This window comes from Talpa europaea (genome assembly GCF_964194135.1).
Source record: "Talpa europaea genome assembly, chromosome: 4".
Classification (NCBI taxonomy): Eukaryota; Metazoa; Chordata; class Mammalia; order Eulipotyphla; family Talpidae; genus Talpa; species Talpa europaea.
In genome coordinates, this window is record NC_140070.1 from 2,732,551 (window position 1) to 3,300,858 (window position 568,308).

Consider the following 568,308-nt stretch of genomic DNA (forward strand, 5'->3'; position numbering starts at 1 on the left):
TCTTATTTTGGAAATGTGCTCCAGAGATTGGCTTCCCTTTGGATAACCCTTCTCCACTTCAAAGATTTTTGCAGACAACCCCTACCCCACCCTGCCAGGAGCTGGCCTTGTGGCACTCGTATGTGCTCAAGGGCATGCCTTGGTTCAAAGTTTAGTCCCCGCTGGCTGTAGCATGTCTAAACCCATCCCTGGGCCCTCCATACCGTGGAAGGCAGGAGGAATGGACCCTCAAAGCGATGGTGGTTTCATATGTCCATCGATGGCCATGACTCACGATTACATGTGTCCATCAGGCATTCCAGGTTTGATTTTTGGGAGTGCTGAACTTTTAAGGCCAAAGGGGAGGAAGGTTAGAGTGTTGAATGGAATTTCTTAAAGCCCAAGGCCGCCTAAGAGACACAGTCTCTGTTTTTAATAATGTTTCGGTTCAACCCTAGTCAGGCTCACCTTCTGGAATATTCTAAACCATTGCCTGAAGACCCCAGTGAGCTCTGGGTGCTCATGCTGGCAGCCCTGGAGCTGGTCACTTTGGGTGTGGCATAGCCTACTGGGGACACTAAGTCTCTGGGCTCTGGGGAACGACTCAGTTTCTCCTATCATTAGTGTAGTGCTTTTGGGTCTTTCCAGATAGAATATAGAAGAGGAGGCTGAGAAAAATTGGGGTGTTTTGACCCTTTCCCCAATTCCCTCAATTCAACACAAAGATTTTCCCACAGTACTTTTAACTTAATTTCATGTTCTGAGATTTAATAAAAATAGATGTTCAGCCCCTGGGTGAGAGACGAAGAGCCACGAGGAAACAAAGCCCATGTGAGAACCTTCCTTCGGAGAAGCCCATTCCTGGAACTCCGGGTTCCCATGCGAAGGCCCCCTGACCCCCGGCATGTTGTCTAGTGGGAAACACAGAAGGTGGCAGGCAGTTCTGAACATTAGACCCTAGTAATAGAATCAATAGTTTGGAATCCCTCAACTCTGGTCCCTTAGTGTCCTTGATCTGTAATCTCCATAAAATGCCTCTGCAGTTGCCAATCCACGGCTCCAGATTTTTTAGAACAGGGGGGATGGTGACCACCTGCACCCCCGAAGCCAACCGACTTAACTGTCCACCTGCCACCATTCCAGAAGGTAGATGCCATTTGCAAGTCTTTTTTAACTCCAACTTTGAGGCAGTAAATTCTGAGGCTTCCCTTCCCCTGCCACCAGCTGTGACCCTGCCAAGCCTGACCAGCCCAGGCTGAGGGCGGTCCCCAGATGCCCTTGGCGTCCATGTACCCACCACCCCATGCTGTCTGCTCAAGGAGTGCTGCCCGTGTGGTCACTCAGCTCAGAGTTAGTGCATGTGGGCGGAGCTCTTGCTTCATGTCAGTCCCTTTGTGCTTTTCTATGTATTTTCCTATTTAGCGGCTAAGGTGCCATCCGCGTGACCTTATCATCTAGGGGGCTAGACATAGAGCCTCACTTTACAGAGGAAGGAAATGAAACCGGGGGGTTGAGTGACTTTCCCATCTTCCTTTGATTAACGAGAGGCACAACCAGGATGTGGGCTCGGGAGGCTTCAAGGACAGTCCCCGCAGACCCCCCTGGCCTGCACTGGCAGGGCGCCTTCTCTTTCTCCTCTCCCTGCTGCCTGCCTGAACTTGGAGAGCCCCCCGCACCGGTCCATCACACAGCACCTCCAAACAGCTCGGCCTGTGTGTGAGTAACTCCCCAAGATGGCTGGAGAGCAGGGACCCGGAAGCACTGGCTTGAGCTTGACAAGTGGAAAAGAAAACCCACCCCTGATCTCCGGTGAGGTCCCCTGAAAAAAGGGCCTAACGTATGTCCTGTGAGAGCACGCGCTTCAGTCATCCGGCGCCTTCCCACTTCTCCCGGGAGGCTCTTCCCTTCATGTTACAGAGAAGCAGTCGGGACCCTGAGTGGGCCTGTATTTCCCGGAGCCCAGCTGCCAAACAACAAACAAAGAGCCAAGCTCTGCATCTGACAAGAATTGCCTCCAAACTGACTGACGTCAAGAACCAGGGCGCTCTCGTGCCCACTGGGCCTGTGAAGCCCTCGCGTGGCCCTTGCCAGCATCTTCTGCTGCCGGAGGAGGACTCTCCTCACCCGCATGTCTCGTTGCCCCTCGTGGCATCAGTCGCTCCGGAGCCCTGCCCAGTCTTTGCCGCAGTCACTAACTCCCCGTCCATCCAGCACATAGCACAGGCGCTTGGCCACACCCTGTCCTGAGCAGTTCAGAGTCGGGCAGGAGAGGGAAGACCTGTGCATTCGGGCCGAAAGCTAAGCCTGGAAATGACAAGTCCACATGCAGCCACCTGATGTTCAAAAGAAAGGGAGAGTGACCCCCACCACTGAGCTAGGAGGGTCGGGGCTGCCCCGGAGCATCCCCCGGGGGCATGTCCTGTGTGCAGGGCCCAAGCGCGGCGTGCCCGTGGCGCTCCCCAACTTTCCTTGCAAATCACCCCCATCTCTTGGTTGCCTTCACAGCTGTCCTCAGCTGAGGCCTCTGGACCCTCCCCAGAGCCCTGTGGATACCCAGGCTCTCTTGGGAAACGGTTTGGCCAGAAAGAAGAGAGAAAGAGAGGGAAGCGCAATGAGAAGATTCCTCGTTCCTCAGATTTCTCTAGAAAGGAGGCAGGTTGCTTCCCCCATAATCATGTTGGCCTTGATCCGGAGACCTAGAAAGGCGCAGATAAGGAATATGGGTGGGCCGCCTTAGCTGGGGTTCCCCCCGCCGTGCCCTAGGCTGGGTGTCTTAAACAGCAAAGGTTGGTTCCTCGCAGACCGGGGCTGAAAGTCCAAGATCCTGTTTCACCAGACCTGGTGTCCTGGGGCCCCTTTCCTGGCCCGCAGACGCGCCCTTCTCGCACGTCACCACTGGGCGGAGGGAGACAGCTGCGGTGACCAGGGCGCTGATCCCCCGGGACAGGCGTCACACACAGGGCGTCACACACAGGTCCAAGTCCAGCGACTTCCCAAAGGTCCCGTTTCCAAATACCCCTACACTAGCCCCAAGGGACACCCAGTAACCCCTTTGCACCCCCAACTTCTCTTATCAACACATCTGCCCACCCGGCAGAGGTGTGTGGAGCCTTCGCTGTCTCCAGACGGCAGACTTCTCCTAAGGAAGCCCCGGAGGGAAAAATCTAAGTCCTCCCTTCTTCACCCACCCTGGCGCTCACAAGCTGGAGCCCCGATAAGAAACAGTTCAAGTAAATACCTTCTCAATCCAGTGAACCGACCTTTCCTCCTGCTTTAAAAGAAAAGTTGAAGCCAACTTCTCACCCTCCTCCCATGCATTCTCAGTGTGTCCCGGGGCACAGAGACGTTGCTTCCTCCCCGCCCTTCTGGGGGGCGAGACGATCTCCGGGGATGACCGGAGCCCCTGCTCCTCGGGCGACAGGACGCAGCCGCGGTGGACGTGTGGAGCTCCCTGGCCAGTCACGACGAAAGCGAACCAGCAATAATGCCCACCCGGCCGCCCGCCCCCGAGCGCCCCTGAGAGGAGAATTCCGAGAACACGCGCTGCTCTCAGAAGTGATGTCGCGTCCTCCCCGGCGAGGCGCGGTGCTGTCCTCCCGGCGAAGGCGGCTGCCATCCGTATCCTGATTCTCCGCGCAGGGCTTTCCCCTCTCATAGCTCCTTCCAGCTTCTCGATACCCCCGAGCAGATTAGCATCACACCTGACAGCAAGAAGTGGAGGCTTGGAAAGGTCCACCTGCCCCAGGTCCTACAGGTCCGAGCTGGCTGCTGTCCCAACCCCTGCGCTCCCGTGTCTGTGGCACCTGGGAGGGTCTCTGAAGCCCCTGCGCCATCGTCACCTCACCCCGACAGCTTCTGCCCGGCTCGTGTACACTCCTGTGATCGCAGGTGTCCAGGTCATCTCCGCCCCGACGGCCAGCTCAGACGCACTGTGGGGCAGCGCCTGTGGCAGGGAGAGCTGGGGTCTCTTCCGTGAAGAACACGGGCGTTTGCATCGTTGACAAGTCCTGCTTTGGAGGGAAGACCGTGGTCAGTGGCCCCTGCAGACCTCAGCTGGCTCGCAGGTGCCGACCACCTGGTGGCACCCAGTGGGCTTCTTGGGGGCCCCATCACGTCTGGACCCTCGAGGTCCAGCCGGGGGCTGTGTTTTTGCATCCAGGGCAACCACTTTGCTGTTAACAGGTCAGGGTGAGTGCTGGACTCTCGGAAAGCGAGGGGAGATCTGAGACTGGGGGTTCAAGTAAGGTCCGGGGCCTCTTGTGGCCAAGGGATGAGTGAGTGTGAGCACCGGACAGACGGCAGAAGCTGGGGCCACTACCCAGCCCCCACCTGACTCCACCGCGGCAGAACCGGTGCTCGCAGGTGCCTGGGTGCTCCCAGCCCGCAGGGTCTGGTGCAGTTTTCTTTTCTTCTAGAGAAAGGCAGCAAAATTGGTGGGGGAGCCCACTTTTCCCCCAAGGGCCAGGTGCTAACTGGACAGCAGAATGGCCACCAGGCCCCAGCCCCTCCCACTCTGTGGCCAGGGCAGGAAGTGCACTGACAGGCGGACACTGTGGGCCCTGCTTCCTGGCTGTGGTGTGGGCACAGGCCCGTCACCTGCACAGGTGGCCAGCGTGGACGAGCAGCCCCAGCCGCCCCCCGGGAAACCGGGACGTGCTCCCCCACCTTGCACAGGACTGGCAGGTGCAGGCCCAGATAGCAGCCTCCGGTGTCAGAAATAGCCCCTTTTCATTTCAGCTGACCTGGGAGCGTTGGTCTGTGCCGGGAGGTGAAACGCAGGAGGGTTTAGTTAGCGACCCAATAGGTCAAAGAGCAGGTTTGGGGGCCTGGGCACCAGGTGAGGCTGGGAGGCTGTGTAAGGAAGGCCGAAGACCAGCAGGGGCTTCTTGGGGCGCCCACAGGCGTCTCTCCAGGTGTCTGTGCCCACAGCGCCCAGAGCGGCCCTCCCCGGGACACGGAGAGACGGGCTCGGGGACCTGCGGGAGGCCCTCCCGCTGCCCAACCCTGCAGACTTCCCGAGGGACTGTTCTCTGCTCTCTGTGAACGGCGGCTGCCACCTGTCCCCTCCCTGGCCCACGCTCTCTTTCAGCCCCGCGCCCACGCCCCAGGCCAGCCTCGGGGACGCGGCTCTTACTCAGATGTAACTTGGGGTTCCTGACTCTTCTCTCCTTCCTCCCCCACCCACGAGGCTCCTCAACTCTTGTTAGCGGCTCCATGGCCCCCTCCTGGGGGCGGTCAGCCAGTCCCAGCCTCTGGACAGGGGGCGGCGCAGAGGCCCGTGCGGGGACACTTGTCCTTCGGCGCGGCGGGGAAGCTCAGTGACGCGGGAAGTTCTCTTCAGACGCCCCCTCGGTCCCGGGTTGCCAGTTTGTTTTCTCTGGGAATTGTAATGCCATCCATTTATTTATTATTCTTTTTTTTCCCCCACGGAGAAAGACTCTCACGCCTGTGAGTTGTGCAGGCCACACCCACTCGGGCTGCCCGGGGTGGCGGCCGCGGCGCCTGTGTTGGCGGGAAGCCGCCGTCGCCGCGCGGGCTGGATCTCGACTGGTGCATTCTCACTTATCAGGGACTCTGATTCTAGAACAAAATCAGCTACTTACTCCAGTTACTGTAAGCAGACACATACCTTTTACTGTAATTTGAAAAACCTTGCACTGTAATGGCTAAAAAAAAAAAAAAGCAAATCTTATTGGAACTGATTTTGTATTTTTGATGACATCCGAATTTTCACATTTTTGTATTTCACCGTGACCATGGTCGTGCTTCCGTCGCTTGTGTTCAAGGTCTCATTTCTTTCCAGGTTGAACTCTTAGGATTGTGTTGATGCCAAATGTTTAAGGGGCAGGACTGGGGCCTGGCTGGCAGACCCGGGCGCGGGGCAGGGGCCTCCCGGCGCCGCCAGGCCGCTGGCCGGTGACGGCAGCCCGGCCCCGCGGAGCAAGCGCGGCCGCAGCCCACTCCCAGTTCCCACGGACAACTCACCCCTCCGCCGGAGTGGAGGCCAGTGGCGTGGGGTCCCACCTCTGCCAATGCCTCTCTACACGGACCTGCCCCCACCCCGGCACCCCCCAGCTTCCTGGGTAAGGGAGGACATTTTTGAAAACAAAACTCGTGACGTTAATTTGTGATTCTGATTTTTTCTTCTTGCTGGGAACACGCTGAGAAGCAGACAGCATGACGCTACCGCCCCTTCTGCTTTTCCAGACCAATACACCTGTTGTGCTCTTTCGTTTCTTAGTGAAGAAGATTCTAGACACAGACCTAACTATGAACTCTCTTCCCCTGTACTTCCGATGAGCAATTCTCCCGATGTGACTTGTTGAAGTGTTTTCCTTCTTAGCATTGCTTCTCATATTTTACTTTATTTTTTTACTGAACAACAACAAACCCACAAAGGAACAAATAATCTTTCTCTTTCTCTCTTTCTCTGACGTGTAATGCTGTGTCGTCCAGATTCTGTATAAAAATATGTACATGGTGTATCTGATATTTGGCGGCCTCTGGCTGTTACTTTAACCAATATAATTAACAAAGATGCATAATGTTGGTGTTTGATTTTTTTTACAAAAAAAAAACAAAAAACAACCTAGTTAAGATGTTTGTGTATTTTTGCATGGTTAAGATGTACTTAGTGCATTGAGAAATGTCGTGGAGGTCCTCGGTAAAAAGGCCGGTTTACTCTTTGATTCTAATGGTGATTGGTTGTTGGCCAGACTAAGCCCTATGACGTCCGTCTTTAATTTAGCATAATTCTATTTATGACTTGTTTTATCCTGACTCGAGATTGAGCATAGTGTATCTATCTCTATTGTATTTACTGTTCCTTAAAACCAGGTTGTGGAAGTCCGCTTCTGGCACAGACGTCTCATCGGCGATTTCTGTTGAGTTGTGTTCCATTGAATTCACTGCACGGTCCAGATCTGAAGCTCCCGGCCTGTAGACAAAGGCTGGCTCCTCCCCGGTCCGGTCCTGTGGTCTTCCTCGTCCCGCGACACCCACCCACCCCTCACCCCCGCCCAGTCTAGTTATATAAGAGGAGGAAAGGCAGACACGGCGCAGGTATCTCAGAAAGATTTATATTTTATACGTACAGTACCTAGACTCTCTCGCAGGTCAGTGGACAGGGAGACCGACTTCCATGTGAGCAGAAGGGCAGTGAGAGCTGGCGGAGGGCTCCGAGAGGTGCTCGGGAGGGAACCCTCCTGGCTTCCGCACAGTTTGCAAAGATCCCCGAGTAGGAGGTGATCGCTGTGGGGAATGGATTGAATCTTTGACCCCTGTCTTTTCTCTATCTAAGTCAGAATCTGTGGCTTGTTTTTCTCCAGGGTACAGAGGAGCTTGCCGTTCTATGTTTTCCTGCCCCGCACCCTGGTAGACCCCATCGCAGGCGGTACCCCTCTCCCCATGGCTAGGAACCGGCACGCATGCTTGAGGCCTGCATTTCTGCTCTTCATGGTTTGGAAGATGCTGGCCTTTTGCACCTGCCTCCAGATCTGGAGTCGCAGCCAGCCCTTTGAGGGCTCATGCTCCTTGGCTCTGTCATGAAACATCAATCCAGACAGAACCAGGGCTGGGCAGCTGGGTGTCCCTGCCTGTCCACTCTTCCAAGGGGAGACCCCAGAGCTCATATATTTCCTGGCAACTTCTCCTGAGCACTTGGCCCCACAGAGACGGAGGTGCCCATGAGCACTGATGTCACGTCGGCCGCTGCCAGTGGCCATCTCTCAGAAAGTATCAAAATGTTCATCAGGCGTCACTGAATGACCCTTTGCTGCTTTTCTTCAGAGTCAAGGTTGACTGCACAGGGCAGATTTTTGGAGACTGGCGGGAACCTGTCCTGCTGGCTCTTCCCTGGCCGGAACTTAGCGCAAAGGGTAGCCTGAACATGCCCCCCTCCACGTCCCACGTGTCATTAGTCAGGGGGTCCCAAGGAACCTGCTAGAAAACCCCCATCCCCAGGAACAAGATCTGTTCCCTTAGGGTACTAGGTTGGTGGAGACTTGGTGGGGTTCAGCTGCCACCTGCTGTCTGATCTCTAGCATCACAGAGGCACGTCAGGGGCTGAGAGCTCTGTGCCCCCAGCCCCTCCCTTTACAGAGAAGCAGACTGAGCCCGGAGAGAGGGACAGTAACCGACCCCGGGAGCACGTTAGGTAGAGCGAGGCCAGAGTCAGATCCCACAGGCCTCTTCCGTCCCACCCCAACTTATCACCAGGACCTTAGAGCCCCCCATAATTTGTGAGATTCAGATGACATTCCCCAAGTGGTCATGGTCTATGTAGGTCCACGAGGAAGAGAAGGGTTCATTTTCTCAGCAACCACAGGGCTGTGAGCACAGACTCCAAACCCAGCTCTGAGCCAAGTGAAGAGCCTTGGGAGTGTGAGTAGGAAATGAGACGGTGGCTTCCTATGCTTTTTAAATTTTTTTTTTATTTTTATGGAAGAGCTGGGGTACAGGATTCACCAGAGACAGAGCAGGGAACAGAACAGGCAGACGAAACACGCTGCTGAGGGGAGCAGCGGGCGAGGCAGGAGAGGTCTGCCGCGCCATGTGGGAATCTCCCTGGCCGGCCGGGAATCGAACCCGTGCTGCAGAGGCTGCGGACAGCTTCACAGAGCGGCGCTCAACCCGCTGCGCCACCAGGAGGCCTGGCTTACTGTATTTCGAAGGCCAAGGAAGAACAGTGAGAATTAGAAACAACAGAATCTCAGCCGACCCCCTGCCCTTACCGTCTCTTGCTACCACAGCTCTAAGGGGCCCCCCACCCCTTCTCTGCTCCAGACCCTCCGGCTTTCCCTTCCCCGAGGCACCTGAACTCTCCGGGAAGAACATCCAGGCCCCTTTCGGGGATCTAGAGGGAAACCATAGCCTTTTCTTCCAAGCGAGTCTTCAGCGTTTTCACCATCCCCCTCCGTGAGTCCAGAGTGGAAGCTCGGGGCGAGGTGTGTTTCCCCACACAGAATGACGGGCCCAGGAATGTCCTCCTGGCGGGCACCCCAACTGCAGCCCCAGCCCGCCCCTGAGGCAGGGGGGCCAGCCTGGCCCCTGGCCGTGCCCCAGGGAGAGCGTAAACCTCCACTGAGATTTGCTCCCGATTAGCAGCGAGCGTCTTCACTGAGAGTGGCCACTGCCCCGGCCCTGCCGCTGGCCCCGCGGCCTCCAGCCCGTAAGTCTTTTCCTTACTCAGGGGAGAAATGTCTCGACTCCAGTCCCATCACCCTGCCCTTTCTCCAAGAGGTCAAGGACCTGAGTGGAAGCTTTGCAGGATTCCCTTGGAGTGTGGCTGTCCCAACCCTTGACACCCCCCTTCGACATCATAAATATGAGGTCCCCTCCCGCACCAGCCCTCAGCCAGCGCCCGAGGGGGACAGTCGATGTCCTTTCCTGGCGGGGGTTCCCCTGAGGAGTGGCTGCGGTGGCCGCTGTGCCCCACTAACCCTCAGGGGGCGCACGTTCTCCCTAGGAGATGCCAGGGCGCCCCGCTGGGAGCACCTCCTGGGGGCTTTGCAGGGGTGGGGGCTTCCAGGGGTTGCGGCCGCGTGGGGCCAGTTGCCCACGGCCCTCAGTTCTGGCCTGAAAGGAGGCAGAGTCATGCCCCGCAGGGTAGGCCGTCGCTCCAGAAGCCAATTTGCTTGGTATTAGTCATCATTACTAGACAATGATGTGTTTTTTAAAAACTAGAGAACCCTTTCATTCACTTTCCCGCCTTCCCAGCACAGCCCCTCACCGTGGGCCCCTGCGCTCTCCCCACCCGGGGCGCCGTGCACTCTCAGTTCTGCTCGCTGTTATTTTGGTTGCTGCGATTTGTGTGCTAAACTGTTAGTCAGTGGGGAGAGCTGAGCTCCTGGGTCCCAAACATTCCTAAACGTGCCTGCAGGACACAGCCCGAGAGTACGGAACCTCGCGGTGACACCCAGGACCCCAACCCCAAAGCTGCTGCCTTTTCTGGGCCCCACTGGCACCCCAGAAGGGGTCTGTAAACCCCACAGACACTAACAGGTACTGGCCATTATGATTTTCTTGAGGCTAATTGGCAGGATTTTCAAAAACAGCCCCCTGCTTTTCAACATGGTCAGAGCAGAGTTGACGCGCTTAATGGAGCCTTGTATTTAAAATATAATTCCAAGCCAGCGTCCTCAGCCCCGCAGAGAGGGTGCTGGGCTGCTTCTGGCTCAGGAATGTTCCCCTGAGACTTCGGGTGTGAGCCCCCTGGGATCCATCTGTGAGATGAGGCCTTAAGCCACCTCACCTCTCGATTTGCACTGTGGTCATTTCAAAGCCCGTACTAAACGCGTGTGTGGGGAATTGCACGACCAATTCCCACCCACCCATCAGCTCCAGCAACAGTCAGCTCGCGGCAGCCTCCATCCTGAGGCTTGACAGTCACATTTGTTTCCTTGTTGGTCCATCATGGTGACCCCTGGAACCTTGGACAAAACGCCATCCCCTTTCCAAGGGACCAGAAGATGAGGGCTTCCGTCGGAGAAAGCTCAGGCAGGGCCCCAGGCCCCAGACGCTGGCCATTTTGACATGTCGCTCTTCCCTCACATCTTGTTCCCACAAATGCCGTCTGTGAAGAGGTCCTGAGCGATGGGCGCCATTGCGGCCTCAGCCCCCAGGCTTTCCCGGAGAGCTCTGCAGACCGCAAACTGATGCTACAAGGAGCGCTTCTCTGCCTTGTTTCCCGAGCTCCCGTGGGCGGCATTGGCTGGAGCAAGGAGTTGCTGGCCTTTGTTCATCCAGTGCCTGAGAGCCAGGCCTCCAGTTCCAAAGTCTTAGCAGTCAAGTTGTTGCCGAGCAGTGAGCTCCCTGCACGATGCGCACAGAGGCTGACACATGTGATGCCAGGCTTTGAGAGAAGAAAGTTTTATTGCAAACACACTGGCAAGGAGGCAGGAAATAAACTCAAATCTGCCTCCCCAGTTAACAACAGGAATGAGGCTCTATAGATTTGGGGGCCAAGGTTGAGGGAAAAAAGTAAAATTATACCGGCTGTGGAGTGGGCCGAGGTCCAGGCTGAGTTCACTGGCTGGGTGCAGGCCGGCCCGCGCTGGGGGAGTGTGGAGAGGCATTCTTCTAGATAAGTGGAGTTTTGAATTTTGCCTCTGGATGGACCCCACCCCAACACCCACCCCCACATTCACAGGCTCCGGCTCCAGCCAGCCTCGCAGCTCAGTCACTCCTGCTTGCTCTCGCTGGGTCCGCTAAGAAAGCTGTTTCTGAGAACACAAGCCTCAGAGAGAAAGTGAGATCAGTTTCTTTTCTTTTGTGCTGTAGGGTCTGAGATCAGTTTAACCATTTACAAGGTGACAGCATCACCCAGCATCTTGCCTGAAGTCTGCCCAGAAGGACAGGTCATTTCCCCAACCCCGGCCCCCAGCCCCGCCTCCCCCCGCCCCCCAGCAAGGAGGAAGGACAAGGTTCTTCTGCCTGTCGTGGTCTCACTTCTGGGTGCCCCTGTGAGTGGATTCAAGTCAAAAGAGTTTCACTTCCCTCAGGACCCACGCACGGGCTCACAAACCTTCCTAAGACCTCACATTCCTGTGGCCTTTGTAGCTGTCATTCCATCTGCGCCAGGGGGAACATTCCAGAACCTGAAAGGCTAGTCCCGTTCTCCAGCTAAGTCAAGGGCTTCCTGGGGCAGGTGGGCCTTGGCCTGGCTTTCCAGGACCCGCGTGGACAGGCTGTCGGGTGGGCCAGAGCGTCTACAGCAAAGGACTTGCCCCAGCTCTGCACGAGCCCTGGTGCTTCTGCTTCTCACTCGATAGCTGGGTGAGCACAGCCTGCCCGCCAGGAGAGCCCCTCAGGGAAGAGTCTAGAGAGTAGGAACTCTGTCAGGTCTCCCCAGGTCAGGGACGAGCCTTCTTTTCCATGGAGCCTTCCAAAGGGCAAGCCCTCCGCTACTGCACACGGTAAATTCAGAGCTTCGGGGCCGAGGCCTCCCGTGCTTGGGGAACGTAGCTGAGAGAAGGGACTCCCTCTGGCCTTTTGTTTACCTTCAATCTGGCTGAATTTAGCTGCCCTTAACTTCTCCTTTGCTAAAGTCCTTATTGCCTTAACAACCACCTAACAAGCAGTCAGAACCAGAAGAGAACGCCCCTTCCAGGGGACCCATTGTCAAGCCCCCACCCTTCCTGGTCTCCCCACTGCTGCTGTGCCTGAAAAGAGCCCCAGCCCCTAAGGGCTGCATGAGCCTCTCACTGAGACAGAAATATCTGGCTGAGGGTGAGCCCAGCCCGGCTCAGGCAGAGAGAGCCCCCCTCCCCCGCCCGCTCACGTCCCCACCCCTTCGGGGTCCTTCGGTCTTGCTTTGCTTCAGATCTGGACGGTGCAGGCCCCGCCACCCCGCCTCTTGTTCCAGAGACTCCGCGCCCATCCTCCTCAGTGCCTGTCCTGGGGACCATCTAGACTTCTCGCTCTCCCGAACATTCTACCCACCTTCAGCTGCAGCATTTTCTTCAGCCTCTCCACCAAGCTCTTTCAAACACAACGCAGTGCTGTCTTCCTGTGGACAATAATGAATGTATCTACTGTAAGCGCAGACCATGCCGAGAAGTGGCTGGGTTAATCACAAAGAGGGTTTTTGTAAAGCCTGTTTATTTTTTTAAGTCCGTTCTGAGCATTTCTATTTTACCACCCTTCACGTGGTTTTGGGGAACCCAAATTGCATCAAGGTCTCATGCCAAAACAAGCCAAAAGTTGTTTTCTTCACCTTTTTCCTCCATGCACCATGATTTCAGCGATTGTTTCCGTGTCATTTTAAATGTTTTCTTGTGACATGTACTGACGATAAAAGTCATCTTGACAAAAAAAGATTTATACATGAATCAGAAAGTATTTATTTCAATTTTGTACCTTTCCATTTTAATACATTATAATGTATTGACTCAACTGAGATAATATAAACAGTTCATTTTAATAACACGTGTGTGCGTGTGCCTCTCCTTCATGCCCGCGGGGGAGGGACGGGCGCCCGAGGGACCCCCGCCTGCGCCGTCGCCTGTGCCCGCCCCCCGGACACCTGGGAGGGGCGACGAGGAGGTAAGTGGGCGCCCCAGGCACCAGCTGCCCCCACAGCCTGACACGCCCCCTCTGCCCACAGGTGGGGCCGCCCTGCAGAGGACCGCGCACCCCAATGCAGGCTGCTGCCGGGGTGACGGGGAGAGCCCAAGCACATGGGGAAGCAGAGAAGGAGCTAGAGAGAAAGGTCAGTGTTCAAGGCGGGCGCTGTGGGAGAGACAGGAGTCCCAGGCTGTGTTTTCTGAATGTAACTCTTTTTGCCCAAGGCCTTACCCTCTCGATGACTCCCTGGGGCCAGCTGCCTTCTGGTGTAGCCCACAGACATCCAACAAAAGGGTTTCCATCGGGGTAATTTCTCGTTGCTATGCCAGGGTAAACAGGACCTGGGCTGGGCTCATCTGCTGGGCGGCAGGGGGCCGGCAGGGCCGGAGGCGGCGGGAGAGCGGGGGAGCAGGCGTGAGGAGCCCCTGCACTGGGCTTGCATTCAGAGGTCTTTTGAAGCATATCTGGCAAATGGGGTGCTGATTCTGCTGCAGGGCGTCCCCTAACAATTCCAGGAGCTTCCAGACCTTGACCCTGACTCTTGGACATGGTCAGTGTTAAAGAGCCTTGTCTGGGGAGAAAGCAGCTCAGTACCTGAGCGGCCCGTGTCGGTATCGACCTTTCTTCCCAGTGGGAGTTGGTCCAGTGGGGTGACTCTGAAGGAGGGGGGCTGAGGACAGGGACGGGGGGGAGAGTAGAGAGGGAGGCAGGAGGGGGAGAGAGAGCAGGGCAAGTAGGAATGGAGGAAGGAGAGTCGGAGAGGAAGGAGGGGAGAGGGAGGAGGAAGATTTGACCAGAGAACAGATGGGGGCGTCTCCGTCCTCGGCTGCAGGGGCGGTGAGTCCCTGCAGTCAGCCACTTGGCCCATCTCCCCTCCCTCAGCTTTCCCGGCTTTCCATTCCCTTGCCTGTCCCTTCCCAACCTTTGTAACCAAATAACTCTCTGCACTCCCTCCGGCTCCTCCCCCGGAATGAGGCTGGGTGGGCACAACCCCCCCATCCCCTGTCCGCCACCCCCACAGGCCCTGGTCAGGCTCTTGGGAGAATGCCTGCGCCCCGGAGGGGGGCTCACGAGGACGCTGTTTCAGGCCTAAGTCAACGCGTCAGACGTGAACTCAGGGCCGACTATAGAAAGTCAAGGGCTCAGCAGCCCTCCGAGGGGTGAGTCTGGTGACTCTTCCAGCAGGCAAGAGGCAGAAAGTCCTGTCCCGCCCCGCCCACTCCTTTCCAAATCTCTTTTCCAAAATTCCCATTATTGCACAGACAGGTGACCGTCGGCTTGTGAGGTTCCCCCTGTTTAAAGAGTTTGGGTGCGGGAGAGAGACATGGGAGGCCCGTATACCCTTAGCCCCAAATCTTTCCTCCTCGAGTCCACATGCTTTGCTAAACGCTTTCATCCAAGCCGGCACCGGCACCCCTTCCAGAATCCAGGGGATTTGCCGTGGGGAGCAAACACGATCCAGAATGTCGAGTTCTTCCGCGGCCAGAGGTCTCTGTGCTATTGCCGCCCCCCAGATTCCAGTCCACTGACCTGACCTGTGGGCCACCAGGACCGGGGTCACCTGCACAGGACCCCGCCTCCCGCAACGGAAGGTGGCCTTACCCGAAATGACCTTCTTTCTGTGAATGAGACGGTGCTCCCCCTTGCCAACGCCGCAGGCTGAGAGGCGCAGGGGCTTCCCCAAGGCCTTTCCGCAGCAGCAGGTGGGGAACGGGGCAGCAAGAACCCTCAGAGGATAAAGTGGAGGCTCAGAGGTGCTCTCTGCCCCCACCCACAGCACCTCCACACGATGGGCACAGCCTCCCATGGGGGTGGGGGGCCACATGCACCCTCATCTCTCGCTTCCTGCCTGGCTCCCTACACACCGCGTCTGCTTCCTCGTCAGGCTCCAGAGCCCCTTCTCCGGATCCCACCAGCTTTCCACATAACATGGGAGAGTACCCTGCTGGGCAGGGCACCCTGTGTTCCTGCCTCTCTGGGTCTTCCCAGGGACAGGAGCTTCTCCCCGGCAACGGATGCAGTAAATAGACTCCCTTTTAAGCGAGACCCCAAATTCACCCAGGCAGCCCTACCCTTTACAGTGCCAAGACGCTAGCGCCAGCGGTGAGGTGGGGTCACGTGGGTGTCGTTCTTGGCTCAAACAACTTAATTTCTCTGCACCTCCATTTCTCCAACTGTAAAGTGGGCGCAATAGCATCACCCACCCAAGGGATTTCTGTGAGCACAAAAGGAGACAACTGCAGAGTTCAGAACAACGCCCACCCCAGACAAGAAACCTCTCCTTGACCACACTCCAGCCAGGCCCCACCTGTCCTCCCTGCTGCAGGCCCGTAAAGACTGGAGCAAACTAGCAACACAGTTTCTAACAGTGCAAGCGGCTGCCCTTGTGCCCTGTGCTTCCTGCTGCTGAAGTATCGGAGGGCAGGGAGGGCTCAGAGGGCACGGAGGGCACGGAGGGCACGGTAAGAGCTCTAGAGCTAGAGCTGACTTTTAAAACGTGGTGAACCGTGGACCAGACGCACAAACGGACGTTTCCGCAAGAGGACGCACAGATGGCAGGTAGACTCGTGAAAAGATGTGCCACGTCGTCAGCCGGGGGGGGGGGGGGGGGAGCGCAAATGGAGACCACAGGATCTCCCCGCGCGGCCGAAAGAGCGACAGCCCGGCGGGAGAGCGCCGCGCCCAGCCCGCTCCCGCGTGGCCGGCGGAGAGGGACAAGCCGTGTGGCCGGCGGAGAGGGACACGCCGCAGCCCGTGGAAGCCGCTTTCGTCAGTTTCTTCCAGGTGTAAAGGTACAGTCGCCGTGCGACACGGCAGTTGCTCCTGGGCATTGACTCCAAGCAAATGGCTGTTTCTGTTAGACGGGAACCTTCCAGGAACACTGCCTCGTCCAAGCAAACCTGGAAGCAGCCCCGATGTCCTTGAGCAGGCAGAGGCCGGGTCCTCTCGCCCTTGGACGCTGCCCGGAGCCTCTACAGGGCGAGACGGCCGGAACAGGCAGTCACTGGGGTGGGTCCGCAGGGAACGGTGCTGAGGGAAAACCAAACAGAATCTAAACCAAATCCAAAAGTTGCATGGCGTAGGCTCCACTCGCGAGACAGTGTTCAAAGGACAGTGTTCAGGGATGGAGGACAGACTGGCGGGGGTGGGGGCGCCAGGACGCGCTGTGGGTCCCAAGGGTCTGGGCCGCGGCGGTGACGGTTGGTAGCGATGCTGTATTGAAAATGTTCAGTGTGCCCAGAGCAGGTCTTCAGTCCTTTCAACAAGTAAAGAAATACGTAAGTAAGTAAATGTGCGGGGTGACGCGTGTGTCCATCTGCTTGAGGTAGCCCCTTCAGGCGCGCACGGTGTTACAGCAACACACGGTAGCCCTCGACTCGCGCCAGCCCCTTCCCATCTGCACTCACACCTCGATAACGCGAGGAAAACAGCTCAGTCACCACTTGCCCCCAGCTCTGCTTTTCAGTGACGATTATCCCTGCGAGAAGAGAGCGACGTACCCGTGACTAGGACTACAGGGCTCCCCTCCCCTCACTGCCCACCTCGCCCTGCCCGCCCCTCCCCGGCCGACCCTCCCAGTTAAACGCACACCCAGGCCAGTCAAGCTTTACCACGACTGTTACCTGCTCTCAGTCAGTCAGTTTTTATTGTGTCCAACCTTGGGTTGCTCTCCCGGGAAAACTGCTTATTCCTGAGTCTCTCCTGGCGTCTGGGCATTTGGGGCTTGTGGGAAAGGCAGCGTCTCTGGTCCCCGCCCAGCCCTGCTGGAGCAGAATTCTCCTTTGCACAAGGTCCCCTGGCGGTCTCAGGCGCATGTGCCATTGAGGACCCCACCGGAAGAGGCTGTGCCAGGGGAAGGCAGCACAACACTGAACGTCCCACATGGCATGCTCCTTAAAAGTGCAATTTCCACTCTTGATGACCAGTTGAAGATATAAAGAAGATTCTGTGATTGTCTGGAAATCCCAAAGTGAACACCAGCTTTCTCAGTCAATGGTCCCGAGAGATGTCCCAGGCACGGGGAAGCCGGGGTTGGAACAGATCTTGGAAACCCCCGTCTGCCCCGCGTTCACCCAGCAGCCTCTTCCACACATTCCTGTGGGTGCCCACCAGCGCCTCCGGGCGGCACTCACCCAGCCACAGGCGCCACTCTGCCCCCCATGGCCTTACTGGGGTGACAAACATCACCTGAGCCACAGTAACAGTGTGGCCAGGAACAACACGGTCTTCCTGAAGTCATCTGCCAGCATGCGTGATGCTGAGCAATGCTGGCCTCCCATCCGGCTGCTGTTCTCTGGGCTGTACATGGATCCATGTCCGATCCATGTAACCACCTCCCACCTTCCTGGTTGAATCAAACAGAGCTGCTAAGTGGCGTACGACCCCGTAGCCCTGCTCTCCTAATGCCGTGCAAGTTCAGCTCCGGCTTAGTCCTGTTCCCCGTGGTCCCTTACCTGCTCCTACCTGGACTGTGGGAACTCACTGACCTCGCATCTCCTCCCTCCGCTGCCCCCAGGAGCCCCCAACAATAGCAGGGATTCGCCAGCATTCCTGTCCTCTTGCTGGAGTGCAGAGGTTCACCTGGGCTGACTAGGCTCCTTATTTAATGATTTCATCTAGAACAGGAATCCAGTCGTCCCTTCTCCTGGCACCCGGGTGAAACTCAGTGTTCCGCTCATGAGAAGAAGGCTCCCCCTGCACTGTCACCCGCAGCTGGGAGTCACCTGTCCCGATCCATGTCCTTGTTGTCTGCTTGAGGTTCCCGTTGCCAGAAGCTCACCTGCACTCCCCTGCAGACAAGTATCTACGGAGTCCCTAGTCGAGTTCAAATGATTTTGCTAGGTGATGACGCAGACACAGAGAGGAATTTGATAGGGGCAAAGTTCCAGAAGGCAAGTGCAGGGAAAAAACAACAACAAAAACCTTCATTTTGTTTGAAGACGAGAGAGACATTTCCCCCAGTGCAGTTACTGCTTACCTGGGGATCCCACAGACGGAATGGGGGGTATCAGAGTCAGGCTGTCATCCATCTAATCTGCCATTTACCATCTGCCCAGCTACCTGCCTTGCCCTGAAGCCACCTGGCCTCCCACCCACCTGGCCCGTCTCTGAGGGCAGCGGTAGGACGTGAAGAGGACGCCGCCCGCCGCGAAACTCCCGCGGTTTCCAGCCACTCCGCGGCCCCTAAGGGCTGTTTATTTCGGGAAGCACCGGGCTCGGCCTGGAGTGATGGGTGGTGGGGTGGCCAGGGGCCCGCGTCCAGCGCTGGCCCCGCAGCAGACGCGCCCGGGTGGGGAGGCCGCACGCCCCGCCCCCTCCACCAAGCCCCGCCCCTCCGCCCCGCCCCGCCGCCCCGCCCCGCCCCTCCGCCCCGCCCCGCCGCGTCTGCGCGCTCTGCCAGGTCGCCCCGCCCCGCCCTCGCCCCGCCCACTCGTCGCGTGCGCCGGAGCGCGTCGCGCCCCGTGACGTCACAGCGTGCGCCCTCGCCGCTGCCGCCCGTGTGCCCGGCGTGCGCGCCCCGCTGCTCCGCGGCCGCCGCGTCCCCCGCGCTGCGACATGTCGATGCTGGCGGAGCGTGAGTGTGGGCGCGAGCCCCGAGGGCGCGAGGGTGAAGCTCCCGGGAGGCGCGCTCCGCCGGGCCGAGGGGCGCGGGCGCGGGGCCCGGGCCCGGAGCCGGCAGCCCCAGCTTCGGCCCGCCCTGCCGCCCCGCCCGCCTCCCCGCGTCCCCCCGGCCGCTGCGGGTGCCGGTGTCCGCGGGGACGCTGGTCCTCACCTGCCCCGCGCGCGCGGGCCGAGCGGGGCCCGGGCCGGACCTTCCACCTGGCGGGCGGGGCCCCGCTTCCCGGGTCGAGGGAGGCGCTGGGCCGGCGGGCGCGCTCGGGCAGGGGAGCCCGGTCCCGGAGATGCGGAACCGGAACCCGAGCAGCGGAGCGGTCCGAGCGCCGAGCGGGACGCTGGCCTTTCCCAGGCGTCGGGCCCAGTGACTAAGTCTTAGTCCTTCGGCTTTGATCGCGTTCCTTGGGGTTAGGACCACTCTTTCTTGACTACCCTCGGCCGCCGTGCCCCGGCCGGCCTCAGTTTGCCTTTGACATTTACCTTCACTCTGGGGTCCTCTCACCCCATCCCTCTGGAGGGCGGCCTGGCCCGGGAACGGTGCCCGTGGCCGCGGTTGCCTGCCGCCAGATGGCGGTCTTGCCGCGGCCCTGAGAGGCCGGCCCGTGGCTTGGGGGCAGTAAGCTTGGTGAGCGGTAAGGGGGTAGTTTAAAAGCCGCCAGCAGCCACCACCCGGGGGGCTTTGTGAAATCAATCAGTTGCTGTCAGCACTCTCTCACAGAAAGGGATGGAGGCATGGGAGCATGAACCGAAGCAGGTTCGGTGCCCTTCCAATTCTGCCGGCCAGAAATTGAGATGAAAATGATTCACCCCGAGTCATTGATCCAGTTGTCACTCTCTACATTCTCACCAGTACGGTGGGCAGTTTTCTCTTGTTTTTAAGTGGAAATTCGTAGGAGTATGTTTCAGCTGTGACCCTGCAGACGCTATTTCTTCTTCCAGAAAGAAGCTGGAGCCTACCTAGATGGCGGAGATCCCTCCTGCTTTTCCTGTTCTGTGATGTGTGTTTCAGTCAGCATGCCCGTCACAGCCTTATCCCTGGCTCTGAAGCTCTTTTATGTCTCTTGCTGTGAACAGTATCTGTGAGGCTATCAAAAGCTTCTTTTACTATCATCATCACTAGGCTGACTTTAAAATCGATGAGATGGTGACGGGGAGGAGAGTTCTGAGTCTGAAGTGGTGTGCAGGTGTGAAGCACCGTTTGTCGAATTCAGCTGTTCCAGTCTGTGAAGTGAAGAGAATATTTCCTGTTCTTGCCCCACCATGACTCTCAAGTCTCAAATTTTTGTTGTAACACATAATATTTTGTCTTGTGTCTTTTTAAAATGTGCTAAATTAACATCTGCGGCATCCCTTGTGATTAGCTCTTGGGGCTGGTGGTCTTGTTTTAGAGATGAAAAAAAAACAGAAGCATAGAAAAGTGCCATAATTTCACTGTCCAGCAGTTATTTTCTCTGGTAGTTGATGAACATGGGGTCATCCTGCAGTTACAGCTTTTCCACTGCACCGAGGGTGCCGTTTACTCTGCTGTGGACCAGAATCTGGTCCCTCTGTGTTCACTACAGGGGCTTACCCATTTTTCAAATCTAGTAGTTTTCTTTGTTTTTCTCAACAACATTCTTTATTCTTTCTGTAATTATCAAGTGTTACTGTACTGGGTCTCCTTTATGTAAGACAGGAAACCAGACTTACACACCTTGCTTGCCCCGCATAAGCCAAGAATTTCATTGCTCTCATAGCCTAGTCTTATATAATTTGGTGTTTCAGGCTCAGGTTTTTGGTCGAGATACCAGGCTTTTCATATACTCTACTTTTCCAGGGCATATTTGACACTTAGCATTCATAACACTTTATAATTAAGTCCTAACATGGACAGTGCCGCTTCTTTAAACAGCTGCGCTTTAGCTGAATGTGGAGCCCACTGATGGAATACTGGTGGTTCGGTTTGTCACATTTGGGGGGGATGTCTGTGTCTATCCAAGGTCGGTTTGTCTGTTGGGAATATACAGCTGCTGGGGAAAACCAGGATGATGATCTAGTCTGATGACACTTCCATGAATGTGCAGTCTCATCCGTGGCTGATAAAGTACAACGTGTGTCATTCTGTGCATGTGTGTGTATGTGTGTGTGCTAGGCCTGTGTGTATTTGTATGGTGTTGTCCAGGTTTGAGAGAGAAATTGCTGATGAGATGTTTTGTCATGTACAGGTCGGCGGAAGCAGAAGTGGGCTCTGGATCCCAGAAACACTGCCTGGAGCAATGATGATTCCAAGTTTGGCCAGAGGATGCTGGAGAAGATGGGGTGGTCTAAGGGGAAGGTACGTCAGAGAATAGCTAAAGAGATCTGAGCCTGGAAAAGATGACAAGTGAGGATTGCAAATACGTACTTTCAGGAGACTGTTGGGAACATAAATGTCAGCTCTGTAATTGGAAGTACCACAATTAGCATCTTTCAGACACTGACCTTTTAGTTGCGCTTGGAGTTACACTTAACCTTGGAGTCACACTTAACCATCAGAGTTACAGAACCATCAGGACTGTATGTTGCTATATTTTATTCTCTCTGTAACAGACTACCCATGTCCTTCCTTTTCATTCCTGATTCCAATAGGGCTTCTGCCGACATCACTACACTTACATCATTCTTGTCAAGATCTTTGATGATCTGATCGCCAAATCCCATGGCCCTTTGCTTTTCTCAGCTTTACTTAACCCCGTGGCAGCATTGGACATAATTGAGTATCTCCACCCCCTTGAAATTCTCCCATCTGCCTTCTCTCCCACCGTCGTCTTTCCTGTGTTCTCCTCTACCTCACTGGCCCTCCCGAGTTTATTATGAGGTCTGGTCGCTTTATATCATCTTATTTCCTCTTTGATCACCCTCTGTGCCACCCTGCCTGCCTGAAGGCTCTCCAGCACTCCAGCTCTCTGGGGCACCTTACAGATACTGCTTACTGGCGTGCACTGAAGGGAGTCCCCATTCCACAATGAAGTTTTGTAAAATAACTTCATGGCGAGAACTCTAGACTTGTAGTATGTCCATTGGGCTGACATTACTCGGCTTCTGCGGCACGGAAGAAGTTGTGTTCATAGTGTTTGCATGGCCTTGAGTGGCTGTTGGTTTGAAACACTGCCATTCGTTGTTTTACCTGTGACCTTGGCTTTCCGGGTGCAGCTGGTCAGCACCCATCAGACCTGGGTCCCTACAGCCCTAGATCTGGGAATCCTCATGGGGCCCTTGGGACAGCGTCTCAGTCCAAGGTGCTTGGGGACTGACCGGGCATCAATGAAAGGTGGCTGCGGTGGTCTCTCTGTTTATCTGAAGGACACTGACTCTCTGTTCAATCTCCACAGGGCTTGGGGGCTCAGGAACAAGGAGCCACAGAACACATTAAAGTTCAAGTCAAAAATAACCACCTAGGACTCGGAGCCACAGTCAACAATGAGGTGAGCAAGAGTGTGTCTGCGGGGGCTTTCACCGTGTGACTGACTTTTATAAATGTAAAACCAGAGTCCAGTCCAGTTGATTGATTGGCGCGTCGGCCATGTCTCGGTCACCGATGAGCCCGTAACTGGTGACTGTCACGTTGCTTGTTTATGTCTGAGTGACCCAAATTAGTGTTACTGCTGAACTTTGCAAAAAGTATTCTTTTTATAGACACTCCGTTTTGGGACCGAGGAATGGTATCTCTGCCAGTGCTCTAACGTTTGAGTCGTTACAGCTGGCATTCGGCTTTAGAAACTCCTCAAGGAAGTGCCGTTTTCCCGTCCCCTGGTCTGACTGTTGGTGTTCAGCAGTTGAGTTGCTCACATGTCCTCGCAAGCATGGACTCTGGCAGCAGGACACCAGAAGCTGGCGACTCAGCCTTTTCATTTTCCTTCTCTTTTTTCCTTTTTCTGCTTTAGAAAGGGTCTCAGCTGAGAGCTTTGCTTTTAAGGTTTTGCAGCCAACAGAATCTTGCAGAAAATCAGAGAGTTGGTGTTCGGGAAGCTGGATTAACTTTGATTAGTTCAGTCTCTCTTGGAAGTGGGCCAGAGCAATTGAAATTTTCTGGACTAACAAGCTAACATTTTAAACCAGTAAGGAAAATTTATGTTAGGTTGGTTTTGAAGGTAGCTGTTGAGAGATAGTCACAGATGTGCTTAATTTTTGAGCACATCTTTGCTTGGTAAACATTTTCAGCGTACCTTTAGTTTAACTGTTAGCGTTCTTTAAAAAGTTGTATGAAGCAAGTTTGTACATTGAAACCCTACTTCCCGTGGGTGTAGTGTGACTGGGAGGTGGTCATCCTCTCGTTTCAATCGGGGGACCAACTGCCCGGCTGAGGGGGCTTGAGGCCTTCCTCCCATGCCTTCCCAGCGTTTTGTGAAGTTGGGTTCGGTGGAGGCAGATGGAGTTGGCAAAATAGCTGAAGTTCACATGAGCAGAGAAGAGAACTGTAAATCCATTCCTGCTTTTTTCCTTTGGCCCACATAAGTTTTCCCTCAGGGAAATAAGATTTTTATTTTGCTTTATTTTGCTGTCTGCCACGCATGTTGCCTGGTGACGGTCAGCTGACTGTTGATAGGTAACCCACATGGAAATCACAGCTTAAATTTGTAACAAACCTATTTTTAATACTGATAGAAGTAAACTACATTTCACATTTATGTTATTCTCCAAACTTATACTATTTTGATGAAACAATTAAAATTTCAGGTTAATTATCACATTTCTTTGGGCCGACAGTATATCTTATCTCAGTCTGTGTGGGCACCCCGCTGGCTGGCTTCTGACTGACTTGGTTGTATTTTTAGGACAACTGGATTGCACACCAGGATGACTTTAACCAGCTCCTGGCTGAACTGAACAGCTGCCATGGGCAGGAGACAGCAGGTAAGGAAGCCGTTGCGTTGTTACCCAGCAGGTTCGTGAGGATGTAGTCTCAAGGGAGAACGTTTTCACCTCTTCTCGCTGTCAGCGTCACGTCGGCCAGTCGCTGACTGAGCTGGTACAGACGGTCACTGCTGCTTGTGTTGCAAGGGTGCTTTCCCTGCGTGACCTGCTCTGTCACAAGTACTATTTCCCAGGAAGAGCTGAGAATGGCAGAATAAATTCATTTAGTTTGCAGTCTCAACTAGCAAAATGATCTTTCTGAAATGTGACTGAAAACATGTTTTTAAAGTACAAAGTCAGATATATCAACTAGGACCATACACAAGCAGCTTTAAATCAGACCGCTTACCAGAAAAGTCTTTTGCATTACTGTGCTTAATGGAATTTGTTTTACTTTTTGCTTCTATAAGAGATTCAGATCGCTCAGTATAGTGAAATTTGAAATTTGTTGCAGGAAACTTGGTGCTAGCACTTGTACTTGCAAGCTGTAGGAAGTAGAAACGAAACTGTGGCCTGCTGGCTTCGCGTGTTACGAGGGCAGGTGGGCGTGCTGTTGCGGGCAGGGGCGGGGCATGGTACTGCCTTCAGACCTGCGGGCCTCCAGTGTGTTAGCCTTTACAGAAGTTTCTTGTCAGGTGGCTATTTGGAAGGCAAGGCTGTCACTTCATTTGAGACTGCTGCATATTCATGAAGAAGTCTAGACTATTATCTCTTGCGCAAACTTTTTTTTAAATAGTGCTAAATACACATAAAATGGAAAATCTTAGCCATTTTAAGTGATTTTAAGTAGTGTGTTAAGTACACGACATTTACATTGTAACCAGTGTCCACTCTTCGTCCTGCAAAACCAAAACTGTCCCTATGAAACTGGAGTTCTCCGCTCTCCCTCCTTCCCACCACCAGCACCCCCGTTTTATTTAGTCTCTCTCTTTGACTGCTCTGGGAAGCTCACATGAGTGGAATCATTCAGTATTTGTCCTTTTGATTCTGGATTATTTTACGTTCCATCGTGTCCTCAAGTTTCATCCAGAGTTGTCACTTCGCCTCCCTTGAGCTGAGTGGCGCTCCCTGTGTGCGCAGGCCACGTTTGGCTCATCTGCTTGCTGATGACGGGCGCCTGCCTCACACCCTTGGCTCTGTGGTGGTGCCGCCGTGAACGTGGGTGTGCAGACACCTCTCCAAGGCTCCATGTCCTGCCCTTTCCCGCCCGCCCCCCCACCCTGTCTTTTGTTCTTCTGGGTGTCACCTGGAAGTGAGATTTCTGGATCACATAGTGGTTCTATTTTTCAGTCTCTGAGGATCCAGAAAACTGTGGCCACGGTTTTCTTTTCCTCTAACCGTGCACAAGGGTTCCGCCTCCCCCACCGCTTGTTTTCTGTTTACCTGGGCAGCTGCCCTGAGAGGGTGAGGTGATGTCCCTGTGGCGTGGCTCCTGGGGTGTGGCTGAAGAAGCGCTCGGGGGTCGTGGTTTAGAGATGAGCGCGGAGCCACACTGCCAGGATCCCAGCCCGGCTCTGACCCTGTGTCATGCACCTTGACTGCGCCCTAAACCTCTCTGCCTGGGTTTCCTCTTTGGTGGCCTGAAGATGCCGGCTCCTTCCCTGGGAGGCGGTTGAGGCTTAAATACGTTGCTACAGCAGCAGTGCTTGGCGCTGGGCAGCACACACGACGGCTCAGCCAGCGCGGCGCCCTGCTCCTGGCTGCCGTGGCAGCGTCCCCGTCGGAGCTGCCACCCAGAGGAGACCTCTCCTCTGATTACTTTCGGTAATGAGCACGCCCTGCCAGTAAGTGGGGCGGTAGTGGTAGTGGTAGATGGATGGTTGTGTCAGTATGCGCGACACTTCACACTTTTCCTGGTGTCATTAATGAAATCAAGGGGAATAGTGAACTTTCTCCCCAAATAGTGATTTTGAATGCTCTTAAGCTAATGGATATTATAAATAACTGTACTAATGACAGCAGGATATCAATAAAATTTGAAATCTCCGCTGCCGATGACAACCTCTGGTATTGCAAAGTGGCAAGGGAAGATGACAGATAGCGCGTGTGGCATGCATTTGTAGGGATAACAATGAAGGGAATGTGCGTGTGCGAGATTGGCCATGTCCGCTGGCGGCTCCTGATGGGGGCTTGACTTTGGCGGTGCCTGGGACATTTTTGATCTCTCAGTTTGGGGCATCCTGTCCCTGAACCTTCCACTTGTCCTGTTATCTGGAGAAGGAGTTCTGTCAGTGGGGTCACAGCGTGTGCCGCTAGCCCTTCTCACTCCGTGTGGCCCCAGGGTCAGTCAGGCGGTGTGTGTCGTCGCTCACTGCCTCTCCCGTAGCCTGTACGGCGAGGCAGCGCGGGGTCTGCTCAGCCGTGCCCCTTGTGGAAGGAACTTTGGTTGTTTCCCATGTTTGCAGTGGGGGGTGAGACTCCCATGAACGCTCAGGCGGGGCTTTTGTGTGCGGTTTTTTGATTGCTCTTCCTGGCAGATTTTGCAGGTGTCTGCAGGATGGCCTGGCCTGGTCTTGAGCACACAGCTGAAGGGAGATAGCCCTCCTCAGTGGGTTAGAATTCAGCAGCAATGACGGTGTGCCCACGGTTTTCGCTTAGCGGAGGCCATGCGCCGGTGACGCTTTGACCTTTTTTTTATTTTTTTTTTTGAGATTCCTCAGACAACAAGGAAAAGAAGTCTTTCAGCCTTGAGAAGAAGTCCAAAGTCTCCAAAAGCCGTGTTCATTACATGAAGTTCACGAAAGGTAAAGCGAAGCGTTTCTTCCTCTGCTGTTGAATTTCCTGTTCACTCACGCCCACCAGTGTCGTTTCTTGTTCTGTGGACAGAGGGGGAGGCTGGACAGCCTGACCACCTGGCCTAGCGGGGCTGAGGGCCCAGCTCTGCAAGCTGCCTGGGACAGTCAGATTCTGCACACCTGAGGTGGGGTTCAGGCCAGGCACAGGCTGATGGCCACACTGAGAAAGGGCTTTCGTGGCCTGCTCAGAAAGTGACGTGACCATTACACATTTTCTGTTCCGTCCCGTGTTCCCGTGTCTTCGAGCAGAATGTCAGTGTTGAGTATCCTCAAAAATGTGCCACTTTAGACGCTCGGGCTCTATGTAGGAGCTCCAGGGTGGCAGATCTTGCTGCTGAGACGACTCATGCATCGCGGCGCACCTGTTTTCCATTTCTCGGAGTGTTGAAGTAGCATTCCCTGTCTGCCCAGACCACCAGAGCTGGGTGGTCAGCCCCACCTCCCGGCTCTGGCCCCTGGCCGGCGCGCCTTCCCCTGTGGCCACCAGGTGGCGGCCTTGTGCCGTCCCAGCGCTGCCCGGCTCTCCAGCAGTGTCTGGACGGAGGCGCACTCCCGGCGCAGAAGCCCGTCCAATTCATAGTCTCCCCAAAGTGTACCGGTGCTCTCTGGTCACCACGTCATGCTTGTCTGGGACGTGGTGGGAAAGCGCATCCTTCACATGGGTCTGTTGGCCTGACTGGGGGTTCCCTCACAGCTCGAGCCTGCCCAGACGGCTGTGGGAGCGGGAATTCCCACTACTGTCAAGGAGTAATGGGGGCTCTCATTTCGGGGAGACCCCCATAAGTAAGGGTGGATTTGCCTTCTGCCAAAGCCCATGGCGGTGCTGAGTGGATTGGCCCGGTGCTTGGCGGGTGGAGAGGGGGTGGGAACTGCTGCTCTCTCCCTGCTCCCAGCAGGTGCAGTTTGCAGGACTTGTCTTCCTTTTAGTCCGGAACCTTCCTTATTGCTTTCCTTATGGCTTCAGAACAGGCTTCTCTCCATCCGACCTGCTGCCGAATACAGACGGTGGTGGGGCCTCCCAGTCCTTTTGAGGAGAGAATGAAGGGTCACTTCATCCCCTAAGCAAGCCCCCCTTTTCCTCAGACCCTAGAGGAGAAGCGGGCACACGGTGTTAAGTGACGGTAGCAGGGGCCTGTGACTGTGGGTGGGGTGGTGGCTTTTAAGCTTTCACTTTTGTAAATAGAATCTTCCGGTTTTCCTTTATACCTGACTACATGCATGATTTCACCGGAAGCGTTTGCTGAAGCTGGTTTAAGGCCCTTTAATCTGCCTTAATCTCACGGACGCTGCGAGTGTCTGCTGTCTGTTTCTGTGGAGCCACTCCCTTGCCCTGGTGACCCTGTCCCCTGCTGGGGGCCTTGCCTTCCTCCTCTGGCTTTTAAAACCAGGTTTGCTGTTGTCAGCCTGCCACGGAGGGAGGGTGCTGTTCCGCAGCAGCGAGAGGTGGAGACAGCCAGAGAGGCGGGCTGGGAGAAGGGATAGCAGAGCTGCTGTGTACAGGGGGTGCATGGAGCAGGAACAGCAGGCCCGGGAGTGAAGGAGAGGGTATTTGCGTCCGCTCGTGAGGCGCAGGGCAGGGTGGCTACAAAGCCTTTATCTTGAAGTCCCTGTGGTTTCCTGAAAGGCATCCCGGGAGCAGCTGCCGCACTGATGTGCCGGGTCGACCGAAGGTGGTCTCCTCGCAGTGACTGTCCTGGGCCCGGGGAGCCTGCTGCCGGCCACCACCCTCGAGGCAGAGCTCTTGGCCACTCCCCTTCCGTCAACTCAGTTTCCTTCTTTGCAAAATGAGAACAGATTTTGAAGTCGCTATTGAGCTCTGTTTCATGACCCATTTTATGAAACATTTGCTTGTTCTGCATTTTGGATGTAAGGACTTTATCCCATGGTTACGCTCGTAAGGAAAGCAACTAACTCACTTATTTGATGGGGAAGACTCATGTTATAACTGCGCGGATGGTCCAGGAGTGAAGACGCGGGAAGATGGCCTTGCATGGCCTGGTGTGAAGCGCGAAGATGAGGTTTACTTCAGTGAGCTGTCAGCAGCCAATGGTGCTGCGAAATTTGCTGCTGCTGTCTCATTTTACAAGCTGATTTCATCCGTATTTGTTGACAATCCTAACTCTAGGGTGGTTTCTCTTAACTTGAAAACTGTGTGGCTGGGTCACATTTGCAGGGAGGAGAAAAATGGAGAAAGTCCCCATTTTGACATTTCCAGTAGATGCAGCCGCATCCAGGACGTGGGGGAAGCATGGCGGGGTGGGGGAGGGGGAGCTGGAGGAAAGGTGTGTGAGCTGTAGTTGTGTGCTGAGTATCTACTCACGCTTCTTATTCCCGTGATGCATTATATTTTGCTTCTGAAGCAAGAAAATTCCTGGCACAAGGTGTCTTGTAGTCGGCTTGCTAGTCTGGAACCAGAACTTTCCTTCCCAGCGTGCACACTATCTCCCCTCAAGCTGGTCTCTGCCACCTGGGCCGTAGGTTGCCTCTTCTGATTCTTGCTACATTAAAATAGAAGGTAGCCCTCTCACAGGCTTCATGACACTGGAGTGGTGTGTCATGGTGTGAGCCCCCTCCCCCAGCGCCCCCAGGCCTTCGCAGGGCCCTCTGCTTCCCCTACACCTCACCTTGGTGGGGGGGGGGGGGCTGTTGTCTCCTGCCCTGGATGGCTCAGCCCCGTGGTTTTGTTTTAAAAAATCAAAATACAATGACAGTTTTCTCTTCTTGATCAGGATGCAAGGGACTCTTTTAAGCAAGCGCTATACCTCCCTAAACCTTGAAGTGGCTTTACTTTAACCAACGAGAGTTCCTCAGCCCACCCTGCCCGCCCTTCCCGCCCTCTTTGCCCCACTGGGAGGGCGAGCAGTGCTTCCGTGGGCGCGGCGCTCGGACACTTCTCCCCTTAGAACTCGTTGGCGCTTCGCGGCTCCGACACTGCCTCAGACTCCTGCTTCTCCAGCGCTGGTGCCTGTTTGCTGTTGTTTTCATGGCTTCCCGCCTGCGGATGCCCCCCGGGCCTGCTTGCTGGAGAAACAGCTGAAAAGGTGGTGCTTGGAGTGAGCTCTCCCGGGAAAGCCCGCGCTCGCCCCTTTGTGGGCTTGGCCACATCAGCTTGGCTGCCGGAGGCCTTTTTCCTGGCTTTAGAAAGGCCCCAGCCGCTGCAAGCCTGGCGGGTGGACCTCAGCGCCGGCTGCGCGCCCAGCGCAGCGCTCCAGCCTGTCCTGAGCGCTGAGTTCCCAGTGGTGGTTGCTGTACTTTGACCATAATTCTGAACCAAGACCCATGAGCTACCAGACTCACTTTTAATATGTATTGTTTATCCAAGAGTGGCCCTAACTTTACAACCTCCGTAGGCTGCTTCACCGGGCCCGCTGCTCCCAGCTCCTAGCACTGCTCCATGTTCCTGTCTCCCTCCTGTTCCTCCTGCTGGTCTCTCACTCTTCTTTCTTCTCTGTGTTTTGTCTTCCAGATCAAATCCAGAGAGCAAGGCCTGTAACAGTCCTGGTTTCTACATTTACTTAAGTGAGCTTTGCTAAAGAATAGCACTTTGTCACACAAGAACCTATCACCAAAACTTTAGCCTCGCTTGCACCTGCGCTGGTACAGCTCACGGTCGCCCCCGCCCGGCGGTTTTCCCTTGGCTCTTAGGTTTGTGTTGAGGCTCCCCAACAGAACGCCCGTCCCTGGATCCTGTTCTGTTCTGCCTCTGCCCTCCCTGCTCCCCAGCGGTCCCCCTGCAGGCTCCCCCAGCAGCTGTCCTGTGGGTGATGCTGTAGAAGAGGTCTCCGTTTACATTCTGTTAGCCTGTCTTTCCGCTCCCGAGGGTAGCTTAGCGAGAGGGGAGCTTTTCTGAACCTGCCCCTGCTGCTGCCCCACCACGCTGGGCCCCGGCGCCAGTGATGCCCGACGTAGACCTAAGACCCCGCCCCCGCCCAGGGCTTGCCCACGTCTCATCGGCACCGGCTTGCTCCCGGCTTCTCTGGCACTTTGCTGAGTTCTTTTCTGGGATGGGCTTTGTGGTGTTCCTGAGTTTCCCGCAGGGTCTTTTATCTGGGTTCTTCTGAATACTCACTCGTAGCCAGGAAGCTGTCGTTTCTAGCTAAGGAAGAAAGCAGCAGAGGGCCCGGCAGGAGTGTCCCCACAGGAACAGGTCCTGCCAACTGGCCCGCTGTCGCCAGCCGCTGCCTGTGGAACTGGTTTTGCGTGAAATCTCAGGGTGTTTTGTTTTCCATTTCATGGAGTCACTGAGCAAAATCCTAAGTGGCTGCCCCCGTGATCGGCAGTGAGCGCGAACTCCTGGGTCACGACGTCACTCTGCCCGCCAGTTCGTGGCAGGACACCGCAGGACAGGAGTCGTGACGGCGGAGCTCGGGCTCCAGCTCCAGCCAGACATTCCTGTGCGCCCCGCCTGAGGCTTTCCGTGAGGTAGTTGCATTTTCAGACGCACCTGCCTCGGAGTTGACACATGGGACAGATTTGGTCGACTGCTCCCAGAGCGGGACTGGCGGGAGTTCCAAAGCAGCAGGTTTTAAATGAGCTGGGTCGTGGGTTGGAAACGCAGCTTAAAGCTCAGTTGTTTAAATAGGGATTGTGGATCCTTTGGCCACTGCTTTACCTGAAGCCATTTAATTTCCTGCTCTTGCTGCTTGCACTTTCATTTAAAGTGGCGTGGTGACAACAGGAGAAGATGCTTTCAAAAGAGAAATCCAAAGCCCTCTCGCCCAGCCCAGCAGCCCCTTGCATTCATCTGCCCGCGGGGCCGCAGCTCTGCCCCACGCTGGGTGTTAGTCCACACCCCTTAATCCTCAGGGGGCACACAGTCTCCTGGAGTACATAAGGGCTGTGCTGCAAGTGGGGGGCTGGGACCTCAGCTCGCAGCAGCCGATGCTTTCCGCTGCCTGTGGGCCCTGGTGGTCCTGCCTTGGCACTGAGGTCGGGCGCTGCTTCGAGCACCCATATTTGCTTTTCAGTGTTCTTTTAGTTTAGATTTAATTTAATTTTATTAATTAAAGAGCTGTAATCTGTGAAGGGAAGACAGTAAGTAGTTTGCAGAATTGTTCATTTATTCAAAACCATTCTTTTTTAAAATATGGTCTACATTTGTGCTGCTTATTCTAGAAAGAAAGGTCTTGCTGAACAGCCTCGTCTTGTTTTCTAGGGAAGGATCTGTCCTCTCGGAGCAAAACCGATCTTGACTGCATTTTTGGGAAAAGGCAGAATAAGAAGACTCACGAGGTATTAAGCCCGCGGAGTGGATCCGCTCTGTTTCAATAACGGTTCGATTTTCCGCGTGGGTAGAACTCCCCCGTCTGTTGCTACCCGGCTCTGCACAGACTCACCCAACCTCACGGAGGCTGCGGTGGTCTTGGGGGGGTCACAGGGTAGGTGATGTTTCGTAAGGAAACATCTTGGAAAATTTGTTGGTGTCCCTGGTTTTTTCCGGTGGGAGGACTGGATTGGGAGGGTGCCAGTTACCGGTCTCCTCAGAGGGGGAGGCCTCTCCCTTCCCCACAGGAGAGGGAGGTCGCTGCAGGACTCCGGGTGTTCTGCTCAGCCTGCATCCCTGTTTAGAATATGCTTGGGGGTGTCACTGCTGCTCTGGCCCCGCTCTCTTTCATCCTTAAAGCACTTTGCGACGTGGAATCTGGAGGGAGGGCTATGTGTTACCTGCTCGTGTACCAGATTATTTCAAAGCTAGAAGAAGGTGACAAACTGTCCTTACCCAGCCTCTTAACTAAATCCCTACATAGCATCAATCCGTAATTCCTAGTCCTGACTCTTAAACAAGCTGTGTGAGTAGCACTGACATGTGTGGTATTTCCCGGTGTCACCCTGTGTGGTGTGGATGGCAAAGCATTGTGAGTTTTGAAATGTGGGTTTTGGAGATAATGGGATAAAAAGAACTTGAGTTGATGTTTTCTGCGCAAGCTGGACAGCGTGCTTGCTCCATGGGTCCCCTAGTCTGCCTCTTGGTTCCCAGCCAGGGTGTTTCATTGGCTCCTCACATGTCTCCAGACTGGCAGAAAATTTTCCAAGTTGGTAACTGTTTGTTACTATTATTTTCAAAGACTACAGTAACTAGTTACTAGAAATTTTGTTTAGCGATGTCCTTGGCAGGTTGGGATGACATTCCTGGTCTTTTAGCACCGTTCTGCCCCTGCCCCTTTAGCAGTGCGGATGCAGGCCCCGAAAGGAGACCTGGGCTCCCGGACCCCCGCCTTGCTGAGGGGCACGATGCCCTCTCGCCCCTGCTCTGCCCAAGCCTCGCCTCCAGAGCCAGCCCTCCACGCCTGCATGGGGCATCGGCACCTCCCCCGCCCGCCATGTCCATCCTTCCCGTGGCCCCTCAAAGCCTGTGCCCTGGGATTGTGTGATCATCCTCCCTTTTCTCCCTGCTGCCCAGCTTCCTCTTCTGCAGCACCCTCTTGGAAATTTTGTACTTGACCCTAGGAAGACCTCCTATTTGTAGGCCTTGGGCAGAACTGTAAAGGAATGAATATATTTGGCAAAACAGGAAAGCTTTCCTCTGGAGGAGGCCCACGCTCTGGCCCTCTGGCGGTGTCAGTCTGAGGACTTGATGGAGTTGGTGCCGTGAGGTTTTCACGCTGTTCCTTGTGGCTGGACTCCTGGTGGCATGGTTGCTCGTGAGCGTGTCAAAGCAAGCAGCCTGCCTGTCTGCAGGGCCTGGGAAACGCTCCCTGGGCCTCAGCCGGCGGCATCTGCTTGGCTGTAACTGGCGTAGCGAAGACCGTGGGCTGTGTGTGTGGAGCGGCTGCTGCCGCTGCTGCAGGTGAGATCCTGCTTGCTGGCGCTGTCTGTCCTCCGAGCAGCCAGCCCCATCTGTGGCAGCTGTCCTCGGCACTCAGTGGCTACCTAGGGAGCGTTTCAGAAAGTGCTCATGCCAGGCTTCCAGCCCCCCGCCCCCCCAAACTAGGGTGGGGAATGTGGAAGCCCTGACGTGTGCCTGTACTGTTCCGGCTCAGGACTGTGGTGTGCCTGGGAGCTTTATTAAATGGAAGATTTGGGTTCATGCTGGGAGGCGGGGAGACTGAGACTGTGCATTTCTCAGGGGTTCCCAGGCCACACCCCCACCCTGAGTAGGGCTCTGCATGTTTCACACTCACCACGTGCTGCAGGTCTATATAAGACAGACCATCTAAGTCCGGTCATATTTGAAGGCACCAGGTGAAGGCCTCTGGACAGCACAGCCCGCCTGTCTTTCACATGCACGTGGGCTCCATCTCCCCGCTTTGCTTGTCTTGAGGCCCACCTGTATCGCGTCTGAAGGCGCTGTTGCTAAGACACCTCGCCGTGCTGGTAACAACAGCTCTGTGGCCAAGACCAAGAGGCCTTTGATCAGATCTGTCTGAAAGTACAACTTCTCTTGGCTCCTGTTTGCTGCTGGAAGGAAATGGCTTTGTTTTTCCTCCCTTGACCCATAGCAATGCTGGCGTTTGTGTTTGGCTTCACCACAACAGAGGTACTGCCGGAGGCCAGACACCTGAGGCGCCTCAGGAGCCAGGGCAGCCTTGGTGTCAGAGGCTCGGTCCCGCTGCAGTGCACTAGGAAAGGTGTGACCCAATCTCGTTGCTGCGCCTTGAATGAAGGGGCCCTGGGCAGTGGCCACATCTGGCTCAGCAGCGCCCTTTCTCACGCAGCGGCCTGCTGCTTCTGCCACCCTCACTGTCTCAGCCACCCAGGCCGCAGTTCTCACGCTTCTGAGCCACGCCCTGCACTCCCAGTAGCGCCTCGGCTGGTCCTCACCACACTCCTCCAGATCAGCACGTCATTCCCGTGGTAGCGAAGAAACTGAGGCTCAGAAAGAGGGAAGAAGCTCCAGTGTGGGATTAAATCCAGGTTCCTGTGACCCCAGTTAGTGCCTTTACCCTCCCTGTAGCCACACTGCGGGGGTTTTTGGCATTAAAAAAAATCTGCATTTAAATGATTTAGTTATGCTTTTGAAGGTTTATTTGAGCTTTTGCTGGAGACTTAGCAGCTAATACTCTATTATGACTTTGTGAGGAAGTATTTGGCTGTTATTCTCATTTTGCTGAAAATGGTGTATCAATTTCAAGACCTTCCTTCCTTGCCGGCAGTCAGAGCTGGCGGTATGGGCCCGACGCTCGCCTCCCAGTGCCTCGGCCACTCTGGGGACACGCGGCCGTGGCGCTGGGGGCAAGGGAGGAGCGCCAGCCCGAGTTTCTGGGGCATCAGTGGTGGGGCCGTTGGTGTGTTTTCTGGTCTCAGAGGGAAAGGATGATCTGCGCACACTCACATCCAAGAAACATCGGCCCTTTGATTAACAGTCATAAGAGGTTTTTTTTGTTTTTACTTTTACTTTTGAAATAATTGCAGATCTGCGGGAAGTCGGAAAGATGGTTCCTGGTGGTTCCATGTGCATAACGAAGTGCAAGAAGACCAGGAAGTGGGGACTGGCCCAGGGGGCGGCGGGGGGAGGCAGGGGTGTTCTGTGCCGCTTCATCACTTTTGTGGATGCTGTGCCGTGCCCTGGTTAGACACAGAGCGAGCCCCTCACCCCAGAGATCTCCCTCTCGCTTCCCTATGACTGTGTCCCTGCCCCCAAGCCCAGGGCATGGCCAGCACGGTTGATTCCAAGTAGAATATCGTGTGTGTGCCGCTTGTCACGGTGTCAGGTGGGACCGCAACTGTCCGGGATGCTCAGCTCAGGCCTTCTGTGCGCGTGTGTGCTGCACTTGTGTCTCCTGGGTCTGCACAGGTAGCCACGTGGCAGTCGGGTCATTTGATGCCTCAAAAGTCCAAGCCTGTCGCCACGTTGTTTCCATTAGTGATTTCCGGAGTAGAGCCCACTGGCACGCTGTATAAAGCACTGTCGCTGCCATGGCCATGCTTGTCACCTGCTGGGTGAGGCTGGCGAGCCCCTGGAAGTGCAGGCCCCGTGGGACAGGTGCACACCCAGGTGTTGAAGCCCACTGTGCCGGCAGGCCTTTCCCTGTTTTCCTCAGCTTCTCAGAGGAGTCCTCGATCCAGAAAGAAGCTGTAAGATCCATGTCTGTGCATAATTAAGGTCTTCCCCATCCACAGGGAAGTGAGTCATCTGAATGACACTCTTCTCTGTGAGGGCTGTAGGGGTGGGCCTCGGACTGTCTGGGGAACCAACTGTCCCCGCCCAAGTGATTCCTTGATGACTTTGCGTGTATTAGATGGGAAATTAAAAATACAGCATCAAAACAAAGTAGCAGTCCAAGCTAAACCCAAAATATCTAGGACATATTTGTGAAACTTAAATGCTCTCTTCTGCCCTCTCTCCGACCTTTGCGTCCTTAGTGGGGAAGCGCCTGGCTTGCCCCGCAGGTCCCCAGCCCGGGGTGAGTCAGGGCTTAGCACACGATGGGGCATCCCTGACTGAAATCTCATTGTGCTTTTTAAAATATGGTCTCAATTGTTGCTCATCTTAAAACTGTGGCTTGTATCGCTTAATGGTTGGCACCCAAAATAGCTGTTTTCGATTTCTAGATAACCGGCTCTTCTCTGAGAGAAGAAGACAGTCATTCATTAATGACCAGTCTCACGCCGGTTCCTGAGAAGGGTTCTGGAATGAGTGTGTGCTTGTGCCATGTTGTGTTTTTAAACATCTGGGGCTGTGTTTCGTTGACAGGCGTCCCGCTGCCGGGGGGCGTGTGTGGGGCTCGTTTCTCCCTCTGCAGGATTCCTGGCTGAACCAGTGAGGGCGTCACCGATTACTAGTCACTCAGGAAACTCTTCAGAGCTGTCAGGTGCGGGCACGGCTGGTCATTCGCTTCTCCTTCCGGGGCCGCCTTCCCCCGCGTCTTTGTACCGCGCTGGTCGGGAGGCGGCGGCGCTGGGATGCCGCGCGCCTGTGGAGATGGAGCGCTAGCTGCAGGGACGAAGGGCGGGTCGAATGGACTGAGCTGAGTGAGGAGGCCCCAGCCCTCAGGCTGACCCGAGCCCGGAGCTGTGAACACGGCGTGTGTCTCTCTGTCTGTCTGCAGACTAGGCTGGCGGGTTGGCGTTGGAGACGCTGAAAAACAAATTCCATTAGTTCCTATCTGGGTGAACTTCCTGCTGCTCCTATTTTTTTTTTCCTCTCTCATATTTTCCCTCCCCCACCTTCCCGGTTTCCTTCCTCCCTGCGGCGCGTTTCCGGAACCGGCCTTATCACCAGAGACAACACTCCTCTGTCCCAGCGAGGATGGAGACTGTGTCACCAGCAGCCCCACTCTGTTCTCTAGGCAACCTGCCTCTGGCAGAGGCTCCTGGCAGAATAATCGTCAGTTTCCTTACCTCCCTGACCTGTTCACATCGGAATCCTTGTGTTTCTCACACTCTCCAAGTGGACGAAGGTGGGAGACCCAACTAATGCCCGCGGGCCTTGCGTTCTGACGGCTGTGCCTTTTGAACCGGAAGCTGGGCTTCTCTGCGCTCCGTCTTCCTTTCTCATTGGTTGTCCTGAATCTCTCGTCTGTCACTTGTCTTGCGGATTGTCTGGTCTGAGGGAAACCTCTGAGCACACCCTGTCTTGTGCTTCATTGAATTCACAGGGGGGTTGGACTGTCTTCAAGTTCTGTAAATTGGCGTAAGTGCCTCTTCAGGGCGATCCCTGGGAAGAGAAAGTGTGTGTTGTTTTAATTTTCACACGTCATGTCGTTGAGGGCAGGCTCTTCGTGCTCGCAGCTCGTACCCGTGGGGGAGCTCGGCTTTGTGAGCGGCTTCGAGGGTGTGGGTGACTGCGCTGGACTCGCGGTCCCTTGCAGCCCGCCTCTGCCTGGCCCACCTTCCCCCGGAGCCAGGCACTGGGTCCAAAAGTTGGACATTTTTCCCAGCCTAGTATTTGCTAAAGTCATCTTTAATCTTTCATGAAGACCTTTAAGAGACACATTTAAACTAAGCCCACAAGCAAGTCAAACAGTCCCCTTAAGGTCTAAAGTTTCTTTCTTGGGGGCCTCCCCTGGTGGCGCAGCGGTTGAGCGCTGGGCTGCGAGGCTGCCCGCAGCCTCTGCAGCTCCAGTTCGTTCCCCGGCCGCCGGCGAGGGTCCCACAACATACATACATACATACATACATACATACATACATACATAAATAAAATAAAGTTTCTTTCTTGCCAGCAACAGTGATTTCAGTCATTTCGTCACTTTGCTCAGCAGGAGCAGTCATGCCTCAGGGAGACATTAGACCAGAACCAAGTAGATGAAATTGTGTGGCCATCTGTAAAGTCTTATTTAACCCTGGAAAACTCTGCCTTGGCTATGGTAAGACGAGAACGAGACGCGAGGCTGGGACGTCACCAGATCCCAAGTTTCCCCGCGGCCAAGTGTGGGCGCCCGGCCGTGTGCCGGTTCCCTGCTGGCTGACTGGGTTCCGGCGGTCCTGTTCAGGCCGAGTGCAGTCACGACGGCCCGGAGATGTGGGGGTCTGAAAGCGTGTTCTCACAGCCTGAGCAGACGTGCAGCAACAGTGAGACCACACGTGGGGCACTCGCGTGGGGAGCAGCTGCCTCAGAGTGCTCTGCTTCCCTTGGCTGCAGCAGGGGAGCGTGGCTTGGCTTCTGTCCTTGGAGCTCTGTACGTGGGCACCTTGGGCTTTACTTGCTTCGGCTCTGTAACTGGGGTGCTCTTGAGCTTTGCCAGCAGGTTGTTTCAGGGGTTCAGGACCTTGGAGAGCTGTGAGCAGTGCCAGGTGTCCTACACATGCCTACTCATCTGTGGCCTTGGTTTTCTTGTTGACGCGTGTGCTCATAGTGGAGTCTGTTTTCCAGAGAGGCCCTAGTGGTATCTTCTATCCATGGGCTTTTTTAGATGATCCCTGCCCTCCACATCAGGAGGTGGAGCCCAGTCCATCCCCCCCACCGCCCCCCAAGACCCGCTGGGCAGGCTGTGGCTTGCTGTAGCCCATGGAAGCTGGTGGTGGGCTCACCCCTTCACCTCTGGGGCTCCTTAGCTAAGATCCTGCTCTTAAGCCTTCGGCCTTCATGTCAGTAGCCCAGCTGCTCTTAGCTCCCAGCCTGCAAGGAAGCTCAGGTCTAGGCTAGCTCGTGTGGGAGACTGTGACATGAAGCGTTATGAAGGTACCCCAAGATTGCATGAAGAGGGGGGTATCTGGTTGCCCCCCACTGTGTTGGCACTAAGCACTTTTTGACAACAGCCACTGAGAGTTACCTTGAGCCTGAACTTCCCAACCAAGCTCCCCCTTGAATTGCTAACCCACAGATCGTGAAGCAGTTGTTACTGTTTTAAGCCTCTAAGTTTTGGGGCGGCTTATTACCTGGCTGGCTGAAATTGCTCTCTGAGGACCCCTCACTCTACATCTGTGTGAGCGTCTGTGGATGGTGAAGTTGCCAGAGCCACCTCAGCTGGTGGAGTGCAAGTCCTTTCACCTAATGACATGTCTCATTTCTCTGTTCCTCTGAAGGAAGTGCAGCCAGTGGGCTGTGCTGCTGAGTGGGCCTGTTTGCACCTGACGGGCCTGCATTTGAGCCCGTGTGTAGTTGAAAGACTGTGATGTGGGGCAAGTTATTCAACCTCTCTGAACCTCGGTTTCCTCATTCACAAAGTGGGGGTAATGAAACACCTGTCAAGGATTAGTAATGAGCATGCGCTGCTTAGCAACGTCCCGAGCACCAGGTAAGTGCAGCGCAGTTGCTGCTGCTAAAGGCTCTGTCGTCATCACCACACACGTTGACGATGGTGAGTAATCACATCCCCTGAAAGGTAATTTAGAACTGAAAAAATTATAATCCACATGCACGGCCACTCCGATTCTGAACAGTGTTTGGTGTGAACGCCCTGGATCCGTCCTTGCCACGAAGTCTTCCCTGTGCTTAAAATCTTCAGTCAGAGGCTTTTCATTGCTGTTTTGCCCACAGCAGTTACAGTGCACTTCGGGATGTCGTCAATTTCCGGCTACGCCTCGGCTAAGTTAATGGTCTTCCTTCTGCGGGAGGTCCTGTGTGAGCCCGGGTGGGAGTCCGGGCGTCTGCTTAGAGTGTAAAGAACTCACTGCTTAAAAAGGTGAGATGCCCTTTGTTGTCGTCCTGTATGAGCAGCCATGGCAATGACGCTGCTGACGCTGATTCTCCTTCAGGGTGGGTGTGATGCTGCCCTGTCCTGACAGACCCGCCGTGTTTTAGTAGATGTCAAGATAACAGGATCTTGAGGACAGAAAGACCCTTAGGATTATGTACTGATGTTCCTGTACCAAGTGGGACTATTTCTGTCATCACTCTGGAAGTTAGTCCGATTCCATTAACACTAGAAAGAAAGAGATTTTTTTTTTTAAAGCAATTTTTTTTAAAGATTTATTTATTTATTTATACAAGCACTGGGTACAGTCAGAAGCACGGGAGGGTGAGAGAATTCACCAGAGCCAAAGCGGGGAGCAGAGCAGGCAGAGTGACAAAGTACACTGCTGAGGGGAGCAGCGGGCGGCAGGAGAGGTCTGCGCGCCATGTGGGACCCTCTTTTGGTGGCCAGAGATCGAACCGGCACTGCAGAGACTGCGGGCAGCTCGCAACCCAGCGCTCAACTGTTGCGCCACTGGGGAGGCCCAAGGAAGACAGATTTTTTAATGTGCGTTTCAGGGAGTGCTTTGGAAGTAAAAGCTGTTCTCATTTAGAGAGTGAGCATCACAAGAAACACCACAGAAATCTTAGCTTGAGCCGACGCTGACTAATGAGATCCAGTGCCTTCTGCGAGAACTTAGGGGCCATCCCCAGGAGGCACTTGGGGCACAAGCCTTCCCTTCCTGCATGTGGACATCCCTCTGAGCAGCATCACGCCCTTGGGGGGAAATAAAGATGGATTCGTAGTTTCCTGCCAATGCTAGGCTTGAACCAGGATGATTCTTTGACTTAGTAAGACCTTCCTTTCTGTTCATCCCCCTGAAGCCAGACACAAAGATACGCCCAGGTTAGGCACATCTGTTTTCTTCTCTTTCCCACAGTAGCTATAGTTCATGGATGCATATTTAACAGCGCACAGGGAAGGAAGACCTCAACGGTGATGAGTACCTAGTGCGTGCCAACTGTTATTCTAATTGCTGAAGCTACAAAGACAATAGGACTTTGCTCCTTCGTGGAATTCTTGTTCTTCTGCTAGGTGGGGGTGGGGGTGGGGTGGGGTTGATGGGGGTTGTCATGGGGGTGGTGATGGGGGTGGTGATGGTAGTAAACCTTCAAGACAAGTGAGACACGCCTGTGACTGCATCGACACAGACTGCTGGTTTGGAATCTTTGGTGTGGAGGCCAAAAAGCCGGGTGGTTTTATCTACTTGCATGTGGAATTGCACAGCCGAGGGCAGTGGCCTGGACCCACCTTGTTGGGGTGTCTGGCAGCACGCTGGCATTTCGGCGCGCCTGTGGGCTGGTCCTCTGCGGGTGCTGTGCTCCCCTCATCTTTGGACCTCAACTTCTTGGTGCTTCAGTGCTTGTCAGAGGCCATGGGGCAGACGGGAAGTTTAGGAAACTGGTAGCTCGCTAGGCCCCTGCATGGAGTGAGACGGGGGTGAGCAGCGCTGGCGGCTGGACCGCTCCTCGTCTGTCCTGAGCGCAGGGGACACCGCCCCGGTGAGCAAGCAGCATTCCAGAGCGGGAGTTGCTATTGCTGCTGCTTTTGATGAAAGGAAGAAGAGCGAGGTATTGACTTTCTGGTGCTTATTCTATCAGTGGTCTGTTAATCAACAGAGGATAAATTATTGCTCTTCAGAAACCGGAAAGGATCCCCCTTGGCGTGAAGGCGTGTGTGCCTCTCCTGTTTGTTTTTCTCTTTATTGGCACAGGAGCTCGCCTCTCGCCAGCGCTCCTTGGGGGTTTTGTTAAGGACTGAAGGGAAACTGAAGGGAGCTCTTTTGATTTATCTCCTATCCTTTTCTTTTGGTCACTCCACAGGGCTGAAATAGCCGAGTTGGCTTTAATATGTCGCCATTAGAGACCAAACGTTAGCTGGAAGGAGCCATCATGCCTCACAATGAAAAATGTCCCCTGATTGGCTAATTAATCAGTCAAAGGGGAATGACATGGCTCTCGGCTTGAGGGACTCTGCGGGAGAGAAACGGGCTGTTGATAAATGGTTTTCCAACAAATTCATATATCAAGGAAACTTAGTCATTTTTTAACTATAGTTTGTGTGACTGCAGTTTTTTCCAACTTTTTCTTTTCTGCTGCTCTTGCTGTTTAGCTGCATTTCTTGTTGTTGTTGATAGGAAAGTATAGGATTTTAGACATGAGAATATAAATTCTTTCTACTTCTATATGCCTGGTAGTCTGACTGGTTTTCATTGTCTAGGTTTATCAGTGGGTGAAAATCAGATAGCTTTTTCCAGAATAAATTGGGAAATTAAATTTTCCTGCCTGCCTTCAAAGCGAAAATCTCTAGATTCGGGTCCACGCTGCTGAGGTTGCTGCCCCGCTTCCTCCGCTCCAGGGTGGGGCAGCACTGGCCAACCCCTGGCCTCTCTGCTTTCCTTCCTCACCTTTAGGACGGTGGTGATGGTAGCCGCCCCCTGCCCCCAAGGGTGCTGGGGAGCACGGGCGAGCTCATTTCTACAGCGAGTGGCACCCACTGGGAAATGTTTTTTTAACCAAAGTACCATAGGCACGTAGATCTAAAAAGTAAGCTGCCCTGACAGCTGTACCAAGCAGCAGCGTTCTTCCGTCACACCCCTGCCAGCAGTGTTCTTCCGTCACACCCCTGCCCTCTCACATCGGGCCTGCTCACCGCACACCTCAGTTCTCTGCAGATGAAGCTATGTTTGTGCTGCAATGCCCTTGGTCATCTAGCAGTTAGGATCTGTGAGCTGCTCATCACAGCTGCAGCGCCAGCTGTCAGACTGGGATGGGAGCAGCAGCGCGCTTTCCTCAGAAGCGGTTAGGCGTAGGTCAGTGAGTTATTGGTGTTTTGAAACCAGGAAATTTAGGTGCAAGTTGCAGTTCTGTCACTTAGTTTGCAGAGTAACTTGGGGCAAGTTGTCGACTTTTAGAGCTGAAGGGACTATCTTGTTCTTTCCTTGACTTTCCAGAGGAAATGGAGGCCACAGAGGTGGGGAGTGCCCATCACAGGCCAGGGCTGGGAACCCGTCTTTCACCTTGTGGCCAAGGGCATGTCTCTGGCCGTTGCTGCCCTGAACTTGTACGTCCTCCTCTGGAAATGCCATGGAACCAAAGCCCCGAGAGTCGTCGTGACGAAGCAAATGTAAAGCACGTCAGTGCCCTGGAAATGATGGCGCAGGTGGGTGCACGCCAGTGTCTGGGCCGTGCTCATTCGCTCCCACTCTGTGAGGAAGGGTTTGAAGTGCGGCTTTGTGAGCCATCCGTGGAATTGGCCCTGGTCCTTTACTCCTCACCTCCCTCTCTGTAGCGTGAGGCACGATTAATCTCTGATACTAGGAAGAATTTGCTCCGGTTTTTAATGTTTTTTTTTTTTTTTTAAGATTTATTTATTTATACAAGAACCGGGGTACAGGCCAGATGTGCAGGAGGGTGAGAGGATTCACCAGAGACAGAGCGGGAAACAGAACAGGCAGACTGACGAAACACACTGCTGAGGGGAGCAGCGGGCGTGACAGGAGAGGTCTGCCGCACCATATGAGACCCTCTCCGGCCAGCCGGGATCAAACCGGCGCTGCAGAGGCTGCGGACAGCTTCATAGTGCAGCATTCAGCCGCCTGTTTCATCAGGGGAGGCCCTGGTTTTTATGTGTTTTAAGACTCCACTTTTTAGCAATGGTGTGTGCGTGCAGTGTATTTATCTTACTGAGCTTGTGATGATAAAATACAGAGTTCAGGAGGCCCACGCCAGTGACAAGCGAGGATTTGAGCTGAGCTTCAGGTGCTCTGCGCATAAAGGTAGGCGGGGCCGCTTGTCCATGTCTTAGGTGCTGGTAAGTGCCTCGGTCGGCGTGGAGGCTGGCCGCAGGAAAGCAGAGAGGGGACTGGTGTCCTCGGCCATGGCTGCTCCTGTAACATTAAGAATTTGACTCTCCACCAGATCAGGTAGATGAGCGCCCCTCTGTTGTTTTCATTGAGCGTGATTAAGAGAAAGCCGTGTGCTCAGAGCAGCACTTTCCATAAGATCCATGAAATGGTCGTCGCTGACGTTACGTGGGCCCCTGCAGGCCGTACATCTGACCCCCCCCCCCAATCCCCTGGCACTTAATAGCAGGTCACCCTCGGTTGGATGGGGGCACCTGGGCATGTGCAGTGTTGACTGGGTCACCAGCCCTGACTCCCACCCAGTTCTGTGTCACAGAGTCTGCGGGACTGTTCCTGCCTCCAGGGTCTCATTCTGTGGACGTGACAACGTAGATGGAAAAAATGTCATTTAACCCTAAACCAAGCGGCCAGCAGCGTTAACCCAACAGAAGTAATACATGTGAAAAGGATGACAGGCAGCGTGAAGGACAAGGGTGACGGGCAGTGTGAAGACCTGGGCCCGGCCTTCACTCTGCCGTCTGAGCCCTGTAGCTTTTCCGAGCCATGCGAGTCAGATGGTGGCTCAGCCAGGGCTAACCTGGACCCCAGTGCAGAACAAGTTCCTGGTTCAGCTTTGTCAGCTATCAGCCTAACTTGGAAAAAACTGTCTTTCCCGAGGAAATTCTTCAGATCCACGTCCCAACCCAGAGTCCCAAATAGTGCCCTCTGTCCCCTGCTTGCTTGCTGGCCGGCTGGCATCTAAGGGTCCTGCTGCTGCCGATGCCTTGGCTATCCTGTTTCACCACTGCCCCCGCTGGGGCGAGGTGGCCCCAGAGAGGTGTGGGTTGTGGCCCCCTTGGGTCTGGCCCCAGTGGCCATGCTGTGCCCTGGGTGCCTTCCCAGGACAAGGCCACTCAGCGGTAGCCAGGCAGATGTGGTGGGAATGGACTGGAATCTTGGGCGACCGTGGTGCACAGGCAGGGGTGGGGAGAGCTCAGCTAAAGGAAAGTGGGACAGGAGCAGACACGTCTGTCCGTCAGCTGCTCAGCAACCACCGGGCCTCTGGGCCCGAGGGAACTGTGCGGCTCAGTGTCAAAGCAACAATACGAAATATGTCCAGTGTGAGCACACTTCAGGTCTTACCAGTTTTGCTGAGGCCGTCTCACCCAGATGCCATGTGTGGTCAGTGGTATGGAGCACAGGGCGGGCTCCTCAGCTGTGCAGCTGAGCCCACCGTTTGCTGTGGTTTTTCCTTCTGTCCAAATACAGTACAGTGGATTCCAGTTGCACTGAATTAAGTAGAAATAGAAGACCTTCTTTAAATAGTGGATTTTATTTAAAAATAATGAAAATTTTATCCTATTGCTTATCAGTTTTCTCAGGAAATAGGAAGGGTCATTTTTCTAAAGCATGTTTGGGTACAGACGCTCACTCTCTCGTTTCATGTGACAGAGCGGGCAAGTCTTCCTGCAGAACATGATGTGAGAGAAGTGTGTGGCGCCCCAGCATCGTGGCTAAGTCCAGCGCAAAGCACAGATATCCTTAGGATTTGGGGAGACCATTGTCCCTCTAATATCAAATAATCCTCACTTGTGCTGTCTGGGAAAACCATATTTTGTGAGCAGTGGACACTAGGAGGCGCCACTGAGCAGCATGTATGCGCAGCCGAGCTCCCACCTCCAGTTCTCAGCAGGGAAAGTTTGTTAGATGGGTGGTGTTGGCGCTGGCTGGATTCTAGAAATAGGCGTTTTTAAAAGTTTACAAGTAACTGTGATAGGTAATTTCCAAAACATTTCCAAACCATTAGAAAGAAACCTTCACTGTGGGGTGTGCAGACGTGGGTGTCGGCCAGGTTACAGGTGAAGGGCTTTTCCTAAATACCCGCCTGTGCAGCTTCAGGTCACCTGGTTGGCTTTTATTAGTCAGGTGTCCTGGCTGCATACTGGATCCATAACAAGACAGTGTACGTTTTCCTCTTCGGTGAGTCCCATTTGCATCTGCGCCTTCCTGCTGCCTTTTGAAATCATGTGTTAGTTCAAAACTGTAAGAAATAGTGTGTTCCCACAACACCTAAATCTGCCTTATTTCCAGTTGTGCTTAAAGAAAGAGGACTTGGAGGTGGCGGGAGTCAGTTCTCTGCGACGGCTCCGCGAGGCTGCTGCTCTTCCTCTCCACGCCCACGCCAGGGCCTGCGCGGCTGCAGGGACTGCGCACGGGCGCTGCGGCCAGGCCAGAGGTGCTCCACGACAAGTTTGGTTAAATTTTCCAAAATTGGGGCTCGTGCCTCACTCAGAGAAAGCCTCCCCGTGTCTGTATCTCAGAAGTACCTTGCAGCTAAGAAGGATCCAGAAGGGTTCCGGTGCACCGTCTGCCCTCCCCTCCAGTGCAGCTCTCCTCCTGAGCCGCTCAGGGCTGCATTTCCTCCGCTTAAAAAGGCCTGATGCTGCTTCTGGTTAAGTAAAGTAACAGTTGTTGTTTGACTTCATGCATCGCTTAGAAACTTTATACTTCAATGCGTTCATAGGGAACTGGATTTTCTGATGTTGATGCATTAATGTAGATTTTTTTTCTCTCCATCAGAAATTGAAAGACTATCAGTTCTGTTGTACCACTTCCTAATTGCCAAATGTCTGGAGGAATTGTGTCTTTCTGTGACTGAAAGTAGCTGTTTTCTTTTTCTTCAAGTTATTAGAAAATACCAGAAGTTGGTTTGGTCATGATGATGAAGCCCTAGAAATAAAGGTGAATTTAGATGTACTTGGTCCCAGGCATCTGTGCTTAGGTTTTTCCCCTGAATCTGATCCAGAGGTTCATTTTATTTGGAATAAAATAACTGTTTATTCACCCCTCCCCCCACCCATGGTAATTTACATGATTTCGGCCATATTTGTCTTTAGAATATTTATTTTTTAAACAACTGTCCTGCCTTAGCACCCCACGTGCAGCCTCTGAGTTCAGCAGTGAACCCCTTTGCATTCCCCTGGTCTCCTTGAACCAAGCATGGGCCCGGGGTGTCCAGCCAGAGCCTTTGTCAGGCAGGGAGTGGGCGACCGTGGTGATCATGCCTTGTTTCCCGGAGCCTGTGATTTAGGCAGGGAAGGTATCAGACCCCAGGGGAGACAGCGAGGGGACAGAGCCCCTCTGGGTGATTTAGACTGAGTCTTGACCTGTGCTGGAAATGCGGCTTGACCTCGGCCCACTGCTCTCACTGCCCTGAGCCCCTGCGCTGCCTGCGGGGCGGCCCCTCTCCAGCCAGAGCGAACTAGGGCCAGCACCAGGTTCCAGTGGGCCACACCCCATGCCTGTCGCCAGCCTTGGGATGTCTCCATTCTTGCCCTAGGCCCCAGGCCTCTGCCTGGCATTTGGTGACACTGGGTGAGCTTTTCTCACCCAGGTTGTCCTGGATCTCACTCTCCGTGGAGCCCCGAGTTCTCCCGATCGCTAAGCTTTCCCACTTGGCACCAGTTCCCTCTATGAAATCAGTACCTTTACCGTTCTTCTATGGGCATAGCAGTTTTTCTTCCTCCACCTCCTGCAGTTAGCGCCCTTGCTCCAGGTGTCCATGTAAATTCTGTGTCAATTAAAGGAGAACGAAGCGGAGGCAGCTTGAGAGGAGATTCAAGTATTTGTGAATAAAGACCTTTTTTGTTGCCTTTTTTGTCACTATCATAATATTTGGATACCAGAGAATAAATTTTAATTTAAAAAATGCAAGACTGCTGTGCCAGGCTTGGTTTTTCTTATAAGCAGTGAGGGTAAAGGAAGTTACAAGGTAGTTACAAGGTAAAGGCTTTTTTACTGAACATGATAAAGATTGTTGAAAATTTGTGTTGGCATCTTTTGAAGGCCCCTTTCTGCCTCCTTGATTATAGCAGCTAAGAAAGACAGCGAGTAAGGGAGCTGCTCAGAGAACTCTCTGGACCTCCTTGGCCTAGAGGGAGTCTGGCTGCTCTGGGGTGGTGGAGGGGGGAGGTGTAGGTCTGGTGAATTTTCTCACTTTGATCTTAGCCCCAGGGGGCTTTGTTGTGGTCTTTGTGGAGGGAATTAGCCCTAGAGTTTTGAGTAGCCTCAGGGAGCTTTGGGTTTTTATTTCCTGGTTGTGTAAATAATAACTTGTTTTCTAGATGGACACAACATCTACCTCTTTAAACATCTGGAAGTGTGTGCTGTGTTCATTTCTAACCTCCACCCTCGTCTGCCAGTTCTTTCCTTCCCTCACATCAAGTCTCCTAATCTGCCCTGGACTAGGACTCTTGCCCTGAGTAAATGGTCTTTCTGTTCCTGGGAGAAATTGGGAGTGCTTTCTGCGCTTAATGTCACTGAAAACAAAATACCACTTAAAAACATTTAAACACTCAGATTTTAGTCTGAAATCCTAAAAGTCTGATTTGAAGGCATAGGTTCTCTCTCTTCAGTTTGTAATTGAATTTATTTCAACCTTGAGCAGATACACTTTTGGTAAGACAACAAAAAAGAGGTGTCTGTGTGAATGTATGTATAGAGCCTATTTTTTTTAATATAGTTGTAGTGACAGATTTTAATCCCAGTGTGTGAGCATTGACACCTTGGTTCTGGACAGTCTGTTTCTACAAGTATACCTTTGCTGGGTTTCCCTGATAGTCTCACTTTTGAAGGAAAAAAAAATCCATGAATTATTGTGCTAATGACCAACAATTGCTAAGCAATTAGCAAGTCCACTTCCCCACAGTTCACCTTTGTTGGCCTTGAAGACCACGCTGGCTCTCCAGTTCGCCAGAGAGGCTGCCCTGGGCGGAAAGTTGCTCATGCCCAGTGGGATGATTTTGCCTCGTTTCAGTCTGTTAATAGGTGTTCACTGCAGTAATGCTCGGTTTGAGTTTATCTTGAGCACAGCCTCTGCAGGTGAGAAGGAAGGAATGCACTGAGAGGCTCCCTGATGACTCACCTGATCATGATTTGTTCTGACAACGTGGGCTGTGTTCACTTGGTGCTGACAGAGAGCCCCAGGCCAAGTGACTTATCCTCACTCTACTTTTATTTTTGAAAGTGGAGATCTTTTTATTTGGTTTGACATTAACATCCTTTCATAACAAAGATTAAAACAAGGGTCCGCATCCCACTGGACCTGTGCGTTCTTCCCTCACTGTCACCCGTTTGAAGCTTTTTAGAGAGAAAATCATCATCTTGGTCCAAACTCATGAGCAAGCTGAGCTTGGGAACACAGCTCTTGGCGCCGAAGATGCTTAGGGCATAGTCATTTGGCTTGAAAATGTTTTATAGAGCAGCTAATAGAGAATTATATAGAGAATATGCTTATTAAAATAACTTAGCTGTAGATGGGCGAACAGCTAACTCAAGCTGGTGCTTCTCGAAGCTCTTTCACGGCAAGATCTGGCACACAGCACGCACTCTGCGAGTGGCGGCAAGGCCTGGAGCAGCTTGCTGAGAAACGGCCATGGGAGCATGATTTGGCACAAGGAAGAGGAGGAGCCCTCAGCCAGGACCTGGAGTGGGGTGTGGAGCCCTCTCCCCTGTGGCAGGGAGAGCCACCTCCTCCGGGGAGAGAGGAGAGGCCGCAGTGACCTAGAGTATGTGCCCCAGGCCGCAGTCAGCAGAGCACGCTGCATTCTGCAGTCACCTGGCGGCTACCTCAGTACACATGGTGCTGTGCCTCGTCAGCTTGGGTCCCTGCTGTGTCACGTGCGCATGTGTCACTGGTTGCTAGCACGGGTATGCTGTGGGCCATGAATCATGACAACTTTCAGGCCATCCTGTCCTAATTAGAACTTGTGTTTCTATTACATTCACCTGTCAATACAGCTTCTTGTGAAAAGCTTTTTGGAAAGTTCCTTGAGCCCCATGCAAGTCCTGTGGTCCGCTCCTGGCTCGCCATCCAGCCCCGTCACAAAGCCGGTCTCTTCGCTGTGGGTCTCCTTCGTTCAATCACCCCATGGTCTGTTCTTGAGCATCTGCTGGGTGCCAGGGCCACCCGTCAAAGCAAGGGACCGAGAAGAAAGGCACGGTCCACTCCCTGTCTGCACCCCAGATCTCTAGCGCCCTCGAGGAGACAGATAGTTGGCTATCTTGGTGCAGTTTGGGGTGCGCACATGGCCTCTCTGGAACCCTGATGGTGTGCTGTCCCTCGCCAGAACTCCCACCTTCCTGGAGGAGGATGTGTCTAGCTTATCCATAAGGGGCAAATGTCTTGGTACAGGAAGAAGCAGGGAGGGTTTTATGATGAGTGCAAAGGCGACATCTAGAGCGTACTTGGAGGTGTGGGTGGAAGAGGCCGGCAGGTGAGGGGCTGCGCCCACGCAGCCTCACCAGAGATGGCTCTCGGGAGTGGGGGCCTACAGTTGCTCATCACCCCAGGCGGGGTGCAGGGAACCACGTGCAGAGGTGACTTAGGAAGTTGTCCTCAGCCCCCAGCTGCCAAAAGTCCTTTCTTTCTGCTCTGGCTCCCAGAGGACCTCCACCGGGTCCTAGCACCGGGATGCCCGCAGGCCGCAGGCACCCACTCCCTGTGCAGCTCAGAGCGAGGCAGCCCCACCCTGGCCCTTCTCCCAGCTGTGACGTCAGATTCTTACTAGAAAGTCAGGCCACGCCGGGACACCCCGAACACAGAGAGCCTCGCTGTCCTTTGAGAAGAGCACGGCTGTGCTTCTGGCTTTGTCCGAAGCCCAAACTGAACTAGTTTGCCAAGCAGGTTTGACCTGTGGGGTTATTTCCCAGATGAGCTCTGCGGCTCCTGGGCCCTGACAGCTTTGCTGCTGTGCCAGGAGGAGCCTCAGCGTTCCAGGCTGGTCATCTGCAGCTACCACTGGCAAGGTCTCCCCCACCGCCATGCGTTGCTGCTCACTGAAAAGGGCTGACCCACACAGGCTTCTCACACGCAAGGGAGGGCAGTTTGCTGCCACCAGTGTTTACAGATCTTATTGGATTTTGGGGCAGATGTTGGAATGTGCGTCACGGTCCCCAAAGGGAGGATTTTCCCAGAGATGCTAAGGAAGAGGTGAGGTGGGGTCCTGGCCTGTGGGCTGAGGGATGTGAAGCCTGGGGGGGGCCTGGTTATTTTTACCATTTCAAAAGGGCCTCATGGGTGCTGGAGGTAAAAGAATAAGAATGAGGAAGGGTGAGGGCAAGGCCAGGTAGCCCTGTTAGAGGCTGTTATTCCAGAGAGGCCTGGGAAGCCTGGGCCAAGGTCGGCTGAGAACTGGAGAGAAAGGAACGGATTCCAGCCATAAAGGGGCAGATGCCCAGGGAACCGGAGTGATGTGGGGATCAGGGCTCCAGGACCACCTAGGTAGCTTCGTGGGCAGGTGGTGGGTCCCTGCTGGAGAAGCGGAACAGCAGAGCCGCTCGGCCAGTGCTGAGAACGCGTGTCCCGCAGCATTTGCTGGCAACTGTTGCCCGGTGTAGGGCCTGCCTTGCCTTTGTCCCTTGGGTCCATCTGCATCTGCAGGTCCCCGCTCCCCTGGAGCCCTGTCTTCCCGAGCCACCTTGTCCCGTCCCTTCATGTGACAATTGCCCCTCCTGTCCCTGTGCACGCCTACGCGGGTGGGGGCCTTTGGGCCCTGCGGGAAAGGGGTGATTGAGGAAGGAGGGCGGAGCTCTGCGCCCGTCACCACCGGGACGCCTTCAGAGACCTGGGCCGGCACCTGCCACCCGGGCAGACTGCGGCCTGACCGGAACACTGCAGCCTGCAGGAAAGGGCGCCGTGCCCTGAGCTCACGGGGCATGTCTCTGCGGGCAGAGATGACTTCATTATGAAAGCAGTGACCACTCACTGTAGAGAAGTTGCTGCCTCTAGACAATGGGTTTAGAAGGAAAAGCCATGGTCCAAACACCAAGAAATATCCATCATTAAGACCTTGGTGTGTGGAGGCATGTGGATGTGGTAGAAATAGCACCCACCTTTCCTGGCTGTCTGGAAAGCAGGGCCACAGTGTCCAGCCTTGACGCATGCACACATCTGTCTCTAGGAGCTGGCCTGTGCTGCCTGCTGCCCCGGCTGACCAGATGCATTCTAGAACACTCCTCCATTGACTGCTGCTAGCTCCACTCCCTGGTCGTGTTCTAGTGGCCTCAGCACTCAGGGGAGAGCAGAGGGGACCGGCTGGGCTGCGCTGGAGGAAGTGGGCCTGGGCTTTGCCATTCCCACCTCCACCTTCATCCTGCCCCTCCTCTCTCCCCCTCATCCTGCTTTTCCTAGTCTCCTCAGTTCCCTGGTATTACATAATATTCCTGTTAGGATCAGTTCCTGTTTTGCCAGCAAGAGGAATTGTGACTCTCTCAGGGAAAAACCCTGTTCTAACATTAGCAGCGCTGTTGTCGGCGGTGTATGAGCTCAGGGGGAAGCACAGCTCTCCGCTGTCGCTGCGCCTCTGAGTCAGCGCACAGGTGGGGTTGCCTTTCTGGGGGGTTGCCCCCCCCCCCATTTCCTCTGCAGGGGGCCCACTACCATTTCTCTTGTGGTTGTAGGACTAGAGCTGGCTTCAGTTTGGCCAGCTCCTGGTGTCACTTTCTCTGCCTTGGCTGATGTCCTGCATTCAGGAAAAGTCCTCTGTTCCAGTGGCAGATGGGTTTTCATTTTTAAAAAGCAGTTTATTGTGGAAAGCTTTAAGTATAATTAAAGCAGAGCAGCAAGAAGAGCCCCTACCCACCCATTCCAACCTGTGATCAGTTCACGGCCAGCCTTTGCCGGCCCCCGCTCTCCCCTGCAGCCAGACCATCCCTGGACAGCCTTCCCCACACGGTCACATTTTATCCTTTTCAGCACAGGCCATGGCAGTGCCTGAAGGCGTGAACCACAGTTCTTGGTGTCAAGCCCCGTCAGCGCTCACATGGCCCCTGTTGTCTCGTGACTGGCCAGTGGATGTGTGTGCTTGGACCCAGCCCTGGGGGGTCTGTGTCTGTGAGCCCTTTGAGCTGCAGGTCCCATTCCTTGTCTTTCGTTTTCCTTGTGGTTCATTGTTTAAACTTCGGGTTCCTTGTCTTGTAGAGTTTTCTAGGTTCTAGATTTTGTTTATTTTGTCTCCCTAGTGACCTTTGATAAGTTCACTTTATAAAGAAACTACACCAAATCCTTTCCTGTAACTTAAATTACCATCCGTTTAGCATTACAAGGCATTTTGGATTAATGGAAATGTGAGAAGGTGACAAGGAATCAGGAGCCAGAAACTTCTGACCCATAGCATCTGCCAGCGACAAGTGAGTGGCCTCCGCTCGCCCCTCCCATGTCTTCACTCACGAGACCCCTTCCTCGAGACCCCTTCCTCTCGTAGCCGCAGGCCAGCCCACAGTCTTTAGGTAACTCATCCTGCCGTCTGTAATTTGATTTGCCTTCTAACAATCTCCACACTTGTCTAGCTAATGAGCAAAAATCTATTCCTAGCACATCCTTGTGTTCCTTTATAGTCAGCGTGACTGCCTCCTCACTGGGGGTATGCCCTCGCGCAGACACACAGCCTGCACCGGAGCCCTCATGCAGTTGCACACAGCCTGCACTGGAGCCCTCGCGCAGACACACAGCCTGCACTGGAGCCCTCGTGCAGTTGCGCACAGCCTGCACTGGAGCAGGCGGACGTGCACGCGTGTCCAGCAGCTGCGTGCTCAGCAGACTTACACAAATCGGGTACTTACAGATTGGTCTTTGATGTTCATTTATTCAGTGTTGTGAAAAGTATTTGCATTCAAAATAATTCATTTCTTATTTCAGTTTAGGGAAAAGAACATTTACTCAGCGGAAAAAGCAGCTATAATCCCACCTTATTTAAACTGTCCCAGTGGGATTGCTTTGATAAGAACTGATTGTAATTAGTACAGCACATGTTTGTATATAAATGAAGGTTACTAAATTGCTTGAAGCTACCTGAATGCATTTCTATTAGGTAAATTAAATATTTACCTTGGCCTTGGAGGTCCTTGTAATTAAGTCATTTGGATCCTTATCACCTCAACACCATTGGATGAACTTTAAGAATCTTGTCTTTTGTAGACCTTGGTTCTATTAAGGAGGATTTGGTAATTTCCTAGGCCAGACCTCCCATAAAGATAATGCAAGAAGGACCCAGCTCTAAATTAGTTGGATTTAACTAATAGCTTTAAATGTGATTTAATATATTTATTGATGCTTATCAGTCATTAAATTATAAATTTTATATAATTACATTGGAACCACTTTATAACAACCAAAGAGTTCTGTTTACAACTTAGTCTTTAATTCACCTGAGAACCTTCGTGGGAGTGTCCGGATACAGCTTTTCTTCCCTAGAGAGACGTGCAAGTTCTCTGTGTTCACTGGGAGTCGGTGTAACGGTTTTGTTCATTCTCACCTGAAGCCAACAGAGCATCTGGGAAACTCACTGGGGTTTCTCTCTGCACCTGGGCTCGGCCCGCCAAGAGCTCGTGCTGAGTGAGCCTTGAGGTTTGCCTTCTGAGGCCTGTTTTAGGCAGAGTCACGGCAGGGCTGGCGGGCAGCCTCCAGGACCCTCTGCCCCGAGATGTGGCCGGGCCCTTCTGTGGCTCGTCCCCACACATGCTGTCTATTTCACTTGATGGACTTTGACGTGTTCTAGGAGCTTGAACTCCAGATAGCTGTCTGACAATTGCTTAAGCTTATTTTCTATCTTGATTTCAGTAAGCTAGATTTGATGGGGTTGATATTTCTACAAACAGAAAAGCTGACCTGGGGAAGCTTCTTTACAGACATTTCACACCAGTACCTTTTTCTAAAGGGAAGGTGGCTTTTAATTGTTGAGTACTCCAGAAATCAGTAAGATGATTTTCTTTTATTTCTGTTTCTCATCAAGACTTGTGAATAGCATGTCAGCTTTAGAGTATTATTCCAAATCTGTTAACTTTCAGACTGGAAATTACATGCCTGCTCACTGTGTGACCCTAAGGGAGTCTACCTGGACATCTTTTGAAAAATTGTGACTGACGTTACAGTGACAGTGAATCACTCGTGTGGTTAAATCGGTTGATAGAGATGGTCACCCTCACACTCACCCCTCCTGCTGGTCCAGGGCATGAGCACACTGGGAGGCCAAGATGGCGCCCCCTGCTCTGCTGTGCAGCCCATGTTTGTATATAAATGAAGGCAGAGACAGAGTGCCTACCATGGTGACACGCTGTTGTCACTGGCCACGGTCTAATGTGGACAACTTTTAGGGATTGTTAGAAGGGTCTAGAACTGTTTGGCTGGTACCTTGTGGGCACTTTCTTAGAACTAGTGGCTAAGTTAGCTGTTGACACTCACTCTTCATTTATGCTGCAGGGGCAGGGGCAGTGCTGGCCCACACCCTGATTTCCACAGGCAGAGTCTGTGACTCACCTCAGTGCGACCTCTCGCTACCCCACCTAAGGAATAGTATCTACTGTCTGTCATTACTGTGCCACGCACATTGCCATCTTGCTTCCTCCCTCGTTCCTCTGGTCAGAGCCTTCCTGTTCTCTGATGAGTGCTCAGCAGAGGCGTGGTGGCATGATGGATGGTCACAGGAACAAGACGCCATCGCTGCTCACAGTCCTCAGAGGCACGCTGCCCGCCAGAACAGAGGCGGCCGCAGGTGCCGCACCAGGGTGTGGGGACACAGACGATGTGGCGAAGAAGCCAGCTTGCCCAGACACAGAAGGTGGCATTTGCGGTGGCCTAAAGGAGCCAGGTTCTGGTCTGGCCTCTTTCTTTCTCTGACAGGTCTGCATGGATAAAAGATCGTCATCTCCACACAGACAAAGTTGCTTGAAAGGCAGAGGGTCTCCTGGGAGGAGCAGGCTAAGCACTAAGGGTGGGTGGAGAGGGGCAGGGCCCACGCACCTCCTCCCTGTGTTGCTTTGAAATAAATGCCAGTGCTCTGAGCACGCTTCCGTGCTTCGTTGCGGGTCTCTGGATGCTAAAGGACTGTTTAAAAATGTTTACTCCGAGACCACGATTGTACCCTGGCAGAGTGGGCGATCCCCGCACGTCTCCTTTGGTGAGTGTTCAGAGTCAGTGTTCGTGAAGGTCAGAGATTTGGGTTTTCTTTACAGTTGTTTTGAATCGGGACCCTAAGCGTGACCTAACATCTGGCTGATGATCTATTGTTTTTTTTTCAATCTGTGGCTCCCTCTGTATCTTTTCTGCTTTCATTTTTAGAGAAAATTTAGAAGTTTCCCTATACCTGCTATTTGGTGGCCCTGAGGTAATAACTCTGTAAGTATTTTGTTTCCTTGGCCAGTTTTCAAATGAAGGCATTTGTCTAGCATTCTCTGAAGGTGGCCAGAGTGTTTCCTTTCTTGTGTCACTCATGGATTGACATACATTTGATGTATTTCATCGTATTGCGTTTACTGTTATATTGATCAGATTTTCTATCTTAACCCAGTCAGAGTTGGCCCTTGGGTTCTCTTGACATGACCCAAATGGTATTGCTCACTCCTCCCTACCTGGGGAGCGACCAGGCCCACCTTGTACATGCAGGCCCCGGATTTGGAGTCCTCCGTCTCCACGTGGTTCCTTTGGGTGGCGACGACATTTAGAGAGGACATTCTGGGCAGCGGGCTGCTCGTCGCCACCAGCTCGGCGTTTCGTCCTCAGCCTGGTTCCGTGGAGAGAGCCCTGAGGTGTTTTTTTAATGATAAAATCTATTAAGGGTTTACACTTATATACAGTCAGTGCCTATTCAGAGACTTAACCTCGTTAATCTTTCATCTTTATTTACCCATCGAAAGAAACCTTGGAATCTATTGATCCTAGAAATAAAAGCATTAAAATACCACATTACTCACTTGGTTATTTCCATTGTCTGTTCAGTAGTCACAATATAACACCAGTGACCTGATTATCAAGGAGAAAGGTGAAGCATTTGTATTTTGTTCTGTGTTGCTTTTTTGCCAGTTCCTTTTCTCTTTAAGGTATAACTACACTAGGCTTATGCAGCCAAATCAGGGTGTTTTAAGTCTCCTGGAATTTTGTTCTGTGATGTAGTCAACCAGCTGGCTGTTGAGTCAGGTTCGTTTGTTCCACTGTGACCTTAGGAATGGCGTTCAGAGTTTGGTTGTGTTACACGTCCCTGGACTGCCGGTCATGCTCTCTGCCCTCTCGGTGATATTGTCTTCACTGCTCTGTGGTTTCAACTCTGTGCACTTTGCAGTGGAGCTGGGCTTCGAGGCCCCTCTTCACCCCTTCGTCCCACATCAGACCGCGCCGCGCTTACTGCCCGTGTGTGTGGCCAGGAGGGCTGCGGCAGTCCCGAGGCTCCGCGCGTGTGCCCGCGGCATGGCCTCGGAGCGCCTCTCGCAGAGGGTACATGTATTTGGGGTCAAAGAGAGAAACAGCACAGGTTTTCTTCTGAAACTAAGTTCAGTCTGAATTCAGCCCAGTTCTTCATAGAGGGGCGTGGAAACAAGACAGCCTATGGATTTGAGTTTCTACCTCCCTGGGGCCGGGTTGGTCAGTTTCACAAGGACCCACTTGGCCGCCCGGTTCTGAGACACTGTCTTGGACAAAGGGCTCGCTCTCCTCCACAGTGACTTGCAGAAACGAGAGGGGAGTCAACCTACAGCCTAAAAGGCGTTAACCAGTCACACTAGGACCCTTATCTGGAACCTGAAATCAATCATAACGAGAACCCAAAGCCAACAAAGCCCGTGGGAATGAGCAGTCACTGTTTCATGCTGATAGGGGGTGCGTGTTAGTCTCTTTATGTGATGAGATTGTACTTACGGAGTTTTTCTTGGAACTGTCACCTTTTCGAGATGGATAGTCTCTGTCCACTTTGAGTCGCTGGCCGTGGCGTTGGCCGTGGCGTGTGGTGATCACTGAAGGTGGGTAGTGGGCACATTGGGTTCAGCATACTGTTTTCTCTGCTTTTCTATATGTGTGAACATTTCCATGATGAAAATTTTAAGAAGACTGCCGACTTTGTGTCACTTCCGCATGAGTCCATTGGGGATCCCTGTGTCCAGAAGTAGGTTCCCTTAGTCCTGACTCCTGGCCGCAGCTATCCCCGTTCCTCACCCCAGCCCCGAAAACAAGCAGGATCCCCAGAGCACATGCCCTCTTAGAGTCACCTGTGTGATGTGTCGCAGGCTCGGGCGCGTCACCCCAGTGCCTGCTCTGCCGGGAGGCGTGCCCCAGAGGCTTGCTTTTCCTTTGCGGGTGGAAGTGGAATTGTGAGTGCCCTGGCCCCAGAAAACTGCTTGTGTAAATGGAGGTTCCTGTGCCAGAGGAGATGTGCTCACCGGTACATGCCCAGGAGCCAGTAGTGCCGGCGCTCGGGCAGGGCTGTGAGCAAGGAGCGTGGTGGCGCCTCCCAGCCAGAAAGGAAGTTCTTAGGAAAACTTCTAGCCGCGGCTGCTGTGTGAGCAGAGGCCAGCGTGTGTGAGAGGCACCTTTGTTTGTTGTTGCCAGCCCGTTGCAAGATACTTGCAAGATACGTTAGAAGCCTCCTCTCTTCCTTGTTCTTCCTCCCTGCCTCCCTCACTCCCGCGGCTGCCCGCCCAGTCCCCTCCTCCGGCTGGTTTAGCTTCTTGCCAGGTCTGGTGCCGGCTGCTCTGGGAAGTAGCAGGAAAAGCTGATAAGGTGCTGAGGACAGAAATCTCTGCCCTTATCTCCCCCGCGCACACGGAGTGGAGAGTGCATCCTCTTCCTGCCTAGGACAGGAGGCATAAACCGCCCCTCTCCTGGCAGCACGGACTTCAAACACGGCTCGGGCCTGCCTCTACTTGCTCGCATCGCCAGAGAGGAGAAAGTGGGTCACCGCCTTCTCGAAAAGTTGTTTCAGTACCAGTAAAAATTTACGTCGTCTTCAAAATCGACAACCACCACTTCATATTAAGACATTCGTTTAAAAAGAAGAAAAATCAACCACGTGTGCGTGGGGAGGAGTGACCCAAATGCCGGCCTCTGGGCGTTCAGTTTGGTTCCACTTCTGCGAGGAGGCAGGTCGGGCCTGAAAGGATTAGATTTGGCTTTCTGTTTGTTGACGGATCAAGCCATGGCTCTAGGAGGTTTTGTGATAAGAAATTGACACGCAGATGGCCTAGTGTTGGAGAAGAGTGAAATATTGGCTCGTTTTTCCTTCTGTCCCTTTGTCCTGCCAAAAAAGCAGAAATAACATTCTCGCCCAGATTTCCATTCTATGATGTCATGAAAATGGGATGAAGCAGAACCTCCCTTTGGTTGAGGGCAGGGCTGGCGAGAAGGCGAGGCTCTGCTCCTGGCGGGCAGTCTGAGGGAGCGTGGTGGGGCGCGGGAGACCTGGCTCTGGACGTTCCCAACTCCTCCCCAAGCCCATGACGTCCTCCTCCGTCCCCTGGGTCCTGGGGAACCCCCAGTTTGCAACTTGGGACTTTACAGCATTGGGAAGATGAGGGTTGAAACTTTATTACTATTTTGGGGAGAAAGCAGTCCCTGGACAATTTTGATAGACAGCCCCTTGTTCCAGTTCCAAAATTAGGAACCACTTGGAGAGTTGCATGCTATGTGATGGCAAAGGCACTGTTCTTCTTGAAAGTTCTGAGCCCCACCTGAACCGCAGTTCCCTTGAGGGTTACTTCTTGGCCTTCTTTTTTGTATTTGATTGGAAGGAAGGTGCTCTGCTGAGACTTGGGCGAAGTCACTGAGCAGCCTCATTTCCTTGTTCTGCAAGTGGGGCCTAGAACGCCCCGTGACAGGTTCAGAATCAGGCCTCTGTCAGATGGAGTCTGATTTTTGACACCTAGGTTGCTGCCTCTTCTATTCTGAACTCAGGGCCGCCTTCCTCCCTCCCTTAGGCTGCTGTTTCACAGCCACGCTGCTCAGAGTCGGGGCCTCAGAGTGGCCTGGGACCAGGCCGCAGGCACGGAGAGTGCGCGCCGGCATGTGTGTGAGAGCAGTTGGTGGTGGTAGCATATCTGGACTGGAACTTGTCTTTAAATTCTGTTTTCCTAGGGTTTTTTGTTTTCTGTTTTGTAACCAAAATCTTGACCCACAATGGCGTGGAGACTCAAGAACGCCTGCCCTGGTGGTCTGAGACGCCCCAACAGTGGCAGTGAGTCCCGCGGAGGCAGGTCTTGCTCAGGGAGCCGGCTTTGGATTTGAGCAGGTGGGGGAGGCAGTGTTGTCACTTGAACTTTCACTGTCTTACCATCTTAGCTTATAAAATAAATAATACATAAAACTCAAGAGATGAGAGAGGTGGTAGTGTAACAGCGGAAGCGAGGGGGGATGTGTTTAACAGCAGTGATGTTTGTTTTTACGAGCGCTTGCTGGTGGCAATCCCAGGGCTATTGATTAGGGTTTGTGTTGAGGGGGTTCTTTGGTGGTTGGTTTTCTTGTTTACTTTCTATTAGAAAAGTAAATTCACACTATTTTTGGAAATTTTTTTTAAAAGATTTATTTATGCATACAAGAACTGGGGTACAGGCCAGAGATGCAGGGGGTGAGAGGACTTACCAGGGACAGAGCGGGGAGCAGAACAGGCAGACCTACTGAAATACGCTGCTGAGGGGAGCAGTGGGGAGAGAGGGGAGGTCTGCTGCGCCATGTGGGTAGCTCCCTGGCCAGCTGGGGATCGAACTCGTGCTGCAGAGGCTGCGAACAGCTTCATAGGTTGTGTCTTAAACCCCTGTGCTACCAGCGAGGCCCTATTTTTGAAAATTTTTATTCTGATATGAACACTAACGTAGGAGCTATAACAGATCTTATTTTTTACTACATGCCTTAATGACTTCAGAATTTAATTTACTCATTACTAACTTAAGTATCCTTTAAACATAAAATTATTTGGCCTTACTAAATTTACTCCTGTGAGTATTTAAAAAATATTTTTATTTGCTACTTTGATTTTTGGTTAACTCAAAAGAACGTGAAGAGGATCGATCTTACATGGTGCGTGAGAACTGAGAAGGGGACTTATTTTGTATAAAGTATTTTTTTGCCTAATTGATTTGCCTTTCTCTTTAAAAATAATCTTGACTGTTTATCCCAGATACTATTTGTATTCTGTTTCTAGTTTCAAAATGCCAGGTTCTCTGAAACCTTTCTCAGATGCATTGTTGGAACCTGAGCTGGAGTTGCCACTGCCCTGCAGCCTTCTGTGCTGTGGAGTGGTCAGAGGGCAGCCCCGCGGCAGCCCCGCAGCAGCCCCGCACAGGCACTCAAGGGCAGGGGGCGGGCCGGGGCCCAGAGGTGCTCCGTGCGGTCAGTCTGGACTATCTTTAGACTCCACCTGAGGGCTGGCGCCGTGTCACACTGGTCACCTCGCTTTGCAGAGCCTCGTCTGTCTTGGCGTGGCCAGTGCGTTGTACACTCCTGTCCCCCAAGTCCCTGCGGCTTCCCCTCCTAGCGCCTTCTGGGAGCCTGGAGACCCACTCTCTTTTCTTCCCCTCCCTCCCCAGAGACCCTGGGGCTCTACAGCAGTCTCTGGGAAGGGGCTGCTAGCGCGCCCCTGGACCATATCTGCGCAGCTTCTCTCGACCGGATGATCTGAGCGGCTGACCCTGTGCGTGGGAGAAAATGAGCAGCTTTGCTGGCCCCGGCCTTCATCGGAGGCAGTGGCCCAGCTGAGGCTGGTGCTGCCCTCCTGTTGTCCAGTGAGGATCCCGGCCTTCTGTCCCTGCTGCCGCTGCTTCTAGGAACGCCGTTCCAAGTGGTGTTTTCAGTTCAAGATACAGCACTGGCTGCACCTTTCCCTGAGCGAGGGGAGCATCGGGGGGGGGGGGGGAGGGGGGTGCGCTACCCTGCTGTCTTCTCAGAACGAGCTCCTGCCTTTGCTTGTGACGTGCCCTGAACTCCCTTGTGCCCCCGCCTTTTCTTTTGCTGGTAAGAACAGTTCCACTTACACCCCTGGCAGTGGCCTGTGCCTGGCCAGTCCAGCATGGACCGTGACAGTCCCGTGCACCACAGTGGCCCACTCCGTCCGGTCTCATCCCCTGCAGGTGCTGTGGTGGCATGTGGAGTATTAGACGGGCAGGATAATGTGCAGTGACGTGGTTGTGCGTGGCTGAGGGTCACCCCAGAGCTCGCCAGTGCCCCTCATATTGCTCAGGGGAACCTGTGCACCAAGGTGCCCGCTGTGCGCAAGGTAGTTGTTTGGGTAAGTGGGAAAAATAGCCACTGCCCAGGGCTGACTCCGCCTTCACCCTCTGGTCAGCGCCCTGCCCGGGGTGCAGAGGGGTTCGTGCCAGCAAAAGCCAAGTCTGGCGTGGGCGCCTCAGCTCAGTCTCCTTGGGTTTGGGCTCTTCTCTGCTTGCCTTGGGCACTCGTCACACAGCTGCTGCTCGGTAGGGAAGAGAGATGGTCTGTGAAAGAGAGGGGGTGTCTGCCCTCAGAGCTTACTGTGTCCCTGGAAAACACTTCCCAAGCAGAGAGGACAAACACAGCTCCTTGGAGGAAGAGCCTTGGGGCCGCAGGCTGGTGGGAGGAGGCAGGTGTGCGCTTGCTGGTGTGTGCGGGGTCTCGTCGCAGGGGGCATCCACGCTGCTCCTGCGCCCCTCTGCTGGAAGAGTTTCCTGCACACACTCCCCAGCACTACCTCCATCTGAACCAGGCAGAACGTCATTCCATCGCTGAATCTCTATAAACCAGACAGGTGCAATTTCTGCCTACCAGTTTCTGTTTGTCACAGCTGTTCTCCTGAAAAGTCTGGAAAAATTACAAGATGTCCTTTCAGATTGCTGGTTTGAAGTTTAGCTTTTCAGACTAATCCAGCACAGGCTGACGACCAGACTCAGGCACAGTGCGCGCTGGTCAAGACTAGCAGCAGCCATCAGCTGATCACAGTCGCTGCATCCTCTACCTGGAGCTCTGGGTGCAGGAGGCAAGTTTGCTGGAGGTGTTGGCCTTGATCTGTGTCTTGATGTGGAAATCGAAGGCTTCTGTGCTCTTGTCGCTCAGATCTGTGGTGATGAGAGAGGTGGGGTGCCCACAGGCTCTGCGAGCCTCCTTCCCACACCAGCCAGAGCTTTTCTGTTTATGGTGTATCTGCCCAAACGCCTCCCTGCATTCTCTGTGCAAACTGCTTCGTGTCCTGTCCCATACAGACGCTACCACCGTCTCTGGGGACAGCAGAGAAGTCGCTGACTGGCGCGGAATGCGGGTGCCGGAGCACCAGTGTCCACGTCTGGCCAGCGCGGGCTGTGAACGCAGCGGCGCTGGGGCAGCAGCTGCAGAGGAGCTGGGCCTCTGGTGGATTCCCTACAAGAAGCTCGTGGAGCTCAAGCCTCTGGATGTGTGGGAGCGCTTGAACACAGGGTTCCGCACCTTCCAGACCACTAGCAGCATGTGGGGGTGTTCTCATTGCTCTCTCGAGGCTCCCTGGACACGGTCTTTTATTTCCTACCTGGAGGCATGAGTAGCCCACGGTTTCCAGCACCCTCTGGAGTCCAGGCCAGACCTGCTGTTGGGGCTGAGAAACCTGAGAGCAGGTGAGCTGGGGGAGCGCACCCTGGTGGCGCAGGGGATCCCCAGGAGGGGTCTTCTCTGCAGTGCGGGGGGGGGGGGGGGGGGGGGGGGGGTCCAGCTTGGGCTTCACTTCCTGCTTCCACCCGAGCACTTTGCCAAGGAAACGCGCATGCCAGTTTGACGAATTCTAAAAATCTTAAACCTGGCCTCAGGCAGTTGTTGAGTTAAAGAGCAAACTAGACAAGATAGTTGCTTTCCAGGGAGAAAGTAGCATCTGTTTCCGGTGACAGTTTCTTGCCATGAAGCTTCGTGTCTGTTTGCTTCTGCCGTCATCACAGGTGGGCGGGGACCTTAGTCCTGAATATTATGGCCATGGATGGGTTTGTCCATGCTGGGCCAGTTTTGGAGAATATTGCAGGGGGTGGCTAGAAAAGGGGCCTGTGAAGTGGAGAAGAGGCCTCTTCCCAGGCCGCTGCCCCGGGAGGTGACATGATCATGCATGACCATCATCCAGGTAGCGATGGCTGCTTGTTTGGGGACATCCAGGCAGCGGCCCTGCAGTCAGATTTCCCTCTGTGATGGAGCCGGGCCGTCCCAGGTCCCTCCTGGTTCAGGGGTGCTGCTCCCCCTGGGTTTCAGAATAGTTACTGGTGGGGAAAATTGAGGCCCTTGCTGCCATTGGGGAAAGTCGGCCTTCGGATATTTTTTTGACTCATGAGCTGTAGAAGGAATGAGAAGCCTATGAGGCTTTGGAGATTAGCCCATGAGATAGTTTTTAGCACACAAGCAACCGTTTCAGCCCCTGCTGTCTCCATGCCCTGCCATGCTTGGTGCGTGCGCAGGCCTGAGGTTACTAGATGCCATATCACCAGGGTGTGATCATGAGCATAGTTGCTTCTGGGATTGAAAAGGCTGCTGAATTCAGCAGGTGACTCCAAAATGCTTTGTATTTTTCCAATAAGTAAAAGTGTGATTAATACCACAGTGTGGTGGCGCAAGGGGTTAAGACACAATCTATGAAGCTGTCCGCAGCCACTGCAGCACGAATTCGATCCCTGGCCAGGGAGCTACCCCACATGGGGCCAGCCAGGGAGCAACCCACATGGCACAGCAGACCTCTCCTGTCTCCCCGCTGCTCCCCTCAGCAGTGTGTTTCAGTCAGTCTGCCTGTTCTGTCATCCGCTCTGTCTCTGGTGAGTCCTCTCACCACCCAGGCCTCTGGCCTATACCCCAGTTCTTGTGTGCATAAATACGTAACTTTAAAAAAAAAAAAATACCACAGTGTGACCTAACTGTTAGGACCAGGAATTCAGAAGGTAGTAAATAGGTGAGCGAAGTGTGAGCCATAAGCCCCAAGTTGAATTTGAGTTCCTAAGACTCAGATACACTCCAGAGGAGTCTTCCCACGTAAGACAAACTCCTATTAGCATGCTCTGAGCCGGGCCTGTGGCACCTCCACCAGCCCCTTCTCAGAGACCGCATGACCATGTGCCCTTGGTGGATGGCTCGACCTTGTCCCTCACACGAGACTGGGCCAGCACCAGGGAGGCCTTGACACCGTGGTTCGTTCTGCTGTGCAGGATTGTAGCTGTTTTCAACATTGTAGGCACAGAAAGACAAAATGTCCTTTTCTTCCTGGTGGGGTAGCTGTTTTGTTTTTGTCTTCTTTTTTTCCCCTCAATGTTACTTGATGGGAATTGAATTGAACGCTGGTGGATAACACCTGGTGGATAACATCTGGTGGATAACATCTTAATGCAGCTTGGTTGGCATATCCACGTGCTCCTGGGTTTTCTGCGTCGCCCTCGGTGGACTGGCAGGCTCGCTGCTCCAGGGCCAGGGGCTCTGCTGTCCGTCCTGCCCACCTTCCCAGTGGGTCGAGGCTCTGACCCGCTGAGCTGCCTTCCCGTGCCGCTATGTTGGGAGAACGGGCTTGGGGTTGGTTTGTGATCGTGCCGGCTCACAGCACACCTTGGCCCCTGAGGCCAGAGTAACTTGTGGACTTCTAATTTGGAAACTGCTTTATTCAGAAAACTTCTCCCCCCACCCCAGCATACAAGGGGTCGAAACACCATCATCAGCGAGCACGAGGGACAAGCCAGGCAGCTGTCGGCCGCTGGCTTCTGCTCAGTCTCGGGAGCAGGGTCGCTCCAGACACTGGCATGACTGAGAGTGGCCCGTGCGCCCTCCACCTCGAGGCGAGGGCCTTCCTGCGCACGCTTGCACCCATCCCTCCTGCGGCGCTCAGCCAGTCGGGGTGCCAGCTTTTCTTTTTTATCCCAGCCTGTCGTGGTAGGAATCGTCTCTCTTCTCAAGACTATAGCTCATGGTTTTAGTTAAAGTTAAGATGTAAACCTCACTTAATCCCAGTTGTTAGGAGTGATGCTTCATATTTAGAGACAAGACTAGCATAATCATGAGCAGCTCGTTTGCGTCACGATGGGGAGGGGGCGTGGGGGAGCCGGGCACACTGCTCTTGCTTCCGGGGGCCTTGCTCAGCCATGGAGGGACCTGCGGGCCTTGCTGGCCAGGGCCCTGGCCCCACGGGGGTTACCGTAGGCAGGGGCAGCTAAGTTTCTAGGTCACGGACAAAGACTGCATGGAAGTGGGTGTCTCACCAAGTCCCAGAGCCCCAGGGCTGCAGGATGGCAGCGTCCGTTTCCTACGGAACACTCTGGCAAGTTGATCGCCGCTGATGACGTGTCGCCCAGGCGCTGCCAGTTCAGAAGCCCGCGGAGGGGCCTGCGGGCTGGCTTCTGAAGTCCGCTTCCGTCTGGTCAACCCAATGCCCAGTTCAGTGTCACCCTGAGTGCTGGCCACCTTCTCACTTCTCCTGGGCCCCTGCCCCAGGTGGGGTGAGCGCCCCGATGCTGTGATAGTAACCTGCTGTGCTTAACCGGTTTTAACTCTTCTCCCCACCCTGCAGGACGAGTCCCACCCCGCCACTCCGGACGGGCACGTGCCCTCCTCTACCACCACCAGCGCCTTCACCATCCAGGAGTACTTTGCCCAGCGGATGGCAGAGCTCAAGAGCAAGGCCCAGGGCTCGGCTGCGGGGCCCAGCCCTTCGGAGACCCAACTGGGAAGGAAAAAGGCCAAGAAAAGAAAGAAAACAGATGAAAACGTGGAGACGCATGCCCACCCCCAGGCCAAGGTGAAGAAGAAGAGGGAGCCGGTGGAGTCTCCGCCTGGAGACCCTCGTGAGGCCGAGAGTGCAGAAGCTGCTGCTGTGGCCGGAGACGACGGGGCGTGGCCAGCTGAGGACCAGGACTTGCCTCGGAAGCCCAGGAACAGGAGAGGGAAGACACCGCTCCACAGGCAAGCCCAGGCAGCGGTGGAGGCGCCCCTGGAGGAAACCCTGGTGAAAAAGAAGAAGAAAAAGAAGAAAGGTGCTAAATAACTCCCTCCTCTGGGGGGGCTGCCCTTCCCCCGTGGGCTGTCGGGCGCCCTGAGGCCAAACCCCTGGCCTGAAGTCAGAGCCTGCCCCGGGGGGGGGGGGGGGGGGGGGGGGGGGGGAGCGGGCAGGGTCTCGTTCAACCTGCCCTGGGCCTGGGGCTCACCCTCCTCTTCCCAAACCATATTTCCAGGAGAACTTTTTAATGTTCCCAACCTTGGGTCGTCAGCAAATAAATTCCTCCCGAGGCTCTGCCCTCCCCTGTGTGTCCTTCCCTGTCACGCACAGCAGCTGGCGCTGGAAGCGCCGTCCGCACCGTCCCGAGTCCCCTCAGTGACGGCGGCTGAGCTTCCTTCTCAAGGGCTTAGTCTAATTAAAGGATTAGGAGGCAATAGTTTGGATTCAGATAGTTCTTTTTGTTCTAGAGCCAGCCAGCCATTTTTTGCCAAGTAGGTATTACATGATTCCATTCCCGACCAGAGCGCTGTTCGGGCCCCTTTGGCTGGCGTGGGGAAGTCGCTCCAAGGCCCTTTCGCCCACTGGGCGGTGGCAGCCGCGCGCTGGCGCTCTGCGGTCTCCCACACGGCAGCGTTCAGGAGGAGGGCTGCGGGCTGCCTGGGCGGGGAGCCTCCCCGGGGACCCTGGCTCCGGCAGTCAGAAGTACTTCCACTTGGGGGTGCTTGAGGAGCATCCTGTGGAGCGGACCCCTCATTTCTCACAACACGGAGGTCTGCGGAGGCCCAGAAAGCCGGGTCTAAGGTCACGAATTCATTCACCTGGAAAGGAGAAGATAACCCGCAGTGTCCGTCCCTGCGGAGTCACCAGGCCTTGCCTTCCTCCCCTCCCGGGCGGCCCCCAGCCTGCGTCCACGCTGGTTTCTGTGGTTGCGTATGTACCACGGAGCCCCCCAGACGGGTCTCTGGTCTCACGTCCCGCTCGGTGACTGTTTGGTTGCCTCCATGTGGCCGCATGTGTCGATCATATTTGAACACGCAGATTGTTCCTCTCGGGGGCACCACAGATGAAGTGCCTGCGGGGAGTTGTGAGCAGGACTGTCCCCTGGGCCCGCGCAAGCTCCCGGGGCACAGGCCCGCATGACTCGTCCTGATGCCCCAGCCCCGCTCGGAGCAGGCGGCGGCCCCTCGCGTTTGCTCTGCCTCCTGCCACGCCCTGGCGTGGGTCCCGAGTTGCTGGTGAAACTCTCTGGGTTTGCCCAGGTGACTTCAGACCCTCTCACACCCTGCGCGGGGCGCCGCGATGAGGAAACGGCTGCGGACTTAGCCATCGGCCCGCGTCTCTCCTCCTGCCCCGCTCTGCCTTCCTAGTCCCAGCCTCTTCCTCCTCCTCCGCCCTTCCACGCCCTGTTCCCTCTGCCTGGCTGCCCCCCTCCGTCCCATGCGCCTTCCCCTCGCAGGTTGGCCGCCCTTTGTCCTGCTGCTGCTGGTGTCGGAGCAGCGGGGCCAAGACAGCAGCTGGGCCTTTCCAGGCTGGGCCTGCCGCTTGGCCCTGGGTGACAGCCGCCGAGACAGACGCTGATCCTGCGCCTGTGCCCCGGTGCAGCTGGGACCTGGGGTCTTAGAGTTGAAAAACAGTTTCACGAATCTCTGGTTTTATAGTTGCGTGCGTGCACACCCCACGGGAGAGCCTCCCGGTGTCACAGCGCTGGCTTCACGGCCCCAGAGTTTAGAACCCAGACCAGGCCCAGTCTAGGAAGGCACCGAGGAGGGTCAGAGCCCCTTGTCTTTACAGCGGGCACAGGCCAGGTTACCTCTGCCTGTCCTGTCTTGTATGTGAAGCTGGAGTTCCAGAAAGGAAAGGGGGATGGTGCCATTAAACGAGGGGTGTGTGTGTGTGGACTGCCTGTTTATTAAACTTCGTTTACAGTAGAAGTAAGAGCCCGGCGTGCACATGGAGTTGGGAGCCGGAGGAGACCGGTGTTTCCAGAGCAGCTGAGGTGACGCTGAGTGCGGCGGGGTGAGGGGCTGGGGAGGCAGTGCAGGCAGGAGCTGGGGGAGCTGAGGTGCTTGGAGGGGGAGGGGAGCGTGCCCGAGCGTGCCCTCAGCTGCGCGGTGTGGCCGTGGCTCCCGTGGGCCGCAGAACGAAGTCCCGAGTGGGTGGTTCACGTAAATGGCCTGCTCGGCCGAGCACAGCGAGGCCCCTTGCTTCGAAGGAAGCAGACTCTCCCCTCCAGAAGGACGCAGAGACCCTGCACTGCTCGCGGGTGTCTCACTTCAGGCTGCTTAGCCTTCTGCACCTCTGGAAGTTGAACAACAGGATGGTTCTGAGCCTTGCCTGTCATCGGCGTGATGCCGTTTGGATGGTTAACACACGACCCCTGCGTTTTTCCTGAAGTTTCACTCGGCCGGGAGGTGCGCGCCCTGGCTCACTGCTCTCCCGGCGCCCCCGCTTTCAGAGGGGCCGTGGCTCCAGGCAGCGCTGCCCCAGGAAGAGGCTCTGGCGCTCCTCGGTGCTGAGCAGGTGACCCCAGCGTGGTGGGCCCGGTGCCTGCCCCGTCCCAGGCGCTTCGCCGCCACCCGCTCGTGGCCCCCCTGAGCGAGGCTGCCCCGTCGCCGACCCCCTTCACAGAGGCGCTTCCCCAGGGGCCGCTTTCATACCCCTCAGCCCGCTCACGGTCCCCGCCCCTTCTCGGCCCTCGCCCTTCCCACGTCCTCCTCTGTCCGGCTCAGTGGAATTTTCTGTTGCTGAAGCTCTTACTCGTGTCTGCTTTCCAACGAGAAGCTGCTTGAAAGCAGCTGGTTTACGATAGAAGGACGAGCCCTGCGTGTACATGGGGTTGGGAGCGGGAGGAGGAAGCGGATGTGACGCTGAGGGCGGCGGGGTGAGGGGCTGGGGAGGCGGCGCAGGCCTTCAAGAAGCTTATGGTCGCTCGAGTTCCTGTTATTGATCCAAGCTGCAGAGCATACTTTGGGGTGCCTGCTTGTGGGAAGTTCTGTGGGTTTCCCATAACAACTTGGTCAAGAGGTTGCTGGGAAATTGGGTCGGTAACTCAGCTGCTTCAAGCCACCAAGGTAAAGGAATTTCTTCTCATCAGTAGAAAATGCTGCCAGTCCTGAGAGCTGGCCACAGCCCCTCTGCTTCCCGCCTTCACCTGTTGGCCAACTCGGCAGGAGCGAGCCGGGGCCTGTTCTTAGAAACAGCTTCCGAGCAACTTCAGCAGCCTGGGCCCCTGGACCAGCCCGCAGCAGCGGCGTCCAGGTCGGAGGCAGAGCCAGCCCACGTCACCTGATCATCTGCCGCCGCTGCGGGCGCAGCCTGTCGTGCCGCGAGGCCCAGGGCGCTCGACCGCGCTCCCCGTTAGTGGGCAGGGCAGCATCGGCCCCTGATAAGGGGATACGAGGCTCCTTGCAAAGAAGGGTGCTTGCTGCCAGCTGGGGAGCTCCGGCACGCCCAGGGGAGAGCCCGTGGCAGGGGGCGGGTGCGAGGCGGCAGGCGGCAGGCGGAGGCTGGGGGCGGTTGCGCTTGGGTTGCCCAAGTGCCCCCCAGGGGTGCGTGGGCCGGTGCCACCAGCACGCCCAGTTCTCCCCCCGGAGCTGAGCGTCTGCGTCAGCGGGAGCAGCGGACTCCAGGAAAACTGAATTCTTTAACAGCAAAGAATTTTGTAATTAGCTAGATCTTGAATGTTCTGTTTGTAGTTCCTCTGTGGAGGGTCCCTGGGGAAAGGTGCCCGGGCGCTGGAAAGCCGCCACTTGTCCCGAAAACCGCTACTGAGCCCCACTTGGGACGAAGGCCTGGCCCCTTCAGGGTGGAGTAACATCCGCCCAGGGGCCGCCCCCTCGCGGTCCCCCAGCCTGTCCTCTAGTGGCCACCGTGTCCCGGAGCGCTGGGGGGATGCAGGCCGGCCTGGCCTCTCCCGGCTCCCGCCTGGCAGCATCTGGCCAAATGTTGGAGGGAAGTAGTGTCTCCCACCTGCTGAGCCTCCCTCCCAGAGCTCACGGGCCTCCTTCCCCTCCCCACCCCCCCAGTCAGGCCCACCTCCACTGCGGGGCCGGCCCCCGCTGCCGCAGGTCACCAGCTCGCCAGGCAGTGCTGCTTCCGGGGCCATTGCACCTGCTGCCCCGTCCCCGCCCGCTGTCCATCTGGCTCTGGCCACGACCTGGCTCCTCTTTGCTCCCTCCACTGCCTCCCCGTCATCCCAGCTTCCCCAGCCCTCCGCCCCCAGGCTCGAGGCCCTCTCTCACTCCGCGGGATTGCCACGGAGCTCTCTTGACTCCCCCCTAGTCTGCCCGGAGGAGCGGGAGCCTCTGAGGGACAGTCGTCCTCCCGGAGTGCCCTGGACGGCACCTGGCGTGGAGCAGTGCAGGGCAGCGCAGCGAGTGAAGCACCAGCCAGGACTGCGGGGTGCCCCGGGCCCCACTAGGGCTCCTGGGCATTCCCAACCCTGTAACTGGCCCCTACACAAGAGCTTGATTAGGGACGTCTCCCGAGGGCATTTGTGACGGTCACCTGGCCGCTGGCATCTCAGGCGACAACCTCCCAGGACCCTATTCGCCATCTCCCTCTTCACAGAGGCGTGACAAGACAAGCATGAAGGGAAAGCACGCGACCCCTCCGCACACTCCACGCGCAGGAGGGGAATGTGAAGAGAGGGCCCTGCCAAGAGCCGGCAAGGCCAGAGGAAGGTGCGTGTGCCCGGATGAGGAAGCTCAGACAGCTCTCCCGCGCCCCCGCCACCCCTGCCCCTGCACCACCTCTTACGTGCTGCCCGGCTACACGCCCACCTGACTGACAGGCTAGGGATGAGACACCCTAAGGTGTGGCCAGGTCATCCTGAAGACACCCGAGTCCCAGGAAGGCTTAAGGCACCCGCTGGGGCAGGCGGGGCTGGCACCCTGACTCAAGGCTTCTCAGGTGACGGGCCTCGGGATCCTGCCCGCCCTGGGACTCTGCAGCCGGCCAGCAAGCTGTCGCAATGCGGCCTGAAGGGATTGCCAAACCCTGCGTGCGGGCAAGGCCCTGCCAGCCCGAGACAAACAGGGGACATGGGCCGTGCGCCCGGAGCAGAGGGAATGAGTGTGGCCTGGGCGCGAGGCAGGGGCTGCCTGAGGGGGTGAAGGGGGGGCCTGCCGGAGGCGCCTCCTGCAGAGCTGAGCTGCTGAGCACGTCCATGGGGCAGGACCGGGGCCAAGTCCCCGGGTCATGGAGTGACAGAGCAGCTCTAGCAGCCGCCACCCCTTTTTGGTCCTGGAGAGGCTGCGAGTGTTGTGCTGGGAGCTTGTTCTTAGGAACTGAGCTGCTGCTTTCTGCTCAGTGCGTGACGCGGTCAGGTTGGGTGCCAGGCGCTGACAGCTGCTGCGTCATTCACAAGCCGAGGACTGGCCCTCCGGGTCGTCAGAACGGTGGCTGAGGCCTGCGCTGGGGGTCAGGAGTACCGTGTGACAGAGCCTTGCCCCCCTTCAAGAAGCTCACCCTCCAGTGAACTGTGTCTCGCGAGTCGGGAGAACAAAGGCCTCGCGCTTCCGCTGGAGAGTCACAGTAGTAGGCATCCGCTCCGGAGGACGTCGTCACCGCCAAAGCTTCGGGGCCCATGGCGTACGGTCTCAGCCAACGGACCTGCAGGTTCAACGATCACCGTCCCCACGATGGCTTTTGCAGATGGAAAAACCCACTAAAATTCCGAGGGAATCTCAAGGAGCTTCAAGTAGCCAAAAAGGGTCCTGAAGACCGAAGCTGGACATCTCACCCGTTCCGATCTCAAGGCTCACTCCACAGCCGTGGCCACCCAACCGTGTCACCACGTAAAGGGACACGTTAGCCCGCAGCTAAGCAGAGAGCAAGCCCTGCACCTGTGGCCCCGCGGGTTTTGACAAGGGCAGCGAGACCGTCAGTGAGGGAAGCGGGGAGGCGTCTGTCCAGCCCTTTTGCCCACTTCTTTACAAACTGAGGCGTTGGTTTCCTTGGTGTTGAACCCCCAGAGTCCCTGGCATGCTTTGGCTATGTCCTTCACACAAATCAAGGACTTTTTGCAAGTGTTGGGGTGTGGGAAAAGTCATGTAGTTTTGCTTGAAAAACAGAAAAAATACATCATGACGTTTCCCACAGCCGAGTATCTTCTCTTAGTCTGTGGCCTGTCCGCAGCGTCCTTCCTGGGGCCGTGTCGTGCGCGGTGACGAAGGCCACCTTTTCCGCGGTGGCTCCGGGTCTGTGCTGAGCGCCACGCTGGCGGGCGGTGCCGGCGGGGCCCGCCGTGCCTCGGGGCTCACCTCACAAAGCAGCGTTCGGGTCCTCACTCTCCCGTGTGATGGCAGCTGCAGCGCTCGGTAACTGTTCTCCGTCAGCTGGAGAAAGCTCTGCACCCCGGTTCGCTGAGTGTTCTCTGGGGCATGATCCGGTGCTGGGGTTTGTCACCTGCCTCTGTGTCTTTTGCTACCATCCGCCGTTTTTCTCTTCCAACCTGTTGAGGTGAAGTCATCCATTCGTTGGCGTCCAAATGCTGACCCAGTTTTGCCTAACGGGTCGCTCCCGCTGGGCCGAGGCGCCTCAGGCTCTCTGTACATTTTGGAACTTGATTTGCTGCTGTGCCGGGAGCACCTCGGCCTCCGTGTCCGCGGGGGGTTGGCTTGGGCCTTTCCTTCCTCTCAAGGCTCGGGCGCGGCTGGCTCGCAGACCGGCAGACCGAGTGCGGAAACATTCCTCCGTCTTCCGGAAGGGATGGCAGATGATGGGCATAACTTCTCCCTTCAGTGCTGGTGGGACTCCTCTGGGCCCAGGACCTTCTGTTTTCAGATGATTACTGACTCAGTTTCTTTAACGGCGCCTGTTCTTCGTCTTTTCCTTTGCGTGAGTCTTGCAGGGGGCGTCTTGCAGGAGTCGGCCCAGCCCATCCAGGCTGCCCAGTCTGGGCCCGTCTTTCACAGTATTTCTTTATTGTCCTTTCCGCGTCCTGCGGTCCGAGCGGGTGTCCCCGCTCCCGTGTCTGGCGTCCGTGAAGCGTGTTTTCTAGCTCTCGGCGCGGCTGGGCGCTTCTCTGTTTCATCGACCTTTTCACAGAGCCAGCCCTTGTTTTCGTTAATTTTTCTCTTTTAAGTTCCGATTTTCAGTCCCATGGGTGTCCGCACTCATTTTTATTGTTTCTTCTCTTCTGCTCACTTTGATTTAATTCACTCTCCTCGTTCCTCTTCCCTAGAGCGGAAACCTAGGCTGCTGGTTTTAGCTCTTTCTTCTCTGCAGATACATGCAGGCGGCCCTCTGCTTCTCTCTAGGCACAGCTCTCTTCCCTCTACGCACTGCGTTTTCTGCATCCCACCAATGTTAAAACGTTGAATTTTTACTTAGGGCAAAATATCTAAAACTTTTTCCTGAAATTTCTTGTGTGGTGGTGTGTGGTTTCGCCTCCAAGCATCTGGGGATTTTCAGGGATCTCGGCTCTAGATTCCTGGTCTGACGGACCGCGCCTGAGGGCACGCTCGTCCCGGTGTTCTGGGGTAGGCGAGGGCTCCGTGTGAGGTTAGCGCGGAGAGCGCCTGTGACGCGAGGGGAGCGGCTGACCCACACGCAGATGCCCGTCCGGGCGGCGGGTGCTGGCCAGCGGCGGCCAGGGCTGTCTGCCTCCCGGTCCCCTTCAGGGGGTCTCCTGGAAGCGGAGCCGTGATGCCCCTGGCAGCTCTGTCCGCTCCCCTCGTGGGCTTTGACGGCCGCTGTGACGTGCATGCAAATTAAGGATATTGGGGGGTTGGTTTTAGAGCCGGCTTCATCACTGGGTGATGCTCTTCCTACCCCTGAGACCGTCTCTGGCTCGGAAGTCTGCGTTCTCGGAAGTGAACGGGCTCCGTAGCCGTCTCTGAATGAGTGTGTCACACAGTCCTTCCCTTCTACTCTGCATCTTCCTGGTTAGGGCGGGATTCTGTCTGTCCACCTGACCAACGCTGTCTTCAAGTTGGTGTATGTGGAACATTGACATTGACGGTGACGGGGGAGCTGATTTAATAGCAGCTGTATTTGCTTCTGTTTTCTGTTTCCTTTTTCCCTTTTGATTCTGTGCTTGCCTTCCATTTCTCTGCTTTCTGGGGTTTTAATAGAACCTTTTAAAAATTCTGTTTTCCTCTTTTCTTAGCGTATGAATTGTCTCTTTTTCCTGTTTTTACTTTTAGGGCTTCCCCTCCAGTTTGCCATATTATTTTACAATTAATCCACATCAGTGGCTAATAGCACGAAGGCGGTTCACCAGCACTCGGGAATGACAGTGCTCCTCGCGTCTCCCTCCTGTCTCTCACTGCGTGGCTGCCATTCATTTGACTTAGGTATAAGCTATAACCACCTAATCCTTTATTTCTGTTTTCACTTTGAACAGTTACGTTAGCTCAATTCAGAACAAGACAAGCTCACGTTCCTCCCCGACGGCTCTCCCTGCCTTTCCCGACACCCCGCTGTCTGACCCACATAACTTCCCTTCTCTCTGGAGAACTTCTTTTTGGGAGAAGCATGACCTCCATTCTCTGAGGGCTCTCCGAAGAGCCGTTCACTTGCAGTTGACTCACCCTGTCTCTTGCTGGCGCTCGGTGGCCCTGGCGGCATCTGAGCGCCCATCGCGGGAGGCCCGAGTCAGCGGGAACCTTCTCTTACTCCTGCCTGTGTCTTTGCGGTTCGAGGCACTCTCTGGCCGGCACCATCCAGTCGGTCTGGCTCCTGTACGCTTCCTCACAGGCTCTGCTTCTGGAGGCTGCAGCCCAAGTGCCCCGCGCGGCCATCCAATGGCAGGGCTTCTCTGCACACTTGCAGGTGAGGCCCAGCCCCCGGCGATGCCGCAGACTTTTGTAAATCTCTCCCCTCTTCGCCCCCCTCTGCTGTCTCCTCACCCCAGAGACTGCCAGTCTGCTTCCCTTCCCAGAGCTTCCTCCAGGCGGTCCACCTGGGTCCACCTGCTTGTTTCTCTTTGCCAGAACGACTGTCCTGCCCCGCGAGCATGTCTGAGCTCTTATCTCACACTCCGAGCCTAGATTTGTGTTGTCTAAAGTGGGAGGACAAACCTGGCCCCTGTTTCTCCATCAAGGGCAGAGGCGGCAGTTTCAGTAACTTGCCGGTTACGTCCTTAGGTGTGATGTTGTTTGCGTGGATCCGACCCCATTCCATTCAAGCCCTACCTCTGGAAGGCTTGAGGGGAATTAAGCACTGGGCGGGTCTCGAGAAAGCCTCCGAGGAGCCATTGGCCTGCTCTGCCGCCCGCTCGCTGCCGCTGAAGGTGAGCCTCAGTCCCTCGCGGTGGAAACAGGAGATGACAGCATAATGAAATGAGATGTGATGCATGAGAGCACCTTAAATGTTTTGACTAAAAATACCTGTTGACGTGTGTCAGATCCACCGAGATCAGCGGCTCCAAACGTGAAGTTAAGGAAGAGCAGCGTCGCAAGCGAGCGGGTAACTGTGGTTATAAAGGCAGCTGGAGAAAGTGTCTCCTTGACCATGAAATACGGTGGTTGCTACCGGACAAGGAGGAGGGAGCCGGGCGGAGAGGGCCGAGGGGTCCGCGTGGCGGTGTGATGGGCCCTGGCGGTGGGCGGGGAGACGGACCCGTGTGGAGACGTGAAGCCAAAACACACTTAGGATTATAACTCTGTGGCAAGTCAGTACAGTTTTATTTTTTAAAGAAAGTCAATTGAAGAATCTAGAAGCCATTTTCCCTACCTGGACTTTGATTCTTGGCACAACATCCCCAACTACTCATAAAACTACAAACCCCAGGTCCAAATGTGGACCCACAGCCCATTAAGCCATTTTCAAATGCAGCTTTAATATCCAAACCCAACCTGACCCTTTAAATTGGCCCTAAAACACAACTGGGCCTCAGCTTTCCCCCCTCACCTACCCCTATTAGCTTCTTTTTTTTTTTTAAAGATAAAGATTTATTTATTTATACAAGAACCGGGGTACAGGCTAGACGCGCAGGATGAGAGGATTCACCAGAGGCAGAGCGGGGGACAGAACAGGCAGACTGATGAAATACACTGCTGGGGGGAGCAGCGGGCGAGACAGGAGAGGTCTGCCGCGCCATGCGGGTATCTCGCCAGGCAGCCGGGATCCAACACACACTGCAGAGGCTGCGGACAGCTTCACAGTGCGGCACTCAACCTCCTGCACCACCAGGGAGGCCCCACCCCTATTAGCTTCTTCGGGAGCTCTGAGAAGCCTTCTGAAGCCATGGCGGTGAGTAGGGTTGCCTTTAAATATGCGCTGGAGAGAGGCGTGAGGGAGGACCCTCCAGCCCTGGGCCTGCTGACTCCACTCAGCCAGTGGAGGGTCTCTCTGCATTACTCAGCTATACTTTGTCACCTCAAACCCCCACTGCGCTCACCACCACCTCACCGCTCCACACACCTCACCCCTCCGCACACCCACACACCTCACATACCCACACACCTCATGGTAGTTTTAAAACACGGCCACAGTTCTTTCATAGTCCCTATGTGGGGGCCTGGGGAGCTATGTACCCTCCCCTTCAGTCTGGCCAGGCGGTGACTGCTCGACCAGTGAGTGTTGGTCACAGACAATGCCATGGGACTTCTGGACCGAAGTCATAAAGGCCGTGCCCCTCTGCCTCGCTTGAGCAAGCAGTCGTCCAGGGAGTGGAGGATCCATCCTCTCGAGGCCACCTGGAGAAGCCCTGCATGGTCCTGGTCAGCAGGCCCAGCTGGCCTTTGAGTCAGTTCAGTCAGACATGGAGTGAAGAAGCTTCCAGAAGCACCGGTGCCTGGCTATGCGAGCTGCTGCCCGCCCTTCACACTCTTCCACCGAGACCACAGGCAGCGCCCGAGAGCCGGCCCACACCACCCTGGCCACGGCGCCAGCTGTCCACACTGCCACGTGCAGGTGCTTCGCATGCAGGCATCTGAGCCGCCCCTGCCCAGATCATTCAGCTGGCGTGGACTCCGGGCGGCGGCCCGTGGGCCCATCTGAGTCTAAGCAGGTGCCGTGAACACGTGGCGTGGCCTGCCGCCTGCGCAAAGGCGCCTCTAAGGCCACGGCCCCTCAGCTCAGAGTGTAAACCTGGGAGCTCCCAGGTGGCGCTGCCGTAGCGACCCACCTGTGCTCCTGGGACAGGAGCTGCCTGCTGAAGCCCACCTGCTGTCGCCCAACTCGCCATCCACTGCCAACTGCCCCTCCGCCTGCCCGCCGCCTTTTCTTCTCTCCTTGAGGGGAAGCGCCGCGCAGTAGCTCTTGGCTGTGGGCCCTGGAGCCCGCAAGCTAATGTGCCTTACGGCCTGTCTCCACCCTGGGCTCTGAGTGGGAGGCTTAGCTGGCCCTGAGGGGCTGTACCCCAGGAGCCAGCCTGAGAGTTCCAAATAGCCGCTCAGCAGCTAAAAGTGAGCAGCCCCTCCAAGCCCACACCCCCTCTCGGGGCCAGCGAGTAGCACATCTTTTCTGTGGAGACGGCTCCCGGGGAGACACAGAGGCAAATTTCCGAATGAGCCTCAGCCTGTCTGCCCACTGCCCTTGGCCTCCCCGGCCCCGGGCCCCCCCTGAGCCCTGGGTGAGGGCCCTCCGGTCCACGCAGCCCTCACTGGCCCATCAGGCTGGACCAAGGCCTTCTGGCTGCAAGTCAGGCTCTTCCACCCCTCAGAGGGGACAGTGTGCACCTGGGGAGCAGGGGGACTTTTGTAGGAACCCCAAATTCTGAACCTGGGTTTCTGTCCCCCTGTGTTTTGTTCCTTTTGAAGTGAGAGGGTTCCCTTACCTTCCTGTCCCACATTTGGGGCTGTGCAGCCTGAAGGCCCCGCTCCTTCCCCTGGTGCCCTCTAGAAAGGCCCCTCAAGCTGAGATGCGGTGAAACTCTGTCCACTGGTGTCGGGAGTCCTGCCAGCTTCCAGGCCGCGCAGGGGAGCCCACGGGAAAGTCGCAGATCCCAGCTGGCAGGCCCCATCCTCTCAGATTGTTCTGCGCTGGGAACCTGGAGGAATTCCTGAATGACTAGGCAGAGCCGGGTGGGTGGCAAGAGGAGCTCTGGCTGGGGGTGTGGGGGCCAGTCCCTGGGGGAGGGTCAGGCCGGGAGCCTCTGCCCTGAGGCCAGGAGTTCCCCAGGGCTTGTCACTGCGCCTTCACTTCAACCCCTCCAGACAGGACAGGAGAACTCTGCTGGGACAGAGGTCAGAGGGAAGTGCTGCCCTGTCTGCGCCTGGGCCTGGGGAGGGATTGGGGCGCCCACGCGCCCTGTGAGCACAGGGAGAGTGCCGGCTCCCCGCCCAGCGGGCAGGGCTGGCAAAGGCACCCATGGTTAAGCCCTGGCCGTGCAGAGGGCAGAGCAGCCGCCTGACCCCAGCGGGTGGGCGGGTGAGTACTTGCACCCCAGGCCCCCGCCAGCCCGGCACAGCGGCCGTCCAGGGCCCGCGCCGGGTGCTCCGTCCACCCGCGGCTCCAAGCCGGGACCAGGCTGCAGGGTCCAGCCGGGCCAGGAAGGGCCCCACTCGGGGACCCGCGCCCCGCGCACCCCGCCGCCACGAGGTCTGTGCCAGCCGGAGAGCTGCTGGGGGGCCGCCCTGCAGGCCTGGCCCTGCGCCCTCCGTGGCCTCACCCTGCATTGTAACTACCGTGGTGGAATAAGGGGCGCCGCGGGTCAGGGGCGCGCGCTGTCCCGCCGGGGCCGCGGCAGCCACTTTCCCCGCTGCGCCGCCGCGGAGCCGAGCGCGCGCCGGGCGGGAGGGGGCGGGGGGGGGCAAGAGAAGGGGGAGGCGTGGGGGGGAGAAGGGGCAGGACAGAGGGGCTGAGGGGAAGGGGAAAGGAAGACAAGGGCGCCCGCGAAGCCCCGTGCAGGGCGCGGAGTCTCCCCGCGGGCCAGGCCCGGGACCGGGCGGCGCTCGGGCTTCCAGACCCCTCGGTTCGGCGGCCGCGACCGCGTGCGGGGGAGCCGCGGAGGCCCCGGGGCGTCGGCGGGCGCTGGTGCGGGGCGGCGGGGAGCGCCCGCCCGGCCGCCAGCGCCCCCCGGCCCCGGCCCCCGCCCCCCGGGCCCGAGCTCGGAGGCCGAGGCGCGCTTTGCAGCCGCGCGGGTGCGGATTCACGGGAAGATGAAGGCAGCGGGAAGAGCCGTCCCGGCCGGGCCAGCCACCCCGGGAGCGCGGGATGGAGCAGCCGGAGCGGCGGCCCCGACGCCCCCGACGCCCCCGACGCCCCCGACGCCCCTGCCCTGCGGCCCCGCCCCCACTGTTTCCTCCGGTTTCCCCGAGTACGAGCCCCGCCGACCGCCCCACCGCTCCGCGCCCCGGGGTCCGAGCAGCCTTCGCCCGGCGGGGCCGCCCCTGCGCGCGCCGTGCGCGCCAGCCCGGGGCCGGGCGGCGGGGGGCTCGGGGCGGCGGGGGAGCGCGTCCCTGGCAGCCTCCGCCCGGGGGGCCCCTCCCCGCCACGGCGAGTGGAGAAGGTCGGGGTCGGATTCCTCCTCCGGGTCCTCCTGCTCCGCGCGGCCCCGGGACGCACCGACCTGGCGGGTTTCAGAGCCGGGCCCGGGGTCAGCGCGGGGGGCCTCGGCTCCGGGGTGGGGCGGTGCGCGGACACGCGGCACCTTCTCTCCGCTCGCCACCCCCGGGGCCGCCGCGCGCGGGCAGCGCCCTGGTCGCTCCGCCCCGGGCTCCGGGATGCGCCCCCGCGGCGGGGGTGGGGGTGCACCTGCCCGTCCCGGCGCCGCGCCGCGCTCCCCACGGCCCGCTCCCCACGGCCCGCGCAGGGCGGCTGCCGCCCCTCCACCCCCCGCCCCCCCGCAGCGGAGGAGCGCTGCTGCCCGCCGGGGCGGCCCGACCCTGGTGGGAAGGGAAGCCGATCTCGGGCGGCCGTTTCCCGGGGCTCGCGGGGCTGCAGCTGAGCTCGGGGCGGCGGGGACTCTGCCTCTCCCCGTCCGCGCGGCGCGCCCAGGGCCGCGGGGAAGCCGGACGCGCGCGTTGGGCAGCGGAATCGGGCTCAGAACTTAGGGCCCCGCTGCCTGGGGTGCCGCTGGCCTCGCCGGCCGCTGGGAACGTCCACACGCCCGGCGCGGGTCTTCACAACGGCCCGTGGTGTCTGTTCCGTGACAGCCGCCCCGCGGAGAGCAGGGCCCGGGAGAGCCCCGCGCCCAGGGTCCCGCGGTCAGTGACCCCGGCGCGGAGACCCCCGCGGCGCCAGGCCCAGCGACCCTCCCCCCGCCGCCTCCCGAGGGTCGCGCGGCCGAGCCCGCGGGGGTGGCGCTCGGGGAGCGCGGGAGAGCTGGTCCGGGAGCCTCGGGCCTGCGCCGGGGGTGTGGCGAGGCCGTCCCTGCTCACCTGAGCCGGCAGCGGGACGGCGCTGAGCCTGGGCAGCCGCGCGCGCGTCGCCCCGACAGGGGGTGCCGGCCTCCGAGGGGCGCGGAAGGCCGGGGCCGTCCAGTCGGGCCCCGCGGGTTGAGCGCAGGCCCAGAGCCTGCACCCCGCTCACCTGGGGTGTCGGGGTGAGGCGGGCCCGGGAGGCTCGGGTCATGCCAGAGCCGGGGGAGCGGGAGCAGAGCTGGGAGAGGCCGCACCCCAAGGCTCAGCAGCGCAGATCCGAGGAGCGAGGAAGAAGCAGCGAATGAGAAGGAAATTCACTGGGGGAGAGCCGCACCCCGAGACCGGGGGGGGGGGGGGCCAGAGGAGAACTCAGAGGCAGAGTGAGGAAGGGCGAGCGAGCGCGGCAGACCCCTCCGCGGGCAGGGGGCGCGGGCCGTCGAGGGGGCCCGGGGCGCCGCTGCGGGCACCCCCTCTCGGAACGGGCCCGGGGCTCCGGGTCCGGGTGTCCCGCGCCCGGGCGTTCCGGGGAGACCTGTCCGGCGCCCGCTGGGCCCCGCGCGGGGGTGGCCGGGGCCGGGGACGCGGCGGGGCGCGCGGAGGCCGGGCGGGCGGGCGGCGCAGGGGCGGGCCGGGGCGGGCCGGGGCGCGCGCCTCCCTCCCCGCCCCTCCCTCCCCCTCCCCTCCTCCCCCTCCCCCTCCCCTCCCCGCCCGGCGGGTCGGAGCGGGGCCGCGGCCGGGGCGCGGAGGGGCGGGGAGGGGCCGCGCCGCCGTCGGGAGTCATTGGCGGACGCGCCGCCCGGAGCTGATAAATAAGGGGCCGGCGGCGGCGGGCGGCCAAGTCGGACGCCGGGACCCGCGCGAGGCCAGGTCAGGCCGGCGCGGGCGGCGAGGCGAGCGACCCGGGCGGCCATGGCCTCGCTGCTGGGCGCGTACCCCTGGCCCGAGGCGCTCGAGTGCGCGGGGCTGGAGGCCGAGCTGTCGGACGGGCTGTCCCCGCCGGCCGCCCCCCGCCCGCCGGCCGACAAGGGCGCGGAGAGCCGCATCCGGCGGCCCATGAACGCCTTCATGGTGTGGGCCAAGGACGAGAGGAAGCGCCTGGCGGTGCAGAACCCGGACCTGCACAACGCCGAGCTCAGCAAGATGCTGGGTGAGTGGCCGGCGGCGGGCGGCCCGGGGGGCGCGGCGCGGGGAGGGGCGCGGCCGCGGGCAGGGGGCGCGGAGCGGGGCCCGGGGCGGCCGTCCTGCCCGCGCGTCGGCGTCGGGGCAGCGCGGAGGTGCGCGCGGCCCGGGGTGCAGAGCGGGGCCCCCGCGGCCCCTCCGCGAGCCCCGCGGCCGGCGGGCGCGGCCGGGAGGCCCCGGCGGGGCCAGGGCGAGCCGGGTCGGGCGCGCGAGGCCCCGGGGACCACGGCCGGGCGCCGGACCGAGCGGCCGCAGCCTGGTGGACGCGCCCGCCGAGGTCGGGGAGAAACCCCAGCGGGGAGACCCGCGCGCCCCGGAGCGCTCCCCGGCGGGCCTCGGGGCGCCGTGGCTGGGCCTGACGAATTTTCGCCGAGACACCGCGCGGGGAGGCCTCCTGGCGGCCGCTCCGCTGTGGAGCCGACAGCGGCCCGGTCCACGCCGCAGACCCCACTCCGCGCCGGCCTCGCGGCCTCTGGGGCGTGGAGGGGCGGCGCAGGGGCCTGGGAAGGTCTGTCCGGGCCGGGCTCCCTCCCTCCTCCCTGCGCTGTCCCCGCAGCAGGGGCTCTGCGGAGGGTACGCGCCGGCCAGCCCCCGCGCCCCAGAAGGCTGTGAGGGCGCCCCTGAGAGTTTGGGGCCGCGGTTCTTCTCTCTCCCGCCTGGCGCTTTGCAGCTCTGCCCGGCCCGACCCTTCGCCCTGCACCGGAGTTGCTCATTTTAGCCCCAAACCCTTTGAGGCCACTTTGCACGCGCAGCAGGCCCCGCGGTGAGAAGGGAGGGAGTGCGGCAGCGCCTGGCCTCGCCCTCCAGCCCCATGGAACCTTTTTCCTCTTTCCGCTGGGCCGGGCTCTGGGCTTCTTCCAGGTCGGAACCAGTCAGGGCCGCTGCCGTTCTGCAGGCTCGCGGGGCTCCCAGGGGTCCCTCCCCGCAGCCACCCTCCTCCAGGGTGGTGCCTCCTGCCAGCCAGGCCCCCTCCAGAGCCCCCTCCTCTGCGAAAAATGTAAACATTCTGTTTTCTGTGTGTTGGGGCCCAGATATATTAACGCACAATAATCAAACACTTTCGTTCACCTAAAATTTCCTATTTTTCCAGATTTGAAAAGAAGTGACGTTTGTTTTGTGAGCCCCTGAAAGTGTTCGTGGTGGGTCCTGGGCACTGGCACAGCTTTTGTGCCCAGAATGGAGCTGGTTTCTGCAACAGGCCCACGCCAGACAAGGGGGGACAAAGCAGGCCCGGGAGCCTTGCCTTTGCAGTGAGGGTCCCCGGAAAGGGCAGGCAGAAGGAAGGGAGGCGGGTGCCCCCCCCCCCCAGCTGGGGCCGGCTTGCTGTGGACTCGGGCAGTTACCTGCCTTTGGCAGGAAAGCCTCCGCTTTGTTCCTGCCCAGCCGCGGGACCTGGGCGCCGGGCACGGGAGCTGCGAGAAAGTGCTGGACACCGGACCCCACTTTCTCGACTATGTAACTTTCCAATCTTAAGCATTAAAAACTTCACCCGGTAGCAGCGGTTGTTTTAGGTTATGAAGGAGAAAGTGCATAAAGGCCACTGTGAGTCTAGTGGCACCGAAAAACGAACCCCAACCCCCAGGCTCACGGGGGCCCCAGAGACCCGTTTGACTTCCAGTTCACCGGCAGGGTGTGGGGTGTGTCTGGATCTTGGGCCAGCCAGAGACCACTCTGAGGCCTCGGCCACAGCCTGGGCCGCTCACCCTAACCCCAAAGCCGGAATTCTTAGCGGCCGTGTGCCAAGGCCCCAGCAAGTGACAGCGACACAGGCTGGGAACAGTTGGGGTGGCTAGAAACCTTCCTCCCACCAGGACATGACCTGCAACAATCTTCTTCCTGCTCCCCTTGCCGCAGCCAGCTTGGGCACTGAGGGACACCCCCACTCGTAGCTCTGTGTGGGGCCCTGTGCAGGGGGCTCCAGGGGAAGCTAGCCCCCCCCAAAGGGCTTAGTGAGGGGTACTTACGCCCTGGGCTAAATCTCTCTCAGACTTCAGGACACCTGAGTCCTGGGGGACATGTAGGATCCCCAGCCACCCTCAGAGGTAACAATCCAGGGTCTAGAAGAGCCCAGAAGCACCTTCAGAAACCGGCAGCCAGCTGAGGGAGGGCAGGCCCTTTGAGCCATGAAAGAGAAGCACTAAATGATTGCTAAGTCAGTGTCCAGGCCGCTAAGGGACAGAAAATACAATGAGACCAGCAGATGAGCCCTGGTGGGGTGTGCGGGTGCCTCTCTGAGAACTTGTTGAGGTGGGTGGGTGGCATCACAGCACCTTTGTTGTGTGGTGAGAAAAACAGTCCTAGGAAGGTGAGGGGTTTGCTTTTGTATAGAGTCTGTGACTGCGCCTGTGTCCAGGGCCACAGAAATACATTGTGTGTGTGTGTGTGTGTGTGTGTGTGTGTGTCCCTGCGGGGCTTGCATTGAGCAGCTCCCTGGCAGATGCCACCTTCTGGTCTTCATACATCAGGGTCCAAGCTGACCGTCCGGTGACAAGGGTAATGGTGGGTCACCCTCAGCGAGCCCTAGCATCTGCATGTGGGTGTGAAACCATTGCTGGGGCCTGAGCGCCCTCCCCAGAGGGTCTGGGAGCTTGAGCTGCACCTAAATGCTGTGGGCTCACTTCCTGACACCTACAGAGGCACGCAGGAGTGGACGAGCCCCTCCAAGGAAAAGGGATCCCCAGTGACTCCTGTGGTCCTTAAAGACTTGTCCCGTCCTGGCACCGGGTCAGCCGGGCCTTTCGCTGTGAAGCCCCGTTGTTCGAGGCTCGTGGGCTCAGGTGGCGGGACTGGGCGGTTTTGCAGGACGGCTTCACTGTGCGCTCAGGGTCTGGGCTTCCGACGGTGCCAGGCGCTTCGCTGGTGGCCTGGGAGTAGGGGGCGCCCGCTTGTGAGCCGTGCCCACGTGAGCATGTTTGCACACGCGCGCACGGCTGGGAGGTCGCGCCGGAGAAGCGCTGCGCCGCCGCTCAGATGCTAACAGTGACCCTTGTCCGCCTTTGCGAGCAGGAAAGTCATGGAAGGCGCTGACGCTGTCCCAGAAGAGGCCCTACGTGGACGAGGCGGAGCGGCTGCGCCTGCAGCACATGCAGGACTACCCCAACTACAAGTACCGCCCGCGCAGGAAGAAGCAGGCCAAGCGCCTCTGCAAGCGCGTGGATCCCGGCTTCCTCCTGAGCTCCCTCTCCCGAGAACAGAACGCCCTGCCCGACAAGCGCGGCTGCGGCCGGGGGGCGCTGGGGGACAAGGAGGACGGGGGTGAGTACTCCCCGGCTGCCACCCTGCCCAGCCTCCGCGGCTGCTTCCATGAGGGCCCCGCTGGCGGCAGCAGCGGCGCGGCGGGCAGCGCGGACACCTACCCCTACGGGCTGCCGACGCCCCCGGAGATGTCGCCCCTGGACGTGCTGGAGCCCGAGCAGACCTTCTTCTCCACCCCCTGCCAGGAGGACCATGCGCACTCCCGCCGCATCCCCCACTTGCCCGGGCCCCCCTACTCACCCGAGTACGCCCCCAGCTCCCTCCACTGCGGCCACCCCCTGGGCTCCCTGGGGCTCGGCCAGTCCCCGAGCGTCTCGATGATGTCCTCAATACCCGGCTGTCCCCCGTCTCCTGCCTATTACTCCCCTGCCACCTACCACTCTCTCCACTCCAACCTGCACGCCCACCTGGGCCAGCTCTCCCCGCCGCCCGAGCACCCGGGCTTCGACGCCCTGGATCAGCTGAGCCAGGTGGAACTCCTGGGGGACATGGATCGCAATGAGTTCGACCAGTATTTGAACACTCCTGGCCACCCGGACTCTGTGGCAGGGGCCGCGGCCCTCAGTGGGTCTGCCCCGATCTCCCAGGTGACTGCCACGGAGACCAGCCTCATCTCCGTGCTGGCGGACGCCACGGCCACGTACTACAACAGCTACAGCGTGTCATAGAGCACAGGCCGCCTGCCTGCCTGCCTGCGCCCGGAGTGCCTGGGGCGTGGCGACTCTCCGAGGGGCCACCAGCTTTAGGGCCAGGTCGGCAGGTCTGCACCGCAGGGGACCAGCCAGGCGGATCCGGATCGCAGGCCCCTCCCCTGCCGACTGGTGTCCCAGCCATTCCTCTGACGCCTCAGGGGCCACCCAGCGGCAAAGAGGCAAGAGAGTTGCTGGAAGTTGCTGCTTCCTGGTCACATTCACCAGCCGCCCTTCTCTGCCCCTTCAAGGAAGCAATTGGCTGGAAAGCTGCAGCCACCACACCTGGCCTGCTCTGCAGTGCTCTCAGGGGCTGCCTGATCTCCGGGTCCTCCAGGTGAGGAGCGCCAAGCCAGACCCCAGTTGCGCCTCCAGAGCCTGGGGAGCGCAAGACATGGCCTCCCGTCTGCCAGGGGAGGAGCCAGACTTGATACCCAAGGCAAACTCAGAGGGAAGCAAATGGATCTTGGAGGCTTGTCCTTGCGCCAGGGGGCGAGGGAGCCTGGCACAGCCGGCCCCCGGCACCTCCGCTGGATCCCACGTCAGGGTTTCCCAGGGGACCCGTGTCCAGCCGGAGAAAAGACTCGATTTGGGCAATTGACTAGGGTGATTGGCTGCATTCCTGAGAGCACGACGGAATTCAAGCTGATGTCTTTGAATGTTGTTTTAGAAAAGTCCTTGTTTGTCACACATGCCCATTTCAGGAGAATACACAGAACCTGAGTGTGCGCAGTTAGCGTGGGGCTCACGTAAGGAGCACCTTCCTGCACCCCGCGGAAGTGCTGTCCTGTCCGTGCAGCCATCAGATAATCCGTTAATGACAGCAGCTTCTGGCAACTTCCTGTCCCTAATCCCCCGCCGAGCCCGAGAACCTACAAGGAATTTCAACAAAGCAGCGTCACTTTCCTCCCAGGTGGTGTGTTGATTTCTTGAGCTTCCGCCCCACTCCCTTTCCTGGGGTAACTTCTCTCCTTCCTCGACTCCCTCCGTCCCCGAGCCGGCCACTGTTTTGAAGGAGCCCTGACTTTAAAAGCCCCAGCGAGGTTTCCAGGGCTGGGTGGGGATGGGTTCTCCTCGGCACCCGCACCCGCCGCCGGCCGGCTCCGGAGCCCCTGCGTGGACACTTGGGGAGAAGCGGCCCGCGGCACCTCCCAGCGCCCACTCGCCAGGCCCAGAAACGCACTGTGATTCAGCAAAGGTTTCTGAGGCCCGCCCCGCTCGACCCGGCCGCCAACCTTCTCCCAGCCTCCGTTGAAGGAACGTACCTAGCCACGGACAGTTGTCTTGACGTCAGCGGCGTCTGCTTGTATGAAATATGTGTTTTATATATTCTCCTATTATTTTCACCTTATATTTTATATTGTTGAGAGATCCTTTTTTTTTCTTCCAAGGAGTCTTCTTGTAAAATCACTTATAAGATACGATTAATAATTATGCGATTACTGGATCTGACATTTGGCAACAAGTAGTAAATCATTGACAATTTGGTGCAGAGCAGAGTGTGTGTTAATAACCTTGTGAAACCTTGTCGCAGATACTAAGCTAACTGTTCTGGTTTGGGGTGAGAACAACACATGCTTTGGAACAGTTGTAGATATCCATTTGCCTAAAATATTTAATTTAAATAAATGTGTTTTTTGTACCATGACCATTGGAGCGTTTGAAATAGTTTTGCAAAAGGCGGTCTCCGTGGCCGGCGCGGTCCTCCGGAGGGTCTCTGGCTGCGCGGGCCCAGATGCGTTCCTCGGCGACGGTGTCTTTGAACAGGCCATGTCTTGGGGGTGAGAGACCTGGACACAGCGGCCGTGTGTGATTATTAGCCGGGGAGGAGAGGCCGCTTGTCCCACCGGGGACACCAGCACCTTGGTGCCGGGGGCGGGTGGTCACTGGGCTCTCCGGACAGGAAGTAAGTTCTACCCGGTCTTGCTGACTTCAGGCCGCCACGTTTTTCCTCCCTTTAAAACAGCCTCGACAAACTCCCAGCCTGCCCTCCTGACCGCGCTGCCGTGCAGGGTTTCACAAGCCGTGGGGGAGTCTGAAAGCTCGCCCGGACCTTGTGGGGGAGAGGGCGGGGCAGGGGTGGGGCCAGCAGATGTAACATCTCCTGAGACCTGGGATTAGAATGCCAGCCAAGAGGCGCTGGGGCAGCGGGGATTACTCAGTGCCCGTGCGGGTCACCCACGTCTGGCTTCTCTCTGTGGGCAGCAGTTGGGACTTGTTTGAGTCAAGGGCAGCTTGGGGTTCTCCCAGGCCCTCTGGGCCAAGGAGTGGGTCTTGGGAGGGCCCAGATGGGCAGAGGCTCAGCCCTCAATGTGATCATAATCTGCAGTCATTACTTTAATAGCACTTTATAGGTGTAGGGAGTTTTACAGCCAGTTTTATGGACTGTTTCTCATCCACAGCCCCAGGTGGGGCCTGTCACCCAGCCTCCCCGCTGCACACCAGGGACACTGAGGCCCGGGGCGGGGGGCGGTGGCGGGGCGCTTTCAGCACCCCTCGGATTCATTCCTGGCAGTGCCAGACCCCAGCCTTGCTGCTAGAGGCCTCGAGTGGTGAGGGGGCGCTTGGCCATGGCGAGCAAGGGGTGGCATGGACCCCCGAAGTCACTGCTGCCGGGCCTGCCATCAGCTGCTGGCCATGGCCGTGGCAGGGTCATCACTGGTCAAAGCACCGTCTGGCAGTGCCCGGCGAGGCACAGGCCCTGCCAACGGGCACCTCGGCCTGTTTCATTCCAGGATGTGCTGTGGGGGCGGGCGTGTCCCTCCCCTGTGGGCGGGAAGGCTGGAAGGGGGCAGGCCCTGGTCCCTCCCTCGTCCACTGTGTCTGAGCTCTGCCCAGAGCCTGGGATGTGGAGCTGTGGCTGCCGATTGGGGTACCCAGCTGTCCCCCCAGCCCCAGTGACAAGAGCACTTTCACTTTGCCGGATGAGAAGGAACACGTATCTGCGCTCACGAGTTCTTTCTGTGAGATCCTCTGATGCCGGGGAGAGCGGAGGAGGGTTCACTGATGCAGGGCCTGGTGGGGCCCTGGGGATGTGCCCACTCCACCGTTCTTCTCTGCAAACTTTGCACACATGTTCTCCTTTCAGACCCCTCCCCGCCATGGTACAAGCTGCAGGACCCACACCCACTGGCCCCTGTGGCCATCTTCTTTCTAGAAGCCTCTCCAGTCCACGTTCTGCTTCTACCTCGCGGTGTTTCTACCGAGTGGAATGCCTGTGGTCCGAGGAGCTCTCCTTTCCATGCTTCCAAGACCAGGCAGACTGTGCTCCCACCCCCCTGAAGACCCCCACACAGGTCCAGCATGTCCCAGGCCTGCTCAGGACGTCTCTAACCCCCCACCCATCCCCTCAGCTCCTGCAGAGCCCTAGCGGGACTTGCTGACCGCAGGCGGGGCTGGGCCTTGCACCGTCCGCAGGGCAGACATGGCAGCAGCCCCATAGCGAATGGCAGAGCAGCACCCCAGAGCCTGGCTGCTCCTGTCAGCCTCAGTACTAAGACCTGACACCCTAATTTCCCAGACTGTCCCCCTTCAAGCTGAGACCGAAGCCTGTGTGTGAGGTTCTCGGGGCTCCAGGTCGGAAGCGAAGCGGCCGCCCACCTGCCGGAGCCCGGGCCGGCGGCTGTGGAGCTGCCCACAGAGCCGAGGGTGTGGCTGAGCCTCCGTCCCTGCGCCCAGTCCTCCCCACGCTGTGGATTTCATCCCGCCGAGGGGGGCCTGGAGAAGAGAGGAGGGCGAGGGCGGGAGGGGGGCGGGCGAGCAGAGGAGACGTCCGTCTTGTCACGCGCCGTCCTACGCGGCCTGTCAGCACCTTAATTGTCAGAAGAGACGTTGTCTTCGTAGAAAATAAAATAAAAACCCGTCACCTGCTGCCCACAACTTGGAGACATTCCCGTGATCATTCCCCGCGTGTCCGTCCAGCCTTCTTCGGCGCGGCCCGCACCCGGCGCCCGCCACACGGACGCAGCTCTCCTTACTAGCACGTAAACATCTCCCCACGCGTTCTTCTGTAGGAGGTGTTTTCCTCCTAGTGAAAAATCAGCGTGAAAACATAACAGAGGGCCCCCTCCGTGGCCTGACACGGCTGTTTGCCGCCCGCTCACTCCCGTACGCCGGCCGCTGCGTCCCGGTGCGGCCGGCGAGGTGGCTGCAGGCGCGGGCTCCCCGGCGGCCCGGCCTCCCCACGTCCTGTGACGGCTTCGCGCAGCGAGACCCCGCGGCCGCCTGGCCAGACACTCCTCTCCTTCCTTTCTCCCCAGGGAGCGGCGCGGGCTGATGGGGGCCTCGCCGTGGGCCCGTCAGAGCTTCTGCCTCCCGCTGCCCATTCTCCTTCCCAAAGAGCCTCCGGGGCCAGCTGGGGCCCAGGCTCCCCGAGGCCTGCTTAGCGGGATTCGCTCAGACCCTCTCCTGGAGGCCCTCGGCCGGGTCTCCGCGAAGACCTCGTGTGCGTTGGCTGCTGGTTCCCATGGACAAACTGGGGGTGTCCCCCGAAAGCCCAGGGGAGTGGCACGTCCTTCTTGGGAGGATTATTCCACCAGCCAGCAGCGAGGGCTTGGCTCCCCAGAGAGCCCCCCAGCCCTGCTGTGGCTGTGTTCCTGGGGTGCACATAGCTCTGGCCTTGGGGGGGGCTCTGAACACAGAGAGGGGGCAGTGGCTATGGGGAGGGGGCTGTGGACACGGTGGGGGGCTGTGGACACGGCGCCTCTGGAAGGGACTGGGACGGGGCAGGGTCTGAGCATCCCCATAACCAGATTTTGATGGGCTCGGTGACCCCCAGGCCTCTGCTGTCCTCCCAGGAGCAGCTGGGGGCGGCAGGCACCGAGGAACGGTGACGCCCCCTCTGCCAGCGGGGTGCTGTTGACGGCTTTAAGGGGCCTTAGACAATTCAGATATCCTCGGGCCCTGAGATTCCCTTGAGAAGTCTGGAGCCGAGTGTCCAGCCCTCGTCGTGTCGGGGTTGACTGCGAGGAACGGGGGGAGAGTAGCCTGCAGCGTGGCCTTCGGCCGGAGCCTGGAGGATTCTGTCGCGCGCTTTCTCCAGACCGGTTTGAAGGAGGCCGGTGGGGTCATTTCCCCTGGCCCTCCTGGGACGGCCTCTTGGCTGCTCGTGGGAGGTGGGCTTCTCCTTGACGTGAGAATCCTCCAGAAAAGGGAACCCTCTCCCTAAGCTCTGTAAATCCACCCCCATCCTGTCCAGGGGCTCACGCCCCTTCCCTCTGTGTGTGTGTTGGGGGGTGGCCGTTGGCACCCCCACCCTGCTCCCCACACTGCCTCCTTGGGCCCAAAGCTGAGCACCTGCACGGGGGTGAGCGGGGGTGGGGATTTCTCCAGGGCGTGGGCAGGTGACGACCACGTGGGAACCTCTGGAATGTTCTGCATGTGGGCGTGGGGCGTGGACATTCTCGAGGTGCGTGCCACCTCGTCCCCTGTGGGTCCACTACCTGCTCCCTGTCCTCTTGCTGTCGCTCGCCTTTGGTCCCACGCAGGGCTGCGGGGTGGCGGGAAGGACCTTAAAACAAGAGAAATGCTCCCTGGGCAAGGCCCCGCTCGCTTGGCGGGGGTTCTGGGGGGAAGGTGAGCAGGGCCTCCGTGGCCCCCGCTCATCCCTCTGGTGTCTCCTCACACGTTGGCTCCTCTGTCCAATCCCAGCGAGTCCCGGAACTCTCTTTTCCTTTATTCCCTTTCCTGAGAACGGGCAGCGCTGACTCCCACACCTCAGGGGGTGGCCAGCCCCAGGGAGCAGGTAGCAGCCTCCCCCGGCCAGAGACAGGGGCCAGGGCCTCCTTCTGCTGCCCGGCAGCCCGAGGACAGGGGCCTGGCACTTGACTCGAAAGAACGCGGGACTTGGAAGTAGGAGATTCTCAGCTCCATGACCTTGAAAAAAATCACTGAAGGTCAGAGCTGGGAGGAATGGCTGTCAGACCCCAGATTTGATGAAAAAGGAAATGGAGCGGTCAGGGGGCGGCCTGAGAGCCAGCAGCCCAGAGCAGAAGCCGGGAGGGAGGAAGTGGGTGGAGGGCTGCCTGGTGGAGGCACTGTGAGGCCCCACGGGCCGCCGAGGAGACGGCTAGGAGTCGCCCGAGGGGGACCTGCCGCTCCGTCACTGGACTGGGGGGCTCAGCAGTGGGCAGGGGCGAGGAGCACAGGGCTATGGGGTGATGGGAAGAAGGGGTGCTGGGGATGCAGCTGGGAGGGGACAGGAGCCCTGTGGGTAGCCTTCAGGACGCTGGCCTTGCTGCTGCTGCCCAGGGAGTGAGGAGGAGGGGAAACAGGCCCCAGCATCCCCCTAAGGGGAGCCAGACGTGTGGCCTGGGTTCCCGGACACTTCAGGGCTCGTGGTGGTGTGCCAGGGCTGGGGGCTGGCACAGAGGTGCCAGGGAGCCCCCCAGACATGTCTGGGTACCCCTTTGTCCTGTGTCCACCATCCCAGCCTGCCCTGACCTGTGTGGCTGCCGGTGACCAGGGCTGACGAGGGGCTGGGGGGCCCGGAGCGTGCCCAGGCCACTGGTTCCTCCACACTTTGGCTCCCCAGTGGGCAGCGGGAAGACGGAGAGGAGGGCAAAGGCTGGCGGGAGGGGCAGAGGGGGGCGCAGGGCTGCTGAGTGTTTTCCTGCCCGGGAGCGGCTGTGACCAGGAGGAGGATGTGGCCCGAGCTCAGTGTTTCCTGCCTGATAAGCCAGCCCCACCCTGGGGGGCTGACGGGCCTCCCTCCTCGCCCAGAGCCTGCCCAGGGAGGAGCGGCCGAGGAGGAAAATCACTTCTCCAGATAACTTGCCAGGCCCAGCCTTCCTCCCCGGCCCTGTCCCCGCAGCGGCCACAGGAAACGCGCTGGGCCCAGCCCGCCCGCCGCGCCCGCCGCCCAGCGCTCCGGCTCCAGGCCCGGGGACCCTGGCGGTCTCGAGTCCTCTGTCCATGTCCCCCGCGAGCAGACACCCCCCGCTCCGGGTCAGCCTTGCCACGAGGGCTGTGTCTGTCGGGTCTGTGCCCGGACGGGAGGCTGGAAAACTGGTCGCTGCTCACGGTCAGGCCCACACCGGCCCCCGCCCCCGGGCACTGGCTCCAGGGCATGGGGCGCTGGGACCCGTGGTCCTGGGAGACAGGACGCCGGCTATGACCTGCATGAGACCAACCCCCTCCGAGCATGACCCGGTCTGGGCCTCAGAGCCAGGGCCACGCTCCTTTTCAGTGTTCATGATGGGGGGCCAGGAGCAGCAGGCACAGGGGCCACTGTGAGGAGGGCTGGGTACCCCAAGAGGGCGGGGGGCCGCTCGTGCCCTCCTCCCCTCTGGCTATAGCGAGCATCCTGCCTCACCTGCCCCCAGGACCCAGGAGCCTGGACTCCACATTGTGGGGGTGGGGCTGTGCAAAGGACCCCAAGGCAGGGAGGGATGCTTCTCAGCATGGTGGGAAATAAGGGTGGAGACCCCGAGAGAGGGGGTGCTTCTCACAGTCACAGCCACAGAGCTGAGCGTCCGGACGCCTAGGTGACGCTCAGGCCACCACAGCGCGGCTCTCCCCCAGGCCACCGTCCAGGCCACGCCCTTCCACCCCCAAAGGCCGGGTCACCTCCACCCACCCTCCCCAGCCCCTGCTGGCGAAAGCCCCCTCCAGACCCCACGGCGAGAGGCTCTCTGTAAAGACGCACCAAAGGGCAGGAGAGGCCGGCGCAGGAGCACGCGCCTGCCTGGAAGCAGCGTCTGCGCAGGTGGGGAGGGACCCCGGAGTCAGCGTGCGCCCCGGCCTGCACATTCGGGCGTGGCTCCCTCGACAGAGCTCCCTCGTGCTTGGGGTCCCACGTGTCTGTGCTGCAGTCCCGACCCAGGGGCGCCTCTGCCTTTCCCAGGCAGCGATGACCCTCAGGGGCCCAAGGGACCGAGTGGGATGGCCTGGCCGGAAGCAGAGGCTGGAACGCAGCGGGCGGGAGACTAATGTGCACTCCCCACGCCCTGCTCCTGGTCAGGGGTGCGCCGCCGCTGGGCCTGCTCGCGGGTGGGCATCAAGCAGCCACAGCCCAGCCTCGGGCCCTAACAAACCGCAGGTGACCAAGGAAGGCGGGACCTCCAAGTGGGACCTCCCTGGGCAGCAGGATGCCTGGCCCCCCGATGGCACAGGCTCCCCAGCGTGTCGCTCCCTGTTTGGGGGCGCTCAGAAGGAAGGCATTTCATGACGCTCCGCAGGGCCGGCCCGCCCGCTCCTCGGCCGTGTGACCTCGGCAGGTCACTTTTCGCTCCCTGGGCCTCAGTTAACCGGGAGGTCAGACTTGACTGTTTCCAGAAGCCAGAACACCCTGGTTCTGCGGTCCCCTCCTCTCGGCTGCTGGCCTCAGCCCGGAGAGGCAGCCGTGCTGGGGAGTCCCCGCGGTGTTCCCTGAGCAGAGCTGAGGCCCCCACCTCCGGGCCCTGAGCACCTCCCTCCACGTCGCCCACTCCTGCCTTCCGCCCCGGGCGCCACCCAGCCCTCGGTCCCAGGCATGGCGTGGGGCCCCCACACACCTGGCCTGGCCCCGTTCCCATGTGTCACCGAGCCGGCCCCGCCCCCTTGGCGGTCCGCCCCACCGTGCCCACATCGCCTGATCCGCTCCCTTCGCTCGTCTGAGCCCAGCCCTGCAGGTCACACAGGGGCACCCTCCCTGCCAGGTGGGGCGAGTGGGAAGGCTGAGGGAGGATGGGGTGGGCACGCAGCCCACAGAGACTCCTGGCTCTGTCCCCCCCACCAACTGCTGTCCCCTGCAGGCCCTCCTCACTGTCGCTCACTCACCATCCACTCACGAGCTTGCCCCCCGCCCCGCCCCAGGCCAGCTAGAGGCTCCGGGAGGTCTGAAAATGTCCTCCTTTTGCTCCAGCTCTCACCTGGCGGGCAGTGCCCAAGAGGTGAGGCTCAAACTTTCAGAGGGACGTTCAGGTCCCAACTCACCTGGCAGCCTCTCCTCCCACAGCACACCCTGTGTGCCGGGCTGGCAACTTTCCAAATAGGATACATTTCCTCACACCACCGTGTCTTCCCATAGGCTGGTCCCTCCAGCTAGAATGCCTTTCCTTGCGCCTTCACTCAGAAGATTCCTGCTCCTATCTCAGGACCCAGCTCAACTCTTCCTGCCCAGAAAGCCCATCCCACCAGCCCTCCGCCTACCCCACCTGCCCTCTCCCAGCACCCCAGGAGTTTGGGGCCCATTTCCTGCACACCCCCAGGCTCTTCTCCCCACACAGGCAGTGTGACACGCAGCTTCTCTCCTCCCCCTGGCCTGGGAAAGTGTTTATCTGCAAAGGTATCTGACTTCCCTCCATGGGTATGTCCAACAGTGTCTCTTAGATGACAGGGCAGCTGCCCAGCTAGCACACATATGCCCCCCGCCCTCAGAGCTGCCGCCAGTGACTTCCTTGCTCTGTGACTCAGTTTCCCTTCTGTAAATGGGGGCTGGCTCATGGCAAGAGCCTCCAACCATGGGAATCGACAGTCGCAATGGAACTCGCTGGGGAGATGGCCATGGAGGGTCCACACCCCACCTCGGCCTCAGTCAGGAGCCAGCACTGTCTGTTATCCTGTCCCCGCCGGGCAGGTGAGGAAGAACGCCGTGTGGCGTGTGGGCAGTACATGACACGCACACACGCCCCCTGCATACCCGCACAGGGACGCACACATATGTGTGCACACACATGCATGTACGCACAGGCACACCCCGACTTTCCGAGACCTGTTATCTGGCCGTGGACGTCGCGTTGCCCCTGAGCCCCTCGGGGACCCTGACCCTGACATCAGTCACGGCCTCGGGTTTCTCAGGGGGAGGAGCCGGCTGCGAACGTTATGGTAACACGGACGCTGAGTTCTCTGGAAATAAATGCAGGCCCTTGGTGAGTTCCCTTCGCAGGCCTATTGACAAGCTCGTGCTGTCTGTCAAATACGTCTCGCCGGCGCGCGTGGAAAGCTAGGAACACGGGGACGCACAGGGAGAGGAGAGGCAGGCGGCAGCCGGCCTGCGCAGGCCGAGGGGCCGCAGAGGGAGGTGCCGAGGGACAGGTCGCAGGCGGAGGGAGCAGGCAAGCCCGACCCTGCCATGGCGGACGCCCGTGGGGCCCGTCTAGACGCCTTCCTAGCTGCTGCGCGCTCACCCAGAGATTTCGCTTCCTTTCGGGATATTGGGGTCCTTGGTCAGAGAGAGCGTCCAGGCCCGACGAGTGCTCTGCCGCGGGCCCTCCCAGACGGCCTTGGGCGCCTGCCCTGGCCAACCCCTGCATCAGCCTCAGCGCCTGGAAGGGGCACCCGCCCTTGCCAGGGAGCGGGGGCGCTGTCACGCCGCCTGAGCCTGCCGTGCAGTCCGGGTGGGGTCCTGGGCCGTGCAGGGCAGCTGCCCACAGGCCCTCCTGTGTAGGCCCCTCTCCCCGGGAGTGCGGGGGCTGCCTGGGGGCGTGCCTAAGCCAAGCACCTGCCCCCCATGGCCGTGCTCCTCTCTTCCCACGCCAGCCCGTCCTCTCCCCTCAGCCCGCCGCCGAGGCTCTGGCACAGGCGGTGAGGGGTGCAGGCCCCAGCCGCCAGCGCCACGCCGGGGGCCCGGGAGGGAGCTGCCCTGTCTCGGGATTCCTCCCTCCGTGAGTCAGCGGCTTGGCCAGGCTGCCCCGACAGTGCTGGGAACCGTGGGCCCTGGCTGCCAGCCCGCCTCTGCCGTGCCCCGTCTTGCTCAGGGCGGAAACCTCTCTTCCTGGGAAGGAGGGGCAAAGGCCCTGGGGTACCCTCTGATCGAAACTGCACCGGGGGCTCGGCTCGGGAGGTCCTTTCCCGCGTCGCCTCTGTCCCGCCAGGCCGTGACTGTGCAGGACGTGGCCTTCCTGCCTCTGCGCCTCCTGGGCTGAACCCCCGTCCAGCTCGTGGCTCAAGGGAAAATCTGTGCACGGAGGAGAGTGACGCCCTCGGCGCCCCCTGCGTGGCGTGGACCCAGGCTGTCGTGTGTTGAGCCTCGTCTTGCTCAGCCGGAAGGGTGGGATAAGGAGACCACACAGGGAGGTGGGTTGACTTCCACGCCGTCGCCCAGGCTCCCTGATGGTGCAGGGCCCCTTCCTGCGAGCCCTCCTGGTGCTCCCCGCCGCGGGACAGGCGGGCAGGCCGCGGGGCACTGCGGGCTGTGCACGTGCGGCTTGAGGGCGGGCCCCTGGCTTCCCTCTGGGAGCCTGGCTCGCCCCCCCACCCCGGCCCCAGCCCCGGCCCCAGCCCTCCCACACAGACAGTCCTGCTTCCACCAGCCGCCTCCTTGGGACGGCCCCAACCCTCACCGCCCACCCAGCTTCGCAGCCACGAGTCTCTGCTGGGGCTGGGCCTGGCCTGGGCAGGCGCCCTGTCCTCCCCACTCAGAAGGCTCCCAGCCCCCAGGCCTGCCCTTCCCTGCCCTCCCGGTGCCCAGGTCCCTCCTGGACTTGGGCCAAACCCCTCCTTTGACCTGCTGCCCCTCGTCTCCAGGGGCCGGTGGACTGAGAGGGAGGTGTGTGAGCCTGTTCCGCAGCTGGAGCTCCCTGGGGGAGGGCTCGCACCGCGGGGGGCCGGGGGGAGGGTGGGCAGCTGAATCCCAGAGGTTACTTATTAGCTCAAAAATAACAGGTGTGTCCCCGGCCCTTTCAAGCCTGGGTTTCCTCATCTGAGCACTGAGACTGTGAGCCGCCCGCCGCTGGCAGGAGCTCAGCCCGGAGTCAGGCTTCCTCCCTCTCCTGGCGCCCCCACACCTGGTGCCCCACACCGGGGCTCCGGGAGCGACACGGGCATGGGGGTGGCCAGTGGGGACTGGCAGGCGTGCGGCCACCCCACGCACACAGGAGGGACTGGCAAAGGGGCCCGAGGGGCCTGGAGCTCCAGCCCCACCCTGCACACTCAGCCCTGCACGGCTCCTGGGCTCAGCTTTTGAGCAGCCTCCAGCAGCCGCTCGCAGCGCGGGGGGGACGCGCTTCCAGGGGTTGCACTTGACGGCCACCAGGACTCTGGCCCTGCGCTGGGGTCTGCCCGCCACTGACCCTGACCGCGACCTGGGGCCAGTCCCTTCCTTCCCTGGGACTCGCTCCGTCAGCTGGACGGTGGGGTGGTGGCTGGGGGTCCCCTCAGCGCTAGTGTTCTGAGACTCTGAGATTAAAACACAGGCTCCTGCAGTTCCGAATGCAGGTCGCTAGCGTTTCCCTCTGACGTGTCCAGCAGAGTGAGGCTGAGTGGGGGACGGCACGGTGACTGCTGCGTAATGGCTGACGCATCATTGGTTTATTCATTTGCTTAGGCCACTGGCCATTTATTTGTCTGATTATCTAGGGTTCTGGGCCAACGTGGCAGATCAGAGGGGCCTACAGTCGCTTCCTCCCTCTCTGCACTGAGAGCCAGCTTCCCTTTCCCCGTCCCGGATTCCGGCCTGGCCTCCCACTGCTTTGACCAACCAGCCTCTGCCTCTTCCTGCTGGAAGCCGCTGCCATATCGTGAGGGAGCCCAAGGGGCCAGGCGGAGAGCCCGGGTGGGGGAGGATCTGTCTTCCTGGGCGTCCTGCCAACGGTCACACCCACGTGCAACGCCATGGTCAGCTGTCTGGGGAGTGTGTCCCTCAGCCCTGGTCAAGCTGTCCCAGGGGAGGCCATTTGGAGCAGAGATGTGCTGTCCACAGGGGCCCTGTGTGCGGTGTGGTTCGAGCGCCGCTGCCTGAAGCGCTGTGTGGGGACAGCGTGCCGGGCAGAGCAGCGCCGGGTGTGGAGACAGTTCCCGGGAGTGCAGCCCAAGCGCGGGCGCTGCTCGCCAGCAGGCCCAGGGCCGTGGTGGCTACAGAATATGGCTTTTTCGGGCGTGACCTTAGGCAGCAGGGAGGAGGAGCAGCGCGAGAGGAGCAAGGCCAGTGAGATGTGTCCCGAGCGGCCCACGCTGTGGCCTTTGGTGCTAGATCCCGCCCCGACCTTGCGTGAAGCCCCGCGGGCGGCATCTCAGAATTGTCACTGAGGGACGGGAGAGAGAGGCGCTGGGCCCCGGGCGCCACCTCCCACTGCTGGGGTGACCCGTGGGGTGACCCGTGGCATGTGACCCCTAACTCTTCTGGAAAGTGTGTGTTTGACTGCCCGCCTGAGGGTGCCCCATGGTGGACGTGAGAAACGTCCCAGGTAGCAGGAGGACGTGCCTGGTCTGGGCCGGAGGTGAGATGCTGTCAAACGAAGTGGACAAAATCTGCCTGGAATCAGGTGAGGACTCGGGAACGGAGGTGGCCACAGGAAGTGGCCAGGATGACCTGAGAACCTGGCCGTGTCGTGCCCCTCGGCACGTGGGCAGCGGCCACTCCACGAGCTGTCAGACCACCTTATTCTGGGGTGTGAGTCTCAACCACCTGCAATCTTTGGTTCAGAGCTTGAAAGCGAGTCCGTTCCAGGACCCGGGGGGACCAGCTGTGGTGTCCTTGAGATGGTGGCTCTGGGGGAGGCTCGAACAGCGCTGCCCAACTTTTGCCAGCAGCTCCATCCTTTCACTAGAAAAGTCCCACAGGCTTTGTTCATCTGTCTGGCCTACATCATTCACACAAAAAACAGAAATGTATGGAATCTTCCAGAAGAAAATACATGCGATGAATCTCGACAATTTCGAGCTCCAATGCGTCCTCCGTTGCAGTGTTCTAGATTCTGCTGGAAGCTGGAAACCCACAGAAAAGACAACCTCCCAGATGACGGGGCTGGTCTGGGATTCAGAAAACGATGTCCCCGTTCTCTGGCCCTAGTGACTTGGAGCCTCCCGGTGCCCTGCTCACGAGTCCTCCCCTGACTCCAGGCAGATTTTGTTCACTTCACTGACCGCGTCCCTCTAGGGATGTTGCCAAGTCCCCAGAATTTGGGGGCAGAAAGGGGCCTCTGAGGGACACCGCGCTTCCTTGCTCATTTCAGAAACGTGGGCACGGCCTCTCTCTTCCCAATCCTTTGAGTGGGTGTAAAGGCACTACCCATGCAGGAAAGCCCCGTGCTCCGGGAGGACATCCTGCAAGGACGCCGCGAGCAGCTCTAAGAGAAGGCCGGCGCTGGCAGCGCGTCTCTGGTGGATTCCCTACGGATTCCCTACGGAGCGGGGAGGACTCGATGACTCTGCTGCTGGGGTGGAGGGAGCATCGGGGATTGGGCAGTTCTGCTTCAGGATGCTTGACCTTGACCGTGTGCGAGGTTGCAGAGGAGAGCTTGGTCCCCTGCACCCTGAATCACTTCAGAGGAGGAGGCCATGGGCAGGCCACGGTGTGGGGTCAAGGCCGTGCCCTCGGAGGGGTGGCTGAGACAGGAACGCTGCTCCAGAGGGGAGGGGTTCTGGCTGCTCCTGCATGACTTCACACTCCCGATTAGTCAGCTGACCTTGAGCAATCATTGCACCTGTCTGAGCCTCAGTTTCCTCATATGTGATGGGGGAGGCAGGCCCCGCCCTGCCTGTTTCATTGACCTCAGCCAGACCTTAGGTGTGTGCTCTGACTCAAGCCAGGGCGGGGCGGGGCTGCTGGGGGCAGGAGCGTGGGGCAGGGGCTGGCGTCGGAGCTCACGCCGGCAGCCGCCCTCTCCCGCCTCTCTCTGCTTCTCTCGGTGTGTGTTTCTTCTCCCGGGCAGGGTCACGGCTGCGGGCTGCCCCCAACTCCTGGAACGCCACAGACGGCAACCAAGAGGGCAGAACCCTGCCAGCTCTAGGTGGAAAAATCCCCATCAACCACCAGAGCCGGCGTGTGGGTGGGGAAGGTGGGGACTCTGATTGGTCCCCTGGGGTCATGTGCCCACACTTGGCCCCTGAAGGGACCAGGGCAGTGGGGCGCTGTGATTGGCTCACTTGGGGAACAGCTCGCCCCGGGAGGCCCCAGGTGGCAGCACTCCGAGAACCACCTGTCTGGGGAGCAGTGGAGACTCGTCGGCTCGATGCCCTCTGAACCGGGAGGTGGAGGGACCTGTAAGGGGTCGTCAGTGTTTCTTTATTGAAAAAGCTCTAAATCTGTTTTTCTCCTGCTTCACTGCGCTGTGGGGGACCTAGAGGGGTCGCCACGACGGACATCACAGCCGGCACTGGGCGCCTTTGACCCCCTCTGCCAAGTCCCCCAGGCCCCTCGCCCATCCCGCCTCTGGCGGCCGCCGGCCTGCGCTCTTCCTGGGCCGTCGGTGCGCGGGTGGCTGGACCCCGTCCTCCGAGGACTTCGTCCCTAAGGCTCGGAGGCCACCGTGGGGCTGCACGTGCCGGGGTTTCCCCGCGCTCGCGGCTCGGTGTAGTCCATCACCTGGACACCAGCTCCTTTGGCCTTCACGGCACACCTTGCCGTCGTGAATGAGGCTGCCGTGGAGGGGGGCGGAGAGCTTCAGGGTAGAGATTGCGGTGCCTTTAGGTAGACGTGGACAGCTGGTCCTACCCTCTGTTGGTTTCTGCGGAGCTGCCTGCGGGTGCCACAGGGGCTGGTCATGCGCCTCAGCTGTGGGCCCCGGGCCAAGCCCCGGCTCCACTCTGCGTGGCTTGGCTGAGGATGATGGGAACTCGGCTTCTTACTCGTTGAGAAAGTCCTGACGCCTTATGGATCAGAGTCCTCCCATCTGAAGCAGAGAGCACGGGAGGAGCTCCCCTGAGTTGCCCCGGCCCTGGCCCCTTGGCACTAGGTTCAGCCTCTCTTTGCTGAGCCTTGGGTCTTGGCCATGCACACGGGTCTGTGGGCATGAAGTTCTGTGCCCTGTGAGGGTCTCGAGAGACAGGGCGGGCCCTTGTGGCCGGCCCTGAGAGGCTGGACAACCACAGTACAAAGGGGTGAGTGCTTAGGAGCTGGTGGGTGAAGGAGAGAGCAGCAGGGACGCAGGAGGCCTCAAGGGGCCTGATCTGGGGTCTCGGGAACACACTGGGAGCTCAGCAAACCTCGCAGGTATAATGCACTCTCCCTGCTGGCAGCGGTGGGGGTAAGGACCTGGGGGGCACGGGGAGAGCCTCTGGGTAGCGCCCCCTCCCCTCCAAGGCCTTCCCAGCCAGAGGTCTCCTGCCTGCTGGGGTCAGCCCCACGCCGCGGAAGCCAGCGAGCGCGAGATTCGTGCGGAGGTTTGCAGGAGGCGAGCCTCGAGGCCTGAGTCCTGGTCCCGCTGGTGACTGGGAGGTGCTCCGTCTGCTGAGCCTTGAGCCTTAGAAAGTGGGAGCAACTGCTTCTGCCCTTGAGAGTGTTAGGGAAGGTGGGGCTCTCTCCGACTAAGAGGGGCTCAGACACCAGCCAGTAAGCCCCCCAAGCCCAGGCGAGAGCTGGGGCCCAGGCCTGGAGGGACAGCAGAGCTGGGCCTGTGGCCTCCAGCACAGCCTCCCGCTCCATGCGGTGCAGGTGCCCCGAGGGACGCGTCCTCCGAGCAGCGACCAGCCCTCCAGCAAGGAGACCGGCGTGAGCACACGCCCTCTCCGATGCGGCCTCCCGGCCCCCAGGAAGGAGGCCAGTCCCGTCCCCGCTCTGGGTTCTGGGCACGGGGGAGCGGTCGGCCTGCCCGCCACGCGAGGGAAGCCCTGGGGTTGCGCTTGCAGGCCGTGGAAGATGGTCCAGAAAGATGGGGCTGGAGGACGCGTGTCATTCTGGTTTTTAATTGCTGGAAACCTCTGTGCTGCCGGTGCCGGGGCTCAGCCCGACCCGTCTTCAGGCTGCGGCGCCGGGACCTGCTACTTCCTGGCTTTGCCTTTCTTTCCCCTGCTCGCTTTGGACAGCTTGAGAGGCTCGTCTTGGCCAGGCTGGCTGGTGATGCAGAGAGGGAAGGGGGTCGGGGCGCCGAGGGTTATTGTCTTCTTCTGGAGCTTCAGGTCCAGGATGTCGAAGGTGGCCTGGATCTCGTGCTGCAGCAGCGCCCTCAGGCATTTCACCTGGACGCGAATGGCCTCGCTGACCAGGCTTTCTACCTCCTGCGGGAGACGGGACCGGCTGGTGACGGGGCTCTGGGGAGGCGAGGTCCGCCTGCGCCCGGTGCCCCCCCCCCGGGTCTGGTTCTCTGCTCGGCCTCCTCCACCCGGCCAAGACCTCCATCTCCCCCCGGCCCCCTCCCCACCCCTCCGAGCCGCAATGTCTCAGGGTGGCGGGAAGGGTCACGGGCTCAAGGGCCCCCGGGACTCGGCGTGTGAAGCCCGGGCAGGTGCCGGCTGTGCTGCCCCCTCCAGCCCCTCCCATGTGGGCCGACTGTGGGGTCCTGTCCGCCTCCGTCTCCAGCCTGGCTCACACTCTTGATGGGAATGGGGTTTGCAGGCGGCTGGGAGCGGCCCCCATCTCACCTCTCTCCTGAGGGCCTGGCCCTGCGGCGCCTCCGAGAACCTCTGGTGCAGCTGCTGCTCCTTCTCCAGCCGCAGCGCCTCCTGCAGGACCAGCACGCTGGCGCGCCTCTGCGCCTCGGCCAGCCCCAGCTCTGCCACCTGCTGCTCGCGCCTCCAGGTGGCTCTGTCCACGCCCTGGGCCAGCGGCAGGGGCTGGGGCGGCGCGCACACCTCTAGGTGGGTGACGGAAAGGTGGACGTCCTGGTCCTGGCCCAAGACATACTGGTAGAGCCTGTAGTGGCGGATGAAGGTGTTGTGGCAGTAATCGCAGAGCGCCCGCAGGTGCTTGGTGCTGAAGCGCCCCTGGTAATCGCGGAGCTTGTTCGCCAGGACTGTCATGGCCTCGGTGATGGAGCAACCTGTGGGCAGAGAGCGGCCGGGCGTCAAGGGCGAGCAGGCCAAAGCTGCACCGAGAGCTGGTCCATTCAGGCCCCGAGCCCCTGTGCGGCTGGTTATTCCGGGACCATTTGTTCCCTTGCAAGTCCTGTCGCGTCACATTTCCGTTGTTAGCTCGGCTTCTAGGAAGCTCAGAGCTAGTTTCGTGAAATGACTTATGTATTTATCTTATATCTTATATATTTTTATCTTATATCTTCCTATATATTTATTCCACTCCTTACCTATATTTTGTTTTTTAACTTTTTTGGGGAAGATTCATTTATTTATGCGTACAAGAGCTGGGGTACGGGCCAGAGGTGCAGGGGGTGAGAGGATCCACCAGAGACAGAGTGGGCAGCAGAACAGGCGGATCCACTGAAATCCAGGCAGGACAGGTCTGCTGTGCCATGTGGGTTGCTCCCTGGCAGGCTGGGGATGGAACTTGTGCTGCAGTGGCTGGTGACAGCTTCATAGCACTGTCTTTAACCCCTGCGCCACCACGAAGACCCCTTTGAACTCTCGGTTGAAAGACTGACTTTAGCTGTTTTATATCGTTTCCACTTCAAACCCTTTAGCCCTCTGATGCAGCAGAGCCGAGATGTTAGGGGGGGCGCCGTCTGGGCAGCTGTTAGGTTGTGGTGTCGCAGAGTGGGGCAGATGCTGCTTCTATCACGTGATGGCTCAGCTCTGAGAGCTGCACCATGGGTGCGTGAGCCCCCTTCTCCCTGCCCCTCTCCAGATGGCGCTAGGGTAGAGATGAGGCTGGGGAGACAGGGCTCCCCGGGATATGACTGGGTCTTAACACGGGGCGCCTCCCGTGTGCTCGCCCTGCTGAGGGACATCAGGCAGAGAGAGGCCAAGACAAGGGCAGAGAAAGAAACTGCCAGGCCCCAGACCTAGCCCTGATCCAGATGCCACCCTGAAGGGCGCTGTAAACGCAGCCGAGCCCCCCAGGCCCCTGACCCAGGCTCCACCTCCGCTTGGTGGTGACCAGGAGTCACGCACTCCGGGGAGCCCAGGGTCCTCTCCGCTGCAGAGGGAGACCAGGTGTTGGCAGTGGGGAGCCGGCTTTCCCTGCGGGCAGAGGCCCTCCAGCGCCCGTGCGTGGGTCCGCCAGGGAGCCTGGTAGCACCCCACTCCCCAGCCAGAGTGCTCCATGCTCTGTTGGGGGAGGCTGTTTCTCTCTCGTCTACGTCGTCATTTTTAGCGCCCCCCCCCCACCTCCTGTGTTCATGTTACTCCTTGCTCTTGGCCGTGCGCGGGGATGTTCACCTTCATCTCCCCCAGGTGCTGAGAGGGTGCGGGTCTTGGCCTTAGCAAAAGATCAGCAGGCCGTGCCCTGCTCCGCTGGGAGTGCGTCGCAGGCCGCGGGTGTCCCTGGATTTGGGCCCAGCATCCCAGGGGAGGGAGGAAGCCAGCGCAGGGTGTGGAATTAAAGGCCGCGTGTCCCCTGGGTGCGGGACAGACAGCGGCCTGAGGGAGCTCTCCAGCCCGGGCGGCGCAGGGGCGGGCTCTGGGCTTGGAGGCGTGAGCCAGCTCTAGCCCTTCCTGCCACAGCTTCATCCCCTTAAATGCCGAGCACGGGAGAATAAAGCTTCCTTTCCAGGATTGCCACGAGGTCAGCTGGGATGACGTGACCCGTCCAAGCGCAAGTGCAGGGTGCGCGGCAGGCGGCAACCGGGAAATACCGTAGGAGGAGGTTGGTTTCTGCCCTGTGAGAAGTCGCTCTTGTCGCACCTGTCCTTCCTTCCAGCTCTCCATGATCCATCCACACACGCGTCCCTTTCTCCTTTCTCGTCCACCTTCCCTTCCTTCCACCCAGCTGTCCGTCCATCCACCCGTCCATCCAAGCACCCGTCTCTCTTGTCCTCGCTACCCACCCATCCGTCCACCCTCTCTCCCCCTCCCTCCCTCCCTCCCTCCATCCGTCCTCCATCCACCCACCCACCCACCCATCCATCCATCCATCTGTCCTCCATCCACCCACCCACCCATCCATCATCATCCATCCATCCTCCGTCCATCCATCCAAGATTAATTTGTCCAGCTGTTACTAGGCGCCTATTAATTGCTACACTGTTTGGTTCTGGCAATGCTGTAAGCGGCATCCCTGCCCTCCGAGCACCCCCGGAGAAGCACACGCGTAGATGTCATGACTTACGTGTAAAGAACAGAGCCAGAAGAGGAGGAATGTTCAGTCGAGGACTGACGGAAGATGGAACAGGAGCCGGGCCTTAGAGGCTGGCGGAACTGAAACAGCAGAGGGCGGGAGAGCCCTTGGGGGGTACAGCCCGAGTAGGGCAGAGGGCAAGGAGCAGGGTGGGGACAGTCAGGGCCCCTGAGCGCACCCCTGGACCTGCGCTCTTGGCACCTACGAAAGGCGACAGACAGTGGCAAGGGCTGAGTGGAAAGGTGGGCGGCAGACAGATGGAGGCCCTGCAGGCGGGCGGTGCCAGCCACGCTTGCCTTGGACTGGCTGGCACGGGTGGTCATGTGGAGGCCGGCGGGAACCCGAGGCCCGTGAGGACATGCAGTGTGTGGTCAGAGACAGGGACATGCATAGCGCTGGGGCTTGATAGGCGTGGGTGACGGAGAAGTGATATCCGCAGCCCCACTCCTGGGTTGCCAAGGGCTGGCACCCGGACAGCACCACCACCCCGTGCTTGCCAACAGATGGCTGGACTGAGAGAATGTGGGGCACGGGTCGTGAGCCGCTAAACGATGTTTCGGTTAAGGAAAGGGCGCACCGACCACGGGCCTCTGCAGCCCAGGGTGTGGTCATTACCCGCAGGGTGGGCGAACAGTGACGAAATCACAGAACGACACATTTCTCAGAGCAGGTCCTTGTCATCCAGAACCGACCAGACAGTGGAGTACTATGCAGGCGACCCCGTCGTGGGTGACCTGGACGGCCGGCGGCCAGGAGGCTGCCAGAGTGGGCGCGGCACAGAAGGCAGGTGCCTGTGCGGGCCCCCGGGTGTGTCTACAAAGGGGAGACTTCTAGAAGCAGGGGTGATGGGGTGAGGGCAGATGCTGACCAGGCACCCCTGGCCCGAGTCGTGCGGGATCAGTGCGTTCCGGGCACCTGCTGCCCAGCGCCACGGCCTGGCGGCGCCAGTTTCCTGGGCTTGGCGCCTACTGAGCGGGCAGTTCCTGGCCGCTCTCGCTGTCGCTCCAAGGAGGCGGCGTGATGCGGGGCCAGCTCTGCACGCACACCCCGGAACACGGGGCTCGTCGTAAACACCCCAGTGTCACTGACACCGCAACAAACCAAGGAAAACCACGACTGAACATGAGACGTCTGAGGGCCGCGAGTCAGGGGCTGCTCCGCGGCGAGGTGAGCAGCGCCCTCCCCGCTTCTCGCCTCACTGACACACCTGCTCACCTGCCAGCCCCGGGGCACCGGGCCAGAGACCTCGCCTGCCTCATGGCCGGGGCCGACACCACGGCCCCACCCGGGCCTGTGTCCCCGACGGAGCAGAGATGCGAAGCTGCTGGAGCTGAAGCTGCAGCCGTGACCCAGCGCCGAGCCAGGCAGAGGCCCGCCGGCAGGGACAGGGTCCAGCCCTCCGCGGGTGGCGCCTGCCCTCGGGACCTCACTCTGACCCTGCGCCGGGGCCTCCCTGCGGGGCGGGCTCGTGCTGCTGCCGGGACCGCGGCGGGCGCGCTTCGCCTCTTCCTCTCTGCTTGTGGCCACGAGCCGCCCGGAACCTTTGGTCTCTGCGGCTTCTTAGTTGCTCACGTGCAGCGCAGGACGCATGAGGGGCGCTGTGTCCTCTGAAGCCGTGCGAGCCTGTGCGCAGGTGTTGGGGAGACCGGCTGGCAATGCGGGGAGTTATGGGGGTGCGGGCCTGCGGGGGCACAGGGAGGCACCCTGATCTAAGATGTGGGGGGTTGGGCGGGAGCCAGGGGAGGTTTCTCAGAGTCGCTGGAGCCCAGGGTGGAAAGACGAGGGGTTTGTTGGAAGATTGGGCGAGGGCGGGGGAGGGGCACCCCGGGCGAGGGGCCTGGGGGGTACAGGGCCCGAGCGGGTGGGGCCCGAGACCTTCGGTTTGCAAAGCGCGTGCCTTCGTGTGCAGCTGGGCCCCTTGCGGAAGCTCCTTAACCAGAGTTCCTGGAACCCAGGGGTGGCCCAGGCTGGAGCCCCAGACCGACACCCACAGTTTTGCACGAACCCTTTTTCTGGAGAGAGTGTGGGTAGAGGATCACAGATTCCTAAAACGTCAGTTAAGAACCGAGCAGAGCTGCAGGGCCGCGGGAGGTGCTAGGCTGGGAGGCGAGGGATCAGCAGGGATCTCAGCGGGAGGGGACGGCCTGGACAGGACGGCCAGGGCCTCCGGGAGGGAGCGGGATGAGGTCATCGGGCCTGGCTCTCCAGGTGGCACCCCAGGCCTGCGTGGAGGCGACTGAGTGAGCGTGATGAGGTGAGTCAGCACCCCTCGGGGCGTGCAGGAAGGTGGCCTGTCCCTCCTCCAGCCTGGTTCAGAGCTCTCAGGGGCGGGGCCGCTGCCCCTCAGACATGGGTGGCCAGGACTGCTGTTGAGCACCGCTGGCCCCTGGCCTTCTGCACTTGACCCCGCTGCTCTGCGCAAGGCCAGGCTTGACCTCAGAAGTCTGGTGGTTGTGCCAAGCACCCCAGCCAAGCGGCTGCCCTTCTTGGGCCTGAGCTTTGGTCCTGTCCTGGGGGCTGTGCAGCCCCGGGGTGGGCCTGGCTGGGCCGAATTCTGACTTCTGGCTCCCAGGCTCTCTTCCATCCACTCCTGGTTTCCAGCCAAGTTCTTCCCAAGTGGGCACACGAGACCCCCCTTCTTGGACCCCAGGCCGCTCTCCATTTGCCAAAGGTTGAGAAGACAGGGTGACTCAGAAAGAGGATTAAGTCTCAGGGAGAAGCCTCTGGCTGCGGGGCGGACAGATCTGTACCTGCTCCTGCTGCTCTTCAATAACAGGGAGTGGCCCTCATTTGCATTGGCTGCTGGAAACTTCCTGAAGCTGGTCCCCAAACCCTGGAGGCCAGCACCTGCGCAGGGACTCAGGAGGAGGCCAGGGAGGAGGAAAGAGCTGGGGAGGGATGGCAACACCCGGCTTCCAGAATCAGGGCAAAAAGGCACTGGGCTTGGGCCAGGGGTGCTGGGCCGCCTCCCGCCACGCTGCCCCCGGGACTGAGAGAGATCTGGGGGGCTGTGCTGCCTCCTGCAGGGCTGGGAAGGGTGATGAGGGGCTGCACCTCCTGGGTGGGCATGAGGGGAGGACCCAGGCGCACCCATGCCCCCTGACAAACCAGTTTGGTTGCCCCCGCCTTGACTCCGGGTAGGAAGCACATCAGGCCACAGCCAGGCCTGGTTCCCAGGGCTGGGCCACTATGGGGGAGCAGGCGCTATGGGGGAGCAGGGGACACCCTGCACCCGCTGTCCCCTGCCCAGGGGGTCCCGCTTTCTGCCCTTGGGGAGGAAGACTGACAAACTTGTTCACCCCAGGGGCCAATGCCAGGGGCAGCTCAGAAGACAGGGTGTGCTTTCCTCCAGGACGGTCCTGCAGGGGACTCTGACTGCACCCCACATTCCCTGGGTCATTGTGGCCTCCGCCCAGCTCCTCCCAGTTGGGAGGCAGGTGGAGGCACCAGCCCCACTTTCCTGTGAGAGACTAAGGCTCAGAGAGGTCAAGAATCTGATCAAGGGCACACAGCTGCTGCCAGTCCAGCCTTCACCTGCGTAAGGCCCTGCAGCGAGCCACCTCTCCCGCAGCTTTGGGGTCCCTGGAGGCGGACACTGGACGGGGACCCCAGCCTTCTCGGTCAGTTTTCAAAGGATGTTCTGCAAATGGCATCACATAGAAATGAATGCTCCGTGGCCAGAGGCCTTGTTGGAGCCAGAGTCCTTAGGTGCAGCCAGCGGCCCAAGCCCTGATCATTTGCTGTTTCTCCTGCTTCTTGCAGCCGCGTCTCTGGTCTCTGGTCTGGGAGCGCCTCTGCAGCTGCGGAGCCAGCTCAGTCCGTTCTCGCCAGGCGGGAGCAGGGCCTGGGGATGGGAAGGGTTTGCCGTTGGCCCCTGAGGCAAAGCTAGGACCCGGCTCCGCCCACGGGTCTGGAGTCAGGGTTCAGGACCGTGGTGGGGGTGTCCCTGTCACCCTCAGAGCGTGCTCAGCATGGCCAAGGCTCTGGCACCCTGGGAGGTCAGAGACCTGGGCAGGGCCCAGGGAGGGGCCAGGCGGAAACAGGGTCTGGCTCTGCCCTGGGGTTTGCTCCGAGGCTGCCCAGGCCCCAGGACAGGAGTCTGGACGGGAGCCGGAGCATGTGCCTCCTGAGACGGCGCCCGGCTCTTGAACACGGGAGCACAGACGGGGGCTCCGCGCCTGCTCTGCTTCCAGGTCCCTCGAGCAGGTCCTTGGCTCCTCCATGCCTCAGTGTCCCCGTCTATAAAACTGTGGCAAGGAAAAGGGCCCCCTTGTTGGGGCAGATGAGGGCCGGTGTCTACTGCTTCTGCAGTCCTGGCCCCCAGGAAGCACCCCAAACATGACGGGGTTGCGGGATCGCCCTGAAGCCTCTGCATGCAGCTCTCCTGGAGCAGCCTGCCTCTGCCCAGGGCGGCCCTCCCCCGGCGCGCGGCCCTCCCTGGTGTCTGCTGCGCTCTCCCTCCTGGGCCTTTGGGTGGGGCCGGGAGGCGGGACCCCTTTCCTTCCTGACCACCCAGGTGCTGGGGGGAAGGGAGGCTGGGCTTGGCTGGGCCCCACATCTGGGGAGCGGCGGGGAGCCCTCTGGGTCAGACTGCTCCGTGTGGCCCCATAGCACGTGGTCCTCCCCGACGTCGCCTGTGCTTCCTCCTCTCCCCGCCCCGGCGAGGGCACCCGTAGCACGGACCAGACCTGCTAGGATGGACTGGATTTACCAAACCCCGAGACTTTCCAGAAAGCTCTGGACATGGGATTGCCGCTCGGGTGTCGGCAACAGCGCCGCCCACCAACAGCGGTGCCGCTCCCCAGCCTCAAGGACCCCGGTCCTCTGTCCACTTGTCTACTTGGCTGTGGCCCGCGCCGCCGCTTAACAACAAAGAGGCTTAGATAAGTCACAAGAAATCGGGGCTCAGCCCATCTCCCACCCCAAGGGGCGCCCGTCACAGCTGCCACGTGTGCTTCAGGGATGAGTGGAAAATACACGGAACATACAACGGTCGTTCTTCCACCAGCGCTTGTCACTTTAATTTTGTTTATTTTATTATTTTTATTTTATTTTTTTCTACACTGCTGAGGGGAGCAGCGGGCGGCGGGAGAGGTCTGCGCGCCACGTGGGACCCTCGCCAGCGGCCGGGGACTGAACCAGCGCCGTAGAGGCTGTGGGCAGCCTTGCGGCCCAGTTCTCAACCACCGCACCACCAGGGGAGGCCACTTTAACTTTGTTTTATTGTGATAAAATACACAGAGTGTAGAGATTATCTTTTTAGCCCTTTACATCGTTTTGTGTGTACAGTGCGAGGCACTAAGTCCGTTCACGTCACGGTGCAGCCCCTGCCACCGCTGCTGTGCTGCTGTGGGTTTTTTTTTTAAAGAGATTTATTTATTCTTGCATACAAGAACTGGGGTACAGGCCAGAGGTGTGTGGGGCTTGACAGGATTCACCAGAGACAGAGCGGGGAGCAGAGCAGGCAGAAGGACCAAAGTACACTGCTGAGGGGAGCAGCGGGCGGCAGGAGGGGTCTGCCGTGCCATGTGGGAATCTCCCTGGCCACCCGGGAATCGAACCCGCGCTGCAGAGGCTGAGGACAGCTTCACAGCGCTGCGCTCAACCCACTGCGCCACCGGGGAGGCCCGTGGAACATTTTTTATCACAAAACTGAAACTTCATTTCCAGTAATCACTAGCTCCACGGACTTCCCTCTGGCTGGTCCCCAGGATCTCCCGTCTACTTCTGTCCCTGCGAGTCTGACCACGCTGGGGCCCTGGTAGCAGCAGATCCTGCACGTTCGTCCTTCGGCGGCCTCGTCACTCAGCAGCACGTCCTCAAGGCGCATCCGTGTGGTAGCAGGCGTGAGAACGGCCTTCCTTTTTATGACCAAGTAATATTCCACCGCGTGGGCTACATTTTGTTTATCTGTTCATCTGCTGATGGTCCTGAGGTTGCTTCCATCTCCTGATTTTTGTGAGCAGAGCATCTATGAACAGGGGTGCAGGCTGACCTTCCCTATAAGGTCAGCGACGTTGGTGGGCACCCACAGTGGGCACCCACCAGAGCTGCTGGTGGCCCAGCGGGGGGTCTCCAGGTCTGTACCCCAGGTGTGCTTGCTAGGTCTGAGTGGAGATTTTGTGTTTCCTTCTTGGGGGGACCACCCTACTGTTTCCCACTCACTAAGTTTTGTGGTTTCTTGATTTGTCTTAAAAACAAAAAACCTAGTGATGGATTTTATTTGCTTTTTAAAATTTTCCGTCCTGCCCACTTTCCTGGGACTCCAAACGCAAGCGCAGACATGCGTTTTAACGCCGGCCAGGGGCAGGGGCTTTGCCAAGGCCTCCTCTTTGCCCACAGTGGTCTCCCCGCCACCTCGTCTGCTTGGCAAACTCGTTCTCAATGCACCTGCCTCAGCCCCCAGGACTTCATGCTGGAAGGACAGACTCTGGGCCAGAGGGTCTCAAGGTCGGTGCTGGTTCTGCGCTGAGTGACCATTGGCAAGTCGCGACCCTCTCTGAAGCTCAGCGGCGCCGTGTCAGGAGGGGGCACTAGTGCCACCCACTGAGCTGAGCTGAGGTGATCTTTGCCAAAAGCCTGGAGCACCACATGGGGTCCCGGCTCACGTGCAGTCCCTGGCAGTGCGTGGGGGGCTCTGGGGTTGGCTCAGTGAGGGGCAGGGTTAGGCTGACTGGGGAGGGCTCGGGGGGCAGAACAGAGGCGATCAGCAGAAGCCTCAAGGAGACAGATTCCAGTGCAGCCACAGGGAGAACTTTCTAGAAGCAAGCGTCTACAGTGGAGTGGGTTAAGGAATGAGGAGGCACGTAGCTGAGAGAGGACTGCTGTGCGCATGGTGGCGGGTGCTGGACAGGCGGCCACTTGGGTCCCTTTCAACTCTAAGAAGCTCTGGTGTTTCCACAGAGTGGACAGGCCCCTTGGCACATCCGGCCGGGCTCTGCAGCATCCCAAACTTGGTGACGGGAGCTTGGCCTTAGGTCCTTGTCATCATTCCTGGTCCCGCCATGAAAACAACCAAGGGTCTCCTGCCCTCTCACGCCCAGCACAGCACCCAGACTGAGAACGGACACACACCTGGTCCCCTTCAATGCCGGGGGCTACGGGGCCACCCAGCATGCCCAGCCGGCCGAGGAAGGACACAGAAGTTACATGTAGGGCACAGCGCCAGGTAGGGCACAGGGTCACTCCTAAGGTCAGTGGCCCGGTGTCCAGAGCACTGCCTGTCCACACGTGGGTGCCAATCCAGGCCAGCACACTGGCTCCCTGGCACAGTTGGGCCTGAGCCACCCCAGCTGCAGCTGCCTGCCAGGCCCAGCTCACAGGCCTGGCTGTGCGTCCCGCTGACCCAGTTAGAAACCCAGCCCCGAGGTGCTGACCTGCTCCAGGCTGATGCCGCTGTCCCCACTCCAGCAGGCTCAGCGCAGCCAGGGCGCTCCCAGGCTCTTGTTCCTCAGACCCTCACGGGCCCGCGAGCAGATCCCGCCGGGCAAGAGGAAGGTCAGCGGCGTGTGTTCTGGTCAGGCCAGGGCTGGAGCTCCGGCTGCATTTGTCAGGTGCAACCTGGGACAAGTTTCTGGACTTTTCTGGGCTTCAGGCCTCTCACCTTCCGAATCGTGGCCGGGGTGCACAGGGGGGTTCCGGAGGCTGCCACAGCGGGGGCTCCGCTGCCCCGACTCTCCTCCTCACAGCACTGCCGGCCCTCAGGGAGCTGGGAACTTTCTACGGCACAGTCTGCTCTGGTGAGCCGGGGCCCCGCTCGTGTTCTGGAGCGGATTAACAGTCCCCCCAATCCACGCCGAAGCCTCACCCCCAGGACCTCAGAATGTGACTCCTGGAAGAGAAGCTCGCTAGAGGCGCAGCTACGGCGGAATGAGGTCACGGGAGGGTTCACCACCCAAGGAATGTAAAGAACTCGGCTAACGCAACACGCCAGCACCCAGCCGGGGAGGGCGGAGGTCCGCGGGGCCCTGCTCCCCGGGCAGCCACGGGAGGCAGGTGCGAGGGCGCGCGGCGTCACTCGCCAGCGGGGAAATGAAAGTGGAAGCCCCGAGGCGCGGCGGCCTCACTCCCACGAGCATGGCCTGGCACACGCGTGGGAGAGGCTCTGGGGAGGGCTGCACGCGGGCGCGGCCTCCGTGGAAACCGGCATAGCGCCTCCTTGAGAAAATATAAACTGAAAACACCTGTGGCCCAGGCCTACCCCTCCTAGGTGCTGATCTGAAGAATTGGAAAAGGTTCACGCGCCCCTGTGCTCACGGGGGATTTTCACAACAGCCAGAGGCAGATGCCGCCTAAACCCCCACGGCCGTGGCTGGATAAAGGGCGATCGGAGCACACAGGGGACACCGCTCAGCCGTCACAAAGACGAATCGTGCCTTGAGTGACGGCAGGCGGCAGCCGAGACGACGAGGCTAGGCAAGAGGACCGAGACAGTGGAGGGCCATTCCAGGCGCTGCTCCTCACATGCAGGCTGGCAACAAGCGCAGGGGACAGAGAGGGCGGCCAGGCGAGGGCGGCAAGAGCGGAAAGGACACAGAACTCCGGGCGGGTGGGGTGAGGACAGACCCTCGCCTGCTTTATACGGTTTTGTGAAGCCATAAATTTTATTAAAAGCAAACAACAAAACAAAACAAAGCAACGAGGCCGTGGGGGTGGCCTTCTCTGACCTGGCGGTCCCTTCGTGAGACGAGGCGGCTGGGGCCTGGTGCAGAGGCGAGGCTGCCGGAGGCGGCAGGGTGGCGGGCGCGAGGCGGGAGTGAGGCCCGGAGGACACCAGCCCTGCCCCCCGGCTTCCGACGTCCCTGTGAGCGGGACGTTCTGCTGAAGCCGTCTGGCCCGGGCAGACGAATGGATGTGGGTGGGGACCAGGCCTCAAGTGGGGGTAACTGCTCATTTGCCCCAAGACCTCAACCTGTGGCCTCTAGAAACCCATCCTCCACCAACATAGATGCTGCCCCCATCCTGGTCCAGCCCGGGGCGTGTTGGGGGGCCAGGGGAAGCCTCCATTCCCTGAGAGCAACCCCCTGTGGGGCAGGATGCCTGGGGCTAGTGGTGTGCACCTCGGTCTGGCTCCCGGTTGAGGTGGGTGGCGGCCTTCCATCTCTGGCCCCCTGACCAACATTCCCTGGGGATTTGGGGGGGCGCCCGGGTGGACACACCGAGGACAGCGCTGTGACACACTTCTCAGAGTCTGCCTGGCCGCCTTGGCCTCCTCCACCCGGTCATCAAGGCCCACTTCCACCAGCCCCAGGGTTGGGGGCCAGGTCTACAGGACCGGGGTTCTCCCTACCTGAATGGTCGAGAGTGGGAGCCCACCAGATGGTGACAAGAGGCAGGAGCTGCTGGGTGGCCAGAGCCAGCTCTGGGGAGGCACTGCCCCTTGGGCGCCGCAGCTCACCTGCCCCAGTTCCCTGATGTGCACAGCCCCGAGCTGGGTTTGCGGTCAGAGTTCAGACCCACCGGCTTCCTGGGCAGCCTGAGCTCTCTAGCTCCACAAGGCGAAGACGGGGCCTCGGGCCCCCAAGCGCTCCCTCTGGCCTCCTGGCCTGGGTGGTTTATGCAAAATTCACCCCTTCCCGCAGTTTTCTCCCACCGGGCAGGGCCGTCAGCCCTCTGTCCCTCTGTGCGCCTGTGACTTCATCCTGGGCCCGAGGGGCGGCAGGACCGGATCTGCCCAGGGCTCCTCAGAGGCTGGCAGGGGAGGTGCCGAGCACTATATTCTGGCCTGGAGTTGAGACCAGAGCATCCCGGGACAGAGTCAGCTTATGCTTTTGAATAAAGGGCCACCCTTCCCCTCCCGGGATGGGGCGATGGGCCGGGAGATAAGCCAGCCGCTGGCGGTCCTGGCAGGTCCCGGTGCTGTTGTGCAAGCGCCGCCTCCTTAGGTGCCGTCTGACAAGTTGCTTATCTAGCGCGGCGCAGGCCAACTTTCCCAGCCAGAGGAGCAACACAAAGCTCAGCAGAGGGGCCTTCCAAGAAAGTGACACCCAGGGAGGATTTTAGAGTGTGAGCTCACTGGGTGGTGGGACCCCATCTGTCTGCACCCCAACCCCACAACCCGACGGGACAGACAAGTGTCCAAGGAGGGGAGTGGGGACACGGTGTGAGATGTGACCTCCCAGCTCATCCTGCCCCCAAGAGCTAGAGGTTGTCCAGGCCTCCAGACTGCGGGTCCCTGGTTTGATTCCACCTGCAGGGTGAGGAGAAGGCAGACATGGCATAGAGAGAGAGCCCCCAAGGGCAGGAGGCAGCAGCGTCTGTTCTGGACCATCTTTTGGCTGCCAGTGCCTCCCTGTGCATGGGAGGGCCGGGCTGATGGCTGAGGGGCACTTACTGTGTCCCCTCACTCTGCTGTCCTGCCTGCCGTCCGGGTCAACCCCTCCAGCCGCCCGGTGTGTTGGAATGTTTGCCCTCTCTTTTTCAGGATGAGGAGAAAGCGGCACAGAGAGGTCAAGCCCAGTGCACTAGGTCACACAGTAATACGTGATGGAGGGATTGAGCCCAGATCTCTGGCTGCAGAGTTTGGGGCCTGGTCACTCTGCGTTGCTGCCTCTGACGTGGCTTGTATGTCAGCCCACAGCGAAGCGGCCGAGACGAGTAGGGCCCTGGTGCATTCTCTCTGTGTTCTGAACACATGGCTTTCAAGTGCATCAAGAGCCTACTCACTCATTCATTCATTCATTCATTTCTTCAGCATAGCACCATGTGCCCGTCCCTGACTGGCGCTAAGGGACAGACAGAAGGACAAAGTGAAGAGGGTGAACACCCTTTCCAGACATCTGACCCCCGCCCCCCTGATCTGACTTTCCTTTTTGTCTAGTTAGGTCTCGAGGGAGGAGTTTGGGTCAGAACTGAGCGGGTAGAGGAAAGCGAGGTGGACGGAGGGTCTGGGATGGGGGAACGCAGTGCCCCCACAGGCTGTGGAGAGGACGGGGCTTATTGAAATCAGGGGTGAGTGGTCCAGGGCTCTGGGGGGTCGTGATGGAGAGATGGCCCCAACTGGGCCTGATGCTGGAGGCCCAGGACTGGCCCCAGGGGCGGAGTTCGGGGAGCTGGAGGCGGAGCCGAGGTGGTGTGGCACGGAGGCTGGGGCTCTTAGTCAGCATGGCCTGCGGGTGCCAGGGCTGGGCCTCCGGAGGGAGGCTGAGTGGAGGGGAGATTTGGAAACACCTGCCAGTAGACAGGGCTGGGGTGAGATGCCCAGGTCCCAGGCCTGGGGTCCAGGAGGGAGTTGGGTTACCAAGAGCTGGTGGGGACGGGGGAATAGAGGGCCCATGTGGGCCAGCCCTTTAGAGACCGTGGTGCAGGCCTAGGAAGTGTGGTTCCGATTCATCAGATGGGAGAGAAAGAATCAGAGCGGAACTAACTCAGCGAAGGCAGGAGCTATTACAGACAGAGCTGGGAGGCAGCCTCTGCGGCTGAAGGCTCCATAGCACACCAGAGCCCGTGGGAATGCCTGGGTGCCCCGGACCTCCAAGGAGACCCCCTGGAGTAGGGACAATAATCTCAGCCAGCCCCACCACAAGGTTACAGGGTTCCTGTCTGCCAGTGACCAGTCCAAGTGCTTTACACACGTGAGCTCATCGACTCTCCCCAGTGCCCCACAGGCCAGGGCCATTCTTGTCCAATTTTGCAGCAGAGGGCTCTGAAGCACAGGAAGTTTAAGGGAATCACCAAAGTCACACAGCGAGAAAATGGCAGAACTGGGACTCAAACGAGGGCTCCAGAAATGTTGAGGTCTAGCGATTGCACAAGGGAAGATGGGGAAAATGATGATGAATTTTAGTGGTCTGCCGGCCCAATGTAAATCAATGTGACTGTGATGCCAGCAAATATCATAAATGCACCCACAGGCTATATAAACAGGAGCATCACCACCAGAACAGGGAGGTGATAAAATCCCTTCCTGATCACGTCACTGATCTAAATGCAGGTTGTATTGTGTTTGGACCTGGATGACATTTTTTAAGAATGATATTGACAAACACAAGAAAACCTGGAGAAGGGCTGAAAGGCTGTGATGGGGGAACTGGGGTGGGGAGATGTATGGTGTGATGCCACAGAAGAATGATAAAAGGCACTGGGGGTATCTAAATGAGAGGACATAATAGTCACATTATATAAAGCTCATTAAGCATCGGCTTCTAGAAGACAACCTGTGGCCAAGTAAACGTGAAGAGGACAGGTGGAGCTGCCTATAAGGAAGAAATACAAGGCGGTCCTGCAAAGGGGTGCAGCGACTAAGACGGAGGGAGCATCCCCCTTATTTGGCGGCTGCCGGCAGAGGCTGGAAGAGCTTCATCAGCTGGTTGAGGCAGCTCCCTGTCATGAAGTGAATTAAGTTTCTGATCCCCAAGCCTCCTTCCAACGCGAGGTTTTAGAAGCCCACGGGACCTCGATCGCCTGTGTCGGCGCAGCAGTCCCTCCGTGGCCAGAACTGCCAAAAGCTCCAGCGCGATCTAATCGCCTGGGTTTGAAGAAGGGTTTGCATCACTATCGACTGTTTTTCAAGGGCTGGGCCGTGGAAGGCTCTGATGGAAACTTGAAAGCGCCCGAGTTCCCACCTGCTCAGGGCTGACATTCCTCTTCCCACTCGTCAGTGTTTGTTCTGGCCTTGCGCCACCGCAGAGCTCAGAGGACGGGCTTGAACTCTGGTACCCACGTGGCTGGGCGCAGGGGCAGCAGGACCCAGAGGGATGCCAGGGCGGGCCTGGGGGCGGCTGCGGCTGGCTGGGGCGGGATGGAATTTCCCAAGAAGTTGTGAAAACAGCCTCTGAGCAATGCCTTGTCCTTCTTGCCCAAACCTTCAGATGGGACCACGGGGCAGGGGTGCGGGCCTGGAGGAGTGTGGAAAGGCGCCTGGCATCCCACGGAATGGGTTGACTCGCGAGCACGTCGGGCGTGCAGTGGGAGCCCGGAGAGGCTTGAAGTGACCGGGCAGCGGCTTGCGTTTGTGTCTGAGAGACAACCTGGGCGGCTGGGTGAAGGGGCACCGAAGGGCAAGACTCGAAAGCAGAGGAGCAGCCAGCAGATGGAGGCGGGCGAGTGCAGAGGAGAGGCAGTAGTGGCAGGGGCGAGAAGGGAAGGATGGAAGGGGCCATTGGCAGGACTGGGGGCAAGCGCTGAGTGCCCTGGAGGACGAGGCATCGCGCACTGGGGGTGGGGCCTGGTGCTTTGGGGGTGGGGACAGCATGCCCTGGGGACAGGACATGAGCTGTGCTGTTTGCAACTGTTGGAGATCTTGGTCCAAAGGCCAGCGGGGGATCTCATATGTGCCCCACATTTAAAACAAGACGATATTTTGAAAATGTAGTTCCGTAATGATGAAATTCAATACAGAGAAGTTTCCAACAGAGTACACGAGCGGGGCTGTGTGGGAGAGACAAGAGCTCCATGGCGTGGACTGGGGTCCAGAAACAGACACACACATCAGCCTCGCTCTGCCGACGGGGTGGGGCTGTGGGTGGAGCTGCGGGTGGAGCAGGGTGATCTCGCAGCATTGGTGTTGGAAGGGCTGGATGTCCACAGGTGGGAAAGTGATTCTAGAATGGACCTTCCACCCTTTCCAATAATGAAATCAAAGTTGGTCACAGACATAAATGGAAACTGCAAGACTATAAAACTCAGAGACGACCCCACGGGAGAAAATCGAGATGACCTTGGCTTGGTGACCTTTTCGATACCAGAAGAATTGATAATCTGACTTTATGAAAATCTGAAATCTTTCCTGGACAAAAGACAATGTCAAGAGACTGAGAAGACAAGTCATGACTGGAAGAATATTTGCAAAAGGCATATTGGCAAAGGAGTGTGACCCAAGATAAACAGAGAACTCTTAAACCTTGACAATGAGAAAACACCCTGGCTGAAAAACGTGTGAAGACCTTGACAGACACCTCCCCCCAGAAGATATATGGACGGCAAATGAGCCTCTGGGAAGACGAGCCGATCGTAGATGACCAGGGAAATGCGCGTGGAAAGGGGAGTGAGGCGTGAGTGCACGCCCACTGGAGTGCCCAGCCCCAGAACACAGACACCACCAAGTGCAGACGAGGATGTGGGGTGCTGGGAACGCCCACTCATTGCTGGTGGGAGTGCACAGTGCTGCGTCTTTGGGAGGCAGTTTGGTTTCCAACACAGCCAGTGAGCGCGCTCCTGCGGGTGACCCGGGGGCAGCCGTGGCCTTCCTTGGTATTTCCTCAAAGGACTTGAAAACTTGGGCCGCAGGAAGACGGCACGCAGAGGTGTAGCGCTGTTTGGTCTGACACCCTCACATCTCAGAAGCAACGAAGATGCCCTTCGGCAGTGCGTGGACACGAAAACTGTGTCATCCTGAGAGCAGCCACTCGGAGCCCAAGAGAAATGAGCTGCCTCGCCACAAAAAGACACGGAGGAAGCGGAACCGCACGTGACTCGGTGGACGAAGCCACATGACAAGGCCACTTACCATGCGCGGGGCGGGGGGGGGGCTGCACGACGTTCTGAAAAAGGCAAAACGCTGGGGACAGTGCAGGATCAGTGAGTGCTACAGTGTGGGGGTGGGGGGCTGAGTAAGCGGAGCGCAGAGGATTTTCAGGGCAGTGAGACTTCCCTGGAGGCTACTGGAATGGTGGGGTGCGCCATGACCCATTTGTCTACACCACGGAGGGGACACCGCTGAGGACGACCCTAACGAGAGCGGTGGCCCCCGTGTGCCGATGGTGTGGTGTAGGGTCCTCAGGGATAAAAAAGGAACATTCTGAAGATGGGGGTGTTGCTAACGGGGGTGGCTGTGCATGGGGGGACAGAGCTTCTGGGGAGAATCTCTGTACTTTCTATTTTGCTGCCAACCTAAACTTGCTCAAAATAGTAAAGTCTCTTAAAAAATAGTACAACCCGAACCCACAAAACTTATAGAAGAAAATAGGAAGAAGCCCCTGGACGTGCTATCTAAGCACAAGGCAAAACTGGGACATCAGCGCGCGCGAGCACCTGGCCCCGAGGAGCGGCCCAGGAAGGAAACCCTCAGCAAGACGGACGCCGCCGTGGAACGGGAGCAGCAGCTGCAGGCCCCGCGTCTCACGTGGGCTCGGCAGCCAGAGGATAGGGGCCCCCACGGCTCGAAAGCGGATGCCCAAATAATCCAATTAGAAAATGGCTGAAGGACTCCGGCAGACATTTTTCTGAAGACGACACAGTGTTGGACGGGTCCGTGAAGGGGGCGGCAGCTTTAGTCAGCGGGAGATGCAAATCAAAACCGAGGAGAGGAACACCTCCCACCTGTTAATGACTCTCCGCAAAGAGAGAAGCGCTAACAGGTGCAGCGAGGACGGGCCTCTCCTGCAGTGGACGCGGCCTCCACGGGAAACAGTAAGGAGGTTCCTTAAACTGAAAAGGGGGGCGCCGAGCGACCTCGGCCCCGCTCCCGAACACGTCCCCAGGGGAGCCGCGTTAGGAAGAGACGAACACTGGTCTCCCGCGTGCGGGAAATGGAAATAAACCCTTGTGACGGCCGGAGGACATGGAGCAGGATCTCCATGACCCGAGCAGACGCGTGAGTGAGGCGTCCTGGCGCCCTCAGTGGCTTTGCAGGCTTTTATTGGGATTTACCAGGCACACGGCAGGCAGGGGAGCTGGGGGGCCAGAGGCTGGCAGGTCTCCCAGCCCCCAGCAACTCTTCACTCTACCTGGGCTCTCCGGCCTTCTCTGGGGACTTGTTCTCTGCTACTCTCCCGTTCGTTGTTCTCTCTCGTGGTTCTGCTGGCGTCCCCATGACGCCGCTCTGATAAGCCCAGTCTCTCAGCCTGGGTGGACCCACCTACCCATGCCCACACCCCACTCCAGGTGCCGCCATCAGGCATGCATGCAGGACTGCAGGATCCATCATCCATCTTAATGGCAGGAGGGCACAAAAGCCTGACACTGTTTACCTTACCCTACAACCCTGAACTCACGGAGGCAGGAACAGATGGGGGTTGCCAGAGGTGGGGGCGTAGGTGGACAGGCCGTGAGATCCCTGGTGCTGGGGAGTCAGGCCCTGCGGTCGCTGTAGCTAACGATTCTGTTTTCCACCTAAAAGCTGCTAAGAGGAGGCCCCAGACATTCTCATCACAAGAAGGAAAAAGATGGAGCCAGATGAGGTGCCGGATATTAACTAATCGTATCGTGGTAAGTGGTCCCTCACGATAGGCCCAGAGCAAATCACTGTGTTTTCAACGCATGCAATGTTTTATGTCAGTTACATCTCGAAAAAAGCCCGGAAACATTAGTACGAAGAATCAACGCTTTCATGTCCCAGGCATTAGTGACCATGGCCTTTAGGACCGGGGTCGCCCTGGACACAGCACTGTCCAGGCCTCACCCCCGTCTCTCTGAGCATCCTAGTAGTGTCCTTTGTAGTCAAAGGCCCAACCTGGGGCCACACGTCTGGTCTCCTGGCACCTTTTCAGCTGGCGTAGCGCCTCTGTCTTTCCTTGGTTCTTGCGACCTGAATGTTTCTGAAGCTGACTGGAGAGGGGCTGTATGCACGTCCCCGATCTGGTGCTTTCCCGTGGAGAGAAGGCCCCGAGTTTTCTAGAAGCGTCACAGGAGGACGCTGGGTTCCCCTTCTGAGGGGCCAGGCAGTGCGTTTCCCCTTGCAGGTGATGTCTTCTTGCATCCTCTGGCCAAGGAGGCATCTGCCAGGCTCCTTCATGGTTCAAGTCTTCTTTGCCCCTTTATGGTCAGTGAGGAGGCTGCGGCACCTCGGTGAGTGTGTGACTGTCCCGATTCTCACGAGCCTTGCCCACTGGGTCTGGCACCTGCGGCAGGGTCCTGGCTGAGTTGTGTTACTAGGACGGTGACCAGCAGGGGCCACTTCATGTATTTGCTTCATGAATGAATGTGCATCTCACAGCTCAAGAGGCATCGGTAGATGACATGTCCTCGCGCCATGGACTAATAGGGGAGACGCGCACCTCTTGTCAGGAAGGCCCCACACAGTGGACAGGTGGGGGACACACCCTCTCTATAAACTCACCTGGATGCTACTCCCCCAACCCTGCCAGCAAGCCGACACCTGTCAAGGACTCCTATAAGACATTCAGCAAGAAAACCCGATGGCAGGAACAAGGTGAGTGGTGTGAGGGGACGTCAATGAAGAGCTTTAAACAATGATACTTCTGATTTATGTTAAGTAGAAACAAAGTTAGATAAAAACAAAAGCTCTGAATTATGGCCCCTTCCTCTCACTTCCCTAAAATAAATTTGATTTCTCTGAGCCCGCTCTCAACTGCCTGCCCCTGAGGTATTGATCTCAGAATGAAATTCATACTAAAGTGTGAATGACTAACTGAGAAGCAAACACTCTTGTTTCTGTATTGAAAAGCTTGGAATGCTGCAAGATTTTTCATCCAAGGACACTCGTGAAAAGACTCAGTGAGAATATTCTGCTTGCTCCACCGTTCAGAAGCAACTGGCCTGTGTATTTATGTGCATGTGAGGAGGCCCCCTGGGGCCATGGACACAGAGGGGTCCACTGCACCCTTCTGCCCTGGCAGGCCTTGCCAACTCCCTCCCTGGATGCCCGGTACCTTTGGTTTCCTTGAGCAGCTCTTCCATGAACTTGACCACCTGGGCCACCCCCACCCATGGGAAGCCTTTGCCCACAGCAAAGATGATGCTTTCATACAAGGTGTCCAGCAGGATGCTTCTGCGGGCATCCCTCAGCTCATCAAACTCCTCCCAGTTCAGCAGTTTCCGCAGGTGCTCCCGTCCTTCTGGTTTCTGCAGGACACAGAAATCAGGATGCCCTCTTCACTCACAGAACAGTCCTGGGATCCCCTAGTGGTGCCCCACAGTCCTGAGGCCTGGCTAGGTATGTGGGTATGCCTTTGTGTTTAGACAGCCTTCCCTCCCCTTTCTAGGAAAGAGCACTTTTCTCCAGCACTGCCTGGCTCCGTACCCCAGCTTCATACAGCTTGGCAGGTCCCAAGTGCTCCTTCTTCTTCCCTAAAATAAAGTTTGACTTCTCTCTGGCCCACTCCCAACAGGCTGCCCCAGATGGACAGTGAAACTTAGACTAAAGTGTGAATGACTGACCAGAAGAGGTTTGGGGAGGCAATGCTTTAGCAGAAGAAATGTATCTTGCTTTGTGAAGATTCAGGCCCTCTGGCAGGCCAGGGGGCAAAGACTGGGGCGGGTCCCCTTTTATCCTGTGTGTTCGTCAGAACTTGTTCACTTGAGAACATGACTGGCCCTTCTCGGAAGAGTCTTAGGGATCATCGACAGATGTAGGAGAAGCAAGACCCTGTAGAGGAGTGGTAAGAATATTTGTGGCATGGAGCGGAGACCCGCCAGTGGAGACGTGTTGCTCCCTCAGGGTGACGGGAGGTTCTGGCCGGAGGAGCTGTGTGTGTGGGGGGGGTGTCCAGTGGCAGACTTGGTGCAGGGAGCCCCCTGTCCTCAGCTCCTGTCCCTCCACCGCTCTCTGTCTGGTCCAGGCAACCCTCTCTAGGAGCCTCCGCAGATGCCCGCATCAGCGTCTGCTGGGACAGCAGCTAGAAGATCTAGGCGGAGGGGGAAGCTTGTGCCAGGGGAGGGAGGGAGGCCGCCGGGACAGCCTTGCTGGCGCCCGCCCATCAGATTGTGAGTGCAGGTCAGAAGCCGACCTGGGCACGCAGTGGGCCTGGGGTCCTCCTGCCTGAGTCCGGCCCTTTCCTGACACCCTGTTCTGGAAGAGGCTTGCAGGAGGCGCTGCAGCTCACACCTTTCAGTCTTGGAGCTGGTTCTGAGAAAGCAGCATCTTTGACCCCGTCCCCCTCCCAAAGCAACAGAACCCCCTGCTCCACACACACACCCCACACTCCCCAGGCACAGCGCGAGTCCCAGGCTCGGCAGCCCTGCGGCTCAGTGAGGGCGTTACCCGCCATAGCCGGCCCAGGGCCTCTGGCCTCCGCACTTTGGAGCTGGCCCTGGGGGCAGTGGGGTGCGCAGGCCAGGGGTTCCCACAGGGCTCCAGGGGCTGGGGGACCGTCCTTGTGGCATTCCTGTGTGCCCCCTGCTGTGGGCCTCAAGGGGGGCACAGGGCCACCCGGGGAGTTACCCTCCAGGACCCCCCTTAACCCCTCATCTTAGGGCCACTGAAGAAATGCCCTAAACAACAAGTAGGTTTTCTCTTCACCTGGAATCGGAAGACCCTTTTCACTCCCTGGGGGGTTAAGAGCGCCATGGCCCCGCGTCCAGCTGCTAGGAGGCCTAGCAGGACTGACCAGGCCCCTCCTGAGGCCGGGGGAGAGGGCACGGCTTTGTGAGGTCATGAGGACCCTCCTGGCAGCCCAGCCCGGGCGCCGTCCCTCGGGCCTCTCTCCAGCCCGGCTGGCTCCAGACCCTCCTCGTGTCCAGGGGCCGCGTCCCTTTCCTGCCGCCCTCTCCCTCCTGGCTCCTTCAGGGCGTGTCCCCTCACATGTCCCAACCCCCACGTCCTCTGGCCGCGTCCTGTGTCTCTCCTCCCATCCACGCACAGCCCGGGACGTGTCCCTGCGAGGTCACCGGCTCCGTCGTGTCCTCTCCACGCCGCTCCCCCCAGGACCTGGCGTCCCCGCCCTCACTGCCGGTGGTGTCTGTGACTCCCTCTTTCCCACATCCTGACTTTGCTCTGGGGGTGCAGAAACTGGCTCTGTGGGGATGTTCCCAAGCCCAGCACCCAAGGGTCCACCAGCCGGATTCTTAGGGACCCACCTGACTCCCTCTCTCCTCTCTTGGTAGCTTTGCCCGTATCTGTCCGCGAAACCCTAGTGCCCTCTGGTCTCCTGAGAGCAAGCTCTGTCTGCCAGCCCTGGCCGCGTGCCCAGGGCCCTCGGGGAGGGAAGCCCAGCACCGGCTGGTTGGTGGCTAGGGGCACCCCTTGGCTCTTGGGGCTCGGGCCTGGCTGCAAGTAAACAGGACACGCAGCCGCTGGCTGTGCTGACCCCAGCTCCGGGGCTCGCCCATCCTGCACCAAGGCGCGCTGGCTAGCTGGCCTCTCCCGCCCTCAGCCCCCGTTCACGCTCTGAGCCCATGAGGTTGACTGTCCTCGAGATGGCATATGGGTGGAATCACAGTTTGTCTTGCTGTGACTGGTTTGTTTCACTTAGCACAGTGTCCTCAAGGTTCATCCATGCTGCGCAGGTGCCAGAATGTCCTTCCTTTTTTTTTTTTTTTTTAAAGATTTATTTACTTATGCATACAAGAGCTGGGGCACAGGCCAGAGGTGCAGGGGGTAAGAGGATTCACCAGAGACAGGGCGGGGAGCAGAATAAGGGGACTGACTGAAACACACTGCTAAGGGGAGCAGCGGGAGAGCCAGGAGAGGTCTGCTGCACCATGTGGGTTGCTCCTTGGCTGGCGGGGGATCGAACTTGTGCTGCAGTGGCTGCCGACAGCTTCACAGTGTGGTGCTTAACCTCTACGCCACCAGGGAGGCCTGAATGTCCTTCCTTTTGAAGGCTGAATCATATTCCATTGTGTGGCAGGACCACATTTGTTTATCCCCCACTCACCTGTGGATGGACACTTGGGTGGTTTCCACCTTTTGGCTTTTGAGAATAATCAAACATGGGTGTGCAAATGAGAGCACTGTAATGTGTAGGATCACAGCTCCGCACTGGCCCTCGCCTCCTGCCCAGCACCTTGTAACTGGTGACTTCAAAACGTGGCCACAGCGGGTGAGGCAAAAGCAGGAATCTTCTTCCAGCTGGAATGTACTGTTGGACGCCAGCAGCCCATAGCCAGACTTTGGGGCTCAGGAATCGCACAGTGACAAACAGTGATGGGGTCTTGGGTCCCACGTGGTTACTGCCACAGGGAATCAGCTGGAAGCAAATAGAAGCCAAGTCAACTCAGTCTGGAGTGGACTGTATTCCACCAAAAGCTCAGCCTACCACATCCCGTAGACGTCTCTTCAATCCCTGAAGCTGTGCTAATCCTCGAAACCCAAAGGAAAGCGGTGAACCTCTTCTGGGGTCACCCTCTCAGACACAGGTCTAAGTTGGGGGGAGAATGGATGAAGAAGAGCCTTCCAGGGGAGAGAGCCCCTGGCCGGGCTGGTTGGCCATGAATACAGCCCATGGCCAGGACCAAGAGCCTGCACTTGTTCTGCTAGAGTGTCCCGTGACTGCTGCGGGCGGTGACTGCGGGTGTCCTGTTCCTCCCTGTGCCTGACGGGAGGTTTTATGGAAATTATCTTCCTTTCGGCCACTGCATGTGGAATGTGCTGGGACTGACTCTTTGAGTTTTCCTTTTTAGAGTTTTGGGCCACAAAACTCATATCCAGACATGACCGCGAGACCCACCCTTATGCCCGTGGACATGAACGTGGGGAAGGGCGTGTGTGACCGGGGGATAGCCACAGAGGGCAGATCTGGGCAGATACTGGTTGTGGTCTGAGTGACATTTGTTGTCCCCTTGTCTCCCCCACAGAACCCCCATTTTCCCAGGGGTAACAACGTTTCCTCCTCCCGTGCAGACTGGAGCAGCCCCATGACAGAGTGTCTGGGTGGGTCTTCTGGACTTTGGAAAGTCTGTTTGCCCTCCACCCTTTCTTTCAGCTGGGAACGCGGCGGTGACTGCCGGAGCACCAGCAGTCACGCTGCAGCGTGTGAGTGAGACCCCACCCCGAGGTCCCCGGATGACCAAGGCCTGTGGCACCAGCCCCTGACTGCTGAGCCCAGGACATCTTGTGTGTGGAAGACCAAGCACCCACATCTTGTTTAAGCCGCTCTTCCTGGGTCTCAGGTTTACATGTTGCTCCACACCCCCCTCGGGTCTGCAGAGACTGCTTTCTGAGGCTCACGTTGGGTCACACCAGGTCACGAGATGGCCCAGGCGACCAGGGGCTCTTTACAGAAGTAAAGTGATTTGCCAGGGCCAGGAAGTGGGGCCGTCCAGGTTTCAGGATGTCTCCCCTGTCACCAATGTCAGCTGCACGTCCCACTTCCTGTCCAGGCCCTGAGAAAGGGACAGTAAGTCGTCTGGGGAGAGTTTTCCCGGGCTGGGGAGGGTGGGAAGCTGCTCGTTAACATAAAGACGCCAGGCAAGGACAAACATCCTGATAAAGCGAGTCCACCCCACCGGCGACGCTTGTCCAGAGGCCCGCTGAAGCTTCGTGACAGGAGGGGACCCCTGGAGGAGGAGGGGCAGGTGCACAGTGGAGAAAGGTCACGTTTAGGGCCGGTGAGCCTCAGCACGTTGCCCAGCATCACTCAGCCACGCAGAAGCACCTGGAGCCGGCGCGGTGGCCACTCTGCTCGAGCATGGGGCGCAGAGAGGCCGGCACGGCCGCCCCGCCCTCCTGTGGCTCGGCCCTCTCCTGTCCTCCTCTATCTGCCTCCGTCTGGAGTTTCTACACCGCGGGACCTCCTTCTAGGGTTTTCGCCCCTTTTCTGGCTCTGTCCAGAGGCTCTCCGCCCCGGTGCCAGGTGGGGGCTCACTTCTCTGGCCACAGCCCACCGCCAGCCCCGCCTGCCTGCCCCACTCTCCACCCCTCGCCGCTGCCCCCACCCCAGCTGACGTTCACTTATCACTGTCACCCCGCAGAGCGTCGGGTCTTTCAGAGCAGGGTCTCCGCTTTGCGCCCTGCGGGGCCCGGCCCGGGGCAGACTTGCCCTCGCTGTTGGTTGAAGCGGTGAAGGCAGGCCTCACCCCACGCGCCCCAGCAGAGGGAATTACTTTGCCAAGGGCGAGCTCGAAACGAAGTGGCTGCACTCAGAGTGTGAGGACGAGAGGGCCCCGGTCCCAACATGCTCCCGGAGAGGATGACTCAGCAGGAGGCGGGGGGTGCCACTGGGGAGGAAGGTCAGGGCGGAGAGAGAGGATGGGGTCTGACAGACAGCCGTGGGGGGCACTGGGGACCCTTTCCTCCCCACGCCAGTGGGTGGGCGATGAGGCGGGCATGGTAAGGCCAGCGTGGGCAGTTAGAGAAGGGCCGTGGCGCGGAGCGGCCCTGACTGCCGGGTGGGAGAGCCACGTGGACGGGGCTTGAGAGTGGGGTGTCCTCTGCAGAATTTCCAACAGTGTGAGGGGGCCCCCAGGCATGGGAAGAGGGCGCTGGACGCCTGAGCGGGAGTGGGGCGCGGGAGATGCTGAAGGGCGGCCGAAGAAGCGGGCATGGCTCGGAGGTGCGGCCCCCAAGGGGGGTTTCCATTGGCCACGAAGGACGTGGGCGTGGCCACGGGCCTCCGCGCTGGACCAGGGCAGTGATGCAGGGGTCAGAGCGGAGAAGTGGGGGACCTGGCGGGGTGGGCGGGGCTGGGGGCTCCAGGGAGGAGGCCGGAGAAGAAGGGAAGGAGGCAGGGTCTGAGGGCAAAGGCCGCCGGGACAGGCCTCAGCTGGGAAGCGCGAGGACTGTCCGCTGAAATAATCTCCTCTATGAAGCCCCCTCGGCCCGCGCTGTGCATGGGGCCAAGGTGGACAGCGTCCCCGGCGCCCCGGGAGAGGAGGTGGGGCGGGGGGTCGGGGCAGGGAAGGGACAGTGGAGCAGGGATAATTTTAACCCTCTGGACACGAGCCAGCAGTTATCAGAGGCCCGTGCACAGGAGGGGGCGAGTGTCCAGAATAGCTCTGGCGAGGACGGGCGGCCAGGGGCGGTGGAGACTTGAGCTGTCCTGGGGCTGATGTTGCGGACATGAATTTGAAGGAACTTCGGTCCTTGGGGGCGAGTGAATTCCTCCAGCAACTTCCAAGCCGTGCAGGTGGGAGAGGGAGGAAGGAGCTGGCTCGAGAGGGTGTCTGGGGCAGTGCCACGGGCATAGGCCTTGCACGTGTCCCCTGGGAAATCCCCTGCCTCGCTGCTGGGATTCACGCGGGGTCACCTCCTGGAGCTTCTGTTTCTGAGAGGAGTGGGGAGCCCAGCCAGCCTGTGATGTCAGCCCCACTTACTGCTTCCTGTTTTTCTTCTGGTTTTTGGCAGTAGAACTGTCTATATGGTCCAGGATGTCTCTCCTGGGTCCCTACCCCGAGAATACAAAAACACCGATTGGAAGGGACAGCTGCCCACCTCCGCTGGCCGCTCACCGCGCGGGTTACAAGGGTCTAGATGTGGGCACAGCCCGAGTGGACAAAGGGGGGTGATAAAGAAGACGGGGTCTGCACACACTGCGGAACACTACTCAGCTGTTAAGAAAAGCAGGTGAGATCCTGCCGTGTGCGGCAGGTGGATGGAGCGGGAGGGCGCGGCTCAGCGCTGTCAGCGGGAGAAAGACAGACACCGCGTGAGCCCCGCGCATCTGTGGAATAGACAGAACAGAGCGGAAAGACCCGACCACACCACACCACACCCTAGAGATCTGACTGCAGAACTGAGGCTCCCAGGCAGGAGGGAGGGGCGGGGAGGCAAAGCACGGGGGTCCCCATGGACTGTGGTGGAGGGACATGGGGTGTGGTGTGGTGACATACATCTGTGCCCCTGAATCATGCACTGGGTTGTAAGCCAGTGTTACCTCACTAAAAACTAAATGAACAGAAATAAAAGGGTTATTTGCTTACCGCCATCACCTGTGTTTTAGGCAGCCTACTTGCGTCTTTTTAGGTCCCTTTTCCCCATTCATGCCCCACCGGGGAGCCCCAGCTGAGCGCGGGCACCCCACCCTGGCATTCTCTCCCCCAGGTCTCTGTGCCGGCGAGTCAGGGCATCCCTCCTCGAGTGTGCTCAGGGCCGTGTGTGGCCCCAACCCCACGGGGCACATTCCGCTCTGGGCCCGGGGCTGAAGCTGACTTTTCGTGGCTTCCCTGGCATCGTCACGGGCGCCCAAGGACACAGCCCATGGATGGTTAACAGAGGCGCCGGGTCCTGAATCTGCTCATGGACACAAAGGCCCCTGGGCATCAGGCTCAAAAGTTGGAGTTGCCTTTTGGAGCTTTTTTTTTTTTTTTTTTTTTAAAGATTTATTTATTTATTTATACAAGAACTGGGGTACAGGCCAGATTCGCGGGAGGGTGAGAGGATTCACCAGAGACAGAGTGGGGAGCAGAACAGGCAGACTGACGAAATACACTGCTGAGGGGAGCAGCGGGCGAGACAGGAGAGGTCTGTTGCGCCATGTGGGACCCTCGCCGGCTGGCAGGGATCGAACCGGCACTGCAGAGGCTGCAGACAGCTTCACCGCGCGGTGCTCAACCGCCTGCGCCACCAGGGGAGGCCCGCCTTTCAGAGCTTTGAGTCCTCGAAGCGGGTCCTCTGTGGGACGACGCCGTATTCCCAGCCGGCTCAGAGAGCTCAGGCCGCTCTTGGGTTGGGGGGCGCTGGGTTCAGACGACTGCGCTGCCAGGTGTGATCAGTAAAGTCCCAGTCACGCCGAAAGGGTCTGGGTTTGGCTGACAAAACGTGCGGCCACTTAGCGGTCACTCCCTGCACTGCCCTCGGGCTCAAGGACCGCTTTGCACATATTCTGTTTTCCCTTCACCTGCGGTGCTTCTCCACATTCCTCTGGGGAGAGCAAAGCGAAATGTCTCCTGTCCTCGCGTTCAGGTTGAATCGGCGCTTCGCAGACGCTCCGCGAACGGGGCCGCCCCACACTCCTGAAATTTCTCCAAAACTTTCCAGCTCACGCGGTTTCCCGAAGGTGTCGCCAACACAAACCCACACGGGCACCGTAGTCTGAGGTGGGCGAGAGCTCTGTGCGGGGGAGCTGGGTACACACGGGCGGGTTACGAGGCTGCTGGGCCTTCGGGCCTCCCGACAGCTAAGTTGGGTCTCCCGCGCTGGGTGATATTCCCTCTCTGCTTCTTTCCGGGAGCTGGGGCCAGGATGTGTGTTTCTGTGGGCCCCCTGCCACTCGGGGTCCCCGGTAAGCCCACGGCGTGGCCCAGGGGCAGGGGCCCGGGCGCCAGCTGCGGAGCCCGCTAAGCTAATTACTGCCCCGGCACATGGCACCCTGCTAATCCTCTTCCGCACCATCACTATCCAGCCCCGCTCTGCGGAGAGCTGCAGGGCGGCTGGCCCCAGGGCAAGTGGACGGCTTGGGCAGAGGAGGCTGCGTGGCCCCTCTGAGGGGTTGGGACGCCAGGCTCTTGGGCGCAGGAGAGCGGCCCTGAGGTCGGCCACCAGCCCTGCACCCCGGGAGGCGTGACCCGCTGCAGCAAGTGCGGCATGCCCAAGCGGCCTGGCTGGACCTTCCCCTGGGGCTGCTCAACGTCAGCCAAGCCTGTGGGTTCCCGGAAGATGGTGAGTGGGCACTGCCTGTGTCCCTGGGGCCGGCCCTGCGGGCAGAGCCTGGTGCTGGGAGTGGCAGAGCACGGGGAGGCATTCAGCCTGAGACTCTGGGGGGCCCCCAGCGAGGGGTGTCCAGGCGATGCGCGGCGCTACGGAGGCGGGAATGTGGGGTGGGCCCAGGCCGCGGGGGGCTAGGTGGGCCCAGCCTGCCCCGCTGTCTGGTGCTAGGTCACGTTCACACACGTAGCAGCCGGGACCAGGTTCCTGCTCCTTGGTTTATTAGCACACGTCTTGCTTTTCCCCCCTGGACCTGGAGGAGAAAGGGGGTGGCTGGGGCCTGAGAGAACTGCCTCACAGAGCCGAGGCGTGGCCGCCCTCTTGCCCACAAGGCCAACAGCCGAGCTTGGAAGGCACATCTGCTTCGCAGGGGTCAGGATTCCCAGCCATGGCTGCACGGGGCCCGGGCCACAGAGCGCGGCCAGGAACGGGGCGGGGCTGTGCTCTGAATCCCTGAAGTCAGCACCACCGTGGCTCTGTCCGCAGAAGGCAAGGGGCACTGGGAGGCCAGGTGCTCTGTTTCAGGCCACCCCGGCCAAGGAAGTGCCGCCTCCAGCCCAGGTTTGCCAACAGAGGGGCAGACATGGGGACAGCGGCGGTGCTGGCTGGGCCCATGCTTGGGTTGGGACCTCACTGAACGTGTCCTCCACAGAGGAGAATGTCCACTCACAGGGAGGGACAGCGTGACTCTGACCAGGGTCCTGGGGGTGTCTCTGGTCGCCTCCCCTCAAAGGGGCACAGCCCAGAGGGCAGCAGGGCCTGCTTGAGGCCGCCTGCAGGAGGTGGGACCCGTATTGGTTCCTGGTGACTCCCCTGGACTATCGACTCATCCCAAGATCCTCTTACAATGACGGGACCTCCTGTGAGCTGGTCTCCTTGTCTAACCTCGGGGGTGAGAGAAGAGCTGGTGGCCATTTTCAGCAACTTGGTGCTTCCTGTGCATGTGTGTGTGGGGTATCTGTGCACATGTGCCAGCGTGCATGTGTGTGTGCAGGTGGAGGGGCCTCCGTGCCGAGAGGCCACTGAGTGGCCGCCGTGGGCCACAGCCCTGGCTGGCACTGGCGCTTCTGTCCAGCCGCAGGGCCTCTGCGGGCAACTCAGGAGCCTTCTCTACTCCGAGGGAGAGAGCCCCAGTCCCTTAACCTTTCCCCATAAAGCACATGTTCCAACCCTTTAATCACCTTGGTGAGTCTCCTCTGAACTCCCTCCAAGATGCCATGTCACGGGATAAGTATGTCGTATAAATTAGCCAGTAAATCAGTCTGTCAGCGGGCTCTCTTGAGCAATCCCAGGCTGACAGGAGGTGCTGGGCTGATCCAAGCCCACATGGGAACAAAAGGGTTTTCACTCTGGCTCAGACCGCAGGGTCACTGGCCTGGCCGTGGCCAGAGTCTTGCTGGGAGGACACGGTTCCTCGAAGGTTATCATCCCCCAAAGACCGGGGCCTCCCCTCGCACTGAAGCCGGGAAATGCTTTAAGTGGACCCGGCCGGTGCCTCCTCTGTTCAGGGCTGGGGGCGGGCTCTGCGGAGGTGGGAATGTGGGGTGGGCCCAGGCCACGGGGGGCTAGGTGGGCCCAGCCACCCCACGGCGGCACTTAGGTGAGCTGCTTGCAAAGCTTCCCCCAAGAGGGGCATGATCAATATTAAGCGAAGCAGCCCAAGAATTCAGAATTTGGAGAAAACCCGAGTTTTATTTGCACAGTGACGTCACCGGTCCTTAGTGCGTGAACTTTGGGCGAGCGTGGTAAGCCCTCCTGAGCCTCGGCTTCTTTGAGGATATCGCGGGGGGATTTTCCCTACCAGGAGGGAGTGTCTGGCCCCAGGACAGCACTGTGCAGGCCAGGGCTGCCGTCCATCCGCTGGGTCTCTTGTTCACTCCCCAGTGCAGAAGAGCCGAGCCTCGTGTCTCTGCCCACCGTGGGTGTCCATGGCTGGGCCCCCATCTTTGGGGCTGTAAGTCCCTTCGGTCTACTCTGGAGCTGCATGATCGTGTCACCTCTTGCTTATTGATCCTAACATAATCTCCTTCGAGGTGGAGGACAACCTCTTACTTGCAGTACAGCCTGCGCTTGTGATTTTAGTCTCGGTCAGGCCCTGTCGCCTTGTGCCCTGACCTTTCTGCTTGGACGTCACTATTCTTTGTAGTTTAGCCTCTTTGTAGTTTTCTGGATTAGGAGGAGTGCTCGGTCCTTGGCCAAGGCCTGCCCTGGCCTGGCTGCCCTGCCCTGGCCTGGCTGCCCGGGTGACGCTGGACAGGGCGCCCAAGACATCTTCTCCACTGCGCGGGCGTCCGGTTACGCGTGGTCCTGGTGGAATGCAGGCTCCCGGGCCCCGCCCTGAACTTTCTGATTCAGTGAGTCTGGGTGGAGGCCGATAATTGGCATTTCTAAGAAGCTCCCCGGGAGGCCGCGACTGTGGCCCAGCTCCGGCACCATGAGAACGCGAGGGAAGAGCAGCCGGGAGCCGCGTGGAGCTGGACCTCACGCGTGCGCCTCCTTCAGCCTGTTTCTTCCTTTGTAAACGTTTACCTTACAGACTAGATTTAAAGGTAATAATTAGACAAATTATGGGCAAAGAGCTTTATACACTGTAAAACACAAATACCTACTAATAGCTTCCTATTCCCCATCAGCTTTAGCTTACTCACCTATAAAATGGGGATAATAATAGTAATTTTTACAAAGGTTAAGTGAGAAGATCTATATAAAAACACCGTGTGCAATAGAAACAACTCCAGAGTCTGTTCTTATGCCTTACCTGGGCCTGGATTTCCTCATCGTGGGGTGATGGGCCGGCCGGCGGGTCCGTGCCGTGCCCAGCCGTGGTCACGTGGCGGCTCATTGTTCCAGCTGAGAGTTGCAGGTTTGGGCCTACCGCCCTGGCTGGTGCTGCCGTGTCCTCTTGACCCCTGTGGTCAAAGCTGCCTGTTGAGTGATCACTTAGGGTGCTTTGGGCTGCGGGAAGCAATTCCCCTAAAAGTGGCTTTAAGATCTGGGGTTCTTTGTCTCACCCAAAAGAGGTCCAGAGGCAGAGTCGGGTTCAGGGTCGATGAGCCCCAGGACTTGACCAAGTAGAGGCTCTTGACTTTCTCCTGATGGTCACGTGGCGGCTGACGAGGCGCCGTCTATCCCCGACAATCAAACCAGGAAGAGGTGAATCCCTGGCTCGTGTTCCTTCTATTGGCTGAGAAAACTCTTCCCTCGCAGCTTCTGAAGTTGGCCAGGCTTGATTCACAGGCCCTGTAACAAGGGAAATGGTGGTGCACGTTTGGCTTACACTGGTCTGCCGACCACCTGCGGCTGGAGATGCGTGAGCACGTGGACACCCACAGGGCTCTCAGCCCTGGGGCACGGGGTTCAGGAGTGGCTGGAGGGGAGACCAGCCATAGCGTCCACCTTGCCAGAAGAACTTCCTTGCACATCTACCTTGTGCGTGGCACCGGGGGGTGTTCCTGTATCAGGGCGCAGCCAGAAAGAGCCCCGGCGGAATCTGGAAAAGCTGTCTAAACCGGTGTTTGTGAGTCTTCACAGGAGAGACGGAGCTCCCGGGAGCCAGGGCAACCGTCCAGCCCCCCGTGGGGAGATTTCCAGGGTCTATACCACCTCGTCCCTGGGTCGTCCTTCCAAAGAACCTGGCAAGGAGGTCAGATCCTTCAGCGGGTCACAGATGAGAGGCCAGGACTGAGCACACGAGACCTGGGGTCATTCTGGAAAGCAGCTCTGGGGTCCGACCCCCATTCACCCTCGGCTGCTGCCTGCCCCTGGGAGGTTCACCTCGCCCAGCTTCCCTGAAGTAGAGGTGGTGACTGTGGGGCCGCAGCGGAGCGTGGATGGGGAGGGCAGGATCACGTCAGCATGCGTCCCACACCCACATGCTAGACTCCGAGTTGGCGGGTGGCCGATGGACAAGCTGTCCCCAGCCTGGCAGGGTAATTCTGCCTGGCCTGGTGACAGGGGCTGCCTCCTCCCCCCACAGCCCACCAGACCCCTGTGCTCAGAGCGTCATGGAAGCTGAATGTCACAGTCACCGGCAGCGACCCTCGGGGCCCTCCTTCCTGGCAGCACATCCATCCCAGGACTCATTAAAGTGACCCTGGCCGGGCTGCACTTGAGAACCACCTGTGGGGATGCCACCTTTCCTCTAGGACAGGGCCCCGTTCTGTGGGCCGGCGTTTGGAAACTCTGACTTCACCCACAAGTCACTGCTCATATGGGGTCTGTGCACCCTTCTGGCGCTGATGAGGATGCTTGGAGACCAGTTGCCGTTGGGAGGAGATCTTTACAGCACTTGCGTTAACATTCTATTTTTCTACTTATTTCCTCATTCCCATAAGAATGTGAAGTTTGCAGACACCCGAGAGCCCACTGGATGGGCCTCCTGAGGCTGTGTCCAGCAACGGGCAAATTAGTGACATTTGCACAAAACTCGGCCAGACTGGCTGTCGGCACCGCGGGAACTAGACCACTTGGCTGAGCTTCATGGTCTCGGCAGCAGCAGCCCCTGAGCCTGTGTGGAGTCAGGGAGCAGTGGCCTCCCTCGCTGTGCGAGAGCGGCCCGCAGGACGATGAGCAGAGAGCAGGTCCCAGGGACCGCTGGGTCTGGGGGCTCCGGGTGGAGTTGGAGAACTCTTGCTAAGGCATTGTCGGGGTCCCCAGTCTCCAGCCGAGCCTGTGAGGTAGGCACACTTCTGTTTTATTTTGTGGTTGACGGAGGATGCAACAGCTGAGGGCCAGAGAGATGAAGGGATCAGCCGGTGTCACGGATGTTGTAACTTCACCTTGACCTAGCCGAGCCTCAGTGGGCACAGCTCCCGGCACGGCTGAGTGCAGAGGTGAATCAGGCTTGTGTGGCCGGTACACTCCGGGCTCCAGGCAGGGGTGGTGTGGGAAGGGCTGTGCGGGCTGCGGCCTCTGGCACTTGCAGCTGGGACTGCACGGACTTCTGCACAATCACAGACTTCAGGACAGGCAGCTTCTTAGGGCCCTGTGTCCTGCCTCCTCGACCAGATTTGTGGTATAGAGTCCTCCAGCTCTTGCTGGCCAGTAAGGTGGCCTCAGACCCACCTGGCCCAGTCCCACTCACTCCCTGTGATGCCATTGCCTGGTCCTGGAATGGAGCAAGAGAGACAAGGCGCCATGAGCAACTGCCTGGGGCGGGATTGGGCTGGGCGCTTTCAGGACCCAGCACGGCCTCCTCACGTACCAACCCAGTCCCTGGAACACTCCCCCTGGCTGACAGATGCTGGCAGGTTCTGCTGCCCTTCCTGACTGTCTCCCGACCTCCTTTATCCACTGCTGGCCACGTTTGCCAAAACCACACAGTCTGCACACAATTTTATTGCTCCTCTTGCTGCTTATAACATTCCAGTTGCTTCCACTCTCTGAAATTTCCATCGATCTCTCATCATGTTGCTGGAACTGGATCCTTTGCCGCACACACCACCTGCCCAGGTGAGAGGTAGCCGGCGAGCCTCCGGGGCAGGAAGGAGTGTTTTTCCAGCGCCCACATTAGGTGCTTGGCTGAACCAGGATCTTCTCCTTCCTGGTGCAAGGATTAGCTTTCCTCTCCCAGGCAGGAAAGACAACATTCCAGCCATCTCCAGGCTCTGCTCCCTGGCAAAAGAGAGATGGGAAGGTGGTGCTGTTCCTCTTCCCAGGACATGAGCAAGGGTGCTTGCTGGGACAGTGCCTCTCCTCGCCAACCCCAGCCTTCCAGGAGCTCACAGCAGATGGGCCTCGTAGGGGACAAGAGGGTCAGGAGCCGTCAGAAGGGCACCCGACACTGAGCCCCGAGGCCTGCCAGCATTTTCAGACACATGCCCTCACGCAGACGTGGGGGTAATTAACATTTTCTTTTTCAGATGAGGAAACCAAAGCTTGGGCCATTAGTTAATTTACCTAAAATTACATATCTGGTAAAAAAAAAAAAACAACAACAAATCTGGTTGAGTGTGTACCATCTAAACTTCACTATGTTCCGAGTTAAAAGAGGGAGCAAATGAACCACTCTGCTCTTCCTCTTAAAAAATATCTCTGCAGGGCCTCCCTGGTGGCGCATGGGGTTGAGCTCAGGGCTATGAAGCTGTCCGCAGCCTCTGCAGCGCACATTCAATTCCCGGCCAGCCAGGGAGATTCCCACATGGCGCGGCAGACCTCTCCTGTCTCGCCCGCTGTTCCCCTCAGCAGTGGATTTCGTCTGTTCTGTTCCCCGCTCTGTCTCTGGTGAATCCTCTCACCCTCCCGCGCCTCTGGCCTGTACCCCGGTTCTTTATAAATAATTAAATCTTTAAAAAAAAATCTCTGCACATTTTAAAAGTCGAACAGCATTTTGGAGAGCTGGTGTCCTGCGTGTGTGATCACCTGCTGTGTCTTCTTCCTCTTATATCATTGAGTATCCAGCACAGGCAACCCCGGGCCACAGACAATTCTTGTGTAACCCACCTACACCTGGGCGGCCTGGTGGCACTGCTTGGCATGTTGCTGGACTCAGAGAACCTTCTTCTGATAATAAACACTTTTTTTTCAGAAGCCAAATCCTTACTAAAGTTTCCTAAAAGGCCTCAGGGGAATAACTTCACAGCAAAACATCCAACAAAACTTACTCACCTGTCCTTCCCCCAGAGGTTTTCCTAGAAGCTATTCAAGGAATCTTCCTCTCTGGGTCTTGCTGATACCATTCATTGTTCTCCACGCACTTCTTTACTGCCAACTTTTTAATTATTTTTGTTCTACCTTGAGATAAATCCAGGTCATCTCTGCCTTTTACTCACTGAGGTTTAAGCATGATAAAACCCCAGGCCATCAAATCGCCTTTCCTCTGTGGAGGGGAGGGATGGTTGGGAAGAGGTAGGTGGAGAAGAAGCAGAGAAATGTGAATTACTTGGTATACCAGTTAGGATTAGGCTTTCCTGTTATAAAAAAAAAAATCAACTTTCAGAGGCTGATTGAGAAGCTCAGAGGCAGCCCAGGGCTGGAATGGTATCTCCATGCCCATTGGCATCTAAGCTCTTCTATTCTTTACCTTTAGTCCTGGATCCCATTGTGGTGGCAAAATGGTGCCTGTGGCTCCAGCCATCACGCACATATTCCAGGAAGAAGAAAGGAGCAAGGGGAACAGTTATAGCAACTTTGAAAAAGTTTCTGAGACGTCCCTCTAAATGACTTCTGCTTGAAACTCATTGGCCATCCCCATTCAGAAAGGAGTCTGGAAAATGTTTTAATTACTTGATTACAGTGTAGCCCCCAATATAGAAGATTCCGAGAGGAGGAAAAACAAGGGAGAATGGGTATCAACCGTCTTTGCCACAGGTGGGAATAAACTTATACCTGTCACTCTTGGAACTTTTTTTCAAATGATCAAAAACTTAGCTTTCATGTTGAGATAAATGCAGATGTATATGCAGATGTAAGACAATGTGGTGGAACCTCCTTGAACACTTTACCCAGTTTCCCTTGTGACAGCATCTCACAAAACCGCAGAAGAACACCCCCCGGGCTTGAGAGTCGAGATACAGATGTGTCCATGGCCGCGAGGACTCCCCAGCAGCCCTGTTGGGACCACATTTCCTCCCTCCCAGCTCCACTCCCTCCTTATCCCGGGCAACCATTCACCTGTTCTCTATTTCTGCTATATTGTCCTTTCCAGATAGTTGCACGGATGAAAACATTGAGTGTGTCACGTTTGGCATCAAATTTGCTGTGTGTGTCAATAGTTAGTTGTCTTTTTTTTTTTTTAAAAAAAAGATTTATTTATTTATGCATACAAGAACGGGGGTACAGACCAGAGGTGTTGGGGGTGAGAGGATTCACCAGAGACAGAGCAGGGAGTAGAGCAGGCAGATCTACTGAATACACTGCTGAGGGGAGCAGCGGGGAGACAGGAGAGGTCTGCTGCGCCATGTGGGTAGCTCCCTGGCCGGGGATGGAACTCGAGCTGCAGTGACTGTGGACAGCTTCATAGGTTGCGTCTTAACCTCTTGCGCCACCAGAGAGGCCCGTTAGTTGTCTTTTAAGACCGACCAGTCTCCCCGGCGTGCAGGGTCAAGCATCGTCGATGGAGGGACATCTGGGCTGTGTGCAGTCTCAGGCTCTGCCAAACAGCGCTGCTTTGGATACGTGAGATCGGGGTTTTGTGGGAACCTGTTTCTGTGTCTCTGGGATCAGCGCCCGAGAGTGCAGGTGCGCGACAGAGGGCAGTTGTGTGTGTGGCTGTGTAGAAACTGCCGACTGTTGCCAAGAGCTGTACCCTTTCCACCAGCAAAGCGAGGGACCCCCACGCCCCACACCCTCACCAGCGTTTTTTGGGGCTATTGTTTTTCTCTTGCCCATTCTGCGGCAGGTAGAGCTGTCTCGTGGCGATTTTAATTTCCATTTCCCAAGGGCTAGTGAGGCGGAGCGTATTTTGATGTGTTTACGTAGCTCCTCTTTGATGAAGTGTCTGCTGAGGTCATCCGCCTCCTCCCTTCCAATTTAATTCTTGGTCTCCAGAGTTCTTTGTCTGTTCTAGATACAAATTCTTTGCTGGATAAGTGGCTGGCAAACACTCTCCCACCCGGTAGCGGTAGCTTTCCTTTTCATCTTATCAGGGTCTTTTGTAGAACAAATGCTTTAGATTTTGATAAAGACCTTATTTACTCCTATTTACTCCGTTTTTCTTTTTCTGGGCTATGTGTTTGGTGCTGCACCAAACACAGTCCTCAAGCTTCTCCTTTCCCCCCCAAAAAAAATTTCATCAGTTTGTGTTTTTCATTAAAGTCTGTGATTTATTTTTAGATATTTTAATGTAAGATATGAAATTTAGGTTGAATTCAGTTATTTTTTTTACATATCCAATTATCCCTGCACCATTTGTTGAAAAAGGTATCATTTCTCATTTCGCATCTTCGTAAAAAACCAGTTTGATGTATTTGCGTGGGTCTGTTTCGGGGTTTCATCTTCTGTTCCATTCATCTATGTCTCTGCTTTCACAAATGACTGGGTGCTTTTAAAAAACATGGCTTTTTTCTACTTGAAATAACATATCATAGACTATTGAAAATATACCAAAAAGGTTTTTTTAATCACCTATAGATACCAGTATCTAAAAACAGAACTGTAAACAGTTTGAAGTACTTGCTCCATGCATCTTGCAAAAGCATGTGCTTTTGTTGACCTCATGTTTCTAGTGTGTATCGGCGTAGACGGGCTGTGTTAGGCTACAGCGACAAATAGCCCCCAAATCCCAGAGACAGAATCCAGCAGAAGTTCATGCCTTATTTACACGGGATCTTCATCTGCTCAAACCACCTCTGGAGCTATTGTCCTTCACGGAGTGACCGAGGGGTCCCAGCCTCTCACTGATGCAACCAGAGCCGTCCACACTCACCGCGCCAGCACAGTGAGGACACGGCTTACATCTGCCCCACCTCGCCAGCAAGAGCTGGTCACGTGGGCAGAAATGTGGCCACATTCCCAGGGAGGAATGTGCCACGGGGCCTGGTGAGCTTGTGGCATTGCCTCTGCTCCAAATGGAATGAGAAATACTGTAAATGTGTAGGTTAATGTCACATGTTCCCTTCCGGCTTCTTACAAATTCTTCCCAAAAAATTTAGAATGATTTACAGCATTTACAGAAAACGATCTTGGTATTTTATAAAATGAAACATCTGTTACCTGGGAAGAAAAATGACTCATTCTGCAGCGATGTGAGGTCTGGAGGCCTCTCTGTCAGATTCAGGTCATCGCCGAGACAGGGAACAGGGCGAGTCGTGTGCTGCGTTCAGCTGCTTCCTGGGCCCGAGGCGCCTGTCAGCCTCTCAGCTCTCCCAGCTTCCAGCTCATAAAACCATAGAACAACCTCCCCACCAAGACGCGGACATCACACAGCCACGAGGCAGAACGCTGCCTCCACCCGCCGGGCCATGGCAGGCAGCTGTGCTTGTTTGTTTAGCTGGCATAAGGTAGAAATAAACAACAGCAAAAGCCTCTGAGCTTTGAAAACTATCCCCAGGAACGTGCTGCCAACACCATCCCCTAAGCGGAGGGAAACGCCCAGGGCCTTTGCCCGTGCTGCTCTTTCTGCTTCAAGTGTTTCTCATTCCCTCTTCGCCAGGTTAAATGCTACTCAGAGTTCAGATTTGCCGTGGGGGGAATCTTGATGCATTGGTCATCTGAGCACTGTTTGGCCAAGATTTCCCAGGGATCACGAAACGCATGAGCTCATAAGAAGATGCTCAAGTAACACGGCTTATTAAATCAGTTGAAAATGACAGCAGGACTGAAGGGAAGGAAGTGGGGCACGTTAACACATCAGGGTAGCACTGCACTGCGTCCCGCCTCTGTCCATCTCCCTACCCCCCCCCACCTCCCCTCAGCTGACATCACAAGGACCAGAACTGCGGATGAGCAAAGGCTCTCGGCAGACAACCAGACAATGTGCTTGCTCGAGGGGCGGGGGGTGGGGGGGGTGGGGAGAGGTCCTGGGCGCACCTGCCAGGCTGAGCAGCTAATGGGTTTACCACGTCCTTCTATCTGAGTCTGTTTATTTGCCCTCCAGTCTGGTCCCAATAACTCCAACCCCCAAACAATTTGAAATGAAAATTTCACCTTATTTTGCAAGGAAAAAAACCCAAGGGAACGAGTTACTGTGTCTCTTCCTTCGATTTTTTTCCATGTGAAGCCGTGTCCTACCTGCTTACGTCCACACCGCCCGTGGGGCAGTCCCATTTCGTCCTTCCCTTGGTATCTGTCTAGCTGGGCTGACCAAACGGCTTTGCTAGTCCGTGAGAGGCAGGTGGGGGTCCACGTGCCCGTGGAGACAGGGATCGTGAACGTGCGATGTGTTTGCAGGGGCAAGCTTGGCCCGTGTTTGTGTGTTCACACAGGAGTGTTCACACGAAAACCACACGGAAACTAGCAAGTGCTCCAAAGCAGGTGTTTTCCAACTGTCCTCCCGAGCTGTGGACTCAGGGAGGTTCCCTGGTCTGAGCCCCTGTCTTCTAAGATGCTCTGGTCTCTGGGGCCACCAGCAGCTGGACGCGGCCGCGGCCTCCCCTTCTGCAGCAGGGAGGCAGGCCCGGGGCTGCAGAGCAGGGACGGGAGGGGCCGGCCCCAGAACCAGCTCCTTATCAGGAGGATGCAGAGTCTGGAAGACGCCCCCTCCAGCTTGTTTTTCCTTTGGATCTCAGAGCATCTTTTGATCTTGAAATTAATCCGCTTTTCCTCTCCCTGGCTTCCTATTTCCCCCTCTCTCTTTCTGCTCCAGTTTCCCTAAGTGGCGACGAGCACCTATGGGCTGGGGTGGGGGTGCAGTCCCACCAACAGCAGCTCTGCCAGCCCCGTCTGCGCGGGAAAGCTCACTGCGTTAAGACTCTGGAGCACCTGGTGCAACCATGGGCTGCCGGCCGCGGAGCTCGTCCATGGGCTGTCCGTCCGTGCCTCGGCCCCGTCCCTCCGTGACATCGCACGCAGCAAGTGCACGTCAGATTTATCCCAACTGATCTGATTTCAGCGCGTTAGCTAAATACTGAAGGGGACCGTGTGTCTCCTGGGGCCAGAGGGGCCTGTCCCTTGGGGAGTCTGCGACAAGTCTAGGGGCCGGAGAGGTGACCCAGAGCTCAGGTGCTCGCTGCGATGATGCTGATTTGGGCCCAGACCCCACGTGGAGGACGCAGGCCCTGGGAGTCCCTTCCATCACTACGAGATGGCGAAAGTGTTTGTCTGTCTTGAGCGCTTCACCGATGGCCTCTGGCCCAAGGTGGGGCCACTTGGGAGCACTGAACGGGCCCCAGGCCTGGCCACACCCCACGCTGGGGCATCTGCCCGGCTAGTCTCAGCGTTTTCGACCTGTGGTGGGCAGTGGGCCCAGCTCTAAATTGCCTGATCCCGGCAAAGAGCATTTCTGATTCCTTGACTGCTGCCCTCCTGCAGCTGGATTATCAGACGTGGCTTGGGGAATAGCTTGTTTATGATGCCAGAGACAAAGGGAGGAAGCACAGAGCAGTTACAACAACAGTGCTTCCTGCTGTCCGCTGCCTTTCATCCAAGGAGGTCGTGACGGAGCGGGCTCCTCAGGGTGGCGGCCCCAGAGGAGGTACGCGGGGGCAGGGACACGGTGCAGGAAGGCCCAGGTCGGCCCACCCCCTGAGAGGCAGGTGACGTCTCCACTTGCCCACAGCGTGGCTCTCAGATTGGCCCTTGGTCCTGGTTCAGGGGTTCACAGCTGCTAGAGGCAGCCGGGGCGGCTGGCTGGCTCCAAGCCTGTTTCTTCACCCTCTGCGTCAGATGGTTGTCTTCATGATGAACAAAGCATGCCCGATCGCCCCCTGCACCCCTTTTCCAGTGCCAGCCATGGGGGGTCCTGGCACCCTTGTTATAGACTCAGAAGTGTGAGCAGTAGAAGGACTCAGAAACATTGTGGGATCCAAGTAACTGGCTTTGTCGATGGAGACACCGAGGTCTCATCCACACCCACGCAGCCCCTGGCAGCAGGCCGCGCATCAGCGGGCAGCTGTGGCACAGGGGATGGAGTTGGTGGGCATGAGCCCAGCGCCCAGAACCAGCACCCAGGCATACTCCCTGCACCGGGGTCGGCCGTGGTCTGGAGCGGCTGGCTCTGCCGCTGCCTCCATGCATTGCACCCACGGTCCCCCGCTGACCCAAGCCCCCACTATTCCTGCTCCTAAAGTAACTAGTAATTCCTTTGAAGTGGCTTCAAATATACTGGAAAGTGCCCCCAAAGGACAGGAACTCCCACATCCCCCACCATCTCTACAGATACCCTCACCCAGAGCCTCAGAGCTCTGGGGCAGGAGGACCCGGAAGAGAAAGTGGGGGAGATGGGTGGCCTCAGCCCGAGGCTTGCCCGCGGGTGCCCAGAGGACAGGACGCTGAGCCCTGGCCGTGCCCTCGTCCTCCTTGGGAACGCCCCGGCCGCAGCTGGTGCTTGGAGGTCGCGCTGGGCTTGGGGGATGGCCTGCTCTCAGCTGGGGCACAATCTCATCAGCTGAGCTCATTCAGGATGCCCAGGAGAGAACGGGGGGCCCGGGGATGAGTCCCCAGGGTGGTTTGGGGTGACAAGTCTTCCTAGGGTGGAGAAGGCTGGGAGAGTCGCTTGGGGATTGCTGGACGCTGGGAAGGGTCTCCTCTTGGAGGAGTTATGAGGCTCAGGGGTGACTGGGGGCTCCCGTCCCTCCCCCACTTTTCCCAGTAACCTCAAGAACAAGCGCTGGCCCATGGCAAGGCAGGCCCGTTTCCTGAGGCCTCTCCAGCCCACCCGGTGCAGTGGCTCGGGCACTGCCCACCCTGGCCTGGCAGTGCGACAAGCCCTGAGGCTCAGTCTGGGGTGGGGGTGTGTGTGTGTGGGGGTTGTGCATTCCTGAGGGTTGGGCCCCTAATTCCTGGTGGGGAGGGCTTCGGGGAGGCTGGAGGGCCTGCTCTGGGTGCCCCTTGGGGAGGGCGTCCCAGTCGGGATTGGGTGGGCCCCACCAGAGGGAAGAGCCCTAACTCCTGGGACACGTTTACTCTGCTCATGGAGGGGTGGGTCCCTGGCCTGGAGGGGACGGGGGAGGGGTGAGGCTGACGCTGCAGCCGCTGTCCTTGCACCTGACGTGAGGTCGGGTCGGGTGTCCTCCAGCCCTCGCATGGCCTCTCAAGCCAGCAAGACCCGGGGGGACGCGGGGGTCTGCTGCTGGCTGCTCACCCCACCCCACACCTCCCATGGGTCCTGCCAGAGGTGCCCGAGTGATGCCAGGAAACTTGGGGTGGCCCAGTCAGTGGCAGAAACCAAGTGCTCCCCAGGCAGCCACGGGACCCAACTCCCCCCTTCTGTGCTCTGGCTGATCCTTGCTCTTTGACTTGACCCCCCTGAACCCGACTCAGCCGGGGCCAGTCCATCGGCTGCAGGAGCTGGAGTTGCCCCTGAAGCCAGGCGGCACAGGGCTGTGGGCGGCCCCGTGCTGTGGCGGGTGAGGGGCAGGCGTGAGCTCGGGTGGGGCTGAGCTCGGGGTGGCTTCTCCCCAGCAGATGCTGTGTGCTGAGCCCACCAGTCGCGGCCTGGTCAGTGCTGCCGGGGGCCGGGGCAGGTGAGTTTGGGTGTTTGCCCAGGCGAGGGCGGGGCTTCCAGCCGAGCGGCCTGGGTCCCTGACCCCGTCCCTGCCTTGGCAGGGTTGGGGGGAGGCGGCGTCTGTGCTAGCCTCGCCGGCGGGAGCTGCATGCGACAATCGGACAGCGCCGGCTTCTAAGAGCCGCCGCACCAAGCAACGGCCTCGGCGCAGAGCCCAGGCCGTGGGCGCGCTCTGCCACCTCCCCGTAAAGGTCCTGGCAGCAGCGCTGGCAACCAGGCGGGAGCCGGGGGAGGGTCCTCTCCCAGCTCCGTGCGCCCTAGGCCCCTCCAGGTGATTCTGCGCATTGGAAGAACCAGCGCTAGCTTGACGTGTCCACTGGACAGGGGCGCTCAGAGTCGGCAGAACATTCTTCTGGGGTGTGTCTGGGAGGGGTCTGGGGGAGACCGGAGGTGCCGCTGGGACCTGTAGACTGAGTGGAGCAGAGAGAACCCCAAGGTGAGCGGCCCATCCCGTCCGCGGAGCCCCAGAAGGAACACACAGGTGCAGGGGGCCGGCGTGGCTGTCGGCTGGGGCCTGGGGGGGACAGAGGTGGTCCCGGATCGCACTGGGATTCACACCGCTGCCCCCTGGTGCTTGGCCTTTGGACTCCAGGAGATGGAGCCCCCGGGTGCCCGGCGCCAGCCTGCGAGGGCCTGTGCTGAAGCCTCCCCCGGCCCCTGCCCTGCCTGTCTGTCTCGTTGGTTCTGTTTCTCTGGAGATCACCATCTGACACACGGCCGCCGGGTATGAAAACAACTCTCCCACCTGCCCCCCTCAGCCTTCTCACGGGGGCGGTCTGCCCCCCATCTCTGCTCCTTTCCTGTCCACCACCCCCTCGCAGGCCCCGCCGGCCCTCTCGCACTGCATGAAGCGTGATGTCAAAATGACAAAAACATTCTCAAGGAAATGAGTCGCCCGGCTCGAGGAGGGCGCCGAGGGTGTCGGAGAAAGCAGGGCTGGGAGGTGTCCGTCCACTCCATGGCCCGAGTCCAGCCCCGCTCCCCCCCTTCCTGTTCCTGGTCAGACCTGCCCGGGCCAGGCGGGTCCCGGCCTCGGCCTGCCGGGTCTGTCCTGTGCTGTTCTCTCCCCCAGGGCAGGCAGCTGCCCCCCAGCCTGGGCCACGCTGGCTGGCGAGAGGGGACCCCTGAGTGTGAAGGCCGCTCAGGCCTGACCTCGGTCAGCCACGGCCAGGGCGCCAGGGACAGACAAGCCCTGGAGCGAAGCCAGCCTCCCACCCGCCTCTGTTCAGGGGGGTTTCCCCGCCTCCTCTCCTCCTAGGGTGTGGCAGGAGATGAAGTTATGGTTTTATTGTTTATGTTATGGCATTTAAATGCATTTCTTTTTAAGCATCTAGGTATATTAATCAATGTTTGTATATGCACAATATGTTCTATAATATAAATTCTAAGTATCCACTATAAACCGCCTATTTTATAGCACAAATACAGTGTACACACTACACATGTAAATACAGCACATATAACATGTTGCTACACATAGACGGAAAATACACACAGACTCACTTTAAATGCAAAAGCTTCACACGCAGACTGAGCTCATGCATTTTTTTTTTTTTCCTTTTTAACCTCTGTTTCTGCGGACGTTCATCTCCCACTACAGAATGCCCAGCCGTGGGGTCTTGCTTGCATCGAGTCTGGTGAACCTGTTCAAAGGGAGAGCGTGGGGCCTCTTCTAAAGCTGCACGCAGTTTCTGCTGAAGCATAACGTGCATCCTCGCGGGTGTCGAAGGGGGTTGGGGGAGCATGTTGGGTGACGTGTCACCAGTGGTCGTCATGACTAGGGGCCTGCGAAGATCAAGAACTGTGCCCTGCCTGGCCCCTGAGTGCCCCCTCCATCATTGCTCCCCCCAGCGCAGCTGCTGTCTGGCCTCCAAAGAGACCATTTGAGCAAATGGCCACTTCAGTGCCCCTGGGCTGTGGGCAGGACCACACAGGAGCTCGGGGGCTGGCTGGGAAGCTTGGTAGGCTGTCTTGGTGAGCATAGAGACTGAGGGGGTAGAGGATTAGTGCCAGGTTGACCGGGTCCCAAACAAACTGCAGGACCCACAGCAGCCATGTTGTGACCATGAGGAAACTGAAGTCAACAGTGAAGATAACAGGGCAGAAATATGGAAGATTCCAGGAACACTGATGGCATCATGGCGCCTCCATACCAGCTCAGGGGTGTCTAGCTCTAGGCTTCTATTTTGTGAGAGAAAGGAAATTTCTACCTGGCTTAAGTCATTTGGGAGATAGGTGCCTGTTACTTGTAGCCAAACGCAATTCCTGATCCATGAGTCATCCTGGGCTCGTTGCAGTGGTTTAAAGACGTTTCCTGTGTTGAGCTGAGATCAGTGTCTTAGGGAAGCTTCTGTCATCTTTAACTCTCAGGTCTACCTCTCGGGTCTACCTCTCGGGTCCCCGCCCGAGACCTTGGTCCCTTCTTTCCCTCCAGCCTCTTCCCAGTTCCCTCCTTCTGTCGTCTCCACCTGCTCTTCACTCCATTGCCTTTACCTGCAACTGTGCGTTTGTTGGGCCCCCGTAGCAGTTTCCTCAGCTGTTCAGGGTCACGGGCAGTGGAGGGTGAGTGTCCAGCTTTGCGCTTCTCAGATGCTCTGAGCTACCCCCGACCCTGGCCGGCGTTGGATTTGTGCTTTATGCGGCTGTTGGTTTGTTCCTTCCATGTACTGGCTTGTGTTCAGGCAAGAGAGCTTTCTGCCCTTGGGCTTCCCTGCCCCTATTTACGATCTCATTCCTGGCTGACTGTGCTCACTGCGGCGGGCCCCTGGCACCAGCACTTGGCCAGCACTTGTGATGGCAGAACCGGGATGGGGACAACCAGCAGCGCTTCCTCCTTTGAGGAGTTCAGACCCCGGCTCTGCACTCCCACTTTGCATCTTAAGCCCTGTAAATCTAGGCCGCCTCGTTGACCTCTTTCCCTCGTTGATAAGCTGCTGGGGAATATTAGCAAGTGCGGAGGAAGTCAGGGAGATAGTTTAATGCTGGTCTGTTTTTTTTCAGACAGTTTAGGGATTTTACTTCCGATGTCAATATCAGGTTTCTTTGGGTCCTGGGGATCTTTCCTCAGCTGTCATGGCTGAGCCCTTCCTTTATCACCAGACAGAAAGGAAACCATCTTTGGACAAACTTTCCCCTGCAGCTGCAGGCTGAACCAGAGGGCCTAGAGTCACAAACACCATTTCTTTCCTTCTGTCTAAGCCACACCACCGACGTGCCCCGGGCAGCCCCGAGCTCTGCCCTCTTCCTGTCCATCCCCGCTCCTGGGATCCTCACCTCTAGGACGAGATCGAAGGTTCTCTGTGTGAGAGGGAAGGTTAAGTTCTACTCTCCTAGCAAATTTCAATTACGCAACACAGGGTTATTACCTATCGTCACCACGTTATGCTGCAGCAATCCAGGCCTGAATAAAAAAAAAAAATTAAGCCTGGATTTCCTGAGTCTCGAGGGGGCTTCTGTGGCTGGGCTCAGACTGGCCTTCATGTCCCCTGCAATTGTCCGCCGTGTGTTTTGTGCATGTGGGATGAGCTCATTTTTCCAGTGTGGGATGTCGTTTGTGGGTTGCACTGTAAGTTGGGAAGGGGGGGTATGTAGTCTGTAATGTAGGAACTAAGCCCCTGATAGTCTCTAAAGAGGCCTCAGATGCACAGCTCATGGCTGACATTGCCGCTGTATGGATTATCGTCTCCTCGAACTCCTACTGTAACCTAAGCGGCCTTCAGTGAGCACCTCTGCTGTATGGTTAGAGTAACCACAGCTCAGACACGTCAGCAGCTGGCTGTGGCCGTCAGCTGGGTACCAGCACAGCAGGCCTGGGCTCGTGAGCCGGGGCCTTTTGGAGCAGTAGGGACACTCACGTGTCCAAGGCCTGGAGGCCCCAAGGCCAGGCCTCCTCCCATCCACCAGGCCCCGGAGGGAACACACAGGTGCAGGGTCACTCTCAGCGGGGGCCTGGGCTGGACAGAGGTCCTGGACTGTGAGCTCCGGGGGGCATGAGCCTGCCTCCCCACCTGTGTCAGTCTCTGTGTCCCACCCAGTGGGCAGCACACAGTAGGTCTCACTCAGTGTTTGCCGCTCAGTGGCTCACTCCTTTTAATCAAAGTCCAGCTACCCTTGTGAGCACCTCCTCCCAGACTTCACCACTAGGAGCTGGAGTTTGGGGGCCCTGCCTGACCCCTGCTTCAGGGAGTCTCTGCCTACAAGCTGCCTTTCTTAAAGGCAACTCAGCCCTGTCCCTTCCTTCTTAATTTTTCTATTTTTCTAGCTGTGATAAAACATACATATGACAAATGCTATCATTTTAACCACTTTTAAGCATGGGCTCGGGGCCACTGCAAACACTACATTATATGCAACCACCCTGTCCATCTCCAAAACTCCCTCATCTTCCCAAACCGAAACCCCAACCCCAAGAGACACTCGCTCTGCCTCCCCCACCCCACCCCACCCGGCTGTTTCCTTGTGGGGTGTCAGAGAAAGGGAACCCCCACAGTGCTGTCCTTGGGGATGGCTCCTCTTGCTGAGCGCCGTGTTCTCAAGGCCATCCAGGTGGCGCAGGCGTCTGCGCGTCCTTCCTGTCTAAGCTGAAGGGGCCACTTGTTGTTTACCTGTCCATCTGGCGGTGGACACTTGGGCTGCTCCCGCCTCTGCTTCTCATGAGTCACTGAGTTATGCAGCTCTGAACTCCGGGTACAAGCCTGGCTTTCACATCCTTGGGGCGCACCCAGGAGTGGGGCAGCTGGACCTCATGGGAATCCTGCGTCGGGCTCCGTTTGCAGCTGCCTCACCGCTGTCCCGGCCACCACTGACCTCCATGCCCGCCTCAGCTCCTGCCAGGCCCCAGGTGCTCGCCTCCTGCCACTCTCCGCCGGGTTTCTTGGGAATGGCCTCCTAATGCCTAATGGGGGTGAAGGGATGTCTCCTGTGCCCCCCCTTTCTTTACAAGTCACACTTGCCTATCTGATCATCATGGCAGGACTCTCGGGTTCCCTGACGCCCCGTGCCCAGTCCACCCTGGACTTCGTGGAGGTCACGAGCCTGGCCTCGCCCGGCTCCTGTCTGTGTGTACGCTACGTAACACACATTTCTTTCCCATGGTTAATATCTCTGGAATCAGGATGCATCTTGCCATTAATAGCATGTCTTTGTCTCGGTTTGTCACTGTTTTTTTCCCTTGGCTCATAAAATCACGATGCTCCTGACAGCCACGGCGAGTGGAGGGGGTGCTGGCGCTGTGAGGCCCCGCTCCCCAGACACCCCAGGCCTGCAGGAGGCTACACGCCCCGTGGCTCCTCGGGGCAGCTGGTTCTCATCTCTGCCCCCTCCAGCTGCACGTGTGCCATGCCACGGCTGTGGCCAAGACCTCCAGGTTTGTGGCCCCGGCGTGTCCCTCCACGTGGATGTCACTGGTGTCCCTGCCACGCCAGAGTTGCTCCTGCAAGCTCAGCCTCCATCCTGCCGGCCGGGCCTGATTGTCCCCTTCCCGAGCCCATCCCTCTTGCAGCCCCTGGCCGGCCGACCCACTTCCCGGACCTGGGACTCGCTGTTTCCTCCGGGCCCCCGGCCCTCTCCTCACCAGGGCTGCCGCCTTTTGGAGCACTTCCTGTCACTTCTATTTGTTTCTCTTTTTGCCCCTTAATCTGTTTTTCTAGGCTCCCTCCCCACCCACGCGCAGCTGGAGGGCCTCCTGGCTTTCTCGCCACTTCCTCCCGAAATCCCCGCGCCCGCCGGCCCATCCTTGACTGCACCAGAGCACTGCCTGGAGGGCCGGGGTTTGCAGGCCCCCCCATGGTAGGAGTGATGCGCCCCCAGTCTCCATGCTCCCCAAGACCTGCTACCCCTGCTCCCAGCGAGCCCCAGCTCCTGAACAGTCCCGTCTGCACCCCAAGGCACCCACCCTCAGAGCCCCTCCGCTGCTCTGCCCAATATTCTTTGGTGAAGGAGGCCCTGCCTGAAGGGAGGGGTGTGGGGAGTCCAGACGGAGGGGTCTTTGGGGCGCATGCTGGGGTCCTCCACGCGGGAGTGTCTGCACCTGACCTAGCTGTTTCCCCCTACCCCAGGGGGCTCCACCTGGCCCCAGGCTGGGAGCAGAGCTGGAAAGCAGAAGGGCCTATCGCCGCCCTCCAGCTCTGCGTCCTCCCTGTGACCCCAGTCCCAGGAGGGCCAGGCTCCGCTGCCACAGCCCCTCCTGAAGTCTTCGCCCCTGGGCGCCCAGGGAGGCTGACTGCTCTCGCCTCATGTGGCCCACCGGGCTCAGGAGGGACCAAGCCCCTGTCTCTGGGCCGGGCTGGACTCCACTGGCTACTCTTGCTGAAGAGGTCACAGACCCTCTGCTCCTGCTCCGGGAAGGGGCACAGGTGGTGGTTTTGAAAGAGGACCACCGCCAGGAGGGGAGGACCAAGAGATGCCACTTCCCAGGGGCTGGTGGTTGGCTCTGTCCCTCCTTGAGGGCCTGCGGCCACCTGTGCTCTCCTCAGCACATAGGAATTGGACACACATCCCCCAAGGGGACACAGCGGGAGGATCTGGCAAAGGCCTCGGAATGGTGACACCTCCACCCAGCGCCTTCCTAGCCCAGACACTCAGCTCCAGAGACAGAAAGGCAGGCACCCATGGGCGCTGTTCCCAGGGGTTCCGTGGCCTTTCTGTTTCACAGACAGAAATCCCAGCTGGACACACAGGCCAGGGCTGCGGTTGGCTGAGAGTCCAGGCTCCGCTTTGGGCTGTGATCTTGGGCCTTGCTGGGTCCAGGGCTCGGCCAGCTCAGCGAGATGTGGCCCCATCCTGCAGGGGATGGCAATGCCAGCTGACCTTGGCCTTGCTGCCAGCAGGGCTGGGGCCAGAGAGAGGCCACCGGACCCTGAGAGCCTTCCCGGGCCCCGTGGTGAAGGGGTAGGACAGGGGGACTGAACTTCCTGGCCAGCAAGTGTGAAAGAGGAGGGGAGGGGTGGAGGGGAGGGGAGGGGAGGGTCAGGAGGGGGTGGGTTTCCTGCAGGAAAGAAGCCAGAGCCCTGGCTGGGGGGCAGCGGCGAGCGAGCTGGACGAGGGCAGCAGAGGCGAGTGGGGGGCCCTGAACGGTTACATAAAGACCTGGGATTCTCCTGCAGACTCTGGGTGCTTGAAGGGCTTGGATCCCAGGAAACATCTGGGTAGAGACCAGGTTTCAGGGAACCTCGGCCGCAAGTGTGCAGGGCAGAGTGTGGCGGGGCCTGGCGGGGGAGCCCCTGCTGAGGCGAGGGTGCTGCACCTGGTGGGATGAGACCACAAGTGGACAGGGCAGTGGCCTGGACCCAGCACGGCTGGCCAAAGCCCCTGCCTCCCAGGCGGACGGCAGGAGTCTGCAGTGCTCACCCCTGGGGTCCAGGAAGCATTTTCCAAAGCTGTGGGAAGCCGCAGGGGAGCCTTCTTTGTAGATGAAAGTGACTACCACTCAGCATGGAGAGGACACGGGGCGTCGAGGGGGCTCCCCTTCCGGTGACAGGGTACAGTCTCTTTGCAGCCCCGTCTGGGGCAGTCCTGGCAGCTGGAGGATGTGAGTCCAGCCAGGTGGGGATCCCCAGGTCACCCCGAGACCCGACATGCCGAGAGTGGGTCTCCTGAATGCTGTCCAACCCCTTGTGTCTATGGCATTTCTCTTTCTTGACCACATCTTTAGGAGGTAAATTCTAAATTATTCAAAGTTCAAGGTGGCAGTAGCGGGCAGAGAGCCAAGAGGAAGGACGGAAAAGGGCAAGAAGCTTTGGTGTCCGCTGGGAGCCGGGCCCCCGTGGGCCGTGTCCAGTCGTCACCGCTGCAGAGGGGAGCGGCTGCCCTTCCAGCTGGGGTCCCCACTCCCCGATCACATCATCAACCTCTTGGGTCACACGTGTAGAAAGTGCAGAGTTGGGGTGTGTTTGCTTGGGTAGCTCTGGGCCCACAGTTATAAACCTGCTATTCGTGGCTCCCGGGCACCCCTGTTCTGCCTCTTCGGGGCTGGCAGTCAGCACGAGGGAGCGGGGTGCAAGCATTTGGCTTCTCCCCTAGGTCAGGCTTTCCCCAATGTGCTCACCTTTCCTGGCGGGCCTCTGCTGCGAAATCCAAGCTGGGAATGGTTTGGGTGCGGCTGGGTCTCCTTCTAGTCCTATTATTTTGTGCCAACCCAGAACCATAGGGCTGATGCGTGACTCCAACCCACCAGTATTATTAATTCGCTTATTTACAGCCTGCTTGCTTTCAGAAAGCATTGTAGGAAGTCTCCGGGAAAACAAGAGATAAAGGAAATACTATAAGAGCAAAAGGAAAAGATGGGGGCGGGTGGAAAGGAGAGGCAAGGGATCCCGCAGGAGCTCAGGAGCGCCGAGCCTCCCACCAGCCACGCAACAAGGCAGCTTGCAGGATTCGGGCCCGCTCGGGGGGCGCTGCTCAGGAGAGGGCCCTGGCCACTCGGGGCAGAGCCGTGGGTTTTTGTGTTTTTTTGTGTTTTTTGCTGACCATGTTCAGGATTGTGGTGGGCCCCGAGCAGCAGCTTCCCGGGAACGTAGACATCACCCCCTTTCGGCGATCTTGGATTTTGAAACGCATCTAAGACAGTCAGGACGGCCGTGGGCTCACGTTCCCACCTCCCTTCTGTTCCAGCAGGTGGATGACCCGGCCTCTGTGGACGTCAGTGGACTCATGGGGGGTGGGAAGTTCCTCTGAGGGAGACAGGAAACGCAAATCCGGGGGGCTGCTCTGACTCCCTCTTCCTCCCACCCCTCCAGCCGCCCGGGTCTCCACGCCATGAACACCGCCCCAAGGGACGCCCGGGCCCCGGGCCGCTGTGGGCGCCTCCGGACTTCCGCGGCCCAGACCCCCTCCGTCACCCAGGTCCTGGCAGCCAAGAAGATCACCTTCCTCAAGTGGGGGGACCCCCAGTTTGCCGGGGTTCGTCTGGCTGTTCACCAGCGGGCCTTCAAGAGCTTTGGCGCCCTGATGGATGAGCTCTCCCAGCGGGTGCCCCTGCCCTTGGGGTGCGCTGTGTCACCACGCCCCGGGGCCTGCATGCAGTCGGTGCCCTGGAGCAGCTGGAGGATGGGGGCTGCTACCTCTGCTCCGACAGGAAGCCTCTCAGGACCGCCGGCGCGCCGGGCCCCAGGGAGGCGCGGGAAGCAGCCTCTCCCTGCAGGGGCGTGAGGACACATCTCCTGGCTAAGAACGGGGACCTGGGGCTCCAGCACATGGCGGCTCTCGGCCACGGGACCGCGGGGACCCTGGCCGTTCTCAGCAAGGCCTCGGCGCGCCTACGCTTCCCCGCGCAGCAGCGGCACACGGCCCGCGGGGAGAAGGTAGGCTGCGGGCAGCTCCAGGGCCTTCCGGAGCCGGAGTGAGGAGGGGCCTTTCAAAGCAGCACTTGATAGGCCTGGTCACCCTTCCCGCCTGGCCCTCGGCCGGGGCCAAGAGGGACACCCGTGGTCAGTGGGCGTGAAGGCACGTCAGCGTGTCCTGGGACGCCGTCTGCAGCCCTGAGGCAAACACCGTCTCCTTCGGTTACAGGATGTAGGGGAATCTGGGGAGTCGTTGTGCCAGAGCTGAGGCTGAGATCTGGCCTCTTGCAGGGTCCCCCCACTACCTGAAAGGGGGGCTCCAGTTGGGTATGATTCAGCAGGTGACTTTTTTGGTCTGGGCATGCTCCTCCCCCTCATTTACATAGGAAACCCTCGCGCATTCCAGAGCCTACCACAGGGACCTTGTCCTTTTGGGGGGGGGGCGTGGCGGGCTGAGCCAGGTTTGCGTCTCTGGCGCGCTTGCCCCGGGCTGGAGGGACGCGGGCACCGGCTCATGGCGTTTCAGCGCCTGGCGGCCACTCTCTTCTCCTGAAATTGGGCTGCACGAGCAGGAGGCCCGGGACCCACCTGGGAGCCCCGGGGCCCTGGCTGGGCGGAGCTGAGCGCCAGCACCGGCGCCGGTGTCCTCGTCTCTTGCTCACTCGTGTCCCGTGGGGCGGCGGGCGGTCAAAGTCCCTTCGGCAGCCCTGCGGTCACCCAGCAGAGGCATCCCCAGGCCCACTTATCTCTGCAGGCCACGGGCGCCAGTGTCCCATTGTGACCGGCCCACCCAGGCCAGATAACTAATCCCACGGCCCGTCCCTGGAGGCCTATTGCCTGCAGCCACCTGCAGCTCTGGCCTCGAGAGTCGGTCCGGGAGTCAGATGTCTCTCAGGGGCCAGAGCCCGGAGGGGTCAAGCAGCGTCTGTGCCGCGGGGCCGGGTGGGAAACACCCAGAACATCACAGAACTGACCTTTCGAGGCCGATACTGTGACCCAAACAAGAAATGGGTCTCTGGGGGTGCACTAATAGCGCTCAGTACCCCCGCTTCCCCATGGCTGTGATCCAGAGGAAGTCGCTGCTGGGGACTTGGGGCGGGGCTGGAGGACACAGGTGCCCGCGGGAGCCTGGGGCCCGGGAGGCAACGAGCCTGCCCTTCCTGCTCCCGAAGGGGCAGAGCAGAGGCCAGGGGCTCAGGTCATGCGGGAAAACACAGATCAGACCCAGGAGAGGACCCCTCAGGGGACAGAACAGGGTCGTGAAGTACGTCCTTTATGGACACTGGAGGGCTTTCTACACTGGTTGCTTATAAAAAAGAAAAAAAGCAAATTTTGGGGGGTGCATGTGGGCAGGGAAATAGAATAAAGGCTTCCCATCGTCTCTTCTGCCAGAGGAATCCAGAGAAACCTCAACACCTTAGGACTCTTGCCTGGCAGAGGGAGGGGTGGCAGGGAGGAAGGTCCTAGTGGGGGGACCCAGCCCCCTCTAGCTAGGGGGGAGCTGGAGGGACTCACTTGGCTGGGAAAGCTGGGGTGAGTCGTGCACACATCAGGAACGGGCTGGCAAGAGTGGGTGCTGCCTCCCGGGCGAGGGCCCTCCTCACCCATCTCTCCTCTTCAGGCGCTGCCCAGCCCCCCGGTGCTCCCGTGCCCGGGCCCCGAGCCCGTCTGGCCTCCCGCGGTGGAAGAGGCCAGAGGAAGCGCGGCTGGAGCATTGTCTGGGCAGCCCTCGAGGAGAAGCGGTGAGTTGGTTTTGGGGTTTCCCTGATCTTATTTGCAGAGCTGGCAGATACCCCTTCAGGTAATTCAGGAAGTCGCCTGTGGCCTCCATCTTGGGACCCCAGTTGCTTGGAGGTTTCTCTTCCTCCTTCTCACGTCCGCAGCACTGGGCTGCGAGGGGAGTCCGGGGTGTGGGGATTCTGAAGTCCTGAGTTCCTTACTTTGGGGGATTAATAACAAAATAAGCTGCAAGAAGGACCGGGTGGGCTGGGTGTGGCGAGTCAGCGGGCAGCGGGAATGTCGCTTCGTCCTTTGGGAAACACGACTCTTAGGCCAGAGTAGGGGCCGACCCGCTCAGGCCAGTGGGGACCACGCGGCCACCAGCCATCTGTCCGTCCAAACTCGCGTTCCTCCAGGACACCCTCTCTGCGCCAGAGTTTAGGTTTTGTCATTAAAACAAAACACCCACTTCGTTCTCGATGCACAATTGCAGAATAAGTTCAGCAAAGTGATCGGGATGACAATGGTCACATTTTGGTTCTTCATGAAAACAGTTCAGGAAATGACAAGGGTCTGGTGCTTGCCTGTGGCCAGGAGTCGGAGCTACCAGACTCCGGTGGTGCCGGTGGAGAAGCAGCACTTGGCAAAACCTTCTCCTGCCCAGCGGGACCCGAGGGGTCTGTGTTTCACTGGCCGGAGGCTCGGCCCACGCTCTTGGCCAAGCGTCAGCGCAGGAGAGGCAGGAGGAGAGCACGAGGACGCATCTTCCTTTCTCTGCCCCGTGCCCTTCTCCTTCGTGGCAGAGGTGCAGGTGGCTACTGTGTGGCCAGGTCCTTCCCTGCAATCATTTATCAAGCCCGAAGCCTGATGCGTGTCAGGGTGACAAATCGCCGCTAATAACCACAAAGCGTTCCCAGGCTGCGGTCAGGCTGGTGTGGGGTGGCGTATTGATTTTGCTTCCCGTGGGGAGGTGGGTGTGAGCAGGGCATGGTGTTGGCTTGGTGCCGCCTCTGCTCCTCCCCAACCAGTGGTCTGTGGAGAGCCCACCTCTGCCAGCAGCTGTGAGGGCGGCGTTAGCTGCACCCCCCGCCCTTCGCCACAGCCAAGGCCCGAATAGGCCTGGTCACGCTTGTTTTACTGCTCAGATAACAGACTCTGCCCAAAGTGCACAGCGGGGAAGCGGCAGGGTCGGGGCTGAAGTCAGGCTCACCTTGCTAGGCTGGGCTGGCGCGCAGGCTGCAGCTCCGTGGAACATTCTGGGGCATTTCTGCCCTCATGGGCTGGGGAGACAGGGTGCAGGGATGATACAAGTCACACCCAGTCTTTCCTCTCCCTCTCTGGAGCTTACCGTCTTGCCCTTGTTTCTGCTCTCATTGCCGCCAGGGAGCTGGGGGCCCACGGCCGAGCGGAGCGTGATGCACTCGCGGTGCAGGCTGGGCAGCAGGCCCAGGCCGTCCTCGGTGCTGTCGGCGAGGTCTGGTCTCAGTGACACCCCCGCGTCGAGGCATCGTGCCAGGGTAGACAGGCACCCTCGGGATACACCCACCCAGCTGGGCCCCTTGGTGACTGGCGGCGACATGGAGAAGGTCTGTACGAGCGAGGACGGCGGCCTGGCTGTGGAGATGAAGGTCCGCGTCCGCCTGCTGGCCGAGGATGCGCTGCTGTGGCCCAGGGGGTTGGGCCAGGCCAGCACCCCCGCGGGGGCCAGAGGGGAGGCCCCTGTGCAGAGGGAGGCAGAACCCCTCCACTGGGTGTGGGAGGGCTACCCTGAGAGGTCTCTGGAGCCCAGGGCAGGGAGCCCGGGACCCTGTGAGACAGGGTGCTGCGAGGACGCGTGTGGTCGAGGCCAGCGGCACCTGGGGTCTGGATACGAGAGCTGGACAAACCGCCTGCATGCCTCCCAGGAGGCCGGGCCGGCTGCTCAGAGGAGGCTGGGAGGGTCCCAGCATTCCCATTCCAGGGGGCCCTGGTGCCCAGGGGGTGCTGGCAGGAAAGGAAGCAGCAAGGGCAGCGCCAACCTGGCCTCTAGTCACAGGCCCTGCCAGGGCTCTGAGCCAAACTCCTCCTGCTGCTGCGGGGCGCCCGAGGGCAGCGGCGGCCCACCTCCGGCCTCTGGGGCTGCCTCCCAGAGGGGCCCCGGGCAGGCAGGGGCTCTTCTGACCTCCTCAGCTGGTGCTGGGCCCCGGGGAGGGGGCAGGGGCAGGGGCGAGCACCAAGGCTGCCCCAGCGAGGCAAGGTCCACGACCTCTTGGAGGAAAGCTACCCTGCGGGGAGACCAGACTCCCCCATGGGGAGTCCCTCATCTTTGAGGAATGGAGACCCACACGCAGAGGAGAGCAGACAGGGAGCGGGGCAGCCCCCCGCCAGGCGTGGGGCTGGGGTGGGGCTGCCTCTGGCCGCGGGCTGGGCTGGCTCCGGGCACACAAAAGGCTGCCCCCGGCCTCTGCCTGCACCTCAGCCCTGGGTGGGAGAAGGTGGTGGGAGAGGAGGGCTGAAGCCGCGTCCTCACCAGGCACGGCTGGTCTCGGCCAAAGGGCCCAGAGGGGCCACCCCAGGCAGCACCACAGCCCAAGGGACACCCACTGACTGCTCAGCTGCCCTGAGTCCAGGCCAGGCCCTCCCAGCAGAGTCAGGACACGGCTGGAAAGCACTGCACCCCATCTTTCCCATAGCTCATCGAGCACCAGGACCCCGGCCTCCCAGGGCTCAGGGCTGCCCTCCTCAGCCTACTCGGTCCCACAAGAGGTCAGCAGTGACCCCACCACACCCGTGAGCCGTTCTGACTACGCTTCCAATCTCCACCCCCCAAACTCTCCCTCTGCTGGAATGGAAGGGGAGCCTGAGCCCGGGGAGTGCTCATCAGCCCCCATATCTTTCAGGACACCCCCCTCTTCCTGTTCACAAGCTGGGGGCCTGAGTGAAAAGCCTGGGGGCTGGTCCTTGGTTCTGCCAGGCGGATGGCCTGGGGGCAGGCACCCCAGAGCCCAGGGAGGCTGCTGCTCACCTGTGGGCCCAGGGCCCCACAATGGGGCCAGCTCAGGGCATGTCCGGTTCTGCCCCACTCCCTCAAGGGCAAGGCCCTCTGTCCAGCACCCCCCTTTATGCAGCAGGGGCCACAGCGATGGCCCCGGGGCTGGTGGGGGGCCAAGCGGCAGCCAGCCAGGGGACTCCAGGCGCCCGTAGCCCCTGGGCTCTCGGGCCAGGGCTGCCTGCAGGAGAGCGGCCACAGCAGCCAGAAGGGGCAGCCCCACATGCAGGCCCAGGCCCAGTAGAATGTCGCAAGGGAGGGTTGGCAACGGAGGGGGACACCTGGGGGGGCAAGAGGATGGTGGGGTGACCCCCAGCGCTCTGCCCCGAGCCTCGCCAGAAGCCCTGGTGCACGAATGGCTGAGCAGCGTCCCGGAGGAGCCCGTGGTGCTCATGGAAGATGAGCCGGCGAACGGAGGCTGGGACACAGCTTGGGGTAGCCCTGGAGGCCCCCGGGAGGACCCTGCAGGCGAACTTTCCCCGGAATGTCTGGGGGAGCCTGCTCAGGCCAGACAGTCGCCCCTGGGTGGGGCTGCTGGCGAGGACACCGAGCTGGACGGGGCCCTCGTGGAGACGGTCGATGTGGGGTCCGGGTCGGGAGAGGGTCCTCCTGACAGCGGGGTTTCCAACGCCCCCCAGAGGGCCGGGGCAGGCAAGGGTGCGGCCTTGGGCTGCAGTATGGGCTGGTGCGTGCTTCCCGGCAGGGTCTCGGCCTCCGTGCAGGTCATGAAGGCACTGCTGGGCTCCAGGCAGGGCCAGCCCAGCAGCCTGCCCGAAGTGTCGGGGGCAGCTGGCAGGAGGCTCAGCCGCTGGGCCCAGGCCCTGCTCAGCTGCCTCACCAGGCTCCACTTCTTTGATGAAGACCTGGTGTCCCCCGCTGGCCCTGTGAGGTTCGCACACTCTCCTCGGTACCAGGAACTTCTGGATACCTTCTGGGGCCTGTGGCTGGGGAGTGGCCCAGGGCCGGGTGAACTGGAATGGAGTCAGGCTCTGTTGGGGCTCAGGACCCACGTCAAGCCTGAGGACCTCACGCCCACGTCCTCCTCCGGAGTGGACATTGGCAGTGGCTCCGGAGGCTCTGGGGAGGGCAGTGGACCCCTGGCTCCTGAGAGGGCAGAGCTGCCCTTGCAAACCCCTGAACTTAGGCCTGATTCCAGAGCCTCAGAGGACCAGGGTGGGCAACAGCCAAGTGGTCCCGAGGTCTCCTCTTACTCCCCAGCGTGGGCTTGTTCCTCCGGGGGAGACAGAGCAGATGGGGGGCAGATGGTGGGGAGTAACCGGGACCAAGAAATAGAAGACACAGTTCCAGAAGAGGGGGGGCAGCCAGAGAAAGGGAAAGCAGGAATCAAAGGCACAGAACTTCAAGGAGAGGGTGCCACAGAGCAAAGGCTTCCAGAAGAGGCAGGTGTCTCCCCTCAGGCACTGCCAGGGGCAGACTTTCAGGAGGCAGAGCGCACACAGGAAGGCAAGCATGTGCAGGATGAGGAAGCAGGGGGCATCTGTGCCTCTGAGGTGCTGTGCCCTCCAGAGAGGAGAGAAGACCCCACAGAGAGTCCTGGGAGCTTCAGCGAGGGGGACCCCAGCACCATCAGGAGTCACAGCAGCTTCAAAATGGAGCACAGATTGGAGAAGCCGCCCACAGCTGCTGAGACAGGCCTCAAGCGCAGCACCCCCAAGCTCACCCCAGGGGCTGGGGAGAAGGGCACGTCGAGGCCTTGCAGAGTGTCCCTGGGTCCTGACCCCCATTGGGTGTCCAAGCTGCTGAGGAAAATGGAACAGGACTTCATGGCCCACCTGGCCAGTGCCACAGCCGAGCTCCGAGCCCGGTGGGGGCTGCAGAGCAACCACTTGCTGGACCAGATGGCGTCTGAGCTGCAGCAGGACGTGGGCCGGCGGCTCCAGGACAGCTTGGAGAGGGAGCTTAGGAAGGTCCAGAGCCGGGCGGGGTGGACGGCGCCACCCCAGGAAGGCCTCAGGTGGGAGCTGTCCCTACAGATGGAGCAGCACAGGCACCGCCTGCAGGGCCTACACAGCCTCTCGGCCTTCTCTGAGCAGACCCGAGGCTGGGAGACGCCCTCCCTCACCCTGGAGGCACGGCTGGCTGGGGAGGGGTGCTGTCCCTGCCAGGCCTGCGTGAGGAAGAAAGTGAGCCCTGCATACCCCAGGGGCAGCGTGGGGGTGGCCAGTGCCCCCATCATGAAGGCCTTTGACCTCCAGCAAATTCTGAGGGAGAAAGGGCAGTGTGCTAAGGGGGAGATTTTAGAGGCAGCCCCTGAGATGACAGGGATGGAACCAGCTCAGGGGGACCCCAGTGGGGACCTGGACTTGGGGTTAGGCCCTGACCCTGGGGTGCAAGTTGATGGAGATGAGGCTGAGGGCAGCCAGACCCTGGGCAGAGGTGAAGCCCCCAGGTGGGGCGAGAAGGAGGTTACTGGTCACAAGAGGGAAGGGATGGAGGATGCCCGGGCCGGAGGCAGCTCGGGGTCAGGCCTGGGGGAGAAGGGAACACACTCAGGAGAAGGCTGTGGGGCTGCGGATGGTTGGGAGGCTGAAGCCATAGGAGGAGGTGACTGAAGCCTCAGGAAGAGGTGACTGACGCCCAGGAGGACAGGACATTGGGGCCCACACTGCAGAGGCCCAGGCAGGGGCGGGGAGCTGCAGCCAGAGCCAGGAGGAGAAAGTCGGGGTGAGAAAGACTAACCCACAGGTAGGCACGGGGGGCTGGGGTTTCTGGAAACAGCAGTCTAGACCCAGAGGGGAGGTCTGTGCTGTCCCCCGAGCCAGGAGAGCCCCTGGGGGTGAGGACACCCTCAGGCCAAGGTCAGCCCTCTTGTCCAGCTCATCTCTGAGAACTGCTCCCGGCTTTCTCAGGCCCCGAAGGGCCTTCCCATGGAGACACAAGTTGCATCCAGGACGTGGCTGAGGGTGTTCCTGCTCCACAGAGAAGGATCCCCGCCCGCTCCGGGACCCCGGAGCAGGGAGCAGGTAAAGGCTCTGACTTGGGAGCCAAGAAGGGAGCTGATGGTCTCGCACTCAGAGATGCGGCTCCAGCCCTCTGCGTGGACAGGACAGAGGGCTTCGGCCACGAGGACTCGGAGCTCCAGCGGTCCGGGTCTGGGTCTTTGCTTCTGCTGCTATTTTGTCTAGAAAGCGGAGCGCCTGTTGTTGATCAGAGCCGGAGAAGATCAAGGACTTGCAAGGACACAGCCCTCCAGGCGTGACTCTGGGCGCCACACTCTGGAACTTCAGAGGCCCGAGGGGCGGGGCGGGAGGTTATCTTGGACGTGGCCTGTTATCCGAGGTCAGCAGCTCGCGGCCTGCCCTGCCGGCAGGATGGCTGACTGGCAGCGACCCAGGAGCGTTTGTCTCTGTTCAGTTTTTGCTGGCGAGCGGTTCTCTGCTCCTGCCCATCGATCTCCTGTTCCACCTGCTCTTTTTCTCCTTGGCCTCTCCCAGCTCCCACCGCATTCGCCTTTGAGGTGCTTTTTTCTGGTCTTGAATAGATTTGGTGACTCTGCAGATGTGACGACTTGGGGCAAGCAGGTCAGCCCAGGGTCACTGGATGAAGTTCGCTCTCCGTGCAAATGTCCGTGCACGCTTATTTCATTCATGTTTTTGTTTTTTTGTTTTTTTTGTAATGAGAAAAAATCAGAACATGCCAAGAAGCAGGGAAAGAAACAGTAACTTGCAGCCCCCGACAGTGTTCCCAGCGGGGAGGGCTCGGTCCCAGGGTCTGGCCTAACCGTTTGGTGGTTATACAGTTAAAAAAAACAAAACCTTAATATAAGAATTTCCTCAATTTATCTTGAAATCTTCATAAATCTATTTTTAGAACCTGAATAATGGTTTCAATGGCTGAGCAATCCTGCTGAGAATATAAAACACTTCGCCACGGCCCTATTGTTGGCCACTGAGGTGACTTCCATTTTTTCCCTGAATTGCAGCTTATTTCCTTCGGATCGCTTCCCAGGCCTGGAATGACTGGGTCAAAGGTTATGGACTTCTTTGAGGTTCTTGGGCTCTTGCTGCCAAATTGCTTTTCCAAAGTCCGATCTACAGCTTCCCACACTCCTCCGCACTTGGTATTGTCCTTAAAACAAGACTCCTCTTTTGCTAATTTTACAGGAGAAAAGCAGCACCTCTTTTAACACAGATTAGCTTCGATGTCTTTGGTTCTCACAAGGGGAAAGAGTTTTCTAGGTTTTTTCTAAAGTTATATGCACGCCAGCGATGGTTGCCTGCTTTGTGCCAGTGCTCTGCTGGGCCCTGGCGTTTGTTAATGGATTGACTTCCACGTGTCCTTTATGAGTTTTTGAATTTCTAGATATGATTTTTGAGATTCAAAAGATGCCCTGTCTCTGCTCCTTCTAGAGCCACGCAGCCGCCAGGCCCAGCTGGGGAGGGGCTCGTGGGCGGCCATGTGCTGATCCAGGCATGGCTACCCACTCACGGGTGACTGCTGGGTGTGTCCTGAGTGACAGCAATGCACCCTTCACACAAAGGTGCCCCCACAAAACCAGTGTTGGACGGGGTTGTGTCTCCATGCCTGGGTCATCTGTTCTGCTCTGTAAATGCTAGAAATGTTCTTAATAAAATTTGACATGTTTTTAAAGTTTTTGTAAAGTCTTTCCATTAAAAGTTTATATATAGATCTCTCTGTATACACACACACACACACACACACAGAGATAGACAGTAGATAGATATGCAACGATAGATATTTATAGATATTCCAGGCATGGAATTGTATTGAATAGACTTTTTTTTTTAAAGTTTTGTATCTTGCTGCTCATAACTACATATTATATCCACCTCTAGCTATCTTTTGTCTGTCAGTCAATCAATCATTACCTGCCGTCCATCCATTTATCTCTGTCTGTCAGGGCCTACCCAGCTATTATCCTCATCCACCTAGCAGCTGATGACAGGTTTGGACGTGACAGCATGTCCAGAACTGGTCACTGGGGTTGGCATGGAGCCTCTGCCAGGTACCTGCCCTGGGGCTGGAGGCCCCAGTCACCCCTTAAGAGATGCTCTGACCCCTTTAATCCACCATCTCCCCACATGCCCGGAGCTGCCCTGGCTGCCTTGGCCGCACAACAGTGCTCTGTCCACCTCTGGTCAAGAGAACCCACCACAAGGAGCTCGGGGCCAGTGAAGGCTCTGCAGTGTCCACTTCTGTAGACTGTAGAGAGGCAAGCGCCGCTCTCATCGCGTGGAGGAGGGGGGTGGGAGGGCATGTGGAACCTCCTTTTAATGGGGAAATCTCATTCTTTTAATTACGACTGTTTTCAAAGCCTACTACGCTTCAGACACCACACTAGCAGCTGCCAAGTCAGCTCCCAGCAGGCGAGGGCAGCCGGTCGGTGGTCATCCCACCGCTCGGAGGAAGACGCCGGCCCAGGAGACGCAGCAAACTGGCCCGGTCAGTTGGGGCCAAGCCAGGACTTAACCCAGCAGACTCCAAAGTCCACGCCCTTCTCCATTGTACCGTATTTTCTTCATTTCCATTCAAACCCCATAAATCAACAACCTGGTTAAAGGCGGCAACACTCTGTTGAATGAGTTTACCTCAAAATAGTTAAGACTTAGGAAAGTAAATGAGACGGGATTTTGCGCCGCTGATTGCATTATTTCCTCGGCAATGTTCTACGGACGTGCAGATACCTGCGGCCTGAGATAACCTGGTTTTTAAAGCTGAAGGTTAAACCAGAAAGTTATCTGGCTGCGGGACTCTCCTTTTAGTTACACGCTCACCTGCTTTAAGCCCTCAAATATTTCTGCCCTTTATATTAAAAAAATCGCTGTTAATGGAAAACTTAGTGTTTTCTTCTGACCTGGAGAGAAAGGATTTCAAGGCATCCTCAGTTCAGGAGGGATTTTTGCGTCTCCTCCTCCGCCCTCCACCACAGCAACCAAACCCACCACAGCGCTCGGGCCCTGGAACACGCCGGCGTCCTGCGGCCTCCACGGCCCCCAGCAAGACATGACCCTTGACGCGCTGTCCCCTGTGGGACACGTGAGCCAGAGGTGTGTGCCGTGGGTCTCTTGCGGTAAGGGCAGCGAGCGGAGGGGCGAGCTCCCGCCGGCCCGTGCTGTCTAGCGGGTGGCCAGAGGCCTCCTTACCTGGCGGACCCACAGGGTAGGGGCCATAGGAAGCTGCTGCCAGGCCCTCACCTGTGCCCTCTCACCCGCTACCCGGGTAGAGGGATGGGCTCTGGTTTCCTCGCTCCCACGGGGCCACCAACTTCCTCCAGGTCACCGGTGCTGGGTCTTCTGCCCTCTGACCACAGACGCTTCCCAGTCAGAGCCGGGCCCCCACCAAGGGAAGAGGCCGCCACTCCAGAGACACTTCACCCCACAGTGTCCCTCAGAGAGGCTTCCTCACCCCCGCCCCTCCGGAGGCTGCCACACACACTCGCCTTCACGCATGGAGGTCACAGGGGCCCGGCGTGTTCCTCAGCTTCCATATTTCTGGACCTGGTGATCACTGCTCAAGGCCCCCATTTGGTGATGAGGCGGACGAAAGAGCACCCAGGGCCCAGGGTCATGCCCCCATCTCAAGTCGCTGCTCTCAACACCCCCAGACCCTGAAATCTCTCTGCCTCCTGTTCCTCAAACACAGCATGTTCGTGCCACCGTCTCCTGGGTTGGTGGCGGCCGACACCCCGGTGATGCCTGGTCCTGGGACAGCAGCTGGCCCCGCACCAGCCAGCGCAGCTCCTGGACCTCGGCGGCCCTAGGAACCAGAAACACTGGGTTTCCCGCCCTCCTCTCCCCTTCATCGGCCTGGGGGACTGTAAGGGCAGGACTTGGACACGGTGCAGGTTTTCTGATCCCATGCAGACCGGGTAAAGGAGGAGTCAGAGTCCTCAGTGGTTTTGCAGGTCTTTTATTTGGGGTTCACCAGGCATATGGCAGGCAGGGGTGCTGGCTGGGGGGCTGGGAGGTTGGCAGGCCTCCCAGCCCCCAGCAAGTCTTCACTCTATCTGGACTCTCTGGCGTTCGTTCTGCTGCTTCTCGGCTTCTGCTTCGGCTTCTACTGCTGCTACTGGTGCTGCTGCTGCTATTACTGCTGGCGTCCCCGTGACGCCGCCCTTAAAAAGCACAGTCTTAGCTCAGCTGAATCCCATCTACCTGTGCCCACACCCTATTCCAGGTGCCCGCCATCAGGCATGCATTCAGGACAAGGATCCATCATCTATCCTGATGGCGGAAGGGCAGAAAAGCCTGACATTTTCTTTACCCTACAGGGACTCAGCCCCTCAGGCTGTTTCTGGGCCTCCTTTGGGAGGGTGACGCTCACACGGCACTTCAGTCCAGACCTTGCCTCGAACTTCCAGGCTGTCCGGAGCGCCCGGAGCATGCGCCGTGTTGCGCAACACACGTGCCGTTAGTTAAGTTTCGCTTTACCGTTTCACCTGCTGAGACACCACAGGTGTTTCCTGTTAATCAAAGGCGATGGGAGGTACGAGGGGAGGCGCTACCAGGATAGAAGAGGAGAACCACGCGAAGGTCAGGAGGTTATTGCGAGAGGTCACCGTGAGAGGAGCAGAGAGGAGGTCAGGGAAGGTAGAAAGACAGGGAAAAGTAAAAGAGAAGGAAAAGGAAAAATAAAGAAGCAAACGCTAGCGTCAAGTTGTCAAGCCCCTCGTTTCAATCCTCAGCCCTTCTCTTTTCGTGCCTACGAATCCCGCGGGTCGGGACACCAGGCACTATATTGTTTCAAGAGCAAGACACCCAGAAAGAGCTCCCTGTGTCCAGCCTGCTCCTGCCCCCCCCCCCCAGACCTGGCACCCCTGGACCCATCCTAGACAGGCTTTGCCCCAGCAGCCCATCAGGTCCTCTCCCTCTAATCTACTGAACCCAGCCCTGGTAACTCAGTCCTCATGCTTCCTCCCCACCCCCAGAGCATCTCCCCATTTCTAGCCTTGCCCCACTTGGATACGTGGCACGTATCTAAAGGAGAAACCCCCCTAGGTTACTCACACGTGCCTCCCACCCAGAACCAAGGCCAGGACCCTTGGCGGGCTCCAGGCAGACCTGGGTGGCCCCGTCCCCTCCCTCTGCCCTCTCTCTACACCGCCCCCTGCCATATTCGTCTCCCCTTTGCCTCCCCCCTCAGCTCCAGTGGTCTTGAACCCCAGGGAGCTCCCTCCGCTGGAGGTGTCTGCACTGCAGGGCATTTGCTTTGGAAGCTCCTGGCCCCTCCTGGGCCAGTGCCCACGGGCTCACCCCACCACCTCGGAGGAGGGTGGCCCCCGCGCTGGGACTCCAACCTGCTCACAGACCACCCTGTGGCCCCGGCTTGACTACCACAGGCCTCGTCGTCCATGGCTTAGAGGCCCCAGAGGCCTGGACTCTGATGGAGGGGGCTGGCCCTGGCCCTGGGGTGGACCGAGGGGCTCCAAGCTCACCTGTACCTCCTGCCGCCCTTGACTCCACCACCTGCATCTGAACAGCGAGAGTGACCCTGCCCGCAGCGGGCCTGCTCGCCCACCAAGTCCTCAGACGCGGCCAGCTGGCGCCACTGCCACTTGGTCCCTTTATCGAGCGGAGTCAGCTGTGCCAATCAAAGAAGAGCGTGTGGCGATTCTCGGCCGGGGATGAGGGCACGTTCCGCCGGCAGCGGCTGGCCCGTCCCGGTGGGCGAGAGTGGCGTGTGCATGAGCCGCACAGAAGCTGGCAACGGCCAGGCCCCCCGAGGCAGCAGTGACGCTGGGGGCGCTTAGGTGTGGGGACACGTTCCAGGTGGAGGAGACAACAGGAGCAAAGGAACAGACATGGACTTGGAGGGTGAACAGCGACAGTCCTTGGGAAACGCTCTGTCCAGGGCGCCCTTGATGGGGGGGCTATTTGCTCTGAAAGGTGGAATTCCACCTCCCCAGCCCCCTTAAAACCTGCGACCATTCCCGCTGTGTCTCAGAGGCCACTTTTGTGCACCTTGTCACCCTCCGCCCTGGACACAACCCTTGAGGCAGTCTCGGTCCACCTAATAGGACAGTGGCGAGTCCCAAGGACATGGCCCAGGCCTGACTCTCCCAAGCTGAGCCCCACGCTCCAGATGCCTCTGTCCTCAGTGCGCAGGGCTGAGCCTCCCAGTTCTCACGTCCTGCCCCGGCTGGCATCGCTCGCCACTTCCAGGGCCCACCCTCTCTGGGGCACCCCTGCCAACCCCCCTGCCGGTCCTGATCAGAACAGGGACCTGCGCCCTCCCATCGTGGGCTGCCCGGGCAGACAGGTGTTGCTTCTCCTCATTCAGTGCCGGGACTCCGGGCGTCAAGTGACTGCAGAAGAGGAGACGGAGCTGGGAGGAGGTGGCTTCTGCAGGCCCGTGGCCAGGGCCTGCACCCCACTCCCCTGCCTGCCTCTTGCCGCCAGATCCCAGAAGGAACGGGGTCACTACCCAACATTCCAGGCCAGTTTGGGAGCCCCATGCCCCGAGGGGAAGGGGCGAACTGGGTGACCTTTCGAAGCGCCATCAACCCCAGCAGGTCCGGAAAAGAACAAACCCAGCACAGATAACCGCTGGGGCCGGGGTACAGGCGCCGGCAGGGCCAGAGCTGGTATATGATTCATTTTCTTGGAAAAGGCTGAGCCCCACATCCTATTTTGTTCTGCCCCAACACAGCCAACTTTTCCTTGCCCTGGGGGAGACAGGTCCCGACAGAGCAGGCAGCTTCTGAAAATGTTGGGGACCAGGGGCAAAGAGGATTCCTTTGTTCTGCCACCAAGAAGCAGTTAGCTCTCTTCCGCTCTTTGACCTCAGCCTCCCAAGCACCCCGAGCTCCCCAAAGATGTGCCAGAGTCGAGCCCACGGAGAGCCCTGAACTTGAGGACAGGAGGGAGCCATCTGGGACGTGCGTTGTGTGCCCCCCACCCCAGGCCTCCACCTCTGCACGGCCAGCACCATCTCACCTGGCCGGCAGGGGGGCGCTCACAGCTCCGCCCTGGGCCTTCACCATGGGGTTCACCACAGCACCGAGAAGGCTTGTCAAACGGGGCGGGGATGGGGGTGCGTCCTTGCACCTCAGGGCCCACGGCTCATCGCGGACGTGCACGTTGAGGCTCTACAGCTGACCTGTGTTGGGCAGCTGGTCCCTCCAGGTCACGTGCAGTGACGAACCTGCCGTGCAGCCCCGCCCGGCTCACTGCCCGACGCGCCCCGCCCGCAGGCCCATGCGTTCCTGTGCGGAGTAGCCGCTGGTGCAGGTGCCGGCAGGAGCCCCGGCAGGCCAAGAAATCTGGGTATCGCAGGGACGCGGCCACGTGGCTGCCGGGCAGCGTGCAGGAGCTCCCAGCGGCTGCAGTTGGGGTCTGGAATCCTCCAAGCAGGAAGCAGTGTAGCCACAAGGGGGTCAGCTTGCCACAAGGGAAGGCTGGGGTGGGTCGGTGGGATGGGGTGACAACAATGAGAAGAAAATGGGGGAGCGGTCACATGGGGGGGTGTCTGCAGGGTGGGCAGAGGCCACAGAGGGCGCTGAGTCACAGAAGTGCTGCCTGGCTGAGGCAGGGGTTCCACGACCCCCATGGAGGAGAGACTCCAGCTCTAGAACAAAAGTTCTGTTAGGCGGGGGAGGGCGGGAAGGGGATCGGGCACCTTCACGTAAACAAGACAGAAGGAGCTTCGGCTGGTGTGAGGGCAGGTCCTCCGGGGCTGGGAGGTGGCCCAGCTGGCAGCTCAAGGCTGGCCCTGGCTCAGAGACCCTGCCGGCCACCAGGTCCCACACAGGCCCAGGAAGATGTAGTTGAGAATGAGAGGGGTGCAGCTGGACTGCAGAGAGGCCAGGACTTCCGGACCCCTGACTCTTGGGGTCAGGGCCAGGCCCTTCCACTGGGAGTCAAGGTCCAGAGCGGCCCTGCCTATGGTCAGCCTGCGGTCAGCAGCCACACGGAGAGGCTGGGCCAGAGGGCATGACCCGCCTCACCCAGAAACACTGGGCTTCTCGGTTGATGACAGTGAACTGTTGGAAAGCGCTGCTGTCCCCAGACTCTGAAACAGGAGGGTCACACACCTGCTACCCCTCAGCCTGGAGCCTGGGCTTAGGTGGCCCAGGGCCTCCTTGGAGAGCCACGCGCAGAGGTTCAGAGAGGCCATGGCCCGGCCAAGGTCACACAGCAAACCCATGCAGAGTCAAGCCGGGAAACCAGGTCCTCTGATTTCCAGCTCCGCCGGGGCGGCCTCCTCTGCTCCGGGGGCGCGGGCGGGCAGGGAGGGCGGGCAGGGAGGGCGGCCTCACAGCCTAATTAGAAGCTGTCGAGGCGCAGGGACATGGGGGCCGTGCTCGCGGATTAGTGCCCTCTCCATAGATCACAGGCAAGGACATAATAAATAATCTGCCCAAAGGTTTTAAAGGTAAAAATCAGCAAACCATTAATAATGTCCCCGGCACCATACATCACCCTGAAATCTTCCCGTTACGCCTCTGCTGAGCTGAGGAGGCGCCTTTCCCTGCTGCTCTTCCCCACCCCGCCCCCTCTGGGTGTTCTGCCGCTGCAGCCGAGCTGGACGCGCGGGGATGCGAAAGCTCAGGCTGCGGGGGGCATCCTCGCCCTTTCTTGGGGCCCCTGGCAGAAGCCACTTTACCTTCCAAAGGATGGAATGGAGCCGTCACCCCTGCCCCAGCGCCCCCAGCTTTAAGTGGGGATCACTCTGGGCCTCTCTCAGAGACCAAGGCTGTTTAATTAATTAGCCCAACAGGGTCACTTTACATGGAAAAAGTGCTGAGCTGTCCACTCCCCGGTGGTCCCCGCGTGGGGGAGGCGGCGGGAGGCAGCCGGCGCAGGGCCCTGGCTCTGAGATCTGGGCGCCTCGGATGGGTTTGTAATTGAAGGTGATCAGGAGAATCAGGAGCTGGAATGAGGAACATTCAGAAGGCAGCAGGCCGATGCCCGCGGGCACAGGGAGTGGACGGCCGGAGCTGCACTGAGTCTTCCCTCCAGAGCCAGGGCCTTCGCTGTGCCACCGCCACGCGGCCTCCGCTCCTCAGCAGCTGAGTCAGAAGAGGGTTCCTGGCGGTGCCACACACCCACCCTGGCGTGAATGATTCTGGAAGTGGCCACTGTCGAGTGGTGGCTTGAACACAGGCTCCCCCCTGAAGACAGCATTCTGTGTCAACTGCTGTGGCCTCCTGGGATGGGGACCCTGGTGAGGCCCACGGGGGGCTGACCTGGCAGCGAGGGCCAGGGACTCCCCTCAGCTCTGTCATAAGCTGGGGGGGGGCAGACTAGAGCTGGCTCCTCTGGGCCCATTTCCGCCCGTCCCCCAGGTTCCCAGAGCCCCCGCAGCCTGGCTTCTGGGCTGAGCCAACGCGCGAGGTTCCCGTGCAGACCTGAGCGTGTGAGCCGGCGTCTACGAGGGCGTCTGTGAAACCTCCCCGGAGCCTGGTGGAGCTGGGGTCTGCCCGCCTCGTCTTTCTCGTCTGGGCCCAGACGCACGCCTCTCCGAGCCAAGCTTGTGCCGCTGCCCCCGCCAGGAGGGACAGGAGGACCCGGCAGACCATGCTGCACACGCGGGGCCCTGTGTGTCTCACAGTTGGCCGCCTGGGGCCCTCAGAATGGCTCCGGGAAGGAGCAGGGTGAGGTGGGCTGGGCCCACTCCGTGGATGGGGAAACCAGCAGGAGGATGAACAGAGACGCTCCCGAGAGGCCCCAGGCGGCCACCCTTGCAGGCCCCTCGTTGGGGAGACTCCCTCCCTACAGCGTCTTGGGGTCTGGTGCAAGCCCCCCATGCTGTGAGCTGCCTCTCACCCAGGGGGGGAGAGACTGCAAGGAAGACCCCGATCCCAGGGCTGGGAGCACCAGGCTGGAGGCCAGCAAGTGCCCTGACAGGGCGGGAACCTGCTCCAGACACATCCGGCTTTCCCTGCTGTCTTCCCAAAAGCCCCTCGTCCAGGGAGCTGGGCCCTCTGGGGGCCACGTCCCCCATGCTGTGTCCTGGAAGCCTCGGTCTGGAGCAGGGCCCCGGGGCACATGGGCTCTTCAAGGTTGTGCAGGCCAAGCCCCTCTGCTCTCCTTGGCACCCTCAAATCAAGCCAGGCCCAACACACATCCAACTGTGTGAGAATAAATGGGGTAATAGGCGTGGCCGTGCCGGGGAGCCCAGTCAGCCAGTCAAAGCTGGAGCAAGGCCAGGGGCAGGCTAGGACCAGGGCTGGGGAGGGGCTAGCGGTAGGCCAGAGGGGCTAGCGGTTGGCGGAGTTGGGGTTTGAATGCCCCCTAAAAGATGTGGACTTGCCATCACAGGAGTTTATTGAGTTGGTTATCACTGTGGTAGGCTGAGGCGTGGCAGTCACTTGAGTCAGTGGGTGAGGTTGAAAACACACCCAGAGTGGAGGGCAGTGACTTGGAGGGTCTCACCAAGAGCAAGAAATGGGCACCTAGAAGAAAGGACAGGGGCCTCCCTGGGGGCACAGGGGTTAGTCTCAGTGCTATGAAGTTATCGCCAGTCACTGCAGCATGAGTTCAACCCCTGGCCAGGGAGCTGACCCACAGGGCACAGCAGACCTCTCCTGTCTCCCCGCTGCTCCCCTCAGTGGTGGATTTCAGGAGATCCACCTGTTCTGCTCCCCACTCTGTCTCTGCTGAATCCTCTCATCCCCCATGCCTCTGGCCTGCACCCCAGTTATTGCATGCATAAACAAATAAAAATAAATCTTTAGAAAGAGAAGAAAGAGCAGGCTTTTGAAGGGAGGAGCTGGGATCCAGGGCGGGGAGGCCCAATGAACCAGCTCCAGGCAGGTTGGGAGGCGGGGGGTGCCCGGGCCCGATGCCACAGCCCAGGAGCCAATTCTGACGGTGGCATGCACTATACCAAGAGTCGTCCCAAGAGGCCATGGCTCCCCTCCACCACCGGTCACCATGACAGACCCGCGGCCCCACTCAGGCCTTGATGGATGGCCCCCACACTGGACTTCATGCATCTCCGTCTTCCCCAGAAGCCGTGACACAAGTAATTGGTGTCACTTCTGCTGATTGCTTGCCAAGCACTGACAAACAGCCCGTAACAGGGAGCTTCAGGCCTGCCTGAAATCAAGGGCAGGAGAGCTGCTGGGAACTGAGCCTGCAAGGCCCCAGGGCTGCGGGGGGCGGGGAAGGGGCAGCAGCCCGCTGTGCCAGTCTGGAGCAAGTGCGAAGTGTCCTGGCTGGCGTGGGGCGGGGTGGTGAACGGCCAGCCTGCCGGCCCCCAGCCAACCACAGCCTGCATTAGACTGGGCCCAGTGGCCGTGGCAACGGGCCCCTTCCAGGGCCTTCTTCATTGGTCCCCCGACACTGAGAAGCCGAGAGGCAGGTCCCAGGCGGGGAAGGCCCGTGCCTCACTCAGTTCTCTCCATGAAGAGTTTGGGTGAGAGCTGGCTTCAGTGTTAGAACAGCACTTGGCTCTTCCTCCCTCCTCTCAAACAAGAACTTGCAACAGATCACGTCTCTCAAGGGGACCAAGGTGACCGCTGCCTTCGTGGCCCAGAATGCTGGACTCTGTGGTGCCTGCGCTTGTAGAATTACCTTCTCCCCTGGCTCCAGCCTCTACCCTCCCCTTGTTTTCCTTCCCCTCAACTTTGCTCTTTATTTTAACCTATTTTATCCTGCTTTATTGTCTGCCTCTTCAAAGGCGCTGCAAGTCCTTCTCAGCCTAAGCGTGGATAAACAGACACGGTCTCAGCACACAGCACCTGGACTTTGTGTGGGGATGAGGCAAGTATTTGCCAAGGTCCATCACGTCTCCCTAGGCCCCCCTCCTGTGTCTCCAGTTCTGGCCTGGGGGGCTGGAAAACATCCTCCACAGCTGCCCACACCTGCCCCTCAGCATGGGCTGCAGACAAAATGGCGCCCACTCATGGCTGAGAGCAAAGGCAGCTCCTCTGGGGAGCTCGGCAGCACCATGGGGCACTCAGCCACTGAGACAGCCGGGCCAGCATTTCACCAAGCTCCAAGGTTTCTGGCTCTTTCATTCTGGACAGCTGGTCTACCTGGATAGACAGGTCAGTCCACCTGGACAGCTGGCCCGCCTAAGTGGGTGGCTTATGACTTCAGGGTGTGGAAGAGGAGGGGACAGGCAAGAGATCGAAAGAGTAAGTCCAAGGTCGAGGGGGCTGCAGGACCACTCTGGGAGCTGCGAGATGTCCTGCCAGGGGCAGCTGGGAAGGCATCCTCTGGTTAATGGTTCCCTGTCTCCATCTGCTCCACCCAGAGGCGAATGTTGCTCGAGGGCTGGAGCAATGCCAAGACTACCCCCTGGAGGGACAGCACCCCTGGCGCCTCTCCCCAGGCACTGGGCGCTCCCCAACAGCCCCACCACAGAGCCGTCTCCAGCCTGGCCCCTGGGACCTGCAGATCCTTCCTCAATCCCGCCTGGCCTGGGAGAGTCCCTGCGACTGCTCATTGTCCCCTCCTGCCACTTTTCCTCTGCCGCATTGTTCCCCTTATCAGCATCCTCCACGCCGCAGCAGCCGCACAGGAAGCCAGGCTGCCGCGGAGGCCGCTGCGGAGGCCGCAGCGGGGCCAGGTGTCCTGCTGGCGGGGGCTGCCTGCACCGTGGGTCCCCAGGCCCGGCCCGAGGCCCGGCCCCCCTCGGGTGCTGGGGCACAGAGCGTGAGGCTGTGCTGTCTCTGGGATGTCCCGTGCCCAGGGCTTGTCCTCATATTCCAGCTGTGCTATCGGGAGCGGCATCCAGCCCCTCCCAGCCTCTCCAAGGCTGCGTTGCACACAAGCCAAGATCTCCTGCCTCAGTTTCCTTCTCTCTTAAGTGCAGGGCTGCCTGTTTCAGGGACAGCCCCCAATAAGGCTGAGGAGATGAAAGTATGGGGGATCTCCACCCACAGTTCTGAGGTGTTCTCTGAAGGGAAGGGATTAGCTGCCACGGACCTAATAAAGCAGCTCCCAGCCAGAGCCTTGGGGAGACAGGGTTGGGGGAGGGCAGAGGAGCTGCTCTGGTCTGCTCTGCAGATGTGCTGCATGTCTCGGGAGAGCGGGTGGCAGAGGGTCCGCAAATGCAAACCCGGGGTGCCCAGTTCAACTTGATAAAGAGTGATTCATAAAATGTAAGTATGTTCCATGTAATACTGGGGCTACAGTTTATACTAACAAAACTACACTTTGTTTTTCTGGAATTCCAGCCAAGTCAGGAGTCCCGTGTTTTATCCGGCAACCCTGCTTAAGGCCCCCGAGGCCCGTCGGGGTCCTCAGAAGGCTCAGGTAGGACCAGGACCTGGGGTACCTCCCCGGGTCCGTCTCAGTCCCTAGTTTCTCTGGAGCGCCTTTGGGTGCTCTCCACCCAGAGCACAGGGGTGTGGGACCAGACCCTTTTCATCTCCTGAGGAGGGGGCTCGGGCCCCTGCGGAACTTGCCTGCAATCAGGCCCAAGAAACACCCTGGCTTGGCACCTTCCTTCCCGCTGCCGGGAGGCCGCCCTCTGCTGGGCAACGCGGGCACGACAGGGCTTTCACCAGGTGGGCTCGAGAAGACCCGGGGCCGGCGGTTCAGGGCCCACCTTCAGCTCCCTGGGCCGCCCTGGGAAGGTCTGGTTGGTGACTTTCCTGTGGAGGAAAACACAGCCCGTGGATCTCTGTGTCCAAGAAACCCAGTTCTTTCACTCTAGCCAAGCAGGAACCGGGCTCTCTAGCTCTCCAGCCTCCGGTGCGGGGCTCTGACGCGTGTCCCCCCAGCTCTGCTCCCGGTCTGCCCCTTCCTCCCAGGGCTCAGGTGGCCACTGGGCGTGTCGAAGCCGTTGCTACACAGCGGTCGGCGGTGCTGGACCACATGAAGGGGCTGGTGTGTGTGTTGGACAAGTTTGGGGTGGCCCAAAGTTGGAGGGGAACAAACAACTAATTTCTGGTTAAAATATTGGACCTGTACAAATTTCCCAAGGACCTACATCGTGTGATGGTATCGCCAAGGTGCTTTGGTGCAAGGAGGGGCCCCGGGCTTAACCGCGGTGGGTCCACGGCTGAACCCCCACTGCAGAGAGATCAAGGCCAAATCGTACCCAGATGAAGTGAACATCACCCACCAAGATGTGGCTCTCTCGAGAGAACCACTATATGGATTCCTGGGGATTTTCAGTGTTTCGAATGTCTTGGGGGCCATTTTCCCGAGAGGCATAGTCGTGGGAAGAGAGATTCTGGTTCTTGCAAGTGTTTTGTTCAACCTGACTTCCTACCTGGAAGTCCACTAAATCATGAGAGGCTCTACCTTACTGTGCGTGAGATCTAGCTTTATCTCCAGCTCTCATGCAGTGGAAAATTTAATCTGCCAAGTTTCAAACTCGGCTCGATTTGTTCTGTCCAGACCCTGCCCTGTGCCGCACCCCTGGACACGGAGCAAACGCAGGGTGAACAAGAATAACAGAGGCCCGGCGTGGCAGAGCAGTCGCGCTGCCCAGCGTGAGCAGGAGGTGTGAGTCGGTGGCACAGAACAGGAGGAAGCAGACACAATGGTGGGTTGGCGCGAAGGTTCTTGACAAGGAGAACTCCGACCTCGCGACCAGCGCCAGAGGACGCCAGGGCTCTTCGTGAACGGGGCCTCCTTGTCCACGGGGCTGGTCTGCACTTGGCGTGGAGAGAACCAGTTAAGCCCACTCTGTGGGCAGCAGATCCCACACTTTCTCTGGGCTTACAGGATTGTAGGTAAGCAGCGCCCTCTGCTGCCAGGCAGCTCTCGGGACAGCGTGACGGGCGTGGGGCAACAGCATGGGGAGCAGGAGGGCACCCAGGGGGCAGTGGAACAAGGGGCAATGATGGTTTGATCCCTAAATCACCAAGTGACTTCAGCCAAAACGGAGGTTTCCTGCCCAGCAGTCTGTTCAGACTCAAGCGTCAGATTGTGGTCGGCCTACGCGGCCTTCAAGCCCATCGGCAGCAACAAGATACGAGAATATTTCAATTCGTTTGGATAATTTAACACACACACACTTTTTCTACCTCTTTGGGTCCCATGATTGGCTGCTGTCTCATACCAGATCAGGATTTTGCTAGCAGAACAGAAGACGTTGTCAACTTAAAAAATCACGCAGTTTCAAGTTAAGCATCTGTCTCTCCCACCTCCAGGGACCTTTGATTTTAGTTAATTTAAGAGCGGTCAGGATCAGCTCGTTGGCTCCTCTGCTTTATGCCACTTGGAATGCCCCCTGGGACGCCTGGATTTTCTTCTAGAGACGTGCGGAAGCTACAGTGCACGCAGCCATGTAAAACAGCGGCGCGGGCCCAGAAGACAAAACCCACGCCTGCGTCTCTGGGTGCCCGGCTGCCTCCGCGGTCACTGCTTTCCCGCCTGGGCGTGCAAGGAGATGCTCTCTCCTTGACTCTGCGGCCTCGGGAGCCCTCCAGGCCCCTGCTGCTCAGCCATAAATTAGCAGCTTGGCCCCTGTAACGGGCAGGAGGACACGGAGCAGGTTCTTTATAACCCGAGCAGACGGGATAAGGAGGAGAGAGTCCTGGAGGCCTCGGTGGCTTTTCAGGCTTCTATTGGGATTTACCAGGCACACGGCAGGCAGGGGTGCTGGGGGGCCAGAGGCTGGCAGGCCTCCATTCTATCTGGGCAAGTCTTCACTCTCTCTGGGCTCTCTGGTGTTCTCTGGTGGCCTTGTTCTCTGCTGCTCTCGTTCTGCTTCTGCTTCTCTGCTCTCCTCTCTGCTTCTTCTCGTGGTTTTCTTTCGCTCTTGTTCTCTCTGCTTCCGCTTCTCTGCTTCTCTCATTGGTTCTTCCGCTAGCGTCGCCGTGATGCTGCCCTTATAAGCCAAGTCTTGGCCCAGGTGTACCCACTTACGCATGTCCACGCCCCACTCCAGGTGCCGCCATCAGGCCTGCATTCGGAACCGCAGGGACGCATCATCCATCCTAACGGTGGGGGGGGCAGAAAAGCCTGATGCTTTTTCACTTCCCCTACAGCCCCAAACTTTCTTCTCTCCTGGGAAGTTGAGACACAGGCCAACCACGGCGTCTTCCAGCTCCCGCTGGGATTCAAGGGTCCCGTTTCTCCCCCAGGCCTCTGCAGCGCGCCCACCCCAGGGCAGGCCAGTGGTCTGGTGGCGTGACGCGTGGGCAGTGCTGGTCTCGCAGCGGGTCACCTCCGCGCCCCGCGGCACCCCCTTCTCCCCCTGCTATCTGTGTTTAACATCTGAACTCAGCGTCTACACATCCCTTCGCAGGGCGAGGAGCACGCTCGTCAGGTCACCCGGGACTTGGCAGGAGAAAGGGGACATTCTGCACGCGCTCACTTAAGCATCACGGACGACTTGACAAGTTGTTTTACTAGCACACCCGGCAAAGCGCCTAGACTCACCTGTGTCTATGATAGTTTCAAGGTGAAAGCCAGTCGGGAACCCCCACCCCAGGGAGCCAGGCTCGGTTTCCAGCTAGCCGCACAGCCCAGGCTCAGCAGGGTCTTTATCTGCTCCAGCTGGCAGATGCCGGGCTCCCACCCTGCCAGCCCTGGGCGGAGGAGGCGCACCCCCCCCCCGCCCCCGAAGGAGTTCCAGCCCAGCTCTGCACACCTGAGGCTCCGCCGTGCCAAGTCTGCTCTGAAGGAGGCAGCGCTCCATGGAGCTCTCAGATGCTCCCAACCATGCTCCTTTGGATTTCTCTTGCAGCGCCCTGGCCTGAGGACAGGAGGGGAGAGCCTGATAACATCTCGATGAAGCCATGCTATTGAGCCAGGTGCCACAACACTCCCGAGGGCCAGGAACCACCTCAGAAGATAATAAATAATAATGACAGACAGAAACAAGGGTCTCCTGCGCCCCTTTGATCTCTGGTTTCCTCTGCAGGGGTCTTGGCGCCTGGGTTCACGTCGACTGGAGCGTTTTGTTCTACTGTGGGCTGCGCCTTGTAGGAAAACAAAAACCCAACTTCCTCCTGGATTCAGGGCAACCCCAGGAGAAGCAAGAGGAAGCGCTCTGGGCACAGGGTCCTGCTTGTCCCCACCCCACCCACCTAGCAGGTCCACGTCTGGGGGACCTTGCACCCCAATCTATGATGAGGCTCAGGTGGAGAACTTGGAAAGTGAAAAGCCAGGTTTAATGTTCTGGGCATGCGCACATGTGTGTGAGTGTGTACACATGCACACACATGCATATGCACACACACACACACCCCACACACGCACACGTGCACACACACACACACACCCTGGAACTGTAAATACAGGATTTAGCCTATAAAAGAAACAATAAGTGCTGGACTCAATGAGGTTCCCCCAGCAAATGGAGTGTTTAGGGTTTTGTTGGGATTCCATTGTGTAGACTGGAGTTTCTTAACACAGTAAGACAGCAAGCAGCTTCCTGTTATGGAAACAGCCAAACCCTGACATTGAGAAAGTCGATCTATACAGCAACTGGATAAACAACCAAGATAATGATCAGCCATAATCGGCACAATAGCCAAAATGGGATTGCTCGGGGAAAAGGACTGGCAGAGGCCCAAGCCACCAGTGAATGCAAGTCATCTCCCGGCTAACAATCCCGTCGTGGCGCCCGGGCCGCGCACACACCCTGGATGCCGCGGCCAGCAGCGGGCGGGCGCAGAGGGGCCGGGGCTGAGCTGGGGCCGCCGGACGGACAGCCGAGGCCTGCCTGGGCACTGTGTCGGGACGGGCTTCCCTGTCCCGGTCAGCTCTGAGATGGTGGCCGGCCTCAGTTTCCCCCTCTGTAAGAGGCCCTCTGACTAACGCGTTCAGATCACTCTGCCCGGTTCCTTTGGCGGCAGCACCATGGGTCACGGAAGAAGGGGTGGCAGAAATGGCTTTGTTTTATAAATATCCGAGCCCTGGCTCAGGCCTTGGCCGCAGCGAGTCTGGTACGGGGGGACCTGTTTCTGTCCTTCAAGTGGCTCCAAATAAAGAGGGGGTCCTGGTCCCACATCAGCTCTGACTCAGCATGCGTCCAGCTAGTTCCCTGTCCTGGGCATCAGCAAACTCACCTGAGGATGGAACTGACCTACTTTGCTGCAGCCGGGTGAGCTGGGTGACCTCCGGGCATGCCGACCTGGGCCCTGGGAGGCCCCACCAAGCCCCAGATCCATCGCTGTCAGTCAACTTCCAGGTGAAAGGAAGTGCCCGCCACTCGACTTACCTCATGAGGTCAAATGAAACCGGGATGCATTGCGAATGGGGTGCTGTGTCAGGAGGGTCCCTGCTGGTGGGTACAGTCCAGGAGGGGGGACCGGGGCCAGCAGGGCCCCTCAATGTTTCCTCCATGTCTAACTCTTTTGAGGTGAGAGCAGATCAGACAAGGGTTGGAGGTCACAGGGCAGTGTGGGGGCACTGCCAGGGCCTGGGTGGGACATTCCGTCGGGAGGAGAGGCCAGCCTGGGGCGATGGGGGCTCTGGGAATTACTTGGTGGAACAAGGGGCAGACAAACCCCAATCCATAGACACCTTGTCTGCACAGCAAGGGGCTGTGATACATTTAGGGTTTTCAAAGGCCAGGAACTTACTCTCTGGGTCTAGTATTTCAGAGCAAGCAAGGGTCTTAGAGCTCATTCTAGCCAGAAAGGGAGGCTCAGTGGAAGGACAGGTCCGAGGGTGCAGGGCCAGTGAACGCTGGGCTGAGGTGGCCCCGTTTCTGAGTTTTTCCTTCCTCCACAAGCCTCCCTGCTTCCACCCCGGCCACTCCACGCTGCTCGCCCCCATGAGTCCCGGGCTTTTCAGGAGTTTCCCGACACCCCCCGCATCACCTTCCTCTAAGCTTGGGGCTCCGTCCCCTCTTGCCCTCAAAGGAGGCCCGGCCTGGTCTGGACGGTGCTTGCTAACAGAATGCCTCCTTCTGGGAGCTTCCACCCAGGGAGAGCGGGAGGTGATGGCCCAGCAGCAGCTGCCCAGCAGCAGCTGGCGACTGGGCAGAGCCTGCCGCCAAGAAAATCGGTCCTCGGACCCCAACAGTCTCCCTATTCCTGCAGGGCCGGCCGCCCCCGAGATACTTCACCTTGTCCCGTTCAGTGCCATGGTGTCCTGTGTCCGTATATCCTATCATCCCATTTTGCTAAGAGGGAAACTGAGACCCAGGGGTCCAGAGGATGCAGGTAAAATCCAGTGAGTCCAGCAGGGAATTTCTCCAGGTTGTTCGACTCCAGGCCCCCCTATAACTTGCTCTACTAAGTCTCCCCAAACCCAAATCCACAGAGCACCCTACCTTAAACATTACCTGGCGTCTAATCCCACAGGGGACACACAGTTATTCTGTCTGTCTGCCCTGCATGGAGCACCCCGCTGCCTTTAAGGGAGTTGCCCCATGGAGTCCTCACCCCACCCCACAGTCGAAACCATCACAGCCAATTTCAGAAGATTCAGTGCTGAGAAGGCCCACTCATGCCTGGCGTCTCCCACACGAGTTCTCAGAAACATGTGAGGGATGGGTGGTTATTTCTGCCTCGACAAAATGGCGGCTCAAGAATCTCAGCCTCTGTGAAACACTACATGACAAATACCGCAGTAACATCTTTAAAGACTCATCACTCAAAGCAGTGACAGTGAAGGCAAAGACAAACAGCTGGGACTACATCAAATTAAAGAGCTTCTGCACAGCAAAAGAGACAGTAACCAAAACAAAGAGACACACCACGGATTGGGAGAAAATTTTTGCACACAACACTAATGATAAAGGACTGATCACAAAAATCTACAAAGAGCTGATGAGGCTCAAAAAAAAAAAAAAAAAAAAAACCACAACAACAAAGAAAATAACCCAGTCAAAAAATGGGCAGAAGAGCTAAAAAGAAACTTCTCTGAAGAGGAAATGCAAATGGCCAACAGGCATATGAAAAAATGTTCAACATCACTTGTCATCAGGGAAATGCAAATCAAAACTACAATGAGATACCATCTCACACCAGTGAGAATGGCACATATCTGCCTGCTCTGCTCCCCGCTCTGGCTCTGGTGAATTCTCTCACCCTCCTGTGCTTCTGACTGTACCCAGTGATGTATAAATAAATCAATCTTAAAAAAAAAAATTAAAAAAAAAAACAAAAAAACTAGCAACAACAAGTGTTGGCGAGGGTGTGGAGAGAAAGGAACTCTCCTGCACTGTTGGTGGGAGTGCAAACTGGTCCAACCACTATGGAGAGCTGTGTGGAGATTTCTGGACCTACTAAACATAGAGCTTCCATAGGATCCAGCAAGCGCACTCCTAGGTATTTACCCAAAGGACACAAACATTAACTCAAAAGGGCACCTGCACCCCTATGTCTATTGCAGCTAAGCTATGGAAACTGCTGCAGGAGGCCTTGATGCCCCAGCCAGATAAGACACTGGAAGGTAAAGGGCTTCACACCGTGGGGCCGAAGGTAAAGGGCCTCACACCGTGGGGCTGAAGATTCCTTGTGCCTCACACCGTGGGGCTGAAGATCTAACATTCCTTAATTTTTTGTTCTTGGTCATAAAAAGAAAAATTTATCAGAAAAGTACATTAGGCAATAAATTATATGTATCAATAGACTGCAAGCAATTGGCATGGACAATTACCTGTTTAGATGTTAGTTATTAAACAATTTGGCCCACTTGACAATGGGAGATGATTTATTGTCCATATCTGACAAGCAAACCAGCACAACTATTATAGAAAGTTCTTCTTTCGCTTTTTTAGAAGTTTCCTTTTTATTTAGAAGTTTCTTAGGAAAGTTTTTAAATGAAGTTGACTGTGTTAAGAAGTTTGTAGGTAAAAAAAGTTCTGATAGCTGTGCAGCAGCTGGTCTCTGACTGAAGGCCATGTGAATAAAATAGTCTTTTGATGCTGAGGCTTTAGCTGATAGGGATGCACTGGCGGCTCTCCACTGTCTTAGATAATTGTCTAGCTGAAAAAATAAGTTTTAGTGTTAGGTCTGGTTTTTTATCTATTAACCTTGAAGGCTACCGTCTAGCTGGGACCCGTAGGAGCCAGTAGTCATGGGAATAAAATACACTAATTGTTTCTGCTTTACACATGACAATATATTTTTTTTTCTCTCTGCTTACTAAAAATGAATAAATAAAGACCTGCTGAGTCTCTCGGCAGAAGATACTAGCACCTCACCAAGTGTCAGTGTCTCCTCACTGCCTCATCCCCTTCCCTTCAGCCCTTAAGTTTCAGTTCTTTCATTTTCGCCTAGGCCGTCTCATCCTTTCAGGAACCCCTGACACGACGTTTTGCCTGAGGCTGGTCCCCAGCAGGAAACAACCCAAATGCCCAAAAATGGATGACTGGATCAAGAAGATGTGGTCCATATACACCATGGAATATTACTCAGCATTCAAAAAAGATAAACTCAAGCCATTCGCAGCAACATGGAGCTGGAAGGGATCATGCTCAGCGAAATAAGGCAGAAAGAAAAAGAAAAATACCACATGGTCTCACTCATAGCAGGAATCTAGAAAACCTAAATAAGGGACCAGGAAAAAGACTAATTATAATAAAGTAAAAATCAAAATCAACAGGCAACTATAAACCAGAGATGGGGGGGGGGAGTAGGATCGAAGCAAGGGGGGGTGGGAATTGTATGGGAACTATAACCAAGATGAAAATGTATATATTGTGCAAAAATGAAAAATGATGTAAAAAATATATAAAATAAAAAGAATTTTTGGTTAAAAAAAAAAAGAATTTCCGCCTCTGGCCTTGGAGCCTGTGGGGCGGGGGGAGCGCACAGGCCTGCTCTCAGGGGGTCTCCACCCGGATGATGGAGGGTGTGATGGAGACTCCGAACAGGAGCCCCGCCCTGACCCCACCAGCATCATGACTGGGGTGGGGCCCAGCTCCTCCCAGGGCAGGGTTTCTGAGGGGCGAGCCTGTGAGGAGCCGCCTGCAGATATGGCTGCCGAGGCCCAGGGACCTGGCTGTGGTGGGGCGTGGCCGGAGAGGAGAGGCTGGTGCAGGGACGTCCCCCCAGCTGGGCTGTCACCGACCTCTGTTCCCAGACTTGGCCTGTGAAACTCGGGGCTCCTGACTGGCCCCACTTCTGCCTCTCCTCCCTGGAAAGAGAGTCCCTGGAGCGAGGAGGGCTTCTCCCAGGGGCGTGAGCTCCCCGGGCTGCAGAGAAGTGGGCTTTCGTTGGCCAGGCCAGGGCCCAGGACAGGCCGGGGCTCTGCACCCAGAGCCCGGGGGGCGGAGGGCGCCGGGAGGGGCGCCGGGAGCCCCGGGGCACACCCGCCCCGTCTCCACACTCTTGGCTCACCGCGGGGACAGCCACGGCTCCAGCATGGCGGGCTTGGATCAGACTCTTCCCGCCTCCACATGCCCGACGGGACTTCGGGGTGGAAAGTGAGCGGCCGGACTCCGAGCCTGACGGGCACCTGCGGGGAGCACCTGAGCCCCCTGGCGTGCCCGGCGATGACTAGTGGAGACCCCGGAGGACCATCCGCTGGGGGGCAGGGGGACCCCGCATTCCAGCTCCCTCCGGAAGACCCGTCGACCAAGACCATCCCTTTCCTGCCTTTGAACCCCCAACCCTGGGGGACTCCCCTCAGGACTGCCCCTAGCTGCGGACCCGCATCAGGGCCCCTACCCTCCAATAAAGGCTTCTTGACTGTGTTCCAGGGTGGGGCTGTTCGGACGCTCACAAACTGGACTCCAAAATGGAGGGGAATCAGCACGGCCGGGCCCACCGAGCCCCAAGGGAGCTTAGGAAGCTTCCGGGGAGGAGACACCAGCCGGGGCCCGTCGCCGCATCGGGGACAAGGAAGCGAGTCCCGTGGTTCATGGGAGGCTCCGTGGACGGGCCTGAGACCTGGGATGGGCCTCCCCGAAGCCAGAGGCTGCAAGTCTTCGATCCGCCATTTTGGGTTCGGGCCGCCATTTTGGAGAGCGTGACGCGGGGAAACGGCCCACCCGCACACGCGCGTTCCGAGAGCCCGTGGGGAGCACCCGGCTCGAGTGGGCCTTCTCGCAGCACCGAGGCTTCTTCCGGGAGGTTCACCTCTCCGCCCGCCACTGCCTGGAGCTCTGTCTTGGGGATGGCGCGGAAGGGCCGCTCCTCCCCGACGGCCGCAGCTCTGGGCACGCAGGGGCCAGGCAGGGCCTGAGCTCTCGGGCTTTCCAGTGAGAAGCAGCGGAAAGTGAAACAGAAGAAACGACAAAGCAGATGCTCGGGGGAGATGGCTTGATGGCCATGATGGAGTTAGGAGCAGGCCGGGGGGCGGCCGGGCCGGGGCTCCTCACCTGACCATTGCCAGGGGCTGTCTACCTGCCCCCCATGCCTGGCATGAAAGTGTCCAACCCTGTGCCACCCCACCTCGCATGGGGCATTGCTGACCCCCACAATAAGGGCCCCTGGGGTTCCCGGTAGGTGAGTGGGGTGACGGGGGTCCTGTTCTTGCAAGCAGCAACAGGAGGGAGCAGCATCCTCACTCCCCGCTGCCTGCTGGGCGAGGGTACTGGGTCTGCTCGCCAGGAGTCAGACGCCCAGCTGCTGGCACCTCCGTGGGGGATGCCCCAGCCTCGGAACTGTCAGGAGCGCGCCCACAGTTGTCGTAGCCACAGATCCAGGCAATGTGTTCCCGCAGCCCAGAGTGACCCGGATGCTCCTCTCCGTCTGCTCCTGGCGGCGGGAAGGCGGTGGTTTCGCTGCTGGTCATTCTGTCCTCTTTGCGAGAGAATTCCATGACGGAGTTCCACCCCGGGGCTGGGGGCTTCACTGCTGCTCCGCCACCTCACAGCTCTGGCAGCAACCTCAGGTCAAGTCAGAAACCAAGGTGCAGAACCGCAGCCTCTGCATGAACCCCCGGGGTCCCCTGGGCCTCCACCTGCACCCTTCCAAAGAGCTTGAGGATCAGAAAGAGATCCACGACCAGCACCACCAGCTTCACCCAAATGTGGAAATTGCAAAATTGCCAGGGATGTGTTTGGCAGAAGAGAAGGTGGGAGGCAGTGCCCCGGGGAGGCAAGGGGAGTGGGGACCAGGGAGCTTGGAGGTTGGCGGATGGGGCTTAGCACCTGCATTTGTTGCTTCGCTCTGGATCCTGTCCTGAAGGCGCTGGGCTTGAGGCAGCTGGAGCTGAGGGGAACACTGTCTCTGCTTCCGGCTCCCAGGTCAGGAGCTGGCATTCCACCAGCCATGCTGCGTGGGCTCCTGGAAGGTTCCAGAGTTCCCCTGCCCCCCCACAGTGCACTGGAGGGCGTTGTAGAATCACTCACTAATAGAACTGGAAGAAAATAAAAAGGGCATCAAATGTATTTCTCTCTGTACCAGGAAGGAGGCCAAGGGCCAGCCGGGAGGGGCCCGCACAGCTAGGAAGCCGCTGGCTTGCCCCTGCCCAGCGATCCGCAGAACTTGCTCTCTGCAAGGACCGCATCCTCACCTGGCAGCACCCGCCTGGCAGAGGCCCTGGGCCGCTCAGCTGCCTGAGGAGCTGGGGGTGAAGGACCAGAGGCTTCAGAGCCCCTCAGCCAGCAGCAGCTTCCCACCACCGGCGCCCTCCCGATGGCTCTGCAGACCTGCTACTCTGGGCGGGGGGTGCAGGGCGCCTCTGCCACGCACGTGTTATGACAACATCCAGAGCCTCAGTGCTCTTGTCTGTTCAACGCCCTTTTTACCTCACGTGGTTGGTTAACAGACCCAAAAATAAAACCCTGGCTCCAAAGCGCACCCCTGTCTTCATGCCGGGGCCTCCTCCCGGCCCTGTCAGCACCGCCGTTATCTCTGCCAGCATCGCCGTCGCCCGGGGGGCCGAAGATGTACTTGATCTTGGATGTCCTGATGCCTGCCTCTAATTACTAATTACCAAAGACCTTAGGCAGCTAATAAAGATACCAATCAGACACCTGGACTGTCCATCGTCACAACTTGCTCTGAACAGCGGCAGCCTCCTTCCAGGCAGTCCTCGCTGGCTCACGCTGTCCTGCAGACGCAGCCCAGAGAGGCTGCAGTGGGAGGACTGAAGCGCCCAGCTGGCACCTCTTACAGCCGCCACGTGCTTCAGAGTCAGCAGGCCCAGAGGCCCAGATCATCAGGGCTCCCGAACACGTCCGTCCCCTGGCTGGGCAGTCTCAGCAGGCTTCCTGGAGGAGGCAGTCTTCCTACTGGTGATGGGGAGGAGTGACTGAGGCCTGGAAGGGTCAGGGCCACAGCTGGCCCAAGAGCTCTCCTCTGTCCCGCTGGACGTGCTGCAAACCCCGCTCTGGGCAGGGCGAGTCCTTTATGATGTGTTTCCTGCCCCAAGCCCCCTCATGTGGGAATGAAGAAGCCCCTGGCTGTTGTATCCCGTCTGCGACATCTCGGTTAAAGGCTTAAGGGCCCCACTGCCCATCCCAGGGCTCCCACGGAGTCTGGTGATGGGAGGCTGGCTTGTGGGGTTCCACCTGGGGGCTTCCAGGTGTGTGTGGTGTTGGGGTGCATGGGCAGGGCCAGTTGGCTCCCACCCATCCCCTCAGAACCCCAGGTGACCACACTCGTAGGTGCCCCCGCCTGGTGGGTGTGGCCCCTGGAGATCAGAGACGCCTTTTCCCTGCTGGCTAGAACTTTGCTGTCTCCAGGCCTGGTTCTGCCTCATGGGGGTAGCCCCAGATGGGCTGCCTGCTCCCACCTCATTTGGGGGCTGAGGCCAGGCTCAGTGAGGGGGGGGTCTTGTCCAGGCCCCAGGGCGGGTCAGCAGTGGGCCCCAGGGAAGCCTCCTGGTGCCTGCCTCCCCCTGTGCACCTGTGTGAATGTCTCAACGCCCCCCTCCACTGTGGTGTCCTCCGCCGCTGGGCCTCCCACCCCTGGCCCCCACCCTGGCCACATCCGTCACCCACAGTGCCGGAGGAACCGTGTCCATGGGCGCCCCAGACCCCACCCAAGCCCTCCTGCCAACACCGGAGGGGGCACCGGGATCCATAGACCCTGCCTCTCCTGCCGGTGCCCTCGCCCTCATGCCAGACCAAGTCCCAGAGCCGGCCCCGAGGCTGAGAACCGACGGCCGCGTCCCAAGAGTCCAGGCCCTCATGGCCTCTAGTGGACCTGGGGAGGTCAGGGGCAGGGAGCAGGGGTCGGGGGCGCAGGGGGAGGCCCGGCCCTCGAGGCCATCCCCGCGGCGGAGTGAATAGCAGTCCCGGCGGAAACACCTGGTGGCGGCGGAAATCCAGGACAACTTTTATTATCCCTGTTCACAGGTCCATTCAGCCGGCATCGGGCCCCGCTTCCTCTGCGGCGCTCCGCGCTCGCTCACAGCCAGCGAGGCTATTGTGCTGCCGGCCGCGGCGAGGGGCCGGGTGGGCCCTCAGCGACCTGGCCCGAGGCTTATTTTTAAAACTGTTTTCCCCGGCGAGTCACGGCTTCTTATTTTTTCCTCCTCCCGCAAAGAAACCTTCACAGGGTAGTTTTCTCCCCACTCAAGGGGGAAAAATATCAGCGAGCTCCGTTTCTGAGCCCCTCGGCGAGGGCAGGCCGGAGCCACTGACCGGAAAGGGGTCCCCCTTCGCGCAGCCGGGTCCCCTGTGGCTGGGGGTGAGGGGCTGGCTCCAGGGCAGCGTGCCCAGCTGGCCGGCGAGGGAGGGGCGGGCGGCCGGGGTTTCCCTCGGTTCTCACGCACGTCAAAGGCAGGTCTTCTTGGTGCTGGCCCCATGGAGTGGGGTCTCTGTTTAGATGGGCGACAACCCCACCCCACGCAAGAGTCAACCAGCGCGCCAGAAACCCAAGGTCCCCAGAGAGCCCTGTGCCCACACGAGGCTGTTCTCAATAAAGAAGCCTCTGCTTGGGCTGCCCCCAACCCAGTGCGACCCCCCGGGGACCCTCCACGGGGGCTGCCGAGGCTTGTGTCCGGGTCTCTGGATTCCTCCCCCTAAAAGAAACCCCACAGCTGGCTCTTCCTCCTGGCATGACGCCCGCTGAGTGTCCTCGACGTGCTGCCAGCCAGGTGGCAGGTGAGCGGGCACCACCTTGCTGGGCTCGGGCTGACGCGGGCTTGTTAGCGTCGCTGTCACCCGGTGCAGGAGCGGCTGTCGCTAGGTGACGCGGTGGCTTTCCTGAGCACCCTCGTGGTCGGTGTCCCCCGTCGTGGTGGGGCGCAAGACGGGCACTCAGTTCCAAGGATCGTAGAGAGTCGGGTTCCCGCCAAGGAGCAGGGGATGGGAGTGGCTAAGAGGGGGTCAGACCTCACCCGGGGTCTGATCAGGTGTTGGGGTGAGGGATGGCCCGAGTGGAGGGTTCTCCCTGAACAGACTGAGTGGGATTCTTGCCAGCGGGGCTCTGAACGGCCTGGCACAGGCACCCAGGGCCGAGCTGAGCAGGGAGGAGGAGGATGAGGAGGGCCGCGCTCCAAGTCCGGTCCAGGAGGGCGTCACGGCCTCGCCTGCCCCAGCTCAGGGAGCCGCTCTGGGTGTTGGGGGGCTCCCCCACGTGGTTCGGAGCAGGTCCGGGCTGCTCTGTGCCTGCTTCTTAGTTCTGCCCTGGGACTTTGCTGGCTTGGGAACCCCAGGAAGGAAAGAGTGGGAGAGAAGAAAGCTGATCACCCCAACTTCGTCTTGGCCCTGGACTGTGGGGTGCAAGAGCTGAGCAGAGACGTGCAGAGGACATCCGGGGACAGTGTGCCGGGGCGGGCGGTGGGGCCAGGCGGGTGTGCTGACTGGGGTGACTCTGGCCCTTGAAAGGGAGGGGCACCCCATTCTGACTTGTGCTTCATGTTTTAATCCTGATCTCACCCCTGGCGGCAAAACTTCCCCGGGAAGCACAATGTCCCCGTTCACGCCCCGGCAACCTCGGCTCAGGGAATCTCCTTTGCCCTAAGTCACTCCATTGCCAGCGGCTGAGCCGTGATGGTCCCTCTGTCTCCAAAGCCCTGGGGCCAGCACCCCTGTTCAAGTTGCAAATGGGGCTCTTGGTGCTCATCCCCTTCCAGTGCCTGGGGGGGTCTCCCTTGGGAGCTGCCCACCTCTAAACTCCAGCCACTTGGAGAAGAGGGTCTCGGGGCCCTCTGTCCCTCTTGGACCCCAGGGGCCCATCATAGGCAGCAGGGCCTCCAACGAGGACCCACAGTGGAAGGGGTGGGCTGGGGGATGGGTGGTGCCTGCTGACCCCGGGTAAACTGGGGGGCTCTGCAGCCTGCACAGCTGCCTCCCCTCAGGGCTGAGTTCTCGCTTCATCCCTGGCTCCAGTTGCAGACAGTCCACACATGTGAGCACACGCGCGCGCACACACACACACAAGTGCACACACAGCCTCGCCCTTACCTGCACCTCAGACTCCAGCCTCCAGACCGTGGGGTGACACGGTTCCGTCCCGGAAGCCCCGGTCTGTGACTGCTGCAGCGCCTGGGCCCGCAGACGCCTGCCCCCAGTGCCAGAGCACCCAGGACGCTCAGCTCCCGAGGAGGGGCTGCGGCTGAGTGCCGGGCGCTGGGCTGCCGGGCCCTGAGGGTGCTGTGGCCCGCGGGCTCCATGAGGGCCAGGCCACCAACTTTGATTCCTGTTCAAGCCCCAGATGCACACAGTGACCCCAGGCAGGCGCCAGGCCAGAACCAGCTCTGGGAGGCCCCAGCATGTAGCCTGGCACACGGTTCCCCTCTGCAGCAGGTGCCTCCAAGGATCGGACTCTGGCCGCGGTGCTGCAGGCTCCGGGCAGCTAGGCTCGGAGAGGGGCCTTACGCCACCCGGGCTGCGCCCCGACGGAGAGTCGGTCTTGGCTGGCATGTGTGTGGGGAACCCAGTGTGAACGTACATGTGGGAGCCCATTCCAGCAGTCCAGAGCCTGGTTCTGGCCCTGGCGCTGCCTGGGGTCTCTGTGTGGCACCGAGCAGGATACAGGTGAGCCACGGCTCCTGGCCCTGTGGCATCTGGCCTCAGGGCCTCTGGATGCCCCCGGCCCCTCAGGTGAGACTGTGTGGTGAGGGGCTGAGGGCTCCCCACGTCCGCGCCCTCCTCTGGCCTCGGGGAGCACCCTAACTATCATGGGCTGGGCTCCAGCTGCACCCACCTGCCCTCGTCTGTCTTCCGCTCCCCAGAGTAACCCTTCCCATTTGCTCCTGCCAGCCCCGAGATGCCAGGGCTCCATCACGGCCCCCTCCTCCTGCAAGGATGAGGCTCCAGGCCAGCCGGGCCCCGGGGCCCAGGGCGAGTCTTCTCCAGGCCAACCCCCCAGATCCGCAGCAGGCCACTCCTGGTTTGCTGTGTTCGTTGAAATGTGTCTCGGGCTGGGTCCCCTGGTCGGCGGCGGCTAAGTCTGTCCTCCAGGCCCACCCTGACCCCCAAGTCCCCCACGCATCACCCTCTTGCCTGCAGCCTGACCCCAGGTCCCAGCTCTCCGGGTTCTGTGTCTAAACCCCGATCCCAAAGCGCATCTCTCCCAACGCTTCCTGGGACCCCGTGGTCTGTCCCCAGCCCTCCGGGGAGATGTGGGTGTGGGGGGAGCCCCGACCTCGCTCTTGTAAGGGTTAACAGAGAGGGGAGCCCAGAGTCGGGGTAGGAAGCGGCTCGGCTTGCGGAAGAGGGAAGGATATCTTGCCTTTTCATCCCGGTTACAATGCTGAAAGTGAGCCAGTGGGGGAGGGGCTGGAGGCCAACAAACAGCAGCCCCCAAATAAAATTATGAATGGGCTGAAGCCACACAATGGGGGAAGGCGGAGAGGAGGGAGCCGGGCCTGTTGACAAGCACAAGGTCAGGGCCCGGCCGGCCTGTAAACAAGGCAACAATGCCCTCCCGGCCCGCTGCTCCCCGCGGGTCCCCCGGGCCCGCTGCTGTGTCCCTCGTCCCTGCCCGTTGTCACTGCAGAGCCACCGCTGCTTCCTCAGGGAAAAGCCGCCTTTTGTGAGCCCCTACTTCCTCCTCCTGTGGGAACCGCTGGGCCTATGACAGCTGCTGCCGGCTGCTCTCAGGGGGCCAAGGTGGGAAAGGAGCGGAGCGGCGCGAGGGGCTGCAACCTGTCCGGACTGGGATTGTCATCGCAGGCCTGGGAGGGGGAACAATGGGGGCCCCACCCCCCCGCGGGGTCGATGCTGGTGAGAGCTTCCTCTTCCCACAAGCCTGCTCTTTTGTGTGTGTGTTTATTGGGGGGTCAGGGGAATTCTTTTGTTTTGCTTTTGTTTCCCTTTTTTTTGGCTTGGCCTTTGGCTAGCCCCAGGGGGAGTGGGGCTGCCGTGCCAGCGGCGGGGAGGGTGGACTCCCTCTCCAGAGCAGCCCCGGCGCCATCCTCGGAGTGGGGGTAGTGAGGGGTTTGGGGGAGAGCCTGTGCGAGGGCCTTGGGGAACCTGCAAGGCAGGGCCGGGGGTGCTTGGTGGGGTCACCACCTGCCTTTCTGTGCGGAGACCCAGGTGCCCGCTGCCCAGCTGCGGCTCCGTCTACAGGGGCTGGAGGCAGCTGGATTCTGCGACTCCGTGCTGCTCGCCTTCTAGGAAGTGGCCCAAGGAAGCAGCCAAAATTCTGGGACCGACACTGCCCTGTCTGCTCCCCATGGCTGGGCTGGGCCCGGTGGGTAACCCCAGGATGCCCCGGGGAGCCCCAGAAGGCAGAGGGGCTGCAGAGCCCAGCCTGGCCCCAGCCGGGCCCCAGAGGGGTGGTTCCCCCACAGAAGCCCGCGTGAGTGCCCCCTTAGCTCAGCCACCGGAGAGGCTGGCCTGGGCCTGCTGAGGCGCCATGCGGGGACTCCCCGGGAACTGGCTCTGGAACAACCACGTGCCTCGTGTGCCATGTGGGTGAAGTGACGCGCTCAGCCCAGCCCGCTGAGCTCCAGAAGCTTGTGGCAAAGCCTCGATTTGGCTTCCAGAGTAGCGAGTCTCAGCCAGGCCGCTCAGGACAGTCAGAGTCAAGAGCAAGGTCAGGGGGCTGCAGCGCAATCCTAGACCAGCGAAGCCGTGAACCCACAGCACACGCGGGAAATGGGCACAGCAGCTTCCTTGTAAGAGCCCCGAAGTGGGCCCTTCCCGGTGGCACAGTGGGTGGAGCGCAGCGCTGTGCAGCTGTCTGCAGCCTCTGCAGGGTGGGTTTGATTCCTGGCCGGCCAGGGAGCTACCCACGTGGCGTGGCAGACCTCCTGCCTCCCCGCTGCTCCCCTCAGCAGTGTTTTCAGTCCATCTGCCTGTTCTGCTCCCCACTCTGTCTCTGGTGAATCCTCTCACCCTCCCGCGCCTCTGGCCTGTACCCCACCTCTGTATAAATAAATAAATATTTAAAAAAAAAAAGGAGCCTCGAAGCGGAAGCCCCGAAGTGCCCTGCGGCGGGCGGTCGAGAGCCTCCCAGGCTGGTCCTCCGGGACCCCGCTTCCTCGTTCGATGGCAGCGCTGGTTCCCCGTCACCAGGGCACTGGGTAAAGCACCCGCCTCGTACATTATCTGGCAACTTTCTGTCACCCTCTCACTGTTTCCAAGTAAAATGCACACATTAAAAATCAGACCCAAACACTCCAGACCCCACCCCTCCGGGGGAGCCCGACCCTTGTTGGTCACACACATGGGACGAGGTCGGGACCCGAATGACCACTCATGACCTTGGTCTCACCTGCTGTCACACCTGGCAGGCTCGGCCAGCCTCCGTGGGACCCCGCAGTGCCAGGACACAGCCAGAAGCAGGCTGGGCACTCGAGCGCGGAGTCCTCCCTCTGCAGTCCTACCAGCCGGGGCTTCTCACCCCACGGCTGCTGGCCGGGCCCCCCTCACTGCCGGCTTGGCCGGGCCTTGCTGTGGCTCTCCTGCCCCAGCCCCTTTCCACACAGCAGCTCCCAGGACGTGAGCGTGCCCCTCCAGTCCCAACCCTTCAGAGGCACGTCACGGTGGCCTCGAGGACTGTTGGGGTCCCCAGGGTGGGGACACCTGGTCCTTCCCCCCAGTGCATCTCCATCTTGACCCCCCCCTCTACGACCACAGCACCCCTGTAGGGTGCAGCTACCTGCCTCCGCACCAGCAGTCACACACTCCCTGCAGAGGCTCGGAGAGTGGAGGTTTTGGGCGCCATGGCCTGTGGTCTCTGGTGCCGGCCACCTGCCCCCTGGCCCCAGGCAGCCGTGAGATGTGTGCGTCCAACAGTCAACCACAGATGGTGTGAGGGGGCTCAGCCCCGGCATGGTTTGCAGCCCACTCTGGGGATTAGAAGTCCTGGGGGATACACGAGCCAGGCCATGTGGGGGTGGGGGGCAGGGAACCATGTGCTGGGCCCATGGGTCCTAGCCTGACGCTCCAGCACCAGGCCCAGGCCTTCTGCCTCCATCGGCACCCTCTGGAGGGGACCCCGGCTTTGCAGGTCAGTACTTATAGGAGCCTTAGGGGAGATTCCTGCCCCAACTGACCCTACCGCCGAGCAAGGGTGCCCCTCGCCCCTCCCGGTGCTGAGGGGAGCCCCGTGGTGGGGCTGGTCTCAGGAGCATCTGTGGCAAGTCTGCGGGGAGCCCAGGCCCCAGCTGAAAGGTGAGTCTTGGGGTGGCAGCCATTGGCATAACGAGGGGATCCATGGTTCCCAGAAAGCTCCAAGCAGCTGTCCTCTTCCTCACCCTTCAAGGTGCCCCTGCACCCCTGGTCTCTTGGGACCTGCCAAGGGCTCCTTCTTTGCAGAAGAAAGAACTTGGCTCCCGGACAGCTGGTGAATCTCTAGCCAGGGGCACCCTGCCACCTGGTGGTGGCATCTGGGAACTGCAGCCCTTGCTGCCAACCCCAGGGAGGCCCAGCCCCATTCACACGGTGCTGCTCTACGAAGGCACCTTTGCCGGAAACGCCCTTTTCCCAGGTGGCTACAAGGTCTGTCCTTCCTCAAGGTCTGCGCGCTCAGCCAGGTCCGCCTCCCTGATGAGCGAGGACCCCAGCCACCCTCCGGCCGGCTGCCCTACGTCTTTCCTCCCTTTCGAGCTTTCTCCTCCTGTCGTGCTCAGTGACACCTGTTCATGGTGCCCGGCCCCCACGGGCTCTCTTGGCTGGGCCAGCAGATGTTTGATGAGTGACTAAACGGCACCAACGCCGCCAGCAGTGCTGGCCTTGCTCTCTTAACCCTGCTCCTGTTTCTTGAGCACACACCTTTGAGTCTGGAGAGAGGCCCCGAGGGTGGGCTGTGCCAGCTCAGGGGGCGTCAGTAAGAGGAAGAAAAGGCTCAGGAGACCCCAGGGTCCAGGGAGCAGCCTCAGTGGCAGGAAGAGAAATCGAGGAAGCCGGGACCACCTCTCCAAGTCCAGGAGGGAGGTGTGGGGTGGGGCCCACTGTGGGGTCCACGGACAGATGCCCACAAGTGTAGGGTGGGCTGGGCCTGCTCGGGGAGACACGCTCACTCACGCGGGGTGTGTTCCAAGGCGAGTGGCGAGGTGGTGTGGACCATGAAGCTGAAAGCAGGAGGCTGAGGGATGTGAGCCAAGCTCGTGCAGGGAGTCCACGGTCTGGGAGTCCAGCCTGGCCCTACAGGAGCATGTGGCTATCTGGGAGGCCCCCGAGGCTCCTTGAGCATGCCTGAGAGGGAGCCAGGCTGCTCCGTGTGGGCCTTTGTCCTCCCTGTGAGAACTGTGCGAAGTCCAGAAGGGCTGCCTGGAGGCGGTGAGTTCCCGTCCCCTGTGGATTTCAGTCGGTCAAGCAGTGGTGTCCACTTAGCGCTGAGCTGTGCTGACCTCGCTCCTCCCACACTCGCTCATCAGCCTGGCGCTGGCCTCAGTGGTCCATGTGGTGAGTGAGCATCCTCGCCCCAAAGCCAGGGAACCTGGGCTCCAGGTGCACGTTCGGGCCTGAGCACCGAACCTTGGCCGTGTGACTGGCCCTGACTCCACAGCTCAGGCCACTGCACCAGGGCCACCTGAGGACGGGACCCGGCCCAGCGGGTCCCCTGCCCGTGGGTGACTGAGGTGGGGCTCTGCTCTCCGAACCCCAGAGGAAGGCCCCCTCCCTTCCCGTCCTTGCCGGCAGCTGCGCCCTCAGCATCTGCACCTCAGGGCGATCTGGGGACAAGGCTTGGGGAGTGGGGTTCGTTGCGTGCACACAGCCCGCAGCAAGGAGAGACACGGCCCCTCACCGCCCGTTCCAGAGCAAACACAAGAGGTACCGCCGCGGCCGGCTTGCAGAGCTGAGCTGCGCGGGGCAGTGGGCCTGGGGCCACGGGGGAAGGTTGTGACCTTTTATGGCTCAAACAACAAATGACCCACAAGTCTGCACCGGCCCAGTCCACAGGATGGCTCGTGCCACGCGCTGGCCCGAGCTGGCCGGTGCCCAAGCTGGCCGGTGCCGGACCTGGCCGGTGCCCGAGCGCCGCGGGCCTCGCCACCCATGCCTTCGCCATCCAGGCTTGCCAGCCCAGGGCCCCCCCTTCTTGGTGATTACAGTTCGCGTCTTTTGGGGAAGCCCTTCTCGACGCGTGGAGCCGGCCCACCCCGGCCTGCCACCGCTGTCCCCCACGCCCGCGGCGGCCCGGGAAGCAGGCGGAGCCCGGGCATGGGAGCTTCGTGGCGATTTAGCCGAGCGATTGTACATGATTGAATCACATAATAGAAGTCTGGGCTTGTGCTCTCTCCCTCTCTAGCCGGCCAGTGCTGCTGGGGGTAGCAGAGGATTGCGAAATGTCGGACAGTTACCAAACCCAGCTGGAGCCCCTCTCGCTCGCGGAGCTGCCACGAGAAACGCAGAACCTGTGCTTCACCCGCCCATGTCCGCAACGCTGCGCGGCCCGGCTCTCCCCGGCCTCCTGCACACCTGACTGCCGCGCCGCGGGGGCTCCAGCCTCACCACTTAGGGGGCGCCAGCCGCGGGTGGCAGCGCTTCTCCCCTGGACCACGTTGCACCTGCTTTAGGGACCTGCTGGGACGTGGGCCGGAAGCAGAGAGGGGGCGGCTGAGTCCTGAGCAGGACAAGCCCCATCTCGCCCAGCAGCTGTCTCAGGAGAGGCCAGTCCCCATTCCTTGGGCCGCGCGGGGTTAATCCCGAGGCCGGAGAAGCTGCTTCCACGGGCAATGACCACTCAACAGAACTCGGGGCTCACTGTCCCCAGCTCCATCGGGGTCTTTCCAGACACCCCCGTTTTCGGTTTTTCTCCTCCTCGTGGCCTGGCCTCTCTGTGCGGAGGCCCCGGCGGAGGGGAGCTGGCCCGGCTGGGCTCTGACCCGCCCGGGCTCTGACCCGCCCGCTGGCCTCCTTTCTCCAACCGCCTCGGCCCCAGGCCTGCGCCCCAACCCCAGCCAGCCCCTCCCCTGGGTGTGCGATCTCACGCTCCCCCCTTGGTGAAAGACTAGAATCTGTTTAATTATCTGTGAAAATAGCCCAGAACGGCAGGGAGGACCAAGGGCACGGCAGGAGCCAGAGCGTGGGGCTGCGGGGTTCCGGGTGGGGGGGCGGCCCAGGAGCTCGGGGGCCTCTGCTTGGCAGCCGAGCTCATCTTCCTCGCGCCCAAGGGCCTTCCCTCGAGCTCCGCCACCTTCTTCACCCAGGAGCTGTAGTTCTCTAGCAAGGTGTAGATCCCCGGGACGTCCTTCTGTCCACAGCTCCGTCCCCAGCTGATGATGCCCACCTGGTACCACCTCCTGTCGGACACCGAGAGGCAGGCGAGGGGCCCCCCGCTGTCGCCCTGTGGAGAGAGGGCGTGCAGTTGGCGTCTCCGGGGCACCACAGCCCCCTGGGGCAGCGCCCCCAGAGCTGTCCTGCTCTAGATGACAAAGGCCACGTCACCACCACCTGCCAGTGCCACCCACCCCGGCTCTGGGGGAGTACATGGCTGCCAAGCTGGCCGGGAAAGGAAGAGGGGGTGGTGGAGGGACCCATCATCCCCCCGGCGACAGCACAGCTCCATCGGCAGCTCGACAGGGGTGGAAGGGGGGGCACGAAGTCCATGTCACACAGACTGAGGTCTATTTGGGGTCCCCCAATGCCAGAAGCTCTGGAGAGGGCAGGAATGCAGATCGTGCCCGAGAAGTGTGGGGCGGGGGCGACAGGAGTCGGGGCGCCTCTGATATGCTTCCAGGGGCCCAGCGCGGAAGTGCCCATGTTCCCACAGCCTTGGGCGTGGTGCCGTCCGCGTAAGCACAGGGCGGGAAGGGCACTGGGCTGGAGCCGGCGCAGCCTCCTGCCACCAAGCCCACGTTCTGCCCACTTTGCCAGTCTGCCAGGGGTGGCTTCAGAGCATTCAGCTTGAGGGGAGCAGCGGGGAGACCGGAGAGGTCTGCTGCGCCCTGGCCGGGGATCAAACTCAGGCCGCAGCAGTGATAACGCTGAGCCTCAACCCCTGGGCCACCAGGGAGGCCCGAGTTTAGGACGTTTTGAAGACTTTATTGTATTAATACGGCGCCTCGGTTCTTGTTTCCTCACATAAAGGGGAGAGAACTGTTCTGGAGAAAGTCGCTGTGAAAGCCTCAGTTTCCATGTCTTTAAAATGGACATAATACCAGCTCGTGCCCAGCTCGTGGGCAGATGAAGCCTCACAGGCCTCTAAAACCTCTCCGCACGGGTCGCCGCTCCGTGGTCAGGGCTCCGGGCGCGCGAGGCTCCTGTGCGCGTCCCCTGCAGGTCGCACGCTCCTGTGTCTTCCGGGAAAGAGGCTCCCGGGGGCTGCTGGGACATGTCCTTTGGGGCACAGAGCCTTTGATTTTTCTCCTCCTCCTCTTGGAAAGACAGCGAGGACGGCTCCCCGGAGGGTCCGGCCGCGGCCAGCAAGGACGGGGGCTGATGACGGCCCCTCCCCCTGCCCGCAGGCTTTTGTTCAAGGCCTGAGGCTGGCCGCCTGGTCCCATCTGTTCAGAAGCACACTGACCACAGGAGCCCCCCAAGAGCGCTGCTGTGTGACGACACCCCGGAATCACTCCTGTCCATTTTGGGGGCACGGTAGATGCCCCAGCTTCTGGCTTGGCCCCACCGTTACTGGGCACTTGTATTCTAAGTCTCCATCTTCCCGTCCATTGAACGGGAGGGCGGGCCCCCCAGCCGCCTCTGGGGTCCCAAGAGAAGGAATCTCGGAAGGCGCCTGCAGTGACCACGCTGCCTCCGCGCTGTCCCGTCCACTCACGCGGCGAAGGGCACGGCCGACGGGTGGGGGCCAGGCTCTCCAGCCTGCGAGACAGGGTGTGGATCGCAGCCTTTCACCCCTCCCGGCTGCGAGAGTCTGCGATGCTCCAAGGTTGTGTGGGGTGCGGGGAGCGCTCCGGGCCTGGGGTGGTGATGTCTCCAGGTGACCCCTGGAGAGCCGCCCAGCGCGGTGAGAGGGCGGGCCCAGGTCATCCTCTCTTTGTCCAGACCCGCAGGTGGGCGATGCCCAGAGTGAACCCTAGTATAAACCGGGGGCTCTGGGTGACGGCTGTCAGCATGGGTCTGACGTAACCAACGCACCGTCATGGGGAGGCTGTGCGTGAGGGGAGCGGATGGGACACCTCTAGACCTTCCTCTCCATTTTGTGAACCCGAAACTGTCTTTAAGAGAAGGAGGTGAGATGCAAGGCAGCGCGGCCATCCCGCCCTGGCCACCGACAGCCGCTGGCCACCGGCTCGGCCTGCGCCCTTAGCCTCCGCCCCCTGGGTCTGCCCGCAATGCCACTCTGCCCGGCCCACTGCACCCACCACGCGCTCCACCTGCGCGGCTCGTGTGGGGTCTGCACACGCACACGACGCCGTGTCCCCTGGCGAGGAGGAGACAGGTCAACCCAGAGCCGGTCGCCCTTGGCCGCGGCGCCTGTCTCTGAAGGTTGCTCGTCCTGCTCAAGGCCTCGTGAGACTCGCAGTGACAGACGCTGGGGACGTGTCTGCTTTCATGTTGTGCTTAACGGTGCCACTTAAGTATTTTCTTTCAACGAGCTCCACTGCCGCCCGCCGCCCCCATTATTACCTTTGTCAGGGGATGAAGGCCAGGAAAGATGCTGAGAAAAGCAAACCAAGAAATTCAGGGGTTTCAGCTTTAGCATTTAATTTTACTGTGTATTTTAAGCATTGCTACTCTTCTTACCATTATGTTGAACACATTTAAGTGCTCATTATAATATTATCCTTTCCCTTAATTATGTGATTGCCTGGTTTTTAGAAGTTTGCTAAATTTGAAAGTATGACTTGATTTTTAAGACAGTCTAGAAATAGGAAAGGCCTTGGCGTCCTATTGCTCCCGAGAGCTTGGCGAAGACCGGGAACATTGGTGAGGCTGGTTGCACAGACGTCCCGCTGCGCCCGGAGCAGGCGGTGCTACTCACACAGTAGGCGCTCACTCCTATTCACACAGTAGATGCTCACTCCTATTCACACAGTAGATGCTCACTCCTATTCACACAGTAGGTGCTCACTCCTAGTCACACAGTAGGTGCTCACTCCTAGTCACACAGTAGGTGCTGACCCCCGATCCAAGCCACCACCCGGGCCAAGCCCTGCCTCCCACCTATGTTCCAGACTCTCGTGATCCGTGCCCAGTGGAGACACGCTACCCTGGCCAGGCAGCCTTGGCATGGGGGCTTGTGGGGGAGGGAGGGGAGCCCCCCGTTACCTGGCAGGCATCGTAGCTCTTGTTGTGGAATCCGGCGCACAGCATGTTTTTGGTGAGTTTGGGAAATGTCTTTGCACATCCCTCCCAGTCCATGATGGCCATGGGCACTTTCAGCAGGTCGCTTGTTGTAGAGTGCTCGTCACCTGCCCCCGGGGAGAGCACTCGTCAGGCCCCGGACAGGAGGCCCGTGTGGGAACGCCCTGACTGCCCCCCAGCCCCAGGCCCAACTTCCTGCCTCCCCACAGTCCCTCTCTCTCCTCTTCCTTCCAGTCACCCCACTCTTCTCCAGAGCCCAGTCTTCTCCAAAGATCACCCCACCTGCTCGAATGATCCCTTTCACCCAAAATCATGTTCCTCCTTCCAAGATGGCGGTCGGCTTGACTGCACGGGCCTGCAGACTAGGCTCTTTGGAGCTGGCCACAGAGCATGTCTCCTCTCCTGCCTCGTCGGCCTGTCGCCACTGCTAGTTCGTACTAGGTGCCTCCACACGTCCCTAGTGCGGGGCTACTGGGGGATTCTCAACTCTAGCGAAAACCGTCAGGACCCCAGGCAAGGGTGTAGACTGAGCATCTTGGGGGTTGTGGGCCCGTTCTGGGCAGCGGGACTCTGGGGACTCGCCGCACCGACTCTGAGCACACCGAGATCCCCAAGCTCTTCTCCTTGGCCTTTTCTATCTTGCAGGCCCCGCTCTCGTCCTCCGCGGTTAGCTTGCGGGTCATGTCCCGAATCAGTGGGTCACCAGGCGCCCCTGGTTGCCAAGCTCCTGACTCACCTACGGCCCTCTGGACCCCACTTCCCATGAGGCACCCCGGCCCCGCGGCCTCGCCCAGACCTGAGGCAGGGCCATGCTGTTCCTCCCTCCCCACCCCTCAGCTCTAGACTCCCTGACCTTTCCTTTTGGGCCAATCCACCCAGGCGTTCGCAATCCCTTTCTGCCCCAGGAAAAGTAATGGCAGGTTCCTTTCTGAGAATGCCCGGAGCAGTATAGGCCGCCAGGGCCAGGCAGGCCCTCGGAACGCCCACGGACCCGGCAGGGCGCACTAGCGTGGTGACTCACAGGAGACGTGAGGGGATCCAGGGTAGGGGCCCCCTGCAAGGGTGCTCTGAGTGTGGCCTGGGTCGTGGGGGCAGGTGGGGCCTGGCTCATGGGGGATGCCTCTCTGGGCGGGGGCTGAGGCCAGGCTTCTGGGCATCTCGCTGTGCGGGGATTGGCTTCAGGGCCAGCCCCTGCCCCGTCACCTGACCCCCTCCCACCCTCCCTGCCCCCGGACGCTCCTTCCCAGCCACTCTCAGAACCCTGAGCTGCCACCTACCACTTCTGGTCTGTCCCCATCCGGCCACCCAGCACTCGCGCCACTTGGCAAGGCCGGGCCGCCAGGGCATGCAAATGGGCGTCTTCAGCCCGTCGAGCACGATGGGCGACTGCAGCAGCAGCAAGGCGATGTCGTTGTTCATGTCGCTCCTCCGGAAGTCCTTGTGCAGGATAATCCTGGAGACTTGCTTCAGCTCCAGGGACGTGCTGCTTAGGTCGCTGCTGCCCAGCCCGACCATCACGTCTTCTGGGCTGGGGCACAAGCAAAGGGGCAGGTGCTGGGACTCTCACAGCTGTGCCCCAAAGCCTAGTCTCATAGAGTTCCAGGGCCTGTAGGGCTCTCCTGCCGGGGGTGTTACTAGAAGATTCGAACCGCCAAGGAACACGGAGGAGGGGAGGGGGCCAGGTGGCTGGCAGGGCCCCTACGGAATGAGACACCCTGGCCCTTAAAGCAACACCTGGCCAGATCACACGGCCCCCGGGCAGAGGAGGTGTTACCTTCCCAGCGACCTGTCCTCCAGCAGCTCAGAGGCCAAGGGGAGGAACTGAATCTAGACCCGCCACAGTGGGGCAGCCAAATCCTGCCCCGCCACTCCCGAGTGTCCTCCAGGAGGGCCGGGGATGTGTGCCAAGCCCACCACGTGTGCCAAGACAGCGAGTGCTCGGGCAGCTGGGCAAAGCCCTGATGACGCCCCCGGGGTTTGGTTAACCCTTTGAAGTCAGGCTTTCTGGGTAACTTCACCCTTTCTTGAGTGTGGCTGAAAAGATATCCTGGGGGTGCTTTTGGTGAATCACCCAACCCATGGACCTCAGTTTCCTGCTCTATAAAAGGGAGTCTCACCTGACCTGCCTGAGGCTGTCGTGTGATTAAGAGGCTAATGGAGGTCATTTCTTAGCTGGTCACCGCTCGGGACCAGTAATCAGGAAACAAGCTCTTGGGGCACAGAGAAAACTGCACAAGCAGCGGGGAGGTGGGGGTCAGATGGCCAGGGAGCCCCAGATTCAGAATCAGAAAGATTTTCTCCTAGCAGGACTTGAGTGCCCCAGGGAGCGGACGGGTGGGTCCAGTCCCGCACTGATGTGGGGAGGGCCCTGCAGAGGGCGGGCCTCGAGCCGCGCCGCCTCACCCGGCTGGGGACGCGCGTGCCTGTGGGGCTGCCTCAGCGGTCATGTGTGACTGGGTATGGGTGCCCTGCGCGGACGCTGTCGGAGCAACGAGGTGGGTACTCACGTTAAGTCCGTGTTGTGGAAGCAGTGGGCGGCCGTGAGAACCCACCACTCGTTGATGATGGAGCCGCCGCAGAAAGGCTGGCTTCTTGCCTGGACGCTCACCTGCCACGGGAACTCGCCCTCCCCAGCCTCCATGCCCTCTATGATCCTGGAGTACCGAGTCCCTCCCTCAAAAACGGGCCTCTCACCGCAGCCTGGTGGGGAGAAGAGGAAGGACAAGAGGGGACTGGGTCCCTGTCCGTGCACACCCACGCAGCCACCGTGACCCCTCCGAGATGTGGGGCCGCGTGCTCCGTCCCGGAAGCCCTCAGCCCCCCGCAGCTGGGTTTCCACGGAGGCTCCGCTTCGGCGAGATGGATCAAATCTTTGTCCACTGGTGACCAGCTCAACCTCTGTCCCTCTTTGGCCCCGGAAGCCGGGGCATACGGCTGAAAATCCCAACCCTCCAATCACAGGGCTGGTTTCCGTGGCAACCCCATCCCGGCCCCAACTTCAGGAGCTGCAGGGCCCCTGGGGGGGCTCCACGTACTGCTGGGGGTGCCCCTGGCCCGGGCCACAAGCAGCAGAGCTGAGAGCAGGAACATGGCTGGCGGCCCAGGGGGAAGAGCCAGGCCGGGAAAGAGCTGACGGAGCCGAGTTCCCAGCGCGGCAGCCGGCGACGTCACAATAGGGCATGGAGCTGGGAGCTCCGGCCGAGGTTGCACGGGCGCTCTTGCTGCTGGATTTCTGGGACAGCGTCTCCAAGGACTTGGAGTCCTAGCTGTCAGAGCTCCCCTTCTGGCCACGGGTTACCAGCCACTCTTCTCCCCGCCTCGGGGGCACCTCGCTTTCGTGTCCCCAACACCCAGCCTTCCTGTAGGCTGAGTGCTCTATTTCTGGAGCCTGGCTCACCCGGACCCTCTGGATGGCATGTAGGCCTGAGCGGGGCTGCCAGGCTGCAGCTGCAGAGCCTTCTGGGGGCGGCCTCAGGAGGACCAGAGGCCCCTCAGCTGCCCCAACTCCCTGCTGCCTTCCTGCTCTGTGCTCACCCACCGGCATGGACCACATAGCCCAGGATTCGGGGGTCCTCCTCACAGGCCACAATGCTGCTCTATCCCTGTGTCCCCCAGCTTTCCAGATAAGCCCCAGCCATCTCTGAAGATGAAGCGATGTGACTCAGAGGCGGAATGCCAGGCGTGGCGCCCCCATAAGGACTCTGCCTGGGACTTGGCCTCACTGTCTAGCTACCTGACCCACATAGACTCAACGGGTTCACCGAGCACCCTGGGCTGCCTGCCCACGCCGGCCCGCCATGGTGGGGGTGAGTGTGTGTGGAGTCCAGGTCCTACAGTGACTGCAGGTCCTTCTCCAGGAGACTGTGCCCACCCTGCCAGCCTGGTCCCTCCACTTTCTCCCCTCGGGACAGGGAGGTGGACTCACAAGTGAAAATATTAACAGTAGATCTACCCCGTGACGCTGGAGATGTGTCATGTGGACAGACAGACGGCCAACAGGCACAAGAAAAAATGTTCACGGTCACTCTTCACCTGGGAAATGCACCTCAACACCATTTCATTCCCGTGAGCTTGGCCACATCCAAAAGGCCAGAAATAACTAGTGCTGGCAAGGGTGTGGGCGAAAGGGTTTGTGCACCGTGGCTGGGAATGCAGGCTCATCCGGCCCCTGTGGAAAACAGTGTGGAGGCTTCTCAGAATATTAGCAGTAGATCCACCTTGTGATCCAGCAGTCCCTCTCCTGGGATCTACCCGAAGAACACAAAAACACTGATTTGAAGGCTATCTGCACCCCACGCTCACCATAGCACTGGTTACAACGGCCAAGTGGTGCAAACCACCTGGGTGCCTGATGAGAGGGGGGAGGGTAAAGGCGCCATCTACATACTCGGTGGAATACTACTCAGCCATAAACAAGGTGAAAGCTTGCCATTTGCAACCACATGAAAGGGTCTTGAGGGGAAGATGTTCAGTGAAATAAGAAAAAGACAAACACTATGAGTGGACAAACACTTACAAGCGGAAGGGAAAAAAACAAAATAAGCAAATGAAAACAAGAACAAACTCCCAGATACAGAGCAGAGTGGAGTTACCAGAGGAGAGAGGGGTAGGGTTAGGGGCAGGGTAGAGGAAACCGGGCATCTGCAGGGTGCTGCATGGAAACTAGCCCCGGGATGCTGCCGTGGACATAGCAGTGGACCCAGCGCTGAACACCTGGCACTTTTCTGCTGCTGGAAGCCAATGGCACTGCTTGCAGTGCTTGTTACTGCACCGGGCGTGAGGACAGTCCACCTGTTGTGCCGCACAGACACCATCACCTCGGCCATCACACGCCTCCATCTGGGCGGGTCGGGGAGGGGTGGCTGGAGCTTCCTGGTGCTGAACAGCACCTGCGCGGATCTCACTCGGGCCTCTGAGCCGGGCAAGTCACCTAGCCTGCGTAGACGGCAGGCCGCCAGCCCCATGGCCACGCCTGGCCCCCACCAGGCCGGACAGACAAAGTCCTACTTGGTGACTCCTTCCCACTGAGCCAAGAATCGGCCTCTGCATCTCGTCCCACATGGCCATGTAGGGGCTGCTACTCGGAGATCAGGGGAACCCCAACTTCATCTTTGGCCATTGCCCCTGCAGTCACTGACGGGCCCGAGTGAGGACAGCGACCAGCATTGGGAGGTCTCCTACCTGAAGCTCAGGCCGGGACTGGCTGCTCCAGCAAGTTGCCTCAGCTGATCTTGCGACACGTTCTGTAGAAGGTGGTATCGGGTGTGGGCCCCAGGCCTGCCGCTGCCACGCCCGCAACGGGCCTCCAGCGGGCTCGGCCTCCCTGAGCTCCGCTTCCCAAGTCTCTACATGGGAGACACTCACAGGACCTGCGTGTCAGGGCTGAGGTGAGCACGGCTGCGGTCAGAGGCTGTGGCTGCAACATGTGACAGCGCCTGAGACTGGCCCGGGGCCCAGACGACAGACACGCGTGATTCTCATAGCGCGTCCAGTTAGTTACTAACCTAGTGCCTAGTGTGCACCAGGCACTGCACCAAGGTTTTGGAATGTAGGGCAGAAAAAGCCCTTGTCCTTGTTAAGGTTGTGGGCAGTTGGAGAGACAGAAAGGAGATCAGTCCTGAAGATAAGCCATGAGCACCATGGAAATAGAGCCGCAGAGGGCAGGGCCGTGCGCTGGGGAGGCCTGGCGCCCGTGGCCACCTGGCTAGTGCCACCTGAAGGGAGGAACCAGCCTTATAAATAACCGGGGAGGCTGGACATCACTGGGGAGATCGTAGTTGACAGGAAACCTGCTGTGATATTCCGATAGTATAAGAAATGTTTGGTCCTCACCGGGCTCCTGGCCAGAGCTGCTAAAATCCTTACAATCACCTGATGGAGCCGTCTTTTGTGTCAGTACTTGGTCTCCCCTAGTTCCCGAAACACACGGAGAGACGGAGGTAAAGGAGACCCCTTGCTGGCCCTTACCGAGCCCCTTTCAGCCCCTTTGGGGTCTGTGCTCCCGAGCTGAGGTCTGGACGCCCCCAGGATGGGGTTGCCAAGGAAACCAGCCCTGTGATTAGAGGGCTGGGATTTTCAGCCTCATGGCCTGGCTTCCTGGAGGGAAGTGAGACAGAGGTTGAGCGAATCACCAGGGAACAAAGACTTGATCCATCTCGCCGAGGCGATGAAGCCTCCGTGAAAACCCAGCTGCAGGAGTTTGAGAGCTTCAGGGGGGTGAACATGGGGGTGCGGGGAGGTGGCGGCCCACAGTCCTCAGAACAGATGGCGAGAGTAAGCAGGGCACTCTCCCGGGTGGCCATTCTAGCCTCTGTGGGCGCTGGGGGGGACGTGGGGGCCGGGATTTATAGTCAGAAATAGAGGTGTCGGCCTGGGCCCTGGTCAGCCGAGGTGGGGCAGCCTCGGGGGATGCAGCCCCGGATCTGAGGTCTGCACTGACCCCAGACGGTTAGAGACACAACCGAGGCAACTTGCAGGAGACCCAGCTGACGTCCTCGGAGCCGCAGCTCGGCGTCGAGGGGCCAGTCCCTGATGTCAGGGTTGCGCACAGAAGGAAACAGGACTTCTTCCTTTTCCTGAAGGTCACAGCTGTTCCTTTCCCTCTGAGGGCCGCTGTGTTTTGCAGACTGCTGTGAATGAGGGGCAACAGGATGGGCTGCGGGCACTGGGGCGAGGGCCTTTGGGCCCCTGTCGATCTGTTTCTGAAGGCTTTGGGGGGAGAAGACCAAACACCTTAGCAGGCTAAAGAGAGAGCTGTGGAAGGGGCGGGCGAGCAGGGCTGGTTCCGTGGCCGCAGGAGGCCTGAGCTGGAGCTACGGGGAGGGCACATTGCTCCTTCCAGAACATTCTAGCCTTGTTTCCCGCACTGACATGGTTCTGTTTTTCCTCCAAGGCGCCCCTTTCCTCCTGCTTCCCCTGAACAGCCCCAGACGGTTCTCAGGGGGCAGCCTCAGGTCTCTGCTTCTTTTCCCACATTCTCTGTGAAAATCACCCACTCGTGATTTCTGTTGACCCCAAGCAAAAGCAATCAGTTATTCCAGCAACAAAACGAGTTTATTCAGAAACAAATGACAGGAGAAAGGGCAGAGCAGAGAGTGTGCTTGTGCTGAGACCCCGAATCGGGCCACCTCTGGTGCACCCTCTCTCGGCTCCCAGCCGGGAGAAGCCAGGCCGACAGGTGCTGGTCTAGGTGTGCGGGCGCCCAGCCTCCTGGTTGCATTCGGTAGGTTTGTGTCACACCTGGACAGAGCAGCTTGCACCTTCACCCCGCACTGTGCCTGCCGCTCTCCCTTGGGCTCCCTGAAGTCCCCGTGTTGGAGGCCCAACCCCCACCTCACAGAACGTATGGGGGTTTGGAGATGAGGCTCTTTAAAGAGGCGATTGAGTTCACCTGAGGCCCTTGGGGGACCCTGATCCAGCAGTCCTGTGTCCTTACAGGAAAAGGAGGACACCAGGGGTCCAGGCACAGAGGTGATGTGTGCAGAGGTTGGGAGGTCACCATCTGGCACCCCAGAGAGGGGCTGGAGCTGAGGAAACCCCCTCCCTCTAGGCTTGCGCCTGCAGGACCCCAAGACAATGGCTTCCTATTGTCTGAAGCTCCCAGGCTGGGGGGCTTGCTACGGCAGCCCCAGAGCCCCACGCCTGCTCCTCTTTCTTTTAATGCACGGGGGACTGTACGGCCCAACCCAATGCCGAGGCCCACTTCACCTCACGAGAGTCCCAATCCCTCAGCAGGACGTGGCAGGCTCCCAAAACCTGACTCAAGAGAATACAAAACCTCACCAAGAGCTCTTCAATGCCAAAGAAGATGCCAGAATGCATGGCTCCCCAGCGGCTCGGGCAGGTGTGCGGGCACGTGCGGCCTGTCCAACATGCGTCCCTCCACCCTCACCGTGGAGGGCGGGGCCGTGCTGGGGCCAAGCTGGCCCTCCCTCCCGCTGCCCCCACCTCGCTCACTGTGAAGTCACCGCCTGCCCTGCCTGCGGCTGGGAGGGCCCGCGGGGCTGCTGGCAGTCATCAGCTCTGCCCGGAGCGGGCTGGGCCGTGCTGGGCTGGAATGCAAAGAAGATGCTCCAGCTGCTAATCCCACCGTTGCTGGTGCTCAGGGGACTTGCTCAGGGGGAACCAGGTCTGTGCCAGGCTCACTGCAGCGCTAGCAGCAGGCCGAGCGGCCAGAGGGTCTCGGAGCCCTCTGTGGCTTTCTCGGGCTCTTAATCATCTTTCTCTGCCACTTGCAGTGCGGCACCAGGTGCAGGGCAGGCAACGGGGGTGGGGGGCAGGAGCTGGCGGGCCTCCTTGACACCCCTCAAATCTTCACTCTCTCTGGGCTCTCTGGCCCCTCCCAGGGTCTCCCCACCACTCCCCGCTGCACGCAACGGCTCCAAGCGCTCCTGCATTCGAGGCCTCAGGTGACAGTCACAGAGGCCAAGGGCCAAAGCCTGAGCATCTCCGTTCCCCTATCCTCGCCCAGCGCAGGGGGAGGCGAGAAGTGCAGGTCTTACCCGGACAGGCGGGAGGGGAGGCCAAGAGCTCAGGAAACAAGACGAGCCACGAAAGCGGAGTCTTGGCTCCTTGAACGTGCCTTTGGGAACAACCCCCAGGGCGGGACCCGGAGCTCTGAGGCGCAGGGGCAAGGGGCGCCAGCACTGCAGCTTCTCCAGCCTCTACACCGCTCTTTGTAAACGCATTAAGTATCTTCGGGGGCCCAGGGCTGGGGATAGGTGGCAAAGGAGTCATAGTCATTCATTTCAGTGTTTTGCCAAATATTTACCTGCACTTCTGCTCTTGTGTTCCCAGCCTCCAGATCCCCGGACCCCCTGCATCCACCCAGCCGTCCCAGTGCAGGTTGGCACACAGGCTCCTGGGGAGGGCGCTCCAGGCACCCCGTGTCCTCAGCCCACCTGCTCCCAGGAGGGGTTTCCCGCTTGCGGGACACTGGGACAGCTCTGGCCTGGCGGGAACCCAGCAATGCCCTGGCCGTCCCCCCTGCAAATACCCCTTCTCCTTTGAGTCTGACCCCAACTGCCTTGCCCAGCCCTGGGGCGTCCCGAGAGTTCCGTCCTCTCTGCGCAGGGACTCCCCTGGGGCGGTTTGTGACTCTGGGCACTGAGCTCTCCCCTCCACATGCCCCTGCTGTGTCTCCTGAGCGGCCCCTCCCCATGGCCCCCGGCACCCCTCGAGGTACTGCGAGGGCAGCGCTGGAGGAGGTGTCTTGGGGGGGGTCTCCTGTGACCTGCTCGCAGCCCCAGCCCTGGGCAGCGGCGGGCGCTAGGCGTGCAGAGAGGCTTCCTCCTGCTCGCGTGGACAAAGGCCCTTTCTCTTTTCTCTCAAGTCCAATGTGGCCACAGACCTGCCTTTTCAAACTCATCGTCCTTAGACTTCCGTGAGCTCTTTGAGGTCCAGAAAGGCGAGTTCCCGTGGCAAGTGAGTATCCAGCTCTCGGGGAAGCACCTCTGCGGGGGCTCAATCGTGCACCGCTGGTGGGTTCTGACGGCCGCGCATTGCTTCCCGAGAACCCTGTAAGTGTCCGCGGCCGCCCAGCTCACCCCTGTCTGCTCAGCTGCTTAGGGGGCCAGTGCACCGGGCCCCGAGGCCATGGGCTTTCCGCCTGGCCTGTTGCCCCTGGCTCTGCACTCAAGCCCTGCTCCCACCCTCGCTCGGCTCGTTCACCGTGTCCAAAGCGGGTGATACTCCGCGAGGGCTCCGCGCTGCAGGCCGCTGACTGCGAGGGCCACGCCTCTCGCTGTGTCCCTCCTCTTGCCCTGGGTGGGGGCATCGCGTCCACACGATGGCCCAGGCCCTGTCCTCAAGGGCTCATGTTCTGTTCTCCCCACGCCTCAGTCCGTTCCCGGGGTCAGAGACGCCTCCCAGACGATAGTGCCCGGGTCAGAGACCTGTGGTCCGGCCCCGTCCGCACCCTGGCCGCTGCCGCCCTGCACTGCCCGTGTCCCGAGGCCGTTCCGCTGCTTAGCCAGGTGGACTAGGTGTAACCACACTGCCATCTGGGGCTGTTCTCTTCGCTCTTAGACTGGACGTAGGCATGGGAAATGTCACCGTCGTCATGGGCGGCAGGACGTCCAAGGACGCCGGCCTGGAGAGAAAGCAGGTGCAGAAGATAGTGGTGCACCGAGATTACCAGCCGCCCCGCCCAGACAGCGACCTGGCCCTGCTGCTGCTGGCCACGCCCGTGCAGTTCACCAGCTTCAAGAGGCCCGTCTGCCTGCGGAAGCAGGAGCGGAGCTGGGGCCGCTGCTGGATGGCAGAGTGGGTGCGAGCGCGAGGTGGGTGCCGGCCGGGGCTGCCCGCGTGAGGCAGCGCGTGCTTGGGTGGCTCGGGCTGGAATCTGCTCGCGCTTCCAGCTTTGGGATCCGTGAGCTCCTCCACCTCGCCCCCCTCCGCCTTCCTCCCCTGTAGAGCGAGGGAACGTCCCCCTCAAGTGGGTGAAATGCATATTCCTGGTAAAAGCCTGGAATACAGCGGGATTTCAAGACCCGAGGCTGACGGTCACCTTTGGGGAGCACAGAGCGCGGCGGCGAGGCCCACGTGGGCTCTCCGCCAGGGGTTTTGCCGGCTTGGTCTTTCCTTCACCGGGGCTCCAGGATGTGCTGCTCCCCGCCTGCTCACCACCCCAGGAAACCTGGGGAGCGGCTCCAAGCCGGTGACTCCCCGGCCAAGCCGGCCATCAGTGATGCGCTCCAGCTGGCCAGGCTGGGAGGCGCTCGGGAGGGCAGTGGGGTGGGGAGCAAGCAGCCCGGGGCGCCTCTGGGAGGAGGGTTAGCGCCTTCCCTCAAGGGGGCCCGATTGGCCATCGTCCTGACTTCTCCACTGGCCCAGCACGGCCCTGACGACCCTGCCTCAGCCCTGGGGCCCTTCTGAACCTCTGTCCAGGACAAAGCCCGGGTGTGGGGAGATGGCGGAGCCCCAGAGAAAGGCATCTCAGGGGACTCACCCTACCCAGGCTGGGACTGGGCTTCGGGACGCGGGTCCAGTGGGAACAAACAGAGCTGAGAGGACCCCTCCGAGGAGACGCCAGAGGGGGCTGAGGGGCTCCAGCACTCGGCCTCCTGCCCTCCACGTCTGTGGTTTGCGGAGTTCTCGGCCCTCCAGGGCCTCCACCCTTGCGCGGGCCTGGCACCGCCATTGGGGTGGGCAGCGCCCATTCCCACCCGCTCCCTCGCTTTGCCAGACCAACACGACTCACACATCTACCTGCAGAAGCTGCGGCTGGTGCAGCTCCCCTGGAAAGAATGCAGCAGGAGGGTGGAGCAGCTGTCCAGGAGCACGCTCTGTGCCTGGAAGGAACCAGGCACCAAAGGCCACGGCCAGGTATGCCCCTGCCCTGCGCCCTCCACCCCCCACCCCTCTAGGTGCTTGGGAGGGAGGCCCCTGCCCACCCCAGGACCCCGCCCCGCCCTCTTGCTGGATAAGCTGACAGCTTGCAGACCGTGCCTCCCCCCCACCCCAGGGAGACGGCGGGGCGCCGATGGTCTGCACCAACTATGGATCCCAGAGGCTCTTCCAAGTGGGGGTCTTCAGCTGGGGCGTGAGATCTGGCGTCAGGGGGAGGCCCGGCATGTTTGTGTCCGTCCCTCACTTTATCCCGTGGATCTTGGAGGAGATGGAAAAGGAGGGCAAAGCCTCCACCACCTCAGGGGCCGGGGCGCGCCCCCCGCCTCCTGGTCTGCAGCCCCTGTTGTTGCTGGGCGTGGGGGTGCACATGCTGCTTAGCACCGTGTTCCCTGGTGATGCACCAAGTCCCTGAGCCCTCGCCCCGTGCCCCTCCGCCCCTGCTCCCCTCCCTCCTCGCCGAGCACCTGCGGAGATCTGGATGGAAAAACCTCTACGCCGGGCCCTGGGGGCTCCATGTGGACTCAGGGCTCCCGAGCCTCAGTCTAGCGAAGGAAGATCAAGCAGAGCCCAGGAGAGGGGCGAGCAGCGGGCCAGGGACCAGAGGCTGCTCCAACAGCGGGGCAGGGAGCCCAGGACGGCCTGGGGACCTCGCTGCCTGGTTTCCGGGCCTCTACCTGCAGAAGCTGTGCCGGCGGCCAGGGGATCCACTCAGGCATTAAGAACTTCCATCACCCTGACTTCTTGCGTTTCTCAGTAGCTTCCTTAGCCCCTCTCCAGGACACAGCGCGGTGGCCGGCGACCTCCCCGTTAGTCAGGGGCCCAGACACAGGAGGCCCACGTGCTGTCACCTCCTGGGGTGCAGGGAAGCGCTTCCCGTGCACTTTAGAGGTGAAACAGGGCAGGGTGTGTTTAGAGACACCTCCCCGCCCCTCCCCTCCATATTATCCACACGTGAAGCTAAAGCTAGGATGATGGGGCGGCGAGGAAGCCGCAGCACCCACTTTCTCTCCATGCATGCTGATGGCTGCGTGAATCGTTCCTCACAGGCGAGCAAGCGCGGGGCGCGAGGGCGAGAAAGCCAGCAGAGTAAAGAGTCGGCCAGGCTGACAGACAGTGGATACGGATCCAAGGACATGGGGACCAAACAGCTCAGGGGCTGCTGGACGAGCCTCCCCAGGTCCTCGCTAGCTGGGTTCTGCCGTGGAGGCCCAGGCTGAGGACGTGCAGGCGGCCATCGAGCAGGCCTGTGGAGCCCACGCGGGGCCCCGTCCGCCCTCAGACCCCTCGTGTGCACAGGGGCTGTGACTTTGCTGCGGACGTCACGCCCGGAGATGCACCCAGATACCGTGTCACGGGCTGCCCTAGTGACTGCTTTGATGGGCTATGACTGTTTTAATGATTTTTTAAGGTTTTCCCGGGAAAAAGAATCAACAGCCAGCAGATGGGTGGGGGGCGGCGGACAGGGAGGAGGGAACGTGAAGGGGGACACGCAGAGGTTTTAAAAGCTGCCCCCCGGATTGTGGGGCTGGTGAGTCTGGAATCTGCAGGCCAGGTGTGTCTTGAGCCTGAAGACAGCGCGGAGGAAGAACTGCTGCTTTTTACATACCTTGCCATGATTTATAAAAAGTAAATTGAAAAGACAAAAGAGAAATTTTGAAGTATCTGCAGCTCCTCATTCTGAGAACTCAGAGGCAGCAGCAGCGCCCGCGGGCGGGAGGGGCCTCCGGGAGCATCAGCGCTCCCCCCAAAGCCGGGCTGTTCGGGGCGCTCCTCCAGCAGTCTGGGGGGAGCCTTTGCCCATTTCAGCCCCTCCCAGAGGCCAGCGGCTCACCCCGACTCGTCACAGGCCATCTCCCTCGGGGGGCTGGGGCCTCTGGAGGCCGAGCAAATCCACCTCCCTTCCCGCACGCCGCAAAGCTGCTCACCAGGGGCCGGCGGGTGGGGGTCGGTGAAGCCGCCTGCTCTCTTGGTCCTGCTCTAGAAGGTGCGGTCAGCCGCAGGCGCCGGCGGGGCAGCCAGCAGGGAGATGCCGTCGGCAGTAGGTAGCCGAGAGTCAACGTCGTGGCTCCAGCATTTGCCAGGCCTGGCTGGGCCCGCGCCGCTCCTTGGTCTCCCTGCCTGCGTCCTGGCTGCTGCTGCCCCGTGGATGGACACCCTGAGGCTGGCGCCGGCTGACCAGCGCCCCTAAACCCCGCGGGGGTGAGCTCGGTCCGCTGTTGAGGTGCACCTGCTCGCTGTGCCCCCTTGCCTGCTGCCTCAGAGACCCTCACGCCCCCAGCCCTCAGCCCCTCCCTCCTGATGCACTAGTAGGTGGGAGCAGCCCTGACGGCGGTGGGGCTGGCCGGGAAGTCCTCCCATGGTGAGGCCCAGGGCTGCAGTCCCACACCGACCCCCCACACCTACCCCCACACCCCAGGGGGTGGGCTCACGGGCATCACCAGGGCCTGGACCCAGGAGGCTGCCAGCTGCGGCTCCACCCAGGGCCCCCATTGTGACCTCAGCGGTCAGACAGGCTGTGCGCCGGGGGCACAGAGCCCAGCTCTGCTACTTGCCAGTCTGTCCTGAATATGCACGGTCCCCCCCGAGGCCTCTCCGTGGGCTCGAGCCAAGACCTCGGCCAACGACAATGGCAGCATGGAGAGGCCCCAGAGCAGCCATCCTGCTGCGGGTCGCCCTGCTGCTGCCCTGGGCACACGATTCCCTGGCATGTATGTCTCCCGCGGCTCCTTGTCCTGGGTCTCCCCTGCTTGCCCGGGGCGGGAGAAGAGTCACCTGGGGAGCTGGTTGGAAAGGCCAAGTCCTGATTCCGTGGCTCTGGACTGGATGCAGGGGGTGGCCCTTCCTCAGCCCTCAGGGGATCTGATACGGGGGGTTCCCTGGGCCAGCTAGGAGATGTTGCTCCCACATCCCCCAGCGTGAAAGTTACACGTGGAGGAGCCTGGGTGCGTGTGTGCGCGTGTGCGTGTAAGATAAGATGTGTTTGTCTAAAGATGCCATTTGAAGGCCGTGATGAGATGCTCAGGCCAAGGTGGTACAGGCAGAAGTGCCCTGAGGTCTGCGCTGGGGGCTGGCAGAGGAGGAGGATCCAAAACCAGGGTGAGGCGGCATGGCCCCCGGCACGGGCAGAGGCCCAACGAGCACATTCCTCCAGGGAAAATCCTGTTTGGAGAGGGCCCCACAATGAGCCAAGAGCCTTGGGCAAAACTGAGACTTCTTTCTCCTGGTGAAGACGCGATGCCAAACGCCACCCTCCAAGTCACCGCCACGCCACACAAGCAGCAGGCACGTCAACACTCACCTCCTTATCTGTGTAATAAGGCGAGGACTTCGAGGGCCACAGAGGGTCCGTTGTGCCGCCAGGGCACACGCTTGCCAAGGATGGAGCCAGCTCAGAGCTGCTGACTCCAGTCCCACCTCCCGCCCTCCTGACGCGCAGGCCAGCGGGGTGCGTCCAGACCGCCGTCCCTCCACAGAGTCCTCGCCTCATCCTCGCCACTCTTTCTCTCTGTTGCCAACATACTGGCAGGATCTTTTGGGGGAAAGAGAATTGCTGAGGCCCCCTAACAGTGCAGGCAAAGGGGAGCCACTTAGATTCAAAAGGCTGACGTCTCCTGTCTCAAGCTGGCCGGCCCATCCCCGGCTGGAGGCCCAGGGCTCGCTCCAGGAGACAGAGTCTGGAGTGACTTCTTCAGCAGCACCTGCCGGGGCACATGCACCACCTCCCCCCTGGGGAGCTTTGCGCTGGGCGCTGGTGGACCAAGAATTCATTTGGGTCTGGACCTACAGAACGCATTAATCCCCTGGGCTCCCAGGTAGCCCTTAAAATTCACACCCACGGTTCTGTTTTCCGGGGAAGCGCTGCTTCTAGGTAATTTTCAACAAAGTTGAACTATTCGGCATATAAAAATAGGGGAGAGCTTTTAAACGTGGGTGAGACTGAGCATGCACATAAATTTACATTCCAGTTTGCACGACCCTTGGCAGCCTAACATAATGTCGATACAGCATTTAAAATGTTCTACTTGAAATTGCATGCCCCTTAAGGAGAAATTAAGAATAAGGTGCTAAATTTTGCTTCAGTGTTTGCATGTAAGAATTTAAATAGTTACGTTTTATATTCATGCAATTTAGGTAAATATATGTCCCCTCATCATTTTGAAAAGTACACTGCTTTGGAGCTGGAAAGAACCTTGGAGATAATCAAACCCCTCATTTTATGGGCGCCTGTTCCACTGCAGAGAAAGCCACAAGGTTCATGCATATGTTAAAGCACACGCCCCTCCTTTGGCCGCCCCAGCCTCTTCTGGTGTCCCAGTCACAGGTCAGCCTCCATTGTGTGCAATTCCCAACAAGTAGGGTACCCCAAGACTCACACTTCTGCAAGATTTTCCATCCACCGACGCACGCACCATCTCAACAGCCTGATGCCACATCTTTAAGAAAACCCCACAGGGGCTGAGCCTTCCTTTCTCTTATGGTCCTTGTAGCCTGCAGCTCCCCAGTGTCTCGCTCCCCACCTGGGCACGCTCCATCCGCGATATCCTTCCTACCTCTGAGGTTCTACAATGACCACCTGCCACTGGCCCCACAGTCTATGAAGGGAGCCTCTGGCCAGCACCCGTGGTGGACGCTCCCCATGGAGATTTCCAGGTCAGGCTCCCTCGCAGCCTTGAACTTGGGGCCTGTTCTTTGATAGCCGGAGCTCGAGTCTTCACGTCCATCCCTGTTGAGTTTGATGCTGATGGTTCATGGGGTTTGGATCTGGCCGAGGAATTTGTACTCCAGGTTGTGCGTTCTGTCAAGTCCACCTGCCCAGCTCGTGGCATGCGTCAGGCACTTCTCTCTTCTCCCCAGCGAGAGATGGCCGGTCCGTCTAAGGTGGGGAGGCGTCCACTATTGCCAGCCGCAGGCCCTCCGAGTCTCTGCAGAAATCACCACAGGTCGCCTCTGCTGAGCTCGAGGCCCCTCTGGCCCTATTCTGCCCAGCGCCTGCAGCAGCTGCATCCAGCAGAGGGCCCCGGGCCCCTGCCCTCCAGGAGGAGCCTGCCCGCCTCACTCGGGGGGCGCGTCCCTGCAGGTGGGCACGGGGTTGATGCTCGGTGCGTTGGATCTAATGTCTCCACCGCTGTGACTCTACCTCGGTGCTCCGTCGCCCACCCCAGCGGTGCTGCTGGCAGACTCCGCAGCCAGACTGCCCGGGCTCAAATCCTCGCTTAGTGGGGTCCTTACAGCTGGGTCCGGCCAGATGTCCTGCCCTCAGCCTCGCCTCTGTTGTGCCACCTTTAAAACAGGGCAAAAATAATTTCCGCTACCTCACGTGGTTTGTGTGGGAGCTAACTTAATCTAGACCAAACCGGGCTATTTGCCTGGACGTGGTAAACCCTCAGCAGTTGGGGTTGTGAGATGCTCGGCTTTCTGCCCGTGGTGCTCAAATGACTCCCAAAGGCATCCAGAGACGCCAAAGCACTCCTATCACGCGGACCTGCCCCAATTTTTCTCTCTCTCAAGTTGCAATTAGGATGATCCCTAGAAGAAAATGGGGTGAAAGATGGCGCCTCTAATAACAGGAGATGCAGAGGTCTGGGGCCTGGGTCTGAGTCGTGCACTGGAGAGGCCTGTGGAAATGCGTGTCCAGGGCTGAGGAGGACCATCTGGCCTCTCGCGAGGCCCCGTTTTCCAGAAAGCAGTGAAGCTAATTTGAAATGAGTGAACCTTCTGCTGGGCTTCCCTTCCTCACTGGGGTGCCCTGGCAAGAGCCGGCCTCTCCCCCTTGTCCCCCCACACAGACCCGCGGATGGAGATTCTCCCAGAAGGAAAACCCCAGTGGGGGCAGGCCCTGGTGCCAGGGCACCTTCTCTGGCGTGGGGCCTGGGGCGGGGCCGTCAGTTTGCTGGGGGCCTGCTGAGTTGCTGCCGTCTGTGTCGGGGGGTGAGGCCTGGGGGTCTGAGCTCTTGCTTCTCACAGGCTGAGCGAACAAGACTGGGTCCTGAGCTCTCGTCCCTCTTCCTCGGTTTCTGCTTTTAGTGATGTGTGGCAGGGCAGAAAGCGACAAGTCCAAGAACACAGACGTGCTGCCCGTCGTGAGGGGCGAGCCGGCCGACATCCTGGCGTTCCCGTGGCAGGTGAGCCTCCGCATAGAAGGAAAACACATCTGCGGGGGCTCCATCCTCAGCGAGTGGTGGATCCTGACCACGTCCCACTGCGTCAGGGACGTGACGTAAGCGCTGGGAGTTTTGTGCTGAGGCTGGTGTGGTCAGGCCTGCCCCGTACTCTTATTCTTCTCCAGGCCTGTGGCTCAGGCTTGTCCCGCAGACACCCAGAGCGGCCCACCTGGTGCCTGCTCCGCACAGCAGCTGGGAGGACGTGCTCAGGTTGCTTGTGACCCAGAGGCAGGACAGACATTCTGTGGGCTTCTCCCATCTTGCTGAGTGCAGGGTCCTGGCCACAGTGGGGCCCTGTGGTCTTTCTCCTTGGTCAACATGTGTGGCCCCATAAGTCAAAGGGTAGAACGGCACACCAGCCATCCCCTTGAGCACCTGCTCCCTTGCCTGCGGGTCGGCGAGCCCTGAGCAGGGCTAGGCCCTGAGGACCCCTCTGAGGCCAGGGATCAGAACTTCTGGGTCTTCCAGGCTGGACACAGCCAGCCCAGGCCGCAGCAGACCGGGCAAGGCCTTCACCTGCTCGAGTGCCGCAGCTTCCAGGCGTTTGTCCAGGGAACTGACAGGTGAATCCGCCCACGAGGCCGTCAGGCCAAGAGATGCTTGGCCACAGGTAGGGCCGGAGGCAGGTGTGTGTCCAGTGGGGCCTCTGTTCCTGGCTCCCCGGCCAGTGTGGCCCCAGCTGCCTCCTGCCTCCAGCTCTCAGACCCTTGGCCTCGGAGGGGCGGGGTTCTCTGCTCTTCCGGCCCTTCTGCCACTCGCCCTTTCTCTCTTTTGGTTTTGAAATAAGATCCACCCTGGAGATTTCCTACAGTGGAGAAAAAGTTAACGATGACAAGCTGATGAAGATAAAAGTGGTCGAGATAATCAGTCACCACAATTTCAACAACTGGGTCCTTGACAACGACATTGCGCTGCTCCTGGTCGAGTTCCCCATGAGGCTGGGTGCCGCGAGCTTCCCCATCTGCCTGTCAGAGGTCACGGACATGAAACGATGGGAGAATTGCTGGGTGACCGGATGGGGCTGGACAGGTGAGGTTTGCGAGGCGCAGCGGGTGCTGGGCACTCTGCGGGCCTCGCGGAATCTGCCTGGGGATCTGGGGGGTCCAGGACTTGTTCACAGGCTGCCCGAGGGTCCCATGACGTGCCGCCTCCTCTGAGTACAGGGGGTCATCCTTCCTGGGCCTTCCTGCATGTTTTTATGGCCAGACCATGGAATAGTAGCCCTAAAAAGAGCGCCAGGAATAACCAGGAGAAGTTTTTTCTGAGTATCGGTGATGTGGAGGAATTTTGAGGGACGTATTTTTGGGCCTATGGGTGGCAAAGTGGCCTGACCTCCAGGCAGTCCCATGGGTGCCCCCAGCCCAGCGCTGCGCCAATGGATGTCCCACACAGCCCCTGGGTGGAGAGCTCGGTGGCTAAAATATTTGAAAACCACAATTCCAGGCCGAGGAGAAGGAGATAAATGACTATAAATGCATCTTTCTAGAGAGACCTGGGCCTGCTCCTGCCACGTTCCCCGCCAAGCCCCACCACAGTGCCCTTTTGTCTTTCTTCGTGGTCAGTGTGCCTTGCCCCGTAATCCAAAGGGCAGAATAAACGTTTTCCAGCCCATGCTGCCCTTCCATGCTGGCACCCAGGTGCCCCCACAGCTCAGAGCCCTTTTAGAAGTCCTGTTTGGGAAGGGGCTTTTCATGAGCTCCCAACGGGGCAAAAAGAGAGTCACCCGCTCAGCTCCGGGCTCTGATGCTTCGTTCTTCGCTGGCCGCCTCCATGTCCCGGGCGGTGCTCTGGGGACTCAGCAACTGGCCACCCCCGGCCGGGGGGCGTCTAGGTGCTGGGCTCACCTCCACCCTTCAAGGGACCCAAGTCCATCTCTGTGCCAGGGACCCCATGTCGTGGGTTCTCGTCACATCCTCACGGACTGCAGTGAAACACCATTCTGGGACCCTCCCTGGGGCCTGGAACCTTCAGCGGGGTGAGGAGAGGGCCCGCTCAGGCTGAGACCTGGGCCCGGGAGCTCTGGTTCAGCGTGGGTGGGCCTTGGGTGTCCCCGACACTCCTGCACCCTTTCCTCCTTCAGCCCACATGTAGGTTGTTCTGTGGGCCCCGGGGTGCTCTCTGGCATTGAGGTAAGGAGACATAGGTAGGCGGGTGGCCTCCTCAACACTGCCCCCCTGCCTCTCCCCTGGGGCAGCTCCCCTGCAGAAGGTCAGCATGGAGCTGGTCCCATGGAAGAAGTGCTTCCCCGTGCTTCCCCTGATCACCAAGAACATGCTGTGTGCCCAGAATTCCCACGGCAACAAGGACGCCTGCCAGGTAATGACCATGCCCGGCCTGCCCCCCTCCGGCTGGGCTCCTAGGCTGCTGTCACCAGCCGTCTCCAATGGGTGGGCGAGAGCAGCCGCAGGGGCTTCTCTCCCGGGTTGGAGGCAGCAGTGCAAAGGACCGTCCTGTGAAGGCTCTGGCGAGGGCCCTGCCCTGCCTTCCTGGTCACTCCTGGCACTGGACACCTCTTTCCAACTTCTGCAGCCGCCTTCCCGGGGCGCCTATCCCCGTGTCTCTCCTCTGCTTTCTTTTCTCCCGAGGGGGACCAGTCGCTGGGTTAGCGCTCACCCCAGTCCAGTGGGACTTCATCTTCATTTAGCTAATTGTGCCTGCAAAGTCTCGAGGTTGGATTCCGAGGTTCTGGGTGGACATGAACTTGGGGGAGATCCCACTGAGGTGGCACAGATGCTCTGTAGCCCAAGGGAGGCAGTGCAGGCCAGCGGCTGGGGCTCCCCTGGGCCCCCTCTGGCTCCTCTGCCCACTGCCTGTGACTCTCCCCGCCCCCACTACCAGGGCCTTCCCGATCTCTCATCTCCAAAGGGGAAGTACTGAGATTTCCTACCACTGAGAACTGTCGCCAAAACTAAGTCAACACCCCATGTGAAGTGCTTTGGAGGTGCATGCAGAGCATCGGGGGTCACCAGCAGTGTGAAGATGTGGTTTTATCGATCACCACCTCGCTCACCTGTCCAGTGCCCAGAACTGCTCCTGCAGACACACAAGCGCACATGAACTAGGCACACGACGGGCGATGGAGAGACTGAGGTGCAGGGAAGCTGACCGCCTGGCAGAGGACCCGGCAGGGCGGCAAATTACAGACCCAGAGTCTAACGGGGCTAGGTTTTGCAGCTAGAGAGCCATCTGGGGTTCCGGTAGAAAGGGGGCTCCCCATCTAGCAGTGCAGTCTGGCCAAGCCCAAGTTTGCTTGGATGAACACCCACAAAAATGATGGGTGTTCAGGGCCCAGTGCTGCCCAGCTCAGTGACGGACGGCGGTGTCCGGCCGGGGAGGGGTGATGGCTGGTTACCTCCTGCATAAAAACCGAGCCTTCGAGAGCTGAGGAAATTCTCCCATCCTTCCAGCCTAAGTGTTCAGCCAGGGCTGGAGCCAAGGTCTGCTGGGCTCCCGTAAGTGCCCCGTGGTGCGCGGGACGTCACGCAGCCCTCGCCTTGGGGTGGTGGACTTCCTCGTGCTAACGACAGGTCACGGGCCGTGGCAGTGACCTCCAGGAATCTGGTAAAGGACAGCTGGGTCCAAGTTCATGGGCACAGCGATGTTCATGAGAACCATCTGGTTGAACAACAAAAGTAACTCAAACTGTGTAAGGTTGTGATGGCCTAGAGAGGAGGCGCCGAGGAGGGGGGTGCGGGAGTTCAGGGGAGCTTGCGGGAGCAGAGCACGTGCGCAGGCCAAGGGGTGAAGTTGTGCTCCCAAATTATATAGTTTTGTAAATGCATGGCAAATCAATAAAATTTGATTTAAAAAATGTGGTTTAAAAAAAATCAAATAAATCCATATCCTGCCTTTTTGGTTTGGTCGCTTTGGATTTGGATTTGGGGGAAGCACCGAAGGGTGGCCTTTTCGCCTTCTCTGTGTGTCTTTAATGTTCTCAGAAATAAATCTTGGTCTGTTATGTGGCGGTATGTCCTGCCTGATCCTAATCATGATAAAGGTCCTATTAATAATGATGGGTATTTGCAGACACCAGGGATGTGGAAAGTTAGATCTGACTAAGGAGTTGCCTCTTCATGCTCTGAGTCAGAGACGTTGATTTCACCTGAGCTCATAGTAAAAGTTCCAGTGGGACAGATGTGTGCGGTGCCTTCCTCTATTTCTTCTCCAGCCCACTCCCCAGAGAAAGCACCGTCGCCTGCTCCCCTCTTCCGGAAATACTCTCTCGGCACGCGTGAGCGTGTGTGTCTGGGTCCTTACTGACGGATGTCATTTTGGGTAGACCACATGTTCTTTTTCCTTATTTGAATATCCTGATTACTTTATAAAGTTCCATGAATCTTTAATAGAGTTTTCAACACGGCCCCAAAAGGTTTGGGGCATGAGAGCGGGTATTTCTCACTTTTCAGAGAGTGTTGTCTGTCCCACTTACTTGTGATTATTCATCAGTCTCTTTCATGATGTTAAAAACTGTTTAAAATTTAATGTTTTTAAATCCCAGTGCAATATTTTGACACAGCTTTTGTATTTTTTTTTGCATTTGCACGTATCAGCTAGCGTGCCTGTTATATTCAACCAGCAACCCCTTCTGAGGCAGGATGCAGGTTTGTGTCTGCTTTTTGCTGTTATCAACAAGACAGCAAGAGCAAATTGAGACAGCTAAAAAAGTGCTTAGAGGCAAGATGGACTAGAAAACTTACTCTTTGGCACACCAGAATGAACACATGCAACGGAGTGACGATGGCGGTGGTGATGATGGCGGTGGTGATGATGGTGGTGATGATGGTGGTGGTGATGATGGTGGTGATGATAATTGTGATGACGGTGGTGATGATGGCGGTGGTGATAATTGTGATGACGGTGGTGATGATGGCGGTGGTGATGATGGCGGTGGTGATGATGGTGGTGATGATAATTGTGATGACGGTGGTGATGATGGCGGTGGTGATGATGGCGGTGGTGATGATGGCGGTGGTGATGATGGTGGTGATGATAATTGTGATGACGGTGGTGATGATCGTGGTGATGGTGATGATGATGGTGGTGGTGATGATGGTGGTGGCAGTGGTGATGAGAACAATGGATATTTATTTTTGACCAAATTGCCATTTGTGACCATTGCTTTTGACCAGATTGTGGCCTTGGGTGACCACTGCAGAGCTGGGAGCACAGGCAGGCAGCTGCAGCTTTGAATCCAAACTAAATACACGTGCCACCATCAAAGCGCTGCACAGAGCTTTGGTGCCGCGTCTCTGCCTCCATAGGCTGTGGGCGTGACGTGCTACTGTCCCTTCCACTCCCAAACAACTTTTTCTCTCCTAGGGTGAAAATGGGGGCCCCTTGGCTTGCCAGAAAGTAAACAACAAAACGATCTGGTACCAGGTGGGCATAGTCAGCTGGAGCTTGGGATGTGCCTGGGAGAAACGGCCTGGCGTGTACACGAAGGTGGCTAATTACCTGGTGTGGATCAACAATGAGACCACGAAGCTGGGGAAGCCCTACCGGCATATGCCAGACTCTGGGTACAGTTGGCGTCTGTCCCCCAGGACCTTGTTGTTACTGTGCTTTGTGATGCTTCTTCTATCCCAGTGATTAAACACCGTGTTGCCTCAAAATCAAGTGTCCTCTGTTTGTTCAGCAGGAACAAGGGTGGGCTGCAGCACGCGAGGACGGTTCTCTTCCACTGGCCACGCTGAGCTCATCTCACACCAACGGGTACTGAAAACACACCCGGGACCCGCTCCCAGGCCTGTGCTTCCCCGGGACTTGGGGCGGGCTGCCAGATACACCTGAGGCCTCTCACCTCAGCACCTTCACCGGGGTGAGAGACCTGCTCTTCCTCCTCTCCAGCACTGGTGGGAGCACAGCTGCTTCGTCTTCGAAAGGAGTGAGCAGCACCCACATTTGCTCCTGGTACTTGCAGCCCCCTCCCTGAGAACTGCAGATTTGGTTTCCAAAAAGATCCTTGATCCCCACCCACCCCCTTGTTTCCATAGCTGCCAGCACCTGGCCCAGGGCCCCAGGAAAGGTGGTTTAGGGTCCCAGAAATTGTAAGCTAAGATTCAAGATCAGGAAATCACTGAAGTCAAAAAGCCTGGGATGGGAGGTAAGGAAGCAGCACATGGCTAAGTTGCCGTGGAGCCAGGCACCTTCCCTGCAGGAGTCGGAAATCCCACCTGAGGTAGGACAGGATATGAGAACGAGCAGGGCCACTGGAAGCCCTAGGAGGGGCAGGCGGTCTCGGGAGACTGTTCTGGAAGCCAGCTGGTGTTCTGACGTGGGCCAAGAGTCCACCTGAGACCTTCTGGGGGGCCTCGCAAACACCTGTCAGCAAAGACTTTCCAGCCAGCTCAGATGTAATGAGCAAGGTTTTCCCTTGTCAGGCAACTCAGCACATCTGAGGAGAGAAGCGGCACGGTACTCAAAGACACGTTTTTATAGGAGTCTGCCTTAGGTGGCGTTTCTTCTTTTTTTTTGTGGGACCCTCGCTGGTGGCCAGGGATCGAACTGGCTCTGCAGGGGCTGCGGGCAGCCTCGCAACCCAGCACTCAACTGCTGCGCCACCAGGGGAGGCCCTAAGTGGCATTTCTTGAGCTGTTCGCAAAAACAAACAAACAAACAAACAAACAAACAAACAAACAAAAAAACAAAGAAAAGGAGAAATCGAGTTTTGAGAGGGAGAGAAAACTGGCGCTGTCACCAGCAGCGTTGGAACAGCCCACAGACGCTGACGTGTGAACGCAGGGCGAGGTGGGCTGGCGGGGCCTTCGGGGGACTGAGGGCAGGAGTCAAGGTAGCTGCCTTGGCCATGGCTGCAGTTACGTGACGCTGGCGGTCGGTCAGCTGGGAGCCTTGGCCTCACGCAGGTTTCTGAAGGGTTTCCTCCTCCTCCTCACAGAAGAGGGGGCTGTGCCGACTCCCCGGCCGCCAGGCTGGGAAAGCAGAGGCTGGACGAGACCAGGAGGCCCAGACGTGGGCCCTGGGCTCAGGCCACGGGTGACAGAGAAGGGGGCGCAGCCAGCAGTCCCCCAGATCCCCAGAGGGCATGGGGGAGGGGCTGCCCCACCTGACCAGGCTCCTGGGGAGGGGGTGTTGGGAGGGCCGGCTCGGCCTCCGTCACACAGCATGTTGACCAAACCTGCAGGTTTTACCAACCTTGTAAAAAAAAGAGAGGACTCAAGGCAGCATTTTTCCTTCAAGTTCAAGTAGAATTTGTATCGAGAGACATGCCCGATCTTAAGTTGTGGTTGGATGCGTTTCTGGAAGGCCTGAGGCCATGTGACCCACACCCCATTGAGACCCGGAACATTTCCTTCTATTCCTAATGTGTGGACATTTTTACCATACTTTTTTTTAATCCCCAAAATGATATCTCCTTTTTCTGCTAATGTTGTGAATAACATTATTATTATTATTATTATTAATATAACTATTACATTTTCAGTTTTCACCCACCCTTTCATAGCTGGAACAGACTCGAAGATGTTGCATTTTTCTCTCCATCTGACACAGGATTTCATTTACTAACATTTTGTTGAAAATTTTTGTAATGTGATCATAAAACAGGCTCATCTGCCATTTTTCATTGTTGTCACTTCCTTGTCACATTTTGAAACCCTTGGTCTCTAAATTATATAGAACTTCACTGTGTCATTTCCAGGCCGTGGATTCTCTAGTTATTATTAATTTCTACCTTCATTCCATGTAATCAGACACCAACATCTGAACGGTTTCAAGCCTGGGATACTTGCTGGTGCCTCCTTGAGGCCAAGTATGTGATGAATTTTGGTGTCTGCGTCTCCGCTCGGTGTGCTCGTGTGTCAGTTCCATCAAGTTGGTTCATGTGACAACAACGTGTGAAGTTCCTTTGCGTGTTTATTGATCTTTTGAAAACCTCGTTGTCGCATCAGCCGTTTTGGGATGTTGTGACGGCCTCGATCTCTGTTTTTGGTGTTATCTTTATGGTTCTGAAATTTTTTGTTTTATAGATTATGAAACTCTGTTGTTAAAGGCAAATGGAGTTAGTAATGTGGTATCTTCTTGTTGGGTGGTCTCTGTGTCCTCATGAAATGAAACTATTTCTGGTAATGTTTTTTGACACAAAGGATCCCTTGTCTAATGTCTATAGCTACACTAGCTTTTTGGGGGGCTGTTAGTGTTCATCTGATATATATTTTTAATCCTTTACTTACAACTTTTCTGTGTTCTTATATTTAAATATGACAAGACTAAAACTGCATTTTTTCAATCCAGCCTGATAATCTACTAGTTGTATTAGTCATTATTGCTACAGTATGATATATATGTATGTATTAATTATTGGCTTTCTACTTGAGCCATATTTTTGTTCCTTTCTTACTTTCCTTTTGCATCTTCAAATCATTTAATTAATTCATAGTTTCCATCTATTAACTTGTTGGCTAGTTATACTTTATTTTATTATTCTTTAGAGACCAAGACAGCCTATAAAAGCATTACCTTGGCACGGCCCTCCCACTGGGGGAGCTCAGGATCTTGTAAGGCTACAACATTCCAAAGACGCTGGAGGTCTGACTGTGTGCAATGTATACTCATTTACTCTTTCTGGTTTTTGTTTGTTTCCACCTTGCATTTTCATACAGGGTCCTTTTTCTCTTCCCATAGGTTTCCTAATTATTTTCATGTAGATCTGTGGGCAACAAATTCACTCAGGTTTCATTTGCTTCAAACATTTTTATTTCACCATCATTTTTGAAGGGTGTTTTACTGAGTCAGGATTCTAGATGGTTTCTTATTTTTCTTTCATCACCTTAAAGATGTCATTATCTTTATCCTCGTTGTTTCTGTGCGAAGCCAGGCTGTCATTGGCAAAGGTGTTCCCTGGAAGGGGCTGTGTCTTCTCCCTTCTGCCGGTTTGGAGATTTTCTCTGTCTTTGATGTTCGGTAGTTTTACTCTGATATGTCCACTTGTGGGCTTCTTTGTGTCTCTCTTGGCTGAGGTTCTCTGCCCTTCTTGAATATGGGGGTTGACAGAAGTCTTGAAAACCCTCAGCACTTTTAAAATAGCAGTTTCGTCTCATTCTCCTTCTCCCTCTTTCTGAATAATATTCCCTCCTAACAGACACTCTGACGTGACCCACGGGTCTTAGAGACCCACTCGGTTATTAATTCCAGATACTGTACTTTTCAAGTTCTGCAAGACCCACTGACTTTAGTTTACAATTCTCTTTCGAAGTTCTGAATGTTTCTGTTCATTCTGTCCCCCTGGCCTCTGTTTAATTTGACGTAGGAATCACGGTCATTTCAGAGCCCCGCTGTGTCCAGTATCTGAGTCTGACGTGATTCCCCCTCTATTAACGACTCACGGCCCCTTGACATTACTGTGGCTTCCCCGGCTTTCTTTTGGTTCGTGTTTACATGGCTCAGCCTTCCTATGTGCTTACCTTTAGCACATGTCCTTACATTTATTCTGGGTAAGCAGCATGTAGCTGGGCTTTCCTTTTAACCCACATAGGCAATGCTAATCTCTAGGTTGTGGAGTTATATATTCGTGCTGCTTTGTGTGGCTAGTGATTTGCATTTTTAAGAAATTTTCATTAAATTTAATTAATTCAAATACTCAACGTTGTATATTTAGGGGGAGAAAAGGAAAAGAGGACCCACATACTGTTGTCTTCCTCAAGAGGCTGCTCTGCCTTCTGTCGGCAGATAAATGACAGGGCCGGTCACCGCAGGCCTGTCCAGTAGGGGCTTAGCTGGCGAGGCTGGCCTTGCCGGTGAGCAAGGGATGGACCTGGCTTCCTCTCCCTGGGCTGTATTTTCTAGGAAGGTCATTGCAGCTCCTGCTGGAGTCCGGTAGGCCGCAGGCTCCTCAGCCCCGAGAGCCCACATGAGACCCCGGTTCCAGCGTCCGCCTGCAGCCTCTCGCGCCCACCTGGGGGCTCAGGCTCAGGCCTGTCGGGCAGCGGGGATGGGGATCTTGAGGCAGGATCCTTCCCCTGGTGGGTGTTTGCTCCCTCAACGTTGGAAGCTGCAAGGTATCTGCTCTCGCCTGTGGGAAACACTAGTCTGACTCCCGTGGGCCAGGCAAATTGTGTGCCATGGTTCCCCCGGTGCCCAGCTTCTCCTCAGATCCACTCATTGCTGCGGACTCAGTGGCTTCCCTCCGTTCCTCTTGATCAAGGTCTCTGGGCCACGCCTGACTCAGCCCATGGTCAGCCCTGTCCCGGGAGGAGGAGGGGACAGACAACCTGTTGGCCTTATCCGCTCACTCCAGGACAGCGCCGGTCCCCCGAGGTTCACCCGGCCTGGCCCTCGCTGCTCTCGGCTTCCTTACGCCGGGGCGTTCCCGGGGACGCAGGGAGGCGCTGGCCGGCCGACGAGCCGGGACACCGCGCAGGAGTGACAGTCAAGAGGTTTTAGAACGCCACGAGGAAGGAAATCCTCTTCCCTCGGGTCAGCCGTGTCCACCGAAGTTTCTGCTCTGACACACGTGATCTTAAACATAACACGCGTTGTCTTAAATGTTCGTCACGAGCACGTCACAGCTCTTCCCCTAAGGGCCCTGAGGGAAAGGGGCGCGGCTGGGTCTAAACTCTGAGGGTTTCAGGGCAGGGGGGGGGAGGGCACTGAGGAAGTGCAGGGGTTTTTTTTTTTTAAGATTTATTTATATTTATTTTTATACAAGAACTGAGGTACAGGCTAGAGGCGCGGGAGGGTGAGAGGAATCACCAGAGGCAGAGCGGGGAGCAGAACAGGCAGACGGAGCGAAGCACAGAGCGGGGAGAGGTCTGCCACGCCATGTGGGTATCTCCCTGGCCAGCCCGGAATTGAACCGGCGCTGCAGAGGCTGCAGACAGCTTCACAGCGCTGCACTCAACCTGCCGTGCCACTGGGGAGGCCAGGAGTGCAGGTGTTGAATGAAGGAACTGGAAGCCACGCTGGGCTGGGCCCTCTGCTTGTGGGCCGCGCGGGGCTGGTCACCCGCTGCTCTCGGCCTCAGGGTCCTGGGATGTGAAGTGAGGTCCGTGTGACCCTGTCCAGCACCCTGGTGCTGCACAAACCCAGGAGCCTGGACTCGGCTCTCCACCTGTGGGAAATTGGCCCCGGCACTGCGGGAGCCCCAGCAGAGAAGTAGGGTTTTCTAGCTGCCAAGAAAATGAGTTCTTGTCCTTTGAGGCGATTTCTGCAGTGCTGGAGTGGGGTGAAAGCGCGAGCACTGCGGGCCGGAAGAGGCAGAGAGCCCGGGAGGGCGAGGCCGCCCCGCTCCACTCCTACCTGCTGGGAGGGATGTGATGCGGAAGTTAGGAGTCCTGGAGCTGGCCAAAGGGCTCCCCAAGTCCCTAATTCTGTTCTGGGCACGAGGGGCCACTCTATGATGTGATGGGAAGCAGATCAGGGGCCGAGAAGGGCGGAGGGACCGGGGCTGACATTGCTGAGGGCCGGTGTCAACGCATCACCCTCTCTCGGCCTAGTTCAGGGCTGTCAGCGGGCGGCATCTGCTGCAGGAGAGAGGCCCTCGGCACAAGCACAGCTCGGGGGAGGGCAGCGGCGCTATTTGGGCCAGGAGACCGATTAAGAAACAGGAAGTTCTCCCTGTGGATTTCAGCCTGTTTTCTTTTTCCACTTTTATGTTTGAGCCCTGGCCTGATTCTTTCTCGCTGCCCGCCAGCGAGGGCGTTTGAGCACAGAATGGCAGCAACTGCACTCGAGTCATTAATTCTACCTGCGACAGATGGATATGAGGGTCCTGGGCGTGTGCCCTCCAAAGCAAGGGAGTAGACTCTGAGTCTGTGTGGAGGGGAGAGCTGAGGTCTTCTAAGAATGGGATCGAGTCTCAACACCAGCCTCTCTGCGCTGTCTCCTGCGCACTCCCAGGGCTCTGGCGGTGCAGCACCGCTGCCTGCTCATGCAGGGGCTCGCTGGCCTGGAGCCAGGCAGGCCTGTGATGATCAGACACGCAGCCCGCTCATGTCCACACGGGAGGAACCACGTCATTCTCTACCCTGAGAAGGGTTAGAAGCGACAGGGACAGCGTCAGCCACCCTCATTGCGTCTTCAGAAAATTGTCTCCACGCGAGTGAGTTTTGAGAGCTAAGTACTTTCAAGTGTGCTGCCATTTTGCCCCCAAACCCCCACATGGAGGGAGTAGGTCATTGCCATCCAGGATGACCCTACCCTGAGTGTCAGCCCACGCCTGAACCCCCCTCCCGGGGTTAGTGCCCCGGACGCACTGGAGACGTCTGCATCGCGCGGCTCCTCCCTGCCTGCGTCTGTCTTCACACAACCGTCTCCCCTCTGTGCTTCTGCGTCCAAACTTCCCCATCTTGTGAAGACACCAGTCATCAGATGAGAGCCTAGTTCGGTCCAGCAGGATCTCTCTTAACTTGATGACATCTGCAAAGACTCTGCTTCCCAATAAGGTCACCTGCCCAGGTCCTCGGGATTAGACGTGAGCATCTGATTTCCCTGCTTCGTGGCTGCTAAGGCCGGTCATTAGGTGAGAGCCGACCTGGGGAGGCAGGGGATGACTATTTACAACACTCTTCCTTGAAATAAAGTACAAATCAAACTTCACAGAAACTCGGGGAATATTTGTGCTTAATGATGGAAAAGAATCATTACGTACCTTGTTTCAAACCAGAAAAGGGCTTTAACTTCTGAACTGTCACTGATTTTTACTGTTCACACTCCCTGGTTTGCAGACATAGCTAGTAATCCATAGTACTCAGGACAATGTTGTATTGGCAGAAAGGCAGACAAACAGATCGATAAAACAGAAGAGTCCAGAAATAGGCCCATATTAATACAGACAATTGATTTTCAACAAATGCGCAAAATCAATTCTGTGGAGAAGGGACAGTGTTCTCAACAAACAATGCAGGAACAACTGGATATTCATATGCAAAATAGATGACCAAATAAAACTTCGAGTTGCACTTTATTTCACATACAAAAATCAACTCAAAATGGACCATAAGCCAAAAGGTAAGACCTTAAACTAAAACGCTTTTAATCTTAGGCAAAGACAGCTTACATGCGACATCAACGGTACAGTCATTAGTGGAAAACGTGATAAACTGGACACCAACAAAAGAACTTCTGTCTTTGCAAGACATCGGTTATAAGGCCAACGACCGCCTTTGCAAAACAGGTATCTTGAAGGACTTGTGCATGGAAGAGGCATGGGAACACTTTGGGGCGATGGCTCTATTCACTATCTTGACTGCGGCGATGATTTAATGGTTACAGGCACCTACCAGAAACTTACCAAGCTGCATCTCTGTAATATGTATAGTGTTTTGGATGTCCATTGTAGCTCAATATAGCCTTTTAAAAAATGAAATCCAAAAGTGAGATAATTGCAGTTTTAAGAAGAGAATCAACAAAAAAAAAAAATCAGGAAGTCACCCTGGAAGTTGGCTGGAAACAAAAAAAAAAAGGAGCAGCCCCAGGCAGCCCGGGTGTCCAGTGCAGTTGAACTGGGTGTTCACGGTGACAGACACCAGGACCCCATCGTACTGCTCAGTTAGAAAAGCCTAGCCATGGCACACACGTCGCCATCCCCACGGCTTAGCCTTTACCGGCCGCCGCTCGGCCTCCCACGACGCTGCTCTCCCGCCCCCGGGCCTTTGCCTGCTGGGCGCTTGGCTGCTGGAGCCCACCCCTTGCCACATCGCCCGCTCTGTGCACTAATTCTCACGGCCCCTCAGAATCCAGCAACGATGCCACGTCCCCTGCAGGGGTTCACCCCCTCTTTTTCACTCTCCTACAGGAGCCGAGGGTTGCCCTGTGGCGCTCCCCAGGCCGGCGCAGACTGTGCGGGGGGGGGGGGGGGGGCAGTGAGCACACGTAGGGATGACAAGGGGGGGTGGGGGGAGGGCTGAGCAGCTCTGATGACCAGAGACTTTTACAGGCGAGACGCCGCCTCCGTTCGGCCCTGTTCCTCTGCTTCCCCCGCAAGGGGCCACGGTAGCCGAGCAGCCGGGAGGTGGGCGAGAGGGCGGGTGCCCAGACAGATATCAGCGCCCAAATAGCTCAAGGGCAGCTCTGCGGCGCCCCCCGCTGCCCCCTGACCCCCAGGACCCAGGGAGGCCTCCACCTGCCAGGCCTGTCGGGCCCGGGTCTGCACGCTCCCTGCTCCTCCTGCCCTTTGCCTGGAATGCAAAGGCCGAGGGCAGGATGGCGCGTCCGCCTCGCCGGCTGGAGCAGTCTCTCGTCCAGCGGAGTGCGGCTCTGCGTCTGGAAAGCGGCTCTTAAACGACCGCAGTTGTGAGCAGCTGGCGAGTACATGTTTCCCCAAAATCACAATCGTGTTTCCCAGTCGGGAGGAAAGGCTCCGAGGCGCCCTCGCCGGCTCCGCCCAGCTCCGGCTGGGCCGCAGCGATGCTTCGAAACCCCTACCCGCGCCAGGACGGGACAGACCACAGGGGAGGCCGCCGGTCTCGGTACTGCAGGTTTTTATTAGAGCAAGCACAGCTGTAAGGCCCGCGAGGGCACGCGTCAGGCTCACACACTGCTTTCCCTCCGCAGGGCGGGGAGGGCGGGGTCCCCACCCGAGAGAAGCCCGGCTCACAGGGGCCTGTGGCGCGAAGGACTCCGGGGACGGCTCCAGGGGACGGCAAGGCCCCGGCGACTACACGGGCGGGCGGGAGGAGAGCTGGGCCCTCCAGCTCCCCCTCCCCCGCGACAGCCCCCTGCTCTGCCCCCTGCTTCCCCGCAGGTACCAGGCACAGAGAGGTGAGCAGAGCGTGGCCTTTATCCTCATTCACACCCCAAGTGATCCACCCAAATTCACCACCCCAGTCCCACCACTAATTGGAAGATAAATTACATGTTATCAACTTGCCGTTATCAACTGCGTGTAAATCAGACTTGATAACCAGATTTTGGGGAAAGCTTCATGCTTTGTGCATTTCAAAAAGCCACGGACCTGAGCCCCCAGAGAGCCACCTGATCTGGGAAAGCGCTTTTTTGAGGTGCCCTCGGAGGCTGACGCGTGGGGAGAGGTTACTTTGGAATCCCCAGGGGGCAGGCCACGCCGGTGCCCCCCAGGCCGCAGTAGCCGTCGGGGTTCTTGCTCAGGTACTGCTGGTGGTAGTCCTCCGCGTAGTAGAAAGGCTGCCCCTCCCGGATGTCGGTGGTGATCTGGCCGTAGCCGTGGCCCAGCAGGACCTGCGGAGACAAGGCCGCGTGAGGACCGCGGGGCAGACAGTCCCAGGGAGCGGAGCGGGCTGGGCTGGAGCCGCAGGCAGACTCAGGGCGGCAGGGACTCGTGGGCTCTGGGCGCTGCGCCTCCCACTGGGTGATCTGGGCCAGGCCGACCCCGTGTGCAGGCTGCTGGGCTTGGAGGTCAGGGGTCCTGACCGCAGCCAGGCTCAGGCCCTGCAGCCCTGCTGGCCACACCCCTCCCCCGGGCCCTGTTGGGAGCCCTGGTTTGTGAGGTGTTAGGGGGCCCACCGAGTGCTCCCCCAGGACACAGCAGGATGGCCGACTCCCTGTCGTGGAAGGGAGGGAGAGGCCGGGTGGGCCAGGGCAGGCTCTGCAGTGGCGCTACACTGTTCCCTCTGCCCAACCGGGGCGCAGGCCCCTGGCCACTCTCAGCTGGACAGAGGACCTCCCTGGCATGCCGCCAGGCTGCAAGGACCCTGCCATCAGGCCCTGGGGAGCAGGGGGCCGGACCCTGCCATCAGGCCCTGGGGAGCAGGGGGCCGGACCCTGCCATCAGGCCCTGGGGAGCAGGGGGCCGGACCCTGCCATCAGGCCCTGGGGAGCAGGGGGCCGGCTCCACCCTTTCAGGCCGCACCTGGATGTGAGGTCAGGGCAGGACACGGCCCAAGGGCTGGAGAGGGCGCCTTGCCCCTGTGATCGAGCTGCAGGCCGGTGGCACCTGCTGCCGGGAAAGACACCTGGCAGCACACGGGGGTGGGGGGGGAGCAGAGCCATGTGGGCAGGAGCCAGGCTGGGAAGGCTCCCCGGAGCCCCCAGGCGCAGCCGTTCTGCTCCCTTTTGGGCTCAGCTCTGCCCCACTTCCCCGGCAGCAGGCGCCTGGTGTGTGAGCACAGGCACTGCACCCCGTTTCCTGGGGTCCACTTTGGGCAGGGCCAGACTTGTCTCCCCAAGGGAACCATGTGGGTCTCTGCCGCCCCCCCCCCCCACTCCAGAATCACTATTCTGATGACCCTCCACTGCTGCTCTCCCTGGGGCACCCCCCCGCGCCTGCACCCCATCCAGGCCTCTGAGCCAAAGGGGCCACCGAGGCGCGAAGCCCCAGGCCCGTGCCAGGGGCGGGATCCAGACCCTCGGGAGGATGGGAATCTGGGGCCAACTGCCCTGGCTGGGTGTGGGGTCAGGAAGGGGCTCGGCGCGGATGGAGAACTGGCCGCACACTCCCTCAATGATCACAGGCAGCTTCCCCTGAAGAGGTGCCACCGAGGGAAGGCTCTGGGGCCCCGGGGGCTGACAGGGAATATTCTGGGGACCCTGTCGCACGAAGTCCTGGGGAGGGCAGGCTGCCTCCCAGCCCAGGACCTCACAGAAGGAGAAGATGCAAGGTCCGGACTGGACGTTCCCGCCAAGCTCACAGAGCCTGGGACACCCGGGGCTGGTCTAGGGCCATCTCCGTGTCTGGGAGTTGTGTCTCAGGACCCAAGGGGAGGCGCACCCCGAGGCTCCGGGAGTACAGTGGAGTCACGCCTCCTGGCCCGAGGTCCAGCGGTCACCTCAGCGACGCGGGCGCCTTCTGGGGCCATCTGTGGACACCCCACTAGGGCGTGCTCCCCTCCTTTCCTGCTGGGCTCTCTGCGTGCGTCTGTGAGTCTCCCACATTCTGAGAGGACCTCATATGTTGGCCCCCAAAGTTTCCCTGCTCTGGCCAGAGAGCAGAGCGGCCTGCTGCTGAGCTCCTGCGTCCTCGTTTGTGCCCCGTCCCCTCGGGCCAGCCCGGCTCCCTGTGGCCAGGCTCGGGCCGCCCGCAGCCACCGCCCTGACCCTCCTCCACCGAGGACCTTCCGCCCGGTAAGAACTCATGGCTTCCCGAGGCCCCGGCGCTCCCCAGCACCATCTCCAGAAGCTTCTCGAGGACACAGACTCCCCTCTCTACCCACACCAGCTCTGTGACCCCCGGCCCCGACGCCCACGGGGCAGCACCCTCTGGAAGAGGCCCGGGCAGGAGCGCGAGGTGGGGTCCGGCGGTTCCAGGCCTCGGCCACAAGATGGCAGACGCCTCACTGGAATCCGAGAGGGAAAAAAACAAACAAGCAGCCGGAAACCCGCACAAGACAGCCAGGAGCTGCCCTCCGGCGCCGCCACAGTTCACGCCACAGGGAAGAGAAAGAACATTCCACAAGGTCGTGCGCGAGGGGCTGGAACCTTCCGGAAACAGAGAAAGTTCAGAGGACACAAGGAAGGTCCTGGAAGGAGGGGGGAGGCAGGAAGCCCTCAGGGGTTCTCCTGAGGGACGGGCAAGGTTGGCCGGGACCTGCTGGCCAGTCTGCTGGGGTGGCAGCCACGTGGCAGCTGCCCGGTCTGGGGTCACGGCCCCCCCTTGGGGCTCAGGGCTGCGGCTGTCCTCACCGCCCCTCTACAAAGGGCGGGGGGAGGTGGGCAGAGACAGGACTGAGTCAGGGTAGAAGCAGCAGGAACACGTGCACTCCTCTCTTGTCCCTCTTTGTCCATCTCCCCGCAGCCCCGCCACCTCCCAGGGCAAGGGGCTGGGGGTCCTGCCAGACACACATGGGGTGGAGAGGTGCAGGGGGTCGGGGCCTGCCCTCCTGCATGCTCGGGGGTGTCTGGGCCTCCTCCGGCAGGCGGCTCCGCTGGCGTCCTTCCTTTGTTCTCGATTCTGCCCCCTCCAGCCCCTGGCCCTGTGTGAGCCCACGCGGGGTGCACTGAACGTGACCACCCGAACCTGGGGTCAGAGTCCTGCCCCTGAAGCTGCTGACCCGCCTCCCAAACCGGGGAGAGGAAGCCTCTCCCCATCCCTTAGGAGACCCCCAGCCCTTCCCCGGAATTTGGGGCTGCAGGTAAGTGACCCAGGGGCCGGGGCTGCGGTGTCCTGCAGCGTCGCAGGGCAGACGGTCAAGAGGACCTGCCAGGCCCCGTGGCCGGCGGGGGGGTGGGGGGGCGGGCAGGGACACGGGGTGTGCACATGTGGTGAGGCGTGTGTGTGTGTGCACATGTGAGTGGGGGGTTGACCCCCACCATGGGAGCGGTGATGGGTAGTCCCGCCCACCGAGATCACTTTCCTAGACCTGACACAATTTATCACCCTGAGCCCGTGGGACACCTGAGTGTGAGCGAAGACCTCAGCCTCAAGCTGTGGCTGCTCCGGAGCCCACCGGGCAGGGTTCAGAGGAATAGGCTGCAGGGGCTGCGGGGGCTCTGGAGGGCTCCCGGGGCTCTAGGGGGCTCGGGGCTGGGGAGGCGGCGCAGGGAAGCCGGGCTGGTCTGCACTGTGCCCTCTGGAGGCGGCAGGGAGCGCGAGCCGGGCGAGCCCCGCCCTGGTCCTGCACCGAGGCCCCTTCTGTTCCCAGAGATCCTTCTCCCTGAATCCATGTGTCCATCCTGCACATGCCCGGGCACGCCCGTGCACGCCCGTGCACGCACACACACGCCCTGTGCAGCCCAAGCCAGTGGCCAAGTCAGCAGTTTTATTTCCCTGGCAGCTCTGGCTGACCAGATTGCCACCCATCACAGCTTGGGGAAGGAGGCCACGTGACCGACGCGGCTCCTACACGGAGACACACGCCAAGCGCCCGAACTGAGCCGAGGCCCTGTTTCCGGCTCAGGCAGCACCGGGCACCCACACAAGCTGCAGGAGTGCAGAGAGCAGGTTCATCCTGCCCACGTTGGTTCCGTCACATCCTCACCCCAGAGAGGACCCCAGAGCTGCAGGGACTGGGGTCCGGAACGAGGAAGCACCTGTGACCTCCGGAGGCACAAAGCAGCGCGGGCACAGGTCCCGGGGCGGAGGCAGCCTCCACCAGGACCAGCGCAAAGGGGCCGGAGCCTCGGGAGGCCCCGTCTGCGCCACCCCGACACTCCCCGGCTCTGTGAGCCAAGGCAGCAAGCTGGACAGAGGGCGACACGGTCAATCTGATTCGGTCCCGAGTGCTTATGCACTGGCGGCCCCCAAGGGCTGTTCCCCGGGCTGTGAGGGCTGAAGAAGTGAAGGCGGATGGGGAGGCTGGAGATGCCGTGACCGGTCCTGCTGGCTCCACGTCAGGTCACCCCACTCCACACTTTCTGTTCCCACCCTTCACCCCCACCCAGCCCCCAGCCTGCAGCCGCCGTGAGGTGTGGGAACACTTTGCAAGATTAAAAGAACCACTTGCGCCTGGCAGAGTTGGCAGAGGCCTCTGAGGCCAGGGCCTGTCCTGAGGGGGTTGCAGCTGAGATGGGGCTGCAGGGGAGATGCTCTCGCTTATTCCTCATTGTCCTTGCCCCCCCCATGTCTAACACATCCAGGCACCATTTCTCTGTGTAAGAGGAGCCGGCACCTCCCTTCTCCTGCCTCCCTGCCTGGATGGGGCAGCCCCGGGAGGCCGGGGAGAGGCTGAGGTGGCCACTGTGGCTTTAGGGCAGGGCAGGGTGCGAGGCGGCCACCTGCCCCTGCCCCTCGGGGGCCTCCCGCAGCAGGAGGGGCCTAACACCAGTCCTGATCTCATCTCTGCTTTGAAGCAGAATTCAAACCACCATGCCCGGCGCTGCCGTCTTTCCTGGCTGTCGGGTTCCCGCGCGGCAGGACCTCCGCCCCCCACCCCCATCGCTCTCGTCTCTAAGGGTCACACCTTGCTTTTCCGCGTCTGAAATCAATTAGCTCCAACCTGGCTTTGCCATGTGCCCGGCACCTGTACACAAAGAGCCGCTCTTCACTTTTCAGGGAGCGCCAAGGACGCTGGTTTCACCTTGGGGAGGAAACGCGTTTTCCTTAAAAGGAAGAGCCCTCGCTCTGAAAGGCTGCAGGAAGGACTCGGAGCACAAGGCCAGCGGCTTCAGTTTAGAGCAGCAGCTGCAGCGAGGGGGGCTGCGGGGGCCCAGAGGCCCTGAATGCGGCCCAGCGGGGCCCCAGGCGAGCAGGCAGCCGGCAGGAGCGCGGCTCTCAGATTCGGGGCTGGCCAGGCCGCAGCTGAGGGAGTCTCCGGCCAGCTGGGAGCGAGGGTCCCGGAGCGCCGAGCAGGCGAGGAGTTCACGCCTCTGGCGTCAGGCGCTGGGCCGCGGGGTTCTCACTGGGAAGGGCGGAGGCTAAAGGGGTCGCCCTCCTGGGCGGAGACGCCCCGGGCTGCGCTTCTCGGGGGGCTCCCTTGTCGCGCGCAGCTCACGGGCCGCGAGCCACGTGCTCTCACTTGTGCTCCTCAGACTGAAGCATCTCCACGAGCACGACTCGTGCCTCCTGCTGCCGATCCGCCCCCGGCAGGGATTCTGTTCACACTGACGCTCCTGGACGCTGAACTTCTGTTTCGCGCCCGCCCCGCGCACCGCTCGTCCCGCAGCGCCTCTGAGGCATTTCCTTTCCCGATGCAAAGTCCTCGTCCAGTAAGTCCTACTTCCCCGTTTCTCAGTCTCGTCATTTTTTCTTGAAAATCGGGCATTTTAAATGACATAAATGTGGCAACTCTGAAATCAACCCACCGGCTCCCCGGGTTGGCTGCGGCGGCTCCCGGGGCCTGTGTGTGGCCGCGGCCGCAGGGGCGCTGGGGCTGAGCACGGAGCCCAGCGCTGCGGAGCCCAGGCCGCTGCCCTTGCCGGGGGGCTCTCGCCGTGTGTCGGAGCAAGGGCTTCGCTGCCCGAGCAGTGTCCAGCGCAGCCTGGTCTTTCTCTCTTTACCTTCACGGCCGCCAGAGCAGCCGGGGCGAGGGCGGCCTCGTCAGGGGCGCACGGCCAGTGTCGTCCAGACCGTTCAGGGCATCGGGGCTGTTTTCTGTTTCTATAGTGACTAAAGCTGCTACAGACACTTGGGCTTTGGTGTTGTGTGAACCCAAGTCTTATTCTCTTGGGTAGAAACCCAGGAATAGGCTTGCTGGGTCACGTGGCAAACGCACGTTACACTTGAGAAATTTCCAGATGGTTTTCCACACTGGTCGCACCATGTCGCCATGACTTTTTGATTCGGTCGGCCTAAGGGGTGTGCGCTGGCTCAGTATGGCTGTAATTTGCTTTTCCCTGTGGACTCACGCCATCGGGCATCTTCTCGCGTTATGACGGACCTTCTGTCTGGCTTCTCGGGTGCAGTGTCTGTTCACATCTTTTGTTTGTTTTTTAAGATGAGATCTAGCTGACATCTAACGTGACGATAGTTTCAGGTGTGCAACACAATGGTGTGATTGTGTCTGTATTGTGAAATGATCACCGGAGAAGATCGGCTACCACTTGCCACCACATAGAGTTACACATTTTTGTTCTTGTGATTGAATCTTTTAAGATCTATACACTTTTTTTTTCCCCCTAGTCCGATTATGTTACTTTTTGAAAAAGCTCTACTCTCAGCAACTTTCAAACATACAACACAGTATCATTAACTGTTGCTACCGAGCTCTACTGCACCCCCAGCAAGTATCACTCCCGCACCCCCAGCCCCACTCCCGGCCACCACCGGTCTGCTCCCAGCGTCTGTGCGCCCAGTTGCCGCTTGTGTTGTTCGGCTCCACACGCAGGAGGGGTCGCCTGTCTCTCCCTGATGTCTCTCGGGGTCCCGCCACGCCGTGGCCTATGGTGGGGTGTCCTTCTTTGTAGAACTGAGTACCTTGCTGGTGAGAACACAAAATGGAGTCTTTTTTCCCATTTTCTTTACCCGTTCATCCTCCTGGGCGGCCTCTGTACTGACTTGCGCGCAGTGCTCCTTCCGGCCGCTGTTGTCATGCCTTGGCAGGTGCAGAAGTGGGGCTGCTGGATCAAACGGTGGTCCTTTCCCTTTCCGGAGGAGCCTCTGTCTTCTCCATAGGGGCTGCTCCAATTTACATCCCCCCAGGAGCGCATGAGGTCCCCCCTCCACGTCCCCACAGAGGACACTGCCCCTCACCTGTCTGGTAAGTGCCTCTCCTGGGGGCGTGGGGCACCTCTCTATGATCTGACCTGCATCCCGGGGCTGGGGGCGCTAAGCCCTTTCACCACGGGTTGGGGTGTACATGTCTCCTTTTCGGGTCCTCTGCCCATGTTGGATTGGATTTTTTTCTTAGGCTACGGGGTCATACAAGTTCTTGATCTCTGTTGGATGTAAACCCGCATCAGACGCCTTTGCCATGTTTCCTCCCACTGGGTCTGTCGTCTTCTCGAGCGATGGCATCCTCGCGAGCAGGGCGCTGGCTGGACGTGGCCCTGCCCACGTGCCTTCGCTCCTGCTGCCTTGGCTTTTGGTGTCATCCAAAAATACATCAGCGCTCATTCCAGCACCAAAGAGCTTAATGTCTATTTTCTTTTAGCATTTTAATGGTTTCAGGTCTTTCCTGTAAGTCATTCATCCATTTTGAGTTGGCTTCTGTGGCCAGGTGGGATCCAGCGTCATTCTCCCGCACGCGGCTGCCCGGCGCTCGCGGCACCGCTATCACAGTGACTGTCCTTCCTCCTCTTGATGTTCTTGGCTCCTTTGTACATTAACTGACCATGTATGTCTGGGGTTTTGCCCATTTCTAAATTGATTCATTCGTCGCTACTGTTGAGTTCTGGGAGCACTTTAGAGATGCCCAAGTTGCTTCATTTCAAGTGCAGAGTCCCCGACCCGAGGCTCCAGGACGCCCCCACAAGCCGTCTTGGCTCTCACCTGTAAGGCAAAGCTTCGCGTTGTGTGTTATGTACAGCATCTATATGCACAGTTCCTTAAGCAATTTGTTTTTCCAGTTTAGCTCAAGAAACACTTAACTGAGCCCCTAGGAGGGCATTGTACAAGGTACCAGGGGGTGAGAATCGAAGAAAAGCATTTGGCTCCTGCAACTGAGGTGCTTGTAGTGTTAAAAAATGTGACTTTAATTTGTATTAAATTAAGATAAATAAATGAAATTTGTATACATAAGAATGATTGCCAGTAATACTTGAGCTTTTTGTGTAAACAGTTATTTGTTGAGACAAATGGTTGAAACGTGTTCATTGTGACTTTATAAATACCAGTAGTTATTGGCAGTAAATTCTTTCGTGTACAGTCAGAAGTATCCCTCATAGAGCCCCTTGCCAAAGCAGCAGAGAGGCTGGAATAACGTGGTGTGGACGACAAGGTTTCTGCTCTCTTTATAAATGGATGCTCTTGTCTTCCTGGCACATGAGCTGGGGTGAAGTCAAGTCCTGTTCTCGTCAGAGAAAAAGCATGCTGCCTCCACACACGCACCCAGCCCTTGCCTGTCCCTGGCCAGGCGAGGGAGGTGTCTACGGAATAGCTCTGAGAAACGTGTTGCTTAACTGCAATCTCACTGTGTCTCTGCAGAACTGCTGGAAGAATCTTCCCGACACAGAGAAAATTAACTTTCAACAGTAGCTTAAGAAGCAATTGCCATTTCTTAAAATCCTCTTACGCTGGGTTTAAAAAATGAGACTTAGTGACTTTATTGTTTTTTTATTCACCGATTAAGACAATAAAAGTTGTGCTCATTTCAATATTAAGAAATTAAAATCTCCCTTGAGACTTTCTCTGCCCTGGAGTGGGTTACATCTGTCAACTGCAAACAGGCTGGCCAGCTTGCCGGCAGAAACCCCCCTGGGGCTACAGGATCAGAAGCTCACACTGCTTGTCTCAGGCTAAGAGTAAAATGATTGAATTTTTTTTTTATTATCAAAGGAAACTAAAAATAGGACTATAAAATAAAATATAAGCTATAAGTAAAAATGCACTTAAGATATATTTTGCTTTAATGCTTTTGCTTCCAGCCTCACATGGTAGACAATATATGCTGATGTTAAAGAAAGAAAGAAAAGAAGCTTTTGTGAGTTTGCTCTAAAGCTTAAAAATGACACAGTGGGAGGAAGCCGAGGACGGCCTGTAAAAGGCTGTGTCCCCGCAGTCCTGCCGGCCTGAGGATGCAGGTGGACGCGGGCAGGGCTTTCCAGTCGTGACAAACCATCCCCTCTCCCGAGTGGACAGCACAGGCGGACCTGGCCTCTGCTGTCCCTCTGATTGGTAACACAACCCCAGAGGAAGAAATAAACCCAAGGGCAGACAAAATGGAGGGCTGCAGGCGAGGGAGACGCTGTCCCCGTGGTGTAAGCTTCTGGGCAGCGAAGTACAGTCGGCATTTTTTTGAGAGAAGACAGGAAGAAGGGACGATGAGAGGAAGGGGTGGGGGGAGCGAAGAAATGAAGAAATTAAAAAGGATCCCAAAACAGGCCATGGTGTGCTCTGCCAGGGGATGATTTTCAGTTTCTTCAAGGCCCAGAACCAGCGGGAGAACTGGGTTTCCTCGGGAGAAGAGAGCAGGGACATAAGCTGCTCGCCCAGCTGAGATGCGCTGGAGCTCTCCAGCTAAGGCCGCGCACACATGACAGGAGACACCAGCTCCACACGCGGAAGGGAGGCGCGTGTCTCCAGGCCCTGGGGTAGCCGGGCGAGGCCTGAGGGGCTCTGAGCGCTCCTGGCTGCACCCAGCCCCCGGCCCTCGAGGCTGCCTCCTGGAAAATGGGCTAAGATGCCTGCCTCTCAGTGCTGTCTCCAGGCCCGGGTGAAACTACAGATTCAAAATAACACACCGGCACGGTCTGTTTCAGCAGCACCGCTTTCCAGGTCAGCTGCTCGGATCGCTTTGAGGCTCGGGAATGTCGCACTGAGGTAACTTGAGGGGCAGGGGCTCTGCCCAGAAAAGATGGGGAGCCAAGGGCCCCCTCACTGAAGCCTCATTCCACCCTCCCCTGCTGGCCCCCAGCTCACCCCAATGAGCATCTGAATTTCTCATTCATGCCAATTTGGGTGCCGTGATGACGCGTGTGTGGCCGGGAGTCCCACACTGGAGCACCGGGCCCTGGGCCTGGAGCTCGGCCCTGGGGAGCGCTGGACATCGCGTCACAGCAGCAGCGGATCCCACCTCCCAAGACCCAGTGGGTGGTGCTGGCCGCGCCCTGTGGGCTGGGCCACAGGCCACGGGGGACACTTTCTCTTTCACTTTCTCCATGGAAAAGCATCTTATCAATGTCCACTAAGACCCCAGGAGCAGAATGTGGTGTGGGGGGAAGGGCTAGAGAGGGGGTGGCCTGAGAACTGGCCTTTCTTGAGCGCCCCCTGCGCATTCCACAGGCACGAGATAACATCATTAACCCCGTTTCTGTGACATTATTTCATTCCTTTTAATAGAAAGTAATATTGCCAGCCTGGTTTCTGTAAGGAGGACACTCAGCACAAAGGGGGGAGCCTGCATTTGAACCCAGCAGTGCCGCTCCAGAGCCCCCTCTGCACCCCTTGACTTCTCACCTCACGTCCTTGCACGCGGCTACGGCACAGTGTTAGCCTCGCTCGGTGCTCTCACTGCCCAGGAGGGATGACCTTCCCCCACAGACCTGGACGTGCGTGCCACACACCCCTCCGTGAGCATCACACCACGATGTCACACGAGCCTCTCCCCAAACGGCATGAGGGCCTTGGTTTTTGCACCTCCAGAGATGTGGCTGCTCCCCCCACCCACAGGCTATTCCCCTGTGGCCACTGCTTTCTGCTGTGCTACCTTGAGCCGCACCCTGGAACCACAATTGGAATTTGGTGCAGAAACTTGTCAGCGTGTCCGCTGTTCTTTATTGAAAGCCTGAGACAGCCACACCGATGGTTCTTCTCTGCCGTCCCCTCAACCCACTTAGAGGCTCCTGCATCGCCAGAGGAGCTGCAAGATTTGCGTGGTCCCTGACAAAGCTCTAGAAACGGATGTCTGCTTAGGAAGCAGAGCGCAATTATCATAGGCCGCAGAAGAGGCAGGAACTAGACTACACTGGACAAGTGAGGTCTGAGAAACACACGCCTTCTCCTACACTCCCAGGAAGCACGCGCCACCGATCTCTGGACGCCAGACCGTTGTCTTTTACTTGCTTCCTGGGCCCTGCCTCCTCCCCAGAGCGGCAGGCACTGAAACTGCAGCCCTTTCTCCCCAAAGCCTCCGTCTTCTCTTCCCTCTCAGCCTCCTGGCCACCCCGGGAAACATCACTGTCACCCCACCCCATCCGACGTCTCCTGGCCAATCCTCTTTGCCAAGCACATCCTGACCATTCACCGCAAATGGCTGGCAAATCTCCCCCCTCCTCGGGACCCTTCCCAGGCCAGCCTTTGCCGCACCGTGGCCGACACCCGCTGTCCCGTCTCACCGCCGCAGGCCTAGACCCTAAGGTCGACCCGTCGCCTGATCCTGGCCACAGGCACGGGGGACGGCTGGCCCCGGGCGGCCCCCGGGAGACTGGGGCTGACTCGTGTCTATCACGGTCACAGCAACGCTGAGCAAATGTCACCAGACAAGGCGGGGCCGAGCCATGAACCCGCCTGAGCCGACCATCGGAGTGTCTGACCGCAGCTCAGGATGAAGGGCTCCGCGAGGAGGGGCAGGAAGCAGAGGCGCCAGCACACGCGTGGGGGCGCCGCTCGCGTGCGGAAAAGAACACATTTGGGGTGTGGGAGGAGGCCGTGGCTCCGTTCCTGCCCCGGGGAAAGCGGGCGCCTCGAAGGTAGGCCGGCACGGGCGGAGGCCAGCGGGGACAGGTGCCCCGGCAAGCTGGGCTGCCTCCCCCAGGGCTGCGTGTCCCGACGCCCACTGGCCCGGGGACCGCGCGGCACCAGCCTCCCTGGGTTTCATTCTCCCTCTGCCAGGCGCCCGCTCGCCCTGGAGGGGGACTGGCTGGGAGTTTCCAGATGGACTTTTTAAAACATCAGTTTTGGTAAAATACACACGACCCGGCTCCCACGCAGCTCCGCGGCGCTCTAAGCGGCTACTCGTCTTCCAGAACCACCCGCAAGCAGGACCCGGCGGGGACATCACTGGCCTGCGCCACACAGCCCGCCGGCTGCCACGAGAGGTGGGGCCACAGGGAGCGCCCGCCACGCTTCCTCTCCCCACCGGGGCCAGGAGGCGCCCTCTCCCCACTGCCGCACAAGCTGAGGCGCCGCTTTCCAGCCCCAGCCTGGCCCCCAAGGGCCCAGACGGTGCAGTCCTCGGGGACAGACTGGAGGCAGCGCTTAGCGCAGGGGCCTCACGCAGAGCCACTGCGGGCAGAGGAGCCCGGCTCTGGGGAGCCTCCTGGCGAATGGCTCCCCTCCGCCCCCTTGACTCTGCGCGTGTCTGAGCATGTGTGAGCAGAGTGAGTGTGTGAGCATGGGTGAGTGTGAATGAGGCACATGGGTGTGCCCATGTGTGTGTGTAAGCACATGGTAGCTATGTGGGCGTATAGGCCCTGTCATGTGTGTGAGTGTGCCACACATGTGTATTGTGTGTGAGTGCATGTCACATGTGTGTGCCAGCCCGTGAGCGTGCGTGTCCCCGCGGAGTCCCCTCTGGCTGGCCCCTCATCCTGCAGCCCAGGGGTGCCCCCCAGGGGGCAAGCCTCGCTCTCCAGGAGCCCCGGGCAGGGGTGCTCAGGAGTCCACATCCAGGGAGAGATGCGACAGCTGAAGTGCCAGGGTAAAAGCGGGGCCGTGGGGCGGGGACACACTTCATCCTCTCTCTTTAAGGGCCTGGCGTGTGTGCTGGCCTCCTTACTGCCAGGGCTGAGCAGCAGCGACTTGGCACCGTCTCCAGCAGATGTCGCCTCATCTGGCTGCCTGGGCTGGCGAGCTGTTTGGAAGGAGCAGTCCACACACAGCTCAGGGGGGCCCGGAGGCCATGGGCGGCTTTGCAGGGTGACAAGAGGGCGCCCTGATCTTGGGGGAGGCAGTGTGGGCAGCTGTCTGCACCAGCGTAGGGTCAGCAGAAGGCAAAGGGACAGTCACTTTCTCTTGGGCACAGACACGCCTCCCTGTCCCCCCAGGCTGGGGCACAGACAGGTCTTGCTAATTTAGGAAGATGAGGCTCCCAGCACCTTTGGGGTCCAGCAGCCAGTAGAGGGGCCTTTTGCTCCCAAGGTCTGTAAGACCAGCTGGGGAAACAGATGGCAGAGAGGGGGCAATGGTGCCACAGCTGTGCATAGGGAGCCCTGTGCCTGGGCCCTGCAGCTTGGCCTTCAAGGGTTCTTCCAGGCTGAGCCTCACACCAAGGTGGGGTGCCAGGGGCACCTGCCCTGCTCCTGGGCAAACTCTCGGCCAGGAGACCGCGGCCGGAGGAAGGAGGCCACACCTGGAGCAGCGGGCACCCATGCCCAGAGCGGTGACCAGTTATTGGGGGGTCTCAGACAGAGGTGGGGGAGGTGGGGGGCCCTGGGGCCCAGCGTGTCCTCTGGAATAAGGCTCTGGTGCCACCCGAAGCCCGAGGCAGGTGCCGGGAGCACAGAGCGGCTTGGGTGCGTCTGCACACTCACCGGCGTGTGGAGGGCGCGGTGGGCCCTGCCAGCAGCCCAGGCGGGCGGCCATCTGCCGCACAAGTGGGCACCTGCCGGAGCAGCTGGCATGGCAGCGAGAGGTGAGGTGGGAGGGAGCGGCCCCACCCCACGGTGTATTGTGGCGCTTGGCCTGGCCCCCAGGAATGCCAACTGCTCGCTGTGACGGCCATCCCCGGGGCGGGTGCGCGCCCCGCTGCCCCTCCACGCCCCCGCCCAGGCTGTCACTGGGCTCAGGCAGGCCTCAGGATTCCCCGGGAGGAGAACGGGTCCAGATACTTCCACAGCGAGCGTCCCCATCGGGAGCCAGGCTGCCCCGTGTGTGTGTGTTGGGGGGGGGTGCTAAGGGGACAGCAGAGGAGGGGCAGGACTTGGGGCTGGGGTCCTTGGAGGCATTTTCTTTAAGGTAAACAAAATTTAATTCATTCAGATAAAAGCCTCAAATATGGCAACGGCTCGGCTCACACAGGGAAAGGCCGTGGTGGGCGGCACCCGGCTAAGTGTCTCCCGTTTATGGGCTGCTCGGTCCCTGCAGCCATGCCGGGACCTGGCTGTCTTCAGTCCCACGGAGGTGGAAGGTGCGGCTGGACCCCTGCTCCCCACGGGGGGGGGGGGGGGGCGAAGGTTAAAGATGCAACATTAACCACCAGGGACAAGGGGGCCGGGCCAGCGGGTGCCTCAGACCCTGAGCCCGGAACCAGGGCTGCCCCTCCCGTTTTGGGAGAGATCTTGGGGGGCGCCCAGTGGGCAGCACCGCACTCAGCCTTTGCTCATGGCTTCCCTTCCAGGCAGCACCTCGGATCCCATGGGAGTCCAGGCCCACCTCGTAAGCCCTTGGGGCCCAACCTCCAGGCAGCCGGGGCCCTTCCATGGCCAGGGGGCCAGGCGGGCTGGTGGAGGGCGTGGCTTTGAGCCTGCCTCCCGCCACTCCTGGGACTTCTTGTGGGCTGGCCAGTGTCATTTCTCTCCTGGGTGTGTACATGGCATGGCCCCTTCCTTCTGGAATGTTCACCGCTGCTTCTCTCTGTCTGCTGGCTGGGGCTCTGCACAGCTTCTGGAAGCTTCACTGGTGCCTGCAGAGGCCCTCCAACCAGCTATGAGACATTTCCGTCGGCGGCATCTAACTTGTGGGGCTGGACATGGGTCTAAGCCTTCAGTGGCCATGGCCTAAATCAGGGGGCGGTACCACTTCCTTGCGGGGACCTGAGGCATCTCCCGTGGGTGCTTGGAGGCCGGTTTCTCTTCCCGCTTCAGGGCTGCACCAAGCCCTTTGTCCATATTTTAATCGGGCTGTGGAGGTCGTCGAGTTGTAGAATATCCAGTTATTCTGGGTTTTATACCCTTAGGAGGAGATATGTAATTTCTCCCCCATTCTATTAGTTGTCTAGTCACTCTTTGATGTATTTATTTTTCTTTCGTTTGCCTGTATTTTGGGGGTGATATCCAAGAAATAATTGCCAAATCCAATGAAGTCCACTGAAAAATCCAATGAAGACTTTCCTCTACATTTTCCTCTAGGATTTTTAGAGTTTTAGCTTTTAAGTTGAGGTCTGACTCATTCTGAATTGAAATTTGCCTATGGGATAAGGTCAGGTCCAACTTTATCCTTTTGCACTTAGATTCACTCACTGGACACCCAGGTTTCCCAGGACCATGTCTGAAAGACTGACCTTTGCCCCGCCAAATGATTTGGCACGCGTGTCAGAAGCCAGCGGGCAGGGCTGCGCGGGGCCGGCCTTCTCTCTCACCCTGTTCCTGACCCTTCTCTGTCTGCCAGGACCTCAGCATCAGGGCTCGCCTGGAAAGCAGACAGCTGCCCATTCCCTGCCTCCTCCAACCAGATATTACTCCTCCAGGCAACAGCCCCCAAAAGCAGGTGCCACATTCAAAGTTAGCACCCCGTCAACACAGTGGACTCTGTCCTCCCGCATCTGTTCCCACTCCTGTTCTCCCTGTCGCAGCTCCAAGGCCAGCCACAGGCGGGGCCACGGTGTTATTCTAAGGTCCAGCCCTCACCCACCATCATTTGTGACCCCCCCCACTACCCCCCACCAGACTGAATGGGTCACAGGTCATGAAGTCTGCCTTGTTCTGAAATCCATCCCCTCCCTCCAGCCTTTCCACACGGCCTTCCTCCAGGGTCTCTCTCATCATTTTTCACCCTTGACCCATCTCCTGCCCCCCAGCCCCACCCAGTTCCTGCCCAGCTCGGGTCCCCAGAGTGCTCGTGCACCCGACTTTGTTGCTGCTGCTTGGAGTTTCTGCAGGATTGTCCATTTCTAGGAATCCCATCCATCAGACAGTGCTTCAGCCTCTCTGCACACAAGGCCTCTCTGCCTTCCTGCCCAAGGCCACCACGACTCCTCAGGCCTCTGCACATCATGTCCCTTGTCAGCAAAGCCCCTACCCCACTGCCCACCTCATCGCCCCCCAGCAGCACAAATGGCACCTCCTGGGTGACAAGGTGCCACTACTCCCACCCCAGCTGGAGCAGCACTGGTGGGTCCTCCCCATGCGCTGCAGTGACGGCAGCCGTGCCCAAGGCCACCCCCTCGGCCACCGCCAGCTCCGGGGCCACGCGTACCCCAGCGGGGCAGGTCCACTTCTGCAGCAAGAGGCCCAGGCGGTCCCCTCTGTCCTCATTCACCTCCCTCCGCACCCGGCGGTGTTGATACATAGTTGCTAAATAAAGGAATGACTTCAAGCTCTGGCGTGAGAGTTTTGCAGCCCTTGGAAAATTCCACAGTTTGGGCAGCTGCTCATGTCCTCTGTGTAAACAGGGAGTTCATCGCCCCAAAGACTGGCGGCAGATCTGCTGAGCCGGGCTCGTCTGGGGCTCGCTCCCAGAGCCCCATCCCGCCCAGGCTGCCTGTGCTTTCTCGCCGGGGCTCCTGCCAGGCGCCAGCAGAGGCTCCGTGCCCCTCCCTGGGCTCTGACGCTATTTTCCAAGCAAACTCAGAAGCGGTGGTGATATTTTTTGCCCTTAAGAACAAGACAACTCCGTTGACATAATGAGGTTAAAAAAGAAAGGAAAAACCTCACTGTTTTTCCTTTCAGCTGCACTGAAAAAACCCCCAATCTCCTGGTTCCAGCTGGCAGACCGCTGGACTCTCAGCTTCCGAGAAGGGAGCGGAAGGATCAGCCCTCGGCAGCTGAGAACTTATTTTGGCTGAACAGCTGGTGGAGGATTTGCTGGCACCAGGCAGCATCCTCCCTGCACAGACTCAGGCACCCAACATGACCTGACAGCACACCCCTCCCCAGGCTGTGCAGCCCTCCCCAGGCCGTGCACCCCGCTCCTGCACCCACAGGCCCAAGTCTCGGGGCCCATGTAACTCCAATGGTCCAGGACCTTCCTGGGGAACCTTTGGAGAGAAAGTGGTGCACAGGACCCCCCACCCCTCCTCCCTGCCCACAAAGGCTCCAGGGGAACTCCCCCCGCCAGCTCAAGGCCACTGTCTTGTAGGGAAGGACATTGCTCCGCCCTGCTCTAGACCTGAGGCTGGGCCCATGGGGACGGTCAGGAGGAAGAGACCGTCCCCTTTCTTTCGAGGTGGCTGAGAGCGGGACACACGGCCCTGACCACCCAGAGGCTGCCTGGCGAGGAATCTTACAACAAGGGTCCCCAGTGGAGGAAAGGGTTGGCTTTTTAAGGTTGGGGAGGCCACTGGACCCAGTCAGGAGTGGAAAGACAACAGCACTGCACGCGGAGGCCACAGTTCTGGGAGACTCCAAAGTGGGTCACTCCCCTCAAGGACACTGTGCTGGTTTGCTCGGATGAAAGCCCCAGCGATCGCCAATCTTCATTACTCTGCGCCGACTCTGTGCTCTCGAGAGCCTTTTATCAGGGGGCTGAGGCCAGGCTCAAGGCCTCCATGCTGGACAAGAGAGGAGGGGTCTCCCGCGGCAGCTCTCGCCAGGCTGGTGGGACGGGCTCCCTCCTCTGCTGCTGGTGCCCGCCTGGGTCATTTAGAACAGCAGGGTCCTTAGCACTTCTCAGGGATGCAGGACGAGAAGAAGCTGGAAACCTTCTCAAGAGCAGGCAAAGGCATTTTCACCGGGGCCGGGAGGGCCTCCACGGCCTGGATGGACAGGCGGCTCTGCAGGCAGGACAGACCCAGGGTCTGTGGCCAGGCAGACGCTCTCCACACTGCAGCCACCTCCTGCTCTGGCTGAGAGGCACGGCCGGGCTCATCAGGAATAACGGTGAGATCAGGAAATGCTCTTCTCCGCTTTGGTGCTTATTCCTCTACCTTCACAATGGTGCCGCGCGTGTCCACACTCCTGGGGCAGCTCGCCAGGCCCGCGTGTCCGACCCCCCCAGGCAGCAGGATGCACTACACAGTTGCCAGGCCATGCTCTGGTGTTTAATCACTGCGATGCCTTGACAAACAGCTAAAAAGGCTCCCAATTCATCACGTGACGTTAGTCGCATGTACAGGGGTTTCTTGCTTGGCTTTCTCTCACGCCGTCCAGGCCCTCAGGGACGCCCAGACTGCCCGGCGGGCGGGGAAGGGCTGTGAGCTGCCACGAGGCCCCGGGGGCAGGGAGCCTGGCCAGAGGAGCCTGGGCAGAGCTGACAGCTCCCCAGACCAGTCCAGATGGGCATTGGTTCCCGGTGGACACGTTCACCAGGTAATTCCAGGCCCCTGATTTTGCACAAGGAAACAAAGGGCTGCCCACTCAGCTCCCCCCTCCGCCTGGACTTGCCCTCACCACGTGGGTCCCTTTGCTCCCTTCCAGCAAGACTCTGTGGACAGAGGCACCGGGCACTGCACACGCGGCCACAGAGCAGCCCCCAGACCCAGAAATTCTGACAGCCACCGAGCCGGGAACCAGCGGAATCGAGAAGCGGGCGCGGGTGCACTGAGCCGGGCACACGGCAGGGCTGGCCCGGGAAGGGCATGGAGCAAAGCCTGGAGCAGGCGTGGGGGCGTCAGACACCAGCCCAGGCGTGTGCTGAGCTGCCCGCTGGGGGCGGCCGAGAAGGACCCTGGCTCTGAGCCAGGTGAGCCAGGTGAGGGGGCGGAGGAGCGGGTGAGCCAGGCCCGCGGGAAGAAGCAGGCGGAGAAGAGCCGGCCCGGCAGCCCCCCACCCGCCCGGAGGCAGGAGTCCCACCAAGGGGCAGGATCCGGGTCCTGTCACCCGTGTCCCCTCCATTTTTTTAAAAGATTAATTTAATTACTGGACCCATAAAGTCACAACTGGATGGGAAAACACAAACAACGACACATTTCACAAGGTTTTTAGAGCAGAACTACTTTTAACAACTTTTGCAAAGGAAACTGAGTCTTCTTTTCAAGCCCTCGCCGGCTGCGCATCCTCCCTCGCCGTGCCTCAAGAGCAAGCTGAAGCCTCTGCAGGACGAGTCGACGGCCCTGAGCCTGGCCCGCGGCAGGGCGCCCGGGGCTGAACAAAGCGGGCTCCAGGCCTTCGCAGCGCGGGGCTGGGGCCGGGGCCGGGCGTGGGCGCTGCGGCTCCGACTGGACACAGCTCCCCTGGGGGCGCTTGGGAACGTCTGGGGACCGTTTTGGTGATGCTCTGGGAAGGGAACTGCGGGCCCGGCCTCGGGCACGCTGGGGCTGGGCAGGGAACGTGGCACAGCCCCACCCGGCCGCCGGGGAGACGGCCGCTCCCACGGCACAAGGCACGTCTGCCTTAAAACACGGGGCCTGCGTCTGGGAGTCGGCGGAGCTGCAAAGAGTGCAGAGAAGCCAGGGCTGGGCTCTGAGTGGCTCCTTAGAGGTCCTCCCGGCACTGAGTTAGCAGCAGGACAGGGGGAGCTCTGACCTCTCCCCGTGCCGGCTCCTGGACACTGATCTGAGGCTACTCTCCGCGCCCAGCTTGCCCACCAGGACGGGGCTGCACAAAGGCAGACCCGGGGCGTCCACGCCGCAGAGGGACTGGACTTCGTGAGGCCACCTGCACAGCGGCAAGCACCTGGCCAGCGGCCCCAGGCCTCAGCTGTGCACCCCAGCCGTGCGGCAGCCCCGGGAAGGTACCAGAATCGCAGCCACTCTGGCTCCGGCTGACAGAGGACCTGCATGCTGACGGGGGGCCCCGGGGGCGCACAGTCACCTTGGAGAGGCCCACTCGATGGCACCAGGGGGCCGCCCGCCGCCCGAAGAGGAGGCTTTCCTGCATGTTGTGAAGACTTGTTGAAAAAACAAAAAACTCTGAAGAGCTCGTCAAAGGCTAGATCCACCTTGATTTCCTCTGGAGAAAGGATCTGACGCAGGTTGGAGAGCCAAAGCCACATGCGTTCATCTCACTTTTGGAAACAGAATGCTAAGTCTGTGCATGTGAGAATGCACATGTGTGTGCGTATGTGTGTGCATGCATGTGTGATGTGTGTGAGTGCATGTGTGTGCACGGTGTGTGTGTGCGCGCACGTAGTGTGTGAGCATGTGTGTGTATGCATGAGTGTATGATGTGTGAGTGTGCATGTGTGCACACATGTGCGGTGTGTGAGTGCACGTGCGCACACACATGTGTGAGTGTGTGCGCATGCAGTGTGTGTGTGTGGGTGAGTGCACATGTGTGCGCGTGTGTGTGTGTGTGTGTGTGTGTGCGCCAAGCTCTCCCAGTGGCTGCACAGTGTGGTCCCGGGATCGTCAGCACCCCTGGTTGCTGTGTGGTGTGTGAATCTGGGTGTGGCTACATCCTGCCGAGCCAGAAGCTCGAGCTGTTTGAACACGCCCTCCAGGTGCCCAGCTCACCAGCGAAGGTGTCAGAGCCCTGGCTCCAGGCCCTGCCACTACTGAGAATCTACCAGAGGAATCTACCGCCCGCAGTGGGACGGCCCAAGGCCCACAGCCAGCGAGCGCACCCACCTTCCGTCTGCTCCACCTGTGCCCTGCAGCAGACCCTTACTTCACTGCCTTCTGGAAAGCCCCACCCAATTCTTCTGAAGTAAACATGGCGGCGGGGAAATGCTGAGTAAGTCCTCCCAAAAAAATAAGTTAATAGGGTGGAAAGCCCCACCTGGATGGTCCAGGGAGGACCTCAGATGCCAGATGTCCACACTGAACTGGCCCTTCTGAGAGCCAGGCTCCCTGACCTCCTGGCAAGACGAGCCTCCCTTTAAATGGCAGCCCACGCCTCCCACTCCTCAGCCCAGGCCCCCACCCAGCCTCCCACGGCCCCACGCCGCACCCCTCCACGTGCCCGCCATGGGGTCTCTCCTGACCGAGCTGCGCGGGAGGCTCCTCGAGGCTCTTTCAACCCACCTGGCTGTCAGGTTTCCGGGCTTGTCTCTGCTAAGCCACTTAACCAGCACCCCCACCTCCCTGGCTGGTCGCTCCATCCCTGATGGGTTCCTCACTTGTCAGGAGACGTCTGGCCACCAGGCCTTCCTTTGGCAAGAATCCTGCAGGCCCAGCCCCCCCCCCCCATGCCTCCCACTGTCCCCCTTGGCTCTCAATCCCCACTTGTCCTTGTGGAATTTGATGCTAAGCTTGACCCCCACCCCACAAAGCCTCACCATAGTGGCCCCCCTGGAATCAAGTCCTTAACACGTGTCACGGACCATTTTATTTTTTCCTTTAGCAGTTCCCCAAATGCTACTAATGTGAGTCGATTCTCCTTCTAGGCTGCATCCTGGAAACATCTGGAAGCTCTCAGAATAAATGAACCCTTCATGCCTGGGCCCCACCTCAGACTGGGTAACAATCACAATGGGGGAGGGGCGGCAGCAGGTGGCCTGGCTGCCCTTCACCCTGCGCCTGGGGAACAGCCACGGGGCAGGAATTTTTACTGTGGTTCCCACAGGAGCCGGGCGCTGGCCAGGGTCCTGACTGACAGGCGTGTGCATGCTGGAGCCAGGGGATGCTCGGAGGCAGCAGCAACTCCTCCACCCTCCCCATCGCTGGGGTGGCACACACTCTGTGTCGGGCATTTCTAATTTAAGCCACGAGCTCGACACTCATAGTCGTCCTAAAACTGGCCGGCAAGTGTCACGGCATCTTAGCAGGCAGCTCTGCAGAGCAGGGGGCTGTTTGTGGAGCCATCGATTTGAGGGTGAATATCAACTCTGTGGGCATCAGTCATGTGGATGTGGTTACAGCCCAAACCCTCCGAGCCCCTGGGAAAGGAGTGGGGGCGAGCACATGAAGAAGGCCCCAAAGACCCCTCCAGCTCCAGCATCCTGACACACTTCGACCAACCAGACAGAAATGCTTTGTCCCTAGCTGTGTGCGTGAGAAGCAGCTCACCCGGTGAGGGGTGACCGTGAGCCGGGGGACAGTCTCCAAGGCTCTGCGTTTGCTCCCACATGCAGCCGCCAGGGGCCCTGTCCAAGACAGCTGGGGAGGAGACTTGGGCGGCCAGAGGAGTGATTCCAAGATGCTTCCCAGAACCATGCACTTGATATTCCTTCTGATTTCAAGGTGTCTGAGAGGGTTTCCAAGACATTCCACAAATGCCAAACTCACTGTCAACCCTAGACCACCTGGGGAAAAGTAACTGACAGTCCGCGCAATTACGGCGCGCTCCTTCCCTGCAGTGTTTCTGGGCCTCAGAGGCCACAAGCAAACTGACACTGCAGCCAAGGGCTGCCAGAGCAAGGGCATACACAGCCCATGCTGCCTCCTGGCACAGGTGCATGCACACACATGCACACATGTCACACACGCACCCCTGCATGCACACGCGTGCACATGCCCACACATGTAGCTGTCTGACAAGATGAAACGTTAATTAGCGTGAAGTCTGCATGTTTCATAGCGTTTACGTGCAGCGCAAATCACCCAAATGTACCCTTCAATGGGTAAAATTCTTGCTAAATGGACCTCAATCGAAGACAAAATGGAACCCGTGCAAGAGGAACCAGAACCTCGTCCTTCCTGGCACAGGCCCCCGCCCACCCCCTCGCTCTCTCAACGCCCCTGCCTGTCGTGCGCAGGCGAGTGGACCTGACCCGCCACTTCCCCGCGGCCTCCTAGCCTCCGGCATGCAGGACGGCCGCGCCCTCCCTGGACAGCCTGCCCCATAGGCTCATGGGCTGAGCAGGCCACTGGCCCCCAGAGACCCGTTGGGGCACTGATCCCACCCCTGGTGCTTCCGTGAACCCAGGAGAGCACCTGCCACTTGTTATTTTCAAAAGCGAGGGCTTGGGGATGCTCCTGCCACACCCAGCACCCCAGGAGGAGACAGAGGCTCAAGAAGAGGCAACACATGCCTACAGGGAGCGGGCGGGGGCAGAAGCCTGCCCACTTAACCTGCCGCTCGCAAGCAGCAGGACACGGCAGACGTCCTGACTTCAGCGCCCGCAGGCCGTCGGCCTTGTGCTGAGACCTCGCTGTCCCCGCTGGCCGTTTTGGTCCTGCGTCTTGCTGGGCAGACACAAAACCAAACCAAGGGGGCGGAACTGCAGAGTGCATTTCTGGGTAAGAGATCCACGTTCCTCACCTCATCCCCCTCACGCCCCCCTCCCTGCCTCCAGGCCCCTTCGCACACACCCAAAGGCCACAGCCCCAGAGAAGCCACGCTGAGACTGCTGCTGAGGGGAACAAACAATCAAGATCTGCTCATAGAAAAAGAGCTACATGGTGACATGCAGGCGGGACCCACGAGGCTGATGCTTAGCAGGCCAAATTGGGCCTCCCGTCAGAGGCCCTGGGGGCTGCCAGCAGAAGTCTCCCGAAGGGGCGTCAGGCCACCTCAGGGCTGGGGTTTGCCCGCCAAGAATGTCAAGTGTAATTAATGCACAACCCCTAGGCAAGCTGGCTGGGCCCGCCCTCTGCCTGGGTCCTGCTGCGGCAGGCGAGTCGAGGGAGCCGACCCTCCAGTGTGCAGCGGGGAGGACACAGAAGACCAGGTGAGGGGCCATGTTCCCCGACATTTGCCGGGTGGTCAGATTTGGGGCAGGTTTTTTACTATTAGGAGGCTCAGCTTACTCGCTGTGCCCCCCACGGAGTTCCGTAAAGCACAGGCGGGAAGCGCCCAGCCTGGGGCCGGCCCGGGTGTGGGACCCCACCCCACCCCAACCACCCTGGACTTAGGAGCGCACACCCCCCCCCCATACTGCCCAGCTGTAACTCAAATCAGGTCACCGGGGCTTAACAGCCCCCCCTCCCGCCCCGCACTTGCTTATCACAAATGCCACAGGCAAGTAAGTGTTCTGGCACCAAAAGGGCCTCCACCCAGAGAGCAGAGGCCCAACCTCGCCATCAGTGAGCCCAGTGGACAGGGACGGCCCTGGGTTTGCTTGGAGCTGGAGAGGGGGACTCAGAGCCTGCCCCAGGGTCCGGCCCACGGCCACGTCCTGACCCGGAAAGCCAGGGGTCACAAGTCCCCAGTGCTGGTGTCTGGTCTTCACATGCCCCGTCATGTCCCAACCCCTGAGGCCTCAGCATCATCTGGCCACTCTTACTGGTCCCCCTTGATGCTCACAGCCCCGACACCTGACGCCCCAAGTCCCAGGAGCTGCGTGCGTGCCTCCTGGCATGCTGGCACCTGGCATACCGCCTGCCCTCTCCATGTGGGTCAGTCTGTCCCGGGCAAGGGCGGCTCCTGCCCGCTTCCTCCAGGAGCCCACAAAGGCAGCCTGGCTGCCGGCCACACTGCCCAGCTCCCTTCCTGGCCTGTCCATGCCAGTCCCTGCCCACTCTGGAAGGGGTGAGATGCTGCTGTAAGCACGTACCAGCCATGCTGCTGTGGGCACACACTTGTAGCGTTAGAGGAAATCCTATTTTTTACTTCATTGGCATTTGCAGACCGTTTTCAGTTGTCTGCCTCGGCTCTGAAACCCTCTAAAATGAAACTATTGTTTTACTTAATTTTACTGATTTCCTGACTGCTGTGCGCTCCGTGCCCATGCCTGCAGGGCTGTTTGCCGGCACGCGCTGCACTGCCTGGGCGACCTCAGCTCAGCCGTGTCTAGCCGGACGCACTGCCCTTTGTTTACAGCTACAGAGGGGGCAGGAGAGGCCTGCGGCCCGGGCCACCTCTGTCCGTGGGAACTCAGGTTCTCTGAGTCTCAGGTTCAGATTCTCTAGAAATGGGGGACAGGCGCCTGCCCTACTGACCCCCCGCTGGTCGTAGGAGGAGGCGACACGAGGGATGTAGGGACCAGCGCGTCTGAGGGCAATGCTCCGCAGAGGTGTGGGGAATCTGTTTATCTTATTTGCAAGCACAGTGAAAATAATCTCCATGGAGTTCTCTTGGAAAATTACCCCAAACACTTCCGGCTCAATGAGGCCTGTGATTGTAATCGTCTATTTCTTAATTCCTAATTGGACCCCTCTGGCTCCAGGCAGCAGCTGCCCGGCAGGACCATGGACACCCAGCGAGATGGCCCCGGCCTGGAGGGCAGGGTGGCAGGGCCTGCGGGGGGAGCCCTCAAAGCAGAGGCACCGTCCGGGCACCGGCCGTGAGCTGAAGGGCAAACTAAGGCCCCCAGTAAAGGGGGCTGTGGACAAAGGGGGGCCCTGCAAGGTGGGTGCAGCCTCACACGCCATGCCAGGAGTCCAAACTCCACCTCCAACTGGGAGGGTGCCTCCGTGCCACCGCTGGCTTCTGCCCAGGCAAAAAGCTGAAAATACGAGCAACTGGGTCGACCCCAAAGTATGGGGAGCTTCTGGCGAAGTCTTGTGAGGGCCCCTCATTTATCGTGTGTTGGGCCAGGGATGCTGAGTCAGGGTGCCGGCCAGCTGAGGCTGGGGACTGAGAGTCCCTGCGTGAGTCCCACGAGAGAGCATCCCGGCAGCAGCCTCTGCCCCGAGGCACAGGTGTCTCCAACCTTAAATGGCAAATTACTTTCTTTTCTGACTCTCCAGGGTCGTCTGGCATTTATCTCTTTCCTGGCCTTGTCCCCAAATAAAATGCCCTAAAAATAACTCAATAACTAAGTTGTTGCGTTACCAGCCACCTTGCCTCACGCAGAGCTCCGCCTTCTCGGGGGTGGCAGGGGTGGGGAGGGAGAGCCAAGCCCGGTTGCGCATTCCCAGCACAGAACAGCCCGCGAGTGGCCCGTGATCAGGAGGACCAACCGGAAGGGGCTGGGATCCAGAATCACAGCGGCGCTGCCCCCTAAGGCGGGCTCTGCATGGTGAACGCGACACCGCGGATGCGTGTGCGGGCTCCCGACCAAGAGCACCTGAAACGTGTGCAATGTCATAACGCGAGGCAACTGCACTCTGAAAGGGATGCATTCCCAGCGCCTGGCAGTGCGTGGCCACGCGCGTGTGTGACAGCCTGACCTGGACAAAATACCAGCAACCCCCTTTTTTAAAATTTATTTATACAAGCACTGGGTACAGTCAGAAGCGCGGGAGGGTGAGAGGATTCACCAGAGCCAGAGCGGGGAGCAGAGCAGGCAGAAGGACCGAAGCACACTGCTGAGGGGAGCAGCGGGTGCGGCAGGAGAGGTCTGCGCGCCATGTGGGATTCTCGCCGGCCGGCTGGGATAGAACCCGCGTTGCAGAGGCTGTGGGCAGCTCCGCAACCCAGTGCTCAACTGCTGCGCCACCAGGGAGGCCCAGCAACCCCTTTTTTTTTTCTCTGTGGCAACTCTGGCCCACATTTGCTCAAGCAAGCGTTCCCACATCAGCTGGGCCACTTGGTACAACGGAAGCCCCGTGCCTCCCACAAGGGGACCGGCAGGCCGCCTGGTGGGCACCAGGGTCCTAACGAAGTCTGCTTCCACAGTGACGAGTGACACATGCCCGCCCGCCCTGATATTCCAGGTGTGGAGGAGGCAGATGAAGAAGGGAGAGCCAGGTCAGCAGAGCGGGGCCCACTGAGGCCGAGAACTGGACGTCTCATTAACAGAACAGTGTGACTAAGAGCTCCAGTGTGAAATCTCGGCACAGAAGCCTCGGTCGGGTGCTCGAGTCTCTGCCTGACTTGCTCATTCTTGTGTCCTGGGACCTGCCCCAGGGCCACCTTAGGGTCAGCGCTCACTGGCTCTCGGGAAGCAGCACCGTGCCCTGCGGTAGAAGGAGCCTGGCACTCAGAGTCAGGAAATCTAGATTCACAGCCTGCCTTTGCCACGTCCTGGCTGTGGGATCTTGGGCAGGTCACTTAATTTCTCTGAACACAATGGTTCCCCCGTCTGTACAACAAAGGAGGACGAGAGCCACGCGAGGAAGCATCTTGCAGCTGCAGAGCACGATGGGAATGCTGGCTGCTATGAAACCAAAAAGCAAGAACAACGAGAAAACAACAGCACCTCAAGGTGTTCCTGGCCTGACTGCTCAGCATCACGATTCTCCGGCAACAAGAGAAGATTGGCGCCAGGTACCACCGGGGAGACAGCGGGGTCTGTCGGCGATCTCTGTCGGCGCTGCCTCAGATGCCTCATTTCCTCACCACGTGGGAGGAGGAGGAGTTGCTGCCCCTTCTTTATCAGCTGCGCAGATGTTTTTAAACCTGGAAGGCTGATGAATAATTCTCATGTGTGTTGTTTTTCCTCCCATGAATGCTTTTTAAAAGACATTGTTCTGATTTGTGGGCCCTAAAATAGATGACTGAGGTAGCAGCGATGCACAAGCAGGGGGACCACGGATGACCGTGTCCGAGCAAAGCTGAGTGACTTCCGTCTGTGCCCATGTTTGACAATGTTCATTCAGAAACCACGCTCGTATACGGGAAGTTCCTGTACGTTTTTTTTTTTTTAAGATTTATTTATTCATTTATTCATTCATTTATGCAAGCACTGGGTAGTCAGAAGCGCGGGAGGGTGAGAGAATTCACCAGAGCCAGAGCGGGGAGCAGAACAGGCAGAAGGACCGAAGTACACTGCTGAGGGGAGCAGCGGGCGGCAGGAGAGGTCTGCGCGCCATGTGGGATCTTTCTCCAGTGGCTGGGGAGCAGCCGGGGATCGAACTGGCGCTGCAGAGGCTGCGGGCAGCTTCGCAACCCAGCACTCAACCGCTGCGCCACCGGGGAGGCCCTCCTGTGCGTTTTTGACATTGCCTTCACTTCACTTCTGATGGACGTTTAGCGTAGAAGGCGTCACGAGGCAAAGGGCAAGCGAACGTCAACGATGACGCCCCCTCCCTTCAGCGAGTCTGCAGGAAGAGTCGTGAGACGGGTCTCGGTCTCGGGGTGGTGGTTCCCTTCTCAGACGCTGCTCTTCCCTCTAGGCACTTGGTCTGCAATTAAGGCGCCCGGCCACCAGGTGGCAGTGCTGTCCTAATCACGCTGCACCCCGATGGGCTCCTGCCCAGCATCTCTGGCTGAGAGGGAAACCTACTTTTCATTTTTTGGGGGGAGGACAGTGCTGAAAAGAGCCACATGTCAACAGCTGTACAGGACCACGTCAGTGGCTGATGGAAAGGGGAAGTCAAGTAGAAGCAGATTTTCCTGAAGTCCTCATCCTCAGTTACGACGTCACCACTCAGTGGTCCCGAGGTCACTGTCCCCCGGAACTGGCTGCTGCGTCCATCTCAAACTCAAGTGCAGAGAACCCTGAGGTCGGGTTTGGACCCTGCTCTTCCGGCTTTCTGGACTTCAGGACGGTGGTTTCAACACACCTGAGGACAGACCCCTGCTGGCTCCACGGAGAACCCCACTTTCTCACCGGGCTCTAAGAGGCAACCCGGGAAGGCTTGCTTTGCTGTTGTGGCTGCTGGGTCGGCTAGAAGGTCCTCCGGGGCTGACTGCCCCTCTCCCGGGCAGCAGGGAAGGCCGCGGCAGACTCATAGGAGCGCCCGCGGGCAGCAGACACCAGGGATTCCTTCACACATGGAAGAACGTGATTCTCCGCTCTCCCTTTGGGGGGCAGCAGCCCTGCTGCCCAGGGGGACCTGGAGATGCAGGCTCGAAACATAATCTCTCTTTGCAGTTCCCTTAGTAACGACACTCACGCGGGTCACGTGATCTGTCTCACAAGTGCTTTATAAAAGAGCCTCCAGCTTTTAACACACAACAGTGCGTCTGTGCAGGTGGCTGGGCAGGGTCTGGAGTCTGGAGGGTCCCGTCAGGACCCGCAGGGGTGGCGCGCCCGTCGCAGGGGCTCTGACCCTCAGTGCCCTCCCAGACCCTCTGCTGAGAAGCACCCCCCGCAGCGCCCGCAGAACATCAGCTGACCAGCGCTGACCGTCCCTGGAATCTTCCAGCTTTGCAAAGGAAAACGCCTTTAGGAAAGCAAATGATAGTGTCGCCTTTGGTCTCACTTTTAACCTTGAATTTTTCAAAAAAACAATTGGATTCTTCTGATCAGCTCGGCAAGGCACGGGAGGGGAAGGCCTCAGAATACTCCCTGTGCAGATGGGCTGAGACGACGCCGGCGTCGGCGGGTGGCGCCTCACGCGCACGCTGGGCAGGCCGAGTGCGGGTCCTGGACTCAGAACGGGCGTCCCCTGGGAAGCGGGGCCGCCCGGGGAGGAGCCCTACGCTTCCCGCAAGGGCCTCTCTGCGCCCCCATTCTACTGCCAACAGGCATCGTCCACCCTCGCCAGGCAGGGAGCCCCGCCGCTGGGTCGGCTCCCTCCAGGACGACCCTCGTCTCCACGGTCGCCGCGGCGCCGCCGCCCTCGCTGACCTTATGCGAGGCATGTGCAAGGCGCCCGCGCTGACTCGGGGCCCTTTCTGATCAACTAGCACCTGCTCCGTCGCCCCTTTCACCCCGAGTCCCCTCCTGTCCCCAGAGGAGGTGAGCACGCCCCCTCCTGCGAGGACAGCCCCTCAGAACCCGGGGGGACAACACAGGCGGGCGTGGCGTCCGGCGACCGGCCCGTGAGCGCGCTCTGGAGGCTGTGACTCCTGACAGTGCGGATCGAACGCAGCCAAAGCCCGCGTAGACAAAGCAGCCTTCCCAGGGCCGGGGCTGCGGGCGGGCAGGTGGCGGCACAGCAGCTGGGGGCGCAGCCAGCAGCTCCCGGCTCCCTCTGAGTGAGCATGGGGTGCCGCGCCCCGACCTGCCGGGACCGTGAGGAGGTGGCCCTGCCCGGAGGACTCTCCCGGGGCTGGCTTGGGCGGTGGGGGGCTGGGGGAGGGGCGCCTGCTTCTAGAGGGGCTTGAGAGAGGCCTCCAGGGGAGGGCACCATCTGGATAAGAACCAAACCGAGCCGGCTCTCCACAGCCCTCCGAGCCGACGACTCTCCTGGACCCAGCGTGCTGTGTCCCTTGGGGTGAGGCCGCCCCTGCCCATCGTGGCTTGAGGAGGCCGCAGGGGCCGCCAGGCTGGCTCGGGGCTGCGCACCCGCGCTCCGTGTCCTCCTGCTTCAGCGTGGCCTGCCCATGGCCGGGGCGCCAAGCCGTGGGCAGGTGCCTGTGGCATAAATTTAGAGCCCTCCGCTTCCTCCGCCCACTTGAAGCTTCACACGCTCCCAGGCCGCCCTCGCCTGCCGTGGCTTCGCTAGTGAAACACGCAACCTCCTCTGTTGTTCTCTTTCCAAAAAAAAAAAAAAAAATCCGCTCCCACTTGCTGCGGACACCCCTCCAGACTCCGCGGCTCCGCCCCACCCCCGGCCAACATCACGGTCCCCAGATGCTCCCCAAATCCCGCCAACACCCGTCTCCCCCGCTGTCCCGGAGCAGCGGGGGGGGGGGGGCGCAGATGACAGCTACGGTGAATACCCAGAAAGGAGACTGGCTGAAGGGTGCCCCCATCTCTGAGGCCGGGTCAGGGCGGGAGGGACACCCCGGAGCCGGGCTGTGTGTCCAGCACATGACGCCGGCCCGCGCTCCGCCTTCACGCGTCTCCGCTTTCTCATCTGAGCGAGCAGGAGGCAAAGACAGAAGGGGCCAGCCCGGAGCGCCCCGCCCGGGTCACCTGCTCCCCTGCCCGTGACCCCTCCTGAGGGCCGGGCGCGGGGGAAGTCCACGCTCCCCTCTCTGAGCCCTTCCTGCCGGTGCAGCTCAAATGAAATGGCGGAAAATCAGGTAAAAACCGCTGAAAAATAAACTCTCTGTCAAATGCCAGCCCCCGCCCCCCTGCACCCCCACCACGTTCTTTTTTTATACCCATGTGGTATTTGTTTTTAATTCTGGCTGATTGTCAATTTTAAAACCTGATGCATAGAGGGGCTTGCTATTCCGGAGGCGTTATTTTAAGATGAAACAATGTAAATTCTGACTTTGGATGGCAGATGGCTGGCAGTTCACTGCTTGGCAAACCAACTGGTATGGTATGTTGGAAATTCAGAGCAGCAGGTATGCGGTTCAATCCGAAACCACCACAGATGCTCGCAGGGCGCGGGGGAGGGGCGCAAGCTGGTCAGGAAATTGAGAACAGTGCGGGGAGCAGAGGGGAAGCGGCGGTAATTAGCTGGAAGTTTGCTTCTTCCAGTCTCTACTTTCTCTCTCTCTCTCTCTCTCTCTCTCTCTCTCTCTCTCTCTCTCTCTTTTGGTTGCTTCTTAGAAAACCAACCAAGAAGGGCCTGAGAAGTCGGCCCAGCAAATTGTGCTCTAATTTTGCGCCGTGGCTGTCTGCCGGGCGGGCTCAGCCCCAGGGAGGAACTCAAAGGTGAGGGAGAGGGAGACGCGGGCCTCTCAGACATGTTCTTCCACAGAGAGGCGCCGCGGACATCGCCCGAGAGCCGGCTCCGCGCCAGGCAGGGCCCGTGGGTGCTATTTCAGGAGGGAGGGGCGCACGCTTCAGGGGAGACCCACGAGCAGGACATCGGCACAGCCAGAGGCCGCCGGGGGGAGGCAGGTGGGCAGCACCGGGGATGTTCAGGCAGGAGGGGGCTGCCCAGACACCCCGCCCCGGGCGCCGCGGGGCAGGGAGGTAACGGCTCCGAGAAGGTCCTGGGCTGTGCGCCTCGCATCCCCGGGTCCCGCCACAGGATGTGGACACAAGCGCGGGCAGGCCGTGGGGGTGCGAGGAGACTGAGCGGTTTCTCCGGCCCTGGGAGCCCGCACTGGAGCCGGCGAGCAGGGACGCGTCTCTCGGTGGCCCCAGGGCTCTTCCCCGGGTGCCGAGAGGGCACGGGAGACCCCACACAGGACGTGGGGCGCAGGCCGCCAGGTAAGATTCGGCCGCAGGGCACAGTCTTCCGATGCTCACCGGTGGGCTGGGGCGCGGTTTTGAAGCTTCCAGAAGCAGCTGAGCTCCTGCCCAGTGTTCCTGAGCCCAAGGCAGACCCCACGCAGCGCGAGGGGAGGCTCCCCGCGGCGGGCAGGTGCTTGGGCCGGAGCAGGGAACTGCTTCAAACTCCAGCCCCAACCAGATGCACGGCCCGGCGGGGAGCAGAGGGCTCCGGCAGGGGGGGACGGGCTCCGCGCCCGTGTGCGCAGCTCCCGGGAAGCACGGCTGGGCTCGGCGAGGGCCGGTGTCGCGTCCTCCCTCGGCCGGCCCGGAGCACGCAGGCAAGGGCGCTCCAGCCTGAGGGGAGACACAGCACCGCCGGGGAAGGGACCGCAAAGAGCAAAGGGGACGCTCCCCGCCTGGCCCCCGAGGCCCAGCGTCCTCCCTGGAGGGGACGCCTGACACACTCATGGGCTGGGTGTTGCCCACACTCTGCTGGGCCCCGGGGTCCAGGGGGAGCACGTGTGTCCAGCCTTTCCCTCCATCTCGCAGCCCAGAGAGGTGAGCGGGACCAGCCTTGGTTCCCTGATATTTTCTACACCCGGCTCAGACCCCGAGGGGCTGGGTCAAGACGGGTCTCCTGTTGCCCAGAGCTGAGGAGGAGAGCCCGGACGGGGCGGGGGTGGACGCGGTGGGGACGCTGTGCCCGTTCGGTCACCAGCCAAGCGCACACCGCAGCGCGAAGGAGCCGGTGAGGGCCCCGGAGTCGCGTGTCCTCGTGCTCCCGACACCAAATGGATCCAAACGCGACCTCCCGCGACGCTGCGAAAACAGCACGCCCTGCTGTTGCTTCAAAAATGACATCAAGCAACACGAGCCGCGTGCGTGGGGTGGGGAGGCAGCGTGGGACAGAAGGACAGAGAGTGGGGAGCCAGGCGGGGCGGGACGGCAGGGACAGCGGAGGTTGGTGGACAGAACTGAGTCCAAACACCGACCAGGAGGAACAAAGGGGGAGCAGGAGAGAACCCTGGGCTGCAGGCAGGAACCGGAGCAACTTTAGGAAAACAAAATGGACCCCCCTCCAAGACCACCCTCCTGCTGAGAGATGATGGGGGGACAGGGCCTCTGGGGCTCCCGGACACAGAGCCGCCAGGACAGCGCCAGGAGCCCCGCCTGACGCCAACATTCTGGGTTCAGGGCCTTGGCTGGCGGTGACAGCGGCGGGTTTCCTGATGCGTCGCGTGGCTGCGGGACGCCGGCAAGGAGACACCCCGCCTGCACGGGGGCGGCCGGGGCGCCAAGGCACAGCAGCCCTCTCGGCAAGAGGTCACGTCTCTAGCGGCAGGAGAACCCCATTCAGGGCCATTGTCGGGGGGCCGCTACAAGTGCCGACACCTGGGCTTCAGACCCCGGGCCCGTGGGCAACAAGCCGGGCGCGGCTCTTCCCCACTTTATGGGCGGGAGGACCGAGGCCGGGGGCCGCCGGCGGGGGCCACAGCGCGCATGGACGGGGCCGCCCTCGGGTCCAGGCTGCTTCCTCCCGTGAGGAAACCGGGCGGTGAGGGGCGAGAGACCCCAGGCCCCGGGGAGCAGCTCCCTTTCCAGGGAAGGCGGCGGGAAGAAGACAGTTTTGCCTCGACGACGACGACGACGACGACGCCAGCATGAGAGGAGGGAGCTGAGGTCTTCAGGCAGATCAGGGAGACGTTTCTCCCGCCACACAAGCCGCATTCACTTAACAAAGTGATTCTCTCTAGAGCTGCTTTCAGTGGCTGCCTCCCCAGGTGCGTGCAGGCCAAGAGCCGAATAACCACCTCTCTCACGCGACTCCTGAGGAAGACGGGGTCAGGGTGCTCCCCACCCTGGGCTGTGGTTCTTTTGCTTTAATCATGTTTCACTGTGGTGACCGCACGTGGTCTACGGCGCAGGGTCCAGGCTCACACCTCTTCAGACCACACCCACCAGCAAAGGTCCCCGTAACCCTCACCGTGGTCCATGCCGCCCTACCCACCCCCACTCCCCCCTCTGGCAGCCTCCTCAGCTGCAGCTTTTATTAGCACCCAGATTTCCAGTCCTGGGAACCCTGACAAAGTGCACTAGTAAGTGCACGCGCTCTGGGGCTCGCGGGGAAGAAGCCGCCCCCTTCACAGCTGTGCCCACAGCCGCGCACCCCAGCGGCTTCAGCCCAAAGAACGGAAAAAAAGAGGAGGGAACCCGAGTCTCAGTACAAGCCTCTCAAAGAAAAGTCTATCCGTGCGCAGAGCAGAGCAGAGCAGAGCAGAGCAGAGCAGAGCAGAGCAGAGCAGAGCGGCGTCCCCACCTGGGCAGCTCTCCCCGAGCGCTGCGTCCCCCAGGCCTGCGCCTCAGGAAAGGCTGCATTAGGCGTCCCGTCCCTGGCATCATGTCTCTGAAGGACACTCGTCCCCTCCTGACACGTGTCCAGGGGCTGCTCAAAGCAGCAGGAACTTAATCCCGACCCCAGGAGTCTGGGAGGACATGGGGCTGCCAGACATGGGGCTCTCTCCTGGGCGGAGAATGGCTTTCGGGGGGATTTCCAAGAAGAAGCAGAGACTCAGCCTCAGGCTCCGCCGTCACAGGCCCAGGGGTCCGAGCTAGCCACCCACTCGCCGACCTGGCGCTGGGTCCTGGGGACAGGTAGGGACTCCCCCGGCAAGGCCACTTTTCTGACTCACACAGAGCAGGCAGCAGAGGGGACCCTCCCGCGCCAGGACCCCAACAGGCATGGGCTGAGATGAGCCGTGTGGCCGGGTGCACGGCGATCCCGCCTGCCCGCGGCTTTAACCCCTCCAGAAGTGCAGACGGTGCAGCCCTTGTGGAAAAAGGTTCCTTGAGATTAAAAATGGATCTTTCATGCAACCCAGCAGCTCCACTCCCAGGCGTCTACCCGTGGCCAGGAGCTGCGGGTGGCACTGGCATCTGTTTTGAAGGGGCGGGAGGTGGGAGGATGCAGGCCCCGAGCAGCAGAACCCACTCTCCAGGTGATGGGAGGGGGGTGAGCGGCAGAAATAACACCAAAAGCCGTGATCCCAAGTGTGGAGGAGGGGACAGAAACAGGATGTCTCAGAAAGTTGACATGCCTTTTTTTTTTTAAGGATTTATTTATTTATTTATACAAGAACCGGGGTATAGGCCAGATGTGCAGGAGGGTGAGAGGATTCACCAGAGACACAGTGGGGAGCAGAACAGGCAGACTGACGAAATACACTGCTGAGGGGAGCAGCGGGCGAGGCAGGAGAGGTCTGCTGCGCCATGTGGGACCCTCGCCGGCCAGCCAGGATGGAACCAGCGATGCAGACACTGCAGACAGCTTCACAGCGCGTGCAGCGTTCAACTGTCTGCACCGCCAGGGGAGGCCCAAAAGTTGTCATGCTTTTTACATGAAGCAAGAGAAGACAGAGCACTGTCAAGCCGGAAGAGCTAAGTAAACCACCCTCCTCCAGACAACTAGGAAAAGCAATTTCACATCAAAATCCACATTTTGCAGAGAGCCCCCATGGCAACCACCCTCCTCTTAGGGAGTTCTGGGGGGTGGGAAAGAGAAGAGGCTTCTCTGTGGGGTATATTTGCAGGTAAAATCCAGCCTGAAGTCACTGTCCACAAAGCAAGGAATGGGGAGCAGGACAGCATCCCTAGGACAGTCGGGACCTGGAGGGGGGCTTGGAACCATCAAAATCGTGGCACATTGTTTCAAAATGGGCTGAAAGGTCTTAAGAAAATGATGCAGGATCTGAAATATCAGTAAATAGTTATTTTAGAGACATAGGCCAAACTGGAAGGCACACCACGGCACCCCGTAAATCAGATGGGGTGGAAAGGGGGTGGCAGGGGCGTGGACTGGGCATGAGGGCCGCGCCTGCTGACCGCAGAGCGCCCTGTCCAGGGTGACTATCTGAGGGCTGAAGACTCGAGAATGGGGGCAGTGTGACATGATAAGACAAATTAAATGCCACCATGAAAAGCGGGGAGATCGCATTTGGCTGTTTCCAGTGACCCTAACCATTGGTGGGAGAGTGGCTACTTTGTAAGACCACTGGAGCCATTAGGGATGTTCCCAGTCCACCCGGTATCTCCAAGCACCGGGATTCTTCACGTGAAGGAGGGAGACACGCATACAACACAAAGGCAGTTGAGTGAAAATGCGGCAGTTCCGACTGTGAGTCAGAAATTGAATTCACTTTTGAATTCACAGAGTGTTTGCCTGCCCCCTCCCCAGCACACGCGCATCACACCAGCGCATGCCCTGTCCACTGAGAAATCAAGGACACAACGGCCAACCAGGTGGTAAGACGGCACCCACATGTGGTCTTGAAAAGACCTTTTTCCATTAAAAATAAAGGGAAAAAACAGACGGGCTACTTGGAGGAATGGTTGATGCCAGGCCTGGGGCAGGAAACACAGTGTGAACCAGGGCGTCCTCACAACACGCATGGTCAGAAGACCGAGACTAGAGGCCACGTCCAAAGGACCGGGTGCCGCCAGAAGAGACAAAGATGGGAAAATAGGAGCCTCAACGTGGAGATGGCTACAGTGGGCTGGAACCTCTCGCACACGAGTAAGTTCTTGAGTTCATGGAAAGAACTGGTGATGTGTTATCTTGAAAACTGGGTTTATGAAATTTACTGGCATTGGAATTTATTCTGTCTTTCCTGCAAGAGCTATGCTACGAGGTAACCAAATGATAAAGACATGGAAGCGTCTCCTGAAGAAAATTCTCCCATAAATGAAAGTAAAAGAACACGTCAGAATGACGCCATTTTGCATTTCACCCTCAATGCAGTGATGGGCTGAGGATGGGGCATCCCAGGGTGGCCGCATAAAAATGGAGCAAAAGACACACATTACGTGCTCCCTGATGAAGGCACCGTTTCCTTTGTAGAAAGACCGCACGGCGTCTGGGCGAGCCTCTGGCTGAGCAGGCGCGGAGCGGAGGCGCTGATCCCGGGACAGGGGCAACCGGTGGACGAGCAGGTGGCGGTGCCGGGTCCGTCCCACAGGAAAGGTTTGGGGGACAGGAAAGGGATGAGGGGATGCTGCAGCTTTTAAAAGAGATTTCAAGGATTTTTATTTATTTATTTTTTGTAATGGGCAAGACGGAGATATCGCAGCGAGGTAGCAGCTGAGGAGGCAAATCTACGCAGAAATGTGGGAATGAGACTCTGAAGGTACAGGAGGAGGCACTGAGCGGGGGCAGTTTCTCTATCAGGGAAACTTCTCCAACTTCCCTGCAACTTCCTCCTCTATTACCCAGCACGGCATCCAAGCCAGCCTGCCCGCCCTTACACGTGACCCCAGTTAAGACTCAAAGACTGCAGTTCCGGAAATGCCCCCAGAGCCCTCAACATTGCCCTGTTTTCCGCATTGTCTCCGAGTTCACCTCTGCGTGACCTACCTTAGCAAGAATCCCACTAAAGACCCTTTAACTAGAATCCCCACCCGCCCTGTCCCATCATGCTCCAGAAGGACGGGGTTCCTCATCCCCCACTGTCTGCCAGGGCACTGAACACGCTGGGCTGCCTGCAAGACACCCCCCCCCCACCTTCCAGGGAGCAATTTCCATCCAGCAACCCCCACCCTGCTCCTTGGCAATAAATGCCCCCTTGTCCATGCTGCACCTGGACACGAGGCCACTCTCCCCACTGCAGGAGCACGTGGCCGACACCCATCACCCTGTCCCTGGAACAGCCTGCCTGTCTCCACAAGTGTCACACACGCTTTTTTCTATGAGTGCCACAGCACGGAAGGGATGTGGTGCTGTCAAGTGCCATGCATGTCAGCAGTCTGCGTGCCCACAAGTACAGCACCCTCCTCCTGGCATCTCATCTAAGGGAAGAATCACAGATGCATGAAGAATTCACCCTGGCAGTGCTTATGAGTGGAAACAACCCCAATGGCAAACAATGTTGGGTAGGTTAAATAAATTGTGGTATATCCATTCAGGGAACGCCATGGAGGGAAAAAACATACAGGAAAATAACCTGCAACAGTATGAGAAGATATTTATGAAATCCTGGCTGGTGAGATTACACTTCACAGAATGGAATATATACTAAGATTGTATTGTCTAAGGTATTTATTTCCACAGAGAGAGGAAGAGCAGTAGACATACAAAAATGGTTAAAAATATGATCACCAAGAGTCATGTTTAGCCTCTTCTTTTTGCGTATCCACGCTTTCCACATTTATTACTTGGGTAATAAGAAAAATGAAGACAAAATATTGCTTCTCCAGAAAACACCTTCAAAACACATCTGACTCTCTGGCGCCTTCTCAGTGTCTTCTCAGACCCCTGCTCTAGTTGGATCTTGTACACAACTCAGGGATAAAGTCCAAAGAAAGGCATCGCAACTCAGCTGCTGTCTCGGGGCTTCCAGGGCGGCTGCTGTCAGCACCAGGAGATGAGCGTCCCCTGGGCGGGAACACGGACCCAGGGCTTTACAGAACCAGAGACCTTACACTCCAGTGCTGACCACAGGTGCTCAGAACAGAGTCATGTGCTTTTTGATGGTTACTGCGTCAGCAAATGCTAACAAGAGTGGCGAGGTGGCCACAGGACACCCCGCGGTGCTCTCAGTCCATCATCGCCCACTTCTGAAATGCACCCGCCGGAGAAAGAAACGCGACCTGATTTCCGCTCACTCCTCGCCCCGTGGGCCTGTCTTCTTACCCCTCGGTTACCTGCTTTCCTTCACAGTAAAGTTGTTTTCATCCATCTTTAAGGTCCTTTGCATCATCTTTTTTAAAAAACTTATTTTTGAAATGTGGTCTCTTCAGACACATTACAAGACACAAGGAAACAGCTGTTTAGTTCTGCTTTTCATTGTTCTGTGTGGGATTCAAAAAGAATTTTGCAAGTGGTCTCCGTCACCTGCTCGGCATCTTGGAACACAGAAGGACGGTACAGGTGCAGGCGGAGGAGGAGCGTTTGGTCACAGTCGTGCTGCCCCGGGGGCAGCCAGTCATCGGATCTTCTGCCGTCGAGCATGAGGGCGCCCGGCGGAGAATCGGCAGCAGGAGCAGGGGACTTAGGAAAGCACCGCAGGTCAGAGGCCTCCCGGAAAATCCATGGGCTCGCAGGTGAAGTCTGCTGCTCTCAGAGGAGCCAGGCCCCAGTTCCGAATCTGGGCAGCCCAGCCCGAGCCTGGCCGGCAGGCCAGCGCCCTTCCCTGCACTAGGCAGCCGGGTCCGATCAGATGATTCAGCTCAGTGATTTATTTTCCTGATGTACTTCGGTGAGCGCCCTTCCACAGAAGCTAGCGGCTGCTGAGTGGCTCCCCCAAGAATCGCCCCCTCTCCCCTCCAGAAGCAGGCTGTTTGCAGAAGGCAGCGCTCTGGAGAGTGTTCCGAGCACCCAGCACCCGGCTCTGCTTTGCTCCAGCCTCTCTGTCTCTGGGGGGCGGTGTGAGCTCGTGCTGGTGGGTGGCCCCGCAGCAGTCACAGCGAGTGCGGGGAAGGGGCGCTAAAGCTCCCGCTGGGGGACGGAAGGCCTTCTCGTGCAGAAGCACCCCCAAGGACAGCTCAGATGGCTGAGAAGGCGGCAGTGTGTCTTGCCAGCTGAGCGGGCGCAGGCCTCTGATCGACGCAAGGCGGAACTGATTTTTTTAAATAAAAAGAAAAGCGAGCGCGGCCTGCTCTCCCCCGGTTGTCGTCGACTCTCGGAAACACCGGGTCTGGCGCGGGCTCTGATCCCTGGAGTTTGACGCACACTTGATTCACAGACGGCCGCGTGTCTGCTCCAGATGGCCTCGAGTTAATGAACACAAACTCATCACTTTTGCTCACCAGGGAAATGTGCAGCTCAGTCTGATTTGTACTCTACAACTAAAAATATTTGAGTATTTTTAGGGAGCATTTTACTGAGACAAAATGGCACTTCAGGAAAGCATTAAAAGAACAGAGATGAACCAGCAAATCGCAGCGGCCCCTTCCACAGCGGCGAAGCCAGCTCCGCCGCACTCTGGACCGTGACTCGGCCTCGAACGGCACGGGAAGGGCTCCCACCCTGCCCCGCCCTGCCCCTCTCCTCTAACCCCTGCACTCGGGAGTCCTCAGCACAAGCAGGCCTTCTCGTTCACAGACTAGCTGGAGCGCCTGTCCTCGGGGGCGACCCCCCCCCCACACATGCACAGACACAATCACACACACACACATGCTGCTTTCACAGACTCCTCTCTATTCTCATGCATCACAACAACTTCAGGAGTCAGGAAACATTTGTTAAATGAACCCACAAGACTCCATCTTGCCTGACGGCCACGGGGCTTGGTTCAGCTGGCGCTTTCCTGGCACAAGCACCAGCAAAAGGAGTCGCTGGCTCCTGATGACGGCTGGGGGACAGGAAGCTGCTCCCCGCCGTCGCTGCTCCCCTCTCTGAGCGCCGCCTTTCCTGCTGCCTGACGATTCGGGGCACAGGCACCTAGGCCAGCTCTTCACGTCTCTCCAAGTAGGTCAAGCACCTCCCCTCAGGCTCTCTCCTAGTCTGCGGAGACGAGGAGTCTCAGGCCCCCCAAACCTACTGACACCCAGGCTGCGTGTTCACAAGGGCCCGGCTGCCCCCCTGCAGGAGGAGGTGTGATGAGCCAGCACCTGGTCCCGGGGCTGGGTGCCGACGCCCTGACGGGAGGTGGCGCCATCTTCCCGGCACTGCCCCTGCTCTGCAAGCGCCGGCTTCAGTGGAGAGTTTGTATCTTCTCGTAGCGGCCACCTATGACCAGGAGCCCGCTGCTCAGGAGGAGCCTCGCCCCGCACCAGGGCCCGGGCACGCGGCCCAGGAGGGAGGGCTGGCGGCGACTGCCACGCCAAGACACAGGCCTCTGAGTTCCGCTGCCGACTCACGCAGCCCAGCGGGTGAGGGCATCCAGCGCCAGCCGTTCTGGGGCAGCCGCAGCGATGAGGGGAAGCAACGGTTATGCGGGGGTTAAAGGTCATCCTCTCTGGGCCTCCCGGTGGTGCAGCAATTGAGCGCTAGGCTGTGAAGCTGCCCACAGCCTCTGCAGTGCCAGTTTGATCCCCGACCCCCAGCGAGGGTCCCACATGGCCAAAGCTCTCCTGCCACCCGCTGCTCCCCTCAGCAGTGTGCTTCGTCAGTCTGCCTGTTCTGTTCCCGGCTCTGGCTCTGGTGAATTCTCTCACCCTCCTGTGCTTCTGACTGCACCCTGTGCTTATATAAATAAATAAATCTTTAGGAAAAAAAAAAAAAGTCATCCTCTCGGTCCCTGGAGGAAGCTGCAGACAGGAGAGGCATGAGAGGGACTCTGGGCCTGCCAGGCTGACCTCCCCAAAATGGGTGAGAGCCAGAAGCACCCTGTGGTCCAGAAGGGACAAGAAGCCACGTGAGGGAGAGAGCCTGTTGGGGAGGCGGTGGAGGGGAGGGGCCCTCTGTGCAGAGCCCGGGCCAACAAACCTGACCCTGCACATTTCCCATTTCCATCCTGGCTCCGGCTCCAGCACTGTGGCTGCTGCCAAGTGAGTTCCAATTCAGCGGAACACCCTGGTGGCCGTGGGCTAATTTAACACAGGAATTCACCGGGACAGCGGGTTCACGGACGTCAGGACAGGAAGGACTTTCTGGGACCTTCTCATCCACAGGTGTCAGGCCCAGTGCCTTCAGAGGCCAGTTCAGGACAGTAATTTGCACACAGTAGAAGGGTCTAGAAGTGCACTGGCTGGTGCTGTAACCACGGGCCACTGAAGTGTGGCCAGCCCAAACCAGACGTGCTGTGACCGTGACCTGCACAGGTTTCAGGGGGCGGAGGGGTGGTGGTTCATTAATAAGCTTTATAGTAGTTACATGTTGAAACAGTTTAGTCATATTAGGTTAACTAAACTATTAAAATTAATTTCACCTGCTTCTTTTTAACATGGCTACACGTGACTCAGATGCCTGATTTCGTTGTTCGTTTCGGGACGTCACGTCTGGGGCCTCAGGGGCAGAGGGAGGTCGTTTGACGGGGTCAAAAGCTTAAATGGCAGCTGGAAGGGAATCTGTGCCCATAATTAAGTCCCTTCCCATAACAGTGACTTGTGTCTGGGAATGAGGGGTGCTACGGACAGCATCCCCAGGCCCCCTCAAAGTTCACGTTGAAATCCAACCCCCAGTGGGACGGTGCTTGGAGGTGGGTCCTCTGGGGGAGATGGCTTTGGGATGGGGTCAGTGTCCTGACAAGAGACCCCACAGAGCTCCCTCACCCACCCCGTGCGAGGACCCAGCGGGAGGGAGTCCGCAGTCAGAGAGGGTCTCCCCCAGCCTCCAGAACTGTGAGAAATAAACGTTAGCAGTAAGCACCAGCCTGCGGTGCTGTGTCACAGCAACCTGAAGGGACTGAGGCGAGGGGCAGCGAGAAGGCCCCAGGGTCCCGGGCTGGGATCCCAGCACTCGGGGGCAGACGAGAGACGGGTCGGAGGCCAGATGAGCACAACTGGGGGGTTGGCAGCTCGAGGAATTCCACTATCAGAGCCCCAACTCCGGATCAGGCCTATTTCATTAAGTGTGCACTGGTTCCCCGCGAGCATCAGGCCCCAGGCCAGCACAGCGAGGGACTTACAAACGCGACTGCAGCCAGGTCTCCTGGTCTCTGAGGAGCTGGGAGGTGGAGGAGGGAGGGGCCGAGCCGTAGGCCTGGCCAGAGGGAGGGGCGGGTGATCAAAGAGCAGAGCAGGCGTCATTAAATCCTGAAGAAGGAAAAACTTGCAGAAAGTATTAGGGATATTCTAGCAGAGGGAACGTTCTGGAAAAAGACACGTGCTGATGAAGCAGCAGGAGAAGCAGGACATGGCCAGAGCGGGAGACTTTGGGAGGGCCGCACGGGTGCCCCCGCCCGGATCGCCACAGTACGTGTGTCCTGCCTTATTTATAATTGCTTCAATTATGGTTATCACGCATAATTTGCATTACTGAATCATGTTTTAAAACGAATAGCTGCATTGCTTATGGTTATTCAGAGCGGCAGGCATCCTTCCATCGCCGGCACGGGCGGCGCACCCAAGCACCCCAGGTGCACGCTTTCTCCGGCCGTGCAGGCCCCAGGCAGCCGCTCCCTTCTCCGCCATGCTGGCCACAGACTCATCGAGTGCCCGTCCATGCCCAGCCTCTCTCCCCTCGTCCTCTCCCAGCTACCTGTTGGCCCCCAACCTGCCAGGCTCCCTCCTCCCAGGGTGACAGGTGACTGCAGGGCTCATGAACGAGGGCCGCTGTCCGGACAGGTCCGTGACCTCGGGACGCAGGTCAGAAGACAAGCACTTCCCAGGGCGGTGCAGCTGCAGGACGCTGGATAAAGCTCCCAAGAGGAAATCCCCAGGAGAGGCCGAGCGCTTGCTCCGACACAGAGCACGCGCGCCTGCTCTGACAGGACCGGCTGAGTGGACGAGGCGGGCTGGACGCCGCTGCTCGGATGCGCTGTCTCTACCAGTCTCCGGTTCCCGAGCCTCAACGGCAGGTTTGACTCGACCAATCCCCAGTCACCCGAGGACAGACACAACCTCCGTGCGGCCGAGCCCTGACGCGCAGACCAGCTTCATCATTCACGCCGCAAGCGCAGCTGTGTCGTCAGGGGTCGCTGGCCGCGGCTCTGGGCTTCTCTGTGAGACAGACAGACATGGAAGGACACACCTGATGCAAGGCCGGCGAGCTCGGGCTCCGTCTGCTGTGGGGCGCCCTCTGCACACGCCTCGGGGCAGGGTGAGCGGAGCCCCCACCTCTCTAGAAATTTTTTCCCCATTTGTTTTAATATAAAACACGTTCTGCTCGGTGTCAGCAATAAAACTTCAAAACCTCTTGGTTCTATGTGAGATGCTCATAAACAGCAGACGTGTGGCTACATAAATAGAATGAAGAAAACGTGAAGACTCGTGGAACGGAGAGTGCAGGTTTCTTAGTGATCAAAATTAAACATCACAAAACACTAAAGGGCGCGCCGGTGTCTGACTGAACATGAAGCCCCCTCGGGCCGCGCTCACAGACACGAGGCTGCCTTGGGGGCCGCGCACCAGAGTCTCACCTTCCAGAGAGCCAGTTCCCACGGTCTCTGGGTGGGGGCGGGCAGCCGAATTACTACGCAACCTCCTTCGCTTCTCACCCTCTGGCAACGGTGTCCCCTGGCACTGTCCTGGGGGAAGGCCGTGGCTGAGCGCCCCGCCACGTTCTCAGAGGAGGGTGGCCTGGGAAGTGACTCCGGATACTCCGGGGAGCCGGCAGCGAGGTCGACCAAGCACGAGCCCCGAGGCATCTCCCCTCGGCTCCCCTCGCTCTCCTCCCAGGAGTGAGTTGGACGTGGGGATGTTCGTTGCGTTTTCCAAGGGGCCTTCTGGCAGCCAGACAAGCCTGGGCTTCGGGATGGAAGTCGCTCTTGCCACTCGGAACCTTCTTAGCAGCAGCCGAGTCAGAGGCCAGTTTCACTTCTCGGAGCCGCACACAATCGCTGGGTGTGACGGTTAGTGGTTCTGCACGCAGCTTCCACGAATCTGAGACTTTCTCTGGAAACGACTCGGAAGACAGCTGTTCTAGAGGGTCATATATTATTAAAATTATATCAGTTGGCTCTCTACTGTTGGAACAATTTTCTTTTTCCAGTACATGGAATAATGTTTTAAGAACTTCTTCGATCGCTAAGATGCTTTTTAAGTAGGATTTGAAAACGGTGTGTAAGCTGCTGCGGATGGAGTGACACAGATTTTCACTTGCCGCGTCTGGAAGCAAGAGGGCGTCGTTGTGCCTCCTCCCGGGGGCAGCACACCCCGCCGGGCTGCGGCCTGCTGGGCTCCGGGGCGGCTGGCAGCCGAGGGCCGCCTGGACTGCTGGCCGCCACTCTAAGCGTGAAGCTCAAAGGCGTTTCCTAGACACGTGTGACTCCAGAGCCAGGAGGTGAGTGCGCCAGAGGACCGTGCCCCACTCCAACTCAGGTGGAAAGAGCTAGATAAGACAGGGCTCAGGACGCAGGGCAGGAGGGGGTGGGGGGGCTCGATGACTATGGAAGGCCAGAGGTTTCAGAAGCAGGTGGTCTACCCCCTCGCTGGTGAGGGTGTGGCTGCTGCAGACATTTCTGATGTGTTTCTAAGTCACGCATGTGCCTCGACAGCAAAGCAAGTGTACACACGGCCCCCGGCGGCACTGAGGGAGGCCCTCCCTCGCCAGCCCCGCTCCCCTGCACCCCGCGAAGCTCTCTGGTGCTCTCCATGTACCAACTCCTCCCACAGGGAGGACAGGGCCTACGCCCAGTCCTGGCCCCTCAGGGGCTGGCGTGGGCACTGGGGAAGCTGTGGGCTCACTTCCGCTCACAGCACGAGGCTCCCCCCGCCCCCAAGATAAAGGCAAGACATGTTTATTTTAAAAATAGAGAAGACCACACAGAAAACAACAGAGGAGACTAACGGAGAAGAAACAAAGGAAAATAATTACAACCCTACCACTCTGAACTTGTCATCTTCCCCACTATTTTTAGTGCATTTTTCTTATACTTGAAACCACCCAGTATTTACATTTTTAAATGCTCATGTTTGTCTGAGCCACAGTCCCAAACACCTGCCCGCAGGATGGGGGATCTTATAAAGCTCCCGTTAAACAAACAAAAACACGCCATTGTCAGGAAGCAGATTCGCTCTCCTCAGCCCTGGCCCCGGGAGGCAGGCGACTCGAGCCAGACTCCCAGCCCACCTCACAGTAAGGGGGTGTTGCTGCAGGCGAGATCGTTCCTGCACTTTCTGGGCATTTCCCTTAAATAGTTTCTTAGCAGGAGGTAACCCAGCATGAGCAATGAGGCCCCTGAGAGGCACCCCAAGCCACTCCCCAGGGAGACAAGCTCCGCTGCAGTTCCCGGTGGCTTTCTAGAAAAGTCTGTGTCCACATCTCTGCCACCTCTGTGTGGGGGTGGCTGAAAGTGGGGCCTCTTCCTTTTATTTTGCTTTTCTTTCTTTCTGAGAGGATACTTTGTTCACGCATTTCCTGGCTGTCTTGTAGCTCTCATCCGTTGTTGGACCCCTTTGTAGAAGCCACCGCAGAAGCCGCCCGTGCTGCCGATGTGTTGTCGTTTGTTTCGTCTTTTAAATCCTTTGATCTTGCAGATTTTAGTTGCTACGTGTTCAAATGCCAGCCTTTCCCGCCGTAATGTCTTGTGTTAATTTGAAAAAAAAAACGCTTCCTCGGCGACTGCATTTTCTTAGTTTCTTCTCCTTTTGTTAACTCAGAAGCAGAAGCGTGAGTCCACCTGATTTCGTAGGGCACATGGGTTTTCATCCAGCCCAGGGTCACGCAGACTTCTCTGCAGATACCCACTCAGACACAGAGGGGAAAATCAATACCTAATATATATTCGTTTCTTATTTCACAACATGTTTAGGTATTTTCACCCGTTAGTTTTCCCCAAAGAGCTTTATTTGAGTTTAAAAATCCCATCGATGTTTTTTATCAACATTTCATTGATCTTTGAAGTTAATTGAAGAGGCTGCACCTCTTGTAAAGCGGAGTCTGAAAGCTCATGGGTAGAGAATGTTGCTTAAAATAACGTTGGTTTCCCTGCTGAGGCGGCCAGGGAGTGTCTGCTTAGGGGTGCTTGGCTGAGCCACGGCGGTGGCCAAGCGAGGAGGGTGCTTCCAGGGAGGGGTGACCCTAGGGGGCCTGTGTAGGTGGGCTTCTGGCTCTGCTTTGTCAAGAATTGCTAGGAGGCTGAGACTTTACCCAGCTTTCCAGCTGACGGCTGCCTGCCAGCTACACGGAGCAGGGGTCAGCGTTGCCGAGCCAGACCGTCCGTGCCTGCGGCCATGAGTCACACAGCCCCTGGACCTCCGTGAGGCTGCCAGTGCAGGACGCCCAGTCCCATCCGAGTTTCAGATAAACAGCAGGGACCCCCAGAGCAGAGCACCCCTCCACACACAGGGCACACCTGGGTTTTCTGTGTGTGTGGTCCCGAGCCCCACCCTGGAAGGCCTCACAGCGCACAGTCCTGACAGGGAGGCCTTCTCCACCTCTTCCCAGCGACCCTGTCTTCGCTCCAGGGGTTCTGCCTGCACAAACAACCTGGGGTCAGAGGGGTGAGCAGAGGTGGGGGGCTCGGCCCTCCCAGCACAGGCCGTGACCCCTGCTTCGGCTGCCGTGTGTGTCTCAGTCACACGCCATCACACAGAGCCCCAGCTCTAGGCTCCTGGTGATGGGACACGCAGGACATCAGCGGCTCTCACAAGCAGTTCCCAAAGCACCTGCACCACGGGGCTTGCTGCACCCCTGCTCCTCCCACTCTGCCCTCCGCGGCAAGCGCCTTCAGGGGGTCTTCAGGCAAGCTGGGCACTCAGGGCGCCGCTGCATGGAGGCTGATGTCTGTGGCCCGGATTCTGCGTCAGGTGCTGACAAGTCACACCTGTGACCTCACAGCGGTCTCATTAGGGTTAGGCCAGGAAACTGGGGCGCACAATGTCGACCCACTGGCCCTAAGCCCCAGTCCTGTAGCGCACAGCCAGATTCCAGCCCAGGCTGCTGGCTCCGAGGCCACAGCCGCTGCTGGGCGTCCTTCGGGCCCTGGAGCGAATGTCCAGGCGACGTCGAAGCACTGGGGCTCGGCAGTGTCCCGGATCGGACCTCACGACCCTGACAAGGGTGGTGACCCGTGACCTGCGCCCTCCTGCTGCAGGAGAGGCTCCTCCGGTCGCCGCCTTCTCCGCCTGCCCCGCCCGTGCGAGGCCTCCTCTTTCCCCCGCAAACCCGACTTTCTGACTCCCGGGCCCGCCGCACCCCAGGCTGTGTTCTGACTCCCGGGCCCGCCGCACCCCAGGCTGTGCACACGGCACTGCCTCCAGCCCCAGCGCCCAAGGCCCGGGGCCACACCCGTGTCGGGGAGCAGACGCGCACAGCCCGAGAGAACCCCGCGAAACACCGCCGTGACACGCATGGAGAAACGGACTTCAATGAACTGGTTTCTCGTCTAAGGTTTAAAAAAGGAAGGAAGCGCCTCTGTCCCAGATCTGTGGCTCATTTTTTTTTTTAAGGAGGGGAGTTGATAAACCTGACGGGTGACTGAAGAGTTTTGCATACCCTTTTCCCTCGGAGTCAACTCGGATTTTAAGAGAAGCGGCATCTGAGCAGCCGCGTGACCACCCCCATTCCCGCGGCCCCCCCACCCCTGGCGCGCTGTGCAGGCTCCCGGGCCCGCGGTGGGCCGGGTAGGCTCTCCCACCTCCCCAAGGCGCTCAGAGCTTCAGGGCCCCGCGTGGAAGCTGTGCAGGGTGAGAGGGCGCAGAGGGAGGATCCGCCGCGTCAGGGCTCTGCATTCGAGGCAAACTTTTGGGGTGGCCCTGCCTCGGCTCGGAGCCCAAACCACTCCGCTGTTCCCGGTGTGGCTCTGAGCCGCACATGGATGGAGCCGCCCGCCCGCCGGGGACACCCCAGGTCAGGCCTGGTTTCGCCAAGTTGTGGGAGAGACGATGCTCACGCCATCACACGCTAGACCAAAAATGGCCGAACGTGCTTTTCTACCGCTTAGTCCTTTCAGAGGTTTAGGACTCAATCCTCGAACCTCTCCCTTCAGGGCGAAAGAAACAAGCCAAGGAAGCCGCGAGGCAGCGTGACTAACACTCCCCCAGCGCCCTGCACCCTGTTTCTATCGCAGCAACGCAGGGCCCTCCCCAAATAAGGGAGCCGGGGGTCTGAGACAGGGATGGGCTTTAAGTCCCACGGGCTCTGACCGGCCCCTCCTGGTCCCGACTTTCAGACTAGGACCCCAGGCAGCCACCAGAGGGACAGCAAGGACTCCTCAGCTATTGGCCCCTGGTCTTGACAAATGAACTCTAACAACGCCGCTCAGGCAGCATAAAACAGGCCTGGCAAGGCCTGAGTGAAATGGGAGGAACGGTCTGTTTTACAGCCCGGCCCCCACGTAGAAATCTCTGGGGTATTAAAAGTCCAGGGCCCACCCTGGCCCCCCACTGACAGAAGCAGCACATGGAGTTTGTGCGCCATTTCCCAGCTGCGGCGGTGGACCCTTCCCCAGGAGGGTCTCCTGTCAGGGGGGTGGAAGGCGGGACCGGACCGCATCACAGGCTTCCAGGAGGAGCCAACACCAGGTGCTCCTGGCAGGGCCTGCTCCGCCCTCCACTCTGTCCCCCGGGGTGCGGCCACCATGGAGTCCCAAACCCCCATCCTGGGGAAGTCCTGGAGGGTGGGGGCCCTGGTGGAGTCACCGGAACCCCCTGGGCAGGTGCACAGATGCCCGTCGCTCATGTGGATTCAATCCCCCGCGCAGAAGGGAGTGGAGGGAAGCGGCTGGAGTCCAGGGGTCTGGGGGGCTGGTGTGCGGTCAGGCTGGGCCAGGGTGACATGGCCAGGAGCTAAGGACAGGAACGACCGTGGCTGAGGGGCTGGAGCAGCCAGTCCCATCCCTGCCTCCGCCGGCTGTGCCTCCAACAGGAGGAAAATGACCCTCCAGACCATCAGGCGCGGCCAGATCTGCGGCGACAGCTGTGCTCCTCTCAGAGTGATGGGTCACGGTCAAGGAAAACCTGTCGGCTACAGGCTCTTCTTCTGACAGCCTGACTCCGCCTGGGCCCTGGCTCGGGACGCGCTGGCAGAGGAAAGGGTCTTTCGGGCGTGTCCAGTCCAAACAGGGGACAGCGCAGGGGGAGTTCAAGGTGAGGGCGAGGCCGGGCTGTCTGGACGCGCTGGCTTTTGTCCGTCACACGCTTCACACTTGGGCGAGAACTAATGGCACTGACCTGGGGGGCCTCCGAGGGCGGGGACGCAGCTGTGGCACCCCGTGGGCTCTGCCCGGCCGCACTCCCCGCGCCCTGCAGTGGCCAACTGCGCGCAGCGGAGGTGGCCTCTAGGCCAGGACCCCTGACCCCGCGGGCCTTTTTCCTCCTCTCCGCTCGCAGCCAATGGGCGGGCGCCCCCAGCGGCTGCCATGGCAACGGGAAGAGGCAGGCAGTGCCCAGAACAGATGTCACATGAGCGAGATGAATGTGGTGGGGGCGGGGAGCTGGGGCGCCGGGGAGGGGGCGCTTGGAGTTAAATAGTCCCACCAGAGGGAGGGAGGCCTATTTTGAAGCAAGTGCAAAGTGGTAACATCTATTTTCTTTCTTCTCCCTGTCCTTCAAGTTCTAAACACACAGGCGCGAACACAAAAGTCCTTTCATCTCCGCTCCCGGGGCGCCAGCGGGCGCAGGTCTCCTGGCAAACAGGAAAGCTCTGATTTCTCCAGCTTCAAATGCGCATCTGCGCCTCCGCTGGGGGAGCAAGCAGGGTCTGTGGCCATCTAGGAACCGGCCAGACCAGAGCAGGGGCGCCCCCACCCCAGCGAGACCACGTCCACAGGAATTTGTTTGCAGGCCCCCTGAGACCTGAGCAACGCCGGCCCAGGCGCCTCTCCGGCAGCTGTCGGGGAGCCACGGGCCTCCTGAGCCCAACCCCGGCAGGCCTCAGCCATCACCTGCCTGAGCAACCAAGTGCTTTTGTTGTGTCTAAAATAGCTTCCCCCTAACTGAACCGCTGTGTTTAAAATGTTCCCCCTGTCTTCCCCTTAGCTTCCTTGGATTTAACCAGCCCACGCCCAGCCCAAGACCTGCCAGCGCTGAGGACAGGAACGGAGCCAGGACAGGAGGGTAAGGGCGAGTCCCAGGCTGGACAGGGGGCCTTTTCCTCCCGCTTGCAGTCCCTGGGCAGGAACCTAGTCCCGTTCCCATTATCAGGCCACAAGGATGTGGCAACAAGCGGGGCAGTGACCAGGTCCCGCGTGATCTGGGAGATGACATGCGGCGAGTGTGTCAGAGGATGGAAAATGTGGCTGAGAATCATTTTGCGCTTGTGTTTAATTCCACCGCCGTCCACAGAGAGATGGCTTTGTGCGAGTGCCCCGTGGCTCACGCGAGGATGCCAAGCGAGGAAGGAAAAGAAACGTGGACGCTGTTGCTAGAGGTCAGGTGGGGTGAGCATGGCCACCAGCGCCATGTGCCCACGGAGGCGGGGCCAGGAGATGTGTCTGGGGCGAGGGAGATGCAGCCCAGGCAGTGACCAGCATGCCGCACGCAGGATGCTCTTTACACCCAACGAAGCAGCCACGGGCATCCTGTTGAACAGAACAGGATGCCCAGGTGCAGCAAGGTCCAAGGCCATGTAACAGCTGGGCCACGGTGGCCATCCTCAAGGCGCAGCCCTGATGGAGAGCCCTGTCCCCTGGACAGAGCCCGGGAAGCCGTGCCTAGGGTCAGGAACAGCGTGAGCAGAACTGCTCCTGGGCATGCGGCGTAGACTGGGCGGCTCAGGCGCTCTGTCTCCCCTAGTATATATTAAAATAAACACACACCTACGCAAATTGAAAGGCTCATCTGGAAACAGCCTAAAATCACCTTGGGCACGGGCAGGGGCACATGTGCGGTGCCTCCCAAGGCTGCCCTGAACGACGAACAGGTGCGCGTGAATTCACTCAGAGGTCATCCTGTGCTTCTCAGGCCTGTTTTGAATCTACAGCTGCATTAAAATGAAAGCGTCTCCTTGTGCCTCCCAAGAGCACTTTCTGCGGTTCTTCTGGCTGGCGAGAGGAATCCAGTGTGCTCGAAAGCACGGCGTGGAGAGCAAGGAGCTGGAATAGGGAGACGTCGGGATGGTCCAGCAGTGCCCCTCCTCGGCCCAGCCCCACCTGCCGGCCTCCCCGCAGCAGCGCACGCCGCCGCCAGGGGGCAGTGACACAAGCAGCCTGCTCATTTGGACCCAAATGTGGCCGCACACGGTTTAATAATATGTAAAGCCCATTATTACAAGCTTTTCCTCTCCCCACCCCCTATTAATGAACAAATGCCCAGGGGTAATGCAGATATTTCTAAATACAGTGCAAGAAAGGGCAATCTGTACTTATACACAGGAAGTCTGCACACAGTAATAAGTGGAAATGAAAATAATCACCCAGATGCAACTAAACCATGAAAGCTAAAGATGGAGCTCACCCTGTGGCCACAGGCACAGACGTATAGGTGCCTGGCACCCAGATATGGGCGTTAACCCCTTTATTTCACATGCTCTTATAGAGATTCATAGTGACGCTGGTAATAATGACTGGAGCCACACGAAAGTTCTAAGAGCAATTTTGCCTGTGCTGGAAGTACAAAGGGGCTTCCTCTACGGCTGAGGGAAGTTAATGCGTTCCCACAACATTTTTAAAAATCATAGCAAAATGCTTTCAAAAATAGCACAAATAGAGGGTTTTTTTTTTTTTTTTTTAAGGAAAACTGCTAATCCCCAAACCATACAACATCAGCTGACATTTACCCACGTCTGTTCGGCGTCCTTCCGTGCAAATAAGCGGGTCTCGGTGTTGGCGGCAGCAGAAGGCTCCGGGTGCCGGCGCTGACTCTAACCTCACCGCGCAGAGCACAGGGCAGGCCGAGGAGGGAGACTTCGGTGCGCAGCCCACCCATCTCCCCCGGGACAAATAAACAGGAATAGCCCTGACAGCTTCTCAGCAACCAGCAGAAGGAAGGTTCCCTGAGCCTGTATTTTTGCAAAGGGGCGCCCCTCACCCCTGGAGGCGCCGGGGTCATCGGGACGTGAGCAAGCCTCCGAGCTTGTCCTGACCTGGGTGTACGCTGGGGGCGTGTGGGGAGAACGAAGCACTGAAAACTGTCAGGACTTAAAAAACGTCGCTCATATTCCCCCATTTTATAAACAGGGAACTAGAGCTTTAAAGACTTGTCCAAGGGCATGGTCGGTGGGGCGGCGCAGGCCTCAGCCGGGTGTTCTCATCCCAGGCGTGGCTCGCCCCTCCCTGTGGGGTCTGGCTGGCACCCGGGTGAAGCCACAGACTGGGGGGCTTCAGTGACAGACCTTATTCCCCACAGCCCCGGAGGCCACCTGCCCGAGCCCAGCGCCCGCTTGCCGCGGCTGCCATCCCAGGCGGGCTGCCCTGCCCCATCTGTGTGTGTGGACGGAGCTCGGGCTCTCTGGGGTCTCAGAAGGATGCCAGTCCTTTCTGGGGCCCCCCCATGACATCATCTAAACCTAATCATCTCTCAAAGGCCCCGCCTCCAATAAAAATGACCCCACTGGGGATTGGCATTTCGACATGTGAACAGGGGGCACAAAGGGGCTTCTTTATCCTGCTACACCTTTTCAGTTCAGGTCAACAAACATTTGCCAACAACCTGCCAGGTGCCAAGCATCGCCCAGCCTGAGGGGAAGGAAGGGGGCTCAGGAGCCCCCAAGAGCTCACGCATATTAGGAGACGTCACAGGAAACAGTCTTGCAGGGAGCAACCCCACGCGTGCACTGCTGCCGGGGTGCGTGGGGCGGTTTACCGCGACAAACCTCAGCGCTCCCCTGCCGGCAGCCGTGCGTGAGATGACTGTGATGAGAACCTGGCAACGAATCATGTGTCACTAATACTTGACGAGGTGTTAACCTATTAACTCACCAAGGCGGTGAGGAAGGGGAGGACTTTCCCACCTACAGATGCTCCGCAGGGAGCACGGAGAGCCGGACCCAGAAGGCCCTCGGCCCGCGGCACTGGACCTCTGCCACGAGGGGTCTTGGGTTTCTCCCAGTCGAGGAAGCGCAGGGAAAACTCCTTCCTGAATTCAAAACTGAATGGCTCAGCTTTATATAATGAGTACACACACGTCTGTGACACGTACACGTATCGTCCACCCCTAACAAGGGGCCTATTACATAACATAATCTCACTTAATTCTGATAACAAACTTACGAGGACATTTTGCTATCCACGCTTCGATAGTACAAAAATGAAGACCAGAGAAGGCAGGGGCTCACGCATGGCGAGTGGCTGAGACCGTACCGGAACATTCTAGTCACCCTTTCAAACACTATTTGGGTTACTTGCACTCACACACAGCCTTCTCCTCCCACCCGCCCCCAACATTTATCTAGCTTTTAGGATTTTTTCCCCACTGTTTTTTGGGCAGCTGCTTTGGTGAGCAGTGGGGGAGAAACGGAGTGATTGTGAAGGCAGAGGGGGTCACAAGACACATTTACACAAGTTTCTTCCCCCCTTCAAAGTTCCTCAAAGACCCTAAGAGAGAGATCAAGTCCGTGCTGTTTGGGGAGCCGGGTGTGTTGTGTGCCAGGGAAGCCAGGTGGGCATCCGCCTCTGCTGAGCAGCGCAGGAAAGGAGAGCCCGGCCTCAGTGCCAGGCCTGGGTGGACGTTCCGCAGGGTGGGCGGGAGCCAGGCCGTGGGGCCGTGGCAGGCTAAACAACGGTCCCTCCAAAATGCCCACGCCCTATTGCCTGGAACGTGCGAGTGTGACTTTGGGTGGCAGAGATTTGGTGGCGGTGTTTAAGACTCTTGAGATGGGGAGATTATCCTGAGTTACTCGGTGGGCCCTAAGGGTGACAGGCAGTGTGTAAGAGAGGGAGGTGGCCAGACATGAGGAAGAGAAAGGGGCAGCAGGAGCTGAGCTCGGAGTGGCTTTCCCACTTAGGAAAAACCTGGTTGACAAGTAAGTGGAAATAGCAAACGGACAGTGGAATCTGGGGCTCTGGACCCCAGAGGGTAGCCGGGCCAGAAACCGGAGCATCATGAGCATCTGAACTTGCGGGAAGAAGCAGCAAAAACCTCTCAGTACACCGGCAGGTAGGGGATTTGAAAATGACAGCTGCTCTCTCTCTCTCTCTCTCTCTCTCTCACACACACACACACACACACACACACACACACACACACACAGAGCAGCCAAAACCACAACTGGCCAGGGCTTCATGGAGACCATGGGGAGTCAATAAATATTTGCTGCAATCTAAGTACTTTGGGAAGAAAATGAAATAATCAAAGCTGAGCAAAATTCCAAGCAAGGCTTGGTGCCATCCAATCACTGCCCATTGTTTTCATTTCTCAACTCCGGCTCTTTCCTTTAAAATGATAGTGCAAGGAGAGCCGAAAGGACAGGGAATAGATTGCTAAATAATTGAAATTTAAAGATAAAATGTAAATATTTAGAGATTAGCGCTATCTTAAAGATAGGGCAGATGGATGGGTGAGTGGGTGGGCCGCTGGCTGGATGAACAACTAGGAGAGATGGACAGAGGTTCTAAAAACATTGCTTCATATTTGAAACAGGGTGACTAATTTAAGCAATCACCCAAAGAGGTAACCCAGAGGGAAGTTTGCTTCAGGAGGCCAAAGCAGGCTTTAGCTTTATTATTTCTCTACCAATATGAAGAAAGCTATCTACACTGATCAAAAGATTGAATTCCTAAGCGGGGGAGGAGTCCCCTCTGCAGGACGAGGGACACACGTGAACCCTCCCCCCCGCCCTCGCCAGCGGCCACGACTTGGTTTAGAATATTAGAGAAAGTTTGTTGTGACAGGCTCACCAGGGAGATAAACTATCAGTACTTGATAATCCAAAAATAATTACTGATACATCAGACACTGTCCTCCCATCAATACCGTAAGCAAATAATTCCACCATGGACTCTGAGGACAAAATATGAAAACACACAGTTAAGGAAAGATCCCAGGAGTTACCCAGATGGGCGGCAGTTCACCACAGCTGGAGGGCAAGAAGAGGGAAGAGGCGCAGGCTTTGTGCAAAGGCAAAAACAACCCCATTTTATGCAAAGTCCCTGGCTTGGAAGACCCGAGGTTGCTGTCAGTTCTGCCAGCAGGACCCGGCCCAGCCAAGGTTGGCGAGCCCAGCCCGGGCCTCACATCCGCTCCTCTGTGGAGACAAGAGCGGCTTCACCAGCCTTTCCGTGTCCTCCGGTTGTTGGGGAGCACAGGGCCCACGGCCCAGACAACTTTGCAGAAAACCACAGTTTCAGTGGAAAATCACTCTGGGTTTCTGGCTCATCAGCAGTACTGCACATCTAATTAGCTCAACAATTGGTCCCTGTGATAAAATCAGCTAATTTTATGTTCAAATGGCTGCTCGGTGGTAAGCAATCCTGTCACTCTCCACTCGCGGAAGAAGAAGCTGCTGAAGAGGCGGGTTACAGGGGGTCACTGGGGGCGAACTAGTGAAACTATTAAATTAGTAGCCGGAGTCAGGGCTAGAATGAGCGCACAGGGTCCCCCCAGGGCTCAAGTAAGAGGAATCCCCATGATGGAGCGACAGCACCGGTGGCAGATCTTGAAGGGGAAAGTAGCTGACAGAAACGATGGCTTGAGTCACCTAAACTCTCTCCTGCTCCCCAGAAACACACCCAGACGCTTCCCACGAGCAGGCCAACCCCAGAGGGGAGCCTGGCACTGGGGGGGACCTGGAGGAAAGGCCTCTGCTTTGCAGGAATTTGCTCCAGATGGTCCTCGATACAATACCCAGGGTCGCGACTCCAGGGGTGTCGACCTCTCCAGCCCACCTCCTGTCACTGAACTGTTAGGGCAAATGGCGATATTGGAGTCTCCCCTATTTTGAGGGATCTATTAGAAACCACATTATTTTTAAGGCAAATGTAAAAGGACAGATGAACTCGATGGTGTAGAAGTTCCTTACGCCACCCTTCACTGAAAACTAGCCGTGGCGGGGGCGGGGGATAGATTATCAATTATACTGACTGAAGGGACCGTGAGCGCTGCATGTATGTTTCAGAGCTGGCACAAGAGACGCACGAGCACTCACACCATTCCACAGAGACACAGAGCTTCGTCCTGTATCTCAACGCACGTCACAGCTGTGCAGGTATCCCAGGTACATCAATGACACCGTTTATACAAAGTGTGTAACAGTCTTTCACACCACGTAAGTGCCCTGGTACTACATGGCTCCAGAGAGGGGACGTTCTAGAAGGTGGTGCTGGGCCATCTCACCGCTGAGGGCATGTCACAGGGATCAATGGCACAGACCCAGGCGTGCAGCGGCCCCGCACCGGGTCATGTCCAGGCACCACCATCACAGATGCCATCGGTCCCTGACCAGAGTACGGGGCACGCAACGATGGCTCTTACAAGCGCCCACCACATCACACGTCTGCATGCTGCATAAACGGCCGGGAGACGACCATGTGTAATCGCTGTGGCTGGATAAATATTAAACTTGCGTTTTTCTTTCTCTGCTTTAACAGAAGTGCCCGAAAGTCACTGAATTGTGGTATATGCGGTCAGTGAGTGACCTGTGGGGTGCACGGGGGCCCTCAGAAGTGCCATCAGCCCCTCTCCAGCTCCTCTCCAGCCTGGCAGCAGTGTGTGCTCTCTGCCAGGCACCTGCTGTGCCCTCTCACCTGCCAGCTGCCTCCCTCCTCCTGCCACAGAGACGCCGCACCCTGCGCCCATCTACACCTAGAAGGGCAGGGAGCCCGCAGTGGAAGGCCCCCAGGGGACAAAGGCCCCCCTCCTCCCTCAAAGAAGAAACCCCCAGCTCCCAGAGCAGGGCACCTGGTACTGGTACGTGCCTCCTCTGTCCTCTCCCGGCCCCTTCCTCCAGCCCCACGAAATCACACAGCCCGAGGCGCAGAGCCGTCCGTCCACAGACCTCTCGGCGGTCACGGTGCACTCACCGGGGCGCACCAGGGAGGCGCCTGGTCCTCTGGTTCCTGAAATGGTGACAGCGTGGCCCTGGGCGATGTCACAATCACCCTGCTCAGGCGCACTCGGACGGGGTCTCCCTAGGGTGACTGTGAGGAGGCCACTTGGCCCTCAGCAGAGGCTCCAGGGCAGGGGGACAGAGGAGCTCCCACTGCAGCAACTCTGATGCCAGAGGCGCTGGGCTCCAAGGCTTGGAACCCCGAGTCTCCAGCGAGGGAGCCAGTCCCACATGCCTCAGCCCCTCAAGCTCACATGTACCCCCATCACCTTCTACTGGACCATTCAGGGAAAACCAGCCGCGTGTGGTTATTTAATGATGCACTTACAGTAATTAAAATGAAATAAGACAAAGCTGTCACCCCCCCCCCCAGTTGCATGGTGCAGGGGAGACCCTGCACCCCAGCAGAGCGGTTACTGGCCACGCGTGGCTGCCCGGCACTGGGAATGTGGCCACGGCCGTGAAGTCCTAAAAATTAAGGCAGCTCAAATTGTTCATAAAAGCACTAAATCCCTATAACTGGAGGAGTTTTTTCAAAATACAAATTAATAATGGAAATAAGTATTTTGTGCGTAATTTGTTATCACTGAGAAGTATTTTTATCAAGTCAGTTTACTGTACCAGCAAGAGAGAGCGCATCTAGGTTGAACTGTCCGCCCCCCATGGAGTCCCCACCCCAGCACGCCCCAGAGCATGACTTCACAGAGGCCCCTGAGTTAAAATTCAGTCACTGGGGGGGCGCTGATCCAGGGTGACCGGAGTTCTTACGAAGGGGGACATCTGGACACAGACAGACGGGCACACGGGGAGGACGATGAGGAGAGCCGGGAGGAGACAGCCACCGACCGGCTGCCGAGAGGCCCACGACGGGCCTCCCGCGCCAGCCCAGCTAGCCTGGGCACAGGCCGCCTGCCCCTGAGCTGTGGGGCTGCGTCGCTGTCGCCCCCGGGTGCGGAGAAGAGGAGACAGTGATTTGGAGGCGCGTGGAGAGGGACAGGAAGGAGGAGGAGCCGAAGTGAAGCCACGTCCAGATGCGCTGATTTTAAAAAGACACGCTCAAGGGCTGTCCCTGAGAGCCTCGGCCGCACATCCTGTGACTCCCAGCGGGTGAGCGCCATTTCCAGATTGTGCGCGGCGGAGCGCGGCGCCAGATGAAAGAACCAACCCTCCCCAGAGGGGCCGCGAGGGCCGCGGAGGGCGCCTACCTTCTGGTAGTCCTCCCTGGAGCGCAGGGCGGCCTGCAGGTGCTGCGCGCAGGTCGGGTAGACGGCCGAGCGGTACTGGGACCCGTGGTCGTTGCCTTGCCGCAGGCCTGGGAAAGCGGAGACAGGGTTAAGGGGGCCTGCAGGGCGCGGGGCGCACTGTCACTGTGACGGCGTCTCACGGAGACAGCGCTCCCCTTAAAGAAGCGGGAACCAAGCACGATTTGTCCGTTTTACTTAAAATACATGTCCTTGGACTTTGAATCGCCGGGCTGGGCCACAGTAGATGCTCTGCTAATGCGTATTTTTTGAGGCAGCGTTAAATTACAGCCCGTTCTGGCCGCCACCTGCAAAGCACTGGGATGCACTTCTAGGTCCCAAAGGAGGCCCCTCCAGCAGGCACTGCTGCCCCTCACTTGGCAGGTGAGGAGACGGGGTAATCCCTGGGAGTGCGGCTCACGTGGTGCTTGGCACACAGGTGGTGACAGTGAGCAGAGCTATGCGGTGAGGCATTTGCCTCAGATTAGCATTAAAGGATCACCTGGGACTGGCAGCCACCCAGCACCCCAGCCTCCCTGCTGCAGAAGGGGAGTGGACATGGGGGCCCCTTCGATCCGGGCAACAGAGTCCCCAGAGTTCAACAGCCACAGGTTCAGCATGGATGTCCTACCGCTCTCCATGCTGTAGTCAAAACAAACTCAGCCAACTTACTGGAACATTCAAGAACCAGCTTCATTTTAACTAGTGTCCCCAAACTCCTGTGGTTGAAGTTGGCCTCCCAACAGGAGCAGCTATAATTGCAATAGTAACACACCCCACCTGGTGCAAAGCAGCAGATCCTGGCTCAGCAGGTCTTGGGGGGGGGGGCCCGAGATCTGCACTGCTCACCTGCGTACAGGTGGCACGAGTCCTAGACCACACTTCCAGCAGCAGGGTTTAGAGTTTGCCCAGATATTTTCAAGGTTCCCTTATTTGATCTGTCAGCAGTGTTTTGAATTCCAAACCAGGGAGACCAGGCGTGATGCCCCTCTGCACCCCACCAGCATGCACGCTCTTCCCACTGGAAGTTCCAGCCCATCCCTCTTGTTCAAGTGTCTTCTCTGCCAAACCTCCCTGGACGCCCTCACCACTGTGACAGCCCCTGGCTCCCCAGGCCGTGCAGGGCCCCTCTTGGGAGGCTTCATCACCCAGCAGTGCCATCATCTGATCACTGCCCTACCTCTCCTTCCACACGGCGGGCGTTACCCCTCTACCTGGTCTGGTGCAGGCAGATGGGCAAAGTTCTACGAGTATCTGTTGCATGAAGAAGGTGCGAGTGTGTGTCTTGTCATCCAAGGCTCTGCATTAACACTGGAGCCTGACTCAAAGTGCTGTGTCATGCTAACTTTGCAAATGGAAATTCAGAAAGAAATGAAATCCTCTTTCTGAAGACCATGGGGAAGGGCTGCAGGTGAGCTCCTTTGTTTGACTTTTACTGGGTGAGCAAGTGCAGTCGCTTGAGAACACCGAAGGCTCCCTGAGGCGGCCAATGGCTCGACGAGCTAGAATTTACCCCCAAAACTGCAGGCCCCAAAAGGGTGAAACAGTAACAAACTAATAGGATTTAGGGTCGGGCCACAGGTTACCTAAGGAGTGTGTGTGCCAGTATGGGATTCTGATGCCTGCTCCCTCTCACCCCGGCGTCCATTCTCCCCCCTTCAGAGTCTTCCACCGACAAAGGTCACAGGGGGCCAGGGAACTAATCAGTGGCTCACAGAGTCAATACCAAAAATGACCAACACATTAATTTAATAATGCATAATAAACATAAACCAGTCCATGCCTCTAATCAGTATCACGTAATATCAAATAAGGATACCTATTTCACTCCTGTGTAAGCTACATATTCAGCGAAGTAGTGCGGCAGTATCATGCAACACTGGGCGCTGCAGGGGAGCACTTGCAGCATGCACAGCACAAGCACGGTCACAGCATATTGTTCTTGTCACATCGCTATTATAACAGATTGCATAGATCACATATTAGACATGTGTAATATATTAACACGCGACAATAACACAATATGATGGGTTATAAAGAAAGCCCAGGCTTCACAGAGCTCACTTGCCATCGGAACCTCGAGACTGGGGAATAAACATTTACAGCACTTTGGCAATTTCTTCAGTTTTTCCCTTCTTCACATACACGGAGGGATATTCTGGAATATTCTTCCCTACCTTTTGTGCACAGTGACATGGTGGCAGCATGACTGATCCTTCTGAAACATCCTCCAGAGAGGAAAAAAGGCTGCTGGGCGGCCGATCTTCAGTCAAACCTGACCCCACCCCATTCGCGCAAGCCGCAGAAAAGCAGGCTCCGCGTGGGGCTGCTGGGGTCTTCTTTAGTTTTCTCTCTTTTGCAAGGGAAGTTAGTAGTGAGTATAAGAGAACCTGCAGGTGTGATTTATTTACATTTTTAACAAGTTTCACTAGATCCTATGTGCCTTATACACCGAAGACAATAAATACGTGTATTTGCTTGCAGGTCTCTGAATTATCTTAAGAACAGAGGAAATTGTTGCTTATGGATAAAAATGGACGTTTTTTGTACACAAAGTGGGAGTGATGAAGAATCATCCCAGAGAAATGGTGCAATCATGGCCTCCGCTGAGTGTATTCTCAATACACTGGTAAGGAATGTACAATGAGACCCTCAATTTTACACCGTATTTAGAGCTTTTCTTATAGTTACATGACAACCTAAGGATAGAAATATCTGGAAACTTTCACAAAATTGTGTAGTTGGGCAGAGGAGAGGTGTACACCGGAGTCTGGGAGGGGATGGAGGAAAACTCCAGAGTCTTGGCTCAATCTCCTCGTGTCTTGAGAAACAGGGGACAAGACTCTGCCTGCTCATGAGTAACAATATCCATTTAACTGGATCATTTCCCCAAAGTTTCTAGGAGATTTTCTAACGTCAAACACAGTTGGGCACAGCCACAGATGTGTGTGTGCACGTGTGTGTGGCTAATTCTGATGCAGGCACCTTTCTGTTCGCTGATGACAGGGTTTGTGAAATGAACAGGAGCCTGAAATTTGCAAGCAGGTGGTTCACCAGGAAACATGATTTGATGCTGAACAGACTGAAAAGCCTATAGAACCGCAGACGTCCCGTCCTCACTTTTAACTCGTCACGCTTGCAGGTGTTCAGCACTGAACTTCCTACCACTTCTTTCAACCTCCACTGGTTTAAGCTCTGAGCGGAGCGGTGACTCACATGCGGGAGAAGCTGTTCACGGACCCTCCGGGAGGGTGCCCAGGACACGGAGCTACAAGACCTGGTTTTGAGTTTAAGTCTAAGCACTGACATGTTTTATGCAAATCGCCTCATCTCTCTGTGCTTCCAACCTCATTTGTAAAACAAGGATTATAAGGGTCTGACCTGCAGGCTTGTTGGGAGGAAAGAGATGAAACCGGGATGTGCTTGGCTGACTCTGGAAAATGGCAGAGGCGTCAGAACATTGACTTCTATGCTGTGACGCTCATGAAGAGCTTCACTACTCTGGACAATTCTGTATCTATTTTTCCCTTTCTCTCTCCCTTACCACGCAGGGGTTCCTGGTTCCGTCTTTGGTCGACACCTGCCCTTCCAGGGACCCAGCAATGGACTCTCTCGCTGTCTAAATGGAGAACTTACACGTCAACATGGACGACCCAAGCGTGGGTTCAGGCTCATCATGAAAGTCACATTCCTGTAGGACATTCTCCCGTCTGGGCTCCATTGTCCTCAACTGGACCTCATTATCTTTCACCTCTCTCGCCCCTATCGACTGGCAAGCTCATCCTCTCAGCACCCGAGTCCACTCCCGAGCGATCCATGTTCCATTTGCGCCTTTTCATGCCTCACACCAGGCTGTCGTCTGGACCCGCCTGTCTTTCCTGTAGCCCGTCCTCTCTCGCCGCCCTCCTCGGCTCCGCCAGCCCAGACCCGGCTGCTCAGGGCTGCGGTGGTCAAGTCCCGAAGAGCACCTGGGACCCGTAGGGCCCAATTCAGGGTTGCTTGGTAAGTGCTTCCTGGTCGTGTGGGCTGAATAAATGATTGGTAGTTTCTTGCAATAGTGGGTCATTCCGCTGTGTAATCCTCACGCAACTCCCAGAACCACGCGCTGAATCTCTCACTCCTCTTCCCAGGAACAGTCGAAGGGCATTGCTGCTCAGACCTTCCTATGCTCAGAGCAAAGTGAGCAAAATCATACAGAAAAATGGACGTGGTCAGCAACTCTCCTGTAAAACCCGCTCAATTTCACACCTCCTACCCGGGCTCATGGTGCGGAGAGGTTTGTTACGGCTGTGAACGGCAGGACAGCAGCGCGCTGGCCAGTGACTCTCAGTCCATGTTCACCAGAGTAAGATGCTTTTGAAAACTGAAGTGAAAGCAAGTCAAGCCAAATCGCCTTCAACAATCCACTGGATTTAGGACATAAATATGCTCAATTCCTGATTTTTCAATGAAGTCATCCCAGGACATTACAACGAGTCAAACGCTGGACGTTAAGATCAGCTAATGGTGACCAGCAGCGAGGGGAGGGTGCCCCGGGAGGGCTGGGCTCGGGCACGCAGCCGTGCACTTGGTGTCGTGTGCGCACACGCTGATCGTCAACGATGAACACCTGAGATGGACTCAGCGTGCCAACGCAGTGCTACTTCAATTACATTTTTCCTTCAATTAAAAACATTTTTAAAGAAATGTGAGCTACCATGTGATTTGGGTTAAGCATGAACCTTCGGCTGCAATTCTGCTCACAGGACATGGCACAACACGGTCACTGGAGGAGGCGAGAGTGTCCACGCTGCTTCAAAGAGGGGAGGAAAAGCTAAGACGTCATGACCGCACTGGAAGTGAAATTTAAGCGCTTTCAAAGACGCCGTTGGACGGCTGATGAGAGGAAGGGGGACGCCGAAGGACTCTCTGCGAGTGCCAGCTTGCCCTGGCGGCTCTCGCTGTGTGGGGCTGTGCGCACCGCGGGGCGTGCAGCAGCTTCTCCGGATTCTACCAGCCGCTGCCAGCAGCACCCACCTGTCCCGACAATCAGAAATCTCTAGACACTGCCAAATGTTCCCTGGGGCACAAAATTGCTTTATATAATACTTCACAGAACGAGCCACATCTTTTGATATCATCACGTATAAAGCCTCCATTTTCAAGGCAACCAGAGGCGGCCACAGTACGCAGTCAGGGCGGTGGGCAGACGGCACCCAGGAGTTGCAGCATGCCGGAGGCTCTGGTGTTCATATTTTCATTTGTATTCACTAATTTCAACGGCCACCAGTTTCAATTTTTTATGCCCAAATTCAAAAGAATGGAGATTTGATAACAAAACACAGGACTATTTTTCTTTTTCTGGTGAAACAGCATTTTAAGTTACAAATTGAAAAGCTGAAAAGAAGCGCAGAGGCTCTTACAGACTCTAATCGAATCAGCACAAATTGAAATCAACATGCGTACAGTCTGAAGGGTTCTCAGGCGAGTGGAGAAAGCAAAAGTCTTTTCTCCTTCCTCACTCAATAATGTAGACAACGGAAAAATCATAATCTGTTGTCTGATGACCACAGCCTCTTACCATAACTCTCAGGAAAATCTCTGTGACACCAGTTGTCCTATCTTACCAGACCAATTAGAGACTGCCATCAGTTTAACAGAGAAAACAAAAATAATAGTGACCAACAAGATAGACATATACTTCTTTTTCACTTAAAATAAGTGCAAGCTACTGAGTAGGCAGTCTAGGGGCCGTGGGGTGTCTCTGTGGTCACCAGGGACTCAGACTTCTTCCTTCTACCCAGCTGTCCCCAGCAAGTGGCTCTCGCTCCGCCAGGGCCATCACCTCTGAGTTCCAGGCAAGAAGGGAAAATGCAGGGACACCTCCTCCCACTTACTCATTCTTTAGAGGACCTTCCCAGACGCTGAATGCCACACCTTCTCTTACATCTCACTGGCCAAGAAAGCCACGTGGTCACACCTCCAGAACTCCCCTCTCTGCACAGTGAATCAGGAAAAGGCCCAGTTACTGAGGCCACATGTTAGTCGGCTCCTTCCCCCTTGCTATCCCACTTGTCTCGCTACTTCACAACACTGTCCACTCGCTTGCTTTAAGAGCACGTCCTCAGTAAGTCATAAGCGCTGAATCCCTGCCTCAGGCTCTGCATTTCGGGAAATTTACTGCCCACCTTTAATGCGTTGTTGTTTCTTACATTCTATCACTTCAGTTGTTCAATTTGTGGATAGATTCTTACTAGATATGTTGTTTAAGTATTATTAGACATATTAAGTTGCTACAAATTCAGAGATCAAACTTCTTATGTAGGCCTACGCATGCCAGAGGGACATCATTCTCAGAAAAAGATCACAGACTTCCATATTGCATTGGCCATGCTCAGGATGTATGGCTACGTGTTATTGACGTCTTTGTGAGATCAGCACAGGGAGAGGCTTAGCTGCTATCGCTCTATTTACTAGAAGCTGAAGACTCCCACTGCTTCTTCAAAATTTATCTCATGAAAATGAAAGAACCTATGAATGACTCAGAACTTCAAACATTCCAAGCACATATACTGAGTTAGTCCCACTACATCTTGCTTCTTAAACAGACCCTGCCCCCACAAGACTTGTTACAAAAAGGCTGCCTGTGTGCTGCAATTGCACAAGAAGCCCAGCCCAAGAGACTGTCACTAGAAGCACAGATCGTGTGTTACCACTGCCATCACCAGGAAGACAGGGCTCCCTGGGAACACATCATAGGACTTGGAGTCCTCCAGCAGGAAGACGCCCTTCATCCCTCACAGTGATCCACAGGACTTCTTAACACCCACGTAACCCCTCCTGGCACATCTGGCCTTTAGCTAAAGTTTTAAGACAAGCCTTACTAATATGGAATAGTCTCGCTTTACCTAACTGAAAACTAAATCTGTCAATTTGAACTGACATCTCATCTGCACTTCAAGGTATTGAATAAATGGATGGACAGCTCTTGCTTCACAAGAAAGAAAGGGGGGATGGGGTGGGGAAGGAATGGAAAGGGGTGGAGAGACCATGACCAATGGCCCACGACGCAAATGGCCAGTCCATGTTGAACAGAACTCCTGACTCCTTTCACTTCCGTCTGGGAAGAACGAAAGTCGCCCCAGCTAAGAAAAACCAAGCCGCATCGGTGTGGGTGGACACTGGCAGCTCCGTGCTTGCCAACTCACTGACGTCTGTTGGCGTTGAGCTTTTAGCTGTTGCGGGTATGCTTGTTTTGTAATGGCATCTCGCTTGATCTTGACTTGCATTCCCGTGATTAATAAGGACGTCAATTACGTGTTTCCTCAAAGCTATGTCAAGACCTTGGTCCATTTTTTTCCACACAGTCTTTTTTTTTTAATCTAATGGAGATCCTTCTTAAATCTACTTTTTATCTATAGTCCTTTGCCAAGCATAATCAATCTCTTTTTATTAAATTTTCATTTTAACTATGACTTTTTTATTTTAATCTAATTTTTTAATCAAATATTGCCTCTATAGAATTAATGCTTTTTGTGTCTTGTTTTAAAAAAGCCTTCATGAACCTAAGACCATTTTATTATCTACTTGGATTTTGTAGTTTACCTTCACATTTATGTCGTTAGGCTTTTATATACTGATTTATGTCTATGGTGTGAGGTAGAAACCCATATGAATGTTTCCCCATCTGTTCCTAAATCATCTTATCACCAGTTATTAAAGAGCCATTCTTTCCTGGTTTCATGTGTCACTTCCACAGATGTGGGTCTTTTCCTGGATTCTCTGATCTACAGCGTTCATCTATTCATCCAAATTCACATTGTCTCAATAATTGCTGCTTTATGATAAACCTTGATATCTGGAAGAAACAGTCCTCCCATCTTCTTGAATGAGTATCTTTGTATTCCTTGACCTTTTGCTTTTCCATATAAACATCAGAATAAGTTCTGAAGATCCACAAAAATAACAACAAAGACTGCTGGAATTTCATTTGGGTTTGCATTGAATTTAGAAAAACGTTCAACAACACAATAAACTGACATCATTGCAAACCATAACCAAAAGGCATTATTGGCCTTGCAGATGCCAAAACACTACACCAACGCTATGCTTTTTGTTGTTGTTTTTTCTTTTTGAGTGTTGGGGTAACATTCTACCTCAAGGTACCAATTCCTGACAAATAAATAAACCCTGAAATTCCAGTGGCTTAACTTGCTAGACATTCATCTCTTGATCATGCTAAGCCCAAGTAATAATGAAGAGTGAGAACGGTCTTGCTTCATGAACCCCCAGAGAACTGGGCTCTGGACTGCCCAGCCATCCTCAGCCGGGTTTCCTCGGGATCCACGCTTGGCTGGCAGACAGAGGAAGAGGAAGCAGAAGTTCTTTATGGGTCAGGCCTGGAGACAGCACGTGTCATGTCCAGAACTCAGTCTAGTGGCCCCTCCAAGGGAGGCTGGAACTATTGTGAAGTGAGAAATGGAAAGGCAAACAGGCCTCGGCCACATTTTTCAATCATATATTTTGGGTTTTTTAACTCGATTTATTGCAGGAGCCGCGCCTCTCAATACCAGGCTGTTGGGGTGTTGCAGTGACAGCCTAGCAGTTTCTCAGTATTTCACTATTAAGGGTGATGCTGGCTCTAGGCTTTTGTACACATTATTTACTGGATTAAGAAAACCACTTTTTGTATGAATATTTTAGTATGTGTGAATATGGAACTGTATTAAATACCTTTTTTCTATCTATCTTGATAATCATGTTTTTCTTTTAATCTGCCATTGCTGTGAATTATATTGATATTAAACATGCTAAACCAACCTTGCATTCCTTGGAGAAACTTAAACCAGTCACAATATATTATCCTTCTTATATGTTATTAAATTCAGTTGGCTAATATTCATCTTAAACCTCTGCATGTATTTCATGAATAAGACTGCCCTATATTGTTCTTTTCCCAGGTGTTGTATCAAGGTCGTGCAAGGATCATAAGATGAAGTGCATCTCTCTTAACTTCTAGAATTCCAGTTGTGGGAGAGTATAACCATTTCTTCCTTAAGCATTGGTAGAATTTACGGAAGCCAGCTGCCCTTGGTGGTTTCTTTATGAGAAGCATTTTAAATACTGATTCAATTTCCTTGATGATTATAGGTTGATTCACTTTGTTAAATTATACTTTCAAGAGCTTGTTTAATCTAATGTTTAAATTTACTGACAAAAAGTGAGAGCCCATATTTTATTTCTGATATTGGGTATTTATGGCTTCTCATTTACACTTTGGTCATCAACTGACCAAAGTCTTATCATTTTATTATTTTGAAACACCAACTTTAGACTTTGTAGATTCTATTTGTTTACTCTCCATTTCATTCATTTTTGGTCTCTATTCTTTCTTCACTGGTGTATTTGTGTTGTTAGACTTCCAACTCCTTATGATGGATGCTCTTAGCTCAGTCTTTCTCCTCCTCTAGTGAATAAATTTACAACTCTACATTTCCCTCTAATAACTGCCTGAGCTACGCCCTATAAGATTTGATGTGTAGTGTTTTAATTACCAGTTTAAAATGGTTTCTAATTTCCATTCTGATTTATCTTTTATCCAGAAGATATTTAGAAAACTTCCTACTTTCTAACATAGGAGAATTTTCTACATCTTTTTGCTCCATTCACAGCATAATTGCACTAGGGTAAGAGAAACATAATCTACATGCTCTTAATCCTTGTGAAATGGATTGAGCCTTACAGCCTCATATGCATCCCTGTGCGATGGGGCAGGGTGCTGCTTTGTGCGTGTGTGTGTGTGTGTGTGCGCGCGTGTGCTAGCCCCGGTGCTTCAACTGTGCTGGTCACACTTGCTGCAGCCTAAGAAAGGCTGTCAAAGCTAAACTTTTCTGGGGTTGGCAAAGTCCCTCAGAACAAAGGTGTTTCAGTCTTCTGCTTACCTGTATAGAGTCCTGTGGTTTCTTCCTTTCAACCTGGTCATTCCTAACACTTTTATAGACTCTACGATGTGATGCTTTTGTGCTTTTACATCTTCTCCAGTATTTAGGTTGCTTTTGGTGAGAAAGTTGATCCGAATTCCCCAGTCCACCATTACCAAATTCTGGAAATTCTAGTTCCTGCCAATTTAATCAGCTCTGGCTTTTATCTAGTTTACTGCTATTGTATGGGAAGTAATGGAATTCTTTTGACTTCATTTCTTATTAATTTTGTATCATTTTAGCAATTGTAAACCACCTAACCATTCCTATCTAAAATATTTGGAAATCTTCCTTGCTGCAAGTTTTCAAAAGCCTCTTCATCCTGCAAAGCCTTAACAAGATTATATCATGACGGATATCACCAGGCACTCATGAGGACAGAAAGGCTTGCTGGAGAATCTGCTGTTATTCCCACTGAAGTAGCCTCCTGCCACAGCCTGTGTGCTGGACAGTGGAAACAAACAAGCTCTGGAATTGAGTCCTTCAGTCAAAATTCCAGCTCTGCACACAGGGAACCAACTGGTTCAGGCCAAATCATTCCATCTCTCTGGGCCTGTTTGTTCATCTGAAAAATGGGCCCAAGACCACCTATCCAGAGGCAACTTGGTGGGTCAAATGGAAGCACCTGCATGTCAGCACCTAGCCCTATGCTCAGCCCTGAGAAGACACCAGCAGAGCCTCTCCTGCTGCTCAGACACCCCAAGTCCATACAGCTCGAGAAGAGGAAAAATGTAAACATGAGCTGCGTGGTGTTCAACGAGACAGGATCTGGAGAGGCAGACGCCATGTGCGCCGTGTGTGGTGATGTCAGGCGAGGAAAATGCAGTTGAAAGAACAATTAATAAAGACAAATATCAGTTAAATTCTTTGTTTGATTTTTTCCCCTGTTTCTGAAATTCTTAAAAGAACAACATCCCTTTCAGAATCATAATGCCGGGTTGGGTCGTTTTTGCATTTAATCTGTGTGCAGCTGTTCCTCCACTATAAGCATGCACATCTGCTCATTAGCAATACAATGTCATTTCCACTGTCTAATTATTTGCAGATGATAGATTCCTTGTACATGGTCTAAAAAAAGGATAGTCCTTCAAAACTGGTGACTTCTTTAAAAAAAAAAAAAGGAAATAAAAGGGTCAGCACAACGAAGTTCAGATATTAATTTGGCAAGTTCAAATATGTGAACACCAGCTCTTAATTGCCAACTTGATGCGAAACAGCTAGAAACAGAATTTTTCTCTCTCCAGTTAATGCTTCCCAGCAGACAAGTCCTTTTCTCCACTGTGCACCTGTCGTGAGGCAAACCTGCAGAAGATGGGATGGACCTTCTGCACCCCCAATTCTCTGGGGCATCCTGGGGCCAGCCCACCTAGAGCAATACTCCTGGTCTGTGCTGGGGGAGGGAGCTGCCATCCAGGGCACTGAATAGAAAGGAGTCCTGGGGGAGTTCCAGTCCCAATCCCTGGCTGAGGAGTCCCATTAATCCCCTACTAGTGGCTTTAATGCTGTGGCGGCCCCTGAAACCACACCACAACAGTGTGGCCCCAGGTCAGGCCGGAGACAGTCTGTGCCCGACTGGGAGTGCCCTAGGAGTGGGCGGCGGGCAGCACGGAGGGACAGTGGGGCTAGGCGGCCTCTGAGGACAGCGGGTGGGAGTCAAGCGGAGGAAATGAACAGGGGTATTCGGAACACGAGCTGGAGAAACGATATTGGGAAAGTGGAGGCGTCCTGGGGCTCAAGGTGTCAAGGTGGAAGGGGCCGGTGAAGCCGCCCAGCACCGGCTGGCACAGCATGCTGGGCTGCCCGCCCTCTCGCGCCGGCTCCCGCGCCCGGGCAGGGGCACAGGCCCGTGCACGCATCCATGCACGGGGAGAGGGCCGCGGCAGGCACACAGGTCCTTCTAGCCACACCGGTGTCAGGCAGGAAGCGACTTGGGGAGCCCCGGCAGTGCGGTCTGGGAGCACCGCTGCAGTCAGGGGGGGGTCGGGGAAGACCTTGCTGAAGAGGAGAGACCTCAAGCTGAAGGAAAAGGCTCAGCTGCAAGACTGAGGGAGGCCTGAGCCCCGGGAACAGGGCCCAGGCAAGAGAGCGCTTGTCCAGGATGGTGGGCGAAGGCCACAGTGCCAGAAACGGCGGGGGGCGGGGGGTGGTGGTGTGTGTGTCACAGTCTCTGCCAAGCTGGGAGCAGTTACTCCCAGTCGTGCCGCCAAGCTGAAGAGCGCGCACGTCACCCAGAAAACAGGCAACAGGCAAAGCGCTTTAAGCAGGATAGACATACTTGGTTCCATGTTTTTTGGCGGGTTTTTGTGGAGACCGGACTGGGAGAGGGCAAGGCGGGCCGGGGAGGGGCTGTGGCAGCCCGCGGAGCTGAGGACGGCTCAGGGCAGCCGAGGGAAGGGACAAGACGTGGCGTGGGCGGGGAGCTCACTTCGCCAGGACTCCCGCGAACGCCTGGCAGACCTGGAGGAAGCCACACCTTCCCTAGCTCAGCCGTGCTCTTAAGATTTGATTAAAGATGTTTTAATTAAGCAAACATTTTAATTAAGATCTTCAGAGAGGTGACTGGGAGTTCATCGCCAGTATGGCTGAAGGCTGCCTTGGCTAGGGTGAGTTTCAGCTACTGGCGCGGACAGAGAAGACCCAAAACAAGCCCAGCCTGGGTCCAGCCTGGGTCCAGCCTGGGACGGCGCCTTGGGAATCTCCCTCCCACGCGAGGCTTGCATAGGAGGCGAGGCCCTGCCCTGCAGTCTCGGGTGCACATCCCCTTGCAACTTGCGGGGAGGGAGAACACCCCTCCAAGCACACACAGCCCGGAAGTGGGACCCCGTCACTGTACCCACGCCTGGCAGTCAGGACTCTGACGGGCGGCCACCCTTAGCCACGAGGAGTTGGGGGGGCTAAGCTTTCATCAGCAGCTGCAGCTGCTAAAGTTCCAGTCCCCAGGAGGGGGGACCTGGCTCAGGGCTACTCTCAGCCCAAGGCCTCTGCAGAAAGGCCATTGCCCCAGCCGGGGTGCCGTGAGCAGCCCCCCACCTGAGACCACTGTGCCCGGCGAGACCTGGAACTCTGACGGTGGCCCACAAACCCAACTGCGCAGCAGGCACAGCCTCGAGGCTGTAGATAGAACCGTGGATGCGTCTCCAGCTTCCAAAGCCACGTGACTCATGGTGGTCCATGAGACGGACTCTCAGTTTACAGTGTGACCAAGTTCACGCAGCATTTAATATACTGGATTTAATGAAGACACTAAGGCACAACTGCTACCCTGTGGGAGATCCCTAAAAAAAGTTTACCCTCGGACGAAGTGCTCCTTGTCAGGAAGCTCAGGCCCCTGTGGAGTAGGGGAAAGAAAATGGACTGAGCTTTAGACAAAAAAACTGGACTCCCATAGACAGACTGCCTGTCTTCTGGACCCTCATTTCTTCTGTCAAAGGAAGACAATGAACACCAGCTCTAGGGTTATGGAAAGGGTTAAATGAAATTCCGTACTGACACTAATAGTAGTATGTGTGTGCACACGTATGTGGCATATCATTGACCCATCAGAGGTGCTAATGAGTGTTGCCCTCCTTCCCCCAAGGTGGAGGAGAGTGACATGGGTTGGACTCGATAATCAGATTTACGGGATCAAGCGAGCCCTATGATACAATACGTACTGTGGCCTGCGGCCTGTTATCCCCCCATGCAGGAAAAGCAGGACGGAGCAGCCATCCAGGCCGCAGGCATGTGAGGTGGAGGGACACAGACCGAGCATGACAAGCTGGTTGCTGCTCTGGTTCTTCTGCTGATTTCGCCTGCAGCAAACTTCAGGAACCTTCTAAATCCACCACAGCCTCCACCACCATGCCGGTTCATCTCAGAGTGACCGGATAAGCAACAATGAAATCTTTCCAACTAACAGGAAGTACAGAATTATCTCTGTGGTAGAAAACCTATACTTTTGTAGAAGGAGGTGAACTCTTTGCCCACAGAAAGCAAGGACGTAAAGGTAAGTCAATCTGGTGTGACTGTGCAGTTGCCTCGAGGACAATGCCTGGCATCTGCATGGTGCGTCACCATCTTCAAGTTCTTGTCATGTAACTCCACACAATCCTGACACGAGTCGTGAAGCAAGCAGTGTAGAATTACTTTTTGAAGACGAGAAAACAAGTTCATATTGAGTAAAAGTTTGGGCCAAGGTTGTGGGGTCCACCTGGGGCCAGAGTCCAAATCACCGGGGAAATTTGGTGACCATGTGGCCAGGAATCGGTGTTCCAGGGCACGCGTGGAAGTCTGAAGGAGCTACATCAGCCCCCCGAGTGAGCTCGGGAGCCAGAGCAGGTTACATTCTTTTAAACAGGGGTACGTGAGTGTGTTGGCAGATGTAGAGGTTTCGTGGTAACGGCTAAGTGAAGAGAAAAGGCTATTCCACTTCCTAGTGGAGCGTGTAATCACGCTATTACATTTGTTACTTCACCTGAAGCTGGTCCGCTGAGTGGTGTCTCTCGGGCCACGGTACGCCGGCTGCAGACAGGTCTCTGTCCCCACCTGCAGCTATCAAAGCCCCCACTTTCGTCCTGCTGGGCTCCCTTCAAGGTGGCGGGCCACAGGGGTTTCCTCTCACCCAAGAGGACTGATGTTGTGAGAGCTTCTTCAGCTCCTTGAGGAACTGAAAACCTTGCAGGATTTTCCCTGTCTAGTCTGTGCCATGAAGAAGGGCTTCAGCTGAAAGGGAACTTTAATTAAGTTTAAGTTCTTGTTGTTTCTACCACAGTAGACCTTGGACATTAGCAAGAATCTCCACACTGCAGTCTAGGCTATTACTTCTCCCGCAAAATGCAGCAAACTATAAGCTAAAAAAAATTTGAAGTGGTCCCTTCAAGTCCTCAGTGACTTTGAAAACAAGGCACTGGAGTCTTCCGACATGCTAATTGCAAGAAAATTGCTTCTGGGTCTTATTTCTACTGAGAACCATGTCTTTGGTCACTGCCTCCCCAGCTTGCGCAGGAGCCACAGCTATTTGCTGATAAGCAATTCCGGCCTTCCTTGGGAAGTGTTAGGAATCTCCTAGTTCTTGCTAAGAGTCTATGAGTTACAAACCCCTGTCAGAATAAAAACACTTCTGGAACAAGGGTGCACCAAGCTGCTACATTAGTGGACAGCCTGGGGGCCTCAACGGTGCACCCTCCACCCCCAATTCGTATGTTGAAGCCCTAACCTCCAGTAACTCACGGTGTGCCCGTATTTGGAGAGAGACTTCAAGGAGTAAGATTAAAGGCGATTGTTCAGAGAAGCCCTAACCCAATAGAACTGGGGTTTCTAAGAACAAACACACACACAGGAAAGATGGCATGAAAGACCCAAGGAGAAGGCGGCATCCATGAAGCAAGGGCGATGCCTCCTGAGAAACCACCCCTGCCGACCCCTTCGTCTCACACTTCGGCCTCCAAGGCTTCGAGAGAATAAATTCCTGTTAAGTCCCCCGTCTACGGTGGATGAGCAGATTAACATAGATAGCAAGACACAAATTTCAAAAGGGACTGAGCCACAGTTGAGCCAAATGTGGTTGGTTCTTTTAAACCGTGGAGTTTCTTTTAATGGCACACTACCCCTGGGGTTCGGAGGCCAGACAAGGGACCTAATGAACTGAGCTACGCTGGTAAAAATGCAATAAATAGATAAGAAGTCACGAGAACGAAGAACAGAGATGTGGCCGACCCACTTCAAAACTCTGCCAGGACTGAGCACAAGGTGGCTGTACCAGGACCAAAGGCGGGCTCCAGACGAAGGTCACGCCCAGCCTCCAGGCCTGTGCGGAGCCGGGCCCTGCGTGGCTTCCTGCCTCCTGAGGTGCGAATCCGCTGAGGGTCTCAGAACTCTCATTTGATTTGATTTCTTTGAATTCGGTAAATGAGAATATTCATATATTTGGGCCATCAACAATGGTGGCCAGGCATTTTATCTGAAGGCACACACAAGCAGAAATCCCGCGCGGGCATCCTGCTGTGCCCCCGGCCTTAACTGCTGACTGGCTGCTCCTTGTGATCAAAGACTCACCCGCATGAGCTCCCAGCCTGGACCACCTCGCTTGTGACGCTCGCCCGTCAGAGCTCCCTGCTGGGCCACGGCTAAGGTATTAGGCCTGGGGATCTTGTGAGCGATGACAGTCCAGTTGTCCAAACTGGCTGACGTCGGACCTTCTAGGACAGCTCTTTCCCTGCCAGTCCCCCCTCCCCTTCCCCACACCTCATTGCTCTCAGCTGAGAGTCACGCCCCCGCAGCCCCCGTCAAACCAGACTCGTTCCCCAGAAAGCCAGCCCCCCGCCCCCTTCCAAGGTGATCACCCTGGTGGTCTAACCTGGAGAGCAGGTCAGCCTTGCCCTGCCTGAGTTTATCCTGCCACTATTCTTGCCTTAGGCCTGACCTTTCCCCTCTGGCAAGTCACCCTGGCTTGGGATGGTTCTAAGAACCAGAACTCTGGACCCACCTGCCAGGCTGCTGGGTCATGTTAGGACGCCCCACAAAGCCCAATGCACGTCTGGAAACACATCGTTCATCAGGAAGCAGCCACGCGGCGCAGCGGCCACACAACCTGACGCCAGGGGGAAGATTTGTATTCAGCAGCCCGACTGCTGAACGCACAGGGTTTGTGAAAATCCTGCCTATTCCATTGGGCTTTTCCGTTCCTAAGCCTTGTAATATCAGACCATCGCACCGGCAGAGCGAGGCTGGCAAGGCTGTTAGGAAGAAATGTGGAAATTGCTCATTATGGAATATTACAATGATACTTGCCAACGCGGGATTTCTGCGTGTGTGTGCATGCAAACACCGTGGCTGGCCACCATTGTTGATGGGCCAAACGTTAGTATTTGTACTTACCGAATTCCAAAGAAGACAAATGAATATTTAAATAATCCAAGCACTGGGGACCCGCTGAATACTGCCTTTTACCTTTCTAGCCTCGGTTTTTTTTTTTTAAATCACCCATAGACATTAAAAAATATATATAAAACAGCCTGATAATGTCAAAAAATGAGAAAGGCTAAATTCAGGAAAATAAAGGAACCATAAATCAGGAAAACTTTGGAGCTGCTAGAAAGACACTTTAATTTTGGAGACAAAAGACTGCATGAAGGAGGAATAACGCGAAAACCAAAGGTGACCGGGTCTCTATTGTCTGCATCCTTCTCTGTGGGAATGTTCCCAGCCCTGACAGCTGTACGGGGGGGGGGGGGGGGGGGGGGGGGGGGCGCGGCTGCGGCTGGGCTTTATTCTCTCAGCCTTTTCTCCCCAGCACCCCCTTCTCCGTCAATAAAAGTCTGCAATCATATTCTCGAGCTCCTGTGTGATTTCAAGGTTCATCTCTTCCATGCAGCTCAAACACTAATTATCCCAGCTGTAATTAGTAAGATAATTAAATACTGGCTCACTCATCTACCTTGGGTAGGGTCATGGTTCTCCCAGAAGACCTTGAGCAGCTCCTCGAAGCTGATGCGCTCTGGCTGGAACACCACTCGGACGACTTCTGCATGGCCGGTTTTTCCTTGAAAGAAGCAGAACATACAACCAAAATGTACCGACAACACCCAGGCATGCCACGCTATTTGTGTAAAAAAGCCACTAGGCAGAAGCTGACATTCCTCCCTCTGGAGGAGAGCAGGGAACTTGGGCTAACGGGGAGTCCTGAGTCTCCGAGGCAGGCTCCCCCTCCCTGAGTGCGCAGGGTGGGCCCTTCTCCCCCAGTGAGCTTCCTGCAGCGGGAACTTCTTCATTGTGCTCTCATTTTCTTTTAAGTTCAAGAGAAAACAGACTCGGTTTTCATTTTTCAAATCTCATGCTTATGAAACCCTACTGATGCAGCCTGCCACGGAGCTGGAGATTTGAAACTCTGCAAAGGGGAATGAGCCAGTTTACTTTTATCTTCACCCCATTCCCTATGGAGGAGGCACAGCCGCATGACAGGGTGATGGTGCCGGAGAGAGAGACCCGTAAAGTCAGCCGGCACCGCCTTCTCATTGGGTCACTTCATTCCCGAGGGATGTATTTGCTAATACTGAGCCAAGGTCAGGTTCCTACACCCAGCAGGACAGTAAATGTTTTCTCAGCCTGGTTGGTCCCTGTAGTGAACAACCACCAGAGCAAGGTCCTCAGCAGCACCACGGCTAGCGTGCCTGCTCTCAAAGGTGGTCCTGGAGGTGGGTCAGGGACGTGGGTATATGCAGTACCCTTGGGACCAATGGAATGCCCACCCTTCTTACTCTATGGTGTTTAAATGTAGTAAACAGAGAACCCCTCCATACTGACATCTCTAAATTTGCTTTCCATCTCTTTTCAGTCACTTTGTATGTGGGCAAAATTTGGGCATGCCCAAAGAGAGATCTAGCCTTTGTCATGGCCTCTGGAACATAACCTGTGTCATAGCTGATAGGACTGTCCCTGTTTCAGGTGGGGCTGGCCACAATGGAACATGGGGTTGGGTGGCAAAGCTATGCCGCAAAGATGAACCGAGTGACTTGGGGTGAGGGCCTAGAGACAGAGTTCAAACACAAAATCATTCGATCAGAAAGTGATGCCTACATAATCGAGCCCTAATAGAAACTCTGGACACCAAAGCTTGGGTGAGTCAGGAGGGCAACACATCCTCTATGTGGGATGAGATAAGTGCAGCTTGGCATTGGAACCCTTCTAGAACCTGCCCTCTGCATCTCTTCTGGCTGATTTTGATCTGTATTCTTTCTCTGTAATAAACCATAGCCATGAGCTTAATTCCTCTCAGTGAGTCCTGTGAGTCCTTCCAGCAAATTATCAAACCTGCGGGTGGTATCAGGATCCCCCAAACTTACACCTTACTTTGCAAAAGTGTTTTCTCATATGTTGGTTATTTCACTTTAATTCTCACAACCAACCAATGGTGTAGGCAGGAAATTCCATTTTACAAATGGGAAAACTGAGATATATGTACATTAGATTTTCCCAAGGCCGTAAAACTAGTGAATTTCTGGAATATAACCTAAAAAAAAAGCTTCCTGGCTCCTCATCTAGAATTCTGTCCAAGACACCAAAGAGAGAAAGGTAAACATTTGGAACGTGAATCCAGGAAAGGAAAGAAATCTATTTATTATCTTTGTCTTTTTTATAGTTAAATTTCTTTCTGACTGCAGAAATAATACTCACAGACATTATGAAGCTTAGAGAATGTATGGAAGTATAAAAAAAATCACTTACAGTCCCCCCATGAAGTGCTAGCAATATATATTTAATGCATCTCTTCTTGGATATGTACCAGACCCACACGTGTACACACCAGGCCCTACTCACTTTGCTCTACTGTTGTCGACGCACCGTGCTTTTGCCACTTAACAGCATAGTGTGAGCACCTTCCCAAGTCACTGAACTTTGAGAGAATACCAGTGACAACGTCCGCGCAGCGAGACAGAGATGGCTGTGCAGATGTCTGTGGTATTACTCAGCCACTCCCTGCCACTGGGCAATTAGATCGAACCCTAGTTTTATCAATAAATGTAAATGTTTTTCTATGTTTCTGAGCTTGCCTCAAGCCAGTTACATAACTGGAATTTCTAAATCAATTTGCTTAAACATTTTTTAGTTTCTTAATACCTAGTGTCAAGCTGCTTTTTAGTAAAGTTGACCCAATTTTCTCTCTCCACTGGCAGCAGATTTGAGGGTCAGTTTCAGTTATTAGTAGATTGTCTTTAATCTTTATCAATTTATAGCTAGAAGATAGTACCCTATTGTTTTATTTTCAGTTAATTTCAATTAATTTAATCATTGGTGAGGCTTTAATATTCATGTTTATTACTTATTCTTATTTTTCTCTTTTAATTTTGTGATGTCCTTGTTTTGATTTAATTGATCAGGCTACATCATCTTAATTCAAATCTTATAGCCATGTAAGTTGGCATCTAAGTAGGTTTCCTGCTAACAGTTATGAAAGGCCGATGCAGGCACCAGGGGCAGAAGATACATTCAGCACAGAGATCATGTCCTCACAAAACCACTTTTGATTTACTTTGAAATCTGATTTATATTCTGAAAAGCTTAAGTGAATGACTTAACTACATTAAGCAGGAAAATCCTCTGGATATTAAAAACGGCCACAATATGGTACAAGCATGCTAGATGCATGTGGTAAGGAAAGCACAGACACCACACTAGACAAACGGGCAAGGACGTCACCGGGCGGCACAGACGGGGAGAGGCAAGTGCAAGTAAGATGTGAAGACCACGCAACAGTTCAAATGATGAAATAAAAGCAACTACAGGTATGTTAAAACATTAACAAACTGTATCTTACTTTTCACAATTTGCAAAACCGCTCACAGCATGGCTGGGGCAGAGAGGACGGCCGCCACCCTGACCTGGCTGGTGACAGCGTAACTGACCACACCCTTTTGCTCCCCACTGGCATAAAGAGCAAAGGTGAAGATTAGGTTAATTCACTTAAATGACCCAGAAAATTATCTCAAACACATACCCCCAAATAACGGAAAAGAGGGGTAATCTCTATGAACATGTCACTCCATCACGACGCCAGACAGAAACAAGCCGTGTACGCCGGCCGCTGAACCACCCTGTCGTCATTAAAATGAAACATCCCAGGGCCTCCCCGGTGGCGCAGCGGTTGAGCGCTGGGTTGCGAAGCTGCCCGCGGCCTCTGCGGCGCCAGTTCGATCCCCGGCTGCTCCCCGGCCACCGGAGGAGGGTCCCACATGGCGCGCAGACCTCTCCTGCCGCCCGCTGCTCCCCTCAGCAGTGTCCTTCGGTCCTTCTGCCTGCTCTGCTCCCCGCTCTGGCTCTGGTGAATTCTCTCACCCTCCCGCGCTTCTGACTGTACCCAGTGCTTGCATAAATAAATAAAAATAAATATTTAAAAAAAATAAAATAAAATAAAATATAACGTCCCAATGCCAGTTAAAGCTGCAACTGGTTCCTGAACACTGTCCAGAATGTAGACGCATTATCTACTAGATGTTCTTCGATGCCCACAAGCTTTTATTTTTAATTTTTCTCTAAATGCACAGAACATACAATTTACTCTCTTAACCTCTTTTGCGCTTACAGTGCCCTTCGGTGCATTCACACTGCGGTGCAACCACCGGGGCCCACCACCCACCCACAGGACTCTCATCTTCCCAACCAGAAACTGTCCTCATCAAACATTAACTCCCCATTTCTCCCTTTCCCCAGCCTCTGGAAAACACCATTCCACCTTCTGTCTTTGTGAATTCCACGACTCTGGGTGCCCATGAAAATGGAATCCGGTACTCATCCTTTGGTGACGGACTGATTTCACTTAGCTGCACGCCCTGGGGCTCGCCCGTGTTGAAGGTGCCTTTTGTAAGGCGGAAAAATATTCCATTATGTGGACAGACCACATTTTGTTTCTCCACTCTCCTGTGGACGGACTGGGTTGCCTCCACTTTTTTGGCTGTTGTGAATAAAGTTGTTATATAACCAAGCCACACACATATTGCTCACAACAGTTTTACCAGAAGGATGGGATCTCATTTTCAAGAGGAGAAAACTCAGGCCTCTCCACAAGTTTTCTCACACACCATTCCACAGCCAGTAAGTGGCCAGATCCAGTGAAAACTTGACCAGATTCTTATTGTTAATTTACTTATGCATACAAGAGCCGGGGTACAGGCCAGAGGTGTGGGGGTGAGAGGGCTCACCAGAGACAGAGTGGGGAGCAGAAGAGGCGGATCTTTTGAAACGCACTGCTGAGGGGAGCAGCGGGGAGACAGGAGAGGTCTGCTGTGCCACGTGGTTCAGCTCCCTGGCTGGGGATCGAACTTGTGCTGCAGTGGCTGCAGACAGCTTCATAGTGCTGAGACATCAACCCCTTGTGCCACCAGGGAGGCCCAAAAGTTGACCAGATTCTAACCAGCGGTGAAACTCGGGTTCACCCAATGACCCTGAACTAAGCTCCCGCAGGTGGACAGCTGAAGGCAGCAAGGGACAGCGTGTCATGTGGGCAGCGCCCCAGGAGACATCACGGCTGTGGGTCCCCGGCACCCAGGCTGTCCACAGCCCTGCCCAGCAGTTTCTTTTCCCAGTACAGCAATGTGGTTCACGAGAGCGCTGCACGCAGCAGCAAGCACTTCAGACAGCGTCTGGGCACGGACATTATCCTCAGACGGGCTTAAAGAAGCTCGGCTGTTTCAGGAAACTCCCACCATTAACATTCCAGACGCATCTGCAACGACAAACAGTGCGGACAGCCGCGGCCAGACTCACCTTTAACTTTCTTTATTTTATTTCTCCAAAGTACAAGAACCTGTGTAAAAATACACAGTGCAAATGATCAAAGGGATTAAGGGACTAGGAAGCGCTTACGGAGACGCCCACACCTCCGGAGCCGCCCCGGCAGGCTAGTGGGGCGCCCCAGCCCCCCGCGAGCACCGCCTCAGCGTCCAGGGGTGGAGGCTCTGCCCTGAACATGAGGAGCTGCTTCCGCACGTGACTTGGCAGACAGCAGGAGATGTGACGGGCAGGCAGGTTAACGCTCACGCCGCTGACCCTGTTTCTTAAAACTACCTGGAAAGGCACAGGGACAAGGCCAATGTCCTCCCAGTGTCTCGGCCCCCGGCCCCAGAGCGGGCGGGGGCCATTCTTGACACGGACTTGGAGGTGTTCTGGGGGCAAAGAAATCACATGCTCTAGATTCATCCAGAGTTGGGTGGAAGCCATTTCACCCACCGAAGCAAGGCCGCCCAGCGCTATCACACACTCATTTGTTGATTTGTTCTTTTCAGGACAGGTGTGACGTAACCAGTGCCGTGTTCTCCACATCCACCCTCTGGGAGCTGCCTGCGCGGGGGTACTGCGGTCAGAGGGTGGAGGGAGAAAGGTTCCAAGCTACGGGGAGGCCAGGTGAGAGGCAAGGAGCGGCCATCCTGAGCAGCTTTTCTTGGAAGGCCTCATCAGACTTTGGGGGTAAAGGGAAGGGAGGCAGCCAGTCCCCAGAGTCCTGGGTCACAGCTCTCCATCCCTGGGGAGTGGGGAATCGTGGCCTTGAGCCCTTCCAGGTGAGCCTGACTGGCCGCTGTTACTGTCGGCAGCACGTCCTCCAGGCAGCGAGCAGAGCAGAGCAGAGGACGCAGCGGGGCAGTTCCAAAAGCTGGTGGGGGTGGGGGGTGTGCTGGCGACCGGCACCCACTTGGGATGGGGCCTGGGCTGTCGCCTGGCTCAGCTCCTGAGACCTGACCTTGGCAGGGCCGGGGAAAGGAAAAGGCAGGTTCACATCAGGGCTCCCTAGCCAGTAGGCCATGACTTCCCTCGGGGGGCCCTAGACCATCCTTGGAGGCTCTTTACCTTACCCATCTCATGCCTCAGTTTCCTCATGTGCAAAATGGAGGGTCAGAAGAATGTGTGGCCATAGGATATAAGGGGGATGACCCAGAACTTGGCCGCGTCCAGTGCACTCAGTTCTCTGCTGCTTCTCCCACACCTGTCCTTTGCCACGGGACCCCGGGCCCCTCCACAGCTGCTGCTACCCCCCCTCATTCCCCCGCACCCCTGTCCACGTCCCCATCTCCACCCCCAGTGCCTGTTGTTCCCAGGCCACACGACCCCCCGCCAGCCATCTTCAACCTAGGCCCTCCCCTTCTCTCAAGGTACCCTGATATGCTGCTTCCTCTAGGCAGCCCTCCCTGAGTATGGGGTTTAAGAAGAATCACATGCAGGGAGAAAACAAAGCCAGTGGCTCCTGGATCTGGGCTCCAGGTCGTGATGAGGACGATGACATAGGCAGCAAGCAGCATTCAGGGACCCACACAAGCGGGTGGAGACTCAAAACATGATCTTTCTCCTCCAAAGTCACGGACCCGGCCTGGATTCTGACTCGCTTGGGATCAGTCCCTTACCACGAAGCCGGTGGTTTTCAGAGCTGGCTTTTCCCTCCACCACAGGGGAACTCCGGGGAACGGAGGCCCGGCGTGGCCCTGTCACCCCAGCCTGGCGTGACACGGGGTGTGGCGCTCGCAAATGCGTGTGGATCACGAGAGGCTCAGCACGGGGGTCTCCTGGCCTCCATCTGGGGAGCGTCCCCGCGACCCTTCCCGCAGCCGAGCCGGGCCAGGGAGCAGCATCCTGGCTCCGCCGGCCGCCGCGCTCGCGCCCACAGACCGCACTCCGCTGGAGACGGAGGGGGGCGTCGGGAGGGAAGTATTGCCTGTCGAGCCCTTCACGGTGCCGTCAGCACCATGGCTGGCCGAGTCATTCACTAATCTGAACAGACCGGAGGCCTCCTCGTCCCAGGCCCCGGAGTCAGCGGTGACAGAAGCCCGCGTGGCCCGGGCTAGAAAAACTCTCCCCGTCCAGCCGCTGCCTGCGCGCCGGGGCCAGGGAAGGACTGGCTTCCAGAGAAAACCACCCGACGGATTTTATGTATCCAACGGGCAAGATGGAGGGGGATGAGCTTTAGTAATTTTTTTTTATTAAATAATAACCATTCTTCAACTCGCCTCATCTGCCGTGCCAACGAGACCCCGCCGAACCATCCCACCAAGTCAGAGCACACAAAGACGGCCGGCGTCTGAGGGGAAGGGAGCCGAGCTGACGCCTGCCTCCCTCTTCCCAGACAAGATTCAAAACACTACCTTCCTCTTGCTAATTAACTACAAAGAGGTAAGATGTCAGCTCAGTTTCGTCCCAGCTCCTGCAGATAGAAAATGTGATTTCCAACAATGTACTCATTATAAAAAAAAATCCTAATACATCAAAATTGGATGCCCTGTGGAGTTCATTATAGGATTTGAGGAGTGTCTATACTGTCATTTTATCTTGGCTTTTTTCTTTTGTCTCATCAGTCACTTAAAGTGTCCAAAGAGAAACGTAGGCTTTAAAAAGCATCCTATTGATTGAAAAGTAGGAAAAAAATACTGTTAGCGCAATTGTCTTTTTTTTTTTTTTTGGTCCACCGCCGGGAGACGTGACGGGGAATTTATAATCCTCGGGCATATGTTTAATACGGACACATCCTTCGGGGATTATGTCCTCCGAGGAGGGTAATAAACACAGTTGAGAACTTGATCGAGAAAATTCCTCAAGACAGCGATCAACTACAGCCGCTACTTCTCTGTGCCACTGGAGGTTTCTCCCTGGTCCAAGGCTACAAGGCTAACTAGTGGCGCTAACTGGTAGAGCTAGCTAACTAGTGGGACTAACTAGTAGGTAAGTCCCCCAGGAGGTCAGCCCACCGGTTTCAGTACCAAACCTGCTGCTTATAGAGGCCGGCCTCCAGGCCCCTCGAGCTTTTTTTCCCAGAACTCAGGGTGTATGAAGCTGCCAGTGCCCACGTCCTGGGCTAGCGCCGGTCCCAGCCCGTGCGAGGGAGGCAGGTATGATGAGACACCAGCCAGTGGACGCGCTCCAGGTTGCGACCCAGCCCCGTCCAATAGAACTTAGCGATGAAAAGCCAGAACCTTGCAAATATTTGGGATCTAGGTGAGCAGACAGCAATGTGCCTGCTCCCGGAGCCAGGGCGGGTGTTTCTTAGACGTGTATGTGTTTCACGCTGGAGTGGAGATGCCACCAGAGGAACCCCAGAGCCTGGCGAGAGAAGGGCCCTCCAACCAAGTCAGACACTGTCCTAGTCTCCATGACTATGCCCGGCGCCCACCAGCGTGAGGCACCGCCTGAGCCCGTCCCTGACACTGCGGCTGCTTATGCGGATTCCAGAAGATCGCGCACGTCACCCAAGGTCATAGCTGCCGCTTCACCTCACACAGTCCTCATTTTTGACGTCTGTGCACTGGGCGCGTCCTCCCCCTACATGCATGGCCCATTACCCGTAAGTGCTCCGCATGGGAGGGGAACCGACCTCCCAGGAGGCCCTGATGGACGTCGTGGCCCTCCTCGTCCACATGGACAGGACTTTAGGTGTAGGTCAAACATTTCTGGGCCTCCCCGGTGACGCAGCGGTTGAGCGCTGGGTTGTGAAGCTGCCCGCAGCCTCTGCAGCGCCGGTTCGATCCCCGGCTGCTCCCTGGTCACCGGAGGAGGGTCCCACATGGTGCGCAGACCTCTCCTGCCGCCCGCTGCTCCCCTCAGCAGTGTACTTCGTCAGTCTGCCTGTTCTGCTCCCCGCTCTGGCTCTGGTAAATTCTCTCACCCTCCCGCGCTTCTGACTGTACCCAGTGCTTGTATAAATGAAAGAAAATAAATCTTTTTTAAAAAAAAAAACATTTCTGAGAAGGAACTGGGAGCCCAGCCTCTAGATGTGGGCGGCGCCTGGCCCCCCACTGGAATGCTGGTCTGGGGTGACGTGGCTCTGCCAGTCCACCCCGCACTGGAGTCCCGATTATTTTATATCCCCCCCAAAAAATTCAACCCAACAGCCTTGTCTTGAAAGTGGTTCAACAAGATGAGCGACCAAGGCTTGCTCTTGACTGTCCAGCTGTGTAAATATCACATAGAAGCAGTTACCAGATCCGCAGCCCAAATGGGCAGGTTCCATAAACGTAGTTAAGAGAGTCCAAGCATTCTGGGGGTGACCACTCCCGAGGGGGAAGACTGGCTCTAGGGGGGCAAAATCCTCTTACCTGTCAAAATGTGTGCCCCAGAAGGCCCCAGGACATGAACAGACATATACAGCACATCTGTGACACTCGATTTTAATGGGGGACAGAGGGAAATAATTAGGAAATGATGGCCTGGGGGGCCACAGTTCTTGGAATGCTGAGAGACACTGTTCTCATTCGTTCCATGAACACATCGAAGCACTCAGAGTCACCCCAGCCTGACTCCTTCTCCCCTCCATGCGCAGCATGTCATGCCAGGAGCAAGGCTGGCTCGCCCGGCGCTGGACAAGCCATGGCGATGGGGCTGAGACGGCCGCTGGCCCAGAGCAGCTCCTGACCTGGGAGGGCCGGGAAACTGTCCATTGGAACAGAGGGATGAGGATGGCCTGCCAGGAGAGGGGGCGCCCAGGGTTCTTTGGGGGCACGTGGAAGGGGCACCCCAGGGAGCCCTGAACCGTCGAGGATGAGCCTAGCGCTCGCAGTGCTGAGCTTGGCCACACCTGATGTGGCCTGCAGCCGTTCTCCTGGTTGGCCACTTCCCGCTCGCCAGACATCCAGAGAGCCTGGGTGCACGGAGGGCACCGTCCCGCTGTCTCCACCTCTGCCTTTAGTTCTTTCCATCTGAAGGAAACAGACCCGGGCCAGATTCCACCAGGTCAAGGCGTGAGCACAGGCCAGCCCGTCACAAGTTGACGGCCTCAGTCCCGAGGGCTCCTATGGTTACTAGCACCGGGTCCCGGCTTTGGACTTCAGAGCCTTGCTCCGCGTGAACCCAAACTCTGCACCGGCTTTTCCTGCCAGTCAGCAGGTGTGGAGTCCAAGAGGGGCTCGCTGATTTCCTGCCTCACGCCCTCTCCCTGGAACCATTTGGAACTAAGGGTAACCCTGATTCACTGCTCCCCGTGTCTAGCTCTAGGCCCAAATTCAGCTGTACTCAGACACTGAGCATCATCCAGGCTTAGCCTTCATTGGTGGTACTTCAATAGCAGCTGCTAATTAACTTCGGAGGCCAAAGACGTGCCCTGGGGATCCGAAGCAGGTGGTCGCGGCCGACGGCCTTGAGACCACGGCTCCACCACTCTGGAGACCTGCTTTGCCCTTGCGCTATGTGGCTTCTCTGGCCTCAGGCTCCTCCTCTGCAAAGCAGTTACATGCAAACACCAAAAAGGCGCACGGCACTGACCTAGATGCACCCGGTGGAAACACACACTTGTGCAAGCACACGCACACACGTGCATGCCCAGGTGAAACCTACGTGCACAGGCTTCGGTAATTCTGAAGGCGGGAGCAGCTGTTTTGAGGGAATGGGGTTTCATTTTGCAAGATGAAGGCGATCTGGAGACGCTGCGGCAGGAGGCCGCGGACAGGAGGCTGCACAGACTGCGCGTGACCATGACGCCGCTGGACGGTGCGCTGTCGAGTGGTGACAGCGGTGAACACACGTGTGACGTGGATCTGACCACCATTAGAAAGGAAAAGAGATTTGGGGGGATAGCCAAAAAAATCTAGATAAAGCCAGTGCTCAGATGCTTCACAATGATCTTTAAGTTCACTCAGGGGAGGCCCAACTTCCCTCAGATTTTAAAGAAAAGTAGAAATCACGGTGACCCTAATAATGGCAAATGCTCTTGTGAGGCCCAACCACGTGGGTTCAGGCACTGGCATATTTAATCCTCCCACCAAGCCAGTCCGCGGGTGCTGTCGTCACAAAGACGGGGGACAGGAGACACAGAGACCCCAAATGGCGAGGCCGGAGGCCACCACTGCCCAAGGGTGCAGTCGGGATCCGGACTAGGGAGAGCGGCCCCTGCAGGCCAAGGCGGGAAGCCGGGGAGGGCCAGGGAGAGGAAGACTCGGCGCGAAGGCTGGCGCGAAGGTACACGTGCCTTCACTTAAGTCGAGGAAAAATGTTCAAGGTCTCTATGAGCCTTTTGTTTTTTTCATGATTCGCCCTCCCTTTGATCAGCTTTCCTAAGACCATTATCACCCAAGAAAGCCACTGAGCCAGCGGGAGGCGCTGGTAACCGGCAGGGGGTGGCTTTGCGGCAGCGGGCGCAGCTCCACGTGCGCCTGTGACCAGGGATGTGGGTGCAGCAACTATCCCGGACCAGGTGCTGTTTGCAGGACAAAAAGCCACGAGTGCCCTAGCAGAGGCCTGGCTGCGTCTGCTGGGATGCTGAGGAGACACGCCTGTAGGAAACCTCTCCAGCAGGGAGCTGTGTGTGCATGCATATGTGCATACGTGTGTGCACGAGCTCAGGCCTGGGGTAACGTGACTGCACATATATGTGTCTGCATGTGTTGTCTGAACGGATGGGCTTTTAGACAAATCTGGTTCAAGAGATTTCTGGAACTAAAATTAAAATTTTCCCTCTTCTGTCTCAAAAGCAGCCTGAAAGCGCTCTGCATTTCCTCGGGGTCAGTACTGGCCTTGGTGTTTTCTGCAGGGTGGGCAGGGACTGGTTACTTATATTAAATTCAAGTCTTTTCCTCGACAGACTGTGGAGAGGAGCTGATGAGACGGGGATGCAATGTGCTTTTCTGTGTTTTGATGGAGAACCCCGAATTCTGAGTGCAGGTTTGGCGACAGGGAGGTAGCTGACCAGCGCCAAATTATTTTGACATTAACCTGGGAGCCCAGTGGGGGCTGTTTGGGTGGTGATGGGGTCCCCAGGGTGACACAATGGCTCAAGGGCCTCCCACACTCTGGGTTCCCCCCACCCGCACCCCCGTGGCGCACCCGTCACAGACTAGCCTGGAGCGCTCAGGGGCTCCGCAGGCAGCACCGTGCCGGGGGTGGCTGCTGTCGCAGGGACTGCAGACTCCACTGGGGGACACAGTGGTTGCATGTCCCCCAAATGGCCACGATGCTGGCCTGTCGGAGCTTCACCAGGTTCGCCAGTATCAGAAACATCTGGATAAGTGAATTTTAGAGTTTCCATCTTGATCACCAAAATAACTAATGAAGAGAAGTACAAAGTGACTTTCAAAACAGGAATTTCAAGCTGCAGAGACATCAACAGCTATTTCTGGACCATGTTCCCCATCTTGGCCCTTCTGCAAATTAGGGATAATTGTACTTGCCAGACACTTACTTTGGAGGTTGGTGAGAGGGTGATGTTTGTAAAGCTTGTTGGTTTTCACGGATGAAAGGTTTTTGATTAGTCCAAATTATAAATTATTACTATTCATTAGAAAGAACAAATGAATTCCCTCGGCTCCTAATGCATCTCCGACACCCATGAGCTGGTGCGCGCAGGAGCCGGCGCTGCGGAGAACACGCCCTGTCCCCGCACCCCACGGAACAAAACCGCGTCCTCCACCTCAAAGGAACACTTCAGAGCAGCCTGAAAACCTGCAAAGTCGCTCCCATATTTCTTTGTCCCTTTATCTCAAAAGCGGGGAAAAATATATAATTAGAACGTGGCTGAGAAGCCTCCCCATTGTGCCTGGTTACAAGCTCCAGATGTTCGGGTCCCAGCCCGACAAAGCCGTGGCCGTGATCGGCGCCCTTCACAAAGCAGGCGCCCGCACGCGGGGCGGGCCAGGGTCCCCACACAGCAGACGAAGGGAAACAATCCACAGAAGGGCCGCCCTGGGCCTCGGGGGTGGTCTGGGTCTGACACTGTCCCCCTGGGGTGCGTGCCGGGTGGATCCCAGCAAGGCTCTAGGGTGAGCTCGGCAGGGCACACGCGCTCCTCCTGAGCTAGGTCTGCGTTCTGCCTCCCCAGCAGCATCAGTCAGGCGGGGTGCCCCCCAGCGAGGACAGCTCATTCCCCAGACTGAGTCACCCCAGCCTGTACCCCGCTATCCAGGAGGGCGAGAACTGGGAAGCTGTGTTCACATCCATGTGCTCCGTTGTTCTTCTTTATGTTGATCCTTTTTCATAAATAAGTCAGGCTGTGGGATCAGACATCTTGAGGGCAGGGGGTGGAGGGGTGGAGGGGGAGAGAGGAGGAGGAAAAGGAAGACTTGCACACACGAAACTAAACAGTTTAGGGCTCTTATGACTGATTGGTAATTTCAGTCGAAAATGGCTTCTTCTTTGGTAACGTTTTGTTGAGATAAAATTCATATACTGCGCAGTTTACCCACTGAAAGGGTATAATTCAAAAGATTTTAGTATATTCACAGAGCTGGCCCACCACCACCACAATCAGTTTTAAAGCATTTTCATTTCTCAAAAACAAACTCCACACACTTGAGGTCTCGCCCTCCAGACCCCTGTGCTGCTGGCCCCTGGCAACGCGACTCAGCCTCCTTCAGTCTCTGCAGCCTGGTTCCCGGACACGCCACGTCAGGGGAACCCGACTCTACGTATGCTTCTGAGGCTGACGTCTCTCACTTAGCATGTCTGCAGGGTCAACCATGCTGCCGCCTGTGTCAGTAATTCATTATTTTTTATTGCCAGGTAATATTCCACTGCACACAGAGATCACATTTTATTTATCTATTTCTCAGATGATGGAGACTTGAGTTGTTTCCACTTTTTGGCTCAAGAGCAGCCAAAGAAAGCTGCCGTGAACATCCCTGCATAACCTTCCCTGCGATCCTCGCTGTCACTCCTCTCCCTGGTCCACCCAGGAGCGGGACTGCTGGGTCACGGAGCAGCTCTCGCTGGAGGCACCGCCCGGCTGATTTGCAAAGCAACTGCACCGTTTCCCTCTCCACCAGCATGTGTGAGCTTTAACTATGCATTTTTTTTTTTTTTTACTTAAGGCATTATCAGAATTAAAAAAAAAAAACTTTACATAATAAAGTAATTCAAGAAGAGAAAATCACAATACAAATTTTAATTCTTTTTTTAAAGATTTATTTTTATATATTTGTGCATACTAGAACTGATAAGCCAGAGGTGCGGGGAAAGGATTCACCAGAGACAGAGTGGGGAGCAGAACAGGCAGACTGACTGAAATCCACTGCTGAGGGGAGCAGCAGGCGAGTCAGGAGAGGTCTGCTGTGCCATGTGGGTATCTCCCTGGCCGGGGATTGAACTCATGCTGCAGTGGCTGCAGATAGCTTCATAGGTTGTGTCTTAACCCCTTGCGCCACCAGGGAGGCCCCAAATTTCAATTTTTTTTTAAAGATTTATTTATTTATTTATACAAGCACTGGGTATAGTCAGAAGCGCGGGAGGGTGAGAGAATTCACCAGAGGCAGAGCGGGGAGCAGAACAGGCAGACTGACGAAATACACTGCTGAGGGGAGCAGCGGGTGGCAGGAGAGGTCTGTCGCGCCAGGTGGGACCCTCGCCCGGCAGCCGGAGATCAAATCAGCGCTGCAGAGGCTACAGGCAGCTTCACAGCCCAGTGCTCAACCGCTGTGCCACAATACTTAAAACTGAATTAAAATGAAAACACTTCTCAAAACTACTGGGAAGCAACAAAAGTGTTTTCTTGCTGGAAATTCGTCACTTCAACTCAACCATGTTCTGAGGAAAGTGCAAAAAGCAAAAGTAACAATGAGTAAAGTCACAAGTTAGAATATGAGGATAGAAAAGCACACAGAGCGTTGAAGGAAGTAATGAAACACGTTACAAACATTCAATAGAAAGGAATCCCAAAGCCAAACAGTGAGCAAGGAATATAAGGGATGGCTTCCCTGGTGGTGCAAGGGGTTAAACACGTCACTATGGGGCAGTTCGCAGCCTCTGCAGCACCTGCCCCCCCAGGGAGCAACTCACCTGGCGTGTCAGACCTCTCCCGTCTCGCCCTCTGCTCCCCTCAGCAGTGGATTTCAGTCAGTCTGCCTGTTCTGCTCCCCGCTCTGTCTCTGGTGAATCCTCTCACTCCCCATACGTCTGGCCTATACCCCAGCTCTTGTAAGCATAAATAAATAAATCTTTAAAAAAACAAAAAAGCTACAAATAAGATTATGTTTCAAAAAAAGAAAAAAAAGGGAAAGCACAAATAAATTCTATTACAAATAAATGGCCCATAACTACAGGCACTTAAAATTAAAAGATGAGGAAAACAGGAGCACTTCATGCCAGCACATTTCTTAGAAAAATATAGCTCTCCCGAACCGGCCCCCAAAGGGAGGGAAAGGCTGGATTCGCTCTAATAACCATTTAGAAAGAACTGGATGATTCTTTTTTTAAAAAAGTCAGAAACCAGGAGGTAGAGAAGGTTTATGAGGTAAATTCTACAGAGTAGCCAAGAAAGAGACAACCTAAATCTTGTATGAATTCTTCAAAACAACAGAAAGATGCAGAATGCATGCCAGCACATTCTGTGTGGGAGGTGTAACTTGATTCTAAAATCAGACAAGGGCAGTACAAAAGAAAGATTACTACAGGCCAATCTCACTCAAGAACTAAGATGCAAACTCCCAGCCAAAACTGATAGCAAAATTAACCCAGCAATGTATTTAAAAGCTGAAAATGCATGGTCAACTTAGGTCAAAACCCACAATGAAATCAAAATCCTGACTGGGAATTTTTCATGAAAATTGACAAGCTGATTGTAAAATGTGTACGGGACAGCCAGGGGTTGACAACACTCTCCTGAAAAACTTATCTTAGCAGATAACGTAAATAACATGAGAATAGCGCACTGGAGCAGCGACGCAGACAGGAAGAGACAGGACAGGACGGTGAGGCCGGGGAGACGCACACAAGCAGAAAGACCACAAAAGACACAAGTTATACTGCAGACTTCTGCAGCAAACGATTATAAAGACAACACACATAAGAAATCAAAATCAACTCTATTTCATTGAACTTTTAATGTAAAAGGTAAAACTCCTTTATTGCCTTTTGGAAGTTGCCAGAGGGGGATATACTTGTGACACTGGCTTAAGGACTCGAGGCCAGATACAGAATGCACAGTCCATGAGGCAGGAGATGAGTAAATTCACCCACCTTCAAATTAAGAATCTGTACTCATCAAAGACACAACAAAGAATTTTGAAAAGGAAAGCCACCAAATATGTGTGTGTGTGTGTGTGTGTGTATATATATATACATATATATAAATTTGTCACACATGTAGCTGTCAAAGGATTAGCACCCAGGTTATCAAAGAACTCCTTAAAATCAGGAAGGAAAAAAAGACAAACATCGCAATAGCAGCAAAAGATCGAAAAAGCCTTTTCACAGATGAAAATACAAATGGCCAACAAATATATGAAAACTATGTCTACTTCCTTAGTCACCCAAAAATGCAAATTAAAACCACAGTGAGATACCATTCCAAGCCCACAGACTTGGGGGGAAGGTATACCCTGAAATACATCCGACCTTGGAAATCCAGGTCTGTGGCTGCCCTACAGCTCAAACATGCCGAACAACCCTAAAGATCCTCTTACACACAAGACCGGGGAGACTTGGCAGGATATAGAAATCAGCACTGGATTTATACTAGGAAAAAATGGAAATAACCCATCCCCTATAGGAAAACGAAAAAAGAACGACAGCAAGACCACCTAACAACATGCCACACAGGAGCAGGACAACAGCGAGTGAGCCGCAGCTACACAGCCCCTACGGACAAGTCTCAGGAAGGAGAGGCTGACGGAGAAAGAGATCACTAAGGACGCCGCGTGGAAACGGTCCACCACGCAGGCACCACCAAAGGAGGCGTTACTTTGGGACGGACAAGTGGCAAAGCTGCAAAGGGAAGCCATGGAATAGCAACACCACGCTCAGACGGGGCGCCTCTGCAGGAAGGCGTGGGGCGACCGTGGGCTTCTGGCCCACAGGGGTCGAGATGGTCACAGTAAAGTTGAGCGATGGGCTCCTTTTCTCATTAGGCTCTTTGGTTTAAACTCGCTTTATATGACCCCTTTCGTGGATCAATACTGAATGTGGCTTTCAAAGGCACACTAGACGATCGATCAGGTTACATCCGTTCTTCCCAGAAGATGTTCACCTTTATTTTTCTTGTTAAGAACAAGTTATTCCAAGCCCCTCCCTAAGTGTTTAATTCATTTACCTTTAATTACATATGCAAGAACACAAGTAAATTACTGGGCTACTGTATACTTCTTAAGTTACACTGTCTGTCCAGAAAGGAAAGTAATCGCTTTCATAGTAGGGGCCGTGACCCAAATCTCATTTTTGCTATTCCGTTGAAAGCCACGCTTCAGAAGTCTTGCAAAACACAGCAGCCAAGAACGGCTTGGAGGCTCATTGGCTCTTGGGGGGTCTCTGCCGTGAAGTTCAACTTGAGAGACACTTGAGTTATGGCTGACCTTCCACGAAGAGCCAAGGAACGCCGCTCTGGGCACGCGTGACCACTCTCCGCGGACACAGGTTGTCTCTTGGGGACATATTTTGCAGTAACTGGGGGCTTAGGAATTGCAATCGCTGCATTAATTACCAAGTCAGACCTCGAGGCAGTTGTATTATTCCTGGCTGAGGTGTGAAGACCTCCCCACCAGGGCCTTCTGAGAACATCTAAGCTGCCTCCTAACCCAGGCCTGCCTCAGACCAGGAGGCGTGAAGCTCAAAGGTAGTGCTGACCCCGAGATAGCAGGTGTCACTGGACAGCTACCCCCTACGTGTATTAGGCGCAAGCACCTGCAATCACTGATATTCAACCATTTTTACTATACAAATAGCAATTTTTCAGGGAATCGGTGTTTCAACCTTGCCAGGTTCAGCAATGACAATTCCACAGAGCAGGGCCGGGCTAGAAGCGAGTGCACAGGCTGGGGTCAGAGCACTCGGGGGATATTAAGCCTGAACCTGGGGCTCGGGGAGCGTGCCCAAAAGGGAAGGTGTCTAAAGTGAGTTTAAGCGGGAATGAACTGTGATAGTACTGACTCTCTAGTCCTCCAAAGCCATGTATTTCTAAAATGGATGTTCATACTCTCGCTATTTCACCCATTACATGGTCTGGAGAGCAAGCTACTTTATATTAATTCATATAACAGGGTGGTCTCCGTGAAAGCTGGGCAACGCCTGCTTTCGGTACCACATGGCCCAACGGGCTAGAATTAATCCCCCACTTTTATTAGGGAAGAGACCGAGGTTTGTACCAAGATCATGAAGTAGCAAAACTGGAAAAAATTGTGGTAGAAAAGCATGGAGTGACCCCCGTGTAATCAGTGACCTAAATGCCCTTTGTAAACAAACAAACAAAAAAAATCCACTCAACTATCCTATCAAAGGGCAAACTTTAATCTGTTTGAAGGAGGAACCCACTCTGGTCACAGGCCCAACAAGAAGCCCTAGCTGTCCTGTGTGACCAGCACCCAAAGGTGCCAGCAAATTCCCCAGCAAAAAAACAAATCAGAAGACAGACACATCCCAAGGGCGTCTGGCCATGCCTAGATCTTTTGACTCAACTTCCAAAGGCCACTGGAAACATCTGGAGCGCCACAAAGAGCTGCACTCACACGGTAGCTGCGTTAGCCCTTTCTCCAGGAGCTGCCACGAGCTTGCGACAAGGAAGAGCCGAAAGCCACGTGGGGACTGCAGCAGCCGGCCTCTCCCCAAGTCCTGGGTGTCCGAAGCAAAGGCCACGGTCACTGCAGCTCCCTCAGTCCTGCGCCCGGGTGGGTGCGTGGCACGGTCCACCAGAGTGTGAGCAGGAGCCCACGGGCCCTCGCAGAGCACGGCCTGTGGGCAGCGAGGGACGTGCACACGGGCGAGGCTGGCTGCAGAGCGGGGCCCGGGCAGGCGGAGCCACAGCGGCAGCCGGCTCCAGCGCCCGGAGGAAAGCTGCGGTGACAGGTGACCAGGACCGCTGCTTTCCGCTGCCCGCGACCGACGCAGACCTGCGTGGCGTCTGAGCCCCTGTGCGTCTGGGGTCTGCTTGTTACAGCAGGTGACCTCCTCCCACAGGCAGGGCTCTGACCAGGTCAGGTCACGCCTCGTGTACAGTGATCTGGCCAGACGACTGCCTGGGCCCAGCGGCCGTGCTCGGCCCGCATCCCCCACCGCGTCCAAGAGCACAGCGCGGGCAGGTGAGGCCTGCAGTGTCTGCAAATGATGTGGCAGCGTGAGCCCGAGAGCCCAGTGTGTCCCTGGAGACTCGGGGTAGCGGGACGGACGTGGGAGCCGGAGACGGTCTCGGCCTCCTCGGCGACCTTTCCTGCCCGTGCAGCTCCTTAATGCAAACAAAAGTGAGGACGCGGGAAGCCGGCGCGCGGTAAATCCGGTGGCCGTCTATTTACAGAGAGACGACTCCAAGCACTGACGCCCTGTTACATTTTTACTTTTTTGAGGCCTTTTAAGACGTTTCCTTCAAATGAAATGGGACAGAGGCGGAGCGGCTTGATTTATGTGGGTATGAACTAAAAACCACAGGAAGGGCCAGGTCTGAGGCCCTAGACACGATGATGACAGGGACAGGCGGGGACGCTGGAACCACCCCTCTGACCAAAATGTCGTGGAACGTTGGGGAGAGCGGGAAGGCCGCGCGGGCATCAGAGCCGGTGAGGCGGGTAGTGCAACCACAGCACAGCAGAAGGAAACAACACAGAAAGCTTCCTCCTCAATTTCCCAGTGTTACCCGTGGGAAAACTTCGGCACAGCAGGTGGAGTGACTTCCCCAAGGAGCTCAGCCCTCCGGTGAGAAGAAGTGGGCGACCCCGGGTTTGCTAAGCCCCACGGCTGGGGTCTTTGCTCTGACAACACAGAAGGAAGATCAGCCTCAGCCAGAAAAAAATACGTGAGCATGACATATCCTTTCTGCTGGCTAAATTACACTGCGGGGAAAGGAGCTGCGACCTAGATTTCGTACCATTTTCAGTTTGCCAGGACACATTTTAAAGAATAATTTCACTGAGCTTAAAAAAACCATTAAAGACATTTTTAAAACACCGCTCTTGTTTCTCCTGCCGTCACCCGCCGCCGTTATGATAACAATCCAGGTCTCAGGTAATGAGGTGCATACTTTCTTATTTAGAAAAGCCAACAGCTTATTTTTAATCATCATAATGCCTACACACTTTTAATTACAACCAGGAGAAAATCAAGTCCCTTTTAATTCTACCTTTCATAATCCTGAAGGCCACTTCTCCCAGATTTCACCAGCTGATACAAGTCAGATAAAAAGGGATCCTTTCTTTATTACTTAAAGGGAGCTGCGAATCAAACGGCGCCCTCAAGATGGAGGGGTGGGGGAGAGGGGCGGGGAGATGGAGGAAGACTTGTTGGCTTATTAGGTTTCCGTAGAAAATTAAGAAAATAGGCAGCTCTAAACGTGCCCGCAACCGTAGCCTGGGATCAGTTGCTACTAAAACACTCAAGACTTCTTACAGACAAATTGCAATCAGCCAAACTTTCTGTCTCATATACATGCATGTGGCTCCAACTGATGAGATGTTATTAATAAAGGAAGAGATGGCTACAAATTAAAGCAAGCCCTGCTTAATCACATTAATCCACAGCAAGTCAAAGGCTTCAATTTTCGAAATAATTTTGGGCTTAGTGCCTTGGAGATGGGCAGACTGCTCCATTGAGGCAGCAGCTGGTCTAATTTAAGCTGCATTGTGAGGCCGGAATTGTCAGGTCCTTACAGAAACAAGGAAGCCTGACAGTTTTCAGGATGCTACCAAAACTGCTGAGACAAAGGAAACTGCGAGAACCCGAGAGGGCCTGTAACAATGGCAGGGCGGCCCGGGCGGGGCGGCTGCCTGTGATTACCCGGCGGGCTGTGGCGCGGCCGTGCCCCTGCCACGGAGCCCCAGACAGCTGCTGCAGGGAGCAGAGCCGGGAGTCACTTCTCTGGGTGACCGAGTAGGCACAGGGCTGCCCATGAAGAAATGGGGGGCAGTGCTGCGGGCCCCTCACGCGCGAGCCTGTCTCCACCGGAGATGGCGGCTGCACCCACAGGTCACCAGCCCCCCAAGGACCTGGCCCCAGCGGTGAGGGTCAGAGCAGGCAGCAATTGTCGGAGAACAGGTTTCCAGTTGAGGGATTTTGATTTTCTTGAGCATCATAGAATGATTTTCTATGCAACAAAAGTAAAGGTAAGTCCAAAGGGAAAAAAAGCAAAACAAACATCACCACCAGAGCCCGGCCTGTGAATCCAGGAGCCTCATTTCTAGCGCAGGTATGCACCCCTGCTGGGCGATGTCGCTCCCCATTTTCCAGGGTATCTGCTGCCCTAGGCCACGCCAGCCTGGCCACAGCACGGGCTCTGGAGCCACAGGCGGCTCTTCCCACCCGCTGGCTGTTCCCGCGACCTCCGTGAGGCTGGGCTGGCCGCGGGGCAGAGGCCTGTGTGGCAGAGGCTGGTCACCGCCTCACTCCCGCTTCTGAGTTCCAGCTCTTCGCAATCCCCATGGGCCGGAGAAGGCAGCCCGCCCGGGGCCAGGCAGTGAAGCCCTTCCACGGACTCTCAGGCAAAGCCTGAGCTAAGGACACAGAAGAGGCCCGCAGCGAGCCCCCGGCCCTTCGCCTGGACGGGAGGGGCCGCACGGGCCACTCCGGCATCCAGAGGCCCGGCCGCGCCGGCTCGGGGTCCAGCGGCCGTGGCCGCTCACGTGGCCGCTCTGGTGGCCGCTCTGGTGGCGCGGGGCCGTCTTCAGCCTCCTGGCTGACGCTACGAGTAATTTTTAGAAAAGGGACAACTGGGATATAAACAGCAGCAAGTGAATTATTCCAACAGTTAAACAATGCACCCCCAGCTCCAAGTTCACGCCACAGCCCCTGGAGGCGACCGGCAAACGCGGCCCCGGGGGAGGGAGTCTCAGCCGCGAGGAAGAGCTTCCGCGGTCACCCAGCGCTCAGGGGGCGGGCGGACGGGGAGACGGGAGAACGGGTGGACGGGGAGACGGGAGAACGGGTGGACGGGGAGACGGGAGAACGGGCGGACGGGGAGACGGACGGGCGGGCGGACGGGGAGACGGGAGAACGGGCGGACGGGGAGACGGGCAGGCGGACGAGCCGGGAGACAGACGGGCGGGGACGCACGGGCACCCCCGGGCCGCAGCAGGTGTTCCTGGAAAGCCCAGGAGCCTCGGCGGGGAGTGGCCCGGGGCCCGCAGGAGCCGCCGCCCGCGCCGGGCGTTTCAGTGTCAGGACGACCCCGCCCCGCCGCCGCCCGCCCCACGCCTCGCTAACCGCCTCCCCTCGCACGCGCCCCCCGGGACGAGGCCCTCGAGCGCGGCTCCTCACACGCGACGCGCGGCCTCCCGCCGCCCCAGGCCCGCGCCTCCCACTCGGCCGGGGGCGTTGGCGCGCGGCAGGCCGCAGCTCGTGACGTCACACAGCGTCAGTTCACGGCCTCCCAGCCCCGTCCTCCTGGGGGTCAAGAGGGCGGCCCCAGGGAACCCCCCGCGCGCCTCGGACCCCAGGCCCCGCCCCCACCTCTGGGTCAGGGGCCTGCACAGGGGCCCTGACGTCACAGCGCACACCCCGTCGTGATGACGCGCCCGAGGAAGGGCGTCGCGCGGAAGGGGGCGAGGAGGCCGGGTGGGGGGATGCGGACACCCTCGGGGCTCCCCTCGGGCTCCGCCCACAGGCGCTGACCCCGCGACGCCGGCGAGCCCCGCGCGTGGACACCCGGACGCGGAGGCCGAGCCCAGCCGAGAGCCCGTCCGGGGCGGCGGGGCGTGACGTCGGGGCACCGAGGGATGACGTCAGGCGCGGGCTGAGGGAGGCGCGCTTCCGGGGAGCAGGGGCTTCAGCAGCCGCGGAGGACGAGGAGTGTTTTACTTCAAGTGCTTGTTCATTGTACCCAGGGACACGCGACATTTGATCAAATAAAGCGCAGTCGCGGGCCCCACAGGCAGGCCGCGCGGGGCGTCGGGCGGTCACCGGCGCCTCAGCGCTGTCGGGTCCCGCCGGGGTACATGGACAGCTCATCGGCGCTCGCCGGGTCCGCTTTTAACAAAAGCCGTCGTCACCTTTCGTGGCTGCTCGTATCAGCCCCGAGCCCCGTCATCTCGCTAGAGTCAGAGTTAAATCTCGGACATTAAAACTTGATGTTTTCTCACTTGACGAGTCTCTCTTGATCTGCTGCAGATACAGTCATTTATGGATTCCTTCATTCAACAGACTTTTTTTTTTTTAAATATTTGGTCAATGCCAAACCCTACGTTGCAGGGATCTGGTTCTCTGGGAAACCCTGATTAATACAATAAACTTGTGTGAGGTGCAAAGTAAAGACAGTCATTCCAGAGGGAGGAACAGGCTTTCAGAAAATTTGGAGGCAGGAAGGAATTTAGCATGCTTGACTGTAACGTGGAAGGACTGAGGAAAGGAAAAAGGCCAAGTTGTAAGGATTTAGAAAAAGAACACTCATGGAAATTAAATAAATTACTGAATGCAATTCCACGGTAAATCATTTTCAAAAACAATCCCCTTTGTAATGCAAATAGACAGATAAATCTGAATTTTTAAATAGCAATAAAACCATTTTTAATTGAATTTATGGGCAGGTGTTTCTTGCATGTTAAATGAACAATAATCTGTTTCTCAAATGATGTGTCTATTTGCTTATATTTCATAGTCGGCATAATTCCTAGAAAGATGGCTATAGAGAAGTTTATTTTGAAAGTTTTCAAACATACACAAAAGCAAAAATAATAGTAAAATATATCCCACTTTCCCACTTGTCCTCCAGATGCAAACTTTTTCAACATTTTAATATACTTCTTCAACCTTTTTTCCTTTATTTTGAAGTATGTTAAAGCAAATTTCTTACATCATCTCACAGCTATACATTCATATACAGCTGCTAAAAAAATAAAAGATATTTTCATACATAACTGCAACACCATTATCTCACCCAACAAAATTAAGTCACTCCTTAGTATCATCTAATTCCCAGTCAATGTTCACATTTTCTGACTAGTGTCCAAAAAGTGCTTTTTTAGATAAAGTTAAGTTTTTTTCAAAATAATTTCCATCCTAGGTGGACACAACATATGGAACTGTTATGTCTCAAGTTTAATGTGATTTCCCGCTCTGCCTGTGACTGTGTCGTATAAGGTGTCTATCCCCTTCATTTCCTGTTTGCTGAACGTTGACGCTGAGCTTTTACTTTATTTACCATTTTAGCAAGGATTCTTGCTAAAGATGATGCTGTGAACATCATCTTGCATCAAATCAGGAGGCAGATCATGTGAGAACAGCCACCTCACCTCACGTTCCCCACAACGATATCCTAATCAGTGATGTTAGCATGATGAACACAGTGCGAAGAAACTATTTCACTAGATGTTGCAAAATGGTGAGTTTTACAATTCTACAATTACTACTAGCTATTAAGCTAGAATTCCTCCACTGAGATAAGTTTTGGTCATAAAGTAGGGGAATTAAAAATATAAGGAATAGGAGTCGCTACAATTGACATACAGTAAATTATACATTTCAAATGCAAGTTCTAACATGTATGTACACTCTTATAAACATCACCACATCTTTCTTCCCACCTCGTATTGGCCCTGACCCCAAGCAACCATTATAGTCACTGAAGATGAGTCTGTATTTTCTAGGGTTTGATGTCAGTTGAATCATACAATATAAACTATGACTTTTTGCCAAACTTCTTTTACTTGGCATAATTGTTTGAGATTCATCTATGTTGTATGTATCGGCTGTCTAGTCCTTTCTGTTGCTGAGTGGTATTCCATTGAATGGACGTACCGCAACTTGTTTACATGTTCACTTGTTACAGACATTTGAATTGCTTCTCCTACGTGGCTGTTATTAATCAAGTTGCTATAAACTTTCCTTGTAGGTTTTTCTAAGTTTTCATTTCTCTCGGATGAATACCCAGGAGTGAGACTGTGGGTTCACCTGGCAAATGTATATTAAACCTAACAACAAATTTTCAAATGGTTTTCCAAAATGGCTGGGCCATTTTGCACCCCTGCCAGCAATGAGGGAGGGTTCCAGGTGTTCTGTGACTTCACCTGCACTGAGTATTGACAGTATTTGAACTTAATCCTTCAATAGGCCATAGTGGTGGCTCAGTGGAGGTTAATTTGCATTCCTTGATCACTAATAACTCTGAATATCTTTACGTGTTCTTATATACCATCTGCATGTCTTCTTGGGTGACATGTCTATTCAAATCTTTGCCTACTTTCTTTTTAAGTTGTTTGATTCCTTATTATTGAGTTTTGAGAGTTCTCTATATAAAAATGTATTTTTCTATGGAATATAGAAAAAGAGGAAGCTCATAAACGAGCTTCAAGTTATTTACTGCCAGAATAAAAATGTGCACCAGGCAGCTGGGGGCTTGAAATAAATCTCTTCCAGGGATGAAGCATGTTCTCTGCCAACTCTGTGTTCTGTGGCCGCAGAGCCAAGCTGTGGGAGAGATGCCGGCTTTCCATTGTGTCGGATGCCCATCACTGGCTGCCCGCATTCCCACACTGCCATGCCCGCAGCCTGGCGCAACAAACAGTTATCGCCTTTGGAAGAAAATACCCAAAGATCATGGAATCAAGCCTTTCCTAAATTGTTCACAGGATCATGTGAGCTCCTGGTACACTTTAGATCATAAAATCAGGCCCCCTCATCTGATTCTTGACTCCCCCACTGCATCCTTCACAGGCATTTGAAACTGCAGTTGGTCTAACAATGCTGGACCTACCTTAGCTAGCTTCTGGTGAACTTCTTCCTCCAGCCGTCCAAATGAGATGCTCGCATGGGCGGCCAGTCTCCAATGTGCGAAATTCCCTTCATTTCTATAATGACACTTGGATTAAAATTTCTATTCCATAAATAAGGCACATAGTGGATTTCAGATCATTTTCCTGTGGGTTTGCCTCAAAAGAAGACACACAACATTTCTATGGAAAATGAATAGAAATGTGGCCCTTGACCAAGCAAGATCATGTTGCCTTTCATGGAGACTTTTGAGGCTAAGGGTATTCGCTTGAAACAAAGGCAGCTATTGCTAGGCAGAACTTTACTTATTGCTTATAATAGAGTCTGGCATATAAGTAACATTTCCAGAGACAAACATAACAAAACAAATCTTTCTGCTAGCACTGCATTGAGGAGAGACCAGGCTCCGGATGGGAAACTTGAATGAGTTTTTCAGTTCACACAAGAATGCGTTACTTCTCCAGCAAGTAAAAGGGTTTGCTCTCCCATTCAAACCATCTGCATTGTCCTCCTCTTTGACACTGTGACAAACCCACGACGGAGCTGAGAGGATAATTGTTCCACAATCACATAAAGGCAAGTGGGAACAGTCAGGTTGACGTCCACATTTTCTGCCTCCAAATCCCCTGCTTTTGTCACTGTGCCCCCCCATCTCCTTAGGTGACACTTCATTGTTGTCCCACATGTCCTTGCCTTGATGCATCCAGGGAACTCAAAGAAGGAACGGTGTTGCCCCAGCCGTACAAAAGCGATCCTGTAATCATCATGATTTCCCCCCTATAATGGATATGATCATGACATATATCTGATTCTGTTCTAAGTTCTGTTTCTTTAAGAAAAGAAATTCCTTCAAGCCTTTATTTTCCCACTGAAAAATAGTTGACAAAAGGATATCTCACAATGAAACCATTTAAATGATTCAGAAAAACTGAGAATGGCTCGCTCTGCGGTATCATTTCTCTGGGCACCATTGTTTGAGCACAATTGTTTGGATGAATTCTACTCTTTCCCATTATCTGAACACGACGTGTGGCTGCAAACTGCACTTCTGTGGTAACAATGCACCCGCACTGGCTAGGGCTCCGTCTTCAACTGCCAATGCAAGCGCCAGAGAAGCACGGAAACCTGGGGCCGAGTGGCTGGGAGGGGCACGGGGTGCCTGCGATGGGCTGGGACAAGCTTATCTGCGAGCAGCTGAGGCACTCAAATCTGCCCCTTCCAGAAAACTAAAAATAGGGGTCCCCCAAGGTGGGAGGTTAGTACTATACAGAGGAATTAAGACAACAAGAAGGGAAATTGTGTCTGCATCCGGGAGGATAGGACAGGATGGCTCCTGGGCAGGCTGGCCCGACCACGGTTGGAGAGCCACTGCCTAGGCCGCTAGGAAGCACCTGCGGCCTCTCGCAGAGGGGGACAGGCCACAGGGCCATGTGGAGACGCTGCCGCCGGGAAAGAAGAGCTGTGGCCTTCAAATGTTTGAAACCAGGCCTCTTGCCTTCCCACTCTTTATGGTGTGGAACCTGCTGAAGCACACACTTTACTTTTATCTTTTGTGTACGGCTGTTCACCAGCAATTTCCTGAGCTCTCGCCGTGTGCCAGGCGCTGCTCTAGAAGACAGGGCGGAGTCAGGGATAAAGCCCTGGCTGAAGGTGGGCATGAGCAGTGACCAGTGGCAGGGAAGGGAAGGCAGGGACTGTGGGGGCACACAGTGGGGCCTCGCCTGCCTTGGGCGTGGGTCAGTAAATCAGAGACTTACAGGCAAAGAAAAGAATAGTTTCTCCTGTCTTCTCCTACTCTTTTTTTTTTTTTTTTAAGATTTATTTATTTATCCATACAAGAGCTGGGGTACAGGCCAGAGGTACGGGGGGTGAGAGGATTCACCAGAGACAGAGTGGGGAGCAGAACAGGCAGACTGACTGAAATACACTGCTGAGGGGAGCAGCGGGGAGACAGGGGAGGTCTGCCTCGCCATGTGGGTAGCTCCCTGGCTGGGTATCGAACTCTTGCTGCAGAGGCTGAGGATAGCTTCATAGTGCGGTGCTTAACCCCTTGCGCCACCAGGAAGGCCCCTCTCCTACTCTTCAGAAACCATTTTTCAGCAGCAGGCTTTCCACCCAAATGTCCTGCGTCCATAAAATCTGTTATTAGACGAGCATGAAATGTTCCCAATTTGTTTAAAAATGATGGCTGAATCTGTGTTGTGGCAAGAAGGGTGGTCTACGCGGGTTCACACGCGTGTCCATCTTCTCCTGTCAACGAGGCACTCCTTGATACAGGCGTGTCCCGCTCATCTTCATATTTATTCCTCTACATGTTTATTAACCAAACACTAAATGGCACTAAAGTCATGGAGACAGACGAGAGGTCTTGGCCTGGAAGAAACTCCTGGTCCAGGCAGGGAAAGAACCAATCTCTGTACTGCAGGAAGCGCAAGATGGAGCCTGCCCAGGGAGCGGAGGGGAGCAGCCCAGCCTCGGGCCTGGGAGGAGGGGAGATGGGGGAGAGCTAGCTTCTCCTCAGACTGGGGAGGGGGTTCGAAAGATCCCCAGGGATCCCAAGCCAGTTCTCATGGTGTCTCCCAAAAGAATACGTGCAAGTAATTCTCCCTATATGGACGGATGAAGAAAAGCAGCTGTCACATCACTAGGGAGACGGTGCAGGGCACGTTCTCCCGGCATGCCCATCAGCATGCTACAGACACGCTTCCCCTCATTTGGCAGAAGGTAAATACCACTACTCTGACCTCCCAGCAGGTGTAAGGCGCAGTTAGGATGCAAACACTTCCATCCCAGAGCCTTTGTCTGTATCTACTGTTTTTCGAAAAACAAGCACACCCGTGGGGCCAGGGGTGCACTGGGAAGCTGACTACTAGGGCCCATGAGGAATCCTCAGGGACAAGTGACCAACTCAACCCTGGGTGACTGTGCAGGGACCAGAGTCATGTGCCAATGGGCTGAGGTCAAGGGGATGGTGCTGAGGGCCCCCCTCCTCTCTCAACTACAAAGGCCAGCATAGCCCAAACCCCAGACACCCTCCAGGGCCCTACTCGGTCTCCCCAAGCCATCTCCTGCCCTGTCCAGGCCGCCGTCTTCAGCCACTGCAGCCTCCCCTCCAGCTGGGCCTTCACAACGGAAACCCAAACAAACTTCTCTTTCGGCTGTTCCTAGGGATGGCGGAGAGAGTGCCCCGCATTGTTCGGGACCTAATTACATGATTAGGCTGCTGCATCCTCTCCAAGAATGCACAAGCCCATAATTACACAACAGGAGGGGGTGGGGGTAAACAATGTGCAATCACTGATGTTGACAAGGTGGCAAACTTGAGTCCAGGACATGCCGGTCCGCATTAAGAGGGAAGAGGCATGCTTCTCATCCCACTATGCTCCTATCAGGAAATACAACAAACTATAATCAGGAATATAATCAGGAATATAACAAAACACTGATTGCCCTTAATGACCTTATTGTTCTTTCGTTAAATGTATTATAAAAACTGGGCAACGTATTTTCGTGGGTTTTTTCGGTGATGTACACAATTAATGTATGGTTGACCTTTGCATTTTAGACATGACGGTGTCGACAGGAGAGTCGATAACCACGTTGCATAAAGAGACCACAAGCCTTTTACAAACTGCACATGTATCAAAAGCCTGGGGTTGTGCCCCACAGCCAAAAGTTACAAAATGGGCTACAGACCTAAGTGTACACGTTCAACTATACGACTTGTAGAAAAATGGGGAACATCTCTGTGAATGTCCAGGTTGGGCAAAGTTTCTTAAATACGACACCGTCTCTATGAAAGGCTAGACCACATCAGAACCTACAGCTTCTATGCTGCAACAGATGCTGTCATGAACAGACAAGCCACGGGCTCAGAGAAAATACATGCAAAGCATAAAGCGGACAAAAGACTTTTAATCATATATAGAAAAACCTTGCAAAACTCGAAAATAAGAAAGCAACATGATAAAAAGTGTATAAGAAATAAGCAGACACATTTTAATGAAGAAGACGTCGGGATGGCAAGCAGACCCCTGAAAAACACTCAGTACCCCGCAGGCAGCAGGAAATGCAAATGAGAAGCATGTGACACCACGGCTCACCTCTCAGGCGACTCAAGTTCAAGGCCACCCTGGCCCGTGTTGGTGAGGACGCAGAGGAGCCAGACCCTCACAGACTGCTGGCGGGAAATTTCTTAAAACATCAGACTTAAAGTGACCATGCCACAGAGTCAGTCCAGTTCTAGGTACTGATCGGAGAGACCTGATGTTCTGCACCGAGACAGGCTGGCCCAGGGGCGTGACGGCAGTGTTCTTCGTAAGAACCCAAAGCTAAAAGCAGCGTGAACGTTCACCAACAGCTGGGTGGATGGTCTGCCCACACGCTGGAACACCGGTCTGCAGGAGAAGCACCCCCTGCTACCCACGAGCACACGGATGAATCTCAAAACAAGTGTGTGTTGATTGAAAGAGGCCACACAGAGCGCGTGCTGCGTGGTCCTGTAGGGCATGAGACAAAAGGCAGATGGACCCACAGTGATGGAAGCAGATCAGAGGTTGCCTGGGCTTGTGGGGGATGGGGATGGGGACCTGGCAGGGGTCGGAGGGAGGGCAGGGGATGAAGCAGGCAGGAAGGAGGGATTATACAAAGATGATGAGAAAACTTTAGGGGTGACAGATATGTTCGTTATATTGATTATTGATTATGGTGATGGCTTATGATGATTACATATGTCAAAACTTATCGGGCTATACACTTTAAATATGTGTACTTTACTATGCCAATTGCACCTCATTAGCGCTCTTTCTAAAGAATTGATGGTGATAATAAACAGACCAGGGTCCGACTGGGTCCCTGACACAGGCCAGCGGCCTGGCGTCGGCAAGCCTCACTGTGCCCCGTTTCTCACCGTGGAGAAAGAGACTGCAAGGCCCCTCCAGCTCCCTGCACCTGAAGGCCCTGGGCCGCTTGCCCAGGCACTCAGCAGCCCTTGGTCACCCCGACCACCTGGTGGGGGGAGCCCGAGCTGACTGCCTCCCGGAAGGCCCAGGGACCCGCCCATCCCACCATTCCATGCTGGCGCCGCCCGTGTACCCTGGGCCTCCCCGGAGCCAAGCTCAACCTTGACGCATGGCCACCTAGCCCTGACTGCGCCTCTGCCTCCTCCTCTCCCCACCGCCTGGTGTCTGGCCAGGCTCCCCACCCGCCAGCCCCAGGGCACTGTAGCCTCTGGCCTGGCTCCCCGAACGTGAAGGACCTCTCCCACATTCAGGATTGAGCTGGGTGAAAACTATTATTCAGACAAGACATCCAGTCAGCTGCAGGTGGAGAGAGTGATGACCCCCATGCTCTGGCTTGAATCCAAGGTAAAATCCTCAGTTTGTCATGACCTGACCCGAGTGGCCTCCTGGGACTCACCAAAGCCCACCTCGCTCCAGCCAGAGCCGCACGCTCAGAGAGGCCACCTGATGGCCCCACTTTCCCCATTGGGGTGCTGCTTCAATCCCATCAATGCACTGGCCTAGCTACCTACCTGACCTCCCTGTACCCCTGCCTTGGCCTCGCATCAGTGCCAGGTGCCGTCCCTGTGCTGACGCAGAGGACTGCTGCCCTGCGCACGCGTCGGGGCAGACGTTCCCACACGCTCCTCCTCTGAACTGAATCCGGAGCGGACTCCAGAAGGCAATCTCCCAGCAGGCGCCCTCCTTCCTCACCTGGGCTGCCTCTCTCCATGCCCGCCTGTCCAAGCAGCTCAGGCCCAGCTCCCTGGCGCCCCCACCTGGGCCAACCTGGGGCAGCTCTGGCCCAGATCAGCCATATTTCCAACAAATAAGCAGAAAATGGTAAAAGATTTTATGCTGAGTTTCTAGGGATAAAAATTCAAACGCTGTGTCTTGCTATTACTTCAAATTTCATTTGATAGTAAGATTGTTTTGGACAACGAAGGACCTAGCATGTTAACACCTGAGTGACGTGCTGGGCTCTGACAAGCCTGTGGAAATGACAGGAGCCCGCTGAGCAGTGACTTCAGGACACAGGTGTAGTTGAACGTGACTACCACAGAGGAGGACGAGCTTAGGGTGATTCTAGCCAGACTGCCTTTAGAAGAGTCAAGGCTTTGACATTATCCCATAGTTTGACTTTGGTGGGGTTTGTTTCCTCCATCCTATGAACAATTAGCTGATGAAGATTTACTCTCCAGGACAAGCAGACACACAGACCTGCAGCTTAAATAGCTATGTATTTTTAAAGCACAGAAAAATATGGTGAAATCATTGTTTTCCTGAGTGAAGAGAAGAAAATGAAGGTATGAACAAGCAAGTGACAACGCTTTTAAAATCATGGAAGCGTGGTTGTCTGGTGTGTTCTGTGTCCATACTTGACTCCCAAATGCATTAGATTTTCTGAGGATTCACTTTTAATAAAGTAACAAAATCAAGCTGTGAAGACAACCACAAACGGGGCCTCTCCAGCTCCCGTTACTCACTTCCCTTCTGTGGAGGGATGTCCTCACGCTGGGGGTGCAGGTGCTGCAGCTTCTCTGGAAGACAGTCTGGCAATTTCTTACAAGGCTGACACACTCTAGACACCTACTCCAGCTACTGAGCTGAAAGCTGAAGCACACACGACCCCTGCCCAGGGACCAGGCTTCTGTCATAACTGCCAGGAGCTGGAAGCACCCAAGACGCCCCCCAGCAGCCGAATGCACAAGCAAACCGTGGTTTGTCTAGACAATGGAATAGTATTCAGCGATCAAAAGATATGAGTTCTCAAGCCCTAAGAAGACACGGAGCAGCCTTGAAGGCATACTGCTAGGTAGAAAAAGTCAGTCTAAAAAGGTCACGCACTGGATGGTTCCATCCTATTTTGGAAAAGGCATAACGACAGACAGTAAGAAGTCAGTGGCTGCAGGAGATCTGGAGACGAATGGGCAGAGCACAGGATTTTTAGGGCCACAAAACGACTCTGTGGGATGCCGTGATGGCAGACACCTGTCAGTCCCCACTTGTCCAAATGTGCACAACGTGTAGCACAAGAGTGAGCTCCTGGGTCAGCCCCCGCTCCGGGGAGGGGTCAGGTGCCTGCGGGCGCTCATCAGTTAAGACAGGCGCAGCACATGACTGCAAGATGTTAACAAAAGGCAAAATGGCGGGGGGGAACTAGGGGAACTTTCTGCATTTCCTGCTCAGTTTTGTTGTCAGCCTAAAACTGCTCAAAGCATTAAAGTCTAAGTTTAAAAGCAATGCGTGGACGACACCTTCACACAGGCCACACCTCACATGGGCTGTACCTTTGCGGAGACAAAGCCCACTCTGGCTGCTCAGTGGCGTCTGCCCCAGCACGTTACGTTCACAGAGGAGGCGACTGACTCCCGCACGCTCAGCAGAGCTGCTGACACGAGCATAAATGGATTTGGAGAGTGGGCAGCAACTTAAAAACGTGCCGATTCATTCATTGTACCATCAAATGGAAAGGTTGCAGGCACCCGGAAACCAATACCGTGTTCGTGGTGCACAACCTACATCTAACCAGAGAATGTTTCAGTTTAACACTGTTTGGTCTCTGAATGAAGGCTGCGCCTTGCAGTTTGTACTGCATTTTGAAAATTGAATCACAGTGTTCAGACTTTTCCAGAAAGTTATTTTGCACTTTGTGCTTAGAAATAAAATTCAGGAAATTTATTTCAATACACTGTGCACGTCCATCAACTATCCCAGGGTTATTTCCTCTTCCAGGGCTCTGAATGGCACAGGACTACCACACTCAGAAGTGACACAGTAACATCAGGCCTTACGACACGAACCGCAGACAATAAATACTCATACAAAACATATCATGTACATGTGCATGCACATGCGTGCACACACACACGCACACAATGAATTTCCTTCACTCCCTTATTGAATTTCATTCCCTTTTCTTCCACAAGCACAGGCTTCATTCACATCCTCTCAGACCACAGGCACCTCTGCCACTGGGTCAACACGATGTGTCCTAGGATTTTCCACGAGATCCCGCGGTGTCCAATTCATGCGATGGATGGTCCATCTGCTGCCCTAATGCCAGGCCACGTGACCAGTCCATCTGTGCTGCCGACCTTCGCCCACCAGGCTCCTGTGCATGCATGGGGAGGGGGTCTCTCTCCTGTGCTGCTTCTCTGAACCACAGATCCTGCGCTACTTTCTACCCACACCTTTGAATATCCAAAATCAGCTTCCTTGGGATGCCCACCCCACCACACCGCCCCCTGTATGTGGCTTTCTCCATTTTACAGCCTGAGTCTCCACGGTGGACAGATGGTTTCCCCAGAGCAACTTCAAACTATCAAGCAGCCGAACACACCTTCAACAAGGTGACGGGTGTTTTTCTCCCGGTGCACAAGGACACACGAGGTCAGGCACCGTCAGACCCTCTTCCCAGCAGGCAGCTCGGCTGGTAGGGGCGCGGGCGGGCGTGACAGCAGCTGACAGTCATGGGGGCTGAGGGTGGGGAAGAAGCCCTAGTGACAGGGAGCAGGGGATGCTCTGGGCCCCGCTGACATGAGAACCGAACCTTGCACAAAAGCCACCTGGGCTTAGGGCTACCGGGTGCGCCAGGTGCCCGGGTCACCTCAAGAATAGAGGGGACGGGCTCTCTCTGGATGGCCCCCCTGGCAGTCCCAGGATTCCTGTGATACCCAGCACATCCCAGCAGGCAGCCTGGGAGCCAGCACTGTGTTTGACCGGGGTGGGGGGGGAGGTGAGGGGAGAGCGGAGGGGAAGGTCTCCTCGGCTGCTGTCTAGGCTGAGCGCCTGAGCACTGCTGGGAGGCAGCGTGCAGGAACGTCGCGGCTTAATGCGGTGTACTGCAGGAAGGGACGGAGCAGGATCTCTGTGACGGAGCACACGGAGTAAAGGAGGCGCCCTGGAGCCCTCAGTGGTTTTCAGGCTTTTATTGGGATTTTACTGGGTACACAGCGGGCAGGGGTGCCGGGAGGCTGGTAGGCCTCCCAGCCCCCAGCAAGTCGTCACTCTTTCTGGGCTCCCCGGCCTTCTCTGCTTCTCTCTCACTCTCTCTTTTGCTCTCATTCTCTCTGCTTCTGCTCTTCCTCTGGCACCCCGTGACGCCGCCCTTATAAGCCCAGTCTCAGCCCAGGTGAATCCCATCTATGTACGTCCACACCCCACTCCAGGCGCCGCCATCAGGCCTGCATTCGGGACCGCAGGGATCCATCATCCATCCTAATGGCGGGAGGGCAGAAAAGCCTGATGCTTTTTCACTTCCCCTACAGTGGCTTTCAGAGGAACCTAAGGCGCTCAAGAAAGGCACACGTGAAATGCCTTTATGGAAATGAAGGACACAAAAGTGTCGAGGAGATACCCAGAAATACAAGCCATGATTTCTTTTCAAAAGAAACGCCATCAGAAGAGGCTGCTAGTTAGCGGGGGCCATGGGAGCAGTGGCCGGGCCCGGCTCCCTCGCTGTGGAGGGCGGCGCTGAGGCTGCTCCGTCACAGGCCCAGACAAAGGCCCGTGGGGGTGCTCGCAGGCTTCGTGAACGGGTGGCCATGTGAGCTGCTGTGGAGTGTCTGGAGAGCGCCAGGCTATTAATCATCTCCTGGACATCGGCCTTGTGACTGTTCAGGGCGACGGCTCTCACAGCCACCCTGGAGTTGACGTGTGAGGCTCCTTGGCTAGAGGGGGAGGGGCGGAGGGGGAGGAAACAGAAGAGGAGGAAGGCGACAGGGCTGACGCGCAGGTGGACGCAGGCCCTCACCTGCAAAGACGTGGGGTCAGCCCCGGCCCCGGGGTAGCCAGCTGGAGCCGCAACTAGGTGCACCCCAGCCGAGGCTTTCTAGCAAAGCCGGGCCGCAGCCAGGGTCTCGGGATCCGAGTGACTCAGTGTAGGGTAAGGTAAAAAGTATCAGGCTTTTCTGCCCTCCCGCCATTAGGATAGATGACGGATCTGTGGTCCTGAATGCAGGCCTGATGGCGGCACCTGGGGTGGGGTGTGGGCATACGTAGATGGGACTCACCTGGGGACGCCAGCAGAAGCAGAGAAACAGAACAGAGCAGAACCACACGAGAAGCAGAGAGAAGGACCAGAGAACACCAGAGAGCCCAGACAGAGTGCAGACTTGCTGGGGGCTGGGAGACCTGCCAGCCTCCCGGCCCCCCTTCCCCCCCAGCATCCCAGCCCGCCATATACCTGGTGAATCCCAATAAAAGCCTGCAAAAGGCACCGAGGACTCTCTGGACTCCTTCTTTACCCGGTCTGCTGGATCAGAAAACCTGCTCAGTGCCCATCCTGCCCCTACACTCAGGCTGACGAGGCCCAGGCAGGGTGCCAAGCAGCAGCCACTCTTCCGAGGCTGCTCTCCTAGCGAGCGTGGCCCTCTGCTCTCCAGGCCCTCTGTGGCTGCAGTGAGCCCCTAGGACTGCAATCTGGCCCCGGCAAATGGGCAGCTACTGACCTTGAGAGCTGTTTTTAATGTAACTTAGGGGACAAATGAGAGAAAGAAACTGCATTCTAAGGCTCTGAAAAGTTTCAGTCACTGTGAAGGAATTAAGGCCCAGGGTATCACATAAAATTCCAGAAGCTCACCCGTGAGGCCGCTGCCTCGTGGCGCATTGTGGCTTGTTCCCATGATGAGAAGCATCAGCGAAGGCGCCTCCATCAACTGCTTCTGCAGTTTCATCTGAGAGCTGCTTGCTCCCGCAAGTTCCTCTGACTCTCCTAACTGGCTGAGCATGCAGTCCCGAAGCAATGAAAGGATGACCTCTCTCCAGGGCTGGGCGAGTGCGACATGCATGTAGTATTGCTCCCTTCCGCTGACTTTATTTCCACTGAAATCACCTGTTAGATGTTACCATCTAATCAGATCAGATGAGCTGAATGTTGACATCTAACTGCTGAAAGTCCATCATTCTGCTGACCGCTGACCACCACACCTGTTCCCAGAGAGAGATGGGCTGGAGAGAAGGGAAATACCAAGGTCCTATGAAAAACAGGCAGGCGTGCAATCGTCTTCAGGGAACCCACAAACCACCAAAGTGCATTCACTGCCCCGAGCCCCCTTAAGGCCAAAGGACAGATGAGCCATCACTGGAGTCTTGGGGGGGGGGCAGGCCCACAGGGGTGGAACCCCTCCTTCTTCCCGTGCACCTGCCTGTCAGGGTCTTCAAAGCTACTGAAAGTCTCATTCCCCGGGGTGTCCAGTGCTGGCTTGAAATCCTCTGGCAGCCTCCAGGCGTCTCAAGCAAAATGTGCTCATGGCGATTTTGTTCCAGCTTTGGGGAATCTGAGCCGCTCTTCAGCCTGGTGGTCCCACCCAGGTAGGTCAGAGACCCCTAATTTTGTCCAGATGCTGCGTGAGAGCCCCAGCTCCAATTTTAGAAGCGAGGGAAGCGGAAGCAGCGGTGAGCGGATGACTGCTGAGGCCTTGGGCACGCCTGGCAGGCAAGCCAATCTGCAAACCGCCAGACAGGGCAGGTCCTGTGGCCACCGCCGGGGCTGGATACACTGGCCGCAGAGGCTCTGACAGCGGGAGGGGAGGAAGCAAGGCAACCAGGCTTGCTCCCGTTTCAAGATTCCCCTTCTCCCTCCTAGTCCTGGCAGATACAGAGGAGGCCATAGCCTCCGCTACCAGCAGGGCCCCCGCAGCGCTCTCTCCGTGGCCCCCGACCCGCCCAGGGGCTGACAGCGTGGGCAGCAGCCGGCAGGCACAGGCCTGTCTACTGGAACCCCCTCGAAATCGAAACATTTCAGCTGAGCAGCCATCCCCACTCTGAGTCCCTGGTTCCCAGCCCCATGGAAGGGGGCCGTTGTTGATACAGGCTTGACCTCCTTTCGGGAGTCCAGAAACACCGTTTGGGAAGGGAAATTTTCAACGCTTTCTCTCCACTCTGCCTCCCGCATCACTCTCCGTCAGGCTCGCTGGCCTTATATCTGGCTAGAAAGTCAGCTCAGTAGTTTTGAAACAATGTGAACAACTTCTGAATAAAAGAATGCTGGGGAGGCGGACAATGTCTGATGGAGCTGGAAGCCATGCGTGAGCCTCCAAGCAGCTGGAATCTTTGTCAGTCCGGGTGCTTCCCTGTGGCGGGGTCCCCCAAGCGCTGTCCCGGAGCCCCGGGCTCTCTGGTCGCCGTTTTGAAAGGCAGTGGGCGAGAAGATGGCAAAGTCCCTTCAGGGCCTGAGGCCCTGGACCCCTGACCTGGGCCTCAGGACTTCCAACCCTGGCCCTTCAGAGGGGTGCCCCTTGTCAAGAAGCCAATGTTATCTTTCCCAGTGACTGAGCCTTAGAAAGCCAAAGCAGCAGTTCCCTGCGACCCATGTCGTCCTTTGGGCACTGGGTCACTCCCTGGCCGGCCCTGGCAAGCCTGGGCGGGTGGAGGAGCCGCGTGAGCTCCTGGGGTGATAGCCGAGCCCCAGGATCCCTGGCCTTGGGGCTTGCTTTCTGCCCCTGGTGTTTGAAAGAGATCATTTTTCATTACCTGCTCCAAGGTCAAGGTCAATTTTATGTCTGCAATAAGAGGAACAAAAAGTGATCAAATTGCTTATAGCGAGAACTGAACGCCAGCGTTCCTGCCTTTTAGGGTTATGTCAATAACTTGGTAATTTACCTTGACTGACATTGAAGTGAGTACAATAAGCCTTACTATGCACTAAAAAGAGATTTAATGTAGTCTGTGAGGAATTTAGAGAGAGTTTTACATGGCTTGATAAAATCTGCTAATAACAGAATTCATCACTACTTTGAAGAAAGGCATCATTAATCTCGCGCGAGATACAAAGACATGTACATCCACCCAAACACTTCAGAAATTAAGCCCAGCGAGAAAAGTACACCGAGTTGCTTTCTATTCGCAGAGAAATTATTCACGGCGCCCAAGCCCCTGGCGGGAGGCGCTGGGACGCGCCTTTGCAGAGGGGCGCGCACCTGCCCGCCCCGCACAGGCCCGCAGGGGCCGGCACGGCCGCCTCCGGTCAGCAACACGCCCGGGGCCCAGCACGATGGAAGGCGATGCCCTCCATTTTCTAGACTATTTCCAATTCAAAATAGCTGTTTCAAGTGAGAACCTCGCCGCCCATCCACAGGCGTCGGCGCGGGCCCACTCTGCACTGTCGGGGGGGCAGGGCCCGGCGCCCCGGCCCGGTGGCTCGGGCTCCCGACGCCCCCCCCCCAGCACCCCCCAGAGCACCCCGTGGGTGCCAGTGCTGGCGGCAGGTTTTCCGTGGTGCTGGGTGCCCGGGTTCCACATTCTCTTTCAGGCGTCGCGATGCGGTGCCACTTGGCTGTATGTATTTCTAAAGGCCTTGAATAGACTAATAAACATGGAATTGTTCTGAACATCTGTAAGATACGAAAAGATAACCCAGTGAATGAACATCCTGGGTTTTCTTGCCAGCAATGGGGTTGTTTGTCCTTAGGCTAATGCACGGAAATTAACCCAGAATGCTTCTCCACGGCAGAATGTCTTTTCATATTTTCATCTGTATAGTCGTTATTATAAAATGTAGGACTAATTCTCTATCTAATTCTCCATCAGGGTATTCAGGGCGCTGAATAGCTCAATTACTTCTAAAATCCACGTAGTAAAGCAGCAGCAGCCAGTTTATCAGCTGGCTTGCGTCACACTTTTGGGGACTGTGTGTGTGTGTGCACACGTGTGCGTGTGTAAGTGTGTAAAGAGAAAGCCAGGGTCAGCACAACTCTTTAAAACAAAAGTGAAAGACCAAGCTTCCACGTGACCTAGGAAAAGGGCTCGGAAGGCAGCCACCAGCGCCACAGCCCACCGCCCCTGGCACCCAGAGCAGGGGGCACAGGACACAGCCCCAGCGAATGCCGCACCAGCATAATCGAGAAAGCCAAAGCCGGCGTGAAACGTAGGCTCCGCGTGGCTCTCCCGTCCCGGGCTCCATGGGTTACCGGCGTCAGGCTCACCCTGAGCCCCAAATGTCCCAATCGTGGGTGGAAATGAATTTTAGGAACAGAACAGCGGCCCCTACGACTCAAGGACAGCCCAATACACCTGGCAGGGACAGGGCCAAGCAGGGGCCGTGGGAGAGGCTCCCGCACCGCCCAGCTCCCCAGCCGCACTGCAGTTCCAGGGGCGGGAGCCGGGTGGGCAGGTCTGGGCGAGGCCGGTTTCCCAGCCTTTGAGGTCCAGGTTCTGTGTTAACTGACACAGGAAGGAAGTTTAAGTGCCTGTTACAGGAAAATGTTCACATTTAAAACAACTTTAAGTGAATGGGTGGGCATGCTAGGGATATGCATTTCCGGGGAAATGTAAGGAAGCAACAAGTGTCCTCACCCATATGATCTAGCCTTTGACTCTCAGCTTTAAAGGCCAAAGTCTTCCTCTAAAAAGCCATTTTTATCATTTAATTCAACCCAAGGTTAAGTCAATTTGGATAGAATGACCCATGCAGACTAAACTCATAATAGACAGAGCCGCATCCCAGCTGGCATCGAATTGAATCCGGAATGAGTATCAGAACTGTCTGGCTGACCAGTTTGTTCTCATTGCAATTTCTTCCTGTAACTCTTCTCTACAGGACAAAAGAACTTTCTATAGAGCCTGGATCAGATGAGAGGAGTTAGTGATAAAACATAATGGTGTCAGGCTCTGGCATCACGGGGTCATGGTATCTGCCCAACAGCTCAGCCCTCCCAAGGCTACCCACAGGGCTCCAGCGGGATTCCCTCGCCCAGGCTGGCCCGACCAAGGTCCTGTCTTTTTCCTTGTTAGCACACCAGGCTTCCATCGGGTTCCTCCTCATTCCTGCAGGCCCAGAAGGCTGGATCTCTCTAAGTGACTGCCACACCTGCTCTGATGCGACACAGCTTGTCTAAGCCTCGTGCTCCCAGAGGCAACTTCATTGAAAATTCTTGAGGAATGGTTGCCCCTGCTGTCTTTGATGTGTACAGGCTCGGTCCCTTCAGGCCACCCAGCTTGTAGCCAACATACTGGAGAGCCACTGACAAGTGTTCTGCATGCGTGTCAGAGTCTACTCAGCCGTGAGTCACCATGGGGTGACCTCTCCTGGCTGCTGCTGGATGCAGCCCATCTTCGGACACACCAGCTCCCCAGGCCAGCTCAGGTTTCAGACTCAACAGCTTTTACAACTCAAGGCAGTGACTCTTATGCAACCTGTCTGGACACACACCTGCTTTTACACTCACATATACACTCGTGCTCACTCAGCTCCCGAGGCTGTGCACACCCACTCACAAATAGGCATGGCAAAGTAGAGTCTGTGGTTGTGTTGCACCGTCTCGTAAACACCCAGCTGTGTGCCGGCTCAGCGCCCTGGGAGTGCTGGCATCCAAAAGCACCTGCTAGATGGGGGCAGGGAGTGGTCAAGCAACCCTGTGGGCTTTGAGACCCCTCCTGAGAACTACCCTGTCATTCCAGCACCTGCCCCAAGAGGTCAAATGGTGCCTTAGCTCAAATGTGTGTGGCCCCTGGCACACAACCCAAGCCTCTCCGCAAGGACGGGGAGAAGGAAGGAAGTTCTTACAAATACCCCCGGGTAGTGGGCCGTCTTATAAACTTTATTACAATCACGAGAATAAGCAATTTTGAAATTAATGCCAATATGGAACACAGACTAGCGTTTCCCTCACACAAAACCTCAGCAGTTATAAGCCACCTCAGTGGAGCCTGGGTTTATCTCTTTCGCTCGTCAGACCCCCCAGGCTGCACATGTTGGACAAGGCTTTGAGCACCCAAGGCCTCAGCAGGGAGGCCTCGCCAGTATAACCTCCTTGCTGGCTCCCTCCTCTCCTTGGTCAGAACTCCTTAATTAGCTGCTTGCCATAATTACTCTAGCAGGGGACCTTGTTTGTTCTCTTTCCCCGCTACTCCCAGGGATCTGAGGGCCCTACCACTTCTGGGCCAGAGGGACCTTCTATCAGCTTCTCTTGCCTTTTTGTTTTTTCCTTTCATGATCAGAACAACAGAGGGGGAAAAAAAAAAAGCCTGGGGAAAGAAATCATCTCTCCTTCTGTGTCTGGGTAAGGCTCTATAACTATCTTTTTCCAATCAGGACTGAGTTTCCATGACAACCACGCTGCCGATGCCACCGCTGCCTTAGCAGGTAGCGTGCACATCAAACAGAGAATTCCTCGCCAGCCCCGTGGCGTCTGCACTCCCACTGCCGCAGGCCCCGTACGCCGCCCTGTGCGCGCCCTGTGTCTGAAAAGGGTTTTGTCCTTTATCCTTCTAAGCAGCAGAAAGACCAAAAAATAAATTGCTAGGTGCTTTCCCTACAGTAATCACTAGATAGCACATCAACATATTGAAAAATCCAGCAGGGGCAGAGATGGAAGAGAATGCGCGGCTTGGAGGGACGTGTGTCTGCGCCATGGGAGAAAAGCTGCTGTGACACAGCCGGCAGCTGGCACCTTGGTCACGGGGAACCCTTGGCAGGCGTTGGAGCCAGCACTAAGGAGCATGGGGCTCCCGCGGTGGCAGCCCCGGGAAGTTACATCGCCTCTCTGAGCCTCAACTCTCCGTCTTGAAGATTAGATGAGAAAAAAGCAAAGGCACAAAAAGAACTCATCACAGTGTGGCACATAGTAGGACTGCAACAGGGCAGCAGTCACTGTGAAGGTGAAGAGCTAAGCTGAAGGAACACAGGTGCTCAAGCAGCCGTGGCTCTAAGTGACGCTGCCATCTTGCCGTGGGGTAGAAAGGACTGGCAGTAGATATTTGGAGGTTTTCTTAGCACCCTTTTCTCTTACGCTATTAAGCTATGTCTGCAATTATAGGAAGGAATCTCTTCATTCCCATTCCTGAGACTTAAGAGGATACACCTGGGCAATCTCTAGGGTTCATGTGAATCTCTCTATTTATAGCTCTGCATAAGCATTTGTTTAATTTTGAAACAGAAGCAATGGAAAAATGGATTAACCATTAAAGTGTTCACTTGTCCACATTCTCAACACGATCAGAATATTCCAATTCTCCTCCAGAGGCAAGAAAAATAAGAATGTACCTATTTTTGTGATATTTTCATTGCTGCATAGCTCAAATTTCATTTCAAAGTCAAAATCCGCACTGTAGCAAGCACATGGAGGTGCTCCTTGTTGCGCAAGCTCCCAGGGCCCAGTAGCCACCCCGATGCAATGCCCTCAGTGACTGCCAGGCCTGACACACACAACACCCACTCAGGTCTTTCCTCAAAGAGAGAAAACTGTTCTGGTATTTTTAAAATTCCTTCAATAGTCGACTACATGTCTAGATAAACTTTATTAAGAGTTCTTAAGATGGTGAATAAAATATTCTTTTTAAAATGTGTTTTACCGTTTGGATGGTCCTCAAAAAATTAAAAATAGAACTATCATACAATCCAACACCCTCCTTCTGGATATGCATGCAAAGGAAATAGAAACAGGATCACAAAGGAAATAAAAACAGGATCTCAAAGAGCTACCACACCCATGTTCACTGCAGCACGATTCACAATAGCCAAGGCAGCGACCCAAGAGGTCCTCGACGGATGAGTGGGAAGAGAAATTGTGTGTTTGTGTGTGTATTTGTGTGTGTAACTGATTATTATACAGCCTTAAAAGTGAAGGAAATTCTGCCATTTACCACCACGAGGATGAAACTGGAGGACATTATACTAAGTGAAATTAGACAAAGAAAAGAAACTGTTGCCTGATCTCACTTATATGTGGAATCTAAAAAAATCAAAATCAGTGAAGCAGAGAGCAGAATGGTGAGTATCAGGAGAGGGGGGTGGGGAGGTATGAACTACTTCTCAAAATCTAATGTCCACTATGGTGACAATAATTAATAGGACTGTATCATATACTTGAAATTTACTACACCAGCAGATTGCAGGTTTGATCCCACCAAAAAAAAAAAAAAAGTATCAAAGAGATAGAAGAGTGAATTAGTTTGACTGTGGTCACCCTGGTCTATATACACCAAAACATTATATCTCAAATTTACATATTTTTTATTTTTAAAAAGTTTTTTTAAGAAAACAAAAGAGTGTGTCTTAAATGCTACCTGAGCTGGTAGCAAAGCAAAGGAAATCCCTGAAGCCCAGAAACAAAAAACACATCAGAAAGGGTGTCTGATATTGAAGCTAGAATTTGCTCTGGCAGCAAATGCACCCGCCTGCCCTGCAAACCTCGGGCTGAGGTCTAGGCAAATTCCTCTCTGTGAAGGGGCAGACGGTGGGCACTTAGATGTTGCAGGCCCAAGTGTCTTCTTTGCGACCAATGAACTCTACCACTGCAGCGTGAGAGAATTCACTGAAAATCACACATTAATGGGCACGGCTGTGTTTGAATAAAACTATATTTACATAAGCAGGTACTGGGTAGGACTTAGCCTGGCGGCCAAAGTGTTCCAATCCCTTCATTATAGCCCAGATCTTAATGTGTTTCTCTCAAGAAAATAGTTTGGTACATGACACACTTGTCCCACAGGGCAGACTGTTACAGGAATGGTCCCAGTTTCTTCACACCTCCCTAGACATCTGTCATGGGAGAGTCCACATTGACTCTGGGCCAGACCATGTGACTTGCTTTGGCCAGGAGGACAGTAGTAAGACACAGACAGAGACTAGAAAAGCTTGAGCAGAATGGATCTTGGCCTCTGCTGCTGGTCCTGGGGTCTCTGCATCCGCCATCGTGTACACTGGCCTAGATCAGTGTGCTGAAGACACGTGGCTCCTCATCCCCAGCATCCCAGCCAACAGCAAGCATTATCCAACAACCAACTGCCCAGCATGAGTCAAGCCATTCTAGAACATCTGGCTCCCAGCTGTCTGGAGTACCTGAGCCCAAGAAGACCAGCAAAAGAACCGCCAAGGTGAGGCCAGCGTAAGTGGCTGATCTACAGACCCATAGCAGATAAACAACTGTTTTAGTGATTAAGTTTAGGGGTGATTGTTCTGAAGCAAAAGCTAAAGGACACATTCCTTGGGAAGCTTATTATCTTCTAAAAATTCGACCAACAAGTATATTTACATAAATGAAAAAGAGAAGCCTAAGGGGGCACAGAAAGTTCTATTTCCATTCCAAAGATCCCGGGGCTCCTGGCAGCAGGGACAAGTCCTTCCTTGTCCTCCCAGTAGCTCTACTGAGCAAATTCTTCCTACCTGAGCACACTTCTTTATAAGTAGGGTTGGCAGTGTAGCCTCCAGCAAAACCAACTTGAGTTGAATAGACTCCTTTTAGGGTCCAGAATTTCCTCTCGGCTCCCCAGAAGCAGCCCATTCCTAGGAGAAACATGAGACACTGATCAGTCCTTTGTCGAAGCAAGATGATCGCTGCAAAGCAGGAGTCCCGCTGCGCCAGGGAAGAGAAACCGCGCCTGTCATTTGGCAATCAAACATGGCCGAGATTTTATATTCTATTAAAGGAAGAATGAAACAATTTTTAGGTTATTTGCACAGCACATGTCTTTGCTGTCTTTGTGAAAAACCTTAGAAAACCTCAAATTTGCAAGGCATTTGTAAAGCCCCGCCTTGCTAGGTAACAGAGGGAAGGCTCACGGAGGTGGTGACTGCCACGCTGGATTCATCGCGGAGCCGACAGAACAGAATAATTTGTATTAAGAATAGAGATTTATTTAATGATCAGCTCCCTGGTCATGCTTGTAAAGTTCTTTTTAAGAAAGTAAGTTTCTACTAAATTATGGATTTAAATGGAAAACACATCGCAGATTGGTGCAGCATTCAATTAACAATTTCACGTGTGTTCCGTTCCTTTAGCATGTGAAGTCACTACGAAGTTAGACGTGACGAGCGCCTGCCCGCTGAAACGACACCTTTGTGAGTCCCGGGGTCATGAAGAATGCAGACAGAGAAGGGGCGAGCGGGCGGCGCGCTCAGCAACACCAGCCGCGTTCCTTCCACCCCTTCACACACGGCTCCTCTCAGCAGTTCCTGGGCTCCTGTGACTGCAGGATGGAAAAGAAGACCCAGGGATACACGCACCTCCACACGCTGAAGGCGCCATGGCACAGTCTCCTGGGCTCCCGTGCTTTCTACCAAGAGTTTCTAAACTGGCCACCCGGCTATTCTGTGGCCAGTTTCCACATGGAAACAGGATGACGGCTGCGCCCACGTTTTATGCCGTCACCCGTCAGTAAGATCGAGGACAGAACGACAGTTAGCAAATTAATAGATGCCTCCACCTTCTACAGTCGCTAGGTTTTTGGAGTGGATGACGGTGCTGAGAGGAAAATGAGAAGTTTTCTGAAATACTTGACATTTCACTATTCTACTGGAAAAATTCTGAGCAACAATAACCAAAAAGCATTATACATTATACAAAAATATATTTGCTCAAATGTGAGGGGAAATACACCAATCAGAAATAGGCTAACAGCTCAAAACATTATAGAGCCAAATAACGAAACCTAACGCAGTAAAACATCATTGTGATGACAACGCAACTTGTAAATATACATCTATGACTACATCACGTTACTTAGGGAAAACACAATTCTATGTGTATTTTTTACAACTACAAAAAAAATTCTTACCAAAATAGACTAGGAGGAGATAGACAAAGTTCTAACTATGATTTTATTACAGTGCAGAAAGTACTGGAATATTTTCTCACTTTTCAAGTCTGTGTGTAATAGGGTCACGTCTTTAAAATATGAAAAAATACAAACACGTTGTTAAAGGAAAACAAAAATTTCTAAAAAAAAAAACCCCATAAGCCAATGCAATCATTGAGCTATATTCCCTTTGATACCACTTCTTTGTTTACAAGTGAATGGCTTACTGCAACTTAATATAAATAAGTATTTATTGAGTATGTATGAAATTGAGTATCCTCTAGTCTCTGGAATAAAGATCCATTGTTCATTTAATGTCACTGCATTCCTGCAATGTAGGGATTTTATTAGCCAGAGTTCGCCACGAGAACAGAACCCTGCAGAAATGCCCTCACAGGCGCATCCAGAACAACGCCTCACAGCTCTCTGGGCATCCCTTAGCCCGTCAAGGGGATACACAAAACTACCCGTCACCCATCGATAATGGACTTGCTGGACAAGAAAGGGTGAAAAGCCAGCTGTCAGCGCTACTGAACAGAAAAGGCCCCCAAGACATCCAGGCGCTGCACCGGGAGTCAAGGCGGCCAGGGGGTGGGGTGGGGCGGCTCCAGCCCCTGGAGTGTGGAAGTTCAGTGACCGGTGAGTGAGGTTATTTTTGGGCCGCAGGGAACTAGCAGGGCCGGCGCTGGCTCCTTACGTAGGCTGAGTCCCGCTCAGAGGGCCTCGCTCTTCAGACCATCATCCTCATGGTACAGATTTTCAAACTTTAAACTGATCTTGGCTAAACCAAACAAATAATTTGCTGGAAGTAGAGAGATAAGTAATTCCCTTCTGATGTTTAGCAGAGATTCTGAACAGACCCTGATGGAGAGAAGATGGCCGGGCTCCACCTGCGCAAAGACACAGACCTGGTACACAGCACATGTCAAAAGTTCTGGAAAGGCGCTTGACTAGCAGTTGTTATAGGAATAAAACTCCTCCTTGAAGCATTCTCTTATTCTGAGTATGTGTGGGTGTGCGCACGTGCGTGCACACATGTGGGTGTGTGTGCAAAGAAAACAGACTTATTTATGGCAGAATTTCTCAGAACTTATAAGAGTCCAGTAATCAAAATGGAAATCATCAAAGACACAGCAGCCGCTATTTCCTTTAAATTATTTTTTATCCTTTTATTATCAAATAAAACACAGACACAGGAAAGCCACACAAGGCAGAGGCATCCTCAGTGCATCATTCCTGGGTGGACGCCCCAGTACACACCACCTGTGTCAGACCAGAGCTTTGCCATATGCCCTAGAAATCCCCCATTTCACACACACTCACAACCCCTTCCTTATCCCCAAAGTAACCGCTGTCTGACTTTTCAAATAATCATGTTTGTGTTTTTTTTTTATATTTTTATGAGTCAAGCATTCATCCTGATACTATAAGTTGGTCTTGCTCATCTTTTCAAATTTGGTCCTTAAGTTCTTTCGATGTGTTGCTCTCCCCTCTTTTCCATTTATTTACTGATGAACATGAGTCACATGACCTGCTATTGCCCATAATCTAGATTTTGTTAACTGCCTTCTGTGGCACATTTTGATGTCTTCCTCTAGATGCAGTATTTGCTGCAAATTTGCAGCTCAATATAATCAGATTCCAGAGGCATCAATATAATCAGATTCCAGTCTCTGGCAAAACCATAGGTAGCAGAATGTCCATTTTTTAGCTTATTTTTTAGTGTTATCAAAATATTATTGACATGATATCGTGAGAACCTAAGGTGTACAATGTAACAATCTGACACACGTATATATTGCCAAAGTATCAGCACACCACCTTAAGATTTCTAAACAGTTTCATCACCTCACAATTACTTTTTTTCCCTAAGAACATTTAGGATATCCTCTCATCAAATTTCAAGTATGTAATACAATTTTATTAACTGTACTCACCACACCGAGTATCATAATCCAAAACTTACTCCTCTTGTAAGCAGAAGTTTGTCCAATGCTTTTGACCAACACCCGCCCGTACAGATGCTTAAGTTTTTATTTGTGGCTCAACTTCTCGATCTTTTCCTTTGTAATTTGCGCTCTTTGCGCATCTGGCATGAGAAGTCCTTCCTTACATTAAGGTTGTAAAGATAATATCGTATATGTGAAGAAGTGTTGGTTTGTTCTTCATTTAACATTGTGACTCGATCTGCAAATGATTTTTTGCATGAGGTAGGAATTCAAATTAAATTTTTGTCTCTATGGGTAAGCATGTATCCAAAATAAATTCTTAGTTACCAAATAATCCATCTTTTCTCCATTTCATTCTTCTATTACTGCACCCTAAACATACTGTTTATCATTCATTTACCAGCAAATATTTATTGAGTGTCTACTATGTGCCAAGAAGCGCTCTACTTCTTGTGCCTACTATGTGCCAAGTACCTATACTTGGGATTCACAGTGGACAGACCGAAGAGCTGAACCTTTCGTAAGTGCTTACACCCCAGCAGTGAAAGAACTTTTTTATTGGTAAGCAATAAAAACAAGAAATAAGTAGATGGTATAGCAAGTTAAAAGGTGAAAAGAATTATTTAAAGAAAAGAAAAACAGGGTCAAAGAGACCAAGAGTGTCGGGGAGGGGTCCAGCATGGACCGCAAAGAGATGGAAACTTCAAACAAAGCCTTGAAGGCGGTGAGGAGGTGGCCTGATCTGGGGTGTGGGGAACACTACAGGGAACAAGGCACTGCAGGGAAGGAGCGGGTGTTGCCCCACACTCCTCAGGGGTCTCTCAGGCTAGCCAAGCAGTCAAAGTGATATAAAAGAGATTAGTGGGAAAATGGGGAACCCACATCATTGTGGATTTCCCTGCGACTGAGAGGCACAGTGCAGGGGGGATGCGTATCCTGAGCTAAGGAATGGGGTTCAAGGACAGAGAAGGGGGACTCACGTAAACCAGAGCAGACGTTCTAGGGTTACATGCTTCCCTTCCATAGAGTGTTCTCTAACAGTAAGGTTATTTCTGATAAAAATCCTAATTCTGGGTCAAATCCCCAATTTTCATTCAACATAGTTAGGGAGTGGAGAACTTTCCTGTGAGCTGGCCTTGACTGACCCCAGCTCAAAATAACCCACAGCGCCTTGGAGGCAGCTCCGCACACTGGCAGGGCCGCGCCGCGCTGGAGCCTGCGCAGCTGCAGGGACAGAAAGGGCAGGTGTGGCCTGAGGGGCGCAAGCAAAGGAAGCGGTGGGACCCAGATCAGTGAGCCAGATCACGGGGGCCAAGGGTGGCGAGGACTCGCCGTCCCGGTGAAATGGACAGCCGTCGTGGAGTTTGGAGCTGGACAGGGATGACGTGATTTAGGGTTTACAAGTGGCCCCCGGCTGTCCTCTGCTGAGAGCAGGCTGCAGCAGCCTGAGGCAGGCGCAGAGGGGGTAGGTAATATGCAGCACAGGGACAGGTGGTGGAGACAGGGTGGTGGAGAGCAGGGAAAGTAAGGATCAGAGTTTCGACAGAGGGTGAAGAGAGAGACAAAGGATTTCAGGGCTTAAGAGAAAAGAGAGCGTCATGATCGACTCCAAGGTTGTGGGCTTGCGCTGGGAACACTGGAGGTGGAGCAGATTTGTAGGGAAAGATCCGGGTGGCAATCACTGGAGCTTTAATGCATCACAGTATCCAGCAGAGCAAGTCTTCTTGTCTTGTTCAAAAGTTGGTTTGCTATTCTCGGTATATCGCTACTCCAAATTTTGTATAGTATCAGCTTGTCACATTCTATAAAACACCCGGTAAGCTTTTGATTACAATTACATCGAACTTAGAGATTAACTGGAAAACATTATGTCCTATTAATAACACTGAGTCTTTTCATCAACGACTGTAATACAGCTGCCCATTTATTCAGGCTCTTTACTGCCGCATTATAATTTTCTACACAACGGCTTGCATATTTGTGTTACATATTGTTCTCTGTAGCCTAAGATTTGTGTTGCTACTGTAAACGCTGTATTTTCTACTGCGGCATTAATGCTTATAGTTGGGAGATAAAAACATAATTGATTTTGGTATGCTTTCCATATAGTCACAAAACTTAGAAAAATTTCTTATTGGTTCTAATGGTGTGTCTCCCAGGTTCTTTTTGATTTCCTATGCAGAGAATCATATTTTGTACAAATGACAGTTTTATAGCTCCCTGTCCAATTATTATTCTCGGTGCACTGCCTCGTTTTACTGCAGGGGCTAGGCCCTCCCACACAATGCTGTTGACAGGGGTGATGGTGGGCGTCCTCGTCTCACCCCCACTGAAGGGAGAGTGCTCCAGTAGGCGTGTGGCCTGCTCTGGGTTTTCGGTAGACAGCTTTCCCCAGGTTAGGAAAGTTTCCTGCCATCTCTCGTTTGTAAAGAGCTTTTCATTATGCATGAGCTTTGAATTTTAACATTTGAATTTGAGATGACCATATGGCTCCCCCCTTTAGTGTCTTAAAGTCATGTATTAATTTACAGATTTTTCTGAATCATCCTTCAATAAATCTTAGCTACTCGTAACGCATCTGAATACTAAAGAATTACTTTTGCTGGTATCTTCCATTTTTTTCGTTACTGTTCATCAGAGCATTTCTCATGGTTTTATTTTCTTGTTCTGTCTTGTCCAGAATGAGCACCAAAGATGCATCGGCCTCTTAAAGTGGACTGGCTAGCTTTTCTTCTCCGCCTCTGCAGCAGCACTACCTTACAAAAGGATTATTTCTTCCCTGAAGTTAAAAAAAAAAGTTTTCGAACTCCCGGCACCTGTGTGGCTACAGCGAAGGGGCAGACTGCGATGGTTTCATTGCTATTCATTCCCTCAGGCTGGCTGCTGCGCGGAGGCTTCCACTGCACTACAAACCTTGGCTTTCACGCATCCTCTGGATTGTCTTTTTGTTCACTACCTCTGCTCCTGCTTTACTATTACCTTGCTGTGCGTTCGCCTTTGTTCTGTTTCTTTCCTATTTTCTGGATGCAAAACCCTGACCTTACTCATTCTCAGGTGTTCTTTTCTGATAAACACATTTAAGTCTGCCCATTCACCTCGAAGTTTTGCTTTCGCGACACCCCACATATTCAGCTATGTAGTAGCTTCCTTGTCATCCTTTTCTAAACATTTTATAACTTCCATTTTTATTTCCCTTTTAATCCACAAATAATTAGGGGTGTACATTTTAGGTCTCACATATATGTGCTGTTCATTATTCTATCTTTTGTTTTGATTTCCAATTTCACTGTCTTGTGCTTAGAGAATGTGGCTTTCTCAAATTTGTTGAGGCTTATTCTGTGACCCGCTACCAGATCCCTGGGGCATGAGAGGTATCTTTTATAAAACAGAATCTGAGAGGTTCTTAAAAGAATATTTTATCCTAGGGTGATATTGATGCCAGCAGTCTACAGACTGGGCTCCGGAAGTCAGGGATTCAAAGGATTCAAAAAAGAATTCACCGCTATTCTCAAACTTCCGAAAAGCACCTTCTTGCAATAGAAATAAAGTTTGGCATTAAAGGGAAAGAGACTCAAACTAATACCATAATTTAAGCACCTAAGAGATTAAAGAACATAACAAAATAACACCCGTACCCTGATCAGATGTTTTTCAAACTATCATTAAAAATCATTACTTGGCATGAACTTTCCCACAGCCCTGCTGATTTTATTTTCACTTGTTTGGATTTACTCCCTGCCTTTCTAGTCCAACTTTTTTTCTGTCATTTCTCATGATTATTTGTGATTATGGGCTCTTTTATATTTGTGGGAATTACTCTATTTTCCCTAAGATTTCTGGCCCTCCGCTGAAACCTTCAGAAAGAACTTTAGAGAAACTTCAAAGTTCCCTAAAGCCCTTTGTCCAACCACTTCAACCGCAACTTTTGATCTCATTAGTCAAGTTCTGTGATTGTTAAAAGGATTTTTTTCTAAAAATAAGTGAGAGGCAGACCACCACTACCTTGGCACTCTCGAGAGACAGCCTTACTCTTCTGCGTCTGTGTCCTCCTGGAGTCCCCCGCTCAACTGGGGAGGGCATGAGCACATCCCATTCCCCAGGCACACGGACACCCCACTCCCCAAATCTGCCCGCTAGGGGTGTCGCTGCTTAACAAAACCTCAGACAACAGATGGGGCAGGAAGGGGGTCACGGGGAGGCCGCCAGGTGCTCCCTTGGCATTTTATCCAAATGCTGCCCTCTTCCAGCTCTGTTCCCCACAGTAGGCTCACACAGAACACAGCCATGTCCATAGGGCTTTCGGGGGCTCCCTCCAATACTGGGGTCCTAGACAGTCGGACAGGAGAGCGAGCGTGACAGCAGCCACTTCTGAGCCTGCCCGCTTTCTCCCAGCTCACTGACGTTGTGATGGTTCAAGGCCCCAAAATCACTTTGCTGGCTGCAAGTTTCGTGCTCACACTTTCCTCTTTCACACTTTCAGAGCAGTCCCTCCCCACCCGGTTCAAACCATCTGTGCTGGCCACCTAGGGAGCCTCTGGAAAGAGGCACCTTTCCAGTCCCTGCTGGGTGCCCCCGGCCTGGACGGCTCCCTGATGCCTTATCTTCGCTGAATCTGAAACCTGACTGGCCAACCAAGCCAGCCTCCCCTTGTGCTGTCTCCACTGGCTTGAAGGGCATCAACATTTCCCTAGATCCTTCACAGGGAAGCGGGAGCCACCCTTGTTTCTCCCTTGGCTCCTCTCAGCTTCCCCAGCTCCTGGTCCTGCCCCGTCTCCGGCTCCTGTCACCGCCTTGGTTCAGGAGGGCACCCCAAGACCCCACACTCTTGAGGGGTCTCCTGTCTCAGCCTGCCTCTCGACACCTTCTTCACGCTGCCTTCGGTCCATCTTTACCTCAGACACCTGCAGTGGCAAAGGGTCGTCATCGCTCCTCCTAAGACCACGAATAGGTCATATGCAAGAATCTTAAAATCACCAATATCTTTGAATCCTATGATTTGATAAACAAGTTCTAAGGAAACTATTTTGATTGACAAACACTGATTTTTCAGTAATGTTTCTGGCAGCATTATTTATAGTAATAAAAAATTTGAAACAACCTTAATATTCAGTATTAGATAAAGGATTTAATAAAGGATGGTTCACCCATAATTTGGGAATTACACATGCATTTTTCTAAGATTATTAACTGCATGGGAAGGACTCCAAATATAAACGTGAAGAAAAAGGGATATTGAACGGTGTGAAGAACTTGTTCATAATTGATCTTATGTATACGTTTTGAAAAACAGACTCAAGTGGACTAGGCCAGTGGTGCTTCTTGTCTCTGAGTAGGATTATAGGTGATTTTTATTTTCTTCTTTATGCTTCCCAGTAGTTTCTAAATTTCTACAAGAAGCATGAATTCTGGCATAATCAAAAGGATTTCTAATGTGGCTGGATAGTGACAGATCATCTAGAAGAAAATGCAGTGAAATGATGGAATATGGTCGCCTCTTTTGGTTTTTACGTATTTTCCAAATTTCCTATAATGCATGTGTCACTTTAGAGCCAACAAAATTAAGCAGCTGCTGAAGTGCTAACAGCCATACCCTCCATCAGCCAAACTAGGACCCTCCATTCCCTTATCAACCCCCTCCCCAGGCCACCGCAGGTGATTATCCTACTATCTGTTCAGGCCGGCCTCCCCTGCTAAACCTCTGCCTGTGGAAACCCTGTCCATCCACCCTGAATTATTACCTTCTCTTTTAAGTCTTTCCAGAATGCCACTCGCACATAAAATTTCTCTTCTTGGAACCTCAAAGCCCATCCAAGACCTCTTGGCTCGGGTATTTACACCTTCCTCCCTGTGCCACAAGAACCTCAGGCTGAGGAGCCAGGGACTGTGGGCCAAGGGTGGTTTTGCCAGGTTTGCTTCCCTCACTTCAAGGGCTGCACCGCCTCCAGGTTCTTCCCAGAGGCCAACATTTGGTCGCTCTCCAGTCCCTTAGGACAACTGCATTTTTTAAAAAATATTTTTGTGCAGAGATAAAATTATTTTCAGCTGGAGGCTCAGAAACTCCTTCAAGTTCAGCAGCCAAGTTGGGGTTTAAACCTAAATGTGGCTGAAGACAAACCTCTGACTATCCGTCCCGACAGTATGTAAAGGTGGCAGGGGAAGAGATGGAGGCAAATGCTGATTTACCTTACTGATGTATCTCACCTTCAGTGTGGATTTCCTGTCGTAAACCCCCTACCATGTGCCTTTGGTGGGTGCGCCAGTCCATACCCTGTGCCCGTCAGGGGGCATCTGGAGGGCCTCCGGACTACTCCATGCACGGGAACAGGCATGGATGGAGGCCATGGGCGTCCACATGATACTGTGTGGTTTGAGTCACTCGACTCCACCAACAAGGCAGAAGGGCTGGAGGGCGGCACAGCAGTGATGCCCGAACACGCCACAAAGGATTTTCACTTGTGTTTAGCTGCGTGTCATTCAAAGGGCCATTGAAATTCTTAATATCCAGACATGGAAAGTATTCTAAAACTATAAAGATAGAGCATTTGAGAAAGTTCCACAAGCTTTTTCAATTTTCATTAATTCAAGATACTGTATGTTTCAGATCACAGTATTAGAGTAGGCGGTAAAAGCCTCCTAAATGGTACTCCTGCTTCTCACTAGCCAAAAAGTCACATTATGTCACTTTTCTGCCCAAAATAGTCTAAAGGCTTCTCACAGCATGTGAAATAAAAGTCCAAGTCCCCACAGTTACCCACAGACCCCCACGATGGCGCTCCCCCACGGTCTCTGACCTCAGCCACTGCTCCTCCCACCCTTGCTTATTGCACTTCGCCAGGCATGTCCTGCCTCAGGGCCTTTGCACTTGCTGTCTTCCCGCGCAGGATGCTGTCTCCACATTTCTCTGTATGACAACCTCCCTCATCTCCCAGCCCCTGCTATTGTGCTATTGCCTGTCATTTCACCAGAGCCTTCCTTATCTTATTTTAAATTGAAAAAAACAAACAACCTGGTATTGCCTGTTTTTTCCTGCTTTATTTTAATCCACGGAATTTAGCACAATGTGCCATCCCTGACCACGTATTTTCAGCACCGATCATATTTTCTGTCCTAATGCACTGTTTGTCTCCTGGTACAAAAAATAAACAACTTGATGAATAAGTGAATAAATTGTTTCTGTGTTAGACCTAGTTCTACTCTTAGCTAGTGAGGATTCTGTCCCTGAAAAATTCCCTCAGTCTCACTAAGCCTCAGTTTTCCATCTCAGCATTAAATAGAACAAATGAAGCAAGTACTTCTCAGCATGGAGCTCACAGGCCACATCAGCTGAATTCCACGTCCTGGGGCTTCAGTGATGACACTGCCAGTGACTCCTGGAAAAGTGAACCCACACTGTTTTATTTGCCTTAAAAAAACCTACACATTGTATTGGACCTAAGAAATTTCAATCGTAGGAATTATTTTTCTACACAGCATCCTTCCAAAAGAAAAATTTGAGCCAACTGACAAAACAACATACATGAGATAATTAAAAAATAAAATGAGATGAAATAAGTGGGTCAGCGGATACTCTGCTCCTCAAATCCCCAGAAGCTTGGGGTGAGAAGTGCAGGTCCTCTGACCTACTCTGACTGTGACACAGGAGGCAGAGAGAGAGGGACATGCCCTCTGAAGTCCGCCTCCTGCGCGCCTTGGGCTCATGCACAGGATGCAGCCAAACAGGGAAAGGTCACAGAGCCGCCAGCTGTGGTCGTCACGGGGGCCGCGGGGCTGGGAGGGGCACTGCTGGGCTGCTTGTCACTCTTGTCCTTTCACTATCTTGGAAGAGCTCCATGTCCAGAGCAGGCCGACCCCAGCGCCCAGGCACTGTCTGCAGTTCGGCATGTGCCCTGCCCCGTCCCCTGGAGGGCCAGCACAGCTGGGTGGTGCTCCTGGGCCCAGCTCTGCCTGGGACGGGGCCTTCTGCCAGCAGACAAGGTGTCTGTCTACTGTCATTTTATTTTCAAGCATTTGACCAAATGCCTGCAAATTTCAACCATTTGGTTGACGCCCACGTGAGAATGGTCATTCCATCAAATGAATGAGGTTCCACCACTTGTTAAGTGGCCTCTGACTCGAGCAGCTGGACTCCTCTCGGCCTCGCACTCGTGAACACGTCGCCCCTGCTCAGAGACACGGAGCAAAGGGTGCATGTGGGGGAACGAAGCTGCTTTCCATAGCAGACTGGACACCACGGGGACCACACAGGCGATAAAGGGAAGCTTCTCTTGATAGAAATATTCTCGTTCATGAGTAAAGGCAGACGCTAGATTAGAATACCGCCATCTCGCAGCCGCCAATAAAACAACAGCGCCCGGTGACAGCCATCGGGGGCTGCTGGCTTCGCCCACAGAGGAGCAGTGTGATGGCCGTGACTCTCCTCACGCTGCCCACTCTAGGGGTGCGGTCGGCGGGACTGCTGACCGTCATGTTGCGAGTTAGACGGTGTTCCCCTACAAGCACCCTGAGTCAAGGGGGAGGTTATGAACTGAATGGAAGGGGCTGAAGTTGGGGTCACTGGCCTGAAGCCAAGCTGGCCTTGACCAGGGAAGAAGGGTGCCTCCGTGGAGCAGCTCCCCTGTGAGCACCCCGTCCTGCGAGACCTACCAGGCCACTTCCTATGGCCCCTGTCCTCAGCTCGTCTGGTCACAGCCCGACGGCCCCCCGTGAAGTAACTGTTCCCCCCTCAGTGCACAGTGAGGAGCGGGGCTGGGAACACCCAGTCACACGCAGGTGAGCTGCCGGCAAAGACCCCTGAGACTTCCAGAGGACGCCCCACGGCTTCTGGGCGGGGTGGGCTTACTTTCTTGCTCTCCCAGCTCCCAAATGGTTGGGTGACGGATTCGTGGTCTCTAAGCAAGTGTCACTTTGTCACACATCATTCGATTCACTCCTTCCGGCAATGAGTTCAGTTCCGTCCTCCGAAGGCAGACGTCCCACGCACTCCAGTGTACTCCCCTCGCCGCCTCGCCCCCGGGGGCCTCTCTGACTCTATTCTGACCTCCCTGGACCAGGCCCAGGACGCCATGGTCCAGTCCATGCCACACAAACCAGAGGGGATTTTCGACACAGGCTGGAAAAGGCCTCTTTCTCCCCGCCGGCCCCCCAGCCGTGACCTCTCCACTTGAAGGGAAAGTGACGCTTGAGATCACCCCACACATGAGATACCAAATCACCAAGCGCTGCCCCTTCGAGGTGCTTCACATTTCCACGGGAGGAAGGCCTATTTTTGCTCCCCCAAGTGCCTCCTCATTTAAGAAGTTTGCACCAGTTAGCAGCCTGCTGTTCTAACGGGCTTGTGAATTTAGATTGTTTAGTTAATTATAAACACATTTCCAAGTCATCCTTCCTGGCCTCTTTCCTAGAATGAGTGGCTGTCACTCCACAGCTCACAGAATGGTCTTCAGTAGCGCTCAGTCAAGGTTCAGGGAGAAATACGCCACACCGGGATTTGATTATTTACCAACATAATGTTGGACCCGGGCCAATGAGACACCAATCTATCTCCTCTGAAGTCTGACATATTGCTGCTGCTTTCTCTGCTGTTTTCTTGGCTGGCAGACAAAATAACTGCAGCCGCTTCAAAAATCACCCCCAATGTAACTTGAGGGGGAGAGTCTTCAGATGGACCCGCTTGGCACCCCCTGACCTCCTCCTCCTTTGGGGGCATCTGAGCCCCACTCCGGGATCCGTCCTGGTCTCAGCTATTCTAGAAGGAGCGAGTGGATCCTGGGCCCGGGGAGATACCAGCCCATTGCCAGGCCCCAGCAGAGCCCTGGGAGAGCCAGCACCCCAGCCCCGAGTGGCGGCGTTCACAGAGCCGCTGCCTCCGCTGTGCGGAGCGTGACGATGACCCTGAGGACCCCCCGAGGGGTTTGCTGGGGCTCCGGTGCCAACTCCTGACCAGGACAGTGACTCACGGCCGGGCCTCACCTCTCCCCACTCAGCCTGACGTGGGGTTCAAGTGACATGATCAAAGAATTTTGTGTGATGGTGATTTTATTTTTTTTTAAAAAAAAAAGGTTTAACATTCTGAGACAAAGGAGATGCTCATTAATTGGGACAAAAGGCTCTGAAGGCCGCTGCACCCCACTTCTCCACTGGTGGGGAATGACCCCCAGTGTTGGATCCGCATATGTCTCTGTACCCCTGGCCAGTGCTGGGCGAGCACACGCATGTCTCCATTTCTTGTCAAAGCACCAGGGATCAGGCTTCCTAAACGTGAGTTCACTTTTCCTTTCAAGTCCCCCCTAAGAATACAACAGTATTCACTGGGCATCACCTACGGTCCTGCAGTCGCTGGGGGTGCGCTCATTACCAACGCGCGTAGTCTAGCCTCGCACTGCACGTTTTCATTCATTCACTTCATGTGATCTGCCTACGTTCATTATTTTGTACCCAACTTCATTTTATTTCTCAATTTCAACTTTTTCCAATGAGTCTTTGCTATTCACAGCACAATATCCTATAATAAACATTCTCATGATAGGGCCACATCATATCTCAGTTGCCCGAAATCTTGTGTTTATACGTCAAGATTTTAACATAATTTTTAACAGCACCATTGTCATTCTTGAGAAGTGTCCTGGTTAGAATGATACATTTTCTGGTCAAGGAGCATACCTTAAACGTTTACCAAAATTGTATTTCATATTTCTAAATTATACCTGAAAATCCCGATAGAGATGGGAATCCCAGCCCCGACATCTGCACACTTGTCAACTAACAAGCTTTCCTTTTATTTTGAAATAATTCAGCTTGACTATGGAGAATTTTCAATAAAATGAATAGCTGCTCTCTGCATGGACGGTGGGGCCAGCACCAAGGGGACTTAAGTTAGGTTACCTGGGGCGGCCGAGAACCTTCCTACCAGGCCAGTACATCAGCAAATGCAAAGTGGCCGTGCTCACACCCATGACTGTGCTCACACCCATGACCATGCTCCCCAGACGCAAGCATATTTCTTTCATACTTGGGTGCCTCTGCTCTCTGTCTCTGGAAAAGCACAGTAATGTCCTCTGTGGGCCTCTTCCGGACAAGGAGAAGCCACCAGGAGCAGAGCCTGATCCCATCATGACCACTGTCCAGGAGGCAGAGGACAGGAGGGCAAGGCCGAGGCTAACGCACTGTGGTCACAGAGCAACAAGAAAAGCTCAGCGCAACCGAGGGGTCACGACAGAAAATCGGGAAAAGCAAACATCTTGGTTTAAAAATAACCTGTATAGATTCTACACCAGAAACAGCTTCTAAAGAACCATCCACATATTCCGTGCTGACTTGCTAGAATAACACCCTCGGTTTTCCCAAGGAGGTGGACCCTGTCCCGAATGCCCAATGGTGGACCAATGGCCATTTTCAGAGTGGACCCAATGGTCGAGCTTCTATTTAATCTGCGCTCATCTGTAAGGTGCCTTCAATGGCAAAGCACAGGCCACGGAGCTGGACACGGGGGCGTGGCCTTGGCATCCACATCATGCCCTCCTGAGCTGAAGGCCGGACCCGGGGGAGCAGGAAGGGCAATGCTGCTCTGCTGAACTCGCAGCCACGTGGATGGGCGCCCTTCCGCACGTTATTACATGTCACAGCATCAGTACAGGCGGCGGCAAATAGCAGAGCTGTGGCCGCACACGGCGTCGCCCGGCGAAGGCTGTGTCGCCTGAACCCTCCAGAGCACCCCGCAATTGCACAGAAATTCAAAAATCAATTTGCTAATGGGCTTGGCTGGAGATCACTCTTTAGTGCTCGGATCCGCTGAAAGGCATTTTGGAATCCACCAGTCTCCCCCCGGGCCTCTCCAATCAGTGCCAAGAGTCGGGGGGCATTGTAAAAAGACTATGGACTCCACAGTCAGTGAGACTTGGGCTCCAGTTATAGCTGCGCCCTCTCACTGACTCAGGATCAGTCACGCGCCTCTCTGAGAAAGGGGCTTCCTCATCCACCAGCCTGGCGGAGGCCGGGAGGGCGCAAAGGCCCAACCAACGTCAGAGGCGCTATACTTAGCTTGACCTTTTCAGTGCAGCTATAAACGGCCCGGAGTGAGAAGCCGCCCCCCAAACCATCGGCTCCCTCGCTCCACGTAAGCCACATGGACAAGCAAGATCAAGTGAGAACAGTTTTCAAAACATCAATATAAAATGCTTCATATACTCTACCACAATAGGGGCCTTAATTTAAGCATCTGGAAGAACTAAACTGTTGTAGTGTAAGAATTTGTGAGTGTCAAAGCTTTTCTAGTTCATGATGTGTACAAGTTTGCGCATGTGGAACTCATGCACACGACTCACCTCTTGAGCCCACACCCCAACTTGGCCATTCACGGTGGGCAGGAGCCAGGCCCAGGCTGGAAGGTGCTCAGAGCCCGAGAGCCCCCTCATCCCACAGTGGGGAGAACTGGGGCTCGGGGGACTTGCTTGTCCACAGTCAGGCCGGGATAGCCTTGGCTCAGTACGGGCAGCGGTGAGGCCACTGTCAACCATGCCTGTGACCAAAGCCACAGCCGCCGGCCACAGAGCACTAGAAGCCGATCACCAAGGCCATGTGACCGGCTGGGTCCTGGAGCCACACGCCTCTGCCCACAGAGGAGCCTGCTGGGACAGGGCAGTCTCCTTTCACATTGGCAAATTGATGTGGGGCCTGGTTTCCAGCATGTCTGGGGGTTAATAAATCTGAAAGACCGAGAACAACCATCAAGGGACACTTTGGACACAGGTGAGACATGTGGCTCCCGTGGCAAGACTGTCGATCTCAAATAAATAAGCCCTGATTTCACCCGCAAGAAGGGTTTATTCAGGAACAACATCAAATGATTTGGAAAGAGGTCTGGGGAGAACCTCACACAGGTCATAAGGACAGAGGGACAGAGAGAAGGTTCTTTCAGAGAGGTGAGAGGGGCTGCCTGCGGGAAGAGGCCAGCTTCACCCTGGCTAGGCTGCTGCTGGGGTGGGGGGCGGCTCTCCTGGCCACCCCCACAGGGCTGTTCTGGGGACACTGCAGAGCCTGCCTCTCCAGCTGGATCTGCAGGTGCCAGGGCACCTCCCCAGCCTCCCCACCTCAGGGTTGTTCATTTTCACAAGACGCTGCTCGGCCTACGATGGAGACATTAACTGAACACAGTTCCTCATCGGAATGTCAACAAATCAAATATTGAGCACGTTTTTAGTGGCCATCATGCTTTTTTCTAGGAAAATCAGATTCTTCATTTAATGTTCTGAGCACAGAATGTTTAAACACCGACCAGTGATTAGCCCAAATGGACCAAGATTTGCAAGCACCTCAGCAGAATTAGGTCCCCTGTTTCATGACTCCAACTATTTATCACCGTCAGTGACAAACCTTGGTTCCACCCACAGTCACCCCCTTATCCAAGGTTTCGCTTTGCACCGTTTCAGTTGCCCACGGTCAACCGTGGTCCGAATATGTGACAATCAATAAGGTATCCTAAGAGAGAGAGGCCACGTTCACGTAACTTTTATTACTGTAGATTGTTATAATTTTTCTGTTTTATTATTAGTTATTGTTGCTAATCTCTTCCTGGGCCTAATTCAGGAAGTGACCTTTATTGTAGGTGTGTATGGACAAGAACGAAGTGTACACAGGCCATGGGACTGTCCTTAGTTTTAGGCATCCTGGGGGTCTAGGATCTACCCCCCCCAATAAAAATAAGGGCCTACTCCATGGAGTTAAGGAGACATTCTGTCCTGAATAAAATGATTTAGAGACAGTTGTCCTGAGGCCAATTTCAGGCTCTAAGATGCTGCAATGCTTAAAGCAGCTTTATATCAAGAGCCCCGAGGGAGACACCCTTCAAGGCCAGGGTCAGGTGGAAGCTGGAGGAGAAATGAAGTCAGGGAACCTCAGGTTTGTAGGGCTGAGGGGAAGGAACTGGGGCTCTGCTGGAGACCAGCGAGGCGGAGTGGTGTGGAGAAAGGCAGGAGGGGGCGGGCGGGGCGAGCCGGCAGAGAGCGCCATCTGCACAGGTACCCTGGGGAAGGGTGGCCACCTCAGATGCGGAAGTGAGGACACACTCGTGTAGAAATGACCACACAAAGCAGCTCTTATAGCCACAGCCCCCCGCGGCCACTCACAGTGGCCTCCCAAGGGGCTCCTGCCAGGGCTGTGGGTCCTGCTTTGTGAATCACTTGAATTGGGGGTAATTTTTTAATCAAAGGACCCGAGGTTTGGAAATTTACAGGGAAGTTCTGTTCAGTTATATAACTGGATCAGCAGATACACAGGGGTTAGATTTTATTCTGTTTAAAACATGTTAGTTGAGGGGCCTCCCCGGTGGCGCAGCGGTTGAGCGCTGGGTTGCGAAGCTGCCCTCGGTCTCCACGGCGCCGGTTCGATCCCCGGCTCCTCCCCGGCCACCAGAGGAGGGTCCCACATGGCGCGCAGACCTCTCCTGCCGCCCGCTGCTCCCCTCAGCAGTGTACTTCGGTCCTTCTGCCTGCTCTGCTCCCCGCTCTGGCTCTGGTGAATTCTCTCACCCTCCCGCGCTTCTGACTGTACCCAGTGCATGTATAAACAAAACAAACAAACAAACAAACAAATAAATAAATAAATAAAACATGCCTCTATAAAAAAAAATAAAATAAAATAAAACATGTTAGTTGATGTTTTCTCCCCAGGGATGTGCTCAGGAAGAGAAATGGGCCCTTCCATTGGACTGGTGTGTGGGATAACAGTTCAAAACTCATTGAACCCCAGTCTTTAAGGAAGATATCGGGGGGAAATCCCTCCTAGGATAGGAAAAGTCAAACCCTGCATGACCAGGTTAATTGAGTGTGGACGTAAGAAATAGCAAATACTCAGCCTGATGTCCGGTTTGCCCCCTGCGAAAAGCAAGCATGCTAAACTCTACAGAATCAGTTTTCTGACCCCAGAAACACCAAGAATTTGATAGGTTTTGGGGGGTGCTTTTTTTTTTTCTTTTTTGGTTTTGTTTTGTTTCTGGCTGCAGTGACTTGTAAATATCTAGAAGAGCCCAGATTTTGAAGCCCCTGAGGACACTTGCTAAAACTCAGAAATTTGGCACCGGCCTTTGAACACAATTTGGGTTTTCTTTCAAAGCTGATATCTTACCAAATAGAGCCATCTGCGTTCCCTCTGGGAAAGGTTCGACTGTTCTGTTGCCATTGACATGATGTTTGGCTAGAGAAAAAAAAGAGAGAGAGAAAGAAAGAAATGCAAGTTAAGTGTAAAGTTCTACACACATACTAACACATGTCATTAAATGTGTCAAAGAGCCTGGTTGTTATTTTTAGTTAGAAGTGGCACCAGCTTCCCCCTTAAGAGCGTTTCATTATTATGCTTTTATTCTCAGTTGGAAGAGCCTAGAGGAGGTCTCTTGTTTGACACTGCCCCAGCCTGCAGCGCCTTCTGCCGCCGCCGAGCCAGCTGCCTGAACAGGGACCCCTGCGCCTGGCCAGGCCCTGGGGAGCAAGGGGACCCCCCGCTGCAGGTGGAGTGGCGGTGACCTGCCCTGGAGGACCCGATGATCAGCTCAGCGGCCAGGTCAGGAGAGCGGGCTGGTAGGACATGGGAACAGCGGGGAGTTTCCAAAACCAGAATGTAAGGCCACGCGGCTTCCCGAAATCCTCCACTATCCCTAGGGCCAAGGGCGCTGGGCTTGCAAGGCCGCGTGGATGGCCCCTGGCTTCCCGGTGGGCCTCGTCCACCCAGCCCCTGCATCCTTCCCGCCCCAGTGCAGACTTAGAAATGAAAGGGACCAGGATCCGACTCCACAGCATTGACTTGTTCCCACAACCTCCAAGCTGTGGCCAGGAGGAGGCTACCGAGCTTGGTCCGCCTAGGTTCTTTTTCACCCCCAGTGTTCCAAGGGGAGCACCGCCCCCACATCAGAGCGCGCCTTTCTTGATTTAGTGGGTCCTCTTAGCTGCACTGAGTTCTGGCAAAGGGCTCAGCACTAAACCCAGGCTCCGAGGGGCTGGGGCGATAGGACCTTTCCCGGAGGACACCCTCTTGCGCAGGCAAACATCCCAAAGGCAAACTACCAGGGGGGTACAGTTCTGCTCGAGCCCTGGAGCGGGGATTGGGAAGGGCCACCAGCAGCAGGGGGAAGAGATGAGCACCGGGTCTCACGGGAGCGGGAGGGTCTGGGAGGCATGTGGCCGAGCATCTTGAGTGAGAGCCAGGAGCAGATGGACACGAGGTGCATCCAGGGAGCGTGCCGGGCCGGGCGCCGCAGAGCTGACATGTTGGGGACAGCTTAGTCGGCAGGGGCCGCATCACAGGGTGCCGGAGATCCTGCCCACACCCTGGGGAACCTGGGCATCTCTGCAGCACCCGCATCCTCGGAGACTCAGTCTCTTGCCCACCCCCTGCGACCCCACCAGTGGGGGGTGCCCGGGGTCCTGCTGGCTCTACCCTCAGAACAGAAAGCCAGGGAGAGGGAAGGAGTCCACCCAGCGGGCCCGCGCGCCGGCCTCCGAGCAGCGTCTGGGCACCTGCCACTCATGGGGGACACTTGACGACGGGCACAGGCGCCTGGCCCCAGCAGGCCATCACGAAGGGGGGCCGGAGTCAGGAGCCCACTGCCGGGGCGAGGCTCTGTGGGGGCGCAGTGCTGCAGCTAGCACCCCACAGGTTCTCGGAACCTCTGCCTTTACACAATCAAAAGGTGGAAAGCCACTCAAGCTCTTTGACTAATCATACCCCTGTGATTTCATCTGAGGGAAAAATGCAAGAGAAAGACAAAGGTGATGCGCACAGTGCTGTGGTATGTACTAACGTGGTCGCCGTCCCGATGGAATCTGGAGATCAAGTAAACACCCGAAAGTCGAGAGATGTCTTAGAAAATTCTAATTCGTAATTTATCAAAAGAGTGGAATATTGTGTGACATGCTCTACATACGGCGTTTGAGAGGCATACAGGAATGTGGGGGGCGGGGTGCTGGGGATACCCGTGAGTGAAAACAATCCTGTTACACACTGGATGTAAATTATCGTGACAACTAATTAAAACATAAATACTTCAGGGGAAAGACTGGCAGGAAAACAGGCAGCAGTGGAACCAGCTAGGGAGATCACACAAGATGTTTATCTTCATTAATTTCCTTGGTGATTGCTGGAGTCTTACTGTCCAGATGAAAACGTTTGCCTGGACTCACGACCATCAACACAACGCTCTCTTCCTTTAAAGGGTTTTCCACAGTAGCTGATTGCCCAGGTCAGGCCATCAAGGCTGAGTTACAACCTGGCCGACACACCACACCAGTGCACCTGCTCTCACATCCCTGGGACACCCCGAAAGTACCTTCCATCACCCCCGCCTGGGAGTGGAATTGCCCCTCCCCTCGCTCACGCTGGCCCAGAGCCTCTCCCACCCTCTCCTGCTTCCTCCCCCACCACGTCCAGGCACAGGGCGTGCCCTGTGGGCGCCTTAGGCCCTTTCACGTCTTCCCTCACATCCTTCCCCACTATCGCGGCCTCCGACAAGGGCCGCCTGCTCATCACATGCCCGACGTGGCCACCGTTCTCTTAAAGAAAGAAAAACTGTAGTTACCGGACACAGAAGCCCCACGCCCAGCCCCGCCCTCCATGACTTCCCCTGCTCTCGGGTTAAAGTCAGACTCTTGGGCTTGGCCCTCCAGGACCCACAGCAGGTCCAGCCCCTCCATCCTCTGTCCCTGCCGCCGCCGGCCTGCTGCTCCCAGGACCAGTGACAGGCCGTGTGCTCAGGGAGGGCCGGGCTCACATCGCCTGTACAAAAATGACCATCGACAATTCCCAGCCAGGTGGCCTTGCCTTAAATGCCCACCCTCTTCCTTCCTGGCATGGACGCCCATCTGGGAAGGCTGGGGTAGGTAGGTAGAGAGAAAAGCTCCCACCCCGAGAGAAAAAGTCACCTGTGGCCTCTCCTCCCCCAGGGTTCCCCTGGACCCCATGGGCGCTTTCACTCTAGGGTCCCAGGCCCAATGATAACAGGTTCTGTAAAACCTGACCTTGCGTTTTCCCCTGAGCTACAGCCAGCCTGGTCAGTCCCTGAGCGTGGACACCAGCCATAAGGGGCAGGTGACAGCACCTTGGCAGAGACAAGATGCACAGTGACTCCCTCTCTTGCTGCCCCAGCGCCCTCAGTCCCCGCCCGAGCGAAGCGACTGGGACAGGGCCTGGGTCTCAGAGACCCCATGTGGCCAGCTGCGCACCCGGAGAGAACCGCCTTTTCCACCACAAGAGCCGAGTCAGCCAGCCGTGCAGGCACGACCTGGCCCCGGCCCACGCCTATGTCGCATCCCCCACAGCGCACAGTCACCAGCCCCGGTGCGACCACACCCCTCGCTAAGAGCGCCCCCAGCTTGGCTTCCGGGTTAGTGAGGGCAGGTGTGACGACATCCCACGGCCCATCCTGGTCTAAGTGCGCAGAACAGAAAACCGGTCCAAGAAGCCAGTCCTCGTTTCCGCACGATGAACACCAACTGTGTATGAACCTCCGGCCCTGGAGAGCTTCGGGGGCAGGGGAAGGGGAGCTGTTGAGTGCGACTGTCCAGCCCCTGATGAAAGAATCGGGTGTTCTTACAAACAAGCAGCAGCAGCGCTGTTCCCAGAAACCCAGGCAGAGCCTCCAGGGGCGTCTCCCCTTTGAAACTCTGCTGAGGCAGGTGTCTGGGGGGTCAAAGAGTCAGGAACCCTTCAAACGCATTGTAAAGGTCAAATGATATTTGGGGGGAAGGGAGGGCTCCCCTGCCTAATTGACACACATTTCCTCCCCCAAAAAATTGACAACACATTGCACCAGAGAAACAAGCCAACTTACTAAACAGAAAGTCACCCACTGACTGGGTGCTAACTGTTGATCACCAGCAGAGCATGAAATGGGGACAGGAGGGGCGCCGTGGGGACATCTGTCGCCTGGCCACAGCAGGGCCATGCCTCCAAGCTGGCGGGCTGGGCAGCTGTCCCTGCCCGCGCCCCAGGGGGCTGTTCCGAAGGCCCGGCTTGCGAGGACAGCCTCTGCCGAGGGCGCTGACGTGGCCTCCTCGGTCAAGGGTACGTGAGGACGAGGAATAGGTTTTCATTTATCTTGAAAGCCCAGAGCTGGAGGAGCAGCGAGGTTAATGAGAGCAAAACTGGGTCAAAGTCAACCTCTGAAGAGGCTCTGAAGGGGATCTGGGGGGCAGGCTCAAAAGCTTTAGAAGGAGGCGCTGACTTCTCGTGTTCTGTGAATGTCCAATGCCCTTCAAACTTTATTGCCGTTTTCTTTCTTGAGAAAGGTACAATAAAACTGCTCGGCAGTGTGTCTGCCACCTTGTGAAATCAGACACAGCCAGTGAGCAGCTCCCGCCTGGGCTCAGACGAGGAGGGGCCGGGGTCTTCTCTCCCGGGGAGCTGCAGTCTCCTGTGGGTCCGGGTGGCCATGGCCACACATCCCAACTGGTAATTCCAGGTACCGCCGCTGCTGTCCTGGGCAGCCCCTGGACCGGGCGCCTCCAGGACAGGAACATTCTGGATCGAGCGACAGGTCAGCTGTGGTACCAGCCGCAGCCACTGACCGCAGCGGGGCTGTGTCCCTGCCCACCACCACTCAGGCTGCCACAAGCCCGTCGGGGGTGACTGGAGTCAAGGGCGCTTGAGGAGTGAGGGGCATCTATTCCAGCGTCCGGGTAATAAACCTCTGTCCAGCCCCCAAGTAAACACGATCTGGCAGCTGTCCCACTGCTGGTTTCTCTGTGGCCCTTTCAAAGTCTTGACCTCTCGAGGTGCGTGTCGGCCGGGGACAACGTAGGGTTCACACATGGCCATGCGTGCCGGCCTGGTGGCTCTCCCACCTCCAAAAGAGCGGCCCTCACGCCAGGACCCAGCTGCCAGGTGCAGAGAGGAGGGGGCAGGAGTCCAGGCCATCATGTCACAGGGCAGGGCCCAGGGCCCCCGGGGCTTGCACTGTCTTGTCGCCAGGTTATCCTATAACTCGGGGCTGCTGTGTTTGAAGGGGAAAGTTCACCCAGCGTGGGTTTGGCCCAACAGACTGCTCTGTCTGTGAGGGAGAGGGGTCAGCAGGCGGTGGGCAGGCCACAGGGAGGATGCTGCAGCTGAGGGCAGCCACTGGGCCGCCCAGCCGGCGTCCCTGAGTCCTTGTGCTGAGGCGGGGCGCAGGCGCGGCTGGGAGGGGCCCGATGGAAGTTCCCTGGAAGGCAACGGTGGGGTGAGATGGAGCCCCACTGCTGTGGGCACCCAGGGGCCAGCACTCCCCGGGAGAAGAGGGCGGCCCTCCCCACCTTCCTCACGTGGTGACCATGGTACGTAAGTGGGTGTCGCTCTAAAAACCAAAGACTCGCCACGTGAAGAGCCGTCCCGTGGCGCGGCTGAGGATGGGAACACTGGGAAACTCACCCAGGATGCCAGCCCTCTGCCCCGACCACCCGCCCCCCGGAGAACCCCAGGCTCCTTCCCGCTCTGCTCCAGCAGAGGCACCCCCAGCTTACAGAGGCGACACCACCGGCTCGGGTGCCCCCTGCCCAGAAGCCCACGCCTGCCGGCATCACCTTCACGCACTGAGATACCACCCGGAGGAGCCCTGGCTGCACTGGGGTCCCCAGATTCCCCCGCCAGCCGCACGGAGGGTCACTCGACCCCTCGCGAGGGCCGTGCGGGACACCGTTCCTGCCCGGGGTGGGCGTCCCCAGCTCACGAACTCGTGGGCAGGCAGAGGGAGGGGTCAGGAAGGTAAACAGAGGGACGGGGGAAGGGGGAGCCCGCATCTGCCCCAGGAAGCGAAGCGCATGGCTCCCCATTCTGCGCACATTCATTCTCAGTTCAGAAGCGACGGCACGCGGTTATGTGCCGGCACCGGTGTCTGCTGGTGACGCGAGACGAGGCCCCCCTCCTCCCTGCTCCCCGAACCACCAGCACCCAAGCCCGCCAGCCTCGGGACCGCTGATCAGCACCTCTCCTGCGTCGTCCCCGTGAACGCGCCCTCTCAGCCCACATGACCAGGCCAGCGCGAGCGCCTGACGTCTGTGACCGGCCCCGGGGAGGGCACCCTGCCTCCTCCGTGACGTTTTTAGAGGAATCCCACGTCGCTTCTGGAGCACTTTCATTGGCTGCCCAGTGAAGAGGCACGCCTGGCTCCCAGCCGTGACAAGCACGCACTACAGTGGATGGAACATTTCCACCTGACTTGTCTGAGATCTCCCCACCGCACCCCCTTAACACATGGAATTTCCAGTGACGACGAGTATCAGAGCTTCTGAAGAGTAAAATCTCCACGTAAAATAAGGTAACTTTAAGGATTAAAATGTACACGTCCCCCCATGGACGCGGCGCCCTGTGGACAAGTGCCAGGGCCAGCTGTGCTGAGAGCAGCGGCGTAACCCGGCCTGCTCGTCTTCCATCCCGAGCGCGTTCGCTGTGGTTCCTAAAGCGCGGGGTGGACTTTAAGATGAGCGCTGGCCAGATCCACAGACCCAAGGTACTGGTTTTGAATTTGGGGACATTTGAAGACTGGGTGGGGGGTTGGCTCCCAGGCTGGCCCTGCCCTGGTCCCCACCCAGCCTCGAAGCCCAGTGGCCACGTTCTCTCCAGCATCCACTGCTGTCAGATCTGCCACATCCAAATGAGCAGTGCGGGCGGACAGAAGCCCGGGCTCCCCAGCCAGTCCCCACTGGTACCGCTGCCTCCACACTGCCCGCGGCCCAGGCCCCGGCCAGGAGGGCTCTGCAGAGGCCCCCGGCACCGGGCATCTTCCTTCCTCCTCTGGACCTGGCGGGGCCTGTGGCGGGAGGCTCATCTCCTGCCTGGAAGGGCAGGGGGTGCTGTCAGCTGTCAGTCAGCCGGTGGGCAGGAACTATCCAGTGCCCCCTTCCTGTACCCCACCCCCTGTGACAGTGATAAATGGCCGGGCCCCAAGCTCAGCGGAGCCTGACAGGCCCACCTCCCCCTGCAATCTGTTCCAGACCAACCCGAGGCCTGGGGGGGAGGGTTGCTCCTTTCTCGCTGCTGTTCTCATGAAAAGGGATTATTATAACTCGTTTCTTGATTCTCTCCATTCAGAAGGCAAACACGGATTCTGTGGTTACAAACCTTGCCTGAAACTTGTCTCAACTGTCTTGCTCACATTAGAAATGAAGGAGGAACAACCAGACACGGGACCCTCAGGAAAACAAAGGGGGGCTCATCAGAGACAGAGACGTGAGTGCAGCATGGCCCCCACCACAAATGAGGAGCTTCCGATGTATGAAACGACCGTCTGCGGTTGTTACCTGTTCCACTGTACTAAATCACCTGGTGTTGGGAGGAGAAACAAAAGACTCCAAAGGAAATAAAACACGGATAAGCACTGGGCACATCAACCCTGCCACCACCAAGACCCACCAGGAGGGGCTCCCCGGTGCCTCTGCCCGCACAGAGCCGCTACAGGACGGTTTGCAGAGATCGGCACCAACCTCCCTGCAAAATACCGCTGCTGGCTCCCCCAGGCCCTGAAGAGAGCCAGGAGCAAGGTGGCGACAGCGCGCACGCGGCTCTTGGCACGCACGACAGTTCATCAGGGGACGTCTGGGGGCAAGGCGGGGCGCAGAATATGCCACAATTTTTTTTCCATGTTTACCATATGAACTTTGCCCCACACGATGCATGACTTTTTGAAAGGAGAAATTTAAGAAGCTGTGCAGGGTGCCCAGTCGGTGCTATCCTGCCACCACCCCCCCCCCCCCGCCCAGCCGAGGCTGAGTCGCGATGCAGGGGGGCCCGGTCAGCCCGAAGTGTCTCCAGCCCAGGGCAAAGGCCAGGGGGCCCCACCAGCATCGCACAGCAGCAGAGCCCAGCTTGACGATGCTGGGCAGGGCGCAGAACCCCCCAAAAAACTCAAGGTAGAGAGGAAACTCCAGTGACTTTCTGAAATTGCTCTGCATTCTCCAAAGCAGTGCATTAACTGTCCCTTTGTAAAAAGCATCCATCCTTTCAAACTTCAGGTGAAACTCAAATGTTATTTTCTTATAAAGAAAACAAAGATGTTTTGCGTTTCCCTCTACTTTGTTTAGGAGGACAGAGGGCAGACGGGAGGGAAGGAAGAAGAGGGACAGGCTAATAAATCAGCAAGTATTTTGCCTTTCTGCAATTGGGCGGCTATTTTTTTTTTTGTTTGTTTGTTTGTTTTAGATTTATTTATTTATTCATACAAGCACGGGGCACAGTCAGAAGCCCGGGAGGGTGAGAGAATTCACCAGAGCCAGAGCGGGAAGCAGAGCAGGCAGAAGGACCGAAGTACACTGCTGAGGGGAGCAGCGGGCGGCAGGAGAGGTCTGTGCGCCATGTGGGACCCTCGCCCGGCGGCCAGGGATCGAACCGGTGCTGCAGAGGCTGCAGGCAGCTTCGCAGCCCAGCGCTCAACCGCTGCGCCCCCCGGGAGGCCCCTGGACGGCTCTTTTAAGAATCTCTCTGTTCCTGCTGCCTCCCTTCCTTTCTTCCTCCCTCTCCCTTGCAATCTCTCCCTTCCCAGCAGAAGATAAGGGCATTTGTAAACCTATTTTAAATGTACTGAGCAGAACACAGATTATGCCACTGCTCCGAATTTTAAAAGCAGTTGAAATATTTTACATTTCCCTTTTCAAAAAGGCGAGGTTTTACTATGAAGACTTCAACCGATTTTTTCAATAACTTGGTTGATTTTTTTAAACCCCGCTCTTCCTAGAGAGACAGCGCATGCAAATCATCTGCTATGAAAATTTCACCCAAGGACCCGTCACTTGGAGAGCAGGGGTGTTCATGGGGCTAGAGGAAGCCGGGGAACTGGTCCATGCCTGAATCAGAAAAACATAACAGACAAATCTTCAACTCTGGCCCGCGAATGACACAGCAAGGTGTTTTATGATTTTTTTTTTTGGGGGGGGGGGCTTGTCTTGCATGAAACAGTAACGCAAATCTGAACGTCTTGTCTTGGGGAAGTGAAAGGGAGCTTGGGGGCGACTCTTCAAAGCTGACTTTTAAGATCTGATGACAGGAAGGGAGAGAGACTAGTGCCTTTGTTCCCCTTCCTTAAACACATGCTCAGGTCGACCCCTGGGCCTTCGAGCATGTTCCATTCCTGGATGAACCCTCTAAAACTTGACCGACCACTGCTGAAGAAAATGAGAACCGTATGCGAAAATCCCAACCCACAGCGGGCACCTCCACAGCGGGCACCTCCACAGCAGGTGCCTCCACAGCAGGCGCCTCCACAGCAGGTGCCTCCACAGCAGGCGCCTCCACGGCACCCATCCGGGGCCGAAAGTGGGTGGGGGCTTGCTCAGGGGGAGGCCGTCTGGCCCCCATGTCGACATGGCCTGAAAGGAGCCAAAGCTGTGTCTCCTCTGCTAAACTTTACCGGGAGCTTGTGGGAGTAACCTGGGAAGACGCCGGAATTCTCCAGAGGAGAGGAGACTGCAGCTGCTGCGAGTCACCTGTAAGGAACTTCAGGACCGGCCTGGCAGGAAATCTGACCTTGAGCAAAATTATGTCTCGGAAGGTCTGCCAGGCCCATAGTGCTAGGAGTAAATTACAGTAATCTCTATTCCTGTAACTTCTCTTCCCAAACGGCTGATAGCTCAAAATGTAAACCCCTGGGGAGGGGGTCCTGGCAAGGACCCAGTGAGATACAGAAGTCCCGACTTAAAAATGAGTCATTTTCAGAAGCCGTTTATGAGACAGACGCCCAGGACACAGAACCCATTTTCTCATGAACGTGCTGTTACCAGGGCCTGCTCGACCTATAACGAGTCTCAAATATAGCTCTTTCCTAGGATTCTAACCCCCATTTATGGAACGCTGTTTCGATGTGAAAATGCATGCTAAGTTCCACCCTCCAACATCAACAGCACACCCTTTGATTCTGCTTAAGGTGGTTGTAAGTGACAAGCAGAGAAAAGAAAGTATTTCCCTACTTTCCCAAATAGCCTAGCTAAGAACTGTTAAAAAAAAAAAAAAAAAAGTCCACTTGATCCATCACCATGGAAAAGGAGCTTCCTCCCAAGGAGTGGGGAGCCCTTCATTGCACGATGCTCACTGATCAAATGCAGGTGCTTTCGAAGTTCAGGTCACATGTCGATGAGGAGGGGATGCCGGGTCGTGCTGGTGCAGCCTCTCCCACAAGGCTGGGCTCGAGGAGCTGCTGGGGCTACGATCTCATCCGAAGTCTCATCCGCTGACAGGACCCAGGGAGCCGGACAGAAGATCCTCACCAGGTTATAAATAGAGTCCTCCTGCCAAGAGGTGAGCTTAGTTCTTTGCCCCCAGGGTGTGGCAGTACTTGGTGACTCATTTCTTTTGCACAGAACATAGGAGAAATGACAGGAGGTCAGTTGAGACGCTGGGTTACAAACTGTAATGACCATCCTAGGGGTTCCCTGGTTCCTCCTTGGATGGCTATGGTTGGGGGAACCAGCTGCCATGATGTGAGGAGGCTCTGTGAAGAGGCCCAGGTGGCAATAAATTGAGCCCCCCCCCCAACAGCCACATGAGTGGACAGGGCAGCAGGTCTTTGCCCAGCTGAGCCTCCTGAAGACGCAGCACCTTGACACCCGCTGGGGGCCTCCAGGGCCCCCAGCTGAGAAATAAAGCATGATTGTTGTTGTAAGCTGCTAAGTTTGGGGGTAACTGGTTCTACAGCAGTGGACAGCTAATACACTAACATATCCTAATAAGAGATAAATAGTGTCCTTTTCATCAAAAGATAACTAATGACAAAAAACAAGAAATCAAACCATCCTTTACAAGAGCGTTGTCCACTTGAGAAATGTCTTTCTGGGCCAGAAGATTTACAAAGCAACCTCTGGAACATGACCCATTTCTAAGTTGCATTTCTATCTTGGATTTTATTTTTTCTACAAACTTTGTTCCCTGGCGTGCTGGGATTGCTAAAACAGGTATTCCTGAGCCACTCAGCTCTAGGAATAGCGTATCAAATCTCTTAGTAAGGCTTTTAGCACTGCTGCAATAATTCTGGCAATTTTTATTCATTTGCATCATCCAGAGAATTGTTAGTTGCTTTTCCTGCTGTTTTGTTTGGGGGAAGTTGTATCTCTGCCTCATAGGACTTACAAAAACAATGAAGAAAAATGTTTTTCCAAAATTCCCAGGGAGGCTAAATTTAAATTCATGCCAAAGGCCCTTACTGCAGTAGAGAGAATTTTTTGTATTTCAGTGGGGTTTTGTTTGGTTGATTGGTTGGTTGGTTGAGGTTGGGGGCTTTTTGTCTTTAACTAGATGGCAGTGAGAGGTGGCTGGATTATTTCTTTTCATAGTGGTGCCTCTAAGAAATACAGCCTTTCTCGTTTTACCTGGGAATCAAAATCAAACCTAAAAAATCAAAAATTATTGCCGATTTTCTTTTCAACTATGTTTTTTATTAGCCTGGGTGCTTCGTCTATAGCAGTTTTTGGTCAGAGCGCCTCAATTCTAAGCAGCAAACAGTGGGACTCTAGTAAATCCTGTGCTCACAGGACATTTAGAAATTCTAAACATCTCTGCTAAGCATCACAAAACACCGGAGCTGATCATGCCAAGAATGCAGGCAACCTTGTCCCTGGCTTGCCAACCACTGAGATGCCGTTCTTGCAGAAAATGCACTCTAAACACGCTGTTGTCCCCCTTCCCTTTAGTACAGTCCGAGGCTACAATATAAGGGGAGCAGGTGAGTGAGTGGGGAAGATAAGTACTAGCTGAACACACAGCATTGTGTCCAAAGTTTCTTGGACACACGTCACAAAAGTCTCAAATCCAGCGGTGTTTACCAGAAATGCCTGTGTATAAGTCTGGGAGCAATCAGGAGACAGAAGCCATGCAGTGGGCCACACGGAAGCCTAACACAATCTGAGGAAACTCTCTATGGTGCCCTAGGCTCAGGGGTACCCAAGGAAGGGCAGACTTGGAAGGGCTCCAACCTCACTGGAGAAGGTGCACTTTGACCACAGGGCAGCAGAGAAGTTCACGCGTTTGAGCTTACCTAGAGGCTGGAGCAAGCAACAGGCCACCCTGTAGGTAGGTAATCAGAAACCAGGGGTGTGAGTGGATGAGGGGTGGGGTGTATAGGCTCCTCTGGAGGAGTCAGTATGCCTGTGGGGTCTCAGAGCACATGGTCAGCACAGGAGTCCTGATTTCCCTATACAGAGGGTTGCAGAAAAGTGATCACCAGCCAAAGCTGTAAGGAGCTCTGAGCCTGCAGCAGGGGCAAACCCACTGGGGTTCTCATGCCTACAACACTGACCCTGGTCCACACCAGTCAAGGCAGGAAAGAATCTTCCTCTTGCAAAGTTTCCTCAGTGCCCTCACTGAGAAAGCGTACCACCATGCTCACGCAAAAAGGAAAACATTAAAGCAATTCCTTTGCTTCTCACAGAATGTGCTCAGAATGGTGCATTTGGATCTAAGAGGCCATAAATTAATAGTTGGCATACCTCAAAAGATACACATTACCAAAACTGACACAAGCAACACAAAAAACTGCATAGAAAATCTGAAGTGAAAAATTCTAGGCTCATTCTAGATACATTTAAGAAAGAAATGACACCATCCTATGTAAACTCCTTCAAAGGGAATTTTTATAGTTTATTACATGAGACCAATGTTATCCTGATACCAAGAAAATTATAGACATATATCTCCCTTATGAATATAGACACAAAAATCCCTTAATGAATATTAAATACAGAAATATATATATATATTTTTAAAGTATCAGGCTTTTTTTTTTTTTAAGATTTATTTATTTATTTATACAAGCACTGGGTACAGTCAGAAGTGCGGGAGGGTGAGAGGATTCACCAGAGCCAGAGCGGGGAGCAGAGCAGGCAGAAGGACCGAAGTACACTGCTGAGGGGAGCAGCGGGCGGCAGGAGGGGTCTGCGCGCCATGTGGGACCCTCCTCCGGTGGCCGGGGAGCAGCCGGGGATCGAACTGGCGCTGCAGAGGCTGCGGGCAGCTTCGCAACCCAGCGCTCAACCGCTGCACCACCAGGGAAGCCCCAGAAATATATTTTAAAAGGATAATAATTATAACCAAATGGGGCTCATGCAAGGAATTCAAAGTTATTTTAACATTCAAAAAACCCAGTATAAGTTACCACATTAACTGATTAAAAAAGAACAAAACGTGATTATCTCCACAGATGCTAAAAAAGAATTTAACTCAATTCAGCACCTATTCATGATTTAAAAAAAAATTATCAGTGAACCAAGAAGAGAGTTTGAAAATGAACACACACAAAACCTACAACTAGCATATAAGACCGATATAAAGCTAAGTGCTTGTAGCCTTAAGTTAGGAAGAAGAAAAATATCCTTATATGCCGACATGATTGTAACAGTAAAAATTTCTAAGGAATCTATTTAAAAAAAAAAACCATCTGTACCAATAAGTAAGTTTATCATGATCACAGGATACCAGGTCAACACACAGAAATAAACTATATTTCTCTAGAGCTGCAACAAATGGAAACTGAAAAAAAATTTCCAGTAGTACTATTTACAATAATACAAAATAACATGGAATATTTAGGGGGATTTTTAGCAAAACATATGTAAGATCTGTACCCTTAGAACTATGAAATATCATTGGCAGACATTAAAGATGCAATTAAATGCAAAAATAGACCATGTTCATGAATTAGAAGATTCGGTATCCTCAGAGGTCAACTTTCCCCACATTCATTAATAGGCCAACACAGCGCCAAAGTGTGAACCCCAGGAAGTTTTCTGGAGAAACAGACGAGGGGACTCTAAAATTTATACAGAAAAACCAAAGACTGAAAACAGCCAAAACGCTTTTGAAATACAAGTGAGGGGACCGCTACTCCCTGCCTCCAAGACTTACTGGACGAGAGTGACTGCGAGGCAGAAGGCCTTGGTGGGGGGCAGTCCCATCAATGAGTGACCCCAAACAGCACAGAAGGAGGTTCTGACAAAGGCACTGAGGTGATTCAACCCAAGTGGTGCTGGAACAACCCGACATAACAGGGACAAAAGGAACCCTTGGCCCTTCCTCTGCCTCCCGGAGGTCGGACCCGACAGGAAGCCGTGCGTGTCTGTGCGGCCCCTTCCCAAGTGTCCCTGTGTGGAGCTCAACTGAAACCCACCTCTCCCTTTATTGGTATTTTCACAACTTAGCAAAACAACCTGAACAAAAGCCGGTGGGGGAAAGTGGCTGTGAAAGGGGGACCTGGGGGCTTCTCTGTCTTGGGGTGTGCTGGGTGCTGACAGTGGGGGTGTATCACCCAAATCCACGGTTAGGAAGTTTCCTGGGGTGCTCCACCCCACAGTCCGGCCATGCCTGGAGAAGCCCACGAGGCCTCTGCTTGAGGTAATGGTGCACGCGGGGCTTCCCTGCCGAAGACGTGTTAGGGAAGACATTTTCAGTAGGGGAAGTGCATTGAAGGCGCTTTGGAACTATTATTTTTGCAACTTTTTGTGAGTCATATATACACACACACACATATACACACACACACACACATATTTAATATATAATATATATAATATTCTAATTGTCTGAAACGAGAATTTAGAAACACTCAAAGCTTGTAAAGCAAACTGAAAAGATTTGCCTTCCCAGAACCTAATTCCCAGAGTCGGAGAGCACTGACCCACTCGTCTAAATTAAGTCCCACGAGTTTGTTCGTAGCCTGCACCATAACCGGGAGAGGACTGAGCGACTGCTGGTCCTCGTTGTCTGGCAGGACAGAGCTACTGCAGAACCCCCCACCCGCGGCCCAGCCAGGTGTAAGCTCCGCCGGGAGTAACATCTTGTCTGTAAACCTAAAGGATTTTGTAAGTTTCTTTTTTATTTTTTTTTTTTTATTTTTTTTTTTATTTTTTTTTTAAATGTGAGAAGACTTTTTTTTTTTTTAAAGATTTATTTATTTATTTATACAAGCACTGGGTACAGTCAGAAGCGCAGGAGGGTGAGAGAATTCACCAGAGCCAGAGCGGGGAGCAGAGCAGGCAGAAGGACCGAGGTACACTGCTGAGGGGAGCAGCGGGCGGCAGGAGAGGTCTGCGCGCCATGTGGGACCCTCCTCTGGTGGCCGGGGAGCAGCCGGGAATCGAACTGGCGCTGCAGAGGCTGCGGGCAGCTTCGCAACCCAGCGCTCAACCGCTGCGCCACCGGGGAGGCCCGTAAGTTTCTTTTTTAAATAGCAGCAGCCAGCAGCTACCACTGGCTGGTAACAATATAATCAATCAACACATTGGAGAAAAAGTCAGAGGGAGAAGTTGTGTCTTGTTATTTAATGATAATCTAATTATTTTAATTTCTCAGCTTGCCAGGCCCTGGTTTGTACAGAAATCTACGAAACCCACATCTGCTTGGCTCGGCCGTGGATGGGTCTCCAAGCGGCCTGAGTCTCGGCAGGCGACCTGGCACCCAGGCCCAGCCTGCGACGCGAGGCGGGGCTGGCAGGGGTGGGTTCTGGGAACCACCGAGACCCCAGCTCCTGATGGGGTCTCCATTTCCTTTCCAGTGCAGCTTTCCAAGTTCCACAACTGGTGAAACATCTTATGCAGATGTTTTTTGTTTTTGTTTTTTTAAAACTCCAGGATGCCCCCCAGGGTGGGCAGGAAGCAAACTCCCCCAAACGCCCCCAGGTCACCAGGGGCTCAGGCTCCGAGGTGGGCTGGCGCTGTCACAGAAGCACAGGCCCCCAGGCCCACCTCCTCCAGATCCCGCAGCTGCCTGTGTCTTTCAAATGTAGTTGGGATGAAACCATAGAGCCCAAGCTGAGATTCAATGTAAGCCCCGACTGAGAGAAGCGCTTCACTCCCTCCTGTCTGCGGCTCGCAGACAGACCCAAGCCCGGCACTTTCACAAGAACCAAAGAGCTTTTTCTCTGTGCAGACCTCAAAGAAAAATGACGTGCAGGACTTAACCCTAACACTTCACTGGCGAAGAGCGCAGCCCAGCAGGACTGACCTTATTTTCCTCGGAGCTCCCCCGGGGGGTGGCTTCTCCCACCCACCACCGCAGCAGCCACGACGCCCAGTCCCCACAGGGAGGCCCGAGCCTTCTTCCCGCGTGCAAGGCCGAGCGGTCGGTGCTTCCAGGAGAACCAGCACGTTTCGGTTTCACCAAAAGGTGGATGATCACGACCAGGGCCTCCGAGAGCAGGGACTGGCAAGCCACAGCCCGCCGGCCAAAGCCCACCCTTTGTGCGCAACCCCTGAGCCGAAAGTCTTTCACGTGTACGCTTTTTAATGGTTGAAAAACAATGCGAAGAAAACCATCTCGTGACACATGTAAATTATCTGAAATTCAAATGTGAGTGTCACTCAATAAAGTTTTATTGGAACGCAGCCACGGGCGCCCGTTCCCTCCCTGTCTGCGGCTGCTCTCCCGCGGCAGCCGGAGCCGGTGACAGAGACCGTATGGCCGCGGAGCCTGTGCTATCTGCCATCTGCAACCCACAGAAAAGTTTCCAGCCCCTGGGCGGGAACACGGCTCTGAGAGGCAGACAGGAGAGGCGGGTGAGCGCCTGGGGAAGCCTCTTTCCGGCGAAGAGGTAAACGTGGGGCAGCCAGGGCCAGGCACTCGGACGTGACTGGGCGACCTCGCCAAGTGCCGGGGCCGGGAGAGGAGCAGCCTGAAGGAGGAGCAGCCGGAAGGTGCGCGGGCAGGACTGCCGAGACAGGTGAGGGGCTGCGCACGGAAGCACTTGGCTCACACGTCAGGGGGAGCCTGGAAAGACAAAAGGTTCCCACTAGAAGAAAACCGGGGACGGAGGAAAACATCTGAGCTGCAGAGAACACACGGCTCAGAGGCCCAGAGGATCCAGGGCTGGTGAGTCTGGGCCGTTGTCTGGGACTCGGGGAGGACATCACCGAGGCGGGTGCAGAGGCCACCGGAGCCCCGGCGTGAGGGCCTACAGTGCCATGTCCAGCTCTTCTCCTTCACTCTCCCCTCTGTGTTGACATCCCTCTTCCCGAAGACCCCCTGAGCCCCTCTCCGTGTTCCATGGCCATCAGGGTCACTCACTCCAGTCAAGCCCCCCACGCACTCTTCAAGAGAGCTGTTCTGAGGTAGAAACAGGCTTTTCTTTCCTCACCAATCATCAGATCATTTGACCTATTTGCCCCCAAAACTAGTATTTGGGAGAAGCCTTAGATCCACACCTGGTAGCATCTCCCAACTGCTGAGTGGGAGTAAATGAGGTTCCTGGGGCTCTGCGCCCACCGCAGTGAATTCTAATGGCTCCCAGGCCCCAGCGGCGCTGCGCACTGATGAACGCCCCTCGCAGCCAGCCGTCCTCCATGCCAGCTGTCCACGAGGGGATGCCGTCCACGAGGGGCACAGCCAGTCTCCGGAGGTGAGAGAGCAGCAGGGGCTCCGAGGAAGGCAGCGGCCACCCTCCAAGCCCCAGACAGGGCTTATACGAAATGTTGGAAATATTTACAAAAGCAGAAAGCAAAAGGAAAGAACAGTTAAGAACCAGGTTCAGTCCTGGAACAAAAATACAAGGTGACATATACAAGGTTACATGTGCAAACTATTCTTCCTCATGTTTTATTCAACAACCCTTCTGATCCTTCCCTTCGCTCACCCGTCCTCCTCTGCTTACACAGGCTGGGCGATCAAATCCGGCTACTGGCTGTTCAATCTGAGCACAGGATTGGAGTGGGAAGACCATGGCAGGAATCCTGACTACGTACAGTTAGCAGCTGCTGACCTTTGACACATCACCTACCTTCTGGGAATCGAAATCTCTTCACGCTTCAAGCTGGGGTCCTGCCTGCTCGACCTGCCTCCCGAGGCTGCCCAACGACCAGGTGGGAATGTGTAGAACGATGGACATGGCAAACTGAAAGCATCACATACCCTCAGCAACTCTGTGGTTTTAAACGTGTCTTCCTCTCTAAATATTTCTTGCCATTCTCTAAAACAACTAGTCAGGGAAGTATTACCAAAAACAAATAAATAAGCAAAAAAACAACACCTTGGAATTAAATGTAAAAGCAAGTCATTTATTCCCATTCTGAAAAAAGAGGGCTTCTCTGCTATTTCGCTTTGTAGTAAGCAAACCTTCTACATCTAGATGGAAGTAGTGGTCAAGGTACACTGTTCCCAGGACAAGCCACCAACTCCATCTACTGTACTTCATGGAAAGAGGTTTGGAATCTACAGATCTCAGAAGTGGAAGGATTGAGAGGTTGGAAGTGATTCCAGAGGCTGACAATGCAGGAGCAGCAGTGAGAGAACTAAAACCACACCAACAACCCCAGTACCTCCAGCACTAAACCACCACCAACACCATCAAAACACCAAGGCCAACACCACCAGCACCTACACCAATTCCAACAACACCATTACCAGCTGCATACCAACACCATCAAAAAGGCCAACAACCTTAGTACCATCAACAAGACTAATGCCAATGCCAATAACATCAACACTAATGCCACCAACACACCAACACCAATTCCAACACCAAAATCAACACCACCCAGACCAGCAACACCATCAACAGCACCAATACCAATAACAACATCAACACCAACACCACCCAGACTAGCAACACCAACACCACCAGTACTACCAACAGCGATTCCAACACCAATATCAACACCAACACCACCCAGACCAGCAACACCAACACTAATACCAACACCAAACACCAAAAATAGTGCCAATACCCATAACAATATCAACACCAACCCCACTAATACACCAACATCAATTCCAGCAACACCATCAAAAACATCACCGATACCAACACCACCATCCACAACACTAACATCACCACCAATCCCAACAACAACAACAACACTGTTAACAAGGACATCAACACTACTAACACCACCAATTCCAACAATTCCGGCCTCTGTCATTGCCACCTCTGATGCCACGCCTTCCTGCCAGCTTGCAGAAAAGAAACAAAGTCTCTATATCTAGACCTGGGTTTCCAGTGACAAGTGAAAAAAGAAAAAGGAAAAGAAAGTCTTGGACCAAATATCCATGCCGTGGATCAGCCTGCCTCCTGCTCTCGACTCGTCAGTGTGGCCCTTCTACTCAATCCCAACTTCCACATTTTGCAGTTTCTGCCTTGACGACCACAGCTGCAAGCTCTCAGACCTTTAGTCTGCCTTTGGCTGAGGCTCCAGTGGCCCCCCAAGCGCTGCACTGACATCTTCACTGTAGGAGTCTGCTCTGGCTGTAGAGCTCAGGGAGCCCCCACCCCCCCAGCCATTTCTTACACCTGCTGCTCCTCACCCATCACTCACCTCTGGCTCTGAAAGTACCAGAGGACAAGCCACAAGTGTGTGTCCTGGTCGCTCTCACAGAGCCCCCATCTGGTCACAACTAACCTGTCTCTGTCACCCCCTATACCCAGCACGCAGATGGCCTATAATGACACAGTCCTGGTCAGGACCACAGGGGACAGGCAGTGCCAGGTCTAGAGGGCTGACCAAACCTCAAGAGCTAAGAGCAAACACAAAAATTTAAGACCAACTATAAAATTTAGGGTTCTCACAGGGGGTTCTCCCACATGCTCTACAACACTAGTGAGACTACCAAGAACATGCTAGGAACAGACAAGATGGCTGACGGCAACATGGAGCATGTTGTTTTAAGAGGAGCTCTAAGCTATATATCATATGCTTTAAATGTAGGTTGGTGTAAAAGGGAATAAAAGCACAGGAGGCAGAGGCTTCAACTGGATAAGCTTACGCAGAGCCTCCAGACCTCAGGTCTCAGACAAAGTCCAAGATGAGCCATTCCTATCCCATCTGGCTCCAGGTCTCTGACCCCTGTGTAATGCAGTGCATTTAAAGTGTTTCAGCCCCTGAGGCTGACTTAAAAACCATAATCTGCCGGCTTGTGGCAGGCTAAATTTAACCCATTTACAATCCACTGGATTGAAAGTCAGAAATCCCAGTTCTGCCTCACAGTACCTGCCGTCTTCTGTAAATCGCATCACCTCTGTGAGTTTCGGGTTCCTCATCCATAAAGCACGAGAGGCCCCCAGGTGACATGCTCGGAGTAAGCCCATGGCCCACAGATTTCGCAGGCAGTCTCCATGCTGGCCTCCAAATACCCTTCCCTCCTGGTGGTCACAGTTTTGGGGAATCCCTTCTCCTTGAGTAACTCGCTCCTAACTAACAGAAGACAGCAAGGTAGAGGGGAAGTCACCTCTGTGATTAAGCTACACGAGACTGTGATTTCCTTCTTGCTGGCAAACTCTCTCTCACTTGCACTGATGAAACAAGCTGCCGCGTTGGAGGGGGCAATAGGGTAGAGAACGAGACAGCCTCAGGAGAGGAGCAGCAAGAACTGCAGCCCTCAGTCAAGGCCCCTGAGCAGCTGCCTCCTGCCAACCACTACACAGGTGTGCCACCTGCCCCAGCTGAGTCTTCAGATGAATCTTCAAACTTGGCCAACACTTTGAGTGTAGCCTTGCAAGAGACCCTCCGGCAGAAGACACAGTCTAGACTCCGGACCCACAGAACTGTGTGATAACAGGTGTACAGTGTTTGAGGACCCCAAACGTTTGAGTAAGTTATGCCACAACAGGCGGTCAACATACCTGACTTTGCACCCATGGCCTGGACAGGCTGCATCAGGCCTCTTGCACTGCAGACCGGTGCAGTGATACTCGGGTTAAACGAAGGGCACCGGGAACTGGAGTCAGGGACGAGGAAACCGGGCTGAGCTGCCACAGCGCAGTGGGTATGCCCTCAGCCACTCCCTGCTCACTCCCCGTCTCAGAAAGTAAGAGGAGAGCGCCAGAGCTGCACTGAGGAGTCTCTGGGGGGTCGGCGCTGAGAGAGGAAGCCAAATTATTCATGGCCTCTCCCGCCAAGAGCAAGGCTACACTTTAGTGGAAATAACCAGAAAACATGGCAGTTGGTGTGGTGACAAGTCCCCACTGGAACCACTTCTGAGGGGCTGGAGGAGCCCCATTTCTGCTCCAGCCCCTGCCATGGCATGAATGGCGTGGGCCGCAGGTAAACCCTTTGCAGCGCTGATTTGGTCTTCAGGCCCGCAAAGGTCAGAGGAGCGACGGAGACAACTGAGAGTCTCTCCACGGAAGTCTCTTGAGTCAGATCTCTCCTATCTTTTTCTTCCCCAAAAAGGAGGAAGAAGTCGGTTTTGTGGAAAACCTGAAGACAGAAACATGCTAATAAGCATTCAGCGTTGGAGGCTGCTCTGACTACACACCAAAGCCCTTCCTACGGGGCTGTACGCACCCCACCCCGGCCTGGGAAGGCCTCTGGCCGCTGCCCCGCCCCTCTCCAGCCTGCAGTCCCGGCCCTGGTCCTCGGAGGCCTTCTCCTTCGGAGCCGCGGCGCCCGGTGGCCGCTCAGACAGAGCTCTCTTCTCTGAGGCTAGATGTGAGTTGAATAAATGCTTCTGATTTTAGAAAGGACAGATTTGAGAACTTTTCCACAGGCAGGCTTCTTCTGAAACTTGAGTTCTCATCCTGAATTTTAAAACCATAATGTGACATTTTAACATATGGCAAAGAGAGATGAATTTGAGATCGTTTCAAACTGCTTAAAAGATCTACATTAAACACAGATTTCCATTATTACGGATCTAATAAGTCCTATCCTCATCTGGGCTATCAGCACCAGAGTAAGTAATTACATCCAACTTGGGCCGTTCCAGTCCATTAGCCCAATACTGATGACTCAGGGAAAGCCAGACGCGGAAAGCAAAGTGCTGAGAAGAGGTAAAGTGGCGTGGAGGAACGTGCCGCCGCCTCGCCCCATTCTGCTACACCGAAGAAATAAATAAGAAATAAATCAAATATAAATAAAGCGTGATGCGGCCACGAGTCCACAAACAAATACTAAAACTAGAAGAGGGTATCCACGTAGATGGAAGAGTAGCAGCAAAGGCCTCCTTGAAGGGATCACGCGGGTCTGAAGGCTCTCCCGTCGCCGAGGACGAGCCCACCTAAGGGCAGGGGCTGGCTCGGAATGAGCGGCGCCCAGCACCTTCCACAGGAAAAGCTGAGATAAGTGAGTCAGGTATTCACGCAACAAACGCAGGCTGATAAATCAGGATTCCTGCTGGGGGCTGGCGAGACCACATCCAGTAGACACCCCCCTCCCTGCAGGCGTCCGGGCTCCGGGAGGTGCTCCCTTCCAAGCACTGCCCGCGCCACGACCCGGGGGACGCGTGCCGGCTGGACAGGCTCAGGCGGACGGGACCGTGTCGGGTCTGAGTGTAGATCTAGCCCAGGGCAGACGCAGCCATGGAGGGATTCTGGAAGGGGTGCCTTCTGGAGAAGGATCTGAAAAGGGGAGGCTTGGGGCCAGGGTAGCGGTTGCAGACCCAGGGCGCGGGGGCGCAGGGCTGCGACGGCAGGAGGCCGGGTGAGGCAGGGTCAGGAGAGCGAGGCGTCCGGAACCGCCGGGAAGGCCAAAGTCCGCTAAGTCTCATAATCAACACCCTGGGCCGAGCCCGGAAGCACTTGCTCCTTGAGCAGGGGAGTAACATGGTGGCTGCCGTCCTCGGGGCCGAGTGGGAGGGCGGGCGCCTGAGACAGCCTGAGCGCGCCTGCGGCAACGGGGGAGGCGCGCGTGGCAGGAGAGAAAGGGGAAGAGAGAGTCAAGACTTCCATCTACCCCAGATGAGGGCTTGTTCCCTCCCAACTTCCCCCCGAGTTTTAAGTTCACGAGAGTCCAATTCCTCTGGGATCTGGAAGGCCCGCGGCTGTCGCCCGGCTGTGGCTGCGCCTGTCCCGCGGTCTTGGCGCTCGGCGGGGACAAGGGCGCCGGTGGCTGTGCCTGGACGAGTGTGAGCAAGGCGGCACCTGAGGAGCCCCCTGCAGACAGCGCTGGGAACCCCACGCGGCTCCAGGCTCAGGGTCCTACAGGAACGAAGGGGCAATGGGTGATGCGCAGCGTGGGGCGGCGTCCCGGGAGGAGGCCCGGCGCGACACAAGGATCACGGCCTGGGGGGGCCTGTCCCCAGAATGTCTCCGGCATCGAAAGGGCTAAGCAGGCAGGGGAGGCGCTCCAGGGATGCGGGGGAAGGAATGGCCGTCACAGGAGGAGAGAAACGCCGATGTCTGGGGAAGGTCGGAGCTGGAGACCGCCGTGTGGACCGAGACCACCATAGCCAAGCGGGGAGAGGAGGCGCCGCTGAAGTCGGCTGACCTGAGGCCCCAAGTCTGTCACAGGAAGAAGGAAACACAGGAAGAGGCCATCTGGGGAGGCGCCGAGCTCTTCCTTGCCGTAAGCCACTTCGCTCAGGCAGGGCGGGCGGGCGGCGGCCACCCCGCGGGCTCCTGCCGTCAGCTGTGGGCTGCATGCCGCGTGCAGGGGCCCGCGAGGCGGCCAGTGGAAACGCCCCACACGCCGTGAACAGGGGCGGAGGAGGGCAGGGGAAGGCAAGACCCTGTCCCCACAGAGGGCGCCGTGTGGCCAGGAGCGGGAGGAGCTCCAGGGATGAAAGCAGAGCCAGAAGGCTGGTCTGTGGAGGCACCAGAACCCCGAAGGGGCTCCGCAGGGTGAGATGCTGATAAGACGCTGCCAGTGAGGCAGGAAGAGAAGCAGGCACGAGGGCCAAGAAGAGCTACTGGGACATGTGGCTGCACTGGCCAGGCCAGGCCTCCTCCCCCAGGGTGCCCCAGTGTCCCCTCACACCTGCCTGTCCCCAGCACCATACGGGACCCTCTCCCACCTTCTCTTCTCCAGCGGCCACCCTCAGCAGCTCCCGCGGGCTACTCTCGCCCTCTCCTCTCTACAGAGTCAGCCCAGCCCCACTTCCACCACGCACTCTAGCCATGAGCCCACGAACAAGCACCAGAAGCCAGGTAGGTGCCGTGCAGAGAGCAGAGAGCCCCTGGCCCCTCCCCAGAATCCTTCTGGGTAACCGCGGGCAGGGCATCCTCCCTCTGGGCTCCTGTCTTGGAAAGCTGCCCACTCTTTGGTTTGCCCCCAGATGAAACATGGCAGGGGAGACCCAGCCAGCTCCTCCCTTTCACTGCACCCAGGTGTGCTGCCACGGAGTAGGCAGAGCCGCAGCCCTGGGTTAAATGGAAATGTAGCCATTTGCAAATGCAAATGCCTAAGAGGGGACAGACTAGGAACACAGATGACTGCAGGAAAAGCGAAAAGAGTGACAAGCAAACGGTGACAGAGAAGGGGCTGCAGACTGAGTTAATCAAGGCAGGATTTGGAAGACAACATCTTGAAAAGTCGGGCCTGGCCACAGGCCCAGAAAAGAGACAAGCAGAAGGATTCCTGGCGTGGGCCCACGGAGGGCTCAGCCGGAGGTGTCAGGGAGATGCCTGGAGAGCAGTTGCAGCCTCAATTTGTGGGCAACGCCTGGAACCAGCCAGAAGGGGCTGACTCTTCAGGGACAGAGCGAGGCGAGTTGGCCTGGTGGAGCAGCAAAGTGACACCCACCTGGGAAGCATGACCCTGGCCCTGGCCGGGCAAAGCCACATCACGACAGAGGCCGTCACCACTGACTTCCTGCACCCGCGGGGCCTTCAGCACCGTCATTTCTGGATTTCCAGATACCTGGGCGTGACACTGCTGGGGCTGACTCTGATGGCTCATGGGGCAGAGAGCAAAGACCACAGGCAAGGAGGGTCCTGGGCGTGGGGTGCGGGCCCGTAGCTGCCTTCTCTCTGAAAAGCTGCACGCCACACATCTGAACCAGAGATACTAAGATTTTAAATAAAACAATTTATACCAGGGAAGACAAGACTCTGAACAAATAAAAGGCTCGGAGGAAGAGAGATGGCTGTGGGCAAAAAGCAACTCTGCCTTCAAGCTCCTCGAGCTGCTCGCCCACCTGCTTAAGTAGTGCATCACTTCAAAAGGCTTTGTGCCTCCCTGCACCTTCCAACCTCTTTGGAGACCCGCTCGGACGTGAGCTCGCTTCCCTCCTGTCTTTGCTGCCTGCATTGCCACGTGGGATCATGCTGCCCATTAAGGGTCCTCAGTTCCCTTCTCAATAGAACCCAAGACCCTCCTATTTCTCTGTGTGACACAGCAGGGTGCCTCACACGTGGCAGGTGCCTCTGCGCATGATCGCATGGATGATGGAAAGACCCCACTTCTGGAGAGGTAAGCGCAAGGCTCTCCTGCTGCTGGTCACAGGCAGGCCTCGTTTTACGGGGCTCCACGTCATTGTGCTTCATGGGTATATTCCTTTTATTGTTTTTTTTTACAAAACCCTCCAGGAACAACAAAAAAAAAATTACGATTCAGTGAAGACTCAGAGGATGGTTAACATCTTCCAGCGTATTTTAATTAAGGTCTGCACGCTGATATTTTTCAGACAATGCTATCGCACAGCTAATAGACAACAGGATAGTGTAAACACAATTCTTACACGCGCCGGGAAGCCAAAACCCCATGGGTCTGGCTTGATCGTGCTACTCAGGTTATTGTGGGGCCTGGAGCCAAACAGACACGTCTCTGGACGCCTGCGTTTGCCCCAGGAACACAGACCTGCTCCCGCAAGGCTCCTGGGCAGCCCCTCTCAGTAGGCTAGCTCCGCCCCGCAGCCTTCTCCCTCAGCTTGAGCTGAGCTTCTCCCTCCTAAGTCCATCCTGACAGCCCTCCCAGCACCAGGCTGGGCCACTTCGCTTGTGTCCTTGGCCTGGGTGTCGGTCTATCCTCTACTCCAGACCAAAGATAATGCCCCCTCGTTAACTGGTGTCCTAACTGGCGCACTGGCCTAACCTCTGCCTCTCAGCTACTACTTCGTCGCCCAGCCAGAGTTCCAAGCTGGAAGCCTCTGTCATGCATGTTTCTCCCCCCTTTTCTTGCCCCCCACTGCCCAAGTGGACTGAGCTTTAGAGTCAAACCCTGTGTCTTCCTGCTTGCCCCGTTCACTGTGCCTGCTCTGTCCCCCCAACTCAATCAGGGCTGAGCGCACCCACGACGTGGTTCCTGTGCTGGTCTGAAATCCGCGAGCTCCTTCAGTCGCCCAGCCTCACCTCCCACGTGGGGCGACCATCCCTCCTCCTCCCAGGTCCACCGCCTCTGCTCCTCTCACCTCCTCTGTGGATGCTGGCGTGGAAGAAGCGTGTGCCCACACCTCACCCCCTCGGACCTCACCACCTCAGAGGGCACTGCTGAGTCTTGGTGGAAATCTGGAGGGAGTGGTTCATCCATCCATCCATCCATCCATCCATCCATCCATCCATCCATTCATTCATTCCCGCATCCCTACTATCACATGGTCCATTATCTGTACACGCCCTGCCCAGAGCTAAAGTCCTGACTCCATTGTCCACTTAAGACTCCAGATATGTTCTGTTATCTGTTCTAACAGGAAACACGTAAGCACCTTATAACATTGTAAAAGAAAAGCTTTGGCCAATCTAAACAACAGATATCACACTCTGATTTCAAGTAGTTCTAACAGAACTACAACACTATTGATAACGACTGAGACTTTGCACAAATCCACTACCCGCCAGACAAATTGCAAAGACCTTTTTAAGATGATTTTCAGTGTTTCCACATGGTCAAGCCGGTGATTTCGCTTCTCTGGGGAACATAATCTTTATTTAGTTAAGCGGTGACTCCACACTGGTCTTCGCTGTGGCTGCCGGGCACTCGGGCCTGCAGGACTCGGCCCCGGCGGAGAGCAGCGCTGACACAAGTCCGTTCCTTCTCAGATCTCTGCTCGCTGATAACAGTTCCTCAGTGCCCTAGCAAAAAAAGAGCGAGGCCCTTGCTTTCGCTCACAGAAACTAGGGGCAAAGTGGCAGTAAGAACCCTGGTCATGAAGGCAAGGAATTGCTCCTACAGCAGCGCAGCCCAGCGCCGCGCCCGCTCAGTGAGGCAGGAGAGGAGCCCGCGGGGGGGGGGGGGGGGGTGGCGGGAAGAGAGCACAGCAGCATCAGGACCACGGGAGATGGGTCTGCATGGCAAGGGCGGGGGAGTCGCGAGGACGCCAGGCCTCAGACGAACAGGCCGCCCCACAGGAAGATGCAGTGAGCGTTTATATATAACAAGGAGCAGTTAGAAACTGAATTATTTAAGATAGCACGTATAGTGGCACCACACAAAACGAAATGCTTAGGAACAAATGTGGGCAAGATTTGCCCTTTCATTTTCTTGATGTCTTTGGAAGAATAATTTTTGATTCTCCTGAAAAGCAGTTTTATGTTTTGGGGGTCTGTGTCCTATCTGAGAATGACAGACGTCTACATCGCGAGCTGTCTCCCCACGTTTTCTTTGGAAACGTGGTTCTGCATCTTAGCTGGGCTCCGTCCAAGTTGCTTTCCCCCAGAGGGCAAGGTGCGTGGCTCTGGAACAGGCAGACACCGATGTGGGCGCCAGCAGGGGAGCCTGGGCTGCGGACGGGAACAGAGGCCTAGCCCTCCGAGCCGCTTCCATCCATCAGGGCGCAGCATGAATCTCTCTCCCTCGACACTGCAGTGCTCCTGGGACAGCAACAGTGAAACGGGTGCGCCCACCTGCGCCGTACAGGTTCTAGGCAGGCACCTCCCGCGCGCTTCCCTGCAACGACCTGGGCTCGCCTCGGGGTTCGGGGGAGCATATGCATGTGTGGACGGGGGAAGCCCCTCGTGTCTTTGAAACAGACCTGTGTTCAAGTCCAGCTGGATCACTTCACTCCTCTGAGCTTCGCCTTCCCAGTTCGAGAAAGGAACTTGGGTGCCTTGTACTCAGGGTCTGCCTCTGGGGTTGCAGGGCGCGGAGCAGCTGTTCCGTCCATGCCGGGTCTCTCCCGCCCACCTCCCAGCAGTCACGCAGCTGCTAGAATTCTCCTTTAAGGCTCTCTGTGCCAAGCTGCACTGCTCGGCGTGGAGCAAAGGGAGATGCACGCATGTGCCCGAGACCTGCCTGGCGCCATCCGAGCCGGGACACGCGTCCGCGGTGTGAATGGACCAACCCACACCTGTATTTCCCATGCCAGACGGGGACGCCACGAGTCACACATGGAGGAACCAGGAATCCCAGTGAAAATAAAAGCAGTGGTAAACGTGTGATTGGCACCATTTTGAGCCTTTTATACATGTGAACCTGCCTGATGGCTCCAGACCCTGCACAGGGCCCCATCTCACAAACAGGAGGACAAAGGCAGAGGAAGCTTCTCTAGTCTTGCCAAAGGTCTCAAAGCTATTAGTAAGGTACAAAGGTGAGACTTAAACCCACGTTCAGGTGCGAGTCCCTGCTGGTCCGCAGAGACCAGGAAGGGGCAAGTGATTCCTGGTCAGGCGGGGGCCTTGCCACGCCCCTTCCTGTCACCCGCGCGGCTGCTGTCTGGGCCTGACTTTGTTCTCTGGGCCTGACTTTCTTAAACAGCTTCAGGGGACACTGGGGCAGGGGGCGGGGAGGAGGCTTCTAGGACACTGGCAAATTCTTTTCTTTGGGGAAGAAGGATCTGTAATTATTCATTACATTTCACACACTCTCCCGAGTGTGTGTCTCACAATAAGAGATGGTGTGTCTCACAATAAGTGTGTGTCTCACATCAGCATCCAAACAGGGGCCCAACAGTGTAAGCTTTTGCTGCCGAGAGGGCTCCTCCGTCAGCTGTCCCTGAGACCCCCGAGACACACCACAGAGACCACAGAGGCCGGGAAGCCCAGGAAGGAGGGTGCTGCCCGCCCGCACGCCTTGAATTTGCATGCTAGAACCGCCAGCCAGCGCCAGCTCAGCTAATCTCCTGGCTGGCGTGATGCTATTATCATGCAGCGCACACATGCATATTCATCCAGATTTAAAGGGGAGAAATAAGCCTCCCTCATGGCAGCGCTGATAAACAACCCCCAAAAACTCTTTCCCCTGCACTCAAATGAAACCCCTCCTGAAGCCCGGTCATACTAAAAGCGATTTGCCCGTAAGTCTTTTATATGTTAATAACACTGTGCATTGACTATTTCATTCCCAGGATCATTATTTGATGGGTTTCCATGTGGTGCTCAGCACATGGAAGGGGACCCAGAGATGTGGGGTGCCCCTGGATCCCAATCTCCACGGTCAAGCTCGCGTCGCCGGCATCAGGCACGCACACACACTGCTGCAGAGCCCCAGCCTGTTGGTCCAGTCGGCTCATTTCCAGACAAAACAGTTTAACTCCTTGTGTGGGAGGGGCTGGGGGCACGGGCGCCGCTGGGAGAGAGTGGCAAGGAGGTGGGGAGGAGCGGGGGAGACGGTGAAAGGCCGGAGCTGAGGTACTTGGCGTTCCTGCAGCTGTGGTAAGGCCTCGTCCTTGCACATGTGAGGTGCATACAGTTGGGGTCACCCCTCTAGGTCCCTCTTGCAGGAGTCTGGTTTCCTTAAGGAGCTGGGGTGCGGAGGGGCGCGGGAAACTGGGAGCAGACTAGACCGCACTCCAGGGTTGATTTGGGGGTAATTCCACGGGTCCTGCAAACATTGGTGGTCCAGGCCGAGCTGCGCACAGAGACGGGGGATGGGCTGAACCAACCCTTGGCGCAGGCTCGGCTGGGAGAGTAAAGCGGCACCTGGCCCGCCAGTGTGGCCCCACGGCTGGCTTCAGCAGCAGAAGATGCCACAAGACAAAAAGCAGAAGCCCATCCAAGAGAGCCCACAAGTGAAGGATGGGCCAGGTCACAGGTTGGGCCGCTCTCCAACACACATGCACACACACGCGCGAGTGCACATACAAGGCCAGGTCCTCACACACCACATCCACTGTCCTGCTAAATACATGTCTAGCTGTTTCTGTTCCTGTTAGTTGATGACATCTGGCACTCATCCGCGCCTGCAGCAGCCACGACCAGACCCTACGAAAACTTCTAAACAGCCGACTGCCGGCCCACCCACCTGCACACACCCCGGTCCCTGCCTCAGCTCTTGGAGAGCCCAGAAAGGGCGGCCTCTCACCCCCTCACTTGGCTTCTGGCCGGGTCAGCCAGGAGACTGAAGTCCATGATCCACTGTGTTGTGTTTTTTTTTGTTGTTGTTAAAGATTTAATTATGCATACAAGAGCTGGAGTGCAGGCAGGTGAGAGGACTCACCAGAGACAGAGTGGGGAGCAGAACAGGCAAACTGGCTGAAATCCACTGCTGAGGGGAGTCGCGAGGAGACAGGAGAGGTCTGCTGTGCCGTGTGGGTAGCTCCCTGGCCGGGGATGGAACTCGTGCTGCAGTGGCTGGCAATAGCTTCACGGTGCTGAGACTTAACTCTTTGCGCCACCAGGGAGGCCCTGAAGTCCATGATCTAATTCTTGTCCGGACGTAGCTCAGGGGCTCTGTTCTGGTGTGAGCTTGGGTTTTTAATGGAAACCCAGTTTACAGGGTATTTAAGCCAGAGAAAGTGTTAATTCTCATTAAGTTTAATGCAAAACAAATGCGCTGTATTGTAACGCTATTAACCCTAATTAGAAGCCAGCAGCTCGAGAAGCACAAAGCAAAAAGAGGCCAGTTGCATTCTTCTAAAAATGCGCTTCTCAGCCGAGGCTGCACATTAGAACTACCTGGGGAGCTTTTAAAAAACACTGACACCTAGACCGCACCCCTGAGATTCTGACGTAATTGGTCTGGGATGGAGCCCAGCGCCAGCGTCTTTTTTTTAAAGCTGGAATGATATTCACGTGCAGCGGGCCTTGAGCGCCACTGCTCCGGAGGGGAGGGTGAGCCGGGAAGCCCCGTGTTATAACCTACCTCAGACACATTACAGGGCTTACTCGAAAAGCAAAAATTCCACGATTTGGGTCCGGCACACAATCCTGAGAGCTCCCCCATCCTCGGAGGCATCGGGCTGCTTAGTACATAGTCTCCTCGGCAGGGCCCCAGGATGGGGGGGGGTCACGACCCGCAGGGTGCAAAGCTTGCACAAAGCTCCAGAAGCCAGGGGCACCTATGCCTGACAGCACCCAGCAGCAGTGAGATGCAGGGCACTGCCGTGGGCAGTGGCAGCTCAACTCTGCCTGCCTTCTTTTCAGTTCTTCAGAAGCCCCTGCACAGCACACCCCCAAGCCCCATCTCCAGGCCGTCACCATCCATCCTTTCTCCGGGGCCTCTGAGGAACGAAGGGCAGGGCATCACCATGGAGAGAGTAGACAGCACCAGGGGCCTGTGGAGAGCAGCAGGACCAAGAGAGTCACTCTCCTGGGAGCGATGGCGCCTGGGGCAGGCACGGCCGCCATCACGGGTGTAGGGGCAGGAATGACACAGGGCAGGTTTTCTGACCCAGCAGACCAGGTAAAGGAGGAGTCAGAGGCCTCAGTGGATTTTGCAGGTCTTTTATTGGGATTTACCAGGCATAGGGCAGGCAGGGGTGCTGGGGGGCTGGGAGGCTGGCAGGCCTCCTAGCCCCCAGCAAATCCTCACTCTAGCTGGACTCTGTGACGTTCTCTCTGCTTCTCTTCTTCTTCTCTTGGCTTCTCTTTCTCTCAGCTTCTGCTGACATCCCCGTGACGCCGCCCTTAAAAGCCCAGTCTCAGCCCAGGTGAATCCCATCTACCTAGGCCCACATCCTACTCCAGGTGCCGCCATCAGGCATCAGGACCACAGGTCCTGCATTCGGGACCACAGGTTTCCCTCATCTATCCTGAGGGCGGGAGGGCAGAAAAGCCTGATACCTTTTACCTTACCCTCCAACAGGCTAGACTGCTGCTTGTCTTGAGAACGGAGATGAACGTGGCTGGATCCAGGCCAGGAATATGAAAGGGGATGAGGCCCTTGGTCAGTCTTGTCTTGTACCTGACTCTCTAGGCCAGCCCTCGTGGCTAGAGATTTGTCCTTGGACAAGGCAAGCAAGGAAGCCCCTCTGCCCCTCATCGGCCTAGCTAGGTGGGGCACCTTGCGCACCACGGCAGGGGGCCCCACTGCTGACACACACTGGGTCTTCAGGACCATCATGTCGGCAGGAGGAGCTCAAGGCCGCAGCCACACCCCTAAAGCCGCTACTCCGCCACCACCCGCGTTGCCAGAGCTGCCGGTGCTCGGCAGTAGCTCAGGCAGGTCCGCCACGGGCCATGCTGCCTCAGGCCAAACTGGCACTCTCTTCTCCTTCATCTCCCCACATGGAACGACCAAAGACTCTGCTTCTAGGGCCACCCCCCTCCTTGGCATCAGGAGGAGAGGGAGGGAAGGCTGGTCCTGGGAGCGCCTGCGGAGGGCCGGGCCCTGGGCCACTGGTCTCCGGCTTCCATTGCATCCCACGACCGCCCGTAAGCAGGGACACGGTGACGGTCCCCACGGGCAAGGCGCAGCACTGAGGGTGGAGCCCCAGGAGCCATGATCTTGGGGCCAGGGGCACCCCTAAGCCTGGGTCTTACTGGCAAGGGACCTTGGGGAGACAAATCCTTTTCCCTTGCTTCTGTGCAAAAGGAACCACCCAGACCCCTCTGGTTCTTCTCGGGCTGGACGAGTCATCAAAACAGCATCGCAGGCGAGCAAAGGAAAACCGATCACTCTAATGACACACATCTAGGGAATTTACATGGTTGGAAATGCTAAAGGATACTGGGGTGGGCCAGGGTTAATTATCCTGTGATTTGGGACCTGAGCATCAAGGACACAGAGGGGGAGACTTCGCCCCATAGACAAAAAGGGGATGACCCCATCCCTGTCTGGGTAAAGACAAATTTCTCAGGGAGAACCTGCCACTGGGTGAGCCCCCTCCCCCAGAACAACATCCTTCTAGATCATAAAAGGGGGAGCAGCTGGCGGCTCCCAGCCTACAGGGCCTCAACCCAATGCAGCCTGGGTTCTTTAAGTGATGGGGCTAGAGCTCCGGCCCACAGGCCTGGACTGGCCTCCAGTCCCCACACCGAGGTGACGAGAGGCTACTACTCTGGGCACACTGAGAAAGCCTATGCGGCCCTTTTGGGGAAACTTGACCCCACACTTCCCAGATGCAGACCCCAAGACCCTAAGAATGCACGCCTGGTATCAGCAGTACCCCTAGATTCAGAAGCCAGGCTCCTGCATCCTTTCTGGTGCATCTTGTTCTTCATTCGCCTTCTCTTTAGCAACGAGGATTTTCAGTATCACCACCAGTTTGTTGATTTCAAGCGAAAAGCAGCTCTCCGTGGAGACCAGAGCAAGTCCCAAATCGTTCCCTAAAAGAACAACTTCAGGTTTTCCTCTTCTTCAAACAAATCAGTTGAAAGCTACATAAAACCTGCCCTACTTAGAGCTTCCGCGGAAGGCCGGCCTGCTCGGGGTGGTAAATCAAATTCAGCATTACTCAGGGACTCATCACCCCAAGTAGCTAATGAAGATAATCCATCAGCGCTGCGGCACCGTTACTGGGCCATTCCTGCCCAGGGAAACAGCACAAACGGCCAGGGAGAAAAAGCCACCAGGAATTAACTGGGGAAACAGATGACATTTAATTATATAAATATTCTCAGCAATGCTCTGAGGAGGGGAATTATTGGCTTGCTGGGCAGCCCCTCATTGAACCAGGCGGCCGAGGAGATTTATACCACCGAGTTCATGTTTTCATTAGAATTCGCACGGCCCGCATTGAGCAAGTAGGTGTCTGGGAGCTGGGGTGCGGGTGCGTGCTCGTAATCGGATGCCATGAGATGGTGGCGGTAAAAAGAGAAGGGAACCTCCTCTCTTATTCATTTGATATTTACATTTTATTAGTGTTATTATTTGACATAATTACATACAGAGAATTAGCGATGTTAATTAATGCTGCACTAATGCAGTCATAATGACTTCCATTTATTCTAGAGCGTAAGTGAATTTATAAATTATTTGTTTGGCATTCAAGTGACTTCTTGGACTCACATTTTCAAAAACTAACATCTCTTTGCCCAGCCTCCCCAGCGAACCCGGTGGAGGGGAAAGGTGCCTAGAGTTTTAGCGGAAAAGGACCCTCTGGCTAAATTCGTAAAATGGAAAAATAAAGTCACCCGAGGGGCCCATCATCCCCCCGCGCCTCCCTCGTCCCCTGTTGGGTGTGCTCGCTGCTGTCTGGGCCCCACGTCTTCTGGAATGAAGTGCGTGAAGCGGCCCGAAGAGAGTGTCCGCGGGATGTCCCTGGACACTTCCGACTGCCAGGGGCAAAGGGAGAGAAGCAGCAAAGCACTTGACTTTGGTCCCCCGCGAAGCGCTGTGCCGACGCCATCTCGAGGGCCACGAGAGCTCTCAAGCTGTCAAGGCATCTCGGTCCCCTGGAGGCCTGTCCCGACCCGCGGGATTCGGAGGCACAGAAAGAGAAGGGCTGAGGATTGAAACGAGGGGCTTGACAACTTGACGCTAGCGTTTGCTTCTTTATTTTTCCTTTTCCTTCTCTTTTACTTTTCCCTGTCTTTCGACCTTCCCTGGCCTTCTCTCTGCTCCTCTCGCAGCGCTCTCCTCTCTCGTGGTTCTCCTCTTAAATCTCTTTTCTTCTCCTCTCTCTCTCCCGCGCTCTCCTCTTATACCCTCGTAGCTCCTCCCCCCGTACCTCCCAGTCTCATGTGCTTTACAGGAAAAACCTGTGGTTCTCCGAAGGCGAAATGGTAAAGCAAACTCATGGCACGCATATGCGACACGGCACATGCTCCGGACGGCTCCGGACAGAGGCCGAAGCCCAGGCAAACTTGAAGCATTTCCTTCCAGATGTAACAGCAAGACCGCCATTCAGAGCTACCATTCCAAGATGAGGACGAGAGCGTGAGCGAGCGAGTGAATACCCCAAAGGAATTCGGAAGGGGGTGCCTGGACAGTCTCGGGGATGCATCAGGCACGCTTCCTCGCGCGCCTCTTCCGGAGCCAGGGGCCGTGACATCCCAGCTGCACCTCAACAAGATTTTTGCTGGGAATGAAGTTTGCAAGAGATCGCGCCCGCCAAACGCTGCCGGCCAAGAGGCAGCCTCCCTCCGCCTCTCTCCCTCTCTCACGCGCGAGCACAGACTCTGCCTCGCTAGGGCTCTGTGACAGGCGCGCTCCTCGAACACGTGCCAGTCAATCGAAGCTCACGCCACTTGAAGGCCCTGCCACCGTATTCCGTGCTGAGCATGAACAGAATCTCTATCCATTTTTTAAAGGGAAAAAGGTATCACAAGGCTCCAGAAAGGAGTCGCCCTGCACCCGCACACCCCAGGGCGGGGGCTTGGAGCCCCGCCCCCAGACTTGCACAGAAAGCCTGGAATAGACTTCGAGGGCTCGAATCGAATCCGACCTGACTCTGACGTGGAGGGGGAGCAGCGGGAAAGGCCCAGGGGGCCTGCGGTCTCGTCCGGGAGGGGCGCGGGCCAGGCGGGTGGAGGGGAACATGCCCCATGTCCCTGCTTCGCTGAGCCCCTCCTGCCCCCACCCCGCCTGGATCTGCCGGGAGGCCTGACACCCCCCCACAGCCTCTCCTCTCTCGCCCCCCAGGTCCCATGACACCCCGGGCCACCACGCTCCCTCCCACCGGGCTGCAGGAGGGGCCTCCCACCCGCATTAACCTGCCAAACGCCCCCACGCTGAGCATTTGTGAACCACAGAGGGTGACAGATTTCAAGCCCCGGTGGGTAAGAGTCGCGGTGCTCTGCTCTGTAAGGGCCTTGCCCCCAGGTTCAGCTTCCCGCCCGCGTGGGTGACCGCCTGGTCAGGCTGGTCGGCCGCGCTGTCTTCCTCCCGCGACCCCGGCCCCGCATCACCGCGCCCCAGGTTTTCCAAAAGAGTGGTTTACAGCCCGTGCCCGCCAGTGTTCCTGTCGATGGCCAGCGCTCCTGCTCCTTGCACTTGGCCACAAAGCCTGCCGGCATGTCCTGGTGCCGGCACACGCTAGTGCCCTGGGCTCCCCACTTCTCCACGGGCTTCTGGTCGTGGAAAATGGAATTTAGAAACCAAGATCTGGACGCCAGAGATGCTCGTTGCTACGGGGATGACATGGCTTCTCGCGTCTCTCAGGAAATACAGATAGGAAATGTGAGTATGAGTATGAGTGTGTGTGAGTGTGTATGAGTGTGTGTGAGTGTGTGTGTGTGTGTGTGCGTGAAAGACACAGAGAGAAAGAGAACGAGTAACATGAGTCCATACTGATGCTCTTAACCAAATCCAGCACCGAGAGATGTGCTCAACCACAGCTCCTTTTCACACTGAGCCCTCCTGCTTCCACACCAAGAACTGGGATCCCCAGCACATCGCCATGTTTACTCACGTGCTCGCTCCTAATCAGACAGAAAACAGTTTCAGGATTTCACCACCAATATCCCTACCATTAAAAAAAACAAAGTTCAATGTTACTTCCCTTTTGTTATGAGATTATAGCCAGTGTGTGTGTGATTTTTTAAAATGCAAGATTCTTTAGCAAGCTTAGAAGAAATTGACCTTTTAATGATTCTGTTAATCATCAAATGAGCTTTTTCTCTCAAACTGTGAACATAAGATAATACCGACACAGAAGAATCAAATCCTGTCTGCTCACTGAGCCTCCACACTCGATTTTACAGTCCCAGCGGCATTTAAAGGGTTACTGGTGAACTTCTGTGAATCAGCAAAACAAAGCATGTAAAGACCATGGTTCCAATTTCCATAGAAACAACAGGTCCCTATTTCCAGGGAAAAAAATTAAAACCTTTTTCTTTTTTTTATTATTATTTAATTTTTATTTTTATATTCCCCATACAATTGCAACCCCCTTATTTTGACCCCAAGCCCTCCTTTCCCCGCCCCCCACCCCCCAAAGAGTGTCTCTGGTTCATAGTTGTTTGTCGATTTTGATATTTTCTTTCTTACAGTTATTCTTTTTCCTGGTCCCTTATTTAAGTTTTCTGGATTCCTGCTATGAGTGAGACCATCCGGTATTTTTCTTTTTCTTTTTGGCTTATTTCGCTGAGCATGATCCCTTCCAGCGCCATCCATGTTGCTGCAAACGGCATGTGTTTATCTTTTTTGAATGCTGAGTAATATTCCACGGTGTATATGGACCACATCTTCTTGATCCAGTCATCTGTTTTTGGGCATTTGGGCTGTTTCCAAAGCTTAGCTATTGTAAACAGTGCTGCTATAAACATAGGGGTGCAGGTGTTCTTTGGAATGGATGTTTCTGTGTCCTTTGGGTAAATACCTAGGAGTGGAATTGCTGGGTCATATGGAAGCTCTATGTTTAGTAGGTCCAGAAATCTCCACACAGCTCTCCATAGTGGTTGGACCAGTTTGCGCTCCCACCAGCAGTGCAGGAGAGTTCCTTTTTCTCCACTTCCTCGCCAACATTTGTTGTTGCTAGTTTTTTTAACATGTGCCATTCTCACTGGTGTAGGGTGGTATCTCATGGTAGTTTTGATTTGCATTTCCCTGATGACAAGTGATGTTGAACATTTTTTCATACGCCTGTTGGCCATTTGCATTTCCTCTTCAGAGAAGTTTATTTTTAGCTCTTCTGCCCATTTTTTGACTGGATTATTTTCTTTGTTGTTGTTGAGTCTCATCAGCTCTTTGCAGATTTTTGTGATCAGTCCTTTATCATTAGTGTTGTGTACAAAAATGTTCTCCCAGTCAGTGGGGTTTCACTTTGTTTTTGTTATTGTCTCTTTTCTGTGCAGAAGCTCTTCAATTTGATGTAGTTCCAGCTGTTGATCTTTGCCTTCACTATCACTGCTTTGGGTGATGTGTCTGTAAAGATGTCTTTGATGTGCAAATCACGTAGTGTTTCGCCTATATTTCCTTCTATGTATTTTATGGTTTCAGGTCTTATGTCTAGTTCTTTAATCCATTTTGAGTTGGTTTTTGTGCATGGTGTGAGGTAGTGGTCAAGCTTCATTCTTTTGCATGTAGCAACCCAGTTTTCCCAGCACCATTTATTGAACAAACTTTCTTTGCTCCAATGCATAGTCTTTGCTCCTTTGTCAAAGATTAGTTGACCATAAATCTGTGGGTTTATCAGAAGTCATTTTCTTAAGATGACCTTCAAACAATGAACAAGTTTGAGCTGCGCTTTAATATCATTTCATGAGAAAGAAGGGAAATCGGTCCATTTCAAGTGGAATCATTGTTCCCACAAAACGCAGATATGGGGGCCTCCCCAGTAGCGCAGCGGTTGAGCGCTGGGTTGCGAAGCTGCCCTCGGTCTCCACGGCGCCGGTTCGATCCCCGGCTCCTCCCCGGCCACCAGAGGAGGGTCCCACATGGCGCGCAGACCTCTCCTGCCGCCCGCTGCTCCCCTCAGCAGTGTCCTTCGGTCCTTCTGCCTGCTCTGCTCCCCACTCTGGCTCTGGTGAATTCTCTCACCCTCCCGCGCTTCTGACTGTACCCAGTGCTTGTATGTATAAATCAATCAGTCAATCAATCAATAAATAAATCTTTAAAAAAAAATGCAGATATGGCCGGGGAGCAGGCGTGGCCGCCCCTGGTCAGCAGGGCCTGAGTGGGGTGCTGGCCTTGGCTGTCACCTTGGCAGCGGGCTGCTCCTCTGCCAGGGTGGAGGCAGGTGTCCCCCGCCCCACGATGAATGGCGGGCGTGTCTGACCCCATCTCATCCCTGGAGAAGACACCGTTACCCTGTCGTGTGCTGGGGTCCCAGACGATGGTCTCCTCTCCCAGCACCGTCTCTGAGCCCAGGCGCCTCACCCCAAAATCGTAGCAGCTCTGACTTCCATGGTAACTACGGGTGTTGAATACACACAAGAAAGCGGCCAAAACCCCACCAGCCCGTAGTTTCTGTGTGACATCAGACATGTCAGCAAGGAGCACCCTAAAACCTCCTTCCACGTCAAGTGAATTTTAGCCTGACATTCAGCACACAAGACTGAGAAGCAATTCCATGCCATCTCCCTGGACTCGTTCTACACCCGCCTGACTCGTCCTTCCAGAAGCGCACCTAGCAGCGCGGGGCTCCTGGTCAGAATGCGCGTGGCCTGCTGAGGCCCCGAGGGGCCACCACCGCCATGTGCATCAAAACCCTCACTTTCAGTCAAAGACGCCGTCATCATCGCTAGACCTCCCGCCGCGGCTGAGCAGAAGCCTAAAAGGGGAAAAGAAACAGAGGCTGAAGAAGGACGCGCGGGCGAGTCTTCTCTGTGGGTGAAAGGAAACCAGGTGTGTGGGCCAAAGACCATGGGGTGAGCAGACACGTGAGGGGCACAGGAAGAGGGCAAGTCACCAGGAGGAAAGGAAAGGAAAGAAAGAAAGAAGTGGGGGAAAGAAAGAACATTCAGCGTTCACCAGAAGAGAGACCCGGGCCTCTGTCCCCCTCAGGCCGCACCGTGGTTTCCACACCAGACAACCCCGACTTCTCAGTCTTCTGCCTTCTCCACCCTCCAGGAGAGGCTCCCCTCACTTTTCACATTTTGGCACAATACACAGAATGTAAAATTTACCACCCTAGCCATATTCAGGTATCAGTCCAATGCATTAAGCGCTCACATTGATGGGCAACCATCCCTGCCTTCCAGAACATTCCCAGCTTCCCAAACTGAAACTGCCCCCAAGCAATAACGATTGCCCACCCCCCTCTACCCAGTCCCCAGCAGCCCCCAACCCACTTGCTGTCCCCATGGACTGGACTGCTTGTAGGTACCACGTATAAAAGCAGAAGTACACAGAATCTGCCCCTTCGTGACTGGTGTATTTCACTGAGCTAACGTCCTCTGTGCCCACCGTGCTGCGGCAGGTGTGAGGCTGCTGAGTGGCAGCTCCTGGCGTGGAGGGGCCACATTCGCTCCACCCATTCACCTGTCAACGGGCCTGGCTGCTTCCACCTGTTGGCTGCCAGGTCGGGGCTGCCGTGCACACGGGGAGCCCGCCCCACACCCGTGTTGAACAACTTCCTTCCGAATGTACACACAGCATGGCCTCTTTATTCCCTTTTTTTTTTTTTTTTTTTAAAGAAATGTCCTTACTCAGCAGGAGAGCCACAAAATCCGGAAAGCTGAAGACACATATTTGTTCTGACGGTGCCCCAGACCCCTGGACGCCAGTCACTGGCTCAGCCACGGCCCCTGAACATCCAGCCTGGGAGATGTTTGCCCCAGGATTCTTTTCAGGCTTATGATTCAATCCAGTGACTCATCATCTTGTCAAGAAGATGAGGAATGGGGCAAAACGAAATTGACACACGCTAGTTCTGGGTCTTAAAAATAGCTCTGCACGGCAGCTCTCCTCCGAGCCACACACACAGGGCCTCCTGTGACAGATTGTACATTGGATGTATTTAGGCTTTCATGACTCACCCAACTTTATTTTTTATTTACTCATGGATGCACACATGTGCACATGTGTGCGCACACGTATGTGTATAGATGATGCATTCATTTACACTCAGAGAGTTCTATTCTCCATGAAGCCTTTTCAAACTGAAGTCCAATTTGCTGGATTTTCAAGGGAATTTTTGACTTCACGACGCATAAAAAATATGCTCACAACCTACTTCCACATGATAAAGTTGCCAGGCCGTTCCCGAGCCAGGCCGCAGAGCGGAGGTGTGTGCACGGGGGAGGGCCATTCCGGAAGCACCCCACCCCCTTTGAACAAAATAGTCACAATAAGCTGGGCCTAAGCAGCCCAGGAAATAAGGCTCAGGTGATGGGGCACGGATAGTCTGCGGTCATGCCGCTCTTTCTGAATCAGGCAAAAAGGCCAGGTGACCTGCAAACAGCCCCCTCCTCGACGTCAGGGAAGCGCAGGCTGCTCATCTGGTCACCTGCAGATTAAGAAGGAAGATGGACAGACTCGTCTTCCCAACCCCACCAAACTGCTTCTCTCCAGCAACTCTCAATTCCAGCCGACCTGTGTCCTGCACAGAATTCCTTCCTTCTGCTGGAATGTTCTCTCCCCCAGTGTCTTCCGTCTGAGTGCTTTCCATGCCCAGAGCCTCCTGCTTGAGGCCCCTGCCCCGCTCCCAGCAGGCTCACTTCACTCACCCCTCCTCAACCCTCTCCTTGGGGCTCCCAACCAGAGCAAAGGGCACGAGAGGATCCTGTCATGTCGTGCCCCCCACACGCTCACGTGGGCTCCTGCCCCGCCCCACAGTGTGTCCAGGCAACTGCGGAAGCTGCACCTTCCAGCCCACGCCTCGTGTTCATGTCTGCAACATGAAGCTGTCACGGTCGGGACCACCACAGCCTCTGGTGCTGCAGAAAGGCTGCTCCACACGGACTCTCGTGAAGGAGACACCACCGGAGCTGGGGGACCTGTGCTGTGCTTTGTAAGCGAGAGAGAGACTAGGCCAGCCTTCCTGACAGAAGTCAAATTACCAAATCAGACACAGAAACAAACTCACAGATATCTGTCAGTCAAACCAGGCCGTAATTGCTATGTGAGGCTGCTTTTTTTGTTGTTTGTTTCTGGAGATGTGAGGTCATATATTAACACATTAATTGAAATTTTGGTCATAATTAACATGTATTAAGCTGTTGATTACATGGTTGCATTTTGAAATTTTTAATTGGTTTGTTTCAATTGATAAAAAGGTAATTTTGTTTGGGGATGCTGTTTAGAATTATGTATTTAATTATCATTGAATAGGTAATTAATATAGCGCAGCAACAGTACACAATGACGGCGCAATTATCGCCGCAGCGCACGCACGTATGGGCTGATGCGCGGGGCTGATTCTCTCCCGCAGCCGCTCCGGCCCTAGCGGGGCTGCTCGCGCCTCCGCCACCCACGGGCCGAGCAGCCCTTGACTCACTCCCCTTGCTCTGGAGGGCGCCTGGAGGGGCCAGGAGGCCAGAGGCCGCCCTGAGGGCCGCAGAGTCCTGCTTGTCCCATCTGCCAGGGCCGGCCCGCAGCACCGTGCCAAGGGGCGCTGGGCACTCCTCGCCAGGCCGGCGCTGGTGCTGGGGAGAAGGGCAGGGCGCGACCACGGGCCAGCATCACTGTCTGGAAACTGACCAGTGAAGGTGAAAAAGCCCGTGCTGTTTCAGCGCGCCCTCCTTCCAAAGGAAGGCCCCAGCTCGGGAGAAATCACCACAGCCACTGTGGTTCTGTTTGCAAAGTCCGGCTGCTTGTCTGTCCATCAACAAAACTGCTACATAGACAGGAGTGTCCTCCCATCCCCCAGGGTCCCAGAAATACCCACAAAAATGTGGGGGCCCAGAGCACCCCAACTGTGGGGCTCAGAGATGTTGTTCCTGTCTCTCCTGCCCTTGTGGGACCTTCCCTCTGCCTTCCTTTCTTCCCTTTCTGGACGCAGGATAGGAAGCCAAAGGCAGTTGTGCTGGGAAAAAGAAGTAGCTCCACATCTCTTCCGTCCTCATCCTCCCTGAGAGAAGAGGGAGCCGCCTGCCCCCGCTCCAAAGCCTGGCTGCACACCACACACAGCACTGGTTTGGCAGATGCCCCAGCTCACAAGGGTAAAGTAACAGGAATGAGCGGTCAATCAAAGTAAAAGGGGGGCAGGACATCCTACACATAAGAAAACCCCAGCCTAAGTGGCGGGAGCTGCACACACACCATCTGGGCCTCACACCGTCCCGTAAGAACCAGGACAGACGCTGGGGCGCCTCTTTGGAGCCGTGGAAGCCAAGGCTGGGGATGCAGCAGTGAACGCAGGCCTGGACAGACGCACTGAGACACAGCGTGCTCTGTCTGCAGTGCATCCCTGAAGCCCACAGGCAGAAGCCACCCCCAAAGTGATGGCACAGGCTGGTGAGGGCTTAGGGGGGTGGGGTTTAGAAGAGGTTGTGAGGGTGGTGCCCCGGGATAGGATTCGCGTCCTCCTAAGAGGAGGAGGCCACAGCTCTATGGCCACGTGAGCATCAGCAAGGCAGGGGCCGGACGGGCGCCCGCTCCTGACTCCCAGCCTCCCGAACCGTGAGAGCGAGGGCCTGCTTGTCACAGCAATCCACGCTGATTGAGACAACCATTTTGGACACGTGATGGAATCAAACTGAGGAGCCCGACCGGGTTTCCCCGATGTTAGTCACGCCCAGACCATCTTCACGATGTCTGCGGTCCATACCCTTATTCACGTCACATCTTTCCCATAAGCCCTCTGAGATGTGCTGCATTTATTTTCCAAAGAGAATCCCACACTGCCGCCAGAAAGGGGACGCTGGGATCTCTGTGCACACACACAGCTACACGGCCCACACGTCAGCCCCAGCGGCCCAACCAGGCCTCGGGGGGCCTCCTCTCTCTGCACAGAGGGTGCTGACGTGGGAGGGGGTGACACTTCCGTCACTCAGCAGAGACTGGCTGGCAGGACAGACATTGGTGTGAAGGACAATTTACCCCCAGCACAAGTGATGCCAGGTTGGTGTCAACCCCCCAAACACCAGCATTTTCTGCCTTCTCCGTTCAGCATGTAATGGCCTCTCTTCCCCTTAACAAATTATAAGAAACCAAGCATCTAGGACTCGTTATCTTGTAAATTCAACTACGTTCCCATCCTTAATTTTAAAAGAAACATTTTTCATATCTGAATTAACAAAAGTGTCCACTCTAACCCCAAATTAAAATTGGGTGCATTAGATTGGGGGTACATTTTAATATACTTTTGAATGGCACAGAGGCCACAGAAGGTTCACTTCATCCCTGGGTTTCCAGAAATAGAATGTTCCCTGTGACCCTCATCCAAGAAGGTGGCCCCTCGCAGCCTCACGGGATAAAGTGGGGTAGGCTGCAGAGGGGGCGTTTCTTTCCATGCCCCACTCCCCAGCTCGTGGCTGCACTGCACTGCGCTCAGCTCTGTGGTAGCCCCGGATCAGTCGTGCAGCCCTGCCTGGCTGTGGCCCTGGCGGCACTGACTGCCAAATGGCGAAATGGCAACTGCAGGGCTTCAGATGTGTCCCCTTCCGGTCCCTCAAGGCCCTCCTGCCTCTGAGCTTTGGGTCATGAGGTCATGGCATGGCACGGGGGCAACAACTGTGGTCTGGAGTCTCTGCCCTGTCCTGCAGCCCCTCAGAATCCAGGACAGCACAGCCCAGCGGGCCGGGGACTGCCTCTGGCACGCAGGGGGGCGGCCCCCGTGTGGAGAGGGAACGAATCCCCCAGCAGCACTGGCCCTCGCAGCCCTCCCCGGGAGCTTTGGGACTCCCGCTCAGAGGCAGGTCACAGAGACACCCACACTCCCATCTGCTTTGCCCACTGCCAGCCAAGCACTCCCGTCCCGAGGGTCAACCCTGATGAGGGGGCCCAAGAGGTGAGGCCCACAGCCAGTGAGTGCACCCCTGGGCAGCAGTGTCCAATCACCCACCTGCAGACCCCCATGCTCTGCGGCCAGCTTCTTTCCTGGGGTCACAGTCACTTTTCCAATTCTTTGCCAAAAGTGGCCTGTGGCTCAGTTCCTGGGATCCAGTACATGGAAAACCAGGCATCCCCCAAACCCACCGCACTCTGCTTCTCAGCCCTCTGGCTCCCAGCCCCCAGAAAGGCAGGCAGGAAGGCAGCCTCCCTCAGCCCCCCCGCCCCCCGCTCCCATGCCGTCCAGGCCCCGCTGGGCTCTTGCACTCTGTGTCTCCCTGTGGCCTGTTTCCATTCTCCCCTCCACGGTCCCTCTTTGCTCGCCTGCTCACCCGAAATAGCTCAGCTGGCACCCCAGCTTCCAGAACCAGCCTCCATACATCTGTGAGTGGCTTTTTAAAGAACAGTCTTGCTACGCACCAAGCCCCTACTTTAAAATGGCAAAGGCCCCTTCCAGCAAGCCCTGGCGTGGAGACAAAGCCCACCTGTCCTTCCAGCCTGTGCTCCCAGCGGCTCCTCCACCCATCCTGCTGCGGGGCGGGCACCAACCCAGCACAGCCACCTGGGACCTGTCACAGACAGTCAAGGCCACCCCAGAGACTCTGATCCCGCCGGCCTGGCAGGGGAGCCGGGCGGTGTGAGCTTTTATCAAGCCTTAATGAGGCACAATTCACATACCAGGCAACTGACCTACTTAAAGGACACAATTCAGTGTTTAGTATATCCGGTACGCCACCATCGCCACGTTCAATTTTAGGATATTTTCATCACCTGAAAAGCAGCCCTACCCATTAGCAGTCACTGCCCATGTCCCCTCCCCCAGCCCCAGGTGGCCACTGACCCTCTTCCTGTCCCCACAGATGGGGCAGGCAGCAGGCACGTGGGGGGGCTGTTCTCCAGTGGGGCCAGAGCAGAGCCGGGGAGAGCCTGCAGCCACACAGCCTCGCGCCAGTCAGCTGCCAGCTTTTCCTGGGTTTCTTTCAGCTTGGGCTGTTTTTCTTGCTTCTATGTTTAAAAGTCTCCCCACACCTCAAAGCAACCTTCAAATACAACCTCCTCCATTAAACCTTCATTGATCCCACCCTTTCATCAAGGAACCTTCCCATGCCCTGAACAGCTCTGCTCTGAGGAGCAGAGCACACGTCAGTTCTTCCTCTAGACCCCCGTGCTCCCTGCGCCGCCAGCAGGCCCTGCAAGCGCTGCTCGGGGCTGGAGGCGCCGGCCCCAACTGCAGGAGCGGGTCTGCGTCACTGTGTGCTTGCTTACCTGTGGGAGGTGCTGAAAATGCACACTCCAGAGAGCTGAAAACGCTTGCCTGCAAATTTTCTCCACTGCTACAAGATTTCAAATGGGAGGGCCTCCTGCTCCTCTCTCATCCATGCTAAATCTCCATTTTTTTTCCCTTAATAACAGTAATAATGAAACAATGGCATGGAATAACCTTTGAAGTTACAAAATCAAAGCCTTTACACACACACACACACACACACACACGTGTGTATGTGTGTATACATATATACATATATATATATAATTTTTGTATTTCCACTGCAGAGAGCAGGGACAGTTATAACAAAACACATACAATGAGTCGCAGGAGCCACCCCTCCTTACAGCATTTCAGGGAGAAGAGATTTTCAGGCAAAGACATGTATTTTTTCAATGAGGAATCATGAAAATGCAGCGGTGCCGAGCTCGCAGACAAACAGCAGGACAGCGAGGACTCAGCCCACAGGAGGGCGGCCAGCAGAGGCCCCTTCAGAGGCACATGCGGGGGAACTGGGGGCAGGGGACGAATCGTGCAGACAGCACACAAAATAAAAATGAAGACAGTGCATTCTTGAGCTAAAACACAGGCTCACGCCATCTAGGCGCTGGATGGGCCGGAGAATCACGCGCGGACGCTGGAGAATCGCACGCGGTGATTTCACAAAGAGCCCATCTGACCCAAAGGTCTGGCGTCATCCTCGATCGGAGGGTCTTCTCCGAGACAGTCTTTGCATTATGTGGCTTTTCCTGCTTGTTCTGCGTAAAGGGCCGGTCCCACCCCAGAGCAGGGCTTCCTGGCAGACCCTCTCTCCAGCCCCAGGCCCTGCCTCTGTCACTGGAGTTTTGACTCAGCTCCGTCAGTGAAAAATTAGACTTCATTTCAGTATGCTAATAGCAATCTCTCCAAAACAATGTAATCAAGGCCTCGTGTGCACCTATAATTTCATCCTTGACACAAGCCTGACAGCTATTTATTGTCTGAGAGGGGAGGGGCAGAGCGAGAGCGGGAGGGGACGCTCCATGCCCCCTCCCCCAAAACAAGCCCAGCAGCTTTATGTTTGAAGGCAGAGTCTTTGCAAAGTCCAAACAAATGGCAATAATCATGGGGTTTACATATGTCTTGTCTTGAGCAATCACGGCGGAGGGTTAACAGAGGAGCGCGCTCAGATGCGCCAATTCCCAAACTGCCCACCTCCGATGAGCCAGCTGTGAGCCGCGACTGTCACATTATAATTTAGGCAAAGGGGAAAAAAGGCATCAGAATACACACTGGATCAACATAATTATTCACAGCAGGATGCTGCAGAATTAATTTAGCCAATCAGATTTATACTTGGGGGCTGGGCGCGCTGCAGAGAACAGTGAGAGCTGGGGAGCCTGCACGGGGGGATGTGGGGGAGGGGGGGAGGGGCGCTGGCGTCCCCCTTCCTGCCATTTGGAGGCTGGGGTCCGGGATCTATTTTGAGTGCGTGCAAGCACGGTGGTGTTTCACTCCCATTTATTTACAAACACCTGCACACCACTCACGTCGCGCTGGCTGGTCTGAGCACCTGACGAATGGTGGCGCATGTCATCCCCACGACCGCGACTGCGGGGTGGGGGCCGGTATCCCCCTCTTTTTACACAGGAAGCTCAGAGACACTGAGGAACTTGCCAAGGTCACGCAGCTGGCACCACGACTGGTGCAGGGCGGGAGCCCAGAGCGAAGGCTAGGCTGGAGCTCTGCCTCCTGGTTTCTTGGAGCTGATCTCCTAAGGATGGTGGATCTGGCCCTACCAGACCCCGCCCCTGTGCCGCGGGCTGTGAAATTGCCCGCCTTGACACTGTCATCACTTCTCCAAAGTGGGAAGAGCAAATGTTGTCCCCCCACCCCCAGGGCACCTTCTGTGGTTTACCACAGAACAGCCCCAACAACTGGGGACTCCCTGCCCACCCCCCAAGTCTTCCTGGAGAACAGCAGCAGCTAGGAATCCAGAAAGCTGACTGGAAAGAAAGGAAAGGCTCCAAGAGTAAGAGTTAGGGCAAAGCCTGACGTGCAAGCCAGATAAAGGGCTGGAGAAGGGATCAGAGGCCGCGTGACCCCCCTCTTGCCCCGATCTCCTCTGTGGCCTCAGGCTGGCAATGACAGGGATGGTGCCCGCCTGCCCGGGGCAGGGTGATGAAGACTGTCCTCTTTCTCCCCTGCTTGGCATTCTGTCACGAGGACAGAGAGCAGGGGAGCCAACAGTAGCCCCGATGTCCTTGTAAAAGTTAGGCCTCGGCTGGCAGTCGCCGCTTCTGGTAATGGGGGAAAATGACAGGGAGCAGCCCCGGGTTTTATGTGTGGCAATAATGTTTGATCTATGCCGTTGTCAACGAGAACTGTGATTTCATCCATAAGGAGATAGAGCCTCCTGATGAAAGGGGAATAACGGCAAATCCTGATTAACAATCACCGCTACACTCAAGCAGGTTTCCATAGTAACAGGCCTGAAATTATACAACAAACTGTGATGCCACACCAGGCAGATTACTCTGGGAAGGGGCCCTTCGCTGGAAGCGTTTGGCTTTCTGTGTTCTCTGAAAATTAAGATGCAAGCATCTTACTTTCAACTTGTGTTCGCTTTCCTCTTTTTTTCCTAAACACTCCCTCTTCAGTTGGTCTCGGATAATAAGAGGTATGCACACGCGGGAGAGGCGCCAGCCACCAGCCACATTCCAGCCCCTCCCCCTGGAAGGAGAGGACAGAACGAAACTATGGCAAAGAGAATCTTCCTGTCCTATCGTCTTCGGGTGAAATCGGGCTTCATTTCTGATTCAAGGAGTTGGGGTAGTCAAAGTGTGTCCCAGAAAAATATTCTACCTCTCACCCCACGTAGCAAAGTTCTCTGAATGTACAAGAGAGAAAAGCAAAACGAAAGATGGGCGGGAGGAATCGGGAGAGGGAGGCATTTCTTTTGTTCCCAAGGATGTTTGCTTTTCAATTAGATTCTAAAAAAATAAAAAGTTTTTTCTTTTTTTTTTTTTTTTCAAAAAATGTTGTTTTCTAACGCCTTCGCAAAATAATTTCAAAACTGCGACAGGAAAATCTGCAATGACTTCAAAGCTCCTGTGGCTACTATTGCAGCTGGTTTGGGCAAGAACCTTTCTAGAGCAGATCTCATCAAGCAGCCTGGGGACAGGCGTTGCATGACAACATCATACTCCATGTTCTCTTTCAGTTGCAGAGGGATAGACAGGGAAACAAAAAACAAACAAACAAAAGAGAAAATCAGAGTCCAGAACAACCTCTTACAGGGGCGAAAGATCTGGAAGGGGGTAAAAGAAATTCAAGCACAGCAGATAATTTATATGCCTTCTTCCAAGGGAGGAAAAAAACAATCCTGGCTTCACATTTTTCAGACATGCTACGTTTCTAGAAGAAAACCCATCTCCCTCAAGATTGACCTGAGGCTCCAGTTTGAGTCACTGATGGCATGCGGTGGACTCGAGGGCAGAGCCTGCGGGCAGGGCCTTGCCGTCTCGCTCGGCACCACCAGGCCGTGGGAGGCCCCGGCTTCCTATGGGAATACAATCTCTAGCTTGCTTTTGTCAAGAAGTTTCTGAGATGATTAGCCAAATACTGCATGTAAATGCAGTCTGGAAGCTGCGATGGTATCTATTGTTAAAAACCAGCTGAAGCTCAGGATCAGTGGTTCACCTGAAGGAGGGCCTGTCCCTTGCGCCGGGAGCGCACATGTGGCCCTCCTCTGGGATGCAACCCGCTGCCACCTCCTCCTGTCTCCAGCAAATCCACACCTTGCTTTACATTGACACGGCCTCAGACAAGCAAACAAGCCAGCAAAGCAAACAGAAACAGCAGGCGCTTGTCAAGGGGCGGGAGCCCCCCCTTCTTCTGCACACCCTTAAGGGGAACCAGTGCACTGACCACGCTCAGGATGCCATGACACGCGCGGCAGGGATGGGCAGGGCGGGGAGCCCGAGGAAGCCCAGCTGGAAGGTCGCCGGTGTGCTCTGTGTCTGCATTAGTCCGGGCCGGGTGAAGGTGCAGGGGAGGTGGCTGGGCTAGGTGGTGTCGCTGTGCCTCCTGCATCTGTGCCTGAACTTTGGATGCAGCCCCTTCTGGAGCCAGACTCCTCGGGTTCAAATCTCATCCCCCCACTCACCACTGTGTAGGTCAAAAGCTCTTTGCCCCTCGGTTTCCTCACTCTGAGATGGGAGACCAACATGCCTCCTCGGGGTGTGACGAGCATCCTGGTCGTTCAAGGTTGGGTGGGCAGAACAAGGTCCGCCCCCACCAAGCCCTCAGTGTTAGCTCTTTGTTCTGTGGGGGTTCACCACGCAGGGGCTGACCTGGTGGCTGGCAGTGACAGGGCATTCCTTTGATGGGCACAGGCAAGGAGGCACCTCACAATTCTACAGGGTTGCCCAGCACCTCTCCTTAGGTTGTGTCATTATCTGCCTGGCCCCCTAAAGGGACCTCCACCTGCCAGCTCTGCACGTGCCTGGATGTTCACCTTTGGGTGGGTGTCTGTTTCCTGAGTCCACTCTCACTCTGGGGCTTTATTTTTTCCTTTGTTTCTGTGTGCGCAGGTGTTTATGTCTATGATCTCTCCCTTCTCTCTATTTTCATCTTTATCCTTCCTTAATCTTTTTTTTTAAAGATTTATTTATTTTTATACAAGAACCGGGGTACAGGCCAGAGATGCGGGGGGTGAGAGGATCCACCAGAGACAGAGTGGGGAACAGAACAGGCAGACTGACTGAAATACACTGCTGAGGGGAGCAGCGGGGAGACAGGAGCGGTCTGCTGCGCCCTGTGGGATTCTCGCCAGCCGGCTGGGATCGAACCCGCACTGCAGAGGCTGCGGACAGCTTCACAGCGCTGTGCTCAACTGCCTGTGCCACCAGGGAGGCCCGATCCTTCCTTAATTTTTATCTCTAGCATTTATTAGAGTTCTGTCCCCTGTTGTTAATTTTTAAGATAGAGAAATCAGAACACATTCCTCTCTTAACGAACTTAAGTTGTTCTGTATTTAATAAACTTTGATTCATTCTTCCTGTGGTTCAGTGGTTTATGACTGAAAAAGCACTTCCCACTTTTGCTGCAAGAAAACACAAATTATGAAACAGGTAAATTGCGGAATTATATGTTTTTACAAAAGAGTATTTTGAGGTTTTTTGTTCATCATTTTTTGTTTGTTTTTAACAACGGGCCCTCAGTACATTGATACAGGCGCTGACAGTAGACCATTAAGTGTGAACGCTGACAGAGAAACGTGAAGAGAAACATTCAGGAAAAACTGCCTGAAATCTGAAAATGAATCAAAAATGAAAACAGTAAATCTTTGGAAAACTATGCAAATGAATGGGAAATACGGGCACTTTCTACTCAACTTTCAGGAACACAGCCCATCTCTACTTTTAATATACTGGGAATCCTTATTTATCAACAGCTGTGTCATTCCAAGTCTTTAAAATGCAATTTCAAAGATAAAATGTGAACTATTGTTTTACCATCCCACATTTGAATCAGTTTTTTTAACTCACAAGTTACATATGCTTGTAACATACAGCCAATCTGGCCCAATGAACATCATAACACTCTTAGATTCTTTCTGAGAAGCTTTCAACAGTGAGGAACCCATGAAACACGAGAAACTCAAACCTAAGTGTTCTCGGGTGTCATCCGCACAGACCCAAGTCCAATTACTTGTTCTAACGTGAGAGCCTGATGAAGACCCTTAAAGTGGCAGAATCTTTGGTCTCAAAAGAGCCGAGTGGTCAAATGTGCCACTGACCGAGTGGGGGGCCCAGCTCGGCTCTTGTAGGGATGGGGGCCAGGGGACCCCTAGACCACCTGTCCCTGGTGACTACCTCTGTGGCTCTTGGGCCTGTCGCTGCTGCTGTGGCTGGTGTCAAACTGAACCCAAATTTCTCACTGAATTTCCCACCTTTGGACTTAATTCTGTGCCAGCAGCAATGCACTTGGGTATTTTTTCTGCAAGTGGTTTTTGCCCACATCAAATTATGAAATAAATCAGTGGTGAGCAACCTCTTTACCCAAGGATGATTCAGGAGAGGCAAATGTGTGGAGCCTTTATTCCATTCAAAATGCAAATAGCTTAATTTAGTCCCATGGGGCAATATACACTATTCTTACCATCCAGGCTACCTACTATACTGAATGAAAGACTGTGGTTGGAAAAATTGATACATTTGAGAAGTGGCAACATGAAAGCAACCTTCTAATTTCTTAGCCTGAAAAAGGAACAAAGCCGGCATTTTAAACATGGAAGGCTGCACGTGGCTCCCTCGCCAGCACTGCCTGTTCCTGAGGGTGCAGCCAGTGCCTGCCCGTTGCAGCTGCCCTGTCCCCTCAGCCTCCCTCGGTGGGACATCACCCCCCCCAGGGCCCCCTCAGGGCCTCAAGCCCCTCCTTAAATAGCGCCTGGTCCATTTAGCAGGACCAAGTCAGTCAGTCACTTCATTCTCAGAGATCCCCATGTTTACACCCACTTCTATCTACACAGGGCCGTACCCCACCCTGGCTCTGGACACCCCCGGCTAGATCATCGGCCCTGGACAAAACACTCCCCGGACACTTGCGGCCGTCTGCAGAGTGGGCATCAGCGGAAGGAGCCCTAAGCTGCGCGGCGGGGAAGTGCCTTCCAGTGCCGCTGCCCACACCTCCAGCCTGGCCTCGGACCTGCCGCAGGGCCTCCTTCCTCAGTTTCCTTTGGGACCCCCAGGGTCAATGGGGAAATGCGGGGCTTCTGTCATCTGTCCCCCAGGGGCAAGTGAAATGAAGCATAAGTCACACCTCCAGGTTACGACACGCCGCTCCCCAGCAAGCCGGCTGGGCTGTGCAGCTAACGGATCGGATCGGATCGGATCGGCACGATGGTCCTCAAGGCCCCGAGGAGGCGCCCCAGGAAGAGGGGTTCCTGGCGCTCCCCAGCACCGCTCAAGGTCTGTGAATTCGAAGCACAGGGCGCCCAGTTTTCACTGAGAAAATGCTACTCCCCTCTACCAAGCGCTGGAAACCACTGGCTCATGAGTTCGCTCCCTGGGTCGTGGGCACCACCAGGCGCAGGGCGGTTCTCTCGCAGGGGGAGCTCAGTGGCTGCAGGCCAGAGTCCCCCGGGTCCTTCACTGCCCAGGACACCACCGTCCTCTCGGAGGGCAACAGCCCGATCAGAAAGTAAACGCTGACCCCACGGGTGTGCGCCAGGCTCCCCGGAAGCGGCTCCCTTCCGCAGGTTGAAAGGCTCCGGCAGGGGACTGCTGGCGCAGGGCAGGCCCCTGGCCCCAAGTCAGGTCTTGGTGCACAAACACGGAAAGCCGCTTTTTAAAAACACACCTTTAAGGAAAGCTGGGAAAGAAGGGGGAATGGCATTTTCCAACACAGTGTCAGAACAAAGGAGACACCAGGGATAAGGTGAGCTCGGGGATACCCGTCAACGTGCCGCCCTTCAGTACCAGCCAGGTGGGAGGGGGACTGGGCTTCCTCGAGGTCGGCACACACGTCACCGGTCACTGCCGGATTCAAGAGAACTGCACACCTGGCCCGGCTTGAGGGAAAGGCTGGCGGAGGACCAGAGGGGTTCGGATACCCTGGTTCCTTCACTGCAGACCCCAGCAGCTAGAATTCAGGGGAGGGGGCAGAAGAAGAGTCAATTTTAACTCAGTGGCCTGATGAAGGGAGCCCCGCCCTGTGCTGTGGGGGAGGTTTGGAGGAGCGGGACGGTGCAGGGCACCGGCTGAGCACATGGCCTTTCTGAGAGAAGGGGCCACGTCACGGCTTGGGCACTAAACCCTCTCTCAAGTGACTGACACCCGTTGAGATGGGCCACGGTGGCCCCAGGGCAGGGAAGGACAAGAAGACCCCTGAGGTAAGCCCCGAGAGGCAGAGGTGGGAAGATGAACTCAGCTCTGTCCCAGCCAGCACCATGGCACAGACCTGCCTCCTGCCAAGTGCCAGGGGCCCTGAGCGCTCTGCTGGGGTAGCAGCAAACCCAAGGGCCCCTGAGGGCCACTCCCCCAGGCCAGGCCCCCACCCAGCCCTCATCTGCTAGTCTCTCCTACCAACAACATTCCTTCCCCCCCACTTCTCTGCGCCCAGAGCACCCCACACCTGTGAGCCTGCATCCGGATGCTAGGCCTGGCGCGGGTACTGGTCTGCTGGCCTGCAGCTGACATCAGTAGGGGAGCTGGGGCTCGGTGTTACAGAAACCGCACAGCCCCACGCCCAGCCCAGGCCCGGCAAAGCCCCTGCCTCCCAGGCCTCGATGCTAGACAAAGAGACAGGGCCGCCCCTCAGGCCCTGACGCCGCTTCTGGCTTTTAAGCTCTGTGGTCAGAGTAACATATAAAATGTATGTTTCTGCCTGATTAGCTATGCATCCGTGAAAAAAGCTCTCGTTTTTATGCCTGTGAAACATGTTAGGGATAGCTGAAGTAAAGTTGAGACCCCTGTCTGCCAAGTCTGGGTGGGCACAAATGTGTGTCGGGCTGGACCACAGGAAAGTGTCGGTATTTGACTCTTGTTCACAAAAATGGCAGTTTCGCATGGTCCAAGCTAAACGCCCTGGCGTGCTGTACAGTCTTCTTATAGGTCTTGGCCTTGTTCTGGTGTGGCTCATGTGTGGGCATCATATAAATGCCTGGTACATCCTCAACCAGGTCTGACATGACAGCGCCGATGAGACCAAGAACATCACCCACTGGCACTGCCTGTTTCCCTGCAAGAGGGAACTTCTTTTACCTCGTACATAACAGCAAAGTGTCTGAAGGTGGAGTGGGGTTGGCAGAAGGAAAATAAGCACTGAGTAAACCATGGAGCTTCTTTTGTCCTCTAGAGACTTGGGTTTCCATGGTCAAAACTCAGAAGCACTATTGCTGCCTCATCCCTTGCCTCCCTTGGAGGCAGACAAGGCCTGGGATAGAGGCGGCCCTCACCAGGGCCTGGCCTGAAAGGTGGGCAACCTGAGGACAGCCCCTCAGACACCTTTTGGGAAAGAAAAACCGAGCTTCCTATCACAAGAGTGAAACAGAGACACTCACAGTAGCGCGTTCTAAAATGAGGATGCCCTTGTCCTAGTGCCTACTCTGTTCCCCCTTCACCTGAAAGGAAAGCTGGCGGGTCAGGTGGTCCATGAGCTACACATGTAACCGCCACAGTTACACACCTCAACTCCTCAGTTACTCCCCTAGCCCCAGCGCTGACTTGACAGCCCGCCCCCGCACGGAAGCCTCCAGCGCAGGTTCTGGGATGGCTTTCTGGAAAGCCTGCAGCGCAGGCTTCCTGGTCAGGTGCTCGGACATGACCGGGGGTTGCTGGCAGGCGGGTGCTGGTCATACTCAGGGCCAGGGGGGTGACGCATCCACACGAGGACAGTCAGACAGGGGTGGGGGCAGACGCCCACTAGGAGATGCCAACGAAATGCCCGGCAGTGGCCGGCTGGGCCGCCGGCTCTGAGTGCTGGCATCACCCACGCGGGGTAAGCCACCTGAAGGCCGGGTCTCTTGTGAGGGGCGAGACAGCACTTCCTGGGGTCACATTCCCTATTTATAGACCAGCCAAGGTGAGCGGCGCTGCCTCAAAAGGCACCGCTCAAATCAAAAACAGCAATCAGCCCTGAGAATTTTATTGGCAAGGCGGGGATAATTCTACTGTATCTGAACCATGATAGAATATAACACACGTCAGTCTTCACCGTTCTTCCCTTTATTAATCAATTAGGAGACCAAAAAAACTCAATAAAAATTCATATAAAAGGCTTATAAACATCATTCAAATCTTCTTTACCAGTCATTTGCTTTCATTTAGTATAACTGATTTTTCCATTAAAAGAAAATTAAATAAAATATGAGATGTTATTGTAGTTACTTAAGAGGAGATTTGGGGATTACACTTCTTCGAAAAGTAATTTCCATGCCCTCCTGCTCCCGGCCTCCCAGCGCCGCGCCCCATCCGGGGACACACAGCTCGCACCTCCGGAGGCTGCCGGCCGGCGCAGGCCTCGGGCAGCGAGGGCAGCGGCTCTCCGGGATCTTCCAAGACAGGGTGTGTGCAGGGCGCCCTCGGTACTCGAACGTCTACAAGCTTCACTGGACCTTCCGTGGTGCCTCAAAAGGTGAGAACCAGGGTCCAAATCTCTAATAATGACCAATGATTTATCTGAATGACCAGGAAGACATATCAGGGATCTCCTGAGCCTTTCTGCCCCCCTTTCACGCCACTGCCACCCCAGCCGTTGCGAATGCCACTCCACGGCTGAGGGAGCCTCCCGCCCCGTCCCTTCTGTCTCCCCAAAAGCTAATTGCTACCTGCCCAAACCCTACATATTCTTGAAAACAGCTAAATACCACTTCTACTCTTCCTCGGTGCAGCTTTCTTCGATCCCATCAGCCAGAAGTAATTTCTTCTGTGCTAAATTTCCACTGAATTCGGGCTTTACTTGCTTCGCCATCGCCTTCCGCCAGCACTGCAGAGAGAGACACGCACTCTCCTTCCAGATTGGACGGCAAGCTTCTGGAGAGGAGCGTGCACCTCGCATTCACCCTTGCACCCACAGAACCAGCACAGGACCGGTGCTCTGTTGTTACACAAAGAAGGAACAAAAGAAGGGTGGAGGATGAGTGTCCTTCCTGATAACTTTTATAGTTGTGTAGTTTGCAAAAATAAGCTGAGCTTGCTCCACAGACCATTAACATTTCCAGACACACACTCAGCCTGCTAATAAAAGCGCACTGAGGATTCTTAAAGGCCCTGTAAGAAAGGTTTTATATCCTGGCTTTAGCATTGCTGGCATCTGTGGCATCTAAAGCCTGAGAACGCTATTCCTCTGAGGTATCATTAGCTTTCCGTGTGTCTTCAAAGACTCAAAGACAATTTCCTGGCCTCCGAGAAGAATGGCAGTTTCTTCCCAGCCACTCACTGCAAAATGTATCTTAGCCGCGCTGGAACTGACTCTTGTTTTCTGTGCCAACAAAAGCACCACGAGAGGGACGGCCTCACGCTGTCATCAGCTCTGTGGTCTCCCTGTGTCATTTCAAAGGAGCCCTCCAAAGTCCCTGGCACAGTGAGGCTGAGATTGAATTCCCAGTGAAATCCCTTGTCCACAGAGCCCATCCTGTTCCTACCCAATCCCGTCTCCACTGAAGCATGTGAGGGGAAAGACCCCGGCGCCAACATCCAGTCTTGCTTCCCCCACACCTGTATTAAGAGAACAATTGTAGAATGCCCTAAAATCTGAAATGATACTCACACATGTCACAGTTCAACACACTGAGACTCCCCAGCAGGAATCCCAAGCCAGTCGCTGGTCTCACCGAGTAATGACGCCGCGGCTCAGCACTGGCTTCTCCCCTGCAAAGTCTTACCCTTTAAGACAGAATGCAAGTCTCTAATTCACAAAGTTGCCGAGGAGGCAAGCGGAGTGGGGGTGGGGGATGGTTCTACATCCCTGAGGATGCCAGTAGCCATCCCCACTCATCATGAGCACAGGAAACGCACTCCCAACATTTCCAGTCACCCAGGAGCTCGGACGGATGGGAGTGACCACGGAGCATGTGGACCCGGGGTGTACACACTTCAGTCCCACGCTGCTGCTAAGTGTTATGTTTGTGGGTTGAACGTATGTGTGTCTCACTGGCAAGGCGAAGGGAGAGAGAAGGGCGATGGGGAAGTGCCATGCGTCTCACACCCCTGTGAGCGAGCGACATGCACGCCCCTTCACAAGCGTGGCCCAGTGGCCCCAGGGGCCCAGGCTACGCACCGGACGAGCCCTTGACCATCTGAGTGACATCACGGGACTACTGGCTTTACGGGAGAAAGAAGCGCCTGCTCCCGCAGTCAGGTTTCCAAGCAAAGGCAGCTTCGGGCCACGCCGACGTGCACAGGGTCAGCGCAGTGGCCCAACAGCGGCAACTGCAGCCGTGGCCCAGCGGCCCAACCACATGCTCCCCGGCGAGCATCTCAAGTTCAGTGAGAAAAGGGGAGGCACTTGGCCTGCACCTGGGCACGAAGGGTCCAGGAGTGAGGAGGCAGCCCATGGAGGCAAAGGCCTAGGCGTCCAGCCCCAGCACAGGCCTAACCAGACAGGACCCTCTGCTCTTTCAAGGAAGCGCCTGACCGCCTTCAGCGCTCCCCAGAATGTTCTGCCAAATTATTGGACTTTTCTTCACCATCTAGTAGGTAGACACTCTGAAATCGCTAGTGACCAGTGGTTTACCAAGTAGTGAAAGTGGCGACTTACATCAAAGTGTCTTGGTTCAACTGTATACTTTCTTTCCATCTTACACTTTAATCTCTTTCTTAATCAAAAAGTGAATTATCTTCCAAAATAACAAATGTTCAATACCTTTCTAAATAATAAAATACATTTTCTCAGCACATAAACCAGTAGCTTTATTTTTATGCTAGAACTGATGTGAAATTATAGATCATGAATAATTCATGCCATCCAATTTAATTCAATTATTTTTACTGAATTCATATCTAATCCATAAAAATGTTTAACGCAACCAAGAAAAAATCATCTCTGCACTCTTGAATAATAGATTTCGTGCAAAATTTCAGGAAAGATAAGTGGATATTTGGTTTGAAATGGCAAGGCAAATTATAATTGTAATGATGAAAATAATTTTAATTATTTAACCATACATTCTGTTCTATTTACTGACTGATGTCTCGTAAAAGAAAACTTATTTAATATCAAAGTGGAAATCATGGGAGTAAGTTCCAATTATGGCACCAAAGCCACTTGTAGATTTTCCACAAGAGTCACTCAGGGCGCAGGTGTTTGCCCCCGAGGCAGGCAGCCGGAGAGGCGCCCAGTGAAGGTGCCGCAGGAGCAGAAGGGGGCCACATCCCTCTGCCTTAGCAAGACCCCCCTGCGGCTCGGGCATCTCAACTGCTGCCCTTGGATCTGTGTCTGCGTTTACCACGGCTTTGCCAGCTGTCTCGCCCCTCAACCTCAGCACCCCAAGTGCTGGCCTCACTAGGTGATCTCGGTGCCCCAAAAGAGATGTGGGAACTCCCCTGCCGGCCCTCCCTAGCAACACGGACATGACAGCCACACCCAGACGGGAAGCCCATCCACCCTCCGGCCACCTGAGCTCTCTGACCACCACCTCCCCGGACGCTCCTTCCATCACAGCCGCGCCCTCCATTCCTCTGCCCCACTGCGCCCCTAATCAGGAGATACATCCCGTCATTGCTCTCTTTCGTTTAACCAACTGGAGGTCTTTGTTTAACAGTCATGCCGTGAACCCAAGGGAATGGGGTCCCGCAGCTCAGGCCCCGCCAGTGGGTCTCAGGAGCTGTGCCTCCGTGGGTGGGCCCACCAGCTTCTTCAGCTGCACCCAGGTACAGCTGGGTGAGCTCTCCTTGGCCCCCCCTTTTTTCTGATCATTTTCCCTCACAAGTTCCTAGAAGCGACTGCAGTTCTTTGAGGACTAAATGTGTTCAATCTGTACATTGACTCCCTTGGCAATAACACTGTCCTGTCTGTGTGTGTCCACAGCAATGCCAACTGCACGCTGGCAATGCTGTAGACCTCGTGTGTTGCCGTGGTAATGTGGGGGACAGTCCTTTCTCGACAGTGCCCATCCCCCTTGATGTCCACAGTGTCCCCCTCCTGCGGACTCGCAAGCCTGCAGCCCTGTTTTCTAAAGGCCTGGGGGTCACAGCAGGTGCCTCTCCTCTCTCTCCCTCTGCTCACCCTTTGTGCATTACTGGGAGACAGAAGTTCTGAACGAGAGGTTGAAGTCACCCTTCACCCCAACCTCCAACTCGCTTTTCATGCTAAACCTCTGCTGCTGCACCTGCCCCACAAAATCCCATCCCGGGGTCATTCCAAGCATCAGCTTTCCCACGTCTACGCCAGCCCTGAGCTCTTAGCGGAGGGAGCCAGGGCAGTCAGAACACCCAGCCCCAGGTGGAGTGTGCTGCCGCCCAGAACTCCTGGGCCCTCGCCCACACGCCATATCATGGGTCTCAAGCTTCCCTCACCCTCCCCCAGCTCCCACACTGCCTTTCATGGCCCACCCTGTTGGAGCGGCTGGTGCAGAGTCCCAAACTCTGGCCCGCCATCTGGCACCGCCCAAGAAAGAGGGGCAGCGCCCGCACAGAGCCGTGGCCCAAGTCGCCCCAATGTCCTGAGCAAGGAGGCTGCTGGGGAGCGGTGGAGCTGAGCGGCCATCTTTGGGAGTGGCCTTTGGTAGGGAGTGAAGCACGCTCTCTTTTTCATCAGAGATGCTGTGGAAGGCAGTCATCTCTCTGGGACAGCAAGCCTTGACCCCTCCCCCTGGGCAGGGCCGCCCACAGCAGAGGCCCACCGTACCCTGCTGGACCCTGTAGCTGCAGCTCAACTTTGCACCACCCATCAGTAGTAACAAGAATATCTCCCTTTCCCTCTACCCTGCTAGCTCTTCCTCTGCCTCCACTCCACTCTGCTGGTCAAAACAAATCTTTCATCCTTTGCTGCACCTATTCCTAAGTCAGTGACTTTTTTTTTTAAAGATTTTATTTTTATTTATATAAGAGCTGGGGTACAGGCCAGATGTGCAGGAAGGTGAGAGGATTCACCAGAGACAGAGCGGGGAACAGAACAGGCAGACTGACTGAATACACTGCTGAGGGGAGCAGCGGGCGAGGCAGGAGAGGTCTGCTCGCCATGTGGGTTGCTCCAAGGCCGGTGGGGATCGAGCCTGCGCTGCAGAGGCTGCGGACAGCTTCACAGTGCTGCGCTCAACCGCCTGCACCACCAGGGAGGCCCCACATCAGTGACATTTTTTAAGCGACTAGTCGTTTATCATACTTTTCCAAAATATTTGACTTAGCTTTAGTGCAAACAAAAGCTTTTTATTTATATTTACTTTGCTAGTTTGCCTAATATGTAATTGAATTGTGTAAACTTAGTAATAAGCAAAACACCTAAAAAGGCTTGAGAAGGAACACAGCAGTCCTGGGAAGCAGACAAACCACAGAAGGGCCCAAGCACACAGAGACACAGCCCTGAGCTGACAGCCCCACCCAGCAGCACGCGGGCGCAGCGGCCTGAGGAAGAACGAGGCTCATCCACTAACACAGTGAGTCTGTCAGGTGGAAACCACTCGAGAGACTTCTGCCACTCTATTTTACATTTATCATGCTTTACTTCAGTCACACAATTTCTTACTACTCAGCTATTAAAAAAGATGAAATCTTGCCTTTTGTGACAACACGGTTGGAACTTGAGATGATCGTGCTAAGTGAAGTCAGAAAGTGAAAGACAATTACCGGATGGCTTCTCTCATACGTGGAACATAAATAACCAAAGCAAACAAACTAAAATCACAACAAAAGTAACCCTCAGACTCTGAAAAATATAGTAGTTACCAGAGAGGGGAGGTGGGTGTGGAAGGCCTCAGCCTGAAGGGGGGAGGCACTAGGCCTATGGCAGCGGGGCCATGAGACCTGCACACACGCAGGTAATGATGTATCCCTGCAATTTACAGAGTTTTGTAAATCGATACCGTCTGATTTAATTAAAACAGTGACAATGACATGAGTTCCTTACAGAGCCATCTCTCCTACTGCATCCTAACTCCCTGAAGGAAGGCTCCGTGCCTCCGCGTTTTGCTGCTCTGGGCATAGTCTAGCACAGCGCCAAGGGAACTGCAGCTGTTCAGCAAATGTTTTGAATGGAACTGAATGGAACAGAAAGGACGGGAACGGAAGCAAACAGAATGGGATGGAACGGAACGGAACGGAGGTGCTGGTAATGGCTACAGCCTCAGTATGGGGGTACTTAATCCTGAGCTCTTGATGCCACTGCCCCTTTGGACACACTCCTTGGAGCTATTCTCAGAAGCAGATGCCAGTGGGCGGACTACAGGCCTTCGAGAGCATGCCGTCCCGTCCAGCCAGCAAGAAGTGCCCGCCCACCCGTGGAAAAGCCCACGTCCTCCCTCTTCGGTGTAACTACAGACCTACCGTTTCCAGCCTCAGCACAGGCCTCATGTTGCTGAATTACTTTCACTTAACTATTATGTCTTCTACTGGATATTCTATTTGCTCTTCCCAAATGGTTCCCCAGCCTCCTGGCCCTGGTTGGCCCTATCTGGACTGTGCGCCCACAGGCTCCCTCGATCTCTGGCTTCTAGCGGCCTCAGTCAATGGGAGACGCTGGCAGGAGGTTGGACAGCAGAGAGACTGGCTGAAAACGTCTTCCCCTGGCTTTCCCGCCTGCCCAGGGCTCTGTTCCCCTACTGAAGGACACAAGTCCCTTAGAGTGACCTCTCCCACAGCCCCATCCTCTCCTGGGGCTCGCCCCTCCTCCTGACCGGCGCCCCGGGAGTGGTGAAGCTGTGCCCGCTCCTGGGTTCTTGCCCATCCTCCGGCAGCCACGCCTCTGTAAATAACGATTTCATCCAACTCTCTTCAGTGACCCGGGTTGAATGTCCTTCTGCCAGGGCCCTGCCAGGGCGGGCTCCTTGTCCACTGCACAAAGACAGTTCCCAGACGCCACTTCTACAGTATTCCACCAGGACCCAGGCCTGGGACACGCCCCTCACCCCCTTATCTCCTCCTGCTCAGCGGCTGCTCACCGCCAACTTGCCGCTCTCCCGGAACAAGCACCTGCCTTTGCCAGCGCACTCGCTGCCCTTCTCTCTGGCACACAGACCCCAACCGTGTTTCTGATCTTCCCAGCAACCCTCCCGCTTAGCAAAGAAGCGAGCGCAGGAAGACCCTCTATGCCGGCCTTCCCGCGCTGGAGCAGCTCCACGCTCCGTCATCACCGCAGCCGCTCCCCGGCACAGGACGGCAGCCCCAGCCCCCTGCGGGTGCGGGAGACAGCACATGAGCCACAGGGCTGGCATCGTCTCCTCTACTGCTCAGGCACGTGACCCGCTGACGAGGTGGATGGCGGGCTCCTGCGGTGTCCTGTCGCTGGCCTGGCCATCAAAAATCATTTTCCTGCAACAGACGCCCATTCATAGTTTATTATGAAGATAAGTATTTTATGGACATGCTACACAGTAATATTAAAACATACTAGAAATACTATTCAAGAGAACGGATCTCCGGGGCGTTGATAGCTATAGTTCACGATCACACTTTCAGAGAGTGCTGGTGGAGACGCGCGCTGTGAGCCACAGAGAAACAGAACGGTAAGTTCCACGGATGTGCAAGAGCTGAAAGGCACATCCCAGGAAATTCCAGAGCTCTCAGAAATCGGGGACTCTCCTCCCGGACCTCTGTCCCCATGAGTGCTGAGACCTTCCTGGGGGGCAAAACCAGCCGGGGCTGGGGCAGGAAAGCTGAGGATAGCTTCCGTCCCCGGTGCCAGTGACCTCTACCTAAAGGGACCCGGCGCCCAGAAGTTCCAGCACATGCCCAGAGACCTGCCCTGCTGTAGCGGGGAGGGAGGGGAACTGGGATAAGAGTCCCACAAAAACAGGGAACAGATGAGCTAGTTTTACCGAAAGTGTAGACATTCACCAACCAGAGTGAAAATCAGGACGAGCAGTCTGAGCAAAGGAAACAGGAGTGCGGAGGCCCAGAGGCCGGGAGAGCACAGAATGCGGGGACAGTGGAAAAGGCCGAGCTCAGGCTGTGGAGCACATCGAGATGGCATGGGGCCAGGCTGTGGGGCAGCTGAGGACTCAGCTGAAGACTCTGGACCCAACAGTGGGGAGACAGGGAGCCACTGAAGGTCGTTAAAAAGAGATGACCAAGCTCTAGTGTTTCCTTGACGAGGTCAGAAACAGCCTGAGGTTAGAGCCGTGTCTTCTATGATTATTGAGCTCACCCAGGGCCCTTACGAAGCGCTGCCACCATGACCTAGAACTTTCTGCTGCCCCTTGGCACACCCATCCTGCGCACAGCCAGGGCTTGCTGACGTCCGCTGAGTGAAGGTACAAAGGAGTCATTGTCATAAAGTCCGTCCTACGATCTTGGCTGGACGCTGTGGCGGACGGTACCTGCCAAGGCCACGCGGATGAGGGGCAAGCATTACCCCGACACAGGAATGGAACCAGGCAAGCGGCAGCTAGTGCTCGCCATCTGTCAGCCCACGCAAGCCGGGGAAGGTAAAACAGCCAGGAACTTTCACTAAATTCCTGCAGACACGTTTGATTCGGCTTCTGTGTGTTTCCTGACTGATGAAAATTCAGCATCTCCTGAGTGATGAAGTGTCCACATATTTGTGTTTACGTTCAACCTTTGGTATCTCCTGCTCAAACGGAATGTCACATTTGTGTTCACTCAAGGCAGAAAGGAGGGACCCCGGATTTTTCCTTCTTACAGCAATCAGAGATCCCTTCGTGATTGAAAATGAGAGACAATTAAGGCTCCTCTGACAACAGTTCTAACTGCCTCATCAGAGCAAAGAGTCCAAGTTATCAAAAATTAAAATATTTTAATACTAGCAAGTAACCTTCACAGCCATCAGCAAAAAGCCTGAAAAATACACAAATTGTTTGTATTCACATCTGCACCGTCAAATTACAACTATCCTCACACAAAAAAAAACTTTATTTGATGACTGAAAACATGATCCCAACAATTAAGTTTCACTCTAACACCCAGAATACAGACACGAACCCGTGCAGAAAGCCCGGCTCTTCCTCCGACGGCGGGGTTGTGAGCTCACACTTACCGAGGACAGTAGGGTGCCCGCCGCACCCCTGCCGAGGAAAGCTGGGGGGTTCCAGACTGTCTGGCCCCTTCTCGGGGCTCTCTCTTCCCGTTCCTAGCAGTTCCTCTCCTCCAAGGCCCAGGCACCGTGTTTCCAGCGCCCTCTTCTTCCACCTCCCTCCGGGCTTCTCATCCTGCGCCCCACCCTTTGTCACGGGCTCCTAGCTTGGGAAGCCAAGCTCCACCTAAGTGGGGAAGCCTAAGCAGAAGGCCTGTGAAGTCCTACGTCAGACCTGAGTCCTAAGAGGGGACCCCTGGACAGCACAAGGCAAAGGGGTGACTGTCTAAGGCAGAATGTCAGGCATTACTCAGCGCGGTTACTTGGGCTGGGGTGTATTTTCACGCCCCGCGTGTTATCCCCTAAGGTAACGGGATTTTGCACTTGGAGTGAATATTCCAGCTATTTTGCCAAAATCCAAGCCTCTGCCTCACACAGCCCGAGCACAACTTCCTGGGTGTTAAACTCGACGCCGAGTTCCACCTCAGCAGGCCTGGCCGGGGCGTCTGTGGCGTCCTCAGCGTGTGGCGACAGCACAGTTACCACACCTCAGCAAAAGCATCGGCTCCCTTTCCTGGCTCTCACCCCACCGGCGGGAGCTACCTGAGGGCAGGGCCGCCGTCTCTGCTCTGCACCCCAGAGCCCGGCACGGTACTCACCCACATAAGTACTGAGAACTGCTGAGCAAATGAATCACTTTTCGCTCCGCATGGGAAATGAACGAGCTATTTCTGAACCTACTTGCCATCGGTGCTTTTCCTCCTCGACATCCGACTTTCAGCCGCGGGCCAGGACGGCAGGCAAGGCCACTACTTCCGCGGCGGCCGGTCCCAGCAGACACTGTGGCTGTTCCGGCCCCAACGCCCCATCGCAGTCTGATTTTTCCAAAGTTAATGCCTCCGTGGTTCTTTAAATTGACACCGTTGCTATTTTCTCATGTGCCCCATATACCATCCGTGCGGTGAGGAGACTTCCGGTGTCAGCTTGGCTCTGGCTGCCCCGCGGGCCCGGGGCGGGGTGCCGGGGCCAGTGCAGGGCCTCACACTCATCGTGCAGATGCGCGCGGGCTCCTTAGCCATGAAATTGAACATCTTGTCTACCCAAGAATTGAATAATCGAACACAGCTTATGGTATCAATCTCTCAGGAACTCAGCAACGTCCCCGACTACCCCCTCTCTCAGATCTAATCTGATTAGTCACCGCACGCTTCTCCTCGGGCTGCAGGAACAAATGACCGCACACAAGCTGCCTGAGACAGGAGATTTACTCCCTAACAGTCCCAGAGGCCAGAAGTCCAAATGAAGGCATCGGCACGGCCATGCACCCCAAGACAGCTCCTGGGGGCTCTCTTTGGCCCCTCCTAGCTCCTGTGGCACCCCGCAATGCTCGGCACTCCTGGCTTTCTAGCTGCAGCCCCAGTCCCTGCCCACGTTTCCACCTGGGCTTGCCCTGCCCCCCGCCTCACACGCTCCCTCCCGACCCTTCCACACATCTGACCCCACTGCCAAAGTCTCTCTTCCACTGGGCCAAGGATAGTTTTCCCCATAAACGTTCAGTCCACCTCTAATTTATTTTGCTATAACATGTGAAGTAGGGACATTGCTTTTTAACGCAGCTAGGCACCGCGCCCCCATACTATTTATTAACGTAGCGATACTTTCATCTCCGATGCTGTGACGTCATCTCATAACAGCCACGTGAACGTGGGTCTTTGTTGGTTCACTAAGCTGTTGGCGTGTTCCACTGCTAACCACACTGCTCACACACGCTCTGGGGTATTTTAATATCTGGTGTGTAAGTCCTCACCGCTGCTTCTTTTCCTTTTTGCCAAACACATCTTGAATATTTTCATACAGTTGTTGCTCCTGTTGAACTTTGTAATTGTTTTAGCAAATCCTCCAAAAAAAGCTCTCAGTGGGATTTTTTGCGGGAGTTATAGTTCACTTACCCGTGAGATTCTGGGAGACCCGACATCTTTACAAGATTGAATCTTTCACTGATTTAAGGCTTCCTTTGGCGAAGGCTCATAGTTTCCTTCCCAGCGGCCCTGCACGCTACAATTTCTGAAACAGGACGGAATCACTGTGATGACGGCAGCATTTGTAGCTGGTGAGGACGTGAACAGGACGCTTTCGTTTCCGCACCAGTAAGTCAATGAGGTTGCCTGCGGCTCACTGGTTGCCTTCCTGCTCACTGACAGAGCGTTTGTGCCTCTGCTTTTAAGGAAAAGTAGATGTTGAATCAAGGTGGCTCTGCAGAGCCATCAGAGGGCCACACAGTCTCTCCTCACCAGTGCATTAACCTGGGGCCATGACAACAGGCTTTCTGCTGCCAGTGAGCCTGTGTTTCAGGAACAAGCCCCACTTAGCTGTGGTGAATTATTCTTTTAAAATGAGGAGGCTATCTAGGACTGTGGGTGAAAGCTGCGCCGTAGGTGTCAGTGCTGACTAATGAGCTAGAGAATGAACCAAAGGCAAACTAGGAAAGAAAAAATCCATTAGGATTGAAAAATAAAACTACGAATGAAAGTTTTGAAAAGAAAAACCAAGTTGACAAATTTTAGGAAAATCCAAGCAAGAAAAAAGAACCACCACAGGAAAACGCAGTATTAGGAACCAGAAGCTGTGGGCTCCTGGGCAGTGAGCCCAGTGGGCCCTGAAGTCTCAGTTTCCCCCTAGGAGCACAGACCGGGGGAGCCTCACTAAGGGCCGAGTGAGGGGCAGTGAGCTGGGCTGTGGGGAGCACACAGCTCTTTAAAGACTCCATTTGCTAACATCTGCTTTGGGCGGTTATTTTGACCATCTTTATCAGGTTACACCAGTAACAGTACAAAGAAGGCCATTCCCTTCTTTCTGTGTCTGCAGGAGTCGAAAGGCCCTTGACTTTCCCCATTCTCATGCAAGGCGGGTCCTGAAGGGGCCCTGCTCCGCCCACAGTCATTTCCTCACAAGGTTGCTGAGGAAAACAGAACCTCAGCCGGCTGAACAACGGGCATTATTCCAAGGCCTGCTGTCCTGACAGCCTGTCCTTCCCCAGACGGCCAGTCATGCTGAGTGTGGCCTTCCTGTGCTTGGCTCTGAAGACCACGTGGTTTCGGAACCAAGGCACTTTAGATCCGGATTCTTTAGCAGCATTTTCAATTTCTATTTTTAAGGAAATTTTGGTAATTTCTTTTCTCTTAGAAAATAATCCTAAGATTTTCACATTACGAAGTTCTGACATAGCAATCTCCTTGCCACAACCTCTGCACGTGCAGCTGCCTCCACAGCAGGACTTCGGGAGGGCCCTTTCATCTCCCACAGCTACCTCCCAGGCCTCGCTGGGCCACGCTGGCTACCCACCAGCACCAGGCACATGCCGTCTAATGTCTGTCTTTGCTGACGTTTCTCCCTTGTCTGGTCTGTTTCCTTCTGGTTCCTGCATTTGAGACACGTCCACTAGTCCTTCTTGGTGCAGGTCAGTGTCAACGTAATTGCAGAAAAGATCTGGTCGCTCCTGCCTGTTTGGTCCGCCTTGCTCTAATACCCGCCATGACATCGCATGCATGTATTATTCTCTGTGGCAGTCCGAGGTCCTGAGTTCTCATTAATTTTCTCTTCCTGTCGCATACCCCTGCTTACCTCATGTAGCCAGTGAAGGCGGGTGAAGGACAGAAGAAGAGTGACCACAGCATCGCAGCTCAAAAGAAAAGTCACCAAAGATGGCCTGGGCCTGCCAGCCTGTGCACACACAAGGGCTCCACTGGGAAAGCCGGGCAGCCCCCGACACAGAGTCTGCAGATAGGGAGGGTCGGAGCCATGGCTCCACCAGCTAACAGCTAGTTTACTGTCCGAAGAGGAGAGTCCACTCAAAAGCAACAAAAGACGACCAGAGAGAGTCTTCAGGTGCACCCGTCCGACACGAAGGGGCAAAAGTCACATTAAACAATGTTCACACCCCACTCCCAGCTAAACTGTTCACCCCACTTCTAGCCAGTGAGATGGACTCAATTTGAATCTCTTGGCTCCAAACACCCTCTGATATGCATCTTTGAGCCCCTAACCCATATAATCCCCATCTTTGGGGGAAAAAATCATCCAAAAATAAAGAAGAACTGAGTAAATAAAATATGCAGAAAAGCCTGCTTCTATTACAAACTGAACAAAAGTTACTCTGACATTGACCAGATCTTGCCAGTTTCAAACCCAGTTTCAAGTAGATAAGAACTAAATAATTCTGAAAGTGCTGGAGGAAACCAAGATGGCTGAATGTGGGTCAACATTCCAGCCCCAGGCAGGCACTCCGTGACATCAAATGTGTGAACCATTCAATGAGGCGATCGCACTTAGCCTTGCCTCTGGGAGCCAGACTAACTGAAATCCAGGATCTGGGGGACCTTCCCACTCAGGAGAGCAGGAGCAGCAGAATGCACTGATGGATTTGGGGTTCATAAAATGTGACCTGTCTTTCACTGGCTAGTGATGGTCAAAGCCGCAGTGAGGTGTGGGACTGCACCAGAGCATTTGATCACCATCCTGGACAATTCGAGTGGCCATGAAAAAAGATATCAAGTGAAATTCATGGGACTAATGAGTTCAGGTCCTCATTAAAATTCTTCATACCAGACATTGAGCTACTATCAGTGACACTGCTCCTTCAAAAACACTAGGATATAGTTTCCAAGCATGCAAGTTCAACTGCTAAAAGTACACTGTAAGAAAAAAAAAGGCACTAACACCTTATTCTTCCCAGTATTAATTTAAATAACATTAAAATTAAGCAGCACAGAGAAAAGGGGTGAAACCCGATTTATCGCCAAAGTATTCATGTTAAAGGCAGGCGCGATAGACAATGCATCTCCTGGTCTCAATTTGTGTTTTGCTATGCTCACCAATTTTAATGCCAAGAGAAAAAACTAAGTGAGAAAGGGAATGTACTGGTCTGAACCTGGAGAGCGGGCCTAATTGAACTGAAAAAATTAAAACCTTTCTCCATCTGCTCGGCGCACCTGCTGACGGTGCACAGCACAGGTAGGGAGGAAACCCATCAGAGACCAGTTATAAATAGATTTTTATTTCATCTGCTAAAAGCCTGGCAGACGAGGTGGGAGGGCTGCCCGCACTGGCAGAGAGCGGAGCTCGGCGCCGCTTTCATGTTGGGTAAAAATAAGGCGTGAGGAGACAGAACCCTAAGAAAATGAAATAAAATGGAGTCAATTTCCCAACAACTCATCTGACAACCCAACAACAGTCATTAAGTCTGTTTAAGACGCGGCGGTACTTGTGGCACGTGCGGGGAGGGGGCGGCCGGCACCCCTGGCCGGCACCCCCTGGCGGCACCCCCGGGCCGGCACCCCGCGGGCCTGCAGGGAGGAGGCGCCCCCCCTCCGGGGCCGGCACCCCGGGCCGGCACCCCAGGCCTGCGGGGAGAAACTGGGCGGCACCCCCGGGCCGGCGCCCCGGGCCTGCGGGGAGACACCGGGTGGCACCCCGGGCCGGCGGGCCTGGAAGTCGCAGCCGCGCTGACGTCACGAGGCGCCCACGTCCCTCGCGGTCCCGAAACCACACGTCACGGGCGACGGCGCCGAAGACGCGATGACGCCAGCGGCACGCGCGGGCCGCGTCCTTCTGAGCAAGCCCTAAAATGCACAAAATGCACATCGGATACATTTTGAAAATAAAATCGCAATAAATAAAGTGTTCTCGTGGCAAAGAAACCCCCGTAAGGCGCGTCTCGGGAGCCCCGCGGCGGCCCGGGGCCTCTCCTCAGGGGCGCGCGCCCCGCGGGGGGCGCGGGGGGACCCGGACCCGGAGAGGGAGCGGGTGCCCGAGGCCTGGGCCCCAGGCGCCCGCAGGGGCAGGGTCGCCCCCGCCGCTCGCGGAGACGTCGGGGAGGCTCGGGACATGCCGGGAAGAGGCGGCCTGCGGCCCCGCCGTCACCGAGACGCGCGGAACCGGAACCGGGGCGAGCCTCGCCGAGAGAGCTGGGTTGAACATGAGGAGGAATTTCCTGCCAGCAAAGGTCATGAAACGCTGGGAGGGAAACCAGAGGCGATTAGGGATGCTCTCTGGAGGTCTTTACAAAAGAGCAGCTTGGCAGCTATCGGGGTGATTTAGGTCCAGCTCTGCCCGCGCTTCTGGCCTTTATGGGGTGGGGGGGGTAATTCGTCCCCAGGCCCGGACAAGACACATTCGCCACCGTAAACTGCTGTCACACTCTGCTCCGTAATGAATTCTCCAAAGCAGAATAAGCATTAGGAAAATGGCAAAAGCGCTCTTGGAAGTGAAACTCATTTTTCTTTATTTAAACTGCACGTTGGGTTTTTCAAGGTTTTCTTTTTTCTTTTTTTTTTTTTGTCCTAACGCAGATCCAGAAATAGCCAAACAAAGCTCATCGCCACTGATCTATTATCCAAAGCATTAAAAGGAATCTGGGTGGAAGATTAAGCGTGGGAAATGCTCTGAGTCAGAGACACGCAGGAGGATTCAGCCTGTACCACTCTGCTAGGGCTGTTCGCCACCGGAACTGCTGCCCAGAGATTCCAGAATCTTCTCAGGACATTCTCCTTGGTTTGACCACAAGGAGACAAGCCTCTAAAGTTCTAAAATTCCTGATTCTTTATTTGATGGCTCTACATTTGGTGTTATATAAAAACAATTCAGAAGAGCCTCATCCCAAGGGCCCTTGTCTGAATACAGGAATTTCTAGTCTCCTTTTTTTTGAAGAGGGAAAGGTGCTTTTTACACCAAGACTTTCTTCTGTCATACCCATCATTACACTTGATTGAATTTCCTTGCTTGCAGTCTTCTACAAACTCCATGAAAGCTGGGGAACGGGCGCTGTTCATTATCGCGTATTCATTGCTTAGCTTTAAGAGACACTCAGATGGTAAATGATGGACTGAATTGAATTCTTGGATGGATGAATGATGGATGGATGGATGGATGAAGGATGGATGAATGGGTAGATGGGTGGGTGGATGCACAGTGGGTAGAGAAATGAGCTGAGCACACAATTCAGGTGGTGTATGGATGGCCTTTATAAAAGCAGCAACTTGCTGTTGTCCTAGTAACCCCATCACAGAATTAAGCAAATAATGGAGTGAACAATGGGGGACAGAAGTCTTAATCTGAGTCCAGGGTAGCTGCTATCTAGGCCACTGAGCTTCGCCAAGCCTCAGTTTTCTCACTTGAAGCATAGATGTGTTGTTTCAGAGCTGCATTGACTCAGGCAATGTCAAGAAAACAGGGTTTGTGATTAAACAAGTGACAGTATTGTCACATATTCTTCACAAAAGTTTTCTGTAAAACCTTTACACAGTGAAGGAGCAGTACAGAGACATGACCAGCGCCAAACACTGATCCCATGGAAGAGTTCCTGTGAGCAGGTGGGACGATCCAAGCTCAGTCTCGAGCGGACACCTTGCTGGCTTCCCCGTGCTCTGGGGGACGTCGTCACTGAGCCCAACAGCACCCAAGTAGAAACAGGCAAACACGTGGAGCGAGTACAGGGCCGCTGACTACGTTTAAGAAAGGCAAGTCTGCAAAACCCAGACCTGGGCCTTGCCCTACAAGGGTCAGCCCGCAAGCCAGTCTTCCACCAACTGTTAACTCTACCTAGACTTTGCTCTTGATCATGGCAGTGGTGCCAAGTGCCCTGGACGGCCAGGCTTCCTCTCAGGCTGACGAGGATAGCATACTCCGACGTTCGCACAGACAGGAGCTAGGAGGGCAGCCCCACAGACTAGGGCCCAGCAGGGAAAGGAGAGGACTACTGTGAGTGAAACACCCAGGATCCCCCTCACAAACACACACACACCCCCCTCCCCAGTACTCCTGGCTTCTGTATCCTGTGTGGGTTCTTTTGTTTTGCAAAGTGATTTGGGAGATTAGGTGGGCTTTGTTTGGGCAGGACAGCTTGAGGAAAGTTGGGGAATAAGTGCTACTTGATTGCACAACAAAAGATACACAAGGAGCCTCAGCCACAGCTCAATCCCACTTGCCCCAACAGTTTGAATTTCTCAATTAAGTTATTTTGTTAGCCCGATGGGCTGGGGAAAGGAGAAAGTGCTTACTGCACCGAGAGTATTCACTGTATAGAAATCATGGTAATCAGATCAACAGAGAACATTCTTTCTAAGGGCGGGAGAACTCCTCTCCACAATGCTGCTGACTCTGGGAAGGCACCTTGTGACTGGCTGGTGTGCTGGGGGCCTCCAGTGTGGAGTAAAACACTCTCAATTGTGCCTCAAAGACTGGAGCTCAGGAACTAGGGGCTCAAGGATTTCAGTTGACCTGAAGTCCATATGGACAATAAGAAACTTTATTCTCTAGATAATAATTAAGGGGATAAAATTCTGATGTTTTCAAAGAAATGTTAGTCCCATTGCCTCTCTCTACTACATCTGAAGGCACAGATTACATTAGCACTAAAATCATCTTTGAAATGAAGAAAGAAAGTACTTGATTTCTTTATCATGTTTTCTTCATCTTTATCTATGTCTTATTCCAAAAGTCCCATCAGGAAAATAAAAAGACAAAACAAAGATTGAGAACATACTTTCAGTCCATATAGTAATGAATTAATTTATGTATGCATAATGCACTACAAATTAGTAAGACTAAAACAACCCCAAAGAACACTATGCGAAAGATATAGACAAGGTATGGAAAAGGAATTCTAAATTGTAAATATAAAAGAGATGCTCAGTCTCACAAAGTAATCAGGTACATAAATAAAAATAACAGCAAAGTATTTCCTGTCCATCAGATTGACAAAAGTTTTTATTAAAGTCTGATACTACCAAGAATTGGTAGATGGAGAGATGGGAGAATTTTGAAGCCCTAGTGCAGGGATGTTCACTGGCACAAACACTTTGAAGAATAATTTGGCATTATTGAAGAAAGTTGGCATATTCAGCACCTAATTCCAATTCTAGATGATTTTTTTAGAGATCACAAATATGTATAGCACACACATGCAAGCATGGCCATGACAGTGACTGAGCACAGGCGATGCGTGAGCTACAATGAAACACTCCAGTATTGCTATGACATTAGCAATACAGATAAATCTCGAAAAAAAATCCTCATTTGCAAAAGGATAGGAGCAGAATAAAATCATTTCATATTGGTTTTAAATTATGTAAAACAATAGTTATAATTTTGATAGTAACACATACGTAGTAATACTACAAAAAACACACATGGATATGTTGTGCGGCAATTTCAGGGGCGGGAGAATAGGGATTTAGTTATACTCCAATGTTTTCTTTTCTTTTTGAAAAAGATCTGAAACAAATAAATAGGCATTTTTTCATTTTGGAGAATGAGTACTGGGTATTTGTTTTGCTTTACTGGGTATATTACTATGTGTATGAAAGTTTTTCATAATTAAAACTTTTAAAAGCATTTTTTCAAATATATGTAATAACCCATAATCTACTAGGACCCAGAGCTGAAAAGGAAGCAGAAGTAGAAACCTCCTTTACCCATCAGTCACGTGCTTGAAGTAGCGGGACCGGACATCCAATCTCCTGTGCTATCAGTTAAATTGCTTTCAGACACACTATCTCATTTAAGATTCTTAACAACCTTTTGTCTTAGGTATTATGCCACCCATTTTTCTGATGGGGAAAGTTTGGGACATGTCCCCAAGATCACCCAAGTTAGTGATTCAGTACTGGGATTTAGTGCTGCATTATTACATCACAGATGGCCAGTAAGAACCCAGAACATCTAATTTTCTTAAGACATAGGCACCATCTATAAGATCTCTATTATTGACCTAAAGCCACAGTTATTGGTTAGCCAATGAAGTTAAGTACTTTGTCACTGAAATTTTAAAGTATCCCATCAAATCTACTTCTTCTGTTTCTAATATGCATACCTCTTCTAAAAATAAGTTACAATAGCCTGATAAAAAAATATAGCATGTTATTTTTGAGAAAAATGGACACCTTGCAGTGGTAGGCTTTTCTTTCCTTGAAAAAAATAAATGTTCAAAGGTAAGAAAGTAGAAACTATAATCTTGTTTATTCATTTGAAATCTTTTTATTGCTCAATGTGCTCTTATGATAAACACAGACTAATACAGTGACTAGCAAGGACTCTGGGCCTAATTTGAGAATTTGACTATCATTAAATCAGTTATCAAACACCCGGAGCACAAACAATATCAGCTTAATTTAAGGAATACACAGCTCAGGGACTATTCATGTTCTTCACCAAGAACAACACTGACAATGTGACAGCAATATCACCAATGGAGCCTGACCTTCACCCCCTCTCAGCAGTGGCATGGCACCCCTCCTACCCTGTGCAGTAAATAAAGGGCAAGGAAGAACCCGAACATCTACTGCCACCTGGGAGGAAAGACAGAGTGCCCTCTACCTGCTGGCATGGTGCAGAGGAGGTCTAGAAAAACAGAATCTCACAAAGTAATACCCAAAATGTCCAGGATGCCATCAAAATCACTAGTCACACCAAGAACCAGGAAAATCTCAACTTGAGTGAGAAAAGACAATGAACCAACACCAATACCAAGACCACACAGATGTGGAGGTCAGGTGACAAGAAGTTTAAGGCAGTCATCATAAAATGTTATGAACACACATGAAACTGATGAAAAGCTAGAAAGTCTCAGCAAATAAACAGTAGATAAAATGGAACAGCAAACTCAAACTCACCAGGAGGGCTCAGTAGCAGAATGAAGATGTCAGAGGAAAGAAGCAGCAAACCTTACAGGAGGAGCAATAGAAACTACTGGACAAAATAGACTGTAAAAATGATCCTTGTCCAATAAGTCTGTATAAGACCTACAGGACTAGAACAATATGTCTAGGATTCGTGTCATCCAAGTCCTAGAAAGAAAGGAAAAAGAAAAGGCCTGAAGTAGTACAGGAAGAAATAACCACCAAAACTTTGCTAATTGGCAAAAGACATAAACCTACATACCCAAGAAGCTAAGCGGACCCCAGGAAAAGCCCAAACAAGTCTGTGCTGAGATGCATCCTAACCAAACTCCTTGAAAACTAGGAACAAAGGAAAGGATTTTCAAAGTGTTAAGAAAAAAAAAATTTCATCTTCAAGGAAAAACAGTTGGTATGATAGGTTTCTCCTGAGTAACAGCAAGGGCAGAAGGAAGTACTCTGACATTTTTCAAATGCTGGGGAAAAAGAACTGTCAGTCCAGAATTCTATAGCCAGCAAAAATGGCTTTCAGGAAAAAAGGGAAATCAAGGCATTTGCTGATGAAGGGAATCTGAGGATGTGTTACAAGTACTGCTATCCTGAAAGAATGGCTAGGGGACATTTTCTAAGCAGAAACAGTAAGAACGCTGAGCAAACTTCTTGAGCTAATAATGAAATATGACTGTTGCATTCCATGGTGAAGTATAAAACTACTTCATGTGAGTGATTTGAGTATTTCCCCAATTAGCACACCATGCAAAACTCCACATTATAAAATAATTCAGACATGTTTGAGTGATTTCCACTGAAAGGTGGACATCATGAGTTCTTACTCTGTCACCTCCTACTTGTCGTACCACTATCCATGCTGGAAAGTCAAATTCTAAGTCCTTAAAGTCAAGCCACAATAAGTTTTTCAAAAAAAAGTCACCTACTATGAGTGCTAATACTGCCATTGGCCCAGCAACCCCCCTTTCTGGATACACACCCAAAAGAAACAAAAGCAAGAATGCATCCAGGTGTTTCTGCACCCACACTCAAAACAGCATTATTTTGCAGTCAAAAGGTGGAAACAATCCAAGTACCCATTGGCAGATGAGTGCATAAATAATATGTGGTCCATACAATGAAATACTACTCAGCCTTAAAAAGGAAGGAAATTCTGACACTGCTACAACATGGATGAACCTCAGGCACGCGATGCTAAGTGACAAAAGCCAGACACAAAAAGACAAACACTGTAGAATGCTGCTTTTCTGAAGTTCCTAGAGTTGTCCAATTCAGAGAGACAGGAAGCATAGGGTGGTTTCCAGGCACTGGGGGAGGAGGGGGCTAGGGAGTTGCTGCTTAATGGGAACGAGATGAAAAGCTTTCTGGGGATGGATGATGGTAATGAAAACACAAAAATAAAGATCTACTTAATGCCACCAAAAGGGCCACTTAAAAATGGCAAAGGTGATACATTTTAAGTGTATTTATCACATTTTTAAATATTTAATTTAAAAATTAACAGTAACATGTATTGAATACTTACTATGTACTAAGCACTGTGCTAAGAGCTTTGCATGTGTGTCTTTATTTCTCCTCCCAAAAACTCCCGAGGAAGAAAGTACGATCCCTATTTTACACATGAAGACACTGGCTTTATGTATCGGCAGCAGAGTTCCACAAGTGAAGAATGAAATTGGGAGTCAAATTCTGGTTGCCCAGACTCCGAAGCCCATTCTCTCCACCCACGATGGTAAGGCACGATTTTCTGACAACAGGCCACTGTTACTGTACATTGCGGCCACATCTTCAACGGGTCTATGAAATCTACTCGGCGTACATAAAATCGAGCACGTGAGCTGTGGTTCAAGCTTCCCTTTTTAATTCCTCCTCACCACATTTGAATTGCTTATTTTGCATGTCCATTAGAAGATGTGAACTGAAGCTTTTTGGCCAATAAGACGCAGCGACCTAGCTGATGGTGAGACAAACCCTGGCAGCTGCATGCGCTGCACCTAAGCTTCTAGGCACCACTCTGTAACGTACACGCATTGTGCAATCCCAGGTAGCACAGGCTAATCCATGGAAGTGAATCTCTTCACAGCACTGCTCTTTCCTTTCAGGGTGTCTATACTTCATTTAAAATCTATTCCATCTTCTGTCCATGTACACGGCTTTCTTCCCTGCTACCCAAAATAACTTCCGCAATAAAATGTTACCATCATAAGTGGGTGGGCAGCAAACATTTGTTCAATAAACAAATAACTGAGCAAATAATTATAAAATGCTGGATGAAGGCCCATGAGACGTTCACATTACGTTTGTAGAATTATTTGCTTGTATGTTCAGGTACATAGCTAAGTGGGACTTAATAAAGGCATCAAGTAGCGGTTAAATATGAGTCCATTTCTGTCAATAATTCTACTCCAAAATATTATGCAGTTCAACCTAAATGAATGTATGCTGAGATAGAGTCCTTTTACAATCATTGTGCTAATGTTTATATACCTTAAAGTAAGATCTGAGATAGAAATAACCAATGGCCTAAATGTCAGTGTGGTTGTAAAAGTAAAGAATGCATCATGGTAACTCGAACATAAACGTGTTTTTAAAAACGTGATCAATACAATTTCGTAAATCTACCCTTCTTAAAAAGTTGTTCAAAGGACTCTCTGTTATACTCAGTTAACAAAAAGCATCTTAATAGGAGACATTTTTCATTTTAAGATATACAGCAAGTAGACCAGAGAGAATATAATGGTAAGAAGTTTTATCAGATATAATAGCTAATATTTATCAATCTCCAAATCTAAAAAAAAAACTCTAAAATGCAATTTTACCAGAATCAAAAAACTTAGTATTTCTTAAAGTCTGTTCTCATTTTTTGTTTTTAATTCACTTATTTTTTGTGATATTGTTAGAAAATAACTGGCCATAAAATAGTCTGGATATAAGTTTGTTCTTACTGAGTTCACTGCAAGTAAGTCGGGAAATGGGCTGGTAAATACAATTCTTTCAACCTCAAGGGGAAATGATGGTAAGTCAACTAAGAAAGTTACATATGAGCAAATCTAAATGACAAGAGGTCTTGTCAAATATTTAGGAAGTAAACGAAAGTGAGCAAAGAGCGCACACGAGACGGTCAGTCTCTCAGGGCAGCTCCACGCCTCGCGTCTTTGCTGGACTCACTTTCCGCGGCATGTGTAGCTGGGCGCGAGTACAGCACGAGCGACCCTGCATCAGTTCAAAGAGGAAGACTAGCCAAGCAAGCTGCCCCTCCGTGCCCACCAGCCTGTCTTTTATGTCTGCGTGTCCATGTTACGAGTATCAGCGAGGTGGTGCATAAAGAAGCTCGTAAAACAAAGGTGGTCATTCTGGCAGCCCTTTTGGCATGAAGTGATTTCCTTTTACTGAAGATCAAAATGCTGGTCAGTAAAATAGTTGAAGAAGTCCTGAAGCTTAACTATTTAAACGCCTGGATAAGGCTGTACACGTTTTAAAATCGTATTTATATAGCAAATGCCATTTTCAAAATTGCTGACGTGTCATTACAATATTATAAAAACCATTTTGCACAACTGATTCGTTAAGCGCACCGTGACATAAAGCTATAGAAAAAAAATAATAATTGTGAAAGGCTTAAGAAATCCATGATTACACACTCCAGACAAAAGCACGTTTGCGGGAGCAGCCTGTCCTACTGCCCCAAAGGGTGAGTGCTTATGTGGATGCACACGACCTCCCCGCTTTCTTGCAGAACAGAAACTAAAGAGGATATGAGCTGTTACAGGAGCTCACGAGACCACCCTACAACTCCAGCACTGCACGGGAGCCACCGAGCCCTGACTGCCGGCCAGCGGTCCAGGGACCCCACCTCACGCCCACCTCTCCCGACCTGCTGATTTCCCAGAGCAGGACCAACACCATCCTGGCGCAGCTGGGCCTGGGCGCAAGCACGGATTGCTAAGAAATCAGATAGAAAGGACACGTCTAAGTGAAATGCCAGGTCCTACTGAAAAGAAAGTCGATGGGCTTTCTACATTTTCCTTCCACTTAAAAACATTTTGAGAGAACCGGGCTATTGTAATCGTTTAATTATACCACCTAATCAACTAAAAATAATGGAAATTTTCTCCAAGTATTTCACACACAGCTCACCACTTCTTATCCAAAAGATTTAAATCTCTATTCTCTACCATCCCCAGTCATTTCTGCCAACATCGTAAAAATTACCTTTTATCATTTCGTCTCACAATGAGAATCCCCTAATCGCACACAGCTTTACACAGACACCTCCCCACCCACCTCTCCACCCACCTCCAAAAACTGGTTCAGAGCAAAGACACACACACACACAAGAACAACCAAGCTCACAATTCGTGTCTGCCCTTCAGGCGAGGTCTGGTGTCTCCGCTGCTCTGGTCCTCCGTGTTGTCGCTCGTGGCTGGGGAGGCAGGTTAGGGCAGCCAGGAGCGGCAGAAATAAGAGCTGTTGCTTTAAGAAATCGTTTTCTTAAACACATGGCTAAAACAACTTTTACTCTGACTTCCTGGCTGGGTTGCATAAAATCTGAGAAAGACTCCTGGAAAAGTGAATGTCTCCAAACGGGAAAAAAATAAATAAATAAAATAAAATCTGAAAACTTACGTTCTGAACACAGTCCGAAGGCTGTCTGATTTGATTTGAAAGCAGGTTTGTATTGATGAACAAACTTTATTTTGTAGAAAATGAATATTCTCTCTAGTCAGAAATTTGCCTTGCCATCTTCTCTATTAATCCTGTCTCTCATGGTGTAATCATACATGCAAAAAAGCAAATACAGTATTTCCCAAATGCATGGACACTGTGGAAGCTTCATTTTGCAAAAGGCTTTTATTTCCCTTGACACTGGTGACTAAACGTCATTGTATGTACCAACACTTTCAAAGAGCCCAAGAGACTTAAAAAGCCTTCTAAGTTTGAAAACCAAAAAGTTCTGAGTTTTTCTGTACCCCAGGACGGTTTTCTTTCCTGAAGCTCAAGCCGAGAAAGCAGACAAAAGAAGCTGATTTGACTGAGCAGTGCCAAGTCTTGCCTTTTTTTCTTCCCTCAGCTCTCCCTTTGCCTCTCTCTCCCTCTCTCCCTCTCTCCCTCTCTCTCTCTCTCTCTCTCCCCCCCCACCCTCCCTCCTTACCTCCCTCCTCCCTCCCCCCTCTTTCTTTCTTTCTCTCTCTCTCCTTCTCTCTCTCTCTCACTCTTTTGCTCCCAGTATGGCAACCTTCCGAGCAGTCTTGGCGGAGGTCCAGCCTGTGCCAGTCTGTCTGAATTCTTGTCTCCAAAAGATGTCCTTTGCGGATCAATTAATACATTTGAAAACAGGAAACTGTGGCGCGATACCGAAATCCTGGCACCGACAGCAGCGACTTCTGCCAAATCACCTTACAGATTTCATGGTGTCCTACCTTTCATCATCATTACTAACATGTTCCCGGAGCAATGATGGAGGACTAGACGCCACTCACTGCTCAGCGATAAGGGCTCTGTTCCCTGGAAGTGTCCATATGTGACATGTGCACAACCTGCAGGAAATGAAAGCTCTCCTGCGAGAGGAGATGTGTGTAACTTTAATAAGCGCCACATACTCGATTTCTTTTTATAAGACTTGCTTTTCCTTGTCCTGCTGCAAAGAATCATGGGACAGAATAGAAAAGGAGGCATTAAAATGAAAACTGCATGCCCAAATAAGTCACGCTTTACCCTATGGGAAAAGAATGCCGTTCTGATGCAGCAGCAATTCCTATTTTTAAGGAAATGTTCATATAAACTGTACCTATCCAAACTGCTACTGGAGAAGAAGGGGGTGGGGGAATTTTTCTCAAAATATAAATATCAATTAAAAGGGAAAGAAAAAACAGGGTGGCTCTACTAAAATTAAGCATCTTCTCATATTTTGACCCTCAAGTTTCAACATAGACACTTGCTTACTAAGTTCACCATGGTACAATAGAATAAGCATAAATAAATGCTGTCTATTTTTATTTGTAGCATGTGCATCTTTTGAAGCAAAATATTCAATCCGTACTTCACATATTTACCCTGTTTAAGAAACCGTTCTTACCTTTGATGCCTGGAAATACAGAATAGCCATACCCTAAAATCACTATAGTTCATAGACAGAACCCAGAATGTGAGGCTAAGGTCCTAGGCTCTGTCTGTCACTTTCTAATTTATGGATCACATAGAAGACTCAATGTCTCAAAATATTTAACCTATACAATCATTACTTTGCCCATCTATCGAAAATAAAGATCAGTGACTCCCTCCTTTGTACCCCTAAAGTACTCTGTTTATATTCAGTATAACTTCATTTTAATTGTATAGTACTTAGTTGAGTAGTGTCATCTACCTACCAAATGTGTCAACTCACAGGTAGGACCCTGTATCACTTCTCCAAGAAAACAGAAAGTCTTGCAGAATCTTCCACATGCAGTTGCTCAACAAATCTATTCCACATGACTAAGGGGATGGGTCACATGAATATCACTCTGAAGAGCCATAAAAGTATGAAATATGATCATGAAAAAAAAACCACATATTACTAGATCATAAAACTGATAAATCAGAGACATGCGAGGGACAACATAAGGATTGAATTCAAGCACTAACAAAAGCATCTCATTTTATCCTTTCAAATAGGGATGATAAAACATGGGCAGGATCACAATGATTCACAACGTATAACCAAACATGTGAAAGCTAAAGACAGAGAAAATCTTGAAAGTAGCAAGAGAGAAGTAACTCCTCATGTACAAGGAGCCTCAATAAGATTAACAGCTGATGGCTCAGAAGGAACCATGGAGGACAGAAGGCAGTGGGATGCACATTCAAAGTGGTAAAAGAAAAAACCATCAACCAAGAGTTCTGTATCCGGAAAACTATCCAAAAGTCAAGATGACATTAAGTCATTCCCAAATATGCAAACATTTTTTTTTTTTGTTTTATAAATTTTATTGTTATATTCCCCATACAATTGCAGCCCCCACATTCTGACCCCAATCCCTCCCCTCCGGCCCCCCTAAAAGTGTCTGTGGTTCATAGTTTTTTGTTGATTTTGATTTTCACTTTCTTATAGTTATTCATTTTCCTGGTCCCTTATTTACGTTTTCTAGATTCCTGCTATGAGTGAGACCATCCGGTATTTTTCTTTTTCTTTTTGGCTTATTTCGCTGAGCATGATCCCTTCCAGCGCCATCCATGTTGCTGCAAATTGCATGTGTTTATCTTTTTTGAATGCTGAGTAATATTCCATGGTATATATGTACCACATCTTCTTAATCCAGTCATCTATTTTTGGGCATTTGGGTTGTTTCCAAAGCTTAGCTACAGAGAGAGTTTGTTGCTAGCAGGTCTGCCCTACAAGGAATACTCAAGGGACATTTTCTTCCAGCTGAAATGAAAAGCGAACTTGAATCCACATGACAAAACAAAGAGTACAAGTGAAGGTAACTTCAGAAGTAAATATAAAAAATAACATATATGTATTTCTTGTTTGTAACTCTTTTCTCCAACCTGAGTTGAAAGACATCAGCATAAAGCAATAATTACAGATCTGTGCTAATGGGAACCCATGTATGAAGAGGTAATCTGTAACGATAGGATAAAGAAGCAACTTTTTTTACAGTATTGAAATTAAGATGGTTTTAATCTAAATTAGGATGTTATAAATTAAGATGAGAACTGTAATACCCAGAGTGACCATTAAATAAACAAGGGAATTACCATAGAAAAATATTTATTTAACACAAAGGAAAGCAATAATGAAAGAACAGAGGAACAAAAAAGATAACAAGATGGCAGAAGTGAATTCAAGTTCATCAGCAGAGTCATTAAATGTAAATGAACTACAGACTCCAGTTAAAAGACAAATTGGCAGATGGATTCTTTCCAATGATCCAACTACATAGTATCTACAAGGAAAACATATAATATTCAAAGGCACAGATAAATTGAAGATAAAATGATGAGAAAACAATATACAAAAAAGCAACTGAAAGAGAACTAAAATGGTTATGCTAATCTTGACAAGATGAATAAGGACATTTTATAATGATAAAAGGGTAAATTCATCCAAAAAATGTTTATAAACATATTTACAAAGGCTCCAAAATACATAAAGCAAAAAATGAAGGGAGAAATAGACAACTCAGTATGTAAATAAATGTCCAATATAGTCATAGATTTTAATAACCCACTTTCCATATTGGATAGTAAAATCAGATAGATTTTAAAAAGGCAGAGAACTTGAACAACTAGACCTAATACACATTTATAGAACATTCCACTCAACAACAATGGAATAACACACATTTATAGAACATTCTACTCAACAACAATGGAATACATATTTCTCTCAAATGCACACAGAATGTTCTCCAGGAAAAACAGGACATCAGGTCACAAAACAAATCTCAATTAATTTAAAAGAACTGAAATCATACAAACTATTTCTCCAACCACAATGGAGTAAAAGTTGTAATCAAAAATAAGAAAAAAGGGCCTCCCTAGTGGCGCAGGCGGTTGAGCACAGCACTGTGAAGCTGTCCGCAGCCTCTGCAGTGCCGGTTCGATACCCGCTGGCCTCGGAGCAACCCACATGGTGAGCAGAAATCTCCTGACTCGCCCACTGCTCCCCTTAGCAGTGTATTTCGTCAGTCTCTCTGTTCTGTTCCCTGCTCTGTCTCTGGTGAATCCTCTCACTCTCCTGCGCATCTGGCCTGTACCCCGGCTCTTGTATAAATAAATCTTAAAAAAAAAATAGTGAAAATCACAAATACATGGAAATTAAATAACACTTGTTACTTAAATAACCAATGAAAAAATAATAAAGACTGGAGTGAAAAAAAATGAAACAGAGAAAAGAAAATCAGACAAAGACATTGCAAGAAAATTATAAACCAATATCCCTTATGAACAGAGATGCAAAAATTCTGAACAGCAAACTGAATCTAACAACATATATAAGGATTATTCACCATAATCAGGGGAATTTATCCCAGGAACATAGGATGGTTCGCCATAGGAAAGTCAATCTATGTAATATGCCATATTAACACAATACAGTACACCAACCACTTGATTGTCTTAATAAAGCACTTGACCCAATAATACCCTTGAATGATTAAAAAATTAACACTCACCAAACTAGGATGAGAAGAGAAATTTCTCAACCTGAAAAAGGACATCTATGAACAAACAGCAGCTAACATCATGCTTAACGTGACTGCTTCCCACGGACAACATGGACAAGCCTAGAACGTCTGTTCTCACCGCTTCCAGTCAACACTGCACTGGACGTTCCAGCCCAGTTACGCCAGATGAAGTGGCACCCGTCCAAACTGAAAGAAAGACATACAACTACCTCTCCCTGTGCTAGACGTGCTCTTATATCCAGAAGTCCTAAGAAACTCACACACACACACAAGAACTATTAGAACCAGTAAACAAGTTCTGATACAAAAGCAACACACAAAAAATCAGCTGTGTTTTTCTACACCAACAATAAAAATTCTGAAATAAAAATAAGAATACAACCACATTTGCAATCACAGCAAAAGGAATTTTTAAAATTAGTAATTAATTTAACCAAAGAAGTACAAGACACGTGCAGTGAAAAGTGCAAAACATTGTTGAAAGACATGAAAGGCCTAAGTAAACGAAGTGAGAACACGGTCACGGTCTTGCCAGCAGAAGCTCCAAACTGACCTACCAGCTCAATGTAACTAACGCCAGCCCCTCTCAAAACCCCAGCGGACTTCTTGGCAGAAATGGACGGGCTGCTCCTGAAGCTGATGTGGAAATTTAAGTGACTCAGAATAGGCATAACAGTACTGAAATCAAGGGCAGACTTGCAGGAGTCACACTAAGCTGATGCAGTAAACTAAGTCTCTGAGAAACCCAGAGGCAAATGCGAACCCGCCAGCCTTCAAGATGCCTCCCGCGCAGCAGGAGGACAGCCACTTACAAACACTGCGCTTGGCCTGTCATTGTTATTATTCAAATCTCTCCCTAAATCCTAACTCTTGCGTGCTCCTTCCTGAGGGCATAAAGTAGAAGATAAATTGCCCCCACAGAGTTTAGCTGTGGAATGTCAGTGGCCGGCCCTCCAAAGGCAAATCCAGATTATATCCATTCTCTCCCCTCCTTTCTATTCCAGCTCCACCATCACAGGCATCACCTGCAAGTGTTCATTTATCAAGCCAGGATTAGCCAAGCACCTGATTACGTACAAAACAGGGGTTACTTCATAGATGAGGAAACTGACATCAGAAGAAGCCATGTGGCTTGGCGGGACCATGAGGCAAATATCCATGCACAGAAAATCGAGACAGTATTTCAGATCATTGTTTGATGAGTTCAGGAGGAATGAACGCAGGTAGCCTCGCGCACCCCCACTGACCGCACAGCTCCTCACTGTGGCAAAAGGCACCGGGGCTCAACCTGGCCAAATCAGAATGCTGGACTTTTCTCAAGAGTTCATGCCTCTCTCAGCCTCCATTAAATATGCAACTGTCAACCCAATCCCAGTGTCAACCTTGATTCACCCCATATCACTCACTAGAAGGCTGGAAGGAGAAAGATGATACCACGTGTTGGTGAAGACACTGGAACTGGAACCCCACATTCTGTGGGATGTGAAATGGTTTGGCAGTTTCTTAAAAAGTCCCATTTCTACTTAGCACAGGAACCAGGAATTCCCACTTCTAAATCTACGAGAAATGAACATTTGCACACACAAAGGTGCTCACGTGAGCACTCAGCGGAGCATTATCCTTAAAAGTCAAAAACTGGGAACAATCCAGAAGACCACTGCATGTGGAACTGGTAAACTATGGTCTACCCAGCACCTCTAAGTAAAGAAAAGGCACACATGACTGGCACAGGCAGCAACAGGACGAGCTCAGAAATGTGACACAGTGAACGAAGCCACACAGAAGAGATGACGAACCGTGTGAACCCGTTTCTCTGAAATACATGGAGGCAAGAACACGCCAGAGGCAGAAAGCAGATACCTGTTGACTAGGGCTGCGGCTGGAGGGGGGCTGAAGGCGCGGGGGCAGCAGAGAACTTGGGGGTAAAGGCAGTACCTAAATCTGATGAGGCTGTTGGTTTCATAACTGCATAAGCTTATTGAAAACCATCAAGTGGTTTTTAACATTTTCATTTAATGCTTGACAGTCACAACAGGTGAACTGAATGGTATATAAATGATATCTCAACACAGACACACAGCTATTAAAGCCTTCAGCAACACTCACCGCACTGCATCCGGCCAGAGGGGACACTGAGATGACTAAGCCACGACCCCCACCCGAAAGGTGCTTCCAGTTGCAGAAACAGCACGAGTGCATGGAAAGAGACGTCACAGACAACAAAAATGACGGCCAAGCAGATGGAGCAGACAGCACACGGGAGAAAGTCTGGAGATAGGAGAGGGGCCTGGAGCAAGCAACCAGGCAGGCTTTGCAAAGGATCCTGGCTTTAAATGGGGCCTTGGAGAAAAGCAGACCCAATCTGTCTCTGTGAGTCCTCTCACCCCCTCCCCACACCTCTGGGTTATACCTTGCTCTTGTGTGCATAAATAAATTAATTAAAAAAAAAAAAAAAGCGAACTCTGGGGGCATTCCAGGGGGAAAAAAAACAAAGGTGGGAAAATTTCAGACAGTCAGCAATCCAAACCCAGGAGAAGAGCAGAGGGCCCCGGGTGCTGACTCCCAACGCCAAAGGTGCCAAAAGGATGTCCTGCGCTTTCCCTGAACCTCGGGCATTTGAGTACCGTGAGGTGATCTTTGCTGTCTTTTAAATTATAGTATGTCTGTTATTTACTTAACACTCTTTAAACTCACTTCTTTTCAACCAAGATTAACTTTTAAAGAAAACTTTATGTAACAACTCTAAAGTGAAAACCAGCAGCTTTATTAGCCAGAAAGAGAAAACACTGGAGAAATCGATGTTGTTAAACTGTCAAAGCCTGCAGCTGTCTCTAAGCGGAGCCCGTCTCTAGTAAGAAGAGATTAGCAGTGCTGGGGAGGGTCACTCAGCACCAAACTACCATGTTCATCCCGATCTCCTCACAGGAGCTCGTTCGTTTTTGTTTTTGTTTTTGTTTTTTTATTTTAAAGATTACTTATTTATTTATTTATACAAGCACTGGGTAGTCAGAAGCACGGGAGGGTGACAGAATTCACCAGAGCCAGAGCGGGGAGCAGAACAGGCAGACTGACGAAGTACACTGCTGAGGGGAGCAGCGGGCGCGGCAGGAATGGCCTGCGTGCCATGTGGGACCCTCGCCGGTGGCCAGGGATCGAATCATTGCGGCAGAAGCTGCAGACAGCTTCACAGCCCAGCGCTCAACCGCTGCGCCGCCAGGGGAGGCCCAGGAGCTCGTTTTTTGCCCCCTTCATCTTCAAGCATCTGACATCACCATCTTGTGTCAGGAATCCCATGTTTTGGGAAACACTGGCAACAGTAAATCCTACAAGGGGATAAATGTAACAACTATATTTATCTAGCACTTATTTGTGTGTCAGACACTGTTCTAAACTCCTTTCTTTATTTCACTTCATCATCATTATCATCGTAATACCTACCTCACAGGACATTATCAACCCATTTTTCAGGCCAGGAAACTGAGGCACGGAGAGTTGAACAGACTTGCCCAAGGTCATACAAGTCTCCAAGGTTATACAGTTCATAAATGGCAGAGCTGGAACGAGACCCAGTCAGTCTGTCAGCAGCGCACAGAATCGGGCTGGCTCCCAGGCGACATGACGCAGTGGGAGACCATCTGGCTGGGATTTGAACTGAGGAAACTGGTGCGCTGGCCCAGGCACAGGCCAGGGCACGCTAGGCCTGTTTTGCTAGTTGCCATTTGCTGTGGGCAGCAGAGGGCAGCAGAGAGCTGTGGAGCAAGAGGGGCAGGGGCCTGAGGAGACACCAGCCAGCCAGCATGGGAGAAGGCAGAGTGGGAGGTGCTACCTCTATCTGCCAAGAGGAGGACGGGCACACCAGGGAGGGGCCAGACATGGTGCCTGGGGGGGGGGGGGGGGGGGCGGGGGTGTAGATCAGTTGCAGGTGTGAGGGAGCAGCAAGAGGGTGGGCACCCAGCCTGCCCTCCATCCTGCTAAGCCCCTTTTCAGGGGGGACCCTGCCCAGACTCCCTCACGTGCCACTTTCCCAATGTGATGTTGGCATCATGACCTTAATTTGCAAAGGGATTTCAGGCCTCTCAAGATGCAAAAATTTGGCTACTCCTCAACCTAAGCCTCTTTTAAATTCAAAATATTCTCTTAGGATGGTATCTGAATCTCAGAGAGTGTTTTTAAATGAAAACTAAGAAATACATTCAAATGCCATTTCCTAGCCTCTGACAGGTCTGAAACATCTGAATACAGACGCCATTAATCACTGCCATCAAAATTGTTTTATTACCTTATATCTTCTAAAATCACTGAAAATAACAGGAGAGTAGGTAAGACTGTCAGAATGGGGGAGGAGGGAGCCTCCTCAAAGAAAACTGCCTATGCATGGTTTTAAAAGAAAGACTCAAAAAATTAAAAACAATTGATCCAGAACTGCCCAATTTGATGCTTAACTCAGATTTCATTAAATGAAATGAAAAATTAGAAGTAGGTTTGTAATTTACTCTTGGAAAAACTGTAATTTCTTATTTCCCAGGAGAAAAGCTTTAAGAGCATCAATAGATTTCTCTGGATATCAAATATTTCTCCATTATTGTGAGTAAATTATATTTTGATCAAAATCAGATGGATTAAATTCCCCTTAAAATGCCCAAGAGATTTAAAAAATACAAAAAAAAGTGTCACATAGCTAAAAAACAATATTTTATCCTAATATCTCCAAGGAACTGCCTCCCCACTAAAATAATTAGCCAGAAAACAAAAACTAACCTGAGTTTTAGACTGACTAAATTCAAAATAACTTTTTGAAACTAGATTGTCATTTGTTGACGCTAAAATGAAATTTGTAATCTTTGGTCTCTTTTAGAACTCCTTGGAAATGTGGCTGCTACATTTTTGGCTTTAATATGAAAAAAAAATGTATCTGAATTAGCGATATGTTGGATAGGAATACTAATTTATTTAAATGCTAAGTACACAACAAAGAACATAAATACAGTTAAGCAGTTCCAAATTCTTGATAAATTCAGCCCTCTGTCAATGCCACAGTCTCATTACGCTCATGTGTGTTTTTGTTTTCCTGACTATGCTATAAACTTCTTAAGAACAGAGATTATAACGCCTTAAATCACCCACTGGCATTATGCTGAATGCCTCTGCTGAACACCTACCATATTCAAGACACCTTGTAGGTACTAAAGATAAGAATATGGGAAATGATAATTGTGTGGGAACAGTCCTGCCTCCAAAGAAGGGACTGTCTAGTTCAGGGGTGGGGCAGGGTGGGGGACAGGTGTAGTGAGCGTTGGGCTCAGGAGCAAAGCTCCAGTTTACACCAGGCGCATCAGTGGGTACATTGTCTCCGCGGAGCTGTGCTGACGGGGACAGCGCAGAGCCAGAGCCTGGGTGGTTTTTAAAATCCCAAAGGTGGGGTCGCATGTTGAACCTGGCTCTCCCTGCCATCTCAGGCCTGCAGGCATACGTGCCCAGCGGGAAAGGCTCTGGGTCTTGGGGAGGCGCCTGCAGCCAGGCACAGTGTGGAGTGGGGGCGGTCCTGGACCATGGTGCCTGGCAGACGACCCCCAGGGTGCAAGCAGCACCCCAGCTCTACCGCATGGGGTACCAGGCTTGTAGGTGAGCACGTGCCCGCACAAACTGCCCAGCGCACAGTTGCCATGTTCTGGCTTCCACACTGGTCGCCAGTAGGAGAGGAAGAGGAGGGAGGGGGGAGGAAGAGAGAGGGTGAGGGAGATGTAGGGAGAAGGGAGAAGAGAGGGAGGGAGGGAGGTGGGGGGAGGAGGCAGGGAGGAGGAAGGGTGAGGGGAGATGCAGGGAGGAGGGAGAAGAGGAAGAGGGAGGGATCAGGGAGGGGGGAGGGAGCGGGGAGGGGTAGGAGGGTTGGGGAGGAGGAGGAGGAGGAAGGGACAAAAAGGAAGTCTGGAAGCTGGCTCACTTCTCCCCCAAAGTTCCAAAATTCCTTCCGGGAAACTAAGTGAAGAAATTCCCCCACATCGGCTGTGTAAACCAGTTCTGAGTCAAGCTGTCACCCCACTCTAAAACAGGTTGCCTGACTGTGGGTCGTCACCCACGCGCTTAAAGGGGCTTACGCTGCAGGCACACACCAAAGGTTAACAAAAGTTTATTTACTTACAAGGGAAGGGGAAGGAGGACATGTACAACTCAGGGAGAGAAGACGGAGGTAAATTCTTAAATGCGTCCTACCCTTTCCACCCACCTAGAATCACAAATGACCGTCCAAGACTACACCTGCCTGGCTGAGAGCAGGAGCCAAGCGCCGCAGACCCCACTCACGTGGCTGGTTATAAACACAAGCAAAGAAAATGGCTGCTTAACTCCACCCTTAGGTCCTCGCAACCTCCCTTTAGGGATCATGGGATTTGTAGTTCCTGGTGTCTTGATGGAGTGGGGGTGGCATCCACAAAGCCTGTATGGAGTTTGCACAGGACATCCTTTCCCCCTAACAAATCAACATTTTTTTGTGTCTGATTCCCTCTGCTGCTGCTCTTGACAGAAACTGACTGGGCTTACATCCCTAGCCCTTCACAGGATTAAGCATGAAAGTGAAAAAATGAGCAGCAGCAAAGGCGGAGCACCACACCCTGACAGACGCCTGGCACAGGGAAGCCACGCAGCAGCAGTGCAGCAGCTCAGGCTGGGCTGCGGGAACAGGAGGGCAGGAGAGCCCAGCCCTGCCCAGTCCCGGGGCACTGAGCCCAGCCCTGACCAGCCCCGTGGACAAGGCTGCCAGGAGCTGTTACCAGACCAGTTGTCAGAAGCCGCAGGGGAGAGAACCTCAAAGGAGAGAAGCCGCAGAAGGAAGGGTGGGGAGGCAGGCCAGGACGTCTGTCAAAAGGGCGCAGGTGCCAGGAGGACGCTAAGCAGCCCCGAGCAGGCGGGCTGAGGCAGCACAGATTCACAAGCATTTCTTTTCTCCGCACGCGCCCATCTTCTCGCTTCAGAATGCAGGTGCTTTTGAGTTTCTCCCACCTTGCAAAACCAGCTGTCTTGGGGGCTATCGCCCCGTTTCCTTTCCTTGCAGCCAGGCTTGTTGACAGAGGTGGGCGATCCCCTCACATGGGGCCCTGGTCAGACTTGGGGCCCCCGCTCTCCTGCTCAGCTGAGCCTATCCCCCCTCTTCTCCTGGCCCCCCTCTCCTGCCTCCTGAGTGCTCCTCCCTCTGTCCCAACTGCCACTGCTGTGTCTGCTCAGCGGTTCTTCTTCCTCCGTTCTCAAGCGTGGGACCCCGAGATGGTACCCGAGCCCCACAAAGCAGCTCTACAGAGAGAACGTGGAGGGGCACAGAGGAAACACACATCCTTGTGGGACCCCCACAGTCACCTGAGCCCCGCTTTACCCTGCAGGGGAAAAAAGCGGAGGCTTAAGCAAAAACCATGCCCACTGCCTCTCAGAGGACCAGCAGCCAGGCCTGCAAGGAAGGCTGGCCGGGGAAGGCGATCGGGGTCACCATTACGCGTCCCCATCCCACACGCAGCTCCCGGCCACCAGCCACTTTTCCAGAACAGGGGTGACAAGACAGCAGTAAGCTGTCCCCGACGTGTCCCCATGGTGCCAAGGAGCATCTGCCAGTGGCTTCTTCCCAGGGTTCGCCACTGCTTCCGTGGTTCTACAAATGACAACCCTGAGGCCGTAAACCGGCTCGAGGTCTCGCAGGTGGCAGCACGTGAGTGAAGTTCCAAACCGCTAACAAACAGGAAACACCTTTGGTTTCCACCCATCCAGCCTGTCAGTGCCCATTTAGATGGCAGTGCCCACGGTATGAGGTTCCACAGAGAGCCCACGGCAGGATTCGCTTCCCAGCAGTGCAGACCGCGATGAGCTCCACATCTTGGACTCGGCGGAGAGAGGACAGCGTTGGGAGGAAGATGCCCCAAAGGCAGGCAGCAGGCCCGGCGAGCGCATGGACAGGACTGCTCTGCGGGCTCTGCCGTCATGATGCTGACACCAATGAGAGTGACAAAGTCCTTCGCGGAACTGGTTAAATCATAAAAGCACCTCTTGGTTCTAGAAAATAAAACAATGTCTTTTTATGTAAACATAACCTCGAAGGGACGGCAGGTGATGCTGGGTCGTTTTCTTCTTCCCTGCAGGGAGCCACTCCCCACTCACCGATATTTTTACGTATTTGCAGAGAGACCTCTCTTCCACACGTATTCAGCACAAATCATAACGTAGCGCTGAGAGCGCAGATCTCATTCTAATAACTCTGTGGAGAGTCGGCCACGAGCTCACACAGGCTCATAATCAGATTTCTAAAGATGGAGAGTTTGTGCAAGAAGGTAACTCAAAAACAGAGCCTCTTCCCTCTACTGAGATTCACTAGTATTGATACCCATCGACCTGCACCATCCTAAAAGGATTTTCTTGAACAGACAACTTCCAAACATAATACTACACAGCATATAAGCTCAATCATTCTTTCATTAACTTGACGAGTGATTCTCGAGGGATAGAAATGTGCAGAGGCGGGCGCACGCGAAGCCAGCCCGCGCAGGGAACACGGCCCAGGCGGAGAAAACACACATCGCAGGGAAGTCACAACTGCAAAGTTGAACATAGTGAGACGGCGCGGGCGGCTGCTCGCCGGATGACAGGGAAGGAAGAAACGCCAGGGAGCCCCGGGAAGAGGCCAGCGGGGCTGGAGGAAGGGGGGACAGTGGGGGTCACCGGGTGAGAGGACGCTCCGGCAGAGAAGAAAGAGGGGTATCCGCGGTCACAGCAAGTCCTGGAGCAAGTACATCAAGCGGGACATCAGGTCTCTGCGAACCAGTCATCGACACGCTGAAACCCACGGTGGCTGTGACCGCTCAGTGGCTCCTTTCCCAGCCTGAGGCCTCTGGCCGCCGGTTATCCAGCTCCTCGTTTGCAGTCGAAGCAATAAACTTGTCAACGCTGAAGACTTTCAAACTCCCTCGGGAACACAAGCTAGAACAAATGCATAACTACAGTGTAAGGAGTCATGCGGTTTGGCACCAACACCCCACTCATGCATCAGAGATCACTAAAGTCAAGCGCCCTCCCCTTGGGGAGATGGGGGGACTCACAGGAATGCAGGCAGCGCTGAGTCGGGGCAAAAAAGAAAGTTCAGACCAGGAAGTAAATGCAGTGCAGGGAAGGGTTCAACTTGCCATCTTAACCACTAGTGACCACGTACTCCGGAGGCATGAAATACATTCACGCTGTTACATAACCACCGCCACTACCCGGCCCCACAAGTCCCCGCATCCTCTGAGACAGAAAGTCTACCCTCATTAAATAGCAACTCCCCACCTCCCCCCTCCCCAACCCTGTATTTATGCACTATTATATATTACATAACTAAGCTGCCGCCGCCGGTCCGCTTTCTGTTTATGATTTGGACAACTCTAGCACCTCCTGTAAGTGAGCATACACCACCACAGACCAGTTTATTCTGAAATACGGACAGGCACAGATATTAGGCGAGCTGACACACTCCTGAAGGAGAAGAGAGTGGGAGGGTTGACTTTATTCAGTATTAAAGCCAATTCTGCAGACACAAACCAAGACGCAGGGCGTCAACAGAGAGAACAACACACAGATCAATAAAACAAAGTAAGAACCCAGAAAAAGATGCACACAAATATGCCCAACTGGTTTTTGACAGAGATGCAAAAACAATTCAGTGGAAAAGGGATTTCAACAAATAGTGCTTCATCAATTGAATGTCCATGGATCAAAAAAAAGGCACCTCAACCTAAATCTCAAACTCTAAACAAAAATTATTTCAAAATGGATCTTAGATTTAAGTGTAAAACGACACAAATTTTAGAAAAAATAGGGGAAATCTTCAGGACCAAGGTGAGACAGAGTTCTTAGATTTAACACAAAAAGCAAAGTCCAAAAAAGAGGGAAAATTTGACAAATTGGAACTCATCAAAATTAAAAGCTTTTTCTCTTTAAAAGTTATTATCATTTTTTTTAATATTTATTTATACACGAACAGGGGTACAGGCCAGAGGTACGGGAGGGTGAGAGGATTCAGCAGAGACAGAGCCGGGAGCAGAACAGGTGAATCTACTGAAGTACACTGCTGAGGGGAGCAGCGGGCGAGACAGGAGAGGTCTGTTGCGCCATGGGGGAATCTCGCTGGCCAGCTGGGATCGAACCTGCGCTGCAGAGGCTGCGGACAGCTTCACAGCGCTGCGCTCAACCTGGTGCGTCACTTGGGAGGCCCTAAAAGTTACTATTAAGGAAATATTTTTATTTTATTATTATTTTTTTTAAAGATTTGTCTACTCATACAAGCACTGGGTACAGTCAGAAGCGCGGGAGGGTGGGAGAATTCACCAGAGCCAGAGCGGGGAGCAGAGCAGGCAGAAGGACCGAAGGACACTGCTGAGGGGAGCAGCGGGCGGCAGGAGAGGTCTGCGCGCCGTGCGGGACCCTCACTGGCGTCCGGGGATTGAACCGGCGCTGCAGAGGCCACGGGCAGCTTCGCAGCCCAGCGCTCAACCGCTGCGCCACCGGGGAGGCCCTAAAGCTACAGACTAGGAGAAGAATTTTCAAGCCACATATCTGACCAAAAACTAGTATTTCGAATATATAAAGAATGCACAAAACTCAAACGTTGAAAAAAATAATCATGCATCCAGTACCAACAACAGGGGGAAGTGGGTCGGGGAGGGGCATGCGGAGGACCCTCCGCGCTCTCCGTTCAGCGTCTCTGCACCTCCCGCTGGCGTGTGGCGAGACGGGAACACAGGCCCGTCCTCTCCCGTGAACACCGACGGCACAGCCCGGGCGGGGCGGGGGTGTCTGTGCTTGCATGAAAGATGGAAGCTGAGCTGTGGAAAAGGCTCTCTGGGCTGTGGACACCGGTCCTTGGGGGGTTAGAAGAGGAGGATAAAAATGCCTGCCAACTCGCAGCGCCACCTCCGAGCTCAGAGGTCAATGAGAACCCGCGGGGGCGCAAGGCCCGGGGGGCGAGGCCCGAGCAGGCGGGCGGCATCGGGGGCTCTGGCTCAGGAACCCGCCCCGACTGTCGGGGTGGGGGGTGGAGGGGTGGGGGGGTGGGGAAGCGGGGAGCAGCGGGAGAGCAAAGAGCCAGACGCCCCCCGCACTCCCACACGCCCGGCGTCCAGGCCCGAGAGGCCGCAGTCCCGAAGCCTGTCCGTCCGTCCGTCCGTCCGTCCGTCCTGTCAACGCCGCGCTCCGGCCCTGGACACCTGAAGGGCCGGCGAGGGTCGCGTCTGCTCGAGCAGGGCCGCCAGGTTTTGGAAGAACCAGACCAGCGAAGACCCGGCCCGCGGCTGAGATCCGCGGTCCCCGGCGCGCCCAGCAGACAGTGACCCCCTCGACTCCACACACTGAGATAACCCGCAGAGCCGCGCGGTGGGGGCAGAACCCCGAGACGCGGGAAGCAGCTGACTGTCCCCAGCACGAGCCGCCCGACGGCAGGGCGGCGGCCTCCCGGGGTGCGGGAGCCCCAGCCGGGGGCCCTGTCAGGCGGGCTGCACCCTCGCCCTCGGGGCGCCGCTTCGTGGCCTTGGGGCGCGGGGCTGCCAAGCGGGGCGCGCTCGGGGCGGCGATGCAGGCGGCTCTCCCTGCCGGCGCCAACACGGTTTGCTTCTGTCCTGGCGCGGGGCCTGCTGGGGGGCATCCTCGCCGCTGGGAAGCGAGGGGCCCCTCCAGTATTTCATTTTCATGACTCCTGCCTTTTGTGTCAAATCTGCTGAAGTGCTGAGTTTTTCCAGTGGTTCAAAGACTGATTCCCAGCTTCACCTGCGCCCGGCCTCTTAATCCTTCATGTCGGCTTTGACCTAAGCCAACTGCAGTAAAGAACCCGTAAACGAAAAATTAAAATAAAAATCAAATGTAAGATATAAAAAAAAATTACAGAGGGAAAATCAACAGTTATATTATTACCTTTTACCATGGTAACACTTTGAAAAGAATTCACTTTATATACATGCTCTGGAAAGACATTCAATGTTCCTAAATTTTCTTTTTTTTTTTAAATGTAATGATAATATATTCATTGAAACATATTGTAACTCTGCATTTCTTCCCGTTGCACTATTACCACTCTTTGCTGTATTATAATGCAAATTTAATACATTTATTCAGCAAGCTAGTGGATCAGAAGTAGACCCTGCTGAGAGACACGGTAGATGTGCTCACGCGAAACGATACCAAAGTCCAACAGATATACAAGGAACAAGCCTCTCTGCAGGAGGCAACTATCACACCCCTTTCATGAGAGGCCGACACGGGAGAGGCTCCAGCTGACCTGAGGATGTGGTGGCCTCTGGCCGAGGTAAAATCAAGAACTTGGCATCAGCAGTCAAAGTGCCCAGTGTCTCACCAAGTGAAAGAACATTCTGATAGGTCTTCAGGAGGTACCAGGAGACCAGGCAGCTCTTCCCTGTCATCCCAGAGTGCCTGCCTGCCAGCAGGGCGCCATGGCCAGGCCAGGAGTTCAAGAAGCACAGAGGAGAAAAACGGCAATCCCTCAGCTCCAGATATATTAAAGGAACTGCAGCTTTGCCCACTAGGGAGAGACACTGGCATGGAAGCGGGAGGCAGGCCCAGCACCCGAGGGCCGCACAGTCAAAGCTGGGGCACACCCCAAGGCAGCATGCAAGGGCAAGAAGCTGAGACTAGACTGAAAAGGGGGTAGACGACACCTGAGGAAGAAAGCTGACAGGCTGGGGGCAGGGCCCAAGGTGTCCACTTGGTTGGCAGGTGCTCATGATGGCTGGGGGTGTCTGGGAGACGTCAGCATTTGAATCCAGACTGAACAGAGCGCACAGTGCTCGCCAATGGAGGCGAGAACAGAGCAGAGAGGCGGAGGGGGCTGACTCTTGGCTCTGCTTGCGGGGGAGGTATGTCTCCTCCTGCCCTCGGACTCTCCTGGGGCTCAGGCCTTTGCAGCTGGACAAGTGCAAACCGGCTACCCTGGTTCTCAGGGAACCTCGTGGAACTACACCACCGGCGTTCCTGGGCCACCAGCTTGCAGGCCGCAAATCTTGGATTTCTCGGTTTGCACCAAGTCAGCCGATCCCTCGGAGTCCTCGCCGTCGCTATCTGGCCTAGTGATTGCTCCTCTGGAGAACGCTGATGAGCACTGGAGACAAGGAGCGAGAGAGGCAGGGACCGAGATGAAAGTGGTTAAGGCTTCGGGGACTTAAGAACATAGTGCCCTGGACAGAAATGGGGAAATGAAAATATGTGGCCAGGGCATTGGTTGGGAAACGGTAAGTCTGTGTCGGAACTGAGCGTGGTTGCCGCAGGACAGACCCATCCGGTAAGTGTTTGGAAATGGAAAAGCAGAACTTTTGCAAGGCAAGAGAATGTTTTCAGGTGCCATCCACAGAAAAGAGAGAAGCAGCCAGTCGGCCACGAGGCGGGAGAGAGGAGAGCAACACAAGGGGGCCTGGAAGTGGGTGATGCCACCCAGGGCCAGTGCCACTTAGTCAAAGATAGCGAACACCAGACGCCCCACCCTATAATCCCCCGGCCTAACTGCGGGTAGAGTGGCCCACTGCTCTGTGCTGACGAGCCTGTGACCTGCAGGGCAGAGGCTGTGGTGCAGCCAGGCCCACACGTTGAGGCACCTGACAGTGAGGAAGGTGAGGAGACCGTCTAGGTGAGACAGGGGACCGGCACGCCTTTCCTGACCACACTCACACTTGCAGCTGGCTGTGGAAATTCCATGCAGCTAGTAGTCTTCTGGGGCAGGAAAAGCCTATAACATGGGCACCAGCGCCCTGGCGGGCCGCTCTTCCTTCCTCCCAGCGCACGGCTCTCCCCTGCTCACTCAGCATGTGCTGACGCCCCTTATGTGCCAGGACACGTGTGCGTGCGTGTGCGCGGAGAATACCGAGAGGGGCTGCCTCTCAAAGAGCTGCGGTCACACAGCAAACCTCTGTCGGCCCCAGCAACCCGCTCAACCCCGCACCAGGGGATAGCTGCCCTCAGGGAGGTCCCCCTCTGGCTGGCCCTGCATCTTCCAGAAAAGGTGGAGGTTGTGACGCGCTCAGACAAAGCGGGGACTTAAGGTGTGAGGAAGATGAAGGAACGGGATGTGGAAGACCCACGCTCTCATCCGTTCACCAGGCACTGGCTGCCACCCCAAGCCAGCTGTGCAGATCTGTCTCTCATGTAGCACCAGAGCGCATGGCTCTCACTGGCACCGGGGGCAGGGCCTGGCACTGCTGTGGCATGGGAAGGGGCCTGGATGGATGCTGGGGTGATGGCTGGCAGAAGCTGGGGCCTCAGACAGCACCAGGCTCAGCAAAGAGGCCTCCACTCTGGACCGGAATGAGCTTCTGGGGTCCCTGCTCACTGTCTTGGGTCACAGGCTACGGACTGAGGCCTCCTGGATCTCCCTCCTCCACCCAGGCAGGGGCTTTGGTGACCCCGAACTGGGGGCAGGCCAAGGCTCCCCCTAGACTGCGTTTTCCTGCCACTGATGCTGACTCCTAGCAAGTCCCTGCTGGGAGACCTGAAAGGGAAGTTTCCCACTGACCCCAAAAGTGACTGAGGAGAAAGATGGAATTGGCACAAATCACCCCTCGTGGAAACACAATTCAGAGTACGCACCCCGGGAACAGGTCAGCCGTGCCAAGTTCTCTTGTGTCACAGAGGTCACGCGGTTTTCAAGCATCGACCCCGACATCCACAGACCACATTGAGTGCCTGCTGGCCCCTCAGGGCAGTGCTTCACCTGGTCACGCACCCCACCCCCCACCTAGAGGAGGGACGCTGCCTCTCCCTCCCAGCACGTGGCTCTCCTGGGAGCGCACCATCCCGCCCACAGGTGGGACAGAGCTCGGAGCACTTCCACAGCAACAGAACATCCACTCAAGAGCGCAAGATCCGACAGGAAAGAGTCAAGTAATAGCCCCTAATTAGGCGTCCACTAAGGAAGGCTGGAGAGAAAGGGGGTGGTTAAGGGAAAAGCAGAATTCAAGCAGGGCAAGTTTTGAGGGGTAAGTAGGAATAAGGAGGGGAAACAATGTTTTGCCTATTTAGGCATTAAATAGACACTTAATGAGCAAAGAAATGAAAAGTTTGGCGTGTGGAATGCTCACGGGGAATCACACAGACAATTCCAGAGGCGAAGCACTGAGACAGGGTAGCCGAAAGACAGGGTCTCTAGGGGCACGACGGGGAGACAGCCTGAGAAGGCGAGGATCAGATCACAGGAGGTAACCCTGCAGGCGGGGAAACGCTGAAGGTCTGAAGAGTTGAGCGCTTCAGACACAAGGCAGGAGAAGAAATAATAGTCCTGTGTCCTACAATTTAGAAATTAATCACACATTGGGAAAAATTTTTCTAAAAGGAAAACTGTTTTCTATCATTTTCTTTTAAATGTCTATGTACATCACTCAAAATAAAAGAAATACACATAATGCCTCTACATAATAGTGGAAGGAATTTGTCCCCAAAGATCTTTTCTTTGTAAAAATGATGCCACCACAATTGATGCTTCAATAAAAATGAATATTTATGAAATGTAAAATGACTTGGATTAACTTATTCCAATTTCACCCTCTAAATTTAGATTTTTAAATCACGCCAAAATGTAGATTTTGATTACAAAAGCAAGTTGGGGAAGAAAAAAAAGACCTACTTGACAAGAAAAGAGAGCAAATTTTTTTTTAAAAGAACTTGAAATAGGGATGACAAAAGATGATAGAAAGGTGGTCAATTAGACGAAGAACAGCAAAGGGAGATGATCTTCGAAGTGAGTGATTTAATTCAATAATGCAGTCACATTACAAGAATCAAAAGTTATAAAAAAGCAGGAAGGAAAAAGTCTTGCCCCGGTGTCTCCCTCCGCCCTCCACTCCCGCGTGGCCCTCTCCTAGCAGCGAGGAGTGCCTCAGTTACCCTTCCCAAGTTTCTTTGTGCAGATAGGTCACCTCCCTCCGTGTTAACAAAGTTGGCATTTCTGCAGCACACTGTTCTGACCTTGCTTTTTTCACTTAATACTACATCTTGGCCATCTCTCCCTGCCCATTCATATAGATTTTTCCATGTTCTTTTTTACAGCTGCATGTTCCATTGTGAGGATGAACCATAATTTATTTAACTAGCCCCTACTGATGGGCATTTGGGTTGTTTCCAATTCTGGGTTATGGCAAACAAAGCTTCAGCGAACAACCTGGTACAGTCGCATTTGGCACGCACGCAAGTATATCTGCAGGATAAGTTCCCAGAAATTGAATTCTTGGGTCAAAAGGTATATGCATTTAAATTTTTGATAGATATTGCCAAATTGCGTTCCATAAGAATTGAGCCAATTTCCACTCTCGCCAGCAATGTATGAGAGAGTGCCTTCTTCTTTAAGGATTTACCAACAGAGTGTATCATCAAAGGTCTGGATTTTTGCCAGCCTCAAAAATGAAAAATGGAATTTGCATTCTCCTCATTATGAGTAAAGTTGAGGATCGTTTTATATGTTTAAGAGCCAAATGCACTTCCTTTTCGGTAACTGCTCATAACCCTTCCTGTTTTTCTTATTAATTTCTAGGAGCTTCTTACATATTAGGGAGAGCAGTCCTCACCTATGACACGAGTTGCAAATATTTTTCTCAGTTGGCCTTTTGAATTTGCTTAGGTGATTTTTGTCACACAGGAGATTTTTATTTCGGTGTGATCTACTCTATCAACTTTCTCAAGTCTTCTGATTTTCATAGCATGGTTAGGAAGACTTTCCTCCCACCAAGATTAGAGAGGCATTCGCCCCCTCTGCTGTGAAATGAAACCGTTTCATTCCTTACATTTAATCAGATGAAAAGGCAGCAGTCAAGGTCATTCGCCTGTCAGACGGCCTAGGTTTGGAGCCAAGCCCACCACCAGGAGCTGAGCCCACCACCAGGAGCCACAGGACCTGGATCAGCCATCCAACCTATGGCCCTCCGTCTCCACATCTACCAATGGGGACGACAGCAGTTGCTACCTCATGGGGTGCTGTGAGGCGCCAATGTACCGTGCTAGCGCTACAAAGCGCCGACTTCGTCCACCTAGAGCCTAGCATGGTGAGCGCTGAATAGTGTCAGCTGTTACCACAGATCTGTCTGGAATTTATCCTGGTCTAGGATGTGAGGTACAGATGCAACTTCCTTCCAAACGGCTACCTAGTCAGCCCAGCACACTTGCTGGATGCCCACCTTTGGCCCACTTTGGCATCACAGACCGCTTACCCACTTCTTGCCAAGTTCATTCTTAAATTTTAACTTTTTTGCTTTCTATTGTAAATAGGATGATCTCTTCCATTAGAGCTTCTTACAAGCTCTTTATATAGAGGTAAGTTATTGGTTTCTGAGTAGTAAATGTATTATTTGATACTTTGCAAAGTTTCTCTCAGATTTTCCAGGCATATTAGCTTATCATCCGCAAAAGATGTGAATTCCTAGTTCTTCTTTCCCACTGTGCTCCTCTTAAGCTGCCTTCTCTTGTCTGCCTGCGTCGACTGGCCTCCCCAACATGTCCAGTAGTGACCACCCACCCAAAGGAGGCCTATCGTGCTTTGATGCACCAGGCAACCTTGAAAAAGTGAAACTTTAAAGGCTGTGGAATCATACCTTCGTGCAAAAAGAGATCTACTAGGCCACAGTTTATACAAGGATGAAAAGTTTCTTAAGAACACAAGAAAGGTGGGATTAAAGCGAAGACGGTACCTCTTAAGAACAAAAGTATTTAGTGCTAGTACACACCTGCTGAGCATCCTTTCGTGCCTGGGACTTCAGTGGGAATCTCCACTGTTTCCTTAAGCTTGATGTTGGCCTTTGGGCTGGAGCAGATCTATCATATCATGTTATGGAAACAGCCATCTCTGAGCGCTGTTATTGAGAATAGCTGTTAAATTGAGTCAAGCTTTTCAGCACCTCAGGAGACAGCTAGATCATTTTCCTCCCAGGTTAATTAAATGGTGAATCACATAAATAGACTTCCTGATATTGACCCACCCTTGCATTCTGGGACTGAGACCCATTCCTAGACTTTGTTTACTCATATTATTGTCCAGTTTTGCATCAATATTCATACATGAGACTGGTCTAGAGTTTTCTTTTTTGTGCAATCTTTATCAATTTTGATTTCAATGTCATACTTGTTTCTTAAAAAGAATGTAACAGTCCTCTCATTTTAGATAGTATTAGAATTATCTCCTCTATAAATATTTAGTAGAAGTCACCCATAACATTGTCTAGACAAAATGCTTTGGGAGGAGTCCACTTTTTGACAACTTTATGTCTTCTAGAAAAATCAACTTGTTCAGCTTTTCTACCTCTTTCTAGGGTGAGTCTAGGTCAATCACATTTTCCTTAAAATGTTTCTATTCAATCCAAGTTTTCAAACCTACTTTCAAAAGAGTTGAGTAAATAGTCTCTTATGATTCTTTAAATTTTCTAATATTGCCCCTCCTGGTTCTTACTTTCCTTCTTTCTATATTAGATTAGCTAATAGTTTATCAAGTTTGTTGTCACAGTTCAATTATTTTTCAAAGAACCACCTTTTCGATTAGTTATACCACTCTATTCTTCTACTTATAAAGTTCTTAGAAGAGCATAGCTTTAACAGGTGTTCTGCATTGCCTCCTCTCCCTAAAAAGTCAGCACAGTAAGAAACACCGTCTAAGAATGTAAAAGCAAGAAAGAGATTAACTATGAGCTGCTAATGTTATCTTGAATTCTATCTACAAATCCCAAACACCTGATCAAAACAGCAGATTAGTGACATCTCCAATGGAATTTTTTTAAAAAAGCACTATACAACTAAAACCTAGGCCTTCACAGTAATTAATTTACTGGAAATAAGATCAATTCTAAAGTTAATAAACTTACATTTTAACAACACAGGAGGCACCTTGAGGCTTCCATCATAACCTTTCTACCTCCTTCTCACCTCTGCCAAGCAAATGCCCACCCACCCACTGACACGAGCAAAACCCTCCTTGTCCTCCAGTCCCAAATTCTCTGAGGATGCTTTACAGCCAGGACTGAAACACAGCAAGACCACACGTCAGACCAGGTGAACTGCCGTGCCCTGCTAGCCACCCAGCACCAGCCAGCACCAGCCAGAACCCACCCACAGCAAAGTGTGCTGCAAAGGCGGCAGCCCAGTGCAGGTTTAGTTTTAACTAACCACCAAAGTAAACCGACTTGTGCTGACTCACTCTGGGTAGCCTGGAGAAATGAACCATTAAGGAAGCTTGAAGGAGTGACTCTTAACCTTCGTGTAAAGTAGAAATCAACTATTAGGCTACAGTTTTTGAAGCGGTATACGTTTCCTTAAGAGTACCCAAAAACGTAGGATTAAAACTACGCTGATTGGCCCTTCACACCAAAAGTATTTGGTAATAACACACACCTGCTACCTGGCTGAGCCAAAAACATGGCGCAGACAGGCTTTGTCATCTAAAATCACAAGGTGGTGCAATGGAAACAGAACTGAGAATCAGGGCGCAAAGCACAAGAGACTGAGATGAAAGGAAGAAGTGAAGAGTTGATAAACGGCTTGGAGACTGGAGTAGCAGCTAATATAACCTTCAAAGCAGTAAGCCCACAAGTTCAAGCTTACGGCTACAACACACACCGAAAAACACTGCTCATTACCTGGGCCGATGAGAACTTTCAGCAAGCTGTGCAGGTAGCAGCAGCAGCCAGAATGGACACTGGAAAGGCCATGATCTACAATTTAAAAATATTTGGGGGCCTACCTGGTGGCACAAGGGGTTAAGCACCACACTATGAAGCTGTCTGCAGCCTCTGCAGCATGAGTTCGATCCCCCAGCCAGGGAGCAACCCACATGGCGCAACAGGCCTCTCCTGACTCGCCCGCTACTCCCCTCTGTAGTGTACTTCGGTCAATCTGCCCATTCTGTTCCCCACTCTGTCTCTGGTGGATCCTCTCTCTCACACACACACACAGAGCCCACCCCCGCATCTCTGGCCTGTACCCCAGTTCTTGTATGCATAAATAAATAAATCTTTAAAAAAAATTTGGAAGGGGGAAGTTAGTATAGCTGAACAAGGACATATGCACTGCAGGCTTGTCCCTAGGCCCCCTTCTTCCCCCCCAAAAAAGCAGTTTACTGACTCAGATACAGATATGAGTGCAGCACTAGGTAAAAGACCACAGAGCCTGGAAGTCAACAAGGATCCAAGGTTTTGCAGCTACTTTGATGATATGAAAAATAAGTTGTCTCCTTTCCATCATGTCAGATCACCTTTTGCCAAAAGTGTGACTTATATATTAGGGAACTTCATGGGGAGATTTTGTTAAAGACAAAACAGAACTAAATTTTGATCAACCTGATCAAGAGTTTTGAATTTGTTGGTCTGATTTTGGGCCACTGTGACTGATGTTGGGAAGTCTCACCTAAGACACTGCAGGAGTGAAGAGGAAGGGCAGGCTGGGGACTAGTACAGCACTGAGAAATCAGGACCTTTCAATATCTGCCCATGAATCCTGCTGTGTAAAAGAGAATTTGTTTTTAAGATAAATTAAGTGGGTTTAGCTATCTGGGTTGTATGGTAAAGTTAAAGAGAATCTGGGTTTTTGTTCGTGGGTTTTTTGTTTTTTCCAAGCTCATTCTCTGAATTTGAGTAAAAATAAAATAAACGTCCAGAGCTGGTTAGTATGGGGACACAGGGACATAGCCAGGCTTGTTTAAAACACAGTTTGGGTGGGGAGAGGCCTGAGCTGTGAGAGGTGCTGCATGGAGGTCACCCTCCTCCCAGGACTAGGATCTGGGCTGGTGGACCCCCTGCCCCCCAGCAGCAATAGAAACTTGAGCTGTTGATGGCTAACAGGCACACACAAAAAAAATTCATCATAACTTATCATCAGGGAAATGCAAATCAAAACCCCAGTGAGACACCGCCTCACACCTGTGAGAAAGGCCCATAGTAAAAAGGCCAGAAGCAGGAGTGCTGGTGAGGATGTGGAGGAAAAGGCACCCTTGTCCACTGCCGACGGGAGTGCAGCCCCGCGCAAAGCAGTGTGGCTTCTCAACATTTGGCTAACAAATAAATCTGCCCTCGCACCCCACAATCCCCTCCTGGGAATCCACCCAAAGGACACAAAAAGGAACCCTGCACCCCCATGTTTACTGCAGCACGACTTACAGCAGCCAAGACATGGAAACAACCTAAATGCTCCCAAGCAGATGAGGGGCTCGAGAAGACACGCTCCAGCCACACAGCGAAACGGGGCTCAGGAGGAGGAGACTCGTGCCACTTGCAGCAGCGTGATGGAGCGGGGCGAGAGGGCCCTGGCGGGGTAAGCCAGCCTGGAGAAGGCTGAACACGGGACAGTGTCACCAACCCCTGGAATGGAACGTCGCCAGAGGGTCAAACGAAAACCCTAAGACCGACTCTGGAAGCTGACCCCAGGCCCGGGGCGGGCGGGGGCGGAGGGGGAAATCCCGCCCTGCCCAGATACCAGCAAGCGCGCGCGTCAGGGGCTTCTTTCTAGAAGGAGAACTGTTATAGAGCAACCCCGGTATTAAACGGGTTCCCCTAACAGAACCACGCTCCCGCCCTGTCTCCCGCTCGCCCTCAGACTCGTAGCTTAACGCGCTGGGCCTCCGGCACGGCCCGTCCTCTGAAACTTCCCTTTCACTGCATTTTCCAAGTCCTTCGCTAAGACTGGGATCTTTAAAGTGTTTTAAAGGTTGACAAGCACAGCTCTTTGGGAACCGTGACCCTGCGCGGACCCGGGGCGCTGGGCCTGGCCCTGGGCCGGGGGGCTGGGCCGGGAGCTGGACCCCGAGCCTGACCCCGGGCCTGACCCCCGGCCTGACCCCGGGCCTGACCCCACCCGCGGCCGCCAACGCCTCGGGCCACGGGTCCCCACTGCGCCTGCGCGCGGCGCTCCCGGAGCGTGAGGGGACCGGGCGCGCCCGCGCCCCGCGTTCGCAGCCGTCGGGCACGCGCCCCCTCAGAGGACGGAACCCGACAGACCAGATTGCTCCCAACAGCCCCGTTTTGTCGTAGGCGGCGAGATACTGAACAAAGATGGAGCCCGGCCGCGCGCCCCCGCCCCGGCCGCGCGCCCCCGCGCCTCTCCGCGCCTGCGCGGACGCAGCCCCCGCCGCCCCGACCCGCCCCCCCCGCGCGCGCGTGCGCAGTCCGCGACCTTACCCGCCACCGCGACCGGCTCCTCCCGGCCCGGAAGGGCCTCCTGGGGGCTGACGAGCCTCGAGGCGGCGTCGCCCATGCTCGCCGCGGGGAAGGCGCTGCGGAGGCGCTGGCCGGCCCGACGCGCGGCCCAGAGCATGAGGGGCCGGGGGCCGAGGGGCGCGGCTGCGCGGGCTGCGCGGGCGGCCGGCGTCGAGGAGGCCCGCGGGCGGCGGCGGAGGGAGTGTCCGCCGGGGCGCCCGGGCCGCGGTTGCCCCAGCGGGGCCGGCCGAGGGCGTGTCCTCCCCGGCCGCGGGCCCCGACTGGCCCCGACTGGCCCGACTGGCCCGGCCGGCTGCGGCGCAAAGGTCCCGGCCCGCGCGGTCGGGCCCGGTACGAGAAGCCGCGGGGGCCAAAAAGCGCTCCCGGCCGGCCCTCCGCGCGGTGCCGCCCGGCCCGCCCGCCCGAGGAGCGCCGTGGCCGGCCCGGAGACGGGCCCGCACCTGTTACGGGGCAGGGGGGGCTTCCTTTCCCCCAACAACCCCTCGACAGCCCGGGGCGGTGTCCCCGCAGGTCGGGCAGGGGGTGACCCTGTGTAACGCGGTCCCTCTGTATGCAGAGGTGTGTTCAAAACGCTCGCCTGGGCCTCCTGGGCCTCCCCGGGGGTTCAGCGCCGCACTATGAAGCGATCAGCAGCTGCAGCACAAGTTCGATCCCCGCTGGCCAGGGAGACACCCCGGAGAATCCCCGTGGCGGGGCAGACCTCACCTGTCTCCCCGCTGCCCCCCTCAGCAGGGGGTTTCAGTCAGTCTCCCTGTTCTGCTCCCCACTCTGTGTCTGGTGAATCCTCTCACCCCCCGCATCTCTGGCCTGTACCCCCGTTCCTATATGCATAAATAAATCTTTAAAAAAAAATAAAACGTTTACATAAACTGCAGACACACAAATAACATTGAGGGCACCCATTTTACAGGAGGGAGAAAGAGCAGAGCGAGGCGCTGACGCTGCCATCAAAGCAGTTTCGGGGAGGCTCAGTCTGGTTTCTCAAGCCCCGGGAGCTAACATTTGTTCCTGTGACAAATTTGCAACCCTAAAAATAAGGTGGGTGGAGCCAGATGGGTGACTTGGGAGTCCATATGTGAAATTTTGACTTTATGCAAATATTCTGCCCAAACCAGAGAGAGGGTGTGGGAGGAGGGGGGCATTGCAGAGTAGCTGCCGCAGACATGAGCCGACTTGGACCCGTGGGCCAGCTCGCCCTGTGCTTTGCTGCGGCCTGGGCTGGAACCCAGGGAGACAGGGGGTGAGGCCGCTATGCAGTGGCCTGATGAGTACCCCAAACTCCAAGTGTTTATCCTGTAGCTGAGATTTCCTCTGGGCAGTCTGCCTCTGTTTTTACTTTTGATCTATTTGTTTTGTCTAGAGATTGCACCTCTTCCTGAAAACACCCCAAAGTGTCCCTTCTAAGCTGGTGGCGGCCTGGTCACTACTACTAAGCCGTTGAAATAGTAAGGTCTTCTGTCAAAGGAGAGCTTTTGTGGGTTTTCTTTGAATGACTGCCTTTCCGTGCACCCCAATTTGCTTTTTCTGTTTTGTGCCTGATTGTAGGAAATCGAACATGTTAGAAATACTCGGCAACTGAAAACTGCAGAATTTTTCAGGTCTAGGGGGATCCCGGGGGAGCTACAGTGTGCCTCCTGTGAGTCCTGGGGACACTGAAGGGCCTCCACTTGGCCCCTTCTGAAGAAAAACTAGAAAACATCCAGCAGTTGCTGCTTGGATAACTAATGGTCTCCTGTTTTTCACTTTTCTTCAAACCTGTTTTCAAACATCCAGCATGACTATAAAGTTCCTGAGGTTGGGGGCCTCCCTGGTGGCACAAAGGGTTAAGTCTCAGCACTATGATGCCACCATCTGCAGCCACTGTGGCAAGAGTTCAATCCCCAGCCAGGGAGCTACCCACACTGTGCAGCAGACCTCTCCTGTCTCCCCACTGCTCCCCTAAGCCGTGCATTTCAGTAGATCCTCCTGTTCTGCTCCCCACTCTGTCTCTGGTAAATCCTCTCACCCACCCCTCACACCTCTGCCCTGTACCCCAGCTCTTGTATAAATAAATAAATCTTTTTTTAAAAAAAAAAGTTACTGAGGTTATTACTTTCATTATAAAAAATAACATTTTGGAAGAAAAATACCAGTTGTTTTGTCTCCTGTACCAAAACACTGGGAGAAAGGTTATATTGCATGTTGGTTGTTTGTTGAGGGATAAAACACTCTGCCTTCAGGAGCTCATGTTCTCCACTCAACTTCTTTCTTCAGCCTCCTTCTAGCCCCTCTGAGCTCCACACTGAGCTAGTCTTTGTTCACATTCTCCGTCTGGCACACTCTGCCTTCATTTGTTAGATTATTCTCTGATTTCCCAGAAAATTCTAACAATGTCTACTTACTGACTGCCTAGAACCAGTCCAAACAGCCTTGTCCGTGTAACAGACTCCAAAACAGCACAGTTAAAGCAAAACAGAAGTTTGTTTCTTATGTAACAACCCTGTTTAGTGCTGCAACAGTGGCCTCAGCCCTGAGCAGGGTCACGTCTTGCTTCTTGCTTCCAGAATGTCTTGGGGTGGCTTTTATGGGCTGACTTAGATGAGCAAGTTTCTTTTCTGTCTGGTCAAGAATGTCTCTCTTGCCATTTGGAAACAAGAATGTTTAAAGTGCTCCCTAAAACAGCCTCAGTTTCTGGCAGGATCTAGGTGAATTGCTTTATCAAGGGGCCAAAGATACTGCCTCTGGAGCGAGGTCTTTTGGGGGTTTCCTGTCAGACTGGCCCACAAGTGGGCAGCACGGGGCGGGCAGGACAGCGGGCTGTTCGTCCTGCGTGACCACTCCAGCATCTGCCATCGAATCCGTGCTGTGGCCCAGCAAAGGCAGCAAGGAAAGGGGGTATCTCAGCAGAGGGTGCGCAAATCCTTCCCATCCTTCCGTTGACCTTGTTAGAAGCTGGCTCCGTGGAAGCCTGGGAAATGTAAAAGATGAAATTCTTTAGCTGAGCACCATGGACTCAGCTGACACATGACTATTCAGCAAGTGCACAATGATGTTACCATCCTCTATAAGTCTAGATGCAGCTCCGCATGATCCGGTGACCCATGAACTAGAAGGTGCAGTATCTGCTCCCCTCATCCACACACCTGCTGCACGGTGGGGAGGTGGGACATGCAAACCAGTGGGGGGACAGGAGCAGTCACTGGATCACAGCATAAGCAGCTATTGCAAAAGGAGAGCTTCAAAAGACAGCACAGGTGGTAAAGTTTTGATTAGACCCTAGCTCTGCTTTTTAGAAGGAACTCCCTGGGTGTTGCTTCTGAAGGTACTGCCTTTCCCTGCTGGGAGGCAGGCATCCCCGATCAGTGATTCCTTTTGAAGGGCACTCATGGAAGGCTACGCATCGGCGCATGGCCGGTTTTGCGGGGCTCTGGGTTAATTAGGGGCAGATAGACATAGGCCTCAGCCAGCTGGGACGGTAGCTTATCAGTTAAACTTTAAAAGATATGGAAGAGGTCCCTGGTCTACTCCTGCCCTGGTTCCTCATGTGAGTAAGGACTGCTGAAGATCGCAGGTAGCAGCTGGTCATGCCTGACTACTCTTGGTTTTCGTTCACAAGACCCTTTGTCTGGCCCGTCTGCTCTGTACCTATCCCCTGAGCGGCGGCAGCCGGCAGGAGAGGCAGGATGGGTTGGGGACTCACCCCCCTTCTGATCACTCCCATCAGCTGGCAGACAAGGCTCTGCCAGTGGCCCTTGAGAAGGACCTTAGGGCGCAGTTTCCTCTGCTACTATTGGGAATGTGTAGCTTTAGGCTTTATCAAAACTAGCAGCCCCCAAATAACCACTTGCAGCCCGTTGCTAGTGCAGACTGCAGGCAGAGAGCTGCGATCTTCCCTCAGCCACAGCCCTTCCGATCTTCCCTCAGCCACAGCCCTTCTGTCTGTTAACGAAATGCTAGATTTTACCCAAGTTGTTTACCAAAGAGGACTTTACTGAGGGAGGCAGGAAGCAGCCCATGCTCCATGGTCAGAGAATCGCCTTCCTGATCCTTTTGCTACAGCCGCAGGTTCAAAGAGCATGTGCTCTGCCTTCCACAGTGGGGCTGCCAGCTTTATCTGTGGTGGCATAAGAAAGGCCGCTCGCTTTCCAGCAATCAGCAATGTCCCCGGTGGTCATACGGTGGCACCTTGCTCACAGGTTTTTTGCCTTTGGGTTTCTCTTGGTGAGGATTACATAAGTTCATACGGGTAAAGTATGTGAGGTGGGGTCTGCCACAATGAAAAATGGTAGCTATGGTTATGATTTACATGTGTTAGCGTGAGCACTCGAGATCTGTCTCTGCTAAACACAGCCCCAGGACGCCAGGGCTTATGTCCATTTATCACTTCTTGTATCCCAGGTACCTACTCAATGTCAAGGACACACTGAGCACTCAGGCACTGTTGCTTGAATGCAGGAATCAGCCCCGGCACCTCCCAAGTCAATTGCATCTCTCCTGAAGTCCCTTCTCACCACACTCCTGGATGTCCGGGGAATCTTCTCTCCTAATTTTTTACCTAAGTGTTCTGCTAGTACATAAATCAAACTCCTCCACACGCACTTCACATATCACAGAGGTCCCAGAAAATGCAAGTAAAAGATCATTTTGTTCATTGCTTTGTTTGTTTTAACAGCCCTACTGAGGAATAATTGCTGTAAAAGCTGTACGTATTTATGTATAGAATCAGAGCATTTGGGTGTAGAAAAATACCACAATCAACGTCATACACATATCCATCACCTCCAGAAGCTTCCTATGCCCCTTTGCTTGGGTTTTGGTTTGTTTTGTTTTTGCAGGTAAGAACACCCGCTTAATAAATGCTTAAGTGCACAGTGTAGTATTGTTAACTACAGGTGTTACATTGCATGGCAGAGTTCTAGAATTTAATCGCATAACTGAAACTGTATACCCACCGAACAGCAATTCCCCATTCCCCCCCCCCATCAGCTACCAGAGACCACCATTCTGTTTTGTGTTTCCCTGATTTTGAATATTTTGGATACGTACAGAAGTGAAACGATGCAGTATTCATCCTTCTGTGACTGACACGTTTCACTTCCCACAGCATCCTTTGGGTTCATCCATGTTGCTGCAAATGGCAGGATTTTCAGCTTTGTTAAGGCTGCATAATATCCCACTCTGTACACATCCTACATTTTCTTGATCCATTCCTCCACCATCAGTGGGTATTTAGGTTGTTTCCATGCCTTGGCTGGTGTGGGTAGTCCTGCAGTAAACATGGGTATGCAAATATCTCCTTAGAATTTTTAAGCATTTTTTTAAATAGTCTTGAGTTTACAACAAAATTACAAGAGAAGTACAGAGATCACTTATGTATTCCCTGTTCGCACGTGTGCACAGGCTCAACCATTATCAACACCTCTCTCCAGAGAGGTGTATTCTTCACCAGTGGGAACCTACATGTCACATCACTCTCATCCCAAGTACATAGTTTATCTCAGCAGTCACCCTTGGTGCACACCCACCCTGTGGATTTGGATGAATGTGTCAGGACACACATCCATTGTTATATACAAAGTGTTCTTACTGCCCTAAAAATCTTATGTCCTCTGCCTATTCCTTTCTCTTCTGACTCCAAAAGATTTTTAAGAATACTACATTATCTTTTTCACTCTCTGAGATTAAGTGACCATTAAACAGGATAATCCAAGTGAAAATACATGATAGAGTGCCAAATGCCAAGTAGCTGTTATGACTATTCTTGTCCCAATTATGACACACGACGAGCCCGGAACGTGGGCCACCCCTGGAGGGACAGCATAAGCCTTTGTTGGTTCAGTGAGTGATGATGAAGTGAATGGATACTGAAGAGGAGGCCTGGGGTATTGGAGTTTGAGACTCACTTGTCCCGCGACCTTTGCCTGCTTACTTAGTGACTTAGTGTTTTGCTCATCTGTGAAAATGCAGGGGGTACGGGGAGGTCACAGCTTCTCTAAATTCACTGAATCATCCACTGTGTAAGCTGAGCTGGCATCTGGCAACCCTGTCAGCGAGGGGGGAGTCAAGTCGGGCTCACTCAGGGTGCGAAGACATCACTGCCAAGCTGTCCAGGCTGGGCCAGAGGCTCCTGGTGCACAAGAAGCTCTAGACACATAGGCTCAGGAACACACCACTCAGGAGAGACGTGTGGATAGCGGTGGGGTCTGTGCACACACGTGAGCAGGGGCTACACGAGCGATCTCTGTATTTCTCTCTTAATTTTGTTGTAAACGCAAGACTGTTTAAAATACCAGCACAAGCGTGTCGAGTGGATAAAAGAGTGAATCATAGGATGTTCTCTAACTTAAACTGATTTGCACAGGATTTTTGGAAAACAGTTATCACATGACTTCCTCGTCCACTGGTTAGCAACAACCATTTGGTTGAGTACTTTTGTCAAGATAATTTGATCCATTCGTCATCTTTCTTGAAGACATTTTTGCCCTCAGGACACAATAAATCTTTTGTTTTTCTTCAATATGGTTTTTAACAAAATACAATCATTTTAGAGCTTCATTACTTTAAGTGTTGGGGGAGCTGGGGGGTGAGGGGAGAGAGAGAGACAGCACGTTCTTCCGAAGGCTGGATGAACACACCCCAGGATGTTAACAGGAATTATCTCTGGAAGGTGAAATTAGAGTCAATTTTTTGTTTTCTTTTGCCTTGTTTCTTTATATTCCTTCTTTTAAGTGTGTTTTCTTTTTTTTTTAATTCAGAAAGACACTATCTATAATTCATTTATTAACTAGTCTGAACTTAGGGGATAAAAGCACAATAAACCGAAGTCCTTTACTTTTCAATTATGGGGATAATGTAGTTGAAGAACATTTGAAATGTAAAGGAAAAAACATAAACCACCTTGCACAGTACGGGCCACGCCTTCCCAGCCGGGCTGTCGATGTCTGGTGAGCTCCCTGAGCTTCACGGTCTTGTCCAACACAACTGAAATAAATGAAATAAGAATTTTTATTTTTTTGCTAGAAGGAATGATGCTCAGTGAAATAAGCCAGAAGGAAAAAGAAAAATATCGGATGGTTTCACTTATAACAGGAATATAAGGGAACCAAATAAAACATCAGTGTAAAAAAAATAATAATAACAGCACAAAACACAACAAAGCAAAAACAGACAATCATAAACCAGAGCCATCCTGCAGGGGAGGAGGAGGGAGAGGGATCAGAGGGAGGGAGGGAGGGGCACAGGGGACTATGGTGATGGTGCACGGGTGACTTGGGGAAGGAGATTCTATGGGGACTCAATCTGAGGGGTGGGGGAAGCAAATATTGTCTAAAAAATGTAAAAAAATGATAAATGTTAAAATAAAATTTTTTTTAAATAAAATGCAAAAAAAATTTTTTTAACATCCGGATAATTAAAAAAATAATAATAACAATAGTCCAGGACCTCCCTTCTGGCGCAGGGATTAGCCTCAGTGCTATCAAGCTATCACCAGTCACTGCAGCCTGAGTTGGATCCCCAAGTTTGATCCCCAGCTGGCCAGGGAGCTACCCACATGGTGCGGCAGACCTCCTTGTCTCCCCGCTGTTCCCCTCTGCAGTGGATTTCAGTAGATCCGCCTGTTCTGCTCCCCGCTCTGTCTCTGGTGGATCCTCTCACCAACCCCCACACCTCTGGCCTGTACCCCAGTTCTTGTATGCATAAATAAATAAATAAATAAATAAACCTTATGTAAAAAAACAGTCCTGCTGGGTACCTACTTGGAGACCTCACTCTAATGCTCACTCACTCCCACCCTGCTCCCAGGCCCCCACGAACCCAACTTCCTGGCCAAAAGACACGGAGAAGGAGGGGACCTGCTTCTCACTCTATCTGCTTCCTGTTTGGGATCAAGCTCTCTTAGGATTGGGGACTGTCAGGAGGGTGGAGGAAACAGGACGAGCCCTTCCTCAGTGTATGTCTGCAGGTTTCTCTACCCGATTCTCAAGGTCACTAGCTATCCCTGGTGCGCCCCCCGCCCGGGGACCCCATGCAGATGCTCAAAACACTCAAGGGAACCTCCCACCGCATGTTACCTTAATGGGACCTCCACGGCCAGGAAAACCTGCCCAGCTCCTGGCCGGAAGGTGCAGGCCTGTGTGTTGGCTGCAGAGACTCCCTCATCCCAAGGAAATCCTCTGGGGTGCGGAGAGGTGACTTGAGTAAAAGCTACATGGCCTTCCAAGCTGTCCTGGTGTCCCAGGGAGTTTGACCGGCTCCCCTTGGCCTGCCCGCCATGTCTACCCTCCTCTGCCCTGCTAGGAAGGTGCTGGGTGAGCAAGGACAGAAGTTAGCAGACCTTTTCCCAAGGGGAATGCCCATGGATCCTTCAGCTTTGCAGGAAAGAAGCATTCCCAGGAGGAGACTCTTCCCAGCTCTACTGGTCTCCTTGGCATCTGCACCTGCCTCTGTTAAATACATGGAGGGCCTGGCCCAGCCCTAATAATCTAGTCGTCTCCAGGGAGGTAGTTGGACCCCCAGCTGTTTGAGGTGCTGCTGTGACCACGCTCTGTGGCCCCCAACACGAAGCTTTGGGTCCTCCTTCCAACTCCAAACAGGAAAGATTTCCCTCAACACCCCGAGTCACCGGGAAAAGAGTGGCAGGATAACCCGAGGCCAGCCACACTTCTCGCAGTGGAGTTGCAGGTGATTTTAAGCTTTTCCTTTATCCTTTTCTATTTTAAAATTTCCTAGCGTGAGATCGCTGTTGTAACCTGAGTGTAAACCAACCATTTAACGAAAACAAATAGTACAAAAGCGAATTGTAGATTGGCAGAGCAAAAAAAATCAGCTGTCTTAACCAGTTCAACTTTTTTCTTTTAACCCCAAATAGTGGGTTATCTGGGTCAGCTAGATTTCTGTGTCGTTTGGGTTACTCAGAGCCTGAGCGGGAAGAGAAAGTATCTGCTTTATCATGGACAGAAAACTTTCTGCACCTTCAGAGGAAATTGTGCTTTTAAAAAGTAACTGTCCAGCTTTACTTTATGCTAATCAGTATTTATAAGGTATGTTATGCCCTCAAAAGCCTTTGCTGAGTTTCTTGATAACTACTTCAATTTTTGTTTAGAAGTTTAAAAATTATTTGCTAGTGAATATCACTGCTGGACCTTTTAAATCTATATTTGAAAAAAAAAGCTATATTTAAAAAAATGCAGAGTGACCTCATTGTAATTGTCTAGAAAATTTAACACCACTTGCTACCTTGATGTTAGTGTAATTAGCAAATAGGACCTCCAATTCATGGCTGTCTTTGGGCTACGCCCCTCTGACTGGTACCTATTTGGTCATATACTTGTCAAATCAGTGAATGGAATTATCTTTGACTGGGTTTCTCTTTCATTCTTTACATTCCAAAATTATAAATAAACATACGTGTTTTCCAAACCTCACACGCCACAGAGCATCTAGAATATAAAGCTGAAAAAATCACTTGAATATTTACCACCCCGGAGTCTCTCCTCCAGGTCTTGATATACATGCATATGTTTATTTTTTTAATTATCTCATTAAAATGTTTTAATCCAATCTAACCATTTCAACTCTGGTTTTCATATATCAATATCATGCTGATAAATGCTGATGTCTGAACACGCGAAACGCTCAGCGTGCAGATGAAAAGCTAGCGTTTTCTAGGTCACAATTATTTTTGCACCAGCTCTTCTCCTTGAAACTGTAACCAGCACTCTGCACACAAAGGAAAAGGCTTCCATCTTTGCTCCGGGTCCGCCGCGCATTCCCTACCTCGCGTGAGCTGTGCATCAAGTCACAGTCACATTCGCTTCAACAACCTCTCCCACGCTTTCCTGGGGAGCCCTGCACGCAATAAATATTTGTGGAGTCGAACTGAATTTCAGTAATGATTCTGTAAATCTTAAAAGCAAGTAGCTGCTGGAAGGATGTTGCACAGTTACGTTGTTATAAACCAGTGTTTTTCACTGTGAAGGTGGTAGAAGCTCTACAAACCTGTCCCTGAAATCAGGGGATGTTGGTCAGCGGACTTGTGTTGGTGATCTGGGGTTTGCCACGGAGGACCCTTTGATTTCTCTCCTATCACGCTTTATTTTTTTTTCAGACCCAGATTTCTAAGGTAAAAATCTCCATTGGAAATAAATTCATCCCTTAAGCCATCTGGTGGCTTCCACTTGTAACTGCAACATCAGCCGCTGGCCAAGCCCAGACTCAGCCTGATGCCACTGGCTTCCTGTGCCTCTTAGCAGACAGGTGTGATGAAGGTACCTGGGCAAGGTGCGGGTGCTCAACACCTGAGAGAAATCATCTTCCTAACCTCAGGGCCAGCGCAATGTCAAGAGCAATGTATGCATGGCTGATCGAGTAAGAGAAACCATATTATTTTATTAGGATTACATACAAAGACAAGTGTTGTTGAGCACTTACTATGTGCCATGCCATATGCTCACACTAGAAAAACCAATGAGAGGGACCCACGTTCTCAGGGAAAATAGGGGCGGTGTGTGGGCAGATGCAAGGAGTACGGTAATGTGCTGAGATGCGAGGGGGAAACCCCGAGGAGGGACCCTTTATCCCACACTGGACACCATGGAATGAATGGTCCCTTCCAGAATATGCAAATTACCAGGAAATAAAATCAAAATTCTTTTTTGGAGCCAGCTCAAAATAAAAATGAACAAAATAATAAAGGTGTCCGAGGTGTCCACCCAAAGAATACAACAACGCTGACTGGAAGGGGTGGCTGCCCGCCGTGTCCTCTGCAGCTGTCTGCAACAGCCAGCCACGGCCACGCCTCCGGGCCCAGCAGCAGAGCGGGCGAAGGTGCGGTCCGTGTACCCAGAGAAAGACAACCCGGCTGTGCAAGAAAAAGACGAGGTGTTGCCATTTCCACAGCACAGACGGGCATGGAGGGGATGGGGCTGAGCAAAGTGAGTCAGAAGGAGAAAGACGAACATCCCGTGGTTGCACGCACACGTGGAACACAGAGAAACCGAACAAAGGATCAGATCATAACACACCCTGGAAATCTGACCGTGGAATGGCGGCGACCCGAGGGGGGTTGTGGGCTGCTAGGGGAGGGACGCAGTGACTGTGGGCACCTCGTGGGGGCTGTGCTGGGGTGACATCCCTCCGAAGGGTGTGGTCCCTTTCCTCTGAATCACACGGTGCTGCAAACCATTGTTACCTCGATAAGACAAAATTTAAAAAATGTTAATGCTGGTGTCGTGTGTGCATGGACGGCAGGAGCTTGGATAGCTACAGACGCCAGAACATGCACACCCTTGTGGAACACACGACCTGCGAGGCCCCAAGTTGGATCCCACAGGAGACCCTAGGACCCCGGTCAGTAGATGAGCCCCCGGGTAACCATCGCCCCTCCAGCTCCAGCTGCGGGAGGAGGGCCGGCCGCGACGAGGACCCAGAGCCTGCTGGACACTCCCGCTGCCCCCTCAGCCACCAGCTGCGAAGGAAGGAGAAGCATGAGCCACCTGGGAGAGTGGGAGAAGGTGCCTGCAGGGCTGTGACGGTTGAGCTGGGTGTGGAGAGTGGGGAGGGAGTCACCAAATGGGTGCAGGGTCAAGGGCGCGCCTTTTCCTGGGGACACAGAAAAAATCAAGGCCTGTCTGAGGGCCTGCGGGTCACTTGCGAGGGCATGGAGGGATGCGGCACACAGCAGGTGGGGAGCACTGCAGCCGGAAGTCCCCGCACCTACCACAGCCCCCGGCAGGGTGGGCCATTAGCTTGATGGTAATGGGGCCGCTGGGGAATTTTTTTTCAAAGATGTATTTATTTATGCATGCAAGAACTGGGGTACAGGCCACAGGAAGGGGGTGAGAGGATTCACCAGAGACACAGTGGGGAACAGAACAGACAGATCTACTGAAATCCCCTGCTGAGGGGAGCAGCGGGGAGACAGGAGAGGTCTGCTGAGCCATGTGGTTATCTCCCTGGCCGGGGATGGAACTCGTGCTGCAGAGGCTGCAAATAGCTTTAGAGTGCTGAGACTTAATCCCTTGTGCCACAAGGGAGGCCCGGTTGGAGGATTTTAAATCAGTCAAAGACACAACCTTTGAGTGCAGGGAAAACATGCTGGAGGTGAGGAGGATGTTGGGCCAGAAAGGATTTACAAGGAGAATTAGAGGGTCAGGCAGGTGGTGTTAGTATGTTCTAGGCGAGACATTCTGGGGCGTTTCTGGATGAAGTTAGCGGGACTGAAGATGGACAAAGGGAATGGGTTTGAGGAGTCTTTAGCTGGGAGAATAAACAGGTGGACAGCCTGGCATGGAAGAGACTGGATGTAGAGAGGAGTCTAGGGCGGTTCTCAGATTTCGGGTTTATGAACGGCTGCTCCTCCAGCAGCAGGTTTACACGCAGGCCCGAGGCTCCGTGGGACAGGGACCCAAGACGCAGGTTTGGAAGCGACATGCACGGACGTTTCGGAAAAGGACGATGCTGTCCTGACCAAGAATAAACAAGAGTAAATATGAATTCTTACAGACACCCGAGAATACGCAGATAGCCCAACCGATGGAATAGGAAGGAGCCAGCATGGCATTTTCTGCAGACCAGGGTCAGGAAACGAGGTTGGGGTAGGGAGGGCAGGGCACCCACAGTTCTGAGGTTTTGAAGACGAGGCAGACGGCTCTCAGAAGGGGCACGTCCCCCCCGTGTTAATATTACTATCCTGCTGCATTAATACCCTGGAAGCGAAGTCACATGTAAGTCATTCTTGTCCAGGGCAAGCCGTCACTGTGTCTTCAGCCTGGACTGGAGCATAGAACCCCAGACCCAGCCGGCCCTGTGGGGCGGACGTGATGGGGGGTGAGGGCGCCCGGCCAGTGGCGCTATGAAAACCCACGGTCTTTACCCAGCGATCTCAGGCCAGTCCAGGTCACGCTGGGCAAATCTCATTATTCATCTATTGGAACTTCAAATCACCAAGCTCCCTATTTCTTGAAGGGGAGACACGAGATTGCTTCCTCTGCCACCCATACGTCAATTTTTCCCTCTCCTCTCCTCTTCTGTCATGTTTTAGAAGAAATTAATTCCTGCTAGTATGAAAATGAGAAGCCAGAAATTATGGAGGATGCCCGTGGATGCAGTTCCAGTAACTCACTGAGTCTGTCTGTCCGTCTAGGTGTCAAGAACACACTCATTTTTCTGTCGTTCGAATGTTCACGGCGTATCCATCTGCTCCGGAAACAACTCGGAACATGCGAGCTTATAGGAACACGCAGGGCCCTTTAATAACATGAGAAGCTCCATGTCCCTTCCAGGCAACCAGGAGCCACCACCCTAAAGGAAGGTGTGGTACCCCACAAGGACACTGTAGGAGTGAAATTGACCCTTGTGGAAATAAACCCCAGTCCAGAGCTGGCTGTGCTTCCTTGTTCCCTTATTAACATGTAAAGGTAAAAGCCACATCCCTATTCTACTACCTTCTGCTCAATCACCCGCTATTGTCTTCACAAGCCCCAGGTGGCAGGATCAAAAAAAAGTAAGGATTTCTCAAAAAAGTAAGGATTTCTCAAAAAGACCAAGCACTTTCTAGAAAATGCTTTGACGTCAATGAGGTAAGCGTTCCTTTGTTAATATTCTTCTCCAAAAGGATCTTGGTTCCTCTCCCCTGTTCACTCTTGTTGATGGATTTTGAATGGCTTGTCAATTGCCCCCAAAATCCTCTGGGGTTTTGACTAGAATTTTTTATATACCATGTTGTGAGCTGGAGAAAACAGACATTTATAGTTTTCCTACTCTCCACTCATTCAAGTTTTTGTCTTTTTCTGCTTCGGTAAATGTGAGCATTTTCTTCAGCTAGGTCTACCTAGCTCCTGAGTTCATTATCCTTTTACCAGAGCTTGCTGCTCTTAGGATATGCCCGACAGTACAAGCCAGAGGGTTACATTTATGTGTATGCTAAGGAACTGGAGTATTTTTATGATGGCATTTTTTTAAGTCACAGAAAATAGAGGGAAATGTGGCCAGTGTCTCTTGTTAAAAAAAAAAAAAACTACTGACTTAATAAATTATATTCTGAGGCCTCCCTGGTTGTGCACCAGGTTGAGCGCAGCACTGTGAAGCTGTCCACAGCCTCTGCAGCACGGGTTCAATTCCTGGCTGGCCAGGGAGATATCCACATGGTGCAGCAGACCTCTCCTGTCTTGCCCACTGCTCCCCTCAGCAGTGCTTTCAGTCTGTCTGCCCGTTCTGCTCCCCGCTCTGTCTCTGGTGAATCTTCTTACCTCCCGTGCCTATGGCCTATACCCCAGCTCTTGTATAAATAAATAAATCTTTAAAAATAAAATAAATTGTATTCTGGTTGTTTTAGGAAAACACCTACAAAATCAGTGTGATGACTGCTAATGTGGAATTTGGATGACCAGAACCAGTCAGATCCATCCAATTACCTTCTAGAACAAGGTATCTGACTTTGCGGTAAGAGTAAAGAATTACATGTGAGGTATCTGGATTTCAGGAAGTCTCTATTCTAATAAATATGATTCTGTCACAAGGAATGTGGTGAATATAGTCTGGCGCTGGCTACATGGGGGAGAAGCTGAGCTTGGAAAAGGCTATCTTCTCAACTCTGTTTATTCGTCAATTAAAAGACAACCAGCCTTTACAGCAAACACACATCATTATTACAGGTGAATTCAAATCACTTTTTGCAGCATTACCTCTTCCCCACATACACCCACAGCAATCAGACCATGATGGTGGCAGCTTGAGGATAGAGAGAGAACCACAGCAAAGCAGCCACCTCGGGGGCCCATCTGTACAGTTGGGTGTAGGGCCTGCCCTGTGCAGTTGTCCATGTTGTGCACGCATAAAGTCACCCCTGTATTTACCCAACAGAAACGGAAACACATGGCCAGCGATGGACACGTGAATGCATGTATCTACTTTACTCTCGCAACTCAAACTAGAAAGTAGGCCAGAGCCCACAAGACAACAGATGGGCTAAATACAACGCGATTCCTCCATAAAATGGACTGCAGAGCAGTAACAGGGAACAAAATATTCAATCCCCCAACATGGGAGATCTCAGAATTCAGTTTACTAGATAAAGAAGTGGGACACGAAGTGTGATGATGCAAAGACCTGGAAAGGCAAATGGTTGTGAGGCAACAGAATAGCCGCAGTGCTGGGGAAGCAACTAGGGAAGGGACTTGGTGACAAAGGGGCAGGAGGAAACATTTTTGGGTGATAAAAACGCTCTTTACCTTGGGAGATGTTGTTGTATATGAAGGTTACCTCCATGAACCTGGACAAAGCTTCAGTAGCAGCAGAACGTTGATGACTGCGGAGAGAGCCGAGTATAAGCCACGCTCAGCTACAACACTCAGCACGGCAGGGCCGTGTTCTGTTGGGTGGGCACTTTGGTGTGACCGGAACCATCCCAGCGCGCAGGGCAGCTGTCCTCTGCTTCCTGTCTGTGGAGTGGGCAGGACTCTCTGAGGGAGGGAGCTGCCCAGCTCGTCCGAGTGCAAAGTCCTGGAACTGTGGCTCTTGTCACCACCCCCACACCAGCAAGTGTCTGGGCTCTAGGCCCCCAGGGGTACGCAGCCTTCACCCAACTCCAGCCACCCCACAGGTCAGCCAGGTGGGACTTCAGGTTTCTCTGCCCACCCACGCGTGAGCTCCGCAATCGCAAACCGAGTTCAAATAAAGACGATCCTAAAGGCGACACCACCTGCAGGCGGGTGCTCTGGGTTCCTCTATGACAAGTCACGCTCGCTGAAGGTCTGACTTTGAAATGTCTGGAAAAGGCAATAAGCGAACCCCTAAAAAGTCATTAGCAATTAACAATTTGGATTTTTTTTAAATTCAGGCCAGAGGCACAGGAGGATGAGAGGATTCACCGGAGACAGAGTGGGGAACAGAACAGGCAGACTGACTGAAATACACTGCTGAGGGGAGCAGCAGGCAAGACAGGAGAGGTCTGCTGCGCCATGTGGGTAACTCCCCAGCCGGCCAGGAATCAAACCCACGCTACAGAGGCGGGGGACATCTTCACAGTGCTGCACTCAACCCGCTGTGCCACTGGGGAGGCCCCCGGAATTTTTTTAAGTGACCAGTTTATAACACGAGTTCCAGGTATGCAGTAGGTAAAGACTCCATCCTTGGAAAGACGTACGTTCAGGCAAAGGCCCAGCCTCAGCCTCAGCCCCAGGGAGCTTCAGGGTTGAAGCGCTACCTGAGTTTGATCCCTGGGGCCCGGGACTCAAGGCTTCCCTGGAGCATGTGAACCCCCAGGGAGAGAGCACAGCGGTGCCGGCAGGGCCCCTGAGGCCATTTACTTCTGAACCCCCAATACCCAGTGCCCGGCATGTACGAGGACTCAAGTGCCGAGGCTAATTTGAACAGGTCAGCTGTTCCAGAATTTAGCCAGAGGTTTGAGAAGATTTCTGGATTCTTCTTAGCATTCCATGCCTCAGACAGAGCTCAACCGTGTGTCAAGGAAGATTTGTGAGTACGCTGTGTGTTTTACGGGCACACGTTGCTCACAGAGGCTGGAAGGCAGGCCCGACTCATCTCTTCACAGTTTATTATGCAGAAAAACACAAGCCTTCTGTTTTCCTGGGCTGTTAACTCGGTGCCTCATTTCATGTCTAAAACCTGCATTAGAAGACACCACCTCTGTGAGCTGATCAGACATCTGAGGACCCAGCATGTGACATCAGCATAAGACCCACTTCGAAGATGGGGAAACTGAGATTCAGGAGGGGCCGGGGCGGCAGAGCCCCTCTCAGTCATGAGTTTTCAAAGACTCTCAAAGCGACCGGATTTTTTTTTTTAATTAATTTATTTATTTATACATGCACTGGGTACAGTCAGAAGCGCGGGAGGGTGAGAGGATTCACCAGAGCCAGAGCGGGGAGCAGAGCAGGCAGAAGGACCGAAGGACACTGCTGAGGGGAGCAGCGGGTGGCAGGAGAGGTCTGTGCGCCATGCGGGACCCTCCTCCGGTGGCCGGGGAGCAGCCGGGGATCGAACCGGCGCTGCAGAGGCTGTGGGCAGCTTCACAACCCAGTGCTCAACTGCTGCGCCACCAGGGAGGCCCTCAAAGTGACTGGATTTTAAAGAAAATAGCTAACTGCTCCTTACACGGAGGCTGGGGCTTGGGGTCTTTTCTTCATGCATGGGACATTCTTCAAAGCCACCCGAGGCCACTTGTGTTTCTGAGCACTAGCTGTCACTTGTTTCGTTTTGGGAGTGATTCTGGGACCATGCGGGTCTTTGGAACTTGAGGAATCATCTTCTAAGAATTACCTCCACTGGGGCCTCCCTGGTAGCTCAAGGGGTTAAGTCTCATCGCTATCAAGCTATCTGCATCCACTGCAGCATGAGTTCGATCCCCGGCCAGGGAGCTACCCACATGGCGCAGCAGACCTCTCCTGTCTCACCTGCTGCTCCCCTCAGCAGTGGATTTCAGTAGATCTACCTGTTCTGCTCCCTACTGTCTCTTGTGAATCCTCTCATTTCCCCCTTCTCCGCCTGCACTTCTGGCCTGCACCCCAGCTCTTGTATGCATAAATAAAATAAATTTAAAAAAAAGAATTATCTCCGCTAGTGGATCTTCAACTTTCTGAGCCAGGTGTGGAGAATGAGGCAGGGGATGGGTGGTGGTTTCAGGACAGATTTTCAGTGCCGACCCAAGGACAGGTGGGCAGGGTCCTGAGGTGGCCCAGGAGCCAAGCAGAAAGGGTCTCAAGTTGACTTTGCCTCTGACTATCTTTAAGGAGGACCTCGAGCCAGGGCTTCTCTCCTGTGAGCCCATGTCCAGTGCCCAGAACCTCGTGAAGGGACTGTGAGACTAATGTGAATGCATGTGTGTCAAGCAGGCCCTGGAAGGTCAGTGCTTCACAACCAACAGGCGTCACTATTGGTCAAGAAAGGTTTCTCCAAAAAAGTTTGGCATCTCAATAGCATCGTTCAAAATACAGCTTCAAGAATATGACCTGGGGCCTCCCCAGTGGCGCAGCGGTTGAGCGCTGGGTTGGGAAGCTGCCAGCAGCCTCTGCAGCGCCAGTTCGATTCCCCGGCTGCTCCCTGGTCACTGGCAGAGGGTCCCGCATGGCGCGCAGACCTCTCCTGCCGCCCGCTGCTCCCCTCAGCAGTGTCCTTCGGTCCTTCTGCCTGCTCTGCTCCCCGCTCTGGCTCTGGTGGATTCTCTCACCCTCCCGCGCTTCTGACTGTGCCCAGTGCTTGTGTAAATAAATAATTAAATCTTAAAAAAATAAAAATAAATAAATAAATATAGAAACTCATCTATAAAAAAAAAAAAGAATATGACCTGGAGGCTGAAGCTCTGGTACCTGTAACATATGTCCAGGACAGGTCAGCAGTGCAGAGTCCACCCCAATACCTTTGCATCCCCATGGGCTAAATGCTTTCCCACTGGGTGGGGACCTGGATTTCACTATGGTTGCAACAATGAAATAACACCCTATTGAAAACCTGGTTGTTCCTTGTCTGTTCATCACTGCTCTGAAGCAAAACAACTTTGCAGGGGGAAAAAAAAAAAGAGGTGGGTTTCTATTAAAATAAAAAAAATCTGTCTTTACAAAGGACCAGTAAATAACAGAGCTGACTATGCCCTGAAATGATTGGTTCAATATTTATTGCAGGGTTTTATACAGTCAACTGGCTGACTGGGATTCATATCCTAAGAGGATTTTTTTCATCGAACATATATTTCTTTTTTATTACATTGCAAATATATGTTCCTTGGAGAAAAACTAGAAATTGCTGACAAGCAGAAATAATACTTAAATCACACATAATCCTACCACCCAGAGATAAATACTCTTAATATTTTGGTGAATATCCATTCACATGTCACTGTATATTTATCTATTTTTTACACAAATGGGATCACATTATACGTGCACCATTATCACATGGTTTATTAACTGAGCGATAGCATGACCATCTCTCTATGCCAATAAATGTACTTCTACAGCACAGTTTTCATCAAATGGTGCATAGTACCCACTTAAAGCACGTACTTATCCAATTCTGTATCATTGAAGCCTTGTGTCATTTCAGAATCGTGCTTGTGCTACGAGAAACGATACTAGGATGAGGTCATCCCAGCAAGAATATCTTTAGTGAGAAGAAGACAAGCAGGGCCGCAGGACCTGGCCATGCGTATATGCCACTTGGGGCGAAATGCGGCTGGAAGGACAAGAAAGTGCACCCAGAAGACAGAAGGTGAATGGTGGTTGCGCAGGGCTGGGAGGAGGCGGGTGGGGAAGAGACGTTCAAAGGGTTAGCTTCCACCATGCGTGATGACGATGTTCCAGAGTCGTGCGGCACTTTGGGTTAATAGCCACAAGTCCATACTGAACACTGAACCCATTGCTAAGAGGACAGAACTCAGGGTATGTGTTCTTTACCATCATAAAGATAATGAATGGGTGGATGGAGGGCAGGAGGAGGGAGGAAGAGAGGAAGTAGAGAGACAGGGAGGGATTTGAGGGGTGAGGGGAGATGGGGGGCAGAAGTGAAGATGGGAGGGAGAGAGGGGGAGCGTCAACCTGACTTTCTGGGCCGGGCGTGGGTGGCTGGCTGGGCAGAGGTGCCTTATAGCCTGGTTCCCTGCTACCACATAAGAGTCCACATGCTGTCGGGTGTCAAGTGCCCCAGTCTTGCTCTGCAACTGCTTAGAATTCACTCTCCCTTCTTGTGCCTCAGAAACATGAAGAATGTTTTATTGCTTGAGTGATTTCTGCCCTTTTTGCTCTCCACAAAACTGGAAAAAAAATATGCCGGGGAGGTGATTCCCCTCCGATGCCAAAGACCATGGTACCCGCCCTCACTGTCACTCTTCCCAGCCCCTGACCCTGCCTGCAATGCTCTTTCATTCTGAGTGTAGCCTGAGAGATTCCCCACCATGCAACCATTTTTCATGATTGTGCCCCGTCTCCCTCTATGAGGTTTCTTCACTCACCACCCCCACGTCCTTGCTCCCCTGCAACGAGAGTTCAAAGCAGTGACCTCCTGCCCCACGGGGTTTAACTATGACTCCATCATGCCTTCTCCCACGTGTGTGCCATACATGCAGGCTGCAGTAGTCGTTTAGCCCTTAGATCTGTGTGTGTGTTTGTATGTTTGATTAGGGGTGGCTTGAGTCATCTACAGTTAATACCCTGGTGTTACCTCTATAGGTCATTTTGCTCTTCAGGTTGATTAAGTCTGAAGGATTAATCAGGAGGAATATATTGATGAATGTCTTATGAGAAAGGGTCTAAGGAAATTAAACCATACGCAAGATTTCAACACGACTTCCCAACCAAATATCTTATCCCAACCAAATATCTTATCTGAGACAATCACACTGTTGTTCCTCTAAATAGTCCACATCATCTTGTTTACACCATGGACAGCATAGCTGGCAATAATTCTAATGAAGTCAGAGGGTAGAGAGTATGCCAGCATATGTTCAGGATAATCCTTGATGGGCATTAACTCTTGAGAAGTTGAACTAAAAACTTAAATATCTCCCAGATTGGGCCTCCCCAGTGGCGCAGCAGGTTGAGCGCAGTGTTGTGAAGCTGTACACAACCTCTGCAGCACGGGTTCGATTCCTGGCTGGCCAGGGAGAGGTCTGGCCCAATGCTCCCCTTAGCAGTGCTTTCAGTCCATCTGCCTGTTCTGCTCCCCACTCTGTCTCTGGTGAATTCTCTCACCCTCCCGGGCCTCTGGCCTGTACCCCAGTTCTTGTATAAATAAAAAAAAAATCTCTTTAAAAAATGTCTCCCAGTATTTTGTAGTCTTGTCTGAGGGGCTCTCAAGGTTATCATAGACTTCTTATACTGACTCAGAATACTGCTAGTCTCATCTCAAACCATTGAGGGAAACAATAGATACTTTTTGGTCATGGAAAAACTATCAGTTGACTCTTCTAGTGTTTCTATACCCAGCACATGTGACAGCATGGAAATGGTCAGCTACTAACTGATTAAAGTCTTCTGTGTAAAGAGAGTGGAGAGCCCTGTTTGCTATCACTTATCAGGCATGATTTTGTTCTTTTCAGTTTCTGAGTCACATGTTGCTATGGCAACACCTGTTTTCTCAAGTGAATTCCCTTAGAGGTGATCAGTGACCACATTCACGGTAATGTCATTCTGTCTCTCACCCTCTATTATAAAACCTCCAATGCCTCTCAAAACCTCCTTGGTGATTTCTAAGAATTTCCAGAAGATGTCTCATTATGTAAATGAGCAAATTCACCACAATCAATGGGTCATCTCCCAGGCTATGCTCTTCTGAACTAGACCCTATGGCTCACAGGCCCACATGAAGGTAACAGGTCCGTGGGGCTACTAAGAGAGTGTTAAGGTCGGTCCCATGTGCACACCAAGTGCACATCGAGCACTTATAGAAGGCAGCTCCCTTACCTGACACCATCACCACAATGTCACAGAAGCTTCCATGCCACAGAATTGACACCCTCTTATGTTCTCTGCTCAGTGCCTGCTCTCTACAGGACACAGAGCCCACAGGAGCAACTCTCAAGAGCAGGTTCCAGCTGGACTCACAAGCACCTCCATAGTGGACACCAAGCTTGCTCCAAAACCCAGCCAGGGTGCTTGCCTTCCTTTCGGGAGCGTTCCTGCAGAGCGTTTATTGGGCTCTTTCAAAACTGACCTCTGCTAAATATTCTTCAGCATGCATGAACCCTGAAAACGTTGTGCTAACTGAGATGAATCAGACACAGAAGTGATTCCACTAGTATGTTATCCCTAAAATAGTCCAATCCCACAGACAGAAAGCAGAATGGTTGTAGCCAAGGACTGAAGGGAGAGGGAACAAGGAGCTGGTATTTGAGGGGTACTGAGTCTCAACTGGGAAGATAAGAATGATCCAGAGATGCATAGTGCTGATGGTTATATAGCAGAGGCTGTATTTACTTCCCCCAAACTCTATACTTAAAAATGGTAAACATTCTATTATTGCATATTTAGGAACAGTAAAACTTAAAATGTATAGTACATAAGTATGTTCATAGTATATGCATATAATATACATTCCATATGTTATAACTATAAAAAAATGACCTCCCCCAAAAAAATCTGGCCTCTGGCTGGCCTACCCCATCTGGCCGCTGGATATGTCTGGATGTGTTGGCTTCCCAGGATGGCCTCAGTTGGCTCAAGTTCTGTCTCCAGCACAGAGAGGCATGTGGGATGAGCCACCATCGTAGCCACAAAGAACCCTCTGAAATCCTGCCATGTATGACAACATAGGTGGATTTTGGGGGGACTCACGCTAAGTGAAATGAGTCAAACAGGAAAAGACGAATATTGTAGAAACTTATTTTTATGTATAATCTGAAGCAATAACAACAACAAACAAAGCAAACAAAAGACAACCTCACAGCAAAAGAGAACAGATTGGTGGTTTACTGGAGGCAGGGGTTGGGGTTGGAGTGGGGTGGGGGTGCGGTGGGGGTGTGGTGGGGCTGGGATGGGGAAATGGAAGGAAGAGTCAGGAGAAATTAATGTTTAGTATACTCTGACATTTTCATTTGAGAATGGCATCTTTTGAATACTAAGTATTTGTGTTATCTTTCAAAATTTCAAATAATTTGCATTTATTTGGTGTTAACAGTCCTGTCTTTTTTAATGTTTTCTATTATCAAATGTTTATATCAAGGAAACACCATTTCCACATATTACTGAAATACATAATCTTCATAATATCTCAGTTAACATGATCAGCCATTGATTACATGGGCTAGATTTTTCTTCATAAAAAACCTTTATCTAACACCATCACAGAAAAAGGATGCATTACGTATTATCATGATCGCTCGTCATTTTTGGACTCTTAAATAAAGTGGGGTGCCAACATTGAGGGAAACTGGTAGGAGTGTAAGATGTGCCTCACCTGAATGTTTCACATCAGAGTTTCAAATATTGTTTTTGACAGGGAGGCATGGATTGTGTGTCCCCCCAAAACTTCATGTGTTCACGTTGCAATTCCCAGAATATCAGAAAATGACTGTGTTGGAGATGGAGTCATTAAAGTGATGGCCACAGTAAAATGAGGTTATAGGTGGGCCCTCAGTCATGGACTGGGGTCCTTAGAAGAGATAAGGAGCAGACATAGGGAAGCCAGCCCCGTTCAGGCTACAGTGAGAGGCCTGAGAAGAAGCCAGCCCTGTCCTTGCCTTGATCTTGAACTTCCATTCTCCAGAGCTCTGAAAAGTAAGTGCCTATGTAGACACCCTGCAGCCTACGGTATTTTGTTATGGAGGCGCTAGCAAACTCATACACAAGGGCAGATCAGAAATCAACCAAACCAAATTCCACCTGACTTCCTTTCACGCCTATCACTTGTTCATACTCCCTTGAGATCAATTCCTAGAGCAGCCAAATTATTAACTCTCTGAATCTACCAGAATTAATGGGCTTTTGTAATTTTTTTTAATCAAAGGGAGAGTCTCCAATAAGGCATTAGATGCTTTTGCAAGTAGAATGCAGCAATATATTCAAATAGGCACTATATGTTTTAATGAATAATTTATGTATTGCTCTGGTATTAGCTCTACAATTATCTTGGTACCACTTGCTGGGACATAGCAACAATTATTCACATATTAGCACACTGATTATTGAGATTGTAGAGCAACTTCAATCAAGTGAATAAAAGAAATGAAAAAATAATAGAAGTTATAATGAGTTCTACAAAAAAAAAAAAAAACCTAGAATTTGTAGAATCCACAGTGAAGCCTGATGCAAAAAAAAAAAAAAAAAGAAAGCTAGAAAGGCAAAATTGGCTGAAATACCAAACATTTACATAGCTGTGATGAATGTCAACTTTATACAATTATTGGTTTATTCAGTTCAGTGGCTGCTTTGGGGATCGGAAAAAATCATTCAAATTGAGCAAAATACATTTAAAATGATCAAAGACGGGAGGCCAAGGGAAGTTACTATGCAGCAAACAAGAAAATAGCAAACCAAAGCACTGGTTTATTTATATGTTTTATCAGAGGACTGAGAAGTGCCCTACAAACTCTATTTAATCAGGCTCATTTATGTGAGAGCAAGAAAAATACATTTTCTGCTGTTCTGTGTTATTTCTTCTTCCTTGTCTCTATCCTTTAGCCAGCTCCACTGCTTCTAGTAGCCACTTCTTCTATTTTTTTTTTTAATGTCTCATATTTTACATCTGTTCAATTGCATTTTATTGTTTCTCCATTTGGACAAGCTCTTTCGATTCATATCAACTGTCATTTAGTGTCTTTGCAGAAGGCTCTGAGTTAGAGGGGAGAGGGAAAATGAATGCAGGCCCTGTCCTCAAGGTATTTATAATCTAGAAAGGACAAGCACGCAGAGGTTAGAACCAAATCTTTTTAGCTCAATTACAACTCCCGCTACAGAGAACTGGGGCAAGATTTAAATGTGAAGTCATTGGACCCTCTCCTTCCAGCACCTTCTCACCCCCGCAACCCCTAACTGAGCACATGAAACTACCCTTCAGCTGGAACGCGGATAAATAGCTGGGGGTATAGTCATACAAGGGAAAACCACAAAGCAAAGAGAATCAGAAACCTATATCTCCTTTCTAGGTTTCAGTGTATTTCTTCTGTGTGAGAGTCACAAGTGTGCTGAATAGAAGATTTGGGGGGGGGGGTCTTAGTTGTGGGCTGCTGGCCATGTTTTCTTTCTCTGTACTGATTAGGCGTGTTCGGTTTGTGAAATTCCACTCAGCTGAGCACAGAAGAGATGTGTGTTCTTCTCAATGTGCATTATGCTTCCACACAAAGATTTTTTTTTTAAATCATCAAAATGTGCCCAGCACTACAAAGTTTTCTTAATAATGGTAATAATTTAGCTCTAAGTTTTCCTGATTTTAATAGAGAGAGATAAGAATAATACTTCAAATCCACAAATCTCGAAGAGGGAGGCATTACTTTGTTCGAAACACTTAAAAGGGTCTTCATAGCAAAGGACCCTTTACATGTGGCCTGAAAGAGAAATCTGTGCAACACAATTGATCTAGGTTTGTCTCCTTTGCCCACTCACACTGGTAGGCAAAAAGCCCCAGGAAATTAGGCTAAAGTCACACAATCAGTGCAGTCCAGTTTTTCAAGGCAGCAAAGGGCATGTGTTTAACAAGAACTCCAAGTAAGGGACCAGCTGAATGAAGTAAATGTGTTTTTAAATTATTTCTATTTGATGGTGAAGAAAAATGCTCTTTAAAAAACACTCACATCTTCCATTCTAACACCCATAAAGCAAGAATGATCTAATGGACGCACCACTGAGTGGGAAATGAACAACTTGTGAATACAAAAAAGACAACCAAGTGCCTTGTTTAACGCAGCGACACAGAAATACACATGGAATCAATTGGACCAAATGTGTTTAAAAAAACAAACAGAAATCCAGTTAAGGAAGCACCCCACCAAAAGGAAAACCCATTGAACATTGAGACGGAAGAGCGTTCTAAACGCTAAGATCTATATTTAATTGGCAGAATTGAAAAAACATGAGAATGATAATAAGAGTGTTGAATTTTATCAGCCCAAAGTCAGCATCGGAAACCCTGATTAGAAGCCTACTAAATCACGGCATGACAGATGAAAAACGAATCCATCGTCCATCCTTGATTTCAAATAAGGGCTGAGGAAAATGGCTCAGAATATAAAATTATGGAAACCATTACAGTACATCAAAGCAAAGCAAGTTTAATTAGGCTTAGTTTGATAATTGCTGAAAACAAAGAGCCTGCCTCACAGCAGTGCTGGTGTAAAATCCAGCAGTAAGTCCAGTTGATCCAAATTAAAACCGGCCTATCTACCATCCCCACGAATCCTTTTATCTGAAGTCTACAGAGAACAAAGAATTACAATTCAGCTCAGAATTACAGAAGGCCAGTCATCTTTTTCATCAGCGAAAACTGGACAGTGCAGGTTTCATTTCTGTAGTTTAAAAATATAACATACAAGGCCTCTCAGGTAAAAGCCAAGAGACTAACCAATACTAGCAAAAGCCACCTCAGATGCGTGTATTTCCTCAGTGTATGCGGATCCATAGAATCCATTTCTACTTTTCCCGATGTAGGACCCACAGGAGAGAAAACTTTGTCATCTTGCAGCCGAATTCGTTTCTGAATTATTGATTCTCTAATGGGAAAGCGTAAAAATCGACGTCTTGGGAGAATTATAAAATCTCCCCTAAATTTAAATAGATTAGGAACCTCATGCAATTAATTGGGTCAAAGCGTTATTACTATGCTAATTTTTCAAAGTGAGAAACTGGACAGCGAATTGGGGAGGGAGGTGGAGGTGGAGCTGGAATATAGCTCAGCCCCATCACCCATGGTGGGGCCATCCCCAGGCTCCATGCCGGGGGCTCCTCCAGCTGCCCACCTCAACTCTGTTGACCAAATTGCACTCAGAAAAATAAATTTTAAAAACTCAATCATCCTATGAGAAAACATTCAACCTCAGTAATAATAATACTAATTAAAAAGCAATTAAATATCATTTTGCTTATCAAATGGGTATAAATGTCAAACAAATGGCCACATTGGCCACAGAGTTATGGAAGAGGCACTTCTGTGAAACCTCCAGTGAAAACACCAGTTAGTATTGCCTACTTTTAACTCAATTTGACTACCTAAAATCATGAGCCTCATAAAAAGTTATAGTCTTTGAACCCTACCTCTAAGATTTTATCCTAAAAATAATAATCAAAGTTATGAACCAAGATTTATACAGAAGAGCAGAGATGGCGGGTTGGAAATGCCACCCTGCATGCAGACCATGCAAATCCCAGTGTTAAGAAAATGTATTTACCAAAAAAACACAGAATCATTAATTCAAAAGGGCACCTGCACCCCTATGTTTATAGCAGCACTATTTACAATAGCTAAGCTTTGGAAACAACCCAAATGCCCAAAAATAGATGACTGGATCAAGAAGATGTGGTACATATACACCATGGAATATTACTCAGCCTTCAAGAAAGATAAACTCATGTCATTTGCAGCAACATGGATGGCGCTGGAAGGGATCATGCTCAGCAAAATAAGCCAGAAAGAAAAAGAAAAATACTGGATGGTCTCAATCGTAGCAGGAATCTAGGAAACCTAAATAAGAGACCAGGAAAAAGAATAACTCTAAGAAAGAAAAAATCATAATCAACAAGCAACTATAAACCAGAGACACACTACAAGGACGGGGGGGGGGGGGGGAGGAGAGGAAGGATTAGGGTCAAAATAAGGGGGGTGCAATTGTATGGGGAATATAACCAAGATGAAAATGCATACATTGTGCAAAAAATGAAAAATAATGTAAAAATATATACAAAATAAAACAAATATGAAAAAAAAAGAAAAAGAAACTGTCAGCCAGAAGGCATTACCTTAGAAAGTTGAGTATGTGTCTATCCTATGACCCTGCAATTTCACTGTTGGGTATATATGTCCTAAAGAAATTCTGTCACCTGGGCATTTGCCCAGCACTGTTTATAACAGCAAAAATAAGAAAGAGTTGAAATACCCATCAGCAGAGAGCAGATAAATTATCATACAATCTTACAATAGAATGATACATTTCTAAAAATAATGTTTGCAGCCAATCAAAATTAACCAATACATTTTTGTTTTTCTAGTACTATATCTACAAACATTTCCTCTGTTCCATTTATGGAATTTGTTAAAATCTAGGCTCTGCTTCCTGGAGTCTCTTTGTCCTCTCGTAGGTTGTCTTCTCTCTGTGACCCTGACTTCTGCTTGTCTTTTGCGTGACCATTATTCCCTCGGGCTTTCCCCTGTATCAGTTGTGCCAACTTTTAACAACTCTATTGCATTTACTGATTTTATTTATTTTGTCATGATTCCTCGTCAGCTGTTTTCTCAGTTCTCATCATCTCTCTTCATCTACTTCTGTTGTTTTCTTTTGAGTTCTCCTTTTATTGAAGTCGTATTCTTAAGCTCCTCTGTAATTGAAAAGTAATTAACAATTTAAGTCTCTTCTTGAGGTTTGTGCATGGTATTTTCTTCAACTATATTTTTGTTATATTTTCTTCATTTTAATATGTTTGTATTGCATCCACTCCCTCAAACTTAACACAGACCTCTCCAAATCTTCTGTTTTCTCTAGATTGCATTTGATCCCCCCTAATGACTCTTTCCTGGAGTACCCCAACCTCAGTGTCCTTCTGTTTCCCCTACCAGCCTCAGTCCGGGGCTTTGCTATGTTGCTCTAGCCCGAGGGAGAGCGGCAGGGGCCTAGGCAGGGATTCTGGGTATAGTTTCTTCTAGGAAACCTGAGATGAATTCCTCTTCTGCTGTTGAGGGATAAATCCTCCTGACTCTGTCCCTAACTATGGTGTAAAAGAGCCACTGAGGCTTCCATTCTGGCACTTCCCCCTACTTGCTCATTTCTCTCTATCCTTGTTTCCGATTCCAATAACAGAAAACATTAAGACATTGCCCCAGTTTTATTATCTCCAGATGTGGGAATATTTCAATTTATAGAACCACTTTGGAGTATATTGAAACACTTTTTCTTACCTAAAAGCTGCTAGTAATTTTTGTTATTATTTTATTTTCACTTTTTGCTGTTGTTCTTTCAACAGTAAGGAAGTTTTACTTTATTTTAAAAATTCACATATCATGATCAAAACTGGCTTATCCCAGGACCATAAAGACCTATGGCAGGGTATGAGGCTGAACGCAAGCATGCAGGGCAAGCCCTGGGCACAGTCTATTCAGGAATAGTAGTGGCCTCCCCTCTTTATGGAGGAGACTCTCTGTTTCTAGGGCCTTCTTGGAGTCCCCAAATTTTAGTGTTCTAAGATTTCACTCATTTGGTATTTATGAAATCTTTGATGAGTCCAGGATAGTGTAGTGGTTTGGAGGGTGGAGAATATAATGAGATAGATGAGGAAATTAAAAATAAATTGGAGCTGAATCTTAAATATGCAGGCCTTGGGGAGGCCATGTATAGGTTTTCTTTGTGCTGATACTATTCTTGCAACTTTTATTTAAATTTCCAGTTATTCCCAAAAGAATTATATGGTAATTTTGGTCACTTTTAGTTTTCAGATTGGGGAATTAGTGCCTAGGTCAAATGTTTCTCTGAGAAGAAATTGCTTTTTGAAACAAAAATCTAACATAATACTTTTCTCTTTTATTTAAAAAAAAAATTAAGTTTGATTTACCCAGAATGTAGGAAGAAAGAAAGGGATTTAATGAACACCAATGCATCCTAGGCCCAAATGTTCAAGGAGGAGTTTTATTACCATTTTTCAGATGAATAAACCAGGCCCAAAGAATTCAAAGTTCCTGAGGTGAGTGGTGGAAACTGGATTTGAATCCAAGTCTAGTTAGCTTGTTTTTGAAACATATTATTATTATTTCCCATTGGTTTATAATACTATGTAAATTTGGGAGGGCGGTGTCATACTTGGATAAATATCTATACCACACTGACCACCACCAGCCAGAAAGAGAAAAACACCAGCTGATGTCGCTTACAGGTGGAATATAGAAAAACCAAACCAAGGTGAGACAAAGACAAACTTTAAACCAACCCTTGAAAGTGACCATTTGGGGGCGGGGGGGGCACTGTGGACTATGGTGGAACACTGTGGGTGCTCAGTGGTGCCAGAGCTACAGTGACCACACCTTTGGGGGCATTCTATACTGTCACACACTAGCAAGGATGCAAAACAATGGTGCTTCAATAACAAAAAATCAAATTAAATTAGTTCTTGAACACCAAAAAATTCTAGCACCAGTCACCACCATCAAAATGACCCCCTCGACCGGCTTCCCCCCAGCCACTGGCGACCGCCATTTCTCATCAGAGGAGTTGCCTTTATTGTGTTTTGTTCATTTGTTTGTTTTGTTTCTTTATATTTCACATAGAGGTGAAACTATCTGGCATTTGTCTTTTCTGACTTATCTCTCTTAGCATAATCACCTCCAATTCCATCCATGTTGTCACAAAGAGCAAGATTTTATAGCATCAACTCAAACAGCAATAAATATTCATAAGGTATGAAGAAACCACAATCATCTCACTATCTGTAAAATAAAAGACACTCATAAAAAACATTATATTTGACATTAACCCAGCATTAATTGGTGTCCACCCTTTTCCTGGATTATTCGAAAAGCAGAGTTTGAATTGTTTGTCATTAAATGCCTTACACCTGGCCCTGCCGAAGCTTTGAAGACCGGAGCAGAATCGTGACGCCAAGATAGGAGATTCTGTAGCTGAATGAAGGAGGCACCAGAATCCCCTGACCGGAACCACCCACCCGACCCACTGGGTCCAGATTTTCACTCTACATGTGCTGACAGTTTTTCTCTCTCTCTCTCTCACAGACACACACACACTCACTCACCTCCCGCCCACCCAAACCTGTGCACTCCCAACTTGGGGCTCTGTCCTACCCCCCACCGGTCTGTGACCAGAGAAGGACCACAGGTGGCGAGAGCCCACCCCCAGGCAAGACCCCCTAGTGGCACATCTCTGCAAACTGGTAGCACCACAGGTAATTTCACCCAACAATGCACTTCATTGATTCGATTTCCTTTGTCACTTTCTTTATTGTGATTCCAAACAGACTCAAATGATGTTAAACCAGACTGCGAATGTTCTGGAGATCATATAGGACGGAATTGAATGGAAGAAGAGGTGTCAATTATCGAAGACTGTTCATCCTCTCCCTGCCATGGTGGCATTTGAAATTTTTGTATTACTCATTTAGATTCCAATCTCTGAGCTTCCCTCTCCTTTCTTCCAGCTTCTAAGGCAAACAGATTTTTTCTCAGCAAAATAACCCTTCGGTTACCACCAGGGACAGGCTGGTATGTGGGCTACGGCAGATGCACAGACCAGCTCTCCAGGCGTGCGAAAGGGTCCAGTGTCAAGATAAAATTTATCTAATGCAGCATTTCCGCTCAAGTGCAATTGATCATCCCTTAGGTGCTGAGCCCCTTATAAATATTAGATTCCCTCTTTTAACAAACCCTGTGTGTTATTTTATCCTTGATTTGGGACAGGCTTTGAAATAGATTGATGCTTTTTGTTTCTGCTTGTAAATTTACTTTCTTTACTTCCAATTCTAATATTTCCCTTTGCCTTGAAATTCAATTTCTGTCCAACATTTTGAAAAACAGTGTCATTAGAATGTGGCATATCTGAAGAGCTGTTTGTTCCAAAATGCCTTTTAGCATCTCCTCATGGACACAGCGGCCACTGGAGGACCCGCCTCCTGGAAAATAGGTGGAGACCACAAGTCACCCATGGCCTTGGGCGATTCAGCAACGCTGCCGTCACGAGCCCTTTGCAGTGACTAAGCAAAGAAACCCAGTGGCATCTAAGGCTCTGGAGCCTGATGGTGCTGGATATTCGAGCTCACAACTGTGTCAGCTGATTCGGTGCAACGGGATTGGGGAAAGGAGCCCAGAGCACAATCCGAGACAGCGACGATCAGGCCCCGCTCCGGAAGGGACACCAGGCCGTGTCACGGAAGCTGGACCGAAGAGTCTGACAAAGCCGGGACCTCCTGGACGTAGAACTGGAAACTGGCGCAGAACAGAGAGCGCAGAACCCAGAGGGGGTGTGCAGACACGTGGTGGGCTGGAAAAGCAAACTAGAGGAGGCAAGTTCTAGAAATGAGCCGACACGCACCGGGCAATGTCAGGTGCTGGGCGCCAGAGATAACGCGCCTTTCCCTCCTGAGTCAAGGTCAACGGGAGAGACACTGGGAGTCAGGCGTCAGGCTTGTCACTGGGAACAGCTGGTTCAGGTATGAGGCCACAGTGAACCTCCTCTGACTTCACCCCAGGCTGACAAAGGAGCCCAGGCTTACTAGGGACACTGCTCCTTCTCCCTAGGGTGGCCTGAGGGAGGGAGCAGCAAGGGGAGGCCAGAAGTTTTACTCTAAGCCCCTCCACGTAGAGACACTCAGAGAAGCAGAAGCCCATTCACCGTGCGGGACTTTCTGGTCTTCACGCTTTCGTCATGAATGTGTTCTTGGTGGGCTCTGGCCTGGGTGCTGGGAATAGAGAGGCAAATGAGGCCTCTGGGAATTTATAATCCTGTGGAAACTATCAATGACCCCATGTAGTAGCTGTACGTTCTGCCCCATGAACCGGAGATTGCATAGAGCAGGTGATACTGAGTTGGCCCTTGGAGTATGCATAGGAGTTCACCAAATGGAACAGAGAAGGAGGGAATTATTCGCCACAGAGGAAGCAGAAGGGCAAACACAGGAAAAATCAAACTCTTTAAGCAATGAACTGAGACACCAAAAGAATGGACGTCCATAAGCGCTTGCCAGCAAAGTTCTACAGTCTCATCTTACTTGGCTGTAGGCCAAAGTTGAAGCCAAAATTCAGAGTAATATCCACGCTTTTTAACTTAAGATAAAACTGAATCTTTTCTTTTCTAAGCCTACTTATCACTCGCAATTAAAACTTTCAGAATTGCTTTCAATGCTTTTTAAAAATGGGTCTGAAAACGATCTTGAGCCTTTATGAAGGAAGATACAGGACATCCAGTCTTGGAGCTTCTACCAAAAGGTGCAACCAACAGAAAACACGGGTTGGGGGGGAGGGGAGGGCAGAGGGAGCCCCCTGGGGGGTGGTGGGCAGCAACTGGACTTTTGGTGGTGGGTATGGTGAGAGGTGCAGTTGCTGAGGGTAGAAACTGTACTTCTAGACCCTACATCGGGCTGTGAACGACATCGCCTCAAGAAAAAGAAAGAAAAGAGGGGGTGTCGCCATTCACTTGTGTCTCTTGGGACATTAAAGGGAATTTACATAGTCTGCAAGGCTCATAGCTTATAAGATCCCCTTTCTTACTCTACCTGCTCTCTCAGACTCCAAATCTGCACAGAACCTCTCGCCTCAATAGACTCCTCCAAAACAAACACAGCCTTCTGTGGGGAGGGGCAGGAGCGCACCACAAGCACCACACCCCCCATGCTTAATCATTTATGCCCTAAGTAGGAGAAAAGGGCTGTCTACCAGCTACGTAGGTGAGAGAGTAAATTTCCACTCAATACATAAAGACTGTGTTGGTCACTCAAGAATAAAATCTGTAGCCAAACTCATGTCCCATTGCCCTGCACGCATTGAAAAGCCAAGCATGTTGGCTGCTTCCTCTAAGTTTACATCTTCAGGATTCTCTTACACGCATTTGTCTTAATTTTGTTATTGAGCAGCCTCCTTTGTGCTGGGGAATGTAACTGCACCCGTTTGTCATCTGAACTTTTTCAAATAAGCTTTCCCAAAGTCTGAGGACAGTCCTTGCCTTTGAACTCTAAGATGTCAGAGTCGCTTTTTCCAACTGCTCCCATCACACCCACGTCAACAGATGCGCTCCCAGTGCCCAACACACCCGGGCCCGGGCCCTTCCTCTGCCTCTGTCCTACCCTGCTCCCGCACACCTCGCTGATTTGCTCAAGGGTTTTCTGTTAAACCCAATGCCTCCGCTGGGCCTCTCACCAGCACCCCTCGACAAGCACCAGTCACAACTCTTGACCAGAATATTTCTGACTGTCATATTGCCCCCATCCCCATATGGCTGGGCTTCTGTCCCATTGTTCCGGCGGGAGTATGACTCAGGGCACCAAGCTGCTCAGAAAAAAAGTTGATCATGACAAAATGACAAGGAGTTAAAATATTTAATGTAGTAAAAAACAATTCCAAAATAATAATAATAATAGGACCCTCAATTAAAAAGTGGATAAACAATGAACCAAAATTAAATACAAATGATTAATAAACAAATGCAATTTTCACACTTTCAAATAAAGCACCACAAATAAAAACAATGATTAGACAAAATTTGATCAGAAAGATATGTAAAAGATGATACCAAAGGTTTCATCTGTCAAAGGTTTATGAAGACAGATACTCTTGCAAATTTCTGGTAAATTGGTGTGATCTCAATTTCTGAGTATTTTCTTCCAGTTTTAAATCCTATCATTAGGATAAAATGAAATAAAAATGTAATACATTTATAAATAAAAAGAGTAAACAACACTCTGTTATTGTATTGTTCAGCATTATTTACATTGGCAAGAAAATTAAAAATATTTCAATATTTTTAAGATAAATAGTAAAATGCTATTCACAATGCTGATATTCTAATGCATAAGAAACTACGGAGGTCTGGACAATGTGCTGTAATTGTGGAAATATACGCAGAGGTGCACAGAAAAATGAAAAGGAAACACCAAAATATTAACAATAATGGAATTTAAATGATGGAAATGAGGGTGATTTGTTACCTTACTTCAGCTTTCCTGTTAAATAAATTCTCTTTCATAAGAATGTGTCACAACTGTATTAAGAGGGGGAATCTTTAAAAGATATTTGAATTGAGAATAAAGAAACCTGTTTTCTAGTCCAAGTTCTGCCACTAAAAATATTGTTGCGTTTCAGATCATTTATATCGTCTCTCTGAGCCTCGTTTCTGGAATCTGAGAGCGCGGCTTTGTAATGCACCAACTTGAAGAGAACGACGTGGTTTCTCAAATTTCTTTCCCTGTGAGTTCGCAGCTGCGGCAGGTCCTCCAAACCCGGAGGCAGCACTACAGCGGCCACCACATTGTTTGTTTGCTCCACCATTCACGTGCTGCGTCACTTCTGGGGCAACTCAACTCAGCTTGGTAGCTGGGCAGCGGTCAGGCCTGAAGCTGCCCTACTCTCCCGCAGGTCCTCCCTCAGCTTGGGCGTGACCTGCGCCACATGTGCCCTCACCTCCGTGACAACCGCCGTCGGCATCTCCATCAGGACAGCCATGCCATCAAGGTCAAGGGCAAAGACCTGACAGAGATGTGAGTCCATCCTCAGGACTCCAGCTCATGGTCTTCTCCATGGGAGGGCTCCATCTTGTCCTGACTCTCCCCTGACTACATCTCTTTCCTGCTCATCCTGCAGGAAAGGATCAAGGCAAAAACAATAGTCCTAAAGAGACGTTTTAATCACCACCTTCAATCATTGTGAAGGGCCAATTCCTGTAATTTAAAAAAAAGGGGGAGCCTCCCTGGTGGCGAAGGGGTTAAGCACCGCACTGAGAAGCAATCCACAGCCTCAGCAGCTTGAGTTCGATCCCCGGCCAGCCAGGGAGCTACCCACATGGCGCGGCAGACTTCTCCTGACTCGCCCACTGCTCCCCTCAGCAGTGTGTTTCAATAGATCTGCCTGTTCTGCTCCCCACTCTGTCTCTGGTGGATCCTCTCACCCCACCCCCCGCATCTCTGGCCTGTACCCCAGCTCTTGTATGCATAAATAAATAAATCTTAAAAAGGATACCCAAATGGTCATGCTTCTTTGAAGCCATGACTGATAAAGAAAGTAAGAGGCGAGTGGGGTTTCTTTTTTAAAATTCAAGTTCCTTCCAACCCTAGACTAGAAGATTCTAAAGTAAATTCTCAAAGTCTCTTCACATCCATAATCAAGTGAAAATCCAGAGGACAGTCATCTCCACACAAAATTAACATCTGCATAAAGGCGGGCAGCTCAGGAAGAGGCATCAGGGAGATACAGGGGCACCGCCTCTCCTCCCACGACCTCATGCAAAAGACGGTGGGATAATGTGAGAGGCGTAAACCCACGAGAGCCAAGAGGGTGGGAGACGGGAAGAATTTTAACCAACTGCCGGAAGACATCAAGCAGACGGAAGGATGGCAACGTCCCTCTGGTCAAAATTGAGTTGTTTTTCATTTTAAAAGAATTTCTCGATTTCAAATGCTACCTGCGAGGAAATTAGGGCACCTACTACGCCGTGCCTCGCGGAGGCTGGCCTGGGAGCGGTGCGCTTTGGCTCATTCTTCTGGCTTTAAACTCTCTGCAGCCAGAGAAACTTTGCTATTTTTCCTCAGTGGTGAATCAATCTCCTTTGGAAGAGCCGAAGGAGAGAAAGCAGTGTCCTTCCTGTCGCTGCCCACGGCAGGTGACTTCCTTTCTGCTCATTCTCTTGCAGTTCGTGTCCATGTGCTCACATAATTTTGCTTGGTTGTAATCAGAAGAAGCACAGAATTTCAAAATCCAGAATCTCTGAATTTCAAAGGCACAGAGATAAGGCTCGAATGATACGCAGATGTAGAAGGGAAATGCAGGTCTATGGGGGAGCCGTGTTAAAGGGGAGAGGCGAGGCAGCAACACGTTGGGGCAGCACATCTGGGGTAGCGCTGACAAAGATTTTAATAAAATTTCTTCTCCTTCCTTTGTCTATTGTTCCTTACGGAGCCATGATGAAATAACTGTGCACTATTTTCAGCCTATATTTGTATCCTTTGATTTTTAAGACAATCACGGTGTTTAAGGGAGGGAAAATACCATAGCTCGTGGTCCTGGAAGTCCCCAGGGAATCACCTCCAGCCTCCCGCCTGCAAAACACGGTGAAACCAGAGTCTCTGGTCTTATCGCCCTAAATCTTGTTTTGATTTTTTTTCCCTAGCTAATGTTCTTACATGCCGGACATGCTATCAGCTTGTTTCCCCACCACCCTCCCGTATATTCCTTTCCCCTCCCTGCCCCCTCCTTAATTTCGGAGGCCTCACCTCATCTGCTAGAGTCCGTTCATTCTGACGGCAGAAGCGTTCTGCTTGGGGGCTTTCCACGGTGTCCACGGCAGGGTGTCTCTGCCGCTCTGACTTGCTTTTCTGTGCGTGGCTCCCTGGAGCCCCTTCCACGCGGCTGGGGCCGGCACCACTCACTCTCCTTAGGCTGGAGAGTAGCCACAGCGTGGGCCCCGGCCTCCTCCTGGGGCGCCTCCCTCCTGGGCACCGAGGCTGTTCTGTGTCCCCGCTGGTCAGCGCTGCCGAGGAAGCACTGGCGAGCAGGTGGTTTTTAGAGCTGATGCGTTCATGCTTCTCTGATGGCCTTTCCAAGAATCTTCCCTGGGGATCAGGCGCTGTGGCAGGGCTGGGAGCCCTGAGATGACTGCAGTGCAGGGGGCCTCGAGGGACTCCCCAGAAACCTCGGTGAACCAGCTCTGGGCAGGGTTTCCTGGACCCCAGGGAAGCTGCGAGCAGGACTCCCCTCCTCTGGGAGGCCAAGGCTGGTTCCTCCTGCAGCTCTGAGGGAACCCCAGCTTTCCCTCTGCCTTCCCCTGCACGAGCTCTGCTGTCCACTTTGCTGTCCACGTGGAGGCTCTCAAAGTTGTGGTCACACGAAACCTGGCCGTGTTCCGTTAGCTTTGGGTTTTTGCTGCCTTCACTGTCGTGTTTACAAAGCACCGAACTCTCTTTCTTCCGAAGCCACCATTATGGCGACACCACGATGGCCTCCATGTGTGTCTCTGAGTCCACGGAGCTCCCCTCGCGGCCCTGCAGACTGGCGTGAGGAGCCCGGACTCTGGGGGGCGGGGGGTGCCCTGCACCATCACTCCAGAAATGCACCTCTGTGTGCGGGGCCTTCGCTCGCTCCTTGCTGGTAAAAATGCAGGAAAAGAGTGAACTTCCAAGCAGGTCAAATACGAATAAATCAGCTCCAGGTGGTGGCAGGGGAGAGGCAGGCACCTGGGTGAGGGGTCCTCACCGGGGCAGTCAGGATGGCCTCTAAGGGCATCTGATTAGTCCCAAGTACCTTAGAAGGTCTCCTTTCTCATTTCCATGGCAGGAGCCCTCGAGTCAAAGATTAAACCCCCCCAGACACCAAGCCTCTGCACTCCCCCCCCCCCATGCATGCCAACTGGAGGACAGGGGTGGGCGTTTCTCACCTTTGGGTTGATGGTCCCAATACCCAAAGGTGATGCCTGGAAGGAAAGACGGCGGGAGGCAGGAGAGGCGAGAGGGAGGGAGGGACGGGCAGAGGACAGGAGGCAACCAGCCGATTCCTGCGAGCGGACAACCAGCTCCAGGAGCAGACAGGACTCAGGACCCCCCTGGTCAACAGACGAGCTCTGGCTCCAAGGGCCACTGCAACATGGCGGTCCCCTGTGGCCATCTCGGGGTCCCAGGCCCACGCCAGCTGCTCTCCTGAGCTCAGTCCTTGTCCTTGCAGGGACCCCCGCAAAGCCCTGTCGTCTACGCAGAGGCCCGTCCACGTCCCCGTGAATAAGGCCGAGCAAGGCCTGTCCACTGCGAGACCCGCCTTCTCCTCAAGACTGTTCATCTGAATGACGCGGGCAAATCTCTGCTCCTCTGGCCTCGCCCGCAAGTGTCTTGACCTGTTCAGCCACATCCTGCAAGGTCTCCAAGGGGCCCTCCTGCCCGGAACCCTGCGCGTCCCCGCGGCGGCCAGCTCCATCTGCCATCCCCAGAGCTCCTTTGTGACTCAGGCCCTGCCCTCCCCTGCTCCTCCCGGGCTGGCCACCCGCTCACAGCCCACACGGCCCCCCTCTGGAGGAGAGCAGCGCCCCCGGCACAGGGATCGATAAACAGGGTAACACTATTTACGTTAAGCCCCGGAGAGCATTGGCTCTCGAGCTGGACACAGAGGTCAGTGCAGGCTGCGACTGCTGCAAGGCTTTGCGAAATCTGATTAAGCCCAGCCAATCCCTGGCCGCCCTCTCTCTGTCAAGGATGCTTCTGGCTCTGCAGGCCCCAGCGGGTCCCCTCGCCTCCCTCAGCCGCTCAGGCAGTCTACACCCTCCGAAGTTCTCAACACAGACCCGATTTTCTTCTCTGTCCTCCTTCTGCCCAGCCCTGGTGCCTGGTTTCTCTTCCTTCTCATTGTCACGACAGTCCTAAGGATAAAGGCTATCGGGGAGGCAGAGGCCTCTTGTTTATCCATCACACAAACACATTAGCTGCCAGTGATTACAGAAAGCTCTAGATCCACCCACAACCCCCAGGGGCCCAGGAGATCAGGAGAGAGCTTTGCTGCTTCCTCTGAGATGGGGAGGAGAGGGTGGGAGTGAGGAGGCTGTGCCCGAGGAGGGACAGGAAGCCACTAGTATTAATGTTCAAAGCCCTGAGGCTGGAAGCACCTCGGGATGAAGGCATCACATCCCTCTCCTGAAGGACTTTTCTACCTAGGGAGGGAGACAGGGGCATGAACTGATCATTTGCCTCAAGCATCCTGCAAAAAAACCACAAAATGCCAAATGCATCCTACGAGAGAATTCCAAGAAAGTGGTCTTTGAGTCTGCCCTGGGAGGATGCAGACAGACACGCCAGGGGAGGTCAAGTGTGAGACCCGGGTCTTTCAGCTTAGTGAGGGGTGGGAGCCCTCACTGTCCAGCCCCCTGGGCTCCGTGGCGGACACAGCCCCCCACCGCCTCTATCCCCGTCCTTGGGCAGCTGGGGCCGTTGCCTGTGTGCCCGGCACGCTGAGGCGGCTCTAAAGACAGAAAAACACAGAGCCCACCTCTGGTGGGACAGAGGCCGGGCAAGTGACAAGGACAAGACAGGGGGTGAGTCGGAAAGTGGAGCAGCTGTGATTGGGAGGGCAGAGGGGAGAAAGTTCAAGCACAGTTAGATGTGGAGGGTTTAGAGATGCTGGTGGGACAGAAGTGTGAGATGGGAAAAGAACATTCTGGAACCACACAAGCAAAGGCGGAGACCAGGATACAGGGCGGCAGTGGGGGTAAGAGGAGTAAATCTACAAGGGAGGCAGGAGCCGCCTCGGGTGCCGGCTACAGGTGGCGGCAGCAGAAGTACTTGAGGAGTTTCTTCAAAATGCCCAGTGATCACAAGGGCTAAACTCGTGCCATCTGGGGCAACATGGATGGAGCTGGGGGACTAACACTCGGCAAAGCGAGTCAGAGGGAGAAAGAGAAGTAGCAGAGGGGGTCGCTCTTAAGCGGAACCTAGAGAAAGCAAAGGGGCAGGCAAAGACAAGCCTTGAGAGCCGACCATAGATTTGTGGCCCCCAGGAGGGGCTGGGGAGGAAGAGCACAGAGGCTGTGGTCATGGACTGGGGGTGCTTTGCGGGTGGGTGAACTGTGGGGGCCACACCTGAGGGGAGAAATCACATATTGTCCAAAAATTAACAACGTAAGAAATGTATGTTTTCAAAAATGTATATTTAGGGACCTCCCTGGAGGCGCAAGGGGTTAAGTATCAGCCTATGAAGCTGTCCGCAGCTGCTGCAGCACGAGTTCGATCCCCAGCCAGGGAGCTACCCACATGGCGCAGCAGACCTCCCCTGACTCACCCGCTGCTCCCCTCAGCAGTGTGCTTCAGTGGATCTGCCTGTTCTGCTCCCCACTCTGTCTCTGGTGAATCCTCTCACCCCACCCCCCACCTCCCTGCTCCTCTGATATCCACCCCAGCTCTTGCATGCATACATAATGCATACATAAATAAAATAAAATCTTTAAAAAATAAAAAATTTTTAAATGTATATTTTTTAAAAATTTACAAGAAAATCCACGCAGCACTGTCTCCCCACCCACAGATCCTTGTCTTTTTTTTTTTTCTTATGATTCTTTTTTTTTTTTAAATAGTCGCATGTTTTATTTATTTATTTGTTTTGTTTATACAAGCACTGGGTACAGTCAGAAGCGCGGGAGGGTGAGAGAATTCGCCAGAGCGGGGAGCAGAGCAGGCAGAAGGACCGAAGGACACTGCTGAGGGGAGCAGCGGGCGGCAGGAGAGGTCTGCGCGCCATGTGGGACCCTCCTCTGGTGGCCGGGGAGCAGCCGGGGATCGAACCGGCGCTGCAGAGGCCGCGGGCAGCTTCGCAACCCAGCGCTCAACCGCTGCGCCACCAGGGAGGCCCAGATCCTTGTCTTTTTGAGGGGAGGGGGCCACCAGCTTCCCAGAGGGCTCACAAATCCCTTTGAAAATAAGAAAATTGGGTACTCTTTCCCACACAATTCTGATTTTTTTTAGATTTATTTATTTATGCATATAAGAACTGGGGTGTAGTCCAGAGGTGCAGGAAGGTGAGAAGATTCACCAGAGACAGAGTGGGGAACAGAACAGGCGGATCTACTGAAATACACTGCTGAGGGGAGCAGCGGGGACACAGGAGAGGTCTGCTGCGCCATGTGGGTAGCTCCCTGGCCGGGGATCGAACTCATGCTGCAGTGGATGCAGATAGCTTGATAGCGATGAGACTTAACCCCTTGAGCTACCAGGGAGGTCCCTGATTTTTTTTTTTTTTTACTGCAGTTCAGCAGCGTCAAGTGTGGCCACATGTTGTGAGAGAGATTTCTGGGACTCTGAACAACAGCCCTGACCTTCTCCCCAGCCCCCGGGACCACCACTCTGCTTTCTGTTCATGACCTTGACTACTTCAGAGGCCCCACACATGGACGCTGGCCACATGCGGACCTTAGAGATGTCACGCCAGTGCATGAGCCAGTCCCAGGAGGATGTGCCGCCAGCGTGGGGGGAGGCTGGGAAACAGCGCGAGGCCTTTTTGAAGAGAGACCTGCGTGGGATATCTTGTAGCTCAGGGGTCATCGTCAGGTTTCTAGTTTCTCAATACTGGGCTTCGGAATTCTGAGAAAATTGTTCAATAGGAAAAGGGTCCCTTCAAAAATGAAGTTGGGCCCCCATTCCTCAGCAAGGGACAATCTGGCAACTTATCCGATGACACAGAGAAAGGGGGAGGCTGGGTTTGAGGGACACTGAGGAAGTAAAACAGGGAGCAGGGACTGACTGAAGGAGCGCATGCTAGCTGAGGCGTTGTAGATTCCAGGACGTTGCACACAAGCTGGCGTGAGCACCAAAGGAAATGACTGTGTCGTGTAATTGAAAGAATCCAGCCACAGAGAGGGCCTCAGGCGTGCTCAGTTGAGCGAGACCCTGGGCTCCCACCCGGCTCCCCTTGGCTCTGCCCTCTTGGGTGGAGGGGCCAGACCCCCGCTGACTCCTCCATGCTAGCATGCCCAGACCTCACAGCTGGATACAACCTCCTTCAAAATACAAAGGAGGGGGCCTCCCTGGTGGTGCAAGGGGTTAAGCACCGCACTATGAAGCAATCCCGCAGCCTCTGCAGCACGAGTTCAATACCCAGCCAGCCAGGGAGCCACCCACATGGTGCAGCAGACCTCTCCTGTCTTACCCACTGCTCCCCTCAACTGTGCATTTCAATATGCCTGTTTTGCTCCCAGCTCTGTCCTGGTGAATCCTCTCACCCCCCTCATCTCTGGCCTGTACCCCAGCTCTTGTATGCATAAATAAATCAATCTTTAAAAAAAAAAATACAAAGGTTTTCCTTCCTCCAAACATCTTACTCCACTTCTCCATCTGCTGTTTGGATCAACCTGGACCCTCCTGCGATCAGCCCAGGCAAGGCTCACGCCCTGGATGGCTTGGGCCTCCGAGCCCACCTCTGTGGGGATAGAGGGGACTCTCTTGTTGCTTGATACTGTCTGATCAGGGCCTACCAGTCGGCCTTGGGGCAGGGAAAATTTCCCCCAAACCATATAGCATAGAAATAACAGTGGGGGGCATGGTGATCCCCCAAAGGAGTGTTTGGCAGAGGGACCTAATGGAGGCGGGGGAAGAAGCCAGCCCTTGTCCATAATGGAGGGCGAGGAAAGAGGGCGCCTAGGACCAAGGACAGCACCACAGTTGCTGACCTAGACCACCGTGGACACCAGCCCTTAACAGAGACAGAAACACAGGAGAAGAAACAGGGTTGGGGGTTAGGCAGAGAGGCGAGAGGGACACAGGGATTTGTCGTTGAGTTTCAAGCTATTGTAAGACGTATAGGCGGAAATGCTTGGTGCTTGATAGTCAATTCCGGCTCTTTCCGGTAACCCCATACCAGTGAAGCCACAGCTAAGTGGCCCCACTGTTATTCACAACACTATGCCCCGTCTCTTTGGAGTTTTGAAATCCCCCCCAGTTATTGATCAGCCATTAGTGATTCCCTCTGACCCAGCCTAAGTACTTCCTGTTCCTCCTCAGTGCTACAGCCTACAAGTCGCTGGAAATGGGGTTGAGCAGGTGCAGATCGGAAGACAAAACATTCCTCTTAATGTGAGAAATTAATTTGTGGCTCTAATTGCCTCAAACTCTAAATGAAAAAAAAATCTACATTCTCCCAGCATTCAAAATAGAACCGAGGCTTTATCTGAATAAAGAAAATAATCTGTCAGTGAGGGAAAAAAGGACTTAAGCTGCTCAAATGTCAATCTTGCTACATTGTTAAGGAAAAGCAAGTTTAATTATATTCAAATCTACATAGACGCACTTCTGAGTGTGTGCACAGGAACCCACAGGCCTAGGATTTCAGGACTGACAAGAGACATTGAACAAAGGCGACAGGAAGGGGCAGGGACTAAAGGGGTGCGGGTGGTGATGGCGGAGTCAGGGCCTGAGACTGGGCCAGCTCTGCCACCAAGCCCCTCTACGATGCCCTCCAGGCTGCTGTGCGTCATCCGTGAGGGAAGGCGCCAAGGTGTACATTCCCATTGCTTCTCCGTCTGTAAGATCCTCCCAGAAAACTGAGTCTAAACCCTCCTCTAAAAATACCTGGTGTTTAGAACACAGTCTTGGCTGTTGTACATCCCTGGGAAGTCTATGGAGAAACGACCTGGAATTTTCCAATTCACAGATGTCAAAACAGAGGCAACAAGAGAGGCCCGTCTGAGGTGAGCCAGAACCCAGGGGTGACTCAGAACAGGCGAGTGAAACCTGCAGCCCAGAAGCCGGGCCCCCAGCAGCCGGCTAAAAATACACGGCTGTTGGCTTGCACGCCACAGAAAAGAAGCCAATCCTAATCGGTCTCCCCTTTTCCTGCCCCTGCGGACCTTCCTGGAAAAAAAGAATTGGGAGGAAAGTAATTTTCAGTGTCTCCATCCACGTCAGCCCAGCTGGCCTGCTGGTCTCGAGGCCGCGAGCACCAAGGCTCCCGGCTGCGGGATGAGCACCTTAGCGGAGCACCTGCTCTCTACGTGGGTGTGCGAACAGACGTTGGGCGGGGGGAGGCAACTCAAAAGACTAATTGCTGTAATAAGCTTTAAGGGCTGTACCTCCAGAGGCAGCAGCTGACCAGTCCCGGGCCGGGCCGCTGCCCTTCACTGCCAATGGCTCCACCCCACTCCCCAAGGCCAGTCTGGTGAGGCTAGTTCCCTGCCTCTCTTCTTGTTTTCTATTTAACAGTGAAGCCCTGGGGGGAGACTCAGCTCTTGGTACCCGCATGTGTGTGTATCTCCCCACTCCTGAAACCATCAGGAGCATCAAGGATAAGCCGGAAAACACAGAGTGTGGGAGAACCCAGCAATGGACCCAGGCGGTCAGGGGACGCCCCACGGTAAGCCCCTGGCAACAGCAGGTAGCGCTAAGCGCTCACACGCAGGACTTCTCCGGGCTAAGCCCATTTTCCAAAAGGCCAATGCCCAGGACCAGAATTTTGCCTCCCAAAGCCAGAAGCTTCCAGCTGGTTCACGGGTCAGGCCCCCAGAGCGCCGCAGGAAAAGGCTGTCTACCTCGGGCCATCGTGGGGAACACAAAGAGATGGGCTGGAATCCACGAATCAGCTCGTGGAATGAGAACGACCCGCAGTTTAATATGCAGCTACCGAAGCATCGAGACACGAATGACAACATGGAGAAATATCCAGCAGGTTCTGATTTTAACTTCCCATCTGCCTAGAAACTGCTGAAAAGCCCCGTCAGATGCGGCAGGCGACTGCCTTTGTCTGGGCCGGCGGGGATTTCTTTTCCTCACATGACCTGGTTTAGCCGGTCCTCTGCGTCCCAGGCTGTTCTTGTTCCACGCCATTCTGTGCCAGAATGGTTACTTCCTGAGACGAGTGTCATTATTACTAATTTCAGAAAATATCTGCCTCTTGGCCTCAGATTTTCGAAAACCTTCATGCATCGTTATTACAGGCTGCGGAGCGGGCCTTCCTCTCCTGCTCTTTGTGACATCCGTTTGCTGGTGGTTTGTCTCTGCAACAAGGGCTTTTTCTCCTGCCTGACTGTGGCTTCTGTCGCTCCCCATATACCTTCACCTGAAACCTCTGTGTTCCCCCAGAGTTCTAGGCAAGATGGTGGACTCCTCAGCTGGCTCCACTTGACAGGAAGCTTCATCTGCAAATCCAAACAGATCTTTCCCTTCCTCACCTCTGCAAAACCTCGCCCCTTCTGGGGCCGCCCAGCCCCTCCACAGCCCTAGATTTCCTGACTTAACCATTTCCCAGCCTCTGCTGTGTTCCAGTAAACCTGAAAGTTTGTGCCTGAGCCAAGCTGGCTCTCCCTGCATCCTGACTGGTAACCCAGCGGGACTGCCTCCAGACTGAAATAAGACCCCAAAAGGTGCAAAGGCACATGAGCCTAGAAAACAGACCGTATATTTTTGCCTCAATCCATGTTTTACTTTCCAGGGATTGGTCAAGGATGCGCTGCCTGCGGCAGAATGTGCAGTTGGCATCAAATGTGTTTGTACACCGGCATCTGGGGCCCGGAACGTTTTGCCGTGACTGGTTTTGGATCTAGATATGAGCAAACCGGTTAGAGGCCAAGAGGAGAGGTCTGAGCCCTGAATCTGTGCAGCAGTGCTTTTATCAAGGGAACCTAAAGCAGTCATCTCTGAGTCGACAGTCAGTGTTTGTTTACAGCTAAAACTGTTTTTTTTGTTTTTGTTTTTTGGGTTTGTGTGTTTGTATTTATATGGATTTATTATTTTTTATTCATTACATTTTTCCAAAAAAAAGTGTTTTAAAATTCATTTCCAGCTGAAATGAATTTCAGTTCCCACCAACAGATGAGTGGATAAACAAAATGTGCTCCCTCTGTTACGACGAAATATTATTCAGCCTTCAAAAAGGACATTTTGCCATCTGCTACCAAAAGCCTGGATGAGCCTTGAGAACATGATGCTGAGTGACATAAGCCAGTCGCCAAAAGACAAGTAGATGAGACCCTAGAACAGTCAGGTTTACAGAGCCAGAAAGTAGAATAGGGCAGATGGTCAGGGGCTGGGGATGGGTTTGGGGTTGTTTTAATGGGAACAGAGTTTCAGTTTGGTTGACAAGATAATAAGTTCTAGAGATGGTTGGTGGCAGTCGCTATATCACACCAGAAGTTTACCAGTGCCACTGAAATATACACTTAAAAAGGCCCAAATGTAGAATCTGCTGTTACATAGAGTTCACGATTTTTAAAAGTAGGATCTACATTTTTCATTTCCAAGTGACAATTTTTAGTATTCCCCAAAATATCTGGCTCAGTGGTTGAAATGGTTTCCACAGGGCCTGAATCAGCTGTCCTGTGACCTTAACAATAGACTCAGACTCTCGAGGCCTCGTGAGTATGGGGAGTCATGATATCCACCTGCAAAGATTTGCAAGTTCTGAGCAAGAAATCACAGGTGCTTTTTTTGGCTTTCCAGACAATGCTCTGCTCCTAGCAGGCTTTTCAGTTCTTCAGAATTCAAAAAGTCATGCTTTGTTTGTCTCTCTGGGAGGAAGACACAGCTAACAAAACCATTCGCGACAGGTAGTTCTCGAATCACACAGGAAAGCTGTTCTCGGGCTTGAAGTCAATGCCCCAGACCCGGGCCAGCAGGCCCCCCCACCTGTCCACTCCCCTCCGTCCTGGGCATGTTCTGCTCATAGAACGGAGCAGCAGCGAGAACATGTCCGCAGCGGGGCCCAAAGAAACACAAAATGCATAAGTGTCTGCTTTGCCATTTTAAAGAGAGCTCTCTAGGGGGCCACGTTACCTGTTTTGTGGACCGGCGGATGACATCAACTTCACATAAGGTACATATTCATCACCACATGGAAACTGAAATGAAAATAAATGCCAAATTAATTCCTAGTGAAAAGAAGTCCTGAAAATAGACATAAGCCTTTACCCTGTTTTTTATCAGTAACTGTGAGATGACTCTGCATTTGATTCCCTTTCCCATCTCGGCCTGTTTCTTGATGAGGGGGATGATGTGGCGGGGTGGGGAGGGGCGGGGCGGCCTTTAAAGCCAGAGGAAGGGATCCAGTCCGCCCGGCCCGCGCCAACGCGCGGCTCCGGCTCTCTCCAGAACCCCAGCTGTCTGCCGCAAAATGGGGCTGGAAGCGCAGCCAGCTTAGCAAGAATTAGAACTTATGGATGAATCGCATCTGAAGCAGCGTCTGGCACGTAGTACGTGCTCAATAAAGGGGAGCGTGGATCGTGATGTCTGCCTCTCACGCTCAGTGCCACTGTCACCCACCAACCCTGGCCCTGGGCTCCCCGGCCCTGCCTCGGTCATAGTGTCCCACTCGTCGTCAGAGGCTCACGGGGCCTTTCTCCCTCCCTGCTCATTTTGTCAGTCGGGGAATAACACAAAGTCAGTAAGAATTTCTTCTCCATAAATGCTGCATCCAGCTTTGGCACTCACGGGGTAAGGACGACATCAAACCCTCAACCTGGGAGAACGGCTGGCACACTGGCTAGACAAGGGTCAGCCCAGGGACTGCTCGACACTTGGCCCCGCTGCCTTGGTTCTCCCCACTCTGGTCTCTTCATGCTCCCATTCCCCACTGTCCTCTTTCACGCAGAATGAATTACCTGAAATACGAACATGAAGGATTTTGTCATGGGGTGACTGTGCATATTCCAAGGGAGTCTGGCACATGTGGTGTGTACCTGGGTCCAGGCTTGGCATCCCCTGCCCTCAGCATTGGAGCAGACACCCAGGCACACGGATGTGTGCTTCTCAGACTCATTAGTCACTCCCCTTCCTGTCCTGCTTTGCCCCCAGTCAGAGACTCTTCTCCCATGGTTGCAGCTGAGTAAGCAACAGCAGGGGACCGTACCCCTCAAACAGCTGGACCAAGGCTGGCTCCCCCCCCCCCCCCGATCCAACTGTGCCCATCAGATTCTCTCTTCCAAGAAGCAATCATTGTTTCAGAAAATCTAGCTAGCCTCTGCTGAGGACTAAAACTTGGATGTGGCTGTTGGGGTGCAAAGGAAAGCATCTGTACCCCACAGGGTTCCTCTAGGTTGGTGAAGTAATCAAACAAGCATTAGATGGGTTGATAAAAGAAAAAGGCCAGTAGGACACCTAATAACAACACATGTACGTCCTCTCCCCGAGAGAGGCCTGCGGGACTGAGTGACTTGCCCACGTGGCCTCTGAAATAGCTCAGCTCAAGCCAAGGGACTTTGGATGAGCAGAAAGAAAAGGTCAGTCAGGGACATTATGGGGAAGGCAAGAGACGCAGGTTAAGTTCTGTTTTCTCCCCGGAAGCCTTCCCGACACAGCCTTACACGAGTGTGTACGTAAATACCCTTTTCAACAGCAACATCCACCAGCCTTCCGGGCCTCTTCCCATGAAATTCACCTCTTTGCAAAAAGACGAATTTCAGGGTGGCAGAATTTTGCTCCCCTACATATCACCGTGAGGTAGAGTATGTTGGGTCCACATGGAAGCAGAACTGAGAAGTGTGGTCGGCAGAGAAATACACGACGCAGATGCCCAGAGAGAAGCAGAATGAGAACACGCATGGGGGGGAGGCAGGAACGAGGCCGGGGTGGGCTCCCCGAGGGCTTCCCAACTCTCAGTTCCAGCCTTTGTGAAACTCGGGTGTCTGCCGCCCTTGGGTTCTTTGACACGCTCCTGTACCCACACCTGGATGACTTTCTGTGCGTAAGCAGGTTGAGTGGGCTTTGTTCCTTGAAAACAAAGGGACTCTGAGACAATGTCTCTCCCCTTAGCCACTCACCCCTTCGTCACCCCAGCAGCCGTCCCACCGGGCTGCCCCTCTGGGTGCGGGAGCCAAGCCCCAGGGAGCTGCCCAACCCTGGACCACTCAGCCCTGGGGCCGCTGGGCAAGAGAACCAGCAGCTCTCCTAGAGGAGGAAATTCCCTGGGTGAAGCGCTTACTGTTTTCTGTTGTCTAAATCCCCCCACCTTTGCTACCGCCGAGGTGACATGGCTGAGTGTGGGGTGTAGAAGACGTGGTCACACTTGAGCAGCTGTCGGGCCACACAGCCCCCTGTCAGCGCGCTCTGACTGATGAGTGTCCCGGACTCCCTTTGCCTACGTGATCTTGGTATCTTGCTCTTGTTTTAATGACTTCAGTTTTACTAGCTCTAAGTCTTTTCTTCTGAGCCAATTTAAAGCTCTTTTGGAGAAAGCACAGTAAAATCACCTTTAAAATACAGCCCCCTTCCTCTCCCAGACCTGCAGTTTCATGCTCTTTCAGACGCTAAGAGAAAAATAATAATAATAATGGCTCACACTGGAACAGCAATTTGCAGTTTCTGAGTTAGCTCAGTGGCTATGGCGACAGAATGCGGGGTCACCGTCAGACCCAGCTGCTGTGCAGAGGCCACGTTCCCCTTCACTGACTCATTCACCCCACGCATCCATCCCGCGGGCGCTGGACATGCACTGAGCAAGCAGAAGAGCAGATTCCTGAATCAAGGTCACGGCTTTTCCAGGCTGTGACAGCCTCATGTGCTCCAGGTGAGACCAGAGAGAAAGCAGGAAACAAGCGTGCCCTGTCCTCGGCTCTGAAAGAGCTGCAGGGCAGCTGCTGCAGGTCAACAGCACAGTGGTCAGGTAGAGCACGGGGCACTGTGGATTCTCACCCGTGTGCACAATTGCAAGACCACACAGCCTCAGGGAACAGCAGCAATGGGATTATTTATGCAACGGGGAAACAGGGTTCCTATGGCCACCCCACCCCAGAGTGTCCACAGTGTCCAAAAGTCCCAAAAGAGAGGCTGCTCATTCAAGATAGCGCCACCCCACCAACGCGGGCCTGGAGCATGTGGCCGACAAGCAGCGGGCCAGCGTCCGACTCCCCGCAGAGGCGCTCACAGACGAAGCCACCACGATGAGGCTGCAGCAGCCCCAGCTGAGGCTCAAGGCCGGGGCAGAGAGCGCTGGATGCTGGACCAGACGGCAGCCAAGGCAGCAGCCCTGGGAGGTGGTGCCAGGCGAGCAGAGGTGGTCAACAGCCCTTAGAGGTGCCGGAGCAGAGCGCCAGTCCCCTGTTAGCAGTGCTGGGCAGCACTGGCCAGTAGCGCTGGTCACCGGAGGCAGTGTTAGAAACACCACATCCCAGCTCTTTGTGAGTGCTCGGCCCACACCAGCTGCAACTCAGTGAGATGCCAGGTGCGGTGCCCGGGGTCCTTCCAGGCATGGAGCGGCTGCTCTGGAAGCCGCCATCACCACAAAGCTCTTTGGCTTCTCTTCCGAGGTCGGGTTCTTGATGCTTCTTTCTTCTTTCTTCTTTGGAGGCCAAGAATGTAGTGGGAGCCTGGGCATCCCAAGGGGGCTCCTGCCCTGCCTGATATCCTTTCTCAGGCTCCCCCCCCTAGTTCATACCCGTCTCATTGGACCACTTTCAATTTTCAGTGACTGGATCAGTCTGTTAAATTTCAACCCCAGCACAAACCATTTCCAGAGTCACCTTTGAGTCACCCTGAGTGATTTGATAATCAACTCAACCATCCTTTCCTCAGATGCCCCTCACTCCCACCGCCCCCCACCCTGCTTTGTAAGAGACCCAAACGTCCCCAGGCCCCACAAACCTTGGGAACCATAGAGGCAACGTCAGTGACCAAGCCGGAGCCTTGGCTTCTAGACTGAGTCTCCATCCTGCGGGTTCTTCACAAGGGCTGGTATTTGAGACGAGGCTCTCTGAACGTCTTTGCAACACATGTGAGTGAACTCTCCGGCCAAAGGCCTACAGCAGGTTAAAAAGAAGGCCTCCTTCTCTATGGCTTTTTAAGTCTCTATTTTTCAGATCTCAAAAAATGTTTTTTTTAGATTGGAACTAGCGAGGGTCCCAGAGGCCCCTCCAGATTTGGGCCTGGCCCTCCCTTGTTGAAAAGCCTTCCAAGATCTGGGAGACGCAAGGGCTCCTCGGGGCACAGTTTGAAAAACCCTGCATTAAGGAGCTCTCCGCCTGTGCACAGGCCAAAGTGGATTGAGCGCTGGGGGCAAGAAAACCAGCTAAGAGTTTCCTGCAATTGCTCAAATGAAAGATAATGAAAACCTGAACTGACCTAGGAGGCACTTCGGAGATAAGTCAGAAGGGCGGGCAGTTGATTGGACACGCGGGTCAGGAGAAAGGACAGAGGGACCTCCGATGGTCAAGCTTGTGGAGCGGCGAACACGGAGGAGCCGTTGTAGGAACAGTTCTCAGGAGAAGGAAATAGCCAAGAGGGCCTGGGGCGAGCGTGTTGGAAGAGTCTAGCCTCTTTCTCTGAAGCAGCAGAGGAAAGAGTGACTGACTCTAGAGAGGCCATGACTTGTGCGCAGCTTCCCACAGGAACAGGGAGCAAGCAAAGACCTCACAGTGCCTCAAGGACAAATACCCACCAGACACAAAGCTCAAAAATATGCGCCAAATACAGAGAACAGACCCCAGGCTGTGGGTCTGCTTACCCCAAAGTCATCGGCCACTGGTCAAGCTCATTCTTCCAAATAAAGACACGTTTCCTCTCCGGGCTCATCCCTTCCGAGGACACGAGCTGTGGCATCCCCGAGAGCCCGGATGCTGTCAGATCACATAGTCGACAAATGTTTAATGAGGGCCTGGCAGGTTGCGGGGAGCCTAGAGAGGGGAAATTGTGGGCTCCCCTTAGGACTCCACCAGCTTAAGCACACAGATGGGGTCACGGAGAATTCTGTTTGTCTTTCCCAGTAAGTTCATTTGTGTTTATCTCAGCACAACTCCCCACCGTGGCGCCCCGCGGTGCTGACCAGGGACTCTGCTGCAGACCTGGACGGGATGCGCTTGGCCTCAGAGTTGGAAAGCTGTGGAGAGAGACCTTCCAGAGCCAATCTTCTTTCTCCCTCTGTTTGCCACTGGATCACCAGAGAGGCATATAGCGCACTGCAAACACAGCTCTAACCTAAGCAAACGTGCTGAAATCCAGGCTGCTGATGGAAATCCAGGCTGCGGTGGCCAGCCCAGGGCACGGGGCTCACGGGGCCACTGGGTGGGGTGCCAGGCGGACTTCAGCTCCACGCTGGGGCACCGTCCTCAGACAGCCTCCTCCACCTGTCTCCCGCCATGCCTCAGTTTCTACATCTGCTCCCAGATTGGAGATAGGGCACATGGAGATTTTAGGCTCACGGCGCACACCCAGTAGATGCTAACTGCTCTTCAATCCTGCTCCACGGAGGAGCGGCGGCTGCAGGGGGAAGGGATGCCCTAGCGTAAGATTTTTCACTCAGAATGTGGGAATCTTTGTCAATAACACAGCAGAAATTTCAGAGTGGGTGGGAAGGGGCCCTACTTGCTTATTGCAAAGCCTCCCTCTGCAGAGCCTTGGAAATAGGGGGCCCAGCGGCATGGTTTCCGCACCGGCACCTGCATCGCCCCATTCTCTCTACGGACACCTGCGGCGTCCACGCATCACAGTCGAGGGTTGAGGGTCAGGTCAGGGTGGGAACTTTAACCACAAAGACAAGGCCAGCTTGCTTGCGCCAGCCCCGTGGCCACGGCTCGGACGCCCCGGAAGGGGACACAGAACGGGCTTGCACTAATCAAATGAGAACTTGTTTTCTATTTTCTGCCCCTGGGATTATCTAAGGGATTGGCAGGTCTTTAAATCGCTCCAAGCTGCTTGACCACAGCGCCAGCCCTGCTCCCGAAAACCCCCGGCCAGGCTGATGCGGTTTATCAAAACAAGGTTTAAAAAAGTCTTTTCTTTCCATTTCCACTCTATTTCCTAATCGAGAAATACATAATCCCAGGAGAAAATCAGCCCTCCTTTCTCCGTCTCCCTCAGTCTCCTCTCCCTCCCTTCTGCCCCTCTCCCCGACTCCTCCAGCTTTTATCATTTTAAGCTGTATGCAAGCCATTCTTCAGGGGATTAAAGTCAAATTTAGTCTTCTGCAATTGTTATTACCTACCCCTTGGCTTATGAGATGCATTTGCCTGCATTTGTAATGCATCAATAACTTCCACTCTCCTCCACTTGTAAACAATGCATTATATTAAATAGCCTGTGTCTAGCCTTGTATTGAAACAGACGATAAATTAGGACTTCCACTTCTTGGTTTTTACTGATTCCTAAACCTGCCAGTTACATGCCTGTCCGCCCCACTGAACATTCCCTCTAAAGCTGAGGCTGCACAAAGCCTTGTTCATCGTTCTCCTGTCTCCATCACTGCTGCCGCCTGTCAGTTTCACACCACCAAGCAGATTGTAATTGGCAGGATGAGGTGCAGAAATAGGGAATGGCTTGAATATGTGGTTCTCACCACACACGTGCACGAGCACGCGCGCACACACACACACACGCACTCACACGGGCTTTCTGGCTCACAGCATCCTGCAAATGTAGGGACTTGATATGTGAAGCTTGTAATCAGAACCCACAAGGGCCGCCCTTGCTCTTGCTCTCTAACCCACGGGTTGGAAGCAAAAGCAGGAAACACAATGGCATGGACACCTCGTGCTGTCTCAGCACCCACCTATGCAGGGACCCCCAGAGCTCCCCAGGTCCAGGATGGCTGCTGCTTTGGGAATGCACCCTGCTGGGAGCCAGCCCCGCGCTTGGTGGGGGCTCCCTGGGATCTGAGGTGGCCACCTTGTCCACCTGCTCAGCCTCCAGTGCAGTTGCGGAGCTGGGGCAGAATCTAGCTGAGCTCTGGGAGTTTTTCTGGGTTTTTTTCCTTTGGGGAAATGAAAAGTCACTCTCAGTCTCGCCGCTCACACAGCAAGCCCGGCCCAATGGCTTCCCCAGGCCAGGCTGGTCAGCCTCTGCACTGACATTTCAGACGAGACCATTCTCCGTTGGGCAGTCCTGTGGGCCGCAGGGTGTCTGCCAGCCTCTCTACTCACTGGATGCCGTAGCAACACACTCCGCTTTGTGACAGTCAGAAACGTCCCCGATGCTGCCAAATCGCCCCTGCAGGGCAAAATCCTCCCCACCCCCCATTAAGAACCACAGTGACTTGGGGTCCATTTGGTCCTGAAGCCACCCAGCGCGGCTGTGCTCCCAGCTGGTAGAACCCAGTGCCTCTTCTGCTGCTCCCAGACCCTCCGCAGGAGCTGATTAGAAATGCAAGTGATGGAGCTGCACCCCCCATTAGTGACTCTGGGGTGGGCTTCTGTTCTGATCCTTTGTCCCCTCTGATGTATCACCTACCAGCGGAGCCCAGGCCTGCATCTAGCCGCCATCCTGTTCCCGTCCCTGCCCATGAGCAGGGGGTGTGTGAAGGGCTCAGGAGGGTGTGGGGCTGTGTGAGTTTGTGGGTATCTGCCTCGTGTCTTCGTGTGTGAGTCTCTGAGAACATGGCTGTGGGCAACTGTGCATGTGTGTGCATTTGTGCGGGTGTGTACATTTGTGCGCGGTTGTGCACGAGTGTGAGAGTTCAGGGCACAGGCGGCAGAGGGGCTGAGGTCACCGGGGACGGCAAGCACCTGCTCCCCAGCACAGTCCCTCTCGGGCCCGGTGAGCTGTGACGCCGGTGGCAGCTCGGCCTGGGTAGTCTGAGGGCTGTGGCACGCGTGAATTTTTGAAGGTAGATTCCAACAGGCAGACACTGACTTGTTCCTTCTTTTGAATAGGGTGGTGAAAGTTCATCTCTTGGGGCTTTCCAGAAGTGTAACGGCCTTTGTGATGTTTTTCCCCATAGAACTGATGAGTTGTTAAAATCTGAAGTTATTTTCACAGGGCATAGAGCGTCTGACCCCTAGTCTTGTGTGAACATGAATAGTTTTAAAATAAATAAGATTTATTTAAAAATAAATAATCAGGGCCTCCCTGGTGGTGCAGGGGTTAGGTCTTAGCACTATGAAGCTATCACCAGCCACCGCGGTACAAGTTCAATCCCTGGCCAGGGAGCTGACCCTGCGCGTCCCCGCTGTATCCACAGCACACAACGCTCTCCCGGGCCGGGCGAGGAGCGGAGGGAGCCTCACTCGGCTCACACTCTAGCTCAGCTCTCAGGAAACCAGAGGTTTGCTCTTGTCTTATTCCTGGATCAGAAAAATCGGGAAGCACGCGTCCCAGGGCTGCCTTGTCTTGTGGCAAAGATTCTGCGACACCAGAAATTAAAGCTTTTTTAAGACTTATTTTTTAAAGCTTCCACATTCGTTTTTTAAAATTATTTTATGGCATTGAAGTAACACCAGTGTACAACATTAAGAGGCTCCAGGTGCACAGCATCGTGAATCAGTAGCTGTATGCACCACAGCATGCTCGCCACTAAAATCCTAGTTGGATCCGCCACCGCGCAATCGACCCTTTGACTCACCTCACCCAACCCTTCCCTTCTGGGAACCACCATGTCGCTTTGATAGTCTAAGAGCTGGTTGCAGCCTTTTTTATTTCTCTTCCCCATAGAAGTGAAATCATACAGTGTTTCCCTTTCTCTGACTCATCTCACTAATACTGACCTCCGCTGTGTCCATCCATGTCTTTACAAACGGCGGGACTGAACTGGCCGAGAAGTCCCGCCTCGGCGCTACCTCGGCCTTCTTCACCGGCTCATCTGTGGATGGGCGCTAAGGTTGTTTTCAAAGCCTCACTCCTGGGAACGATGCTATGATGAATACGGGGGCGCATTTCTCTCTGCCACAGAAGTTATTTCTTGAATTAAAAAAGAAACAGGAAACTGTTATGACAATCCGTACTTATTTCGCTTGTTTATTTTAAACCATTTCTTTTTCTAGCAGGTGAAAGGCAATTTTATGAGCCCCCACCCCGCACCAGAAGACCATCAAACTTCCTTCGTGCAGAACAAGGCAAAGTCAGCTGCGGGACTGAACTCGGGGCAGCTCGGGGGTCTCAGCTGGTGCGACCACAGGCTGCTCACTGATGGCGCAGGGGTTGGAAACTGAAAGTAATATTTTCAAAATACTCGGAGCAGTTGGACGTTGTAATCTGTTGACGCTAGTAATAAAAAATTGGAGTTTGAATTTTGTATGTCTCTTCTTTCATTCCATTATTCCAGTTATTCCATGTGAACATATTTATAAAAGCATGAGTTCACAGTGGAATTGGGATTTTTTTTAAAGATTTATTTTATTTATTTATGCATACAATAACTGGGGTACAGGCCAGAGGGGTGGGGGTGAGAGGATTCACCAGAGACAGAGTGGGGAGCAGAACAGGTGGATCCACTGAAATCCATTGCTGAGGGGAGCAGCGGGGAGACAGGAGAGGTCTGCAGCGCCCTGTGGGTAGCTCCCTGGCTGGAGATCAAACTTGTGCTGGTGCTGCAGTGGCTCGTGTTCGCTTCATAGTGCTAAGACTTAACCCCTTGCGCCATCAGAGAGGCCCAGAATTAAAAATTTTTAAGGACTTTCCCCACAAATGCCCGGGAAGGACTTCATCACCAGAGGCAGACGCCAGCTTAATACAGTGAATAGCTAACATGGACGTAAGATTTCTTAGGCATCAGGAGGTCTACAGCATAAACTCGTTTGCTCCTCAGAGAGCTCTATGAGGCAAGATGAGGAAACTGAGTCACAGAGACACTCAGTTACTTTCCCCGTGTTGCACACGTGGTGTGAGACCTGAGAGAACATCTGGAAAGTCTGACTGCTGACTCCCTCCTGACAACCTGTCGTGAACTCTGCAGAAAAATATGAAACAGCTTGATTCCTATGGAAGTGGAAAAATGGAAGGAAAATCAAGGAATGATTAACGGGAAAACTCCAGAGAGAAGACAGTTCTGGGGCAAGGGAAGAGGGGCTATGACTGCAAAGGGGACTTGAGAAGCTTCAAGGGTCTTAGGGAGTCCCAAGCCTTCACCTGGTGAGGGATGTACACGCCGTCTTTCTGCTGCAGGTACACTCCGATTGCACATGCACATTGTGTACACTTCTCTGTGTGCCTGATACCCTTCACATTTGTTTGTTTGTTTTCAGAAACTGGGGCAGTCGAAATGGCCCCCAGAGTCTCTGGCAAGGACAAGTGTCCCCTCACAGAGCAGATGGACCCAGCCAATCCAGGCAGCCGGGAGTGGTCAGCAAATGACCTGAGGTCCCTTCCGTTGATATGAGTCTTAGAGTCTCTCTTCAGTCACATTCCAGAATTCATGGGATGGAAGAAGCTCACATTACCTGAGATTTTGAGCTAACACCTCTATAAATTGATGCAGAATTAACATTTAAGGCTGACGGAAATGCCACACTCGAGGAAGCACGGAGCACAGCTCAGGGCGAGGAGTGGAGGAACTCCTTGATGTGTTCCAGGAGCTTCACTGCGTGCGATTTACACGCTAAAGCTGACGTGGACCACGGAGGGCCACAGTAGCCCCCGCCCCCCTGTGAACGTGAAGCTACTTGCCTCGTAGGAGACGGAGGGGAAAGCGTGTCCACGCCACACAGGAACTCCCCTGAGCTCACAGGGCTGATGTGGCTGCGCCAGGGCTGGCCTGGAGAGGCCCAGCACCCGCTGGCCACCATGTCATGACAACAACCACACAAGATGAAGACATGGCTGCCGTGGGCCAGGAAAACTGGGTCCATGTGCCGGGTGCGTCAGCCGGCCCGAGGCCAGGTGTGCCGAGTCCTGGCCCCACACCAAACCAACTGAGCCAGCATCTCATGAGTTGGAGCCCAGAAATCTGCATTTCTGCAGATCCCCCCCCCCCCACCGCCATGCCGACTGACATGTTCCTGGGTTTCAGAGACACCAGGTGAAGCAGACCTGGACTTTCTGCGGTGACTGTGGACAATCACGTCGACTCTCAGGGATGAGCACCTGGAGCTCGGATAATGTCATCATGAACATACATGACTTCAATTTTAGAAAGATACACAAGCATAGTTAAGACCAAATTTTTAATCACACACACCTAGGCTGAATCTTGTTTCTGCCACGAGTCGAATCATCTTATTTAACTTCACTGAAGCTCAGTGGTCCCTTCTGTAAAAGCGGACCATGCCGCTGCTCGCCTCCCAGGGTGACTGCGAAGGGTTAATCAGTCATCTGCGCGTGCAGGTTCTTGGCACCAACAAGCACTCAGCGTATTTAGTGCCACTTAGTTATTAGCATTTATGGGCACCTGTAATGTGCGAGGCATTGGGAAGAGGGGAGAGAAGACAAACATGAGCCAATAGCCCCCCCTTCATTGCCATTAGATGTGGGGGGGGCTGCCTTTAAAGCTTTCCTATCAGCTCACCAGGAAAAATAATTCTCATTTTTCTTCTAGGATTTTCAAGTCGTTACAGCCTGAGGCCAAACCATGTGAAAACTCTTGACCTTATTCAGAAAATACTTATAGAAGCTGGAGGTGGGAAGTCTGCTGGGGAGATGGATGAGCCAAAACGCCACCCTCCCTTGAACCAACCCCGCACTGAGCGGCTTTGAGCTGCCGGTTGTCAACAAAAAGCTTCCCAGGCTCTGGCCTTCGGTCGCTTCCTCTGACCCTCGAGCGGAGAGCACAGCATGAGATGCGGTGCTGTTTGTGGGTCTCCTTCAAGGCCCCCGCTGGCTTGTATCTGCCCTACCAGGAGGGAGCCTGGTGGGGACGGCCAGCCCAGAGTCGAAGCACCTCTGCCCCCATAAGGCTCTCACTCTCGCTGTGTAAGTGCCAGAGCCAAAGCTCTGCACAGAGGAGATATCACTAGCAGCTTTATTTCCACAATGATCTCGTTACAAGGGGCCTCTAAGATGACACAATGCTTCCAAGAAATTACTCCATCCAAAGTGGCCCGGGGAAAGCGAAAGAGTACTAGGACTTTATTTCCTGCACACACCTGAGTCGTTCTAGAGCTGAGCTGAGCAGCCAATGCCTCTGTGCTGGTGGAGAGCAACCCCAGACTGGTTTTCCCCTCTCTGATTCAAACCCCACCGGAGTGGATAAGCAGGGTTTTCATTCAAAAGGTCTCTTATTAAAATTGCAGACTGCGTAGGTGTGCAACTATCAATGAGAGTTGGTGACTCCATTGCACTAAGAATGTTGCCACTCTTGCTGATGACGTCAGGAAGACATTGAAACCAAGTTTCCAAGGAGTGACAGCAGCCAGGTAAGGTACCAACAGCTTAGAGCAACCCTTTAGATGCTTATCTTCACGCAGTGATGTTCAGGAGCAGTTCTTTAAAACACAGACGCCAGACCCTATCCCCAGACCAATTAAATCCAAATTCTTGGGGTTGGTCCCAGGCACAAGTATTTTTTAAAAGATCCCCAGGTGGTTCTAATGGGCAGCCTGGGCTGCGACCCACTGCCTCCTCTAACAGCTTAGTCACCTGAAGAGGTAAATGTTGCTTTTAAAACAGTTTGACGTTTTCCCTTGAGCACCAGACAAATCATGTTGATTAATTAGCATTTTCCAAACAACAGCAATGAATTAACTGCTGCTAATGTTCAGGCCACGGGATTAGTCATGACTCCCGGGCCTCAGACTCGTGCCGTCAGCTGGAGGCGGTGGGGGAGGGGGTTTGAACATGGATCCTGAAGATGTGGGCTTGGGCTTGGCGGGCAGCGGAGAGGGATTGACTTCAGCTGAGCACATACACGCAAGGAATAGATGACGCGAGGAGCTCGGAGCTATGCCCTCCAACTGCTTATTGCGTGAGGTGCTGGGCTGGGGCTGGAGAGCCTGAGGCTCAGTGGTGCCCCCAAAAACTGTCAATGGAGAAAAAGTGTAGGGGCAAGAAGGGACACAGAGCAGGATCTCTAGGATCCCATGCAGACTGGGTAAAGGAGGAGAGAGTCCTGGAGACCTCGGTGGGTCTTCAGGTTTTTATTGGGATTTACCGGGTACGTGGCAGGTAGGGGTGCTGGGGACCATGAGGCTGGCAGGCCTCCCAGCCCCCAGCAAGTCTTCACTCTATCTGGGCTCTCCGGCCTTCTCTCGTGTTCTCTCTGCCTCTCTGCTCTCCTGTTCGTTCTTGGCTTCTGCTGGTGTCCCCGTGATGCCGCCTTTATAAACTCAGTCTCTCAGCCCAGGTGTACCCACTTCAGGTGCCGCCATCAGGCATGCATTCAGGACCACAGGGTTCCCTCATCTATCCTAATGGAGGGAGGGCAGAAAAGCCTGATAGTTTTACCTTACCCTAGAAGAAGAAACAAAACTTTGCATCCCGGGTGTAGTGGAGGGGCAGGGCTGGACTGTGGAAGCACCAGGGTGGGGCAGGTAAGGACAACCAGAGGTGGCAACACAGGAGCTGAGTCCAGAAGGGGGGGTGGCGTCACCTGGGTTGAAGTCTGTGCCAAAGTGAGGAAGAGCATCACCAATTCTGGGACAACACAAGTGACAGCTGAAGCTAGAAAGATGGATCCTTGTAAGCCATCTAAAGAGTTTGGATTTAACCTTGGAAGCGGCAGGGGTTATTTTGGATTTGAGTGGAAAGGCAATCAGATCAGACTCATGCTTAGAATGAACACTGAAGGGTAAGGAAAAAATGCCAGGCTTTTCTGCTCTCCCGCCATCAGGATAGATGATGGATCCTTGCGGTCCCGAATGCATGCCTGATGGTGGGCACAGGGGGTGGGCAGATGTAGATGGGATTCACCTGGGCTAAGACTGGGCTTTTAAGGGTGGCGTCACGGGGATGCCAGCAGAAGCCGAGGGAAGCAAGAGCAGCAGAAGCCAAGAGAAGCAGAGAAGGCCGGAGAGCCCAGATAAGAGTGAAGACTTGCTGGGGGCTGGGAGGCCTGCCAGCCTCCCGGCCCCCCAGCACCCCTGCCTGCCATGTACTGGGTAAATCCCAATAAAAAGACCTGCAAAAAGCCACAAAGGACTCCGACTCCTCCTTTACCCGGTCTGCTGGATCAGGAAACCTGCACTGTGTCCAGTCCTGCCCTTACAAACTCTCTAGCAGTTTAGAAAGACTTCTTACTCGAAGTGTCATTGATAGACCAACATCATCAGTATCACAGAGGAGCATGTTAGAGATTTAAAAAAAAAATCTCAGGCCCCATCACAACTGTACTAAATTAGAATCTGCATTTTAACAAGTTCCCCAGATGATTCACAGGCACATTAACATTTGAGATCCACAGTTAAAGAGGAGAAATTTTCATGAGAAAGGGAGGTGAGACTTTAGGAAGACAGTTAGGAGACTAAGATACCAATTTGCTAAGCCCTCCCTCTAACCAGGGTAGACCATGGATAGACTGTCTCCCAAAATAGCCAATTGTTAAATGGGAAAAAAAAAGGAAGTTGCCTTCATTTTCCACCAGATTCAGCAGAATCCTGCAGACGCAACTATAGCATGAGCGCTGCGGGTCATGTGAGCTGGGATATGCAGTGATATTTGCTGTGCGGTCTCAGACATCGTTTCCGCAAGAGGGATAGAAGATAGTGATCCCTCTGTCTGGTTTTGACGGTGGGTCTGGATAATGAGACATAGTCTTCCTCTCTTGGGAGCCCAAAAACCATGTTCTGGTTAATGCTATCTTGGTAGTGGAACACAGAGACTCAGTTTAAAATCATCTGTGAACTCCACAATTGCCGATGTGGTGTGTTGAAAGAGAGATGGCGACACAGAAGACAGAGAGAGAGCTGAAGAGAGATAGGAATGCCTGTGTGTCGTGGGGGGAGTCTTCGGTGGAGATAATTCCATCTCTTTAAGCGTAGGCAAGAGTGATGACTGGACCAAGCTGGGACTATCCCAAGGTAGTCTTCCGATAACCAGAGAACATCCTTTTCGAAGAAGTGAATCTTGAAGAATTTGAAGGAGAATCTTGAAGAATTTGAAGTGAATCTTGAAGAATTAGTGTGAAACACTAAGTAAGAAGTGGGGAGTATGAAAGGACAAACAAGCAATTAGTCTATAAATAAGCAGAAGTGTCCCTCATCTTTAACAATCAGCATGTTATTGAACAGGGTGTACAAATTGGACTGAGGTTAAATTAAACCTATTTTAAGCCCATTCTGGGAATTTGCTATTTAAAGGGATCCTTTGTAAAGTGGATAATCACCCACTAATGAAGCTTTTGTTAAATCTGGAATTCTACAAAACTGAAGTTCCCAAACAGAATGTGATTGGAAGATCACCGCACAGATAGCTGGCAGAGTGCATTTTGTCTGTGTGCCAGAGAACCGAGTTCTGTAAAGAGTCCAGTGGTGAGGAAACGCACCCTCGAAAGGAAACAGAGGCCTGCCTTTGGGAAAACTGAGTAGCTAGGCAGAGAAAAGAATACAGGTCTTGGAGACTAGGCGAGAACGTAAATGAAGCAGGTGGAGGACTGGTTAGAAAGAACAGATGAACTTGTGGCCAGCACTCCAGAGGTACACAGGAGAAAGAATGAACACCAACAAAATCTGGAGATTGTACTGAAATTGTGATTAAGTCATTCTTTACTCATCTCAGGATTTCTAGTGCTGGTATCCAGAATGTTTCAAAATATTGTGAATTCAATTACCTGAGGGGCATCTGTGAGCTCTTAAATAGCTGGAGAGACATTCTGGTTGGGAGCAATGTAATATACAAGTAATTTAGTGTTAATCAAGTAATCTTGCATCTCTTGACTCTAAGTGCCAAAAGGAGACATCTTTCTGTGCTGGATTTCTTGGAGCGGCTTCACAGAAAAGATGGACCTTGAATGAGAAATATGGGGAAAGGTTGGCTATTTGGAAAAGGATGTAGGAAAAAAAAATTAGAGTTAAATCCAAGGGTATAGCAATTTAAGTATCTCTTTAAATTGCCAACCACAAGCCAAATAAGATATAGCCATACGTTGGCATGGGGCCCCCAGAGGAGGTAGGGCCAATGGTCATCCTGGATCATCAGATTCTTCTCAACCCTCCACACTTTCCATGAGAGACTAACCCCTTCCTAAGCCCAAGGCTGAGTGACAGAGGTTGGGAGGTGTAGCAGCACCATCCAGGGAATTGAAAGAAAACTTAAGGGATGAAAAAATCCACAAGGTGGGCCAGTGAAAAAATCCACAAGGTGAGAGTGGAGTCAAGTAGGGTCAAAAGAAGCTCCATTTAGATTTCAACCAAGATCAGCACCAGCTATTTCTCAAAAGCTTTTAAGACTTCATGTAACTTAGCAACTGACTTATGTTTGGTTTTTGTTTTGTTTTTATCCACGTCAATTTCTCTGTAGTTACTACCAACAAAAAGTGCTCAGGCTTGTGCCTCTATGGGAGGGGGGACAAGGAGTAAAAATTTATGTTCTGTCCTGTTTGGAAAGGTTGTGACAAAATTGGACGGCAAAAGACATACACAAAAAAAATGCATCTTTGCACTTTGGTACACAAAAATCTTTGAGGTGCTCAAAAGAAGACTGGAGGCCTGAAGTCTGCCCCTGGTATCCGGATATATTCTCTGGGGAGTGTGTCCCAGGAGGACCCTGGCAGGGTCTTTTCTTGAGGTGCCTCAGGATGGTATTACTCGCCTGCCTGAAATCAGCACCAAGCCAGGTGAGTCCCTTTCATACACCCCCTTTTGTCCCACATTGAACCAACAGGCCTGGGAAATAAATCAGGCTCTCTTACAGTGGAATGGCGGCCCCCACACAAACCCTAGCCCCCCCACCCCCCAATCCAACCAGATTCAAACTCTTCTTAGTGAAATGCCATGGTAAATGAACTCTCTCCCTGACCCTTCATTACTCCCCCTGGAACGGGAGAGAGTCAGATTTCACTGTCACACACTCACATATCCACTGTCACCCTGTCTTCCACTGGCTCCTGATCTGCTGTGCATTTGCAAGCACAGCCACCAGGGTAAGCAGCCCCCAGGGTAAGCAGCAGGTGGTGCAACGTGCAAATCAGCACCACCCTGGCGGACAGGTCATGGCACACCCGCGGCGGGCGAGTCAAGGGAGGAAAGCCAACTCACTAGCTGTCCATTCAGCGCCCCTTTCCCTCTGCCCTGAGACAGAACCAGGACATTCTGTGACCCTCTCAGCTTAGGGAGGCCACTCCCCTCCTCAGACATCTCCCCACACACCCAGCAGTCCATGTAGTGCTTTACTTGAGAGTTAGGCATCTGGTGGTATGTGGTTATTGTTACTGGTTTAGACCTCAGTGAGGACCGCAGGAATTCTGGATCTTTCTACTTTCCCATTCTATCATCCTTACTTTGTTGGGGTTTTGTCACTGAGTGATCTCAGGATGGCTGCCCCTACTCCAGTATGACATCCACATTCAAGGAAGAGAGAAGGGAGATGGTCAGGCACCCAGAAACTTTTGTTCATTTTATTAGGAAGTTTTCCCTGAAGCATCTGGAGATTCCCATTTAGGCCACATGGGCCAGGACTGTTAGATGACCCCTTTCAGCTACAAAAGAGGCTAAGAGAATGAGTACTCAGCTCTCCCAGACTTTGCAGTCACAGGTACAAAGGAGAAGGGCATTCACCTAATCAGCGAACATGTTCGCAAAAGCAAAAATTGTAAACACTGCGCAGCTACTTCACCATCTATAAAATGGGGTAATTCTAGCGTCTGCTTCTTAGAGATGACATGAAGCTACAAGGCATGGTTCCCATAGGGTCGGGTCCAGGACAGGTATTGGGGAGTCCACAGTCATTATAGGTGCACACACAAAACTCTGGTTTCTAGTGTGATACCAATGTTTTTTAAGAACTTTTCAGGCAAGAAATTTTCACATCTGTATAAAAGTAATCAGGAGCTTGACTCTTCTTGACTTCAAAGTACACAGCCATTTCTTTTTGAAAAGGCTAATAAATTTGACTATGTTAAAGTTTATTCCCAATTTACAGGGGAGAATATGGGGCTCAGGAAGTTTCATTATTTGCCCAAGATTGTGTAGTTAATAGATTGTGTAGTTAATAGTATTCATGACAGAAGTTGCCATTTGTGGATATCCTAGTTTGTTCAGACATGATGTTTAATCTTACAACAACCCTACATGGCAAGTATCAGTCCCCGCTGAGCTCATCCAGCTGGTGGGGTGGGGGGGGGGCGGGGTGGGAACCCAGCGCTGTCTGATTCCCCAGCTTCTCCTGCTCCATGCCCAAGCGGTGCCTGCTACCACCCATAAAGGGGACCCAAAGAATGATCAAGAAGAACATTTGAGCAGATCAGTTCTGGGGCCTGTCCTTTAAGTAAATAGACCAGATGCCTGCAGGCCCCCTGAAGGGGAGACTTCGGCATGAGCAATGATGAGGCAAAATTGTTGCTCCCCCTTGCCGGCCACTGCAAACAAATGCGCGAGCTCTCGGCTCCAGGGCCATCACCCTCTGCCCGTCCCCCGCTGCCCCACAGCTTCTTCCAACCCTTGGAGGCAGAAGCTTTCTCCTCAAAAGACACTGCCCTGCCCAGCTATTGCAGCACCTGGAGACCACACAGAAGGGCTTTGCAGAGAGGTCCCGTCTCCAGGAGATGTTATTCGCCATCAGAGTTTATCAGAAATGAGCTTGGCCCATCGCCTTTCTAGTAGACAGTCAGCTGAGAATAAAAGGCAACCTCGTGCGGGTTGCTTATTTGGAGGGCCAGGGGGGCTGGATCAGGTTTATTGGAGAGAGCACTGGGCCGGGAGTCTGCAGCCCTGTGTTCTGGCTGCCGTCACGCTTCTCCATCCACTGTTGGCTTGGTCAGTCTGTTAACTGCATGAGCTGCAGGGTCACTGCCCTGGCGAGGCAGAAAGCAAAGGGGAGTCTAGACCTTCTTGGCCACTAGGAGCTATGAGGTCTCTGAGTGAAATTCAGGGTCAGTATCTTTGAAGCAGCCACTTGAGGGGTGGTAGGGAGGCGGAGATGTGGTGCAGGGAGCAGCTAGCTACATGCTGAGAAATCCCAGAAGACTAAATCCACCCTGGATTTCCCCATAAGGAGAAAATGGTGGCCCTTGTCTTGATGGCCACCCCTCCCCATGCTGGAAGGGTCCAGTCGTGAGAGCAGTGGCTGTGGGCCACTTCCTCAGCCGCAGTGCTCTCTGACAAACCCTGGTTGCTGGTACATGAAGGAGAAAGAAGCTTCCTTATTCAGCCAAGAGACTGAAGCCAGCATCACCTCCACGCCAGGCACTGTGGGAGATACAGAGATGCATCTAGAAGGAGACTTTCATGAAACAACAACTTTGTGTCAAGTCCAATACTAGGAGCTTTGCATCCATTAGCTCCTTGGGGGTTTAGAGGTCATGATTACAAAGTGAAAGGAATCATCGGCCATGAGAAATTTAGGTGACAGTTACAGTCATGGTATCTAGCACCCCTTGGTGTTTGCTGCGTGCCGGGAGCTGGTGTGAGCACACTGAGATCACATGCCATCTAGAGGCGCCTTGATTTTTCTCTTCCCCTTCTTCATCTGCCCCTAGTCACCCAGGCTTCCATTTCCTGAGTTTCCTTCCTTCCTGTCGTGTGGGGCCTCTGAGCCTGTTTCTGGTCTCAGTTCATAAAATTGGTTCTGGGAAAGAGAAGAGGCTGGTCTTGATAAGCTGGAGCCCGAGGGTGGCGTGGGTCAGTGCCTTGACCCGAATGGAGGCGCAGGAAGAAGAGCAAGAAAGAACAGCTCCCCAGAGAGCAGGTGCATTAACGAAGGGGCACCCCTCGGGAAGCGATCCATCACTTGTGACATTTCAAATGGAGCTTGGAAGAATCAGAGGACAGAGCCCAACAGAAAGGCGCTCCCTAACTAATACCCAGAAAAATGAAACTGATGCGCCCCGCCAGGATTCTTCCGTCTGACTCCCCGGCCTCCACCCTGCAGGCTCAGAGTCCCTTCCAGGAACCAGTGGCTCAGCCTGGCCCCACGCAAAGTCTCCAGGTTTTAAGCCCAATGAGATTCTCCATTTGCTACTTGACCCGTGCTCTCTTAAGTAGTGTCTACACAACCCCAAAACATCCTATCAGTTGAGTCAGAAAACTCAGCTAGAGGTCTGGGCTCCCAATCTTCAGACCCATTGGAAAGGACGCTCTTATTGCATTGATTAAATTGACCAGGGTTTCCCCTCTCTGGCATGGCCTCGGGTCTCTATCTGGTTACAGCATTAGCGCCAGAGGGCCGGCAGGGATCCAGGGCAAAAGTGCATTTTTTTAACCTGAATTTTTTTCTTTAATGTGGTGATGGTGCCTGGGTGAATTGCTGGAGGAAATTCTATGGGGCAATACCTGAGAAAAAACAAATATTGTTTAAAAATGAACAATGATGTAAAATCTATATAAATAAATGTGCATTTTTTACCTCAGGCTTCTGCTTACTGCATTTTACATGAATAAAGCACCATGAATACAATAGGTTTCTGTGAACCAAATCCATCTGAGGAGGCTCCGCCCTGTTGGTGACCCTTCTGCAGCAACAGCTGCAATTCACAAGGCACCTTACAGGAGAGAGGGAACTTCCCATCCATTATTTCCATTGAAACTTGATGCAAAAACAAGGTCATGTTTTATTTCGCCATCAAGAATCAGTATTCCCGCTGGGCTGGGTGGACCTCTGTTCCGACAGCGCCCAGATTACAGTTGTTAGAAGACATTTAAACAGGGAGAGCGCGACTCGCCAGACCAGCATCCCCACGCGCTCCAAACGGACAGAGAAACAAAGGGGACGCAAGAGGGTGGACCTGGTGGGGAGGCAGACCGGGCAGCTGGGGCTCCCAGCCTGCGGACAGGGGGCACCCACCGTGTCCTTCGTGAGGCTGAGGATCATGTGGGTTTGTTCTGGATGCCACAAGCAAGGTGGTGCCCCTCTACTCCCCCAACCACCTCTGCTTAAGAACTGAAAGCTGCTGCTGGACAAAGGGTTTTTAGGGCAGTGAAACTGCTGTGCCTGTTCCTGCGATGGGGGGTTCACGTCAGTCTACATTTGTCCAAATCCATAGGATGGACAACACCCAGAGTGGCCCTGATGCTGACCATGTCCTCTGGGTGATGATGACATAGACTCATTCTCACACCGAGGCACCTTCTGCTGGGGGTGTTAATAGTGGGAGAGGCTGTGCAGGGTGGGGGAGCGGTATGGAAAATCTCTGTTCCTTCAGCTGAATTTTGCTATAACCTAACACTGGTCGAAGGAATAGGCCTTTTTGAAACTGCTCCTGAGTGAGTGCTCCCTGGGTTGTGCTTACTCCAGAATGGGGATTTGGGGACCTGCGGCTAAAGGCGGACCGAGTGGCTGTCCTGAAACCAGGAGCAGATCAAGGCAACCACTGACCCACCCGGTCAAACGCTGCTTAGAGACATGAAACCTGCCCTACTCTTTGCTGTGCCCCCTCCCCAGGATGCTGCAGAGCCCAAGGTTGTCTTCAGCTCCTTCGGACTCTTTCTGCACTCATGCCTCTGTCATATCCTGTGTGTTTCCCAAATGTGTGCGTGTAGCCTTGACCTCCCTCTCTGGCCTCTTGGGACATTTATATAAATTCCACAAGAAACCTGCACTCCCAGGTGTGTTGCAGCACTATTTACAGTCGCCAAGATAAGGAAACGACCTAAATGCTCCCGAACACATGAATGGATCAAGACGATGTGGTCCGTAGACCGAGTGGAATACTACTCAGCCATCAAAAAGACAAACTCATGCCATTTGCAGCAACATGGGTGGAGCTGGAAGGGATGTTGCTCAGTGAAATAAGTCAGAAGACAAATATCAGAGGGGGTCAGTATATGTGGAATGTAGAGAAATCAAACAGAGGGTCAAACAAAGACAAACTTGAAAACCAACACTTGAAAACTGACCATAGATCTGAGGCATCCGGGAGGGAAGGGGACGGTTAAAAACAGGGGTGGGGGAGGCAGAGAACACGGCCTATGGCAGACACTATGGGTGTTTGGGTGGTGGGAGAGCTACGGGGCCCACACCTAACGGGGGGAACCTTATCTTGTCTTCATCCAGTTGCGCATCCCTAGGGCGGCAGGTCCAGCTGCAAAGGGGGCGCCATAGTCAATTCTCTGCTTCCTAAACGCAAAGGCAGGTAGACTGTGGACCTGGGGCGGCTGCTACTTACATCCAGGCCTGTGGTTTCACTCTCAGGAGCCGCAGGCACCTTGTCCTCGGACTCTTGCAAGGGATCTGCCCTCCCCGCTCCCACAGGGAGGCCGCCTTCTTCCAGCCTTGCCCAGAAGCCCCGCACCGGAAACAAAAGCAGCAGGCATTGTTCCTCTCAGTCAAGTGATTTCTGGAACAAATGCAAGGGGCTCCTGGAATAAGACCTGTGGGGATTTCTCCAAGACCAGCCAGAGGCTGTGGGTCTCCATCCCAGCTGGAATAGCTTGACCTTTGTGCTGGGCAGCCTCGAAAGGGGTCCCCACCCCTCCCCCCCGCCCCCGCTAGGTGTCACACCTCCGTGGGATGTGGGTGGGGTGAGAGAGTGGGTGGGGGCTGCAGAAATGACAGTGTGTCGCTTCCCAGCTCAGCCGCTGCAGCTTGCCTTGGGGGCCGGAAGAAGCGGGCGCCGGTGTTAAGGCCGCCCGGTGGAGAGGCCCCGGCAGGGAGACCCCGGGGACGCCAGCAGCACTGGGCCAGCCTAACGGCAGGTCACCTATGTGAGAGTCCTGACAACTTACCACAGACCCAGGAGGGGACCCCAGACCCCGGATTCCTGACCCACTTAGCCAGATAACAAACGTTCCACGTTTCCACATTTTGGGCTAGTTTGTAACGCAGCCGTGGAAACCTAACAGGCCCGTTTTAACAGCCCTCGACCCCACAAGCCCCGAGGCCCCCTCATTTGTTCAGATGGCGACAAACACAGGCAGCGCGGCTGTCGCATGCGTGATGCCTCTTCCTCGCATGTGGATGCCGACCCGGCACTTAAACAGAAGATATTTCTTTAAAGGGACATGAAAGCTCTCAGACACCCTTGCCCCAAGCTCCCCGGAAAGCAGTCTGAAGTGAATTTTAGGTGCCAGCCTCCAGCACCCCCACAGGACCCCCACAGCCAAGCCTCCACAGGGCCCCGCGTGAGGAGGAAGGTGGGGGACGTGGCCCGTGGTCACAGCTTCCCAGAGCAGCACAGCCCGTTGCTGAGTTCCAGAAAGGCCCTCTGGATTTAGGGCACCAGGCCAGTCCCCAAGGGAAGCAAAGGGAAGTCCTCTAAATGTTGCTTCCTCCCTATGTCTGTGTCCTGAGCTAAACCAACCCCCCACTACTCCCTGGTCATGTATCAGGCTCCTCTGACAGCCACTGGGGAACCACTTCCTGCACCCGTGGCCTGGCGCTTCCCCGAGACCACGAAGAACCCAAACGCCACCCCTCAGGTGCGTCAGGCCATGCGGGGCAGCCAACGGGTGTGGCCACCGCCTTGGCAGACGGGAGGAGGCCTTGCCAAAGCCTGGCCCTCGCTCCGAGGAGTCTGGGACAGATGGCATGGTCAGGAGAGGAGGGACAGGGAAGCAGCTGCGCTCTCCGGTCATCAGACAGCCAAGAACCAGAGGGTAGCGAGGCTGAGCAAATCGGGGAGGGGCAGGTGCGGGTTTGGACAGTCGGGCCCACCTGCCACAGGGATGCGACCTCACCTCTGAATCCTCCGCACTGGGGCTGCGTGGACCGTCCTCTGTGTACGGCAGGAGCCGCCTGTGCAGGAGGCGGAGGAAAGAGGGCTGCAGTGCTGAGCGATGTGGTGGCGTGGAGGCATCCTTACCCCTCAGAGTTGCCCTCCTCAGAGTTCCTAGTCTGGCTTCCTGTCCTGTCACCCAGCATCCAGGGGATGGGGCGACCAGGAGGCTGTGGCACCTGAGACCTGACTCGATCTTGCAGAGGGCCCTCAGATGGGGCTGGCCAGTCGGGCTGGGCCCCAGCAGGAGCCCAGGGGCCGGGCCTCTGTATCCCTGCATGAGGCAGCATCAGCAGGCCACACCCCGGGAATGGCCATCCGCTGCCAAGAGCAAGCCTCCGCAGGGGACCCGGCTCTGAGCCTTCACAGCCCGGGTTCCCGGGGACCCGAGGATGGGCACACAGCCCCCCAAGAGGGGACCTAGCTGCCTGTGGTGACCATCTGGACTGAACCTCTGCTGAGAATTATAACTTAATCTAACTCTGGTTTTCATCCAACTGAGGACACTCACTCACCTAGACCTTTTCCCAGAGTCAAGTGGCTTCCCACCAGCTGTGGCGAAGCATCCCCAGCGCAGTTTCCAGGGTCGGATGGTGTTTCCTTCCAGGCTCAGGTGCTGCCCTGACTTCCCACAGCAACGGGGGCAGGAGCCCAGCCACAGGGAACCCCAAATTCCAGGCACCTTCTCCTTTACAAATACTTGAAATGCAGATTCGACTTTCTGAACAGTCATGGCTGGACTTCCTTGACCCTCACACGGCGGCAGGGCTACGCCTGAGGGCCCTGCCCTGCTCCCCCAGGTCTAAAATAGAAGAAAAGACACTTCACAGTTCTGCCACACTCCCAGCCAAGGGGTGCCCCGCCCCCTTTGATCTGTCTCCCCTGCTGGCCCCTAATGCTTCTGCCAGGGGCCCTGCTGGTGCGACACCAGCAGGATCCTGTCACCCGGCCAAGTCCTCGAACTCCCCTGACTTACCAGCCCCCAGGATCCCCGGTTCCCTGAAGTCAGGGCTGCGGGGTCTGGCCCAGTAGGGAGTGGGTGCCTGGCCCTGGCTCTTTCAGAGCAGCTGTTGGGTTTCTGCTTGGCTGTCGTTGCTGTCACGTGCAATCTGCCTCTACGCTCGTCCCTATCTATGATGTTTCTAGAGAAAGGTTAAGCAAATAACTGTTCAACGTCCGAGGGTCAGCACCAGTGACGTCACAGGGACCTGGGTCTCCTGGGCTCCGCTCTGCCCCTGCACTTGGCGCTGTCACCGGAAAGCGAGAGGAGCAGCCTCCAGCAGCTCCGCGCTCGCCTGGAGGGATGCTTTTTTTCTATTGTGTTCTGTTTTGCGTGGCTTTCAAGGAGGGCGAGCAGAATTGCTTACCAGCAACATCTATGGCACAAGGTTTTCATTTTCCGTAAATCCATTTCCAATCTTTAAACGAGCACATCTAAAGAAAACTGCTAAATTAAGAACAGCGCCGGCTCCTGCCATGGCAAGGGACACGCGGCGAGGTGGGGTGGACGCTCCCCCCGCGGGCAGCAGCGTCTTGCTGGGCTTCCATCTGTGGCCATCACCACCACCTTCCAAGTCCTCTGCTTGCCAGTCATGAGGACCAGAGAAGCTCCTTCCAGACGCTGGAGATGGGGCTTGGGGCCTGCACCCTGAACAGGCACCTCAGCTTACTTTGATGCCTAATTATCCTCCTCCTGGGAAATCACTTCTCCAGGCCACCAGACCAGGGGCTCCCCGAGGCTAAGTTCATGTCTGACCATGCTCCGCTGTGCCGAGCACCCGGTCACCCTCACGGCGCATGCGGCCTGGGGAACGTGGCCAAGCCAGTGGGACGGGACCCCATGGGATCAGAGCTCAAAGAGGTGAGGGCCTCGCGCCAGCCCGAGGCCCCTGAAAGCTGAGCCACCAGGCGGCTGTCGCTGGGTGCCAGGTCAGGCTCTTCCCTTGGAGGCTGAGACCACACCCCTTGCGCCCTACCCTCCCCCAGACCGGGAGCAGGAGTTCACAAGAACCCAGAAGACCAGGGACGTATTAGGCAGTTCGAGTCACTGTTCCACCGTCATCTGAGGCCTGAATTTTGCAAAAGCACCAGGAGAAACGCAGGGAGAGCTGCCCCTGCAGGACTCAGCTCCTTCGCGGAGCCACACCTGCGTCAGGGCCAAGCCCGACTTGGACAAGGCAGTAAGAACGAGCAAGAGTCTCACACTTGCCGGAACCTCAAGCAGGCGCCTGCACAAGCGCAGTCAGAAGATGGTGGCGCCCGCAAGCGTGCCACGGATGAGATGTTTGCCCCCCAAATTCACCTTGGGGCCCTACTCCCCCGTGTGATAGGGCTGGAGGTGGGGCCCTTGGAAAGGGGTCAGGCCGTGAGCGGGCAGCCCTCGGGGATGGGGCTGGCACCCTTCTGAAGAGACCGCGGGGTTCCTTGAACTTTTAATGGTGCCCTTGTGCACCGACACAGCCCGCCCTCCACGACGGTGTCAGAAGTACAATAAACCAACTGAAGACACACGCTGGAGAGGCTGCTGGCAGCCAGCCAGTAAAGGGGTGTTGTTCATAATGTATTAAATGCTCCCAACAAGTCAATTAAAAGCCCACGCAAAGCACTGAGAAATGGGTGGAGGGCACAAGCCGCCGCTCACACACAAACACCGTTGACAAGAGGTTTGTGGACAATCGTTCTGCCTCAACAGATGGCAAATACACCCTGCCCACTCATGGCCGGTGGGGCGTGGTCCTCAGGGCAGGGCCCAGCTTCCCACAGGGGCCTGACCGCACCCAGCCCTCAACCTCCCTCCCTCTGGGTCAGCCTTCTGGGCACTACCTGGGCTTCAGGCCTCAGAGTCCAGCATCACCAGGGGGATGCCAGCCCTCGGGCCCGGCGGCGCTCTGCGGTCACACTGTCTGCCCCCAGAGAACACGAACTCCTGCAGGTCAGAGGCATCGGCTCACAGCCCCGTGGCCCTGGCTCCTTCAGGGTGCACCAGGCATCCCCAAAGTGCCCCCATGGACCTTTGTCTTTTTAATCCAACCTGCAGGGAGCCCTGAGCTAGGGAGCTGGTTGCTGTCATCCCTTCCCTCGTCTCCATGTGCCTCCACCCTGCAGCCCCGTCCCCTGTGCACCTGCCACTTCGGAATTAGGGGCTGAGCGGGAGCGGCCGTGTGGGCACCCCGCTGCCACGCCTCTGCCTGCTCTGGGGGTTGTGGTCCCCTTGCGTCTGACCGGCTGTTCCGGTCTGTCCGCCCGCAGCCAACTGAAACTGACAGGCTGGCGGGGATGCTGGCACAGGGCAGCCGCCGGGGCCCCTGGGACCGGCCGGAAAACCCCAGGTGGCCAGGTAGGATAGAGACAGGAGCATCGAGAAAGAGACAGAAAAATCGGACAGCGAGGGGCCGTGCCAGGCATTTCAGCCTTTATAAAAGAAAAGAAGAAAAAAGAAATGAATGAACAGATGATTGTTCATTTATTAATTATTAACAAACAAGTAGTGATGATGAATAGCATTATTAAAGGACATTTTGTGAAGAATAATATGCAGTTATATTCTAAATAATATTCTCCCTTTGGCCAGCCAGTAGCCTGCAATCTTGGTTCAAAAGTCACCTATTTTAATTACAACCATGGCCACCCCCATCAAAACGCCAGTCACACCCCTGGTTCTGTTTCATGGTGCCAATCACCCAATAAGACACAGGGGACGTGCATGTCTCTATTTTTTTTCACTGCCTACCCACACCAGAGCGTGCACACACGTGACAGAGACAAGGATTTTTGTGTTTCGGATGCTGATGGGAACAAGTACCCAATATACCATCAATGCTCAGGAAATATTTATCGAAAAAATAAGATGGCACTAACCACGACGGGGGAGGGGTTTCCTTGCAGGCACCCCCACCCAAGTGCTGGAGAACTCCTCTCCCCTCTCAGCCCTCTCGCTCATCCAGGACCTGAGAGAGAAGCAGAGGGGACCTGCACACAGCGTGACCGTCCCCTCCGCATCTGAGCACGCTGTGAGACCGACAGCCCCTGCAAACCCCTGGCTGCTCCCCACCCCCCAGCCCTGCACTCTGAACCCAAGCCAGCAGCACCCACAGGAGCCTAAAATCAGCAGAGCAGAGCTGAAAGCGTTCAGCCCCCTTACTTCACCCATATGGACTCTGGACCCAGCCAGGTGGAGCGACCTTCCCACGGGCACACAGCGCTCCCGCGTCCACCACCCGCGCTCCGGATGCACCTTGCGGTGAGGGCCTGGCAGGAGGTGGCCGAGGCCCACCTTGGCAAAATGCCAGAAGGTAGAAGCTGCACTGGGCTTGCTGCCCCGGCTTGCTGTGTCCCCAGCCGGCTCCCTCCTCACAGGTCTGTTTGCCGGCCTTCCAGCACCGCGGTGTCCTCACTGCTTCATGCACTGATTGCTTCTGAGACAGCAGACAGAGCCCCAGGGTGGATTTCTCCAGGAGAGGAGGCTCTGACCATCGGGTTTCAGCCCTCAGGGAGCTGACTAGAAATATATTTTTCAGAGGAAGATAACCTTGTCCAAACTCTACGAGGTGACCTTCCCACAGAACTTTCAAACCCACATGAAAAAGCAGAAGTCCAGTCCCTGAGAGGAAGTGACTGACCCAGGGGCTCTGAGCCCGGGCCCGGGAATCGAGGCTTCCCACTGCCGACTCTGCCTGCAGATTTTCTCTTCTGTTCATTGTCATCATTTCAAGCAGGGAAGAGCCACATATGCAGAGAAAAATCAGGCAGGTTTTGCCAAATTCCTCCCAGTTTACATAAGCCTGACATTTAAATGCTGTTCTCACCCCTTTCTTCCAAGCGGATGAACCACATCACCAGAGGCCGAAAGGGAAGGCCTTGGAGCAAGAGGTGAGAACCCAGTGCGGCGACAGGTCACAAGGTGCTCCATTTGTTGAGCATCTAACAGATGCCAAGTACTCCCAGGGATTCGCTATAATCTGCACAGCAATCCTGCAACACAGGCTCAGAGAGGCGGAGCAGCCTGCCAAGTGTCACCCAGCCAGCAAGCCTCAGAGCTGGTATGCAGACCGAGGCTGCCTGGCCACCCACTCAAGTCCCGGCAGGGATGGAACGAAGGGCCAGCTCCAGCTCGCCTTTGGGAGGACAACTCTGGTCCCCCGAAGCGGCCATCACCCTGAGGTGCTTCCCATGCTTCCTGCTGCGGGTTTGCGCAGCTCGCGTTGCCATGGCTTTCGGGGCTCTGGCCGCATGTGAAAACCCAGGCCAGGGCATGAAGAGGACTCTGCTCTTTGATTCGAGAGCTGACCAATGCTTTTCAAAGACAAACACACTCTGGCCCTCGAGCCCGGTAGAGAAATGGGAGGAAGGTGACGAGGCTTGTGAGGCTGGGCGCTTCCAGCTCCCCGTCCCATGGAGTCTGGCTGACTCTTGGATGACCTGTTTCTTCTCCCCAGGCCCGTTGAGGGAGCCCAGGGAAGAGTCGGGGACAGCTCTGTCGGGTGGGTCCAGGGTGAGGCTCATGACCCCCATGTGCCACACAAGCTCCTCTTTGCTTCTCATCTGCCTGGCATGAAAGACAAAAGCCCCACACCACTGGCCTGTTCCAGGGAAGTGGGGACTTCTGTGGGGGCCATGGCTTGCCCCATCCAGTTTAAAAGTCCAAGAAATAAATGTGTGGTGACGTGTAGACTCTCAGAGACGAGAGTGCCTTATTACACCTAGCCCTGCTCCCCCACCCAGCACCGCCTGGCAGATTCCAGAAGAGCAACAGGAGCCCCAAGAGATGGATCAGCCTGAAGGGGAGGAGTTCCTGTGCCCCCCACTCCAAAATAGCATCCAGCTGGGTCTCCCTGGTGGAGCAAGGGCTTAAGACGCAACCTATGAAGCTGTCCACAGCCACTGCAGCACGAGTTCGATCCCCTGGCAGGGAGCTACCCACATGGCGCAGCAGACCTCTCCTGCCTCATCCGCTGCTCCCCTCAGCAGTGTACTTCAGTCAATCAGTCAATCTGCCTGTTCTGTTCCCCACTCTGTCTCTGGTGAATCCTCTCACCCCACACCTCTGGCCTGTACCCCAGTTCTTGTATGCATAAATAAATAAATCTTTATAAAAAAATAGCATCCAGCTGCTAAGACTTCCCTTCCTACTATTTGAAAGAAGCAATTTCCACTCACCCTGGGAGCTTGCCCCCCACTCACTCCCTTGTGGCTTTGTTTTTTCCCCAAGGCTCTGCTTAATTTGTGCATGTTGATACAGTGAAAGAAAATGCCCCTTGGGGTCAGGCAAATTTGGATTTAGAGCTCAGCTCTTCCGCCACTGTGCGATTTTAAGCAAGTGAGTTAATACTCTCTCAGTCCACAAACTTTAACACCCACTCTTGAGCACTGACCACAGAGCTGAGGCATCCAGGAAAGGTGGGGGGATAGGAAGGGAGGAGCAAGTGCAGGGAGGGGAGGGGAGGGGTCAGCACCATGGACTGTGGGGGGGCTGTGGCTGCTTTGGTGGGGGGGGAGCGACGGTGGCCCCAGCTGAGGGGAGAGACCCTATATGCTCAAAATATTAACAAGAATGTAAAACATTCTACTTCATTAAAAATAATTAATTTTTTAAAAAGAGGGAAATTTCCAACAGCCTGTGCCTGGGGCAGCGCATAAACACAGAAGAAGGAATGGCAGAAGAATGCAGTTCTAGAATGTTCACCCCAATCAGTATATGTGAAAATCGAGCACAACAGACACTATTTAATAAGAATTCACCCAGGAATTCCTCCTCAGATTTAAACTGAGCCATCTACTTACCCGCCTTATCAGAATTAGTCTCAGAGGTAGTAGGGCCTAGGGGGGGCTAAAAAATATTCTAAGAACTCAGGAGTTGTAAGTTTTCATGCCTGACAAATCTTGCCATGTCCAATGGTCCTGCACTTAAAAAAAAGAAGAAGAAGAAGAAGAAGAAAAGACCATGGGGCTGTCGGGAGAAGTGGAGCTAATGGATTTGCATTTCCTTTGGGGGGACAGTGATGAAAATTCCAGAAAATAGACTGTGATGGTCTCGCGTAGCTGTGCATGTACTAAAAACCATTGAACGGGCAAATTGTATGATATATGACTATATCTCAATAAAACTATGTAAAACCTTCCTAGGCAGCTGATTCTCAGTCCCATTATTTCAAAATGGGCACTATGCCTTAAATGCAGTGTGAGATCTGAGCTCCTGTCCTAACGGGCCAGCCCTTGGTGCACTGGGTGCTCAATAATACCAGCCGCCTTCGTCAAGGAGCGGTGGGCAGAGGCTGGGAGGGCCGCAGTGACTGGCCAGCGGGACAGTGGAGTTGCTCCCATCCCACAGCAGCCCCAAGTTTCCTTTCTTCTCTAGGTTGTCAGTACTCAGTGCATTCGTGCATTTGAAAAATTCCTCACCCAGCCTTTTCTGACATCCAGTCTCTTCTTGTCCAGAACAATTACTCGTACCTTCTCTTCAGCTGGTCTCAGAGTTAAAGTAACTGTTAACTTGTTTATATCGTCCTTCAGGGCAACCAGAAACCCCCAAGGACAGAGAAAGCAGGTCAGTGCTGGCCCACAAAGACTTACCCTTGGGGCGGGAGGTGGGAGGCTCCATATGATTTCTGGACTGGATTTTCTTATTGGGTCTGTTTGTCGGGAGCATAAAATTAATCTCCTCGCCGCTGCTTTTGTCCCTCAGTTCCCGCATCTATGTTTTCTGATTTCCATCTAGTCGCCTATCAATTACTTATCAGTGAGTAGAAGAGTCAGTCTTTAGACATGGCTTCTTCCACTTTGGCCACCTCTGTGAGGCAGAAAATACACTAGAATTAGTCATCAAGAGAGACTTTCATAGAAGGGTGGGCACAACGCCCCCTCAATATGTTTCTTTGAGGAAGATTATTAAATGTGGCCCCCGGAACCCTTTGTATGTAGAATCTTGGACCCCAGGTGTGATAGGGTCTTCCTACGCCTCCTTTCCTGGCAGGCTCCTAGCTCTGTAGCTAAAGGACATTCTGCTACCCGAACAAAGAAAACAACACAAATCAACCAATTGTTCTGGCAAGTGGGGCTTGGAGCCTAGAGGAAATAGAAGCAGTGACTGTTAGGAAGGAATCTGAATACCTAGCAAACTAGGACCCACAGCCTGGTAGAGTATGTCTCCTGACCTTTGCCCCTAACGCCCTCTGTCACACATGGCGAATGGCTCGAGGGGCTCAGCAGATATGTGGGTGCCGAATTCAGGTGAGCTTGATAGCAAGTCAAGGGTAGGCTGCACTGTTGACGGGGGGCCTAGACCGTGTCTTCACCAGCTACCGAGAGTGCAATGCTTTTAGCAGCAGCTACAGAAATCCCTGCTCAATCAATAAAGAACTTGATTATCTCACATACCAGGAAGGCTGGAAGAAATGCAGGTTTCAGAAGTGACTGATTGGGTGACTTGGCGATGTCACCCAGGATCCCTGTTCTTTCTGCCCTCTGCCCTGTCATCTGGGCTGTTGGCTTTCATACCAGGCTGGCAGCAACTGGGCAGCAGCAATTCTCAGCATCCCATCAAGATATTTTGTCTCCTGGGGTAAGGCAACCTCCCCAGAGAACTGCAGCATGAACTGCTGGCCAAGGGGACGGGGAGAGGAAGACCTTTCACCAAGCAGGCCGCCGCGGGAGCTGGGGTGAGACTCGCTTCTCACAGGCGCGCAGCTGCGTGGGGCATGGAGCGGAGGTAAAGCCCATGACTATAACCAGAGCTCTGTTAGGGAAGGAGAGAGGGGACAGGGGGATTGAGGAGGGAGCCAGTGTGACTGCTCCAGGCGCTAGCTAGCACAGAACCGGTGGCTGGCGAGGGCTAACCGCTCATGCGAGCACGGAGACAGGAAGTCCATTGTCCACAGGCCTGGGGGTGATAGGATCTACCCTGCCTTAGAGGCAATGCATAGCAGCTTTCTTAGAAACTCTAAAGGATGCTCAACTCACCTGAGAGATAGGGCAGCGATGAGTGGAGGGGACGTGAAGGTGACCAAGGGGTGGACAGGAGCACGTGAGCCATGACTAATAAAGACTCACAGGCTTCTATGAGGCTCTGAGATGTCTGCCAGTTGGGGGAGGGGACACATCACCAGCTCCTCCAGCAGCCCTGCGACTGCCTGATAAGTCAAGGATGTCAGTATGAGTGTCCCTGGCTTATTAAGTTAGTGGAAGAAAACTAATTTCTTTCACATACAGAAAGGGACCAAGGCCAAGTTCGTAAGCAACAGCCAACTCCAAGCAGGATGATGCTCCCCTTTGAGCTGTCCTGACATCACTCCGTGCCTGGCTGATGGACATGACTTGACATTCTCATAGCCCACATGGCTAGGAAGCCAGTAATGCCAAGTCCTTCCCATCAGAGGCTGTGTAGGGCTTGTGTCAATTATTGGGTGGAACGCTGCAGCCAACAAAACATTTTATTGTATGTGAACCTATTAATTTTTACATAAGGGAGGTGTGTGTTGCTACCCCCCTTACAGCTGATGCAGCCGAGACTCAAGAAAGTTAAGTGTCCTGCTCTGATCGTCAGGGTTGGGGAGAGTTAGAGCTGCCCCAGGTGGCCTTTCATAGAGGTAGAATATTGCTTTGTCTTTTATTGCAGAATGTGTGACGTCCAGGAGGTTCTGGAGGCCCAGAGAGGCACTCTTCCACCTGGACCTAAAATCCTACTGCTGAGAAGATGCCCACTGAGCTAAGGCATCGTGTCTCCAAAAGGCCTGTCCATTTCCTAGGGAAGTGGAAAAGGAACGAGTAGCCATTCTCTGTGGGTTCATCTGTGCCCACGCGCGGCTTCCCTGGAACCCGAGGCTCTACCAACTCTTGCATGAACAATAGAGAGCCAGCGGTCCAAGGAAAGAACACACATAGGCAGAAATGAACGAGCTCAGTCAAGACTGGTTTCAGCCTCCAGCACAGCTCCCCGGGACATGGATCACATGTGCCAGCTCCCCACGAGCAGCCCAGCCCCAGAGAGGCGCTGTCTTCGGTGCTGAAACAGCGCTGCCAGAGCCCAGCCCCGAGGCCACGAGGACGTCTCCAGGCGGCGCCCTGCTCCTCTCCGGGAGCCGCAGCTTTTGACCCTGAAATTCAGCAGTTCTGGCTTCAGAGCTGGGACAAAGGGACTTAAATCCCCACCTTTGTCTTCGCTCCCACCGCTCCCACCAGCTCCTTGAGGCAAAGGGATTTTTTTTAAGTAAATTTTATTTTTATATTCCCCATACAATTGCAATCCCCTTATTTTGACCCCAATCCCTCCCCTCCCCGCCTCCCACCCCCATAGCGTGTCTCTGGTTCATAGTTGCTTGTTGATTTTGATTTTCACTTTCTTATAGTTATTCATTTTCCTGGTCCCTTATTTAAGTTTTCTAGATTCCTGCTATGAGTGAGACCATCCGGTAGCACCTGCACCCCTATGTTTATAGCAGCACAGTTTACAATAGCTGAGCTTTGGAAACAACCTAAATGCCCCAAAATAGATGACTGGATCAAGAAGATGTGGTCCATATACACCATGGAATATTACTCAGCCTTCAAAAAAGATAAACACATGCAATTTGCAGCAACATGGATGGTGCTGGAAGGGATCATGCTCAGCGAAATAAGAGGCAAAGGGATTTTTGAAGCTACAAGATCTGTACCAACCCGTCGGCCAGGCCACTGCTATCTCAAGAATCCACTTTTTATGCTTGGTTTCCTCCTGCCGTTCTCCCTTCCCGTCTCAAACACATCCTGCCATAACCTGCTCCCCAAGCCCGATCTTGGAAGAGCCTGGGGGACCTTTCATAAAGCACAGTGATTTTAAGTGAGGGTGGGGCTCCGTTGGAAACGTGCCGCGGAACGCAAGGGAATGCCGCCACTTTACAGTGTTGCGGAGGACATGAGGAGGGAGGGGTGTCTGCAGGCCGGGCCCTCTCGCCTGCAGCAGACGCCGGTCGCCTCTCCACAACGCCCGTCCTCGTTACTCCGGCCACCGCACAATGGGGAAGGTTTGGGTGGCATGGGACAAAATAAATATGATAAACCAAGGATATTTATTCATTTGTGTGAAATACAAAAATGACTAAGACATTGGCACAAACTATTCGGGGAGGGGAGATGCCAAACTGCTAAGTCATCACTTATACACCAAGACACGAGCCGCCAGTGAAGGGGGCCCGAGACCTCCCAAGAATCTAGGTACGGATTTGGAAAAAGAGTTTATTTGGCCAGTAAAAGAGGAATGAAAAAATGCAGCTTTGGAGGTTAGAAGACTCAGGTTCCAGTCCTCACTCTGACAATCACGCAGTGATCTTAAGACCCTCATTCAGTGTCTCTTTCCTAATCTACAAAATGAGACCAGACCTACTGGGTTATTTTAGAGATGAACTGAGACCGTGGGGACACCTGCGTCCTACACCGAAAATCGCTAGTCAATAGAAAGGCGACACCTCCCGCCGGGCCTGGCCTGTGAGTGCTGGGAAGGCCGGCAGGGGCCAGCGGCTGGCCTGAGCACCTCGGACGGCAGCACGGAACCAGAGAGGGTTAGCAAGAGGATTCTGATTCCAAAAGAGCTCTGACTTGAAGAAAAAGATAATTTTGTCCTCAGTGGCCAGTTCTGCCCAGCCCCCTCCCCGCCTCCCCGGGGTGCGGGGCTGAGAGGTGCAATGGAAAAAAGGTGGCTCTCACAGGAGGAGTTGGCCTAAAACATTAGCTCCAGATGGAATTTCAGCTGGAAGCATACAGCAGCAGCTGAGCTCAAAGAAATGACTGAGGTTTTCTGGACCTGCTCTCTGGCTGGTGGATGAGATGAGTCAGAGAGGAATAGAGGACAGGTGGTGTGTGCAGAAGGAGAAGAGACGCGACGGGGAGAAGCAAGGGAGGTCAGGATGTGGGGTCACATTCCAAATCTTTTGCTTGGATGGAAATTTTCAATGACTACAACGGCTGCTGGACCTCGCCGGAGCTTCCCGAAGAGACACTTTTTCGAAAGAAGATGCCATGGATTATGAAAGATGGGAGAGACCTTTAAAATTACCTGCTCCGACACCTTCATCTCACAGAGATGGTGAGGGCCACAAGGGGTGAATTTTAAAGTCAAGAACACAAGGCCCTTTGTTGGGGGGTGGAGGGAAGCAGTAGGACTCGGTCCTGACTGCCAGGTCTGTTTGCCCCTCCGCACTCAAGAATTGAATTAAGGGGAAGTTTGAGACGCCGCATCATGTCATCTTGACACTGCAGAGATTTAAGGGCCTAAAGAAGTGGTTTTTCCCTGCTCACGTACCAGTCCTGATGGGAGCAGACTATTGGGCTGGATTCCCCGGGAAATCGATGGATAAGGAGGTGTGCACACAGACGTTCACAAGAAAGTGGTTTCTGGAACAACAGCTGGGTAGAAAATCTGTTGCAGTGGCAAGAGACTCTCCAGCCAGGACTGCCGGGATCACCTTTAGAATTGTCCAAAACCAAGGCATGAAGACCGACATTGACCAGTCACTGGATGTGGCCTCTCCCTGTGGCTGAGCCAGCTCTCTTTGGCCAAGGGCGATTCCCGAAGAATTCAAATGCGAGCTGTCAGCAACCAGCGTTCCCAGGAGTGGGGACATGAGTGCTTCAGGCCCGAAGGGGGAGAGGCAGGCAGCCTCCCACAACATCCACCACCGCTGGGGTCCAGGTTTTTGGTGGGGCCAGCAGCCTTACTCCACATGGCCATTCAGGGGTCCCTCAGGGAGTGAGCTTTACCCCGGGACCGTGCTGAGTCACCCTAATGCCTGGGGTCATCTCGTGGGCAAGAGAAAGAGAGCACGGTGGGGACACACGCGTATCTAAGGCAGCAGCCTGGGAAACGGCTGAGAGGCCTCGATAGGAGCACAGTCACACACCGCAGCCAGCCGCGGGAGAGGCCGGGAAGCCACGGAGCACACGCCCGGGCCGGCCACGGTGTGAGCACATGTCAAAGCAGAAGGCCCCAGGCGGCCGTTTGTTTTTCCCTGAATATGCTCCGATGGTCTTGGGGTGTTTCCCCTCCTTTGGGGGCGGCACGGCCCCAGCCATCTTATCCTTCCTGCAGCCAGATTTCCTCCAGATTCACTCTGCAAGACAAGGTCAAGCCAGCCTGCCCCCGGGGTGGGGGTACCTTTCTCACCTCCCCTTGTCGTAACTGGAAAACCATCAGAGCCTTTTGGGGGGCTATCACTCTGTTCTGGAGAAAGTCTGGGTCCTCCAGCTTCTCTGTGCTCAAACTCTGGAGGGCATGAGGGGCAGCGCTGCTCCCCGCCCTGGGGGTCATCCCCGGCGTGTCAGAGACGCCCGTGAATGCTTTGCCTGAACCGTAAGTGTGCAAATCCCATCTCTCCGCCTGTGTCTGGATGATCATGAGCAGCCTCTCTTCTGGCTCAATGCCCACTCTGCCCTGACCCCCATTTATTTCACTTCAGAATCCTGTAAACTGACTGCTTTTGCAGACAGAACTGAATTTTTCAGAATCCAGCAAAGGATTTCTGAATATTTTCTCTGAAATCCTAGAAGCATGCTGATAGCTCTGGTTGCCTGCAGCGCAACACCACCCTCTGAAATCACCACCTTCTTGGCGCGCCTTCCCTTCGGCCGCCACTCAGACAAGGAGGGATTGGCACCTACACTCCAGGGTGCTTCTATTGTCATACAGGGAACATATTTGGAGGTAAAAGGCCTCAGCCCAGGGGCCTCCCTGGCGGCACAAGGGGTTAAATCTCAGCACAATGAAGCTATCTGCAGCCACTGCAGCACGAGTTCGATCCCCAGCCAGGGAGCTACTACCCACATGGCGCAGCAGACCTCTCCTGTCTCCCCGCTGCTCCCCTCAGCAGTGTATTACAGTGGATCCACCTGCTCTGCTCCCCACTCTGTTTCTGGTCAATCCTCTCACCACCCCCCACGCCTCTGGCCTGCACCCCAGCTCTTGTGTGCATACATAAATAAATCTTTTTTTTAAAAAAAGGCTTCAGCCTACTTGCCTGGGCCTCCTGCCACTGGGGAGGAATCATCATGGCCGCCTGACCGCGAGCCTGGCGGGATCAGTCCTTCTTGTTAAAGTGTCCAGAGATCCCTAGAGCCTCCCTTGGGGGGGTCATGTCTGCCCAAGAAGACATTCTATCTGAACACACATCCTGGCTGCCACTCTCACCTCATTGGTCTCTGCAGCTTACAAAACACATTTACACCCATCAACCCAGGGGCTCCCAAAGAGGATGCAAAGACACACAGAAGCATCAACTCAAGCACAAGAAGAAATATCAGCGCCTCTGTTTTATTTTAGATATCAGAAAGAAATGTGCCTTTCTTAAGATGTAATATATGGATGGACATCAACGACTTTTAGTCCAGGTGTCCGCCACAGAAGACGTGTGATCCCAAGCAGAGGGGCGCGGGGTGCCGCTGAGGGAAGGTTAGGTGGGCTTCCAGCCTATGCAATCTAGCTTGAAGTAAACTCACTGCCCCCCTCCAAAGCGGATGCTTGGCTTAGATTCCTGCCAAGAACCCCAAATGGACCGGAAGACTAAGACATGAGCAGCTAGCGGAAGCGGAGGGGACACCCCCACTCTCCTGAGAGCCCGACCGTGCCACCAGCATGTTCGCAGCTGGATCACAAGGTCAAAGCAGGGATGTCTTTTTCAGACCCAAGAAGAAGATGACAGAAAGCGTTTGAAAATAACACAGCGGTTTGAAATAGCATTTGCATCCACTCCCACTGGTCATGAACCTCACTGCAGTGTAGATCCGACTGCAGATGCTGCTGACGAGACAAGCACACTGCGTCATGTACAAACACATTCACATGCGAACACTGGGGTGTGCGTGCAGAGACATCTTTCCTCATGGAGAACATACTCGGAGGGTTTGGTGACACTGTGGTAAGTCATGGAAACAATCCTTCATGACCTTCCCGCCAGCGGTGCGGCAGGTAAGGAAATGACACTCAAGTGAAAAGATGCCGAAAGACCAGGAGCGATAGGATTTCTGTGACAGCGGACGATCGACCACCGATCACACAGGAACCCCAAAAGCTGAGGGAGCAATTCAGGGGGAACATCTGGGGAAATTAAAGGCAAACCTACCACTTTAGCTAGTGTGTCCCAGGCTCTGCCCTGCTCTAGTCCCAACGTTCCAGGAAACCGACACCATGAAGACCTCATCCTGTTAGGCACAGTGTTGTTGCCTGAATCCTGGAAACCCACAGACACATCACCCTACATTAAAAAAAAAAAAAATACCCAGGCATTTCCCCAGGATGCTTGAAAGACCCTGTCTCCGTCCCCATCGACAAAGACAAATGTCACCCTGGGTGCCTTCTGGATCGGGAAGCATGACACAATCCCAGACGATGACACGCGGCCTCACAGGGGTGTGGGGGTTGATGGTGGCAAAAGCCAGGTTTTCTCAAATTCACCCCTTAGGGGCTGTTGCAGTGTTTGCAAGTAAATTTCATCCCCACCACGGAGGCTCCCTGGGCACAGGCAGCCCTTGGAAGAGAGGAGACCCCGTCCCTCTGCAGCAATCCAGGCTGCCTCCCGCGCTCGGGATTGTGCTGCGCTCAGCACTTCTGAGCTGATGAGCATCCATGGTGGAAAAGGCGGGTGCTGCAGCAGCCGCAGCAGCAGTTGTTCTAGGGGGTGGAAATCAGATTGCACCATTTCTACCTCATTTGGCAGCAGAAGGACTGAGTCACATGGAGGATGAAGTTCTAATCCAGAAGCCGCTGGGTATGTCACGGCAAAGGGGGTGAGTAAAAAAGACTATTCACTGAGGCTTTAGATTTCTGTGCTGTTTCCCTGAGTGAAGATTCTGGGTCTCAGAGGGGGTGTGAGTGTGTGTGTGTGTGTGAGAGAGAGAGAGAGAGAGAGAGAGAGAGAGAGAGAGAGAGAGAGAGAGAGAGACTGCACACACCTATAGGCACTCATATTTTCTCAGAGCAGCTCTGTTTGGAAAGCTGTGCATGGAATAAATAAATAGACCGTAGTCTTGTGGAGCAAGGGGAGTCAGAGAATCGTGCTAAGCCCCTGGCTGTACAGAAGGGGACCCTGAGGTTCAGAGAAGTGGAGCCATTGGCCTGAGACTGCAGAGCTAATGAGTGGGCAGGTCTAGAACCCAAGGCGGGATCCTCCACGTTGCTCTCTCGGGGTGCAGGATGGCAGTTTCTATGCCAGGTGACCCGGATCCCTAGGAAGGAGACTGCAAGCTGCAGCCACAGCACTAATGTCACGGAGACTCTTCTTGATGCTTCCAGCAAACACGGGAAGCCATTGCAGACTCACTGCAACCGGGGTGTAGCAGCACATTTTCTCTATAAACTGCCCCGTTTCTGATGGCCCCTCCTCCCCGAGTTCTTCTTTGGGTCACCTGCAAACTGCTTGTGTTCGCACCAGCACATCTTCTCAGCGGGCCGAGCGGGCTGTTGATAGGGCTGGAGCGTGTGCTTTATCAATAACACCCCCCTTTGCTGGGAGCAAATGTTTGCTGGGCGCCATCCACACGCCAGGCACTGCGCAAGCCCCCCCCACCCCCGACATCCCTCACCTCACTTCATTCTCCCCCCAGCTCCGTGAGGACTTATTATTATCCAAACCTGACAAGAGCAGCTGAGACCCAGTGAGGTTAAAGTGCGGGAGCTGTTTTGAGTCTTTTAAAAATTCCTCATTCTTCCAACAATCATGGTTTTTCAAAAATCGTTCTTTTCTGTGATCCTCCTTATCAGCACGGCCACTGCCCCTGGTGCAGAGGGAAATCCTCTGTCTCCTTCACAGAAAGAATCATCCGCAGCCTTCTGCAGCAAGTGTGCAGGCAGGGACCGGTAGGGACTCTTTGCAAGCTCTGACCTAAATTAGGCACTGCAGGAGCCCTCCGGGGCCTCCCGCTTTCCTGGGTTCCGTTTCAGGTTAAGGGCACATGGCACTTGGGGGCCTTGGCTGCTTACCCAGCTCTCCCCCCTGGTGCACCCGGGGAAGGTACTTTGCTTATCTGAGTCTCAGCCTTCTCATTGATAAGCTGACAGCTAAGATGCTCTCTCTCCACCCCCTTAAGCGCTGAGATGTTCATGGATTCATTCATTTATTCCAGCCTCTCCCGGGTCCCCGTGCATGCCACAGGCCGTGCTGGCGGGGGAAGGAATTTTAGAGTCAACCTCCTCTGGCCCCGCACCTTCAGAGCCCAGGGAGGTGATTGGCAAAAGGCTGAGGTCCGGCGAGCAAGTGAAGTGGGTATGCTTGCCTGGGTCTCCTCCCAGCCCTAGATCACTTGAATTTCCTCTCCCTGGGCTCTCTGCTTTAACCACAAGTACTGAGTACTTGCTCCCCAAAACCCAGTACAGGCTCTGTGCTAAGCAGTTTTCGTGCCTTACGTCATTTAATGCAGACAGTGATCCTATTCAGTAGATAACATGATTAGGCCTGATTTATGGATGAAGAAACAGGCAACTTGACCAAAATTGCACAGTGAAGAAGCGGGGACAGAGTCTCTGCTTGGAGTGATGAAAAGGTTCTGGAAGTGGATGGGGGGCCGGGGGTGGCAGGCACAGCATTTCAAATGTGCTTCACATCACCCACTTGAGCAACTTTAAGTGGTTACCATGGCAAGTTCTATGGGATCGTACATTTACTACAGTAATTAAAAAATAAAGTAATGGGAAATTTAAACCTGAGTAGCACCCAACTCCGAAACCTTCTACCCCTGACCACTCTCATCCATGCCCATCACAGACAGGACTCCAAAGAAATGTTCCCCTTCACCCACCAAGGGCTCAGGAATGTGTAGGTTGGCTCACGGGCATCACTTCTTAAGAAACCACACAGTCGAGCCCATACGTCGGGAAAGCGCCCCTCCGTGTTGAAGGCCAGCAGTGGCCTCTTCTGAATTGTGATCAGGTTCCCAAGTCCCGAAGAGTGTGAAGTCACTCCACCTTCCTTCTGTTCTCACCCGGGGTGACCCCAAAACCGCATCCCCCAACTCCATTCCACTTGAAACACCATTAACCATCAGGTCGCTGCGCTGCACGAGGCCCTGGTCACGCGCCGTAGGGGGCAGTGATGGACAGAGGTTCTGCCTCAGAGAGTACACATTCTAGCCAAGGGGTAAACACACAAATAACTACAGAAGAAAGGTCACTCAGTAGAACAGCTGAGCACCTGTACTGGGGGCGCAGTTTCCGGTAATCAAGAAATCGAGGCAAGATAGCACCAATTCAGTGAGCACTGGGTCCTGCAGAGCACAGACCCTGGGGCTGCTGAGAAGGAAGGATCTCTGCAGAGGAAAGTTGCTCCTCACCACCATGAGCCGCACCCCATCCCTATTATTATTTAGAAATTTAGCAATGACCTATCCCCAAAATATGATCTGTGGAAAAGCCAGTGGGTTTATTTGTTGATCGATCCATTCATTTTTGCTAAGGATTTCTCACTAAGCTATGCTGTAGCCAACTAACCTGGCTGGGTGGCCTCATCCCGTCACGTTTGTGGAGACGTCCTTTGTGGGCTAGCAATGACCAAGTCTCTAAAATGCCTCATGTATGCTCAAAAAGAATGTGATTTTTCTGATTATTGCTAAGAGGTTCTAGGCTTGCCTGTTAGAGCAAACTTGAATAGCATATTGTTCAAATATTCTAAATCCTTTCCAACATTTTTTATCAGTGACCAGAGATGTATGTTAAAATCTTTTTATCTTTTCCAATTTGTCATTTCTCTCTACAATTACTTCATTTTTTGCTTTTATATTTTGAAGCTGTATTTCTAGGAGCGTACAAGTTTAGAATTGCTCTTCTCTTGCCTGCTTTATATTATTCTTTTCGTGGGGATCATCTTCATCCCCAGTCATGCTCTGTTCTCCAAGTCTATTTTCTCTGACCCATTTTCTTTGGGTTAGTATTTTCCTGTAATAACTTTACCCAACCTTTTCCTTTCAGTTTTTTTTGCCCCACATTTTTGATGCACCTTTGATAAATAGGATATAGATCGTTTTTATTTCTGCTCCAGCTGTATATATTTCCTTCAAGCTCTGCAATTAAAAGAATAAGCATTTAAGTATTGATTTCCAGGAGGTTCTCGGGTTTCTTATCACCAGAAATGAGAGGTCTAGGTCCCTGTTACTTAAGACTTCGAAGGATGCTTTTTACGAGGTTTCCCTCAGAAGGTTAAAAACCAGCCCTTTCTCTCTGTCTGTGCTGTGTCATGGCATCAAATGAGTCCTAAATTCATCTTTTCCCAAACATCCCCAAAGAACGTGCCCTCCACTCCTAAAGTCTTTGGTGTCTCCTCATTCCTGCTGATAGATTGTTCTAGAAGAGAAACAATGATAAAGTAGCTACTGCAGGTTGTTGCTCCCTGGAAAACAGACCTGAACTTCAAGACTCAGGTCTCCAAAGAGCTGGCGAGGGAGGCAGTTGGGGACAACCGGCCTCTTCTGCTAAGCCCCCCACTCCCACCCCCGCCGCCCATGACACTGGGCACTCCCATCCCACTCAGTCTTTCTTGGCCAGTAGCAACATGGTTGCCTTGTGCTGGAGAGTTGGTTTCTTTGGAGGCAAAAAATGTCTTGCCCTTATTTTGTTGGGTGCTTACCACGACAAAGCACATTGTGTTTCTAGGCGTTGCATTGCGTCAATTACCCTGACAGCCATGTGAGGTCAGTATATCTACTGTCCCTGTTAAAAGGAGCCCCCAGAGGCTGGGGATTGTGTCCAAGCTGTGCTCAGGTCCAGCCACAAAGCACATGCCAGTCGCTACTGGTTCCCCGAACATAACAGTCTACCCCTTCTCAACTGGACCCTCTTCTGGACTCCCACACTGTGTGGCCCTCTCGTCTCGGATTTCCAGTCACCTGATGACTGTGCAGCATTGGGTAAGCGGTTCCGCTCCCCTGGGGTGTCCATGTCCTTGCCTTCTGCTCTACAAGCCTCTCCCGCCTCTGACACTCCCTTTCCACTGAGGCCAAGACCTCAGGGCTGTGGGGGAGGCCGTGGCTCCCACCTGCTGGAGCTCCATGTCTGAGGGAGCTCCTGAGACCCTTGGGATTCCACAACATCCCCAGTTCACAGCTGCATTTCTCCCTCTTCTGTAACACACTGTTTTCACGATGCTAACTCATCAGCTTGCGTGTCCGTGACCAGCTGCGTCATGAAATAGTCCTTACCCCAGGTCCCCCTAGGCCCGGACCTCTCAGCCCCTGACCTTGAACTTCGCTTGCTGGCTCTTGCTGGCTCCCCTGCTCCCTCTTTTTCCTAGGAAAGGGAGGGGATGACAGGAGCAGTGGTCATCCCTGGTTCATCCTTTGAGGAAGGCAGGAGGACAGAAGGACAGAAGTGCACTGACTGGGTGTTCTTGCTGCAAACATGAGCCCAGTGAGGTCAGCGTGATCATTGCCCCACATCACACGTGGAGGCCCACCCCACGTCCCCGGGGCAGGTGCAGGAGCTGGGAAGCCGGCTCACATCTATTTGCTCCGAGCCCACACCTGTGTTCCTGCGCAGCCCGGC

General features: G+C 54.8%; 6 protein-coding genes across 8 annotated transcripts; 3 read left to right on the plus strand and 3 right to left on the minus strand.

Moving 5' to 3' along the window:
- Positions 1-18,600: 18,600 nt before the first annotated feature.
- Positions 18,601-66,052, plus strand: PINX1 (PIN2 (TERF1) interacting telomerase inhibitor 1; the record flags this gene model as incomplete). The annotated part of the gene is made up of 7 exons (XM_084231981.1): positions 18,601-18,619; positions 20,865-20,974; positions 22,011-22,103; positions 23,454-23,532; positions 26,184-26,276; positions 31,483-31,559; positions 65,501-66,052. 7 exons carry the CDS (start codon positions 18,601-18,603, stop codon positions 65,972-65,974), a joined length of 945 nt encoding a protein of 314 aa, XP_084088107.1. The 3' UTR covers positions 65,975-66,052.
- Positions 66,053-81,090: 15,038 nt separating this feature from the next.
- On the plus strand, positions 81,091-85,283 carry SOX7 (SRY-box transcription factor 7; the record flags this gene model as incomplete). The annotated part of the gene is made up of 2 exons (XM_084231226.1): positions 81,091-81,328; positions 84,367-85,283. 2 exons carry the CDS (start codon positions 81,091-81,093, stop codon positions 85,281-85,283), a joined length of 1,155 nt encoding a protein of 384 aa, XP_084087352.1.
- Positions 85,284-101,921: 16,638 nt separating this feature from the next.
- On the minus strand, positions 101,922-124,294 carry LOC311169544 (uncharacterized protein C8orf74 homolog; the record flags this gene model as incomplete). The annotated part of the gene is made up of 4 exons (XM_084231593.1): positions 101,922-102,158; positions 102,522-102,919; positions 122,658-122,850; positions 124,247-124,294. 4 exons carry the CDS (start codon positions 124,292-124,294, stop codon positions 101,922-101,924), a joined length of 876 nt encoding a protein of 291 aa, XP_084087719.1.
- Positions 124,295-196,975: 72,681 nt separating this feature from the next.
- Positions 196,976-203,825, minus strand: PRSS55 (serine protease 55; the record flags this gene model as incomplete). Its single annotated transcript, XM_084232127.1, has 6 exons — positions 196,976-197,048; positions 197,645-197,814; positions 200,700-200,842; positions 201,944-202,263; positions 203,243-203,435; positions 203,771-203,825. The coding sequence occupies 6 exons, from the start codon at positions 203,823-203,825 to the stop codon at positions 196,976-196,978; spliced, it is 954 nt and encodes a 317-aa protein (XP_084088253.1).
- A 10,885-nt stretch (positions 203,826-214,710) lies between these two features.
- On the plus strand, positions 214,711-224,296 carry LOC311169885 (serine protease 52-like; the record flags this gene model as incomplete). Its single annotated transcript, XM_084232128.1, has 6 exons — positions 214,711-214,792; positions 218,109-218,301; positions 219,033-219,274; positions 220,440-220,561; positions 223,565-223,764; positions 224,239-224,296. The coding sequence occupies 6 exons, from the start codon at positions 214,711-214,713 to the stop codon at positions 224,294-224,296; spliced, it is 897 nt and encodes a 298-aa protein (XP_084088254.1).
- An 8,934-nt stretch (positions 224,297-233,230) lies between these two features.
- On the minus strand, positions 233,231-477,807 carry MSRA (methionine sulfoxide reductase A; the record flags this gene model as incomplete). 3 transcript variants are annotated; one of them, XM_084231528.1, is made up of 6 exons in its annotated part: positions 477,630-477,807; positions 371,838-371,906; positions 353,360-353,479; positions 308,625-308,729; positions 291,216-291,322; positions 233,231-233,395 (listed from the first exon to the last, which is right to left on the minus strand). In XM_084231528.1, exons 1-6 carry the CDS (start codon positions 477,763-477,765, stop codon positions 233,231-233,233), a joined length of 702 nt encoding a protein of 233 aa, XP_084087654.1. In that variant the 5' UTR covers positions 477,766-477,807. The 3 variants fall into 3 exon arrangements, with proteins under 3 accessions (XP_084087654.1, XP_084087655.1, XP_084087656.1); XM_084231529.1 differs by lacking the exon at positions 371,838-371,906; XM_084231530.1 differs by lacking the exon at positions 353,360-353,479.
- Between the last annotated feature and the right edge of the window lie 90,501 nt (positions 477,808-568,308).